General features: G+C 42.5%; 8 protein-coding genes and 1 long non-coding RNA gene across 64 annotated transcripts; 3 read left to right on the top strand and 6 right to left on the bottom strand.

Moving 5' to 3' along the window:
• Positions 1–232499: 232499 nt before the first annotated feature.
• MRPL23 (mitochondrial ribosomal protein L23) lies at positions 232500–252108 on the bottom strand. The gene is made up of 5 exons (XM_048485650.1): positions 251920–252108; positions 250822–250944; positions 247737–247819; positions 244940–245013; positions 232500–233191 (listed from the first exon to the last, which is right to left on the bottom strand). The coding sequence occupies exons 1-5, from the start codon at positions 251934–251936 to the stop codon at positions 233027–233029; spliced, it is 462 nt and encodes a 153-aa protein (XP_048341607.1). The 5' UTR covers positions 251937–252108; the 3' UTR covers positions 232500–233026.
• Positions 252109–252239: 131 nt separating this feature from the next.
• LOC125425788 lies at positions 252240–287857 on the top strand. The gene is made up of 4 exons (XR_007243449.1): positions 252240–252515; positions 258891–258946; positions 268222–268362; positions 286649–287857. It is a non-coding gene; the product is annotated as an uncharacterized LOC125425788 (long non-coding RNA).
• On the bottom strand, positions 258179–306741 carry TNNT3 (troponin T3, fast skeletal type). 50 transcript variants are annotated; one of them, XM_048483405.1, is made up of 18 exons: positions 306633–306741; positions 294026–294060; positions 290432–290445; positions 288656–288673; positions 286713–286727; positions 285837–285848; positions 281132–281143; positions 279837–279848; positions 279444–279458; positions 272611–272632; positions 270827–270872; positions 270466–270582; positions 269312–269389; positions 268985–269098; positions 268088–268197; positions 265985–266075; positions 264978–265018; positions 258179–258570 (listed from the first exon to the last, which is right to left on the bottom strand). In XM_048483405.1, the coding sequence occupies exons 2-18, from the start codon at positions 294043–294045 to the stop codon at positions 258522–258524; spliced, it is 786 nt and encodes a 261-aa protein (XP_048339362.1). In that variant the 5' UTR covers positions 294046–294060; positions 306633–306741; the 3' UTR covers positions 258179–258521. The 50 variants fall into 50 exon arrangements, with proteins under 50 accessions (XP_048339362.1, XP_048339365.1, XP_048339367.1 ...); XM_048483408.1 differs by lacking the exon at positions 288656–288673 and having other exon boundaries at positions 285837–285851; XM_048483410.1 differs by lacking the exon at positions 288656–288673.
• Positions 306742–306968: 227 nt separating this feature from the next.
• Positions 306969–344274, top strand: PRR33 (proline rich 33). 2 transcript variants are annotated; one of them, XM_048483400.1, is made up of 3 exons: positions 306969–307020; positions 307998–308383; positions 337885–344274. In XM_048483400.1, the coding sequence occupies exon 3, from the start codon at positions 337894–337896 to the stop codon at positions 339397–339399; it is 1506 nt and encodes a 501-aa protein (XP_048339357.1). In that variant the 5' UTR covers positions 306969–307020; positions 307998–308383; positions 337885–337893; the 3' UTR covers positions 339400–344274. The 2 variants fall into 2 exon arrangements, with proteins under 2 accessions (XP_048339357.1, XP_048339358.1); XM_048483401.1 differs by lacking the exon at positions 307998–308383 and having other exon boundaries at positions 306986–307020.
• On the bottom strand, positions 329269–427919 carry LSP1 (lymphocyte specific protein 1). Of its 2 annotated transcripts, none has more exons than XM_048483403.1 (11): positions 427779–427919; positions 357613–357765; positions 354184–354357; positions 351438–351756; positions 350760–350873; positions 350484–350527; positions 349084–349165; positions 347859–347999; positions 347473–347553; positions 346668–346781; positions 329269–331907 (listed from the first exon to the last, which is right to left on the bottom strand). In XM_048483403.1, the coding sequence occupies exons 1-10, from the start codon at positions 427856–427858 to the stop codon at positions 346692–346694; spliced, it is 1278 nt and encodes a 425-aa protein (XP_048339360.1). In that variant the 5' UTR covers positions 427859–427919; the 3' UTR covers positions 329269–331907; positions 346668–346691. The 2 variants fall into 2 exon arrangements, with proteins under 2 accessions (XP_048339360.1, XP_048339361.1); XM_048483404.1 differs by lacking the exon at positions 427779–427919 and adding an exon at positions 387896–388177.
• A 12971-nt stretch (positions 427920–440890) lies between these two features.
• Positions 440891–451872, bottom strand: TNNI2 (troponin I2, fast skeletal type). Its single transcript, XM_048485349.1, has 8 exons — positions 451764–451872; positions 450025–450052; positions 449633–449639; positions 447226–447267; positions 445635–445763; positions 444460–444549; positions 443112–443288; positions 440891–441381 (listed from the first exon to the last, which is right to left on the bottom strand). Exons 2-8 carry the CDS (start codon positions 450033–450035, stop codon positions 441286–441288), a joined length of 552 nt encoding a protein of 183 aa, XP_048341306.1. The 5' UTR covers positions 450036–450052; positions 451764–451872; the 3' UTR covers positions 440891–441285.
• A 3831-nt stretch (positions 451873–455703) lies between these two features.
• On the bottom strand, positions 455704–466163 carry LOC125425758. Of its 3 annotated transcripts, none has more exons than XM_048483344.1 (5): positions 465952–466163; positions 462763–462837; positions 460380–460451; positions 457974–458152; positions 455704–457793 (listed from the first exon to the last, which is right to left on the bottom strand). In XM_048483344.1, the coding sequence occupies exons 1-5, from the start codon at positions 466097–466099 to the stop codon at positions 456948–456950; spliced, it is 1320 nt and encodes a 439-aa protein (XP_048339301.1). In that variant the 5' UTR covers positions 466100–466163; the 3' UTR covers positions 455704–456947. The 3 variants fall into 3 exon arrangements, with proteins under 3 accessions (XP_048339301.1, XP_048339304.1, XP_048339302.1); XM_048483347.1 differs by having other exon boundaries at positions 465956–466095; XM_048483345.1 differs by lacking the exon at positions 465952–466163 and adding an exon at positions 464353–465316.
• Positions 466164–472849: 6686 nt separating this feature from the next.
• SYT8 (synaptotagmin 8) lies at positions 472850–506058 on the bottom strand. Of its 2 annotated transcripts, none has more exons than XM_048483317.1 (9): positions 505864–506058; positions 493300–493428; positions 482223–482383; positions 480941–481036; positions 480265–480432; positions 479370–479543; positions 477351–477468; positions 476127–476299; positions 472850–474712 (listed from the first exon to the last, which is right to left on the bottom strand). In XM_048483317.1, exons 2-9 carry the CDS (start codon positions 493394–493396, stop codon positions 474479–474481), a joined length of 1221 nt encoding a protein of 406 aa, XP_048339274.1. In that variant the 5' UTR covers positions 493397–493428; positions 505864–506058; the 3' UTR covers positions 472850–474478. The 2 variants fall into 2 exon arrangements, with proteins under 2 accessions (XP_048339274.1, XP_048339276.1); XM_048483319.1 differs by having other exon boundaries at positions 476127–476260.
• Positions 506059–513597: 7539 nt separating this feature from the next.
• Positions 513598–529179, top strand: LOC125427504 (cytosolic 5'-nucleotidase 1A-like). 2 transcript variants are annotated; one of them, XM_048487016.1, is made up of 8 exons: positions 513605–513732; positions 515126–515202; positions 516794–516841; positions 519318–519485; positions 521712–521841; positions 525364–525486; positions 526788–526966; positions 527799–529179. In XM_048487016.1, the coding sequence occupies exons 2-8, from the start codon at positions 515176–515178 to the stop codon at positions 528099–528101; spliced, it is 978 nt and encodes a 325-aa protein (XP_048342973.1). In that variant the 5' UTR covers positions 513605–513732; positions 515126–515175; the 3' UTR covers positions 528102–529179. The 2 variants fall into 2 exon arrangements, with proteins under 2 accessions (XP_048342974.1, XP_048342973.1); XM_048487017.1 differs by lacking the exon at positions 515126–515202 and having other exon boundaries at positions 513598–513732.
• The last annotated feature ends 47537 nt before the right edge of the window (positions 529180–576716 follow it).

The following is a 576716-nucleotide window of genomic DNA, read 5'->3' as shown; positions in this document are numbered from 1 at the left end:
GGGCTAATATTCTCATGACATGGATGGTGTTTTTTCTATGCTAATACTGTAGAGGTTTCAGAAATTCCTAGAAAGACATGTAATTGCTTTTTTTTTCATCCCACTGGGCACTAAAGCACCAGCAGGCAATGGGGACTGAGGGGCAAGATATCTCCCATCTCCAGAAAGAAAATTGCAAGCTTTGATGGCACTGTAAACCATTTAGTTGCCTTGCAAGACTGAGACTGTCTATCAGAGAGCAATCAAATAGATAGGTGTTGATTTGTACCTGCTACTCATCAGTGTAGATATATGTAAAAATTATCATGGGTGAACAATGAAGAAAAAGCACATCTACAACACTGCTAATAACAGCAGCCTATACCATGGGGTCCTAAGTTTAATTCATGATGTTTCATTAGTATTCGTGTGGGTTGCATTCACATGTTTATGAGGAGGTGCTGTGGCTCACTTGTACAGTATCTGCTTTGCATCCAGAAGATTCCAGGTTCAAACTGTAGCATCTCCATAATCAGGTAGTCGGTGACATCAGAGTCCTCTACATGGGACCATGAAGACCAGCTGTCAGTGAAAGTAGACAACAGCAAATTACCTTGATAGATGAATGGTCAGATATAAAACAGCTAAAATGTATTAAAATGTACAGGCATTTGCTATATCCTAAATCTACAGAATGGAGAAGGGGATTTATGAATAGATCCAAACGTTCTCTAACCATGCTAAGTGTTGAATTATTCCTCCAGTACCTGTGAGGGTGAATTTGACTATATCACAAGTGATTTCTGATTACATGCATGTAACAGCATCCTTCTGAAAAGTAATCAGTACCTTTGCCAGTTCTGCCAGCTCATGCTTCCATATTAGCCCTCCATAGCTGTGGTTCTTATTTCCCACAGTAATCACATTCAGGCTGCACTGCAGCTGGTTCACCCCCCACCCCCTATGATATCTGGTGGCTCCTTTCATATTTCCTTGAACCACAACCCTTTCCTAAATGTATTCCTAATCTGGAATCTTTTATTAATCGTACCCTTGCTTCTGTTGTTACATGACTGTTTCTTCTCAAATCTCGTTGAGTCCTTTCCTGCTGCTGGAATCTCAATGAGAATGTGAGGTGAGGGTAAGACTCTTAGCTCTGATGATTTGGAAATCCCTGATTTATATCTTTGTTCAGCCCTGAGCTTTGCTTTGTGGCCTTAGGGAAGCAGTTATCTGTCACCAGTGGAATGCATACTTGGCTCAGATCCCTCCATTGAAATACACTTTGGGGGAATGGGAAAAGTTCCTGCACGCATCCGAGCTGCCTCATCTCTTTATAACTGTTGGCTCAGGATGTTTGTTTCTGTTCCAAAGGTATGCTCTGAAAAGTCCACTAGCATTTTTTACAAGAATCTTTGATAAGATTCATGTTTCCTTTTGAACCGATGTTTGCTGGGAAAGTGACAATGGGTGGAAATATCTTTGCTGATTCATTGACCTAAAACTGCCAAGCCACTGAACACTTGTTGGGTTCAGCAGTGCAAATTGCATCTGGTCTGCCCCACCTTCTAAGCCAAGTTTTGGACATTTCTGGAGATTATCTGTGGTATGAGAAATCCCTGCATACTGTCCATATCAATTTCTTTGGCACATCTTGAAAGATATGCAGGTGCTTAGGTTATAGATATAAACACATTTGCACGGAAGTCAACATTCCCAAGCGAATATAGTTCTGTGGAGGGGAGAAGCTTTTGGCACTTTAGCCTTCCCTAGCAAACAATAATACTGGACACACTTTTCCCTCTGAACTCTGTTTATGGGATATGACTGTAAAGCACAAGAGGCAGGAATGGTCATGAGCGGAATGTAGTGGTGGGAGTGATGCTATCACCTTGACTCAGCTCAAAACTTAAACTGAGCCCAAACTAAACAACTCAAGAGGTCCCATCAGACTTGACAACCTCCAAAGGTTAACAAACATTATGAAACTTTGATAAACATCTGAAGTAACAGCACACTTGAAAGGGTGAGCCTACTTTTCAGATATCTGGTCACACCTTGAAGTAACGACAGCTAAAAGTGCCTTGCTTCAATCTGAAACACAAGGCAATACTGACACAACACAGGTATTAGCAAAGAAACTAAATATGCAGGCATGATAAAGTCATAGAGTACTTGGTGAAGGCTATCAAAATCACAACAAACAGATATTTTACATCAACTACCAAGTTGTCCAGAGAAAATCCTATGAGCAGTTAATCTTGAGATAGAAGATACCTCTTCCCCTTTTTTGTTTCTCCTGTAGCTTTCTCCCCTTTCCCCCTCTGCCAACCTGCTACTCAGGATCAAGGGCTTTCAGGAACAGAATAAGATGCAGCATAGAATCTTCAACTTGACAGAAAATCAGCAAAATCAATTTCATGCCTTTGTATGAAAGTTTACATATGAACTAAAGCAAATACATACACAAGGGGGGATTTCTGCTTGTAATGGACTGATACCCCCCTTTGTTTTCTTGTAAGAAAGACCACTTTGGGAGACTTTCAACTAATGCAAGATTTATAGGTCCCAAGATTTGACACACACACTCTGTTGATTATCTCTAGGGCAAATAAAAATGAACAGACATTACAAAATCAATGGGGTATTTTGACAACCCCTTTGTTCACTTAATGTAAAGGTTAGCAAGACAGCCAACAATGACAAATTTGAGCTGGAGTTGAGGACACAAGGGGATTGGATACTATGTAAAAGTTTACTTAAGAACTTTGCTAAACATATATATCTGGTGGCCAATAACATGGTATCTTACACTGCTGATTCTTCATTCTGGCTGCATCCCCCTTTCTCCCAATTCCAATTTGTTCCTGAGGGTCCCAAAATATTTGGTGCAGCTTTGAGGAGAAGAGGAGGCTAAGGGGTGGTAAGAAATCCATTCTATGAACTGCTGAGCCCAGATCATAGAGTACAACCAGTGGTGGGATTCAGCAGGTTTGCACCACTTCGGCAGAACCGGTTGTTAAAATTGTGCTTGTAAACAACCAGTTGTTAAATTATTAGAATCCCACCACCAGAACTGGTTGTTAAATCATTTGGATCCCACCACTGGGTACAACCCATGGTTGCCTGCCACATAGAAACAAAACTGATATTGGCACACTGATTTAGGCCGTATTGGTGGTAGTCATTCATTATTATAAGGATTATTTTTACATGGTGGTCAAGAATCTGTATCCCCGCATTCTTCAAACAAAGACAGTCATAAAACCTACAGCTGGCAAATAACAATCAGCAATTCAATAGAATCCTGATTAACTTGTTAGGCTAGCCAACTTCCAGATGTGACCTGGAGTTCTGCCAGAATCCCAACTAATCTCCAGACCACACTAATCTCCTGGGGGGGAAAGGCAGCTATGGAAGGTGGACTGATGGCATTACATCTCTGTGGAGCTCTCTCCCTTCCCAACACTCTACCATCCGTAGACTCTGTCCTCAAATCTTAAGGAATTTCCCAATATGGAACTGACAATTTATGTTCCATAGATTGTATCAGATTAAAAGGTCTGGGGGTGATAGAGAACCATATTTTGAGAATTCTAATAGGCCTACATTTTACATATCACAGTATTTTCTCTAGATTCGCTATATAGTTTAGTATATCTCTAAAACATGTTTGTGAGGGCAGTTTTAAGAGAGCAATCATAAGATTTACTCAGACTCCTACTCATCCTCATTCACTGGGGCTTATTCCTAGGAAGATATTCTTTAGAAATTTACTGTAAGTTTGATGAATCTGCTGTGGCAGGTGGTTGATTAAAGAGAATTTTCAGGAGATTTTAATGTTCATTCATTTATTCATTCATTCCATGGGTATTTTTTATTGCTGTAGATGGTGAGACTCCCTCGCTCAATAAGTACACCACAACTCCCCCCCACCCCCCCCCCCCCCCCCCCCCCCTCCCCCACCCCCCCTCGCCCCTCCCCCCCCCCCCCCCCCCCCCCCCCCCCCCCCCCCCCCCCCCCCGCCCCCCCCCCCTCCCCCGCACCCCCCCCCCCCACCCCCCCCCGCCACCCGCCCCCCCCCCCCCCCCCCCCCACCCCGCAACCCCCCTCCCCCCCCCCCCCCCGCCCACCCCCCCCCCCGGCCCAACCCCCCCCCCCCCCCTCCCCCCCCCCCCCCGCCCCCCCCCCACCCACCCCGACCACCCCCCCCACCCCCCCCCCCCCCCCCCCCCCCCCCCCCCCACCCCCCCCCCCCCCCACCCCCCCCCCCCCCCACCCCCCCCCCCCCCCACCCCCCCCCCCCCCCACCCCCCCCCCCCCCCACCCCCCCCCCCCCCCACCCCCCCCCCCCCCCACCCCCCCCCCCCCCCACCCCCCCCCCCCCCCACCCCCCCCCCCCCCCACCCCCCCCCCCCCCCACCCCCCCCCCCCCCCACCCCCCCCCCCCCCCACCCCCCCCCCCCCCCACCCCCCCCCCCCCCCACCCCCCCCCCCCCCCACCCCCCCCCCCCCCCACCCCCCCCCCCCCCCACCCCCCCCCCCCCCCACCCCCCCCCCCCCCCACCCCCCCCCCCCCCCACCCCCCCCCCCCCCCACCCCCCCCCCCCCCCACCCCCCCCCCCCCCCACCCCCCCCCCCCCCCACCCCCCCCCCCCCCCACCCCCCCCCCCCCCCACCCCCCCCCCCCCCCACCCCCCCCCCCCCCCACCCCCCCCCCCCCCCACCCCCCCCCCCCCCCACCCCCCCCCCCCCCCACCCCCCCCCCCCCCCACCCCCCCCCCCCCCCACCCCCCCCCCCCCCCACCCCCCCCCCCCCCCACCCCCCCCCCCCCCCACCCCCCCCCCCCCCCACCCCCCCCCCCCCCCACCCCCCCCCCCCCCCACCCCCCCCCCCCCCCACCCCCCCCCCCCCCCACCCCCCCCCCCCCCCACCCCCCCCCCCCCCCACCCCCCCCCCCCCCCACCCCCCCCCCCCCCCACCCCCCCCCCCCCCCACCCCCCCCCCCCCCCACCCCCCCCCCCCCCCACCCCCCCCCCCCCCCACCCCCCCCCCCCCCCACCCCCCCCCCCCCCCACCCCCCCCCCCCCCCACCCCCCCCCCCCCCCACCCCCCCCCCCCCCCACCCCCCCCCCCCCCCACCCCCCCCCCCCCCCACCCCCCCCCCCCCCCACCCCCCCCCCCCCCCACCCCCCCCCCCCCCCACCCCCCCCCCCCCCCACCCCCCCCCCCCCCCACCCCCCCCCCCCCCCACCCCCCCCCCCCCCCACCCCCCCCCCCCCCCACCCCCCCCCCCCCCCACCCCCCCCCCCCCCCACCCCCCCCCCCCCCCACCCCCCCCCCCCCCCACCCCCCCCCCCCCCCACCCCCCCCCCCCCCCACCCCCCCCCCCCCCCACCCCCCCCCCCCCCCACCCCCCCCCCCCCCCACCCCCCCCCCCCCCCACCCCCCCCCCCCCCCACCCCCCCCCCCCCCCACCCCCCCCCCCCCCCACCCCCCCCCCCCCCCACCCCCCCCCCCCCCCACCCCCCCCCCCCCCCACCCCCCCCCCCCCCCACCCCCCCCCCCCCCCACCCCCCCCCCCCCCCACCCCCCCCCCCCCCCACCCCCCCCCCCCCCCACCCCCCCCCCCCCCCACCCCCCCCCCCCCCCACCCCCCCCCCCCCCCACCCCCCCCCCCCCCCACCCCCCCCCCCCCCCACCCCCCCCCCCCCCCACCCCCCCCCCCCCCCACCCCCCCCCCCCCCCACCCCCCCCCCCCCCCACCCCCCCCCCCCCCCACCCCCCCCCCCCCCCACCCCCCCCCCCCCCCACCCCCCCCCCCCCCCACCCCCCCCCCCCCCCACCCCCCCCCCCCCCCACCCCCCCCCCCCCCCACCCCCCCCCCCCCCCACCCCCCCCCCCCCCCACCCCCCCCCCCCCCCACCCCCCCCCCCCCCCACCCCCCCCCCCCCCCACCCCCCCCCCCCCCCACCCCCCCCCCCCCCCACCCCCCCCCCCCCCCACCCCCCCCCCCCCCCACCCCCCCCCCCCCCCACCCCCCCCCCCCCCCACCCCCCCCCCCCCCCACCCCCCCCCCCCCCCACCCCCCCCCCCCCCCACCCCCCCCCCCCCCCACCCCCCCCCCCCCCCACCCCCCCCCCCCCCCACCCCCCCCCCCCCCCACCCCCCCCCCCCCCCACCCCCCCCCCCCCCCACCCCCCCCCCCCCCCACCCCCCCCCCCCCCCACCCCCCCCCCCCCCCACCCCCCCCCCCCCCCACCCCCCCCCCCCCCCACCCCCCCCCCCCCCCACCCCCCCCCCCCCCCACCCCCCCCCCCCCCCACCCCCCCCCCCCCCCACCCCCCCCCCCCCCCACCCCCCCCCCCCCCCACCCCCCCCCCCCCCCACCCCCCCCCCCCCCCACCCCCCCCCCCCCCCACCCCCCCCCCCCCCCACCCCCCCCCCCCCCCACCCCCCCCCCCCCCCACCCCCCCCCCCCCCCACCCCCCCCCCCCCCCACCCCCCCCCCCCCCCACCCCCCCCCCCCCCCACCCCCCCCCCCCCCCACCCCCCCCCCCCCCCACCCCCCCCCCCCCCCACCCCCCCCCCCCCCCACCCCCCCCCCCCCCCACCCCCCCCCCCCCCCACCCCCCCCCCCCCCCACCCCCCCCCCCCCCCACCCCCCCCCCCCCCCACCCCCCCCCCCCCCCACCCCCCCCCCCCCCCACCCCCCCCCCCCCCCACCCCCCCCCCCCCCCACCCCCCCCCCCCCCCACCCCCCCCCCCCCCCACCCCCCCCCCCCCCCACCCCCCCCCCCCCCCACCCCCCCCCCCCCCCACCCCCCCCCCCCCCCACCCCCCCCCCCCCCCACCCCCCCCCCCCCCCACCCCCCCCCCCCCCCACCCCCCCCCCCCCCCACCCCCCCCCCCCCCCTTGAATCCCACCACCAGAATCGGTTGTTAAAGTATTTGAATCCCACCACTGGATATAGATTATTATATTATTGTCATTCATTCTCAGTTCAATTCGTTGCAGGGCTACAAGTTCACAAAGAGTTTATAACCAATTGCAGATAGGTAGTTCTAACAGTGAATGCTTAGATTATTAATGTAGCCATCTTCCATGCAATTGTATGGGAAGCAATTCTAGATACATTATTGACTCTAATTATGACTGTAGCCTAATTCATCACATACACATACAGAAAAGCTTCAGTGGAAATAGTACTGCTGAAGAGAAGATTGCATAGAAATGTGCCATGATTACTTTGCATACATAATTCCACTTCTCTTTCAATACTCTGCAGGCAGCATCAGAAAAAAAAACCAAGGCTCAGTTAGCAAAACATTACTATCAATACCAATCTTTAGGACATTTCAAGGTATTGTAGCGTATTTCCCATGAGAATTCACTGTACCACTTAACCAAAGAGAAGAGACAGTGACCATAATTAATACACTCACATTATACCTCTAAAGACAACTAGTATGCATTCATTTGGATCAGGCAGGAGCAAAAAGAGTTCTCAGAATTGTCCTCCTATTGCTTCAGTGTACAATGAAAATTCTTTGACCTTAAACGACCCAGTGATAAAGATTCCTGGAACTACTCCCAGCATCCTCCACTCCATCCTTACATTATGTATGGCCTAATATCTCAGTAGCTTACTTGGATGCATTTTCTATCTTTAGTACTTTTTGTGTTTTGCTTTTCTATTACATGAGGCAGCAGTGTCATTAGGACACTCAGCTGAGCAGGGCAGTTCTCTCACCCAGTCCAGCAAGGCTTGCAGAACTCCAACCACTCCACAGTCACCTGAGGAAGATTATGCAGAGCAACTGGCAGTCCTGGCTGGTTCCCAGCTCTTCTGCTTATCATCGCTTGCCTTCTTTTCTGATGTGGGGAACTGGAATGTGTTAGAGTCCCTGACCTCCTCTTGTTGCTGGACTCAGTTCATACCGAGTTTGACAGAGGGTTGTTTATCCTTAAGTCCATCCCCAGCTGGGGCCAACTGATATTGATGCCAGTGGAAGAAAAAACAAACACCTGCAGGTGTACCCTTCTTAGATTCAAGAGGTGACCATGGAGGTCATGGGCCAGATCCTCTAAGATCCTTCCAGAGCAGAGGGAACTTTTCCCCACATGCCATTGTGCAAGGGCAGAAGGCATCAACTTGGGTCAACCTAAAACGAGAACATCTACTCTGTGGTCCTGGGATTCAAGGAAGTCCATATGTCCTTAACTAGCCACTGCTAAATCACATAGAAGTTAGAGTCTAGTTCTAAAACCACTTGCAATGTTGTGAAATGGGGGAGCACTTTATGAAACACACCCTAAAATAAAAAAATATATAGTAATACCACTGGTGTGGGGTTGAAATGTAGGTTTGAATTGTCAGATGAAAGTTTCATTCATCAATGGGTGTGCTTGAAGCCATGTAAAAGAATTTTACCAGTAACCCATTTCTCTCGACAATTACAAGCTTATTTCCTGCTGCACCCACATCTTCCTTCTCACTGTGACTGCACTACTTGTTCTCCTGTAAAAATAGTGCTTTCCAGGTGACCCTTGACATATCCATCCCAACTATTCAAAATGACTTTTTCCCCACCCCTGTTCACTGCCATTGGGCGAATCCCCACTAAAAATTAAAAGCAGATGCAATGCAGATTCAAAAGAATCAGAACCTTTTTTATCCAGGTTTCATCAATGTTTCTCCCTGCCCTGAGGAGCGTGCGCTCAGTGTTGACATGCACATCTATCACGTCTTTCATGCATTCAAACAATGTTACCCTCCCATCACACGTGCAATGTTCTGATTGGCTGTTGTGTCATGTTGGGGGAATGACCTTTTCTTTAAAAAAATTTTTTGTTGCGATGCCACATTGTGACGTAGCACATCAACGCAAATGTACAACATTCCTGCCTATTCCCCTTTCCTCTGATTGGCTGCCGTGTCTCGTTGGAGCTGGAATTTTTCTAAAAAATTTTTTGCACAATGCCACGTCATTACATAAGCTCAGCGGCACATACACATTATTTCCACGCTGCTTTCACTGATTGGCTATCGTGTTGCAGCGGGAAATATTGTACACGGTCTTCTTGTTTTCAGCTCGCATCCACATCCCGGCAACATTTTGCCATTTAAAATCTTTCTGTTTGCATCCATGTGGATTTGTTGGCACAGAATCACGTTTCCACGTCACCTCTGCCCAAACGAAAACAAAAAAAGGCTGCGCACACAGCGCGCACACAGCTCACCACACTGTGATTGGACGGGAGGCTCCGCATCACTCCCTGTAGCAGGAAAAACAAACGCAGTTTGAAAACCTGAACCTCTCCTTGGATCCGGCTTCAGGGCATGTTTTTAAAAAATATGCACTTACAAGCAGGTTCTGGAAAAGCACGCGATTGGGGGAGAGCGCGCATCAAAACCTGGATGAATAAGTCTTTGGAACGTATGCAGTGAGGAATCATTCCTTAAACTGCATTTTTTCCCCAAGAGTATCACGTTTTATATCGTCGGAGGGGAGATGGCCAATGTTCACCTAATCTGCTGCTGCTGTAGCACTGCTTTTTACCCTTTGTTATAGCTCCATCTCTATCAAGGAGTGATCCTAGCCAATTCAAGAATAAATAAGGAAGAATTTATTTTTTTTATTTCATTTATATCCTACTTTAATTCCCAATGGAGACCCAACACAGTTTACATCATTCACCTCCCAATTTATCCTCACAATAAGATTCCCATCCTTTCCAGAAGTGATTTTTATGTGTTGACGGTGACCATCCTTTGTAGCTAGCAACTCCCCCCTCCCCCCACCCTGTGGCTGGCTGAATGATGCTGGGAGGAGGGAGCTCAGAGTGGGGATGGCAACCCTATTGCAAGGACAAAACAGAGAGGGAAATTATGTAAGCTGTTTTGAGTCCCCATTGGGGAAAAAAGTGGGATATAAATGAAATAAATAAGTAAATTCTTAATTTCTACTTTGTGAAGTAGACTAGACTGCAAAATAGATTGAGAATGAGGAAAATACCTTGTGGACTTGTTTGACTGGTCAATCAGAAGCATGAGCCCCTTGGGGGAGGGTGGCCTACACATTAAATAAATAAATAATTGCAAGGAAAACCTTTTAGGTAATCATCTTTGTAATTTTTGCAGAAATCACTAAAAAAATCACAAAAAAGGATGAAAATATTAACAAAACCACTCTTTATTGTTATGGTACATATGTTTTGCTAATCAAGCAGTTGTCAGGGGTTTACTATTATGAGTGGCACTGGGGAAAAAAGGATCTGATTTCAGAAGGCATCAAGACCAGGAGAGAATATAGGTTCTGGAATGTAATGCTAGGGTTCGTGGCAAAGGCAAGCTATGCAGACCATCTTCACAGGGTGTTTACTGGGTGTTTACTGAATATCTTCCCTAACTTGTTTTTAGACACAGAAACCCCAACTCACATGTCCAAAATAGTCTGTGAATCCACTCTGAGTGAATTCATACACAGTTTACCACAAGGTAAAGTGGTCATGTGAATGACTGTGCCACCATATTCCAGACACAACTCCACAAAGACACTGTTCTAACACCCAATACAAAGTGAGTAGCAGGCATGGGAGAAATGAAAATGGTTCCTCTGAAAAAATATATTTCGGGGTAAATGGTAGTAGAATGGAGAATGTTTATAAAGCATCTTGTAATCATGTGCACTCATCTGGAGGAAAGTTGATGCTGTGGTTTAGATCCCAGAAACCAAATTTATCTATTACATTTTTATGCCACTCATCGTACAAGGAGTTCATAGGACCACCTACCCCAAAACACACCATTGCAGCTGATTTGATCTAATAAACAAGATTTATTAAATGTTCCATATTGCAAACAGGTTAGAACAGATAATTCTTAGTAATAATCCCTGTGTGGTAGAATAGCCTGCCTGAAAATGTAAAAAATGTTCACACATTATTGGTTTTTCAGAGAATGTGCAAAACTGGGTTATTCAGGCGTTTTCTGCACAGCATAATTACACTGGCTTGTCAATCCCAGTGTAATGTTATCCTGGCTCCTCCCTTCACATGGCTGCGCATTTCCATGAAGGAATCAGGTTAAAATTGGGATGAAATACTCACATTTCTTTTGCAGGAGCATGGGACTTCTGTATTCACATTGCAAGTATCCCACATTCTGATTGGCTGTTGTTTTTGAGTGGCTGCTGCAAGCTGCAAACCTCTTATGCCCGGTGTCCCATGTTCTGATTGGCTGTTGTTTTTGATTGGTAGATTCAAGCTTATCTCACAAGACCATAAGCACATTGTAATCTCTTGATTGTGAAATGGCAGCATTTGTAGCCAAGTGATCAGCTACCTTAGTGAAGGCCAATGTTCAGGGGATTTTGGGAATCAGCATTAATACTGACTAAAATACTGTGTCAGCCACATTTTGTAAACATGTAGAAAGTACAGTAATGAGCATTCTCGGTGTCCTGCATTCTGATTGGCTGTTGTTTTTGAGTGGCAGCTTGAATGAATGTCAATCAGGATGCTCAGGTGGCTGGGCAGGAAAAAATAAATCAGATCTGTTCCTGATTGGTTTTTGCATGATAGCAGGCTCTAGCAGGCTCACCCCAGGATTTTAAAAAAGAAACTCCAATTTGGCAATTTTTGAAAATTCCAGGATAAGGAAAATATTGCAGGACAACCCCAGAGCAGACCCGATTTAGGGAACCATGCGAAAATCTTGCACAAACCGGGATATTTTACTTGCCCATCCCGGGATATTTGGACCATGTGGAAAACACCTCTAACAGGCATTTATGTGAACTTGGGCTCTCTGATGTTCTGACTTTTAGAACCTTATACTATTTCTTCATCCCACTGGAACAGCATTTTGAGGTAAAGTAGAAGTAGGGAGACAGAGAAGTTCCATTCAGCTGATGGAAATCCCTTTCTTCAAGTAGAAATTACTAGGAAATACAACCTATGTTTCTAAATAGTGTATGCCACCTGAAATTCTTCTGGGAGAAAGGTAAGCTAAAATGTCATAAATAAGTTAATAAATTGTTCTCCCTTCACTATTTTGTCCCCACAGCAACCTTGTGAAGATAAGGGAGGTTGTGTCTGACCCAGATTATTTACTGAGTTTCATGACAAGCCCACTACCATTGTTTTATATCAAGTTTCTGTTGGTCTGCCAGCTTTATGAAAAGCATACTAGGAAAGGTAATTTTCAGGAGTGGATTAGGACAAGATTTGCCTGGAGTACCTTAAAAAAATCTTTCCAGTTTTTCCAAAACTTTTATGCTTGCCTTACAGAAGTAAAGCTTGCAAAGTTCATCTGCTCATCTCTCACTCTCCTTATGCTAATAGAGCTGGACTCTGGCTAATGAGTATAAAACAATGTAGTGGTAAAGTAACTAGTAATTTTCCCAGCCCATGTAGAGTGAAGTCAAACCACTGGCCCCCAAACCAAATGTGCACATGCATTCATCTGAAATGGTAATGTCCATGATTTACCCATGATTACCCATGATCTGAAATACCCATGATTTCTTAAAATGTTCCTTTAAACAGTTTGAGCACCCTCTGGTGGAGACCATCCTGGTGCCAAAGCAGGTCCTTTGCATCAAAACATTTTAATAATTTGGCGAAGGTGATTAGTTAGAGACTCTGTGGATGCTAAATATTATGCCATTGCCAAACTGTTTGCTTTATATAAGGATCATCAGAAAGATATAAGTTGTCTGTGTATAAATGTAAATTGTTTGGAAAATATGCATACGGAAAGCCTGTGAGATGCAATGATATCTGGCCTAAAATGGAGAGACTTGGGTACAAATCCTCCCTCTGCCAGGAAACTCACTAGATGGCCTTAGGCTAGTTGCCATGTCTCATCCTAATCTATCTCTGAGGATAATATGAAGACCAGGAATTACAACTAATGGTCAAAAGGCATGTACATTCACAATGTGTCAGTGTGAATGTGGCTCACTTTCCCATCTGAACTCATTATAAGACCCTGAATGTACAAAAGAATATTTTTTCACGGCCTCTTACTCCAAAAGCTACTGGCTCTACACCCAGTTTAAAGGAATATCCCAGTCTGGGCAGTTTCCTTTATAGTACCTGTTAATAATCTTTTATAAAGTAGCAAAGTACTTCTACAAGCTTGGAGGTAATACTGGGAATAGATAGAAATAAAGTTTATTGAGGGGAATAGTACAAAAACTTTGGCTGCAGAATTTGCAAACTCAAGCAGTCAAAATAATACCAAGTATTCAATAACAATAGCAAATACAAAAAAAGCCTCTATCAGGAGCCATTCACTCTAAGTATCCAAATACGGTCTGCAAGTCCAAAAACAGTTGTAGGTGGGGAGGGTCAGAGTATGGCCTGTCTTTGGCAGGCAATTCCAAATTAGATCACTCCAAAGCAAGGGGGGAAAGCTTTGTTCGAGACATCGTAATTTGGCAGGATCTAATGTGACTAATGGCATACTGATTAATCACAGGGAAGTCCTGATTACTGATCTGATTATGAAGCATGGATTCTCCTGAAAGCAACCTATTCAATTCTAGTCAGCATAATTGAGCAAGGTGTGCTTGCACTCATTCTCTGTCTTTTGTCTTAGATATAGTCAGGAACTCTGTTCACTGGTCCAGTGCAACATGCAACAGCATCAAGATGGAGAGGGGTGGGGATTAATATGAACTAAATTAAATCTTGTTGGCAACCACCCTGAGCTCCTTGGATAGGGTTCCCATTTACCCATTTATGGCAGACAGGCAACTGTTCACCAATTAACCAAGCTGCTGGCTGACCCTCACCTGGTCATTGGACAGAAGCAGGTCAACTGAAGGGGGGAGTGACTGTGCACGCAGCACAATTAAGTTACTTCTGGATTTACCTTGGAAGCACCAGTATCCCAACTGAGACACTGTAGCGCTGTTCTCCAAAAACTCTATGGTAGAGAGTAGTAGACATCACTGACGTTTTCAGGGTAAATCCAGAAGTGACATCATTGTGCAATGCACATGGATCGCCACCACCAGCCTCACCCCCACCAGGCTCCCACTGGTGATCTGACAGTACCTGGCAGCACTGTTCTTGAAGGAGGGATGGAATAAAATGCAATAGATAGATAAATATTTGTGGGAAGAAATTGTAATTGACTGAAATGGACAGTTTATTTATTTGCTTACTGCATTTATAGTCCACTGTTCTGTTCCCCAAGCAAACTAAAATCAGATGCCTTGCACTTGGCCAGAACAGAGTGAAGACCCACAAACAAATAAGCAACAGTTCAAAAACAGTTTAATATGGAAAGTTTAGGACTCTGACTCGTCTCCTGAAGTCTATCTAATAATGAATACTTGTGATGCTGGAAATGATTGGAGATGGTTTGAAGAACTTGTAGACATCAACTCTTCCTTAACTGCTTCTAAGGAAGTCTGTGCTGCTTTGCCGCTTCAGAGTGTCCTCTACTTGGACTCTGTTTCCTTGCAATTCTGTTGAAACTTGATGTACTCAAATACCATAGATCTTTATCATTTAATACTTCTGAGATATTGCTGTCTCCAGCCTTCCCCAGACATCTGAAAAAACTAAACAGACTGTAAAACAGGAACTGCTAACTAATAAGAATGCTATAGTGCTTTGCTTCTAGAGGGCTTCTTAAATGGACAGGGCCTAACTAAGGTTTCTTCCCACAGAATACTGTACAAAAAAACAACTAAGCCCATTATACCTATGGTACAACTGAGGCTTAAATAAAGAAAATGGCAAGGGTGTCTCCAGGGGCATGATATCTACTTTTCTAAACATACTGACCAATCAATAAGCATTCAGACATACTGGAGAAAATGAATTTATGGGAGAATTTTATGTATTGCCTAATGTGATTAATCAGTGAAACTATGGCTACATCATAAAGACAAAGCTATGTTCAAAATTTCTGTTTATGCTATCAGTTTATGCACAATTATCATGACTCAGTCATAGGGTTGCCAACCTCCAGGTGGGAGCTGGAGGGCTCCTGGAATTACAACTAATTTCCAGACTACATATATCATTTGCTTATGTATTAAAAACTTTAATTCCACTTATAATTAAGACCACCAGAACCATCAAGTTCAACCCCCTGCCATGCAGGAATACACAGTCAAAGCACTCCTGATCCATTGAAAGCCATTGAAAAAGCTCCAAAGAATGAGATTTTACCACACTCCAAGGCACTCCAGTGCATTCCACTGTCGAGCAGCCCTTACTGTCTGAAAGTTCTTCCTAATATTTAGGTGGAATCTTTTTTCCTGTACCTTGAGTCCATTACTCCTTATCCTACACTCTGGGGCAGCAGAAAAGAAGCTTGCTCCATCTTCAACATGACATCCCTTCAAATATTTAAACATGACTATCATGTCACCCCTTAACCTTCTCTTCTCCGAACTAAACATCCCTAGCTCCCTAAGTCTTTCCTCATAGGGTACAGATTTCAGACCTTTTACCATTTTGCTAACTCCCCTCTGGACCTATTCCAGGTTGTCAATATCACTTCTATTGGAGAAAATGTCTGCTTTGGAAGGTGGATCACATTATACCCTACTGAGGTTCCTCCCCTCCCTAAACCTTGGGCTCCCAAGTTCCACCCACAAATCCCTAGGTATTTTCCAACCAATAACTGGTAACCCTATTCAGCCACAATAAAATCAATGAGCTGAACTAGTCATGACTAAAAAGCTACACTGTTTCCAATGGAACCTAGTCATGATTACCTTTGGCTGGATCTAGCCAATATGTAGTAACTGGGCAATTGTGAAATGTCCTGAGTTTGCTGTTTGTTTGTGAACATTTTTTTGGCTTTTATGTAAACATCATCTGTTGTCTGTGTTTATGCACATTCTCCATTTCATTCACATTGGCTGATTACTCATGGGGCAGCTGCCATGTACTAGCAGCTGGAGTGCGTTCGGGCAAAAAAATCTTGGCCCGACATGCTTTCTCCCTGAGGCATGGCAAGATAGGAAGTGCACTGGGGCAAGATTTCTTGTCCCCATGCCCTTCCTCTTGCCCCACCTGTGCTTCTTGCTTTCCCTGCAGAAAGTGAGAGCACTTCTGCCGTGCCTTTTGAGCCACAGCAGGGCAAGGTTGGGGCAGAGTCAGCCATGGGTGCTATATAGCAGGGTTGGCTGTTAGCTGCAATATATTCCAGGGTATTGACAGAAGACATAAAATAGACTTATGTTCACTGAAGCTAAGCAGATCTTAACCTTGTCGGTGCTTGGATGGGAGGCCGCCCAAAAGCTGTTTGTATAGGTGCTTGAATTCTATGATTTAAAGAAAGTTGGGATAGAAAGGTAATAAAATCAGTGTGCTTCTGTCCATCCTGTAAAGCATAGCAGTTAAAATAATATGCCAAATGTGACTACAGCCCACAGAGAATTTAATTCTCTGTGGAAATGCTTGAGATTAAAGAATTTAGATGGGTTTCAGCCTAAATAAAAGGTTGTATTGCAATATAAAGGGTCTGGTTATTAGATGCTTGAAGATGCTGATCAGATCAAGAGAGCTCAATCTTTTGCCTGTTTTATCTAGACCTTGGGCCTTTCCCCACTCCCTTCCATCCCCCCTATGCCACGCGCTGCTCTCAGCGCGCGGCATCCCAGGCGCGCGCCCAGGCGTCCCCACGGCCCCGCGCTCTGTGCGGGGTCGTCAAAAGGCGCAGTTCGGAAGAGTGCCTGGGATGCCGCGCGCTAAGGGGGCGCGACAGCAGCAGCGTCGGGGCGGCTGCGCTGTGGCCGCCCCTGCCGTGGAGAGGGAGGAAGAACCCCGCGCTACTCTCCTCAAGTAGCGCGGGGCTTACGGTAAGGGGGGAAAGGCCCTATATAAATTACCTGGCCAGTTTTAAATTATTTTGGAATTTTATATCTCCTATTTATTTGGTTTCATTACAATCATATAACTTCCTTGTTTATAAGAATAATTTCCTTTGAGAAGTTTCTTGTCTGTTACAGAGAGGGGTAAAGTAGGCAGTGATCGTCTGAGTTAGCACTTTTCACATTCAAGATCAATATACTCAAGACAACACTAAATTAAAACCTCCCAAGAACTTCCCTCTGCTGTAAAATTTTATATCCTGCATGCAAAGACCTGGCCTTGTGAAAATCATCCCAGATGCATAACCTCCATGTGACCTCAGTGTTACACTGTTCCCTCTATTAAGTACAAAACCTTGTACAAAAATCTTTGAGCACACAAGAAAAACCTGATTCCTGCCACACAACTTCAGCCAACACTTGAAACTTGTGTAACATTATAAGACCTTTGACTAAATATATAGTAACATAGCTATCTTCATAATGAAGTTTCTTGAGTGATCCAAAACGATTCATTCTACCCCTCCATTAGCAAAAGTGTGAAAAGGCACAATTTATTGTTGAAGACTTTCACAGCTGGCTGCTGTGGGTTTTCCAGGCTGTTTGGCCATGGTCAGGTAGTTTTTGCTCTAGCATTTCGCCTACATCTATGGATGGCATCTTCAAAGGCATATCACAGTGAGAAGCGTTTCTGTCCATGGCACAGTGTGGAGCCTTAGGTGGTGGCATATATGATTTATCCACCTTGGGGGGGGGGGGGAGTGAGGCACATTTATATGTGACTAGGTGGAGTTCATTTACAGTTATATTTGCTGATGCACCTGCAATCACATTCACAACTGCATGTGCATTTGCAATCACATCTACATTCACACTGACAACTACATTTACAATTGTATTACCGTGTGTCTGGGGGGAGTTCATTTGCAGTTGCCTTTGTATGTGTTTTTGGGTTTTGGGGTTTTTTTGTACTGGTAGGCTCATTCCACACAGCAGATTTATAAAGAGTTGCAATTCATTTTACCTTTTAATAATTGGAAAATGAATTCATTTATAACAACTCATTATAAATCTGTTGTGCAGAATCTACCATAGTCAGGTTTTGCTGATTTTCAGACTCTTCCTTTTTGTTGAAACTATCCCAGTGTTTGTGGATTTCAATGGCTTCCCTGCATATTCTGACATTGTAGATGACAGAATAATCAAGAATTTCTGTGTCTTCAAATATGTCTGGCTTGGTTTAGAGCATGTTCAGTTACTACTGATAACTGAGGTTGGATTAGTTGGCAGTGCTTTCATGTGCTTTAATTCTTTTCAGAACGTTGCATTTTGTAGTCCCTGTGTATACTTATTCAAAATTATTTGGAAAATAAAATTCCAAATAAAAAGCACAATTATTTGGAAAATACAATTTGCTGAATTATATTTCTGTACAAATAAATCTTGGGAGCTGTGTATACCTTAAGGGAATATTCCTTCCACATATTCTTTCCCTGGCTCCTTAGTTTTGAGGGAGATGTTTTGCTGTTTCCATTCTCTGACGTGTTAATTGATGACACAGAGGCAGGTCTTGTCCATAGTGGCCTCCAACATGTGGAATTCCCTGCTTAGGATGATCCATGAAACTACTACTTTGTTCTCTTTCCATTTCTACCATTAAATGAAAAATAATTTACCTACAAAGGCTTTACATGGCTATTAAATAATCCATGTTGCTGACAAATTGTTGGCGCCATTTTGATTGTTATTATTTTATATTGTACTTTATAGCAGTTTATCGGCTTTTTTTATTTTAGGGCACAAATATTTTACAGTATGTTTCACTAGAAAACTAATAATACATTTAAAAACAAGTGTACCAATTAATAAATAAATGGTGAGGAAAGCAGGGGCTGGAAAATGGCCCCATGTAAAGTCTCCTCCCCCCATTTGTAATGTTTAGTTCAGTTTCAGCTAGGGCCTGCCGTTATTAGAATGTGCATTTCCTCATTCCTGCTTAATTCTGCAGATTACCACTGGTGAGCACAGAGAACCATATACTATGATCATATGAGATCACCAAGTGAGTTGAACTTCAGTTTATAGAGGTATATGGAAAGCTCCAATCAGGGTTGAAGTTTGGAGTGGTCGCTCAGTGATTTTTGTAATACATAGCTTCATGCTGTAAACAATCATCTTCCTTGGGTGCTGTGTGGTTTCCGGGCTGTATGGCTGTGTTCTAGCAGCATTCTCTCCTGACGTTTCGCCTGCATCTGTGGCTGGCATCTTCAGAGGATCCTCTGAAGATGCCAGCCACAGATGCAGGCGAAACGTCAGGAGAGAATGCTGCTAGAACAAGGCCATACAGCCCGGAAACCACACAGCACCCAAGTGATTCCGGCCGTGAAAGCCTTCGACAATACATTAAATCATCTTCCTTCTTAAGGGATCTTATTTGGTTAAATCCAACAAGTTAAAGATACTTAACACCCACTGAGTGATACTACGGTCTTACTTGCCACAATTACATAAAAATACACCTAAGTATACATGAGCATTGAGAGACTGCCATACACTTCATAAAACTGCATGAAGCTCCTGGTTTTTGCTTGTTTTGCACCAAGAAAAGGAAATCAGAAGGGATGTGGAATTAAAGCTCCTAAGACTACAGAAATAGAACCAGGCAGTTTCATGATTCAATGCCAAACATATGCTGTTGATATTTATACTATTTCACAGTTGCTTTTAAAGGCAGAAGCAAAGTAGAAAAACTGATGCTTTTATTGGAGTGTGTCGATGTATTTGCTTTCAAGTGTTGATATGTTGGCAATAACACAATTTTCAAGAGTGCTAGCTCCAAGACTAATGATTCCTTCAAAGAAAGCTGCCAGGAGGCTAGATTATTCAAAAACGCTAAATAGGCCCAGGCCATTTTTCATCTCCAGTCTCACAGTTGCAGATAGGTGACGTGAAATGGTGCTGAGATTTCCCAAGGCCTAAAACAAATTTCTTCTGGAGAAATATTAGTAGCTCTCTTTGGTGTGAGTGTCTTCAGCTCTTTTATAAGGGATCATGCTTCGAGTTCCATTCATGTAGTAGGGCTTTTCTAGATCCCCTGCCAAATTTGTCCCTCCTCCATACTCCAAAATGTTTTTTTGTAATGGGAAGAGGGTTGTAACTGGGGAATGCAGCTGTGGGGAGGCATTACAGAGGGGGAAAATATGTGTGGGGAAGGGTGAGGCATTCTTCCTGTCTGCTGATTCTCTGCTATAGTCTCCCCACTCTTTATTCTCCACATTTTTAAAAAATCAGAGTTCCCCTCACCAAAGTTTCCATGTCTGCTTGAAGTTGTCTATGTCTGAGGATAGAGCAATATGGTCCCATTATTGGCAGTTTAATATAATGTGATATGTGTCTGTGTTATATTTGGGTGCAGAGTTAGTCAAAATCTTATTTTCCAGTGTAATTTTAGGGGGGAAAAGAGGTAAAGAAGTAATATTGGCTTCTTCATCCCTCTCAACATGATTGTTTTAATATACATCACCATTTTGGCTTGCCTGATATAGCAGGACCAATCTCTTAATCAAGCATAGGATTTTGACCAAAGCCCCTTCTCTCCATGGTACATCCTGAACTCCTCCTAATTTTCCCTGTTCTAATAAAGTTGAACTAATATTGTAGTACCTAAGTAACAATTCGAGCAACCTGTTGCTTCATGGCAAGATCCTTGCCTTCTTACATACTTCTTAAAAGATATTTGTGCATGGATGTGAACTATTTCTTAGGAGAATTATTACTGAGGAGAACACAAAGCTTTTGCAAGACATCTGAAAAAAAGGGGAATGCCTATGACCAATCACTAGGTCAGATATGGAGCAACTTCCTGCAGGAATTGTTTCTCTTTCCCTTCAAGTTTCTTCAAGGGCTGTCTTTTTGTGACTACTTGCTTGTGTTCCAGCTTACACTCAAAATGGTCTTCTTTCATAAAATGAATGACTTTTTGCATTACAAGTGCTAAAATGGTTAAACCAAACAATATTAAAATTGGCCTTTGGTAGACCTCAGGGGCAGCCAAATCAGAGCAATTCTAGGAAGTTAATAAGACAACAAAACCCTATTTTCACAAGAATCTGCCCTTGATTAAAACTGAAAATATAGTAGGCAGGCGGGGAACTGATTGTTCAGTGTAGAGGGCATGAAGATTTTTTAAAAAGTTCTATTTGTTCAATGCACGATGAAGAAATTTACAAAGTTCATGAAGACAATGGTGCAGATCCATACCTTGCACACCTTAGAGCCTCTGAGGGTGACAAATAAAACTGCTGTAGAGAAGACAAAAGGAGCAGTGCAATTAACAGCAGGTCATGATAGAGTTAGGTATGTATGTGCAGAATGTAAAAGATTTATATATGCAAGGTCACCTCTGTCAATATTTCCCAGTGGTGGGTTAAAATACACTTTTTGGATCCTGGGGTACTCTTTGTGGCTCACCAAGCAGTCAGTAACTTCTCCTGGAACTTCAAGGGAGGACAGCTGGATGGCTTCTAGGCCCTCTTCTAAACTGTGATTTTTAATTCATATTTATAGCCCAACCTGAAGGCTGGGACTACAGGACAGCCTCCCTGCACACACACACCCAGTTTGGCTCCCTATGCCCCACTTATGGGAGCCAGAGGCCGGAGGCCGGTGGGCTCGAGGGCAGGGCTCGAACGGGCATCACGGTAGCAGGCCAGCTCCTGGGCCACCCACTGCCAAGCCCCACTCCCCTGTCCTCCCTGCAGGCTGGCTCCTGCCATGCGCAGGCCTTGTGGACAGAAGGAGCCAGCCTGCAAGGAGGGTGGGTGCAGGGCTCTGTGATGGATGGCCCTGGCACCCACCGGAGCCACCCATCCACCCCTGAGCTCTGCCCCCTGGTCTTCCTGCAGGTTGGCTCCTGCTGTCCTCAGGGTCTGAAGGCAGGGAGGGCAGGGGAGTGGAGCTTGGCAGTGGGTGGCTCGGGCAGGCACCACGGTGGTATGCCGACTCCTGCCCTCCCCAGCCTCCCTGTGGGGGGGGGAGCTGGCTTGCAGCTGCGGCAAAAAACTCAACCAGCGAGTGGCACCCTGGTAGCAGGGGAGCTGCCAGGCACCGGCTGGGTCATCACAACACAGGAGAGGCCAGGTGCGGGGACCCTGTGGGTGCCTGGTGCCCCCCCATGTGATAAAACGGCATGTACCCAGGAACATGGGATACCCCATATTCCCATTAGCAGTACGCCACTGCTCAAGGTAAGATCTGGAGATCCTATCGAATTACTTACCGTATGTTGACTGCAGAGATCTGTTCCCCCGGAGAAAATGGATGTTTTGGATGGTGGACTCTATGGCACTGTATCTGAGGTCCTTGGTCACCCCTAAGACTCTCCCCCCAAGTCTCCTGGAGTTTTCCAACATGGATCTGGCAACCCTACCACCCCATCACTCACCACTAGCCAGAGAGGACCTGGCAACCCTATTTTTAATCCATTTCCTGAAAGCTAGGTTAGAGACCAATTACTTTTACATACACACAATCCCTGTAGATAATTAGGTACTTATGAACACATCTTGGTGGGAGTAAGAGGTATGCAGATGCTGCTGCCCAGACTTCTGTGACTATAGCAGCTGGACAAAATATTATGGTGATCTGGAAATGGTCTCAGTCAGCATTCATTGTACAACCTGGTTCACAATGATTTTCTCCCATGGAACTCTGGAGGTGCATGGCCAAGCAAGGCTCCAGCAAGAAAAAAAGTTATGTTTTACCACATCATCTTTGGCTTTACCCTATTTATGTACAGTCCCTTCTTCTCATTGTTGTATGATCTCGACCACTGAATGATCTCTATCACAGAAGTACAACCATTTAGGTGTGGGCTGTTAAACCTGAATGAAGTGACAGTGACCATTTAGGAAGCTGAAAGGGAATGATGTCCCTTCAGCCTTGATGTACCATCTGACCTGCAAATTCCTCTAAAGGCCATAACTGATAATACAGACTCATACAGAACCTGCCTCTTTGAACTAAATGATTACTATAGCTGTTTATTGATTTCCTTCTGTAGAGGAGGCAGAGTGATGAACAGATATGTTTGGAAATGGGTAAAGGATTATGAAGACTGTTGAGATAAACTTTCTGTTTGTTCTCATACTTGATAAGAATGTGACAGACATATTTCAGGCATCTTTCCCCACTGACTATTTCATTTCCCCACTGACTATTTCATTTTCCTACTCTTGCAGTAAACAGAAGGAAGAAACACCAAAATTCTGTTGGTCTCTGAAGTGCTACTAGACTCCAATCTCGTTGTTCTACTGCAGAATAACAAGGCTACCCTTTGAAACCATCCACATAATTGAATCTCCCAAATCTCCTAAGCAGCCCTTGTGAAACTGAATTTGACATATGGCACGCACATTTGGGCCCATGGGAAATGAAATCTTCATAGAAGAAATGGTTATTCACTTTGTGTAGTATCTGTAAAACTACTCAGGTACTCCAGGTGGATAAAGTAATCCAGTTTTAATTCCAAGAAGTCCTCTGAGAATGATGGGCCAGCCTACTTTTGAGCTATCATGGGAAGCTCCCACTACTCCCTTTCTTTGAAGCCACACTCAAAACCACGTTACCAGATATTAAGCTGCAACAACGCTGGAAAATGAAGTTAGCTGCATTTATATGCTGCATAGCAAAGGCAAAAATCAAACATATAAAACCACTTGCAGATTCAAAAGTGATGGAGCAGGAAAAAAAGAAATGGAAACCAAAAGATAATAAGCGCCTAGGTAAAAAAAAAATCTCTTCCACCTCTAAATCAGGTAGCAGCTAGCAGCAGTCATGTTTAAAACCAGCATAGTAGGATCTGGAATTATCTCTATGGATGCCACAATTCAGGAGATAAGATTTTATATGCCCTAAGAAATTATTCCACCTCCTGTTTCCTAACTGACAAGCATCCTGGAATAAATCTTGAGATTCACATTTCACTTGTTCAGTGGGCCTTCCCACTTTGATGGTTGCATCAAAATAGCAAAAACTCAACCTTCTGCCCATAGAGGAACTGTGCATTTCCTCATGATAAGTCTGCTTTCCATATTCACTTATGTTCAAGCCCTGGCTCCATTTATAAACCCAAAACATGATCTTGAGAAATTACCTTTCATTAAAATGTGTCAATCTACATAATTAATCTTGGCAGTGACTGCTGCCAAAGAATGTGCACAGCTTTTTCTGTAGCCTAAACTTCTGCAAAGTATTTCAAGCTCATCTCCTAATGCAGTGATGGCGAACCTATAGCACAGGTGCACTCAGAGCCCTCTCTGTGGGCACGTGCACACAGAGTGTGTCATGTGGGGGGGGGGAAGCACTGTTAAACCCCACTGATTTTCATGGGAAGAACTAAAGTGTGATCCTTTACCTGAGAGTAAGCTCAGTTGCTGGCAATGGGGCTTGCTTCTGAGTAAACCCTCCTAAGGTCGTAATTCCCCCCCCCCCCCGTTTGAAGAGTTGCACACTTGCTTCAAAGCAAAGCCACTGACTACCACCAAGCTTACTCCCGAGTAACGCACGCCTCGGAGCCAACCGTTTTTTCTAAACTAAAACCCCTGTATTCAGGTTAAATTGCCGTGTTGGCACTTTGCGATAAATACGTGGGTTTTGGGTTGCAACTTTGGCACTTGGTCTCGAAAAGGTTCACCATCACTGTCCTAATGCAACAAATAAACCCATAAAACTTTAGAAGAACCCTTGCCATATGGTTCTTTAAATAGTGAATATCATTATAATGATGCAACAATTTGTGTGATTGGCTCTCTAAATTCCTCATTTAAAAAAATTAAGCCTCTAGCCCTTTTTGTTGCAGAGATAAAAAGGAAAATACATATCTATACTCCATAAGAACAATGAAATTAACTTCTTTAAAAAATGAAAGCTGGAAATTCAATGATCTCAATGCACAGATTATTATGCATAGTTATGATATAAAAGTATTCATTTGATGATTTTAAAAAACAAAGAAAGAAACCCACTAGTAGCATGGGGAAGTAATAGCCACCACAAGGTCAGGGACAATGGCTGCTGTATATGCATGACTGGAAAAATCCCAATGTCCACATTTGCATGGCAGCTTTTGCAGCAATCTTCCCCTAAACCTCAAAGAAAGCAGATTTGGGAAAGAGTGTAGAAAAGCCAGGAAAAACTCCGGAGGTGCACTAATGTACCATGTTGCTGTGAGGAAGCAAGGAAAAATTCACCTCCCAATATCACTGAGCCCAGGACAAACAAGATTAACAAGAATTTATATTAGGAAACTTAAAAGAAGTATTGTCCTATGTGATTTGAGAATTTCCAAAGGATCCATTTGTTAGACAGCAAAGGGAAAGATCTAACACAGGGTGGGCTCATGTGCCACGCTAGGTACCAACTAATCAATACCGCTCAAAGGTGAAGGCTAGAAAGAGGAGCCAGAGAAGGTTGCACAAGTTAAGCAAAGTTTAATGAACGATGGGGCTGATAAAGCAATCATTTAATTCTCTCTTCTATGAAAAAAAAACTTACTCAAACCTAGCACTAGAGCAGAGTCCACAGGCCTAAAAGATGGTTAGTTATGCAAAAATTTTACATCACAGGCCACTTAAAGAACTGTATTTTCAGTTCATACATGTGGTACACATGCATTACTTATGACTAGTCCTCATGCTTCAGTTTTCATGGATCTCTGGATCAACACTGATCTGGTAAAGGGAAATTGTAAGTACTTTTCTTTCTGAGCAATGACTTCATCTGAAAGGATTTGCCCCCCTCCCCCTCCCCACACCACCGCCTCTTTTTGCAACAAGCTTGCCATGTGCAGGCCTTCTCTTTGCTCATTCACCAAAGCTCTCCCTCTAGTTTCTGGAAATAATTTGTGATTTGGAAGTGCCCTCATCAGTTTCAAAGAATTTCAGGGGTTTTTTTAAGGGGATAACAGACCACTCGTCCATCTAGCCTGGTCGCCACCCATGGCTTACAGCTAATGTTTCATAGGTAGATCAAGGTCCATAACAACAAACAATTACAATGCCAGCTTTTGCTTAGCAAATGCTTGTGAACCCTTCCTGGGCTGATTTTGTTGTACTCTCTCTCTCTCTCTCTCTCTCTCTCTCTCTCTCTCTCTCTCCTCTGCATCAGATTCAACTGAATATTTCTGGAGAAATCCCAAAGAAAGCAGCTGAATGACAGCTGGGCAGCCCCAAACACACTTCAGAAAGCACATTCTTTTGAGTGTCAAGGTGTATCAAGAGAAGGTCGCATTGTTCAACTCTGCTTTGCCACTTTCAATATGGTTTAGTTCTTTCTTTCCTCCCAAGGGGGAAAAAACCTGACAATGATTTTTCCCCCTGTAATAAAACAAAAATAGCACTACTGAAATCTGAGGGTAATTCAGGCGATCTCATTGTACAGTCTACAAGAAGACTGAGGTTACTGGATAGCCTTTTCACTGGATAGCATTATGTTTCTGGTGTTCCTGTTTCACACACTGGAAGAGTGTTCTGCAGAGAATCAGCTCAGTATGCATGATCACCATTTTTTGTGAAATTTGTCAGAGAACATATTTTGCTGCTGTGGTATGTGCTATCTGACACTTGTATTTTTGAGGGTACACATTTCTGTGCCTTGAAGCTGCAAAATAACTGCCGTATATACTCGTGTATGTCGACCCGCATATAAGTTGAGGCACCAAATTTTACTACAAAAAACTGGGAAAACTTACTGATTCGCGTTTAAGTCGAGGGCGGGAAATGCAGCAGCTACTGGTAAATTTCAAAAATAAAAATAGATACCAATAAAATTACATTAATTGAGACATCAATAGGTTAAATGTTTTTGAATATTTATTTCAAAGAAAAACAGTAAACTAGCTCTATAAGTGGAAAAGAGGATAAACAAAAACAATATGGTCTCAACAATAACTGTAAAAGTACAAAAACCTTAGCTCAATCAGCAACCAAGCTAAAACACAAGAGTTAAAATCCCTCAAAACTGGATTTTTGGTCAGGGGAGGAATGTTTATGTTAGCAGTACCAACACTTCAGAGTATCTTTAGGAGACCCTCCTGATGATGCTACCCAGGTTTGGTGAAGTTTGGTTCAGGGGGTCCAAAGTTATGGACCCACAAAAGCGTAGCCCAATCTACTATTAGCTTCCATTGGAAACAATGGGGGATGGGAGCACTCACTTTGGGGATCCATAACTTTGGACTCCCTGAACCAAACATCACCAAATTTGTTTGGTATCATTAGGAGAGTCTCTTGAAAAAACCCTGACATTTTGGTGCTGCTAGCCTAAAAACTGCACCCCCTGGAGGCCGACAAAGTAAAAACCCTAACATATTTGTAAAAATACACCTCACTCGCATATAAGTCGAGGGGGGCTTTTTCAGCACGAAAATGTGCTGAAGAGGTCAACTTATATGGGAGTATATATGGTACGTTGGCCTTTTCACACAGGTTGGCTGTAACACCAGGGGGACTGCATATAGAAAGCAATTCTGGTGTATGTGAAATAAGAGCCCCAGAAATGTAATACTTGAAAAAGTCTTGTCTTGTGTTCAGCACTGTGTCATTACACCATTTCACCCATTACATAGCAGGATGCAAATTGTATATCAGCAACTTGTTTAAATTTGCATACCATAAAAACAACTGATGGGTCTTAATCTCAGTTCTGTCACAGTACCATTTGTCTCTTATATTTAATAGTAGCGTACCCGGCCACACGTTTGCTGTGGCTCAGATTACCTCCGCGTTTCCCGAGGAGGGACGGCTCACTTCCTCCTTCCACCCCTCCGGCCACACTTCCCTCCGCCGGCGGCCACCTGACCTTTCAGTTCTATTCCCCCACCTGGCACCACTCAGTTCTATTCCCCCGACCCGGCACCACTCAGCTCGGGACTCTGGACCAATCGCCTGGACCTCCGCGTCCTCCCACGGCAGCCAGCTTGCTTCCTCCTTCCGGTGCTCCGCTTGCGCCTTCCTGCTGCGGCGGGCTTCTGGCTGTCTCCAACGGCTCAGAGGAGTCACACATGTGCACTGGATGCCACCCCTGCCTATTCTATTTACCTGCCTCAGATGTGGTATCTGAGGCTTCCAAGGAGTGGAAAACACGCTCGCACGTTTGAGCAGCGTTCCCTGAAAGTTTCAGGGCATTTGCTCCAGTAGTTCCTGAGTTAGACCGTGAGGAACAAATGCACGGTTAGCTTTTTTTATATATAGATTTTTAAGTAAAGTTTAATGACAAGGGGGGACAGAGAAAGAAGGAAAGTATAGGAGATGGAAAAAGAATGAAAAGCAAGTGAAAGTATAACAAAGATCCAACTACAGTTTCCATATTGAAGGCTGTAATTGAAGATAGAACCTAGGTCTGTAAGGGCTGAGAGTGAGGGTCAGGGAGAGAGGAAGAAAATTGACAGAAAATTGACAGAGTAAAACTTGGATGCCATCCAGTATCCATTCAGTAGACAAACTTGGATGCCATTCAGTAGACAAGAAAAATCTGAGGGAAGATGATGAGGAAAACCCCTGAGGCAGTTATCAGATGGAAATCTATTATGCATCTCCAACAGATAAAGTGAAGCTCAATCCAGGTAAGGCAGTGGAACTGTTTTCCAGTTCCAATGATACACAATATCTGAGGAGTCAGTTTGTTCTGGAAGGGGTTCCTGTCCCTCAAGAAGCAAGTTTTGCTGGATCTTGGCCCATGATTTTTTGCTCAGGTCCCCATCCATGGTACATAGTAACTTTTATTATATTCAGCTAAAGCATTCCTTGAAAAGTGTGACCTGGCCACTGAGTGAAACTAAAGTGCAGTTATTTGTAACAAACAAACTAGTTTTCTGCAACCACAGAAGGGCTATGTTACCTGTATGAGGATATATTGCCACCTAGTGAGAACAGCAAGTTGGAATAAATGAAGGAAAGATGATTGACTAATGTGGAATACCTGAAGCCCTTGAGCTCTTTGAACAAAATGTAAACACATAATGGAGAAATTTTATTTTGTTGGATTTATATCCCACCCCATCCCCAGAGGGGATGCTAGTACTCTAATTTTAAATATTATCCTTCATATGAATGTGTGCACTGTCAATATTTATTACCTGAGGCAGTAAATAGTGATTGACAATTTAGACATATATAGATGAGGAGATGATTTCTATATTTTTGAATCAAGCCAGGTTTTTTTACTCTGTGTCACCTAATTCTCCACCTTATCACACAATGTCTATCCATGCTGATCCCATGATCTCCTCTGCAAACTTTTTGGTGATCAAATATGACCCTCGTTTCCCTTTTCACTACCAGAAAAGCAGTTGAAACCAATCCCATACTTGGGCACAAGCTGTGTTGCCCATCTTCAAGCATGTTTTGGTCACCCAATTAATTATTAGATTATAGCTTTACTTTCTGTTTATTTATATTAACTCAAATTCAAGCACCTCTGCTGTCCCATATATTTTCTGGGTAATTAATGTCCTTTAATAATCTCTTTTCAGAGGTTCAGTAGAAAGAACATTGATTTGTACCCTTTCATGTTGCTCAGGAGTGGAGGAAATTACTTTCATTATGTGACACTTTAGGCTGGAAGAAACCTTCAAACTTTGCCCAGCAGAATGTCAACATTAAATTGATTAGTTTCCAGTTTGAGCTAATGTATCATTTTATGGCATGGCTTTTAAACAGGTGGCATAGATGGCTCTAATTGTAAATTTTTGACTATTGCTTAATTCAAAACTCTTGCCTGTGAGCAGAAGAATATGCTAGGCTTGGTGCTACAGATCAGCACTTTGATTTTGTTTTTAAAAAATCAGTTTTTGTCATATTTTATTTTATTCATTCTTTTCTGCTATTTGCATTCCTGTTGTGGGAACATCCCATATGTCCATAACAACATGTATTTACTGTACTGACACCCATGGTTGCTACTCACCAGGGGGGTAGTGATGGCATCTACCTAGGGCAAAGAGATGGATGGATGGCCAGTGGACCATCTTCCAGTGGGAAGAAGGTGGAAGAAAACCTCTCTCCACCAACCTGCCCAAACTGTTGAGAAGCTTTTTCTGGCATGTCTAAGACGTTATGCTTTGTTGCACCTTGATAATTACATCCCCTAGAGTACTCTGAGATGTAGGGTTTCAAACAAGAGTGCATAACCGAGAAGATCTTAACATTTATTTATTCATTCATTTATTTATTTATTTATTTATTTAAGTTATATCTGGTCTTTCTCCTCAATGAGAACCCAAAGCACATCATTTTCCTTGCCTCTATATTATCCTCACAACAGACCTGTTAGGTAGATTGGGCTTTGAGGGTGTGATTGGCCCAATGCAAGTCAGAAAGCTTTCATGGCAGAGAGGGAATTCAAATCTAGGTCTCCCAGATCCTAGTACTACACTCTAACCACTACACCACACTATGATTTAATAGTTAGAAAATTTTGCTTTGTAAACTGGCACAATGCCACTGTCAGTTACATGAGGATTTTTTAAAAAGTCAACTCCCACCACTGAAATCAATCCAGCATAGCACAAACTGATTGACTACTTATAGGAATGGCTAACATGACCTAATAATGTTTTCTCCCAGTCTCTGATTTCTATTATTCTGTAATAAACAAACTTACTCACATGAGTCACATCTCCTTTGAATGTTTCTTTTCACCATGGATAGATCTGAAGCTTTGCATTGCCCCACCTCCACCCCCCACCTCACAAGAGGCAGCTGGATGACTTCATTGGCTGACTGGAAGCTGGGCAAAGAGGTCATCACCCTTCCTCAACACAGTGTGGTTGCTTATGCCTTCTGGTGCTGTGCTGGAAAAAAATTGTCTGCACATGAAATAACAACATGATCCCATGGTGGTACTTAATTTATAACCACATTTGTAAAGACAAAGAAAAGAAAGAAACAAAATACTTTATCATAGCTAGATGAAAGAAACCCCCAGCTGAGCTTCTGCATTGTCTTGTGTGAACAAAACAAACTTTTTTCTATTGTCAAAGGACTGGCTTGATGGATTTAATAAAAATGAAGCACTGTTAGTAGGTTCCAGTGACCTAAACTCACATCAGTGAAATCAGTTGTATTGCAAAATACATATGGAATACGTAACACTTTGACTGTATACTGAAGTACATCCTCTCTGACCACCAGAGGATGTAAGAAGAGAGCAAAAACATACCAGCCTTATCTGCTATCCTATTTGAATTAGCATGCAGGTAAGATTCCAATACAGTAGGGATATAAGTAACATCTGGATTTTTTATATCAGTACTGATAGAAATCTCATAGGAAGCAGTGAGGTGCAGTGTCTAAACTCCCATGGGACCCAGAGCGCTTCCCATGGGAGTCACGTGGAGGGCACAAAACCACCTCCTCCCCATCCTCCTCCAGATGGTGGCTGGAGATCTCCTGGAATTACAAATGATTTCCAGGTACAGAGACCAGTTCACCAGGAGAAAATGGCAATTTTGTATGGTAGATTCTGCATTGCATTCCACTGAAGTCTGTCTTCTCTCTGAACCCCTCTTCCTTGGGTTTCATCTTGAAAATCTCCAGGTATTTCCCAGTCTGGAGCAGGCAACCCTAGTTCTGCACAACGTAGGATGTTTTAATAATAACTATATCTTCAATGTTTGTGATGTCTAATTTGTAAACAAAGGAGCCTAGAAGAAAGAGCAGGGGACACAAACACATAGCTGTTCATAATTTCTCTGCATCTGGGATTGTAAAGAGTGATGTGTTGGAATGCTTGGTAAACTCCGCACAGTAAACTCCTTGAGGTTCAACAAAAAGGCATAGAGGCCAAAGTCTGATGTTGCCTCTTGGCACTGGTATTCAGAGGTTTACTGCCTCTGAATGTGGAAGTTCTGCACAGTTTAAAGACAGATTTTTCAAGAGCAAGTCAAGAAAGTAAATTCTGAGTTTGTGCCCAAGCAGCCCACAGCAGCTTCTGGCCTTGGCTACCCAGGCTGATGAATGCTCACATATAAATTCAAAAGAATACATAAGCTCTCTCTCGTTCTCTCACTCTCTCTGGGAAGAACCTTTGGGTCATCCAGGGGTTAATTGGGCTGCACCCTTAGCAATTAGAGGACAAATCTGCAGCGCTTGGGGTTCTTGTAGATACAAGTGTGAAATAGGCATTCAGAGGAGGTGATTGCTTGTACTGTGGCTTATTTGGGCAGGTTTGATATTAATCCAAATTGGCTATTATTTCTGGCAATGCTTGGGAGAAATGCAAAGGAATGAGTGGAATAAAACATTATTCACAGCAGTAATAAAACATTTTGAAAGCACTTTAAGTGTTATGTTAAACATTTTGAAAGCATTTTGAAAATGTTGTCAATGTTTTTTTATCTCTGCTGTGTGCTGTGGCCCATTGCTGTGTTCAGATTTGTGAGTTGAGACATGTTCTATAATGTTATGGTGGCTTTGAGATGACCTGGTGCAAAAAATCATTCTTTGGTTGTAGTGGCCTTTGGTCATGGTGGTGGAGAGTGGCTGCCCATGGCCGGGGGGGGGGGGGGGGCGCAAAAAGATTTTGCCCCAGGCTCCATTTTTCCTAGCTACGCCTCTGGTGAGGTGTGAATATTCTCAAACTTGAATTACAGTTTTATTGTGTGAACAGTGCCACTGAACACTCAAAAACATTTTCAGGTTGCATTGAACACTTAAAAGTGTGCATTCCAGCACTGCTTTCCCTTGGCTGCCCTGTCTCTTGCCTACCATTGGTACAACTCACCTGATAGAAAAATAATAATTTACATAGAAAGGGTCTTTCTGGATTGCCTTGAGCATGCTACAATGAGAAGGGAGGAAACAACCTTTTTTGTTTACCTCATTCATTAAAAGTAACCTGTCACAGTCATTGTGCCATTGCATTAGTTGGTATTCAATACCTATAATTCCGTGGTGGTGAACCTTTGCCACTCCAGATGTTATGGACTACAATTCCCATCAGCCCCTGCCAGCAGGTATTCTATGCACATTTGCACATCAGAAATTCTGTGTGAACTTGTGTTTGGGAAAAACCAGACAAAATGTTGGAACAGATTCCAGTACAATTTTATAAAGAAGAAACCAAGAGATAAGTGTGTGGTATAGGGAGAGGGAGAATAAAGTATTGTTCCTACTGTAAGGCTGAAACCACTGAGACAAAGTTTACTTAGATGAAAAACTTTATTGATTTGGCTTGGTCCAATCACCTCTTCCCCTTTCTCCCACCCTTGGTTCCCGTTGGCTGTTGTGTTCCCGCTTTGGGACCAGGACAGTAGGAACTGGTGCATGCTGGGAGTTGTAGTCCTGACACTTACACCTGGTCTAAAACAGCATCCTTCCCAAATTCACCCATATCCATTCATCCAGTTGGGGGCGGGGCCCTGACAGACTATTTGAGATTAGGACCATGGCACAAGGGGATGAAAATTGAGCACCTTCCCCTGCTGCCTCCACAATGAAAGGGGAGGGAGGGAGGTTACTGCAGCTGTCTTTTATAAAAGAAAACACTTTGGACATTAATCATCATTCATCTCCCAGCATCTCCTTGGACCTGGAATAATGCCATGAATTCAAGTAATAATGAGAACTGAAGAACCAGGTTTGAATAGTGTGATTCTGCTCACTGATGGCTCACTCCTGGTTTGTTTCCCTAGGACAGGGGTCAGCAACCTTTAACAACCAAAGAGCCACTTGGAGCTGCAAATACTTTTTGACATCTACAATGAAGATAACACTGTATATATTCTCATGCAGGGAGAAGTTCCCTACTTTGGGGCCCATTTTTACCCATCAAAGCAATTCCCACCCACCTCCCCATCAAACAGTCCCGACAAGTGCAATCTTGCAGGGCTGCAGGTAATAACTCCTTTAAAACCTGACATCATCTTTCTCACCTGGACTCAGCCAGGCTGCCATCCTCCAGGAAAGCCCCTGGAGCTCAGTGGAGCTGCTGGGGGGGGGTCTTCAACCCAAGGTGGCACTGCTGGGGTCCCCCATGTGGTCTCCCCAAGAAGGACCCAGGGAGGGGGAAATGAGGCCACCAGGGGCGTACCTAGGCAAATTGTAGCCCGGGGACAAAACTTGAGTTTGGCGCCCCCCCCCATGGGCGGCCACCCTCCCCCATCATGACCAAACAATGATTTTTTTGCACCAGGTCATTTCTAATCACCATCACATTATAGAACATGCCTCAACGCAGCAATAGTCCATACCACTCAGCAGAAATCAAACATTTAGGCAATTTTTTCAAAATGCTTTCAAAATGTTTTATCACTGCTGTGAAAATGTTTACGGTGTTATATCCAGCACCCCCAATTGACCCCAGCATTGGAAACACAGCACAGTGCTGGGAGGAAGAGAGAGAGGGAGAGGACAGGGACAAATTCCCAAGTCATGCTTTCCACAGTAGTTGCACACATTGAATTTCCATCACTGACAAAGGCACTTACTGACATGAACTCACAGTCTTCTGAAAATAACTTTAACTTAGAAAACATAGTCTTGGAACAACCTTGAACAACTGCTTTTCCCTCTGGAAATATGTTTAAAGCTTCCAGAAGGTAAGAAACTCATCTGTGGCTCATTCCAATGATGCAGAATAATGCACCTCAAACTGCTTTCAGTGCTCTTTGAAGCTGTGCAGAATGGCAAAATCCACTTGCAAACAGTTGTGAAAGTGGTTTGAAAACGCATTACCTTATGCGTGTGCGGAAGGGGCCTTAGACACTAAGAAGGCACCCCAGATTATTCTAAGAAGCTCAGTTCAGAACTATTCGACAGAGATATAACCAGCCAGCTTTGCTGAAGTTTGGACGCCTGGGCACTCATTCTGTGGGCAACATTTCACCTTCAACTGCGTGCCCCCATAACATTTGCCCCTCCAAAGCAAACTTCAGCAAAGTTGACTGGTTCCTTTCAGGACACCCAGCAGCAGCCCTGAGGTAAATTTGGTGCCTCTACTCCAGAGCAAGACCCTCAGCAGAGCTAATTGCCATTGAAATTCCTACCACAGAGACAGCTTGGCGTAACAGCAAGCCTCACCCAATCCCACACCTCTCACTGCTTCAAATAGAGGAGAAATAGCAGCATTTCCCCCTCCAGAAGAACAAAGGCACACATACCCTCCCCTACTGCCTTCCACACACCTCCCTTTTAAAATGAAGCCACTCTACAACAACACCTAATGAACTACGCACATCATAAGCATTTGGTAAGCCCTGAATCTCCTACCAAACCCACACAGCACTACACCACGGCTGCAGAAACACACCCCCCCCCCCCCCAAAAAAAAAACTGAAGTGGGGAGACCCACAGATCTGCCCAGGGCACAGCAAGAACTACAGGAAAAAAAACTAATTCTAAAGAAAAGGCTGTTTTCTTTTTTAAAAAGCTAAGACAACAAACTTAAAAGTAGAACCAAAGCAAGAAGGGCAACAGCCTAGCCACAAAGCAGGGGGGGGGGGATAAACTGGGAGACACCTATGTAGAAATTTCAAACCTAAACTAACAGAAGAAGGTAAAATTATGAAACCACAATACTGGGTGCAGCGTGGTAACACACTTCTCTCTCTGAAGATGCCAGCCACAGATGCAGGTGAAACTTTAGGAACAAGATCTACCAGACCATACGCACAGTCCGGAAAACTCCATACAACAACCAGTTGAATCCAGCTAGGAAGCCTTTGACAATACAAAAGAATTTTTGTTTTGTAAAATAAGATGTCAATGGTAAATTTTCCTTGCAACAAGAACAGTTCTGAAGTTATGTGAACACATAGTTCAGAAATTAGTTTTAAGTCTACTCGAGTTATACCTTAGCTAAGATTTTACATCCTCTTTATTAAGGATTTTAGTTTTAAAGAATAATTGAATATTGAGAAGGGATCCCACCACTGGTGGGATCCAAAATTTTTAGTAACAGGTTCCCTCGCCAGCCCCCCCCCCCCCAGCAAAGGGGGCAGAGGCGTACCTAGGCAAACCTGAGCCCTGGGCAAAACCTGAGTTGGATGCCCTTCCCATGGGCAGTCACCCCACCACGACTCTCAAAAATTTTTTTTTTTGCACCAGGTCATTTCTAAGTCATCATCACACAATATAAAAAATGCCCCAACTCACAAATCTGAACACAGCACTGGTGAAACACACAGGTTCTTTGATAGAGACTGGTGAGATAAAAGGTACGAAAGGCTGAGAATCCATGAATTGCAAAGTACCTGAAAGGGATTAACCCAGTTCAGGGAGTGACATTATTAGTCTAATCGCTATATGGAACCTTTCTCCACGTTCAAAGGCAGGGATGCCTCTCGAGTAGGCGAGGGTGTGGAGATGGTAAAGCTGACCCAATTAGTAACCCCCTCTTGGCACACACAAATAATTAGTAACCCACTCTCGGGAACTGGTGAGAACCTGCTGGATCCCACCTCTGGATCCCACCCTTCACCCCTGCTGGCTCGCTGGATGCAAAAGGCAGGAATGCCTGTTTTCAGCTCTCATATACTTAAAAGGAACAAACCTCTCTGGAAAGATGCATCTCTCTTGTAAGGTGGCTTAAAGTTCCTTTCCTTTCCTCCCCCACACCTTTGCTGGCCCCCCCAACATCAGAGAGGCTGCTAAGCACATAATGCAATGCAAGGTAAATACTAGTATTGGGGGGGAGAGGGGATTCTAGTAGGATTCTTTAGTTTTTAAAACTAAAGACTTTTATCTCAACCTATGCAGAGGGGAACCTGTCTGCTGATGCTTGCTGGGATCCGGAGGACTGGGCTCCTTCAGTGGGAGACAGTCTGTTTCCAGCCAAGCAGTTTGTGAGGCCTCCCCCCCCACCCTCCTTTCTCTCCTGTAAGGAGGATCTAGGTGCAGGAAAATCAAGGTGGGCAAAAGGTCCTTTCCCTTTACTCCCACACATCTTTCCTGCTTCCCCCCATCACAACAGAACCCCCCTCAACAGAGACAGAAATGCAAGGGGGGGAGGCAACCCCAGGGGGTAAGGGAAGAAAAACCCTGGGGGCGGGTTTTTTCCTATTTTCCTTTGGTTGGGGGTGTTTGGGAATTGGGATCTCATTTAGTTCCTCCTTTAAAAAACTTTTTCAAGCTGCTCTGCATCCGGCAGAGAGCGGAGATCCTGGGTTTCCTCTTTCCTTTAAAAAAAAAAAACCTTTTCAAGCCTCATGCTGCAGCAGAGAGTATCACGACGTCTCAGGTTTGGTTTTTTTTTTACTTTTTCAAGCTGCTTAGGGAGAGGAAATCTTGCAACCCCCCCCCCCTTTTTTTTTTACTTTTTCAAGCTGCAGGGAGCCAGCCATGGAGGGAGACTGGGACTTGAGAGTCTCGTCTCAGGAGGGGGTTTTTAAAAAACTTTTTCAAGCCACTGAGCAGCGATGGCTCAACTTGGGGCAAGGAGGGAAGGGGAGCAATGGGCAGGGCCGGCGAAAACAAACCTTTCTCTCTCCTCTTGTGACGAGGCGGCTGCGAGGAACATGGGCTGCTGGCAGCTGGATTTGGAGGCAAAAGCCGGAGCCTGCTTCTTTCCCCACGTGCCTGTGCTGCCTGCCTGCTGCTGCTTCCTCCCAGGCCTGCTCTTCCCCTCCCTTCTGTGCTACTGCCTGGGCAATCAGCACCGGAGGAGGCAAGGCATGCTGGGTCAAAGGGAGGCGGAGCTCCCCGGCCCTGCTCGGGTGGCTTGCTTGCTTGTTAGGGCTGAGAGGTGGAACTGGCCCAGTGGGCCACTGTCCGAAGTGGGCGGGGCTAAGGCAGGAAACAGGAAAACAATCTGCTTTCTCTGCAAAAAACAGGAAAACAATCTGCTTTCTCCCCGTCCTGCTCTGGTGGCTTGCTTGCTTGCTTGGGCTGAGAGGTGGAACTGGCCCAGTGGGCCACCGTCCGAAGTGGGCGGGGCTAAGGCAGGAAACAGGAAAACAATCTGGTCCACTGCTTTCTCTGCAAAGATCTACTGCTTTCCCTGCAAAGGTTTGCTACTTCCACGACTGTAAGTCGATGTGACTAAAATTAGGCCTCTCCGGGGACAAAGGGTACCCTTTGTCCCTAGGCAGGAACGCCAGTGGAGGCCACCCAAAGCAGGGTCGACCCTTGACCCCCCCCATTCAAGGGGGGCAGACTGACATTAGAATTGCTCTGAAAATCTGTCCTCTTGCAACTCCCTCCCATTTTCTGCCCTTCGCTGCTCACCTGTTCAAGAGGATCCACCAGCGGTGCTCCACTCTCGCCCCGCCCCATCATCACCGGCATCAGCCAACCAGGCAGCTGGGACAGGGAAGCCGGAAGTGGCTTGGGATAGCTGTCTCGGGCTGTGCCTCTCTAGGAATGGGGACTCTTTCCCATTAACCCTTAGGGCAACTCTCCGAAGGAGGCCGAGAGGACCCAAGCCACGCAGAGCCACAATGCAAGGACGAAAGAGCCGCATGCGGCTCCAGAGCCGCGGGTTGCAAACCCTTACCCTAGGATCTATCAAAGAGAATTAAGTGTTGATGTTCAGACATGTTTCCTCTCCATGAACTGGAGGACCTAAACAACTGTTGCTTAACAAGGGCTTGGTCTTAGTTCTGTGCTGGATGTGATCTAGTGGTTTGCAGACTGTTCTAGTGTTTTTGTCATCCAGAAAGCTTTGATGGGCACTTGACTGGGTTCCTTAGAAGCTGAAGGAACTATATTATATTACCAGCCCTGTGAACTGTTCAGACCCAAAGGATTACTCTTTCCTCTTTTCTAGGGCTCAACTGAAAATTAAATCCATCATCCACAACTCTATTTTTCTTTAATTCCATCTCTCCCCTTCCATTAAAGAATGTTTGTGAAAGAGAGTGATCCTCTGAACTCTGACTCCCTCTGACTCCCTCTGAGAAAGGCTTGTGCTCCGTTTAACTTAAAGAAGTTAAGTTCCAAAAGCATATAAGAAAGGAATTTCATAAACTGTCAATCGCAAAACATTCCATACATTCTCTCTCATCCAGAAACATCCATGTGTGGTCTCTCAAGAGGTCATATTTGGGGGCTTTGCAGAGGGGAGTGCAGACAAGATTTCAAGCACTCTAATGTGCATATAGTATACAAAGTCTCAAAATCAGAAATCAGAATTGTGAACTTTATCATTTTAGATATATATTTCTTAGATCCTAAGTAGCACCAGCAGAGTCATGCTAGAATAGAGGCAACTTTCCTCTCTCCCTCCACTGTAGTCTTTTGTCCCTTCACCTCCCAGCTGTGCTTATGGAGGTCGATAGACTTGAACAGTGTGAGGAGCAAATGGAGAGAGGGGAAAATGTAAAAAAAAACCCTCCACCATAGATAGAAAAGTTGTTCTATTGCAGGAGCTGCTGGGGCACCAAGGGAACAGCAGCAGCTCATGATCCAAGGCCATACCCTGCTTTTTAATGCCCATATGCAATTTAGCTGCTGTATTCTGCACTAATTGAAATTTCTGGCCCATTTTTCAAAGGCATGTAAACACTTTGCAGTAATTGAGCTTGAATGTAATGAATGTATGGATAACTATGGTAAAATGTTGATTTTCACTGAAGCATTGCAGTTGGTATAACCATCAAAATTGGTTAAAGGATATTGTAAGGCTGAACACACTCAAAGTCGACTTTATAAAAATGAATGAACTGTATTGATATATGTCACCCTAGGTACAGGGTGCTGGAACTGAGGGTTCTTGCTCTCAGTCCCAGTATATATAGGGTGTGCTACTCCTTTGGAGTAGCAGGTATCAGGGGATCAGGAGAAACGAAACTGAAATTTACACGGAAACTGTGGTAGGACCTTGGTCCTGACAGGTATAACATATTGCAGAGGAAATCTGCAACATTTCTACCTGCAAATCCACATCTAATAGAACCACCAGATTACAAACTGTGACTTTAGTGGGCGAATGCAACTCCATATAAATCTGGATCTCATTTGCCTCAGTGGACCATATTGAACCAATAAATAATATAGATTGGATAGTTTAACTGAAACAAATTAAGCTGTTTATTGAGGCAAAATAGCCATTTCTACACACACAGGGAATAAAGCAGCCATGAAGGCCCAGGATAGAACTAGTACATGCAATCTAAGATAGAGCTACTGCATTCAGAAGCAGGATGCAAACAGTGAATAAAACCCTTAGTGTTCAATGCAAATACAATAGGAATAAAACAGAGAGAAAGACAAAACCATACCATTATGTTTTATGTTTTAATTATTTTGTAAGCTGCCTTGAGCCCTGTGGGGGATTGGCGGGATAAAAATGGAATAAATAAATTCATATAGATTAAGAGCAAACAGTTGCAAATGGTTTGGTTTTGTCACTAGCATTTTACCCATGCAGCCTTTAGCTTACCCAGTTAAAAGCTGTATGTTACTTTAAGGCTATTTGCTTTCAGCATACATTCCCAACAGTTTTTTTAAAGCATGTATTTTTCCCTCTTCAGCACTGATCCCACTTTCAGTTCTGTGATTCCTCACATTTTGTGAATAGCCCCAAGATGTGACTTTTTCTCCCCTCACTGGGAAAGAGAAGCAAATCATGATGCATTAAGTTTTCTTCAGGTTTCCCCCTCCCCCATCCCTGCCTTACTCCCACATCACCATAGTTGTTTCTTCTACTTGACCACCCACCTCCTCCCTACCTTCATTCCCATGCCACCTCCATTTTGGGACTCTTGAAAATTTCTCCAGGATCCACAGTAGTTTTTATTTATTTAATTTTAGTGGCAGTAGTCTATCTACAGTTGATACAGTATGTGAACTCAAAACCCCTTGGCTGTCTTATAGTCCAAAATTGGACCACTTCAGACTGCTCGACTGCACCAATGTAGACAGAATTCTGGCTGCAGTTCAACCCACCACTTGCCTCTTTGATCCATGCCCCTCCTGGTTAATAAAGGCCAGTGGGGAGGTGTTACAAGACCCCCTGTTGGAAATCATCAGTCACTCCCTTGAGCAAGGACTTTTTCCAGGGAGGTTAAAAGAGGCAGTGGTTCGCCCACTCTTAAAAAGACCATCTTTAGATCCTTTGGATATGGTCAAGTACCACCCAGTATTGAATCTTTCATTCCTGGGTAAGGCAATTGAGAGAGTGGTGGCGGAGCAGCTCCAGATATTATTGGATGAAGCAAAGGTGTTGCATCCCTTCTAGTCCAGCTTCCATGCTGGTCATGGGACAGAAACTGTGCTAGTTGCCATCATGGATGAGCTCCATCTTCAGCTCGACAGAGGCAGGTTGGCGCTCCTAGTCTTGTTAGACCTGACTGCAGCATTCAACATTGTCGATCATGACCTTTTGATCTACCGCCTCACTAGCACAGGGATATGAGGATCAGTCTTATCTTGACTGACCTCCTTCTTCAATGACTGGGGGTCACAGGTGGCATTGAGGGGTGGGGTCTCCAGGCTGTGCGAAACTGTATGTGGAGTGCCACAGGGAGCTGTCCTCTCTCCAATGCTATTCAAAATCTATATGCGACCCCTTGCACAGCTGGTACGGTATTCTGGGCTTGGGTTTCATCAATATGCAGATGATACCCAGCTCATCCTCACAATGGAGGGCCAGTCAGCCTCCGCCCCTTAGGCTTTCCCTCACAGTTTGGAGGCCAAGGCAGGTTGGTTGTGAGAGAGAGCAGACTGATGCTGAATCCAGTGAAGACGGAGATTCTTTGGCTGGGTCGGGGGGAGAGACCTCCAGCTTTCCAGTTGCCAACATTAAACAGTGCAGTGTTACATCTGTCCACATAGATAAAAAGTCTGGGCGTGACTTTGGACTCTGGCCTTTCACTGGAGATCCAAGTCACTAGGACAGCCCAGACTGCCTTTTTCCATCTGAGGCAGGCACGGCAGCTGGCTCCATGTCTCTTCAAACCTGACCTAGTCACTGTAATCCACGCAACGATCACTTTGAGAATAAACTACTGTAACTTGCTCTATAGCTTTGTCTTTGATCCAGAAATTGAAACTTACCCAGAACATAGCCGCAAGGTTGCTTATTGGGACAGCCAGTCGTGATCATGTAACACCGATCCTTAGACATCTGCAGTCAAGTTGCAGGTAATTTTCAAAGTTTTGGTATTAACCTTTAGAGTCAAGTTGCGGGTATTTTCAGCGTTTTGGTATTGACCTTATGTGGTTTTGGACCTGCATATCTTCAAGACTGCATCATCCCATATTGCCCTTCAAGACCCCTCCATGCATTGGAGGGGGACCTTTTGTTGGTTCCTGGCCTGGCTTCAACATGAGGCAGGGCTTTTTCGGCCCTGGCTCCAGCCTGGTGGAACAAATTACCAGCTGAGGTCAGAGCCCTGCAGAAACTAGCCTTGTTCCACAGGACTTGTAAAACCTGGTTATCCCACCAGGCCTTTTCCACCTACCCAGCCAGATTAAACTGTACTATCATCTCTTCATGACCTCTGGAGAGGGGGGTAGGTGAGGGAACAAGTTGGGATGGATGTATTTAAATCACCATCTATTTTATAAATTATTTATTCCTTAATTATATTGCTGTACTGGAATTTTGGAAGGCGTTTTATAATTTTTAATGCTTTGTTTATTGAATGCTTTATTGTGTTTTAATCTGTTGTAACCCACTCTGAGCCCTGTGGGAAAGGGCGGGATAAAATATGATAAATAAATAGATAGAATGGTGATCCTGAGAGAAATTGGCAAGGCTGGATTCATGGAGGAAGTGTGTCCTCCACGCAAACACTTGCAGTTTTCCCCCCTGGATTTGGCAGCATTTAATCTTTTATACACTGCTGCTTCTCCTGTGATCCTGCCTAAATGGATGGGAGGAGGGGCTTTCTCAGCCACACAGACACTTTGCCTTGGAAGCACTTTCCCTTTTTTCAGAAAGGACATGGGAGGTAGGGATCTAGGAACTCCACCCCAAGCACTGAGCAGATTGATGTGCTTTCTACTGAAAAACTTCTTGGGGGATGGGGGGTAGCTCCATCCTAATGGGTCAATAGTTCTATGCTTTTGTTCACCTTTGAAAAACATTTTACTCCAGGGACATTATGAATGGTGTTCTTGTAACATTTTCCATGTTCCATTAAATACCGACTGTATGAGACCATATCATTTGGCTTGGTCTTCAGCTTTGTTGTGACTATCTCCACTCATGTTATTAGCCAGGTTCTCAGACACTGTTCTCACTGACTATCACTGCAATTTGGAAGATTATACAGACTTTTCCCACTGATAATTCTCATTGTTGAACCTGGAGTAGGCTAACACAGGACTGCAGGATTTGGTAAGACTGTTAGCATTTCTCCACATGACACAATGATTGGCTAAAGACAAGCACATGTAGTACATCAAATTAGACTACACTATATACCACCACTGTTCAAGGAAAAGAATTTCTCATACATGGGGGCACTTTAGCTAAACAAATGCCTGGGTTTGCATTATTCCAATAAAACAACTATTATGACCTGGATTAGCCCCAAAAGGCATCTGACTGTTTTTTCTTACACTTAAAGAAATACAAACAAAAATTACCTGACAGAGTAACACATTATTGGATAACATGCTAACTTGAAAAAGGCCATAACTGGTGGACTTCTTTGCCTAATGTCACTGATCAGACATACTTCAGTCTTCTCTTGATAACCTTCAGTTTATTAACCCTCGGCAAAACTACTTCTCCAGGCACCAGTTCTGAACAACCACTGACACAAGATTTAGATGAATAGGAGAGGTACAGTTGGGTGTTATCTAAATACTGATGGCAGTTCACTCCAAATCCCCACCACAGGCAGCATGAGAACCACCATGGTGGCCTGGTTAGAGTCTGAGACTAGGACCTGACAGACCCAAGTCTGAATTTCTTCTTTGCCATGGCTGCTTGCTTGGGTCAGTCATACACACTTAACCTAACCTACCTCATAGGGTTGTCATAATGTAAGCTCCTTCAAGTTCCCATTGGAAAAGCAGACGAAGTATAAATGAGGTAAAATAAAATAAAATGTTGAAAAGCATAGAGAATAAAATGGAACCTCCAGGGACACCATGATGTAAATACCACTGGATCAAGCAGTTATCATTTAAGGTCATCCTCTTGTACCAGTTAGCAAGGAATAACCAGAATTATGTATCTATGAAGAAGATTTCTCCTCCAATAACCATTCCAGTTACCTGGCCCATAAGAATATCAGGAGACTAGTTTAAATACTTTGCCGAAAAAGGTATTACTTCTCACATAATGATAGTTACTGAGCTTGTCTATAACACTGGACCTGAAGTTTATCCAAGCATTGCAATCAGACTGTGCCCTCATACTATCTTGAAACAAAATGTTGACAATCTGCTGTACATTCAGATTTTTTAAAAAAATGTTTAAATTTATTTTCATATCCATCATGATTAAGTCTCTATTCTTTTTAATTCAATGAAGTCTAAATCATGGCAGATAAGAGGTCAAATTTCAGTATTTTTTAAAAACTGAACTTCACACATCCTTGGATACTGCAATATCATTGTGCTATAGCAATAATTCACAACTGGGTCTTCCTACATGGACAAAATAACCAGGTTATGGCCAATTGCTACAGCACATCAATAGAGCAATCAGCATGCCCATGTCAGCCTGAATGCGGAGCAATTTTTGAATATTGGCAGACTTCTATTTTGCTTCCAGATAACATCAATGTTTCAGCTCGCAGTCAGCTGAATATAATTACTGAGTTTTTATCATTAAAACAGTTACAATTACAAATATTTTAACAATAGTTTTGAGACTGTTCCAGGATTTGGGGGAGGGCAAGGATTGTTGGTAATGTTACAGGTTCCAAAACACCACTTTACAGAGAAGGATGCTTCTATGAAAGTATGACATCTATCTTTACCTCACCATTTCCAAACTGGTGGATAAGACAGAGAAATAATGTTTTAGAAACTACATTAGTTAGTATATAATGAGCAAAGTTACAAGGAAGGTAAGGCTGAAAGGAATAGTTGTATTTGTATTTGAATATGAATATGAATTATGCTTTGTCTCCTTCCTTATTTGAAACCAACATGACATGTTTCTGTTCTACAGAGTGCAATATACCATTTCCCTCCTCTGCATTCCAGTAAGAACTAGAGGTCAGGAGAAAATGTGGGTTTGAAGTATGTTTCAGTTACAAGACATAGACTTTATAATTTCTCACAAGGTACTCATGGATTATTACCACAGTAAGCTCTTGTTCCTTATCTTTCTTGTACTTCCAACTATGCAAAGATTCTCCGAATCAAAGATGTTTCCCCTTCTATAAAGCAAACAACTTCATGGTCAAAATTTCTTAGGCTGATTCCGCATGGGCAGCAGTATGAAAACGGTGTGAAAAAGGTGTAAAAGGGTTTAAAGCAGTGTAAAAGGGTTTATACTGTTTTCACACTGTTTTCACACCGCTGTTTTTGGCCCATGCGAAATCAGCCTAAGTCTCTGGCCCTTTACACACAAACCATTTTGCAGCAGGAAATAAAATGTTTCCTTCATGGAGTTCAGTATGGTTTTTAGCTCAAAACCTTTTATTTCCTGCCTCAAAATGTTTTATTTGGATGCTGTTCCCAAGCAATCTTTTCTTTGAAAATGGGGTTAAGGAAATGTTTCTTTTGTGGAATCATTTTCACTTGTTGTGTAGGTCTCTTTAAAACATTTCCCACACCACTCTGCAATCCCCAGACTTCCTTGTAAGTGCCGTTTTGTGAGCTCATGCTGGCAGTCTTGCACTGTATTTCTGTCATTTTAAAAAAATTGGGGGGGTGTCTACATAATTACATGGACACAACATCTAGAAAAACACGGCTTTGAAGCCTCATAGTGCTGAATCTTAAGATCGGCCAAAAAAAAGTGTGTTGGGGGGGACCACAAAATGGCTGCCAGGAAGCATTTTTGAAGAAGGAGTGCATATAAACGGAGCTTTTTGAAAATGTTTGCGAAAAGTTTACAAAATATTTTCAGAGGCTTGTACACGAAGGGCCTATGTCCTGAGTTCATTTTCTGCTTTGTTTGCTGTATTTGCTTGTAGCCAAGGAGTTTCATTGAGTTAATAAAGCTTGAGTCTGCCTTTTCTGCAAGTCACCAAATTTTCAAATAAAAGAGACAATTTAAAATCAATTATTATTGTTTTGCATTAGTTTCACGTTGGAATCCCAATGTATGAGCTTAAATAAGTATCCTTTTTTAAAAAAAAATCTATCCTTTTTTGTCCAACACAAATTACATTGGGGCATAGACCAATTTTACAGTTTATTCTATTAGACAACGGGACACATTGTGTTCTGAGAATAAAATGTGAACATATCAGGTTCTATTAGAAGCTAGATTATTTTCTAAAAATAAAAGGATAAGAAAAAGTAATAAAAACAGAAAATGAATATGACTTTTTGTATACTGTTTCCTTTCTTCCTCTGTCCTGTTCTCTGTCACTTTGCCATCCCTCCTTCTGCCGCCCTAGAACAAATCCAGGGATATGCTTATAGACTTGTAATGCTGCACTGGTTGCTTGTTCAATCGAGGGGGAAACCTTAAAATAAATCCTGACTACTTCAACATTTGTCTCCAATGTCTAGTAAGACATGTGAGAAATGTTAATCTATCCCCCATGTGCATACCATTTCCAGTGCCTGCCAATACAATAACATGTTTTAAGCAGCCATGCCACAAAAAAGCAAAGAAGCAGTAGTAAATAAACTATGGAGAAAGACATATAGTTTCCCTTCCACTTTTATCTCTTAACAGTCTAATTGGGCTGTAATGAGTTTGAGGCTGGCACTCACCACCAGATTTTGCCCTCTTTGATGCGGCTTTTTCCTCAGAGCTATAAAAATGCAGAGGGAATCTATACCAAGATATTACACCTCCACAAGAGTCTCTGGGCTTACCATAAGATTCTTCTCTTTGCTCCAAATGACCAAAGCCACTAATAGGCCCCAGCTATCTGAGATGCTTGAGCAATGAATAACAAGTAGAGAAGTGCCACTGTGATTCAAGCTCCAAAATGTGTACCAGTGGTGACACTGGCAGACCTCAAACTGTTATGTGGAAAGAATAAGGGGGAAAGAATCAAAGAGATATATAACAATATCTGGCACTAGTATTCTTCCAGAAATACATGGAGGCAACTCTTCTGTGGAGAAATGGTGCATAAATGAAGCCTGCTCAAAGTGTGAGCTACCAAGTTGCATGTAGACCAGCAGCTAGCTCACTGGGATTTCAATAATCCTAAGTTCTACCCCCTACCTCCAATATTTGCTGCACCACTGCTCTGCTTGGCAGGCAGTTGTTTAAATAGACAGTTAAATCAGTCACAGATCATAAATAAATGCCATGTTTAAAAAATATCACCATCTGATGATTGTCTAATTAATCCTTAGGGACATTTATTACTGCTGACCTGTTTGGATTGGCAGAGTGTCATGCCTTCAGTTTTTGAAAACCCAAGGCATTCTTTTTTTGGCAGCCATGGAAGAATATAAGAAGAGCCCTGCTGGATCAGAACAATGGTCTACCTAGTCCAGCATCCTGTCTCCCACTCAGTGGCCAGCCAGTTCTACTAAAGGGCCAACAACAGGGCACAGAGGCAGAGTTCTTCCCCTGATATTGCATACTGCCACTTTATTTTAGTTGGAAGGAGTTAGGGTCTCAATTCTTCTATTATGATGATAATTGGTAGATGAATCAGCTTGGTCTTTATTGGATGAATGAGCAGACTCGAGATTTGTGGTTAATGTTGTGGGGTTTGTTTGTTTGTTTGTTTGTTTGTTTATTACTTTAGACTTCATAGACCGCCTCATCCCCGAAGGGCTCTAGGAGGTTCACAATAACAGTATATAGTAATAAATACTTAAAACACATCTAAAATCCGTAAAATTAAGTAAGCAGCATAACAATTCCAACAATCAAAAAACCCATGTCGGTGGTGCTCAATCTTAAGGCTGGGAGGGGCTGACAGTGCCAAAGATGGAACCGACCTGCCAGAGATGGTATGAATATGGTGGGAGCCTTACGAGGGGGCAGCAGATTTGCATCCAGCCTCTTCAAAGGCCCAGTGGAACAACTCAGTTTTACAAGCCCTGCAGAACTCACCAAGGTCCCGCAGGGCCCAAAGAGCTGAAGGAAGAGTGTTCTACCAGGCGGGGGCCAGGGCTGTAAAGGTCAGCCGCATCATTGAGGGGCCGGGGACTTCCAGTAACCCCGCCGTTGCAGAATGCAGCAGTCTGCTCGGGACATATGGGGTAAGATGGTCCCGTTGGTATGAAGGCCCCAAGCCATGAAGGGCCTTAAAGGTTAACACCAACACCTTGAAGACGATCCAGAATTCCACCGGGAGCCAGTGTTGTGGTCCTTCACAGTTGTGGTCCTTCACAGTTTTAGTTGTGGTCCGTCACAGTAATAAGGAATGAAAAGGCAACTGCTTGCTTGCCTTCCTTTCTAACGATGGGTGGGCAAGTTTTGTTTATTTACTTTATTTATACCTTTATTTTATCCCCAGCAGGGACCCAAAGTGCCTTTCACTGATCTCTCCTCCATTTTGTTCATTAAACTGTATGTTATTGCCCTCTGTTCTTCCATGACACAGAAAGGCATCTTTTATTGTAGCACTGGCAGTGTACAGGTTGATATGTTAATTAACTGACTGCAGGATGTCTTTTTACATTATTTGTAGTCCACCTTTATGTATTTGTGGAAAACGTTTATTAGCTGCCTTTCTCCCTTGCAGAAATCAAGGTGGCTTACAATACAAATAAAACCATGATAAAAATGCCATAAAAACAATATGAATACAACAGTAGTAACGACACATAAAATGTCACAATTTAAAGAACCGTTTGTCACTGACACTCAAGGTGGAGTTTTGATAAATGTGTTAAAAGATAGCATCATACTTTGGACCCAACTCTTGCATTGTTTAAAACTACTGGCTCAGAACATGAGCGGACATTGGTTAAGTGCCAAATTCAACTGATAGACACCCATGAAGCTGCCTTCTATTGAATTGGACCCTGGGTCCATCAGGGTCCGTATTGCTCAGACGGGCAGCCATTCTCCAGGGTCTCAGGCTGAGGTCTTTCCCATCATCTCCTGCCTGGTATTAGGTCTTGAAACTTAAGCCAACAAACGGACTCTGTATTGATGATCAGTAGAGTTTATTAGTCAGAGCACCAAAGCTTGGCAAAGCCAGTTCTGCCGAACCTGGCATTTGCAATCCCTTTTATCCCATTGTTGGTCCTTCCTCCCATTTTACCAAGAATGTGAAAGATAGTTTTTGGAGCTGAGGCACCCCAAGGTGGGTGACATATAGTGACAGAGAGCCACTGGGCTTCCTGCCCCCATGACATCAGGGAAACAATCCAGGTTCTCATGAGATAAGAGCGTCAGGAGAAGCCTAGTTATCTACAAAGCCATAAAGATAAAAATAGTCCCAGATAGTAGTGGTAACATATAGCAAGCTGGTTACATATATTTTGTAGCAGCATTGATCTATAGTTTTAAGCAATCACATTGAGTTAGGAATGCATCTTCATCACATAAAGTCCCCCTGTCACTTGGTCCTTTTATCAGGAGATGCTGGGGATTGAACGTGGGAGATCAGGAGATGCTGGGATCTTCTACATGCCAGGCAGGTTTTTTACCCCTTAGCCACAGCCCCCCCTCAAACAGCCCTTTGGTCCCTCAAGGTCAGTATTTTCTACTCTGACTGGCAGCCACTCTCTGGGGTCTCAGGCTGAGGTCTTTGATATCACCAACTGTCTGGTCCTTTTAATTGGAGATGCCAGGGATTGAACTTGAGATCTTCTGCTTGCACAATAGGTGCTTGGTCACCGAACCACAGGCCATCTCCAAAAGTCAGGTTAGCAGGGCTTCAGAACAGGAAAGTGGTTTGTAACTGAATAACAGAATTAAGGACCTTGATAAAGTGATAAACTGTAATTCCAAATGTATCAAGGTGATTCATATAAAAGTGTTCAAACTTTTATTTTCTACTGAGAGTGATTTCTCTTGACAGTAACTGGTTTATTTCTTAAATGCTACTTTATCCAATTGTTCTGTAGTTGGAGGAGTTAGGAACATTAGCATACCTCCCCAGATTCTCCTTGAAACTGGCCTGGGATCACTCCTTTCATCAAAAATATTTCCCGTAAAATTTTTAGGGATTATGCTATCAACCTTAGAGTTATTTCCCTAGATAACTGGTTAGGGATCCCAAACCCAGATATGTTTCTTTTCATGCCAAAGGAGAATCCTTCACCAGACAGCTTGCAGCTCATACCGCTGTTTCCAAACATTGTCTGTTAACTTCTCCCTCTATCAACTGTCAGTTCTAAACTGTCAAAACTCTCCAACAGGCATTCTCAGAATTTTGTTCAAACTCCATGTCAATCAGTAGGGTTCTATGACCAGAACAACTCCTTAGAATGCAACTGTCTGTCACAGGGAGCTACAGACAGTGGTGGGATTCAAATAATTTAACAACCAATTCTGGTGGTGGGATTCAAACAATGTAACTACTGGTTGTTTAAAAGCACCATTTTAACAACCAGTTCTGCCAAAGTGGTGTGAACCTGCTGAATCCCACCACTGGATATTGAGGAAAGTGGTGTGCCCCTTCATTAGTCTTTGAAGGTTTTCTACCATGCAAGTGGGCCTGACCAAGTGGCCTGCACTACACAACTGAGCCATAGTTTTCCTAGGCAGAGGCTACAGGAAAGAAAGGGAAACTTGAAAACAAAGGTTGACTGGTGAGTGGGAAGGGAAGAAGGAAGCAGGAAGAGGAAGAGGCTATGGGGGTTTTCATGAATGGGAAAGAGGAAATAGTGGGGGAGAGGGACATGAGATGAATCCCACAAGTCCTTGCAGGTTCCCACTTGTAGTAATATAAGATTCTCATTTAAAATGTCAGAAGAAGGAACCTTGGCTCTAAGCTTGATGGATTTGTGCAAATAGCAGATTCTGGAAAGTTTGCTTTCATGCCACCTTAAAAACCATATGCTGCTCTCTGTAATGAATCATAGATGTGATACAGATCATGGCATTGCTGATGAAACAAGAAACTCTGTATCCAGACCCCTCGTCAGTTTTCCTCTGTTCCTGTAACATTTGTTTGAATATGCAATGTTTGGTGTACAAAGATGAGAAGAAGTCCCTGCAAGGGGCAGCAAGTGGGCAGTTTGATAGGACAGGGGAATTAGGACCTTCTCTACTTTAACTGTCATTCCTTGCCTGTCCTCAAATTGCTACTCATGGGGTATGATCCTGCTTCTGATTGGAAGCTCTCTCTCTCTCTCTCTCTCTCTCTCTCTCTCTCTCTCTCTCTCTCTCAGCTAGTCATGTAGTTAAGAGACTGTCTTTTTCTGCACAACACAAATAAAACGACTTGAGAACTGAGGGAAAAAGTGTTTTGGGAGGAACTCCAAACTGCTTTTTCCCTAACCCGTCTTCGAGACATTTTATTTTTGCTCAACCCAACATATTTTGAAAAAATAAAACTAGTTATTTTTATTCCCACCTCACCCCACCCCACCCCACCCCACCCCACCCCACCCCACCCCACCCCACCCCACTCCACCCTGCAGAACAAGGAAGCATTTTATTTTTCCTGCCTGACTTTTAAGGTTTCTACTTTCATTTCCCCCCAACCACCATTTTCTGCTGCTTGACTCCTCTGTGCCACCTGCCATTTGCTGAAGATCCCCTGGCACGTTTGCTCTGCAGGCATCATGGCCACCTGCCTTTTTAGTCAATAAAGTATATGATTGAACTCAGCTTTTCTTGCCAATTTCAGCAATGTGTAGTTTTCCCAGGTTTTTAAAATTTTAGATGATGTTTCTTCAAAGCCACGACAACTTGAAATGCATCTCATTTTGAGTCATTGTGGCTTTGAAGACATGACATTGAAAAGCTTTCTTCTGGAGGAGGAACCTATATAACAGTAACATAAGAGTCATTTCTCTTATGGGGAGATGGGGTGTTAGGATAGGAAGGGGGGAAATGGTTCTTTGCTGGGAAACTTCCTTTGACCAAAGGTTCCCTGGAAAGCACTCTGGTAACCAGTCACCACCACTCAAGATGTCCTAAGAACATCTAGACTGAAAAGGTATTCTTCAAGTGCTGTACTAGAACAATGACCGCAATAGAGTAGAAATCCTAGAAAATATCTTATAACCAACTGAGTAACACAATACAGTTTAACACATAGAGATGAGATTCAGATAAATATTCCAGAGAAGCAAATAAAATGTATTTGTGAAAAAAGTTTATTATAAAAAAGAGAAAGTGAAAGGAAAAGTGTGGTTACATTCAAGAGTGGTAGGAAAGGGCAGAACAAAATATATGGCAGGTAGAACCACATGAAAACACAGCATGTAGAATTCCAAAACAAAAAGCAATATAGTTAAACTAGCTGAGCTAAGTGCACTTTACCGAGCCTGTAGCAGGTTCTTCAGAGCATGTAGTTCCTCCAGTGAGAAGATGCTGAAGTCTTTAACTACTACCCAACCTCCTATGGGCCTAGTTTCTGCTGAAGACAGAAAACTGAAGACAACAGAAATGTCCAGACATTTATGGTCAATGGAAGTGAGTAGGGCAAATTGAACTTTGGAGCTGGCACAGGTTTGCATTGGTGCATTTGCCCACCCAGTGTAGGTGGCATTTATGCCAGTGAGAAGGGAAACTGGGAGATGGGTGGGCATCACGGAGCTTGGCAACACCCAACATGGAAAAACCTGCACCCCATAGAGTTGTGCCAACCTGAAGTTGGACACTGGTGCAGCTGGGAGTGGGCTCGGGGTGTTTCTGGGGGGAAGGGAGCTGACTTTTGTCAGCTTCTACCATGCTGTGGATCCAGGAACGGCACTGGTGTAGCCCTCGGACTTACATCACCCAAAAGGGTGGCATAAGTCTGTCTTGGGCTATGGAGGGCTTTCAGGCAGCCTGGGAGTTTCTGATGTTTGCTGCCTTCCCACACCTCTGGAGCTGGTGCATGGACGGCCCTCGGCCGCCAGAGTTCTCAGAATTGGGATCCCAAACACCCTAAGTGGCACTCATGCCCTAGAACAGTTTTAGGATATCTGTCATAGGGGGAGGGGTTGTGGGAAATAGATTGCTGTTTTCAGTGACAATTCTGTGATTTGTTTTTGTTGCAAGTTAAAACTGGCTTATGGGACCCTGTGCAGTTTTCATGGTAAGAGGCATTCAGATGTAGTTTGCTATTGCCTGCCTCCATGGTATTTCTTCGAGATCTCCCATCCAAATACTGGCCAGGGTCACGGCTGAGAGTGACATTTCATGCCACTTAGGTCACGGCCTAAGGTCGCCCGGTAAGTTTCTATGGCAGAGGGGAGATCCGAAGTTCAGTTTCTTAGATCATAGCCTGACACCTCAACCACTACACCATTCTATACTTATCATGCTATCTTATTCTATCCTAAAGTCAAGAAATCAAGATTTCTAATCCAATGAAAATTAAAAAGCTTTCTCAAAAATGTTTGGAATGCTAGTGATGATGTGATAATCACTGAGTTTGGGTCTATCCTACTAAAATATACCCCTTCTGCAAGTACATGGAAAGGTACACGTGCAGGAATCCATGCACACAGACAGCTGGAACAGCTTGTCTTTTTGCCAAACCTCTAGACATATAAAACACTCTGCACTTTAATCCAGAATTACAGTCTCTTTTCCTATCTTATCGCTGAAAACCCCACTTATCAGCTACTCTCCCTCTACTCCCCCCATCTCAGACTTCAATCTTAACGTCTGGTTGAAGTGAAACAGATGTGCCCCCCCTTAATGGGATCATCTCCCCTTAACCCATGTTGGCAGGGCCTTTGGGTTCATCTCATTTTAGTCTGAACTCTCAAATACGTGAAGGGAAAGCAAAAATAACTCACTAACCCATCACAAGTGTTTTTTAACTAGAACTTGATGAAGCTGACCAGGTTAGGTCTGTTGGGCCTGAACTCTGAAATCCTTTAAGCTTCAAGTTGACTGGGACAACATTTAAAATGAAATTCACAACATTTCTTAGTTGAGTAGACCACTGTCAAATTGCAACCTTGAAATTTATTTATTTATTTTGTGGCTTTAAAACAGCATTTTGACTGTAATTAAAATCTCTGCTAGAATATCCATTTGGGTTACTGTCTAGAAATGAAATGAAATGTGCATTATTTCCCTTCCCACCCCCAAAATTCCAGGTATATTGTGCAAAAGTGAAAGATCGCTCTCTTGCCAGTAGAGTACTGTCATGCCAAACATAAATTACATCCAAAAAACGTAAATTACATCCAAAAAATAAATATAAGGTAACAAATGATAAAATTGCCACTGAAAGGGGAAGCAGTGCAGGTAGAAAATGGTTTGCTTTCCTGCCTTCCTCTTTTCACCCCTTCTTGCGGCTTCTCTCCATACACCTCAGCCCCATACAAATCAGCCAGTTTCCCTCTGGCAAAAATGTGCTTTCTGATGCTGCTGCCAGACCTCAGAAATGTATATTGCTGTTCTGGCTACATTCGGGAAAAGGAGAGTGCAGTGTTCAACAGCTTCTCCTCATAGAGGGCCCCCTCATTTCCCACTTTCATCTGAAAGGGGCCATGGAGGAGGGGGAGAAAGAGACAATTCTACTTTAGGCCCAAATCCAATGACTATTGAAGTAAAAAGAAAAGACTCCCATCAATTTCAATGGGCCCTGGGTCAGGGCCTTTAATCTTTATTCCAAGATTAACCACATATGAGGAAGGTCAGCTGTGAAGAACCCCCCCACACACACTATTCAGTCTTTCAGCACCCGATCATTTCATAGCCTACAGAGAGCCCATCAAAATCTCCTTGTCTATGTTGCTTTTGAGTTTGCCTCCTTAGTATGCATAGAGGCAGATGGGAAAGGGGCAGAAAGGAGGGTGTGCATCTTCTGCTGAAGGCACAGAAACCTTCACGCTACCATTTGCCATGACACAAGGAGGGGAGAAGTTGCAACTCTCTCCCTCTCTCCTCTCTCATTTTCTCTCCTCTTTCCCCTTCTCTTCTTAAGCAAGTATTGTGAAGCAGCACATTTGTGCCAGCTCTCAGCCTATGATCTCCTTCAGCTCACATTAGGGCTGCAAGTATTTGTGCTGCTGGCTCCAAAGCAGGTGGCAGGAGACCATGGGAAAACATGTTTACACACTGCTTGCATGGCATGGCAAAAGATGCTGTGAAAAGGGCCTCTGTATCTGCTTGCAAGGAAAAGAGAACACACAAATACTATATGGGGTGTTTCAGAGGCAAAGTGCTTAGTTGATAATATAATGGGATAAGGAGGAGACAATGAGAACACAGACCGGAATGACGACCAAACCATTCTATTAGCTCTCTCTAGTGGTATGCACACACACAACTGACATGCACTTGTGTGGTTTTGTCAGAACTGAAGGTTAGCTTTGTATTAATTTTTACCTCAAATACACATTTTTAACTGACAGGTTAGATTGTCCAGCAAACAATAGTAATGTAACTGAACAATTTTAGTGATTTAGTGATTTCATACTGCTTTTATCAATGCCTTTCCTGCTTCTATCTTTGCTGGATAGTTGCTCTAATAAAATCACAGGGGTACTATACACACAGCCAGATACACAAATTAGGGTTGCCAGCTCCAGACTGAAAAATATCTGGAGATTCTGGGGGTGGAGCGTTTGGGGATTCAATGAGGTATAATGCCACAGAGTCCGTCTTCCAAAGCAGCCATTTTCTCCAGGTGAACTGATATTTGTCCCCTGGAGATCCACTGTAATCCTGGGAGATCTCCAGCCATCACCTGGAGGTTGGCAGTCCTAAAACAGATACTTAACAGCTCAGATTATTGATACAGCAATCTGAATACTCTCAGGGACTCATGGGCATTCCTGCTGCTATTTATGTGAGCCATTTTTAAAGACAGAAAAGTTTCTTGAATCATCAGAAGTATGCCCGAAATTGTAGAATCCATGAGTGTGGATGCCTGGGACTCTCTAAATTTTGAATAGATGGTTTCATATTTGATTGAATATGTTAGGTTCATGGGATCCCAAAAGATGGCGCTTTTAGTGCTGAATCTCTATGGAGTAACTGAAAAGCACCAGAGAGGTAATGCTGTTCAGAATGTGGTTGACATTTTTGACGAGGGTTCAAAATTCCAGAAACAAAGATGCAATTTTGATACAGGTGTTAAGAAATAAAAAACAAAGTGAATCATTTTGGCTCAAAAATTAGACAACACTGAAATTAATTTGTTCCTTTCAGATTGACTTTAGCCAAGGATGTAGGTAAGGAGGGGTACTTGGGTTCAACCCCCCCCCCTTACATGTCTGAAGCACTTCCCCGTTTGTGTTTTGTTGTATTTTTCAGTGTTTTTTCTGTTTTTGGCCTGCAGGGGGCGAAGCTTACAGTGGTGGTGAACCTTTGGCACTCCAGATGTTATGGACTACAATTCCCATCAGCCCCTGCCAACATGGCCAATTGGCCATGCTGGTAGGGGCTGATGGGAATTGTAGTCCATAACATCTGGAGTGCCAAAGGTTCGCCACCAGGGGGCTAGCAGCACCAAAATTTCAGGGATTTTTTTGGGAGACTCTCCTGATGATACTACCCAGGTTTGGTGAGATTTGGTTCAGGGGGTCCAAAGCTATGGATTCCCAAAGGGGGTGCCCCCATCCCCCATTGTTTCCAATGGGAGCTAATAGATTCAGAAGATGGGGCTACACTTTGAGGGTCCATACCTTTGTACCCCATGAACCAAACTTCACCAAACCTGGGAAGTATCACAAGGATAGTCCCTTACTGACACCATCCAGGTTTTGTGAAGTTTGGTCCAAGGGGTCCAAAACTATGGACTCCCAAAGGGGGTGCCCCAAACCCCCATTGTTTCCAATGGGAGCTAATAGGAGATGGGGTTACACCTTTGAGGGTCCATAACTTTTGACCCCCTGAACCAAACTTCACCAAACCTAAGTGGTATCATTAAGAGAGTCTTCTAAAGATACCCTGAAAGTTTGGTGCTGCTAGCTTAACAATTGCACCCCTGACAGCAGGCACCCTCCAAATTTCCTCAGATTCTCCTTTTAAATCCCCTTTGGCATGGATGCAGGTCCCCAGTTTAAACATTGAAAGTGATGCTGTTTCAGGGTTAGGGATAATCCACCCTAAAACAGCATTATTTTCAATGTTGTTTTAACTGGAGACCCCAGATTCTCCCTTTAAGGTGGATTTAAAAGGAGAATTTGGGCTCTCTAGTTTAAACACCATTGAAAGTGATGTTGTTTGGGGGTGGATTCCAGCATCACAGTGTCTGCCCATGGGGGAGTGGGGGCATAAAACTCAGATTTTGCACCAGGCTCCATTTTCCCTAGCTACGCCTCTGCCCAGAGGGGAAGGCAGAAGAGGCTGCCAGCTGCCAGGGGGGTGGGGGAGGGTGGGGCAAGGGAGTCTGGACCTAAGAATAAAACACTAACAACTACACTAACCTAGATCCACCTAACTACCTTAGCTTAAACTATCTGTGTCCCACTAATCACAAAATTAACGAACCCCTAAATTTAACTAACTACTAGCCAATATATTCTAATTACCTACAACCAGTGGCAAAGTGCCAACGGGGCAGGGGGATGCGACGCCACAGGTGGAGCCATGGTGGAGATGTGGAGGGTGTGTGGAGGGGCTGTGGAGGAGGCATTCCAGGGTAGGCGGCACTGCGGCAGGGGTACATGGCGCACGCGTGCCCCGCGTGCAATTTCCCCTCGCTCTGCCCTACCTACAACTATCCTGTACCAAATTAACTACCCTCAGTTAAATACCTAAGTAGCTTCTATGTAGCCAATGACTTGAAACACTCCACCAGTAAAGATATAAGAATGGGACTCCAAGCGCCCTGGAAACAGGCCATAGTTCCACAGGTCTTGCAAGCAGATCTTCCACACAGGCAGCAAGATGGACCAGTCTGGCTGGCACTGTTTCATCAGAGATGGGAAGCTAGCTGCTCCTTAAGTGCCTATCCTGCCCCACCCTGTCCAGTGTTGCAAATGAGGTGAAGTGGGACTCAGAAGCACTCTTGGAGCAGGCCATAGTTCCACAGTATGGAATGATGCTTACAACCCTTTGAATGGGTCACTCGGGGAATAGTGAAACTTTTGATAGATAATTATAAATAATATCTAATCTAAGATTTTTTTAAGTGTATCTCAAGAATGGCCAAATACAAGATGATATGACTAACAAAATGTGCAATCCAATTAATGGTTTACTATGTTTCTCACACCAGTCACTGAAGTATGATGAAGTTCTGAGCTGCCATCCTTGCTTCGACTGCTGCTAGAGGAGTCCAGTCCAAATGCGCAGACAGCTCTATTAATTACATCATATTTTCCTTGTTATAAAGTTCATCACTTGCCAGCGTCTCCCATAAATAGGGATAAAGGAAGATACTGAGACATTATGGCAAAGGGAGAACTCAGCCACAAAAGTATATAGTATAGTGGCAATATCAACACAAGGGTTGGGGGAATCCTTCTCCTTGTATATATTCACATCCATTTTTGTTATGGCAACAGAGGTAAACAAGATACCATATCAAAGGCTATGAGACGAAGAGGGAAAATACTTTGCTATATATATAAATACACACACACACACAATCTTACCCTGGCATCCCCAAACCAATTGAAAAAAAGCACTATGTTTAAATATGGCCTCCTTTGGGCATTTAATTTGTTTCAGCAATACAAGGAATATTAACTCAGCAGCATTTCTCAGAAAGAACGGTTCAAGGAAATTATGAGTTTGAAAGTATCAGATCTCTATGCATTTCTTTCTCAATCTTGGCAAAATAAAAATAAGCAAAGAGCAAACCCTTGAAAAATCCCATCAACTTCAAGTTACCTGAGTTAAAAACTGAACATTGATTGAACCTGTCCTATACTGGCTTATGTGTCAATTTACTCATCAGATGATGTTCCGGCTGTAGGCTAATTATTCAGGACCTGTTACAAATACAGTTATTAAATACTTCCATTATAGACACTTCCTTTGAAACAGTATGAAACCTGCATGCAGATACTCATATCTGTCTTATGCATGAGTTTTCTCATATGTTTGTGCTCTGGGAAGCCACAAAAATTATTGTTTTGCCCTGTTTTTCTTACTAGGCTTAGGTTAATATTTACGTCCATTTTACCTCATATGAACTCCTATTAATTAGTAGATTTACTCTTACCTTGGGCAGTTTGAGATTCCATGGTTTGGATCCTTACAAGAGATTTTCTTTATTGGAAAGCTATGATATTTGCTGTAAGGGCTTTAGTTTTGTAAAGCTTTTTGTCATTTGATAATGGGACCAGTCTTGCTCCGGTTCCTATTACAAACACTCATACGCACCATTTGTGGGGGAGGGCGGTATAAAAATGCAACAATAAATAAATAAATAAATAAATAAAAATATTCAGGCCATAACCAAACCGTTTATTAACACAAAACAAGAAAAGGAAGCATGAGGGCACAGCATCGGGGTTGATCTATATGCTAGGCAGCCCGTCAGAGCTGTGCCCTTTTCTCCAACTCCTTGTTGGAGGATGATGTTGCCCTCCACGGTGGTGTACTTCAGCAGGGCAGCTGGCCCCATGCTGAACTGCCGTGGGCTCAGCTGGGCACCATGCCCCATGCTGAGTACCCATTCATGCTCCAGGGCACAAGCCTCAGTAGCCCCTGCTGGGCGTCCCAACCCCTGGCTTGCTCCACCCTATAACCTCCCCTGGAGGTTCCCTGAAAGGGGGGTGGTTCCCTGGCTCCCCCCCCTTCCCACAGCTTACCTCCCATGCGCACCTGCCCATCTGGCTATGACAAAAGTACCACATGCTTTTTAACAAAGAACCAAATCAGTGGGAGAGGTGAGTGGGAAGCTCACCACCTCCGCTGTTGAAGGGAAGGAGGAGGCAGTGGGCCGAGCCTGCCTTTTACACTTCAGCCTGCTCCGCCCCTCCTGGACGTCACTGGGCTTCTTTTTGACATGCTGTTTTTCGCTCCTTTACTTCCCTCTCTTTTTCTTTCTTTCATTTAAAAGAAGCCCTGCCTCCACCTTTAAAAGAAGCCCTGCCTTCCCCCTCCCATATGGCAATGGCAGCCACAGTTAGTCGTGTCTGCTCTTTAATGAAAAATTAAAGACCTGAAAGAATCAAAATAGTGACCACTATTCCTAAGACTCAGTGAACACTATATGTCATTTCTTTTTAAAATCTTGGTCTTGATTTTCAAGAACTATTCTGGTGCCTCCTGGAACATATCTTACTAAGGGAGTATATTTAAATCTGGAATTATCAACTTCTTTTCTCTCAAAAGCTTGTTCATTCCTCCGGAGGTGTAGCTAGGAAAAATGAGTTTTCCAGCCCACCCCCCATCTGGGCCGCCGCCCTCCCCCACCACGACCAAAGAATGATTTTTTGCACCAGGTTATTACAAAGTCATCATCACATTATAGAACATGTCCCAACTCACAAATCTGAACTCAGCAATGGTCCATGCCCCACAGCAGAAGTAAAAAATTTTGACAACATTTTCAAAATGCTTTCAAAATGTTTAACAACTATTATAGAACTTTAAAGTGTTTTAAGTGTCATATGACTTAAAATACTTTCAAAATGTTTTATTACTGCTTTGAAAATGTTTTATGGCATTATATCGAGCACCCCCACTTACCCCCAAGCATTGGAAACACAGCACAGAGCCAGGAAGGAAAGGAGGGAGGGAGGGAGGGAGGGAAAGGATAGGGACAAATTTCAAGTCATGTTTTACACAGTGGTTGTACACATTGAATGCTAGATGCACAGATTTGCTATAACCCAATTCATTGGGGAAAAGGACAGGGTCACCAAGCAGAGAATGCTTGGGAGTTCTGCCTGGGTTCTCTGGGCTCCTGGGGCCAGAGGGACCAGGTCTTGCAAAGCTTCCCTTCACACCCACATCTCTAAGGATGGGCTGAAGAGCAGAAAGGGGTCAAGTCACTTCTGAATCATAGCGACCCTATGAATCAACGCCCTCCAAAACATCCTATTGTTAAAAGCCTTACTCTTGCAAACAAAGGTCTGCAGTTTCCTTTATAGCGTCAATCTATCTCATTTTGGGTCATCTTCTTTTCCTGCTGCTTTTGACTTTTCCTGGCATTATTGTTTTTGCTAGTGACCCTTGTCTTCTCACAACTTCTCACAAACTATGATAGCCTCAGTTTAGTCATTTTAGCTTTTAGAGACAGTTCAGGATTGATTTGATCTAGAATCCACTTATTTGTCTTTTGAGCTATCCATGGTATCTGTAAAACTCTCCTGCAAAACCACATTTCAAAGGAAACTACCTGTCGGCTTTTTTCCTTGTCCAACTTTCATATCCATACACAATAATAGGGAATAATATTAATTTGAATTAATTTGATCTTGGTTCTGGGGGTTGCTGGGTGTGGGGGAGCATGGGAGAGCTCCTGTGCTCAGGGCTCTTTGGATCCCTGGGCCAGAGAGGGTTGCTGAGGTGGAGGGAGGGCAGGGGGGCTCATTTGACCAGGGATCTTTGGATCCCTGGGCCAGGGAGGTTTGCTGGGGTGGGGTGGGGAGAATGGGAGGGCTAGTTTTCCCAGGGATCTTTGGATCTCTGGGTCAGGGAGGGTTGCTGGGGTGGGGGGAGGGTGGGAAGGTCTCTGCTGGGACCCCTGCCCAGCTGGTCTTTTGGGAGTGGGGAGGCCTCTGCTGGGCCTTTGTGGACCCAGCTGGCCTTTAAAGGCAGGGGCAGGAAGGCCCAGGACAGGCTCCGTGGGCCCAGGACAGGCACTCCTCATGCCCCACTTACCTTAGGCAGCGGTGGTCTCAGGCAGCCTGGTGGGTGGGCCTGAGGGAGAAAGGAGGAGGGGTGTGAGGGGCGATCCAAGCTGGAATCCAAGCTGGAATCTGGAATCCAAGCTGCCATTTTGCTATCCCTGAACTAGAATAAAACCCAACTTTAGGCTTGTTTAGTGAGAGGTTCACTGAAATATGCTCACTAGTTCTGTTGTATTCTATCTAAGTCAAGAAAGACTTGTAGTGAGTCTGCATAGTTTTACAGCTGTTACTGGAGAATGAAAATTTGCAGAGCAAAAAAAAGTGTGTAATAGGAGAAGCAAGACTGTGGACCCACCAAATTATCAGAACTGTTTTCTATCCAAGAATTCATTGGTTTGAATTAGCAAAATGGTAGAAATTGGGAGCAGACTTAAAATAATTAAGAGGAGAAGCTCAAAATATGTGTTTTTTGCAAAGTGGGTTGATGTGAGGTAAAAGAAAGCTTTAGGATAGGAAGTTTTTTTTTAAGACCTTTCTTTTTACAGAGGATATAAACCATTTTATGGTATTTCCAGAAAAAATGTTTCTGAACACATGCACACATGTTCTTCATTAATTAGAAAGAAACTACTGCTAACAACACACTGCGCCAGAGTTGCCAAGAACTGTCAGATGAAGGACAAGGAAGACCACTGAGGAGAGCTTGCTGCCTCCCCAGAGAAAGCTAGAGTCAGCCAGCAGCAACTCTTGATGGCTGGAGCAGGCCAGGCTCAAGCATAATACTGCCACCTTTCGAAAAACATACCAAAATTGCCGAGACCAGAAACAGAGGCTTACAAAAAGCGTTTAAGAACAGGTTTACCTCAGAAGTATTCTAGCCATTTTAAAGGTGTGTGTGCCTTCCACCTTTTGAGATTCATAGCAAAGTTCTTTATTGTGTTGCATTAAAGACTCTAAATAAATCAGGGAAGAAGGGATGAGAACCTGGCTCACTGCTTCAGTTTGATTGGATTTACTTTAAAGTCAAACAAAACAAATCTGCACTGAAAAAAGTTTTCCCCTTAGGAAACTCCCATGATGCACTTCAGTTTCTCCTTGTTAGGGCCAGACCACAACATTCTAGGATCCCCAGAGGGTACACTGTGTGGTCTACAAAGTTTAGGTTGGTATTCTCTCTGGTAAGAGATACCTTTCCTTTGCATTCATAAGCAGAGTGCACAGAGGCATAGCACAGCAGAGCATCCTCAGGCATGCGTATGTGCGCTGACACAAAGAAAACTCGGAGACATTTAATAGTTTCTAACTAATAAGAGAAGTCTTTATTAGTGAACTCCATTCTGGATAGAAAAGTGGAGGGATGGGTTCTCTATTCTAATCTATTTGACTAGATGGTGGGAGATGCATTCTGCATCCCTCTGCACACATGGTGCACGATGGAAGGTGTGTAAGAAGAGTGGTGAGAGGAATAGAAGAAGCAGGAAGGAAGGAAGTTCCATAAGAGTACCAATCTACAAATCAAAGGGATAGTGTCAGTGAGATAGAGAAAAGGTGTCAGTGTCTTGACCCTCTAGCTATCTGACTCACTGATAAGTCCTCCTCTGTTGCCGAGGCAGGAAACAGTGTACAGTCCTTCACTTCCAACAGTTTACCCCATAATTCCTTGCAATATTACCAAGGGTGCTGAAATATGATGCTTGGGTTTTGTGCAAAATCTGAAAATCACACCCCAGCCTTCTCTGTGACATTGCCAAGGACCATGGAATGCTTCTTTAAGATTGTATGCTACTTCACTGTAGCACTAGCACTACAACAGAGATACATTGATTTCCATGGATGTAGAAGGGTGTTACACTGCTTTGGTGTGCACTGTAAAAAGGAAAAAAGACCACCTTTCCTTGTGCAGGCAGAAGAGTTTTGCTTATAAATTTAGAAGTGCATATAAAACATTTTTATGGTATAATTTATAGATTGCCTTTCACCTTCATATGTTTGTATGTCAGTTTTACCAGCACTCATTATCCAACTCAATGACAGTCATATCTAGTCCTGCTTTCCATTGTATTGAATGTATCTCATTAAGTTTTCTATTTACTTGAATATCTACAGCCCATCTTTCCACATAAGCAAATATTCAAAGATATTTATAACAAAACCAGTACAATAGTTAAAATAGAAGAAGAATTTGAATTTCTTCCCCGTTTTTCTCAACAACGAGGAGTTTCAAAGCAGCTTACAAACTCCTTCTCTTCCTCTCCTTACAACAGACACCTTGTGAGGTAGGTAAGGCTGAGAGAGGCTGAGAAAACTGTGACTAAGTAAAGGTCACCCAGCAGGCTGCATGTGGAGGATTGGGGAATCAAACCCTGTTCACCAAATTAGAGCCCACCTGCTCTTACCCACTACACCACTCTGGCTCTCAAGAATACAGTGGCCATTAAAAAAAATTAAAACTACAAGGGGCAATTATTAACTTTGAAAGATCTCCCAGAATTGGATGGTGGGGGGTGGGAAAGCTGATCCTGGGATGAACAGTGGATTAAGTAGCTAGTAAAAGTCACTGGGCTCTTTCCAAAATTGAACATAAAGTAATAGCTAGCTATTCACTGCTTTGTATAATCTATTGTCTCAGTCTTAGAATGAGGAACATTTATTTTCTAATGCTTCTCCTTACAATTTTCTTTTTTATATATTTGAGGAGGTAGGAAAAATGAATGAATTCCCTTCTTCCACACATTTTGATTTGCTTACTTATGTTAGAGATTTTTATGGTAGAGTGCATAACTACTCTGCATTTATCTAAATATATATAGTTCGAGCTGTGAACTCATCACTTTTTGGTGACACAATCTCCATCAGAGAACTAAGCTCTATAGCCAGGTCTTCCATTTCCAACAGAAGCTAATTATGCTGTGCTGATTGGCTCACACTTGTGAGACAATCACCAAACCACCTATAAGAGAGAAAAGTGGGATATAAATCAAAACTACTCCTCCTACTCCTCCTTCTCCTATTCTTCTTTCTTCAGAACAGTGTTGCAAGTTTTAAAAAGAAATTAATATTTTTCAGAGCATGCAGAATAAATATGTAACTGACTGAATGCACTACTTGCCTACACTTCTTAAAAACTGAAAATCTGTTTGTGATATCAGGAGGCGAGATATCAGGATGGCAAGAGAAAGAGAAAGAGGATCTTGGTATTAGGTTTTGGACTAGATGGTGCATGTTTCATTATAGGGGAAGAGAAGCTGAACTCACCAGTTGGCACATTTTTAGTTGTGAAGTATTGCAGTTATCCTGGAGTTTAAGTCAACTCTAACAGACCATAGATTGTTACCTAAGTATTCATAAACATATTAACACTAACAGTAATAATAAAAACATATCTTAAAAGGTAATTCAGCAAACATCATGAAGTCCTAAAAATGACTTTTTCTTTGCCAAAACGAGCACAGCAGCTTTGCTGATAGGAAGATTCAGAAAAATTTACATGGGGAATTAAAAACTATTTGTTTCCATTTTCAGTAGCCATTTTGATTAATGTCCCTGAAATTAAAAGTGAGGAGTGTTATTTAAAAATTGTACAACACTACTCTCATACTATGCACACAAGCTCACTCAAAATAAATATGACCAGTATCACTAGCTGTCCTCTACATACTATGTACCAACCACTTACTGTCTGAAAGAAGCATACCAGGCATAAGTACTGTATGTATGTATGTATGTATGTATGTATGTATGTATGTATGTATGTATGTATGTATGTATGTATGTATGTACTTATTTATCAATCATCTGTATACCCCGCCTCACACTAGCATCTCTAGTGTGTATTACATGTTGGGGAAAAAAACCCATAATCTAATAATTGTTATGGCCAATCTCAAATGACATCATGTATAGATTGTTCTTTTGCGGGGAGGGAGGGGATCATCTACAAATTTGAGGGTGTATCCCCAAGGAATTTTATTTTCACATGGATATCCACCCCTAACAGTTCACACATCTGGATGATGAGTTTAGAATACATCAAAACAGCAGCTTATACATGGAAAGGGGCCATACTTGTCTACTGGGATGGGGGAGGGAATAAAGAAAGCAAGTCAGTGAGCAGCACAGCCAAAAGAGAACATTCTGGCACCCTGAGCTGGAGGTCACAGTGAAGTTATTTATCATCACTGTGCATTTTCCTTCTCATCTGTTTGCAACCAGCTCCAATGGCTCAGCTTGTGTTTTGGCTCCCAAAGCCAAGCTAGTCCCTTGGCTATGGTCTGCCTTGGCTTCCCATTCATACTTTCTGTCCCATCCAGTTGAGATGTGGGAGAGTGATGAATGCTGTAACTTGATTGGGAGGATGGAATCCAAAATCAGGGTGGAAAAACCATGATCTAAAGTTGAACTATAGAGAATCAAGATATCTCTGATATACACAGTGTGTGTGTGTATGTTTATTCCAGATAGGTAAGTGCATGTTCCACTGTTTATTTCAGCTCATGTTTATTTTAGCATCTAGGATCTTGTCCACACATTCCTAAGAACTTCTTTCATCTTTCCAGCCAATATGTCTTGTGGAGTTAGAATACTGCCTGATTAGTTCCACAAAGATTTTTTAATGTCCTAATTAAAAAAAAACATGACATTTCATATATAGCCATCCATCTCTTACAAATCAAATTTCTTTACCAGTTAAGCCTGGAGCTACATATAAAGCACTACAGTGCTGACTTAGATAGAACAAATAAATAGTTTACATAAAATGTGTGCATGTGGAAAGATTATACAACGAACCATACACTGCAGCAGCAAATCTGTTTTAGTTAAAGGTGTGCCATTTGGGATTAATAGGATGCAAGAGTGTATAATCTGGTGTAAGATTACAAACTAAAATTATGCCAGATTCTGAAACTCATTTAGGCACTGCTGGTTTGTTTTGTTTACCTACCGTTTCTTCCTGCAAAGTTCTGGAGGGTGGGAGGGACATGCCCACACCAACCTCTAACCCACGGGGGCAGGGTGGTGTGTCCCTTCCTCCATCCAGAGCTCCGCAGGGAGAAAAGGTAGATAAACAAAACAAACTGGAGATGGCTCTGTGCGGAGCTGCTCCTGTGGCCCGCGGCAGCTCCAGGACCGCCCGCACAGGACCATGCAAGCGGACCCGAGGCTCCACCGGCATAAATTATGCTAGTGGCTAGCCACTTCTTCCGTTCATGCGGAAGCAGCCACTATTTAATATTAATCAACCAATCTGTAGATTTTCCACTTGCATACAGCTTCTGGTTCAGGTGTATGGAAGCTGTACATGCATGGAAAATCCATACATTCCCAGTTCTCATGAAACAGCTTTTGCATATCAGGTGCATCACAGGGAACATGTGTTCTTCGTGTATGCAGTTGGTGAACTCCCAGTATGCATGAACATAACATCTGAAGACAGCTTTTGTTGTGCTGATTTTGGGGGCCTCTTTTCACTGTGTGTCAATCAGCGTACTCTGTTATTCTTCTGTTCTCTTGTACAGGGTACATCTTGCTCATCTTGGGAAACATGAATTTGAAGAGGATGAGATGACCAGAGGCACACCATGATATGTGGTTGCCAAGTCAGCCCATTTCATGCACCCTTCCCTCAAAAATAAATAAATACAAAGACATACCCAAAGACCACATCAACTACTAAATGGAGCATTGGACTTAGATCAGGCAAACTTGGGCTTAGACTTAATAGCTGGCTCTAAGCAAGTCATCATCCTCATTGTTATTGACCTCATATGGTTCATAATCATAAATATAACATCTGCTGTTTATTAGAGGATAACTGGGTTGCAAATATATAGTTAATAATTATAGCTAAGCTTTTACAGGGAAAGTATTGAATTATATTTAATCTAAGTCTTTAGCACAATTGCATCAATAGTTAAGATAGATTAGCTCATTGTATTTCACAGGTGCGGATTTGTGTATCTCTTTCTGCATTTAGACTCTTCTGGCAGTTCTGCAACTAGTTCTGGCTACATTCATTTTTCTCTAAAGATTCATGCCATTGATTTTGTCTACAATCCAAATATTTGAGGAAAGTCTGTTTCAACTGAAAAGTATTTTAATGCTAAAATACTGACAAAAATCTTTAAAAAATGCATGTTTGGAACATCAACAGATTCAGGAGCTTTATCAGTTGGACATCCAAAACTGTTCTTGTAATTGGTTTTCCTTGGTCAGGTAGAGAGAAAAACAAGGGAGTTTTTAAAAAAAATATGTTACAAATGTAGAGAGATGAACCTGGTGGTAAACATTATCTTACTCATACAAATGCAGTGATCACTATTATCGCCTCAATGAAACATAAGTCACTTTTCTTATGACCAGGGGAAACTGAGCAGTGAAGTATATTGCTACAAGGGACTGACTAAGGTATATATCAAAACACCTCCTATATCATCTTTTAAAAATCCAGCACCTTTGAATAGATAGTAGGACTCTGTAATGCAGAACAAAAGCTGTCATCTGCACCCCTATCGCATGATGGTAGAGGTTCAGTATTCGGGTGAGATTTCTATCCAAACACTTGTTGTTGCACTATCAAGTAGAATAGTTCACACATATTTAGACTGGAATACTTTTAAGTGTAAAAATGCAACACCCAGTCTGCTCTCAGACCACACAGAAGCCCAGCAAATAAAGTCTGATAAAATCTGATCAAGACTCACCGAAACAGTAGGGCAAATAGTAATTTAAAAACAGAGAGAATCTCAAGCCATCCCAAACCTTTTAATTTCTTTTTACAGTCACAACTTGGGTCTCAAAATTGCATAATAAAGAATGCTAAACCAGCCAATTCAAACAAACCATCTGAAATAAATCAAAAGCCAAATGTTCACATCCAGTTGTGCAATTGCTCCAGTTCCCCCACATTGGAAGAAATCAATTGTGAAACATTATGAGAAAGGACAATTGTGGCTTTCATTCATGAATGTCAGGCAATTATAATTTTCTTGTTCATCTTGGGAAACATGCATTTGACTCATGCCATCAGTTTCAGTATAGATTATCATAGCAAATACATGAACAATTGCTCTGTGTATAGATACATTTTAGCAGAACAAATTCCCATTTGGTTAATATTTAGAACAGTATGTGAGTGACCCAACTGTGTATTGTGACTAATCCATGGGTGGGTCAAGGAGAAGGAGCTAGAACATCACAGATTGAGCTGGAAGAGGAGGCTGTAGGAGGCAACAGGACAAATTTACGTTTTCCTCCATGTAATATGGGAAATGATTTGTGAAAAAGCAGTTCATCCCCCAGTATTGCTAGATATTTACACATACTGAAGATAAAATAAAATCTTATTCATATTAACTGTTGTGGGAGTCCTGCATTTTACATTGTGGAGGAGAAAAGTAATATAGGGTCCCAAAAAGAAGTGGTTCTCACTTCAAAAAGGTAGAGAGCCACTGATAGATGATATAGCAAGTTAAATGACCATGGACGATAAGGAGTGGAAAATGACTCATCAGGGGTGGGATGTTCTTTAGCCCAGGAAATGGCCTGAAGGCACATTAGCTAACCTATGCAGATTTGCCCCTGCACAGTAAGACCCGTGATATTTACATCTAGGAATACCAACTCTGGCCTGAGAAATCCCTGGAGATTTGGAGACAGTGCCTGTGGAGGGATTTCACACAGAATCTATGAGGCCTTCTGCACATGCAGAATAATGCACTTTCAATTCACTCTCAATGCACTTTGCAGCTGGATTTTACTGTGCAGAACAGCAAAATCCACTTGCAAACAAATGGTGAAAGTGGATTGAAAGTGCATTATTCTGCATGTGAGGAAGGGGCCTATAAAACAACAGAGTTTGCCACCATTTTCTCCAGAGAACTATAGTCTGAAAATCAGTTCTAACTTTAAAAGAACTACAGGTCCCACCTGGAGGTTGGTAACTATTACTGCTCTGAAATCCTCAGAATGTTAGAAGTTTAGTTAATTAATTAATGTAGTACACAAAGGAGTGGTAGAAATATGTGCTCTTTGGGGTGCAGAACGAACTGCAGATAAATTAAATGAATTTTAGGATCTCTGAAGAAATGCCTTATACCCAGATTTTGTGTTAAATTTCTTACAACTGCATAGCAAAGGAAAAACATGAGAGGATTAGTCACTTCTCAAGTAAAGACTACTGCAGTGCCTAGGAATGCAGCAGGCTGTGGCCTGGATGACACAAAAAGCTACCAGGCAGCTCACACCTTAGCCAGAAAGTCACAGCTAGGAATATAAAGCTTGAATGGCGAAAGGGTAGAGAGTATCCCTTGCCTTTAGATAGAGAGAGGCTGTTTCCGCCCAGGCCAAAAAAGCCAGTAAAAGGATGGTAAAAACAGCATTTTAGGCAGGGAATTCGCACGGTTGCTGCAGAAACTACGCTGCAGCGATGTGGCAATGCTCCAGCAGGCCCACAATGGTTTATTCGAAAGTTGCTCACTGAATGTGTCTTTTCAACAACGGCGCTCTGCAGTTGGCATCGTGCAAAGTGCTCGCCACGAATCGGCCCACGCTGGCCAATCCTGGTGCCGAATGCCCGTGATGTCTACTCTGGGGGAAAAAGAGCACCATTTGCAAAGTGCAGCTGTGCTAAGCGCTGCGGTTCAGCCGATGTGCTACCTGTCTATGGAGTGCCCGCCCTGAGAATGCTCCGTTGCTGCAGTGTTGCCAATAACACCGATGGCACACCAATAACAGCGCTGCCAATAACACCAATGCTGTAATTGGCTGTGCAGAAATGGCCAGAGGGATGACCCACAAGGTGGTGGACCAAGAGAGGTTAATCATACTATTATAGAAGGTTTTCACAGCCAGATTCAACTGGTTGTTGTGGGTTTTCCAGGCTGCGTGGCTGTTATTTGGTACATCTTGTTCCTAACATTTTGCCTGTATATGTGGATGGCATCTTCAGTATCACAGAGAGAAGTGTCTAACATACTGTGTCCAGAACACATGGACAGCATATTCCCTTCTCACTGAACACAGTGTGTAACTCACTTATTTCTGTGATACACCTCTAAAGATGCTGGCCACAGATGCAGGCGTAACCTTAAGAACAAAATGCACCAGACCATGGCCACACAGCCTGAAATACCCACAACAACCAGTTAATCATTCTGTTGGAAATATTCCTTGGGGCTGGCTCTTCATTCAGTAGCTTACTGTTTGATGACTTTCAATTGAACATGTGAACTGCCTCTATAGAAAAGCATGGTGTTTGAGATAATGAGGTGAAAACAGAGTTCTTTCTACAAGTTTTCACACTATAATCACTGAACAATGAACATTGATGTGTAAACTCATGCTCAGTCTCTAAACAGTGGCTAAGCCATTTGAGGATGCTCACACACACATGACTAAGTCCTGTTAGTTGCCATCCCTTGCTATTTCTTTAAGGGATTCCTGTAATGTAATCTACATGTAATCTGCATGTAATCTACCACCATAATCATTGCCAACTTTTTGTTTTCTTGGAGAATACAGTTTAAACAATATTAACTACTGCTCCTTTTTTAGGCATGGGCATTATACTTGTGGCAGTGATGACAATAAAATGGTCATATTAGTAGCAGAGCAAAAGTATGAACACACTGTGGAGGAAAACAAGTAGCAAAAAAGCTTTAGCTTGAGTTCCAGGACCAACCCTCAATGAAATCCACCACCTGCCATGACAAAAAAACAGATTCCAATCCAAGACATCATGTGCTAACGTTTTTGGGATAATGCCAGCTTAAAAGGGAGATTACAATTTTAGGTTATTGTGATATCATAAGGGTTACCACACACACTGCTTGCAGCCAGAGCAGAAAATGACAACCCCTGCACTCACCTTTTGCCTTATGCTGAGGAATTTGTTTTAGAGGGATTTCTCACAGCCTCTCAGAAATAGGCACTGGGGGTAGATTTAATAGGCCGTAATCTGGAAAACGTAAAACATGTTTGATGGAGCATTTTATTCGACTTTAAGTTTGGAATTCTTTGGAGAGCATCCGAGAATCTTTAGAAGCATGAACAAAACCTCCCCAACTGCATGAAATGTTTGCATTGCCAGACTTTGACCTTGAATAACTTTTCAACTTTGTCTACCATAGTAAAATTGTTAGAGGAGCCTTGATAAACTTACAAAATTGGGAGACTGCTGTTTTCCACATAGGTTACACAAGGATAAATTTTGAAACTGGGATGTGGATTGGCAAGGAACTCAGAAAGCACTTAATAAAAGGTTCACAATGTAATTTCATTTTATTGAATGCAATACAAATGTGATGTAAATTGTAATCTTCCATTCACCAGGAGTAAATAAATTGTTCTCTCTCTCTCTCTCTCTCTCTCTCTTTGATGCTGATGGTACATTACTTCTGAGTTTTCCATGCAAGTGACATCTTTTACATCAGTGACAACAATTCTGTTACTAAATTATAATATCTCTCGCAACTTTAAAGTCCTTTTCTGAACAATGATTGGCAATTGTGTTCCCACATTGTCTGGAGCTTTGTATGATAAAAGAGTGGCCTGGCAAAACAGCCTTGCAAGTTTTCTGGATAGTTCTTTGCCTCAGACACACATCCACGGGCTTATGCTTGCTTTCTACTATAAAGAACAAGCCATGATGTCACGCAATTCATTTCAAAACTATGATATAGATTACTAAAGGGAGAAATAAGTGAATAATAAATTAGTTACAGACCTCAGGATGGTGTTGTTACAGTACATCTTGCTATCAGCTCATCAATATCTTTGATTTGCCTTAACTTAGTTATCTCATATGTTCACAGTGTAATTGGACTCAATAAGGATATTTTGCTCTCTTAAAGGAAACCTGTTAAATCCCAATTTACATTTAGACCTCCTGGGTAAAATGGTGTCAAGTCCCCTGCCCTGGGACATTGGGGATGGGTGGATAATATGTATATAATGGGGCGGTTTATAAATCGAAACAATAAATAAATAAATAAAATAAATATAGTAAATAAATAAAAGAAATATGTATATAATAAGATTCTAATTGAGAAAAACACCGTTTCAAGTCAATATTTATTGACTATTAAAAAGAACTCAGTGATTCAGGTGCACGTTGAGCCTCCAGAAAATGTGGTGGTTGATGGAGCCTCTATCATCTGATTTCTGATCCATGATAAGTGCTCCAAAATTCTAACCTTAATGGGTCTAGAAATTTTCCCAATATATAATAGGTCAAATTCATATTTGATCATGTATACATTTTTGTGTTACATTTGGAGAAATGTATATTGTCTTTTTATATGATTTTTTGGAATATTCAAAACATTTCCTTTCCGTAGTAAGCTTACAGACAGAACATGAACCACATTTTAAGTGTCCACACACTATTGGCTTTTTGCTGGTTTTGCTTTTCACATCTGATTTACTAAGGAGATCCCTGATGCTTTGGGTTCTCCTAAATCACATTAAAGGAGGTTTTTGATACCCTGGTATATAAGATCCTAATGCCCAAAATTTTTAAATCATATTTTTAATTTTATAACTAAGAAGGGGATGTGTGAACCCACAGAATAGTTTGTTTATTTTTGTTCTTGATCTTGCACGAAATAGGGAATCTCATGGATCTAAGTCTGCCCTATTCCTTGCTTCTTCAATCACCTTCCATGGAAAACCCTTGTTTAATAGGCACACTTCTACACTCCATGATGCTTTTAAAATAATCCTTACTCCTAGTACTGTTTCTCTTCATTTTCAAAAATAAGCCATAAGGGAGAATGATTTTAAGATGGTGAGGACGATATGAGTTAGTGCAGGTATGGATTTCGATCCATGGGCTTTCTATAGAGTGAAGCATACAATCTATGTTGCATATCCACATATACTACAGTATCCAAAAATTGAATCTGTGATGTTTGAATACAACCAACAATAGCTAACAACAGATTATATTTTTCCATTAATCAAAAAGAGGAAAAATAGAGTCAACCCAAATGGACATTGACTAACCCAGTAACTAATACTACTGCTGAGTCTTTAATAACAATGTTTTGCATTCCAATATTAGCTCCTATATTTATTTATTTGATTGATTTATTCATTGTATTTATAAACTGACCTCCCCCGAAGGGCTCAGGGCAGTGTACAACAGTAAGATACAATGGAATAATGTTAAAAATCGTAGCATTAAAAAGCATACACATTCATGTACCCTTAAAATTGCATCAAAAATTCTGACATTAAAATTCTCAAATTCAAAAATCATAATTAACTATAATTTAGACAGATGGCAGCACTCTCCTCCTCCTATAGAAATGGATCAAATAGGTGTATACCACCCACAAAAGCCAATGCCATTGTGTTTCCACAAATATGTATTTCAAGGGGTTATCTTATAATTCCAGGTCACAACACTATTCCTTTTACAAGTGCTTTTGACAAGTCATTTCAAGCAAAGCTTAAGATGACATAGACCGGATCACTTTGGCAGGAAGGTCTGCATTAACATTATCTGCATTAACACTGAGCAGAATGAAGCAGTTTATCAATAGACTAAGTCAGTTGTTCTGTGCAGAACAACCGACTTAGCCTACTGATAAACTGTTTCATTCTGCTATTCCTAGCTATCAGACAGCAGGAGAAAACACACAGACATACAGTCACACTCACAACCATCTTTCAGTTCTGTAAAATCTCCAGGTTATTGTGGACTTAGTTTTACAATGTTCAAGTCTCCAAGCAAGAACTCACCATAAACAGCTGCTTCTGGTTTTATGAAGGGGGAGTTCTTTTTATTGTTCTTGCGGCTACTGAACTTAATGGGAAGCTAACAATGGAAAGCCAGTTGTGTGGATTACGCTGCAACTGTTGTTTGAGATATTTTATTATCACTGCAGCCTGAAATTGTTGGCTCCCTTTTACAAACCCATGGTGTGGCTCCAGGAAATATTTGCAAGGCATTTCGTTTCTGAGATGTCTGTGGTATAGCAATCTTTCCATGGGAGTTAAGCATTAGCGAGAAGCACATTCCTCCTCTTTCCTGTCCTCTTCCATCCCCCTTCCTCTATCTATTGAGTATACACTGGGGTATATTATTGAGAATATTGGCCCTTGAATCACTGGGTAATTGGAAACTGTACTTTCCATAAGATGGAGCTCTAGAATCAGAACATGATACCAGAGTGAGTCCATGATTTCTCAGAGTCATGAACTATTAGTTTCAACTACTTTCGCCCATTGCTGATGTATATTTTCTCAAGTAATGTGTCAAGTACTTCCTAAAATTCTGATGACTGAAGTGTTTTTCAGAATTAAAGGAAAAGCATCCTCCATATTTAACCTCTTCCTGCCCAAGATTTGAACTACATAACAATTACTGATTGTCAGTGGAATCTCCTATTGTCTGCAGAAAACACTGACCTGGGTCTGCCTACTGACTGAAGGAGGTGAGCCTAGAACCTAGGCTGTAAATCAGTGATTCCAGCAAAGCCACTCTCTGGATGTGGTCATGCCTGCTCTTTCTTTCCCCATTTTTTGACTGAGCCTGAGGATATAAATCTCTGTTCTTAAGAGAATGTATCAAGTGTGACTTTACTCTTCATTGCTGTTTTGATGGCTGTGCAAATGTAATTATACATTGTACATTGCAAGTTATCCAGAACAATATTGAAGGGATGGTGAAAAACAAAAACCTTCAGATACATTAATAAACAATTCTGAATGTTTGAATGACCAATTCAAACTTTGTGACAGACATACCATGCCTCCATTGGAGGCATGACTGGAGGAAGGGAAAGCCAGAGGCAATGTCATTCAGAGATGCTGCAAAAATCCCTTTCTATTATCGGTAGGTACTTTTGATAATTTTATTAATATGTTTTGTGAGATGCTCTTTAAGAGAAGCTTATCTGAACTACTTTCCACAAGCCTGTTGGGTATTCTGCTTCCCAGTTTATATGTCCAAGGCAATATTTCAGTTTCTTGTTAATAAACCAGTTGCTCTGGAAGTTCACTCTAAGCCCCAAGACAGCTGCACTTAGCAGTATGCCATATATCATGTAGTGGGGCATACACCCAGGACAGTATACCTAGAAGTATTGGCCATGATGTGGGAGGGAGGGATGGTGTCATGGCAGGGGTGCTGGCAGTCCTTTACTGGACTGTCAGCATAGTCTCTTGCCAGAACATCCCCCATGCAGGGGAATACGACACAACTAGAGTTCAGGGGGTGACAAGCAGATGCTTCACTGTGTGCTGTGAATTTCCTAGACATCTCAAGTAGTCATCTGTCTGGCAAGAGAGCCAGCATGGTGTAGTGGTTAAGAACAGGTGCACTCTAATCTGGAGAACTGGGTTTGATTCCCCGCACTGCCACTTGAGCTGTGGAGGTTTACCTGGTGAACTGGATTAGCTCTGCACACAAGTGCCAGGGCTGGGCATTCCTAGCTCCCTGTGCCAGAGAGGGGGCACCTGGAGGAGGATTGTAAAAATAGATTCACAGTTTGCTCTGGCAAAGCTGTTGCTTGCCCAAACTGCTCCTCCTTTGAGAGGCTGACTCTCTGGTCACATGGGGGGCTGATTTTGCGCTTCATCACAGTATGCCACTCTCTGTCCCCTCTTCTGTGATTTTCCCGTAGTACTTCCCAGAATAATCTCCCCCTCACACATCTGATGGGATGAGCTGTGACTCAGGGAACCTCATCCTTGATGCCTTCATGATTGATGTCAGCCTTCATAGTGATACTGGACCTTTGATTTGCATAGCTGCAAAATATAACACAGTTCAATGCCCCTTAAATACTGGTGACACATAGTTTACTATGAGCTTTTATGCATTACATCTCACCTCTACAAAAGACATGACCCCCCTCTGTAGTCCCCACCTGCTCCCCACTCACACGCTCTGGTATCTGATGCACGCAGCTCATACAAGGAGTGGGCTGGAGGTGGTCCAAGTGAAGATATGAAGGTGCTCTAGCAAGGATGGGGGGAACAGATCTCTGGGTTCCACACTCCCCCACAGTTGCTGTCATCTAATAATCCAGCCACGCAGGTTGGCATTGTGGGCACACAGAGGGGGAAGCTAAAGGTGGATGGGGCCCAAGGCTACAGTACACAGGTATCATGAAGGCCAAAACAATGGACATCCATAGTCACCCATCTTGCTCTCTTTTTTTGTGGTTTGTGGGAATAAATGTCAGTTCCAAAACTGCTTCTCTCCCCACACTTGGGAATTCAATCAGAATTCCTGGCCATGCTATTCCAGTTTCTTTCCACTGATCCATGCATGGTTCTCTGCCTGACCCCATATGATTTGTGGTGATATCAGGGTTGCAATGGAGTCTCTAATGCCTAACAGTATGCCGTCTTTCTATCTGCAAATACCTGGTCTTGGTGTTGCTGATCTTGGATGTGGGAGCTATGAGTTTGAACTTTGTCTTTTTCTTCTTTTTTTCCTTTTAGTGAAAGTGGGTGTGTTGCTTGGAGCAGGGAGGTTTTGTGCAGGCAGAACTTTTCCTGACAGTCAGACCCTTGCCAGGGGATTGGTGGGTATTCTGTTTGCATGGGCACCCTTCCCCTTTGGTCTATGGAGGGGCACTCAAACTTTGGTCCCCTTTGGTCTATGGATGGGCACTCAAATAGCATGCCTGTCTTGAAGTTGCGGTCTTGCTGTGTCTTTCTTCCATGTCTTTTTTCGTTCCATGGGGTGAGAGGCATCAAGGGGCACTGGCTGCATTAGCAGCTGAAAATGATGCCAGTTCTCTCCAGGAATTGTTAATTATGCTATGATTTTACCATAGTGTTTCTGGTAATTCCTAGAGAGGCAAGACATCAATTTCTAAAATTTCCCCAGAAGTGATATCATGCCATCACTGATGGCCACTCCCCATGTCCCTGCTTTCCCCTGCTGGTTGCCAGGTCAGGCCTGGCAATATTGTATGTATGCCACTCAGATGGCACGAATCCCTGATTGTTGGGTGTTGCTAAGGATTCTGTTATGCTGACATATGGTCTGTGCCATATGAAGTGACATGTGTTTTCCCCGCATTGAATGTCCGGCCAGTACCATCAATATTATGTTGGCGGCTAGCAAGCACAGTTACAGTAGCCCTCAGGTTGGGTTGTAAGAAATCACTTGATTCATGCAGCTTACAAGTGACATCAGAGCAGCTGGTGATATTTATAATCATTTGATGTTACTGTGACTGCCATCTAGTTTTTACAGGAAAACATCAAGATTATAAAGTAAAATTGTAAGAAGTCAGGAAATGAATAAGATACTGCACTCATAAGTGCATAGACTCTTGCAAGATATGCTCTTTCATTCTTTTTTATGATCACTGTCCAGCTTCTCAGTGAAGATCATTGGAACTTTTCCATGGACTTTTAACAAGAATTAGATCAGGCCCTAAATGTCAACATTAATCAATTAATACTTATGTTGCTGAATATATGCCATGAAATAGGCAGGAGGCGCAGTTTGGGAAACCATAATCACTACAAAATAAAATTCTCAGACTTGGTAATTTCATGACAAAAAAGAAAACCTTAACATTACTAACTGAAACTGTCACACTTATAGGAATCTGGATTGACAAATCTTCTCCCATTGTAGTTATTTTATTCTTTTGGAAAGCTGATGAGTAATTTGGTTCCAGCTTCTTGTAGGGAAAATTCTCTATCTAATCTTACAAATATGAACAAAACCCTATCATGTTATACTTAATGCATTTAGAGGTCAAAATTAAAAGACATTTGAAACAAAGATATATATTGGATAGTAATTTTAAAAAATGGCTTCCACAACCCACTTCAAAGGAATGCAATAGCAGGCTTGGTTCTGCAGAAATGTCCCCACACATATTAAGTGCTAGCCACAAAAAAATGGTCTGAGGTTTGCTCTGTGGGTGAAGAGGAAAATGATGGGGATGTAATAGAAGAGCTTGGTGTAAGATGCTTAGCCTCTTTCTTCAACTTCCACAAAAAGGCCCATTAGTCCAAGGTTGTTAAGGTGCAAGGAAAGTATTAAGAATAATACACAGCAGGTTTCCCTAATAAGTAGTCTGTAACATAATAGTAACTCATGCATGCCCAGTAATGGCAGGGACCTCCTGGTGATGCTTCCTATTTCTTGCCCTCACTTAATGGATTAATTGAGAAGTGGTGGGAAGAACAAGTAGAAGCAACTTTCTGGAAGTTATATCATAAAACTCTAGGAATTTCAAAATCTCCATGGTTTCACCATAGATCTCTACTTCACAAAATCAGTTCTTACCCTAATTCCACAGATCTTTGGCTAGCCTGAAAAAGGTCAGATGTCCTTGACAGATCATTTTCACCAGTTTTTCCCTATGAGTGAGATAAATTGGAAAGGTGGTTCCATATGTAAATACATATCTCAAAAACTTTTTCTCATCTAAATCACAATGTATTTTTGCCATTTTATAAGAAAAATATTACCAGGTACCTATAAGAGAAATACATAATGGTATAATGATACACAGAGTCAAGACAAGTAGTTATTTTCATGCAGTTAAAATTTTCTCAAATTTTAAGTTCATATCACATAGATAACCTTTGACTTGCTGATATTCAAAACACAAAATATTCACGTTTCTATAATCACCAACATCATTGCATGATATAACATGGCTGCTTGTTATTGGATCTCTATGGGGAAAATGAAATCATGCTTGTCTGCTACAAAGGCTAAAGGATACATTTTTGGAGATAGCTTACTTTTTACCTAGTCCCATGTACAAGAACTAAAGATTAATACTGATCACATTTGGGTTACATGTTGATCGCATATGTAAACAGTTTCAGGTGGGTAGAATCTGTCTTGGTCTGCATTAAAAGAGAAAGATTTAAGACCAATAACACCTTAACATGTCTAGGATATAAGCTTTTAAGAGTCAAAACTCCCTTGATCAGATAACAAGATATTCAGGTGATCATTAGGAAATGAAGAATTTGAAAGACTGAATGTTGTGGGTTTTCCAGGCTGGGGTCTAGTCATGTAACCTCTTTCTGTGGGTTCTGTGGGGCAGTACTTGGAATGAGTTGCAAAGAACTAAATTTAAAACAAAACAGTTTACTTCTCATAACTTCTCTTATTGCCAAGTCCAATTCTTCTTTGCTTGTGGTTGGCTTTTGAAGACTTCAGAGGCTTGGTGAATGGGATTCAACATGAGGAAGGTTCCCAGAAAACTCTCACTATTTACATACACAAAAACCCTTAAACAAGGTGTTAAGGGCTTAATAAAATCAATCAAGGTCCCAGATTGGTAGCCTTACTTCCTCCAACTTCATGAGTTCTGCAGCATTCTGCTTCTTTTCAGACTCAACCCCTTTCTGGGTCATCCCATTCTTACACAGGGGTAACAGTCACACAGCTCAAGAAACCCAGAACAGCGAGTTAATCCTGGGCATGAAAACCTTTGGCAATATATTTAAAAGACATCTTGAGAAACATTTAGCTCCTTTACAATGAGATGGAATGTAGCTCCAAGCACCATCAGTTAATTGAACACACATAAGTCAAACATGAGCAGAGCAAATAACTTTAAAAAATGAGCTGGGACCTCGACTACAGCTTGAATACAAATGGAGGAACTTGAAATAGCAAGTGAAGGTCATCATGTAAAATGTTCTAGTGTGGTAAACGTGTACATGGTGCATGTACATGTATATGAAAATTACCCATTGTATAATTTGTAATGAGAATGTGACATGTGCAGCTTATTGAATATTTGCAAGTGCTGGGGAGCTTTTCATTAAGTTACAAGTCTTCAGACAGAACTTAAGGTAAATTTTCACAAATGTGTATAAGCACAGCTGTGAATCATTCTGTGCTCCAAAGAAAATATCTAGCTACCCCTTCTTTGCTTTTATTTATTTATTTGTTTATTTATAATTCCACATATAGGCCACCCTTCCCCTGATGGCCTCAGGGCAGCTTACATCAGTATCAACAATAGAAACCATAACAAATACATACAATAGAAAGTATGACAATAGAAACCATAACAAATTACATACACCCAGGCACCTTAACCAGTTCTAAAAATAAGAGAGTGGGGGGTAGAAGAGTCAAAAGGAGGTCACTGCTGCCTTCAACCATAGGCCTCGCGGAATTTCTCTGCTTTACAGGCAATACGGAACTGTGAAAGGTCCCACAGGGCTTGGGTCTTGTTTGACAGAGCATTGCAGGCTGAGGCCGGAGCCAAGAAAGCTGTGGCCCTGGTCGAAGACAGCCAGATCTCTTTTGGGTCAAGCATCACCAATAAGTAATTCTCCACAGAGCGAAGCACTCTCTTGGGGGTGTATCTGGAGAGGTGGTCCAACAAGTCCCAGGCCTCTCAGGACTTCAAAGGGTAACACCACACCTTTGAACTTGACTCTGTTTCATTATGATACTTCTTATCTCTCCTCTTGAGCAGTGAAAAGCAGTATCTATATAATTACCAGGTATCAGACACAGGCTAATATGGATAGGTTCACTTATGTGCCTTCACACCATTCCCTGGGCTGAAGAACATACCATCACAAATTAGTCATCTTCCAATGCTTATCCCTTTTATTCCATAGCCATTTAACTTTCTAAATCAGTGGGTCTCACATTAATAATGAAAAGCCAGCTCAGAATATTCTACCCCCTGCCCACTTTTGGGTGCCCACCCACAGCTTGCAAACCACAGGATTAAATCTTAACCAGATAGGGAGGTGTTCTATTAAAATTATTTATCTATACACAGACCAGTTGATTATGCATTTGCTAGCATGGCTGTGATAATCTATGCTGAACTGATGTAACTGAACTGATTTACATCTCATTTAATGTACTCCATTGTATTAGCAGGTTTTAAAGAGAAAAACAACCAGTTGAATAGTGGGTAGATGACAGTTATATATGAATATTTTTAATACTCAGAATTATTTTTAGATATATTTGTTTATATTTATTATAATAATTACCACACTTTAATGGCATTATTTTATTTTTAAATATTTTTTAATATTTTAACAGTGCTATGTTACTGGTATGCTATACACACATTCCTTGTTATCTTTTTTCCCAAAGGAAATTGGATGATGTTTTTAACTTCTGTTACCTTCTTCACTTTTAATTAATTGAAGTATTTTTCAAAGAAGTATATTAAATTGATGGCAACAAGAAAATTATAATTGCCTGACATTCATAAATGAAAGCCACAATAGTTGTTCCTCAGTTTATCACAATTGATTTCTTCCAGTACAAGTGTTTCTAAACTAGTTCTTCAATAACATAAACTGCAGCAATAACACAATGTGATATGAACATTTGGCTCTTGATGTATTTCAGATGAATTTTTTAAATAGGTTGAGTGAGTGTTTTTAATTGTGCAATTTTGAGTTCCAAGTTGTGATGCTAGAAAGGGATTAAAAGGAGTGAATTTTCAGTTTTTAAAGAATAGACATTCTGCTTTGCCATTTTGGTGTATATTAATCACATTTTCATCACATCTCATTTACTGGGCTTACATGTTGCACAATAGCACACTGGGGTTAAAAATGAGTGAATTGTTTTGTTTTGTAGTGCAACAAAATGTGCTTAAATAGAAATGTTACAATAAGGACTTTTACCAGCATGTGAAAGATTTTGTCCTACCATTGCCTATAATGCTGCAATTTTTTTGCAAAAGAAAACATAAGGAGCTTTTAAAGTTACACCTTGAAGACTCTCCTCTACTCCTAAGAAAAGTGACTTATGATTGGTTGAGGTAGAATTGATGATGACTGCTTGTATACAAGAAAAACCAACAGGATTATCTCTCCATGTTTGTAATGCTCTGCGGGTAGAGGTGTGGCCCTTCCCACTCAGGTTACATAACCCTCATCAATTGATGTATTGTCGAAGGCTTTCACGGCCAGATTCAACTGGTTCTGGTGGGTTTTCCAGGCTGTGTGGCCATGGTCTGGTGGATCTTGTTCCTAATGTTTTGCCTGCATCTGTGGCTGGCATCTTCAGAGGTGTATCACAGAGGGAAGTCTGTGTGTAACAGACCCTCAAATCCTGCCACCACATAGGTTGTCCACCTGACAAGAGGAATTAAAGCTTTATGGATTACAGTGACACTCCCTTCCCTCTCCACCAGTCTGGAACAGTCCTGTAAGAAGTACTGGGGGGTGGGGGTGGCAAAACTAAGCAAGATCAGATCACTCCAGTTCTCCTATCCAGGTCTCAGTAATACATACCAGGTCAACCCCTCATCCAGGATCAAGTCATGAATGAGAGATGTTTTATTCTGGACTGACCTGGCATTCAATAGTAGCACCACCAGAGCAGCAGACCAGTTGGCAGGCATCTGCAAATACTGCTGGGAGAAAGGCAGACTAGACTAATCTCCTTCAGAACTCTCAGACCCTGCCCCCCTCCCCCACCTCACAAGGTGTCTATTGTGGGGAAAAAGGAAGGGAAGCAGTTTCTAAGCCTCTTTGAGATGCCTTACGGTTAAGAAAAACAGGGCAGAAATCCAAACGCTGAGGCCAGAATGATGCAGCCAGAGTGTGACTGGAGTGGGTCACAGGAACCATATCACTCCAGTCTCATTCCCATTTATACTGGCTCCCAATCTCTTTCTGGGCACTATTCAAAATGCTGGTGTTGACCTCTGAAAACTTACATGGCTTAGAACCAGCATATCTGAAGCACTGCTTCCTTTCTTATGAATCTACTTGACCCTTATAGTCATCTTCCAAGGCCCTGTTCCAGGTGCCTCTTGTCTTCTGAATTAGGTAGGTAGCAACCCAGGAGAGATCTTTTTTGATCTTTGACTCTGGAACTGTCTCCCCAGAGGAAAAGTGCCTGTCCCCTTCTGTTACCATCTTCCGCTAGTGCATAAAGACATTTTTGTAAGTCTGGTATTCATTCAGTGATCCCTCTTCCCTGCCTTCTTTTAATGGTTTTTTTATGTATGTGTATTTTATTGCATTGTATAGTCAATGGAATTTTAATGTTGTTTTAATTACTTAAATTATTTTTGTTTGGTTTTAATGTTTTGGTTTTTAAGATGCACTTTTTAGGTAAGTTTTTTTTAAAATTTGTTAGCCACCTTGGAGGCTCTGATGACATCAGAAAGTGGGGATAATTAAATTATGTAAATAAATTAAATAATGAAGGCAGTTTTACAGGCTGTGGGAGTAACACAGATCCTTTTACAATACTTTGTTGCTTGAGCAAACTGTTTAATTGTCGATCTCTCTTCCAGTCCCTTTATAAGACACTTTCCTCTTATTGTGAAAATTCAGAATGACTTATTGACCTGAGCTTTACAAAATCAAGCTAGCTTTCATTTTAACAGGCCACAAACAAAAAAGAAAAGAAAATGGCTTAATAACAAAAGACAGCAAATTCAAAATAATAAAAACAGTACCTAGAACAACATGTTTTATTTTGGCAAGTAGACTGTATTCTTAGCATTGGTGTTATTTTATCATTCTGATTACAGGTGAAAGGGCAGGAAACAGAGGAACAGAATGGAATTTGGAGTCTGACCAAGTTCTTTTGGGACACAGGAGAATCCATGGAATGGGGAAGTGGGAAGGTTTGGTTCTTCATCCTGTGGCTCTGCAGTTTTTCCTAGTTGTGATGCCTCTGACATCTAGATTCATAAACACAATTTTTTTTCATATCAGAAAGTTATAACCATGAGACAGCATTTCAAAGGAAATACAACAGAAAATCATTTTATTGTTGAAGGCTTTCATTCAACTAGTTCTGATGGGTTTTCCGGGCTGTGTGGCCATGTTCTGGTGGATCTTGTTCCTAACGTTTTGCCTGCATCTTCAGAGGTGTATCACAGAGGGAAGTCTGTTACGCACAGTGTGTAACAGACTTCCCTCTGTAATACACCTCTGAAGATGCCAGCCACAGATGCAGGTGAAACATTAGGAACAAGATCCACCAGACTACAGCCACATAGCCCGGAAAACCCACCAGAAGCAGAAAATCATTTTACCTGTAACTGGGCAACTAAATAAAACCTGCATCTAAAGAATGTAAAATATAATATAATCGGTGTTTTTCAATGTCATCCTAAGCAGAGTTTCACCCTTCTATGTCAGTGAGCTTCACTCTACGTAGGATGGTCCTGTTATCATTTTAAAGAGCAATCTCTGTACATCTGTGCATAATATGACAGTAATTTTTATTTTGAAAAGGAAAGAGGAAGGCTGCAGCTCAGCTCATCCTTGATGAATTACACCTGCTTCTGGGCAGGGCAGTTCAGCTCATCATGCCTACAAGAGGCATTTGATTCTGGAGCCAGTGGCAGAATAACACTGCCCTTTGGGGGTGCCCATTTGGGAGACTGGTGGGGGTGAGCCTTTTTTTAGTTGGATACAGAGGGGAGACCTGTGATCTGTCCCTCTTGCTGTTGGGGCTGGTATTGGTGTTGCACAGAGCTGGGATGAGAGATTAGCCCTGGGAGAGTGGACAGTAATCCTGAGTGGAGTACAGGAGAACAATTCACCAGCATTCTTCTTTTGAGCAGAAGATGGAGGGCTCAGCCCACCAGCTAGCATGGTCTGAGGTGGTGTCTAATCAGGGTTGTCTTGTCCCAGAAGGATTGGGTGCAAGATGTGGGGATGCTCCTGGATTCATCACTGAGGTTCAAGTGATGGTGGTAACCCATGAAGGCCTTCCAGCAGCTCCATCTGGTTCACCAGCTCTGTCTGTTTTTGGACAAAGGGGATCTGGTAACAGGGTTACATGCTCTGGTAATCTCTCAATTGGACTACTGTAATGTGCTCTATGTGGAGATACCCTTGAAGACGGTTTGGAAACTGGAGTTTGTGCAGGATGCAGCAGCTAGACTGTTAGCCAGTATATCTGGCCAGACACACATCACCTTAAGGAACTGTACTGGCTTCCAATTGGCTCCCAGGCCCAATTCAAGGTGTCGATGTATAAATGGCTTGAGCCCTACCTGCCTGAAGGAACACTTGCACCCATATGTATCTGCCCAAGCACTGAGGTCACAGGGGAGCCACTCCTGATGGTAGCTCCCCCTGCCAAGCTGTAGAGCCACATGGGGGTGGGGCTTCTCTGTGATTGCCCCCAGGCTTTGGAATAGTCTCCTTTCAGAGATCTGCCATTTGCCTACCCCTTATGGATTTAAGTGCATGATGAAGACCTTTCTTTTTGCCCAGGCATTTGGTTAGCCTCCCTAGAGATGAAAGTATGAGACAGGATATTAATTGTTATAAATAAAAATAAATAAAATAGTTTAAAAAACTGGAAGTGCTGCCACCACTAATGGCACAATCCGACATCTCTACATCATACCACACATATTATCCTTGGGCTGCACCCACAGAGACCACAGGCTGAGTTCCATCTTAAAAGTGCTTCTGTCACTAGGAGTGGCAAAATTACATGAAAAAAAATTCTTCCTAGAACATCCCCATCTGTTGTGTTTTACTTCAGTCTTATCTGCAAATAGTTTTAGTAGCAGAGAGACATCTATTCTGAGAAAGCTAGTACCCATCCTTAAATGGAAAATCAAATTTTCTGGTTTATTATCATGAAGATATTATGTAGCATACATCTTGAAATTATAAATTCCATCTGATATTCACAAAACGCAAAGTCATCCATTAATCTAAGTAAATGTACTATAGAGGAGGAGGAGGAGGAGTTGGATTTATATCCCCCCTTTCTTTACATCCCCCCTTTCTTTCCTGTAAGGAGACTCAAAGGGGCTGACAATCTCCTCCCCCCCCCAGCAACAAACACCCTGTGAGGTAAGTGGGGCTGAGAGACTTCAAAAGTACTGTTACTAGTCCAACGTCACCCAGCTGGCATGTGTTGGAGTTCACAGGCTAATCTGAATTCCCCATATAAGCCTCCACAGCTCAAGCGGCAGAGTGGGGAATCAAACCTCCAGATTAGAGTACACCTGCTCTTAACCACTACACCACTGGCAATATACCACTTCAGGCAATAGAACAATGTCTTCCAAATAATCTAGAACCATGTCTTCCAAAATCCCAAACTATATCTTTTAGAATTAAAAAATATTTTCCATTTTTAAGAATCTTTAAAAAATGTACCTGAAGAGCCAGCATTGGGTAATGGTTAAGAGCATGTGGACTCTAGTCTGGGTTTGATTTCCCACTCCTCCACATGAGCAATGGAGTCTTATCCAGTGAACCAGATTTGTTTCCCTACTCCTACATTTCTTCTGGGTGACCTTGGGCTAGTCATAGTTCTTTGGAACTCTCTCAGCCCCACCTGCCTCACAAGATTCTGTTGTGGGGAGAGGAAGGGAAAGGAATTAAGTCTCCTTACACTCCAAACACTTCTTCTACCTTACAAAAACATTTCTGTTCCAAAAAAAAGTGAGGCTGGGAAGCGCACTTTCTTGGAAACGCCGGCTGGAAGCTGCTGCCATGTGAACGGCAGCTGCTTCCAGGCGCTTCCCCCCCCCCCACTACCTCCCTCCACTTACCTGCTCTCCGGCCCTCCAGTGCGTCACCGAGGCCTGGGGACACGCCCCCCTGCTCTGCGACACTGAAGCAGGCGTGCAGGGCAGGGGAGGCATGTCCCCAGGCTCCGGCGACCACGCTTGAGGAGGACAGACGGAGAGCAAGAGTAGAAGCATCCACTAGGCAAGCGTGGCCCAGCCAGTTCTTCTTCTGGGACCGTCCATTTGGGTATTATATATACAACCATTTGTTCACTTGCAATTTTCAGGTAAAATTGGGTACCACTGATAGTAATAATATACCAACATTATTTAAGTATTTATCAAGATAAGATGTTAAGTATAAATATGAGATACCCTATAAAAATATCATATAAAAGTATCAAGTCTGGGTACCTTCCCATTTCTCTAAAATGCCTCTTGTTCAGATATGAATTTCCTTGTAAACTTGAGTTTTTCTTTTATTTATTTATTTTTTAGATTTCTAAGCTGCCCGTTCCCACAAAGGGCTCAGGGTGGTGTACAACCAATAAAACAATATTAAAATACAATTTAAACATAAAACCATAAAATCAACAATACAATAACAACCTGATGTTCAAAGATGGCGACTTTCCTACAGAGACCCACGGGAGGCCTAACTATAATATGATGGTTCATCCCAGCGGACCAGATGGAAAAGCCTGGCAGAACAGTTCCATCTTACAGGCCCTGCAGAACTCATTTAGATCCCGCAGGGCCCTGATCTCTTGTAGGGAGCTTGTTCCACCAGGTAGGGGCTAGGACCAAAAAGGCCCTGGCATTCATCAAGGCCAGCCGGATGTCTTTTGGACTGGGGATTTCCAGAAGGTTCACCTCCAAAGATCGGAGGGACCTAATCAAGCAATATGGAGAGAGGTGGTCCCTCAGGTATGTGGGTCCAAGACCGCTTACAACCTTAAAGGTTAAGACCAAAACCTCGAAAATGGCCTGGTACTCAATTGGCAGCCAATGCAGTTATAAAGGACCAGTGTAATATGGTCTCTGCTTGAGACCCCAGCTAGGAGTCGAGAGGCTGCATGCTGCACGAGCTTCAATTTCCAGACCAAATTCAGGAGTAGGCCCACATAGAGCAAGTTACAATAATCCAGCCTAGAGGTGATCGTTGCATGGATTACTGTGGCAAGGTCAGAATTGGAGAGATATGGGGCCAACTGATGAGCCTGCCAAAGGTGGTAAAAAGGCTGTTCTAGAAATCTGGACTTCCAAGGACAACCTGGAGTTCAGACTCACACCCAGACTGCGCACCGATGAGTCAGTCATGCTGGAACAGCCCCAATCAGACTGGAGATTTTCAGTCCTAAATTAGCACTTCTAAAACCTCCTACTTAATTATTACCTCACTATTCTGACCAGCCACATAACTGTACCTTGTTTTACCATGCAACTGAGTCCTATATTCTACTCCTTGCCTCATTTTTGGCCCCTCTATCCCCCGCCAATACCCAGGGAGGAGCTGACAAACCTATTTTAAATGCTGTCATTCAGAATGAAAACAAATATGACTGAATGAATAGAAGGTGGAATTTCCAACTGCTCACAATGTAAGAAAAATGATCAGAATCTGTGAAATTAATTAGAATATGTATTTAATAATGCTCAGGAATCCTTTTTCATTGTTAGATATACCCACAAAAAGGCCTTCTACCATCTAGCTTTCTGTTTCTGTTCATCTTGGTTAGATGAAGCTGAAAAGGGGAGGCTGTATCCCAAGCACAAAAAGGAGATAACATGCTATAAAAGAACAAACTGAATATATGGCATAATAGAACTATAAGATTCCAGGAAGCCATGTAAAGGGCACCACTACATCATGGGTTACACACATAAAGAGATGTTGATTGAGACATATCTTCAGCCTTCCAGATCCATTGGAAATTCTAATCCGTGCTCTACTCTGGTCCATTAAAAACTGACTCTTGTCTCACTAAGGACTGAACAAAAAGGTAGAATGGGCAAAAGGTTTTAGAGCATTCATCGCATTCCCTAACTGATCTTTGACTCTAGGAAAAAGAAGGACACCATAAACAGGAGAAAATTGTATTGAAATGGGTTTCAGAGAAGGAAAACAAATGTCAGTACATGGGACTGGGGGAGAAAACTGACACTCAATTATTACAATTCTTTTCAGGGAACATTTCATCCTCCATAAAACATTCCTTTACTCTGAAAACCTAAACCAGTGGGCATTTTGGTCAGCCCTAACCAAAGCACTCCAAATGACAGCACTGGTCAGTACAGTACATCATGGCATGCAGCGATATGAATTACCATGGGGGGGGGGAGGGAGAAGTTGCCCACCTCATCAACTCCTACTCCCCTCCTATTCATGTTAACAAGGCATTGTCTGAAAATGTTTATTTCCAACTATGACAGAAGTGAATGCTGATGACTACCAAAATGAAAACAGAAGGTTTTATACCTGTCGAGGTCAAGAAGTGCAAGTCAAGCTTGGTTTTCCTTCATACTTTATCCTTTCATAATAATCCAAGGCTGCAATTCCAGGCAAACCTATGGCCCCTTGAAATCATTGGCATTTATTTCCATATACATGCTATTAACATTTATATTCTGGCTCATATTCTATAAACAGAGTCTCATGGTAGATTAAAATATTGAAATATAGAATATATATAATTATATCAGTAATACAACTGAACTTATTAAGACTGGCCAATTAAGAGTTCACTCTATGTGCCATGTTTCAAATACTGTCTTTTGGTTATGATAGTCTGCTTTTAACATATTTTTTCCAAGTAGACAATGCATTTTTGCTTCATCTGTAGTTGCTCCTTTAATGAAGAGCTCTTAAAACAATACTTGTATAAACCATTAGGTGTTCTGAATTAAAATACTATGTGCATGTTGCATAAGAATGTTATTCAAAAAATGTTATTCAAAATATGCCTTGCTGTGGTTTGTCTCTCTGTTCAAGAAAAGAAATGTGAGCATAATGCCATCACATGGTCATGTATGGACCAAGGGAATTTAATTTTAAAAGCCACATGGATTTGGGAATAATCACTTGAACAACTGACATATTTACTGAGCTCCCAAAGCCAGAGGCGGGACAGCTGTTTGAATCAAAACAGGCCAGAAAGGCTAATGGGATCCTTACACAGCCTGCAAAGCTATGCACTCTTACTAATTGCCAAGGATGTTTACAGAGCCATTTATTCTACAATCATAGCACCTACTGCTGTTTAATGCATTCATCCTTAAATCACCCCTGTGGTTATTATGAACTCCATTTTCTATCACTATTGTTAGTACAAAAAAGGTTAAGTTTGAACAAACTCATTGTTCTCAAAGTCAAAGGCTATCATACTAACCCAATGAAAATGTCATCATTAAGACTATCCTGTTATGTCCCAAACAGCTTGTTAGGCCTGTTGTATTTTATGGGCCTGAGCTATCACAGATTTTTAAGACGATCTGATAAGTGCCTATGTGCTCTAGTGTACTTAACTTTCTTATTTCATTTAATAGTAAAAAGGTGTATGGAGCTACATTTAAGGCAGTGATATTCAAATATTTCATGTATTCATGTATTCAGCACAGCAACCATAATTCATAGACTTCACTTCACAATTGTGACTTCTACAATAAGTCAAATCAGTCCACGTTATTTAAGTTCTTCCTTAAGAACCTTGTATATTATCATGCTGTTAATGGCCCTTTCATAATGTTGTGGGGCCATGCCAGTTGATTTGCCCTTCCTGGGGTATTTGGTGTGGCTACTGAGGCCCTCCCCGGTGGTGGGACACCATGCTGGTTGCTGCACCCGTGTCCCTGTGCCCTCACTGCCAGAGTATTGGGGGCAGGGTGGGGGCATGGCTGGGGCAGGAGCTAACATTAGTTTCCTCCCACACACTGCCCCTGTTGCACAGCAGCCAGGGTTTCTGACGTATGCCATCATTTTGATGGTGTAACAGAGAGGGATTTTTGTGTTTTTCCTTCCTAGCAGCAGGGAGGGATTTTTGTGTGTTTTAGGCCTCCCCATGCCACCCAGAAGCTTTCTTGGGAGAGGTGGACTGGCACAGCCGTGACTGTGCAGCTGGGTGTTTGGCCTGTTGGATTGGGCAGCCCATGATGCAAATCCCATCAGTAAAAGTATCTGCATTTATGATGTCAAACAACTGGAAATATGATAGATTTTGCCAATTCAAAGATTTCTAAAGAATTCCATCAAACTGTACCAAACTATAAATGTAAAATAATAATCAAATACATAAAAATATATAAATACAACAATAAATACAACTGCCTCCCTTTGAGGGAGGGCTCATCAGCAGTTGCCATTCCATGAAAACAAGTGTAGTGTAGTCGTTAGAGTTTCAGACTGGGGTGTGGGAGACTCATGTTTGAATTGCCACTTTGCCATGGAACTCACTAACTGGTCTTGGTCTACTCTCATTGTCTCAGCCTAATCTACCATATAATGTTGAAGTGAGGATAAAATGGAGGATACTGAGACAAGCTGCTCTGAATCCCCATTGTGGAGAAAGGTGTGGTAAATATATAATAAATATAGCTAAAGATGAGGGGCAGATGAAAGTTGGTAGATGGGTGGGTAGGAAGGAGAGAAAGAAACAGGGAAAAGTGAGGATATGGAGGTCTGCCAAGAGGAAGGACAGAGGAGATGGTGTGAGCAATGGGATACAATGGAAAATGGGATACAGTGGACAACTAGGTGATTTAGTGTTGTGGCAGTGTATCCACCATTGTCCCCTGCCCGGTAGTGTACATACTTACTGATGGCAACCATGAGATGGGGTTGTTGAGGTAGTACACAGTGTAGATACATATGAGGAGCAGATAGAAATAATTGCAGCTATCACAGACTTCTTTTCCCTTGCTTAGCCCTGTGGTGTGCTTAGACTCACCTCTGAGTGTCTGTGTCAAGGTCGTAGGTAAGGGGGGGTTCTGGGGCTCAACCCCCCATTCCAAAGCTCCGCCCCTCCATTTGTGGATTTTTAAAACATTTTTAGTGTTTTTTCGGTTTTTGGCCTGCAGACGGCGCATTGTTTGGGCTAGCAGCACCAAACTTTCAGGGACTGTTTGGAGGACTCTCCTGATGACACTACCCAGGTGATGTTTGGTTCAGGGTGTCCAAAGTTATGGACACCCAAAGGGGGTGCCCCCATCCTCCATTGTTTCCAATGGGAACTAATAGAAGATGGGGGCTACATCTTTGAGGGTCCATAACTTTGGACACCCTGAACCAAACTTCACCAAACCTAGAATGTATTATCAGGAGAGTCTCTTATTGATACCACCCAGGTTTTGTGAAGTTTAGTCCAGGGGGTCCAAAGCTATGGTCTCCCAAAGGGGGTGCCCCCATCCCCCATTGTTTCCAATGGGAGCTAATAGGAGATGGGGGCTAATAGGAGATGGGGGCTACACCTTTGAGGGTCTCTAGTTTAAACACCATTTAAAGTGATACTGTTTGTGGGTGGATTCCAGCATCACAGCGGTTGCCCGGGGGAGCTCAGATTTTGCACCAGGCTCCATTTTGCCTGTATGCCTCTGCCCAGAGGGGAGGGCAGAAACAACTGCCAGCTGCTGGTTGGGAGGGGAGGGGAGGACAGGGGAGGGGAGGGCAGGGGAGTCTGCCATCCCCGGCCTCAGAGAGCTTCTTTTATAAGCACTAGGCCAGGGGCAGGGCTTGGGGAGGCGTGGCCATGCCCTAGGGGCGGATGGGGTGTGTGCCCCCCCATAAAACCCCCCATCAAAATCTATTCCTACATCCCTGGTCTGTGTCATGAGATGGAGTACATGCAAGGGATTCAAACAGAGCTGTTTTAGACAAATGTTATGTTTTCTTTCTTGGCTGTTTGTGTTCAGTGTCCCTTGTTGTACAATGTGTTCTGTCTATGAGGTTCCCATTACCAAAAAACCTCCCATGTGCGCATTCTAAGTATGCTCAATATGAGGCAAGATTGAGATATATTTCCCATATTGTGTGTCCTATTATCTGAGCTATGGGTGTCCACACTGGTTTACATGGTACTGGAGGGCTGTGACTGAAGACGCAGTATCCAAAGCTTTCCTGTGCTTGAGAGCAGGGTGGAGGAAATTTGGGTTTCTATTGGCAGTGGCAGTGGCCACTATGGGATATAGCAGATATAACAGTGCCATAACATTGTGCCAGTGTTGGTCTTTGCCTGGGGATGGAGAGCTAAGCCTCATTTGTCCCGTAGCATGCCCACAATGCTGTCAAATTCTACACCACTGAGGTTGTATTGCTGTATTGCTGGCATGACACCAGCAGAGCTGACTTCCAAATATGGTTCACCATCTCCCAATAATGCCAGTGTATCTTTGGGCTATGCTAGCATAAGTCTTGGTCTCCATCTTAAGCCAACTTTAGGATTGTACTTTTAGAGCTGTAGATTATGTATTGGATTCAGTTAGTTATGGACCACCCCAGTCCTGTGTGTGAGTGAAATTATAGAACCTTTCCAACAAATAAATGTAAAAGGAAAAACTTAACTTTTATTCAAGTATCTTCAGTTCTCAGCTTTGTTTCAGGTAAGATGGAAGAGGTAGATGGAAAAAAACCCTCTAATCTGAGGAATTACTTTCCCTAGGACAAGTGGGCACCCTAATGCGCCATCACGTGTGTGGGAGTAAGAGTTGCTTCTGTGGAAAAAGTCCACAGAGGCAGAGAGCCATTGTACATGCGCTCAGGACAAAGGACAGGAGAAATGTGACTGCAGCATGGAGAAAAAAGGAAGTTAGTGGGTGGTCTCCTGGGCCAGACAAGGAGGGCAAACAAGAGAGGTAACAACATAGAGTGAGATACATAGCACCCCCCAGTGTCCAGGCACGCAGAAGTTGTTCATTTCAACATTATGGACCTTGGAGCTTACCTGATCGAGTCACCTGTTCAGCACAGGAATACACAACTCCAGCATCTCTGACAAATGGCTATCCAGCCTGTTCTTCAAAATCCTCAGTGAAGGAGAGTTCATCATCTCTTAAGGCAGTCTCCTTCTCTACTCAACAGCTCTTACCATAAGGAAGTTTCTCCTACAATTTTGCTGAAAATGACTGCCTTGTAATTTGCACCCGTTAAACATTTTCTCTTAGCCTAACATAACTTACAAGTTGTTGTGAGGATAAATTAGGAACATGAAGAACTATCTACACTGATATCCTTAGAGAAAGGATATGATAAAACATAATAGATAATAGCTTATAGGATGTCTGGTGGTTTCTTTACATGGAAGGAGAATCTTCTGCAAGAGAAATGTTACATCTGTAGCAGACAGTTCATGGCAGAAAAATCTGCCCCGTCTCCTTTCCAAGACTTCTCCATTACTAATGCAAAACCCAAAATAATAAACAAAGAACAAAAAGTCTGCCCTAACTATATGTATTCCTGCTGTAATGTCTGTGGCTAACATCAGAAGAGGACTCACTGCAGGGGTTCATGTGCTGACTCACTCCCAGTGAACAAAAGAGATTCCTGACCATTATTATTTCAATTATTTTCATTAATTCATTCATCACTTTAACTTTATCCTTCTCTACCCAGCCACAAAGAAAAGACAGCATGGTTCACATCTGGAAACTGGTTTCTCAACAAAGCACTGTTTCCAAAAAATTGTGTTTCTGAAAGATGCCAATTATCCTTTTATGGCAGAGACTCTTTAACTTACTTAACATAATTTTAAAAACATAAGAATTAAGCAGAAGCACTTCCAGAGCATTTACGATTAACATTAATGATTTTGTTTCACTGCGTGAAGGATCTCTATAATATATAAATTTTCACTGGTAGAATTGTCCAGAAAACCTAATTCAGAAAGCCAATTTGTTAGTCTCCTTGTTTGTATTTCTTGTTTGTGATAGCATTAGGTTATCCTTACAGATCCATTGGTGCCCCCCTCCCCCAAAATCAGGCCACATTTAGCCAAGCTGAATTCTTTTCTTGCCAGTGCAAAATTAAGAACATAAGAACATAAGAAAGAGCCTGCTGGATCAGACCAGAGTCCATCTAGTCCAGCACTCTGCTACTCGCAGTGGCCCACCAGGTGCCTTTGGGAGATCACATGCAGGATATGAAAGCAATAGCCTTCTGCTGCTGTTGCTCCTGAGCAAGCATAAGCATTTATTGTCATTGTGCACGCACAACAAAATTAACAACAATTAACTTCTCAACAACTGGTCTGCTAAGGCATTTGCAATCTTAGATCAAGGAGGATCAAGATTGGTAGCCATGGATCGACTTCTCCTCCATAAATCTGTCCAAGCCCTTTTTAAAGCTATCCAGGTTAGTGGCCATCACCACCTCCTGCGGCAGCATATTCCAAACACCAATCACACGTTGCGTGAAGAAGTGTTTCCTTTTACTAGTCCTAATTCTTCCCCCCAGCATTTTCAATGAATGCCCCCTGGTTCTAGTATTGTGAGAAAGAGAGAAAAATTTCTCTTTGTCAACATTTTCTACCCTGTGCATAATTTTATAGACTTCAATCATATCCCCCCTCAGCCGTCTCCTCTCCAAACTAAAGCGTCCCAAACGCTGCAGCCTCTCTTCATAAGGAAGGTGCTCCAATCCTTCAATCATCCTCGTTGCCTGTCTCTGCACTTTTTCTATCTCTTCGATATCCTTTTTGAGATGTGGCGACCAGAACTGAACACAGTACTCCAAGTGTGGTCGCACCACGGCTTTATATAAGGGCATGACAATCCTTGCAGTTTTATTATCAACTCCTTTCCCAATTATCCCCAGCATAGAGTTTGCCTTTTTAGAGACATGACTCGTATGCCTGGCCCAAGGCATGAAGGCAGCAGAAGGGGGTTCTGCACCTGTGGAGCCCTGGAACTATTTACCAGGGACTGCTGAATACTCACTGGACTGGCTTTGTGACATGGAAAGCCTCTTTGGGGAATATGAGTATACTTGACTTTCAAAAATTTCCAAAGATTGGCCAAGCAAATTGGGCCACAAAACTGCCATTTCTTAATCCTTTGCCTCATAAGAGCCCCTAGGGGATGGGGCGGTATAAAAATGTAAACAATAAATAAATAAAATAAATAAATAGCCAAGGAAGCAGAACTTCACGTGACCTCAGTGATATCTGAATTTGAGTACCTACCAATGCTATTCCCTGTAAAACACATAATTTAAAGTAGTCCCATTGATGTCTTTGCAGTAAGTGGTATGTTGAGGATTTTATCCCTGTCTTGCATTGCCAGTGGCAATGATGCTGACATACAGACACTTAAGCAGCATCTTTTGTGTGTAGCACAAAAACATGCAGACACTACAGCCGACAGATTGTTCAGTATGGCAATGCCTCTGTCCAGTGATTCGAAGTTATGGAGGTGGGAAGTTTTCTCTCTTGCTTGATTGCCAGCTCCTCTCCACCATCTCAAATATGACTTAGATGCTTCTAGATCTAGATGTGCATGTGTACACGATTTAAGAAGCCCCAAACATCTGGAAGATTGTTTGAGTCTCCAGGGCATTCTTCACACTGCAGAAACTGAAGCTGGGCTGGGGGCCAGAGGTGTCCATCCCAGCTCTTTAACGCTCTGGTTTTAAATCTTTTCCTCTTTGACGAATGGCATCAGCAGGCAAAGCCTAACTTACCTCAGAGGGTTGTTGTGAGGAAAAAAACAGAGAAGAGGAAAATGTTATACGCCCCTTTGGGTCCTCATTGGGGAGAAAGGCAGGATATAAAGAAAGTAAAATAAATAAACAAATAAACAAACAAAAGTGAGCCCTTAGCCAATTAATGCACCACACAGGAAACCATGCAAAAGGATGAGGCAAGAGGAGGTTCTAGCATACCAAGAGGGACCCCAGACATGGGGTGGGGTGGGAATAGCAACCTTTTATTTGGAAGATTTGTTTACATTTTCTTAACCTCAAACAACACTATAACCCTCCGCCCACCCCCGTTTGGGCAGTTCTCACTTGTAGTTTAAAGGATTCTATGGCAGATATTTGGGTTTAGGGCAGTGGTTCCCAAACTTTTTCGGGCTACTGCCCCCTTGGCTCCCAGACCACATCCCTAGTGCCCCCCCAAACACATATGAACACACACCTCTTTCTTGTTATTGTAAATTCAAACCAACTTCTATCACTCTAAACACACACATGTATTTCACAAATAAAACATGACCTAGTAACAGTAAACCAATTTATTGAGCTGTTTTAGCAATATAAAAGGGTATGTTTACAACTCACCCATTATGTCTTCACAGTTTTAATGGAATGGATGTGCTTGGTGCAGGGATATCAGCTTCTCAACATCAGGCACTAAAAAGAAGTTTTAGATTGCCACATTCAGTAATTTTTAGTCTGTTTCACAGCTTGGCAAGAAGCCAGTACTGCACTGAACCACTGCAGTACTAAATATGATGTTGAGAAAGCAATAAAGTACATCTAGACTTTGTCCCACAATGCAGGGTCTTTTTGAGGGAACCAGGTAAATGGGGCATGGAAACTGAGTAATAAAGATGCCTTTGCTGACTCACTGCTGGCTCTTAGCCTGGATTCCTCCTCCCCGCCAAACAGAGGCATAGCTTCTTAAAACAGTGCTCAGGACTCACTCGGGGTACCACCCTACCACAGCTGCACCTTGCCCCAAATTCTTCATGGAGTTTGGGGCAGGGGTGCAGTTCAGTGGTGGGATTCAAATAATTTAACAACCATTTCTGGAAATAATTTAACAACTGTTTGATTGTGGTAGGTTATCCGGGCTGTGTGGCCTTGGTCTGGTAGATCTTGTTCCTACCAGACCATGGCCACACAGCCCAGAAAACCCACCACAACCAGTTGAATCCGGCCATGAAAGCCTTCGACAATACATAACAACTGCTTATTTACAAGTGCCATTTTAACAACTGGTTCTACCGAAGTGGTGCGAACCTGAATCCCGCCACTGATGCAGTTGAATGCTAGTGAATGAGGCTTGCACTAACCCCAATTTCCATAAGGAAGTTGGAGTGTCAATGGTCCATTTGATCCTGGCCTCAGCCAGGCTTGGATCCAGCTTTAAACTACAGCCTGCAGCTTAGAGCTGGATCCAAGCCTGGCTGAGGCTGAGAGAGCATGGAAGCTGTCTACCATGGAGATTGGGGCAAGGCAAGCCCTCCTCACTGGCATTCAACTATGCCTGTGCTCCAAACTCCACAGGGAGTTCTGCACCAGGGTGCAGTTGTGAGGGAGGGGTGCTGCTTCAAAATGCACCCACAGGAAGTGGTGCCTGGATCTCCAACCCCCCCCCCCCGTGCCCCCTAGCCACGCCATTGCTCACGCCCTGATAAACAATGAGAGTGTTGCTGCTTTTCCTTTAAAAAATGTTTGCCTTGCAAAGCAGCAGTGATGAGACCCTTTGCCTTTGCTCTCCCTCCCCCCAGATTACACAGTGAGGAGAGTGCCATTGCAAAAAAAAAATCTTGCCTTGCAAAGCAACCATGAGGGGCTCTATACCTTGGGTGCCCCTCCCACCCCGGGCTACACAGTGAAGAGAGTGCTACTGCTTTTCCTTTAAAACTCACCAGTCACCAGGATGGAAGGACAATACCTTTTCCTTGGCAGCTGGCCCAGGAATTTCTGCACTGTCACAAAATTCTCTGCTGATCCCCTACTGCCACCAAATTCCTCACCACCCCCTTGATGTTTCTACCACCCCCAGGGGGCAGTACCACCCACTTTGGGAATCTCTAGTTTAGGGGATTTAAAGCACAGTTTCCCCAGTGTACCAAAGACCTATGAGGACTAAGGCCTTGCAAATAATGACCACTTAACAGCGGATGGCTACAATAGAAGCAGCCCTGCCAAAGATTTGTTTTCAATCTGTCAAAGATTTGTTTTCAATGAAGTTGATGGGAAAATTAATTAAATGAGGGCCAATGAAGATTTCATACACAATATCTTTTTACTGAGGTACATATTTTCTCACAGAGTTTCAAAACATGTGGTCACCCTCCTTCTTCCATTAAGTCCCCTATTCACATGGCCAAGCTTGAGATGAAAGGGTCTCAACATGGGAGTTTTCACTCACATTGGTCTTGAAGTCAAAGGGCTCTTTGAAGACATGATCGGAACAAGAACGTGATATATTCTAGGTTTATCTGAAATTATAGTTTGTAAATGCATGCTTTTACAACTGTGGCTTTTTAATTATTATTATTCTGGACCCTAGTGCAGGGTACACTCTGCTAGTTTTGTTTTTGTTTTTGTTTATTCTTTGATAGTATCAGGCCTGTGGAGATAAAGTTGCCATCTATATTATATTATTATGTCTCCTTAACCCAGATATTTTTTCGTGTATTTCTCCTGAGATACAGGGTCTCAATGCATGGATGAGAAGGTGGTGTAAGGAAGAGGGTTTCAGATTTGTCAGGAACTGGGGAACCTTTTGGGACAAGGCAGGCCTGTATAAAAGGGATGGGCTCCATCTTAAGCAAAGAGGAACCAGACTGCTGGCACTCAACATTTAAAAAGGGGCAGGACAGATTTTAAACTGATCTCTGGGGGAAAGCCAACAGGAGCTGAGGTGACTTCAGTTTGTAATACAGTATCTATGGGGATGCAGAGAGGGAGATTTTTCTAAATCAACCACATACAAGCGAGGAACATAGCAATGTGATAAGTGATAGTGTCTACAAAAGGCTAGAGGGCAAAGCACATACATCCCAGGTGAGGCACAGAGACAGAGTATACAGGTGTCTAATAGTAGAAGCCTTTAAACTAAAATGGGGGAGCTGGAGTACAGAGTTTTGAAGGAGGACATTGATATAGTGGGCATCACAGAGACATGGTGGAATGAGGAGAACCAGTGGGATGCTGTTATCCCAGGTTACAGGCTCTACAGCACAGGTGTCAAACTCGAGGCCCTCTAGATGTTATGGACTACAGTTCCCATCATCCCCTGCCAACATGAGCAATTAACCATGCTGGCAGGGAATGATGGGAACTGTAGTCCATAATATCTGGAGGGCCATGAGTTTGACACCTATGCTCTACAGGAAGGATAGAACAGGGCGTATTGGGGGTGGGGTTGCCCTCTACATCAAAGAGAGCTTAGTGTCACATAAAGTAGACAATGCAAAGGGAGCTGATTCTCCTACAGAAGCACTGTGGATATCAATACCAGGGGTGAAGGATAGTTTAATATTAGGAATATATTATCATCCCCCTGACCAAAGCACACCAGAGGATTCTGAGATGGAAAAAGAAATTAGAGAGGCCAACAAAAGTAAAAACGTAGTGGTAATGGGCGATTTTAACTATCCCCACATAAACTGGAAAAATGAATGTTCAGGTCATAGTAAGGAGAGAGCATTCCTAGATATGATAAATGACTGTGGCTTAGAGCAGATAGTTGTGGAACCAACCAGGGGCGAGGTGATCCTAGATCTAATTCTATGTGGCACCCAGGATCTGGTACGGGAAGTCAGTGTTGTTGAGCCAATAGGAAACAGCGACCACAATGCTGTCAGATTCAGCATCTCTGCATGTGAACAAGTGACAACTGCTAATATAGTTACATTCGCCTTCAGAAAGGGAAATTTCTCAAAGATGAGCGGGATAGTGAGCAGGAAGCTGAAAGGGAAAATCAAGGGAGTCAAAACTGTTCAAGATGCTTGGAGGTTATTTAAAAACACAGTAATAAAAGCTAAGCTGGAATGTGTTCTGCAGGTTAGGAAAGGCAGTGCCCAGTCCAAAAGAAAGCCACTGTGGTTATCAAGGGAAGTTGAGAAAATTATCAGAAAAAAGAAGATGTCTTTTAGAAAATGGAAGTCCAACTTGATTGATGAAGAATACAGGAGGGAACACAAATGGTGGCAAAAGAGAAGCAAGTTAGCTGTAAGAGAGGCAAAAAAGGATTATGAGGAATGCATGGCTGCGAACATCAAGACCAGCAACAAACAGTTCTTCAAGTACATCAAAAGTCGAAAGTCAGCTAGGGAAGCAGTAGGCCCATTAGATGACAAAGGAACAAAAGGTCTGCTAAAGGATGACAGGGAGATTGCAGAGAAGCTGAATGAATTCTTTGCATCTGTCTTCACCCAAGAGGAGGTGAGGAAAATTCCTGCACCTGAACCAAGCTTCTTAGGAGGCAAAATCTGAGGGAACCCTAGCAAAAGATAGTGGTAGACAAGGAAGAAGTTCTGGCAGCCATTGATAAACTAAATGCTACCAAATCCCCTGGACCAGACTGCATTCATCCAAGAGTTCTTAAAGAGCTCAAGCATGAAATTGCTGATCTTCTCACTTTAATATGCAACTTATCCCTGAAATCAGCCTCCATCCCTGAAGATTGGAAGATGGCCAATGTCACACCAATCTTTAAGAAAGGATCTGGGAGGACCCAGGAAATTACAGGCCAGTCGGTTTGACATCTGTTCCTGGTAAATTAGTAGAATCTATCATTAAAGATAAAATTATAAAACATGTAGAAAAGTAAGACCTGGTGAGGAACAGTCAGCATGGCTTTTGCAGAGGCAAGTCCTGTGTTACAAAACTTACTAGAGTTCTTTGAGGGTGTAAACAGGCATGTGGATAAGGGGGAACCAGTGGACATTGTCTACTTGGATTTGCAAAAAGCTTTTGACAAAGTTCCTCACCAGAGACTATTGAGAAAACTCAGCAATGAAGGAATAAGAGGGGAAGTCCTCCTATGGATTAAAAACTGGTTGAGAAACAGGAAGCAAAGGAATTGCCAAGGTGTAAATGGGAATGTTCTCACAATGGAGAGGAATGTAGGGAGTGGTGTCCCCCAAGGATCCATTTTGGGACCACTGCTCTTCTAACCTATTCATAAATGACCTGGAGAGTAGGGGTGGGAGTAAGCGTGGTGGCCAAGTTTGCTTGGATGATACCAAAATTCACCTGTAGGGTGGTGAGAGCGAGGAAAAGGTTAGCGAAGAGCTCCAAGCGGACCTTGATAAATTAAGGTGAGTGGGCTAGAATTGGCAAAATGCAGTTCCAATATAACAAAATGTAAGAGTGATGCACATAGGGGCAAAAAAATCCAAACTCCACATACCGCAGCTACAGGGATCCAGTGCTATCAGTCTGACAGACCAGGAAAAGGGATTTGGGAGTGTCTCAGTTTATAGTTCCATGGGAATGTCCAACTCAATGCATGGCAGCTTGTGAAAAAGGCAAAAATTCTATGCTGGGGATGATTAGGAAAGGAATTGTGATAATAAAACTGCAAAGATTGTCATGCACCCTTATATAAAAGCAGTGAAGATGCTGAGCCCTTGCACTTGGAGTACTGTGTTCAGTTCACAATGAGTAGCCACATCTCAAAAGGATATACTCGAAAGAGATAGAAAAAAGAAGTGCAGAAAGGGCACTGAGGATGACTGAGGGCTTGGAGCACCTTCGTTATGAGGGAGAAGGCTGCAGCGTTTGGGACTCTTTAGTTTTGGAGAGGAGGCGATCTGAAGGGGAATATGATTGAAGTCCTATAAAAATTGTGCATGGGATAGAAAATGTTGACAAAGAGAATTTTTTCTCTCTTTCTCACAATACTAGAACCGGGGGGCATTCACTGAAAATGCTGGTGGGAAGAATTAGGACTAATAAAAGAAAACACTTCTTCACGCAACGTGTGATTGGTATTTGGAATATGCTGCCACAGGAGGTGGTGATGGCCACTAACCTGGATAGCTTTAAAAGGGGGTTTTGGACAGATTTATGGAGGAGAAGTCGATTTATGGCTACCAATCTTGATCCTCCTTGATCTGAGATTGCAAATGCCTTAGCAGACCAGGTGCTCAGGAGCAGCAGCAGCAGAAGGCCATTGCTTTCACATCCTGCATGTGAGCTCCCACAGGCACCTGGTGGGCTCTGCGAGTAGCAGAGTGCTGGACTAGATGGACTCTGGTCTGATCCAGCAGGCTCTTTGTTATGCTCTTATGTTCCTGCTAACCTGGAATCACTACAACTGATATCATTATTGCTCTTCATTACACTTTTATACCACTTTTTGTTGGTAGTTCAGTATGCTCAAAACAAAAACACTGCATTATGGCTGAATTATAAAGCCAGCAGAATTATATCCTTGAACAGAGATTAATGCTTTTTACTGAAATGCTAAAGCATGGTTAATGATGGTCCTTCCATGAAGTTAATGCAGCTGTAAAAGCTTGGTCAATTTCCATGCTCTCTTTGTGAAACAAAAGATAACAGAAACTCCGATAATTACATTGCCACCAGAGGGAGAGATAGCTTGCAGTATGAACCAAACAAGGCAACAGTTACAAAAGACAAACACTTTATTTGTGGTATAAAAATGGCCATTGCCATAAATTTATTGGCTTGACAGAATAGCGAGCGTAAGGCGCAGCATGTGGTCTGATCCCTGTGGTGGGCAGCCCAGAAGGCTGTCCCCGAACCCCAGGGATTCCTCAAACCCGCGTGTTTGAGGAAATGAAAGTTGGCAGCAATGAGGGGGAAATATCAGATGGGTGGTAGACCGCTGCCTGAAGATTTCCCCCATTCGCTGTGGGGCGCAAGCCAGCTCAGCCCACGCCTGGGCGGTAAGAGCCCTGGCTTGCTCCACCCCAAACCTCATAGGGAGGTTCCCAAAATGGTTAGCAGGCAGCTAACCTGGCCAAGGATCAGTCCCACATGCACAAACCGCAAAGAACAATTTAACAAATAGCAAATTCAAACAGATAAAAAACAGGGAGGGTGGGTGGGTCGATCAGGCGGCAGCAGGCAAAAGAGGCCGACCCGCGGCCCGCCCCAGCCTATAAAGGCGGTGGGCGGCGACGGGGTCTGACGTCAGGAACCTGCGACCCAGTGAGCCCCCACAGCCAATGGGCCGCGCCGCACAGCGCCTGCGCAGAGCAGCCCAGCGGCGCAGCAGCCCGGCAGGAGAGGGGAAAAGGGGAGGGGGGCAATGCGGCGCCCTTCCCCCGGCGGCAATGGCGGACCCGGTAAGTCTGGTCCGCTTCTTTCAGAAGACTTGAGTAGCTTTCTGATCATTAAAATATTAATGTTGGGGTCTTAGACCCTACTGAATCTGACTAACTGACTTTTGTATGCTATACAAAGTATAAATGTTAAGAGTCTCTTCCAAGGAGTTTCCTGGAAAACCAAGCTGAATTCCTCCAAGACATCTCCTTCATAGTAAGTATGGGAAATTGAATACTGCCAAATATTTGTGGCATAGTTGGAAGAAAAAAAAACCCTTGTCAGTAACAGTTTCCGCCATTCCAGACAGACCCAGGAGTCATTCTGCATAGACTATGCATTTAAAATCAAGTGAATCAGAGATGGAAAAAATTGAAAATCTTCAACTAACAGGTGTTCTTTTTTTCTTTTACCTTGTCTGAAATGCCAAAAACAGCATTTCTCCATTGCACAAAAGTTCAGTAAAGGATAAAACAGGAAAGGGGTTTTACATTAGCTTTGAAGAGTGTTGGGACATTTTTGTAGAATTGTGATCACAAGACATCACAGAGGGAAGCCAAAGGACTCACCAACAAATTGCCAAAACAGAGAAGCCCTTTAAGGCCACATTTGGGGTAGAATTACATGTCTTTGTGACATAATGTGATTGCATTTCTCTCCCAACTTAGGGTTCACTCTGCAAGAGCCCACAGCAAGAGCTCCACAGCTATATAGGTTTTGTTCATACCTTCAAATGAACTTGAACAGGTGAAGAATGATGTTAGCCACCAACAGCCTGCTTAGACTGGTTCTGGTGGGTTTTCCAGGCTGTGTGGGCTTGGGCTAGTGGCTCTTGTTCCTGATGTTTTGCCTGCATCTGTGGCTGGCCTCTTCAGAGGTATATCACAGAGGGAAGTCTGTTACACATTTATTTCTAGTCTGAAATTTTTTAAAATGAATTCTCAAGAATAGTGATACTTTTGCTGAAAAGTTTTCAAACTGTTTTGACTTGTTTTGCAAACTTTTTAAAGTGTTTCCCACGTCTCTATGCAGTCCCTGGATGTTCTCCTCAGTGCCATTTTCAGAGCTCGCTCTGTACTGCCTCACCAGATTTTCATTGATACTTTTGTGTGCTGTGATGTATTTTAATGTTGCCTTTGGAAATCAATTGGCATTTCTGGCTCCCATCACATCCAATGGACTTTTAGAAGGCAGACCTATCCCATTATTCCTAACAGGTCAATATGGTGGGTAGAATGAATTGAAACCCTTCCTGAATGTCAAGCATAAACTCTAACAAACATTGTTTTAGGGTTATCCCCCCCACCCCCGCATCTTCTATGCTTGGCTTCTAGTTATATAATATATTCCACTCCCAAATATATCTGTTCATTTCATGTCAATTATAAGAAGTTTATTACAAGCCTCTGACACAAACTGTTGGGGAGGAAAGGACCAAATAATTGGAAAAAACAAACACCAACAGAATGCTCTAACAAATCACTGAGAAATTACTAATATGATAATATGATTCCTAATCATATACAGGAAATGCACAAAGAGAGAGAGAGAAAGAAATATTGAGAGAAAAAAGCTTTGAATAAACCCTCCATTCTTTCTTGTGGGAGTTAGAGGAAAAGAGAATATAGGAGGAAGAGGATTTGAGTAGGATTTGGAGAAAAAGAAAAGGTTAAGAGCAACAGATGGTGGAATTAACAGATAAAAGGAACAAAAGAAGACACAAAAGAGACAAAATGCCATGGAAGAGAAACACACTTTCTTTAGAAAATGATTACAGACAATTCCATTAACATAGCTTTGCACAATATGCTACAACCGTTTTCATGCACAGAAAAGGTTAGAAAGGAAAGAGTGGTGGCAAATATAGTAAAAGAAGAAACTAAGTAAGCTTACCCAATAGAGAACAAGTTACCCACTGAGATATCCAGGTAAATGCAAAGCTAGAGTCAATTATACTAATATATAAGTGTCATTATGGATAATAACATACATCAACAGGTTTCCCAGCTATTATGCAACTAGCTAGCCAACTCCATAGAACATTCGAAATGATTCACAATTAGTAGCCAAATAATACTGGGCTGTCGATGAGTTAATTGTGCACCATAGAAAATCCTCTGCACCCGAGGCGGAGGGCCCACAGGGACTGTGAGGTCACATGTCCCCAGGTGGCACACATTCAGTCACATGGGGGCGGAAAATTGCCCCCCACACTGCTCCTCCTCCCATGGGTAGATCCCACCCTCCTCCTCCTCTTGCTAGGAGACTCAGGCCTGGTGACAGACAGGCCAAGGCGCTTCTGCCACACCCTCAGCTGGAACCCATGGCCCTTCCTCCTCCTCCTCCTCCTCCTCCTCCTCCTCCTCCTCCTCCTCCTCCTCCTCTGCAGGGCCCACGTGTTCAGTTGCCATGGAGATGGGAGGACGCTGAAGGCGAGGTGTGAGGGAAGTGTGAGCATGCCGGAGGGAAGGTGTGAGGCCAGGCAGTGAAGGGGGGGCTGGCAGAGGGGAGAGGCCTTCCCACCCACCCTGCCACCCCAGAAGGCCCACAGGGGGCCCAGCAAAGCCCTTCTCGCCACCCCCTGCTCCCAAACTTCCACTCTCCCCCACCACAAGCCCTCCTTTGGCACCCTCCCCCCACCTCTAGCCACCCCTAGCCAACTTCCTTCACCTTTAGCCACCCCTTGCCACTCTTCCCAACCCTAGCCATCCCTTTCCACCTCCCCCACCCTAATACTTACCTTCCAACCCCAATACTCACCTTCCACCCCTCCCCAAACCCTAGCAACACCTGCCAACCCTCCCACCACCCCAAATCTCACCTTGCCACCCTCTCCCACCCCAAGCCACACCTTCCCACCCTCCCCTACCTTAATTATCACTTTCCAATCCTCCCCCACCTCTAGCCACACCTTCCAACCTTTCCCCACCTGAAGCCTCACCTTGCCATCCTCCCCCACTCCAATATTTACCTTCCTACCCTTCCCCACCCCAATATTCATTTTCCAATCCTCCTCCCATCCCAAGTCACCCCATTCCATTCTCTTCTACCCAAGACATTCCTCTCCACCCTCCTCCTATCCTAATCAAGATGAAAGCTGGAGGAAGCTGGAGAGGGCAGCTCCAGTGGTACCCATGCGGGGGGGCGGGAGTGGAAAACTCAGGTTTTTGCCCCAGGCTCCATTTTTCCTGGCTACGCCTCTGCTCTGCACATGTGTTTGTGTGTGTATAGAATGATTTTTGGATTGCCTTCTTTACCTACAGCCAAGTTTGCTTATAGGACAAAATTATTCTTTATGTTTCTGAGCTGCATATAAGGTCATTGTGACTATAATGCAGAAAAGTGGAATTAGAAAAGGTATCCTCAGAATCTCCAGTTTATACTCCCAGTTTAATTTTAATGTCAATTCAAAGATAAATGGAACTAACACACAAGTAGATTTTCTTCCTTTGGGGTGCAAATAGAAATTGTGAAGGATATCCTAGAAAGACCATGATGAAGGAAGAAAGGGAGGGAAGCAAAGCAGAACAAAGAAAGTAGATTATTCTTTACTATGTGGAAAAGAGGAGGGGAAAGATGTCATTAACAGTCCCATACAAGGGGGGGGGGCAAATCCTCCTGTGAGAGTGGCACCACACTGTGCCAGTGGATTTTCCCACCCCAGGGCACTTACTCCAGCAGAGGGGTGATTCCATCAGCATGCAGCCACTGCTGCCATCTTCCCTTGTGCTTGGACACTGCACCAGATGCCACACTGTTGTCCTAGCACCCCTAAGTAAGGTAGAGAGGGGGTATAAGGGAGGGGAAAAGAGGCAAGGGAGAGAAGATTCCCCCAGTCTTTTTAAAAGGGCAGTGGGGCCAAAGTGGACTGAATCATGTCATTTTCTTGTGAGGGGATATGCATTTGGGCTCCCTTTAAACTATGACCATTATTAGGGGGAGATCCCCCTTCTGAAAGATGCCAATAAGCTTTCTTTGGGGCAGGTGGCTTTGCCAAACGCATACCCCTACCTGGGAAAACTGTGGCCAAGCTGCATGATACCAGTTACTGGCCCAGGCCAAGTTGCATGGCAGAGAACCCTCAAGAAATTGTGGGGGCACCTCATTTTTTGGTGTATTCCTTCCTTCATGCTATTTCTGTGGTGATACCTCATGTTTGGAATACACCATAGAGGCCCCCCTGGTACCTACTTTATTGTCTTTCACAAGGTAAAAAATTGGGGTTTTATCTTTCCAGCTTTTGGTCTGATTCTGGTCTGTGATCTGTTTGATGGATAGTTTTATGTCCCTTGTTTTAATGGCTTATTTTAGTTGTTTGCTTTCCATGTATTGCTAACATTATTTTCATTGTAAGCCATCTTACAATTATGAGGCACCATAGAAATCTCGTAAATAAATAAATGAGTGCATTAAAAAATTAACTGGGTTTAGATAAAGGGATTAACTGGGTTTAGATACAGGTTATGAGCATAGGCATGGCCATCCTGACCCCATATCACAGAATCAAAGAATTGGAAGAGACCACAAGGGCCATCAAGTCCAACCCCCTGCAACATATGGTAACATATATTTTGATATTTGGATTTTGGTGTAAGGAAGACAATTTTGACCTTCAGTCAAGGGGTGAACTATCAATGTAGCTGAATGGGGGAGTATAATAATGCAGCTAGATGTTTTACTACTAGTTCTTATTTTTATTTTAAAAACTGATGATGCTAATAACAATGACACCAGGTTCCAATGTGGTTACACAACAATACAAGACAACTGCAATGACTGTGATATAAAAATATGTTAAATTGTTGTAACAGATGCACAGAAGGAACATATGTGAAGTGTGGGTTAAAGATGATCTTTGTAGTATGGCATGTTTGAAACATAACTCCATTAAAATACTTTGCTGTGATTACACTGGAGTGACTTTTTGCTCTTCTTTCACTGATGTCATAAACCTCTACTTAACAGAGGTAGTTTTACTGCATTAAGCACTAACTTAATGCTAAGCTTCTCCTTCCCCACAATGTATATTCCCTGCCCATGTCCATTTATAATGTGTTTGCAAGATCAGAAAGTAAGTGCCCTGTTTTCATACCCCCTGCCCTCTGCCATCTGATCCTCAGGAGCTTTAAATAATCAGCATTATTTTTAAGGCATGTTTGAACTTGTCCTTAAACACTCCAGGAATAATCCTTGAGAGTCTGCTCAAGTGTGTGTATCCCCGGAACAACATAACCTAGCCCTGGCTCTGATTAAGGTCATTCCTCAAAGGGAACTGAAATGCCATTCTCCCAAGATGAGAGTGGTATATAACAGAGGCCCAACATTCTGGCCCTGGCGCCACTGTTTTGTCTTCTAGTGCTGTCTTTATACACAGTGAAGCTGTTTTCAGCAATGCCTGAAATCAAGCTTACCTTCAGGAAAGAACATACAGATCCATGAAGATCTGGATAAGAAGCAAACTGTTCTTTTCATATTTAATCTTGTACTTAACAGCATGGGAAGGACTCTGAAAATGCTGGGGTTCTATTCTCGGAGGTGTGGAGTACCTTTGTAGGAGGCCTTAAGTATTTAACAATTCTGAATGCTTTTGTATGTGTATGTTTAAACAGCCCTTTAAAATTAAATATCAAAATATGTCTATCAAAATATTAAACTCTCCTGTGTCTTACCAAAAGACAGGCCACTTCTTCAGGATACTCAGATTTGGTGCCAATGAGATTCAGGGGAAGAAAACTCCATTACTGAGGTGAAGTTAATAGGAACACCTGCGCCTCGGAAAGATGATTTGCTGAAGAAGATGTACTTAGCTGCATCTTACAGATTGCAATGAAGCACTGCAGTATAGGCGGTCTCTGATATATCTCAGGTCCAAGTTTGGTTGCCAAGATTCTGGTGAGGCCTGGAGTTCTCTCAAAATTACAATAGATCTTTGAAGATTGGTTTCTCTGGAGAAAATGGCAACTTCAGAGAGCAAATTCTACAGCTTCACGTCCTTGCTGAGCTCCCTCCTTTTTATCCAAGCTCTTTCCTCCCCAGGCACCATCTACTGTTCTTTTTATCCAAGTTCTTTCCACCCCAGGCCAAATCTCCAGCTCTCCCAAGACAGTTGGCAAACCAAGGCCAAAGGTTCAATAAATGAAGAAATTAAAAAACCCTGCCCAATCACATTAAACTATTATTTGCTGTTCAGTTTTCATTTCAGATACTGACCTAGCTAATGTCGAACCCTGGGAGGTTGTCTAAACACCCATCCCATATCAGGATTTGGAAGAGCCCCAGAAAAAGGGACTAGTACTCAGTACCAGTAAGTACCATTACATTAAAAAAAACCCTGCTTCTTTCCTTCTGAAGCTACAAAGTTCCCTGTATAACACATAGGTGGCACAGCAATGAAATCTCATAACCCTTTTCCTGCTCCATTAGACATGTTTTAATCCATAATGGTTTAAAGTCTAAATTTAAAAAGGCATAAAAGGTGAGAGAAGGGTGGAATGGAGCACTTCACTGATTTTCTGCATTTGAAGCCTATGCCCCTGTTAACCCTCCTACATGGTAAGGAGTAAGAAGATGGGCCAGAAAGAAGAGTGCACATTTGAACATCTTTATATGCTACAATGTAGCCAGGAGGAAATAAATTTACATTCAAACATCCTTTTATTTATACTACAATTTTGCAATGCATATAAGATAAAAGAATTATAAATAAAAAGTTTTAAAAAGCTTTGAATTTACTTTAAAATGAGCTTTTCTTGCCTTATTTTGTGAAAGAAATTCTAATGACAACATCAAATTTAATTGTTCTGCCAATGTTTTATTCAATACTCAGTCTGGCCAAATCCACAAGATGTTCTTGAGACATTGTACACCTTATACATTCTTAATCATCTTGAGTTTTCTTAAAACTCTCTGCAGAAGCTGTTGTTGCTGGAATTGTTAAAAGTGTTTGTAAGCTGACACAAACATTTGGAAACAGGTCACCAAGTCTGTATTCAGTTTATATGGTCAACAAATTCAATAGTTTTAACTGTGCATTTCCAAAATTTGTCTTATGTACTGAGAGTAAAAGCTGCATTTCTGTCAAAAAACTTTCCTCATCATTAAGGTAATCAGGCTATTGCTTTGATAAAAACAAAGCAAGGCAAGTAAATTAGTCAGAAGCAAAACACAAGGAGGGGGTAGCCACTCCCCAATATAAACTTGCCAACAACTCAAGGAAGTATTGTATAAGAATATTCTATTTATAGTAATCAGTACTTAATACACATACACATATAATACAATAATCAGCAACATATAATACAATAATCAGCAATTATACTTATCATCCAATCCGTGCTATTGTAAGATAAGTCAATTCATGGTGAATCATCCTTTCCAGCAAGTTAGTGTCAAGTCTGTTGTCACACAGGCTACACACTACACAGTTTACCCTCTACACATGAGTGGAGGAACCCTCCACACCCACTCTGGTATGGCCATACCACAGGGAAAGCCCATGCCATACCAATTGCCATTTGGACAATCCTAGGACAGGACACAACAAGGAGAAGGCTTTCTGATGACTGGATGGGCATATACTGAGATATGTGGTTCAAAAAGGGCTCTAAGGTGAGAAGGGCTTTAAATGTGATAACCTGCACTTTGAATGGGGCCTGGAAGCAAATAGCTAACCAGAAGGCTGACACCAGACATTAGTAGGTTTACCAATTTCTCACCCATGGCAGTCAAGCTACTGCTCTGCCTTCCATTGCCTATGCTTGAGCAACGGAGCAGCAAAATAAAAAATGGGGGGAGGGGGATATTATGGACACTATGATGTCACTTCTGGATGACCATAGTGTCCACAATGCTATAGGAATTCCCCCAATCTCTATGGTTTTTACTGTAGATATTGGGGGAATTTCTACATCATCATTTCTTGGGTGCTTTTGAAGTGACACCACAACATCTGCAACGCTCTCCCTCCCCAGATCTGGCACTGAAAAGCCCATAAAAAGTTCTTGGGGTTGCCAGGCACAAGGTTAGCAGCCATAGACACAAGTTTTGCTGCCACATTTTGTACAAATTAAAGTTTGTGACATGTCTTCAAAGGCAGCCACACACAGAGTGCATTGAAGTAGTCCATTCTGAAAGTTATAGTTGCATGGATCTGTGAGGCCAGATTGGCAAACCAGGCCACCTTGTATATAACTAGAAGAAGTAATTCTTAGTAACTGCACCAACCTATTCAGCCATCAGCGAGGCTGAATCCAAGCATACCTGCAATTTTTTAACAACTAGAACTTAACCACACCTTAAGCTGGTCTTGTGTGAGTTAGGCTTTAGTTCATTCGCCCTTAGCCATCAGACCACAGCCTAAAAATACTGGCCCAGGACCTTCCTAGCTATTTTCAGAAGCTTAAATAATGGCATATAAAGTTAAATATCATCTATATGCAGCTCTCTTCAAACTATTTTTCAGCTAGCACAACAAACTGTAAATGGCACTCCATGCTTAGAAAACTGGTCTTTCTAATACAACCAGACCAGCATTATGACTTTTCAGGATTTGGAAATTAAGCTGCTATTAATGCAGCTTAAAATGTCACTGACCTCTCATGTCTTAATGCTGACTCATGTTCATTTTGTTATCCATTTTGAACCTCACATCCTTCTTGGCAAGCCTGCTGTCTAGCCAGTCACCCACCATTTTGTACTTGTCCCTTTGGCTCTTCTTTCTGAAGTGTAACACTTCATATTTGTCCTTTAGGAATATAATTCTTTCAGGATCTGTGTAGCCATTCAGTTTACTGTGATAACTTTGAATGCTCAGCCTGTATTTCAAAGGATTTGCAATCTTTTCCAAAGTTACAACATCACTCATGTTCTTGTGTATTGTCCATTCTTTAGGGCAAGTTTTTAGTAATAATATTGTATAGCACCAGACAAATTTCTACAGAACCTTTCTGGCCATCTCTCCCTCTGCTTACTGTTTTCTATTCAATATGACTTTGAAAGGTAAGGTTTATTTTAAAAACAAACTCATGATGCTGTCTCCAAGTACTTCCCTTTCAATTAAGGTTACCAAACTGCAGCCCAGACAGTCCCCCTTCAAACACTGAACTGGGAGATGAGTGAGCAATGCCTTCACCAGACTATTTTTCTATCAGACTTGGCATCTACTTTTTTCTCTGTTATCTATTGTATGGAATAAGCTCCTTCTTATTGGTAGGCATGGGTAGAACCACTGAACTGGGTGAAAGCTTCTGGATCTCAGAAGTTACAGTTGCCTCACCCCCCAAATCAGAGACATATTCAAAGGTGAAAGAAGACTTTTGAGGTTTTACCTTCTAACAAGTCAAATGTCCCTGTTTTCTTAAGAGGAGATCATATGGAGTGAGGTCAAAAGTTTGTTACCATTAGGGTATAATATGTCTACTGAATTTTCCTTACTATTAAACTACTTGCTGCTTTATCAAATAAACAAACCAGGTATTTTTTTGTGAATCCTTACTTTTTGCAGGAAACACAGTGCTTGCCTTTATATTCCTTTATGTAGATATATATGTGTCATCAAGTCACAACCAATCCAGGGTGACCCCAGCAAGGGGCTTTCAAGGCAAGTGAGAAGAGGAAGTGGTTTTACACAGCAAACCACAGCAGAGTCTTCCTTGGTAGAGTCTTCTCCTGTCCAAGTACCCACCTTGCTTACCTTCTTGCTTAGCAAAATCAGGATATAACAAGCCACCTTTCCTCCCTTTATTTTCCTCTAAGAGCACACATATGAATTGTTGTCTAATAACTTTCTATATATTGATGCAAGTCCATCATTTTCAGGTGGGAAGAGTCACAAACAATTCATGGGCATCTTGCAGAGTGATTGCTAATAAGAAAACTAAATAAGATGAATACCTTGAAATATCTAAAGGCACATGAGAATCCCTAGCTATAGATCCACATATCTAGACTTCTTCATTCACTTCCATGCAGAGGCGTATCTAGGGAAAATGTAGCGGGGTGTGTGTGTGTGTGTGTGTGTGTGTGTGTGTGTGTGTGTGTGTGTGTGTGTGCATGCGTGCGCGCGCATGTGTGTAGGTGAAAGGGGAGTGTGTTCTGCACCTGGAGGGGAAGCTGGAAGTCGATCGACACCCCCCCCCCAACAGCCCTACATGCCTTCCCCTCCCCCTGCATCCTTTTATCTTTCCCTGCCAATGAACGGGAAGAGAGAAGGTGATGAAATGAAAACCTGGCTCAGAGAGGCTATGGGTAAGTCCAAATTGAAAATGTCCCAAGCCAGGTCAGTGAGAGAGAACAATAATTGATTCCCTCACCCCATTCCTTGGCTGCTGGGCTGGAGCTCTGGAACGGAGCTGCATTGCAAGTGAGTGCGCCTCTCCGAAGTCCCCCTAGAAGCAGCTCCAGGGGAAGGAGGAGCGGTGTGGGGGTGATTTTCCGCCCTCCACATGACTAAATGGCTGCTGCCTGGGGACATTTGACCCCATATGGGTGGTACGCCCCTGCCAAGTGCCAAAAGAGGTCTTTCAGTCATTTGGGGAAGAAAGGTTCATTTATGAAATAATAGGACGAAATAAGTCCTCCTTCCTTTCTTCTCTCTCTTAAATGTCAACATTACCCAGTAGGGTAACAGTAGCTGTTGACATTTTCCACTATAATTGCTAAATCTATCAAGAAGTTAGCCTAAATGTGAATACGTTGAAAATGCCACCTTGTACTTCATTTTATGATATATTTATTAGATGATGCCACTGGCCGCTGGCCATATAATAGGACATTTCTCTCTGCCACATTTGCAGATAGGGAGATACCTTTAGTCATTGCAAGCAAGCCAGTGTCTTGTCTCAGAAGATCGAACTACATATAAGCATGGCATTCTGTGATGTGTGATTTGGCTCTAAAAATCAGCTAGCGAGGGTCCAGTCTGGATTGAGGCCATGCTTCTGTGCATGGATGAATTTTATTTTTTCTCTCTCATATTCTCTCTATATATATTAAAAATGCTCCCTCCCTCCCTCCCCCACCACACACTACCCCATATATCCCCAGAGAGCCTGTGCTCTTCCTCAAATAATCTGCTGGTGATCCCTAGCCCATAGGTTATCTAGCTAACCTCAAACAGGGCCACTGCCTTTTTGATCTTGGCCCGTGCCTGGTGGAATTCTCTATCTAAGGAGACCAGGACCCTGATGGACCTTTCTCAGTTCTGTAGGGCCTGCAAGACAGAGATGTTTCACTAGGCTTCTGGTTGAAGATAATGGTGGTTTCTTCATCCGTAACATTCCTTCATCAAGCCTGGGTTCCTGGAGCTTCCTCCAGCCCATTTTGTTTTCTCCAGGTTTTTTCCTAGCCCCGCTTCCTTTGTGATTATGTTGTTTTAAGCAGACTGGGGAGTTCTTCCTATACTATTATGTTATACTGAAGAATAGCTGACTGGTGCTATCATTTTATGCTTTAATATAATATTTATTATTTGTATAACTATGTTTTTTATCTTGCTGTAATCCACCTTGAGCCCATCTTGGTGGAGGGGGTGGAATATAAACATATTACTACTACTACTACTACTACTACTACTACTACTACTACTACTTCTTTAAGACTTGCTTTGGGGGAAACACATATCTGTCATGTTTCTATCGTTTCCTCTACATGTGGTCAAAGTGGGTAGGTGTCTTCTGATTACAGAATCAGCATGGGGGATGAGTTACTACACCTTTCCCAGTGACATAGGCCTAATCCAGAACAGGGGCCCTTGTGAATGCTTTATAAAATGTCAATGAATAATTATAATGCTGTTTCACACCTTCATGTTAGATGACACTACATCTCATAATATCCTGACTTCATATTCTGTCATCACTTAAGCAAACATCTATATTTCAGGGGTTTAGCAAATAATATTTATAGACATTACTCATATCATATGAGGAATGTTCCCAAAACAAAGTATAGCTTCTTCAGTGCATTCGTGTAAATGGTATAGTAGTACCTCCTACCCTTCTGTCTGGGAAGATATCATATTCTGAGAAAGGATCTTTCAGCACCTATTCTCTCTCACTCAAAGATGATAAAGAAGAGGGATTGATCTATGGGATCTCTCAAAGAACATGACATAGCCAAGTAAATAATTACATGAGACATTACAATAAATTTCCTACGTTATGATACTGGGCACCAAGTGTATCTACCTAGTTATGTGTAACATGTTGATACTGTCAGAAACACATGTCTAAGACATTTAAAGAATTTGGGCAAAGCTTGGTGAAGAATCAGCAGAGAGAGGCGCACCTAACAGTCACAAACATCATGCATATATTCCCTTCAGATGAGTGGGCGTTCTCCCTCCCCTTGACTCGCACTGGGAGGGCCAAGGGTTTACAGACTAAGGCATGGTCCAATTACATTCCTTTGTTCAAGACATTGTTTCTGTCTCCTCCTAATACTATATTTGGCCTCCCACTTCCAAGAATTGTTCTCAACTTTTTACTTATTACTTCTTCTATCTGTCTGTTGGAAAGGTCACCTTTGGTCTTTTCTAGCACCCACTCAAAAACTCCCTTCACACCCCCTTTCCCAGAGCACAGCTTCTGCTCTACTAGTCTAAGACTTGTTTTCTATACTTTTGTGGTTAACATGTCTTGCGACTTCTTTGTTCATTTTTCCGATATACCTACTAGATAAGCTGGCTATGCGGTTTGGCGTTTCCTACTGCACAACCCACTCTTTGCCCGTTTGACCTCTCGACATTAGTCTATTTAGCTTTTCATAAAGCAAGAAAGAAAAATACAATTTGCCTCTAACACACTAGGTTATAGGGATACATATAAATCCATATTTCATGCTTAATTGATATACATATATAGATATTGAAAAAGCCACATACTAAACTATAAGACTACATATAAACCCATATTTTATTCTTTATGATATATATTGAAAAAGCAATATTTCTTTATTTATCACAATATTGAGTATAATCATAAAACAAACAATACTCTATTATTTTCTAACTTATTTTCAAAGTATGATATTTGACAGTAGGTCTGTAGTTGTTAACTGATCCCACAACCATGGTAATAAATTCTTGTTCACCCATGAACTATCTTTCGTCATATTTTTCTCCATGTTCCCTCCCATTTCTGCAACCATGACACACGATAACATTCTAAGCATTTGTGGTTGCAATCCTAAATACACTTTCCTGGGATTAAGCCCAAGAAATATTGAATAATGTTAGACTTAACTCCGAAGAGATCAGCTTAGCATTTTTTCCCTGAGTAGAACTACAGGAAGAGCTGTATGAACTAACCATTTTTGGTACTATAAAAATAAGTACTGATAACTACATCTGCTACAATCTAAAATCGACAAAGAACCAAATCAGAGTTTGGTTCCAGAGACCGCACAAAAATTGTGATGCATTTTCCCCAAGTGTCCCTTTACAAAGCTTCAGTGAACAAAGCATGCAATTTACTTTTATGTAAATGCCAAATGAACAGTAGAAAAGGGAAGCATTAAAACACACAAAGATACCTTTCTCCTTATTACCAGCAGGGGTCATGCATGTGACAGCATCCATTCAGGTGATAACTGACAAGTCCTATCTGTCCTACCACAATAAAGACTTGCTGATCTAAAAGCCCTTTATTTCTGTGTAGAGCTTTTCTCAGCTTAACTCTCCATGTGCCATCCTGCCTCCAATTCCAGAATGCTTCTCCTTTGTGACAGTTCTACTAAGACACAGAGAGTTCAAAGAATCAGCCATCAGTGGCATTATGAACAGTAAAGGATGGGGATGAAGAAGAGGAAAACTAAAGATCTGTCATTCACTTTTCCTCATGTCTCGAAGTGTGTGGGCATTTTATGGTGCCAATTAACTACAAGCTGGAGTAGGTGGGAGGTCGATTCAAGAAGTCTCCTTTTTCCCCACCACAGTACTGTGTCATCTTCTATCAAGCATCTGCCAACTCAGTTTGGTTGGTGGAAGAGAAAAAAACAGCAGCTTGTTTGGTTTTCTTTTCTTTGTAAGCACTTTACTACTTCAAAGTCTTTCCTTTAGTTCACACAGGTCAGAGAGCAAAGGTCAATGGGCACAGCTTGACCTCTCTTTCACCCACCAAAGGGGAAAAGGGAGGGGAGAAACACTTCTAGACTTTAATCTTTCTTCCCCCCTCATTGTTTCTCAGTATTTTGTGGAAGACAACAATAGGCTCTTTGAAAGCTCACACTTCCACATGAAGCTCCTCTACACTGTAGTAAATAGAACACACACAAAATCAACCAAAATTTCACCTGAGGATCAAATGACATTTATTAAAAAAAATAGACTGGAATGCAGCAAATATGTTGATGTCTTTTAACGAAACAGTTGTTTCATTTCATATTTTGAACACACAAACACACGTATGGTGTTTGTATAAAAATACTCTCTAGCCCCAGGGTATTGAGGAATAAGTTAACATTTCACAAAGCTCTCCACAGCTGGTGATTATATCCCTTGCAATGTGTACAAAGACATTGAGAAAAGGAGCAGAGAAAGTAAACAGTATCACTTCTGTGGAAGATTTGGGGGGTGAGGAGAAAGGAGGGGGAGAAGCATATGAAATTTAATCTGGCAGGCAGCCCAGCCACCAACTTAAAACAATACAGAGAAGGGAAGCCAAAAAGGAAAGAAAAACACAGGGAAGAGTGTGGAGAGACGGCATTCACAAAAGGAAAGTGGAAAAAAGAACCCTCCACAAAGGTTTCAAAAATCTTTTGGGGCCACTAAATAGCAGATTAGATTGCAGGACTAGGCTTCAGGGGGCTGCATTCCTGTCTCATTATATAATGTGTGTATGAGTATTCTTAATTGAATTGGCAGAACCCCCAGCTGTTTACCTCTTATTGGAAAAAATTAGAGGAAGGCACTGGCCCTTGAAAAAGGCAGACACAAAGTTGTGGCTTTGGCATCCAGAAAAATAAAAGTTGAAAGAAGCACTGGGTTGGCTTCCAGCTTTACAATTCATTTTAGGATGTCTTAACATTTAACCATGTGAATGTAATTTCGGTGTCATGAATTTTAATACAAGTCTAATCTACAAAATCCACACAAGGCACTAGACGCCAATAGGTGTTTTTGGCCATGCTTAACCAATTATAGACTGAAAAGAGATTAGTCCAACTGATTATGATCATTACTACACCACAGTTAATGTAGCCACAATCTAGATTTTGCAACTGGTTGAGCAAAAAAGAGTAACAATAGTTAAATGAACAACATCTAACACCAGCAATGCTAAGAGGACATCCTTGGTTACTCCATTCCCACTGTGAGGGGGTGTCTTAAGTTCTATACAGCTATTTTCAATTAAGGCAACTCATGAATTAAGGACCTCAGGACATCCCACTGTTAACAGCCTTGCTCAGGTCTTGCAAACTGAGGGCTGCGTCTTCCTTGATTGAGTCAATCCATCTCATGTTGGGTCTTCCTCTTTCCTGCTGCTTTCCACTTTCCCTAGCATTAGTTTCTTTTCCAGTGTCTCTTGTCTTCCCACAATATGACTAAGGTACAATAGCCTCAGTTTGGTCATTTTAGCTTCCAAGGAGAGTTCAGGCTTGAGTTGATCTAGAACCCACTGATTTGTCTTTGTGGCAATCCATGGTATATGTAAAACTCTCTTCCAACACCACATTTCAAATGAATCAGCTTTCATACCATGGCATTAATTATTTGGGTCTCAGTTGCCAGTGACACATCCTTATACTTATGAATCTTTTCTAGCTCCTTCATGGCTGTCCTCCTGAGTCTCAGGCTTCTTCTGATTTCTTAGTTGTACTCTCCCTTTTCGTTAGTGACTAAGTCAATGAATAGAAAATCTTGAACAATTTCAGTTTCTTCATCATCAACCTTAAAGTTGTGTAATTCCTCAGCAGTCATTACTTCTGCCTCCTTGATGCTCAACTGTAATCCTGCTTTGGCACTATCTGCTTTAACCTGTACCAGTAGTCATTTCAAGTTTTCACTATTTTTGCCAGTAATGTGCTGTTATCTGCATATCTCAAATTGTTAATGTTCCATTCTCACTATGAATGTGCATTACAAAATTCATAAGCTGAAGATATATTAATAAATCACTGATTCCTGTTGTTACAATGATTTTCCAAAACAGAAATACAAAACTGGGAGTTTTGGAAACTACTAACATCCTTCCATGTTCTTTCTTTCTTTCTTTCTTTCTTTCTTTCTTTCTTTCTTTCTTTCTTTCTTTCTTTCTTTCTTTCTTTCTTTCTTTCTTTGAGTTTGATTACTTATGAGGAATGCAGCTTGTGCTCATGTTTTTTGTTGATGCTGCTGATTGTTGATGCTGTTGATGCTGCTGATTTCCTAGCAATGTAAAAATGAAGAAAACTTGTACCAACAGGCTACAATAATGACTTCAAAAAATTAGTTCTCCCACTGGAGTAGCAATTTACTTTTGAGTAACCAAAATAATTTTATAATTTTACAAACAGTAACCAAATGTTTTGGAAAAATTGTTTACATTCTCCCATTGTATATTATAAAGTAATATATATAAACATATGTTAGAACGGCACGGCAATGTAATCTCAATATAAATATTAACAGCTAGCCGGATTCTAGATAATTAACCAACTGGCCTCATTAAACTTCACGCCTATTAAAGGCAGGTCAGGGTTTTTCAAAATACAATAATGGTTACAATAAGGGAGAACAACACTCTGCAATTGGTTTGTTCTTATGCCTCTCGAAATGTTCTTCAAATTGCCAGGATTTATAGAAACAGTGATGAGAAACATTGGTTTTGTAAAGCCCTAAATGCCACTTTCTTGAATATGTGGTGCAACTGCACTAGAGCAGATCCTTTTGGGGAAATGATATCTGGGGATAAATTATTATCTGTGGCATTAAAGGTGAACCTAAAGAAAGTATTATTGTATTTGTTAACAGCAGTGTGTTTAATAACTGCAAGCATTTAGAAATCCAAAAATAAACTATCATTGATTGGTTGGTTAGATGTCATAGAAACTTTTAAATTCTTAAAACTAACTCTACTGCAAAAGTTACAGGATATTGTAAATGTCACTAGATATTAGAGGAACATGATTTAAAATAATGGAATATGCTCTACATAGCAATACTACATTATGAGTAAATTCTTTCAGAGATTAACACTGCAATTTTGGGGAGAGGCGGCCAAAACTGCTCAGGAGGCAGCATGGCCCCAGCACAGAGGTACTTAACATTGTTGTTGTAGAGCTGTGAGGCAGCATGATGCCTGGGTGCCAGAGCAGGAGCCCACACAGGGACTGAAGGGGCATTCCTGTGGGCAGGGTTGGCTTTAGTCAGCTTTTGACCCAGGAACAACTCCATTCATTGGCACACACTGAGCTGCCTAGGCCATTTTCATGAGTGAAGGGAAAGGGTAACTTTTGATGTACTCTCCTCATGTAGCCTCTGTGAACTACTTATATTATATAGATAATGTATCTTGTATGTATCACCTTTAAGCTAATGTTCAGTATAATGTATTATCTCTTTACCTTTATTTTTCACCTTTTATTTATAAAAAAATCAAGACATTAAAAAGCATATAAAATAAAAAAATAAGACATCCTAAAACTATTTAAAATAATTAAATAAAACATAATATAAGCACATACACACATAAATCCAAAATGTCATGCACAGGCACATAATTTTCCACTGTATTCCCCTCCCCACCAGTGGCGTACTGGGCCAAATGTCACCTGGGGGCATGACTGCCTCCCTGCACCCGCTGGCTCCCCGAGTGTCCCCTTGCCCTGCTCCCCACACCCCACTTAAGGGAGCCAGCAGGGAGGCTGGGGAAGGGCAGGGCTCAGGGGAAGGGCAGAACCAGCCTGCAGGGAACTTGGGAGGACAGGGCACTGCAGCAGAGCCCCACCCCACACCTCTGCAGGCCAGCTTTTGCTCTCCCCAGGTCCTGGGAAAAGCAGGAGCCAGCCTGCAGGGACTCTGGGACTCTGGGGTGGCAATTCAATAATGTCTCAGCCTCCACTTCTACTATTCAGAACTACCAACCCAAAATGGAAACTAAAACAACTCCTGAAGGAACAAAAACACATAGCCCATCCACCCCCCACACAGAACCACATTTTCCAGCCAAATTAGACAGTGACGTAGGTATAGATTTTTATGGGGGGGTTGGGGGCAAGGCCACGCCCCCACCCGCCCCTGGGGGTATGGCCACACCTTTCCAAGCCACGCCCCCTGCCTCAGTGCTTATAAAAGCAGCTCTCCGAGGCCACAGATGGCAGACTCTCCTGCCCTGCCTGCCCCGCCCCCCCACCAGCTGGGCTCCCAGCTGGTAATGGCAGTCTCTTCTCCCTCCCCTCCAGGTAGAGGGGTAGCTAGGGAAAATGGAGCCTGGTGCAAAACCTGAGGTTTGCGCCCCCCATGGGTGGCTGCTATGATGCTGAAATCCACCCCCAAACAGCATAGCTTTCAATGGTGTTTAAACTAGGGAGCCCAGATTCTACTTTTAAATCCATCTTAAAGGGAGAATCTGGGGTCCCCAGTTAAAACAACATTGAAAGTGATGCTGTTTTGCAGTGGATTATCCCCCACGCTGAAACAGCATCACTTTCAAGGTTTAATCTGGGGACCTCAGATTCTTCCTTTAAATCCATGCCGAAGGAGTTGGATTCAAAAAGAGAATCTGGGAAAATCGGGGGGGGGGGGTCAATTTTCCTGTCGTCAGGGGTTTGTAGTAAGATTTATTTATGGTCTTTGACCAAAGCATTTACAATACAATTTAAAATAAACCATCTGAGAACCTTCTTAAAGTAATACTCTTGCATATCTCAGAAGCCAAGATGACCAAAACTTATAATGGTGTTTCTCAGTATCTATTTAAAGTCAATTCACCCTATTTTTCATTGTTCTTCAAAATTCTTAAATTTACACAAGTAAACACAAAATCTTGCAACTGATGATGTAATATTAGGGTCTGTTCCCTGGAGTAACCTTCTTAATATATATTTGTTATTATTACCAGCATCACTTTCAATTGTGTTTAAATTGGGGAGCCCAAATTCTCCTTTTAAATCCATCTTAAAGGGAGAATCTGGGGTTCCCAGTTGAAACAATATTGAAAGTGATGCTGTTTTGGGGTGGATTCTCCCCCACCCTGAAACAGCATCACTTTCAAGGTTTAATCTGGGGACCTCAGGTTCTCCCTTTAAATCCATGCCGAAGGGGTTGGATTCAAAAGGGGAATCTGGGGAAATCTGGGGGGTCAATTTTCCTGCTGTCAGGGGTGCAATTGTTAAGCTAGCAACATCAAACTTTCAGGGTATCTTTAGGAGACTCTCCTGATGATGCCACCTAGTTTTAGTGAAGTTTGGTTCAGGGGGTCCAAAGATATGGACCCTCAAAAGGGTAGCCCCATTTACTATTAGCTCCCATTGGAAACAATGGGGGATGGGCGCACCACCTTTGGAGGTCCATACTTCATCAAACTTGGCTGGTATCATCAGGAGTGTCACCTGACGATAGCCTGAAATTTTGGTGCCGCTAGCCTAAAAAATGCACCCCCTGCACGCCAAAAATTAAAAAAACACTTTAAAATACGAAAAAAACCACAAATGGTGTGCGGAGCTTCAGACATGCAATGGGGGGAGTTGAACCCAAGGAAAAAAAAACCCTTACCTACGTCCTCGAAATTAGAGATGCTGTAACATGCTATCACTATAGCGGCAGTCCCTTGTCAATTTCCGCCTGCAAATGTAACTTCTTTTGTCAATTCAACTCACTCCTAACTGCAAGCACAGTTTGCCTATAGAAGTATAAAAATATCCCATTGGCAGGTTCCACTGGATTTTGAGATATCTCGATTTCCTTTTCTATTCTATTGCAGCTGTTCTTTATGAATCTGTATGCAGCACATAATAACAGATTTCCAATCATACACAAAGTACTAATGTCGGGTATTATCCAATGTGGTTAGTTTTCTGAGAATACTGGATAGATTCAGAGTGGTTCTCTTGAAATCCCCATCCCATCACTGTAAATCTTTCAGTGAGGAATGAAGCAACTTGATTACACTTACTTTCATGAATAAGGTTATTAGTGTATGAAATGTGAGAGACTGTGACATACTGGGTCACTGCACACTGCTGTGACCTAAACATCAACAAGTGTCCTCAGTAGGGTTATGTTCTATATGCTATATTTGTAGATACAAACTAAATATTTATCACCCTTATTAACCCAGTTTGTATTAAACTGTCCTTCAGCAAAATAAGCCCCACCTCCTTCCTGAATTATGTAGATGAAGGCTGACTGGAACTGACCTTACCTTCCAAAATGCATCTTGCTGATCAGCATCCTTCCAGGTCAGGGTGACCGTGACTTCAAAGTGGGCTGAGTCATCGCAGCAGTGGGAAAGCAAGGAGGGGAAAGGGCCATTTTTTAAAAATGATGCATTCTAACTAGAAAGGGGGGATAGCCACTTAACAACAAATAAATAAATATTGATTCAGCTAGTTCACAATAGGCATTATATAGTGTATATGAGAATCAATTACTGTTTTTTGCAGACTTCTTGAAGTTACTTCTTGAAATATTTCTTTTAGTTTATGATACGTTGAATGGATGTTTTACATTACACTATGCAACTCAGCATCAACACTAGGATAGGAGACCATCTGGAGAAGAGTTACAACTTTATGTGGTGCATGCTTTCTAGGCAGAATGTCCCAAACTCAAGCCATATCATGGGTCCTCAGCCTTTTTGGGGTTGTTGGCACCTTTGAAATTTCTGACACATTTTGGTGCATGCAACTATGAAATGGCTGTTGAAAGAGACGGAGCCAATCACAAAATAGCTGTCATTGGAGGATGAGGTAACCACAAAATGTTAGAGAGTTATGTTATGTCTGACTCTAACATTAATTCTTTAAAGTTTCAGGCAGAAGTTCTGCCTAATTGGATGGCTTTTAAAATGAACATATTGCTTTAAAATATGTTCTTGTACACACACAGCTTACCTTCAGTAACACAGTGAAAATCTCTGTGCTGTCTTGACAATAACTGTCAAAGCAATGTCTTCAAAATCTGCACAGTCAATCAGATCTCAGAAGCTTTGTTAGGCAAAGCCCTAGCAAAGTGCTGCCACCCACTTTCTCCAAACACATAGTAGGCTGCAGGAAAGGTTTCAGCAGCCATCATGGTGCACATGGGCACCACTTTCAAAAGAGGACTCATAGACTTAAGCAACTTGAGTTAACAGGTTCTCAAGTGGAAGGACTGAGTAAAACATGTGTTCTTGTAGAGATACTGCCAGTCAGAGATGACTGGAGTTGGTGACATATACCAGTGGTCTGACTTGTTTTGACACAGTATCATATATTTTAATTATATGGCTGGTACCTTATAAATTCAAGTAGGATTGCTGCCTGTGCCCTGTTTTGACAGGTTGTCCCTTTATGAAAAATGCTCCTCAATAATGTCCCATTACAGGTAATGGATGTGCCTTACATTTGAAACATTAATCTCTAGGATCCATCCTACCTTTATACTTACCTTCCCTTGCTCATTTGTAGAAATCAGTAAGCTCCACTGAAGGAATATTCTATTGAGTACTTATCTGTCTAACAAAGGTCAGAATATTTACTTGGTCCATAAAAGATTCTAATTCTACTAAGCAAAGAGAATTGGATTTCAAACACCCTTCTTGGGCCTCCTCTAGCCTTGACCTCTAAACTGAGTTGAAGGAACATCATGTATTGACTTCAAAAGAACTTTCCTTATCTGCATTCATCCTTGGATTAATGTTTCAGCACAATATACTTACCACCAACTAGTCCCAGGATAAAATTCAGGGTTGCTGACTCTGGTTTGGGAAATTTCTGGAGATTTGAGGCTAGAACCTAGGAAAAGTGGGGTTTGGAGAGGAGAGCGGACCTGAGCAGAGTAAAACACAATGAAGTCCACCATTTTGTGAGCAGCTATTTTTTTCCCCAGGGAAAGGAATCTCTGTAATACATAGATCAGTTATAATTCCAGTAGATCAGGCTCCAGCTACTAGAATTTGATATTGACATCTGCCTCTAAAAGCAAGAACCTTGCCCACAGATTATCCAATAGAATGTGGCTATTTAAAGATAGCTAAGGGTGATGAATGAAGGCACAATTTTCCCTTCAGGAAAACTAACTCTATTTTTAAAAGGTTAATGAGAAATAGAAGAAAGTTAGGTTAGCCAAAAGAATGAAAATAAATGGGTCCTCTTCCCTCAACAGTCTCCATCTGTTAGTTGAAGAATGTATGGTTTTTGGTTTGCCTGCAGGTGATTGCTTCATATCAACATAGACATTTTATTGTTATAATCTGACAAAGGGGAGGGTGGGGTTTTTTGGAGTCAGATGTCTCCCCAGTTTCCCTTGAACAGTACATGTTTCCATAAGTAAAGAGGAATCTTTGGTGGTTTTCATTAGGATTTTTACCCTTTCTGTAGAATGCATTTTGTTGTGGCTTTTTGTCAGATACAAATTGCATACAACATTCATGTCAAACACAGTTAACACTAATAAGAAAGCAAAATTTGCTTCAGGGTTAGAAATTTTACCATTGTATTATAGTTATAACGCAGTGTGATTGAGCTGGGCATACTATACAATAATGTACTGACATAATATCATTATGATCCTGTTCTATGGGACTTCATTTGCAGACATGAGGTGGGCAGTAAGCAGAAACAGGGGTTTCTTGGTGATGAACTACTATAATATGTCCCCATACACAAATAGCCATGTTAAGAACATATCTGCACTGCAATCTGGCACAAGAAGGTGGGAAGTAGTTCAAGATAAACAATGTGCACAGATTTATTTTAATTACTGGGCAGCTGTCGTATGCCCAGTAACAAAGAGATATCTGCATAAAAGGTTACTGATTCAAGATTCCTCCTAAGAACATGGCGTTTTGTCTTTCTGTGCAATTAAACTTTTTCAGATAATGTTGCTGTACAGTGTCAATTTGAAGGAAACCAGCTCCTAAGAGAAGAGAAAGAAAGGAAAGCGCACATCTATTATTATTTTTTTAAAAAAATCCACCTCAGAACTGTCATGTACCTGCTGATCTTAGGTCTCAGAGGCGTTTTCCCCATGGGCAAAATATCCTGGGATAAAGATTTGCTGGCCTAATGGCTGTAATAAAACTGAACTGAACTGGGATAAGGAGGTGAAACATCCCAGTTTGGGCATGGCTTCTGCATGGCTTCTGGGCCTAACTCACAGTTGCCCCGCAAGATTTCCCTTATCCCATAGCCTTCAAAAAATGATGAAATTGGCGGTTCCTTTGAAAAAGCCGGCGCAGTTCCTGCTCCCATGCAAACAGGAGAGAGACAGGCCAGTTTATTTTTCCGGCTTCGCTTCCCTCCACCCCTTAGCTGCAGCCAATCAGAACATCAGGAAAACGGAATCTACGTAAACTACATAAATGTACACAAACTATGTAAACGACATAAACATAAACGTTCATGTGGAAAATGAAAATGAACCTGGGGCTCGTGCATAATTCACTGGAGTTCTTCCTGCTAGCCTGAACGCACTGATGTGCAGCCGTGCGAAGGGAGAACTAGGGTAAAAACACCCAGGGATATATGATCCCGGACCTATCCCAGGATATTTTATCTGTGGGGAAAACGCCAAAGCTTCCTTAAAGAGTTGGAGCAAGATGTGTCTATTTTCAAGACTAGCCAGTCTTAGAGATGTAGCCAAAAAGTGCAAGGATCTTTCAAGTGATTGAAAAAATCCTTGGTTAAACTTTACAAAACAAATATTGTGAATCCCTACCAAAATCAGAGTTTGAACTGTAAGAGTAAGAAGTAAGAAAAGCTCACTCAAGGAAAATAATGTAAGTATTATATATACAGTGAAGATGTTTATTGCACACTCTGATCACATGATCAAACTGTTGTAGCACGTACTATATGCCAAAGATATACAGCAGATGCATAATTAGCCTGATATCATGTCATAAAAATGTAAAAATGCAAACAGATGTTTGTGAAACAAAGTCAAAATGAGGTTTCATTCATATCATTTAAAATGCATAATTCAGTTACAGTAGGAACTGGCATGAACTTGTTGTGCTTCATTCAGAACTCTATAACATTCTGGGTCTGCTTCACAGCCCACAGAAATCAATAACAAGAACCACATTTGCTTCACTCAGCCTTGCTGCAGATTTGAGAAGATCAAAATTTCATTTTGAAAGATGTTAGTGCTCCAGTGTGGATGGTTAACGCTGTTGTTGTTGTTCCTTTTGTATATAAACTGAACCATAACCTCAGAATCAATTTAGCAATTTGGGACAATGAATTTGTTAAATCAAGCAAAAAGCTTCAACTTGTTCATCTTTGCCCTGATATGTATAATAAATCAGTTGACAAGTTCCAAGAGACTGAGATCTCTGCTTCCTGAAAGAGATTTTACAATACAATCTTAAACAGATCCATTGGCTGCAATAGACCAAGAAAGGTGTAACTGTTTAGGATTCCGATGTTAGCTGATAATGGAAGAGTACATTGACCAGACTGTTTATTCAATCATTATTTAATGGTGACAGGTACCACTGGCTTGTCATTTTAATTAGTTCTCTCTCAGACAGAGATTAGCTGAAAAGGCTGTTTCTCTTATAATCAAATGATTCCATAAGACTGGATTTACTTCATGACCTAAGTCAGTCTGCCACTTTTTTTGACAACCTTTCTCATTCTTACAAGCAGATACTAGATCAGTGGTGGCGAACCTTTGGCACTCCAGATGTTATGGACTACAATTTCCATCAGCCCCTGCCAGCATGGCCAATTAGCCATGCTGGCAGGGGCTGATGGGAATTGTAGTCCACAACATCTGGAGTGCCAAAGGTTCGCCACCACGGTACTAGATGCTAAAAATTAGCTTGTTTCTCCTTGTACAGCTAAATTTTCAAATTTTGTTAATCCTATTAAGAAAACTCTTCTCCTTAGCTGTGCCATAAGAAAGCTTTTACTTTGTAAATATTGAAAATTTTGAGATATTTTTGTCTCCTTTTCCCAGCCAACTTCAAAGGATACTACTCTGTTATTCACTACTAGTGTGTGGTATCTGGCACATTGAGAGCATTCCAGATGTTTAAAGTCATTGGGGCCATGGTCAGATTTCTAAAAATGTATTTTTAATAACTGAACTTAACAGAGAGATAGAAGATGTTGTTTTCTAGACAAAATGTGGCCAGATATGCAACAGTGCATCAATAATGAAATGACCATGGTTGTAATGTTTCTGCCTCTCATTTTTTTTGAGCCAAATTCAGATGTCTAACAGAGTTTACGTATGTTTATTCAATATGGGTCAAAGAACAGTTCTCTTTTAGTGATATCCATCTGATTAGCCAAGAGGGTCAAGTTGTAAGGTAATAAATTGTTATATTGAGATAGCCTAAACCTCCCTTTTGCAACCAGTTCTGTGAAGTAGTCAGACTTTTCCTCAAATGAAGATGTTAAAATGTTTTTGCAGTTTTGCAGTTCTTGCAATTTATTACCTTGTATTAAAATTGAGACATCAGTGAACGTAAAGATTATCTTTGGAGTATAGACAGAGGTGTATGCGGGGAACATGGCACCTGGAGACAACTACTTCTCTGGGCACCCACAGTGTGGTCCCACTGCCCAAGTTCCCCCCCCACACACACACACACAGGTCGGCTTTCACAAGCTTTCTATAGCCAGCTTTCAAAAGCCGGCTTTCCTGCATGGAGGCCAGGGGGTTCGGGTAATGGGGCCACACACCCCGAGCCACACCCATGGATGGAAGGAGGCAGGGCCATGCCCCTAAGCCATGCCTCCTACCTTTATGCAGGAAAGCCAGCTGTTGAAAGCTTCCATAAGTCAGCTTTCCTGCATGGTGGCAGGGGACTGGGCTTAGCAGTGGCAGGCAGCCCAGGTGGGCACTGCAGCCACCCGCTGCTGATCCCTGCCCCACCTCCCTGCAGACCAGCCCCTGGAGGCTTGGTGGTGTGCAACTGGGGTGCATGTCGTTTGGTCATATGGGGGGTGTCTGGCAGCTCTCCACCTGACAGAAAGGCATGAGCCCAGCGTGTCCCCATGTCCCTAGGGTGGTACACCCCTGAATATAGATATTTTTATAATGTTATTTCTGCCCAGAACTGATGTTTTCAGTTTTGACCAGGACGCCTTCCATGCTGATGCCCCAGGGTCAAGGTCACCCCCATTTACCATGCAAGTCACCTGGCAGTGGCAGCAGCTGGACAACAGCAGCTAGACAACAGCAGCTCAGTGTCCAGGGGGCTGGATCAGCTTTTTCCCCCCAGGGCTGCCGGTCTGTAGAGAGGTGACAGTGGCGTGTGTTCACCGGCACATCTGGAAGCACCCTGTGGTGCACATTCCATTATGCTGGGGGCCGGAGTGGGTGGTGGAGGTTGCCCGAGTCCCAGACCTACTGTATGCCTTCCTGTTGGGCCAGGATGTCCTGTTCTTCCCCAAGTTGTTGGTCGCTGTTACACAAAGCACAGTCCATGAAGATGTGGCTGATCAGATGGCATGCCCCATCAAAGTGCTGCCATCCAGACAGGAGATGGAAGGGGTGGACACTGATGGGGAACCGGGCCCTAACCCCCCTGGCCAATCAACATGGACTTCCAACAGGCGCAGGACACTGACCCCTCCTTGAAGGCGATGCGGCGCTTACTAGCTGAAAGTGAGGGAACAGTGGTGGATAGGTGATGAGCGTTCTGGCTACCCCATATCACCTGAGAGGGAGGGCTCCTCTTCCAAAAAGTGCATGGCAAAGGAGGGGCCATGCAACAGTTAATAGTGCCTCAGTTAACAGTGCCCAAGGGATATCACTTGCAGGCTCTCCAACATGGCCACAACTATGCATGGGCAGGACACCAAGGGGCTAATGGGATGATAAAGAGGCTGTTGGAGCACGTCTTTGGGCTATCCTTGTACAAAGACATTAAACAGTTCTGCTGATCATGCAACATTTGCCAAACGTCCTGGTGTCCCCCTCGAGCACCCCTGGTCCCACTTTCCATGAGCACCTGGGAATGGACTTCATTGGGCCCCTGCCACCTATTATGAGAGGGGTCCAGTTCCTCCTGTTTCACTATGCCACCAGATACCCCAAGGCAATATCCATGCTGTCAATGAAGGCTGAAGAGGTGGGATGGGCCTTTTTTGAACACATTGGGATTCCCTGGGAGCTCCTATCCAATCATGACAACCCTTTTACAGCCCGGTCCAAACGGCAACTGTGCAACCACTTGGCAATCCGACAACTCTTTACGTCAGTGACCCACAAAGGATGGGTTGGTAGAGCTCTTTGACCAACCCCTGAAGGGATGCTTGCATAAGTTGGAGCATGATTGGCCCCGGAACTGAAACCTTTATGCTGATCCCATGCTGTTTGCTGTCCGGGAGATGCCTTAGCCCTCCTTAGGGTTCTCCCTTTTTGAACTAGTGTATGACCGCAATCCCAGGGGGATCATTCAGGTCCTGGAGAACACTTTGGCCATCACCCCCACCCTGGCCCAGCCCAGCACAGTCACCCATGGACCATGGGCAGACGATACAGACTTAGGGGCAGCGAAATCAGCAGTTGGCTGCCCATAACCTAGTGCAAGCCCAATGCTACCAAAAGCAGCAGTACAACCAAAGGTATAAAAAACGGACTGTCAGTGATAAGGTCTTTATGCCCCACCAGTGAACCAGAATCCATGAGGGGCTACCTTGGGTTGGCCCTTTTCAGGTCACTCACTGCAGGCTGTCCCGCAGACACTGAAAGCCCCTATATGTCAACAACTTGAAGCAGTGGCATGACCAGGTGGTGTTGGCCACCCTGTCTGTCGAGCTGACCAAGGGAGAACACCGCTGGAAAGAGGCCCAATCAGACCGCCTTCTCCTCCACTTGGACAAACTGTAACCTGCAACAGTCCCAAGGCAGGCAGGTAGGAGAAATGGTCTCTAACTTCCCTGGCCTCTTCTCCAAGACCCCGGGCTGGACCTCCCTGATCCGACACACCATCTGCACCAAGCCGCACCAGGTGGCTTGGTGTGCCTGGTGCAACAGCAGTGGCAGGTGATAAACCAAGAGGTCACTAAGATGTTAGGCCTCAAGGTTATCGAGCCATCTTGCAGCACCTGGCAGTGCTTGATCGTCTTGGTCCTGAAACTGGACAGCAGCGTACAGTTCTGTGTGGACTACAGAGGGGTAAATGCCATGGTGAAATTTGATGCCTACCTGATGCCATGGGTAGATCACTTGGTCTACCAATTGGGCATGGCTCGCTTCCTCTCCACCTTGGACCTGACCAAGGGATATTGGCAGGTGCCGATGGAAAAGGTGGATATGGAAAAGACAGCCTTCACCATCCTGAGAGGGCTATACCAATTTACTGTCATGCCTTTCAGGCTCCATGGGGTGGCCACTACATTCCAATAGCTGTTAGACACCACACTGAGCCAGTGACAGACAATCATCACAGTGTATATCGATGATATTCTGGTCTTTGGCCCCGACTGGGAGTCATACTTGGTCCATTTACAGAAGGTCTTCACAGCCCTGCAGGCTGCGGGGTTGGCCATTAACATCAAGAAGAGTTGCTTGGACTTTCAGGAGATCTGCGGTGTACGTGGTGGGCCGGGGAGTGTTGCGCCTCCAGCTGAAGAAGATGTCAGCCCTGGAGGATTGCCCCCCTCCCATGCATCAAGCACTAGCTACACCAGTTCTTGGGGATAGTGGGGTACTATAGTAAGTTTATTCCCCACTTTGCCATGAGGGCCAGTCCATTGACAGATCTGCTTAAGAAGGTACTGCCCACCCAGTTATGATGGACCTCAGAGGTCACGGGTGCCTTTTCCAACATAAGGGGGGCCCTGACCTTGGCCCTGGTCTTCCGGAATCTCACGCCCCAGTGCCCATTAGTGGTGCAGACCAATGCATCCAGCATGGTTTAGGAGCTGTCTTGGCCCAGCCTGGCAAGGATGGGGAGCTATACATGAATCAGAAACTGCTCCCCGCTGAACAGCAATACTCCACAATGGAGTTGGAGGCCCTCGTCTACTTGGAAAGCCGGGATTTCACATTGGTGACGGACCATGCATCCCTCCAATGGCTGTCTAAAATTAAAGATCACAATGCCCGAGTTCTCCAAAGGTATGCTGCTCTCCTTTCCTTGGTAGTCCACCACTTTGGAGCAGCACAAACCAATGAATACTTCCTCTCCCATCTCCACAACAATGATGTGGAGAACTAGATTGGGCCCAGGGAGGGGGTGTGTCCGGGGCCAGAAAGGGGCTGGGAGCTAGCCCAGGAGACAACCCTGGCCCCAGATACCCCAGAGGAGCCAGCCCAGAGAACCCCCACCCTGGACTGTGGCCCAGGGCCACCTGATGGCCCTGCAACTCACCAAACAGGGCCAATGGCTGAGACAAGTCCAGGAGACACACCAGGCAATCAGCCAGAGGCAAGGCGCAGTCGGTGGCCCTGGTGACGAGAAGGTGTGCTGGGCAACAGGCAGGAGGTGGGGCACAGCCAGCAGCCCTGTCTTAGAGAAGGCGCATCCAGGCCCTGCTGGCCCCAGGAAGTAAGGGCCAGTCCCATGGATGGCCATGGTGCCCACCAGGCCGGCAGAGGCCCCAACCTGGGCCATTCAGCAGGCCCCTGCCAAAGCCCTGCCGAGCAGGGCAGGACAACACTTAAGACCAGTGGGACAGGGCAGTGCTTAAGACCAGCGGGGCAGGGCTGGGGAGGGCCCATGGGATGGTCTGCAGCACAGGGGCGGAACAAGGGGAAACTATACCCAGGCTGCATGTGCACCCTGCACCCCTGCCATGGCACTGCCTGCCCCCACCCTGCCCCAGAATGCCCCAGCCATGCTCCTGCACCAGGGTGTGCTCAGGGCGTCATGTCCTCCTGTCCTGTGGGTGCTATGCCACTGCTGCAGCAGTGGAGCTGATTGGGTCCATGGGTGGAGAGGGGTGGTGGCAAGGTATAAAGAGGGGGACTGGGAAGAAAGAAGGGGAGGCAAAGGAGAGAGTGGAGAGGAGAGAGAAATGGAGAGACAGGGAGTCAGAGTGACAGAAAAGAGCACAGAGGAGTCTGAGGAGTGAAGCAAGGAAGGCAGAGACAGGTGTACTGAGGTTGAGTGGCCCACCAGATGAGGGAGGACAAGGGCAGGCTTAGCACCATGCAGAAGAGGGAGCGAGAAAAGACTCAGAGCAAGGGAAAGATCGGAGTCCAGCCACCCTGTGGCTGCAATGCCTAGTCAAAGGTGGAAAGTCCCTGGACACCTGGACTGAGGACGGGCCTAACCACGCCCAGGAAGGAATAGGTGGGACAGATCTGGGGCTCTTCGGGGACCCTGCAGAGACAGAGCACCACAGTGCCAGACAAGGCTGTATTTTATCTCCCTGTCTCTTCAATCTATATCATAAGAAAAGCTGAATTAGATTTAGATAGAGTGAAAATTGGTAAAAGGAACATTAATAATTTGAGCTATGCAGATGACAGTGAAGACTTGACAGGACTATTGCTAAAGCAGAAAGGGCCAAAGCAGGATTGCAAGTGAACATTGAGAAGACAAAAGTGATCACTACTGGGGAAAACAGAGCTTTAAGGCTAATGATGAAAAAATTGAAATTGTTCAAGATTTGCTGTTCTTTTGCTTTATCATCAACCCAAAGAAAGAGTGCAATCAATAAATCAGAAAAAGACTGAGACTGGAAAAGGCAGCCATGAAGGTGCTTGAAAAGATTCTTAGATGTAAAGATGTATTGCTCGTGACCAAAACCAAGTTAATTCACTCAATAGTATTCCCCATTACTATGCATGCATGTGATAGTTGGATTATAAAGAAATCTGTCAAGAAGAAAGTTCTGTTAACCACCTCCCCCCATCCCCCGTTAGAGCTCTTACTTTCATTTTTGCCACAGCTCATGCCCAACATTTTCTGCTGCTTCAGTATTCTCCGTGCTGCCCATCATTTGCGGAAGGTTCCCAGGGGGGGTTTCCTCTGTTTGCAGCTCATCTTCCCTCAATTTCTGTTTAAAATGTACAAGAATAAAGTTAGTTTTCACTGCCAAATCAGAACACATGTTGTTGTTGTTGTTGTTGTTGTTATTGTTGTTTTTAAAAAGGTGTCTTTGAAGCTATGAAGACTTGAAATATGTTCTCATATCATGTCGTCATAATTTCAAACACACCTCCCTCAAAAGTTGGCATTTCTATCATAAAATCTATTTGTTCATTAGATTCTGCACTCTACCTACAGCTTTATGTTTAATAGCAAAACCTACCATGTTATCGTGGACCACCCTGGCTTAGCATGGGAAGATGAATCCTCATTGGAGAAGGAGCAGGAAAACAATCCACTCCCCACCCCCCGACCCGCCTTGTCAGACTGTCCCTGTGAGTCTGGTGTCTCAGGGCCTCCTGCAAGGGATCCTGAGTTATCACTGGTGCCACTCTCTGAGACAGCAGGGCTCTCACACCAGAAGGTTCCAGCATGAACCTCTCCCCTACATTGCCAGACCTATCACAGTTGCCTGAAGGATCACAGGAGCAGAGAAGGCAATGAGCAAATGCTGAGGGCTCAGGAGTGTGATCATGGCAGCCCTAGACCTCCCCAAGGCTGAGGGAGTGCCAAGGGAAACCAACAAGTCATTGCAAGATTTGGTGCTCACTCCTCATAAATGAACAAGCTAACACAGCTTGTGGAGTGGTGCTTGTCATGGGACCCACCTCACACTTGGAGGAAAATACCCTATATAAGGTTGCAGTGCTGCTGCAGCCTGCATAAGATCAGTGTGCCTCATGCCTTGCTGATGACTTCATCTCATTACTTGATTGTGACCTGTGAGGTCTACTTTCCTTCTACCATGTGGCCAGGACATAGGTTCAGAATTTCCTAATAAAGGTCAGTGGCTAAGATAAGAATCGATAATATGAGCCTGGCATAGGATATTCAGTTATGCAACCACAGAATCATCCATCACAAATAAATTTCCCCCAGATCATGTCTCATATGACCAAAGGTATCACAATGTGAATGACTAACTCCACCAAACCATGCAAGTGAGTTAGAAAGTGTTCCTTCATCCAAAGCCAAAGAGCAGAAGGTGGAATAGATAAAGAATAGCTCTTGAAGCTCCTTGAGACCTTCTGAATGTCTTTCATATTAGATGCAGAGGGAAATGGTGAAGAAAACAGGGTTGAGATGTGTTAGGTTTACAAATATGCAACTGCTTGGTTGGCCCCTTTCTTAACGATTATCATCTGGGGGCAAGGGCTGTAACACGAGAAACCATTTCTTAATGTACGCTGAGCAAAGGAAAGCCCTAAAGCAAGCATAGCAGCAGAACAATTAGATGGTTAATCATAATTCTGACTAGGGGACTCTTTCTCCATTTTTCCACTTCAAATAAACAATTATTTATAAACAGTGTTGTCTCTCCTCAAGGAATGACTCACTCTCTGGCCCACACTGGGGTTACCCATACATTGCTTCACATTTCAGGGTTGCAGTATCAAATGTCAGGGTATACAATGATACATTGCTTAGATTCCATCTTGAGAGCTTCTCATTAGTACTTCTGAGCTGAGGTTTGTTGCCATAATTGTAATGAAGCGTTACCGTAGGAGGAGAGTATGTTTCACCCTGGGAGCTAGTTCACTTTGACTATGTTGCTTGCTATGCTGAGTCACAATTGTTCATTTGCTTTGCTAGGATCTCCATATCTGGCCTCTGCATGCCAGAGACAACAAATATTACAGTTATTTTCATGTTCATATATCTCAGGATAAGATAAATCAGAATGCTTGGACTTTACTATGGTCTCTTCAAGCTCATTGAGGCCCAACAGTATACAAACAAATCAAAGATTTACTGGTCAGTCAGGTATGCACCTTATAAAATCAGGTGGCTGCTGTGATTCAGAGAGCTTTCACAAAAAGGGAAACACAAACCCAACCTGTAAAATAAGCCAGGAACTGAAGGGTTGAGAAAAGCTGGGGAAATATTAAAACCTTAAGTATATAAAAAACATTTTTATTACACTGTACTCACAGGAATTATATTTAAAACATTTACAAGCATTTAAAATTGAGGAAATTCAACAGAAATATAAATCCAGGAGTTGCATCTCCAATAATACAAAAAGTATATATACAATAATAGAACATAAACTGTTACAAAGATTGATCTGATAGTACAGGCCAAGATTGACCTGATGTGTCTGACCCAAAAGTCTTCTTCAGAGATCAAAATTTATGTATACACAGAACATTAAAATCACATATTACAATAGTGCAAAAATAACCAAATCAGTGGGAAGGGTCATATATTTGTTTCCAATCAAATGTCAATCTCATAATTACTGCAAATAGCAGTCTCCACTCATTTAGGAGTTCATATTTTAAGCAGTGTCAGTAGTACCAGCCTGCCCATACCGAATCAACTTTCACAGAGTGAGTGTATGTCAGTGGAGAGTCAAATAAGAAATGAAAACACTTCTCAGCCTTTTGTCTAAGATCAAGGCTAGTATGAGAGAGCTATCTCCCAGCTTTGGCTGGCTCATCAGCTGCATCCTTTCCTGGCTCAGTTAATCTAGCCACAGTGATCAGTGCCTTTGTTTATGTTTAAACTCAACTATTGCAATGTGCTCTACTTGGGGCTATCCTTGAAGAGTATTCAGAGCCTGGAATTAGTGCAGAAGACTGCAGCTAAACTGCTGGCCAGTGACCCCAATATTACAGCAATTACACCAGCTTCCAAATCATTCCAGAGGCATGGCTTGAGACCAGGGTTGCTAATGGACTATCTTCTCCCATATGTTCCTACCTAGGAACTAAGATAACAGCAGAGGCCATGTTGACTGTACTGTCAACCAAAAAAGACTGTCATGGAGATACACAAGAGTAGGCCTTTTCAGTGACAGCCCCATAATCATTGGACAGCCTCCCCAAGGTGATGCCTCAACCTTCATTCTCAACCTGACTATGGATGCAGCTGATAATGGTTTTATTCATGATAGCATTTAATTCATTCTAGTTCTTCTGCCCAGTGGCAGTTTTAAATTGTTGATTTTAATTCGTATGGGTTTTTATGTATTGTGTTTGTATTGCAATCCATTTTGAGTTCCTGTATGGTAGAATAGTAGTTAATAAATACTAATAATAATGATAATATTGAAATAAGTGATTGAGTTTTCTTTCGTTGCCACAAGTATAATATAGATTTAAAAAATACTCATTAGAAGGCAATGAATTGCAACAATGGATTCTAATATAATAATAGCCACTCTTCATTTTCTAGATAAGCCTGCCAGCTCAAAACTTGGGAAATTGCTGGAGATTTGGGGACAGCACCTGGGTAAGGAAGAGTTTTTAAGGGGATACTCCATAGCTACCATTTCTTTCCGGGGGAAACACTGATCTCTGTACTTTGGAAATCTGTTGTAATTGTTGGAGAAACCCAGCCCCCTGAGATTGTTAATCCTAAACAAAGGAGAAATTAGAGCTGCCAGGATCTAGGGGGAGGGCAGGGACATGGTGGTGTGGCATTGCATGCACTGTGATATCAGTATGCACCATGATATCATTTCTGGAAAAGCTGCAAGTGATGTCATATAGCTCTAGGAATGTCCAGGTTTTTCCAGAAATGATGTCATAAAAAGCATGGCACTGCCTTTTTTCCCCTACCACTACTCAGAGCAGCAGCAAGCAACAAATGGTGCTAATGTGAGGCCACGAACCCCCCCCCCCTATACTTGCCTACAGTAGCGCGCAGCTACTGGTAAGTGGGAAAACGCCCATTGATGCCCAAATCCCTTTCCTGGTCTGTGACTGATAGCACTGACCCCTGTAGCGTTTATGTGAAGTTTGGATTTTTTGCCCCTATGTGCATCACTTTACATTTTGCTACATTGAACTGCATTTGCCATTTCTTAGCCCACTCTCCTAATTTATAAAGGTCCGCCTGGAGCTTTTCGCAATCCTTTGTGGTTCTCACAGGGAGCAGCAGTGGCATAGGAGGTTAAGAGCTCGTGTATCTAATCTGGAGGAACCGGGTTTGATTCCCAGCTCTGTCGCCTGAGCTGCGGAGGCTTATCTTGGGAATTCAGATTAGCCTGTACACTCCCACACACACCAGCTGGGTGACCTTGGGCTAGTCACAGCTTCTTGGAGCTCTCTCAGCCCCACCTACCTCACAGGGTGTTTGTTGTGAGGGGGGAAGGGCAAGGAGATTGTAAGCCCCTTTGAGTCTCCTGCAGGAGAGAAAGGGGGGATATAAATCCAAACTTTTCCTCTTCCTCTTCTTCTTCATCACCACCCTACATAATTTGGTACAATCTGCAAACTTGGCCACCACACTACCCACCCCTACTTCCATGTCATTTATGAATGGGTTAAAGAGCACTGGTCCCAAAATGGATCCTTGGGGGACACCACTCCCTACATCTCTCCATTATGAGAACATCCCATTTACACCCACCCTTTGCTTCCTGTTTTTCCCCTCTTATTCCTTCATTGCTGAGTTTTCTCAATAGTCTCTGGTTAGGAACTTTGTCAAAAGCCTTTTGTAAATCCAAGTAGATAATGTCCACCAGTTCCCCCTTATCCACATGCCTGTTTATATCCTCAAAGAACTCTAGTAAGTTTGCGAGGTAGGACTTGCCTCTGAAAAGCATGCTGACTCTTCCTCAGGAGGTCTTGCTTTTCTACATGTTTTATAATTTTTTCTTTAGCGATAGATTCTACTAATTTACCAGGAATGGATGTCAAACTGACTAGCCTGTAATTTCCTGGGTTCCCCCTAGATCCTTTCTTAAAGATTGGTGTGACATTGGCCATCTTCCAGTCTTCAGGGATGGAGGCTGATTTCAGGGATAAGTTGCATATTAAAGTGAGAAGATCAGCAATTTTATGCTTGAGCTCCTTAAGAACTCTTGAGTGAATGCAATCTGGGCCAGGGGATTTGGTAGCATTTAGTTTATCAATGGCTGCCAGAACTTCTTCCTTGTCTACCACTATCTTCGCTAGTTCCTCGAATTTGCCTCCTAAGGAGCATGGTTCAGGCACAGGAATTTTCCTCACCTCCTCTTGGGTGAAGACAGATGCAAAGAATTCATTCAGCTTCTCTGCAATCTCCCTGTCATCCTTTAGCAGACCTTTTGTTCCTTTGTCATCTAATGGGCCTTCTGCTTCCCTAGCTGGCTTCCTACTTTTGATGTACTTAAACACTTGATGTAGTTAAACACTTAGTCCTGCTTGTCTTTTGTCTCCCTGATCGGAAGCTGTAAGATATTCAAAATCTCTCTTTCTGAGAGTCCACATCCACATGCTGGGGTTGTTCTGATCTTCCTACCTCAAAAGGCTGTCCAAGACTCTGTCCCTTGTGTTCAGAAAGATATGAGATGGCAAGTTTTTTGTTGTCTGCCATCTGCATAACTAAGATCTTGAATTCTCTGTACCTAGGGGCTGGATGCCTCCTTCCTATACTTGTCTTCTCTGTCATCTACCAAATTGTAGAAGGGCTCCTGAGACATGGTTGAATTACTGGGGTGAATTCTAGGGTAGATGGCATTTCTCCACAAATGGTATGTCTGAGAAAGTGTTTGGTGAAATTTGCAGGTAGAAGGGAGACACACTGAAATTGGCAGCAGGGGAAAAGGGTTAATATGAAAGTCCCGTGACTTTCTTCACTAGTTTCATCAAAGGGGGAATGCTTGCCATTATGGAAGAAGACTCCTAAACATGGTTTCACATACTTACATTTGTGGCAGCTAGTGGCAAGTAGATTACACTGTCCTGACCCAGTGTTATAAAGCAGTCAGGCCTCTGAAAGAGAGGGTGGGAGAAAACAACAACTATGCTGGAAACTGGAATTGGCAAGAAAAACCAGGTTTCAATGAGCATCTTAAGGATCATTTCTGTTTTTAAAAAACTAACCACAGTTAAAATAAGCCATGGTTTTACGCTATGTCTGAATTGACCCAAAAAGTCTTTGCTGGGTTTCCTGGCCTGGAACACATGCCTTTAAGACAAAGAATGGGAAACTGGCAAAAAAAAATATTACAGTAAACAAAAAGCAACTCGAATACTCCAATCTGGAACAAACACATTATTTGGAACTTCTTCTATCCTTACTACTTAACTCTCTCTCTCTCTCTCTCTCTCTCTCTCTCTCTCTCTCTCTCTCTCTTTTCCCCTTCAATAAGAAGCAAAACAAAAAGGGATTCATAAAAAAAAATATGTTTCCTGTTTTGGTTTCTCACTCAGCTGCTCAGCTCCATCCCAAATCAATTTGCGATGCCAGAAAAGAGCCTGGCTTTCTGTTTTCAGTTAATAATAGCTATTTAACTCCAATACCAACAGCTAATTAGATAGACAGATGCTACAATGCATCTTCATTATATGATAATATGGGGTAAATAAACAAAAAATATTCAGACATCCAGCAATTCAAATGAACTAAAGCTCTTTTAACATGACAGAGAACTACATGGTGGACATATAGGGAAATTCTGATAAACCTGATTCAAATAATGAGAGTGTCAGGAACTACCAGGGCTAATTTTACTGCACTTTGTGACATTACAGACTTTAGATCAAGGCTTTCATGTCCCTCCACAAGGAACCTAGCGATTCAAATGGCCCATTGGATTCTTCTAGTTCAGGAGGGGTATTAAAACTTCATGGTCACAGTTTGCTTTGCTTGGGCCAGCAGTCAGACTAGATCCTGCCTAACAGTCATTCTTGTTTCCCTACCTTTTCTCCTGCAGTGGATTCATTTCCTAAATTCTGGTTTAGAATCCCTACAGGCAAATGCAGCTTAGGGAAGGGGATCGTTTCAGAAGTGAACAGACAGCAGAGAAAGAACTAAGACCTTATTTCCCTCTCTCAATAGTCATCATTGCTCCCTCTCTCCCCTTCTCCAGCAAAACCTGCCCCTTCCTGTGGGCACTTTGTGACTTGAAGAAGGATTGCCAAGGGTTCATTATATGCAGCTGCAGTTGCCCATGAAGAGAACAATCCAGTAAAACACATAAAATCTCAGCATACAGATATAAGTCAGCACTTAATTGTTCCCCTGAAAGCCATGAGACTTCAGAATGCGCAGCTTCGACTAAGTCATAACATAAATCCATGGCTTCATTGAGAGTGGAACCCCAACATCCTGGCTCCTTCTCTGATTCTACTTAATGGACCATGCCAGTTGCAGGAAACTTGTAAAATATAAACATTTTTGTTTTGTTTCAGTGGATTCTATGCATGTCTTAATAACTAGTTCAGGAAATCCTCTATTAAAAGAATATGACAGCAAGACTCAGGGAGGTCTGTTGCAAAAGTATGCAGGACAAATGGTGCTGCCTTTGAGAAACTTTTTGCTCAGCAACATTTATGCAATGAATTGAAGAAAAGCCCAAAGTGTAACTAATATGCAATATTCAAGCACAAATAGAACCTTAATAAATAATAAATAACAAGTCCAATATGTGTGGCTCTCACTAGCCACCCCCCTCCTTCTCTCCTGAAATTTTTTTGGCCAGTGGGCAAGAAATGTACAAAGTCTGAGATTTGTCAGGGAACTTGGGAAAAGAGAAAGTCAGTGAACTTGGGAAAAGAGAAAGAAGCAAAGAACTTTAAAAAACTGAACAAAGGTGGATTCCGCCCAGCATATTTATAATGGGTTGCAGTCATTATAAATGAACCTGTTTCCCTTTTTGCCATTCACATGTGTGCCGTTTACCAGTTCAGGCAGTGATTGAAGCCTGGGTTGCTGTTGCATCTTTGCACAGAGATGCTTCCCTTTTTTAAAAAAAGTCATACAACACATGGGTAGCTGCAGACAAGAACTCCTGCAGCCATGTCAATTGTCTGTGTAGCCGCAACTGTTCAACATACATTTTTAAAAAAACAAACAAAAAAGTTACCTCCCTGCAATGGCCAGGCAATAATGACGGTGTTGCTGTAGATCTATATGGCAGTCATACTCACTGCCATGTGGAGAAAACATGCTTTTAAAATCCTATGGTGTCACCCTAAGTTGACCATGACCTGGTGCAACTTTACACTCAAAATCCACTCCACCTGAGGCTGCCCTTAAAGATTACCAGTATCCAGAAAGTGCAGTTAGTATAGAATGCTGTGGCAGGAATATTGACAGGAGTAGGTTAAAGGGGCCATATCAACCCAGTCTTGTTCCATCTATACTGGCTTCCAGTTTGTTCCCAATCCCAATTCAGACTGTTGGTGAAGCTCTGTACATCTTGAAACCAACATACCTTAAGGACCACCTATCACCATATGAAACCATTACAATCAGCTACCAGGGTCTTGTTTGGGGTGACCTTTCATTTGAGGTGAAATGCACCAACCCAAGAAATGGCTTTTTCAGATGAGGCATCAAAGTTGTAAAATTCAGTCCCAGCTATCATTATCTTCTGCAAGCAGGTAAAAGCAGGTGAAATATTTTTGTTTCATTTTGTGTGCCCATATTGAACCTCCTTCTGTTTATTTTTTTTAAAAATTGTGTATATGTGTATATATATTCACATGCATACATATACACACACAATACAAACATATTTTTAAAGTTGGTTTTATTTATTTTTGACTGATTGCCACACCCAGAGAGAGTGCATTAGAAATTCAACAGATGGAGGAAAAGTAGAATTTTACACACTGCAAGCATTATCTCACCATGGCATCTTCCTTTCTACAGTGGAACACACACAACCCTTTTTACCTTTTCATAAAACTGTTGCGTTCTTTCTTTTTTATCAATTATTGTTACAGATCTCCCTAGAAGCCCCAGTGGAGATTAGGTCACCATAACATGAGAAGCCAGACAGACCTTAGTATAATAACACATTTGTCATGCCCACAGTTTAAAAGGAAAGGGCAGAGAGGGAGGTAGCAAAGGAAAGGTATACAACAAAAAAAGCAAATAAAATTGAAAAATTTGTCCACAACACCACAAACTATCCCAAGTCACGGTTCCAAGTTCCTGAGCCAGACAGAGTGAGCATTTCAATTCTTTCTGGCATCTTTCCTCCCTGTCCCACAACAAGCAACTGTGTCCACCTGAACAGCCCACAGCAGCAGTACTGAGTGCTGCCTCCCCTGCAATGCCTCTTAGGCAGTTGTCAGGTTTGGATAAGTGTCTCTAGATTTCCTCATGGAACGTGCTGTTCCTCTTTGTACTATTCCTGTTTGTACTGTTAACCCTGATTTTCCACTGCAGTAAACAATAAAAAGGCAAGACAGATAGCCCTTCAGCCCATTCCAGCTGGGCAGACACACTTGAGCCATTATCCATCTTTCCTCTCCCCACCCCCCATTCATAGCGTCACTTTCTTTTCGATTCTTGACTTCATCTGAACTTTCCAGTCTGTGTTCTGCAGGAGTCTGTTTTCTTTGCTGTTTGCTCTTACACACAAAGAGTGTCTCAGCAGGAGATAAGACTCACATCCAGCCACCCAATATGAACCAAAAGCTTGCACAGGCTTAATCCAACTTCCCAATATGTCCCCAGAGACATTAGAGCATGGCACAGATGCTAGAAAGAGATGGGTAAAGGGAAAAACCTTTGAGTCCCTCCTATTTCATTCTCAATTATTTATTATTTTGTAGCTAAGTTTAAGAAATTTAAAAGTTGTGGATTACTTCATCTTCACATGCCACTCTTTAATGTTTCCAGCAGGCAGGGGGGGAAAGGAAACCAAAGAGAAAAGTAGTCATCAATTAATCTTTCTACTGCATACTTACAATTCACTATGCAGTAGGATTGGATCATCAAATTGCTAACACTTATGGTACTAAAAGGAACTGGGTTTTATCGTCTGAACATGTTTTCTACTGAGGGCCAACCTAGATAGAAAACACATGCCTACTCCAAACAGCTTCACAGGTATACGTTCCCTTTCACGCTCTGTAGATCCATGTAAACTGACAGCAATTGCAACCCTTTTGACATGGCTGCAGACATGGCTTTCCCATTGTCCATGTGCAATTGAGAGAGCTTTCTGTGCTCCCACAGTTGTCATTGTGAATGCCTCTGCACCACAGCATCTACAGAGTAGTATTTGTCACACTTTTGTCACACTTTTCTTGACTCAGTCCAATATAGCCATTCCCCTACTACATGAATATACCACCGGATGGCATTTCAAGATTTTTTTGATCAACATATCAACATATTCTGGTGTAATGCAACAGAAGTATTTCAATTACCATTTTTGAAACCTGAAAAATTACAAAACTACAAAAGGTAGTTTTTGGTGACGAGGAAAGAATACAGGTTCCTTACAGGCACTGAAGAAGTAAAACATCCCCTTTAGATGGTGGCTACCAGAAGGACTGGTTTTTACCTTTAATGGAACTCAGCAGAAGATCCTTGATATATAAGAAGCAAGAAAATGTATTAGCAAGAACAAAAAAAGATTTCTAAAGACATTTAAAGTACAGTATAATGAGCTGGGAAAGTTAAAGGCAGAGAATCAATGATGGGAGGGGGAATTATTTACAAAATGCACTTTTTAAAAAGCAGAAGCTTTCTAAAAGATCAGGGAGAGCAAAACAATAAATATCCATATGTGGATTAATACTAGCAGAACTCAGGATGAAGAGGTAATAGTTAAAAAATAAATTGTGTATTTAAGTATTGGTAACCCCATATGTCCCTACTCAGCCTCTGCTGTTTGCAGTGGTAAATCTACTGATGATCCCCAGCCCCTCAATGATGTGGCTGGCATCTACCCTTTACAGCCCTGGCCCCTGCCTGGTGGAACACTCTCCCTCCAGCTGTTAGGGCCCTGCGGGACCTTGGACGGTTCTGCTATGGCACCTCTTGAAGTTGATGAAGCCTGCAAAACAGAGTTGTTTCACCCAGCTTTTGGGGGGGCAGCTGCTGATTGCCTCCCCCGCTATCACTCCCCCATGTATATACCATCAAAATGGCCGCTATTTGCTGTGCCTGGCCCCCTTCCAGAAAGTTTGAGATTTTCCAGGTTGCCATCCAGTGTTAGGTTTTTGATTGGCTGGTTTGTTGTTTGTATTTTAAATTGCTATCATTTTAAAATGTTAATTGCGATTTTAATTGTTCTATCTTTGTACACACTCCGGGGGTGGGTGGTAAAATAAATAAATAAATAAATAAGATGATGATGATGATGACGACGACGACGACGCCGACGACGATGATGATGATGAAATCAGGTCATTTAATGAAAGTATTTTTTTCTTATTTCAGTAAATAGAAAGCTGGTATTTTGATTACTGGATATAGAATGTACGGTATATGATGAAGGTGAGGAGGGAGTCATGTAGTTAACTGTTTTTTAAATTTGTCTTTGTTCTTTTTCTTTTTATTGTGGTCATAGTTTGTATTGGGGTTAAATGCATGGGGAACTGAGTGTGATAATCTATCTTTTATTATTTCTTTTATTTTTCTTATTCTTTGTTTATAGTCTTGGTAGGGACGGCTGGTTCACCATCTGATAGTTTTGTAACTATACAAAATAACAAAAAAACTTTGCATTAAAAACAAAGGTAGTTCATTATGGCATAAGCAGCAGGCAGAAAAAAATTTAAGCAAAGCAAAATGCAAGATTATGCAACCTAAGATGGAAATTATTAAAAGTTTGCAATAGTTGCAAGAATTTTCAAAAATGTCCAAATGGCACCAGCCCCTTTCCCCCAAACGAGCTCTATCTAGCCTGCCTTATCAGCACCAGGAATCTAAAAGAGAAGACCCAAAAGAGAAAGGGAGATCTCTGTCACACCATTCAGGATTGGTTAAAAGAGCATTTTCAACCCCTTGTCACATGAGCCAATCAATCTCACAGAGGCAAAACTTGTAAAACATCTATCAAGATGGCTTGTGCCAAATAGAATTTCCCATTCCCCAGCAGGAAGATCAACTTATCATTACCGTGCCAGCCTCCACAGGAATTGCACTCAACTAGAGAGATGCAAAGCTTTTGCCTGGCAACCAACCAAATGGGGGATTCCAGAGAAGGTGAATTTCTATCTGGCTAAAATTCACAATATTGCTCTTTTAAATGAGACAGGGAATTTCACAACACAACTGCCTACTTTTTTTGCTTCAAAATAGAGGAGGTAGTCTGTTTAAAGTAGATCATCTTATGAAAAAGGTCCATATTCGTCAAGATCACCAAGAACGTTCCTTATGTTGCAACATTACATAGTGTACTATGTTTTCCTGTACCCACTCCAGATTATTAAATACTCTATCATAAGCCTTGGCTAAAAGTTTAGTTAGTCAGATCCTCCCATGCTAAGTAGTATATCAGGCAACAAGTGCTCTCCAGCATTTCTGGTCCTGGGTGAATGTTTCAGCCTCTTCCTGTGCAATATTCAGTGCCTTCAGGTCTTGCTTGAATGTTTTCCTTCAAGTGTTTCGAGGGCATCCTCACTGTCGTTTGGCATCAGAAGGTATCCACCTCATTGCCGCCTTTGGGATCTGACCATTCTCCATGCAAAGGATGTGGCCAGCCAGTCAAAGTCTTATGGGTGCAACGATGGTATGGAGTTTGAACATGCTGCTCCTTCAGAGCACCTCTTTGTTAGTGATGTGGTCATAATATTGAATCTTCAGGATACAGCATAGGGATTTCTGTTGGAAGACGTCAAACCTATTGTTGATACTTGTTGATGCTTTCCAGATCTCACTAGCATAAATGGCTGTTGGGATCACAGTGGAGGTGAATGTGCAGAGCTTGGTCTTTAGGACAATGGTTGGTGAGCACCAAATCTTGTTCATTCTCCAAAAAGACAGCTGCAGCCTTCCCAATGCGGCACGTGACATCTGCCTCTGCATCTCCATTCTGTGAGATCACACTGCCCAAGTAGGTGAATCTCTCCACTTTCTCTAGCTGCTGTGATCCAATGATGATTCCCTGTGTTTGGGCTGTGAAGCCAACATATATGATCTTTGATTTATCAGTCCTTATCCTGAGGCCAATTTTGCCCGCTTCTCTATCCAGATCAGTTGTCATGAGCTGCAACTTTGGCTCATCTTCCTTGAGCAGAGCGATGTCATCAGCAAAATCCAAGTTTCCAAGGCGAGCTTAGTCAGACTAGTCAGGCCATTTCCAGAGTATGTTCCAGTTCTCCACAAGATGTTGTCCAGGGCAACAAGGAAGAGAAGTGGAGACAGAATGCAGCCTTGTCTGACCCCAGTGATGATTTCAAGGAAGTATGTGCAGCCATTATCTGTCTTGATGCAACAGCTAAATCGTAGGTACAAGTCTTTGAAGATGGTGATGAAGGCTGCTTGTACTCCATACAAACATAGGACCTGCCAGAGAGATTCTCAGTGAATGCTGTCAAAAGCTTTCTTGAAGTTGATGAAGTTGATAGCTAGTGGGTGTCAATATTCAACGTATTATTCTATAATGTTTTGGAGGGTGAAGATTTGTTCACTGCAAGACCTTCCACTGCAAAATCCAGCTTGTTCCTCTCTCAGGTATTGGTCAATTGGTGCATTCAAGGACACTCTGCAATTGCCAGAGTAGGATCATGCAGAATGCTTTCCCAGGGACTGAGAGGAGTGTGATGCCCTGCCAATTGGTGCATTCAGAGATATTGCCCTTCTTGGGGAAGTTGACTATGGCACCTCTTTGCCAATTTTCTGGAACTGCCTCCCTTTGCAGGCAGTTGTTGAGCAGTGACATTGGTGCTTCTGCCATCGTCTGTCCACCATGTTTCAGGATCTCTGTGGGTATTTCATCCAATCCAACTGCCTTGTTTTTGAGAATCTTGATCATAGTCTTTCCTTCTTCTATGGTAATCTTGCCAGTGTTCACTTGGAGCTCCTCTTGGGCATCTTCTGAATCAAAGTCATATGTAGTGGTTGGGCCTGGTTGGTTGAGGGTTTCTCGAAAGTGTTCAATCCATCTTTTGTTCTGCTCGTCTTGGGTGGTTAGGAGCTTTCCATTCTTTTTCCTAATTGGGACATTAGAGCTGTTCCTTGTTCCAGTCAGTTCACTGATGATGCGAGTTTGCAGTGAATAAAACATCTCATTGATTGCATGATTAGGGGATATCTACATATATACAACCATGCAGCCTTGAAGAGTTAATCACAGGTAAACATGCAGGATAGTGGGTGGCAATTCTACTGATTCCTCCTTTCAGCTTCAGTCCACTGATCTCCCAACTGGCAGGAAATTCAAGAAGAAATTATGTCCTAACACAGACACCAAAAGAGACTCCTAGTCCCTCCCAGGTAAACTCTGAAGCAGTGCAGATGCCCAGAATGGCTGTCAAGGCAAGCCCTCTTGTTCTCAGGCTCTACAAGAGCTCTGATGAGACCCCTCCAGTGGAGCATGTGCAGCTTAAAAAGGGCTAGAAGCCAGCCAACAATGACATACTTCCAAGGAAGAGCTCAGATTGCAGGAAGATGCTTTAATTTAAAAAAAACCCTGAATTTCACGGCAGATGAATGAGCAACTGTTTTGCAAGGATTTCAAAGATGATGGCTCTGTGTCTCATCTAACTAGGATGAACTTGAGGCTTCACTAACACCAGGATGGAACATTTCTGGAAACTTGGGGATGGCGAATTGGGAGGGTGGATTAGGGGAGGGGGAAAACCTTGGCAGGATATAATACCATAAAGTCCACCTTTCAAAGGGGCCATTTTCTCCAAGGGGATTGATTTCTGTTGTCAGATCACTTGTAATTCTGGGGCATCTTCAGGGCACCTGGAAGTTGGCTATCCTTTTCATTTCATTTCATTTCACATTTAATTTATATCCGCTTTCCCCCGGAGGGCTCAGAGTGGCAAACAACAGTAGTGAACAAACAATAAAGCATAGCATATACAGCAACAACAATAAATCATAATACAACAATATCGACAGCATAATAATGCATCACAATGATATACTATAAACAATAACCAATTATATCAGCTAACCCCCAAATCACAGTTCCCACAACTCTCATTCTGCTTGTATTGAGGGTCTAGCTCAGTGATGGAGAACCTTTTCAAGACCGAGTGCCCAAACTGCAACCCAAAATCCACTTATTTATTGCAAAGTGCCAACACAGCAATTTAACCTGAATACTGAGGTTTTATTTTGGAAAAAACGGTTGGCTCCAAGGCCTGTGTTACTCGGGAGTAAGCTTAGTGGTAGTCAGTGGCTTTGCTTTGAAGCAACCGTGCAACTCTTCCAACGGGTGAATCACAACCCTAGGAGGGTTTACTCAGAAGCAAGCCCCATTGCCAGCAACTGAGCTTACTCCCAAGTAAAGGATCGTGCTTTAGTTCTTTGCATGAAAATCAGTGGGGTTTAACAGTGCTTAACAGGGTTACCTACACTTCTTTCCCAAAACTAGGTCTTAGGTTTAATGCTAATAATCGAGCCCAGCGGCACAGGCCAACCAAGATGTGGGGGGGGGGGGGCACTCTGTTTGCACGTGCACACAGAGAGGGCTCTGAGTGCCACCTCTGGCACCCATGCCATAGGTTCACCACCACTGGTCTAGCTGGTGGGTTCAGCTGCCTGGCTCCATGTATGATCCTGCTTCCCTTCACCTCCAATCCTGATCTAGCTGTGATCTTGCGCTGTAATGGAAAAAGTCATGTTTAAGGGTTGCCAGCATCCCAAATACTGAAAATAAATAAATAAATAAATAAATAAAATGGGGCCTGATGATGTCACGGGGAGCAGCTGATGCCAGATACATTTGCAGTGTGGTCCACTTAGTTACAACTATGCTTGACTATAGTCCATAGAACAGTTTGAGCCATGTATCCTAGCCAAGATTAATAATGGGTCAGCCAGAATGCAATGCTGCAAACACTGGAAGTAATTAAGCATTACATTGTAGTGCCTGACACACCTGGGCAAATTCCTGTGGTGTTAATTTTACAGCATAATTAGTAGAGATGCCAATTTCCCACTGGAGGCACCAGCTCCCATTGCCCAGCACCATGCCAGAAGGAGGGGGGGGGTGATTAAAATCTCAATCAGTGCAACGGCATAATGTCATTTTGAGGGAAAATCCAGAAGCGATACCCATCTGCAACATAAATCACCAGAAACCCTGTGATTTTATGAATGGCTTGTCTCTTCTAATTGTCAGCCACTGGCCAGCAACCTTTGGCAATTTTTGCCTGTTTTTATATATGCATAGAATATATTGAAGTTCTACTTTTGCTAGTGCTGATAATTAAGCTGGAATTCCCCACATGTATTGTAACTGGAAAAAAATCTAAATAAATAAATCCTAAATATCATTGAGACATATGCAATGCTGTTCACCACTTTTGTCCTTAAGATTCCTTTCTCTCTATCAAACTTTTTTTAATATATAGTTATGAAGAATATTGCAAAAACAATTATATTCCATGCTTCTTCAAAACAACATTCAACTATATATACATCCTAGGTTTAGCTATATTTCTTGATTGACTAGCAAACTGCAACCTTTTTCTTTCCCCCTAAGTTGTTCTCAGATGTAAAGAATGAAATAAATTACCTAAGGTGGAAAGTCTTAAAGCAAGCTCATAGCCAAAACTGGGGCTTGATCCAAGAAGAGGAATGAATAAACCCCATAGCAGGAAGCCAGAAGGTTTATCAAGGTCTTTTGTTTGTAGAAAAGCTGGTTTTCATTAAAAGAGGAACTAGCACCAGTTCTCCCCTCCCTCAGCCCAGTAATACATAACACACCATCCTCATCTCATTCATTGCCAGTTTGTTCTAATAAAAAGCAGAATCATTCTTAGGGGGAAAACCATATTGTACAAAGATGGCCCCTTTGCGCAGTCAAGCGTCATGGGCACACAAGCCAGGACTTACACACATACACTACGCATTTCCAAGTAAACAAGAGGGAGTTCATGATAACTTTCCTGATCCCACTGAAACATTCTGCCAGTATCTTTGGGTGGGATTAGGTGGCTATCAGCCATGAGGTAGCCACTTTAAAACATACCACATAGCAGCTCTTACAGGAGCAATTACCTGCCGTTCTGGCCATTGCAAGGGAAACATGAGGTGGAACATTTTTAATTTTTCACATAGCCCAATGCTGCAAATAATCTCTACTCCTTGGTCAGGGAACCTCCATAATTGTGATACTTCTGATGCAGGAAAAGATTAATAAGGCAACTATGCAGCATTCAAGTCCCAAAGTTTTAGGGCAGTATCACTAATGACTTGGTTTCTGTTCAGACCAGCTGTTACATCCTGCCCACCACCAAAGATAGGAAGTGAGAGGCACAGACTTACCCGGAACCCATTTGCAGGCCTGTGCAGGGGGTGGGAGGGTGAGGGAAGTAAGGCAATGGCTTTGGGAGTAGTGGCTCAGGTTGGTGCAGCAGTAATGGACAGGGAGGCTCACCTGGTTCCTAGCCTCTCTGGCCCACTCAACTCCTTCCTCAAGTTGGGCCAATTGGGACTGGCCTAGGTTGGTAAATTTCACAGGGAGGGGCTTCCCCTTGGCCTGGGCGCAGTTTAAGCCAATGCCATGATCTAGAAACCTCACTCGACCTTGTGGCTTTTTCAACCCTTGCCCTCCTTTTGTCTTGTGTTTCAATGGTGTGTCACATTGGGTTGATTATTGTTAGCTTTGCAATGTTCCTTTTATGTCACAACTGTATTGATGGCATCAGCATGGAGCCAGATTCATTGGGAGGGAGAAGGTGGCCTTTGTGCCCCCTTTCCCCCATCTTCAGGGATCCCCTTAAGAGATTTTGGGTGAGTGCTTTTGGGGACATGCCCAGTTAGGGGGCTGTCGTGGCACCCTCACCCCAAGTAACAGGAGAGACCACATAGTGGCTGAAGCCCATGTAGAATCTATGCTAGTGAGATTTATGCTAGTGAGATCTGGAAGTGCACTTAATAAAGATGACAGAGTACATGTAGCATATACACATGGGTACCCCATGGCATTTATAAATCAGGCCTTAATGAGAACAAGTAAAAAATTAAAGGGCAGTAATTGTTCTATAAAATATTGCCTCTCTGTCTCTGTAGTTCTTTCACTTCTTTTCCCCATAACTTACCGGCCTCTTCTCATGTTTACATGTTAGTACAACTCTAACTGTTATGTCTGCTACTGTTTAGCCACAAGACTGCTTCCATGCTTTGCCATGCATCAAAATGTCTGTTTGTTCACTGTACAGCCCTGGATTTGATGGAGAGCTCAGGTGTTGATGCTTTATGTCTTTGGGCATTGCAATGTTGCATGGGACATAAATTTCAGACTCTCACATTATTTGAACTCAGAGTTCAAGCAATACTGTCTCAGAAAAAGCAAGATGAACAATGCAAAATGCATTCAAGGTCAATACACTGTTTTTAGTTACTTGCACTAGGTATAAGATCTTCAGTGATGTTTATTGAGTCATATAGTTCCTCTGTGTCATCAAAAAAAGGTGACAGTATTCCTACCCACCCAGGGTGATTTAGGGTAAACATGTCAAGAATTGTGAAACACGCTCTGCAGTTGTAAATCCAACACAGTAAGGAGTTCCCAAAGTAACTAACATGGAGCGGAGCAGCTTTAATAGGTTGCATGTGGAACAACCCAGAAAAGTTTTTCTTACGCAAGTGGAGGCACTGAGAATTTTGTGTAACATTCAGAAACCAGCTCTGCCAATGTGTCTATCACAGCTTCTCTCCTGGAAGAGGGATCCAATCCTGAACTACACTCTGTATGTGAAGTGATCACTTTGCCGTCTTGAAATCCATTGTTTGTGACTAGGAATGTATAACATTATCTTTGCTTAGATTAAGTCTTTTAAAATGTAAGACTAAGTAGTGACGAATAGCTGGCAGAAGTCACTCACAGTTCAACATTTTGGGATAAAGCAATAATTTGTTCTAGGGTTTGTGAGACATTCTAGATTCATAAACATATTCTCTTGCTACTAAGAGGTTATCCAAGTGCAAGCAGCATCAGTTATATGACTCCATAGAGACCACCAGCAGGGCCTAGTCAGATGGCCTGTTTGCTAATATATTTACGATTCTGTTTTTCATTAGCCCAAAAATGTATTTGATGCTGTCCCTTTTTAGGAGAAATTATAGCCCAAAGTGCAAAACATGTTTTAAAGTGTCATTATCCATCAGAATGACCTCTGAACAGTACATGACGACTTTCTCCTTGCAGCTTATTTTGCAGTTAAGTATTGCCGTCATGCCTATCTGAGATGTCAAATGATGAGGTCCATAAACCAGCTTTATTATAAACACTAGCATCCTGTCTGAGTCGATTTGAAGATTTGTAAAAAACCAATGAGCTTTAAATTTAAGCCTAGGCCCATTAAACCTGCTAATGTAACAGTGTTTTCCTAGCTGATTGGGCCTGATTCCAAGCATGCCAGAGGGGAATGAGGGATACAAAAAAATGATTAAAACCTTTTGCTGTCTCTTTTCAACACCGTTGTAAAAAGAAATGCAAACCTAAAAGTTTAAATTGCCATGTTTTAAGCAAAACACAGTCTTTTATTGTATTGTGCTTCTGAAATGGGAGCTGTACTCAGGAATTTTCAGACCTCTGGAGGGTTAAGGTATACAAATGCTGGCTCCTCTATGAACCAGACCTAGGAGTTTTTGACTTTTCCCCCTTTTTATGACAGAAAATGCTGAATGCAATCTGCAACTAGAATTTGAAATAAAATGGTCTGTTGTGTTTTGCACCCATGTTGAACATGAAAAAATATTACAGCCTCGTATATGCACATATAATCTCTTTCTTCCTTTAGAGTTTAAAAAGGAAATTAGAAACGCTTGTTTCCCAAAAGTTGCCTCAGTTACTTTACAGAACGTGTCAACATGAGTAATGATAGTGAAAGATCTGCCAGAAAGACCATAGGAAGAGGGGGGAAAACACAGGAATTTGTTGTACTCCAAAAGCTATTCATAAGACATTTCTTAGTTTTAAAAGCTCTACAGCAGGGAGAGGCTGTATATAAATATGTGAAAACTGTCCTATTCAAAATTTGACAGATTCAAAAGATATTTGTTGCTTCCAAAAGGTGCACCCTGATTTATACTAGATACCTCGTCTTCTTCATGAGGAGCCCTGAGAACTGTAGCCCTGTGATATGGATCTTTAGTGGTATTTTCAATAAAATACAATGCCAAGGATTCTATGGTGAAACCACAATGGCTAAGACAGTTTACAGCCCCATCTAAGAGAGCGGGTATCTGGCTGCAGTGCCATGGCTGCACAGGCTTGCTACTCCCATGGACCCTTAGCTATGTGGGGAGGTTTGAAATGCAAACAAGTCTTCTTGCTGCCAAGAAGCTCCCATTGGGCTTAATAAACTTATGCCATCTTTTTGGTGGCATAAGTCCTCAGCTGAGTCCCCAGTGCAACGGCCCGCAATGGCCAGGAAGAACCTAACTAGCATCGGCTTCTCCTCCAGATTGCCCCTACTATGCCAGCAAGAGCCACAGGCGTGTAGGGACACTGGTGCTACATGCAGCACCAAATCCCACTGCCATGGAGGGCCACAGCAACTGCATGCCAGCAAATCCACCAGCACAGCTATGCACCACTTCCACCAGCAGATCCCTGCCAAAGAGGGCAAATCCCCCGGTGTGGCTATGCACCACTCCCACCAGCCCTGCCCCCACTTTGGACAGGGCTGTTGGTGTAGAAAAATTGATATGGTCTCCTTTTGCACTTGTTCATGTTGGGGTTTCATTATCTCTTCAGAAACTCATTTAGTAAACCTTTATGGAAACATTTGTAGGATATACAGCAAGAGAGTGGAACACCAATCTTGCAGAGTGCTTTCTAACTGAGCATGTTTCTCCATGTGTTTTTGGTGGAGGATCATCAGAAGCTTTCCCAGGGATTGCAAAGAATATTTCCCTTCAAAATGTTTCATAGCCACAATGATAATAGTTTCTGGCACAGGCCTACCAAAAATAAAATCAACTGCAGAATTGCTTATATAATATTTGTTCACAAAGCCTTCTCACTGCACACACCAGGGTCTTCCAGGCTGAAAATCAGGTAAACAAAGAACCAACCAAAACCTGATCAGCCACATTTCAGTGCACAATCCAGGCAAAGAGTCTTAAACTGAGTTCTTATGCTCATGAATACAGTTGAGTGCCAAATGCTGTAAGGGTTGAACTTTGTGAGTACTAAAAGCCAAAAGAAGAGAGTGGGATTCAGTGTTCCAGTAACAAGGTCCACTGACATCTTAGTCTGTCAACAAGGTCATCATAAGCCTTTTTCCCCTCAAAGTCATGCGTAATACTTAGCAACAGTTTATAATGCAAGTCCATGACTTGATTACTGTACATCTTAACACTAGCAGCTGTATGTTTCTTCAATGGTCTCTACTAAATACGGTTTGGATTATACTGCTGTATGCATGAATGGGATTGTATCATTGAATACTGAATTTTAGATGAAATTATGGTGTCATATTTGTGCTAAACCATTCTCAAATACAATGACACTTGATTGCTCAGGCCCCCTACCATATATTCAGCCAAGTATTTTCTTAATATGCAAGATGTATTTTAGGTGAAATTATTGTACTGTCTTTGAAAGTACTGGTGTATTTTTATTACCCATTCACATGTTTAGCTCATCAAGATTGGCTCTACAGTGATAAATCCTCTCAGGCACCAGGTCTGGGAACTGAGGAGGCAACCCCCAGTCCCACCAACCATCAGCCAGGCTGCCAGTTTGGCCTAGCATTGCTGATCTCCTGGTGGGCCCTGGAATTGCTATGGATCTCTAGACTACAGAGATCAGATTAGTTCTCCCAGAGGGCAGATTGCATGACATCACATTCCCAATAAGCTCCTCCCTCTTCCCAAAATCCAGAAAGCATGCCCAATCGTCAAAGAGTTTGCCAACCTACTTGCTGTCTAGCTGATCACAACCCTCTCACGGGTGTCAGAGAAGATAATCCTCCTTACCTCCTTACTCCTCCAGTCCTCTTTCAATCAACACAGCAAGCTGTGCCACCCGTTCCCAAACTGTTCAGGCAACAGTTGTTTCCAGGGCAAGAAAAGTGGGGGCCAAACTTTTGGGAAAGGAAATACTATTTCAAGAGTTAGCATGTATACCTTGGCAGACTACTTTAAAATGAAACAAGGGCAGCAAAGCGAGGGTTACCTCTCCAGGATCCTACAGGCCTGCAGAAACAGTGAACCAGGGGTGAGGTAGAAGTTATTTCTGCAGCCTCGGGCAACAAGTCATCATACAGGGATGCCACCACCACACGTTGCCTGTCTGCAGAACAAACAAGAATTGCTTTATTTGTGGTATCTTTTCTCATAAGAACATAAGAATGACCCTGCTGGATCAGACCACAGTCCATCTAGTTCATCACTCTGCTACTTGCAGTGGCCCACCAGGTGCCTTTGGGAGCTCACATGCAGGAGGTGAAAGCAATGGCCTTCTGCTGCTGCTGCTGCTGCTGCTCCCAAGCACCTGGTCTGCTAAGACATTTGCAATCTCAGATCAAGGAGGATCAAGATTGGTAGCCACAAATCGACTTCTCCTCCATAAATCTGTCCAAGCCCCTTTTAAAGCTATCCAGGTTAGTGGCCATCACCACCTCCTACGGCAGCATATTCCAAACACCAATCACACGTTGCGTGAAGAAGTGTTTCCTTTTATTAGTCCCAATTCTTTCTCCCAGCATTTTCAATGAATGCCCCCCGGTTCTAGTATTGAGAGAAAGAGAGAAAAAATTCTCTCTGTCAACATTTTCTACCCCATGCATAATTTTATAGACTTCAATTATATCCCCCCTCAGACGTCTCCTCTCCAAACTAAAGAGTCCCAAACGCTGCAGCCTCTCCTCATAAGGAAGGTGCTCCAATCCCTCAATCATCCTCAGTGCCCTTCTCTGCACTTTTTCTATCTCTTCAATATCCTTTTTGAGATGTGGCGACCAGAACTGGACACAGTACTCCAAGTGCGGTCGCACCACGGCTTTATATAAGGGCATGACAATCTTTGCAGTTTTATTCTCAATTCCTTTCCTAATTATCCCCAGCATAGAGTTTGCCTTTTTCACAGCTGCCATGCATTGAGTTGACAATCCAATGGAACTATCAACTAAGACACCCAAATTCCTTTCCTGGTCTGTGACTGATAGCACTGACCCCTGTAGCATGTATGTGGAGTTTGGATTTTTTGCCCCTATGTGCATCACTTTACATTTTGCTACATTGAACTGCATTTGCCATTTCTTAGCCCACTCACCTAATTTATCAAGGTCCGCTTGGAGCTCTTCGCAATCTTTGGCGGTTCTTACCACCCTACATAATTTGGTATCATCCCCAAACTTGGCCACCATGCTATCCACCCCTACTTCCAGGTCATTTATGAATAGGTTGAAGAGCACTGGTCCCAAAACGGATCCTTGGAGGACACCACTCCCTATATGAAGAGGTGGGATGCAGCTGGTTTGGGATGGTTCTGTGGAACCGTTTGTTAAAATTTTCTCAGTTCGGAGAACCGATTGTTAATGATTAACTCCACTAGGGACAAGGGGGTAATCTCTGTCCCTGGGTGCAACAAATCTCATCAGGGGATGCAAAATCACTCCCGTGGCCCCCCTGCCCCCCATATCACTCCCACCTCCACCCCATGGCGCCCACCCCCGCCCCCACACACTTACCTTCATTTCAGAGCAAGATAGGAATAGGCAGACGATCCCTAACTTAAGTCTCTTTTCTACAGCCGATAGCTTTTGCCCTTAAGAAAAATGGCTACAGTAATAGCCAAGTACATAAGAACATAAGAACAAGCCAGCTGTATCAGACCAGAGTCCATCTAGTCCAGCTCTCTGCTACTCGCAGTGGCCCACCAGGTGCCTTTGGGAGCTCACATGCAGGAGGTGAAAGCAATGGCCTTCTGCGGCTGTTGCTCCCGAGCACCTGGTCTGTTAAGGCATTTGTAATCTCAGATCAAAGAGACTCAAGATTGGTAGCCACAAATCGACTTCTCCTCCATAAATCTGTCCAAGCCCCTTTTAAAGCTATCCAGGTTAGTGGCCATCACCACCTCGTGTGGCAGCATATTCCAAACACCAATCACACGTTGCGTGAAGAAGTGTTTCCTTTTATTAGTCCTAATTCTTCCCCCCAGCATTTTCAATGAATGCCCCCTGGTTCTAGTATTGTGAGAAAGAGAGAAAAAATTCTCTCTGTCGACATTTTCTACCCCATTCATAATTTTATAGACTTCAATCATATCCCCCCTCAGACGTCTCCTCTCCAAACTAAAGAGTCCCAAACGCTGCAGCCTCTCCTCATAGGGAAGATGCTCCAGTCCCTCAATCATCCTTATTGCCCTTCTCTGCACTTTTTCTATCTCTTCAATATCCTTTTTGAGATGTGGCGACCAGAACTGGACACAGTACTCCAAGTGCGGTCGCACCACGGCTTTATATAAGGGCATGACAATCTTTGCAGTTTTATTCTCAATTCCTTTCCTAATTATCCCCAGCATAGAGTTTGCCTTTTTCACAGCTGCCATGCATTGAGTTGACATTCCCATGGAACTATCAACTAAGACGCCCAAATCCCTTTCCTGGTCTGTGACTGATAGCACTGACCCTTGTAGCTTGTATGTGAAGTTTGGATTTTTTGCCCCTATGTGCATCACTTTGCATTTTGCTACATTGAACTGCATTTGCCATTTCTTAGCCCGCTCACCTAATTTATCAAGGTCCGCTTGGAGCTCTTCGCAATCCTTTGTGGTTCTCACCACCCTACATAATTTGGTATCATCTGCAAACTTGGCCACCATGCTACCCACCCCTACTTCCAGGTCATTTATGAATAGGTTAAAGAGCCCTGGTCCCAAAACGGATCCTTGGGGGACACCACTCCAAGTAAAACCCTAAATAGCTTCCGTCCTTAACAAAAATGTTTGTGGTAATGGGGAGAGATCATGACTTCATGCCCTAAGGTCTGAAAATTGTAGAGGTAGAGGTAGAAGCCTTATGAGACTTCTGCCTCATAAGAAGAAGAAGGGTTTGGATTTATATCCCCCCTTTCTCTCCTGCAGGAGACTCAAAGGGGCTTACAATCTCCTTGCCCTTCCCCCCTCACAACAAACACCCTGTGAGGTGGGTGGGGCTGAGAGAGCTCCGAAAAGCTGTGGCTAGCCCAAGGTCACCCAGCTGGTGTGTGCGGGAGTGCACAGGCTAATCTGAATTCCCCAGATAAGCCTCCACAGCTCAGGCGGCAGAGCTGGGAATCAAACCCTGTTCCTCCAGATTAGATACACAAGCTCTTAACCTCCTACGCCACTGCTGCTCCTACGCCACTTCCCCACTCCTACGCCACTGCTGCTAAGGGAGGGGGGTGGGCTTGAAAACTGGCGAAAGTGTTGGGAATGGGATGGAGCCAAGGGGGGTGGAGTGGGGAAGAGCTTTAGCACTTTAAAACTGCATTATGCAAGCAGCACACAGGAACAATGCATAAAGCTTGGAGATTCAGAATCTGAAGTTTACAAATTAATCTCATAGATGCTAGAATGCATTCAGCCATGGAACAATTGAACCTGCAACATTTTAATTAGTAGTTTTTTTATATTATGCTATTAGTTGCATAAGCCATTTAGTTAAAACAGTTATGCAGGTACATGTATGTGATTTTACACTGTGTCTCTTAAAGTAAGTTTATAGATAACTACTATGTTAGATAAATCATAGATAGATACCGTGTCTCTTAAAGTAAGTTCATAGATAACTAAGGAGTACAAGCCATATATTGTTCCAACCTCTAGGTGATGGCTGGAGATCTTCTGGAATTCCAACTGATTTCTAAGAACAGAGATCAGTTCACCAGGAGAAAATGGCAACTTTATATGGTAGATTCTGCATGGTATAGGTGTAGGGAAAGGTAGTGTGGATTTTTGACCTGGTGCAAAAAATTGCTGGGGGTGATTTGTGAGAGATTTACATGTTTAATACCCACTTGCACTGGCTTGTAGCTATTTCTCAGGCTAACAACCTACCTCATAGGGTTGGTGTGAAGACAAAATTAGAAGAGAGAATTGGTGGGGAGACAGTTTGCCCTTGGACTGCACTCCAACAACCCTATTTATTTGGAGAACTGTCATACATGACCTCAGTGGGTACAGGTACAAATCCCTTGATGATGATGGTCCCAAAGGATGCAAAACATTTACTATTCATGGTCTAGATTCAGTAATCCTTCAGTGGAAGGTGCTGGTGGAGACTGATCAGTGCAGCATTTCCCCTCTGGCCGTTTGCCCCTTTTAGCACTGGGAAAGTTACGTCCCTGGTTTGTGAGGCGAGGGGACTGCATGGGCAAAGGGGCAGAACAGCTCATCATCCCTCTCCTCTACACACAGCTTTTGACTTCCTGGGGTGTGCAAGGGATTGCTGGGGGTGCTGTTGGTGGAGGGGAGTGTGGCTTCCAGGCTTCAGGGGCCCCACTATGTTTGTTGAGGAGTGTGTAGTGAACAGTCAAATACAAGAACAAAATTATGATGAGGAGACATGAGTACCCTGGGGGAGAGGATTGCCATTAGGGATGCCAGCATCCAGGTGGGACCTGGGGATTTCTTTGTATCCCTATAGTCATCGCCAGACTATAGAGATCAGTTATCCTGGAGGAAACGGATGCTTTGGAGGGTGGACTTTATGGCACTGTACCCAATTAACATCCTTTTCCTCCCCAGGCTCCATTCCCAAATCTCTAGGAGTTCCCTGGAGATTTGGATCTGACAACCCTTACCCCCATTCCCTGCCAGTGGTTGGAGGTTGTCTGCTCTTGAACACAGTGAAAAATAATGAACTAAATTATTGGGTCACTAAATAATCACATTAATGTTGCCTTTTAAAAATGATACTCTTCATAACTTCTACGTGCAGCAGTGGCATAGTGGTTAAGAGCAGGTGCATTCTAATCTGGAGGAACCGGGTCTGATTCCCCGCTCTGCTGCTTGAGCTGTGGAGGCTTATCTGGGGAATTCAGATAAGCCTGTGCACTCTCAGCCCCACCCACCTCACAGGGTGTTTGTTGTAAGGGGAGGAAGGGCAAGGAGATTGTAAGCTCCTTTGAGTCTCCTACAGGAGAAAAAGGGGGGATATAAATCCAAACTCTTCTTCTTCTGCATTTGATACCAATACCATTACTATTATTATTAGGGATACCAACCTCCAGGTGATACCTGGACATCTTCTGGATTTACAGCTTATATACAAGCTACAGATATCAGTTCCTTTACAGAAAATGGATTCTATGGTATTGTACCCCACTGAGGTTCCTGTCCTCTCCAGGCTCCATCAACAAATTTCCAGGAATCTCCCAACCTGGATCTGACAGCCCTACCCCCCATCCCACCAGTGACTGGAGACACCTAGCAACTGTGGTTTCCAACATCATCTCATAGCCTGAGACTCGTTCTTGGTGGCCTGGTGGTGTTGTGGGTGGAGTGCAGTGGTGTCATTAGTTGCACCTGTTGGTCTTTAAGTGATGGCTGGACAAAAACTTATCTGGGATGCTTTGGGTTGATCTGGCATTGAGCAGCAGTTTGGACTAGATGGCCTGTAATGCTGTTTTCAATCTATCAGCTAAAATTGTAGTAAATGACTTATATTTATTATACAGTAATGATACTGGTCTATAATTTCTTGACTTTGGCATCTTTCCTCCTTTCAAGATGGAGTTCATTGTATTCTGTAAAACTGATAAAATTTCACCTTCAAAACATTTATAATGCAAATCCAACAAACTATTTGAACCAGAGATATTTTCTGCCTTCATTTTTTGTAGCCTCCACTAGTTCTGTTACTGTTATCATACCATTCATAATATGCCTCTCATAACCAGATCAAAGAAGAAAGGAACTCCTAGCTGTGGCCCTTCTGCCAGGGAACTGGTCATGAATTTTTCTCCCTCTGGCACAAGCTTGTGTTTAAATGCTGAATGCAGGACTATCTGTAAGAAAAATGAATGGAAATATATGTATCCGCAGATATTTATCTTAGACTGCACACTTATTTTGTGCACAGCTTTATATGAATCAGAGCAATTGTTTCTTGCACTTCAAAGACTGCTGATTTGTAATGTAATCAAAAACATGTTTTTTAAAAAAATCTGAAAGCTCTTCTTTTTCCTGAAAAAGACTATGGACTTTATTCTATCACTTCACACAGCAGATTTTCCACTAGTGCAAAAAGCTCCTTCAGTGTACCACAACTTGTGGAACACACAACTTTGCTGAGTGGTAGGATACAACCAAGGACATAGGTATAGATTTGTATGGGGGGTTCGGGGGGCAGGGCCACACCCCCACCTGCCCTGGGGGTGTGGCCACACCTCCCCAAGCCACGCCCCGCCTCAGTGCTTATAAAAGCAGCTCTCTGAGGCCAGGGACGGCAGACTCCCCTGCCTTGCCCACTCCACCCCCACCAGCTGCGCTCCCAGCTGGCAGTCCCTCTGCCCTCCCCTCTGGGCAGAGGCGTGGCTAGGGAAAATGGAGCCCAGTGCAAAGTCTGAGCTTTGCGCCCCCCGCCCCCACCCATGGACAGCCTCTGTGATCCTGGAGTACACCCCGAACAGCATCATTTTCAATGGTGTTTAAACTAGCGAGCCCAGATTCTCCTTTTAAATCCACCTTAAAGGGAGAATCTGGGGTCCCCAGTTAAAACAACATTGAAAGTGATGCTGTTTTGGGGTGGATTCTTCCCCACCCTGAAACAGCATCACTTTCAATGTTTAAAACGGGGACCTCAGATTCTCCCTTTAAATCCATGGCGAAGGGGGTGGATTTAAAAGGAGAATCTGGGGAAATTTGGGGGGGGGGGTGCCTGCTGTCAGAGGTGCAACTGTTAAGCTAGCAGCACCAAACTTTCAGGGTATCTTTAGGAGACTCTCCTGATGACCCCCTAAACCAAACCTTGCCAAACTTGGGTGGTATCATCAGGAGAGTCTCCCAAACAATCCCTGAAATTTTGGTGCTGCTAGCCTAAAAACCGCACCCTCTGCAGGCCAAAAACTGAAAAAACACTTTAAAATTAAAAAAACACAAACGGGGGACGAAGCTTCGGTCATGTAATGGGGGGGGGTTAAACCTGGAAACCGCCCCCTTACCTACGTTCTTGGATACAACTCACTGTTCTTAACAACAGGTCACAAGTTATAGAAAGATCTCTGTATGAGGGTACTGTATGTATTGCAAGTACTGTCAACTATTTCCCAGTAATCTGTAACACGGCAATTATATACCAAATGTCTTATTTGTATGTTACAAGCCTTTGGACCTGGAAAGCTCTCATGAATGTTCCACTAGATAGCTAGGATTTTTAGTTCCAAAGTCTCATACCTGTGGCTTAGTACTATATAGAACCTTCTGTTGTGTGGCTAGTCCTCTTCTCTGCCTACTCAGTACACCACAGCTCCAGCTGGGCTGAACTGAGTCATGGATGATTTTACCTACTGGAAAATGAACCAGGCACATCCCAAGAGAGCCCGGGTGAAAGCACATGAACATCATGCCATTGGTATGATGGCAGAGAACAGTTTGGATTAGTGAAAGAACTGAAAGACTCCTAGTTTCTGCAGGAAAACTTTTAGACACAAAAATTACATATTATATTGCAACATATTGGCACATACCTTGGAATACACTCACATCACCCTGTAGTGTTGCAACAAACTATGTTCTTTTCCCTCTAGCCTAGATCCCCTCATATGTCAAGCCTGAGTTTTTGGATTCCATTCTGTGGCTGAGGATAAAAGAAAGTGAAGGTCATTCAAGAAGGCTTGTGATGCCATATTTATTTCAGGACTGACACTGATCTTTTTGGTTCAGTGATTGGTCTTACAATTACTCAAGCACCTTTCCAATGAGTACCAAGATCATGGCTCATTACCTTCTGGTACAACTCAAAGGTTTCTGGGAGATGATGAGCTGCAAATACTGGCACCTGATGTTGCATTTCAGCCATTAATTGACAACTTTATTTTTACTTTTCCTCCATTCTACATTGTCTTCAGATTCATTTAAGAAAAACAGCTGAAATCCATGTTTCCCAAACTTTTACAAAACCTCAGTGCAGAAGCTCATCAAGCCATCAGTTTTGGTGACCAGTAGAAAAGGGCAGCATCAAGTGCTATGGAAGGGTTTGATATGGAAAGGTTATTTGGCCTTTTCCTACCAATGCTTACTGGTGATGGGGCACTAGGATGCTCAGGCTATTTGGCTGGGTTCTTCAAGGGGGAATCCTCCCTCCCCAACCCAGTCCCAGGGAGTAATAGGCCTCTGGACCAATGGATACTTGACTTGAATTGGCGAGCTGACTGGTGCTTTCCCCTGGACTTCTTTAAAGAGCTGGCTGCCCTGCCCAATCCCCTTTAAGAAGGCCAGTGATACTTGGTCTTCCTGGCTCTCAGTGCCGGGGTCATCTTGATTGGCTTCCACTGCTCAGCATGCTGCTGAGAGCTGGCCAGGCTCCTTCAAGCTTGCTGACTCCCTCAAGGCTACATTCTGCTGCAGTCTGACAGTCTACTTCCTCAGACATGGTGCTTGTTGGTATAGCATGCCTTCAGTGGATCTTCTAGTCCCCAGGGGTAAGTGGAAGAGTGGAAATATCAACTCCAGAAGCTCAAATTTAATTTATTTGGAAAAGTAAGGCTCTAAGCCCATCCATTTTGGAGTTGTAAGGGGAATAGGACTACCTACAACTTTCCCCTTGTAATTCTGCAATGGAAAGGGCTACAAGCTTGCATTAAGAAGAAGAGTTTGGATTTATATTCCCCTTTTCTCTCCTGTAGGAGACTTAAAGGGGCTTACAATTTAAAAAATGAAAGCTAGATCATGGCAAAAAAAATCACTCAAAATTAGATTTCAATAGCACAATATGAACTGTGATTTAAAAAATAATCCTCCAGAAGACTTTCAGTATCATGGCAGAGGATTTTCAGCCAAGGTGAAGGAAGTTAGGAAGAAATACAATGAACCAGCTTGTGAAACGTCCATGAACCAATCAACAGTCAAACAAATTATTTTAAAAATGGATCTTTGTTCATGATTGATGAACAGGACATGCCACAAACCAATAGGTGTTCAAACATTCCCAGTAATATGTAATCTTGAGATAAGAAATTATGCAGTTAGAGAGTCTAGTATAAGACAAGCACATGGGTTGATCCCCCCCACCCCCGCAAAGTAAGCATATGAAGCAAAAAAATCTGGCTCCCTTCCAGGAATTCCATCATTTCATAGGTCTTAACTAGTCACTGCTGTTTAATTTCTTGAATTGATATGACTCTAGAACAACACATGAAAATCTAATGATGGAAGTGATGATAGTTATGGCCATTTTCTCTTTTCCTGATAATTTTTTGACAATTTTAAATGCTATCAGTAGAAAGTTATTCAGTGTAATGTCAGTGGTTCAAATGTATTTGTATTCCTTTTTGCTTCCCCCATAGTAGCTTCACACAGCACCTAAGCAGTAATGGAAACAGCATGGACTTGAAGTAACTGCAATCTTTAATAGATTCTGATAGTTCAGAAAAGAAAATGAGGATTACAGTCATTGAGGGCATGAGACTGAATACTGGAACATTGTTTTGGATTACTCTGTGACTTGATTTTAGAGTTTCCAGGGGGAGCTGTCTTCTTTTTCATTCATTTTCTAATATAGGCTGCTGTAGTAAGCTTAAAAGTCCTGGCATAAGTAGTCTTTGAAGAATGATTAATCTGCCTATAAGAAATCCAGAAAGGAGAAAGAATGGTGTGTATGTGTTTTTAATGGGGGAAATTATCAGGAAAAACCACTCCTACTTTGCCAGGTCCAGCAAGAAACAAGTGCAGGAGGGGTGGGGTATGGAAAGTGGCCATCACTTATGTCAGTTCTGGGAAATCCTGGGTATGATGTGATGCCTCTTTAGAAATCGTCAGTAACACTATGGTTTTATTACAGAGTTTCTGGAGATCTCTATAGAGGTGCAACATTACTTCCAGGTTTTCCTAGAAGTGACATCACACCATCACAGGGATTCTTTTTTCTTTCTTCATTGGCTGCTGGAGTTCCAGAAGGCAAGCCCCACTGAAGTGGGAGAGGTCCCACCACCCAAGGGCACACAGCAACCCTGCTGCTGCCTAGGCCCACAAATACTGGAAAATGGAACAGGTATCTATAGATATTCTGTCTTACTACTAGATGAAGATCTGATACAAAGTCGGCTTTACACCACTGAATGGACAGCATTGCCACCTGACTCCAGAAGCAAAAGGAGCCAGTTAATTGTTTTGCTTATTGATAAACTTAGACACATTGATATCCAGCCATTTGGTGACACAGACTTCAAAACAGACTGAAGGGTGGTAGCAAAGAAATCCCCAAATGTAGTGCTAGAGAGGGAGTATATAAGCACCTCATTACAACCTGTTTATTGCCACTCATTCAATGCATTTTTAGGGATCAAAGTGATGATTCCAATTTGTGTTAGTTATAAAATAAGAAGCAATAGCTATTCCTGAATAAATAATGCTTTGCAAAGTGTTTCTCTGTGGCACACATTACAGATTTACTGAAATCCTTCCTATCTTAATGAAGTCCCTTTATGCTCACCAGGAAAGAAATCTAGAAGGATTCACATTTCACATAAATCAGCATCATGTAGTGTCTTGTTATGCATTTTAAAGGTTATGATAGTGGAGGCAAGTGCTGCCAAGTCACAGCTGACATATGGTGACCCCCTAGGGTTTTCAAGGCAAGATACATTTTGAGGTAATTTACCTTTGCTCACCTCTGCTCCGCAACCCTGGTATTCCTTGGAGGTATCCCATCCAAATACTAACCAGGGTCAACCATGCTTAGCTTCTGGCTTCTGGTCTAAGCAATGGCACAGGATGGCCAAACCCAGACTTGCTCTGGGATCTGAAGCTCAAGCCTGCAGGTCTAAGGAAAGTCATATGCTTCTCCAAATAAAAAAGAGAGTCAGAGAAAGCTGCCTAGACTACCAAGACAGTCTCCCCTGGTTGGGATCACATCACAATACATGCCATGGTGACCCACCAGGGTTGAGAAGTCAGAGTTTGCATCACTGTCATCATTTCCCAGCTTGAGTCTTCACCTTCCCTTGGGTAGACGACATTCAAGCCATGCACCTCTTGTTGATGGAAAGAACTTTTAAAAGACACCTAAAAAAGAAGGCCCAACCCCACTGTTGATAAGTCCAGCAAAAATTAGAAGTTCTTCATAAAAGGCTTGGATTGATGAGTGAAATGTAGATGCTTAAAAAGAGTAAAAATGGGGTTTAAGTGAAGAATCTCTGAAGTGGAAGCACCAGAGGGTGATAGCTGCTTAGCCGCTATGAAATAAGACAGAGCTGATCATTTATTTAAAAAATATCTTGGTTGAATTACATATGAAAATGGTAAAATAGGCTAGAATACTAGATATTAAGAATAATAAGATGAATTTTAGATATTAGTTTCAATCAAATAATCAGTGGAACAGAAGATCAGGGAGGGACTGTGAATTTTTATATAAAAGCCTTCAATTTTGAGAATTAAGTTAGAGATATAAGTTTATTTATTTATTTGTTATTACAAGTCTGTTTTTGAAACTGAATTTGGCTAGAAAACTTTGAAGCTATTAATCTAAAGCTTGTTGGTCTTGATATTGGTGAAAAATGCACTATATTAAGCATAAACGTAACAACGGGTTAGGGCAGGAAGTCAACTTAGTTGTCTCAACTTAGTTGTATGTAGTGTTCACCTTTATTATTCATAGTATAGAGCAGTGATGGCAAACCTTTTCGAGACCGAGTGCCCAAACTGCAACCCAAAACTCACTTATTTATCGCAAAGTGCCAACACGGCAATTTAACCTGAATACTGAGGTTTTATTTTGAAAAAAACGGTTGGCTCCAAGGTGCGTGTTACTCATGAGTAAGCTTGGTGGTAGTCAGTGGCTTTGCTTTGAAGCAACTGTGCAATGCTTCAAATGGGTGAATCACGATCCTAGGAGGGTTTGCTCAGAAGCAAGCCCCATTGCCAGCAACCAAGCTTACTCCCAGGTAGAAGATCACACTTTAGTTCTTCCCATGAAAATCAGTGGGGTTTAATAGCGCTTAACAGGGTTACCTACACTGCTTCCCCAAAACTAGGTCTGAAGTTTAATGCTAATAATCTCCCTGAAATAATTACACTATTATCACATTGGGGGCCTGGCGGAGGAAGAGGGAGGGGTATGGGGGAAGAAAACTTTTGTTTTCTGAAACCCAATAACCCCACCACCACAAAATAGAAGTAAAAAGGCAGTCAAAGAAGGCAATCCTAAGCAAGAATGCTGTGCGAGGGGTGGAATAACTTCAGAAAAGCCAAATTTGTGGAGCAGCCATCTGATCTGCAGTTTTTCCTTCACATGTCATCACAGCATTTGACTTCCCACAAAAATGCAATAGGAACAGAAAAATAAAAGTATGGAGAATATTTTGAAATGGACCTTTCTGTCTCACATTTGCCTCTATCAGAATGGCCCTAATTCTGACGGGGGGGGAGGGATGCTCCTCTCCCTTTCCTGCCAGTTGGTCGGGGCCTGGTTTAGCTAATTCTTTATTGTTGTGAAATGCCTTTTGTCTTTTGTACTTTTGCTTTGATCCTGTAGGAACAGGATTGGCGTTGCGAGCCTAGGGAACTTGTAAGATCTCTCCTCCACACCCTGGGCTCATAGGCACTAAAAGCTCCATCACTCTCTCTCCCAGGGGAGAGGGGCCCTTAACAAACAGTTCACTCCAATCGGGGCGAGCGCCTAAATCCCACCACTGTGCCTGCCCTGCTCTTGGCAGACACACTCATCCCAATGGAAGTCCCTCACCCAGACTGCTGCTTTTTAATCCTATTCCAAAAGTTTTAGTTTGGTCCCAAAAGTTACACGCCAAGAAAAGCGTGCCAGCCTCCAGTCTCCCAAGCTTTGTGGGGGAGGGGGTACTTGTGGGGCAGTAGATGGTACTTTCAGCAAATCAGGTCGACTCAAGAGGACCTCCCTGAAGCTCAGCCCCAGCTGGCAGATTGCCGTTTGCTGGCAGCCGCCTCTGGCTGCGCAAAGGGGGAGGGGGAGATGATGGTACGCGCGCCCACAGAGAGGGCTCTGAGTACCACCTCTGGCACCCGTGCCATAGGTTTGCCATCATGGGTATAGAGTGACTGGTTCACTACCATTTTATTTCACCATCTTAGTTTTGTTGTAGTCATTTAAAAAACCAATAAAATTTATGAAAAAACCCACCACACTTAGCTTCCGAGATGTGAGGAGATCAGGCTAGCCTGGGCTATCCAGTTCAGGACTATTTTAAAGGAAGCTTTATGAAATGCACAAGTACAGGAAATATGCATTACTACAAATTCCAGGATGATGTGTGAGTATGGTGTCTTAAATGTACAGACAGTTTAAGCATATGTCAAATGTGATAAAAACGTGAACACTCCAGGAGAAACTTAGTTCTCTGGAATATTTGATGGAGTCTCTCACTATCCTTCTGTATTTTTGTCTACTTTCTGCGAAGGGTAATATAGTAGCTCTGTAAAGTGCTATCCTTGCTAAGGCCCCTTCCGCACACGCAAAATAATGCATTTTCAAACCACTTTCACAACTGTTTGCAAGTGGATTTTGCCATTCTGCACAGCTTCAAAGAGCACTGGAAGCAGTTTGAAAGTGCATTTTACCTGCATGTGCAGAATGAGCCATAGTTATAAATATTTTAAATAATAGCATAGCACCCATAAGGTAAGGTGGGGCATTTTTCCCAGCCTAGAGTGGTTGCCACAGTATTTTGTTGTCCACTGCTATTATATTAGGTTTACTCATGTAACCCCCTACCCTGACTGGAGCAGCAACCAGAATAGATCTGAATATCTATCCTGCAGTGACCCTTGCCCACCCCAGGACCCCTGTCACTACAGCACATATCAGCAGTGCTGCTGACTGGATACCCTTGTACAGCCAAGTTTATAGTATGCACATCAATCACAGCTAACCTCAGCCACCCATATTATGGCACATATCCAGAAGACAGAACAGGTGGAGTATTATGGAGCTCCAAACTCAAAATGGTCACCAATGGACATGTGCTAACTTTAACATTTATGTGTCTATACTTATTTCCACACTCTATGTCCAAACCCTGCTCTGAACATCAAAGTAATCTGTCATCAGTGAAAGACAAGCCAATAGCCATAGACATGGTATCTCCTCCTAAGGAACTACAAATCCCATTTTGTTTTTGATTTGAACACTACCAATGTAAACAGTGTATTTCCATGTAGACAGCCTTTGGCAATTAATCCAAGATGCTACAGACAAATCAGGCTATCCTAAATTATCATGGGTTTCAGGAGGGACAAGTAGCCCAATCCAAATGGAGGAGAGCTGGGATTGGGGCAGGGGAGGCAGTGTTGCATTGATCCAGTGGAGCTCTGGGTGGAGCAGCATGGGGAAAACCCCAGTTCTGGTCAGAAGACCCCACTGAAAAAAGAAAGTTGTGCCATGTGTTTTCGTGGTGTAAGTTACTGGCCTCCACCAGGGACATTCCCAGACTGAAAACTCAGTAGAAGCAAACTACATCAGCCGTTACTGATGCTGCTGCACATTATCTGAAAATTTTGAAGATGTGTGCACTTCCATCCTTTTGTTTCTAACATGTAACTGTTAAAAATGCAAGAAACTCTGTTTCATGACAAATTAATTTTTAAAAAAATTTCAAAGATAGACAATGTCAAGATCAGTAAATGGTATTTCCACATTGAGTAGGATTGTGCAAGATAAGTAGAGGCTGGTAAGGTAATAGAAGTAACAAACTGGCACAAAGGAAAGATTTGTGACCTTGGACATCTGGTAAATTATGAAAATTAACATTAAGATGCAGATTTGTGTAAACAAATAAATTCTACTAAAGCAATATGAACAGGTCCCTGCTACCAAAAGTATTGTACCAGAAATTCAGTTATTCATTTTAAAAATAGCTAAATGGCTCTGTTTTACTGAATTTTCTAAAAACCAACATAATAGGACCCTTCTTATCCTCATCTGGCTAGCTGTTTTACCACACTGGGCCACCACTGAAAAGCATCAAAGCAAGTACCATTTTTCATCTCTGAAATAGTATTCTTACTGAGCAGAGCTACCAAAGGACAAACTAGGAGGGAAATCCTACAGGTGCATTGGCCCCAGCCTTGAAGGGCTTTCTAGGTAATAATAACTATGAATTGAACCTGGTAACTAATAGGCAGCTAATGGATATTTTGTAACAAGGTGTAATGTGTGCAGTGAACATTGCATCGTATCATCTTCTATATATATAAAAATCTATCAGTTCGTTTTTCTGCTGATAGATAATCTCCCAAACTACTGGACCGATTGCTTTGAAATTTTCACACAACGTCGCACTCACGTGCGGCCAGGTTTGCATACTGTTTCCACACCTCCTGTTGTGTACATGTCACAACTGTGGCCATTATTATGAATCTGCCATACCTGTGACAGTTGGAAATCACAGTTCTGTTCCGCAACAGCACCATCTGCTGGCTGTCAAAGCAACACCCTCTGATGCATGGGAAACAACCATGCCTTCTATTCCAGACTATTCCAGACTATTCCAGCCTTTCTCAAAGCAAAAAGGACTTTCAAATCCCCACAGGCTAACCATATATATGACCGCCTGGAATGTGCATTAGTACGTGAGAGAATTCACACCACCCGCAAAGAACTTGCAGCCATAGACAAGGTGTTACTACTTCTCCACATCCGTCAAAAAATGAGAAGCCAGGACTGGGACAAAGTTGACAACCTCACCTACAGAAAAATGGAGAAAGACATTGCCAGCCACACAAAAAGCAGAGGAATTAAGAGGAGAAACAGCAAAAATATTGCAAAAAGCAAAACTTCCCCCCAGTAATATTACACGAAAGGAAAGAAATGCTATTAAGAATCTCAGCTCAGATCCAGAAATCATCATACTTCCAGCAGGCAAGGGAAATGCAACAGTAATCATGAAGACTGAACAATATAAAGAAAAAAATCAGAGAACTCCTGGATCCCACAACATACAAAAAACTGAAACAAGACCCAACCAAGAAAATCACTCGCCAAACCATCACATTGATTAAGAGTTCCTCCATTCAACCAGACACATGCCAACGACTCTGCAAGTCAGAAGCTCTTCCACCCCGGTTATATGGACTCCCCAAAATCCACAAGGAATCCATCCCACTCAGACCTATCGTGAGTGCGATTGGTTCCCCCACATATGAACTGGCAAAATTCTTGACTTCACAGTTACAAAGCCACATTGGACACACAGCGCATTATGTTAAAGACTCAGCCCACTTCATCTCAACCCTAGCGACAGACTTATCAGCTTTGATGTTGTCTCACTGTTCACCAAAGTTCCAGTGAAAGACACACTTGTACTCACCAGCCAAATGTTTCCAGATGACATCACAGCTTTATTTTAATACTGCCTAACAACCAGCTACTTCCAATGGGACAATGATTATTATGAGCAGACCGATGGGGTGGCCATGGGAAGCCCCCTCAGCCCAGTGATAGCCAATTTTTACATGGAACATTTTGAGAAAGAAGCCCTCAACACAGCACCCAGGAAATCTGCAACTTGGTTCCGATTTGTGGATGACACTTTTACAATCTGGAGCCATGGTGAGGAGGAACTGCTGAATTTTCTGAACCACCTTAACAGCATCCACCCAAACATACAATTTACCATAGAAACTGAAAAAGAAGGGAAACTGCCTTTTTTAGATGTCTTGGTCTTTTGCAGACCCAACCACCAACTGGGCCACACAGTATACAGAAAACCGACACACACAGACCGGTATCTACATAAAAACTCCAACCATCATCCACAACAGAAAAGGGGCATAACCAAACTTTGACAGATTGTACAAAATGAATCTGTGAACCTCATCTCCTCCCTGATGAAATCAACCATCTAGACTGGGCTCTGCAGGCTAATGGCTACTCCACAACAGAAATCAGAAGAGCTTTAAGACCAAGAGAAACCCAGAGGACTAAGGAGAAACAGTCTACCACAGGAAAAATATTTCTACCATATATCAAGGGAATCACAGATCAAATAGGGAAACTGATGAAAAAGCATTACCTACAAAACCATTTTCAAACCCACCAGGAAAATACAGCAGATGCTACGCTCAGCAAAGGACAAGAGAGACCCCCTCACTTCTGCAGGAGTATATCGCATACCCTGTAGCTGTGGAAAGGTCTACATAGGAACCACAAAACGCAGCATTCAGACCCGTATTAAGGAACACGAAAGACACTGTTGGCTTAACCATCCTGAAAAATCTGCAGTTGCAGAACATGTGTCAAGCAATTCTTAAATTCTGGACAATTCAGAAGCCTACTATGTCAGACTGCACAGGGAGGCCATTGAAATTCACAAACACCAGGACAACTTCAATAAGAAAGAAGAGACTTTGAAGATTAGCAGGGCCTGGCTCCCAGTACTTAAAAAATGGACTGATAACCCCACCTGCAATACAATGCACTCAACCACACTTTTGCATAGCAAGTTCCACCCAAACAGTTAATGACTGGTTCCCCACCCTGGGACATGGACAATATACCACACTAAACTTTCCCTTCTCACTTAGATCCAGTGAGAAACAGACTTTTCTCTGTGATACACCTCTGAAGATGCCAGCCACAGATGCAGGCGAAACGTTAGGAACAAAATCTACCAGACCACAGCCACACAGCCCGGAAAACCCTCTAGAACCAACCATGCCTTCCTTGAAAACTGCTGCCATTTGGAGTGAAAGGGATGGAGCCCGCAATCTGGACATGGCCCACCCACCCTAGCGGAGGAAGGGGAAGGTGAGGGAGGGTCTGGGGATTTGCTGGACCAAACGCCCTGACACAACGTAGCTCATGCCTCCCAGTGTGTTTTAAGCTAGGTAATTTGCAAGGGAAGGGAGTGAAAGGGACAGGGTCAGCCACCTAGACATGGCCCACCCACCCTAGCAGAGGAAGGGGAACATTAGGGAGGAACCGGCCAGGTTGCCATGCAAGGGAATGGGAGAGAGGGAGGGGAGCAAGGGGCCCCTTTCCCCTCCCCTCCCTTGCAATCATTGTGCAATGACACATGTTCGAACCGTTCGCTTCCCCTTTTCTTTCTTTTCCACTTCACCAGACTGAGCCACAGCAATGCGTAGCCGGGCCCGCTAGTTATTAATAAATGTTCGAACCAATTTAAATTTCTGTATTGTCTTCACGGTTTTCCTATGTAAAGGGCATTACAATACTTACTCAATGTTACTCTGGCATACATCAGTATGCCTGGTCAGCTAAGTCACACAAGGTAGCTAAGCTCAATGAAGATGGAAGAAGGCACTTTTGATTGCTGTACTTGTTTTTCTAAAAAAGAAAAAAGCAGGGCTCAGTATGACAGTCTCTGTTATCATATGTAGATTGACCAACATAGGAGACAACCCTGATCCCTGGAGCACCCCAATAGGACAAATTCCTTGTCACTACTCCTGCAACTTTCTGGTCAGTGACAGTGTGTAAAGCATGAATCTATTTCAATATGGATCCTTTAATACTGACCCCAGGTTCCCAGTGTTTCAACAGGAACCTTGATTAAATACACCTTCGCATTTTAGATCATGAGTTCTCATATCTGAGATCCAAACTGGTTTTCAGGATTTTGGCAGGCAAACACACTAGGATTCAGGAGGCCTATCTACTTTTATCAGGATCTATATGAGTGTCAGTCCACTGTGGACAAAGGATTTTCTAAGACAGTGTCAAACCTGTCCACTTACATTTCAGGCCTCTCATAGTCTTTTCGTAGATCTATGCAAACCAGGGGACATCCTTCTACCCACTTCTTACTGCCTATGTTGTTCTCTATAGAACACTACTGCCCTCCTGTGATCACATGGCAATAATGACAATCTCAAAGTAACTGTACAAACTTAAAAATACAGATGCTGAAACACAATGTAGAGACATGTTTAAACTAGTTGTATGTGCGTATGTTATAATCATTCTAAGAATAATATAAGATGCAAGCAGGGACCCACAATCACTTGCAGTGACATCTCATTTTCCCCTCCCCCACTTTTTATTTTTCCTTCCCTGAAATCTGCCACACCTTCACCCTTTTTCCTTCCCTCCTTCACAACTACCAGCCAACTTATATTTGTCTGTCATCCTTTCTTCAGCTTTCCCTCTTCCTTTCCCCCTGGCAACCTCTATTGGGAAAACTACAACCCAGTTGCCCAGCCACAGACCCATTTGTGCAGCAACAGCTGCTGGGCCAGACACAATTGTGTGGTGGGGAAATTGCAAGGACTTGCAAAGGGTATTTCATTTTATTTATTAATTAAAATATTTATATCCCACTTTCTATAATCTGCATTCAAAACACTGTCCTGTTCTTTTTGTCTTTTTCTTTGCTTTGTTCAGAGTCTGATACATGATTTTTACTCCTTCATTGCTTAATTTCTCTCTCTCTCTTTACTCCAACATAATTTTAGTTCAATGCTTGCAGGTTTTAAAATCAGGACTCTTCAGCCTTGCTAACTATCGTTTTAGGCAATGGCACAGACAATTCACACTTGAAAAGATTTATGACAGGATTCAACTTTTTCCTTTTCTTTTTATATAGATAATTTACACTTGAAAGATTTTACACCAATCCCTAGTGCTGATTGGAGGGCCATGATAAATGATTGATGGGGTACGCTCCCCTTTTGCCCTACTATGGCTACGGGTCTGTAAGGTACATGTCACAGTGGCCAGACCTGACAAGTCCAGGGAGGAACATAGTTGGCGCACAAGTTCAAGATGTGTGAAGGCACTTTTGGCCACCACCAAAACCTGGTTATCCAAGCTCAGCAATGGATACAGAAGCACCCCCAAACTTCAAACCTGTCCCCTCAGAGGGAGTACCACCCCATCCAATACAGGTGAGTTCCCTATCCTTTGATTTGTCCTATGATCAACCAATAACACCTCTGTCTAGTCTGGATTAAACTTCAGATTCTTGGCCTTCATCCAGTCAGTTACTGATCCCAGGCACTGGGAATACAGGCACTTTCCCCTATATTCCCCTCCTCACACTATTTCATCTTTCCTGGCAATATCCATACATCATTTTCCTTGCTTTTGTTTCATCCTCACAACAATCTTGCAAGGCTAATTATGCTGAGTTCCACAGCAGAGTAGTGATTCAAAGTGGGATCTCCCATATCCTAGTCTGAAATTCAAACAACTGTACCACACTACCTGAATAGTAGCAAGTAGCCAATTCTAAATAAGCGAGTACAAGTCATATGGCAGCAAGTCACCTGATGGTTGCTGCCTGACCTGGGCTCAATTAATTGTCCTTCAGATGCCAGAACAGGGCACCCCCCGCCCCTGCCTTTTGCTGACAGAAACTAGGACTTGAAGTGGCAAGAGCCACTGAGAGAATTCATTTTTTTAAACTACAGGTGCTGCTTCTATTATTTTAGATTTTAGACTTTTCTGAAAACTTGGGGCAGTTTTCAGGCTTCTAGAAAGATTTGTCTTGCCTGTTCATGGCTCCACAGGTTTGGCCATGTTGAGAAGTATATGGATCGATACATATTCAAACACAATAACTATTCTAACAAGAGCTTGGTAATCTTCCAGTTTTGAGGAGAACCTTCTTATTACATGATTTAATGGCAAGTGAAGGCCTTTTATATCTACCTGGTTCTTGTCTGAATGTGGAAGAAAACTTCCAAGTTTATGGAATCAGTGATTCCTCAATTGATTCTGGGGTTATTCATTAAGAACACTACATTGTTGCCATCTGTAATGGTTGTCTAGCGCAGACCTAGATGGCACACTTCTAAGGCTCCTCAGAATGATCAGCCTTATTCTAACTGCCACCTCTGGGGTATACTGATAGCTCTGTGAAGGGATTTTTACTTTTCCCTCCAAAACTGACTGTACTTACCAGGCTGGATTGGGGCACTCTTAAATTACTCCTGAGGCTTATTAACAGGCAAACAAAGATGAAACATTTATTTATAGAATTACAAAAAAAATAAGTTACAGAAATAATTAAACTTTTATTTTTCTCTTTCAGGAATATTTTACTAAACACATTTTACTAAACATTTTCTATTATAGTTTCCAAACAGTTCTCTGGCTCAGTTTTAACAGTCTTACTATACTTCCTTTGCAGGGAAAATCTTTCCTTCACAGAACTTGACAGATACTTAAATAACCAACTCCTTTCACCAAAAGAGAGGCACACTGGGCTTCTCAGAGTAGGCTCTGGGGCATTCCACTTGGAAACCCACTCCTGACTCTGTTAATTAAATAATATACACCCTCGGAGACTTCACTGTCCCATATCTAGTTGTTTTCTCTGCAAAGACCTGCACACCAGCCCTCCGTGTGATTTAAGTATTGCCCTTGTGATGATGTTTCCCCTAGGACCTTGGGTCAGGTTTCACATTTAGCCTGGCCTTCCTAGCCCTTCACTATAAACCGGCTGTCCGGCCTCTTCAGAACCAAAGCTCTCTCCTCTCAGTTCTGAGAGCTCCTCTTCACAAACACCCACCCTCTGGCCTTTTATACAGCTGCAGTAGCCAATCAGGTGGAGCTCGGAGTTAACTCTTTAAATTCCTTTTCTCTGACAGAACTGCACTTTAAAATTAACCCTTAATCTGTAGTCTGTCACATCATCCATTCTAAATCCATTCTAAAATGACAAACTTTTAAAAGAAATTTGGAAGTGACACGGTGGTGCATTTTTGTGTTTGAAACAGAACTAATGACAGCTAAGGATCCCCTCAGACAAGTGAATGTGTTTCTCTACCGGTGAATGAAAGTTAGTGGGTTTACATGCCTGGGCAGAAAACATATCTCTAAATAGAATGCAAAAAATATATATCCATTTTAGCATAGTGGCAATGGAAAAATAACAAGTAATAGTCAAAGAATGATTTTGACTTAATTTATGTTTAGGTTATTTGAAGGCTAGCATTCACTTCTCAGAGCATGATGTACAAAAATATATTAATCAGAGTTTAATTCCAGTAGTGCCACCCTAAGTGGTGATATAAACTAGTACTGTAAATGTACCTGCATTGAACAAAAATCATTTATCTTGAAAATAGCATGTGAAACATTGTATTGTAGACAAGGTTTGCAGAAGAAGTTGGTGAAGCAGATCTCTCCCCTTCTTTTCCTCCCCATCACATCCTACTTCTTGTCTGGAAAATCCTCCCATAGGTTGAGAGGGACTGTTAGAAACCCTGTTGCAAGGATGGGGTATTGGGGCAAGCTAGAAATAGCACAATGGATCCTTCAATCCAACCTTATGTCCTGAGGCAGGATACGTCATATCCTAATAAATTCTTACACATTTTCAAAGCAAAACAAATGAAAATAAGGATGGACCAGGTCTAAAATATTATGCTGCGGTAGGGTGATTGTATTTGCTTAATAATTCTAGCATCAAAGGGAAACAGACCGCATGTGACAGGTACACTTCAAAGAGACAAAAACCAAACCAATCCATCTCAAGTATGTAAAATGTAAGTCTCAGAAACGAACAGTAAAGGAAAAACAACTATTTTTGCAGGACACCCAGTTCAAGGAGGAGTGAATAGAAATGGTGATAGGCCAGGTTTCCTATTCTCCAGAATGGCCTGGCAGCAGATAACATTGCCATAGATACAACTTCCTCTGCATATTGGCCAGTTTATGGGCCTCTGTGAAATATAATGGCTCTGAATTCTCCATGGGGTGATCCTTCTCGCACATCACCTTGGAATGCTGCTCCATGTAAACAGCAAGGGATCAGTATCACACTGGAGCTGTCCAGCTTTCATATCAACTGAGGGCCAATATAATCTGTGCTCATGCAAGGGCAATAGAAAGTTCCCAAAGTACCGCTGAGAGATGAGAAAGCATTCAACAACAACTGGCATAGCCTTGTGGGAGGAAGGGCCATTGAAGGAAGGAAACATGAAGCTTGTTTACAAGTCCAGAAGAAATGGAAAGTAGCAAATACCAAAGGCCAGTGGTTTTTTCTTTCTTCCCTCAAAAGTCACTAAGAGTTGGATACTTGACTGGGCTGAACGTAAACAAATGAAGGACACAAAGAAAGCAGGGCAACTTCAGAGGTTATAAAAATATCATTTTGTATAATTAGATTGAATCAAAACACATGACTCCGTTTTGAAGCAGTGCTTGTTTTTCTCTTTTTTTAAGCATTTTTTTTCATTTACAAAAAATCCCAGATAAACAAAAGCCCCAGGATATTGGATGACTGTTGCCACATTCTTCCAAAGCAACCAAACAGAGAAATACATGGCTTTAGAAGTTGCCCTGGCTGCTTTGCATGGTCTTCCTTCCATCATCTCTCTCTGTCTCACACACGATAGTTTCATCTGCTCCTGTCCTTTCCCTAATGTGTTGCATGTTCTTGCCTGGGTTTGGTTCAAAATCACCTCCAACTGAGGTCATAATTTGGAGCAGTGAAATACAGCCTGAACCTGCATGTTTCCTTAATACCTGTATGTTTCCAAAGTTTGTATGTTTCCTCAAATGATAGCTTCCACTTTATTCAAGGGAAATTGTATTAAAATAAATGTGCAGAGGATTACAACATTAATTCCTTCAACACTGAGTTACTTTATATGCACCTAGGTTGGCTCGGATTTGTTTAAATATATGTCCAGCTTTAGCTGCCCAACACTAGACAAAGATAAACATCAATACTATCAGGAATTTCAAAACCCAGATCCCCTTGGCAAAGAAGCGCCATTGTGTTTTCAGACACAAACTCCAGCATCAGATGACACTTCAGTACACACGGGCAACTTCCAAAAACTAGCCATAATCCAGAGTTGTTTTCATGCAGTAGTCTAATTTTAAGTGTGGCCAACTGGCCTAGAAAAGTAGACTATGGCCTGCTCTTGTATCTTGATGTACTGAAACTTGTAAGTGAAGTATTTTGTGGTATAAAGCTAAGCAACAACATCTACTGGTTGCTATAGAACAGACAACTGCTGACAAGACAGCTACAAAGATCAGTTCAAAAACTAGGACTCCTTTTGGCTATGTGTCTGTTACAGCACTGAAGAGTCTTCCCAGTCACTTGTTTGTTTAATGTATTGTTGAAGGCTTTCATGGCCGGAATCACTGGGGTGCTGTGGGCCGTGTTCTAGCAGCATTTTCTCCTGACGTTTCGCCTGCATCTGTGGCTGGCATCTTCAGAGGATCTGATAGTAGGAAAGGAAAGCAAGTGGAGTATATATACCTGTGAGTAAAGGTCAATAGGTGACGGCATCTGAATAGGAGTGGCCTGGCAAGTGAGTAACAATGAAGTATAGCATGTGAGTAACAATGGAGATAGCAAGGTCAATAGGTGAGGCATCTGAATAGAAGTAGTCTGGCCTTTGTTCCTTTTGATTGTTTATTGTCTATAGTCATCCTGTGTTTGTGTGGAGCTGATTAGTCAGTCTTGACTCTAGTGTTTTTCAAAACTGGCAGCCAAATTCTGTTCATTTTCATGGTTTCTTCTTTTCTGTTGAAATTGTCCATGTGCTTGTGGATTTCAGTGGCTTCTCTGTGTAGTCTGACGTAGTGGTTGTCAGAGTGGTCCAGAATTTCTGTGTTTTCAAATAATATTCTGTGTCCAGGTTGGTTTACTTGTTTGTTTGTTTATTCATTTAGGGAAAGGGAGAGGTGCATTCAGCATTCCTTGCTTCTTTCCTCATAATCATAGTCCATTCTGTTAGCATCAATCCTAAAAAAGCACCACCCTTTAATCCCTAAATATTGATATGGGCCCTTTCTGCACAACAAAATAAAACATCTTGAAGAAAAAAAATGTGCTTCCTCAGGCAAGTTCCACACAGCTTTTGTGTTTGGAGTCTGTAGGCTCCTAGTGGGTAAGAGCAGTAGCAGAACCAGGTTGATTTCCCCACTCCTTCAGATGAAACCTGCTGGGTAACCTTGGTCTAGTCACAGTTCTCTTAGAACTCTTATAATCCCCACCTACCTCACAAAGTGTCTGTAGTGGGAATGGGAAGGAAATACAGTTGTCAGCTGCTTTGAGACTCCTTGAAGGTAGAGCAAAATGGGGTATAAAAACCAACTCTTCTTTTTCCAGACTCTGAACTGCACTTTTCTTTCACACACTTTCACACACACTTTTCTTTGACTCTAGCTAGGTGGGAAGCTCACCTCTTCCATTTCTGGTGAGCACTTGAACAAAATCATGTCCTGAGGCTCAAGGCACATCAACAGTCATTTAGATACATCATCTTCTCCTTGTATAGGAAAATAGATTGAACCGTACCTATCAGAATCCAATGCCATTTACACTAATAATAATGATGGTGGTGCCATGAGGAATGAAGAAGAAGCTGAGGCTGAACTCCAATAAAAAGGTGGGCAGGGTAATCTCAAGGACTTCCCCTTAGAATATCATCACCCGTCATTAAACTAATACAGACTAGTCTCTCTTTGAACATTTATACCATACATTATGTAGGTCACTGGTAGTGTATACTATGCATAGATATAGCCAGCCGCAATTCTCACAATCACAAAGCAGCTTTTTCTTCAGCTTTTTTGATTCCCAGAATTATTACAGCTGTATTAGTGTTCAGCCCCATTTCACACACTGATATTTCCCCACAGCAGCAGCCTTCCAAGGAAAACTCAGGAAGGATGTATGCTTACAGAGAAAAATGACTTGTGTAAATCAACTGTTAGTGAGCGTGTTATTGACGAGCAGCTAAGAAGACTCCCTACCACAGAAGGAGTGCAGTGTTCACACTGGAGACTTTACTAGTACATATTGAAGCTGCCCTCTAGAGTAAAAACCAAGTAGGGTCAATTGTTGGGGATACACAATAATTGAAAGTATTCAAACACATGCCCCACCCATTGAATGCATGCCAGCCCAAGAAAAACATTAAATAGAAGGAATCCTACTGACAAAATGTTACAACCGTCAATGTGGTCATTTTCACAGTAATGCTATTTCTACCACAGGTATTTTTTCTCAAGGGCAACTGAAAGAAATAAGCTGAGAGTATGTGTGAGAGATCAGTGTTTAAACTTTATTCTTTCATCCACATATCCATACACAAACCCAGGCATACATGTCATTCATATAGGGAAAGACTGAGATCCAAGGGAGACATAGTGGAAAGAGCAGGATAAAATGGCTCATTAAATATTCCTTGTGAGTATCCAAGTAAAGGTAAGAACTTTGACAAAATTTGTAAGTAGCAAAGAATGAGTAATTTCAATGTATTATGAAGTTATGTATCTGTCTGCTTGCGTGATACCTTTTATTCAAAGACACAGGGTGGATTTCAAATATTATCTCAGCAACATGTTTGAACCAAAACGGTGTATGCTGCTGTTGGTAACACTTGGGTCAGTTCCTCCTGGGTCAGATGGCTCACATGCCAGCACTCAACTCCCCTGAGACACTGCAGTGGATACTTACCATGTGAAGCACACTGGAAACCGATTCAGATATTAACTCAGCCACATGCAGTCCAATTCACACAAAAGAGTTTTGGGGCAGCAACCATGCTGCTAATATAATTTCTAATCAGCATATTTTTAACGTAAAAATTCCACTTGAGATATTAGCCTTGAGACTGACCAAGCCTGATGGTACTTACAAGATATGGAGCATGCATTCTGTTGTTAGAGCTACCTTCCTCTCACTTACAGAAGGGAGTAACTATGCTTAGAACTGCACTATTATCTGTCACACAAAGAAGCAGGAGTCCCTTTGCCTAGTATTCCCACGTTGTTGAAGAAGAGGTTGTTCTGTTGACGCTTGACTAAAAGAGGCCTTAAAATATTAACTTCATTCCAGGATATTACCTGGTAATATATTTAATAACATGCTTCAGGGGTCCATCATAAACTTAGTTTTTAAAGTCTTCTGCATGTCATCATGAATCTCTATCCAATATTTTCTTGTTTCCTTGCAATACTGTCACATATGATACAAGGAAGCATCCATGTTTTGACATTTCCAACAATTCCCTTTATAATCACTATTAATTTCCACTATATATTTGGATGAAATAACCATCTGTAAACAGAGTGGCTTCCAACAAAATTCCCAATAAATGTAAAACCCCAATTAATGAAACTCAATGATGCTTTAAACTTGCATGCCACCCCTCCCTCCCCTCCCCTTGCATGATACCCCTCCCCCTCCCTTCCCTCTACTAGGGTGGGTGGGCCATGTCCAGATGCAGGGCTCCCTCCTCCTCCCTCCCCTCCCTTGCATGCCACCCCTCACTCCTTCCCAATTCCTCCCTCACTCCCCAAAGTATACCAGGGTCACTACACAGAGGTAGGTAATGGCCAGAGGTGTATGGGATGGCATGCAAGGTGTATGGGGTGGCCCTTCCCCTTCCCTTGCATGCCATCCCTCACTCCCCTCCCCTTCTCTCTGCTAGGGTGGGTGGGGCAGGTCCACATGCTGGGCCCCCTTTCCTTTCCTTCCCTCCCCTCCCTTGCATGCCACCCCTCCCTCCCTCCCCTCCCTTGCATGCCACCCAGTTGCTAAGCAAATAAGATGTGGTACAGTTGCTAAGCAAATAAGATGTGGTACAGTGATTCCCATGCCAGTGTGACCTTGCAAAAACAATGGCAAATGGGTGGGTCATGTCCAAATGCCAGCCCCCTCCCTCCCCTCCCTTGCATGCCACCCCTCCCTCCCTCCCCTCCCCTTCCTTTGCATGCCACCACTCCCCCCTTTTGGATTCCTTGCTCAGTCTGGTGCTGTGCTAAAAGTATGCTGGTAATTTTTTTCTTTTTAATTTTTTTAACCTTTGCATGCTGGGAGTGGTTCTTTGTACCATATAAACCTCCACTGTCTTAGGTATGCTATTTTTAAAAAGGGGCTTCAAGAGGTGGGAAGACTAACAGTTGGCAAGTAGCTATTCCTTCAGGGACACACAAAGCAGTAAATTATCTCCATGGTGCCAAAGAATGGGGAAGTAGAAGGCCTCAGAATTGGGAAGGAAGCTGGGGGGTCCTGACCCTCCCAGTGGGCAATTCCTACAACTATTAGGTGGTGACAGCAGTTGTATAAAAAAAGAGAGACATGCATCTCCAGGAGAGTGGGGAACCCCTGGAAGAAGGTAGGGATGGAATAGGTCCTGTGGGTCAGAGCAGGCCCATTCCACCTCACTTAGTTGACTTCTTCCTGCACTTATATGTTCCTTTAATCTTGTCACTATCTGACAGTATTATTGAATATTATTTCCTTTGGTTTTTTGACAAGTTTTTGTTCTTGATTATCAAACATATTCTGATAACTTAAAATGGTAAAGATGAAAGAGGAGTTGACAGACCAAGTTGAAAAATTGGATGCGACTATACCACAACCCCTTGTCGGAGTGTATATGAGGGAGACGCCTTGCCCTGTAGGCATCCCTAACCTGGTCATTTCTGAAGGCCTCCATCCATTGCAGAGCGTCCGGGGTGCAGAACTTCCAGAGTGGGGTCTCACAGAAAGTGGTCCCACCTACCCAGCTGTCCCTTGGGTTGTCTGCAGACATTTCACTAGACCCTTGTTTTTAATCCAAAAAGGAAATGAATATTGCCTCAACAATGACTAATACTTTAGCTGATTCTCAACTATATTGTTTGTTTTCTTGATTTTTATTGTGCAACAATATCTCTGGGTGATTGCCAGTGACATGTGATTCAGATGTATCTGAATCGCTTTCACAATCTCTCCATATGGTTTGATTTCTGCCCTGTCCTATCTCATCATACTCATGAAAATGTGGTTAACATCAATTCTTTTGCTGTGTTGTGGCATTCCGAGCAGAAGCTCCATTGAAACAAAGCTATGTAGTTTGCTCTCAAAAATCTTGCTAGCACTGCAGCTACTGCAATGTTTTAATGCAAAAGCAAGGCATGGGACTTACCCCTCACTGACATTGCTACCTGTGGGTGGGAGAGGTGAAGGCAGTCTCTGTGCCAGGGTGCCCTGAGGGCAGGGGTGGAGCGAGGGGGAACTGCGCCCGGGCACACATGTGCCCTGTGCCCCTGCCATGCCACCATCTCCCCTACCATACCCCAGAATGCCGCCACCACGCCCCCGGGATGCCCTCGCCATGCCCTCACAGGGGCACGTGCCTGGTGCATTGCACACACACACACACACACACACACACACACACACACACACACACCGCTCCCTTGGTACTATGTTACTGCCTGAGGGCAAAGCCATTAAACATGTGGAGTGATTGGACAATGCCAGGTGTGTTGGGGCATTCACATGTCTGTACATCACTCCAATTGAACATGTGAAATTGGTGTGCTGAGAAGCCAGATTCAAATTATGTGACATTGTTTAAGATGTTCTTCTTATGTTAACAGTAAAAAAGTATAAACCTGGTACATAAAATTTTAGCCATGATAAGTAGTTACGTGACTCAGGGTGTTAAAGTTACCAGATTTTGTGATCAAAACTGCCAGCGATTTTTAAAAAAAATTAATTTTCAAGCAAGTGTAGGTATAACCCAGCTATTCCTCCATGTGGGGAACTCCAAAGGTGCCCACGGGCTCAAAAAGGTTGAGGACCACTGTAAGACCTCTTCTATGCACCATTTCCCCAGCTCAACATGACCCTGGGGAGTGATCATTTACCCGGCTGGGCTATGGGGCAAATAGCAAGCAGCTGATTGTGGTCATTTTGCGGCAGGAGAACAGCATGGAGGGAAGACTTAAAATTCTTCTCGCTGAACACCACAGAAGCATTACAAATGTCAGAGCAATCCCAAATAGCAATACCACATAAGCTAAAAGGACAGCTATTCTTGGTAATGGTACCAGTGATCACATTTCCAGCATTATTTGCTGGCTGAGAAACTTGGTTTTACAGGAAGAAGGCATGCATGCACAAGCTACTAATTCAATTATACTAGACATTTCTTCTCCCTCTTTTTCCTAGCCCCTTAAACTGTTTCTCTACTCTCCCCCTAGTATAAAAGAACTAAACTGAACTACAAAAGAATAACCATTGAATATTATGAAATTATTTATCAAGTGTCTTTTTGAGGAATGGGTTTAATTATAAGTCTAAAGGACATAGTACCTATTATCTAATACCATCCCCAGCTTTGGCTGAATTGGTATTTTAGGGAAGGAAGAGAAGATGGAGAAAATAGAGAGCCAGTTCCCTGAATTATTTTAAAGAGGGCCAGTGGCAAAAACATTATTTTAAAATTTCAGTGTCTACAGGGTGGCTGAACGCATTCTAAATTAACTGGTACAATTGAAGACAAGGAGAACTCTGTCATTATGGTTGAGAGGAAAATCCTCTGAAAAACAGAACCCCCCCCCCCAAATTGAAAGCATAAAGCTGAATAAATACAGGCGTTTCAAAAAGGAACAACCTGACTTTCCTTGGCAAAATGGTTATTTGTTTCATGTTTGTGAAAATCATTTGCCATGACATAGTAGACAGAGCCACATTTGTAGGAAAAAAAGGGCATTTTATTGTTGCTACACGAAATCACAGCCACCAGATCTTCAACTGGTGCTGGCCAAATGAATCAGTTTCTTCCCAAGAACCTAGGATGTCTTAATGTATCGGCACAGTATATGTAGGGATCCAAGCAAAGTAGCCTTTTGTAATTGATTGATGGAGATTTTGTCCACATGTAGATGGTGCAATTGTCATATAAGATCCTTTTGGAGTGACACCCACTGTGCTCAGAATCACTGGCACCACAACTGCTGGTTTGTGCCATAATCCCTCAACTACCATTCTCAGATCTTGCGTTTTTGTCATTTTTTCCAGTTGTTTTTCTTCAACCCTGCTGTCACCAGGTATTGCTACATCAATTATCCACACTTTTTTCTTTTCAATCACTGTTATGTCTGCTATATAATGCACCAACACCTTATCTGTTTGTATTCAGAAGTCCCACAATATTTTGACTTGCTCATTTTTGACAGCTTTTTCATCAGTGTGTTCCCACCAGTATTTTTTCTGTTGGCAATGATAATTTTTATAGATATTTCAGTAAATCATCTTAGCAACTGTATTATGATTGTTTAAATTGAGTTTGTACAATTATTTTGCATGAGTTCAGTATGTGATCTATCGTTTCGTCTACTTATTTGCACAATCTACATTTTGAACCAGTCGCTGATGTGTTCTAATAGCTTGTTCTTGAGCAGTTAAAACCAAGCCTTCAGTTTCGTTCTTCAGTGTTCCAGTTATAAGCTATTGCCAGATTTTATCTTAGTGAATTTTCTGTTCATTCTTCTCTGAAAATTGACTATGTAGTGCTTTTCCTTGCCAGTTTTCTGTTCACATTTTTATTATTTTACTCTGGTATTCACATTTCATTTTTTATGCATTCACTAAGTTCTGGTTCTTAATTTGCATCAGCACCTGTTCTCAACTGTCTTTTACCTAACCAGCTATGGCATGTTTTTCCTCTACAGTTTGTTTGACTTTCTTCTGCCTCCAGTTCTACAAGGTAGTTATAATCTGTCAGTGTCACCATGAGAAGAGGAAGAAGAGTTTGGATTTATATCCCTCCCCCTTTCTCTCCTGTAAGGAGATTCAAAGGGGCTGACAATGTCCTTTCCCTCCCCCTCCCTGCCACAACAAACACCCTGTAAGGTGGGTGAGGCTTAAAGAGCTCCAAAGAACTGTGACTAGCCCAAGGTCACCCAGCTGGCATGTATTGGAGTGCACAATCTAATCTAGTTCACCAGATAAGCCTCCACAGCTCAAATGGCAGAGCAGGGAATCAAACTCAGTTCTCCAGATTAGAGTGCACCTGCTCTTACCACTACATAATATGCACAGTGAATAGTCATGAGTTTTCTTTTATTATTATCATCATCATCATCACCATATTATCATTATTATCATTATTTAGGGGAAAATGCTGCCTGTAGAAGAATCTTCCTGAGGTGACTTTCAAAATAAAAATAAAAACATTAAAAGATATTAGTTAAAATCCAGCGTAAATCCCCAGACTAGCTTAAAAGCACAACCCTTAAAAACAGGTCACTGTCAGCATAAAATAAGAGTTTCCAGGCTAAAACAGTATTTTAAAAAATCCTTAATTAAAAGCCTGGATGAACAGAAACATTTTATCCAGGCAAAAAGTAAAGGTGTAAGGGTCATTACTGATCCATGTGGAGACATCACCTCATGTTTTCAACACAATGTTTATGGGGTGGTTTGCCATTGCCTTCCCCAGTTGTCCACACTTTACTCCCAGCAATCTGGATACTCATTCTTCCAACCTTGGAAGGATGGAAGCTAAGTCAACCTTGAGCTAAGATACCTGAAACCAACTTCCATTGGTATCTTTTTGGAGTCGGGGCTAGAGCCTTTCCCGGAACCTGAGGTGACCCCCCTCCTGGAACCGACAACCGGTCATGGAGGGCCTCCACCACAGCCAAAGGGTGAGGGGCCGCCATGGCTCCCCAGGGCTGCCAGCTGCCTCCTGGGCCGCCGGCTGCTTGTCTCAGCCAAAGGGAGAGGGATCGACGCAGCTCCCCGAGACCACTGGCTGCCTCATGTGGCTGCCGGGAGTGAGGTTGGGGCTGGCAGATGGCCCAACGGCATGGTCAGCCAGCTGAGCCAGGTCTGAGGTGGCACAGAGGGGTCCGACAGCTGCCCAGGCTGGCCCAGAACACCTGGAAGCTGCAGTGGGCAATGGGACCACCCTGCAGATGGCTGTCCTGGGGCCCAAACCAGGATCGGGTAGGGCACACCCAAGCTTCAAGGGAAGGAGGCCTGGTTGGGGAGGGGATAAAAGGTAGAAAGAGGAAGAGGGTGGAGTGGTTGTTGGAGTGGAAGGAGAGAAGAGAGGAGACTGGAGGGAGAAGGAGCAGAATGCAAAGGAGGAAGAGAAGAGCGAGAGCAAGGAGTTAGAGAGATAGGAGAGGGCAGAGGGGTAGCTGACCAGGAGATTGGGAAGGAGGAGGGTACACCTTAGATTGCCCCAAGACTGCGCAAGTTGTAGGCCAAGAAGCTACTCAGTGGTAGTCACTTCCAGGACATCAGGAGCCTGGAAAGCCAGACCAATGCCTGGGAAAGGGAAGACGGGATGGCAGGGGGCCCCAACCCTGGGGCTGGGCTTCACCACAGTATCAAACTCCAAAAGAAAACAGCATTAATGACCACCATGACCAATGAGTTGAAGAAAACAACATGAATGATGACCAGGACAAATGAGTTGAAGACAACTGACAGATGGAATTATAACATGCTTGAGAATAACTTTTTCAATGGAAAACTCTGACTTGTAAATGAAGGGATAAATTTAGAGAATTTTAAACGTAAAAAGTTGGACTATTGCATCTTTTAGCAGGGGAATAATTGGGGAAGATCCTGATAGAAAAAGCTGAATAACATCTCACCGTTTCTCCTCTGTTTCACATAGGTATTTAAGGCCTGAGTCTGCCCAAAGGTATAAACCAATGTCCTCTGGTTTTTAGCCTAAAGTGAAGTAGAAGATACATCAGCAGAGGGACAGCAAGGCCTACTTTGCTCATTGAAGGCTCTGCTCCCACTTCTTCTGTTTTCATGTTTGGTTTTTACTGTATTTTTGTGTTGTGAATTGCTTTTGGCCCCAATGGAAAGAAAGGCAGGTTACAAACAAGAAAGCAAACAAATAACCAGAGGTGGGATCCAACCAGTTCTCACCACTTCTCTAGAAGTGGTTACTAATTTTTTCTGAGTGCTGAGAAGGGGTTACTAAAGCAACCTCCCTGCCCAATAGGGACTCGGGGTGCGTGTGTGCGGCAGTGCCACTGTTTGAATCCCACCACCATCGGAACCTGTTATTAAAAATTTTGGATCCCACCACTGCAAATAACTAACAGTTCATGCCCTCAATGGCTATTGCAGCAGGAGTCTCTGTGAAGTATCAACTTTTTTATAGGTCACATTGGCCCAGTAATTTATTTATTATTCATTAATTTTATAACATGTTGTGCCACCTCTCTAGGAACCTGTCTGAACCAATCTACAATTAAAAAAACAACAACCCAACATTAATTAGAATCCCTCATTAGGGCAAAAACACAACATAAAAACTGACCACAGACAGTTTTAAATAACAGTTTCCATACTAAAATTGTGTTTAAAAATCAACCTCTTAATTAAAAGCCTGAGTGAACAGAATTGCTTTGGGCTGGCACCTAAAAGAAAGCAACATACAGGCCAAACCAGATGTTACACCATTTTAGGAAAGAATTTGACAATTAAAAAATAAAGCTTCACAGATTCCACCCTGATCAAGCCTATAGTGCAGAGAGAACAGGCAACCATATTTCCCACTCACTTTATCTTTTCAAGTACCAAAATAGCCACAGAGGGCTATTTCAGCACTTGAAAATGCACCAGGGGAACAAGAAGATCACCTGGTCTTCTGACACTGTGGGCTCTATAGCTTTTTTTAGATGGTCACATTCTTCCTTAAAATGGAGGTGACCACAGATCAAATCCATGGCCACCATAACGTGGGGAGCCCTTCTAAACACGAAGGTGGTAGGATGCGACACCATGGCAGCGCTGCTCCGCCACCTCCAATAGGGTTTTCTGGCTGTTCCCTGCCACAGGAAAGCCCCCATATGATTTAAATAACATATGCTGCCAAAAGGATGGCATATGTCCCAGGTTAGTGCATTGCACAACTGGTTCTATATCCTAGGAGGAAGCCAACTAATGTTGACTCTGCCCCTGAGGACACCCCCCACCACCACTAGAATCCAAGCAGGATACCATGCAGCCCCACTATTGCCTGAATTTCCAGGTTTTGCAATGGCAAGGCTGCAGGATGCACAACTGCTGACATATCCCTCCACCAAGGTAAGTATCTCAGTAAGGGCAAAAGCATCGGCACAAGGCCAATCCTGATCCCTGGTGCCTTTTCAGCCCCCACTTTGGATGGGGCTGCTAGTTTGTCTCATAGCCAGCGTAAGGGCATTCCATAAGTGAGGTTTCACTACAGAAAAAGTTCTGTTTCTGGTGGCTACCCACCTCACAAGTGAAGGTGCTTGTGAAACAGATCTTAACTGGCAGGCTGAACAATATGGGAAGTGGTCCTTCAAGAAGCAGAAACTTCTCAGTTGCTTTCCATGGATCTACAGAGCATCTTTTCTTGGTCTGGTGTTCTTTCTCTTTATCTTGGCATTCTGTGGACAGGTAAAAACTTTTAATCAGCCTTTGGAAATTAGCCTTCAAGTTCTTTGCTATTTAACTATTTGATGTTTGCTGCTTTCCATGGGTGCCCCCCCCCCAATATTTTGAATATTTATGTTTTCCATATTTTTGTTTAATTTTACCCACCTTTTACAACTGTTGTATTCATTTTTAAGGATTTCTTTAATTTGGTACATTCGGTAAATTTATAGAAATAAACTAATTACACAGTAATCTTTATAATCTGATCTTGCCAAGGGTGTTTGTGGGATAATTTTTTAAAAAATAATTACATCTGGACACCATGACTCTGATAACAAAAATATTATATAAAATCATCATTTAAAGCTGCACACATTTGTTTTCACCTTGGCCCACAAAATATAAATTGTGATACAGGAACACAAGGGTCCCAGACATTTATTTCTGTTCTTTCCACAATTCTTCTACAGTCACCATTTGTAGATTTCTGTGGCAAGAACTCATATAGGTATGCCAAAAGTTAACATTGGTCCTATCCACTCTGACAGTTCAAGCCCACATCAATTGATGCAGTGGCACTTCTGTTATAGTTTACCTTATGGGGGGGGGGGGTCACGTAGTCAAGTGCTTCCCGTTCCCTATACGAAAAAAATCCAGAGTGAAACAATATTGCAGAAAAAAGTTTAGGCTTTTACTGTTTCCACAGACAAGGTTGCCAACCTTCCGGTGGGGTTGGATTTATCCCAGAATTACAAATGATACAGAAATCGTCCCCCAGAGAAAATTGCAGGATAAACTCTATGGTTTCCATCCTTTCTCAGCTTTTTCTGCTACCCAAATGCAACCCAACTGCCAAATCTCCAGAAAATTCCCAACCCAAAAATGGCAGCCTTGTCAGACACTCATTTTCCTATGTACAGTAAGTTTTATAAATGAGGGAGGACTCAATCATACAATCTTTCATCAGTAGGGTTGTAGGCCAAGCCAGACAACCAGTAGCAAGGTTGCAGAGTGGGGACGGGGGGCATGTATCTCATCATAAGACTCTGAAATCACTATGCCACTTCCAACTACAACCCAAAAATGGCAATGGGTAGCTCTAGGAATCATCAGAAACTGTTTGGTAAAACCATAAAATTTCTAGCAATTCCCAGAGCTATGCTTCTTATTGTTGTTGTTTTATGTTGTTCTCACTGCCACTCAGACCAACGACAGGCAGCAACAGTGATCAGCAAGAGGCCTTCTGCCCAGTGATGGGATTCAAATATTTTAATAACTGGTTCCGATGGTGGGATTCAAATAATTTAACAACTGGTGGTTTACAAGCACCATTTTAACAACCGGTTCTGCCGAAGTGGTGCGAACCTGTTGAATCCCACCACTGTTTCTGCCATAGAAGGAGGTCTGGTAACCCTATGACAGGTTGAAATTGTCCAATCTAGGAGTTACAGTTAACAAACATGGTGAAATTAAATTCCTAGAAACAGCTATTTTGGTTTGCTTGGTTGAAATGTATTCTGGGATAAGTCCAACATGTTGTCGTCACCTTTTCCTCTATCTACTTCTCTCATATCCAACCTTCTAGTATTAACTAGCATCCTAGGCCTAGAACAGAAGTATATTTTGTTAAAACATACAAACTGATTGTGCCAATGACCTGAGTGAGGGTGTGTCAGCATAAAAAAGAGTCCAGTGTGTACTTGGGTTGGTCAATCAGATTTGGCTAATTTAGGGGCCACTCAAACATTGTGGGTTTGAAAGCCAGGCCTGCATATTACTAGGTTACTGTTTCATTTAGGAAAAATCTATAAGGAAAACGAAGTGTGGGAAATAAAAAATATCCAATGGAAAAGTAAATATGGGATAGCAAATATGGAGCTCCCACTTGTAAAAGTGTGGCTTTGCTAGAAATCACAGGCTCTGTGATTTTTCCCAATTAGAGAGCACTATTTAAATTTACTCATTCTTGAGAGATTGGTGATGTAGAATGGTAAGTTCCAGGAGCATATGGTACTAACAGCCATGCAGGGAGATTCATAAGCTCAAATATATTTGTGGAAGAAATGGATACTGAAACTAATTGGGAAAATTCATAGCATTAATATATGTTGCCCTCAGAAGATAACAATGAATGGATTATCACCTTGTTGAAAAGGGATATTGAGCTCTGTACCTGTCAACGTTTTCATCAGTTATTTAAATAAACAAGAGAACATGAGTATTATAGTTTACATGATACAAAACATTTACAGATCACCAATGATTTATTAATATTATTTTTATTTATTCCGCACCCTTTACAATAGTCTATTAATTATTTCTGAAATGCTGCTCTTGCAGCACCAATCACTTTGGGTTCTATTCCAGAGAAGCTGAAACAATACCCAATACAAGGAGAAAGTCAGTGTATAAATATTGAAATAAATAAATCGACAGAAAATGAGCTTTGTTGATAGGTCTAAGTATAACCTCTATAGGCCCAGTCCAACCTACCCATTCCTCCATTCCATAATCTTGTCTCATATACAAAATCACATGTGTTAGGTAAGAAAAAGTAATATTTGTTTGTAAAATGGTAAACAGGTCATGTCATGGTAATGGACTTGTCCGGTCTGATAACTGATCTATGTGAGAGATTATTACAGTGCATCAAAACAATTCAAGAAGGATCCTAGCAAATCCCTTGATGCTTCAGGAGTAAGTAACTTCTTCTGTCCCCTTCCCTAACACCCCAGTAAAAAAAATGTAAACCTGAGTTAGTTTATAGGATACTGTCACTTCTTGAAACCAATAAAAGAAATTCAATTTTTACCAGGTTGATCTATCTTAAACACAGTGGTCCTCTTAAAAGCCAACCTCAGTAACCAGAGTGGAATCACTGGGAGCTGTATCTCCTATGGCAGCAGTGGAAGGTTTGATCCTTAGTCCAGCCACATCTCCACATTATTACTACCATTTTTGTGTGTATTGAGTGGCATCAAGTCACTTCCAATTTATGGAACCTTATGAATTTGTGTCTTCCAAAATGTTCTGTTGTTAACAAGTCCTGCAAACTGAGGGCTTTGGCTTCCTTCATCAAATCAGTCCATTTCATGTTGGCTCTTTTCTGATTGCCTTCAACTTTTGCTGGTATTATGGTAGTCTTCTCATAATGTCATCAAAGTATGATAGCCTCAGTTTAGTTGAGTTTGATTTGATCTAATACACACTTCTTTGTATTTTTGGCAGTCCTTGGTATCTGTGAAACTCTCCTCTAAAGCCAAATTTCAAATCAGTTTTTTTTTCCCTGTCAGTTTTCTTTTTTGCCCAACATACCCATGCATAAAGTGTGTAAAGTACTGTCAGGTTGCATCAGACTTATAGCGACTACAGCAAAGGGCTTTCAAGTCAAGAAAGAAGCTGTTTGCCATCACTTGCCATTCATACATAGTAATGGGGAACACCATAGCATGAATTATCTTGATTGGATCTCCAGCAATACTTCCTTGCACTTAAGGATCTTATCTAGTTCCTTCATGGTTGCACAGCCTCTTTCTGATTATTTGGTTAAATTCTCCCTTTTGGTTGATGACTGATCCAAGGAATTGGATGCTAACTTTGAAGAAGTGATGTGGTAATAAGGGGTGCCACAAGTTGGCATCTACATGTGTTGATTTTCGAACTCTGATCAGTATTCATTCCTCTCCAAGCTAGGAAAATTAATCAATTGTTTAAGCACATCAAGGTATTTCTGAGCTTCCAGAGTTATACAGGAGTTGTTAAGCAAAAACTGTATCCTTGGTTTAAAAGAAGAAAAATAATCAAGAGCTAAGAAGAATCTGATTTTAATCTTTTTTGTTTTTGCTCAACATTGATAGTTTTCTGGCCAGCACTAAAACCTTTAGAAAATGTTTAGGCTAATTATCAGCATCTAAATGCTTATAACTGAATTGTAGATCTTTCCCATAAGAAAGGATGACTCTGAGTATATAAGTTCTCTTTGGTCCTCTTAGTCAATAAGGAGTAACAGTCGGACTTAGTGTTCTTACTCATGTAAAACCAGTGGGATGCTAACCTTGAAGAAGTCTGGTGGGATTCAAACATTTTAACAGGTTCCGATGGTGGTGGGATTCAAATAATGACTGTTAAAAAGTATTAAAATATATTTTAATATCACTTTTTTATTTTAAGTATTAAAAATATTAATATTTAACAAAAATATTTTAAGTATTAAAGAAGTGAAAAAGGAAATTTTAACAACAGGTTCTATAGAACTTTCAGAACCCCCTGAATCCCACCTCTGAAGAAGTGACACAGTAATTGTGGATGCCACATATTTTGCATCAAACATGTTTGAAAGTTGGATTTACCTTGTTCAAATGCAGCATTCAGATGTGAGCCAATCACTGGGTCTGTTCAATTCAGCACCATACAACTTGAACACCTCCTGAACAAGCTGACATCAGTTTCCCTTCCTCAAAACTGTGCATGTGCCATAACACTACTGATCCAAGGAGTTCAGCATCCATTAACATTTCTATGGATCACTTAGATAAACACCAAATGGTAGGATTATCTTTAAATACTGCCTTTATGACTGATTTGTATGATTTATGACTGATTTAACTATGTGTGTATTGTCCCTTCCCCTCCCCCCCCCCCAATGCCACTTGAGTTTATTATAAAATTGGGAATTTCTGGATTGCTACAATGCACAAATGTTTTAATCCGTCTACTTCTGTGAATTCCCAGGTTTCATTTTTTTAGAAAGAATGTTTCTTGCCTTTTTAATTGTAGAGATATAGGTGCATGCTTCTTTTTAAATCTAAACAAGGAAAGAGTGGGAGACTAACTTTTAAAAATGAGCTCTGAATTTCTAGATAAGCTGGTAAATTATGGCAATATATCACTAGAACATTAGTGTACATTAGCAGCTCCCAGGGGTTTTTTTAAGATCCCCAGTGGCAGCCTATTTAAATGACTGCCTTCAGAGCAGTGACAAGTCAAGGGGTGAGGAGAAATGGAACTAAATCAGGTTGTTTTAGAAGGTGTTTTATGCAAAGAACTCACTGTGTTGTACTGAACTGCTGGGAAGGAATATAGTGGAGTGCCTGCCAAACAGCCATGAACAGGCTGACTAACAGACAGTAGGTCAAAATATTAGTTCCCTATTAGCAGCTGGTGAACAAGATGTGAGCTGAATTCATAATGGTTATTATATATCAGGTAGAAAATGAATAAGTATATCTCTAGAAAGAAGGATCTATTTATAAAAAGAATGGGTGTGAGATAGTTTCCTGGAAGATGACTCACCAGCCTGCTGTCATTGAATTCTTGGGGCTAAGTCTAATTTTTGGGTTGTTGGGGTATCAAAATGTATCCAAAAAGAGGTTTCACCATCATAGCACACATTTCCTGCTCCAAGGAGATGAGCTCATGCCTTTCTCAATTACAGGCAAAGAAGATGAGGGAAAGTATTCTAATGGAAACAAGTGAAGTCATGTCTGTGTAATTCCTTGTTACTGGCCATGCCTTGTGAGCCACAATGCTTAAGACACAATTGCACCATTACTCTGGGAAAAGTCTATTTTGCTTCTCTCTTTTTGTCTCCTCTGAGCATTCCTCCATTGTTGTCTTTCTTACCATGGAGGGAAGGAGCATCAATGACCTAAAACTATGTGTGTTTACTTCTGCTCCATTCGTACACCCCCCCCCAAATTAACAAAGAAATATTTTGTGTTGACATATCCCACACTAAAAAAGATGGGAAACAGACAATTATGGTGCCCCATAAAGTGAACACTATCATAAGAACCCCATTCCCTATAACACCTTTGAAGCCGAAGCTATAGTCCACCATGCACCCTCAGCTTATTGGCGCTGTCCATATTTTGTCTCCTTGAATAGGACAAAAAAAATGCATTTCTATAGTATTTACACACATTCCAAACCTTCACAAAAGGACCCAAAAGAGACCTTTCCATGCTCCTGCCATTGTTTGAATTCAATCAATCACACAGGTATGTTTCTTTAAACAAATTTTACTTATTTAATTCATTTAATATACCATGCCTTTTTCTTCAGTGGGACCCGAAGTGTTATGCATTGTTTTCCTCTCCATATTTTATTTACAACAAGCATATGAGGTTAGTTAGTCTGAGAGTACATGACTGGCTAAGATCACCCAGCAATAACAGATAAAATAACCGGCAAGCAGAAATGGTTATGAAGTTGAATAGAGTCCTGCTTGATGCAGCATATAATTAAAACAACATAACAATATCAAAATAAGCCATTAAAAACAAGTAGTTGGATATAAATAATACAAAAAAATAATCTATATACTAGAACCAAACTGTTCAAACAGTTAGTAAAATAAAAGCCTTAATTAAAAACTTGGGTTAAAAGATGTGTTTTGGTTTGGCTTAGAAATTAAAAGAAAGTAAAATAGTTTTCAAGTGAGCCTCAAGCAGGAGATAAAGTGCCACTACCAGAAATGCTCTGTCTTCTAGTTGCTTTCTGCTTCAACCAAGGAGACAGGAGCACAGATAGCAGGGCTTGAGAGGGAAATCTTAACTTCAGCTCAGTAGTATGGGAGAAGTCAGTCCTTCAAGCATAATGAATAAAATAAACAAATAGTTCCATATATCCAAAGGGGCCTTCATATTTGAGCCACTCTTGCCAGACAATGTGTGGAGATAACCAGCTTTAGGTCCTGGCTGGAAGGTTTTAACAGCCAAAATAGATAATACATCTAATATGTGGCTGCTGTGGGGCTTGCAGTCACAAAGCAGCTGAAAGTTTTCCATGGGATATGATTGTCAAACATCAAGTGGAACTGGGAAATATCTCGCAATTACAACTGATCTACAACTACAGAGCTAGGTTCCCTTGGAGAAAATGGCTGTTTTGGAGAGTAGATGCCATGGCATTATGCCCTGCTATGTTCCCTGCTGTTTCCACATTGTGATAGACTGTAGAAGAAAGTGTGATTTTAAAAGTGTAGGTGGGTCTGCAGACATTATGTTTACATTCCAAGTGAGGCATAAAGACCTTGGAATAGGGAAGCCACCTGATTGATTGTGGCATGTTGCACTCTGATTGGCCTAATGACTTGATGATGCAGAGAGAAGAACAAGTTTAGAGGCTGTTGGACTTTGGAGTTTGTGAGTTGAGCTATCTGCCCTAAGTGTGTTTAAAACCATAACATCTCTGAGGAGAGTAGTTCAGTCAAAATGTGTGACTGTTTCTACTGGTATCAGCCTGTGAGTTGTGTGAAATGTTAATGGGTTTATTGAAGGCTAAGCTGAAGGTGGACAAGTGAATTTCCACAGGGCCAGATAAACTAGGGATGAATATATTTTCCAGGAAAAGACAAGAAGAATCCCTGGGAGCCAATTAATCTGTGTTTTTGGTTTTGCTTTATTTTCCTCCAGAGAGAGAATTTTTGTTTATTTTTGGGTTTCTAACAGAGTGAAGCTTATGGGGATAGTGAGTATAGTGCCAGCTTGTGTTAGATCCTGAGGATGTGCAATCCATTAGCCATTACCATCTGAAATATAAAAGAAACTGTACAATCTAGGAACATCTGAGAAATATGCATAACATCTAAATTAACTGAGGACTGAAACTGAACAAACTTATTAAGTTTGTGCTGTGCCTAAGAACAAAAACCGAACCTCTGTGCCAAAGCTGTTGTATAAATACATTTTGCCTGCCTCATCCATTCCTTCTCTTCACGTTAATCATCTCCCTTTTCCATCTCCTCTCTGTTAAATAAATATTTTATTCTGTTTAAGTTTAAAATTTGCCTCAGTATTTATTTTCTGTGCCTTATTAAGGAGTTTGCCTAGAAACGTTTCAGACAACGGGTGTCCTTCTCCTTCTGGGATAATGACAGGGCTGAGGGAAAATGCTTTGTACCAAAATGATGTCATATCTGAAGGACGTCAGTCCCTGAAGGGAAAAAAAGTAGGAAAATCTGACAAGACAGGTCAGTGAGTAGTTTCCCTACCTGAAGAAGTTAAGAAGGTAAGGGGGGACCATTACACACGCGCTTCCCTCCCCAGGCTCTACTCACAAATCTTCATAAATTTCCCAATCCTGAGCAGACAAGACTCCCAATATAACTTCTGACAAGCCACAGGGGCCTGATTTAAATTTAGGGATGTCATTTTCCTGAGCCAAAATTGGCTAGATCCTTTAAAGGGCAGAGTTTGGAAAGAGAAAAAAGCTTGGCAGGGATATAATGCCATAGAATCCACCCTCTGAAGCTGCTGTATTCTCCAGAAGAACTGATCTTTCTGGCCTGGATTTCAATTGTAATTATGGGAGAACTCCAGGCCCTATCTGGTATCTAAATACATAGTCTGGTATCTACCCACAAAGTCTCAGTTGTTTGCTAAGAATGTATTAGAAGAATCTTAGGCTGATTCCGCACGGGCCAAAAACAGTGGTGTGAAAATGGTGTGAAAATGTGTGTGCCGTCTAGGCGAGGGGCTGATTTATGCCCGCCCGCGGAGACTTATGGATCCACTTGGTTTCCTGAATGCTCTACGGGACCCTGAACCCGTCGGCACACTCGATGAGCAGGTGGAGGACTGGAATTCCCGGCTCTCCGATGCCATCGAGATTGTTGCTCCCCGGCGTCCTCTTCGCCCCTGTGCTCGGCAGGCTCCCTGGTATATACCTGCAGGAGCTTGCGCCATGATGAAAGCGGGCGCACCTTAGGCGATTTAATTAGAAGCGGAGTGTGGAGGAAATCTCGCGTGACGGCAGCCCGGCAGCTTTAAATTCTTCATCTTATAGGGCGTTTATGAAGGCCTATGAGATGAAAGCAACGAAGGAGGCAAAGAGAGCCTCTCTTCTCCTCCTCTCTTGCGTCTGATGAAAGCTCATCGCCAGAGGCAACAATTATTTCTCAGATAATTCGGTCCTTGAGCTCCTTATCGGAGAGGTCTACAAGTCATCGATTGGCTGTTTGCTCTGCGGCACTTATCAGCTTCTTTGCAGATAAAATCACATCAGCTCCATGCTTCAGGAACCTTCCTGCCACATTATCTACAATTAGTGAACTGGAGGCTCCCTTGCCGCTCTTTGGCCCATTTGATTCTCCCTGCTCTCTCCTCGATGCCGCTTGTTGACAGGGCCTTGGCTGCTGTTAGACCTACTACCTGTCCTCTGGATCCGTGCCCCTCCTGGCTTATAAAAGCCTGCCGGGCGGAGCTACGACCCCATCTGTTGAATATCATCAATGGCTCCCTTGAGCAAGGAGTCTTTCCGGATGGGTTGAAGGAGGCACTGGTCCGCCCACTCTTAAAAAGACCATCGTTAGATCCGAGTGATCTGGCCAATTACCGCCCCGTCTCGAATCTTTCGTTTCTGGGGAAGGTAATTGAGAGAGTGGTGCTGGAGCAGCTTCAGGGTTTCCTGGATGACACATCGGCTTTCGATCCCTTCCAGTCCGGCTTCCGTGCTGGGCATGGGACGGAGACTGCTCTTGTCGCCATCACGGATGCGCTCCGTATACAGCTTGACCAAGGCGGATCGGCGCTGCTGGTGTTGTTAGATCTTACCGCAGCGTTTGATATGGTCGATCACGACCTTTTGACCCACCGCCTGGCTGTCTCCGGGGTGCGGGGCACTGTCCTTCAGTGGATTGCCTCGTTTCTCCGGGGCCGGAGCCAGCAAGTGTGGTGCGGGGATGAAGCCTCCCGGAGGTGCCCGCTTCATTGCGGAGTACCTCAGGGGGCATTGTTATCCCCGCTATTATTTAACATCTATATGCGACCATTTGCTCAGCTGGTACGGAGCTTTGGGCTGATCTGTCATCAGTATGCTGATGACACTCAGCTCATTCTGCTGATGGAGGGGGGAGCGGTTGCCGCCCCTGCAGCTCTCCAGCATTGTTTGGAGGCGGTAGCTGGTTGGTTGAAGCAGAGCAGGCTGCAACTGAATCCATCGAAGACGGAGATCCTCTGGCTGGGCCGCAAAGGAGAGGCTGGGGATTTCCAGCCGCCGGTGTGGGAGGGGGTTTCATTGGCGCCGACCTCCTCCGTCCGCAGTCTGGGGGTCCACCTGGATTCGTCTCTTTCAATGGAGACCCAGGTGGCCCTTACAACCCGGACTGCGTTTTTCCATCTCCGTCAGGCCCGGCGGCTGGCCCCCTTCCTCTCCCAAGCGGACCTAGCCACTGTGATCCATGCAACGGTCACCTCCAGGTTAGACTATTGTAACTCGCTTTACGCGGGCCTTCCCTTGCGTTTGATTCGGAAGTTAAAGCTGGTCCAGCACGCGGCGGCTCGCTTGCTCACAGGAGGCGCCTTTAGAGAACACATTCAGCCTGTGTTGCGCCAGCTGCACTGGCTTCCGGTCGAATTCTGAATCATCTTCAAGGTGTGGGTTCTTACCTTTAAGGCCTTGCGCGGCCTGGGACCCTCGTACCTTCGGGACTGCATCACCCCATATGTTCCCACTCGGCCTCTGCGATCAGCAGAGGCCAATTTGCTGGTGATCCCTGGCCCCTCGATGATGCGGCTGGCCTCCACGCGGGCCAGGACTTTTACAGCACTGGCCCCGGCCTGGTGGAACACCCTTCCTCCAGCTGTCCGGGCCCTGCGGGACCTGGGTGAGTTCCGCAGGGCCTGCAAGACTGTGTTGTTCCACCGGGCCTTTGGAGAGTCCGGCCGCTGATGTGGTGCCCCCTACTGCTCTTTATTGCCCCTCGCCTTCGGGGTTGTTACATCAGGGTCCCCTCATATTGAGGGGCCTACCGTCCCCCCCCTCTTTTGGGGGTAGGTTTTAAATTTGAGGTTGGACGCCTGTTTTTATGTATTAATTTGCTGTCGCTGGTTTTAAGTTATTTTATTGTTGACATGAGATGGAGCCCATGTATTTATATTGTATGTGTGATTTGCTCCTGCTTGTCTCTGAACTTTTGTTGTTCACCGCCCGGAGCCCTTCGGGGATCGGGCGGTATAGAAGACGAAACAATAAATAAATAAATAAATAAATAAATAAATAAATAAATAAATAAATAAATAAATAAATAAATAAATAAATAAATAAATAGTATAAACCCCTTTATACCATTTTAAACCATTTTACACCATTTTCACACTGTTTTCACACTGCTGTTTTTGGCCCATGCGGAATCAGCCTTAGACTCTAGAAAATAGGTGTGGAAATAAGTTTCTAACATGGAACAGTTTTTTATTTTACTTCAAAAGTTACCTGTCTAGAACAATGAAAGTACTGGGCTCCCAAACCCCACCAATGGCCAGGGGGAACCTGGCAATCTTAATACTGCTGAAGTATTCACCTTTGTTTCACCAAGCAGAACTGGTCTGGATTTGAGACTGGAAGACCCAAGAGAGAATTATGAGAAGCTGCATTTGGGCAATAATAGATGAGTCCAGTGTTCACCTCTTTGCTCACCATTTCAGAGTAGGCTTAAGCTAATTCCAGGAATGGTCTTGGATAGTACAGCTGTGTATTTGAAAAAAAATACTTCCTCTGGCTATGAAAGTTTAGTTATAGATGTACTTAAATACAAAAGGACTCTTCATGAGAGGCGGGAAAAAGAGCAAAACAAGACCAGGATTAGAAACCTGAAACCTTGGGGGTTTCCAGAACAAAGTGAATCAGTAGACTGACTTGTTTGGTATTTTCATTCCTAAGTGGTTATCTGTTTTACTTGGCTCTGCATTTAGAATGATTAATTCACTTGACATCACCAGCAAGCTTTCCACCAAATTAATTCCTTGTAAAATGGCACCTTTCCTTGCAGGAATTTGCTCACCTGCCATTCGTAGTGAAAAGAAACATGGATTGTTAATTTGGAGTTTTTTTTATTGGCTTTGGATTTAGGTCAACACCAAAATTGCTTCTAAAGGGAGTTTGATGAATTAAAAGGATCGAAACTTGAAAAAAGACTGGTTTCAAAGACATCAACACAGTAACAAGACACTACATAATATTATAGAAAACTCTTGAAAGGGATGATAAAACGTGCAGGCCCAATAGTCTTTAGGACCCCAAGGAGGTCCAGGGTCACACGCAGAGACAAGAAATTGCAAACTACCTCTGAAAGTCCCTTGCCCTGAAAATTCCATGGGGTCACAATAAGTCAGCTACGACTTGACAGAACATTCCACCACCACCTATTTCATAACTGTTTCCCTCTGGTTCCAATCCTTCTTGGCAGCTGCTGTGATGCCATTTTTGAACAGGATATTCTTCTTGCTAGTTATGATCATATAGTCAGTGTGTTGACATTATAGGATTATATGGGTAATCAGTGTTGAATAATGGACTGTATGTAGAGTTCCCAGCAACCTCAGTGCTGAGGAAGAAAATGACCAGCATTTCCAAAAGCAAAAGAGGGCTCACATGGAAGTGAGGGTGATTTTACGGATCCAAGACACACAGCCTTTATGAGGGGGTCAAAGACCTGTTTTTATACCCTGACTGTAAAGCTGGAGAACAAAGAATTGATTGCCTTTCCAGGGTTTTGAGCAAAGGATAGGAGAGGTTTAAAAGTTTGTTAACCATTCAACTGACGGATTATGATCCAAAGAGAATGCCTGGATTGTTCCCTTAAGTGCTAACTGATTAGAGGGATGGGTCCATATATGATGAGTAAAGGTATGCATGGAGCACTGATTAAATCACCTTTCGGTGACACAATGGGTTTAGCTGGTTCCATTGGTAAGCCAGGTACACCCTTAGGCTGAAGGAAAAAGGCCAGCTGCCAACTACTTCCTGTCCAAGCATGACACAAAATGAATCCTAAATTCTGAGGGGAGCATCCATTATGGGGAAGCAGTGGCCTGCTCTGATGCCAGAGACTCTCTAGTATTCATAAAGCCTTATAACTGGAGGAGGGGTCCAACTGCTAATACTGTGGCAAAGAGCACCTTAAAGCTGACTGAAAGAGTTAATGGGTAGCAAAAGATCCCAAATGCTGGAAAAGAGAAGCAGTTCAAAAGTTCCATGGAAAAGAAGTGTTGTAAGGGGAGAAGAAAAAAAGGAGCATTCTTTTTTTAGATGTAAGAATAGTGTTTGATAATATAACCTGCTCCTTTTTATTAAAGATGCTTGAAAATCTAAATTGCGGCTCAAGATTCATGAACTGGATACAATGTGCTTATACAAAACAACATGAAAATATTTAAATAAATGGAGTTTTAACTGATCAGAGTTCAAACTGAAAAAAGGAACATGTCCATAATCTCTACTCTTATTTGTTCTTGTGCTGGAAATACTGACTACTGAGATCAGATAAGACTAGAATTAAAGGACTGAAAGTGGATAGAGAGGAGTTTCAAATGAAAATCTAGGCAGATGATGAGGTACTAACAATTTCAAACCCACAATAGTTGATGCAGTATATGGGACAAATTGGAAAAAAATTGATCCCTTTCAGGCTATAAGATTAGTAAGAAGAAAATTAAAATAATTTTGAAATGTTTAATGAAGCAGGAACAAGATGACATTAGCAACATTACAGATTGCAATGTGACCTTATATCCAGTTAAATATTTAGGAATTAACCTGAATAGGAAAAAAATGAAACTATTTAAAGATAATTGCAAAAGGACATGAACAAAGATACAAGAGGATACACAAAGATGGCTCAAATATTTCTCAGCTAGAAAGAATCTCCACTGTAAAAATAAATACATTACCATTTTTTTTAGTTTAAACACTACCAATTCACATGCAAGGGAGGGAAAACCCTGAAGGAATGGCAGATACAGATCAATAAGTATGTGGAATGGCAAACACCCCCCTCCCCGAATCAGATTCAAACTTTTACAAGATGAAAAGCTGGTCTTGTTTGGATTAGAAACCAAGACCAGAGAGTAATAAAATGATAAATGGCAGACTTAGAAGAAGGATTACACAATTGCACATTAATGTCGTATAGTGGTTAAGATCAGGGTGGACTCTAATCTGGAGAACTGGGTTTGATTCCTCTTCTCCACATCAGCAGTGGACTCTAATCTAGTAAACTGGGTTTGTTTCCTCACTCCTACACATGAAACCTGCTAAGTGACCTTGGGGTTAGTCACAGATCTCTCCAACCTCGCTCAGTCCCACCTATTTCAAAGGAGTCTGTTGTGGGGAAGGGAAGGGAAGGAGTCTCTGGATGATACCCTGCAATATTGGTGCTGCTAGCTTTAAAAATGTGCCCTGTGCAGGCCAAAACGTGAAAAAAACCAGCCCCAAAAATACCAAAAAAGGCCAAATATCTTGCAGTCGGATTCCATTCATATTTAGGCAGGGCATATTCAGCCAATTTTTTGCCTGAATATGCCCGAATTTGCCCAGATTTGGGCCGAATCTGGTATTTGTTGCATCCAAATCTCCAAGCCTAATTAAAACTAAAGAATTGCTGATAGTGCAATTCTTGGAAAAAATGGGTTGTGGGAAAACGCAGAGCAGACTCACATTAGGAGTCAGATCCATGTGAAGTTCCCCTCCAACACAAGTTTTATATCGTGGTTAGCCCACGTTTATTGACCCATGTGGAAGGAGCCAGAGAGAATTTTTATCCCTCTCCTGAAATACTAAAAATAGGAGTATCCTAGGAAGTTAGTGGGCAGTAGATTCAGGACAGACAAAAGAAAATATTTCTTTATTAAATGTCTGATGAAAATGTGGACTTCACTGCCAGAGGACACAGTGATGGCCACAAGCATAGATGGATTTAAACAGATTCACGGAGGATAGGTCATTCAGTGGCTACTTGCCATTGGTAACAAAAGGGATTTTTCAGGAAGTAAAATCAGGAGAAGGCCCTGGCCTCTGTGCCCTGTTGTTGTGCCTGTGTGCCCTGTTGCCTCTGTGCTCTTCAGCTTAACTAGTTGGCCACTGTGTGAGACAGAATGCTAGACTAGATAGATCACTGATCTGATTCAACAGAGGTGTTCTTGTATTCTTAATACATATTCCTAAATGTTACCAATGATATTTGCAAATGATAAACTTTTTTTTGCATCCAGTGAGAACCAGTTGCAAGGTGCATCTTGGAGCCTTTGCCCAGTAATGACAAACAGGTGATGAAGAATATGTGTTTTTTTAATTGCTCTAGATACTTAAGGGTTAAAGCACCTTGCACTGATGTTAATGGAACTCATCTACTGAGCAAGAACAAATTAGAATGTATCTCATGGCAAACTACTGACAGAAGGAAATTTTAGATTACACAACATCATCCTCTGACTAACATTCTTTGGAACACAAAATTAAAAACATCAAACAAAATACTCCTAAAGAGCCTTTTGCAATCTGGAAACATACTGAAGACACAGCAAAAAGATAATATAACACCAGCAGGAGATGTGAATCAGGCATTGGCTCAAAGAAACCAGTTCAGAATGTTGGAATGGGACCACTTGTTTGCATGTTCCTCCATATAAAGACTGATCTCCTCCACAGAGCTGGAGTTGTGTAGTGGTTACAGTATTAGACTACGATTTCAGAGATTCGGGCTTGAATCCCTACTCTGTTTTGGAAGCTTGTTGGGTGACCTTGAGCCGGTCTCCCATACTCTGTTTAACTTACATTGAATTAACTGACTCTCAGTAATCTGCCTTGAGTCCAAGTGAGAAGGGCATACTACTGAGTTCAGATGGAACTCAGAAGTTTATCACCACTGTGGAATTCATAGAAATTAGATATAGTTTTAAATTTGTAGATTTTAATATATTTATTGTTGGATTTATATTATGAATATGTTCTGATGGAAACCAACTGAGCCTGAAAGGCTGTATGTATGTAAATAAATACATTTCAGGGATGTTGTGATTATAAAATAGAAAACAGGACAATAATGTAAGCTGCTTTGGTTCCCTATTGCGGGAAAAGATGGGTATAAATGAAGTAAATAAATACATACAGAAAGTTATTAGTTCGAATAGGTTGATTTTTTTTTACCTAGAAAAATGCTGCGCAGGGCCACCTCTCCACTTGTGAAGTCAGAACCACATTTGCAAGCAGGAAGTGAGGGTTGCCTGCAAAGATTGGGGTTCTTGATCTCAGCAGGCAGCCCTGTGGGCAGGGGCGTAACGAGGCAGCCCTGGGCAAACTGTAGCCCTGGGCAAAACCTGAGTTGGATGCCCCCCCCTTTTTTAGACATATCAGCACCAAAATTTCAGCAGAATCCATCAGGGAGACTATCTCTTATGCTAATCCCCAAGTTTGGTGAGGTTTGGTTCAAGGAGTCCAAAGTTATGGACTCCCAAAGGGGGTGCCCCATCCCCCATTGTTTCCAATGGGAGCTAACAGGAGATGGGGGCTACAGTTTTGAGGGTGCATATCTTTGGCCCCCCTGAACCAAACTGCACCAAACTTGGGGGTATAATCAGGGCAGTCTCCTGATGAGACCCTGAAAGCTTGATGACTGTGCCTTCAGAAATGCTCTCCCAGCCTTCGCAACTCCATGGACAGCAATACAAAAAACTCAAATGCAGCACAAGCATATCTTGGACAAATTTCTGGGGATGTTCCTGCAGGGGGGCGCATTTTGGATGTATCAAAGCAATCTCAACATGTCAGGGTATCATCTGGAAATACTGTCTCTTATGGTACCAAAGTTTGGTGCATTTTTGGTTTAAGGGGGTCCAAAGTTATAGACCCTCAAAGGCCCGGCATCCCCCCATTCTTTGCTAAGTGAGATGGGGTTACCTCCGCTTTGAGGGTCCATATAACTTTGGACCCCCCCCTAAACCAAGCTGCACTCAATCTTTGAGGGTGCCACTCATCTCCAGATGATACCACTTGGAGGAATTTCTAAAAAGGATATTAATTCCAAAAAATGCACCCCCCTGCAGGAACATCCCAGAAATTCTGCCCAAGAATAACTTTGTTCTGCATTGAGTTTTCTACGACCCATTGCTGTCAATGGGGGTTGCAGGCTGTGGGCATTTCTGAAAGTTGCTAACAGTCTCAAAATCCCTTTCAGGGAAGTCCTCATCAGGAGACTGTTCTAATGATACCCCCCTGTGTTGGTGCAGTTTGGTTCAGGGGGGGGACCAAAGTTATGGACCCCTCAAAACAGTAGCCCCCATCTCCTATTAGCTCCCATTGGAAACAATGGGGGATAGGGGCACCCCCTTTGGGAGTCCATATCTTTGTATTCCTTGAACCAAACCTCACCACACTTGGGGGGTAGCATAAGGACAGTCTCCTGATGACACACTGAAATTTTGGTGCTGCTAGCCTAAAAACTGCGCCCTCTGCAGGCCAAAAATGGAAAACCACTAAAATACCCCAAAACGAACCCAGCATTTTGATGCCCCCCACAAGGTGATGCCCTGGGCAGCTGCCCACCTTGCCCAATGGGCATTACGCCAGTGCCTGTGGGTCACCTCCTAACTTGTGAAGCTGGGCTGTCTGCAGAATTGGGAATCTCTTGAACCCACGGGAAGATAGGAAAGCTGAAAAATCTAAAACCTATTCAGCTTTTCTGGCAAAAAATGGGAAAAAACACCAACCCTGAAAAAACCAAAAGGGGGGAGGGTTGGGGGTGACCATTTGGATTTACCAAATGAGCATCTTTAGGAGGGATCATTAAGAGAATACCGGGGGGGGGGCAGTTTTCACCTGCTGGAAGATGGTAACGGAAGGAGACAGAGTTTTGCTGCCACAACTGAGAAGACCCTCTCAATTCATGTAATCTCAGAAGAGGAGTACTCCCAAAGAAGAACCTCAGAAGATGACTACACTGGACAGGTAGATTATTAATGGTATAAGCAATCTTTCAGACATTTTAGTTCCAAACTATACAGGGCTTTTAAAGAAGGATTTCCAACTCCAAATTGGGAAATGACCCTGAGAGAGCATGATATGCCATTGAGTCCGCTCCAAAACTGCCCTTTTCTCCAGGGGGAACTAATCTTTGTTGTTTGGAGATCCATTGTAATTCCAGGAGATTCCCAGGTTTGACCTGCAAGTTGGCCATCCTAATACTTATACCTTGAATTATGCCAGAAAAAAAATTGGAAGCCAGCATAGACAGGCTACCAATGAAGTGATATGGTCACTATGACCCATTCCAGTCAACATCCTACCTGTAGCATTCTGTACCAATTGATTTCTGAACACTTTTTAGCAGCAGCTCCATATAGGGCACTTTGAACTAATCTCTGTTACCAGTACTGCAGATATTTATTAGTTACTATAGCAAAGTTGCAGTTAGGAAAACATGGGATTGTGCCCAGCAAACATGCTTGAGGTAAATATATTGCAAAAAGATAAAAGTTTACCTTTATTGAGGTACATTAACATCCATTGTAGTAGGAAGGAGAAAAAAAACCTAATATAAAGAATATTTCTCCCTAGTACAAATGGCTAGCTAATCTAGCTTCATGTGTGTCATTTGTCTGGGCGTGGTCCCTGGAATTGTCTCACAGGAGAGACCTACAGAGGTATCTAGCTTTTGCAAGATCATGAGGAGAGAGGGAGAAATGTAAAAACAAAGAAAAGGATGAATCAGAGAGAAGTTCCTTAAGATAAAAGAGAAGCATTCTATTCAGTAAAAAAGTAAATACATACACACAATCTGGTTCCATGGCAAAGAACAATATAGTTCAAGCATGCTGAATTACCCTTTGCATCACCAACTAGAGCATGCACCACATTGGCCAGATCTTTTCTGCCAAGAAAGGCTGCAGCTGGCTAACCTGGTAAAAAGCACATCTAGTCACAGTTACCACCTGCTTACCCAGCAGTAGGCCTGTATCCAGGAGCACACCCAGCCAATGACCTGTTCCTTCAAGGGGAGTACAACCCCATCCAGAATGAGTGATACCGTAAATCCTGGATCAAGGATCGAAGAGATAGAAAAAGTGGAGAGAAGGGCAACAAGGATGATTGAGGGATTGGAGCACCTTCCTTATGAGGAGAGGCTGCAGCGTTTGGGACTCTTTAGTTTGGAGAGAAGATGTCTGAGGGGGATATGATTGAAGTCTATAAAATTATGCATGGGGTAGAAAATGTTAACAGAGAGAAAAATTTCTCTCTTTTTCACAATGCTAGAACCAGGGGGCATACATTGAAAGTGCTGGGGGGAAGAAAGGAATACTAATAAAAGGAAACATTTCTTCACACAATGCGTGATTGGTGTTTGGAATATGCTGCCACAGGAGGTGATGATGGCCACTAACCTGGATAGCTTTCAAAGGGGCTTGGACAGATTTATGGAGAAGTCCATGTATGGCTACCAATCTTGATCCTCCTTGATCTGAGATTGCAAATGCCTTAGCAGACCAGGTGCCCAGGAGCAACAGTAGCAAAAGGCCATTGCTTTCACATCCTGCATGTGAGCTCCCAAAGGCACCTGGTGGGCCACTGCGAGTAGCAGAGTGCTGGACTAGATGGACTCTGGTCTGATCCAGCAGGTTCTTTCTTATGTTCTTAAGTTTTCATGTCACCAGTAGCACTTCCATTTAGTCAGGACTCAGCTTCAGTTGATTCAGCTTATTGGCGGCAGAGTGCCTATGCAGCCACTAGGACACTGAACTGATTCAGAGTTGCAAAAGCTTGATTTATGGAACTAACAAAATGGATAGGAAAGAGAAGAGATAAACCTAGCCACCTCGCTAACTGAGAAAGAGAATTCTAGACTGTTCTAGAAGAAAAGCATTCTGTAGTCAGACAAGCAGAAACCTATTTAGAAAGGATGTACTCCCCCTACAGTCCTGTCTAGCTACAGCTTGCTGGCCTCTGCAGAATTTTTCTTGTTTTTTTTATGAGACATCTCCTTATTCCAACATTTATTAGCTTGCATTCACCCTAAAATTGTTTCCAAACACTGATTCATTGTGTCTACTGCCTCCCTGGGATCAGGCAAAGGTGAAAGAGCAGAGTGTCATCCCCATGTTGGTGACAACCCCTCCCATATCTCCAGATGACCTCTCCCAATGGTTTCAGTTAGATGTTAAAGAGCATCAGGGACAGTATGGCTTAAGAAGCCAAAGACCAAGGGACTTATCAGCAGTTCCTCAGCACCACCTTCTGAAACCTGCTTATCCTCCAGGTAGGCCCGAAACCACCACAAAACAGTACCTCCCAATTGCAGTCCTGAAAGGCAGTCCAGGAAGATCCCTTAAGCAATGGCAGAGGTGTACCAAGAGAATATGGTACCTGGGGCAACAGCTGCTCCGGTGCCCCTTCCACCATGCGCCCCACTTACCCAAGTTGCTGGGCCCCGGAGCTGGCTGCTGTTGCCCCCCCCCCATCAGAGCAGAGGCTGTGCCTGCCTCGCTTCAGTGGTGCCTGGGCCCATGGCTTGCCAAGTTGCCACAAGCGTTCCTGCCAGAGGGACATCAGCAGGCTTCCAGCTTGATCACATGATCTACTAGGTGGTGCCGGGGGTCAATTACCCTTCCCCCCATCTCTCTGGTAGATACACCCCTGGTCAATGGCATCAAAAGCAACCAAGAGGTTCAGGAGAATTAACAGTGTCTAAGGATGTTTTAGTTCCACAAACAAGCCTGAAACCAGATTGCACAGAATCCAGATACTCTTTAACTGAATATTATTTTAATCCTACTGTGATTTTTATTGGTTTTTGGAACTGAGTTTATTTTAATTTTAATACAGAATCCAGAAATGTTCTGTCTAGTTTTCTTGTCCACAGATGATCTAAACAAAACATATTGTCTCACAATATTCATTTATGTGAGATATTTAAACCCCACTTTTTCTCTTGTAAAAAAAATGTACACAACCTTTTTTTTTGCCAGCAAGTTACAGATGGCTTATGGTGACCCTGTAAGGTTTTAAAGGCAAGAGACTTTCAGAGGTAGTTTGCCATTTCCTGCCTCCATGTTACGACCATGATATTCCTTGGAGATCTATAAGCAGCCAAAGAAATGGGGGAAAATATTATTACACTGTGGTGTATTCTTAACAATAAAACACTTAATTTAAAATCTCAATAGAAAATATACATTCATATCTAAAAACATGTAGAATATCACAATATCGCCAATATATCACAAACAACCACAAAGCCACTATGCAGCAACACTATATATGTTGCAAAGTCCACTGTGACACCTCCATGGACTTGCTTGGAATGACACCTACAGTCATATCAGCTGCTTCCCCCATAGCATATATTTATCAGTGACTACCTGTTCTTCATCTAAAGAGAAAATAAATAATACTTTAAGAGATTTCCACCAAAGTCCAACCTACATGGTACTATACACATAAGTATGGGCAGAAGAAGTTGAATTCTTCGTATAGAGTGTCTTGTAAGATTCAGTAGATGTGTGCAAAAAGGCACTGCACTGCAAATACATTCATGCATTACTGCTTATGAAATGGACATCTTTAAGCATCTGCTGTTCATAGTTGTGCACATTATTATTTGTGCCAGATTGGGTATAAATTAAGGCAACTGATGTAGTCACATGGCTGGAGGGGGTGAAGAAGTCAATTAATTCCCTTTTTCTCTCTCTCTGTTTTCAACAGTCGATCAATACTGTCAAAGTTGCCAATGAAAATCACCTGTCCAACCAGTGATGCATTAGTGCTATGCAGATATTATTTTTAAAAGTGAGATGGAGCATCTTGCCAAGGTAGCAGCTTAGGCATCTAAACACTTGCAATTCATTAGACTACATTACCATGGGTGTTTAGGCAAATGGTACAGTGTAAACAAACATGGTAGTTGGCACATTATTTTGGAAAGCGAAAACAACAGAAGACCATCTAAGGACATCATTATCTGTGTATCAGATAATGTTAAGCAGAGCTTAGCCAAGTGTGTTTTGTCTTCTTCGATGGATTTTTATTTTTCATGGTTCAGTTTGGAGCAAGGTACAGTTTGTCTAAAAAAGCATATTGTGATGCAGAGTGCTTTCTGGGGGGGGGGGTGTGTGTGGAGGCACTCTACTCCAGATGACCAGTAAAACATTAGACAATAATTCAAGGGTAGTAGGGGAAAGCAAAGAGAACATTGTGAAATGGCAGGAACATTTGTCATTACTATTCCCCATTTAATCCAACTCAGAAACATTGGATTAATTAACACACATGGTGCATGTTATGTTTTACATGGATAGTCTTTTGCATAGCAGTGGCAATATAAAAGTCCTTGAAGTTCTTCCCTGTTAAGTTCCCTTTGTAATAGAACTGGGTAAAGAGATCCAAGCATACCAGAGTGACAGGCCCAAAATCATTAGATAGCCAATACATTCAGCCTGACCTCTCCCCAGCCTCCTAGTGCTTTCTCTCTCATTCCTTCCTTCATTTAACATCCCTACTCCAGGACAAGATTTATTTCTTTGTTTTCAACAGCTGGTTGTTCGGTGTTATCTGCAGAACCAATGGCCCAAGACCTTCATTGAAGTGGTAGGCAGCTCAGATCAAAAATTTTCAGTTGAATTCATGCCACCAAGTACCCAAAGTTAGAAACCTGGTTTAGTGACAGTTTAATGAGTGCTGTTTCTTGCCATGTTAAACAGTTACTACCAGAGAAGTCACAAAATTTTTTCCTAAAGATCTGGATGTCTGAAAAGGTCAGACTAGATGTGATGGCAGCAGTTGCATGTGTTTAAGTACAGAACTGCCCTCAGTGAAAAAACAACATAGAATACCTATCTTGGATACAAGTAAATTTGTTCACAAGACAACTATGTCACAACTATGCTGCACTTTTCTAGTTGTTTGGAGACTGAGATAAAAAAGAAGCTTGAAACGCCACTTTGCCATTTAATAATCCAGTTTAGCCCCAAAACTAGAGAAAGAGTTCACAGTTCCCTGCCCAGCTACCAGAACTGGCACAAGACTATGGGGCACCTAAGGTGGAAAATCCAAGTGGTAGGAATGCCTGTTGCTCATGCTCAGAGTAGAACATGAATGAGGTCCAGTATTATACAAATGAGACCCCTAGTAGAGCATACTTGCTTTCAGCTAGGTCTATCATCCAATAACATCCATGGAACAATAACATCTGTTGCACTCCAGTATGAATTCTATTTCACTGCAAATTGAACTCTTATCCTGCCTACCAAATTATGCTGCTGCCAAAATAGATTTAAATGTGCAACTAAGAAGCCAGTCTCTGAACCTTTCCAAATGGTGTCTTCCCCCCCAAATAAAGATGAAATGTTATGCTGGTCAACAGTTAAGTGCTTATCTGTCAGTCTAAACCTACCTCACAGCAGAATGGTTGTGGAAATAACGTAGAATTGCACAAACATGTTGCCCTGATGACCTGTTTCTTATAAGAACAGTCTGGTTTGTTTTATGGAGATTATGAAATTCATGTGTCTACATAAAAATAAAGAAATATCAGGAGCACACAAACCAAGCAATGACTTCACTGCTAGTGACCTCTATCCTTTCCATGTACATTAGAAGAAGAAGAGATTCATTCATTTTTCACTTTTTCTGCCACATAAATAACTTTTTACATTCTGGCTTCAACACATGATATTTTATGAGGAACTTGCCTTTTTTTGTCCAATGGGAATTTGGCAGATGATTTGTCCAGTGGTTAAACATTTTCACTGTACAAAAAAAGAACTCTCCAGAATCATTTGCTGTGAAAAGAGGGGAAAACCTTCCTTGGCAGTAAGTACATGGTTCAACTGGTTAGACTAAAAAGAGGCAAAGATCTAGAGCAAAAGAGACCCATAAAAAGGAAGAAAGGTCAAGACAAAATTCACCAAAGGAACTAGCAACCAAGTCAAATAACGAAAGAAACCCTCATTCAAGAGACACTCCATTACCAACCAGTTTATTGGCTCTACATATATTTTATTACAAAACCAATATCAAACCTCTCTAGAATGTAGACATTCTGAGGAGATGAGAGACTGCAAGACTAAAAGCTTTCTGTGGCCATAAGTGAACAGGAGAGGAATCCTTTCAGCAGTTAGGCTGGCATTTAATGAAGGTTCATATGTGGCATATATTAAATGCGAGACTCAGGGCTTTAGAACAAGAGTGTTGAAATTCTAATCACCTTATTACCAATAACAATTACATAATTTGTTTCATCCCATGTATGCTTTGATTTCTGTTGTGTGTATAAATTGCCATCAAGTCACAGCCAACCTATGACAACTCCACAGGGTTTTCAAGGCAAAAGTCTAACAGAAGTGGTTTGTCATTGCCTTCTTCTGCATTCCTCTCCCATCCAAATACCAACCAGGGCCAACACTGCTAAACTTCTAAGATTTTGCAAGATTGAGGTAGTCTGAGTCATCCATGTCAGGGCATTATTTCCGTCAGGCACCATTATATTCTATATTTTTAACTGAATACTCCAGACTACCCAGTTACAGGACAACTAGATTTCTCCCAGCAAAATGCTTGACAATATGTATGACTAAGTGACATGCCTCTTTTCCCAACAGAGAATCAATTACATGTTGCTGTGGAAGAGTTCTGTGTAACTCAAAGAATTTGTGTTTCCTACCACTACTATTTTAAAGTTCTCCTGCCAACCCAATCCAGAAACAATTCTTGGTACCAACAATGGAAATTTTTGTATTCTAATGCACATGCATGCTACTGTCTATGATAAAGAAACTACACTCTAGAAAGAGAATCACCTCTTTTCATTTAAACCAAAGAAAGAATAATTCAGTAGATGTGGTGCAATTCATAATAATTTTGTGTCCTCAAATTGAATTTTCTTTATTTGCATTCCAGGGATTAACTATGGTGAGCCTGAAGGAGTAAAACAAATTGTTCTGGAGACAGAGACAAACACAAACAGGAAAAGGGCAAACTTTTAAACTATAGCAATCTGACCAGAACTCTACTTTTAAAATGAGAGCTTCTTATGAATCAGCCCCAATGTCAGCTGGAATTTCCTCAGCCAGATGTAATAAGCAGTGTTGTCAACAACTTTGATGAAAAGATGTTGCCCATTTAATAGCGGCTTAATGGGTTGCTATTTATCAGGCGATGAAGCTTAGTTTACTTCCATTCCATGAAAAACTTCCCATTTCCATGCATTAAGCCTTTATTAAAGGGGCTTAATTATTAATTTTTCTCCCAGTTGTTGGCAACCCTGGAAGGAATTTCCAATAGAAAATTATTATGGAAACTGGATGCATGCTCCACACTGGAGACCCTGCTCATATTCTACAGCAGTGTAGAATATTCTAGTCCAGTACTTTGTATACCAGAATAACCAGAATCAGAAGATGCCCTTAGAAAACCTTCAAGGAAGTCTGAAGGCAAAAATCCTTGCCACTGCTGCCACCCCTTGCCCAGCAACCTGTACTTAGAAGTAACATGCTGTCTCTGAGCATAAAAATCCACTTAACCACTTGAGCCATTCATAGGCCTACATGCCATGACTGTGTTTTATTTTTTCCTTAGGTTTGCCAGCTCTGGATTGGGAAACACCTGGAGATTTTGAGGATTGAACTGAGAAGGGTGGGGTTTGGGGAGGGACTTTAATGGGGTATAATGCTCTACAATCCACCTTCCAAAGAGGCCATTTTTTCCATGTGAACTAGTCTCTGAGATCAGTTGTGATCCCAGGAGATGTCCAGCCACCACCTGAAGGTTGGCAAGCTATTTGTATGAAAGCCATCTAAGCTAGTGACCATCAGTACATCCTGCGACTGCAAACTCCACAAATTCCACACATAAATAATTCAGGGTGGTTTTCCCCTTCCTATTTTCAGCCACTTTGAAAATCATTGATCTAGAACACCCTCCCATGACTTTACTGGATGAAGAAGTAAATGATAGATGTATATCCTAGACTTTTTTTAAAAAAGAAAAGATACTTTCTCCTACAATAATCTTCACTATCATGATGTGTCAATACTGTAGTTGCTGTCCAGGGTTACAATATCACATAAAAGGCCCATGTGTACTGGTATAGGTAACATCCTCTACCAAATGGTAGAGATAAAACAAGGCTGAGAGACATTTTGCTTCCAAAAGCAGCTCGCTGCCCATTGTAGAGACAAAGCTGGCCTAGATCCAGTTCTTACATTCATGCATGTAAAAGGGAGCCATAAGAACTTTAAAGGAACATAAAACAGTATAAAATGAAACATGAGAAGCAGTAGCTCTGTTTCTTTTAATTTGACCACTGCAGAGTTGGAATTCTTAGTTCATACTCAGGAACCGTGTGAAACACCTGAAAATACAGCCACTATAAACTAGTATTTGCATTAAGGGTTTTACTGTTCTCAGAAAGATAATCACTCTGGAATAACTGGAAAAAAACTGACCTGGATTGCACAGCCTAGTTCAGCCAGGGAATATTAGAAAGACAGAATGAGAAGAGATCCAATAAGTTGCGAGCCAAGATACACAATGAGATTTGGGACCTCCTTCAATTGTGCTTTCATTTCTGTCCTCATTGCACAGAAACAAAGCAATGCGTGTTGTCCCTGTAAACATGCTCACTGAGTAGATTTTTTAAAATTTGTTCAATACCAGGCTTTACTTCTAGAAAGATCTTACAGCATATATTTGGTCTTTGTGGTTGCACAACAGTTTGAGAGAGAAACATGGAACTATATATGCAGCTAGATCTATTCAGTAATTCCAATGAAACAGAGGATTAAATTCAAATGAATCTTTCCTACCTACACTTTCCCATTTCAGCCTCACATACTATCCTCAGAATGCTTCCTAGAGGTTTGGAGATCTAGGGTCACCAACCACAAGATGGAGCTACAACTGACCTCCAGACTGCAAAAACAATTTTCAGTGGAGGAAACTTTACAGGGCTATCTGTATGGCATTATATCCCCACTGAGCAGAAGAAAAAACAGGAACAAAGAATGGTGTGGAACAGCAGCAGAAATTGGGGGGAGGAGTATTACAAGCAGTGGGGCCTTTGCCAGCAACATCATTACATCACTGGCAACAGAATGATAAATGGTATCAGCAGGTCACCAGGGGACATCAGGAACACTCTGGGATTGGAGCAAAACTCTATTGTTTAACCATAACATTTTTCCAAATGCCAGAGTGTCCCCAGGTTCCCCAGTGATACATTTACATCACTTCCAGGAGTATGGGGAGTGATATCAAAAAGTGGGGTTCTTCTAGCACTTATCCTCCTCAGTTTGCTACCATTTCCCCCCACCAGCTAGTTAAGTGGTGGTGGAAAAACATTCCCTGAGGCCAGGGAATCCCCCCTCATTCCCAGTAGAGGGCCAGCAGATCTAGCAGGAGTTTATCCTATGCAAACGTATCTGGGTGGAAGGCCCACTGCATAAATAGAACTTTTACACGAATGGACATGTTTAAGATTGCACTGTAATGGGCAACAGAGAAGAAAGCATGCAACAGTTGCCTCAGCGTCTCACACACAGCCCAACCAATTCCACTTCATGTCAGAAGTCAGATTGTGACATTGGGGGAGGCTGATCAGTTAGGTCTTCATTCCTTAAACTTTCCCACTGGTTGCCAGCTTTGATGCTTACGGAAGTTTTAGGTAAATTCTAAAGCACTAGACTGCGCAGTGACTACACTTCTGGATATTCCCTGGAATTGATGTTGTGCTGTAGATATCAAGCTAATTTCCTCTGCCATTTTACTCCTGTCATTCTGCTTAGCAAGGGCAAGCAGGGCAGGTGAAGGCTGGGAGGTCTTCCACTGAAGTAGTCCCTAACCTCTTTTGAAGAAATCACAAGTACGAGGCCTATGCTGCCAAACCGCAATCATCCTTGCCTGCCACGGCTCCAGGTGGGAGCAGGAGAATATAGTAAAAAGTCAGCAGCCTTTGTGCCACTACATCACTTCTGGAAGTGACATAGCAGTGCACAGAATATCTTGCTCATCTTTCACCATACCTCCTGCCAGCCAGGCTTACAAGGAATGACAACTTCATAATTTACTAAACTCTTTGGTCTATAGTGAAGAAGTTACTCTTATAGGAGAATATAAATACTGAAGTTTTAAGTGACGGCCTCTTCTCAACCTTGATATTTCTAGTAAAATCATGTGTTGAACAAATAAGTCAGAGATGACAGGGTCATGAGGTGACTGCTGAATTATCTCTTTCAGGCACAATAGCTGGAAATGAATTTGTCTCCCGAGCCATAGTTGGCTGCTTCAGAATCAATAAGCTCCCATATGCAAACAAGGCAAAATTAGGACTACAATGAAGATGGTTGGCAAGCTCATGCTTCCTTTTCCCCTTTGGTGAAAACATCCCGAACAACCAGTTGAGAAACAGACTCTGCCCTCTGTCTCTCCACCCTCACCCCTTTCACAGCCATAAGTAACATCTGCAGAACAAAGCCAATCAATGCCAGATGTGGGAAAAGTTGCTTATTTTGACTATGAAACAGTACTACTAAATAGTCAGAAAGGGGTGTGTGTGTGATAAAGTAGAAATGTAAAGTAGGTGAATGAAGTATGAATGCAACAGATTGTCTGTAGTTAAACATAAGAAGGGAGGAGGGATTTGAGTGTTTCTTGAAAAATTTAAGACCTTTGGGCTTTTTCTAGAAGAGCCTCTTACAGTTTACAGTAAAGGGTCAATGTTTCATGCAAACGTCCTTGCCAGTTGGATCATATACTCAAAACAAGCAATGGAGGATGATGGGCCAAGTGGTTTTCTGTAACTCTTACTGCTGAATAATGTGCTACCCACTATCTCTTATACTAACAACATGAAGTTCTTTTCTTCTGGCAACTTGCACTTGAGGTGATAGTAAAGCTTTGTTCTGGAATATCTGACTGTTGCTTTTTGTTCTTAGCCACACAGCATACTGTGACCTCAACTTTGCTCCATTCTTTCAACAGGGAAACCTGGAGTGACTGTCCAGGGCAAGTCTAGCTGTGGTGATCCAGCATCAGTCATTAGAGGCCTATTTTTATTGGCCCAGGCTTATCATGGGACTTAAATGAAAACATGGAAATTGAAAATCAGTCTTGACATTGCTATTTAAAAATTGCTGCAGTTATTCTGAAACATAACTTTGTTGAAATTTCACATCAGACTACCTCCAGACCACTGTCGGCTCCATTCCTTCCTCCTTCCCTCAGCTTCTGTCATTTGCTCTCTATCTATTCTGTGTCCCAGTGTAACCCAGAGGGTAATGTGATGTTTGTCTCTGTGTTTATGCCACAGCCCTCTCATTTTGTTTGCAAAGTGTGTCTATCTCTGAGTGAACGCTTCAGGAGATTTAGAGCATGGTATGGGAACAAGACCCTTTAATCAAGTGAAGCCTGCTATAAGTTCAGGTGAATAGCAGAATACAGTATGTATGTATGTATGTATGTATGTATGTATGTATGTATGTATGTATGTATGTATGTATGTATGTATGTAGAGCGGTTCCATGCCTTCTGCCCAGGAAATGTCTACTGACTGTAGTGTACAGGAACATTTAAAATATTGCTATTGGAAGAAATGAAAACAGTGGAAGAGAGAGGGCTGGGGGGAAAAACCTGGTGTTTAAAGTGCAATCTTGTTCTTTGGGGATTCATTGTGGTGGCTGCTGTTTTATGTTCAGCATTCATATGTAAAGAATACCCACATTCTCCAACAAATGGAGCTTGTTTGGAGGTTCTAGCAGGGGAGCGCAGCTATCGTATACCCTTGACCAAAAAGCAGTATGCTCCTATCTAGAATGGTTGTCCTCTTCCATTGAGCACGCAGCTTTGGGAGAATGCAGATGGAGTAGTGAGGGAGGTAGGGGACACCCGCTTAACCAACCAGAGCAACTGAATCAACTGGCAATCAATGGGGTGACAGATGTTGCAGCCAGATCACCCTATTTTTTGTGTCTGATATCCTATATCGGCTGAGCATGCTGCTTCATATGCCAGAATACAAGATACCAACCTCTTTACCCTTGTCCTCATCAATTCTTCTGGAGTGCTTTCTTTTCTAATCTTCCTTCCCCATAGCCTGTTCACTTGTTCTGTTCACTTTCATTCTTTACTCCCCTGCCTTACTTATCATCTCTCACTAAGGTGATAACTGAGGTCTACAGTCTAATGCAGGATGACTACCATCACCATTTCTCATAGAATAAGTGTATTGGAGAGGCCAGGCAGAGACATATGAGGGAATTAAACTTGAGGCAACAAGATAAAGGAATGAGAGCAAGTAAGACATTCAATTAAGCATGATGTGGTCTAAAATAATTCTACCTTGTTTGACTGCAGACTAGCTCCTGGGCCCGGTTCCTAGAACAGAATTCATCATATATTTCCTTCATAAGCCAATAAAAGCAAAGGAAATGCCTAAATAGAAAATAAATGACTGGACACATGGGAGTACTTGTCCTTTATTACAATAGCCATAAGCTATCAGGACTAATTACCTTTAGCAACAATGACCTTTAGCTGAGATAGTTTAGGGCAGCCAATAAGCAGCTGGAGGGAGTTGGGGAGTTCCAGCATTATTTCCACCACAGGTTTAAATTGAAGCCAAAGGCCTTTACCAGCTCCCTCATTCATTGCCAAGATATACTCCAAGCTGCAGTTGACAAATAAATATTTATTGGAAGTCCAAGGCCAAATTGCTGGGCTGCAGTAAGAAGCTCCAATTCTAGTGTTATTTATTTATTTAGTACATTATTTATTTATTTAGTACATTTTTATCCCACCCTTTGTGCAAGGAGCACATGATTCTGTCATCCCCGTTTTACCACAACTTCCACTCTTTGAAGTATTAGCTCAGGCCAACACTGTAACCATTGCACAACACTATATCTCTGTTGTTAATGTCTGCTATATGCCAAATTCTACCAAATTCTACCAAATGTTGCTGCTACTATATAAAAGTAGTGAATATATATGGTAAAACCCATATATATATGTTATGTTAACTGCCAAAATGCTGATAGTCAAATGTTACAGGTGGTCAAACAGTGATTGCCACTTCATATTAGATGTAGATGATCAAAAGTTGACAGTTAACATGCAGGATACAGTCATCTGTTTCTTTGGAAAATGTTTCTGTTGCTTTTCCTAAAAGCAAGCGTCAGCTATGCATTCCTGAAAAATGCTGCCTATTTCATAAATTCAGATGCCAAACAGTATTAGCTAACGATGTCGGCTAATTCTGACTGCTACAGCATGTCTTGCTATTGTGGAATGGAATCTTTGGCTGTAAAAGGCCAAACATCAAATACTCACCATACATTCAAAGATATTCCCATACCTGAGCTTTCAGAGAATGTTCACCATCAAAATTTGCCAAGAAGAATTTTTAGGATAATTGGGAGCAGCAGTTAGCTTCAACTCAGGAATGAACATCACCCACGCACCCACTATTTCCTTGCTTCCCTTATTTCAAGACGGTACAACTTGAGCCCTTCATACTTGACTCATAGGACAAGAGACAGTAAAGCTGTTGCCCAGATTCCATTGGACAGAGGTTCCCTGCCAAAAATGGCTCACCAGTTGTTTCACTTGTGCAGTTGATCCACATAAACTCACCAATGACTCTCTACATTCAAATGAATAGAGGGAATTAGGCAAAGCATCTGAATGTGCAGGTGAACGTGCTTAGGTTTCCCCATGCCATTATGTTCCGATGCTACTTCCCAGTCATGAAAAGTTAAATGCATTTGACACTTGAGATGGAAAGTCAGTCTGACTTTGTCTTAGATATGGGACATTAGAATTGGTTCTGATTGGTAGTCTGAAAAGGAAAACAACAAGCATCTGAATTGTTATAGTCTGTTACAGAGGACTTGGAATGCTCCTAGTCTTCCCCGCACCACAGTTCCCAAAAATCTTTCCTAAAAATCGTCACATGCAAAACAGCTTCTCTTACATCTGGCCTTCTCCCTAGCAAAGTAAACAACTTCCCCTGTCGCGACAATGAACAGCAAACCAGTGGGGAGAGGGCAAAGAATGGACTATTCCTGCCAATTCATTTACAATCTGTGTTGTTTTTTTGGTAAAACTCAAGCTATGCCTAGGGTCCAACCCCCTTTTTTTTTGGCAACTTGAATGTGCTCTTGTTGCCACCTCCTCTCAGCCCACAAGGCACCATGCACACACATGGTGTCCCACATGAGCAGAACAGAGTGTGGAAATCCACATGTCTAACAGCAGTAATTGTTTCCCTTTGTTTGCTATCTAGAGAGGGGGGAAGGGGGCTTGTTCCAAGCAGAATTTTTTTGTGTATTTATCTTCTAAATCAACTGTTCCCTTTCTCTTGGATAAACAGGATGCTTGAAGTTACCCAATATGCTTACCAACTTTCTGCAGTTGTCTGAATGCCACAGGAAGCTCCTAGGCTATGTCAACACATGGTGCATTCCCAGTGTGAACCAGAAGATTTCGAGAGCAACCAAGACAATACATTTATCTGAATTACTTAGTCATTAACAATATTAGAAGAAAGGTTTTGAGGCACACAGAATTCTTCCCAGCCTTAGACAGAAGCAAAGACAAGGAGGAAGCCTCTGTGGCCATTGTTTACCCAGTCATTATCAACTGGTTTCCAGGACATTAGTTCATACAGATATTGTTAAACTAGAGCGTTCCCAGTTTTAGATTCATTGCTCAGTTAATTTCTGGGTCACAATCCAGGGCATAATAATGTGCATTTAAAATGCCTGACAAAGTGCTAACCTGAAGCTCTGGTATTCAGTTTTACTATATATTCTCTGAGACTAAAACTGCAAGTGGTTGCCTTCATTCAAAAGCAACAGTAGGGCAACACCTGTATTAGAACCTGTTAAAAGTAGTGAATAAGCTCTCAAGGCTGGATATGTTAATACAAAAAAGTAGGGGGAGAAAAAGGTGCTGCAGCAGCTCACCCATACAAAATTATAGGTAATGCTTATATTTTCAAAGGGATAGCCACCATTTCTTCGTTGTCTTGATAGCCTTTGATACAACCTGAGATCTTAGGTCTAATCAAGTTAACTCTACATCATCATTCCACTGTAAGGCCCCTTCCACACATACAGAATAATGCACTTTCAGTCCACTTCCAAAGCACTTTGCAGCTGTGCGGAATAGCAAAACCCATATTCAAACAATTGTGAAAGTGGATTGAAAGTGCATTATTTTGCATGTGCGGAAGGAGACTATTACAATCTGCATGCTGGGATTTTCACTTCATCCAAGAACCCTTTGTTCTCACCTTATATTTTTTATCATCATAAGAACATAAGAAAGAACCTGTTGGATCAGACCAGAGTCCATCTAGTCCAGCACTCTGCTACTCGCAGTGGCCCACCAGGTGCTTTTGGGAGCTCACATGCAGGATGTGAAAGCAATGGCCTTCTGCTGGTCTGTTAAGGCATTTGCAATCTCAGATCAAGGAGGATCAAAATTGGTAGCCATACATGGACTTCTCCTCCATAAATCTGTCCAAGCCCTTTTTAAAGCTATCCAGGTTAGTGGTCATCACCACCTCCTTTGGCAGCATATTCCAAACACCAATCACACGTTGTGTGAAGAAATGTTTCCTTTTATTAGTCCTAATTCTTCCCCCCAGCATTTTGAATGCATGCCCCCTGGTTCTAGTATTGTGAGAAAGAGAGAAAAATGTCTCTCTGTTGACATTTTCTACCCCATGCATAATTTTATAGACTTCAATCATATTCCCCCTCAGATGTCTCCTCTCCAAACTAGAGTCCCAAATGCTGCAGCCTCTCCTCATAAGGAAGGTGCTCCAGTCCCTCAATCATCTTCATTGCCCTTCTCTGCACTTTTTCTATCTCTTCGATATCGTTTTTGAGATGTGGTGACCAGAACTGAACACAGTACTCCAAGTGCGGTCGCACCACTGCTTTATATAAGGGCAAGACGATCTTTGCAGTTTTACTATTAGTTCTTTTCCTAATTATCCCCAGCATAAAGTTTGCCTTTTTTCACAGTTGCCATGCATTGAGTTGACATTCCTATGGAACTATCAACTAAGACGCCCAAATCCCTTTCCTGGATCTGAAAGGTGGTTAGCCAAATGATAGCTATAGGTTGCGCAAAGCAGACACTTCTTTTGTTAGCCAGAACCCAATAAGTCCCTGACCACCTAGAATAGTTTTGCAGCTCTACACTGTGCTGATGCAATGGTGGTTGGAAAATGTTGTTTCTTGGCTGCCGTCACTTCCACTGAGTTGAGTTTCAAAAGAGCTCTAGACTGTGCCTTGCTGGATTTGTCCTGAGTCTTTCTCCACAGCTCTAACTGTCTCCACTGTGTTTTCCTCATCCACAGCCCCTCAGTAAAACAAGGGGCTGCCCAGGCTTTTAGGCTTGAGAGAGAATGCCTAGGCCCTAGGGCCTAGGAGGTGCTATTGTATCAATTGTCTGGAACTGGCTTTCTATGTACTACCTTGTAATCCTCTAACCACCTCAGCTAGCTTTCTCATTACATCCGCAGAACAACTGTTGCTATTAAGGGGAGAATACATAATTCCAAGCACTAGCAATTGGGCAATTGGGGGAAAGAATAAAGTCAGAACTCAAGGAGCATGGGTTTAACCACCTGTCACACACAACTTACCAAGAACCACATCAGAACATCCTATTGGAAAGTTGTTGTAACTGCTGCAGAATGGAACCTGAAGTTCAGCCCAACATATGAATGCAGAGTAATCCTCACCCATGTGTTTTACTACGCAAGATGATCAGCTCTTTAAAAAGGGGAGGCAAATTTATCACCATTTAAAATCATAGCATAGATTTAGAACCATCTGGCTATTCCAGTTGCTATACAAAGGGACTCAGTGCCATGAATCGTAAGAGCCAAATGCAAGGATTACTTGCTGTATGAAAGTTTATGAGCAGATTTAATCATCTCCGTGCCCTTTGCTGACCTTAAAGATGTTTGTCTGAGTCATCTAATCAGCCTAGGTAAGGCAAGAAGTCATAAATCCCTTCATTTTCTTCCTCGTATACTTTCTATCAGGGATCTTTGCAGAGCCAGAGGAGAAAGGATCCATTTCACAGCCATGCTGTTCGACAGGAAGGCCAGCAGCTGCAGGCTTGTCTATGCCAAATGTGAGAAACAGCTTTGTGCGTCACTCCAGAAGTGATGTTGCTTCATTCCAGGCACTTCTGTCAAATAATCATTTCATTCCTTGGAGACATGCACCCACTTCTAAATCCAGGACCTGACCTTCTAGGCACAGATGTTGGCTGCCTGAACTACCTAAAGCAACCATGCCAATACCTGCTGGCAGCCGAGTGGCTTCTGGTCTCCCTTACAGCATTGCTGTAACTTTCTGTAAATGGGGCACTCCTGAAGCTGTGGAAGGTTGGAACAGCTAGGTCAAGTGTCCCATGAGTGCCACAGCGCCTTATGATACCTTTCCTGATGTCCACCAAATGTTTTTAGAAAGTGGGCAGGCAGAGCCAGATAAGACTTTTGCCCAGTAGTGCTTCTGTGGAGATCTGTGGGGATATTTTAAAAGACTGGTTTGAGTGCAACTGCCACCAACAACACAAGGATCTTCACTGGATGACTAAAGGTAAACTATGTGCATGCCAGAAAATATTTTAAAATAATTGCTCATTTTAAAAGGCATCCTGTTAAGTAGAAATTCTGCCTGAAATGTAGAGCTATTTTTAGAATTACACATAACCTCACTCCTTGACATTCTGACATTGTGTTAGGATTCCAAAGGTGCCCATAAACTCAAGGTTGAGGAACCTTGACATAAGCAAACTTCCACAAGACTGCCTACAGTTTGTTACCCATAGAAAGCTAGTGCCACAGAAAAGTGCCACAATTGTTACTCAGAAAGAATCAGAAGAATGTATAGACTGCTTTTCTCCACCTTTAACAAGTCTCGAAGCAGCTTACAAACACCTTCCCTCCCAAAAAACATGCACCTTGTGTGAGTTAGGTGGGGTCAAAGAGTTCTGAGAGAACTATGACTAGCCAAAGGTCACTCTGAAGGCTTCATGTGGAGGAAGAAGCTCTCCTTCCATTTTTTTTACAGCAATTCTACCACATTGCCTTCTAGGCCTCAAACAACCTTATGTTCTGGAGTAATAAGTCCCACTCTGTTCTCCTCCTCCTCCTCCTCCTCCTCCTCGCCTCCCATTAATCATATTCCTTTAGCAAAATGTGGTCTGATTCATCTTAGCTTAATCCAGATAGCTGTGCGCCTTATCAAATTATCATTTGATACATTTAAACATCATGTATATTTTTAATTATGTGATGAATCTAAATGCTCCATGTCTGTCCTCTGGAAAAACAAGACACGTACTAGATCTTACCAGGTAAACTGTGGCAATAGGAAGGGGCAGCAGGTCAGCTCGCCATCCCTGGAGCACAATCTCAAATTAATAGCTCACCCTCACTCCTGCTTTAGGAGTGTCATAGGAGGCATGACAAACTGTGTGGAGCTTCTAAATGGCAACATAGATGAACAAGTGCTAGACATCCCCTGTCTGGCAGGAGACAGTTCCAGAGTTGGTAGTGGTTAACAGGTATTGCCTGACTTGTTTTTGGCACTCCCTGGGCATCAAGGGAAGAGGCAGCAGGTGCAGAGACTTGAGGTGGCAGTGGGGTTTTTCAGGGGGCCAACCGAAAGGAACAGAAGGATTCCATTTACTCGCCTTGTATAAATTCTAACTATCAGAGCTCTCCACCCATTTTTCCAGCCCTTCGAGAATCACAGTTCTTTATCTCATACAGCAGCTGATGCAGAGATGGAACTAGCTCTTAAAAGAGGCAGTAAAGCAGATGGGTTCCACGAAGTAGCAAAAGTCAGTTAGTCTGCCGAACCAGTCTTCCAAAACTGTAAGCCACTTTCTCATAAACCCAGCCTTGTATACTTTTGGGAAATGTGTTGATTTTAAAGAAAGACTGCAGGTAAACCCAGCATATTTTCTCATTAACTACTGTGTGGCAAAAACTTTGTGATCATTCACTCCACTCTTCTGTTTTGAATCAACCTGCTAGTTCAAGTAGATTATGACGCATTTGAAAACAGTTGTTTTGGTTACTATACATGAAGGGAGAAGGCAGCACACTGGAGTTATAAGCAACAAATGACACAAATCAAAATGTCAAAGGGAGGGGGGAGGAAAAGACGGCTAATGAGCAGGAGTATGTGTAAAATCCTATTTAGATTGCCTCTCAGGGGAACAGCTGTCTCCTTGTAAACATTTTATTAGTTGTTCTGATTTCAAATTTGAATGGAAAACATTTGTTGCGGCCAAGGGTAAGGGAAGGAGGTGGGAGGGAAAAGAAGGTGTCAGTGGAGAATGTCCAATATTTTTCATAGTGACAGAAGTCAGTAGTAGGGTAATTTCAAGTTCTGCATAGTCACGTGAACTCTCCTTAAGCTGCCTGTTCAGAGTTCACAAAGAGAAAGCAAATTTTGCTCCAGGAAGCCTACAAGCAGGGGATAACAGAAACATCCCTCCCTTCGTTGGGCTCCAGAATCTGGTATGCAGAAGCATGCTGCTTCCGTATGTAGAGGTTCAAATTAGGTGTTGTGCAGTATAGCTATTGAGTCGTATCCTTCAAGAATAAAGGCATCTAAATTGGTGATTATCACTACAGCAAACTCTTGAAGTTACTTAAATACTGTGATTAACAGTGTTTCCTCCTGTCTACTTACAACTTGCTAGTAATCATTACTGGGCAGTCTCTGAATTCTACAATGGAAAACTCTATATTATGTTCCCACTTCCTTTCTTAACTGAGAAGTCCTTGAACATTTCCAGTACCCTCTCCAGGACTGTGATTACCTTATTTAAATGTGTTCACACGTGGTTGCCTCAAGTTTGCAACTCTGAAAGTACTTCTAGCACACAATCTCCTTCCTTCCATCTGAATTTTATTATTTTCCTTAACCCAAATATCTAATTATCACAAAGATTAACTTATATTTACTACAGAAGTTTCCAAGTAGTCTTTGTCAGCATCCTGTTAATGAAAACACTACATTCTGGCAATAATAGTTATTCATTTTACACAGATTTTTTAAAACCCGAGAAACAGGTTCACACAACCAGAATTCTTTGCAAGGGAGAAGGAAATCTTAAGCCACTCTGAATTTAAAAGAGACATTCACTACAGGGAGGAAAAGAAAGAAGTACACTGCTATTTGCCTGCCCAAAACCTGTTTTGGAGTACCAACAAGTCCTTTACATGCCTCTTTAGTGCAATGCTCTGTATAATTTGAAGTACCCCAGTCTACCACTTGCAAGTGAACTTTTGCTTATGGGAAGGGCTGGGGCTCAGCCGCAGAGCATTTGCTTGGTGAGCAGAAGGTCCAAAGTTTTCTCCCTGGCATCTCCAGTTAAAAATCAGATAGCAGGTGATGTAAAAGACCACAGCCAGAGACGCTGGACAGCTGCTAAGCAAACAATACTGACTTTGACAGACCAATGATCTGATTCAGTATATGACAACTTCATGTCTTCATATGAATGAATCTTCACTGCCTCCCTATTTGGCTGTAGCCCTCCACATCTCACTAAATCCCCATGTATAATAAGCACACATATTCAGTGAGGCACTTAACAATTCATAACATTGTGGTTCTTTAAAGTTTACTTTCATGGATTTGCAGAACAATTACACATATACTGGATGGGGAAAACTTTTCTGGGTAGCAGTGTGTACGAACAAAAGACGCCTGTGTGATGCACCAGCAAAAGGGCCTAATGTGGTCTTGGGGTGTATCAACAAGGGCATAACATCCAAATCACAAAATGTCATAGTCCCACTGAAAACTACCTTGGTCAGGCCACACCTGGAATACAGAGTTGAGTTTTGGAGGCCTTCCTTCCTATAGGATGTGGGCAGAAAGGAACGGGAAGTCTGTCTTTTTTGAGAAGTGACATCTTGTGATTTGGATGTTCACAATCATCTTGTGATTTGGATGTTCCTGTTGGCAACAGAGAGACAGCACTTGTATGGCCCCTCCAGCATTATGACTCTATAAAACAGGGAAGGTTGAGAGTGTGGGGGCTGCCAGGAAGAGGGAAAAATAAGAGGAAAAGGTGGAGAGGGTGACGCCGGGGCAAGTTAGGTGCAGTCTGTAAGTCCTTGTTGCTTCCCCACCAAGCTTAGCTCAGTAGCCTGCACCATGCAACTGGGCCATAGTTTTCCCAGGTAGACACTGCCAAGGAGAGAGAAGGAGCAAAGCTGAAGTCAGGGGAACAGATAAATGTGGGTTGACTGGTGAGTGGGAAGGAGAGGAGGAAATAGGAGAAGTGGAGATGCTACAGAGGCTTTCCAAAATAGAGGGGAAGGAGAAATATGAAATGCCCCCTGCAAATTCTTGTACTTACATAAAATGAAGCCAAAGTAGGTGACTACTTCTCTACGTTCAGGAGAAGCTTATAGAATATGAATTGACAGACAATCATTTTTCTCCTTTCCTAAAAGCCTTGATCAAAGGAGTCAGTAAGGAAGAAATGAGGATGGCTTATGACATATTAGAGCTTGTGCAAATTAGACTTATATCAGGATTCTCTTATGCACACTGAATTTGTAGAAACCTGCTTAGACAGATGAAGAACAATGAATTGCTCACTAATTTTGGTGCAATACAAGCATTCTGAAGGGGGAAGGTATTCATTTTAACGAAATTAAAGATAACTTCAGTAATCAAGACTCATCAATGTCTATAGGTCTTGAGTTCTGCAAACTTTGTTATCTGTAGTTTTAAGCAAGCTTGTCCCACTGTTTATACTCTCAGACAGCAGCTATATAGCCTCTAGCCCATCCTCTAAAAACTAGTGTAGGCTGTGAATGCAACTCACTCAAGTCACTTGTGCTTAAATTCATCACATTAGTCGAATCAGCCATTTGGTTGGTGGTTGGGATGCAGCTCTGGAGCTGAATGCACAGACCGATCTTAGTTTGCCTTAGCCTGACCATTTTTCTCTTGTTTTGCTACATACTAAACAGCGGTGCAGAGTTTGCAAATGTGCATATGTTTATGGTGGATTGAGTAGCTGGGTCAGCCTCCAGAATAACCAGCCACAGACCACTGCATCTGAACAAGGATTTCTTAAAAGCTTCGTAGCTAAGCTTCCATGCAGATGGCTACTTATGTTGTGCTGTCTTGATTGAAAACTGACAAAGGTACTTTAGGTAAAAGAGGAAAATGGAAATCAGGCCCAAGCATAAACAAGGGTGAGGGGGAGACTCTCCAAGCAAGATTCATGGCAAAGATCAAAACTCCAGAGGTGCACACTTTCACTACCAGAAAAAAGTGACGCAGGATACAAATGCTTGAGAATTTCAACAGACATATTCAATAAATGAACTGTACTGAAAGAGGCTTGCCAGAAGAATCTTGTTTATTGAGTCTAGTTTGATTGGATTACACGTGTTTTGAAAGTTTAGAACCCTTCCTTCAGGGTGTCAGAATGCATTTTGTGCAACATCCTCCACAGAACATACCCCCACTCTGTCCTGTTCTGGAGAAAACATAGTTCCTAGAGTCTGCCCAAACATAGTTCCAACACAGTCTGCCCATTAGCTTTGACAGGTCATTGTGACTCATAGATTGGCCCTTGCAGCATTACAGGTGCTGATTAGCTCAACCCCCCTTATAGATGCTATTTCCAAATGCTCCAATAAGCTACTTACAGCAGGAAGGATGATCGGCTCACGTGATACATCTTTCCATACTCAAAAATAACAAGACAGAAAGTTCTTTTTGCTTCTTTAAAAAAAATCTCCTGCTTGAAAATGGTACCAGCAAGATATTTACAAAGGCTTTTTTTTTAAGTTTACACACAAAATGAAACCAGTACAGGCTGCAGTTCTGCCAGGCACCAAAACAAAAAACTGCAGACTGAGTTTCTCAAAGTCCAAACCAGCTAGGAACTCCTGATCTTTTGGGGTCATCTTTTTGCCTCTGTGCCTCCTCCTCCATGAATTTCTTCTGGATGTCATCAAGAGAGCCAGGCTCAATGGTTTTTGGTTTTTCTGGAAACAAATCTGGAAACTGAAAAGTCTGTCCTGCGCCCTAAAGACAAAAACAAATGTTTGATTACATATTCTATCAGTAACTGCAGCATTCTTCAGACAACCTATGGTAAGTTTCAACTGGTCAACTGTCAGCCTTTAACTGCCAGCAGTGTCTGTACCTAACTTCTTGTATGTTATGTACTATTCAGAAGGTAGGCCCATGAAGAAAATACTGTCACCTATGAAACATGGCACAATACTTTGGTGTGCAATGAACATACGATTCAACAGGCAAATCCCCACCAAACAGGCAAACCTGACCATGCCTCCAAGTGCTCTGATCTATTCCACACAGAGAAAACATATTTACAAAAATATGTTTCTCAGCTGAAACAAGTATGACATCTTTATTCACCCCATAATGTTTAGCCTATTGTTTTTTCTTGGCCTAATTCACAAAGTCAATGAATACTTTAGAGTACTGGACTGTAGATTAACTGTGTGCAATGGAGTAAGACTGCTGGGAGGCAGTACATGAACATGGATTGTACGGGGAGACATGAGGACTACATTTAGTAGCTTCAGAAAGGATAAGAGAGATGACACAGTGCAAGGACAGACGGGGGCCAGAGACAAAGTAAAGAGACTCTGCAGAGCAAGAGGTGGTAACAGATGGAAAATGTTAATGCACATTTTCAGCACTCTAATTAGTTCTCTTCTCCTACTTTAAGACAATTATTAAAAGGGGGAGAATTACGTTTGAAAAGTGTCAGCAAGAGCTCTCCTTGGTGATCTCCTCAACCCTGCACCTCTAAGATTTAGATCCCGCCACAGTTAAAATAAACAGCATGTTGAATGAAGCGCTAACAATGGCTATTCAGTGCCTCATTGTCTGCTGCGTAACCAAATGAGGAAACAATACCCTGGGCAAAATTGTATCATGCAAGCCCAAGTGACCTATGAAATTCATGTCATTCCTGAAATACAGCATTAAATTTGCATCGATCATTTTCCATAATGAAGGAAGTCAGTGCCAGCACCGACCACTGCCACAGACTCAACGTCTCCCATTTGGTAAACAACCATCAGTTGACCTTTTAGCTTTTATTTAACAGCAGGAACCTATTATTCTAGGACAGAATTCTATTCCGTTGACATTATCTCTTTATTTTTCCATATTGTTTGCAGTGCTGACAACCTCATTAAAATCAACCCTGTCTGCCTTCCATTCACTTCAAGTAGAAATATAATAAAACTATCAGACAATAACATGGCATACAAAGATGTTATAAAAATAATGTCTGGAGCTATTTTGAAACTATTTTCCAAAATACCTTAACAACTTAAGCCCACCCTTAAAGAACTTGGCATAAATAAAAAAGATATAAAACTCCAAGGGCTTGAGCACTTTTTGCTGCCATTCGACAAATCAAATTGTGCTTTGCAAGCTAACCTGCATTTTGCTAGTGGCATAAATGCCTGAATCCATCGCACAGTTTGCACTTGACCATCCTTCAGAGTGCATTCTTTATTTATTTAAAATATTTATTTGCCTCCTTTTCAGAGGCTGGCTCAAAGAGGCTTACAATTAAAAATTACAGTATGAAAAACAAGCCATTAGACATAGACAGCATAAAAACTGTCCATAAAACTGGGCAGACCATTAAAACCTGATAAAATAAACGCCCTAATTAAAAGTCTGAATAAAAAGATGTGTAAAAGGAAGTAGCATAGGTACCAGGTTAGTCTCAAGTGGGAAGGTATTCCAAACGCAATGTGTGACCACAAAAAGCTCCATGTCTCTAGTCACCTCCTGCCTCACCTCAGAAGGCAGGGGCACAGAGAGCACTGAGAGGCAGATCTTATCTGGAGGGCTGGACAGTATGGGAGGAGACCCTGGCCCCAGGTAATTTAGGGGCTTAAAGGTAAGAACCAGCACTTTGAATTGTGTCTGGAAACAGATGAGTAGCCACAGCAGATCTTTCAGAATAAGGCGATAAATCACTGTAACCAACCCCTGATAGTAGTCTGGCAATGTCATTTTGAGACAACTGATGTTTCCAACCCATTTTCAAAGGCAGCCCCACACCGAGCACATTATAGTAATCTAACTTGGGTATGATCACAGCATGGATTGCTGTGCCCAGATAACACATTCTGAGGAATGGCCGTAGCTGGTGAACCAGTCAGAGTCAATAAAATGCACTATGTGCCACAAAGCAGACTTAAGCCTCTGACTGCAGGCCAGGATCTAGTAGCACCCCAGAGCAGCAAACCTCCTCCTTCAAGGGGAGAACAACCTCCTTCAGGAAAGACTGGCTTTGAGGTCTCCAAGCAGTTTCTTCATTGACCAACAGCAATGCAGTTATGTCTGAACATAGCTTGAGTTCACATCCATGGCTCTCATCCATCCCATTACCTTCTCCTGGCATTTATTTAAGAGTGCCACAAAACCACCTGGCTTAGCTGTTAAGGAGAAAAAAAGAATGATGCCATGCCCATTCTCCTCAAACCTCCCTCCAACCCCTAGATAACCACTCCCAGCAGTTTCCTGTAGATGTTAAATAGCATGGGAGACAGGCTGGCACCCTGCAGGATCCCATCGCATGCATGCCAGAGGGATGAGGAGCAGTCCTCCAGCACCACCTTCTGGAATGAATTGGTCAAGTAAGTTCAGAACACTGGAGCATGGTGCCCCCTATATCAGCCCAGCCAGCCTCTTCAAAATGGAATTAAAAGCTGCCAAGGAGTCCAGAAGAATGAACAAGGACAGATTCCCCATCTTTCTCCCAGAGCAACTGACAACAATTGAGGCTGTTTCTGTCCCAAAGCCAGGCCAGAATCCAGAATGAAATGGGTCTAAATAATCCATCTCTTCCAGGCCTGCCTGAAGTTTTGTAGCTACCACCCACCCAAGCACCTTTCCCAACAATGGAACATTAGCCACTGGGCAGTAGTTATTTTAGGTTATTTGGGTCCAGGGATTTCTTCTTCAGGAGGGGTCTCATAGCAGCTTCTTTTAAAGAGGTGAGAACTACACAGTGGTGGGATCCAAAAATTTTAGTAACAGGTTCCCATGGTGGTGGGATTCAAACTGTGGCCGATAGCAGCCAATAAGGGGCTGGAGCTGGAGCACGACGCGCGCGATGGCCAGGCATTCAGAAGCCCGGGGCATTCCTGGTTGGGCTGCCAATGGCAAGAGAGGCAGCCGCTTTCGCGCTGCGATCCTGGGAGGCGGGAAACGAATGTGCACAGGCTGCCACGCTCGCCGGTGTACCTCCTGTTAGACTGCTTCAAGTTCTGCGCGCTACTGCTGAGAGGAGGGGCGTAACTAAGGCAAAAATCATGTGGCAAAATCACCAATTAGTAACCCCCTCTCAGCACACACAAATAATTAGTAACCTACTCTCGGGAACCTGTGAGAACCTGCTGGATCCCACCTCTGGAACTACACCTTCCCACAGAGAGGCATTTATTACCTCCTAGACCTGGTCAACAAACCCAGACTAGTATGATATGATTAGCCGTGCGCAAAAAGGAGCCTTGTCCACTTCATCAGGCCTCACAACCGAAAGTCATCCACACAACCAAGACCAGACTGTGCTCCAAAAAATATTGAACCGGTTCTAAGTCCTGGTGGATATGAGTCATTTTATTTGCAAAATGCATTGTGCAGGAATCACAGTGGGCTTGTATTTTTGGTTCAACATCCTCTGGCGCTTGAGATAAAGGCCCTTTCACAACCCAGAAAAGCTCTGCTGGACAGCATTTGACAGATGCAATGGTGGCAGAAAAGTGAGCTCACTTCACAGCCATCACGGCCACACAGTGGGCATGATAATGTGCTCTCACCTGTGTCCAGTCACATTCTCTTTTGAGTTTTCCTACACTTGCATTGTAACCATCGGCCCAACTGTCTCAAGGAGCATCCCTGACTCCACAGAAGGAGAGAGGGAGCTCAATCATGTCCACAGTCCAGATCATCTCTGTATTTCACATGCCAACCAGGGCTGTTAACTACAGCACCAACCTTTTGATCTGGAAAATCTTCAAGGGAACAGGAATCCTCCTGGACACATCAACCCCCTGCGGTGCACCATGCTAACTGTCTCTTATGGAGGTTCAAGATTTAGACTCAAGCGTTTGCGAGTCTAAATCTCAGTAGATAATAGTCAGCCCATGACAAGGGCAAAGTGGAAAATGCCCTCATTACCAAACCATGCACCCATTATCCACAAACAAAGTCAAATCATATGTGTGACCTGCTTTATACACAGGTGCCAAACTGTTCTGGAATAATCGCGCTGTTATCATGCTGGACTTGAAGTCCTGTACTGCTCCTGTTTGGGCAGCCTTGACATGAACAATGTAGTCACCAGGGACAACAAACAGCAAAGTCAAAGATGATCTGTCAGCTGAGGCAGAGGCCCATTATTCATGCTTTGATTAATCTGAGGCTACTTGCTCCACACTAGGGTTTTCCCACATTTCTCTAGCTGCATTCGAAAGAGAGCCAGAGTGGTGTAGTGGTTAAGAGCAGGTGCACTCTATCTGGAGAACCGAGTTTGATTCCCTGCTCTGCCACTTGAGCTGTGGAGGCTTATCTGGTGAACCAAATTAATTTGTGCACTCCCACACATACCTTGGGCTAGTCAAAGTTCTTCGGAGCTCTCTCAGCCCCACCAACCTCATAAGGTGTTTGTTGTGAGGGGAGAAGGGAAAGGAGATGGTAAGCCCCTTTGAATCTCCTTAAAGGAGAGAAAGGGGGGATATAAATCCAAACTCTTCTTCTACATGTGAGGAAGTGTCCTGCTGCATGCTCCAATTACAGCTGCCATTTTGTCTGCCCTGCTTCCGAGTTGTTCCAGGTCACTATGCTGATTTGCGCCTTTTTTGCACTTAAAAAAAAAGTTTTAATGTTCCTGGCATAAAAAAAAGATTCCCTGGAACTGGCTGTGGAGGAGTGAGCAGAACTGCTCCTGCATGGATGGGGGAAGGTGCAAAATCCAAAGCTAGCCAAATAGATGCTGGGACTGCTTTGCTTTCCCTTTGCAGGCAGGGAAAATATTGTGCTTTGCCCGCCATTGGAATCTGTGGGGCTTGCTGGATCCACGGTGCAGTGAGTTTGGGAGGAGGGAAACACATTGGTAAGAGAAACTCTGTCCCGAAGGGAATTAATGCTCACTGCGGAACTAGAAGTTCATAATAGGCGAGGGAGACTGTTGGTCAGGGGGTTGAGTAGTATACAAAATGAACTTCTTTCCCAAGTCCCCAGCATCAGGTACACACACTCAAAACTGGCGCTCTGGCCACTGGCCTTGTGCAGTTACAGCTATTTCCTTCCATTTACATACAGAATCTGATGCCAATCTGACCTATGGCCTATGTCTGAGCTCTTGGGCCCAACCTAAGAAAAATACTGGTATATCATTCAAAGTTCTAACATGCTCTGTCACTTCCTTCGCCAAAGGCACTTTGCTAACACTATCCTTCTATATTTCAGTTAAGAAAGACCCAGAAGTAATATAATTGCTTTGCCGTTCTAGAACACACACCATCTGGAGGACCACTTATTCCAAGACGAAGCACTTCTAGAAGACAAGAAAACTCCTTTCCAAAAAAAGAAAGAAAAACCTGACCTGGCTTTCAGTGCTTATGAGCACCTTGACTTAATATCTCTACTCTCCCAATATAACACTTGGTAACAAAGAAATTGCTGCCCACCTTCATTCTAAGGACCAAGTCAGGGCAGAAATCTTTTATTTATTTTTTTAGTAAGCTCACTAAGACAACATACAGCTTTGGGATACATGCCAAAGGTGGTACTGAAAAGTCAGTAAGCAATACTCACATGCCTTCTATCTTTCACCCAGCATGCACAATGTTGCCACTGAATAACACTGCTGACATATAAGAGATGGACTTACTGACAATCTGAGAATTGAAAGGCCATGTCTATGACAGGCAGGCCCTTCTGTCCTTAAAGGACAAGAATACGGTCTGCAGCTTGAACTAAGGTGCCAACCTTTACCCTACACCTCCAAGATTTGCCTCCTGCAATACAGGAGAATGAAGAGAAACAACTTAGAATGGATGTTATCACAAAATTCACTCCAGTTTTCTCCCAACCCTCTTTAAGGAAGAAAAAAAATCTGTGAAGGGGCACAGAGGAATGCTCAGACAACAGAAGAACCCTCTCAGCTCTTTATGAAGATGCTCCCAGTTCCCATTTCAAGGCTGGCCAAAATCAAATACTGAGAAGCAGTCAATTTGGAACCTTTTAATAAATAAAAAAATCACTGCAGACAAGTTGGCCTCTTGTTTTGCTGAGAAATGCTGGTCTTGGCCGGCAGCCAGATAGGATTTGAAACAGCCAAGGCATTGGATTGCACTCTCCCAACTGAAAGCCTTATAAATCCTCAGCAACAATATTGTGCAACAATTATTGTAATTTTGCACTGGTCAGGTTCTGAAGTGCTGAAAGCTTTATGAAAAATAGTTACAATGCATGTTCAGTAGCTCCTCTTCAAAAGCACAGGACTTCACCATTCTATAACTTCAACCATACCCAAAGGGATAATTATACAAAAAAAGTTAAATATCTATAAGGGGATCTTGTACTTCGGAAGGCTGTAGAGATTTTTTATGCAATACAAGTCAGATCTGAGTGACTGCCATATTTACACCACTTTGGGGTTTTTTTTAAAAAAGTTTACAAATCAAAGCTTTCTCTCAGTAATATGCACAGACACTGCCACTAATTTCAGTTAGAGTGTTGGGATTCATACCCTACATAATATGTTCATAAGATATTTCTCTCTTGGTCAGGCAAGTTCTGGTTTAGTGCGGTTTCGTGGACTTGCGCTTGTCAGGAGGATGGCTGTTGTGTTGAATGCCCACAGAACCTTCCAAAGGCCTGGTATCGTTTTACTAGAATCTAGCTTCACAGTTACGAAAGATGAGTACAAGATCTGGGGGAGGGGTGCTCCTAACCTTTTGACTATTGACGGGTCCATTGCATCTGGAAGCTCAAGATGAGTCAGAAGGAGATGATTACTCCCATACCCTGAGGGCCTGATGGCTGTAAAAAAAATTAGCATAGTCTTCACAAAATATAATGGGTTCAGCCCAACTCATGGCTGAGCTTTCTATAGATTGAGATATTCTATAGGTTGAGAAACAGCAACATCTGCCAGCATAGAGCTCCTTCCTTGGGAGAGATCTCTGTTATCAACTGAGCCTAAGTCACTGGATACGACTCATTGTTACTGTGGTAAACGTTCTTCACCAATGACCCATGGAACATCACTTAGGGTTCTGGTTGAACTTGAGATTCATCCTCTCACTTGTTTGACAATGCAAAATAAGATTCCATACAGGAATCATATGTAAAACCCTCCCTCTAAATATGCTGAACATCCAAACAAAGAGAAGTCCTTTTGTTTTCTTAGAAAGCTGAAATGCTACAGCTGTCCTTCAGAATTGGGGTAGAGGGGATAGCTATAATGCCAACTGTCAAAAAAGAAACACTTGAACTGCTACTACACGGTCACAGTCCAGCAATGAGAAAAGCCAGTTCAGTAACCTGGCAAATTCATTTGAGAGGCCATTATGTATTTTAACCATATTTATGATTACCAACGTAAAGGTCACACACAACCAGGGTGGCCAGCTGCCTAAGACCCAAAAGCACAGCCACAGCCTCGTCGTACTTACTTGTTCAGAATGGATGTAACACCACAGTTGTGAAAAATTAGCATTAAAAGATCACTCTGGATTATTCTCAAATACTGCTGAAACAATACTTCAGAGCGTGCTAACGCAGCTGGATCTGCTTTTCATTTTAAGTTTGCTTACAGAAAATCAATTTAAAATGCAAATCAGATGCCAGACACTATGCCATCAATGCTTACATCTACTGACTGCAAGAATGCCATTACATAAAAATGGGTTTATGTTCACCAGACTGTATGCGAGGATCACCACACAGGAACAACTATTTCAATGTGGACAAAGATTTATACTCTTCTCCCTGGAGCTCAGTCCATGCTAGGATCCAGCTCAGAGAAAGATAAATAAAATCTTTGTGTGACCAAATACGGTACAGCTGAGACTGCCTCCAACAGACAAGACAAGCTGCAAAATCAGGAAGCATCTCAATCTCCAGGCAGCACAGAGAACAAGCATGGGGTAGGAATTAGTTTCAGAGCAGGATTTGAGAGACCCTGGTTCAAATCTCCAGTCCGCCATGGAAGCTGGGTGACCTGGAGCTAGTGACACAACTGCAACCTAACCTGGCTCTCAGGGTTGTTGTGAGGATAAACTGAAGGAGAGGAGAATGATGTAAGCCACTTTACAAATAGAAGCTGTCTCTCAATAATATACACTGCTACAGATTTCAGTTTAGAGTATTAGGAGAGGAGAATGATGGGTCTCCACTGGGCAGAAAGTCAGGGTATAAATGAAGTCGATAAAAAACAGACGCCACATACAACTGGCATGTTGAATATTGCCTGGAATTCACAGAACATACATGCCAGAACGAAGGTGTGCAGGGGTAGGGGAGCTAAGAGATGTGAGGGATTACCCCCCTCCCCATCACATGATGCTAGCCACTGAGTGATCTTGCCATGTGCCCACACTGTTCAAGTGACCTGGCAACAGTGCAAGTGGTAAGTGCATCCAAAGCTCCTTCAAAGGTGACTGCTGACAAGTGAAATTTTCCAGAACAGACAGAAGAGGTTACTTTCCAGTGAATAAATAACCTGATTCCAGTTTGTGACGCCTAAAAGGCAGGCAGTAGTTCTGTACGGTAAGCAGTGTTACACTATGTTTTCTCGAGGTGGGGGGAGAGCACACTAAGAACAGCCTGAAACTATGGAAGGTGATATTGACCACAAGAATTAATTTGAGGTCACTTGCAACGGGAGACAAATACCACCTGCACAGAAAACTTCATCTGCCAAGTCTGAGCTGGAAAGAAGAAAGGTATTTAAAAGGAAAAGAGACAATAAAGTCCTTATGCATATAAGTCACTTCTCTATTCTCACCCACAAAGATCTGTTATATGATGTCTAACATCAGCCTTTTCATCTTCCAGCATTGGAATACAATGATTAATGTGTGCATATTAGATTGCATAAGTTGGCCTGGAAAATGGAAGCTGATGACTTCCAGAGTAGGGAAATGTAACTCCTACTTTCAAGTCAAAACAATTCCTCTCAGATTGGTAAAGAAGTCAGCGAGTGAAGAAAAGAATACAACAAATAATAATGCTGCCACCTACTGGCTCTTCAAGGATGCTACCACAAACAACTTTCAAAATAGAGTTCCTCACAGTATTATTACTTGGATGCAACAAACATATTTGTTTGAGCCTCAGGTGTGTTTCAAAGGATGAACCAGAGGCTGCACCAAGGGAAATGCAAGGGAAAGAACATCAGCCTAATTTAGGAGTTCTTCCTTGTCTATTTCACACTGGAATAACTATGCAGTGCCAAAGAGACACAGCAAGCCCAAGTAGCAGGCAGGGATCTGTGCTAGAGCACCACCCTGCGTGAGCCCATGGAAGTCAGAGTGCTCACCTCCAATTAATCTTTTCTGAAACCAGCACAAAAGCCTTGCTATATAAAACAAGTTCAAGCAGTATTTTTCTTCCCATGTCATTCATGAGAATAATCATATCTAATGCTAAATTACATATAATTAAACTAGATAAAAATAATAGGGACATGGCAGATTAGCAACTGATTAGTTCTTAAGGAGAAGCAGTGTTTTTAATGATGTAGTTATTGATCCAAAGGCTTCCAGGTTTAGGTCAACCAAACATTAAGTGTTACTTAGTACAATTAAACTATTAAGGTCAGGAGCAACCAAGAAACAAATCAGAGTGTATGCAGATGATGCTGTGATTCTATCACAGACAAAAATAGGGCTGAAAGAGGCTTTGGAAATTCTGAAGTTGCACTGTTGTGAGGAACATCTAATTATCAATTACGAGAAAACAAAGATAATTCATTTTAGTAACAGATTCAGAAGATGCTCATGGCAAATCAATAAACACAAAATTGAGCAAGTAAAAAGCTTTAAAAATCTAGGAGTTATATACCAATATAATGTTGGACAAATGGCTCATGTCCAAGCAGTTGTTAATGCTCCTAAGAAAAGCTCTGCAGCCATACTTAGATTCTTCCATACTAAAGGTGGGGAACTTTATTCCAGCAGCAATTAGACTATTTACGGCAAAGTGTTTATCACAGTTGTCCTATGGAATCCAACTGGGCCCCTGTAACAATATTGCCATGCTGGAATGAGTACAATCAAGCTTTTTAAGCTCTTTTCAACGAACCTAAGGGTTCAGCAAATGCAGGACTTTGTGCAGAAGCTGGCCTTCATGAGGTGGAGACCAGAATTTGGAGGGACATAATTTATTACCGGCTGAAAATACACCGACAAACAAGTGGCCTAATAACAAACCTTATTACAGATATGTACAAATCTTCTCGGCATAAGAAAGTTATCCAAAAATTATATATGACTGGATTAGATCCCACTCACTTGATAGAATTTGGATTGAAAAAAGCGAGAGAAGTGGTAAGCCAATGCCTCTGACACAGAATTACAAAATAACATGGCCCAAATCCACATAGAATTCAGAAGTTGCTCCAGCTAGCTATTTAACCAACCTCACTTTTTAAAGGTATCAATGGGCTTTTTCAAGGGCGTGCTTTAATGCATTTCCATCTGCATTACTGACAGGCAGATTTCAAAAGCAGCCTATGGAAACACGCTTATGCCCATGTACTAATAACAAGATTGAGTCAATCGCTCATGTACTACTACACTGCCAATTTTATATAGACTCGAGGGAGAGATTAATATTACCTCTATTATCACAGCGATGTGACTATCCCTGTTCTTTTAATAGTTTGGATGAAATTTTAATTACATTTTTATTGGAAGATAAAGATTCTAATATAACATGTCAACTTGTTAAATTTCTTTATATCGGCACAAGATTACGACATCCTAAGATTTACTGTATTTAGATTTTTTAAAAAATATTTATGAAATGTTTAACTTTTTACAATTAATGTGACCTTATTTCCTTGTAATAGAACGACTGTTAATTGTTGGAAGTATGTTTCACTTATTTATTTTTGAGTCAATGACCGAATAAACATGCTGACTGCTGAAACAAATCAGAGAAGAACAAGCCAGTTAAGAATAAATAAGAAAATTTCCAAAAGTTTTAATTAAAAAACTAAATCAGTATGTCAGTTATTTCTATTTGAGACATTTATTGACACTGATTTGCTTCCATGCATCCGTCTGAACAGCTTTAGTGCCCAAATGTTAACTTTTTACTATATAATAGAATATAGGTCTTGTTTTTATTACTGCTGGTTTCATAGGGATTGCACTACAGTTTTTTTAAAAAGGGCATCAATCTTGGGGACAAGTAGTTAAATAGCTCTGGAACACCTCCCAGTGAACCCTTCTAATATGGAATTAATATGATAATATGGAGAAGGCACATATGCATCTCCCCGTGGAAAACCACACACAAGGAAGTACTGGTAGCTGGCTGATGGTCTTAACTCATAATTACTGAAAATGCTTGTGTCCTGTTATCTCAACAGCAGCAAATACCACACTAAAATGGCTCTACAAATGTACGAGGTAGTTTTCCCTTACTACCATGTGGAGATAAAGCCCCATTCCTGGCTGAATGACTATCACTAGTTAAAAATTTTTTACTGCAATACCCTTCCATACTCAGCTTCAAAGAAATATGTATGCTCACCAGTTGTACATATGCAACCTTGTAATCTGGTTTCTTGATACGTCTGTTTTTGTAGTCCCTCTTGTTGTTGGAACCTATGAAGTAAACAATGTTTTACTATGAGCAAACAATTTTCTCCTTTCAGTATATCAGCTTTCATAGATGTAGGCTTACATAGGGTTTTTCAATGAGTTTTGATGGAGGGGGAGGAGTTAGTTTGGCCAATACAGAAGAAACGTTTGTATGTTACCTAGAAATGGCCCCATGACTGCTTGCCCCCTGCTGCAAGTGGATGTACAGCCAGACCTATGTTTTGGAGTAGGATAATTACAATTACTGTGTTAATCTTGTTTTAATTTTATTCCTGTTTTCTTACATTCAACTGTCTATTTTATTGGAGCATCTGCAGTTGCATCAATGCAGATGTAAAAATTCTGTAAATTGGTTGTGGTGGGTTTTCTGGGCTGTGTGGCTGTGGTCTGAGTTGATTTTGAGGAGAAGCCAATGTACAGTGCATTTGAAGATCCAGTCAGCAAGATCAGACATAGTGATGTAAGGGGCCATCTTAAGAGCTAGGCTGAATTAGAGAAAGCATTTTTGGAGATGCATTAACTTGCTTTTTCAGTTACAAAGATGGATCCACTATAATTCCAAGGCTTTTTATTGAATCAGCAAGGGTGGGGAGAACAATGTCCTTCAAGACCTCCATCTTCCTAACCAGCATTACTTCTGTCTTTTGAAAATTTAGTTTCAGTATTTTCACTTTTAAACAGTTAGCCACAGAAGCAAGGCAGAGATTCAGAACTTCTACCACATTGCCAGGAGATTTGGATAGGAATATACAGAGCTGACTATCGTCAGCATATTCATGACAAGCAAATTCTAAACTATAATTTGTCTTCAGGGCGTTACACAGAAAATGAAAAGTATGGAAAATAGAACCCCAGCAGATCAATCCCACGCTGATGACAATTGGTTTTCCAATAGCAACCTTCTAATTCTGATTCAGGAGGAATGATTTGAACCAGTTCAACATACATACCTACTTTTGCCTCCAGGTGACTCAACAAGATGTGCATGATCTACTGTATCAAAGGCTACAGATAAATCCAGTAGGAGCAACAGAGAGGCAAAGGCTTTGTCTACATCCAGACAGAGAAAAGGCGCCGAAGGTAGTGACTGATTTGGAAGAGATGCTAAAGGTTTGTTCATGCGGTCCTTACATGATGTTAGCCGCCAGAATGGGTCCCATTTGTTATTTCATGAGAACTTCATGGTTCCTACCCTATATGTGTCTTTTATATGCACAATACAGCAAAATGGCTTAATACTCTACAAAGATGGAAAGAAGTTCTGAAGCATGAGGAAAAAGCAAAGTTAAGTGCATAGCTGGCAGTAACTGGAATCAATGGATTGAGACAAAAGGATACCAGTTTTTTTTGAACACGCCTAAGCAATTTAAGTGTACAACTTCCTGCCCATTTGTTTTAATAGGCTTTGAACAAGAAGAGTTCCCATGAGGGTGTTCTCAAATACAACTTTAGAGTGCTTCAACCACATTGAGGAAGTTCAGTGCAACATTTCTCATTTAATTAATGGAGAATGCCTTATCAATCCTTTCCACCTTGCAAAACCATTTCCCTCCCTTCTTTTGAAAAAATAATATTGTCTTATAGAAACCAGCTATGGTAGTTTTGCTTTTAAAAAACCCCAATCATATTGTATTTAATCTTTGTTGAGGCCCTGCAAATATACCTGTAATATTTGTATTGAATCTGTTGCCTGAGGTCAAGATTTTCTCACAAGGAATTTAATTGCTTTTAGTAGCATAACGTTAAATGATGAAAGTCCATTTGGGAAAAGGGGAAAAAAACCTTTTAAATTAAAGACTAAACTCCCAACACAAATTTATTTGGAGTCTGCCCCAGAATCTCAGGTCTTTACTACAAATCCACAAAGATGGCAGGCTTATTCCATGAAATTCTAATAGCCAGACCCAATTTTCATATTTGATTCTCCCACAATGAGAAGATGATTCTACAATGAGAAGATGATTCATATTTGATTCTCCCACAGATGAGAAGATGGGTAACTGAAGGCACTAGTCCAGGGGTAGGGAACCTGCGGCTCTCCAGATGTTCAGGAACTACAATTCCCATCAGCCTCTGTCAGCATGGCCAATTGGCCATGCTGGTAGGGGCTGATGGGAATTGTAGTTCCTGAACATCTGGAGAGCCGCAGGTTCCCTACCCCTGCACTAGTCATATAGAAACTGACTGTAAGTAATCTTGTTTTATGTAATAGATGCAACTCCCTTGAGAACCCAAAAGGTTGGATGAAATTTCAGCCCTTAGGTTATGTGGTCTAGTTGCTACATATTATGCACACATACACATAAATTAAACAAATATAATTATTAGAAATTTGCATCAGCCTGGGTATATATTTTAAGATGTATTCCAAATGGACGTTGTGCCTTGAAATCAGATGGTTACTAAAGTATATTGAGGAATGTACAAGCACACATCTGAGGAATGAAATCTTAATATTTCCTTCTGCAAAAGGCTGACATTCAAAGTAATGTCATATCAGTATCAACCAAACAGGCATCTGTGTGCTTTGTAATAAATATATCTCATTGTTTCATTGCCATTATTTCACTCAACTTTGTTTTGAGGTTGGGTCATTTCCCCCTCTGTTCTGTACTGATTCCCTCAGTACCAAGAAACTGCCCCTACAAAAGTAAATTGAAGAAACATTTTGATGAAAAATAGATGTTAAACTACTTGCCAGAAAGCACATCAGATTGCATACTCACCATGCTGTATCCTGGTTCTTATAGCAGCCACAGGCACTTTGTAGATATTCTCCATGTAATCTTTTAATTCCAGTCGAGTCATTCTGTACCACACAGAAAGATCAGCCTCAGAAAAAAAATTGCAATCCCCCCCCTTAAAAAAGACACAAGAGGTATATTCTGAAACACATTTTGGAGGACATCTGTACCTAGGATGGTGACAAAAGGAAAAAGACAGAAACTTCATAGTTTCTGGAAAATGTCTCCTTCCCAGCCTCACAGTAAGCTTGTATGGCAACATTGGTTTTGCACTGCCAGTGCTGGGTCAGTTTCATGGGTGAAACATTGTGTATCTCTTTAGCCAAGTGCCAAAGTTTAAGGAAAATGCTGGACATTGCAAAAGGATGTCGGCTCATGGGTATATCCTCGGCCTAACATACAGAAATCTGAATTTGTTATAGTGCATATTTTCTGTGCACTATTTTTCCATGTGGACATTTTTCTTGTGCGTTGTTTTTTTTTTTGTCACCCCACCAAAGATGTATAATAAACAACTTCTCCTGAATGAGTAGTGTAAATTCAAAATTCTTGGAAAGAAAAAGAAACTCCGCGAACTTCTAAATTTCGCACTGGCTAATGCTTCAGCTCTCTCATGAGACCTGTTCAAGGCACTTCACATGTTGATGAAAATATTGTATTTGTCACAGATTAGTTTGGCTCTGAAAATTTTTGACTGGCTCCCAGATCCAATGAAAACTTCTCCAGGCCTACCTTAGAATATAAAATTCTACTATCTGGCATTTTTATGGAATTGTGTTCTACGAGCAAAAGTCCAAATATACTCTAGATGTGAGAGAACTGCAAACTACTGCACCCTATACTATCTTAATGATATAACTTAATTTTTGTCATCAGAGGTAGGAAAAATTGAATACAGAAAACAAATTCTTTCGTAGACAAAAAAATGTATTTTATGGATAGAACTAGACTCATATAATCACAATAGAAAGGACTGGTAACATTTGTGGATATCAAGTTAATATTATAACACTGAAAAAATTGTACCCTGTTATAAAAAAGCACATTATAGCATATTAAATTATTGTCAAAATTATTCATGTTTAAACAACTAACATATACTTAAAATATAATATTATATAAGTCTTCAGTAGACTGAGAAATTATATATTGCTGTGTAGGGGATAAGTGTCATCAAGTCGCTTCTGACTCCTGGCGACACTATGAATCAGTGTTCTCCAAAATGCCCCACGGTTGACAGCCTTGTTCAGAAATTGCAAACTGAGAGCCGTGGCTTTCTTTATAGAGTCAATCCATCTCATGCTACGTCTTCCTCTTCTCCTGCTTCCTTCAATTCTTCCTAGCATTGTCTTTTCCAGTAACTTGTGTCTTCTCATTACATAGCCAAAGTACAATAGCCTCAGCTTAGCCATTTTAGCTTATACTGACACTTTAGCCTTGATTCGATCTAGAACCCATTGATGGGGGGTGGGGGGGTGTCCACATTATTCGTAACACTCTCTTCCAACACCACATTTCACAGAAATCTATTTTTTCCCCGTCAGCTCTCTTCATTGTTCAACTTTCACACCTATACATTATAATAGGGAATACTATGACGTGAATTAACTTGATCTTGGTTGCCAATGACATATGCTTACACTTAAGAATCTTTTTTAGCTTCTTCAGGGCTGTCTTCCCAATCTAAATTCCTGGCTGCACTCTCTCTTTTGGTGGATGATGGAGCCAAGGATAGAAAGTATTCAACAATTTCAATCTCTTCATTGTCCATCTTAAAGCTGAGTAAGTCTCCAGTAGTCATTACTTTTGTCATCCTGATATTCAGCTGTGGTCCTGCTTTTGTACTTTCTTCTTTAACTTTCAGCAACAGTTGTTTCAAGACTTCACTATGTTCTGCCAGTTATGCAGTATCATTGGCACATTTCAAACTGTTAATATTCCTCCTTCCAATCTTTACTCCACCTTCAACTAAATCAGTCCAGCTTCCCTTATGATGTGTTTTGCATACAGATGGGGCCAGGATCTCTTGCTGTCTCTCAGTTTATTCTGCAGGAGCACTGCTGGGCAGGGCCTTTCTTTCAGCCCTTCTTGTGCCTGCTGCTTTCTTGGTTCTGGGTTCTGATGCTGACAGCCTGTGAATTGTGGAAACTCTGAGCTGGCTGGATTCAGAGCTGGTGGGCACCCTGAACTGTAAAGAGGGCTGGGGCCACCTCCCTGTCTGTTTCCCATTGACCTGCCGCCTTCTGGGAATCTCGTCCTAGGTAAGTCACACATCCAGGGATAGAGAAAATACTTCAGTGGTGGGATCCACCAGTGGCAGGCCCATGTTATCACTGGAGGCCTAGGCAGCTGCTGTGGCAGGTCTCTCTGCATCATGTCAGCTGTTAGGTAGCACAGCTGCAGGAAGGGGTAGACAGTTTCCACATTGGCAAGGCTACAGCCAAGCATGAGTCAGGATGGACAGGTGATGCAATTTGTTTCTTGCAGGCTTGTCCTGGTCCAAGCCAGGTGGAGTCTCCCAGCAAGGCCCTTGGAAAAGTCTTCTGGGAAGACCCCCAAAGAAATATTTCAAAGCAGTCTCTTTTCTAGAGTTCTTCAAAAGTTAAGCTTTCAGATCACAGGGAATTTACCTCCAAGTTTTTCATGGTGTTCAGGTGTCTAGTTCCATCAGGACTGTTCCAGTGACAACACGTAACAGAAATTCAACCAACAAACTGCACTAATCTCCAGGCATCTGCCAGGACTTGATTTCAGAACAATACTTTGGCCACATTATGATGCCTACACATATCTGAAGCACAACCATGAGCAGAAAAAAATCACATAGATCAAAACAGTATTGAAGGAAATTCACTTTAAACATGCTGTTCTAACTCACCCATAGCTGTAGGTACTCCAACAACAGTACAAACATCCACAGCTCTTTATTTTATATTCATTGAAACATACATACCAGTAGTTCAAGATAAGGCCCAACTATGCCTGTTGTGATGGTCTATGGAACTGAATATTATCTTTTAAAAATTAATCAGATAAACAAATAGTTCTTTCCCCTATGAATACTTACTCCAAAGGGATGCGGAATTGTACTGTGTCTTCTGGCTGAGGAACACCAGGCCTCACCAGTTTCAAGAAGTAATTGCTCCGGAAAACCCTTATTTGAGGATTACCGAACTGGTACAGAGGATAACTGCAGGCCAAGAAAATAAGTAATTATGAAAAACTTAGATTTTAATAAAAGCTATTTTACATTCATTTCTTTCTGATATGAGTAAATCATTTGAAATGCATTAATATTACAAGAAGCTACTTCTCGTCTGTTAAAATAAGGGGTTTTTTTTATAATATGTTCCTAGCTTTTTCAAATCAGGTCAGAAATGTTTATAACCAAATATTCTGTCTGAAACAACTCATTTCATGGATGATTAGATTTTCTACTTTTGACCATATGTGAAAATAATAAAAGCAAAATGACAAAATAGAATTCTTATTTGCTCCAGCCTTTTCAACAGTGAGGTCATTACCCTGCATGACTGACAGCTCCCAAGCTTTCAGCAGAAGCAACATGTCAAGAATCCCCCTCTTTCCCCCATGAATCCTGAATATGATCATTGCCCTCCAGGAGCCATGGAGCCTTAAGGGCATTTGAGCACGTACTAAAGGAAAACATTCTTAAACTATGGAGAAAGGACACTGATCTACTGAAATTTTCCGTAACATGCACGAGGAATGTGGGTAGGACATGGGCATTTCCTCTCCAACTCCACCTGCTGAAATGACTGTATTATGAGGCAGGTGGAGTTGGGGGATTAATGTGGATCAGATAAAAAAAATGGTTCCTCTAATTATAGTTATTCACACAAACCAAGGCCTTGTTGAACTGTGAGGGAACCCATCCCCTAAAAATTTATAAGTGCCCTATTATTTAAAAAAAAAAATGGGAGAAGTGAAATTAAGAGTTGGGAGATGTATGCCATGAAGCTCTCTTCTCTCGAAGTCCCAATTTCCCTGCAGCATGGAGAAAAGCTTAAAAAGCAACTTCCGCCCCACTGCACCTCACCACTTAACGAACGGGCTAGAGAAGATTAGGGGAGGGGGAGGAGGAGGGGGAGGGGGAGGGGGAGGGGGAGGGGGGTTCACCGGGGCTGGCCAACGTGCTACTCACATCATCCGCTTAGCCATGTCTCCGCTTTGCTGCAATCCTCACGGATCCCGGAAGCGGAAGAAACCCGGCTCTACAGCCGCTCTCCGAAAAGAACACATTGCGGTGAAATGATAGCATATGCACTTCAGGCTCCCGTGCAGGGTCGCGAAGGCGAAACCAGAGCGCCAAAGAGAGGGGGAAGCAGAACTGTGCCTCTATGTGGCAGTTCTCAACCGGGAACCGGAGGTGAAGGCGATGTGTTAAGCTTTGCCTTCCTATAACTCTCTATGTTAGGCCGCCGTCGCCCCCTGCAGCACCGGAGGACTTAGGCGCCCACTTAGTGAGCGCTCGAAATGGTGGATCGAAGTTCTCTTTCGTTGCCCACCTTTTCCTAGCGTTGAGCGTGTTAAGTGGTTCCTGAGGGGTAGCCGTGTCAGTTTGTTTTTGCAGAATTAAACGGGAGTCCAGTCAGTGTCGTCTTCCTCAGTGGGAAACAACACGCTTAAACTCGTCAGATTCAATGGCTTTTGAAGCTGAAACTCCGTTTAGGGCTGCACTATAAAAGACTTTATTCCACGATAAACTCGAATTGAGTGCGTCGAATCATCTTCTTTAAGGTACTGTTCTTTAAAGTACTGCTCTTTAAAGTACTGCTGGACTCCGTCCCTTTTAATTACGCATGTGAGAACCCCACTTAATTCTCCACTATGGGAAGTTCACCCTTTCCTCACGTTGGTTGCTTTACCTCTCCCCACTGCTGGCACTACCTCTTCCTCTGCCTTTTGCATTGGCAGCAACTCATTCACTCTGGCGCATGTAGAGCTACCAGCTCAAGTCTGGAAAATTCCTAAAGAATATGGGGATGATTTCTGACAGACCAGAGTCGTAGCTAGGGAAAATGGAGCCCAGAGCAAAATCTGAGATTTCCTTCCCCCACCACAACCAAAGAATGATTTTTTGCAAAGTCACCATCACATTATAGAACATGCCCCAACTCACAAATCTGAACACAGCAATGGTCCATGCCACACAGCAGAAATAAATTTGAAAATGCTTTCAAAATGTTTAACTGTTGTAACACTTTAAAGTGTTTTAAGTGTCATATGACTTAAAATGCTTTCAAAATGTTTTATTAATGCTGTGAAAACATTTTATGGTGTTCTGTCTAGCTCCCCCAATTGCCCCCCAGCATTGGAAACACACCACAGAGCCAGGAAGGAAAGGAGAGGGAGGGAAAGGACAGGGACAAATTTCAAGTCATGTTTTTCACAGTGGTTGCACACATTTACTGTGATCTGTTTATAGACAACGTTTCAAGCCAGGAAGGCATGATCCCCTTCAATTTCACAACCCCCTGGTCCCAGGAAACCAGGAATGCAATCCCAGATCGAAGCTCAACCCCCAAGCTCTTTTTGGGCTGCATGCAATGTGGGAACTGAGGATGTGGGGGAGGGGGGAGCAAGAAGGAGGAGGAGGAGGAGGAGGAGGAGGAGTTTGGATGTATATCCCATCTTTCCTGTAAAGAGAGTCAAGGTGGCTTACAAGCTCCTTTCCCTCCCTCTCCCCACAACAGGCACCTTGTGAGGTAGGTGGGGCTGAGAGAATTCAAAAAGAACTGTGACTTGTCCAAGGTCACCCAGCAGGAATGTAGGAGTGCAGAAACACATCTGGTTCACCAGATACATGTGTGCCACTCAGGTGGAGGAGTGGGGAATCAAACCCGGTTCTCCAGATTATGAAGAGAAGAGGAGGATCAGGTAATTGTTCCAGGGAGAATTCTAGCCAAAATCATGAAAGGCTCACATGTTCATCATTAGCCAGAACCTACTGCATCAGATGCCTGAAGTGGTCAGAAATATATGTATATACCCAGGAGGGCAAACTTTAAAGGCAGGTACCACAAGTGAGAGCAGGTGGGTGACATTTAAGCATCCAGTACCAGAAGAACCAGTGGGTGTACAAGAAGCCATGGAAGACCATGGCTGATCAAATTTCCCATTCTGTTTTGAAGCTCCCCAAGTGACTTTCAACCAGTCAACTCTATCAATTTAAACTATCTTGCAGGGCTGTTGTGAGGATAAGATGGACGGAGAGGATGATCAGTGCCTCAGAGCAAGGGATGCATGATTATTGTGTTAAGACATGTGGCCAGGGGCATGAGCTATGATATGTTAGTGATTTTGAGGTGACCAAGTGGAAAAATCAAGAGGATCCATGAGGATCTGTGCTTTTTTACCACATTTTTGTGCTACTGCAGGGCCACGGACCATGGGATGCATGATTGTTGTGTTCAGACATGTGGCCAGGGGCATGAGCTGTGATGTGATGGTGATTTTGGGGTGACCAAGTGAAAAATCAAGAGGATCCATGAGGATCTGTGCTGTTTTACCACATTTTTGTGCCGTCGCAGCACCACGTAGCGAGGAATGAGTGACTGTTGGGTTCAGACATGTGGCTAAGGGCTCAGACAGCGATGTGATGGTGATTTGGGGGTGACAGTGCAAAAATCGTCAGGATCCATGAGGATCCACATTTTTAAGCAGGTTTTTGTGCCGCTACAGGGCCACAGAGCGTGGAATGCATGATTGTTGTGTTCAGTGGCTCTCCATCTTGAAGGTTCAGACAGTGGCATAGCACCAAGGGGCGAGGAGGGGCGCAATGTACCGGGCGTGTGGCGGTGTGGGGGCATGGTGGGGGCACAAGACGCAGGAATACCCCGGTCACAGTTCCCTCTCGCTCCAGTCCTGTGTTCAGGTATCTCCTTCATTTTGCCTGGCCTGTTCTGCCACCCCTTCTGCCATCCTCCAGCTGGGCTCTGGGTGACTTACTGACCAATTCTGAGAAGGTGATTTCCTTAGCCTCTTGATTGGGTTTTCGCACTTTGCAATCTGCTTGGTCAGAGACTTTTGGGATATTGCTCTCATCCACGTAAACAGCATCCAGGATTTCTACATTACAAGTTTCAAGGTTCAATATACAATATCCTTTTGAATGTTGGTTATAGCCAACCGGTATTCCAAGCTTTGCTCCTGGAACATCCCTCTTTGGGAACATACATGTATGCTTTTGCTCCAAAAACCTTTAAATGTTTCAAACCTGATAATCTGTTGTCCCACAATTCAAATGGACTTTTGCCCATGGCTTTGCACAAACTTCGATTTTACAAGTATGTATGTAAACTGACCTCTGCTTTTGAAATAATGTAAGTTAGAAGCTATCATATATCCTGTGACAACAAATGCCATGCTATATATTTGACAATTGAAGTTTTATTTTGGTCTGAAAGGCTGCTGCCCATCAGATAAAGGTACTATGTCTCCTCCTAGAGAGTTGCTGTGAAGATGAAAAGTGATGTGTGAGGGATTCCTTGATGTTTCCTTCGCTTCTCTGCTTCCATGAACTGGCTCCTTGGCGCCATTTTCTGACCTCACAGAGTTTTCCCTTGCCTGTTTATTTGCAGCATTTCTCTGTTTGTTCTTTTATTTCGAAGGGACCAGTCTTCAGAGGTGAAGCTTCCACAGGAACATATGGGAACTTTTGCCCCAGGCAGGCCACTGTTCAGTCACATGAGGGGCAGAAAATCGCCCCCCCACACACACACACCCCTCCTCCTTACCTCCTCGGTCCACCCCTGCCCCACCAGGCTGCTTCTTCACATGGTGGAGGCATTGCCTGCTGAAGGAGCAGCCACTGGGTGCCCCTCAGCCCCGCCTTGCCAGGCCCTGCCCTGCCAGGCTGCCTGGCACCACTGCCACCTAAGGTGCTGTGGCCCAGGGAGCTTTGGGGTGAGCAGAGATGGGGAAGCCTTGCGGGAGCTGCCCCTACCCTGCCCACCTTCGAGCTTTCTGGGCCACAGAGGCAAGAGTCCTCCCACCCCTTGCCACCTCCCCCCACCCCTATCCACCCCTTGACACCCTCTCCAACCCTCTCCAACCCCTAGCCACCCCTTCCCACCCTCCCCCCACCCTAGCTATCCCTTCCCATCTTCCCCACCCCTAGTTACCCCTTGACACCCTCTCCAACTACTACCCACCCTTTCCCACCCTCCCCCACCCCTAGCCACCCCTTCTCATTTCCTCTCCAACTGCTCATACGAGGGGGGAAACTCAGATTTTGCCTCCCTAACTACACCTCTGCCAGTCTTCGAAGCAGCAAGTCTATGAGGAGTATGCAATGCAGCATGAGCAGAGGTGGGATCCAACCAGTTCTCACCACTTCTCTAGAAGTGGTTACTAATTTTTTCTGAGTGCCAAGAAGGGGTTACTAAAGCAACCTCCCTGCCCAATAGGGACTGGAGGTGTGTGTGTGCGGCGACGCCATTGTTTGAATCCCACCACCATCGGAACCTGTTATTAAAATTTTTGGATCCCACCACTGAGCATGAGGGTATGGAGCATGGAAGCATCAATTCAATGCAAAACTTTAAAAAAAGGGGATCATGTAATGGCAGCCAGGAATCATTTCAAAGGCACAGATTGAAAACATTTTAGAAATATTTTAGGGGAATTTTGTGGAAAGGGCCATTAACTTACTTGGAGGTTTAGTGAGAACAAAAGAATAGACAATGGCATTCTAGGAAATCCTCATTGATCTTGTGACCCCATTAGGCAAAGTTCAATGAGCACACTTTTCAAACATTGGATGCTTCTGGGGAGGGAAGAAGCAGTCAGATCTCTAGGATTCTGCCCAATGTCTGCTCATGGGGCAAATGCAACAAACAGGTTTTAACACCAAGGTTATGAGACACACCATGGTGTATCGAGAACTTGGAATGTCAACAACAGTATCTTTAAACATTCACAGCCATTCTTGATTCACCCTTTTTTTAAACCAATCCCTCTTAAAGTAAAGCCTATTTACCTGTTCGACATGTTTGTTTACCCTCCCATAACGTAGAACAATCTTTCTGAATTAGTGTTATAGCAGGTAAAGAATTACAGACCTAGGTGCAAATGAGAAGCTACGGCATAGTTAAGGAGTCCTATAGGTTAAATTAGATGTATAATTCTTGGATGACTTGAAAAGGTAGAAATCAGGGATGTAGGTATATATTTTTATGGGGTGGGTTTGGGGGAGGGGCCATGCCTCCCCATGCCCCGCCCCTGGCCTCAGTGCTTATAAAAGTAGCTCTCAGAGGCCAGGGACACTAGCTGGGCTCCCCAGCTGGCAGTCCCTTCTGCCCTCCCCTCCAGGCAGAGGCGCATATAGGGAAAATGGAGACTGGTGCAAAATCTGAGTGTCCCCCCCCCCCCCCCGGCCAGGCAACTGCTGTAATGCTGGACTCCACCCCCAAACAGCATCATTTTCAATGGTGTTTAAACTAGGGAGCCCAGATTATCCTTTTAAATTCACCTTAAAGGGAGAATCTGGGGTCCCCAGTTAAAATAACATTGAAAGTGAAGTTTGGGGGTGAAATCCCCCACCCTGAAACAGCATCACTTTCAATGTTTAAACTAGGGACCTCAGATTCTCCCTTTAAATTCATGCCAAAGGGGATGGATTTAAAAGGAGAATCTGGGGAAATTTGAGGGTGCCTGCTGTCAAGGGTGCAATTGTTAAGCTAGCAGCACCAAACTTTCAGGGTATCTTTATCTGGTGAAGTTTGGTTTAGGGGATCCAAAGTTATGGACCCTCGAAGGTGTAGCCCCCATCTCCTGTTTGCTCCCTTTGGAAACAATGGGGGATGGGGGCACCCCCTTTGGGAGTCCATAACTTTGGACCCCCTGAACCAAACCTCACCTCACTGAAAAACACCTACAAATACAAAAAAAACCCCCCCCACAAACTTCAGACATGTAATGTGGGGGGGGGATAATCCCTGTAAACCCGCCCCCTTACCTACGTCCTTGGTAGAAATAGAGGAGATTTCAGATGTCCACTTTTCTAGCGGTCCAATTAAAAGTCTGAAGAATTCCTTTTTTTGTCTGGTCAAGTAGTTTAGGGGGTGGGAACATACAGATGCTTTCTTCTACAGACCAAAGGAGACTTGAGATTAATCAGAACTGACAGTAGATAGATGGGTTCTAGGGGCCCACTGGTGTAATCTTTCTTGACTCAGTAATGTCTTTCTATAGGCACAAGTGGTTCTCAGGTTCTGATCCTATCCACAGTAAGACTTTCTGAGTAAATCCACTGTGATGTTTTAATATTGTGTAGTTTTTCCTAGGTGTGATATACATGTATTTACTTCAGTGGTCTTTTGCAATTTTCTATCAAATATTTGAGCCAATTTTTAGTCAATTATAAAATAAGACAAATATCTAATCATGAGCTGTATGGCTAAATTATATTATCGGTCACACTTTATTTACAAAACCAAGAGATTCATACACTGCAATCTACAGGGCAGCGTAGTGCTGGTATCAGGAAAATGAAGGACACACGCAGCAGATAGTAAGAGGTATCAGCAGGGAGTCATCTCCATCCCAGGACAGCTGGCTCCCTTTTGATTCTGGAAAAGGTGGGAGCTCTGGAAAAAAGCAATAAGCATCCAGGCTGACGTTGCAACTATGGTTTTGCTCAGGCAAGGGAACGGAATTCATTTTTTAAAGAAGAAAAAGGAGCCCAGCAATGTTTAGCCATGCCACCGCTGATGATTCTGCCTGCAGACGCCTTTTGGATTTCTATTTCCAGCGTCCTCCAACTTTGCCCTTGGCTCCAGCCTTCTTGCTGCTGTAATACAGAAAGGGGGAAAATGTCAGTGGGAGCTGCTGCAGTCACAACTTTTCCAATATTTGCCCTTGTTTTTATCTTTAGAACTGATAAAACATCGTTCAAATAAATATTTTTCAGTTGTAGTTTTTATTTACGCAAGTGGCCAACTGGGTCAAATCTGGCCCCTGATGTAAAAGTATCTCAATCCAAGAGGCCTTAAAATATGTGACAGTTTTGGTGTAGTAAAATTTTTGTCCACAGTTTCATTTATATATATAAATAAATAGTTGTAAGAATTTAATATTGAATAATTTTATCTCTCTCTTTTTCCTGTGTAGATTTCTGGGCATCTCCAAGAGCATGCACTCCAAAACTGGAAAGCCCTTGTGTTTAGGTATGCCAGTTTTGTTATACAACCTGATATATTTATTGTGAAACAGAACAGGCCACTGTGTAGAGAACTGAGTGGACTACAAGAATATAGAAATCACCCATCCTTAATTTTAACCACAAAGGGCAACAATGCACAGAAAAAGGTTCAAATATTGTAACATATCTAATGAACCCACAGTTTTTCACAAGGCACTTTCCCCCTCAGAATTACAAATATACATTTAATCTTCACTGGTTCCAGTCATGCAGTTTCCTAAGGCTGAGGGAAACAATTCATCATATAATCCTGTTGAGATGGTTCTAATAATTTGCAAGTAAATCATTTTGCATAGAGAAAGCAACACCCAAAATGTGCATGATACGTACGGTTCTGCTGAGAATTAGGTACACAAGGAAGTTCCAGGTGAGTAAGTTAGTCTGTTGTTAGAGGTTTTGAACTGTGGCAGTAAGAGGTTCCTCCTGCAATGCCTGTGCATTGCTCACTCCAAACCTTTCAATTTCAAGCACCCCCTGATAAAACTTATTCTTAAAGTTACTGAACTATTTGCAAACAATTTAACCCCCGATGGTACTACAAGTAGACCAGTAAACTAATCTGGAGTAAAGCCAGGGCTGGAGGGTTTTTTGTGTGTGGTGTGGTGTTTAGAATGTATGCTTCTTAGGAAGCTTTTAGAGAAATATACACTCATACAACTACTAAAGGAAATGTTCATATACAACAGGAATAAGAAAAACCTTTAATGCTTACATGGTTGCCAGTGGATTTGTTGGAGGATTGGAGGATCGGCCATAATGACATTCTCGCACACGTACACACAAACACACAGAGTGCATACTTTACCTGTTGGTTAACTCATAAGGATACTCTGTTCTGAAAACAAACCTTATACATGAGAGACAAGTGCTTGTTGACTGCTCTTTCAGATAATAGACGCCTAGCACCCCAGACCTAGATATCGGTGCCACCATATGTGCATGCAGTGCCCACATAGCAAACACTTATTATTATGACAATGCAATGATGCAGAAAACAAATTACGATAGGTACCCTGCACTGAGTGCTGGCAAAACAAGGATCAGGATCAAGGTATTTTCTACACAGCAGAGCTTTCCTGTGGAGTGGAAGTCCTGGTGACATGCAACTGTCAGTGCAGTGCAGCAACAGGGCTTCCAGGTGGCAGCTTAACCCACATTTCCCCAGCTCCTGTCCCCATGGTGGGCACCCCATGCACAATTGTGCAGTGAGGGGGGGTTCCAGGGGTATGACAAAACACTGCAGCAAAGCAGGTTTGTGAAAGATTACAGAACAATCACCTGGTATGTTGGAATCACTGCACTGCTGTGGAGAAGCGGGGGGGGGGGCACATTACCCAACAGCATTAAACCTGAGGCTAATCACCCCCCATGGAAACAGCAAGGTGGCATAATGTTCTATTGCAGGGGAAAGCCATAGTATAATTTTTCCTTTTCAGGGTGTAAATCAGTTATCCCTGTTCTTGAACCTCTGTGTGACTCAATACAGCCTTGCACAGGAAGAACAGAACCTCTGCAGAGCTCTTCCAAGCTTCCATTCCTCTCACATCTACCCACCACCCACACATGCTTCTTATCTGACTACTCTGGCCTTTGTCTCTCATGTACAGAGGTTTCTTAATGACCACATGCAACAATAAAGACATAGCACAAAACAAGCAGGAAATAATTTGAATTAGATAGAGGGAGGGAATGGGAGTGAAATAAAAGGTCAGCTGAAAAGAACCCATTAGCCCTGAACACATGGGGCACATGTGACAATGGCAAACCTGGGTATTAGTGTTATTACATCCTGTTCCTTAGAATCTCAGAAACTGCAGAAAGGAAATTCTTGCGTTCAAAAACACAAGTCAGGGCAAAGAGAACTATGACCATAAGGTAGCCTTGCAGAGATTGTTGGAAGAGGAGTGGGTTCTTTCACATTATAGCTGGGGATTCACTTCAGGTTTACCAATGTTTTCTAAAAGGAAGGGAAAGGAATTTGCCCTGTCGTTTGCCTCTTTCCAAGAAGAAAACATGTGGATAACAAGACTGAAGTGGCTGCTTCCATCACTGGAGCAGACTTTCCAGACTATGGGCTGGGGAAGGGTACTGGTACTCACTGTTTCTGGGCCTGATCAATCCGGTTCCTGAGGGTGGTAATCTGCAAACAACATACATGACTAGTTTTTAAAGTGGTCTAGTTTCCCATGATGGAGGGAAGGATTTTACCTGGTAGAAGTGCTGCTTCATAAAGTTGTCCTTAGGGGGGAAAAATTAAAGACAAACACATTGCTAACTGGTAGGAAATTAACAGCAAATTTGGTGTTTTCATTAACTACACAGTGGAATAAATCAGGGAAATGCTATCTACCATTCTCATCTTTTCATCACTTTCACGGGAACTGAGGTATCCAGGCAAATATGGGCTGATTGGAAACTGATCTTTGTGAAAACTTTGGAGATCTTCAGAGATTGACAGCTAGCTTGCTGCTTTATGATTTTAAACTGGATCTAATGGTTGCCCTACTAATATTTGCTGGAGATTTACCAGCCAGTTAGCAAACATTGATTTGGAAGACAAGGACTGAACTATATTGATGAAAGCTAGAAATATAAAGGCTCCAAAGCTGGATAACCACTTGAATTTGGCTGTTGTGGGTTTTCCAGGCTGTGTGGCTGAGGTCTGGCAGTGTTATCTCCTAACGGTTTACCCACATCTTTGGCTGACATCTTCAGATGCATTCAATAGTAAGATGTGCTTCTCTGCATGGCATAGTGTGGAGTGTTTTGTATACTGGGGTATTTGTTTTGTTCACCTCTGAGGTGGGAGGCTGAAGTGCATTTCATGTGGCCAGATGCAGTTGCAAATTTGTATTTATAGGTGTGTGTCCTGGTAGTTTGACTGTGTATGAGTCATCTGAGGAATCAAAATGAGGTGAGGTGGCAGTGGAGGGCGGGGGAGGATAAAGGGAAGGAATTTGTAGTACTTGAATTTGCTTAGCAGAAATTAGTCCAGGATTCCTTCTGGGAGATGCCATATTGGAAGCATAAAGCCACATCAGCCTCTACTCTGTGAAACTCAAAGAGCAGGGGATGACACTGCTTTTGGAGTGAGAAACTGGAACTGTTTGGCACTGCTGAATAAAGACTGCATTCTGTAGCACTTAGTATTAAGCAGAATTAGACTAATTCATGAATAGACCTGCATATGATTGTACTGCTTGAGAATTTGTGAAGATTATATTTATGAAAAGCTAGACTTACAGGAGGCGTGTCATTTCCCACTCACACACTATTTCTTCTTTCCCTTTTCTGAAAGCCTCCATAGCTTATGCCCTTTTTCAGACTCCTTATCTCCTTCCAACCCTACAGCCAACCTACATTTATCTGCCCCTCTTGTCTTTAGGTTTTCCTCTCCTCTCCCTAGCAGCCTTTATCAAGGAAAACTATGGCTCAATTGTGTGGTGCCAGCTGGGCAAGGCCACTTGTATGGCAGGAAGCCCTCAAGGATTTAATGGGGGCACCTCACTTTCCCCTGTGCCCTCTCCTCACACTATACTCCTTTTCCCTTTTCCTGGCAACCATCATATCCTCTCCACGTTCTGATCTGTGTCACAAGGAGAGCAGTTGTAATTCTGGATGATCTCCAGCTCTCACATGGAAATTGGCAATCCTAGTTCCCCTAAATGGCTGCTTTGGAGGCTGGATTCTATGGCATTGTACTTTGCTGAGGCATGTTCCCTCCCCAAACCCTACTCTCCTCAAACTCCACTACAATATCTCCAACAATTCCCCAACCTAGAGCAGGCTACCCAAGGCACCAGTGAGTCTTCCCTCAAAAGCCAGAATAGGTCATGAAAGGGCCCTGCACCTCCCCCTGCCTTTTTCTCACAGAAACTGAAGCCTAGAATGCTGTGGTTGCCTAGCAACAGTCACTGAGGGAATCTGCCTTTTCCTGAAAACCTGGGGCCCTTTTCAGGTTTGTAGAAAGTTCTGTCTTGCCTGTTCTCAGCTTCAGTCACCAGATTTAAATATCCAAAGATCTGGCTGATTTGCTATTAGGATATAAGATTATTACAAATATACAGCACTGGTCAGTCCTAATAGGAATTTGTAAATTGTGATTTTTTTTGTATTTTTATAATTATAAATTATATGAATATATAAATTATATATTCTAAAGGGAGAAAGGAGGCTAATTAATGTTTTAAATAAATTAGTAGAAAGACATGACAGGAATTCCAAATCAATTCTCAGATTTTGGTCATCTGTGTGGACTTCTCATTTTTGTGAGGTAGTGCTACGTGTTCAATTATGATAACAAAAGATGAATCTCATGCTCATGAAAGTCAAGGTTGAGGGATTTAGGAATGTTCAATCTGGAAAATAGAAGGTTGAGGGGAAGGCATGATTTCTGTCTAAGTATCTGAAAGGCTATCACTTAGAGGAGGGCAAGGAGCTGTTCCTGCTGGCAGTGGAGGATAGGACTCACAATAACGGGTATAAATTATAGGCAGAAAAAGATATTAAGATTGGTTGCCTAGGAAAGGGGTGAGTTCCCTCTCACTGGCAGTCTTTAAGCAACAGCTGGAGAAACACTTGTCAGATATATGTTAGGATGACCTTGCATTGAGTGGGAAGTTGGACTAGATGGCCTTGTTGTCCCTTCTAACCCTATAATTTTATATTATAGTTTTAATTAAATCATAGGTTAGAACACCTTTTCTGTTGTTCCAGTTTCTCGGGTCACCATCCATTTTGTTTCCCGGCTCCAAAAATATATATATTTCTCTTCTATAATATTGATCCATTAATTTCAAATTGTCCCTTGGTGACTGTTCTGGAATTGAGCAGCCTGAATCACCACTGCCAATGTGGTTAAAAGTTTTTTAAAACCCTGTATTCATTATTATGAGCAAACCTGCAATTAGCCAGCAGTGTGGTTGCTTGAAATACACAATACCATTTGCATGGTTTCAACCTTGTCTGTTATCTTGAATTTGCTGGGTCATGTTTCTTCAATGGCGAACAAAAACATTACAGACTCTGATACTGGAGATAACAGGACAACATGAACAAGAAAGCTTAACCATCTGGTATACTTACTTGCGGATATTTGAAAAGTGTCTTGTTGAAGTGAGCACTGCCAAGTTTAACTTAGCTAATTAGTTTTAACTCAATGACTAGGACTTACCTTCACTGCTAAACCTGCAGCAAGTTGCAAACAGGCATGGCACTCATACTCCTATCTCTCAAAAGCAGAGAAGAAAGCAGCAAGCACTGAAGAGCATCACTGCTTTCACATTTGTTTTCTTAGTAATTGTTTTTTTTTCTTTTTTAAACCACTTGCTACGAATTTTGGCCTGCTACCGTCCTTATTTCACTTGTACAATATATTTGTTTGCCTGAGTGGCTTTCACATCAACAGCAATTTACATGTTTCCTCTGCAACTGTACAGAAAACATAGGCATGTAAAATTGCCTTGTCTTTGCCTTTCGGAAATATTTCTGTTGAAAGGAATATTATTTTTCTGTTTCAGTGCTTCCACTGATTCTAGGAGTCCGTTGTGTAGGCCACAATCAATTCTCTTATCTATGGATGATGGCTTCCATTCGTGTCTCTCTGTGTTGCTGCCACCATCCAGTTAATTTATATTAATGATTCCCAATATAATGCTGATGGGTTTCCTAGGACCCATTTTGTGGTGGTGCCCACTTCCTATTCTCAAAATTCTAAAAGTACTCACAGACATTACAAGACAAGTGATCCCTGATTACAGGATCCCTATATAACTTGTCTAGAAATGTAGCAGGTATACTCTTCAGTGAGTGCCTCAGCCTGCTCTGAATGTAAGATAGGAGGGGCACAGATTCTTGCTTTTTGTGCTAGGAACTGAGTGCCAGCTTGATGTACATCTGCTTGAACCTGAAGAACCTGGAGTCTCAACATGCAAGAGGCTCATGCATGTAAACAACCTTTGCTACTTTTGTCATGTGGGTGAAGCCTTTGTACTTACAACTTGGATATTGCCTCCACCCTGCAACGTAGGGATAAAATCTAAGAGAGATCAAGATAATTATATTGGCTTGGGGGCACTTCTCAAATCCAGATATTTAGACTATGTTTTCAGATAAACCGCCCCAGACATTTTAAAGCAGTCAAAGCTCTAACCTATACTTATGAGCAAATTTCAAACAATTATATTAACATATTAACCAGGCAACTACTGTAAAATAGAGTTCATTTACATTTGATACATTATGTCCCTTTAAGGCCCAGAGGCCATGTGTGGTAGAATAATGGAATTGAGCACGTCTGTCCCTCCATCACCATCCTCAGTCCCCTCTGCCCCAGGTTCAGCTCACCTACACGCATTGTGTGTAACACGTATAACACCTATGTACAATCATTCTTGTGTGTATTGACCAAAAAATGTGTGACTTTTTTGCAAGTTTTGAACGTCATGCACACCACCTGTGCTCTTGTCTGATGGTCACTGTTTGAAGATAAATGTAGAATACTTTTCCCATGAGATCAACTACACCATCTTTATCATAGTAGATATTACTTGGGAATAGAAAGACAACCAAATAGATTATGCTACTCTCTGTCTATATGAGTGTAGCCAAGGGGGAGAGCATGGAGGCAGGGGACATCACAATAGAATTCAGCACTGGATCCCTAGTTATTAGTCCAGTGCTAATCTTTCCAAAGTGGTTCTTGGCTCTCTCTCTTGAATTCTGAGCTGGAAAATAAAATAATGAAATTGTGAATGAAAGCATGTTAAAATGAGACAGGCAAATAAATAGCTCTGAATTTTTGTAGTCTTTCATCAGTCACATCATGAAATCACATCTCTTGCTGGAAAGAACTGAACATTCAAATCTGACTGATAAGTAGACCAAATGGTAATAGGGTTTTTTATGGTCCTGACAACAGTTCTTCCACAGGAGGACAGAAAGCCATTTCACATGGGGATTGCTGATTAAAAAAAATGTAACCAAGATCTCTTTTTCTACTCACATCATATTTTTGTCTCTTCATCTTCTCTAAATATTCATACTTCTCAGTTTCCAGCTGACATAACCAGTCCCACAATTCCTTGGCCTTTTCTCTGTGTATTGAAGAAGACGAAAGATGTGGGAATAACTAAATCTCCACACCTCACCCATTCTGTAGTCATCATAGTACTAGTAATATTGCCAAGGCTGTATATTCTGAAGGTTTCCACATATACTGAAAATTTGAGAACATCTAGAAGATTTCCCCCTATAACTGTAATTCAACATTTCATTTTCACCTTTTACAAAGCAATTTTAGGGAAACTGGAGGGGGAGATGTAAGTTAATTGAAAACTTGATGCTTATACAGTGGAACAAACACCTACTCGCATAAAGAAACATCATTAATCACTGAATGGTTGTAAAAATTTGTCTCTCATAGATGAGCTTGCATACAGCACTAACAATCAACACAAAAGTGAACACTTTTATGTTCCACTGGAAATCTAGGGTCACGATGCAGAGGAAGGCAATGGCAAACCACCTCTGAACCTCCCTTACTTAAAAAAACCAATGGGTTCACCCAAGGTCAGATGTGATTTGAGGACAAAAAAAATTCTTCATCTCTGCATCTTAGCCAAAAGCAGAGTATGATCTTCTCTAAATAAGATCTTACAATAATTTCCCCCACAAACAACTTCAGCTGGAGGAAGAACTCAAGGCAGGAAGAATGAACTACTTTTTCTGGGCTTGGTGATCTGTTCTGGCAAAGATGAATTTTTCCTCTCAAATTACCTGAAGCAAATATCTCATTTCAAAAAGAGGGAAATAGCATTTTATCTCAGTTTTTCAAATTACCTTTAATGACTTTCATTCAATTTTACATAAATAAATTTGGATTAAAAGACATATGCTAAGAAAAGGATGCAATGAAAACAGCATATTTAAATTTCAATTGATCTTCTGTCTTAAAAGTTTTGCCAAGAGTTTCCACCTGTGATGATCCTTCCACGCCTGGCAACCAAGAGTGATGTCCACATTTTTTCTTTATAAATAAATAAATAAAAAGTGCCAACTAATATGTTTTCCCGTAATTCTTCCCCATGTGACAGATGCCACCAGGAATATAAATTTTTTTTTTTAAAAAAAATCTGTATCTCATTTTGGTAAGTGTGTATGAGTTTATAAGGCAAAGTGGATGGCTTACATGGTCCTAAGGAAAATAGAATGGGATTCCAATGTTTCTTCAATCTAAGTAAGATTTTATTTGTAACTGATAGGTAACTTCAAGGTTTCAAGCAAAATATTTACAAAATAAAATCAAGCTGAGGCAACAAATACTGTGAGAACTTCACTCAACATAAATTCACTCTGACACGTTCTGACAGGTTCTCTCTCTCATAGTTCTCTCAGACTCTCTGTCTATTCTGTCTTACAGCTTGTTGAGACTGTGACTTTCTCTGTATACACTCTGACTTTCTGACTAACTCTCTCAACACTGGGTCTTTTCGCTCAGAACCCCTAACCCATTCTGCATTACTCACACAGAGCTTCAGCTCTCTCTGACTAATTTTGACACTCCCAGTCCTTTCACTCTGAAATCCCATCACCTTCTGCGCTCTCAATCTCTGACTCTCTGGCCCCTTCCGCACACGCAAAATAGTGCGTTTTCAAACCACTTTCACAACTGTTTGCAAGTGGATTTTGCCATTCTGCACAGCTTCAAAGAGCATTGAAAGCAGTTTGAAAGTGCATTATTCTGCATGTGCGGAATGAGCCTCTGACACTCTCTGCCAGTTTAGCACAGCTCTCCCATGTGCACACTCTAGAATCAACCGGTCATATTGCTCTCTCATCCTCCTCTCACCCCCCTTTCTCCAGCTTAGCTCTCAGTTTAAAGTCTCTCTCTCTCTCTCTCATATGCACACACATACACACTCCCAAAATAATTACACTACCACTATAGTAAAATGAGGATCTTGGTCTCTCAAGAGAAGTTGAATCAGTATGGAGTTGCTCAAATGATTCTTCCCCTTGATGTTTATTAGATGGACAAGAAGTTTACAAAGATGATTAAATAAAGAGCATTCCAAAATAATGTGAGAAACTGAGTCAGAAATTTTACCTCAGTTTGTCTTCATTAAGGTGGTCAATGTTTAGGGGTTTGCGCCTCTCTGCCAGCACTTTCTTCTTCAATTCCCTAGCAGTTTGTTTCTTTCCTCTTTTCTGATCAGCCTGTTAAAAAAATGGTATTTTCAGAGTATCGCAAGATATTCCATATACATTCATTGAAGAAAACATTGCTGCCCTGTGGAAGAGAAAGCTAAAACTTGGCATGTCCCTAATCAACAATTCTCATCCAATGGGGGAGGCTTTCACAAATGGAGACACAAGCAACAGGTAAGAAAAGTACATGTTCTTTCCTGACATCTTTGGTTGTATTTCTTGATTGGAAACCCACTCAAACTTTTCCCTTTGTACCTCAATGTAGAAAAGATTGTGCCTGAAGTATTAAAAAAAAGGTTTGCTATTACTGAATCATTATTCAGGCAAGATTTTGGGAGACTGTAGCATAGATGTTTTGCTTCCACAGGATTCTCCCAAGAGGATTGCTTGACCCTTTCCTTTCTTTCCCTGAACCTTTTCTTCCCAAGTGCAGTAGGTCAACAAGGTGTAGACACTTGATGACAATTTAAGGTTTTTTGTCAGTCAGGGAGGCTAGAATGTTTGCTTTCTTAAATGTCTACTATAACACAACTGTCATTATAAGAGAATATGCTGGAAAATATGGGAAATTATCAGCAAAGAACCAACTTGCTGATACCCAAACATGAGAAAAGTAAAGCCCCGAGAACTGTTCTTTGAAACTAAAATTTCTTCCTTGGCTTTTTCTTGAGAGATGAAAGACTTTCTAGTTTCATAAACATTTTGGGAAATATTACTAAGGAGATTTTCAGATGGGCAATGTTTTAGTTCACTCAACACATTAATATTTCCTCATCCCAATTGTATGTTTACTTACCTTAGCCAAATAGCTGCTGTAGTTGGCACCCATGGAAGAGAGAGCCTTCTTCTTCTTAAAATCATCTTCAGCCTTTCTCTTGGCATCTTCTTCCTCCCTTCTTACTTTCTCCTCCTGTGAAATGGACAAGAGAAAATGCCCAGAATTAGGTTGGGGGAATAACCTGTGTGAAATAAAAAATCTTTGACCTGAAAAGGTTGGGGGAAGAGGGAGTAGACTGTGGAATGGGAAAAAAAGTATTAGAAAATGCCTAAAGCATTCTGCATAGCTTAATGATGCAACTTGCCCTTACATGGCAATGAGGGGGAAAAATGTGGACAGACTTACAGCAAGCCTGGCCTGGCGCTCTTTCTCCTTCTCAGCACGAATTCTTTGCTGGTCAGCCCTTTCAGCTCTGCGCTTCTCCTGTCCATTGTACACAGAAGGAAAAAATAAGTTGCTTTACTGTGGCTGTATTCACGGAGATAGAACAAAAATGCTTAAATAACTGCTGTCAGATCATCTGATTTAAGAAATTACCATTGAGATTGCATAGTCCAATCCTCAAATCAGTAAATGATGAATGACCAATTTTTTTCATGAAGTAGGCTAGCTTTCCTGGGTAGTCTGCTACTTTTATTCTGCATCAGATTGTAATACAGATTTGGTATTCATTTGAAAACACTTACAATTAATCTGATGGAACATTAAGACACTATCTGCCTCTGAAAACAAATGAGACCACAAAATTCATTTCTACTCAGCTGGATTGAAGTTCATTTTTTTAGAGCTAGTTCAGGGATCAACACCCCCCCCCCCATCCAAAACAGTAATGTTTGAAACACTGTTGCATCCATTCAAAATTATGACAATGGAGATGTGACCACTCTTAAAAATTCTCTTTTCAGCCTCTTTTTGTCAAAGACAAGGGTTAATGTGATTAGATTTAGGCCCCTTCTGCACGGGCCAATAAACACGGGGTTAACAATGGTATAAAACCCATTTTGGGGGGGAACTTCGCATGGATCCTGCTCCTAACATGAGTCTATCCCATGTCCCCCCCCCCCCATGTTTTTCAAGAATCAAACTATCCATGATTCTTTTTAAATAGCCCAGGTTGCAGCCGCTCCGAGTGAACAGCTGGGCAGGAGGCGTTCGCAATGCAGCTGCCCATTCTGTCTTTTTTCCCTTCCTACAGTGCGGCAGCGTGGCTGTGGGGGTTCAGCCGTGTATGCCTCCGTAGCTATGCATCAGTGGGAGGGACGTGGTTTTTTTAAAAAAAACGCACCTCCATGGGAAGGCGCTCCTGCAACCCACATTACTTCCATGGGCTCCGTTCACTGTCTGCTTGGAGGCATGCAAACCCGCTGACAGGACAGCAGGTTGCTTTATCCCGACTGCAGCCTGCTGTAGTTTTGCTCTGCAGAAGGGGCCTTAGTTCTGAAACTATATATTATCTTTCTGAAGAAGATGGTTGGAGAGACCATATTACTGAGACTTACGATTCTCTCTTTGAGGGCCAACAGCTCCTCCTCCTCTTTCTTTCGTCCCTCAAAATGATTATCAATCAAGGCTTGAAGCTCAATCAAGTCTTTGTTTTGCCTCTTCTTTTGGATATCCTGGAGAAAGAAGAGAAGGGTGTTATGGTGGTTGTGACAACAAATGATAAAAATATATTGGCTACATAAATCCTTTTATATCATCATTTATTAAAAGTCTCAAACATGCATTGCTTTGTGTGACCTTTGATTAGGGACTTTTGAGGGTGGGATTCTAATATTTTAACTTTCTTAGCTGAGATATTTTAAAAGTTTAGAGAGGTCTTTTGATTCTGTGTAATTGATAAGCACTAGTAATACTTACATCAAAGTCTACTTTCTCTCCCTCTGGGATTTTAGGTGCAGTCAACCTACACAAGGTAAAGAAAGACATAAAAACTCCACTGGTAAATGTTCTCAGAACTGAGAATGATAATGCTGTTCACAAGAAAACATAACTTAAACCAAACTTGATTTAATACCAGTTGGAAAAATATTTTATGACCACTTTGATGTAGGATGGCAAACACAGATAGCCTGGTTCTCCTCCCATCAGATGGTTAAATGGGATAGCGGTGGGAGTTTTTTTCCCAGTGAACCAGCAATTTTGGACATTAAATGGGGGGGGGGGGGTTTGTTTAAAATTGTGCAGCAGTTCTGACAATACTTCTCTTAAAAGATTTATCAAATGAATGTAACAACAAAAAGTTTGGCTGTTTGCTCTAGGGCATGATTTTCCCAGCACAGAAGATGGAATCTTTTAGATTTTGGGTATTGGGAGGGGTATTGTGGGAGTGGGCCTCAGGACTTTATGCTCTGCATTCCTATCTTATAAAGATAAGCTGGTCTACTGTAACATAATCCTCAGAATCAACAGATAACTCCTCACTTTACTAGCTGTAAAACATCATGCCTCAAAAAACCAGACAGGCTTAAAGTTGTCATTGACTTGTTCAGAAATGGGCATAATGTTAGACTAATCTGTTTTACTATATGTGGCTCATTTATGCCGTAGTCCTGTTACTCGTTCCCTGGCATGCTGACATGGTGGTGATACTATTGTTCAAAATGGTTTGGATCCACCATTGATGAAAAGGATTTCTATCTGTGAAGCACAACCTCCTCACACTCTCCTTCAAGCTGAAGTGTCAAATGACTTTCTGAAATGCTGCTTTAGGGAGACAAGAGACTACCAGGAACAGCATGAAGAGTTGTCAGAGGGGTGAAGCAGGAAAAGCAGTGAAAATCACTGCCCTTTCATTAGATGAAATCCCCTCATCATGGATAGTTGCCAATGCTATCATGTATATAATGTATAGTTGTACTTAGTGTTAATCCCTTTTTGACTCCCTCTGTATCATGAAACCCCGTTTAACAACTCAGATCGCTGTATCACCCTTCCTAGTGTATTCCATACCTCCCTACATTCCTGCAATATCCTCTCTCCATTACCTTGTCCCTTTCCCTCATTGAATCCCTTCTCAAAGACTGTTATTGTACAATTCTGTACAGCAAAAAAAGTGATTTGTTTTGTGTTCATTCTTACCACCACCATCATCCATATATATGTCTTATTAACTCTGACATCTTTTCTCACATTCACCAATCCAAGCCACATGCAGCATGAATACATACACTTCTGTGTATTTAAGTGCTTAATGCAATATTGCAACTGTAGGAGTGACTATGAATATTCTGAACATATACCTCCAACTGGGTGTGTGATGCTTCTACATTCAATTTGTTGTACTTCTCTGTCACCTCTAATACTTCATATTCACCATAAAGGGCATGATAGAGAAGTGCAGCCAGCCAAACATTGGGGGCAGGGAGGGTTGCCATCAAGTTGCAGGGTTTTCAAGGCAAGAGATGTTCAGAGGTGGTTTCCACTGAGTAGTGACACTTGGTATTCTTTGATGGTCTCCTTTCCAACCATTGACCAGGGCCAACCCCGCTTAGCTTCTGAGATTTTATGAGATTGGGCTTGCCTGGGCTATCTAGGTCAGGGCTGCATCTGGTTGGCAGTACTTATTACATTTGATGCAAACCCCTGAAAGAATGGTGTAATTTGAAAAATAAGCATCATGACAGTAACAGTATTTTACTTACGTTGGTACTCTGGGCTTCTTTTCTACATTTGGGAATGCAGGAAGAAACAGAGGGAAAGGGAAGAAGAGAAAGAAAATGTTAAAAACAACCAGGAAATAAATCTCAACCTGGTCTCCCGAAACAAACAATGGATGTTAAGTCCATTTGGTTATATCCTTGAGATATCATAAAGGTACGATCTGCAACAGATCATCATTACTTAGAAGTTAAACATGACAAACACATGACATATATCTTTCACATATGTTTCAACATAGCACCAGGAAGGCAGCAATATCCCATTAGTTCTAATTCTCAAATTCTGGTTGTCTTTTATAACCAAATGCTATGTGTGAATTCAAAAGATTCTCTCATACAATGTTTTTTTCTCTCTGGGGAGGGGTGGAAGGCTGTAGTAAGACTTTAGTAATAAGAATTTCACAGTCTATTGGACAGAGTGTTATATGCACAATTCCATTTTAAGCCCTGTTGAACATTCTCCTTCTGAATTTACAAGGCAATTCATTAATTTGAAGAACAAGTTGCAATATTATGTAACTTTTTCAGTCCAGGATCATTTGTTTTTCAGTGGTAATATTAAAAACATTCTGGGCAATATTTCACCTGTTCCCATCTTCCTCCTCAAAGACAGATTTCAAATACAGAGACTTACAGAGTTTTGTACCTTTATACCCTCTTTTACTTTTTAAAAAATATATACAGTCAGGTGAAGAGTTTTAGAGAACTCAATAAGTTGCTCTTTGTTTTATGATATTTTTGGTTGATCTTTTAAAAAGGGAGTCTTATGTAGCTGTTGCTTTTCAAGGTTCTGGAGCTGAATAAGAGCTACCTATAAATAAGTGTCACCTCCCATAATCCTTTTCTGTTTTTCTCCATCTTACCAGTCAGCATAATTTATTTGAATGTTTATATGTGTGTGTGTGGGGGGGGGGGTGCTTCAGATCTCCCTTAACCACACTTCTTTAGAACGACCTAGATCTGATAGGATTTTACTTAAGATTCTTGTACAAAATAGCAGCTATCTCTGGGACCCAATTAGTAATTGGTGTAGTTATTTTAATCTGAACAAGTTTCTTCTCTCTATGAATCTGAATGCATTGCATTATTCCTTTAAAATAGAGTGAGAAAAATGTAAATTTTGTGGAACATTTTTCTCACCCATTTCTCACACCAAACATCATTTAATGGATATTATTCAGTGGCACACAATATTCCCTTCCCCTCCGTCCTTTATAACTAGGAATAACTTATTCCTATTTACCACAAAGTTCAGATTAGCATAATACCAGTTAAGTCCTAAGCAGACTTCAATGGACTCAGAAGAGGACCTCTGTTTAGGACTGCATGACAAATCACTATAGAGAACATTTTTTAAAAATAGCTTTTGTTATGAGATTTATTGCTTATTTCACACTTGGCTCTACAATTTAACAAGCAGGTACTACTGATCAAGATAAATATATCAGATATTCAGATATCTTTTTGTGTGTGTGAAGGAATGATTCCTTAAAAATTTGATTTAATGTTACCACAGAATGAGAGCGTTTCGTGATCCTGAAATAAAAAGCTGTAATTATGTACTATAAAGGTTCTGTTATGGATTTATTTCATTAAAAGATATTCAAGGTGTTAAAAGATAACACAAGATGTAATTTATGCAAAGGGAAAAGTCTAACTTTAGGACTTATTTGAGATATTTCCATCACCAGGGAACTGCAAAAAAACTAGAATCACCATGACAATTTTTTTTTGTGATGTACCTATAGCTGTTTCTGCACGCCCCCAAAACAGCACCCTAGGGATGGCAAAAACACCGTCCCTGGGGCGCTGTTTGCACAGCTGCCTCTGCTACAGCGCCCTGCTCCCCGTAAAAATCCTGCTTTCAAAACATGCTCCATAAGCATGTTTTTTGGAAAGCGGTGTCTTCCTGCCGGCGCTGTGCAAAGGGCACCGGTGTGAGAGCGCCGCTTTCAGGCACTGCCTGTTTGCGTGTGTTGTTTACCTTATCTTCCCTCTGAGGCTCTGGAGGGAAAAAGGACACGCCCACGCTGCCCTCCAAGTCCCGTGGGTCAGAGGGCAGCTTGGGCATGTCACTTCCTCCCTCTGGAGCCTCAGAGCGAAGACATGGTAAACAACACATGCAGACAGGAGGTGACTTCATGAGGAGTCGCCTCTGTGGTTCACAGCAGCTTTGGGGCCATCTGCACAAGACCATGTGAATGGTCCCGTGGCTCCACCGGCATTAATTATGCTGGTGGACAGCTGCTTCTGCCACCATGCAGAAACGGCCTTACTGTATCTCATATTCCTTTATTCTAGGTCTCATATAGCGGTCCTGTAAAATGTAATGCCACAGTGATATTGCTAAAAGGACTCCTCCAATGCTTTGCCTAAAGTAAAAAAAAAGAATAAGCTTTTTAAAAGAAAAGGTGTTGGCAGTCTCATGTCTTCCTTTAGAATCTGAAATTTAGAGAAATTCAAAACTCATCAGTAAGAAAAGCTGATGTGCTGCCCAATAGTGGTCTCCACTGGAAAATCTTAGCTCTCTACTAAAATGGATGACATGAATGACTTTGTTCTCTTATATCTGCAAGTTGCAATATTATGTATTTGAACTAGTGTGTTGGGAAGGAAGGTCCGGTAGTATGAAAATCTGTCTGCCTCTAGCAAAGAAAAGAAGTGGTAGTCTATGGCGGCACAAAAGGGTTGTCCATTTTCAATCGTGATTATTTGGTCCAGTTTCATGATCTTGCATTGGGTAAAAAGTAGAAGTGTGTGTGTTAGAACTGATGACCTCTCCAGATGACACCAAAAAATCAATACTCTTCTTCTCCAGCTGCAAATGGAAGTCAAAGGAAAGAAATCCAAAAAATGTATTGCCATTATTCGTCATCCATTCAACCAGTATCCTATTTCTTTTCTTGTCATAGAATCATAGGCCCTTTCCGCACAGTGTCGGAAACGCAGCTCCATCAGCATAAATTATGCTGTTGGAGGCTCGGGGACTGCTCGCATGGCAGCGTGCAAGCAGCCCCTCAGATCTGCCACACCGGAGAGCCTCCGGTCTGTCACCTCCACTTACCTGCCTGTCCAGCATCGCTCTGGAGAGCTGCAGGTTCCCGCCCATGCTGCCCTCCGACCTCCAGGGGTCAGAGGAAAGCATGGGCGGGTCTCTGCAGCCCTCCAGAGCGGTGCTGGACAGGCAAGTCAGTGGAGGCGACGGGAAAAGCAGCGGCGCCCCCCTGGTGTGGTTTGCACCGCTCTGGCGGGAAGACACCACTTTTCAATGAGCGAGGTTTAAAGCAACAGCTTCACGCCGCTCCAGGGCAGCCAGGATGGCACTGCTGTGCCTCCTGTGCGAACGCTTCCCCAGGGACGGCATTTTTGCCATCCCTGGGGCGCTGTATTCCGCCCGTGCTGAAAGGGCCATAGAGTTGGAAGAGACCCGAAGGGCCATCAAGTCCAACCCCCTGCAATGCAGGATCACATAATCAAAGCACTCTTTGTCACCCCATCTTATCTTCTTTTTGTAAATTAGATTAATCAAAACAAAGAGAAACAACAAGTGGAAATGGCTTTAAATGAGTGATAACAAAGTGTGTTTAACACATTTAAGTCTCCAAGGCCTAGTTCACATTCTTTATCTCCCGTAGCAGTTCTATCTTTCATTTGGCATTTTTTTCCAGCCACCCTGAACATAGGAATTGCTGTTAGTTAAACTTATGTTCACCCTGATCCCACTTGAAACTGGCACCACAAGACAGAAATAACTTCTTGAATGGAGAGAAACAAAGAACCCACCCCAAATTATACATTTTCCCCCTGATATATTTTTCCATTGAGAGATGTAAGTGAATATTGGCTGCTAACTAAGACACTGAGAATCTGAAGATCCTGGATAGTTATTAGCTTTAACTACTGAATATATTAAAGGAATGAATGCTTGAGACTGCTTTGCATTGTCAGCCCATTCATCTTTCAAGATCAGTACAAACTATTCTGACTGGCTATCTAGAGTCTCAGGCAGAAGACCTCTCAGTTATGTACTAACCTGTCTTGTTAGTGGGATGTACCAAGAAATTAACCCGAAACTTTCTGCTTGCCAAAGCAGGTGCTTTACTGCTGTAACCACAAATATCCCTTGGTGGGTAACACCCTAGACCCAGATTGCTGAATTTGTTGCATCACCAAGTTGAACACAGGCTGAAAAGATGGAGAGCCCCCAGGAGATTCATAAATTTCTGCTCTTTGCCTGGGGCTAAAAAAATGGAAAATGAGGGGTTATCAAACACCTGGCTGGCCATAGCACACTGCAGATAGTCCGCTTTTAGCTATGAGTCACAAGATTTACAGAGCTGCCTGAGACAATATTTGTTTTGCAAATTACTTTGCTATTGCTTGTGAACTAGCTAAAAACCTTCCAGGGAATATTAGCATATTTGTGTGTTTGTAAAAGCAAAAGGGATTCTGGGACCCAACTATATTATCAGTCAGTATAAATAAGAATAGCTTGACTGATCTAACTGTCTATTTAATCAGGAAACAATATGTTTTTAAACAATATATGACAGGAAGCAGAATGAAGAATTATGCTATTAAAGATTGATCTTTGTGGCACCTTTTACAGTGGACTGATTGCAAATTTTTAATTGTTTAACTGATTGTTGTAAGCTGCCCTGAGTCCGTAACATTGGAAGGGTGGTCTGGAAATCAAATTATAATGATGCTCAAAGAATGTTAAATATTAAAATCTATTTAAGGCAGTACATGGCCAGTATGGTGTTTCTTTTACTTTACTCCTATGAATAGGCTATCATGTCAAATAATTAGCTGCTTCTACCCTCAGTTTCAAAAACTGTTTGTCTTATGGCCTGGAGGGAAAAGGTATATTGCTTAGGAAAGATAAGACCAAAGCCTTCTAAGCATGGCAGAGGTAGAGCCACAGGTTTTTGTGCTGTTATAACAGTGCAGTCCTATGCAGAATTATGCCAGTCTAAGCCAACTAAAATTAATGGTTTTGTACTTGAGTAATTCTGCATAGGAGCCCCACGGAACAATGTGGTAAGCTGCAGTCCTGCCATCAAAGCTCTGCTCACAACCTGAGTTCAATTTCAACAGAAGTCGAATAGCCAGTTCAAGGTTGATTCAGTCTTCCATCTTTCCGAGGTCGGTAAAATGAGTACTCAGCTTGCTGGGGTTAAAGTGTAAATGACTGGGGAAGGTAAACCATCCCGTTAACATGGTCTGCCTAATAAATGTTGTGATGTGCTTTTACGGGGGACTACCTTTATTTTGGGCAGCCCCATCCAAACTGGAAGTGGTGCGCCATGGTACTGATGTGGCAGTGCCCCACTACTCCCATGGAGACTTTCTGGTGGCATGGGGAGGCTCAGAAAGTGAAAAAGCCTCCCAGCCACGACGAAGCCTCCATGGACCTCAATAGACTTACACTACCTTTTCAGTGGATTAAGTCTGAAGTGGGCCCACCGACGTAATACCGGCAAAGGTTGGGAGGGAACCAACTAACATTGGCTCCTCCCCAATCATGCCCACGCCTCTGCAGTGGTAGGGGCCCTGGGACACTGGCACGTTGTCCAACACTGCATCCCAGCACCACATGCCCAGCAGAATTGCTCCTCTACCAGGGCAAGAGCCCTCAGGGAGGGCAAATCCACCAGTGCAGCCATACAGTACTCCCATGAGCAAATTCCACACCCCTTTGGATGAGGCTCTACACCTGCATGAGATTGCACTGTAACTTCCCTAGTATACATCTGAGTATATCCAAACAAGCAACCTTCACACCTAGAATAAAACTCACTTTTGTGCCCTCTTTCCTTCTTTACCTTTCCACTTTATAATATTTCTGGCCATCTAAATGTTTACTACCTAAATAAACATGCTATCTGGAAATAATTATGTATTTTAAAGCATTTAATAGACCAAGCAACCAAAATTCCTTTCCACAAATGTTCAGCCACATTTTCCAGTTAAAATATCTATGGGCCTTTTTCATATTTGGTTTATCCATGAAGTCTTGCATCCAACAGAGGCGTATGGAGGAAAAATGGCGCCCGGAGACAAGCCTTCTCCGGGCGCCCTCCCCTGTACCTGGGGGTGGAGTTGGGGAGCAGGGCTCGAGGGTAGAGGCCGAAACCTGCCCCCCTCCCTCCTCGCACCCCGGCTTCTGCCCTCCCCAGAGTCTGGGGAGAGCAGAGGCCACTGCCAACCTCTGGAGACATGCTTTTAAAAGCACTGAGGGTGGGGGTGGGGCATGTGAGTGGGGCCATGCCCTGAGCCCCTCCCTCCAGAGGATGGGACTTGGGTGGGTCCCTGTTCCTGAGCTCCGCCCCCAGCCTCAGTGCTTTTAAAAGCATGTCTCCAGAGGCTGGCAGTGGGGAGGGCAGAGGCCAGGCAGGGGTGAGAGGGGTGGTGCTCTCCCCCTGGCAGGTCCCTGGAGGCTGGCTCCTGCTCTTCCCAGGGCCTGGGAAGGGCAGAAGCCAGCTCCTCATCTTCAGGCTCCCTCAGTCTTGCCCAAGTTGTTGCTCCCACAACGTGGGCAGTGCCGAAGGAGACCGAAGACGATGAGGACTTCATGCTGCCTTGTCGTCTTCTTGATGGCATCTGGTCATGTGTGGGGCTGATTTTGTGTCCCCCAGGTGACCAGAATAGTTGCGCCCGGGGATAGGGGTTACCCCTTGTCCCCAGGCAGATATGCCACTGGCATCCAGAACAAAGAATAGTAGAAACATTCTAAAGTCAGACTCAAATATTTTGAACATTATTTCCACTGCTGTAGAAAAGAAAAGAAGCAAAAGGCACACAGCACATACCTTCTTCATGGGTTTCTTCCAGAAGTGTCATAGTGGAAGCAAACAGTAATGACAGGAGAGAATAAAGGAAAAAAGAATATGTATGTAAACATTTTGAGCCTAATGGGGTAGACATGGAATGAGTGAAGGAAAAATAAACTGGTTTTAAAGAAAAGAACAAGAATACTGCAGCACAGATCCCTGAAGAAATTGTCAGGATGTGGAAAAAAATAGTATCAGGTTAAAGTTTTTGTGAGTGTGAAGCATTCGAAGAAAACAAGCTGTTAAGTGATAGTTTATTAATAGGGATTGTTTATCTTGTTTCTTCTCTTCCAACATGTGATTCATGCACTCATTTATTCTCTGTACATACACCAGAGATAATATGAGAATTTTGGAAGTTGTGACACATACCTGGTTCAGGAGCTTCAGCAGGTGAGAAGTATCATGGAACAAGATGTAGTGGACAGCAAGAGAATGAAAACAAGATGCAGTAGACAGCAAGAGAATGAAAACAAGAGGGACATGTTAATTACAAGGTTTTGAACACTTCTTTGTGAGCCTGGAGAGTGGGAGGGGAGGAAAGAGGGAGTAGGACATATCAGTAATCAGAAGGAAAGGATATTAATAGCATTTAAGGAGACCTATAAAGGTAGCCAACTGCCTTCTATCAGGGCATGAAAATGAATGATGGACATATGGTGTATCATCTTGGCAAAAACCATGAGGAATGATGGCTATTATGATTTAAATTAAAATTCCTGAAAAAATTAAATAGGATTTTATTCATCTGGTGTACAGCAATAATAGAGGCGATGCTCAAGAAATGACTATCTCAAAGGAAACAGGAACTCAATAAATGAGTGCTTCTCTTTCTGTTTTTCTCTTCTTTTTTTCCCTGAGTGAATGGTGACACTAGATCATTTTACAATCTGTGTACAGTATGAAGTGTAAAGCTACATGCATTTATGATGCTTTTCATGGGGTAGGAGTAGAAATGCTTATAGATCTGCATGGTTAATTTCAGGGTATCTAACTCTAATAGTTAATTTCAGGGTATCTAACTCTAATTTTAGTAAACAAGCATGCAAGAAAATGATTTAAAAGTATCATGGTTATGCAGTAGATTTTAATTTATTCTAATAACAAGAATAAACATGATTTGTTATATTGCAGCATTCTTTTCACATCAGTAGACCAAATTTCATTTCAAATATGTTAATCAAATTGGCTAGAAATACATGATCCTGAATCTACCTGTGACTGAATAGAATGAGGCTATAACTGCAGGTAGTTTTTTTTAATTAATCTGTTTTTTTCAGCTGGACTGCATTTTCATTCATGAATCTATTACCTATTCCTTAAAGCATGAGTTATTACCTAATATATTGAAACCATCTATCAGGATCTTTTCTGATCCTGCAAAACTCTTCCACTAATTGCCCATTTAAGACAATTCTATGCCTTTCCCTCTTCTGTACTGCAGACACTTCGCTACTGTATATGTTTCACTCCACTCCCATTTCTGAGGCATAAAGGGTGTTAAATCACATTATTATCAAATCAAGGTTATAGGATTATATTAAAAAAACAAGCAAAAGTTAATAGTTATTTATTGTTATCTCCTGTTTTCCTTGCTCCACCTTTGAATTCCTGAGCATACATTACCCCTTAAAAAATCAGCGGAATTCAGAAGTCATGTCACATACCTGGTTCATGAACTTCATGAGGTGGGAAGTGTCAATAGGGGAAAAGGAAGACAAGACAATTAAAGAAATAGAGGAACGTTAACAACCTTGAACTTTCTCAAGTCAAGGTTGAAATAGATCATTTATAAATAGGTTAAGGGGAAAAGTAAATTAATCAGTTTAAAATAGATAAGAAGGGGACAAAGATGACTGAGAAAAGAGAGCATGCACACATGAAACAACAGAAGTTGAGGAACATGCAAACAAATGTCGTACATTATACTAAGTATATTGTCACATGTGGTGTGTGTGTCGTCAAGTTGCAGCCAATTTATGGCAACGCCTTATGGGAATTTCAAGGCAAGAAATGAACCTGGGTGGTTTGCCATTGCCTTCCTCTGCAACCCTTTGTAGCCTTCCATCCAAATACTAACCAGGGCTGATGCTGCGTGGCTTCCTTGCCAGATCTGATAAGATCAGGCTAGCCTGGGCAATCCAGGCCAGGGTGTCACATGTGATACTTTAGAGTTATTTATGCTTTTCTAAATTACATGGAGCTCAGATTCACTGTACATATTATCTATCCTAGAGTGGACATAACACCCCTATGCCAGGTAAGTTCCACCCAAACAAATCTCTGGATGCCTATGCTATATTCTTAACCATCCCTTCTTCAGTCATGTGAACAATTAGCATATTCATGTGAAAGAGGAGTATAAAACTGTTAAAATATGGCCCAAAAGAAAATCACGACGATTATGTAATTGGAAGAGACAGCATGGTATAGTGCATAGGTGTCAAACTCGTGGCCCTCCAGATGTTATGGACTACAGTTCCCATCATCCTCTGCCAGCATCATGTTGGCAGGGGATGATGGGAACAGTAGTCCATAACATCTGGAGGGCCACGAGTTTGACACCTGTGGTATAGTGGGTAAAGTGGGATACTCTAATTTGTTGAACCAGGTTTGATTCCTTACTCTGCATAAAGCCTGCTGGATGCCCTTAGACCAGTCACAGTTCTCTTAGAACTTTCTCAACCCATGCAGAGACAAGCAACAGCAAACCATTTCTGAATGTCTCTTGCCGTGCAGACCCTATTGAATTGTATGTCAGCTGTGTCTTGACAGCACTTTCCACCACTTGTAATTGGAGCAGTAATTTCTATAGGTAAGTCTAAACCTTAGACTGCTGAATATACTGTGTTGGCAAAATGTTGTCCACAGCAAATTATTAGCTTGGTTACATCCACAAGGTTATTGAAGTCAATAAATAAGTTCTAGCTGGCATATAGCGAGCATCTGGCGGGGATAGGGCGGGATATAAATTTGAAATATAAATAAATAGATAGATAAATAATATAGGAGAAAGCTTTACAATGTTCATGCATGAACATTGGGGGGGGCGGCCTCTGCCCCTGCAGCTGTACAGCATTGTTTGGAGTCGGTTGCTGGTTGGTTGAGGCAGAGTAGGTTAAAACTTAATCCAACGAAGACGGAGGTCCTCTGGCTGGGCTGGGGGGGAGAGACCGAGGGATTTTCAGCCGCCTATTTTGGAGGGGGTTACGTTGGCCCCGACATCCCTGGCGCGCAGCCTGGGGGTCCGCCTGGACTCTTCATTATCAATGGAGAGCCAGGTGGCCCATGTCACCCGGGTTGCGTTTTTCCATCTTCGCCAGGCACGGCGGCTGGCTCCCTATCTCTCCCGGTCCGACCTGGCCACTGTGATCCATGCGATGGTCACCTCGAGGTTGGATTACTGTAACTCACTCTACGCGGGCCTTCCCTTGCGATTAATCCAGAAGTTGAAGCTGGTCCAGAATGCAGCAGCTCGGCTTTTGACAGGGGGTGACTATTTAGATCATATCACCCCTGTGCTATGCCGTCTGCACTGGCTCCCAGTGGAGTTCCGGATTGTTTTCAAGGTGTTGGTACTGACCTTTAAGGCCTTACGCGGCATGGGGCCCTCATACCTACGGGACCGCATCACCCCTTATGTCCCACAGAGGCCGCTGCGTTCGGCAACGGCAGAACTGCTGGTGACCCCTAGCCCTGCGATGATACAGCTAGCCTCGACCCGGGCCAGAGCCTTTACGGCTCTGGCCCCTGCCTGGTGGAATGCTCTACCTCCAGCTGTCCAGGCCCTGCGGGACCTTGGTGAGTTCCGCAGGGCCTGCAAGACGGAGCTATTCGAAGACTGGCTTTGGAGAAGGCTTTCAAGCCGTGGTCCTGCACTGCCCCCCACCGGGCTTTCTGGAGAGGGCTGCCTGTCTCCATCTTTTTATTTTTGGTTGGGCCTGATCCATTGATAACATTGCGGGCCCCAGAGGCGTTCCTCCCATTGGGAAAAGTGGGCAGTTGCCCTGGGCGCAGCCCTGTGGGGGGCGCAGGTTTGTTTGTGGGATTTTTTGTATTTTCAGTGTTTTTCCATTTGTGGCCTGCAGAGGGTGCAGTTTTTAGGCTAGCAACACCAAAATTTCAGGGATGTTTTGGGAGACTCTCCTGATGCTATCACCCAGGTTTGGTGAGGTTTGGTTCAGGGAGTCCAAAGTTATGGACTCCCAAAGAGGTGCCCCCATCCCCCATTGTTTCCAATGGGAGCTAATAGGAGATGAGGCTACACATTTGAGGGTCGATAACTTTGGACCCCCTGAACCAAACTTCACCAAATCTGGGAGGTATCATCAGAAGAATCTTTTACTGATTCCACCCAGGTTTTGTGAAGTTTGGTCCAGGGGGTCCAAAGCTATGGACTTTCCAATGGGAGCTAACAGAAGATGGGGGCTACACTTTTGAGGGTCCATAACTTTGGACCCCCTGAACCAAACTTCACCAAACCTGGGTGGTATCATTAAGGGAGTCTCCTAAAGATACCCTGAAAGTTTGGTGCTGCTAGCACCCCTGCCAGCAGGCACCTCCCAAATTTCCCCAGATTTCCCTTTAAATCCCCCGTCTTTGACATGGATTTAAAGGGAGAATCTGAGGTCCCCAGTTTAAACATTGCAAGTGATGCTGTTTGGGGGTGGATTCCAGCATCACTTGTTTAAACTAGAGAGCCCAGATTCTCCTTTGAAACATTGAAAGTGATGCTGTTTCCCCCAATTGGGGGTACTGGATACAACACCATACAATGTTTTCATAGCAGTAATAAAACATTTTGAAAGCATTTTGAAAATGTTTTCAAAAAATTATTTCTGTTGTGTGGCATGGCTTATTGCTGTGCTCAGATTTGTGAGTTGGGGCATGTTCTATAATGTGATGGTGACTTTGAAACAACCTGGTGTAAAAAATCATTGCTTGGTCACAGTGAGAGAGGGTGGCTGCCCATGGGAGGCGCCAAACTCCAGTTTGCCTAGATACGCCACTGGGCATAGCTACAAGGGGAGGGGGTGCGCGTTGCATTGGGCACGCGCCTGGGGGGGCATCAAAGTCAGGTTTTGCCCAGGGCTCCAGTTTGCCTAGTTACGCCACTGGCGGGCCCTACCTATCTCCTCCTTCCCTTGGCCTTGATTCGGGCGCCTGTTTTAAACAATTTTTGTTTTAAAATATTTGGTTATTTAATCTATTGCTGCATAGGTTTTAAGAGATTAAGTTTTTATGCGCTGATTCGTTGATTGTTGATTTGATTTGTTGATTGCTGCTCATTGGAACAGCCATGTTGTGAGCCGCCTCGAGCCCTTCGGGGATGAGGCGGCCTATAGGTTTAATAAATAGATAGATAGATAGATAGATAGATAGATAGATAGATAGATAGATAGATAGATAGATAGATAGATAGATAGATAGATAGATAGATAGATAGATAGATAGATAGATAGATAGATAGATAGATAGATAGATAGATAGATAGATAGATAGATAGATAGATAGATAGATAGATAGATAGATGATGATTATTATCCTTTGTTAATCCAAAAAACAAAAAAGCAAAAATGTTACAACAATGAAAGCAAACCTAAGCGTTAAGGTAATGTGTTGTTCTTCTGTTCTTTTCCATCACCTTTGCAATTGCTGCACACACTTTTATCAGATGGAAAAAGAAAAATCCAGAAGTCAAATCACATACCTGACTCATGAACTTCACCAGGTGAAAAGTGTCACAGAACAAGATTGAGGCAATAGAAAACAATTATGTTAAAGGCAAAAAGGCAAGAATCTTACAATAATGTGAATGTCATTCAAGTCAGCATTGAGAAAGAAGTCAGTTCATTACAGGAAACTCAACGAATGCATTTAAATAAAGAGCACTAAGTGATGAAATGCATAGAGGCAAATACAGGACATTGTACAGTAAAAGGATGGATGCAGAGCATGCAAATGCACAAAAGAAAATGTAAAACTTCTGAAAAGTCCTTTGTAAGTCACAAAGTACTAAAGACTCTGCAAAGCTTTTGCATTTTTTCCTGGGCATGTATGAGGAACTCACTGAATATGTCCAGTCCCAATAATTCGTGTATGTGAGGAATACAATTCACCTGCCACCTGCTCTTATCACAAAGTACCACGCAAGTATCTTATTCCTAACCCATAAGTAATTCTGCTAAAGTCAGTAAAAAATAATTAAGTGTGAGTGACTTAAGGCCTGTAGCCTTAGGCATCTACTTTGCTTCTCTTTTGTATTCAGTGACAGTTGGCCACACTTTCCCTTTCACAACCTTAAGAGAGCCAATGCATCATTAATGTTTCCAATTGAGCAATCAGAATTGAGAGGCCTTGACAGACACATACCTTCTTCTTGAACTTCTTCAGGCAGGAAGCATTGCACAAAGTGGGGTAGGGAGGAGAGAGAGAAGGAAACATCAAAAAATGAAATAAAACAAGGAATACAAAGGCTGAAACTTCAAGCTGGGTGAGTTGAGTAGGTCACAAAAAGAAAATTAGGAATTATGGGATTATAGGATTACAATAAATCTGATAAAGTACATAATATACACATGGAATGGAAATTATATACTTATTGACTAGAAATGTTTAAAAAAACAAAGCATGCTGATTCATTAACAGAGTTCGACAAAGTTTTGTAAAACCCCTTGCTTTTTTAGAAATGAGGGGGTTGGATCCCACTAATGGATCTCTTCCATTAGTGGCACCACTTTCCTTTGGTACAAGTTGCCCTCTCCCAATGTAGGAGTTTCTTCCATCGATGAAATATTATTTGTGATAGAAGACAGCACCACTGTTAGTGGAACAGGACCACAGAATCTAATCTAATATACTTAGCCCAGATCTGAAATTTCACAAGAAATGAATCCTATTGCTGAAATAGTTTTATTTTAGCACTATCACTGTTTGTAAAATTGCAACAAGTTTTGTTAATTAACATTAATGTTTCATGTTGTTCCTTTTAAAATCACTTTTAACACACCAGCTTATAGCAAATAAAAGGGGATTGGAGCAGATTGAATGCACAAGGGATAAATGATAGCAGCAACAACTCTGTTTTAGCAGTGGTAATGCCTGTTCCATGTTAGTGCTATTGGGCCAATCCTTTTGGAGTTAATATTTCATTTCCTCTTGTTCCTTTTCTTCTGTTACCTCAGGATTCTTTTATGCAAACACACTCTTCTGAAAAGGAAAAGAGAGAAATCCAAAGAGATCACATACCTTCTTCTGCTTCTTCTGGTGGGAAACATCACAGGACAAAAAGCAAAGACAAACATTGAAAGATTTGTTAGACTCTTGAAAGCTTCATGGACTAAGGCCAGGAGGAAGAAGTGGTTAAAAAGAATATTTAAAACTGGTTTCAGCCACCTTGAAAGAGGACATATATGGGTCAGACAATTGTAAAATCAGAAGGACATAGAATGACACACACAGAGGCATGCAGATTTAAGAGGTGAAGGAAAAACACCTAGCCTAGTTATTGGAATTACTGTTTTCCATCCAACAGAATGGAAGAAATAAAGCTAGATACGAAGGAGAGAAGGGAAATGAATATTTATTTACAGGGATAAGTTGCCTGTATTGGGTTAGCACCCCTGGCTATCTCTTTGTAAGCTTGACAAGTGGCTGAAGATGAAGTCTGAAAGTGTCTCCGCTCATACAGATTTTTCTTGACTGCTTTGTATGGACAACACTGACTCAAAAACTGTGTACAGGTCTTGGAAAGGCAGTAGCTTAAAAAGAAATACTAATATATAAGATTTAAATTTTATGACATTTAATACTTTGGTTGTTTACTCACAGTTCTCTATCAGTATCCCCTTTTCATTTTATGGTTTCATTGATTTTATGTTAGTTGTTGAGGCTACACTCACTCTTATTGATATGTATGGGAAGGGTGCCACTTTTGTGAGAATCAGGTTTATATCTAATGGTACTGAATACTGCATTGTTGATTTTAATTGTATAATGTATGTTGTTGTTCACTACTCTGAGCCTGCCTGATGGGAAGAGCAGTTTAGAAATCAAATAAATCAAATCAGTGGTTTTATTGAGTTCCCACTGTAGCCATGTTAGGATGCCTAGATTTCCAAAGGTTATGTGGCATTTTAAGTACCATGACATTTAAATTCCGTGACATTATATAATTCTCGTATTATTACTACTAGTATTAACAATTGGGCTGGGTTGGCAACAGATAATACTTCATAAAGCCTGTGTGAGTGGCATGAGTAAGAATTATGTATTTCTCACACAGCTTTGGAGAGCTAAAATCTTGATAAACCAAAATCTGTCAGGAAGTTATATTAGTTTGTGGCTTTCTCTCCACAAGACTGTGATGTAGCCTATGCCAAGTCTGACTGACATCACTAACTTAATGGATTGTACCTCTGTCTTTTAGAGAGCTGGATGAAAATGATCTGTGAATAATTTGGTTTCCACATTTTACACTTTACAATATCTTCACTATGTATATGTGCTTGTCCATATATTTTTATAGGAATTTTTCTGAGCACAACAAATCACAGCTTAGAGGAAATTATCTTTATTTTATGGAATGAAGAAGATACATTAGCAGCAGTTTGGAAGTATGCATCCATTACTTCAGATTACAGGAAGCTGATAAGTAATGTCACATGAGGTCTTGTTGAACATTCTAATTCTACAAGCTTCATTGAAATTACTATCACAAAGTTCTACATACAGTAAACTCATCAGTGATGAATCTGAAGAGTGTTTTCAAGCTTCATCTTTTGATACTTCTGTACTGATTTTCAGCAGCTTGTCAAATAATTACTAGCCAGCTCAAGATGATATACATTTACCTATCTTGTAATATCAATTTGTACATTTAACTTATTGTGCCACTGACTGCTTATTTTGTACTGTGAAATGTATTGGAAGCTTTTGCAATCACAAATTCAGGTAAAATTCTGTAATTACAATAACTAAAAAGTGAAGTCAATTGGCAATTCATATGGTCATATGGTTAGCTGTAACACAGATTTTATATTCAGCTTCTTTGAGATGCTGAATTTTCATCTAGAATTTCACATCATCTTTAGCAGCCAGTAACAGAGATATGGGTGAATGACAGGCATTGACAGAGTTGAAGATCAAGGGATCAGAGAAAGAGAAGGTACATTCTAGGTGAATTTGGTTACCTTCTTCTTCATATTCTTCTGCAATGAGATAAAAGCATCATAATCAACAACAACACGTAGCAACTGTCACAGAAGGACCACAAGGACTGACATAAAAGATAAAAACTCACTGCCCTTCTTTATATAAAAAAATTCCATTGCCTCCCGAGGACTCTTATTCAAGAGAATGGATGCAAGAAGTAGAAAAAATTAATGAGCCTCTTACAGCATAATTCTAGGAAGAGTTATACCCTCTGAAATCAGTGGGCTTAGAATTGTATAATTCTGTTGAGGATTGCACTGTGAGAAACATAGGCTGATTCCACATGCACCAAAAACAGCAATGTGAAAACAGTGTGAAAATGGAATAAACCCTTTTATACTGTTTTAAACCCTTTTATACCATTTTCACACCACTGTTTTTGGCCCATGCGGAATCAGCCATAGGCTTAGGCTGCAATTTATTTGGTCAGTCAGTGTCAGAAATTTGAGTTTCGATAGTTCTACCTGTGTGGCTGGATGTGGGTGTATTATACGGTCTTCAGGCCCATTCAAATTTTACAGTCACTTCTGTTCCTCAAGTTTCCCATCAAATGAATCTATCTGAGGGGAAAATGTACAAACATCTTTCACGTTCTTTCCAAATGGAAGATATGGTTCTACTCCCAAGAGCAAACATCAAATTCTGAAATAAGGAACATTTCCTTTCCCTTTTGGGTACAATGCAACACAGTCTGGGCCAAAAGCAGGTTCATTTCCAGCAATGGCTGCGCTATGAATGTAAAGACATGTAGAGCGAGTAAAGAATCTACAATGCCCAGTTCATATCCTTTTGAGACAAAAAATGTGTTTAAATCTGTCTTGCCAAATTTAAATGGATATAGAATAGCAATAGTTTCCCAAGCTACTAGTAACATTTGGGGAAAATTAAAAAAAATCAAAATCATAAGTTTGGAGGCATCAGGAAAAATGTTTAAAGGTTAATTTAAGCTAACCTGACTAATAAGGGTCAAGACTCACACTCAACAAAATAACAGAAAAACAAGAGAAGCTTGAAGTGTATACAAAGGGAAACGAGCACCATTTCATGGTCTCCAGGACTCTAAAATATGTCACCAGCAGATGGCAGCAGTTCCACAACATCAAAGCAACACAGAGAAAGGAAAGATAGAATATGGTTTCTGGATGGGCTGCATACCTAAATAAATAAGGGGTAAGGAACCAACTGTGCTTCAAGATCAGCGTGACTCAGGATTTTATAAGCAAAGGAAGCTGCCTAAAAATTCTTCCAAAGGTCTGTCACAAACTGTTGAACATAGCATCAGGATTCCCAGTGCCTGGGTCTAAAAGAAACTCTATTTCTCCAGCTCAGTGTCCCTTATGTGGCACAGCAATACAGTGCAAGGTTCTTTTCAATACCTGGAGAAGGCGGATAAAAAACAAGGCAACATCGGCCATCCTAAAGCTCACAGAGTAGGATCTCTGCTCTAAATATGCACATAAGCATCAAGCCATTGGGGATTTACAGTTCACCGTTGAGGCCGTTTTCCATCTTCTTAGACTCAGTGGGATCACCAAGGGGATTCAAAAATCTTCAACATGAGAAAAAAATTACCAAAGCAAGTTCAGCAAAATCCATCCTTGATATGAATCATTGCAATTTGACAGAATAGCAAAAACAGACATCACTTAAGACTGCTAAGTAAATTTTTAAAACTAATATGCATCAGAAAAGTAAATAGAAAAAATAGGCATTTTAACACTGATGTATAATTAGAAAGAGATGTTCATACTCACCCTCTACTTGCTCACTGTTGGAAAACACAAAAGAGATAAAGCCATGCTCAGTTTCATTAGATGCTGCTTAACTTACATCAGATTGATGAGTTGCCACATGTAATTCTAACACATTACTGTTGCCTCATGTCAGTGTTCATTCCTCAGCTCTTAGCTGCTGTCAAAATAATAGGATTACTTCACAAAACAAGCCCAGGGTCTGCCTATTGTAAGATACTCCTCAAACCAAAAAGAGCAGTCCTCATTCCGTTAACCCTTTGATTTTAGCTTTCAGATGACCAATCCAGCTCTATGATTCTCCCCATAAGACCCAACATTCTACCACTTTAAGGCCCCTTCCGCACACACAAAATAATGCATTTTCAAACCACTTTCACAACTGTTTGCAAGTGGATTTTGCTATTCCGCACAGCTTCAAAGAGCACCGCACAGCTTCAAAGAGCACTGAAAGCAGTTTGAAAGTGCATTATTCTGCATGTGTGGAATGAGCCTAAGCAAGCTTCCACTATCAGTAAAATTTTGACATTCCCATTTTTCCACAACCCCCTAACTCTTCTGTTCTATTCCTGTGTCACAAAAAACAAAAACGCTCATGTCTGTTTTCACCAGTATTACATCCAATTCCCTGTAATAGTGCTATAGCATTATTCTCATTGAGGTGGTAAACATGTGTCTTCGCTGTATCACTACAGATTATGGGAAGAGGCACACAACAGAATGCTAAACAAAAAATTCTTTTCACTTAGAGGAACAAGCTTTAAGGTAAGCCTTCTCTCTAACATCTAGTCTTCTATGTGGAGTGATTACTCTGTATGGAGGGACACTGAATTAGGAAAGCCCTATCTGCAATCTGAAGCAGTACAGGCAAGATCAACTAGACCTCTGTTGCTGACTGCATTGGAACCACTGCCAGAATGCAAAAGAGAACTAGTAGTATAAATATGAAACTCCATTCTAAAATGAATAAAGAGTCCCTTTTCAATGGAACTCTTCATTTAGACGACATGCAGAGTCATTCTAAGCAGGGTTACACCCTTGATTTAGGATTGCACTATAAGAGCAGCAACCTAAGAGCACTTTCTTGGAAGTAAGCCCCAGCAAATAGACATGAATAAAACTCTGAAAAGATTGCTCAGAATTGCTCTCCTGTGTTACTTGTTGAAGGGCTTGTTGGATCAAGAATTTCCATGTTTACTGTTTTCCTCCATTTTTAATGATTTCTATGTCATTTTCAATAAAGCTTTGCCCTATTTTGTTACTTATGTAATGCCCTACAATTTACAACCTTAGCAGCCCAATCCAGAGTGGGCTGGAGGGCTGGAATGGTGTGTCTCTGGTGCTGCCCCACCCCCTCTACAGGGCTTTCCCGCAGTGCAGACTGCTCAGAAAAGTTTTAAAATGGGCCAAAAATCCCCCATGGGGGGAATAGAGATATGCCACAAAAATTGTGGAGTATCTCCAACGGCGGTTTTGCTAGCGCACAGGGCATGGCCAGGTAGTGGAGGTCGATTAAGGTCAGCTCTGCCCCCGGCCGACCCCCGGACACACTGGCAGTGGTGTAGTGTCCACGGGGCGGGTGCAGGGGTATGGCAGGGGCATTCTGGGGCATTCTGAGGCAAGGGCAGGCAGTGCTGCAGCAGGGCTCTAACCTATCTTGCTGACTGCTTGCCCACCCCCTGCTGGATCTTCTTAGTTCCTATGAATGTAGACATTGTCATTTCCAACATCCTTTCTCAAGGTCTAGTGTGCAAAGTTCACAAAATTCATCTTCTTACATAGACTTTCAAACTTGTCTCTGGGTAAATGCTTGGTGAATGCATCTGCAATAATGTTGTCAGTATGGCAATATTACAAATCAACAAGCCCATCTTCACACATGTTTCTCATGTGATGGTCCTTACATCCATATGCTTGGTTCTGGAGTTTATCTTTTCCATCTGTGCAAGCTTTATGAATCCTTGGTTGTCTTCAAAAGGTTGTATGGGTTTGGACTAATTTATTCCAAGGTCCTGCATCAGTACCACTATCCGTTCAAGTTGTTTTCATGCCTCAGCTGCAGACACATATTTGGCTTGTTGATAATACAGATACACTTTCTTGCTTTCTGCTGCTCCAACTAATTGCTCTGTCTCTATAAAAGAACAGGTGTCCATTGGTCAACTTTCTAGCGCTTGTATTTCCGGCCCAGTCTGCTTCCATGTATCCCACCAGCCTGGGATTGACACTTGTTGACAACTTTAGTTTTTGATGAGTAGTGCCATGTAAATATCTGGCAAGTCCCTTGTGTTTGGTGACTCAGTCTTTCTGCACAAAATCCCTATGGCTGTTGCTATATCAGGGCATGTTAATGTGGTTAATACAGCAGTTTCCCAATTGCCTATCTGAAATGTAGATTCCAAATAAACATTTACCTTTATCTTTTAATCGGTGAGTCTGCTGCTTCTCTGTATACCTAGGATTCTACTAACATGGGTGATGGGCCCAAATTCAAATACACTGATTAAAAGAAAAGTTTGTCTGAGGCCCTTTCTGCACGGGCCAATAACAGCACCCTAGGGACGGCAAAACCGCCGTCCCTAGGAGCTGTTCGCATGGGGGGCGCTGCTGACACGCCCTCCTGCCCTGCGACTCCAGAGCTGTCGCGCAGGGCAGGGGAGCGTGTCCCCTGGCCTGGGCGACGCATCGGAAGGTTGGAGAGAAGGTAGGTCATTCGGGTGACGGCGCAGTGCTGCGCCATCTTCCCTGCCCCTACCGGGACCGTTCGTGTGAACGGTCCCAGGGGGGGTGCGTCGGTGTTGTATACGCCAATGCATCCCCGAGTGTGGCCGTGCGGAAATGGCCTTAGTTTCAGGACAGCTAACCAACAAAGACAAAGGATTTAAGATGGCAACCTCCAGTTGTGATCTTTTTGGATTTTACAATGAGGCATTAACAGATTTGGATTGTGGCACATGGTGCATCTTCATAAAGGCTTTTGCAGCAGACTCCCCCCCCCCCCCAACCTTCTTTAACTGCTTCAGGCGGGGTCCTAGCTGGTCAGATTTTTCAGGGACTTAGGTGCTTCAGAAATATAGTCACGAATGGTAAGATATAAGCACTTTCCTTCAGCCCTGTAACTGATCCAGAAGGTGAAGGAGGGCAGTTGACTTAAACATTTCTAGGCAAACCCCTTTAATAAGGCACGCAAAATAAGTACTGAGGCAGATTTTAAACTTAAACAGAATAAAAGGTTTATTAATAGAAAGGAGATGGAAAAGAGATATAGATAACGTGGAGAGATGGAATGGATGAGGCAAATAAAGCAGGAGAAATATATGCTCTATGCTTATGCTCTAGTGCTCGGCACAGAGATTCAGTATTTAGTTCTTCAAGCACAGACTTAATAATACTTGTTCAATTTCAGTTCTCATTTACAGTTCAGCTTAGATGACATATAATTGCTTCTTAGAAGTACAGTTACTTAAGTTTAAGATGTTCTGGCTCATGCAGGTCGGAGCTAGTGGTGGATGGTTACAATTTTACTGACATCTTTTGTGTGACAGAGTATAGAAGAGCCACAAAAATTATCAATCACACATATCTGCTTCAACTTACACTTCTTCTGTGTCAGACATGTTGGCAGTAGATTCCTAGAGGAAAGAACAAAAGGAACAGATTTGCCAGTGAACACAGCTTTGCCCTGGACCTCTTCCCTCCACCTGCAGCCAGTTCGCCTAGTCTTACACCAACATTCCCTCATGCTACTTTGCATGCTTCTCCCTCACACCTCCTCCCTGTTGCCGACTGCTTCCCAGTTCTTGTCCTGTTGTATCATTTTTATTGGCTGTGACCTCCCTGCTCCTGTATATCTTTAGATCTTTAGATTTTTTTTAAAAAAAATAATCGTATCAATAGTAATACTAAGGCATATCAACACTAATACTAAAAATGTAATTATAATAATACTAGTCGATCAGTCCAAACATCCAATATGCCCATGCATTTGATCAACAAACTGGGATGTCTCCAGCCTCATAGTTTTATACACAAGCCATCAGTGATTCCAGCCCACACTGGGAAAAGCCCATCTGTCTTGTTGTTTGGGTTTACAGCACATTGGGAGATGGATGGTTGTGAACCTGTGGAGCTTAGCAAATGGCAATTCACATTGTCCTTTTGTGGTTTTGCAGTTTGCCATTGCTCCCCCTTTACATCCTGCCATGGAAGACAATCAGTGTTCGGGCAAAGTGTACAGATGCCGTATTCAAGATTTTCCTTAATAGTTTGCATCTTTATGTCGATATATCAATCTATTATGATTAAAGATAAAAATTAAAGATTATATTAAAAATTAAAGCACCCTGTGCAATAGAGAACCTGTGAAACATCCCCCTCCCACTCCAAATGCAAACAAAAAGTCAGCGGATGGGTAATGCCTTTCTTGCTGCAAACAGGATGATGGGTAATAATGCTGGACATGCCACGAAACAAAGACTCCCCAGCAAATTCTCTTTGAAGTTGCGGAAACCTAGCCATGCATAATTGGCCGGTGATTTCCAGTAGAGATTAGATACCTGAGGCTGTAGTATCTACTACCAAGGTACAGGGCAGAACAAACCTGAAGCAGGGTTGAACTCAGTGGGCATAGAAGAGTGGATTGCCATGTTGTGCAATTGGATTGAACTGTTATAGAACCATTTGTTGTATAATCTTTTTGCCCTTGATGGAGCAAAATCAGGGCTACAGTATGACATGAATGTATTTGAGCAGGTAGGACCCCCTCCCCCACATGGCTGTTAAAATAATTATCCCGATTTATCAACAATTCAGTAATTTTCCTATACTAATTCGGTTTGTTTATTACTAACAAGAAACACAATCGTGCATCCATGTTTAAGGTATCCAGTGCTTCAGAATTCTTTTAAATTCTTTTCACATGAATAACTTGTGAGTAAGTTCAGACAGGAAAACTAAGGATGGGAGTGGTGGGATGGCTTACTGCTTACATGGAATTAACACTTTAGCTTAAATGGCTACTTGGGCAACACTGCTCCACTTTGCTGCCTGGAAAGTTAATGCATATGATAAGCATTCCATTAATTGCTAAGGTCACAAAAAGCCTTATGTTTGTGTAAAAGAAAATAAGGCAAGTCAACCTCAGATTAGCAGCAAATTAACTCAAAAAGAGAAATATGGAAAAATGGCAGAAATCAGAGGCTTATTTGGATAAAGGTATCCCGTTACCTCATGTATTTACTACAGCTGGATATCATACGCAAGAGTAAGAACTTGAAAAGGCTGAGAACATGAAGGACTGTAGTTCTCGCTTCAAAGCAGTGGTTTTCCCAACCCTCAGCAGTTGTGAAAGGTATTGCTCCATTGTAATCACAAAGCAGAATTTTCTGCATTGCAGAATGCAGGCCCCCACCCCCAGTAGGTAATGGTATACTGCAATAGACCTCTTTGGTGACACTGAGTAATAACTCTGAAAAAAACGTTTTTTAACTTAGAAAACCCAAAGAGGTCAAAGATAAACTCTGCAGCAGAAGGGGTTTCACCCAGCCTCCACCTAATCCATGATAGATGTAGCTTAAATTAGAAAACAAGGCTCCTCCCTAGGAAATCCAAGCCTTGACTTGACTTCATTAGTCAGCTGATATATGAGAGGAGTCTTGAAGGAACAAGTAGATGGATGTGCATCCTAAAGGAACATCTGCAGCTCACAAGGTTTCTATTTCAGAAGGGTATTATAATCCCGGAGGCAACAGTCCTGCCATATAAGGAATCCTACCCAGCAACCCATAACAACACTTAATGATATAATGTAAACACCAAGAAGGGTGTGTGCTTACATAGCCTCTACCACTATGTTGTGAGGTTCTACATGTTCCAGTCATAAAACCCTAACAACAGGCAGGCAGACAATATTTTTGGTCCCTGGGATGGAGTGACACAGCTGCTCCATAGTGGAGAGAAAAGCAATAAAATCTGTCAAGGTTCCTTCCAAACTAACTATTCCCTCAAGAGTTCTTGTGGGAGTCTTGACTACTACACACTCTTTACTCTTTGAGTAGTTTGTACATCTGGAGTGAGCCTTCTTTAGAAACAAAGGAAAAAATAGAGCAGAAATATTTATTTATTTATTTTCAGTGATGTAATTTTGTGGAAACCAAATGCCATTTTATATGCATCTGAAGTTGTGGAGTGTTGCTGGCTTCTAATTTCTTCTTCATTGTCAGAAATTGGCCATACTTTTTTTTTAAGAGGAGCCTTGCCTGTCAACTCTTTCAATGTTGGGCAAACAGTTTGAAAAAGTAACTATGTATATGTAGGAAGGAATTCTACCCTCAGTCATCGCTGATAATCAGGAAGATTAATGACTTAAAAGCTCATTCATATTTATGACCAGTATGGTCTGCATTTTGATAGAACTAATAGACTGGGCTGCATTGGCTTGAATTCTATGGATCCATTCTGTTACTGGCGGAGCTTTAGTCCAGTGCAAAGAAGACCCTTCCTTGCTAGTGCAAGATGCAAAAGGTTTTTTCAAGTGATAGAAAACTTCCTTGTGTTGGTAGATAATTTTGTTGTTAGACAAGGATCCATAGTAAGTGTAACCATTTACCCTTAATGATTTGAAATAAACATATTTTAGTCACAACCATTTTTAAGACAGCAAATGCAAGGTTTCAAAAGTGACTTCATTCAATTGCTTCTTATTATTTTCTTTATCTATTGGCACCATGATGACAGGCAGTACTGAACAATGATCCCAAAATGGTGGGTCATGAGAGTCAATAGAGAGTGCTGGTAACAGAACAGAACAAAGCATGTGTCACTTTCAGGTTAGGAACTGCAAATGACATGGGTTTTTATGAATTAAAAAATGGATTGCGTATAGGAGGTTTACTTGTTAACAAAGTTAACAAAATGCTTTGTCATCTTGATAGACTCTGTAGAATCCACCTACGAATTGCCTATAGATGTGTCTGTGTGTATGTGTACAGTGCCTTTCATCACTGGCAGTTCCAAGATGGCCCCAAAACATGCACTTTACAAAAGCTTACTAGAGCCATTGGTCTATTCTTGGGAAGTTGCACTTCGGACAATGTCCAAAATATCTACTCCAAGAAGTCTATGTGCCATATCATTTCACCACCAGCTGTTCAAAAAGAGGTTGAAAGTGTATTTAAGACCTATGGTGGCATATTTTGGACAAAACTGATGGCCGTGAATTCCCTCCTCCCATATAACTATCTAAAGTCAATCTTGATCATGGGCTTCTAATCTTAAAGCACCCCACAGCAGTAATACAACATAAACAGAAATATTATAGGAAGACTGAAGGAATTGATAGAACGAGACATCAATTTGAAACATCATCAATAAGTCAATTACAAACAATCACAATTTCTTGCCCTAGTATAAAAAAATTCACACGAATATGTAATGAAACTGGACATTTGATCCTCCCATGTAAATTGGGTTAAAATGTGAGGGTATGGGTGTGCATATTTACTGATGTTATACCATTGTAGCGGCACTTGGTTTTAGTGACAGAATATTCAGACTCATAGCAAACACGATACACAATATATATATTGAGGTTCACTGATCCTTTTATACTCCCAGATCTCAGAAGCCAAGCAGGGTCAGTACTTGGAAGGGAGATCACGAATGAAGATTCTGCAGAGGAGGGCAATGGCAACCCACCTTTGCTTCTCATTTACTTTAAACACACATATGCTACACTGTTTAAAGGTCCATTCATGGCCCATAATGGAGATATCTCTAGTAGAAAATCTCATTCTAAGGAGAATGGGGCCCAGTTCAGTTTAGGACCATGGTGCGTAGGGAGAGGAGGCTTAATCTTTCCTTCAATACCATTTTCCAAACCTGAAACAGCCCACGCAAACTGCTATTGCGGAAATGGGGAAACCTACATATATTGACCCTGGGCTAGATGACCTAACGGGCCTTTCCAACTCTGATTGTATGGTTCTCTGATTGATAAGCTATATGTCAGTTACCCACAGGTCAAATAGGGTAAGGCGTTTTTTCTTCATGTCATTGTTTGGAAATAACTATTGGCTTTTCATGGGCACAAGGGCAAGGCACAATTTTCAGATCTCTGATCCTCCCCAAGCTATTTATAGGACTTTCTTATTCCTGAGGAGCAGCACTTCATGGAGAGTTTGGATTTGCTGTGGGAAGAATCAGCAAAAATTTAGACAGGATTCAAGCCAATATTTGAAGACAGGAACTCTTAACATGGGGCACTCCCAAAACACCAGATTCGCTTGATTCACTTTTTCTTTCCTGAAAAACATGACTCTAATCTTTATAGTTATAAAGATGACAAAAAAGGAACACAGCTTCAGACAGTGTGGCTCCAATTAGCTGCACTATTTTATATTTCATCCTAGCAATAGCAGCAAAGCCAATCAAATCTGGCTACATGATTACATCACTCAAAGCTAATTTAATCACTGTAAATGTGAATATAGGAGTGGAATTATGCCCACTAGCCCTGCCCCCTGCTTAAGCACAATAAAATCCAGATCCTACACATGTATGAAGCTCAACCAGGAATGCTGCTTTTCAGTGGTTCTTGATTGTATGGATTGTGTGTACAGTTTGTCTGACAAACCTTGCAGGTGGGATGGAGACAGATCACATGATCCCATCCCTGATCCACACACATAGCCTATGCAAACATGTAATGTTTATGGGGCTCCAAAATGAGGTTACTTCAATTAGAATTACTTTTCTTTGCTTGCAATGGCATTATTATGCAGTCAAATTGATAAACTTTTTATGACATTACTGCTTCTGGAAAGAAGAGAAGGAAGAGGACTACTTTCAAAGAAGAAGAGATTATTGTTATTGATTTAATTTAATATCCCACCCTTCCTGGCTGAAGCCAGGCTCAGGGCAGCTAACATACATATTAAAATCACAATAAATTAAATAAATTGCACAACACCTTTAAAACATTCCACAAACACTTTCTCCAGATGGTGATAAATTCATATTGCCCATATGACACATACTAATGCCTAAGGGGGGATGGGAGGGGGGTAATCAAAGGACCAGCAGATCTCAACAAATCTTGTACAGCCTGGTGGAACAGTTCAATTTGACATTCACTCTGGAACTGGTTGATGTCCTGGAGAGCTCTGATGTCTGCCAGCAAGGTTTTCCACCATGCAGGAGCCAGGGCAATAAAAGGCTTGACTGTGGTGGAAGCCAGCCAGTGGTGGGATTCAGCAGGTTTGCCCCATTTCAGCAGAACCAGTTGTTAACATGGTGCTTGTAAACAACCAGTTGTTAAATTATTTGAATCCCACCACAAGAACTGGTTGTTAAATTATTTGAATCCCATCACTGAAGCCAGCCATACATCTTTGGGATCAGGAACCACCTGTAAGTTATTGTCAGAGAACCTTATGCGGTCCCAAAGATACAATGGTCCCAGGTCGCTCAGCCTTAAAGATTAACACCAAAATCTTGAAAACAATCCCAAATTTAACTGGTAACCAGGCTACGGAGGATGGGTCTTATATGTTCCCTCACTGGTGTTCTGGTGAGTACTCTCACCACCGCATTCTGGACCAATTGTAGTTTCCAGAGCAGTCTCAAGAGCAGGCCTGCATAGAGCGAGTTATAGTAATCTAGCTTGGAGATGGCTGTTGCATGGATCACTGTGGCCAGGTTTGAATGAGACTGGTAATGTCTAGCCTGGCAAATGCCAACTGTCTAGCCTGGCAAAGATGGGGGGAAAGCCAATCGGGCTATATGTGTGACCTGGACCTCCATAGACAGGGAGGACTCCAGGATCACACCCAGGTTTTTTGTGGATGAGGCAGATATTAAAGCTTCACCAACTAAATGAGGCAGTTGGAACCCCTGTTTCGGCCCTGTCCATCTCAGTCACAGAATCTCCGGCTTCACTCGTTTTAGTTTCAGCCTGCTCTGCCACAATCATGCTGCCACAGCCTCCAAACACTGAGTCAAAACATCTGGGACAGCAGTTGGCCAGTCTTCAATCAGCAGAAGAAGCTGGGTGTCATGTGCGTATTGATAGCAACCCAGCCCAAAGTTCCAAACCAGCTGTGCCAGGAGTCACATATAGATGTTAAATAATATCAGGGAGAGAACAGTTCCCTGAGACACCCCATATACAAGGGGGCATTGCTGGGACACTCCCTCCACTAATGCTACCCACTGTCCCAGCTCCTAGATAAACGAGACCAGCCAATCCAATCCACTTGGTTTTTATACCCCACTTTTTTCAGTCATAAGGAATTTCAAAGTGGCCTACAAACTCCTTCCCTTCCTCTCCCCAAAACAGACACCTTGTGAGGTAGGTGGGGCTGAGAGAGTTCTGAGAGAACTGTGACTAGCGCAAGGTCACTCAGCAGGCTTCATGAGTAGGAGGAGAGAAACAAATCCAGCTCACCAGATAAGAGTTTCCCTGCTCATTTGGAGGAGTGTGGAATCCAAACTGGTTCTCCAGATTAGAATCTACCTGTTTTTAACCACTATCATGCTGACACAAAACCTACGTATGTTACATGTTACATTTTAATCTGCCCTCCTTTCAAGGATTTCAGGATGGTGTACATACTTCCCCCTCTACCATTTTGTCATCGCAATAAGCTTGTTAGACATTAGGCTGAAATCACCTAATAAGTTATGAGAATTTCAACCTGGATTCCTAGTTAGTCCAGTACCAAAACCTGAAAACAGCAGGGAAGCAGGACAAAAACATGAGATTTTGGGTTCTTTTAGAAATGATTTATGGGTTGAAAGCCTGTGTTTGCACTGAATAATCCTCTCTACTGAATATTCAGCTATGCCTTACTTAGCAAGGTATCTCTGGATGCCTTCCATTGCTTTCACTGAATACATGTTTCATGTAAGTTGCAGAAAATAAAGTTCCTTCTGATGTTTTAAATGGCTTTCAAATGTGAAATAAGTCTTCCTTAGAATATGGATCTCATTATGTTTGGTAAATGATCCGTAAACATTGTGATAGAGGCTTCGAGGAGCCAGAAAGTATACAACATCACACCACAGCTCCAATTAAGGTAAGCTTCTCAAGCATGGATTTGTCTTCTTATGTGCTATAAAGCACCATGCACATGTTGGCACCATATAAATTATTTGTTGTTAATTTCAAGGTTTGTGGTTAAATCATATTTCTGTTCAGTTATATATTATCACTAATAATAATATTAATAACAACAATGATAAAGCAGCTATTATTAGCAATAATAATAATAATAATAATAATAACAACAACAACAACAACAACAACAAATTACATTATAGAAGAAGAGTTTGGATTTATAGCCCCCCTTTCTTCCTGCAGGAGACTCAAAGGGGCTTACAATCTCCTTGCCCTTCCCCCCTCACAACAAACACCCTGTGAGGTAGGTGGGGCTGAGAGAGCTCCGAGAAGCTGTGACTAGCCCAAGGTCACCCAGCTGGCGTGTGTTGGAGTGTACAGGCTAATCTGAATTCCCCAGATAAGCCTCCACAGCTCAGGCGGCAGAGTGGGGAACCAAACCCGGTTCTTCCAGATTAGATACACGAGCTCTTAACCTCCTACGCCACTGCTGGATGGAAGCAGGAAAGGGGAAGAGGCTGTAGGGGCTTTAAGGCTAGGGGAAAAGGAAATAATGGGAGAGGAAGAAATGAGATGCCTCCCGCAAATCTTTGTAGGTTTTCACTTGTTATATCTGTTTGTCTTTATGTATAATAGCAGCAGTTAGTGCTGTTGTGAATGCACTCAGTTACATTTGAGGTTTGCAGACAAATATCATAGTCTGTTCTTCTTGTGTTTCACAGTTTCTCCCCTCACAACAAACACCCTGTGAGGTAGGTGGGGCTGAGAGAGCTCCGAAGAACTGTGACTAGCCCAAGGTCACCCAGCTGGCGTGTGTGGGAGTGTACAGGCTAATCTGAATTCCCCAGGTAAGCCTCCACAGTTCAGGTGGCAGAGCTGGGAGTCAAACCCTGTTCCTCCAGATTAGATACACAAGCTCTTAACCTCCTACGACACTGCTGGTCCGCCTGCTGCTCCGCCACTGCTTATAGAAATATATTGCCAAAATGATCCAAATGGCCTGAGGATATTCAAATGACAGGGGTCATCACAAGTTCAAGTAAACCCAATTGACACAGGAAGGACAACAATGGGAGATCTAAGCATTCTGTTTCATCTGGAAGTTTTATCCCTTTATTCAAATACTGGGGATAAGGTTAGTCAGCAGTGAAGGGCAATGCTTACAGGAGTTCTGTAGAACTTATTATTACTTTTTCAGACATACCACAGCTGAATTCTGGCACTCAGATCTGGTTACACGGGTATGCCTTCTGCATTAGACATTTAAATCATTTCAGTGCTGCTCAGCTACCACAATTTCTAACTAAGAACTCGGAGAACTGCCATTTTGTGATAGGGCTTGGATTAAAGTATCTCATACCAAGGCAGACTCAGCTGTACAAGCAAACAAAAAGCAAGCACTTTCAGGGATGCCAATGAACCATCACACAACAACCAAATAAATGCCCTTATATTGTTCCAGAAGATAGATTTATACATTCTGCATGACCTGCACAGTCCAAGAATGGTACCCCCACCGGATACCTTTGGTGACACTGCAAGGGGCTGTCAACACAGAGACCAGGGGCAGGAAAATGTCTTGGAGAGAACTGACTACCCCTAATTCCCAGGATTCACTCGAGCAAGAATATGATAAGAAACCCAGCTTCAAACTAGTTTCAGTGTCTATGCCTTGGCTCAAATTAAGCTCAGCTTCTTTCAGCAGTCTGAGGCAGGGAATTCTTTGGAACTGACAGCACGCCTTGCTCTATCAGATGTCTCAATTTGCTGATCTCTAAGAAACAGTAGAAGATTTACCCTTTAAAAATAGCTTATGGCAGGTCAGCTTCATGTCAATTTAAAACACCAGTTCCTTGTGCTAGCTGACTATTGATTGAGTTTTAAATTAATGGAAATTTGTTACATTTAAATAAAACAACACCAGCACACCCAGAGTAATAATTATGAGGCAGTTGCATTTTATTTGCAGTTCAAACAAATCTCCTAAAATTCAGATTAATCCATTTTTTTCAGGTACTCTATGAATGGCACAAATTACAAGTAAATGTTCTGAGGCAAACTGAAGCAAACTGAGAAAGTGAATCATGATTCAGTCACATAAATCCTCCAACCAGTCTCTCTTTCCGCTTTAAACTATAATGTTCCTTTTGGTCCAAAACTAATCCAAATCTTGGCTTTAAAAGTACAGTCTTCATCTCCCCAGGAGCTTCTTAACAGCTGAGAATGTACCCATCTTCCTCTTGATAGATTGAATTCATTCCCTCACACTTCAGAGACCATTTATGAAAATAGCCTTCCACCTATCAATCATTCCTTCTCCTTGGCCATACAAGGGAAGCAAGGCAGCAATATTATGAGGGGAAGATAGAGAAAGGAAATGTACGTTAAGAGCAGGTCTGGCAGGTAAAGCTAGCAATCAGGAGTGTGGGAGAGGGGGAGAGAAGCAACTGTTAAGGTGCCCATTTGTTGCTTGGCAGATGGATCCATTTCCTTGGCAGAATCTCTAGTCAAACTGAAAAATTTAAAAACACCTAGTATATAGTTCTTTACACTTTTTTTTCCTCTCCCCATCCTAGTGAAATTCTTTTTAATCATTTATATAGCTGGGCTGAAATGTGATTCTATATTTGGGATCAAGAAACCAACAGCTGGAGTCGTATTTGTGCATTTTAAAATCAAGCTGGACACTCCTAATCCTATCCATTTGTGCCTCTAGCCGCTGACAGTCTGCTTGCTTCCTGACACAGAATTTCTTATGGATAAGGAGGACTTGGAGATCAAGCCTGTCTTCATTCTCTGTCAACATGATTAATTGTGTTTCTGGCTGAAAGAGGGTGATCGGGCGGGGGGGGGGGGGAAAATCTGCTGTACATGCAAACAATAATAATAGGGAGTTGGTTTTTATACCCCACTTTTCTCAACTACAAGGAGTCTCAAAGCAGTTACAAACCCCTTTTCTTCTCTCCCACAACAGACCTGTGAGGTAAGTGGAACTGAGAGAGTTCGAAGACTAGTCTAAGGTCACCCACTAGTCTAAGGTGACCCACCAGACTTCATAAGGAGGAGTGGTGAATCAACATGTATTCTCCAGATTAGAGTCATCCACTCTTAACCACTACACCACACTAGTTCCACATCAGTAGAACAGGTTGTCTCTGGTTATAACATAGCCACCATATTATGCAATAAAGTGTGTGGTCTCACTGCTGTATGTAGGATAAAAGACCCCCTCCCCTTTCACACATACACAAAATGGCTTCTGCAAGGGATCTGTGCCATGGGAAAAGGTGCAGCTGTCCTCAAGAATCACCAGTTCTTGTGACTTCAAAAGATATTCTTCACAGTCCTGGACATTCTGATCATAGTTAATTGATATCTAAAACTTCAAAGTCTGTGTAGTTTACAGTGCCCGTTAATAATGATGGGTGCTACACTGGAGCATTTTATACCATCAGTTCTATTAGTGCAATAAGAGAATGTTTCCAGTTATGCTGGTGCACAAATCATGGCAGCCACATGGTGGCAACAGCCCTCATGTGTCACTGTCTTCATACCCTCTTAAATGGTCAAAAAAGGTCTGCAGTGGTACAGATTGAGAAAGTTACCCAATCTGTACAGTGAGCAACTCTCACAAACTATTTACCGTATGGAGGCAGTTATCATTAAGAGTGTTTTAAATGACTTGTGCACAGAAGCTGCAGTCAGTTCTTAATATTGTGTGATCCTCCTGATCATGAACAAGTATCATTGTCACTAACCAACATCACAACTCAGTGTAGGAAAAGTAGCATTTTGGATACAAAGAGCATACTCTCCTCCACTTTTTAGAAACAGAAATAATCACATAATATACTAACTGTCTTTCTATTAATCTGCATGATCTGTGAAGATTCCAGACAGGCAGACCCAATCAGATTCATCAAACAAGATAAAAGGTTCTATATTAAAAAGGTCATATATTGAATCCCAACATGGGTTTTGTACTTAGGCCTTTTTCCCTAGCATAAAACCTGTTCTATGCCCACTAACACGCCATGATTTTTTAGACAGCCGCTTTAGTAAGCAATGCAATTAACCAATCAAACTGTTTAAACATCAGAAATGCAATTCAGTACCTTGCAGTCCCCATTACATCTGGTCTACCTTTAGAAGCTGGGCAAACCCACACACTAATCAAGAGTTTACTCCTAACGTATTCTAGTCACCGTATTTGCAGCATGCTTCTCTACATACCACATGCTAGAAAGTATCCAACACAGAATATACGATTTTGAGGAAGCAAATTACAGTTATTGCATAGTCATAAACTGCATTTTCACCAGTATTCATACTTAGGAGTGATTCCTAATTGAAGTATGCTAGGTATTGACTTGAACAGCTTCCAAGCCAGGACACTTTATATGGAGGGCAAAAACAATTTATTAGTAATAATTAAGGTGAGCGGAGTGACTGACAGTGCTGAATCTACAAGTCGAAATGATCCTAACTGAAAATCAGGCGACCATAATTCTTACTTGATTTACATTTCTTTGAATTCAAGGTTAACTGTGCACAGTATTGTTAACTGCCCAAATTTGCCATAGAATGACTTCAGCTCCCTCCTGGCAGCCACACTCATTGTCAATGGATGCCTCATTTGACATGAAAGGATTTCTTTTTCAGTATTCTTGCACAAAGTTATGTCATCCATTTCTACTTGAATTCAGGACCTAGGGACACCTTCCCAAAATCTGGAACAGTATTCCCAGTTTTGACAACGCAGATTTTGAGTGTATTTTGTGTGAGACATTTTTTTCTTGACAGCCTCAAGAGCCATGAAAGATTGTATGCATTTCTCACTCGCTCTGGGTGCAATTATTTCCTGAAATGCACCTCAGTTTTTTATTTTTAGTACCCTGAAGTAAATCCCCTTTACACTAGGTAAGAAAAAGAGTCGGTAAAACTGAAAATGAATGGGTACTGCAACCCTGAAAACTTATTCTAGGCCATGAACTGCCCAGTCCCTCACAGCCTTCCCTGCTCTCTAAACAAGCGCTGTCTTCTCTGGTCCCTTTACCAATACATCCCTCTCCTGAATCTCCTTCTTACCTGAGAGGGGGAAGCTGAGAGAAGCGAGGAGCTCTGTGCTGAATGGGACAGGCTTCACGGGTCTGCAGACTTCACTAGGCGGTTAAGTCCTCCTGTTATAGTGACATCTGATCTTCTAGAGAAGCCCATTGGCCATCAGGCTCGCAGCAGTAGGAAGGGAAAGAGCAAGGAAAGGGAGAAGGGTCGAAGGGGGTGGGTTGGGGATGGGAAAAGGTCATACCAAGTATAGGAGCAGCTGAAGGAACTACACTAGGCTATGATGGGAGGGACATGGGGTTGGGGGGGGGGAACATATATCTTAGGTTTCTATATTTATAACCCAAACAGGCAAGCAAAATTTAAAGAGGGATGATCAGTGCACAAGAACTGGAGCCTCTCAGACAACCAAGTAAGAGTGGAGCCCAGGGCAATTTGGTTTTCTAAAGCCCATGTTGACCACGCATTGTTCCAACCTCAATAACATTATTTGCTGCACATATTCTTTGTTATTTGAATAGGGTGAGGCAAGCGCACTTGGGCAGTAGGTTGTTGCTGGAATTCAGGAAGGGTGCAGACACATTTTCAGCTGTTTTAAAATCTCAAGGACAGCCTCGTAGTTTGAGCTGCATCAGAAAGATTGTGCAGGGAAATCACACTGCTCTAGCAGCTAGAGGGTTCTGTGGCAGTCTTGCATGCACAAAAGTGGGAAAACGTAGCTGGACTTTCCGTATCAAAAATTCAAAACCAACTGATGCTTTGAATTTGGTGTCTGATATAAGAGTCTCTGTTTTGTCTGGTGGATATTATGAAGTAATGAGCATATAGGAAAATCATCCTGGGAAAGTCTCCACATATACATTCCACTTTTTAGGACTCCTGCCTTCTGAGAATCCAAGAGACAACTTTAAGAGATGCCAACCCTCGAGAAATAAGAGGCAGAAAACCGCGTTTGCACAAGGGGGCTGAGACATGATAGGAAATGCCTTTTGGACAAACATTTCACTGTTCTTCGGTTGCATTCAGTTTCACAAGGAGAACGAATCTCCAACGAAATTATGAATGTGTTAGTCCGCAGAGAAATCGAAGAGGTTGGGTTCTACCAGCTGCATTAGAGAATGAATTAATGATGAGGTAACGGTGTGTCGCTGAAAGCCGACTGAGTAAAGACAGCAAGAGAATTGCTGACCAGGTTTACAGGGATAAAGCAGTGCTGCAAGCAAAAATAAACAGGGGTTTTGCAGCTTCTTAAAGACTAAAGAGCTTTTTGCTGGAATATAATTTTTAATGTTACTGTTAAGCTTTTGAGATTCGCGTTTCTTCTTTGCAACAGTCTACACGAGAAATAGGAGTTGGGACGCTAATGCAGTGGTGTCGCTTTGTCACTAGGGGGCCTTCGCTACCAAGGACACGGAGCGCCGCCAAGGAGACGCGACTTGGTTTTCACTGCTCTAAAACCTCTGTGTTGCGTCCTCTTTGCAGTTTGTTTCCCCCACCCGGCTTCCCCCCACCCCAAAATCCCTTGGCCAAGGATTCGTTGCAGCGTCGCCCCATGCCATCCAGAGGGGTCGACACCTGTGCGCAAGCAGCCTGTGAGAACAGAGGAGGCCTAAAGTCAGGAGCGGTGGGGCAGGTTTTATTTTGGGCAGGAAGCAGCCTCCCCCTCCCTCCCTAGGATGGGAAGAGTCCAGACAAGGATGCGCCGACAGGATTTTAAACACGCGGAGCAGCGAGCAGCGAGCTGCAGCCTTTAACCAGCCAGCAGCATTCGCCAGGTAACTAAGAAAAAGCCCTCCCTCCTTTTTTCTGTTTCTGTAGCATTCCCTTTTGAAATAAATGAACGTACAAGAAGCCAGACTTTAATAATGGGTAATTATCTTGCTTAGATGGGAATGAAAGTGTAAAAAAACTTTTATCCAATGTGTGTGTGTGTTCCTGCAAAGCACAGATTTCTCACTTCGATCTGATTTGAAATACTGTGCTATGGGATGACGTGTATTTAGAGCAACTCTGCAGTTTCCTGTGATGTATTCTCCTTTGCATGTAGGAATACATTTGCAGTGTGTTGTCCACACTTCGTCATCAGCAAGTGGCTTGGCCAGGCAATTATTTCCAAATCAGTGCTTTGTAAGACTCTAGTGTGGTTTGCTGCTTTTTAAATCTAAACTGCACACTCTGGTTTGCAGTGTTTAAAAAGCAAGAATATTCCCCAATCACAACTGATTTGCTGCCTGTTATAGTTAGCGCTGAGTGCTGATATGGCAGCTCTGTACAGTACAAGAGAGGGGTGTGCATTGGCAGATGTGAGTACAGGAGAAACTCACACCCAGTCATTCCCAGACAGATCAGCTGGTCTCTTATTTTGGCAGCAGGATTTTTAAAAATGAAATACAGGTAGAAGAATAAAAAAATGTATTGAAAGGCATAATAAAAAGAGTAATCATTGTAACTTGCATTGTAACTCCATGTCTTGTTTACATGAATAAGCAGCTTCCTGTCAGACTGGGTGACCTTCACCTACTAAGGTTTAAGTGCAACTTTTTTATGCACAGTTCACTTCAGTGGGGTCTGGATCACTAGTGTTTGGTTTCATTTCAGCTGCAAGAAGTTTCTATTAGATATTCAAGGTCATTTAATGAATGGTAAATTCTTGGCTGCATCATGGACAGTTTTCTTCACTTTGCCTGCAGACTGGAGTTATGTGTTTGTGGAGCATTCCCATGATGTTGTACTCTAATGATCCACTTTCTAGTCTATTATTTTGCATTCTCAAACTGGCTTTTCTTCAGTATTTTTGGGAAGAACATAGTCCAAGCAAGTTACAACAATGTCTGGACACGAAGACATGCATTTTCCGAGGTCCCACATGCATACTGAAACAATTTCCTTTCTGTCAGCCCCTGGTGACTCTCATTTTCCCCCCATTCCAACAGAATGCTTTTGGATTTTTTAAAAAAAACCCTTAACACTATCGCGGTTACTGTTTTTAATAAGCTCTCAGAAAGCCCTCTGGTGGCACTGTAGGGGAAATATACAGGGTATCTGATAGAAGTGAATGCATAGAAGACTGCATGCAGCTGCAGTGAAGTTCAGTAAGGCTCACTAGTAAGAATTGCACCTTTACAGTGCAGTCCTTGACAGAGTTATACCTTTTAAGTCCACTGAAGTCAGTGGTCTTGGAATGGCGTAACTCTTTTTAGGATTGCACTCCTTAGATAATTGACAGGTTTAGTGCATACTTTGATTACATTCTTCATCTCATTTATTGCCATCTGCTCCCTCTGTTTCCTCCATATGTTAGCTCAGGTATTGAACTGTCTGCAAAACCAGCCATGACAGCAGGGTTTGAGAACTGGTGTTTCTGCAATAGATAGGAACATATCATTGATGGCCTGTCCTCCAGATTCTCTTTATTCCAAATACTTTTAAGTATCACATTTCATAATGTATCCCATTGGGTAAATAGTGATGTATCTTTGTTTAGCTAGGCATTTAGCTAGGCATTTAATCAGACATACGTTCTTGATGTTCTTCCTGCTCCCAATATGTTTTTAATACAATAAGCACTTAGTGGCAGGCTTGTAACTTAGTGGCAGGGCACATGCTTTGCGCTCAGGATGTCCCAAGTTCAGTTTCTGACATCACCATCTAATAGTACTGCTATGAAAGGTCTCTGACTGAAACTCCAGAGAACCACCCTAAGGCTGAGCAAGGCCTGCCACTTGTTCCTTATTTCTGGAAATTTTTCCTTATTTCATTTTAGTAGAAACAGTAATGAAAAGAAAGAGTGATGCTGAACCAGGGAAAGGCACCCTTAATTCAGGACAATGATAACAGTCTGAGGTGCTTTTGACATGTTCTTTGTGTCTGCCAATGGGAGCCTTAACTTAGATCTCTTTAGTTGACAACCCCATAGGGTACAGAACTAGATGGACACTTTGGAACTTGTTTTGATACCTCATATCATCAGTTGTACATATGATTTGTGTATGTATGTCATTGGATCACTCCTCATATTCATTCAACTTTCAACAGATGGTTCACCTGCTATGGAAATAAGCCATCTGTTCTTCAACATGTACCTGTTGTGTGTGTCACTTGTAGTTTATCACCTTTTGACTCTGCCATAGGCCACATGCACAAAACCCCCAATATCATTTTGTTTCAGTTCTTACAACTAATAACTATGAAGGGAGGATTATATTATTTGCCCAGGTTGACTAATTTTTGTTCATTTTCACTGACCCCTTTCCCTCTCTCCAAGAATCATAAGTCTTGATTCCCGGTGGTGTTTCATCCACATCTACAAACCCTTAGAGTCTATTATAAATCAGTTACGTACTCAGAGCACTTTCTGATTGGGGTCACAGCCTATTCCCATGTCAGACCTCTGACTTCCCCCTTCATTCTTTTGCTATGGATCCCTGCTGCACAGGAGCAGCTTTTCAGTGGGCTTCTGTTGGAGGGGAAAGAAAGTCACACTGTGCTGACAGAAATCCTTCAGTCAGCAATAATTTTCAGGAGAATCTAACCCCCTGAATTCTATCTAGCACATTTATTGTGATCCTTTCAGTTTATAGAATCACAGAGCTGGAAGCAGTGGCATAGTGCCCACGGAGTGGGGGGCGCGACGCCGCAGGTGCATACCCCGGTGCAGGGGCGTGGCGGGGTGGGCGGCACCATGGCGGGGCACAGGGCACGCAGTTCCCCCTCACTCCACCCTGGTTGGAAGAGACCACAAGGTCCATCCAGTCCAACCCCTTGCCATGCAGTAACACGCAATCAAAGCACTCCTGACAAATGACCATCCAGACTCTGTTTGAAAACCTCCAAAGAAGGAGAATCCATCACCTTCTTGTTTGATTTTTTGATTAATATAGCAGAGTTTTACCTAGTCTTGAAAGCGTAATGCAATAAAATCAGTCTTCCCAAGAAGTAAATTGCAAAAGGTAAAACTTATGTTTATTCTCATAGATTCTGTTCATGTTGTTATTGCAGTTGAAAGAAAGATAGAAATCCTAATCTAAAGAATATGGTTCCATATACGTGGCAGCCTATTGCGGCATCACATGAGTGTTGCGTGCAGTTATGGAATATTTACTTGTACACAAGAAACCTGTAGAAACATTGGACTCCATGCAGGTCCACCTGGAAAAGTGAGACAAAGAGTAATGGCTACTGAGTCAGAAGGAGGAGAGGTCAGAGGGCAGCTCCCAAGTACAGACAAAGAGAGGAAATATTTAAGTATGGCTATCAAGTCACGCCTTAACCTTCTCTTCTCCAGACTAAGCATACACTGCTCTATAAGGCCCTTTCCACACAAATCCCCTAAAATATTTGTAAAATGTTTGTAAAATGTTTTCAGCCCCCCCCCCCCCCCTTGTTCACACTGCATCCTCGTGAAACGATTCCTGGTCTCCATTTTGTGATTTTTCCCGTTGTTGTTGTTGTTCTGTGTTGAATCAATGTGTGTTCTGTGTTGAATCAATGCTTCATAGCCTCTTTGGATCCATAGAATTCAAGCCAATGCAGCCCAGTCTATTAGTTCTATCAAAATGCAGACCATACTGGTAATAAATATGAATGAGCTTTTAAGTCATTAATCTTTCTGATTATCAGCAATGTTTGAGGGTAGAATTCCTTCCTACATATACATAGTTACTTTTTCGAACTGTTTGTCCAACATTGAAAGAGTTGACAGGCAAGGCTCCTCAAAAAAAAATCTGGCCAATTTCTGACAATGAAGAAGAAATTAGGAGCCAGCAACACTCCACAACTTCAGATGCATATAAGATGGCATTTGGTTTCCACAAAATTACATCACTGAAAACAGTGGTGGGATCCAAAAATTTTAGTAACAGGTTCTCATGGTGGTGGGATTCAAACAGTAGCGTAGTGCCAATGGGGCTGGGCTGGGCATGACGGGGGCATGGCCGGGCATTCCGGGGCGGGGCATTAATAATTTCTCTGTTACTGTAAAAAACCCTTACTGTAAAAAAAAGTTCCTAATTTCCAGCTGGTATCTTTCTGTCCATAATTTAAGCAAGTCCTATCGTCTACTGCCAACAGAAACAACTACTTCTCCTCTAATTGACTGCCTGTCAAATACTTAATACTTTCAAATACTTAATTTTGTTTCTAGAAATCAAAAGAAGGATACTTTCCTTAAACAAGGAACTTTACCATATTTCTAAAACATGTTTTAAAAACAACCCAACAGGGAGAATTATCCCGTTTTCTACCTTCGGCCGTTTCCGCACGGCCAAAAGCAGCGACGCGATGACGTCGCAAATTGCGACGCCTCCGAAAAAAAGCGTTCGCACAGACAGGCGGAACTGCGGGCGTCCGCAGCCCCGCAGATAAATGTCGGTTCGCACGGAAGCGCTGCGAAAGCGGCTGCTGACCTCACCATCATGGCCGCTGGAGCAGTTCATCCCTCCCAAAATGGCCGCCGCTACTGCGGGAGATCGTTTGGCAGGCGCCGTTTGAGGACTGCTCCGTGGCGGCTGTTCGCACGAGTGCGCCGTCGATGCGTCACATGGGGAAAAAGAGTGGTTTAAAGCGTTTTCTGAATACGGCGTCTTCGCGCCGGTTTAGCGTTTTCGCGACGGCGCGAATGCGCACCTCCGCCGCTGCGCGTGCGAACGCTCTCGCTATGGCGGTTCTTTTTCCGTTGCCATGACGTCATATTTCGCCCGTGCGGAAACGGCCTTCGCTAACCAGCCACATAGGAAACAACAGGACTTTATGATTTTTAGACCTAATGGAATTTCTAATGGTTTTCAAACCACTTTCACAACTGTTTGCAAGTGGATTTTGCTATTTCGCACAACTTTAAAGAGCACTGAAAGCAGTTTGAAAGTGCATTATTCTGCATGTGAGGAATGAGTCTAAGTCTCAATTCCAGTCGGCTGGCATAACATGCCAAATGGCCAGGAGAGACCCTCCCCAGACCACCCTTGCTATGCTGATGGTGGGAGCAAGGTGCTGGGACGCTGGCACCACATTCAGTGTTGTGTTTCAGCACTTGGGGAAGGGTGTTGCAGCTGCTTCATGCCACCCACTGGATTCTCCCCTCCACCACGGCAAGTGCCCTGGGGAGGACAAATCCACTGGCATGGCTGGTGCTGATCGGTCCCCCTTTTGGGTGGGGCTGTAAGAGTAATCTTCCTCTCTATTTGAACACTTTGGTTAATTTAAAGTTTTGTAGATCCATTATGCATGCAATATTTGATTGTCCTTTTTCAATGGTTTTGCTGGGTCGTCTGCTAAAGATCCCTTTTTCAGACAGGCTGTGTCTGCCCCTTCAGTCAGGAGACTCCCTGACTCATATCCTTTTGCAGTAACCTTATGAGTCCCAGCTGAGGCTAAAATGGAGTGCACCATGTTTTAATAAATGGTCCATGCTTTCTCAAGCAACTTCAAAGCAAAAGGTTCCATTTTTCTTAGAGGACTCTGACCTTCATCATACTTGTTTTGTCGCTCATTTCTTAGAGACTGCAGAGAAGAGTTGAAGGGATGTGTTTTTACACATGGCTCTTATTTGAGTTGTGCGGTTTTAGTATTCAAAACTTTGATCTGAGAAAAAGTGGGGTTTGAAAAGAAAGAAAAGATCAGGATTTTTTTAAGTGTTAGTAAAGTTAGTTTACTAACGTGTGCTTCAGAAGCCAATGCAGCACAGGCTGGGTGGACTGGGAGGCTAAGACAACCTAGAAAAGAGCCCCACAACCTCCTGTGGACCTCTGATAAATGGAAACCTTCCCAGACAAGTTGCTTATATTGTGCAGGATATGGCTTGACTGCAGAATCATTACTGGGCTGGTTGTTTTTTCTGAAAAGTGGTTACTCCTGTGCAACTCACTCTGGCTAGGCAAGAAAGGTGATTATTGCCAACAACTTGTCTGGGTGGCAGCATACCGAGTGGCATGGGCTCATGGGACCACCAGGACCAACCCACCCCTGAAGTTATTGCAAAGAAAATTAATATTGCATCATAATGGGCAAGGAAGAGACTTCAACAGTAGCTAAAAGTAGAGCTTGAAGGGTTGAAAGACATTTTGTAAAGGTTATACCTGTAGTCACCTTTTGAATGAGGGAAGTGATGCTATGTATGCATGCCAAAACCGCAAATGACCGAGCTTCCCAATCTTTTTTTAAAAACTGAGTGCCTAATCTCTGCTAGTAACAAAGTGATAATTCTGATGTGTAAAAGGGTAACAACAGTAAATTACCTTGTAATCTGGTCTTGAATGAATCTAGAAGAACCCCTTTGGATAAGGTGACCAGCCGTCCCGCTTTTGGCGGGACAGTCACACTTTTCGGCAATGCGTCCCGCGTCCCGCAAGCGAGGGTTTTTTTTTTTTAACGATTTTCCCGACATTACTTGTGGGCAGTGCGCCTTTGCGGGAGTAAGCTTGCGACCGCTGTGATCCAGTAGAAGCGCCACTGCCTTTTGCGTGGCTCCCCGGTTTCCTGCCACCTGTCACAGGGTGGGAAACAGGGAAAAGCGCCCTGCGCAGAAGAGCAGTCGGCAGCGCTTTAGGGTGACAGTGGGCAAGGAAACCAGGGAGGCGCTGCAAAAGGCGAAGTGCGGCTCCTGCTCCCGATGTTATTGCCTGCCCAGCAGCTGCCGCACTGCCTTCTTGCGCACTTCCCTGTTTCCCGAGCTGGGAGCAGCCACAAAAGGCCAGTGTGTTCCACTGTGGACGTGTGCAGCGTCCATGCTTGCATTACAAAATTAAAAATCTGGTCACCTTACCTTTAGACTGTTCCTATGACTCTACCTTCCATCCACTGGAACTCTCTATCTCTGACACTGTAGGCCAGTGCGGGCTTAACACTGTGGAAGTAGGTGTCAAGACCTACATGTGCCCCCCCACCTTCAAGTTTCTCCCTTCTCTGAAGTAAACTCCTCATCCTCTTCTGGCTTCAAGTAGCATTAACTGCTATGGTAAATGAGATCCTTCTTAATCAGGAGTTGGCAACCACTTTTGAACCCTTATTTCACATCCTGATGAAGGTGGATTAGCATTCACCATGATTAACACCAGTGCTGTTGCTTTGCATAATCATGGTTAAAGTGACAAGTGAGGGAAAAGGGACCAAGCAGTTCCACGGCTCACTTCCAATCCCTTGATCACTTGAGCCCTTGATTCCACAGCTGCATCAACCCTGTGGGTTTTGTCTTTACCAGCAATAATCACTAGGCTCAGAATTGATGTAAGCCAAAAAAAAAATGCACAAGTTGCAGCTGTGTCATGCCTAGAATGGGATAAATGGTTCTTTTGTCTTTAAGGCTACATGAACAAACTCTTAATCTTTCAATGAAACAATATTTATCCCTTGGGTATGTTGTGCTACAACACACACTAATTTTTGCTATAGTATATCTGAAATACACCACATGGTACTGTTCTTCCTGAATTGTAATCCATCCGAGTTCAGATTGGGAACTTATTAAAACTCTGCCCATGGGAGAAGGATCCCTGTGTACCAGTTTTCTGCTCATGGGAAGTTCTTATGATGTGGGTTTAAATTGCAAATACTTCTCAAGTTAAAAGTGTGTCCATAGTAGTAGTTTCTACTGCTGATTCTATCTACCCTTGATGGGTTTGTGTTTGCCTTTTATTTCCTTGCTTTCTCATGGAAAATCTCATTATCTCTTTAAAATGGAGCAAACGTTTGTCTGGAGCCAAAGCTTCCATAGTTTCATTCTTGGATTATTTACATGTTAGTGAATCAAAGCAATCTAGCTGCATCAAAGCAATCTGAAACTGAGCAATATGCCATGCCACAAATAAAATTTAGAAAATTCATCCCAAACTCTGGAACTCATGAAGTTGTGGCAAAAAAGACTAAACAGTCTTTGAGTGTATCATGAAAGTCAAAACATCAAAATTGCAAGATGCCATAGTCCCACTGTACACCACATTTGTTAGACCACACCTGGAGACAGCACTTCAGAAAGGATGGGGACAGAATAGAGCAGGTGCAGAGGAGAACTCTGAGGCTGATCAGGGGCCTGGAGACCAACTCAATGAGGAAAGGCTGAGGGATACTGAAGAGCTGCAGCCATTCAGAATAGACAATATTGGAATTGATGAACCAGTGGCCTGACTCAGTATATGGCATGTATGCTCTAATGTGGTAGTCTTATTTGCTACTTCTCCCACTACCTGCATAAAGGGCAGCATCTTTTCTTGTCCAGCTTGATGACTCTCCTGAAGTTCTTGGAAATACAACAACTTGCCCTAAGTATTTAACCCATAGGTCCGTGTGTTCCTCAACTGTATTTTATTTTTAGATCCATATTTCACATGCCCCAGAATAACTGAACAGACAGGACCGCTAAGGGATTGGTAATAAGATACAACACTTCACAGCAGCCAGACTAGGTCAAAAGAGGCCAGAATAGAGGTTTAATCATCATAGTTTTTTTTTCCACGCACAGCTTACCACAGATTTTCCCAGTGGTCAAATCCTTTGTCTTGGAAATGTTTTCTGCAAAATCGTTCTGCACACCTTCATTCTCGCCATTGTTTTTTCCCTAGTCTCTTTAGTTGCACTTATTCCAAACTATTGCTGAAAACCTATTTTTCCTAACAGTGATGAGATGTCATCTGTGCTGCAGAAGAACAACCCTCACCCTTTTTTTTCTTTTGTTCAGGTGCTCCAACTGCATAGTTACATGGAAGTAGCAATTCAAAAAAATTCTCATGACTCCATTCACACTGGAGGCAGTGGGCTGCGCCTCCTTCTCCCACCACTCCAAAAGAGGCTTCCTGGTGGCATGGGGAGACTCGCAAAGTGCAACAGCCTCCCTGCTGCCAAGAAGCCTCAATGGGCCACAATTAACTTATGCTTAAGTCTGGACTGCAGCCTGTTGGCATAATGCTGCCAAAGACCAGGAGGAAGCCGACTAATGTTGGCTCCTCCCCCAGCACACTCGAACTACGCCAGTGGCAGGGGCACTGGGAAGCTGCATTCCAGTGCCGGGAGAGAGACAGTGGCTACACACCAGTGGAATCACGCCTCTGCCAGAATAAGTGCCCCACGGGGGGCGAATCTACTGGCACTGCAGTGCACTGCTCTCAAAAGCAGATTCCCTCCACTCTTGGATGGGACTCTCATCTTCCATTTCCACCATTGAGAGCAATCCACACAATAAACCTACTGGAGTAGGTGCCATTACCAAAAACTGAAACATATAACCCATCCCCCCCCCACAAAAAACCCACACCTTTTTCAGCCAAATTAGAGTTGTAGCAATGCACAATCATTACTGCTGCAGTCTCTTGTCAATTTCAGTCACTCATTACATCACAAGGTCTTTGTGAAATTGATAAAGCTGATCCAGTTGCCCCTGCTTCTTATCTCTTCCTCAATATTGCATCCCTAGTTTGATATGACAAAGAGAAAAAATAAAATTTCTTTAGAAAATAGATGGGGGGGAGGAGAAAATGACTGAAAGAGTGTTGGGTGACTAAGGACATTAGTAAGGGCCAGATGTTGATGGGGCAAAGAAATAACTAATTCAACATGATCATACACTCGAGAAGCTGCCTTGGAAATGGATGAGAAAAAACATCACAGTAAAAGTGCTTGGGAAAACAGTCGAGGAAAATGAAAGCAAAACTTTTCCAGAGTCAAACAGATCAGGAAATGTTTGGAATTCAAAGAAAAAACATAGAATTCAGTGGCAAGATTTTTTGTAAAGAGCTCATGTGGAAAAGGTCCAAGTTTGGGACACTCTGAAGCAGTGGTTCTCAACCTTCCTAATGCCGCAACCCTTTAATACAGTTTCTCATGTTGTGGTGACCCCCAACCCTAACATTTATCCATTTTACAGTTGGGGAACACTGATGCAGAGTCTTAGGCGACCCCTGTGAAAGGGTTGTTTGACCCCCCCAAAAGGATCGCAACCCACAGGTTGAGAACCGCTGCTCTGAAGGTTTCTATGTGCTGCTTCTAGCAAATCTGGACACGCTTAGAAGAACAAGCATTTGGTTTGTCAAATGCAACGTGGAGCTAAAGATGCATCCATCAAGTAAAGCAGAACTTTGAATTTAGGCCATGAAACTGGGCCAGATTATACAATTGGGTTGCACTCAGCAGTTGTGATAAAAACTGACTTCTAGAATTGAGCTCATGCCAAGCTGATTGTGTACATGTGCATGTGTTGCCAAGGGTTGAGTACAGTCCAGGTTTGCCTTCCAGCATGTCACCATTTACTAATCTCTGTGGATGGACTGCAGAGGAAAAAGTGAGTTTAATAAGTGCAGGAGTGTCTAAAGCCATTAGTGTTTACAGTCAGAGTGAGGTGTAGAAACAGGGAAGTAACCTGATTGACTATGGTTACCCTGCACACTGACTGGGTGAAATATTTGATGTTACAGAGAGGGAGGAGGGTATCTCCCTGTGAAGAACAATCTGAAGGGCTTTTGGATTTGAATATCTAGGAGTTAAGAGCTAACTGCCTTTGCTGTGCTCAATCATCTGAGGGGAGTAGTTTAGTCAGAGTGTAGAAAACTGGCTAACTCTACTATTAACAATGTATTGTCGAAGGCTTTCACGGCCGGAATCACTTGGGTGCTGTGTGGTTTCCGGGCTGTATGGCCGTGTTCTAGCAGCATTCTCTCCTGACGTTTCGCCTGCATCTGTGGCTGGCATCTTCAGAGGATCTGTGGCTGGCATCTTCAGAGGATCTACTAATAGTAGAGGATCTACTATTAACAGCTGGTGTGCTATGCAAATAATATACACAGATTGAGAACTGGTGGTGGGTTTATTGTCAGGCCGAGCTGAAGGGCCATATATATAAACCAGTGAGGAATATATCTTCCAAAGTGAGATAAGAAGAATGCCTGGATATCAGTTAGTCTGGTGTATGGGGTTTTGCTTTGTTTTTCTTCAAAAGAGAGTGATTTATGTTTTGCTTAAGGGTTTTCTAACTGTGAGGCTGAGTGAGGGTACTGAGTGAAGTACCAAACCTGTGTTAGACCTTGATGGTGATATCCATTAGCCAGTCCATCTGAAATATAAGTAACTCTACCATCTTTAGAACATCTAATCTAACTGTAAAACTGAACAAATTTATTAAGCCTGTGCCAGGAAAACAAAAACTGATTCTGTGCCTAAGCTTTTGAGTATATATGTATTTCTTCTGCCTTAACCATTCCTTCCTCCCAAGTTACTTATCTCCCATATCTGCTCTGTTAAACTGTTCATTTCGTTTAAATTTTAAATCTGCCTCAGTATTATTTTGTGTGCCTTATTAAGGGAAGTTGCCTAGAAAGGTTATAATATTGGGCATCCTTCACCTTCTAGGTCAGTTATAAGACTGAGAGAAAGTGTTTCTGTACTAGTTACAGTTCTGTACCAGTTTCTTCTTAAGCACCTTAGTCCCTGAAGGGGAAAAGGCAGGAAAAATCTTACAAGTTTGGGGAGGGAGGTACTTGCATAGTCCCTTTGGGTTCCCTACTATGTAAGTGGGCCTGGTCTAGTGGTCAGCACCACACACTGAGTCATGGTTTTCTTAGGTAGAGGCTGCCATGGGAGAGGGAAAATGGAAGACAAGAGGGCTGATAAACAAATGTGGCTGTTAGGTGAGAAGGGGAGATGGAAGCAGGAAAGGGGAAGAGGCTGTAGGGGCTTTAAGGATAGGGGAAAATGAAATAATGGGAGAGGGAAAAATGAGATGCCTCCCGCAAATCTTTGTAGGTTTTCACTTGTTATATCTGTTTGTCTTTATATATAATAGCAGCAGTTAGTGCTGTTGTGAATGCACTCAGTTACATTTGAGGTTTGCAGACAAATATCATAGTCTGTTCTTCTTGTGTTTCACAGTTTCTCTCATGCACAAATCCATGTGTATAAGTACCACCATGTGGTGGTAGCCTTTGAATGTTTTTGCCACAATAAATAGCATTACGTCAAACAGAAGGATAATAGGGAGGGCTTAACAGAAAGAAATTTACATGCAGTAATTTTAATGCCGCAATCCCACATGAGTCAGCTCTTATTCAGTTACATCTGTTCCTCAAGACATCAGTGGCTCACAATTTAGCCATGCAAATCACATAGGAAAGCCAATGCATTCAAATTCCTGCTTTTCAAACACAAAAGCAACCAGCTGTCATTCTTAAGACTATTTTGCAAACTGATTTCAGAAGAAACTCAGAGGAACTCAATTTCACCACTTCTAGTAATTATCTCAGAGGACCTGTGATATCTATCAACCTGTGATATTTGCAGAATTTTGCTGTCAGAACTTCCAATGACAACAGAGAGATATGACTAATGAACCAAACAGCATATTCCTCCAAACTATTTTTAGGCCAGGGAACTTTCCATCTGTTCAAGAGGATGGTTTTTATAGAAGTGTCAGCCATCTTGAACTTTATCCATTAGCTACAAAATTGCCTTTGCACTCAAATAATTATCCCTGTAACAGTTGTCATAGGCAAACTGTGGTGCAACATTTAGCTCTCTATCCTTTTACATACTTTGCAGAGGCCGTTTCCGCACGGGCAAAATATGACGCTGCTGCGAACGGAAAAAAGAAGCGCTAGAGCGCAGAGCTGCTCGCACGCTGCAGCGGCGATAGGTGCGAAGTCGCTACCGCCGCTAAAACGCTTTTAAACCGGCGCTAAGACGGTATATTGCGGAAACGCTTTTAAAACTAATTTCCCCTCTTTTCCTCTATGTGACGCATCGACGCCAAGATTCGTGCTTTAACAGCCGCCAATGAGCTGTCAGTCACAAATGGCGTCTGGCCTGCACGGCCAGGCGGCGCGCAGGCTTAACGCGTCATGTAGACGCCGCTTCCGCGAAAGCGCTGCGCGAATCAGTTACATGGGCTGCTGACGTACCGCGAGCTCCGCCTTTCGTCTGTGAACGTGCTTTTTTTTGATACGTCGCACTTATGCGTCAGCCATCGCGTCGCTGCTTTTGGCCGTGCGGAAACGGCCAGAGATTCCCATTTCACTGGTGAGGAACTGATGCATAAGCACAGTGACATATTCAAAGTAAGCTGATGACTTCCTTTTATATATATATATATATATGGCTCCTTCCGCACATGCAGAATAATGCACTTTCAAACTGCTTTCAGTGCTCTTTGGCAAAATCCACTTGCAAACAGTTGTGAAAGTGGTTTGAAAATGCATTATTTTGCGTGTGCAGAAGGGGCCTATAATTTTTTTATTGTATCATTTGAATTTTACAGTTTATAGTAATTTCCTTCTTCATACATTTTCAAACAATACTTTTTCTTCCTTTTCTCCCTCCCCCCTTACTTCTTCTTCATAGTTTTGTCACACAAACAGCAGTAAGTTCATTCTCTGTAGCCTCTTCTCCCATATTTCTTCATTGACTTGATCTTCTTTCATCCAGTCCACGTATATTATCCATATCTTCAAAATTTCATTCTGTTTATCTTGCCACGTCGTATTTTTGGTTAATATATCGAAAATATCAAGTGTCACTTGTTCCCAGATATATTCTAGCCATTTCTGTAATGTCCATTTTTTCTTTTCTTTCCAGCCCATATTATTGTTGCATGTATGCGGCTTTAATCATTATTTTATACATATAACTATATTTTTTATCCACCCTTCTATCCTCCATTATACCCATGAACATTAAGTCATTATTTAAATCAATATTAATCTTCACCAGTTTCTCGATATATAACAATACATTTGTCCGAAATTTTTTCACTTCTGCACATTCTATCCACATATGGCTATAATATGCCTCTTGGTCTCCACAGTACCAGCATTTAGAACCAAGTCCTTTTATCATATATGCTAGTTGTTTTGCTGTTCTATACCATTTTAATATCACTTTTTTTTTCTAACTCCATATATTTCTCAATCTTTATATTTTTCCAACTGTCTATTAATTTTTCAGTATTACCAATGTCTAGAAATCCTTCCTTCTCCCATTTTTGTTTCAAAGTTATTATCATGAATTCCTTATCATCTACCATATATTTGTATGTATGCCCTAAAATTTTCCCTTTGCATTTTCTATATAGTTCCAGACATTTTGACATTATACATTCTCCTTTTATCCGTGAAACCTTTATCCTTTCCCAAATGCCTCTCAAAACCAACCAGTTCTTGTTTCCTCCTATCTCTATAAAAAATTTTAATGTCATAATTTCTCCTCCTTCCCTAATCAAATTTACCACAGTTTGAATTCCTTTTCTTTTCAATATTTTTATCACTTTTTTTCCTTCTTTGCCATGCCATTACACTCTCCCAGTCAAAGGTGCCACATCCAGGGTGCCAGGCATCCATTTACCTCTCAATTTTTCCAATATATCTAGCAAGACCTTTCTTGGTCCTATTGCTTTTTGATTTCCTTTCTTCAACTCTTTATTGAAGATACCATGTACACCAACTCTTTCGTTTATTTCATTTTCAAACTTAACCCATTTTTCTACACTATCCTAGTTTATACTCATCAGACTCTTAATCTGGAATACTTCATAATATTCTTGCATTTTTGGAATCCCCCAACCTAAAGAATTTTTTGTCATATATATAATCTTATTCATGATTCTTGGTTTTTTATTATTAAACACCCAAGCTTTCAGCTTTCTATCCCATTCCTCTGAATGCTGACGACTTCCTGTACTAGGAGCAAAACACTAAATTCAGCATTCTAGCCAGGGGTAGTCTGTCCAACTAGCACACAAGAGATGGAGGTGTGCCACCAGCCTGATTGTCCTCCCAGCTCCCTCTCAGCATTAGAATGTGCTCCAGAGATGCTTTCAACTCCAGTGGTGCCAGCAGGTAGCCTGTTTCCCATCCTTCATTGTGGGGGCAGGCTGTTCTTCCTTCTGTTTGCACATGACACTCCGGCCGCTTCCGCACGGCCACACTGGGGGTTGGGTTGGCGTACATGACACCGACCCAACCCCCCAAGACCGTTCGCACGAACGGTCCCGGTAACGACAGGGAAGACAGCACCGCACTGAGCCATCGCCCGATCGACTTACCTTCCCTGCGACCTTCCGGCATGTCGCCGAGGCCAGGGGACATGCCCCCCTGCCCTGTGCGAACACTCCGGAGTTGCAGCAGGGTGTGTGTGTCCCCAGGCCTCGGCAACGCGCCGGTAGGTCACAAGGAAGGTAAGTCGATTGGGAAAGGGGGGGATGGCGCCTTCCAGCTGCTACCGTTCACATAGCAGCAGCGGGAAGCCACCATTTTCCAAAAACCTCGCTTGGGGAGCGAGGTGGAAAAATGGCAGCTTCACGCCGCTGGGGGGGAGCGAGGGCGGTGTGGCTGCGAAGCAGCTGCACCCCCCATGCGAACAGCTCCCTAGGGACGCCGTTTTTGCCGTCCCTAGGGCGCTGTAAATGGCCCGTGCGGAAAGGGCCTCCCCTTGTTAGTGGAGAAACAAGGAGATGAGCAAAGGCTTCTTGTTATGTCATGAGGGATGAGGAGGATGTAGCCTCACCTTACTACTACCTGTTCCTGCCCCACTACCTGTTCCTGCCCCACTGGAGGAGCGAAGAGAGCAGGTGCTGACTTCCTACTTCTCACCACCTACCCATGGTGGGGCGGGGTAACGAAGGTGATCACCATTTTCCTGCCTCCTTGTGATGCAGTGAACAAGAAGAGTGGGCTCGAGCTTCTTGAGGGGGGGAGCTAGGAGGGCAGGTACCATTTTCCCACCCAACCTCCATAACAAAGAAGGATAAGGAGGGTACATATTTTTTTCTGCTTCTCGGGTAGGGGGGCAGCTTGGGTGCCCAAAATGCATGGACCTGCCCTGTTTCTGGCCATCATCCTCAAAGTACCTTTCAATTAATTTCTTAAGAGTAAACCCCATGGAACTTTGTGGAACTTACTTCGCATAAACTCACACAGCCTTGAATTGGTAGAAACATAGATCGTTTCCGCACGGGCAATTAATGGCGGCCTGGAGACGGTAAAAACGCCGTCTCCAGGCCGCCATTCGCGCCGCCCGCCCGTTGCGAGGCCACTGTTTCCCCAGAGCGCTTGGAAGCGCTCTTTTTGGGGAAACGCCGCCTCGAAGTCGCTGCCGAGTGAACGGCAGCGGCTTCGCGATGCCTCCCCCACCCGGCACTTACCTTGTCCCCGGGCCTCCGGCGCGTTGCCGAGGCCTGGGGATACGCTCCCCTGCCCTGCGCCGCTGGAGCAGGCGACAGTTAGGGCGGTCCCCAGGGCTCAGCGCGGGCCGGAGGCCCGGGGACATGCCGGGTTATTGCCGGCGCTCTGCGGCGCCGAGCTGCCTGGCTGTTTCAGGACCGCCCGTGCGGACGGTCCAAGCGTCGTCCGGTCGGCGTCAGAACGACGGCCGCTTCCGCCTGGGTATGAAACGCCATAGGCATGTATTTAATCTCACAGATGATGCCTTCAATTTATAGGGAACACACTTCAAAGTACTAGTTCAGAAGACTGCAACCCATAATACTTAAATATAAATCAAATTCTGCTATGTGTTGTGCTTAATTTTACAAATTAATTTGTTGACATCATTGTGTATGTGTAAAGTGCCATCAAGTCATAGCTGATTTAAGTTGACCCCGAGGGTTTTAAAGGTAAGAGGTGGTTTGCCATTGCTACCTTCTGCATAAGGTCCCTGACATTCCTTGGTGGTCTCCTATCCAAACAGGACTGATCCTGATTAGATTCTGACATGATCAGACTAGCCTCATTTATCCAGGACTGGATATTATTGTGAGAAGAGCCAATTTAGTTCATCTGTGGTAAAGCCATTATTTTGTAATAATGTATAGTGGAAGCTATTTAATATTGATATCAGATGCTTCCCCATTTCCCATTAGAAAATACATTCCCCACACTGTTATATACAGGCAGTTTACTGCCTGATTAATCTCCATTACTGTAGAGGTCTTAAGAGATGGGTAATTTGATGTTAGTTAACCACACTGTTAATTTGAGGTGCCTGAAATACCATGAAGGTGTTTGTTGTTGTTGTTTGTACTGGGATACTGGAAGTTACTTAATGCAAAGAAGTTACCTAATGTAAAGTGGCTCTTATGGATATAGAGTGACTGCTTAACATGGTGGTGCACCAGAAAGCTTTCTGCTTCATCATGACTCAGTACCAAGACATGCCATTTCTTAGAAAGAGATTCCAGTGATCCATACTTGCAGACTTGAAGATCACAAATAAGAGACAGCTTTGTTGTTGAGGGCAGTGTCTAGAGACAGAGTGTGGAATGAACATAGAGAAATACCAGAGAATGACCAGCCCTGATCCTAGCAGGAAAAAAAGTGACACAATATGGTAGGTGGGGCCAGCTATGATTAGCCGTACACACTATAAAACTTGGTAAAAGTTAGGTTAAGTTTACTAGCAGTCCTGAGTTGTGATTTTAAATTTTGGGTTTTATGTTTGTTTTAAATATCTTTTGGAAAAAGGTAAAATGAGGATCCACAGGGATGCTCGAGGATGCCCATGATTTCTGCCCCAAGTCACCCCCAAACCACCATCACATCACACCTCAAGCCCTCACACACATGCCTGACCAAAACAATCACGCATCACATGCTCCCTGAGGCACCAGTGGCGCAAAAACATGTTTGAAAAACAGGGATGCTTTACCCAGACCCATATCTTTTCTGTTATGTGTTTTATCTAAGGTGTAAGTCACCTTGAGCTGTATAAGGGAGAAAGGCAGCTAATAAATGTTTAACATAAATAAATAAACTTTTTACAACTCTATGGCTGCTACTAATCTTTTTAGCATAGGAGACAGCAAAGTAGTGCAGCAGTATCTTAATCCTAAACAAATTAATCATGTAAACTGTACATAAATGAAGTATGTATTTGTAGCCCCACCCAGAGGCAGCAGGACTTCATAAGTAACTCCATGGGCTGCAAAGACTCACCAGACTCAATGGTGCTCCTCAATGCCCATTATGCGTAAGGTGTCTGCTGCACAGCAGGGGCGAATGTCTGTCACAGCAAGATTTCTTGTATGGATGTATTTTCCCAAGTCCAACTTTCAGTTTCCATTCTCCCTGTGCCAAGTGACACCAGTTTAAGCGCAACTTTAAGCCCGACTCTTCACTGCCAGAGCTGGGGAGATTTGCCAGCTCTCCCTCTGCCCACAGCCAGCCCCTCTCACTCCCTGGCACTCCCATGCACACCTTGGCCCTTCCCCCGTTTCAGATTTGTTATTAGTTCAATTTTTGTTATTTATTATATTGATGTATAAAAAAGAGTATCATTGCAAAATTGCTGCCTTTTATTTCATTTGAAAACCAGGAAGTAAGTGTGTGCGCGTGCATGCGTGCATGCGTGCGTGCATGCGTGCGTACGTGCGAGAGAGAGAGAGAGAGAGAGAGAGAGAGAGAGAGAAATATTTTTGGAATAGGGTGTATAGTATAACACCAATCACAGTTATATTGATATAACTATAATTTAAAGGGCTTTAACAAAGCCCTTTATCTTGCAAGTACTGGGTGTGATGAGATCTGTGCCATTTAGAGGGAGATCATAAGTGCAGTTAAGAGAACTAGGAAAAGCAGAGGCAGGTTGAGGCTTCAGCAAGCAGCTTTAGGCAGCAGTGAATGGGTCCTCATGTACAAGCAAAAAAACACAAGGAGACCACAGCACAGCCCCACTGTGCACCTAAGAACTCCAAGGTAAGCCTTCCATGTATAATGGGCCCAAGCGTCACTTTATGGAAACCAGCAAGTTCAGGTAGGCTTCCTCACAAGCACAGTTCCTTTCACGTACTTGCTTTTGCCTCTTGAAAACATCAGGGTGCTGAGCTGAAGCTATATCTTGGGACAGTTCAATCTTGTCCAATGAACCATCTCTTCCTTCCATTTCCCCTTCCTCCCTTTTCTATACCATGTCAGCTTTCACAGCTATATTGCCTTCCTCAAATCCCATTTCTCCTAACATCTCCCTTTTCAATCCTGGAGCTGGGCCCATGCTGGCCAGGCCAAAGCCACCACTGCTTCTCCCTTTTTTAAAGCCTTGTTCCTCTTTTAACCTTCCTTGCCTCGCCCCAGCCCATTTTGTTTTGCATAGAACTAGCGAGAGGCCTTGTTATCCCCCATGCTCCCTGGACTGGCAAACCTCCTGCCCCTGCTGCTGTGCTCAGCTGCTAACAAAAGTCTGCTGCATATGGTGCACCACCACACCCGCTGGGCCCATTGAGCTGCAACTGCCTTCTACAAGGAGCAGCTGCTGCTTTTTGCCTAGTAGTGGGATTTCCACTGCTGTGTCTGTGCCACAGTATTTTACTACTCATGCTAGTGTCAGAACAAGGTAAACTTCAGTGGTGGGATCCAAAAATTTTAATAACAGGTTCCGATGGTGGTGGGATTCAAACAGTGGCTCCGCCGCACACACACACTTCCAGTCCCTATTGGGTAGGGAGGTTGCTTTAGTAACCCCTTCTTGGCACCCAGAAAAAATTCTAGAGAAGTGGTAAGAACTGGTTGGATCCCACCTCTGAAGATAGTTCTAACAAACCTACTCCACAGTCCAGAGTTAAATGCACTTAAGCTTATTAGCTTCAAGTCTGTGTTGAATTATTGCCAGCCAGTGTTTGACCCATTTTGCCTGAATGTCTAAGAAAACTACATAAATGCTGATCTAAACATAAAAAACAGAATATCCTCCTTCAGTATATTTTCAAAATGTAAAGTGTTACTAAATGCGGATCATGGATTGATTTTGGCTCAACAGTGATATGTAGGCAGATCAGTCAAGTAACAGTTTCCTAAGATAGTTTTATTTAATTTGGTGCAACTGTTATTTTCCTGTTCTGATTATTTATGTTTGCATATTTGGAGAAACCTGTAAAAGGCAGTTTATGACTTAGAAAAAGTAAATTGTATAGGGAAAGAATTACAAAACCTCATCCATTTACTTTAGCAGACTTTTTAAAAGAAGAAATGTTGTTCATTGCATAGTTGAAAGATTAAGTCAACAAAGTTTGAAAGGGACGTAAAGTTTCAGTTTTAAATAATGAAGTTAATAGAATGATGAAAAGCTATAGTGAGCAAAGTAATATATGCAGTCCAAATATTCTTGCACAAGATAGTATGTTAATTACAGAGCCACTTCCACCTGTCATAGATCAAATCTTATAATGCCAGTTTTAGCTTTATTCAGTTCTACAAGTCAGATTTTTGACTAGCATGGTCTTGTGTCCTCAACATATGAGTGATCTTTTCACAGATTTCATTTTTAAACATATATTGAACATTTAAATGTGATAAAAAGTAGGTGTAACATTTTACATGGGTACTCTCAGAGCTGGGACTAGCTTCAATTTCCACTTGTGTTTACCCCGCAGCAGGTCTGTTCTAGCATCCCATTTCCTGCAAGGAACAATTATCTCCCTTTTCCACCTTAGTAACACCTTCACTATGCTGCCTTTTTAGCAATCAGTTGCTTGGGTCATCATAGAAGGTTGTAGCAAAGGCATCTGTTAAGCGAACAATGACTTTGCACGAGTCTCATTATATATCCTTAAGGATCTGTTAGAGACTCTAGCACACAGAAAGTAACAACAGATTTTCCTGGCGTTTATGAAGCTGTAGATTTAACTGAACCAAACTGCTGTATGTTTTATTGTGGAGGTGGCAGCAACTACCTGAAATACATTATATCAGGCTACTCAAAGATGACAAAAAGTGCAAAATATTTATTATTTAACAAAGTTGCAGGTGAATAACAGGAACAAGACCTTTACGACCTAAAACAAAAATTCAACTACATGTAATTATATTTACTCCTGTGTCTTTAAGAAGACGTTAAGTTCTATCAGGTCTCAATCCAGTCACGCAATGGAGATATGAATCAACCTGGCATTGTGAAGGAAGTTGGCCTTCAAGTGCCTTTCAGTCCTATGTTGCTAAACTCCTTATTAGAGTTTTTTTCATACCACTTTTTCTATCAATCTTGGTGACTCCCTTGGATTTTTTTAGTATGGTTCCATTAAAACAGCCATGGTTTTGCACCATTTTCTCAACATATTTTCTTGCAAGGAAATGCCACTAGTTCACATACTACAGAGTTGTTAAACAGACCTGCTGCGGGTCTGTCCTTGGTCTGATCCAGAATCTTGCCTTTTGTTTATGCTAAACTACTTCTTACATGATACAGGAGCATGGCCATTCCAGGTGTTTGTTTTTTCACCCTCCCCTATGATTTCATTTTTAGAATAAGAGATTCAAAACAAAAGGAAGTATTTATTTGCACAGCGCAGAGTTAAATTGTGGATCTCCCTGCCCCAAGATGTGGTGATGGATACCAACTTGGAAGTCTTTAAGAGGAGAGTGGATATATTCATGGAGAATAGAGTGATTCATGGTCACTGGTCAAAATGAATACAAGTCATGATGCATACCTATTGTCTCTGCCTATTATATTAAGTGCTGTGAAAACACAGGCAGGATAACGATGCTGCAGTCATCCTAGAAGCAGCCGTTTGGCCATTATGTGAACAGATCACGGGACTCAATGGTCCTTGGTCTGATCCAGCATGGATTTTCTTATGTTCTTATGAGTGTTGAAACAAACAAAAAAACCCTGGGATATGGTAAAACTTGTCATTCATTTCCTCTCCAGAATAATTCCATGAAAGAAGCCATCCCCCCCCCCCCGACTCTTCTTCCCAGAGAGTCTTTCTTACTACAACATTCATTGGTAACAACTACTACCCCTGACTTTTTCAGAATATCTGCATGTAGCCCAACACAGAGATACTGTGTTGGAAGACTAGTTAATGTACAAAGGGCTTCATGCAGACCTCCCTCAACATTTTTGCTGACTCCAGAGGCTTGGCTACAATCCCACAATACACCAACTCACTTCCCCGTTAATGTGTTCAAGGTATGCATAATTGAACGCGTGCACTGAGACATAATTAACATAAAATCACCAGAACAGTTATTGCTACTGACTCTTCTTGCCCCTCAGTACTCCATAGAAATTTGGAACATACCTTCATTTTTAAAATACTTCTTTCCACAGTAGAGATTATACTAGCATTTCTGGAGATTTTAGGGTCAAGTGACACTACTGGAGCCAAACATTTATATTCCTCAGAATTTTAATTAAACGCTAACAAAACAATTCCAGGTCACACAGAAAGCCAACAGTGAAAGAAAATTGGGGTGGGGGGGTGGGGGTGGGGAGAGAATGACCCTTCTAGACTCTTCAGAAGCAAAATGCCATTATTAAGAGATTCAAAACTGCATACAGTTGCCCCTTTCATCAGTACAGAAAGAGGACAAATAAGCAGTAGCTGTAATTGGCAGGAGTAGGGGATATTTATTATGGTAAGTCTAATGAACACCTCCAAAGGAAATTTCAGTTTCCAGTGAAACTGTGCTTAAAGTTTATGACTTAGAGAATGAAATATTTGCCTGAATAGAAGGAGAAGACTTCAGGATTTGTTCACATGGACCAGCTGTAGTTAGTACCACAATATGATTCAGGCAGTCTCAGGGGGGGGGGGGGGGGGGGAACCATCCTGAAGTGCTTAAGCATGCAGAAATAGTGACCCAGACAGAAATGAGAGAAAAGATGCATCTCAAGGCCAAGGCTGTGTGAGGGAGATACGAACTTTAACTTGACTTTTTATCTACAAAGGAATGACAGAGGCTGCTCAAGAAAGAAAACTGGGTAAATTCATATGCATGAATATGATAAGACTTATGAATTTATAATAATGAAATACAATGGTAGACATTGTAAAAGTTCCAGACTAGTGACCAGAAAGAAAGATTCTTCCCACTTTCAAAACTTCTAATTCTAGTGAGAATTGCCATGTTGAATGGTAAAGAGATTCTTACAATGAAGCGTAGACTATTAGGCTTCCATGGTGCTCAAATTAACAAGTGAAAAATTGTTTTATTTTCTTACTCCCAAATTAACAGATTAGTAACATTATGTAAACATCCCTCCTGGGTTAATAAAATAATCCTTCAAGCTTGGCTATGAAAAAATAGGCAGGCCTTTCACTTTATCAAGCTAAGAAAACCAGAATATCATAGAACAGTATACGACTAACAGTTTTCCAAACAGAAGCCAAATGATCTATAGAGAGATTTTGTTGGTTGCCTTGATGGTGCCAAAAGTCCAAAAGTAATCAGCTTGGAGTGAGGCTCCTAGTTGTAAAGAAATCATTAGTTGTTTTTAGAGCATGTTGCATATTTGACATAGGAAAGAAGATGTCCTTTTGTTGAGGTTCTTATCAGAAGAGGAAATTTCAGCGTTGCACACAATTATTTCCACAAATGTCCAAACCAGGACAGAGCCAACCTGTAAGAAGAACACATATAGTTGTAAGATCTCTTTGGTAAGTGGAAAGATTTGTCTAGTCTAGTCCCTGCACACAGGAAGCATCTGCCCCCTGTAAAAAAAATCACTTGGCAGTTGCATATACCCTCTTGAATCAAGAGGGCAGTGATTACATGGAAACAGTAGAAGTTGAATTAAATGCTGCAAATAAAACTATAGATTTAAGAGACTTTCAGAGCAGTTTCCATCTGACAATTCATAAGTTGGGTGTTTTGTGCTCCTCAAAATACACTGATACCTGCCCTTACCCACAACATCTCCATTTTCTGGTTTCTCTCCCCTTCCCCCAACTCATTAGCACATTTGTGGCTGACAAGTAGGATAAATTGCATCTTTTCAGAAATAAGAAGAGGAGCTGGTTTTTAAACCCTGCTTTTCTCTACCTCTAAGGAGTCTCTAAGTGGCTTAAAATCACCTTCCCTTCATCTCCCCACAACAGACACCTTGTGAGGTAGGCGGAGCTGAGACAGATATGAGGGAGCTGTGACTGGGCCAACATTACCAAGCAGGCATCATGAGGCAGACTGAGCAATCAAACCTAGTTCTCCAGATTAAAACCCAGCACTCTTAACCACTACATCATGCTGAAGCAGCACATTTTCATTGGTACTGTTTTTTTGCAACAAGCCTGTAGCTTCCCCGCCCACCCCGCTCACTTCCCCCCCAGTATCCAGTTCTAGTAAAACAGACAGGAGTAGATGTCCACATGTGAGGGTAGCCCTCAACTTTTTGTGCAGTGAAATATTCCTATCCATTAATTGTGTTGGGGTTGTCTAGGTGAGGCAAAGGGAGCATAGAATAACAGAATGTACCCTGTGTCCAGTGGGGCTCCTTTGAAGTCTGATTTTGCTTCCTGAAGACAGGCAGGTTCTCCTTGCAACTTCACACATCACAGATCCAGACCGTAAAATCACAACAGAGAAAAAAGGATCCAGCCCTAGATATCACACCCATATATATCCCTGACACTTCGTGCATGTAAGATATTGACCTTACATCTTTACATTAAGAGCATAGCAAAGGCAAGTAGCCTACGTTATGGCTGAGAGTCCCTGGGAACTTCGTGCTCTTTGCCACAGATTTCTATTCTTGCCTCTTAACATCCATTGCTGAACAAGCAGCATGCAGGTGAAACCTTGGAGCAGCTATTTTCTGCCCACACAGCTGTTAGTGGCGCCTGGTCTTTTCCTTCAGAAAGTTCTCTCTGTAGGAGAGTTTCAAAATCACTGCTGGAGTCCAGTCTCACACCCAGTTAGGTCAATGGTGGGGGGGAAGGGGAGCTAAATGAAGAGACCGTAAAAATTGCCTTAACAGTCTCAGATTTGTTTCCTGTCATCAGGTGCTTTTCTTTACACCACTCAGTAACAGATCAGCATAGACAATCATGCCATCTCAAGAATGAACGGAAAGGGAACTGGGTGATCAAAAACAAAGTTATAAGCTGACTATGTGCTTCATTATATCACTAAGCTTACTACTTTACTGGGCTATTGGAGGACAAAGATTAGCCCCTGCACAGTTTTCTTTTTTTCTTAGCTTCCACAACAGTAAACATGCTGGCTCTATTTAAGCTAATGCAAAGATTAACTATGGCTAGTTTGTGAAAACAGAATTCAGCTCAGACTATCATTCAAACCTTTGTTTGCCTTGATGCTGAGTTCTTCAGGTTTGCTCCTTCTGCACCCCCAGCCTTGTATGCCAAGGTTGGTGCTGGGCAAACAAACCAATAATGTCTGAATGGGTACATCATACAAAAACCTGAGTGTCTCCTTCTTCCTTCATTTTCTCTTGCCCGTCCTGGAAGCACCAGTGGGGAAGCTGGGTAAGTGGTGTGAATAGAGATCTAAAGCCACTTATTTTACTAATTGCATGAGAAAAGGTCACAGAACCCTAACACTCCTTTATGCTGCATTTTCTTTGTTTTAGCCTTTTCTTTATTTTAGTCAAGGGGTAGGGGAAGAACCTTGGTCATATATTGCCCCCCCCCCCTTGCAAGAGAAGAGAGTCTACAGCTTTCCCTTGGCAGATCAACTGCAGTTCCACAAGTATCAGATTTCCTCACATCTCACTCTTCTTTCCAAGCAGAACAGCTGGTGCTGCATTTGAGTTAAGGATTGCAAATTACTTTTCCATTTAGCAACCTATGCCCTCTCCTACACTGGGACTCTGTTTTCCTGAAACCGGAGGGATACAGTTGACTAAAGACTTAAATATAAAGTGATACACATAGTAGAATAGCAGTGTTCCAGTCAGCAAAGAGATTCGGCATCAGAGCTGAAAAGAAATGATAGATAATCCATGGCTTTTTCCACAAGTTCCCACTTCAGCCAGGGATCCTTTCTGCTGCATAACCATATTCAGGTATGGAAAGTGAAGCCACACAAAATGCCAGTGGGTCCTCAATACTTATTGCTCAGGCATGCATGGAGAATTCTGGTCCGGAGTGATGCAGAGGAGGGACAAGGGTGGTGGCACAGACCTGTCACATGATCTGGGAGACATGTTAATGAGCACTTCCACTAATTCTGCCTCTGAATGTGAAAAAAAATGATATTAAACAGAAGTTTGCAGCTGAAAAACAAACACTCTTGTCACACAGATTTACAGTTTGGCAAGGCTGAAAGTAGATGGTATAAAAATATACAGAATGAGCACAGCAAGGATGTTATAGACGGAGGTCTGTCTAGATGCAAACAGAACTGCTGTTTGAGAGAGAATAACCAAAGTTTTAACTATTGCCTCTAACAGAAAAAAGTTTCCCCAGGGAAGCACTCACTTTGCAAAGGTAAAGGGAACGAAACAGATAACTTGGAGAAATTTGCCTTCCTGCATCATTGTATGTTTCTGAGTGTGATGAAAGCATTACACAAAGAAGAAAAATCTGCCTTCACACACTTCTATTTTTTTTACTAAAGCCATTTTATTTTGCATACAGCTACACATTAATAGAAGCATATCATCCCCACACACCTTTTTCCCCTTTTTGTCCTCCCATTAACACAAGTTCTCTGCTCATGGTAACACAGAACACTAGCAAACCAGTTACGAATCTGTCCAAGGTGATAGCAGGCTAGATGGATGAAATTTTGAACATGCTGAGAAATTAGCTAAAAAGGTGAACTGCACTTCCTGCTCTCACTCTTCACACCTGTAAGATTGGGAAAGGCTTGTGCCTCAGCCCACTGAGTTTCTAAACAAAGAACGCAAAAAATTATTATGTAGGGGGAAGATGGGCAAACTCTCTTTTTGCTGTTAGCAAAGCAAACATAAAGACTTGATTTGCACTTTTAAAAACCTGCATTTAAAAAAATCCAGTTTCTGCTTTTCATGTTATTTTTGACTGTTCTGTCATTTGTGTGTCAACTGAAGTCTGTCTCATCCTTTAATCAACTCACATATGAATTGGGGTGTTGTGTGGTTTCCAGGCTGTATGGCCGTGTTCTAGCAGCATTCTCTCCTGACGTTTCACCTGTAATTCACGTATGAATTGTTTGGTCAGAAGTATGGTGCCATGTAAGCATTCTCTGGCATGAGTTTTCAAGCAACTCCTCACATCACTGATCTCATAGGGGAAAAACCAGCCTTAGCAGCGAGATTTGGAATCATCACCCTGCAGAAGGTATTCCAAGGTCTCTCTAATAAGGCCCCAAAGCCAGAGGATTAATTAGCTTGTGCTGAAAGACAAACTGCAACACAGGCAAATGCCTCTCAGATCACTTGTGTGTGCTCAAGTGGAAACATCTGTTCTACATACCAGAGCTTCAGGATATTACTAGGCTAGGTAAATTGGCCTTTCCATGGAAGCTTTCTGCTCTCCTGCTCCCAAGAGGACCTGCTATCAGATGACCCAGCAGGCCACACCAGCTGAAATAAGTATACAGATCACCAAGGAGAAGCACTGTGGACTTGATAGCCCTAGTGAACTTTTGACAGATGATAATCCACACTATTGCCTAAAGCTAAAATTCAATTTGTAAAGCACCTTCTTAGCTCTCCAGTTCCACAACTTGCTTTTATATAATTCAGTATGCAAAAAATACTCCATTTCAAGAAAAACGAGCAAAGATAGGGCCTCAGCTACACAGGATGGTGGCAGGCCAGCATCTTTAAAGCACACATGTGTAAAAAGCACATTCATATGTAAAAAGTGATGGTCACAGATAGCAAGGAACAGCAGTTGCAAAGTTAGAAGGCCACAACTGCATCAATGCATTTAGATCAGTAGTATATGCTATACCTGTCTTCTTATATGCAGCTTTTAAAAAATTATACAAGCAGTAGTGTAAAGAGCCACCACAAAATTATATAAGGTATACAAATATGTACCCTGGTTAGTGCTTGGTTGAGAGAATACCAAGGAAGTCCAGGGTTGCAACGCAAAGGCAAGCAATGGCAAACCACCTCTGAACATCTCATGGCTATAAAACCCAGCCTATGGGGTTCCTGTAAGTCTTGATAGCATTTCCTGTAAGACTGGCTAGCTCTTTCTATTACCATCATGCAAATCCAATATCCTTCATGTTTTGATATAACCCCTCCTCAGATAATTGATGAGAAATTATAGGACTTCTGTATCACTGCTGTGGATGCTTTTTTTAAAAAAAGAAAGTTTATCGGCTGACTGAAATACTTTCATGGACTTAACGGATGTATTTTAACTTGCATATCACTAACATGTAAAATACATAGCCGACATCAACGAGCACAATATTCTCTTCAATACATAATCTTGTTCCTAATGTTAATTTTAACTTGTGTTATTCAGAACTGCTGATACTTGTCATGAGTCTGGCACATGGGCTTCTTACTAAAACAGGATTACTACTTGATGCCTGTGACATATTTGCACGCCTTCAATAAAATTTTAAAATGGCTTTGTATGTTACTGTCACATATAGAGAGCTCAAGAGTGGATATAAATTGACTTAAACAACAAGGAATGGCAGAGTATAAATGTTGTAATAAATAAGTAGTACATTTGGTGTGGTTATGCTGCTTCAATTTGTGGTGGGGGGCAGGAAAGAAACATTTTAGAGGCCATAGAAGCACACAGATGGAAATGCTGAATGGTAACCCACCCACTTCATTCCTGTCCACACAGCTCTTCTCTTGCATGTGTTTTTCTGCCATCCTGGGCAGACTTGCAAGGGTCTGCCCTAGAAAGAGAAAGGTACAGAAGTAAGAGTGGAAAGAGGGTGAAGGTCTCAACAATACCACTAGCCTCCTCCCCAATGTTACATGTGAGTTAAAACCTGTATTTAAATGCACAAGTGTGCAACTACCTCTGAACTTGGGCCAAAGTTCACCTTTAAAAACAGATGTGTATATTGAGCAGAATGTCACATGGTGTGTGAAATAGCCACTGACAAACCTTTAAGTCTGTGTTAGAGTTACAGCCAGATAATAGAGTTTATATCCCAGCTGTCTAATATGTTTATCCTTCAATGGAGTTAAAGGATGGCGCACATATATTTCTCAACACTTGTCTCCTCACGTGTGTGAACTGGTTTAAACAGAAATCATTATTTGAGGGATATGAGGTAGGTTAGTAATTCTGATGTCATGTTCTTAAGCAGTGGTCAATGTTAACTGCCTGCTCTTCATGTTAACTTCACCTCACAAGGTAAAAAGGTGTTTAACCAGGGTTGCCAGCTCTGGCTTGAGAAATAACTGGAATTTAGGGGTGGAGCCTAGAGAGGGCATTGTTTGGGGAGGGGCAGGACCTCAGCAAGGTATGAGGTCATAGAATCCACCCTCCAAAGCAGCCATTTCCTCCAGGGGAACAGATATTGATTGCCTGGAGATCAATTGTAATAGCAGGTACCAATTGAAGGTTGGCAACTCTACTATTTACTGATGTGTGTAGACATCATACAAGAATCTCACTGCCCAAATAATAAACTTTAACACCTAAATGGAAAATTTTGCTTCATTTCAGGGGGTTAAAATGCTGATTACCGTAACACCACCCCATGAGCCACCATCTCTTCATCCACAAGCACCACCCCCTCCTATTCTACCGAAACCTGGAAAAGACAATCTTAAGCTTCAGAGACTCTTGAAAAAAGCAGCAAAGAAGAAAGCAACTTTATCAGCGCAACAAACCACAGCATTCCGATCCAGTCTGTCCCCTGTGAGTGAAGCCAGCCCTGACTTAGAGCGCCCCAATGAATGTGCCTCCCCTCTAAAGCCTACAGAAACTGCAACACATCTCACCATCAACCTCCCACCTCGATTTTCCATCAAACCTGTTTTCCACCATGTTTCTTCTCCCTTTCCCAAAGGAAAGCCCTTTACATTCAGTGCCACAGAGCAGAGAAGCCTTTCAGAGCATCTCAAAGTCACTTCCTCCCCTGCCCCATCACCACTCCAGAGACCGAGCACTGCTGAGCCCTCATGGCCACTCAGAGAACAGCCACAGCCAGAGGCACACATGCAGTGGTCCCCTCCAAGTGCTCTGGAATTCTCTGTTCATCCTGTACCTGTGGTGGAGTCTCCAGCAGTGGTTGCTCACATTGCTGAAACTCACACTTCCATTCATAGTATGCAGCCACCGAGCCCCCTATTACAACCATCACCTAAATATCTCATTAGTGAAGACAGGCCCCCACCTCTTCATCCGCAAGCACACCAAGAATATCCACCACTAGGTCAAATACCAGAAGCGGACTTCTCAAGGCAGGCAAGACCAATCACTCCTAAGTTTGAAACTGCTTCTACCCCTGAACCTCCTACTAGAACAAAAGTTGCAATACTACATGTTCCCCAACACCAAATTGCAGTTGTATCCCCAGCTCCTCAAGACAGTAGACCTGTGGCACCAGGAAGTGACAAAGGCCCTGAACCACACAAAGAGACACAGAGAGATGCAATTCCCATTGGATCTCAAAAGCATATCATACCAGAGACAGTTATGTCTGCTCCATCAACAGTCAGCACTCAAGTTCTCTTGCCAGAAGCTAGGCGTGAACAGAGTCTACCACCACCAGTTACTTCCCAAGGTACATTACCAAAGCCTAAGCCAGCATTGGCATCCAGAAGTAAGCTTAGTGGGTGGTCTCGCCTTAAGAAGCATTTGATAATAGAATCTGAAGAGCCCCAGTTTCCAGTTGAAGAACCCAAGCCTGAAGAGGAGATAGCGAGAACACAGAGTCCTCAAGTTGACACTGGTCAGGACAAGAGGATAACCAAGTCAAGAGCCATCAAGATGTGGGATGCCATCTTACATCAGATGATGACCAGCAAAGCAAAAAAGCAACAAGCAGATGAAAAGGAAATCAGGAGAGCTGGAACATTCCCATTTCGGCGTCGCTTACCCCTTTTACTCCACAGGCCTCGCTTTGATGCACGGAAGCTTAAAGAGCTGGCATCCAAACCCATGACAAAGATTACTACTCTGTTTGAGGTACGCCGAATCCAGTGCAAAGCACCTGAGGAATTGCCATTGCGTTAACAGGATTGCATCTGGGTGGAATCTAAAGGATGAACCCCTTCTCCAAGTTTTCTTTTGAAAGATCTAAGATAACCACAAGATTTACTGCAAAAGAATCATTTGCAAGGGAAAAAATAAAACCCTTCAAGGGACCTCTGTGTATCTAGAAATGTATCTGCACAATTTAAGTGAGAGGCACTTGAAAGGGAAGATACTTCAATAGTCTTGTCTTATTGGTGTTCAGGTCTTAAGCTGGTCAACTATTTCAAGCCTCTAGATTTTAGTGTGTTTTTTTCTCACTAAGGAGATACCACTTAGATGTACAATATTAAGCCAATTGGAATATTCTGCCAGAGTTAATTTCTTTGCTGTTTAGAGAGCAAAGAATCCTATATCATATGCCATATCCTATTTGACAGCTGGCGTCTTCCCCTTTCTTTATTGGGTACAGGCATCATTTTGCAGAACTGCAGTATCTTCTCATGATTTACAAACCAACCTGTAGTATACATATACCGGTAATAGATGCTTAGAAATCTCAGTTTCTCTCACACATCCCATGATTTTTGGCCAAACCTTCTATACATCTCCATAGGATGATATGGAAAAATGTATTCATCAGTTTTCCTACCACCACCAAGCTTCTGAAAATGATTTTCTGTACACAGTCATTGTTTAAAACCTAGTACTTCTGACAAGATACAATTCAAAGCAACACCGCCCACCCACCCACCACCACGGAAACATGAGCTTGGGGAGAAAGAGATGAGAAGACAATATTCCTTTGACTTAGACTTTCTTTAGAACTTCCACCTATTTCTATATATTGCAAAAGGCAAATTTACAAGGGTCTGAAACATGAAACTCCTCAAATCACAGCATAAACCAAGACAAAAAAAAATAACGTTAAAACTAACTTCTGAACCTAAAGCTTGGAGGTTAGGAGAAAGGAAATTAGTCGGACAAATAGTGATCTTGTCTGGCTAGGAGACATAGTTTCATCCTCACCACAAAATTTGAAATCCACCATGCTCTGCTCATATACAACTATAATCTGTATACATAGAATCTGCAACAGACCCTTAACTGCAGATCTTAAGCAAACTGACTGGTTCAGTCAGATAACGTAGCCTAGGATCCAGGTCACTGTTTTTTTAACACCAGAACTAGCAATTTGAATTGTACTCGAACAGAAACAGAAGGCCATTCAGATGCCCAAGACAGATGTAATATATATGTAATATATATTCTGAGGCAGCTACAGATCCTAAAACGACACTACCTAGAACTTCACTTAATGGATTACAATAATGAGTTTCAGTAATGGCCAAGACACAGATGACTATAATAAGGTCCTTGTCCTTTAGATACGGCATGGTACAAAGCTCAACAGAATGGTTTAATACCACAGAAAAAAATCCTCCTTATTCATGTGATCAGTTCACACTAATAAGAGCAATGGAGTCAAGGCTGCCAGGGTAGACTTTTATACAAAAACTGGCTATTTTAAGCCACAAATTACTACCCCAGGCAGCCAGGGTCTTTAAATTATGGCTCCCATTTTATATGCAAGATTGCCGTAAGCCTGCTATAAGAAGCACCACTGATACATCTGCTCTGCAAGAGTACAGGAGGCCCAATTATTGGACATGAAAAGCTTGCCTCACTTTAGGACTATTCCTATAGTACTCATTTGGGGGAACATGCCTAGAATATGCAGCTAGAAACATCTGAGGAATCCATGTTACTATGGAACAGAGGTGGCTGCATTATCTTGCTAAGCTTCCTGGGAGCATGTCCCACAGCTCAAGCATATCCTACATGATTAGAATAGACAAGTCACAGATTTATAGCCATTTTTAATGTGCAGTACTTCTCTATGAGGTATTTTCAAAACACAAGTATGGAAAAATCAGAGGCAACCTTAAGCAGACCCAAGGCAAGTGCTTTCAAAGTCCAGGTGTACTGGTTTAGGGTCTATCTGCAATCATTTTCTTCTGTAGTCATTTTCCGCTACATACAAGCAAAATTGAGCGGACTACCTAACGCAACTGTTTGCATTCAGAAAGGGAAGGGAAGCCATTTCAGTTATGTCACAGTACTTTCCAAGTGCTGCTGCATTTATCAGCTGGTTCTCCCAAGTATGAATCCAGTCATGGATTGCGACTGTGTGAACAACAGTTTGAAAGATTATGCAGTTAGCGATCTGGAGTTTTTAAACTCAGTATAACAGCAGTGACCAATTAATAATGATACTCTGAGCACATTAAATATTTTCACTTGTTCCAGCTGAGGTAACTCTGTATGCTTCACTACAATCATACCCTTTGAGCTCACCAGTTAGATTATGCAATTCTAGCATTGTGCTAGGAGTAAACATCAGAGAAAGGACCTTGGCTTCTGCACCCTGAATGTTGACACTCCAGGGTGACTGTTTGGTCACTGTGTGAAGGAGTAGGATGCTGAACCAGACCACTGGCCTGACCAGCAAGCTTCAAGCAGTTTTTAGATAACTTTTTAACTGCAGTTTTGGAGCATGTTACAATATTCATAAGGCAGCCAGCCTGCAGGTGGAGCCTGGAGCTCTCTCAGAATTACAACTTGTCTGAAGCTTCATGGCCCCCCGGTAAGATTGCCAACTCTGGATTGGGAACTAGCTGGAAGTATTCAGTGTTGACCCTGAGGTGGGTAGGTTTGACCGGGGGGGGCATAATGTACATATATAGTCCACCTTCCAAAGTAGCTATTTTCTCCAGGTGAACTGATCTGTGCTGCCTGGAGATCAGTTGTAATCAGTTGGAGATCTCCAGCCACCACCTGGAAGTTGGCTAGTCTACTCTCCAGACCTCCCAGTGGGACTTTCCTTCCCCTTACCTGGGAGTTCAGGAGAAATAAGGCTCAGAGAGAGAAAGGGCACTGGTCCAGTGCATCACTAAGCACCAGCAGTTATAGCACCACTCTGAGGGCAACCTGCTGGATGGGTGGAACCAAGGGAAATGTGCACCATGGCCGCAACCAGGGAAAATGCTAGCCAAACCTCCTAGGATGAACATACCTGTTCACACCTTAGAGAGCCAAGGCAGATTGAGGCAGTGGGAAGAGAGGGGGTTGGGGCAGGTGCACCAATCCTTTCAGGAACAGGCAGGGAAAATGACTCCCAGCTGGGAAGAGGGTGCTGGGAAGAAGGGTACTGGGGCAACCACAGGGAATGGAGAAACAAATCCAGTGGGCAGGCCTTGCATTACATTGGGATAGCAATTACAGGGAAGGGTGCAAGCAAAGAAATGAGGGATGTGAGATAGTATGGGCCTTATTGCATTATGAGGGAAAGAGGACAAAGTAAACTACCTTATAAATAGAGAAGCTTCCCAAAAGACTGTAGAGGAAGGTGGCTTGAAGGTTTGCTGTTCCAGGAACTTTCCAGCCAGGGGAAAGGAATGAGTTTTTAGTTCTGGCACTCATTCTGAGGCCTGCAAAGGTGACCCTGAAACAACTGAAATCACGGTGGTGGAGGGGGGGGGAGATCGACAGGTGCTAGACACACATTACGCAACTGATCTCCAGACTACAGAGATCCATTCCTCTGAAAAAAATGGTGACTTTGGAGGGAGGATTCTACAGCATTCTACCCAGAGGTCCCACTCCTCTGCAAACCCCACCCCCAAATTTTCAGGAACAACCCAGAATTGGCACCCCTCATCATCATACAGGAAAAGAATTGCCCAACATTTTTTTGTACAGATCTTCATGCTGTGATGTGTAAATAGTACTATTAAGTAAGACAGTGCTACCCTGGAAATAAACAAATTTTAACTACAGCAGCATTAATTCAGAACAGACATTAAGTTTTTAAATGAGGCATTGTTTCATGTTATAATGTAGCTATTTCAGATTGACTCTGCAGAAGAATGAAAAAAAGAATTTACTCAGATTCTCTAAGATTTCAGAATATCTATGCAGTTCAATCTCTATGCAATCAAAATATGCATTAGCCACAGATCTGAAAAATCAAGCTGACTGGGTGTGATTTTTTTCCATTTGATACTATGCAGTTTTACTTCTAGCTTTTATTACCACATTGATGCTTTGAGAACTGTAAAATGAATTGTAGCTTCCAACTCGATTGGAGAATGAATAGCCCTTTTGTTATGTCATAGAATACTGTACCACCCTGAAGAAAGCTTGAAATTCACGTCCTATTCTTCAGCAGACACGTTTAAGGGCCAAACAACATGGAAGAGTCACAAGAAGGTTATCCTGGTTTGTTTTCCAGTGCAGCCACAATTAAAGTAGATGACCATTTGGAAGGAATGCCTTCATCCTTTCACATTAAGTGTTTGCTGCAAGGTGCTTTCCAAACGAATTAGCTCAGGTGGGGGGGGGGATTGATGGGGTGAGGGAAATGGGAACAAGGTCAAGTTCTTCCAAATGCATTGGTCTTCTGCTTCAGATTGTGACTTCCACTGCTGCACTTCACACAAGAAACAAGCATCTTGTCTAGTTTGGCTCCCTCATAACCAGAAGGTGTTTTTTTTTTTAAAAAAAAAAGATCAGTCAGTACATTTATTCCTGATTAAAAACAAGCTTATTATTAACAGGGTTCCAAGTATATTTTCACAACTCCGGCATTGAACTAAAGGGGATTCACCCAAGACCAAGAGTGAACATTTGAGATACTATACCAGGAATGGAATGGAATGGCCAATCACCATCCTTTTGATGATCAAAGGGTTAAATAACTTAATATGTCTTGTTATGTATGGAACATTACAACCGTACAGGTTGAATAAGATGTAGAATTACCCAACTGGCAGATATGGATGATTACTTTTATGTTCAGCACAGGATGCAACAAGCATTGTTTGCATGCTGTAATAAAGTTTGGCAAAGAAACCATGTTTAAAAGGATTGGTGCACCAAGCCCTCTCTCTTTTAGCTGCCTCAATCTGCCCTGGCTCTCTAAGGCTGGAGCAGGTATGTGCAGCCTGGGAGGTTTGGGCTAGCATGCTACACCTTCCCCTAGGTTCCACCAATCCAGCAGGTTGCCCATGTTGGTTTTCAGAGTGGTGCCAGATCTGTTGGCACTTAGCAACATTATAGTCACCTATATCATAAAAGACCAAAATCCTAATAGATCTTTATATTCCATAGCTCCATTTAGCCCTTCCCCCCCACTTGCAACTCCAAGGTGGAAAACATCTGTATGCAAGTCAAGGTGTGTGTGTGTGTGTGTGTGACAATCCAAGTGACTCAAGTGGCTGTTTTAGACTGCATTGGACAAGAGGTGCAGAAGGAAACAGCAATAAGCATCACAGATGTGTCCCAGAAGTGCAAGAGGGGTTCCACGGATACCAACAGTGTTACTGGAGCTCATTTTGCAGACGATCATATGAAAGTGACAGGTGAGGCTTTGTTCAGCCCTTCCGCACATGCAGAATAAAGCACTTTCAATCCACTTTCAAAGCACTTTGAAACTGGATTTTACTAATAGCAAAATCCACTTTCAAACAATAGTGAAAGTGGATTGAATGTGCATTACTTTGCATGTGCAGAAGGGCCCTTAGTCATTACTTCCCAGATCTGCATATCCACTGCTACCATGCTTGGTACAGTGAAATACCTTGAGCTGAAATATTTTGTTTTGTTTTGGTTTTTGCTAACATTGGGGGGGGGGATGTGTCCCTTGGTAAGTGGACTAACCCTTTTGATTATCCTTTTGGTAATCAAAAATAAACCTGCATGTATTTTGAGAGGAAATAATTTTATAACACAACACAAACATTATACGAAGAGAACAAGAGATTCTAATATACATATTGCTATAGTTTTCAAAAACTATTCTGTCACACTATTCTGTCTGCTTTGAATTGGTAAACCTTGTTGATGGGGTAGAGTTATGTGATCTCTAGCTATATTTTTGTGAAATGGCAGAAAAAGATGGGTATAAGTATTTCTGCTTGCTGTGGAACTAAACAATGATTTTTAATCACTTTAGTATACCAAAGTACATTTAAGTAAAGTGTGTGCCACTTTTAATAGTTAAGAGTGTATACAAAAAGATTTACAGATGTTTTTATGGGGTGTTTAGTGCAGGCAGATAGCTCCGGTCCTACTGTGAGTATGTTCAAAAGCAATGGATTCTTGCCACATTCTGTTTCACAGCAGATAAGGAGAAGACTCAAAAGCAGAACTTTACAGCAAGTTCTGAGTGTCCAGTCAAAAAAGCCAAAATCCATCCACTAAAGAGATACATCGTTTCTTCCAGTTGGTGCATGCCCTTTGAACCCTGTTCACACTAGCAACACTGAAAGAAAATGTGTCCCTTCTCTGAACACATAAGTGTTCATTGGTAGATATCTCCTAAACTTTCATGTCTTTACTAATTGTGAGCCCCACAATACTTACTGCTACCTAACAGGAGGTAAATTTGAAATGATAAGGAAAGGTGAAGATCTAAAGATACCGTATATGAATAACAAACTCGGGAGGTAAGCCCAGTGTTTGTAACTTATGAGCTTTAAACACTGGATTAGGCACATCAGATGTAGACCATAGGCTGGTTTTCACTATCAATTCCTTTTTTCTTTTAAAATGAATATGAAAAGTAAGCCTTAGGTTTTATACACCCCTCTTTATACAGCAATGGCTCAGATGTGTGGGAAGTCTAAACTAAGAATGAGTATGCAGACATGATAAGGCCTCAGATGACAGGCAAAGAAATATAACCCAATTCTTTTGAGGTAATGTTGAAAAGAAAATGTGTTATGTGCTAGAGAAGCAGCCTCAGTTGAAAACTGAGAAATGAGAGGTAGGATGTAGTAAAAAGAAATGGAGAAGTGAGTTGGCACATTTTTGATGCTCTGGTTAACAGGCACTAGGTCGCTTTTCTAGATTATTATAACAACCCTTAGGGATTTTCCTTCCATAGTCACAAGCAATCTGTACTCTTGATGCAATTTCCATAACACCCAGCCACCCAATTCAAGATAAGAACAGTTTTTATAAACATTGTGTATATAAATTAAATAAAGTACTTCTATTGGGGCGGAGGGGGGGGGGCTGTCTTTCATGTGTGTCAAACATCACTACCAGAAAGTTGACAAGCTTCCCAGTTATCCTCACAGTACATTATGCTGTTGTTGTTTAAGACAAATCAGTACAGTCATAAAAAGCTACTACCTGTTTATGAAAAGTTCTGTCAAATTACATGGTACATATAAGAAAGTCCAAATGCAGTAAAGGTTAAAGACACCCACTGTGAGCTTGAAGTCACTGTCCACTGTACTTACCCACATGTTTGGAGCCCCAGGAGGCTATTTTTCTGTGGTCTCATCTATCAGCACCTTCTTGTATTGGCCATGCCCAATTGCCACATACTTGTATTTCTTGCCTGGAAGTTGTACCTAAGCAGGAGAAAAGAAATGGGAGATCTTTCAGCAGGAATACGCACCTCCTGTTTGACCATTTTTCATATGCTCCAAGTACTGGCCAAGGTATTTTAAAGTCTTAGCTTTCAATCCTATAAAGTGATCAATCTTGAGTCTAGCTATGGCACTAATCCAGATACATGTGGATTAACTTCAGATGCTCTTGATTCAAAGGAATATGGGTCCATAATACATAAGGGTCCGTGAGGATTATTTGTTGGTAAGTCAAACAGTACAAAGACTCCACACTTGCAATATACCTTTTAGTAACATGTAAACTCTTGAGAATCATTTTAGGAAATTCAGTAAGTGGGGTAACAAAATCCAAATCCCTAATGTAAACTCTTGAGAATCATTTTAGGAAATTCAGTAAGTGGGGTAACAAAATCCAAATCCCCTTTCCAGCAGGAGTAATCACTTGGAAGCAGTTTCCTGTTTTTGCAACATTTTCATTCCAGGCTAAATTATGATATGGATACAGCAGTCAAGTCATGTCAGCAGACACACACGGTCAGTTTGCACACTATGAGGGGGAAAAAACTACAGGAGAGCAACCTTCAAGCTACAGGAAAGCATCCTTGGTTGCTGCTCCAAGAGGAAGATTTCCTTCAGTTGTTTCTCTGGTGGTCCCCTCCCCTTCCCACCAACAGTAAACACAACCCCTCACCTTAGCACTCCCATCTGCCTTTGGGGTCTCCTTCTGCTCCCAGATGCTTCTCTTACTCACAATGTCTCCTGCCACAATGTCCTACAAACAGAGGTATGGTTATTTCTTTTACCTCAAAAGCAAATACTCTTCCTTTAAATGCAAATACCTTCCTCATGGCTAACATTTACACAAAGATGTACATACGAAATGTCACAACTCCTTTACCGACTGGTTACTGCTGTTATTTGCTTTGCCTTTTGATTTTGATCCTTTCCACAAAAATAGTGTGGAAACTTTCCATTCTTCAACAAGGCTTCTTTTCAGACATTGCATCCATCCCTTCATGTAGACTGATCCTTTCGCTAACAGTAAAAACTTGCTGAACACAGAGCTTGAAGTCTTACCTTAGAAGGTGTTGTCTTCACAGGGGAGAGAACTGCAACCTCACCAGTCTCCCAAAGGCTTTTTGTGCTAGCCACTACTGCGCTGTTGGTAGGCAGGTCAATGGAAAGTTGACGGGCTGGTTTTGGGGTCTTGCTGGAAGACTGGAAAGTATAAGGGTGAGAGGGCTGTCTTAAACTCTTACGAAAGGAATTGTACATCACTTGTTTTATGATCATGCTCAGTTTACTCTTATCTCCAATCAGGCAGTATCTGCATCATTGTATTCATGCTTCAGCTCAAATGGGAAGGTGGTTTATTGATTTCAAGAAGGGAATTGAGGGATACAGCATCTTTGTGTTAATACCTCTTGTCAACCACAGTGCAAGCAAATGCCTTGACATGATAGCTCCTGAACACATCTAATGTAGAGACTGCCTTTGTTTCAGACCTACATGAAAGCAGGAGTGGACTGGCTGTTAAGACCACTGGGCAAAGCCGCCCTCCCCAATTCATGTAGAGCAGATGGAACCAGTGCATCCCACCCCAGAAGACAACTGCCTGCACTTTGTGCAAGACAGGCAGGTGCAAGCTAGTGGTCTTTGCTTTCTGCAAGGTATGCAGGCACAATCTTTTCCCACCTCTCTCCCCAGGGAAGTCAGAGTCAAGGTCTTTTTCCTGGGTTGCTTTGGCCTTCCAGAGGCTTTCACATGAGGAAAACAGTGCAGTAGGTCAGCTCAAATGAAAAAGGAAGTAGAGCTAACAGGGCTTAACCGAGGTGGCAGCCTAACTCCATTGCTTGAAGCTCAACACAATTGCTCTAACAGCATATGTCACAGGGCATAAGTCAACAAGGGTGAGCTCATTAGGTACAGCATCATGCATAGGATTCCTCTTTTGGAATGGTACTGGATAAACTGAGTATAATTTTTGCAGAGTAATGCCAGCTGCTGAAATCCATGTGTCGGCTTCTTCGCCTTTCAGCTTAAGATGAAGTGTAGTAAATATATTCTGCCATCTTCACAAATTTTAGGAGCCAATATTGGCTGAGGGTTTTTTAAAGCTTATATTGAAATAAATATCACTCTTTTACGTGCCCCTAGACTTTTGCTGGATTTTCAAAGCCTCTGTCAAAAAAATGTAAAAATTCAGTCATGAGAAGGAATGGGGAAAGGAATAAATACAAAGAATGGATCAGGAAATTGCCAAAATGAATGTTATTAACAGAGTCAAAGGTCTCCAACTCACCTCAATGGCATGAGTGTACTGCTCAAGTCTGTCATCAATCTTTGAAACTGGGAGAGGTGTCTGGGTCTTCTTTACACTATTACTGGAAGCAGAACAGAAGATTGGTGGAAAGTGGACTTAAGGTTGGTCACTACAGACACTACTAGCTGCCACTTGCTCTGCAATCCCGTTTCCATTAAGTTCATATTGGCGCTCTAATTTACCGCTAAAAATAAATGCCACTCCATATACACATAAAGGACCACTACAAACATACTACATATCCATGGTTTGGCATTTTCGCCCAGAGGTTGAAGGTAGTGGTGTATTTGCCTAGGGACAGGGGGTACCCCTTGCCCTCAGGCACAAGGGGTGCAAAATCGCCCCTTCCCACATGACCAGGAAGGTGGCAGTGGGGATGTGGAGCCAGGCGATGACACATGGGCAGGGCTGAGGGCGCTCAAAGACAACAAGGCAGCAGAACTTCTGAGGGAAATAATTTATAATAATCTGTCATCTTTGGTATGTTTGTGTGATACTGGTCAGAAATATTGGATAGGAGTATTTGAGGTAATATATCATATGACTATCAGTCATATGATAGCAGGACTTCCTGCTGCCTCATTGTCTCCAAGTGCCCCTGACCCTGCCCATGTCGTCATCAACATGGACATGGGCAGGGTCGAGGGTGCCTGGCTTCGCTTCCCCCACCCCCCCAGCTGGGCTCCCAGCCGGCAGCCAGCAGTCCCTTCTCCCCTTCCCTCCAGGCAGGCCAGAAGAGACTGCAGTCCCCGGCCTCGGAGAGCTGCTTTTATAAGCACTGGGAGTGGGGCTTGGGAGGCATGGGACTGCTGGCTGCCAGCTGGGAGCCCAGCTGGGGGGGTGGGGGAAGCGAAGCCAGGCACCCTCGACCCTGGGCAGCAGAGAGGGGGGTGGAGTTCCACCCCCAATTTGTCTCTGGGCGCCATTTACCCCCGGTACGCCTCTGGTTGAAGGGCCCATACCTTAGCATGCCAAACTGAGACCTTCCCCCTTTTTGGCATATATTATATATATATAAACCTTTATTAGGCATAGAATCCATATTTTTTTTTGGCATATATTAGGAGATACCAGCAAGGCCTGCTTGTCACCTTCTAGACAAGACGGACTGGGAAAAATGCCTTAACCATGGTTTATTCTCTGCAGGTACAATACTTAACTTTGGTTAACACAAAGCATTGTTTATGATAAATCTGTAATCACTGAATGCAGACATAATATTTTTACTGTGTGCAAGAAAAAACAAACTGTCGTAGTATTTATGTCTTCATAGGACCAGAAAGAAAACAGTCCAGTTCTTTGCCTCACCGCTGTTTTCAATATAGCTGCTTTTAGCCAATGGAAAGACAGAGATCACACAGCAATATGGTGAAAATTACCTCCTCTCTATGGAGCGGTTAAGTGATTCAGTTCTGTCAGTGATCTAAATAATGGATAGAACAGACTGTTAGCAGTTCAGTCAGTGGTCTATATAATAGATAAAACTGACATCTTCCTACCAATTCAGGAATGTCAAGCTAAAGCTGAAAGAGGGAAAAGAAAAGAAGAAAAGAGACTTTTGCTCCTCCCTCCACCCCCATTTGCACACTAATGTTTCTGTTCCACTTTATAAACTATCCTGGCATGAATAAAAACTTATATTTGGAGAAACATACCTTTATGATAGGACTCAAAGGAGGCTGAAACTCTTCCTCCGAGCTGGAATTGCTTGGAGCTCTCTGACGTTTTCCAGGTGCCTCTTCCTCTTCATTCCTCCTTCTCTTTTTCTCCTGAAGATAAAGTGATTAACAAAGTCAGCAAGGCACTGCTTGCACATGAAAGCCATGTATTTGTAGATTGCTTATATACCTGTATATTGCTTATATACCTGTTCAACGCTAATGCTGTGTGTAACCAATAAAGCAGAAAGCAGCAAGCAAATTTGAATTGAAGTTGCACAGGATACTCATTTTGCCTTCTCTAGCTGAAGCTAGTGAGCCAAATTAGTAACCAGAACATCCATTATGTCTTTTGAATATAGAGGTGGAAGCTTCCAGAAACAGCAGTGCAAGACTCTACTCCAGCATTTAAGCTCCCTGTCCATAACTACATGGCCCTATTGCCTCCTTTTCAGTTTAACTTGCTTGTTCCAAAATAAGAACTGAAAATCATCACCTACTTAGTTACCCATTTTTATGATGAAGCATCTGGACAAATAGTTTGTGGAGTATGGAAAATTTACTAGAATCAACCCTTAGAACACTTGTTCAAATCTACAGCTCTAATTGAATTGATACCAGGCATCAGCAGCATACAAGTAAGAGTAGGCTGGGGTGGAAGGTTGTTGCTCTTACCTCCTGCTTTTCTTTCTCATCTTCTTCACACTCATTCTCTTGTGCAACACACTGGTTCGCAGCTTCAAATCCAGTATCCTGGATTTCCTCTCTAACATCAACTACTTCACTGAGTTTTTGCTGCCCCTCCACTTCTGCTTCTGTGTCACTCTGATTGAATGAAGGTGAAGCAGGAACAAACTTCAGAAAGTTTGAAGGCCTACAGCCAAACTGGATGATAGTTGGAGAATCTGGTTTCTGATCCAGATGGACCTGCTCTAACTTGACTTCTGCTTCCCTTAGGCCACTGTCCTCTTCTGTATAGGAATGCCTTAGGAACCTGCAATTAGAATTTAGGGAATTTGAATGCATAAAAAGTAGCCAATACTCTTCTGTTTAATAATTGCATATAAAACACCAGGTTCCAAGTTATGCAAGACAAGTCATTTGACGGAGCTGGGAATTCTTTTGGAGGTGAGATTGAATATTCCATAATAATGTGTATCTTAACAAAATTTCCCATGTAGCATCCAGAAATTTCTTCTGGGTCAAGACAGAAACGGTAGCACCCTTGCTTCTAGGCGGTGAGCCAGGGGACAAACCCTTTAGGAAAAGAAGGAAAAGCACACAATATCTGGAAGAACTACTAATGCCTACTTCCGCCATGTCTTGGTCAACTTTCAAGAATGACCAATAGTTCTAAATGCTTTCATCATTTAGGTAGCTAGGTAATACCCACTTGCACCTGCCCAAGCCTTCTATGGGTGTTCTCTGTTTTCCCAGCTGAAACAACCTCTCTAAGCCAACCAGCCCTGATCACAGTTACATTGTGGGTACAGTAAGTCATATTTAGTTGAGGCATTGGAATATAGCAACCTTTCTTCTTGCCCACAAATGGTAACTAATCAAACTGCCTGCTCATATGTATTCATCATTTGTGATCCCGGTGAGAGGTACACATCCTTATACATAATTGCCTAGGGGATGGAATGTTTGACAACAAACCCCCAGCCAATGGGTGTGCAGGACTCATGACATTCCATCCCATCCCTGCCCACCTTCTCCCAACCCAGGAGCCCCCTCCCTAAACATTATGGGCTGCTCCCCTGGAGGGAAGAGGGAAGTCCCCCTCCCCCCCATTTCTTGAGCCCATTTTATTTTAATTTAAAATGGGCTTTAGTGCTAGTTTTAGGATATAACTGTTGTTTTAAACTATATCTATGTTTTTATATATGATGTTTTATATTGTACACCGCCCTGAGCCCTTTGAGGATATGGCGGTATATTAAATCAAATTTATTATTATTATTATTATTATTATTATTATTATTATTATTATTATTATTATTATTATTATTATTATTATTATTATTATTTTCTACCTATTTTCCTATTTTGTCACCTGAGAATAATACAGGCAATTAAACAAGTTATTATTTACCAGTCTGAAATTTATAGTTGACCTCCCTTTGAGTGAAGGCTCCATTCCTATGCACACTTACCTGGAAATAAAGCTAACTGGATAGTATAAATATTACAAGCGTCATAGTATCAAAGAACATAACAATAGTCAGTTTTTCATATCTTTCACTGTGTATGCATACAGCCATGATCTACAGAAAGCTAACAGCTACATACCTCAAAGCCCTTTTCTGACTTGCTCTAAGCATCTAAGGACTGGTTGGCTAAGAGAGCTTGTTACAGCTGGGAAAACAGAGAACACCTGGGCAGATGAAGGGGGAGGGGTGTAACCAGTTACCTAAAAGGTGGAAGCATTTAGCTCCGTGGGTCATTTAGTATTCTTAAAACTTGGCAGAGATATACAAGGCTATATGCAAGGACATTACTGATACAAACCCCATAAGGTTTGCCCTGTTTATTCACAAATTATCTGCCTTTATCGGCTACACTACAGATAGAAAACCGACCTATGCTTTTCCTATTCTTGCATCTCCATGTTAGAAAATACCATACCTGTTGATTTCCTGCCTGTCCTACAGTTGTTAAAGACTTGCTATGTCCTCCACATGATAGGCATATTAATCAGAGTTCTCAATTTCTTTCTCAGAACAAAGGCAGAAAAGATATCGACAGCATAGAATTTTGAGTGAAGCTACATTTTTTATTTCACTGAACTAACACTGAACTGTCAAACAGGTTCAGACTAAGATCTGGGAGATCCACACTTAAATATTCACTCTGCCACGGATGTTTGTTGGGTATCTTGGACCAGTTGCCCACTCTCAGCCTAACCCACCTTACAGGGTTGTTGTGAGGATAAAATGGAAGAGACAGGAACAATCTAAGTTGCTTCATGCTCCCTATAGGGGGTAAGGTAGACAATAAATGAATGAAGGTAAACATACCTTTGCTGCAAAAGACCCTTAAAAGGTTAAAAAAGAGGTGGTTCACAGTATACTGGGTGATTTGGGCCTGAGGTTTGACATTAGGCACACCTGCCAGAGGGTATGCCCCACTGACTTCAGTGGGGCTTACTTTCCAGTATGAATGCATAGGAATGTTGTATAGCATTGCCAATAGGCCTGGAGAGAAAACATCTCGTTGCTTTAACAGTGCCTTGCATGTAGACAAAGGTAGCTTCACAGCATGGAGGTAAATAACATTATCTGGTAAATTACAGTATGTTAAACCTCTATTAAAGGATGGGTTATTGTTGTCCAGGCCTACTGACAACCCTGTTACTGCATTTCCTGTCAGGATGGCTGGTTTATGCTCAATACGTTAAAGAGCCCTTCTTATGCCATACCTTTCTTCCCTTTGAGTAGGGGCTGCCTGCTGGGTTTCTTTCCATTGGCATACTTGTTCTTCTCGTGTTCCTTCTTCTGCACATTTCTGTTTGCGCTGCTCAAGTTTCTGTGACCAGTCACTAAAGCCCTCATCCTCTTCTAATTCTGAAGGTCCAGAAGGTTTGCCATCAAACCTGAGATAAGAGGCAGGGAAAATTGGTACAAGTTCTGAGTAACATACAGAGGGTTTTGGTCAGCATGTGTGGATACACAACTATTGCAGATTCTAAGGCCCCTTCCTCACATGCAAAATAATGCACTTTCAATCAACTTTCACAATGGTTTGCAAGTTGCTATTCCACACAGTAAAATCCAGCTGCAAAGTGCATTGAAAGTGGATTGAAAGTGGATTATTCTGCATGTGTGGAAGGGGCCTAAGACTACATCTTGCAGTCTTGGATTCTTGTCAGCTTTCATCACAACATGCTGAGAGTCAAAGGGCACACCCAACTTTATCATTTGTTGAATCTAGGCTGCCTGTGCACATCTTTTCAGTATGTTCTCTGGAAAAACGCATAGCAAAGCTGATATCTTAGATGTAATCAGATAGTCAGTCAGTTTTATTTACGGTCATTGACCAGCAAGGTACAAAAAATTAAAATTGAATGACTTGAAGAGGGCTAAAAGACACAGAAGCTGGTGGAAAGCTTGAACCAAATCGCACAGAGTAGCTTATAGAGCTTATTGGATAATTTACATGGCAGTAGGGAAGGCTACGAAGAAATCCTACTTTGCTGCTTTCATTTCATGATTTGATTTCCATAGAGGTTTCCAGGAGGTGTTGGAAGACTTGAAAAACTTAAAAGCCACTGGACTGAATAGACTTATGCCACCTTTTTGGTAGCATAAGTCTAAAGCCCCAGCCACTGGGGTAATTAGATTAATAGCAGGGAGGACGCTGACTAGCATAGGCACTTCTCCTAACCGGCAGCAGAAGTACTGAGACATTGGCACAGCATCCGGCACAGTAGCCCAGGACTGGAGAGGATGGTGGCGGGCTCATGCCAGCGGAATCACCCATCTGCTATTGACGCACCAATCCCACAAGCAGATTTCCCACACACACAAAATAACGGTCCAAATGCAGTGAGAAATATGAAGAGGAATAATGTCCTTAAAATTAATTCAAACATTATTTTTAAAGTGATCCTTGGCTGGCAGGAAAAAAATTCTAAGCGCACCACCCACTAGTAAGTGGTTTTTTTAAAAAATTCAAAAATGTTAGCAAACAATACAAACATACAATCAAAAACATAAACATTTTACATAAAACTTGCCATTTTACATTTCTCCAACTCCTACAATTCATATTTATTAAATTTTGATAGATTAATAAGTTTAAGAAACGTTTTTAGAAGAAGAAAAGCAGGAGGAGGAGTTTGGATTTATATCCCCTCTTTCTCTCCTATAGGAGACTCAAAGGGGCTTACAATCTCCTTGCTCTTCCCCCCTCACAACAAACACCCTGTAAGGTAGGTGGGGCTGAGAGAGCTCCAAAAAGCTGTGACTAGCCCAAGGTCACCCAGCTGGCATGTGTGGGAGTGCACAGGCTAATCTGAATTCCCCAGATAAACCTCCACAGCTCAAGCGGCAGAGCGGGGAATCAAACCACATTCCTCCAGATTAGAATGCACTTGCACTTAACCACTACACCACTGCTGCTCCTTTGATTTTACTTCTTTGATTTTTCTCTTCATTTTAATCATCTAACAGCATAAATCTACTATATATTTTTATTTATGCCCACTAATCATTTATTTATAAGTTTATAATTCTATAGTTTACTTCTCTTATCCTAAATTTATATGTTAGTAATATATTACATTTATTTTGAAATGCAATAATTGATCCATTATGCACTAAAGATGTTAATTTTGCCATTGTTGCATATTCTGTTAGTTTATCCATTCATTCAAATCAGAAATGTTGTCTGCTTTCCACTTTGAGGCATATAATACTCTGGCAGCAGTCGCTCACCATATATTTAAATAGTTTATTGCATTGCTTAGCACCATATTTAATAACATATTTTTTGGTCTAACATTAATTTTATTTTGAATATCTTCTGCATCTCTCTGTGAATCATCATCCAATATTTTCTTGCTTTCTTACAGGTCTACCACATCCTTAAACATAATTGCTTAAAGGATAGAATGTCACAATGACGAACTTCCCACCAATCGACGTGCAAGATTCATTCCAGCTGTGGAAGTAAGTCCTGCCAGGCAATTAATGGGTAGTGCATCCCCATTCCATCCTCTCCTCCACCCCACATGGCAAGCCAGACCCTGGAGGAGAGCGGTGCCAAGTCGCTGTTCCACTGGACCTGCATCTTGGTGCTCCATCAGGCCCAGCACGAGCCTCCTAGTTCCCCCACCCCCACCCCCAAAACCCAAGCTGGACCAGTGGGGCAGAGGCACCTTGGCACCCACTGCTCCACTAGACCCCCTCCCCCTGCCTTTCCACTACCCCCAAAAAACCAAGCCAGCCTGGGAGGGCAGCAACACCTTGGTGCCCGCTGTTCCACCAGGCTCACTACCACACTCCTGGTTTTCCCCTGCCCTCCCACCACTCCAAAATTCCATACCAGGCTGGTGGGGCAGTGGTGTCTTGCCGCCTGCAGCCCCACTGGGCCTACCACCAGCCTCCCAGCTCCCACTTCCCGATCCCACCATCCTAAACAGCCCTATTCTCCTCTCCCACCAGCCTTCCACACTTATCAGAGTCCTGGGACCACAGATCATCAACAGGTTGGTAGAAAGCTGGCTGGCAAGATAGTAGAGGGGGTGGATAAAGCAGCAGTAAAGCCCATTGCAAGCCTAAATGCTTGCTTGCCCTCATTTTCTAAAGTCCATTGCATTCCCCCCCACCCACAATGGGCTTTACTGCTAGTGTGATACAATGTCGCATCTGCATTCTGACATTTTCAAATTATACCTTTTGCTATATCTTTTGGTGTAATATGCCACCTATGAAACATTTTATACCACTTTTCTCTTAGCATCTGACATTCTGTAAACTTAATTTCTTTAGTCTTTAAATTTTCTCATTTTTGTTTATATTTTTGTTTTTGTTTATATTTTCTTCAATATTTTGTGCCCATTTTATCATAGTCTTTCACTTGCTCTGTTTCAGTATCATGTTAAAGGAGCAGCTTGTAAAATTATCCTAATAGATGTCTCATATCTCCTGTAATTAACTGTTCAAAATTAGTTTTCTTTCCCAAATGTCCTCCTTTTTTTGGTTAGTTGTGCTTTAAATTTTGAAGCCATTTGATTATACAACAGCCATTCTTCCCTTCATCTTTTATTGTCTGCCAAGATTTTTTTCTTGCTTATTCATCATGTTTTCATATGTTATACTGTCCATCTTTCTCAGTCTCTACTTACTGGATTTCTTGTACTGACTCTCTGTTTTCTGAAGATGTACCAGAGTTGTTAAGACCTTCTTCTGCCTGGGACCGCAGTTGTCTCTCACGTTCTCTCCGACGCCTTTCTCTAGCTGCCTCCTCCTCATCTTCCACACTCCACTGTGCTGTCAGCCTGACAATCACAAAGAAAATGTAGTCATGCCAAATGTAGGTCAGATTTAAAGAAAATGGTCTTGAACCTAAAGAACACATGGGGATGGCACTCAGCTATATTACACTAAGGAAGTTGTCCTATTCATCACTTCAATTAATCCTCATTTATTTAGAAATGTATTATTTGGAAAATGTACAATTTGTACATGGTTATTTGGGTCAGTAGATTGTAATAAAATTTAATATTATTATTTTTTTAGAAAATATATAAGCTGCTTCTTCATCATCTGCTTGAGGCAGCTCACAATTTAGAACAGAACAGTAAAATCATCAGAACAATGTGCAAACCCAATTCTGAACAGTGCTTAGAAGTAATTCACAAGGACTACACATGACTCTATCAGATGATATATGAAGTATATTTGCCCATAGCACAGTGATCTTTAAACTCTCCACCAACAAGGGAAAATTCCCACTTTGACACACCATGGCACACTGAAGAAGACCCAGGCTTGTATAGTTTCAAACATACACTCAATTGTATTAGGGCATTGGTCACGCTGGTTGAGCTTCACCCCATGATTTAACTGTGCGCTCTTAAAACACATTCTAACACTCTACTCCAGCTGCATGTTGTAGCATAAGCCACACTACAGATGGACAAGATATGTTTCATGAAAGCTTCATCATTCTATTGGTCTTCTTCTGAAGGGCACTAGTTTAATAAGAACAGCTCTATCATTTCTGACATGTGATATATCCACAAAGAGAACCATGAATTAGTCAAGTCTCTGCAACACAGAGAAAAAGTTAAAAGGAGGGAGAATGTAAGAGAATGTTCCTCCCTTTGCAAAGGTGGTATGATGGAGACATGGCCGAAGTTCAGCCCTGGACTGTATGAACATAATGCACTATGTGATCATTATGTTTTCTTAATGCTATGCTTTAGAGCAAGAGCAAAAGAAGTTAAATAAATAAAAGGAAATAAAAATGCTGTAAAAACATAATGCCTGATTCTGAGAGGCTAAGAAATCAAATAAAAATCCTGGACCTCCCCTTTCAATTTTTTGGACAGAGCATCCTGAACGTGAAAAGACCTTAACATGTTTTCTTAGAAACATTTTTTCATCATAATTTATGTTGCTACCAACCAGGCAGAAAAAGTGAGAGGAGAGCACTGAGCAATATCATTCTACAGACATTCCCAGCCTCTTCTGCTTTATACTGTTTTTCTTCCTCCTCCAACATGCTAAAATCTTGATATTGCTCCTCCCTGAATGTCCTAACCAGTCTATGCCACAGTGGTCGATTCCCCACTGGAAATTTAATGTAGTTTAAACCAAGTTTTAAAATAAACTGCACCTTTTCATCAGGGTTTCAACCTCCCCACTGCAGATTTATTCTGCGAAGACATGTAGAGCTACATCGGGTTTCGGAAATGCAGCATTCCCCACAACAAATTGATCTCAGTTTTTGTCTCTCCTGATTGGCTGGTGTGCTTGTTTGGGAGAGGGTGTCCCTTTTCCCCGCAAAAAATGTGATCACATCATGACGCAATCACATCATGAAGTTAGAATGGCAACACGTTTTCTCAGGCGAATGGCTAATCGTTTAAGTGGCTAATCATTTAAGCTGTTGCTCAATCTCCCATTACCATGTTCTCACGTGTTCTCGTCTCCTAGCGCTTGTGCTCTCTGACCCCAAAGGCGAAAATGAAACCAGGAAATTTTGCGCACGCATTGCTAGGCACCTGGCTACTGCTGATTGGTCTAGGGCATTTACGTTACACTCCACGGTGGGAAATTAAGTGAAGATTAGTCCCCTGTTCCTCCCCTCGAGACTGGGAAGAACTGTGGTAAAAGAAAAAGTTGTCCTTCCAAGCAGGTAGAGCGAAAATGTGGAATAAGGGGGGGGGACGAGCACCAGAAATGGGAAACCCCCTTTGTCGCTCAAGGAGTGGGGAGGCATGCCTGAAACCTCGTTTTTTCGCATAAGTATTACGTGAATAATTGTCAATGGGGAATCGACCAGTGTGTGCTATCCCATCATAATCTTGCAGCATTGTTTTCATATTTTTCTGATTCCATTTTCTGCATTGCTTGACATATCATGTCTGATACTTTTTTGCACTTTTTTGAATTATTGTAACCCTAGTCCTGTTGCATTGCTTTAGAGATCTCTCATGCTATTTGATTCCATTGCTTTATACCATGTAATCCACCTTGAGTTTCAAGGGGTGCGGGGTACGGTCCTTCAATGGATCAACTTGTTTCTCCGGGACCGGAGTCAGCAAATGTGGTGCGGGGACAAGGCCTCCCATAGGTGCCTGCTTCATTGTGGCGTACCCCAGGGAGCGCTGTTGTCCCCGCTGTTATTTAATATCTATATGCGACCCCTTGCTCAGTTGGTACGGAGCTTTGGGCTGGTCTGTCATCAGTATGCTGATGACACCCAGCTCATTCTGTCGATTGAGGGGGGAGCTGTCACCGCCCCTGCAGCTCTACAGCACTGTTTGGAGGCGGTTGCTGGTTGGTTGAAGCAGAGCAGGTTAAAGCTGAATCCAACGAAGACGGAGATCCTTTGGCTAGGCCGTGGGGGGGAGGCGGGGGATTTTCAGCTGCCAGTGTGGGAGGGGGTCTCATTGGCACCGACCCCCTCAGTTCGCAGCCTGGGGGTCCACCTGGATTCGTCTCTTTCAATGGAGACCCAGGTGGCCCATACAACCCGGGTTGCATTTTTCCATCTTCGCCAGGCCCGGCGGCTGGCCCCCTTCCTCTCCCAAGCGGATCTGGCCACAGTGGTCCATGCAACGGTCACCTCCAGATTAGACTATTGCAACTCGCTCTACGCGGGCCTTCCCTTGCGGCTGATCCGGAAATTAAAATTGGTCCAGTATGCAGCGGCACGTCTGCTCACAGGCGGTGCCTTTAGAGACCATATCATGCCCGTGTTGCGTCGCCTGCACTGGCTCCCAGTTGAGTTCCGGATCGTCTTCAAGGTATTGGTTTTAACCTTTAAGGCCTTGCGCAGCCTGGGACCCTCGTACCTACGAGACCGTCTGGCCCCATATGTCCCACGTCGGTCCCTGCACTCTGCGGAGGCCAATCTGCTGGTCATCCCCGCCCCCTCTATGATGCAGCTGGCCTCCACCAGGGCCAGGGCTTTTACGGCCCTGGCCCCTGCCAGGTGGAATGCTCTCCCTCCAGCTGTCTGGGCCCTGCGGGACCTTAATGAGTTCCGCAGGGCCTGTAAGACTGAGCTATTCCACTGGGCCTTTGGGGAGACCAGCTGCTGATGTGGGTGCCCAAAACATTCTGAGAAACACTCTGAGACCCACTGTCCCTCTTTCTAAGAAGAGTTTTAATAGCTGGATGCCATCTATTTTAAATCTGAATTAGTTTTGATAATTGAATGCTGCATTTTAAGTCTTAATTGAACTTTGTATTTTGTTTTTATGGTTTGTTGATGTTGTACACCGCCCTGACCCCTTCGGGGGAGGGCGGTATAAAACTGAAATAATAAATAAATAAATAAATAAATAAATAAATAAATAAATAAATAAATAAATAAATAAATAAATAAATAAATAAATAAATAAAGTTGAAAATGGGTCCATGAATATAGTAAATAGTGATGGATGCCCACCTAATATATTAATTTGCCCCACCTCCAATAAAATTTTTCTGTTTATGGGCTTGGGTTGCCTGGTGTGAAGGAGAGAAGAAAACAAGGAAAGGTAAGGATATGGAGGCTGCCAGGAGAGGAAAAGAGGATATAGAATAGGAAGGGGAATTCAGAGGCAAGGCAGATTCAGCATGGGCCAAAAACAGCGGAGTGCCGTCTGTGTAAATAAAAATGCTGCATATGGCACATTAGCAATAAGGAGTTATGTTCTAGAGGCAAGGCTGATTTTTTTCCACCACATTTTTTTAATTTTTGAACAAGCCAAATGTTTGAAACTCAGACATCTCTCAGGGAGTTTGAAAGGCATGACCAGGTCTGTAGTGAAGTTAGAAAAGATGAAGTTCCAAAGAGCATAGGGGTTTTTTTTAGCAAAGCCATGCATTTTTTTTTCTTACCATGGATCTTATCATGGAAATGAATGTCTGCCAAAATGAAACTTTTTCATGTATGCACTGGCATTATCACCCTCTGTTTCCTGACTTAGGTCCTGACATTAGAGCACAGAAGTACACAGGAATAAAGACAGTTAGTTATCAAAAATGAGACTGGAGGGAGGGAGGGAGGGAGGGGGAGGGGTGGCATGCAAGGGAAGAGAAGTGAGGGAGGGGAGAGAGTGAGGGGTGGCATGCAAGGGAGGGGAGGGAGGGGTTTATTCATTCCTTACTCACATATACTATTTCCTCTACAGTTCCCATGGAAAGGGTTGTCTGGGCCCTGGCAACAAGTCAAGCTGGTGTGCTTTTTTAAAAGAAACCTCAATGAAATCATTCACTGGACTCCACCGTGACCTCTGTTCCACATGTATGCAACAACAATAGATAAAATGTCTGATTCAGAAAGGTTCATAACTCAAAAATTTCCAGCTAGCTTTTTAACAAGAGAATGAAATGTTACATGTTCAACAAAATTTCAGATTGTTTTAAAGAGAAAGCAGCAACCCCCCACCTAAATTTAAGAGTTTACAGTGAAAACCACAATAACCTTCCTCTGTCTCGTTTGCATCCCCGTCCTTGGGATTGCTCTGCTGGAAGGAATGTCAGAGCAGGCATACATATTTGCCACTATAGCCTCCTTAACCACTCCCTTTTATTCCTTGGCTGGATTGACTAATTTTTCCCCATGACCTCACAAGCTGACAATCTGTTGCTCTTTCTTTTCTTCTGGCAGCCTCGGATACAGCTAAAGGACAGTAAGTTCAAGAGTAGCAGAAGCACAATGAAGAGGCGCTGGCATCCTGGCAACAAACTCTTGCCTGTAGTTGTCACATGTCATTTCTTCATTAGGCCATACCAGTCTTCTTTTTTTTAAAAAAAGCAGTTGACCATTTTCCTTTCAGATAAGCTTCAACAGTACAAAAAAAAGAGGTTGCATGCAGATGTGCAGATGTTCACTCTATTGACCATTGACGCAGTTCTTAGTTGGAATAGAAATTTGGGCACATCCTGGTCACCAGGCAGCAACCACTGAACCTGGCATATGGGCAGCAACCGCTGAACCTGGCACCGTCCCCCCAAGGGAATTGGGACAGAAAGTTACTAGATGCCACTTGAGCGCATACCCATTTAGTGACACACCTTCCTGCTGGGGTAACGAGCTCTCAAGCAGAGCCCCAAGACTTGCACCATCAAGCCCCCCACTTCCCCAGACATCTTATTGATGCCCCCACCATGGGAAGATCTGGCATGCAAGCTCTGCCTTCCCAATATGGATGTGCTCTTATGCCCCAAAACCACCCGAGTGGCGACAAAGGCCCGAGTGGTGACAAAGACAAGTGTGACTTTCCAGCCAATCAACAATAGGGAGGAAGGCTGATGCTCACTCCTCTCCTGCCACAACAGCATCCCATGGTAAGTCCTGGAGAATGTTTTCTCATCTGTTTATATGAATTGATATATACTGTGAACAATGTCAATGTTATTCTTTTGGTAAAGCATACATGTTGTTCTCGACAACCCAACTGTACTACATTAGTACAACATGTGACACCCTTCCTTTGAACATATCAAAATGGGAGAGGGATTTGTAAGTGGTTCATGCTCCTCAAGGTCTTAAACCAAAACGCCATGAGAAAAAACCCTAAATGCAAAAAATAGTCTCCTATTTATTTCTTGCAATTATTTTGTACCATACTCACACCAAAGCACTCAAAGTGGCATACAGAAGAATTCTCTCCTCCTGACCAGACTCAGATCAGTTTAACATGAGCAAGGCTGATATATCACATGCCTTCAGACCATCCCTTGGTTCCTTGTTTCCAGCGTACATTAAGATGAGTCACAGTGATTCATCACACATTGCAGCTGAGAAGGAAATTAGTTTTTTCCCTGTGGAATTCTGTGATAAAAACATTTTAGTCTAAAAGCTTTTGGACTCCACTTTATCAATTGTTTCACAAAATGAAAGGCCCTTTCTTGTAAATTGTATGTCTTGTACAATAAACTTTTGGTGACTGTCAGACATGGGATTACAGTCATTTCAGGGTTGGATGCCACAGGTAAGTGTTGTGCTTGATAGTAACTTAGGTATCATCCACACAAAATCCTGTTCCTCCATTTCCTCATTGCTGGGTATGTTGTATCTGTGTACGGTGCAGCAGCAACAGGGCTTCCACACAACAGGTTTCCTTAGCATAGTCTCCCAGCAGTCACCGACCTCCATCCCTGGACAGCCACAGCTTTTGATTTTGTAAAAAAAAAAAAACTGCACTAGAATATTATTAAATTGATATACTATTGTAACTATAGGTGTCTTTCTTAGAATCACCAGCTTTAATTCAGGGCTAGACCCTTCAGTTGCAAACATATGTGTGTTACCTTATATCTCTCCAAGGAAATAAGCTAATAGCATATGTTTTTAATAAAAATGAAAGCTGAGAATTCTACAAACTTACTGTCTGCACTTATTGTTACAACAGTATAACAATATAATAATGCTAGGAGTAAAACCCATTGTACGAAAAAATTCAGTGGGCTCTAGAAACCTGTTGGGGGGTTAATGATGCTATTGAGGGAACCAACCCCTCTTCTTTCCTCCCCCATTGCCCCACATCACCAGCTCCCTCCTCATCCTCTTCCTGGATGCTGCATCAGCACACAAGGGTTAATGGCAGCCACACAACAGCTAATGGTGCAGTTGTGGCTGCCAGCAGTCATGATACTGCTACAAGGAGCAGCCAATGCCTGCGCTTGCTCCTCCTCAAGCAGCTAAAGATGGTACACTGACCGTAATTATACAGCAGTGGGGGGAAAGTGTGACAGCGTGAAAGAATGGGTAACCACCACATTCCGTTGTTTTCTTTGTGTTGTTTTTTACTTATTCTATGTAAGCCCTGCCCCCAAGCTGTGGGTGTATGGCAATTGGCTGGAAGTGATCACCACTATAGTTAGCCTTTTATATAATTGGATTCTAGTTGTGATTTTTTTAAAAAAAGTGTTGTGGAAAAGAAAGGCTGCAGCAAAGACAAAGTTAGGGGAAATGATTGCCACATGACTACAGAGAAAATCCAGATTTTTCCACCCACAATCTTTGCAATCTTTCCCAAAACTTTAAAACAAAGCAGGTTTGAGAAAGATTGGGGGAAAGTTGGGAAACACCCACAGGTAGGGTTGCCAGGAGGATTTACTGGCAGTAAACTTAGGCCTAGTTGTCTGTTATCAGCAATGCGGCAACGTCACTTCTGGCATGCACCATAAGTTATATCATCACATCACTGTTAACTGTTGGGACCCTCTAGCATTTGGGCAAACTCTATGGAAAAAATAGGTTCTACCATAGAATTTTGCTGAAATATTAGCACATCCCCACAGTCATCAGCCTCAGTATTTTCCCAAAAAGGAAACACTGCACATCCAGGAGAAAAAGAAACAGAAGGTACAGTATGAGAAATGCAGCACAAAATAAATAAGGAGATAGTACAGGAATATCTAGCTACTTTCAACTAATTCAGATCTTCAGGGCCTGATGAACTGCATCGCAGGGTATTAAAAGAACTGGAGCTAAACAGAAGTAATCTCAGAACCACTTGCTGTAATCTTTGAGAACTCCTGGAGAACAGGAGAAGTCCCAGTGGACTGAAGGAGGGCTAATGTTATCCCCATCTTCAAAAAGGGGAAAAAGGAGGACCCTAATAATTACCGTCCATTCAGCCTGACATCAATACCAGGGAAGATTCTGGAGCAGATCATTAGACAGACAGTCTGCCAGCACTTAGAAGGGAATACTGTGATCACAATAAGTCAGCATGGGTTTCTGAAAAACAAGTCATGCCAGACCAATCTTATCTTTTTTTATATAAAGTGACAAGCTTGGTAGACCAAGGGAATGCTGTGGACATAGCATACCTTGATTTTAGTAAACCTTTTGACAAGGTGCCCCATAATATTCTCACAAGTAAGCTAGTGAAATGTGGATTAGACAATGCTACTATTAGATGGATTTCTAATTGTTTGACTGATCGAACTCAAAGGGTGCTAATTAATGGCTCATCTTCATCCTGGAAAGAGGTGACTAGTGGGGTGCCACAGGGTTCTGTCCTGGGCCCAATACTATTCAACATTTTTATCAACTTGGATTATGGAATAGAGGGCATGCTAATCAAATTTGAAGATGACACCAAATTAGGAGGGGTAGCTAATACCCCAGAGGATAGAGTCAAAATTCAAAATGACCTAGACAGATTAGACAGCTGGGCTAAAACAAACAAAATGAGTTTCAACAAATACAAATGTAACAGTTAGGCAGAAAAAATGAAATGCACAGATATAGGATGGGTGACACCTGGCTTGACAACACTACATGTGAAAGGGATCTGGGAGTCTTAGTAGACCATAAACTAAATATGAGTCAGCAGTGTGATGCAGCAGCCAAGAAAGTCAATGTGATTCTGGGTTGTATCAGTAGGAGTATAGTGTCAAGATCGAGGGATGTAATTGTACCTCTCTATTCTGCATTGGTTAGACCTCACCTGGAACATTGTGTACAGTTCTGGGCACCGCAGTTCGGGAGGGATATTGACCAGCTGGAGCGGGTCCAGAGGAGGGCAACCAAAATGGTAAAGGGTCTGGAGTCCCTGCCCTACGAAGAGAGGCTTAGGGAGCTGGGGATGTTTAGTCTGGAGAAGCGTAGGTTAAGGGGTGACATGATAGCCATGTTTAAATATTTGAAGGGATGTCATGTTGGTGAGGGAGCAAGCTTGTTTTCTGCTGCCTCAGAGACTAGGACATGGAGTAATGGATTCAAGGTGGAAAAAAAGAGATTCCACCTAAACATCAGAAGAAACTTCCTGACAGTAAGGGCTGTTTGACAGTGGAATTCACTGCCTCAGAGAGTGGTGGAGTCTCCTTCTTTGGAGGTTTTTAAACAGAGGTTGGATGAGCATATGTCAGGAGTACTTTGATTGTGTGTTCCTGCATTGCAGGGGGTTGGACTGGATGGCCCTTGTGGTCTCTTCCAACTCCATGATTCTAAGATTCTAAGTTCCCCTGCCAGTTGGCTGAATGGTACTGGGAAGGAGCTGCAAAGCAGGGGATCCTCACTCCCTCTGGGGACCTAGAAACCCTCCCCAGAAGTGCACAAATATAACACACATCCCACTTCCTAAACCTATTGAATATGGGACAGATAATTCATGTAAAAGGCACTTTAGCATATTGAAAGTTTTGACAGCTATATCAGGGGGAAAAGGCACCTGGGGGCAGTGCCTGCTCTGGCACCACCACCACCTGTTTCCCATTCAAACATCTAATGTTATCCAAGTTTCTTTTATAATGTGTATATTTTGTTTTTAATTTCAATTTAATGAAAAAATATACTATACATTGAAAAACTGTAAATGTTGTCCAAAATACCATTTTGTGATTGGATCTACTCACCAAATGTGAGACTCTTGAAAAAAGTAGTTCCCAGAAATATAGTCTGCCCTTTCCTATGGTATGTAATACATCCCATTTGGTGGTTGAAACAACAAAATAAATTTGAGTATGCATTGGATTCAGTCAGTTGAGTTAATAAACCAAGAGAAAAGCAAAGGAAGGTCAAATTAAAACCAAGACTGGTGTTTGCTTCAGAAGTGTTAAGTTAAACTAACATACTGACACCAGGGTGTGACAAAGGGATAGTGACAATTTGAAGGATAATTTCTGACCGTATCTGCAACAGATTTGGGGGGTTGATTCCTTGACAGTTATTATGTAACAACTCATATAATTACCCTACAGAGATTTCCTAATTTACCACTAGCTATTGGACATGAGATCGGTTATTATCTGGATTCCAATTAGTTTAGTGGTCATTTGCTTTTGAAGTTTTTTTTTTGAGTGTACTGGAATTACAATTGCATGTCAACAATGAATGAAACTATGTAGCATATTGAGTGCACTTTGACTTTGGAACTTATGTATATAGTATTTAATTAGAATAACATCAGAATATTTGTCTGAATCAATTGCTTGTATGATTTTTCTGGGACAGCCTTTGTTGCAAGCCTTTCACAGTGTAAAACTTTTTTATTTACTTTCTGTCACACTGACCCCCACTCTATTGATTATAAGGGATAGAGACATAAGAAGACCAAGGGGCTGAATCAGGGATAAATCTGGCAGAAACTGACAACTCATCAGGCAGAAAGTGATATCTTACTAGCAGTGCCTGGTGACCCAGTGGTGAAGTGCCCACGGGGTCGGGGGGCATGACAGCCCAGGTGGAGCAGTGGTGGCGACGTGGCCGGGCTGACAAGGGGGTGGGATGTTCCAGGGCGGGCAATGCTGTGGCAGGGCCGCAAGACATGCACGCGTCCTGGGCACGGTTTCCCCTTGCTCCACCTCTGTGGTGACCATCAGTGGGTTAAAAATAAAAAATTAGCAGGATTTTTTTGTAAGGGAGAATCCTACTCCTAATTATATATTAAAACTCTATTTTAGAGATCTGTAAAATAAACTGTGGACTGCTTGATCTCTGTAGGTCAAAATGCTGTCTTCCCCAGTTGAACATGCTAGGTTAGATTTCCTATTTCAACACCAAAAGGAGGAGAGGTACAGATTCTTTATCAAATGATCTCCTAGTGAAATCTTAAAGAGACAAGAACTCATTTCTCAACTGAAAGGTATTGATCTTGTACAAATCAGAAGTGGGAATGCTATTTTTAACTGCATTTAAAAATATTTTTTCTTTAGCCACAGCAATGGGTATCCATCAATCATTCACCTTTTCTGTCACTGGGTTTCCACATTGGCATTCTGTCAAGCTGCAATGTGTTTGTTGTCTACAAGAAGGAGGGTCCATGATTCAACTCATGCCTAGGAGAGCCAAGGAGTCACACAGCCCCTGGGACTGTAGAATCCAGATCTTTTCTTTTCCATACTAGCTGGTTAGCAGACTAGAGCTAAACAGGAATGTTTGGGGTATGATATTAGCAAAATGGAATCCCAACACACACTATTTAGAAAATGGATACTTGATGAAAAGCAATCATGTCACTCTGAACAAGTTTATAAAGAAGAAGAGACTATAGACCAGCGGTTCTCAACTTGTGGGTTGCGACCCCTTTGGGGGTCGAACGACCCTTTCACAGGGGTCGCCTAAAACCATCAGAAAATATATTTACACATATTTGTAATTTGAAATAAATATTTCACAATATATAATTACATATTGTTTTTGTGATTAATCACTATGCTTTAATTATGTTCAATTTGTAACAATGAAAATACATCTTGCATATCAGATATTTACATTACGATTCACAACAGTAGCAAAATTACAGTTATGAAGTAGTAACGAAAATAATTTTATGGCTGGAGGTCACCACATGAGGAACTGCATTAAAGGGTCGCAGCATTAGGAAGGTTGAGAACCACTGCCATAGACAATTAAGGAAATGTTGCCAATGTGTACAATCCTTCCAAAAAGAGAAGTTGTCACTTGACAAAGTGATGGGCAGTGACAACATGAAACAAATGATTTGTAAGATCCGCAAGCATGCAAGGCAAGAGGAGACATATTTCAGAATGTGAAATACGATGAAAGCGGGCTTGGAGGAAAGACCCCTGGAGAGCCCTCTCAGACTAACAGTCGCCCTGATTTAATGGAGCATGTGCTAGTAATGGAACATTTTGAGGGTGAAAGTCAAGTGGTTCCTGGCTTTTATATACGTACAATGGAAAGACTGACAGCTGATTCAAGAAAATGAACAAAAATGTCATTCAGTCAAGTTCTGTGCTCTCACTGTGCAGTTGCCTAGCTTTGGTACATTTAGAAAGATATAGATGGGCTCACATAAAGACCATTAGAGGAAAACAGCACTCCCACTTAGGATCAGACATTAAACACATCCAGCTGGCAAAATTCCCAGATTCCAGAGTTCAGTGACCAAGGTTGCACCTGCAGACAGTGAACTAAGTAGGATACTGATTATAGCCACAGCGGCACTGAGTGCAAACTGTGCTGTTGCAAATTAGCTGCATGTAAATTCTAGAAAGACTCAAGGCAATGCTTAAGAACACCCCAATGATTATTCTTGACACAGCTTCACAAGTCCAAATCTTGACACTGCCATGACCCCAGAGGTAACATAAAGATTTGGATTTAGTTGAGGTCTGCCATCTTGCATTGTGAACAGCTTACCTGTGCCTTGAAGGATACTTAAGCACTAGGGGGAAAGGCTGACATTATGCTTCTTGCTCCATTTCTTTTCATCATTCCTCTCCCTCTCCCTTCTGCTTATAACCTTACTATCCTGCATGAGCATCATAACCTTGGAAAGAACAATGCAAAAGGCACAATACCTCTCCCAGTACATCAATGCTATTAAAGGTCTAAGAAGGCTGCCTGATTTAGATTTTTAAGCTTGCAATCAGAGCCCCCCTTTCTGTTTAGTGGCTAGATGGAAATATCTCTACCCAAACTCTTTTTAGTGATTTTGTTTGGTGGTAGTCTTATATGCAGTGAAATTTGCGTGTGTGTGTGTGTGTGTGTGTGTGTGTGTGTGTGTGTGTGTGTATTTGTGTGTGTATATACAGATTATACACATACACACACCCATACACAGACAGATATAGAGGCAGCGAAATATAACTGCTATATAAAATGTGAATCTGAATATATGCAGCAGAGTGGGGTGGAAATAAGGTGGTAAAATAGCTTGCATGTAGGAGATGCCATTTTAAAACATTCCCATGCAACTATGTATCTAGCAGAGAGTAGGCTAGTGGAATATTTCTCCCTGAGATGCTAATTTTTTATTTAAAGGAGATGATGAAATGGGGGTAGGCATGTAACTAGTGAGGTGGGGGGGGGCCTCCAGGCCCCTGAACATTTTCATCCAGACGTGTAAGCAGGGGGGCAGTGGGCTGAAACCCCAGATGCTCCTTAGGAGGTGGAACATGAAGTACCACCACCCCGATTGATCTAGCCTGGACTTGCCGCCTGGAAATAAGTCAATCTTAAATTTGAAGCACCCAGAGATTTTTGTGGTGGACGTGCAGTGAGAGCAGTGAGGTGGAGGAAAGTGGCCCATGCTTTTACCCCCATCCTGCCACCATCACCAAAAAACCCCCCACCTCTGGTTGTTTTACAATTAACTTACTTTCAGGTGAGCAGCTCTGCAGCTGGGAGGAGACTAGGGGCAAGGACAAGGCTGGGGAGAGTGCTCTTCTCTTGGCTTTGTCCCCACCCCCCATTCTCCTCCTGGCCACAGCTCAACTCAACTGAAAGTAAGTTAATCTTAATTTTAAAGCAACCAGAAGCTTCCCCCCCCCCCCCAGAAGCAGTGGGAGGGAATGTGGGTAGCCTGTTTCCTGCTGCCAAAACTCTCTTCCTTTTCCGTTTCTCTCGCTTCCCCCTTTCTCTTTCCTCTTTTCTCCCTTCTCCCATTTCTCTCTCTCCCCCTGTCACCAGTTCTTCACCCTCCTAACTATTTGTGACAGGCTCAGGCAGCCTCCTAACTATGCTGAGCAGGTTTTCCTGCCTTTTCTATGACTGACTTGGTTTGATGGTAGCATATGAGGTGTTTTATGCTTATCTGCCCAGCCTTAGGAAATCCAGAAAGGTAAAGGGAGTGTTGTTGTCTTTTAAAATCTATAGCAAATCCCCCTTTTCAAGGCACCAATGAGCACTGAGGCAAGTTCAACAAACAGTAATAACATTTATTGAACAAACTAGATGGAATCAGGAGATATTTCAGTGTATGAAAATCAGGTAGGAATTAACTATATCCAAACATCAATTTTGGCACAGGCACAGTTCTTAATCAAGCTTTATAAGTTTCTTCAGTTGCTTAGATGTCATGAGAGTTTCTTTACTTTAAGACGGTACAGTTAGATATTATTGGCTACCAGGCTGGTAACCTTTCACACAATATATATACAGCCTTTACACTGTTAGCTACTCATTTCACATAAATCTCCCTTCTGAGGTAACTATAGCAGAACACTAATACACTAGACTGGGAATCCACCTGTGTGTATAAGTCCTGTTCTAACTGGCTTAGCAATTCTTCTACACCCAGAAGATATATTCTCTTCCCTTTTATTTATAGTCACCTATGGAAAGTTATTACTATTCCACCTTCAGCCTTGACCACTAAATAAAATTCCTAGTTCTCCTGTCTGTGTATTGTCTGCTGTCAGCAAACACTGACACTCAGTATATTTCAAGTCACATCCACTCCCTGACTGAAATCCCCTCAGAGTAGATGTTTAAAACATGCAGTTAAGGGACTTGATGTTAAATTGCAGAAATCCAAATCCAAAAGCTCACAAAACTTTTCATCTCAGAGAAGTAGTTCCTTCCTTTCTGTTGGTTGCTCCACCAATCAGCGTGCTTTCCCATTCCTAGGAAGTTTTTCTCAACCCTGTTGTTAGCATGGCCTTCAGCCCCTGCCTTATGAATTATTGGATTTTCATATTGTTTCTCATACTGTGTGCTATAAAATGCCAGTTTCCATGTTTGTATGGGTGGATAGCAGAGTGTCCAAACTGAAAGCAAGCCTAAGGCAAAACAATCTGTTTGCAGAGATCTATGAGTTACTCCAGGCAATACTATCTGGACGCCTCATAACAAGGACATGAATCTTTGATTATCCCACCCTGCCAGAGTACTCCGTTAACATAATGGAATCTGTAGAACTCCTGAATACCACACCTCGCTAAACTGTTTTTGGAAACTCCCTGATACTGTGCTTTTGAACAATTGCCTCTTCCATGCATTTCCCCCACCTCTCAGATACGATCTCCCTAACAATAATATCCCTTCCTGATTCACTCAAGCCTCAGCCAAATTTGAATACTTAAAGCAGAGACTTTAGGAAGCACCTCCGCATAAACCATTCAAGGTTTCACTGATATAATCTAGGACCAATTGGCCCCATTGTTCCGGGGAGTAGAACAATAGATAGAGCTGCTAAATAGCTCAGCCCTGCAACCCAGCACAGAGACAAGAAACGAAACCTAATGCATAGGGTCTCTTTTTCCGCCAAACTAGCGATCCATTCTATAAAAGTTCTGCTCACCTTAAGATCATTGCTCATTCCTAACCTGAACCTCCCTTGGTCAAGTTGGTGTGAGACACGATATATCGTCCTTCGCTTGGGTCCCTATGCTGGCATAGAGATCCTTGTCTTCTTCTGGAACTTCTCTGCAGATTTAGGTAATGTATAAGTCCCCTGCTTCCCCAACTCCCATTCTATCATCCAACCTATCTTTTCCTTCCTGTTTACATACTTAGGAACTGTGTGTATGTGCCTTAACATCTCACTGTGTGATTGTGTGCAACTAAACTTATATAAAAATATTTAAACTGCAATTTGGTCTTTTGTGAATTCTCTGTGGATACGTTTCAAGCTGTTTTTGGTATAGTTGTCTAAAAAGATTCCCTCCCAGCCTACCTCTTGCATTGCCAAGCTGAGTAATTCCCCACTGCTATATAAAAAGAAGTTCGTATACTGTTAAGCTGGGTAACACTGTTGTGATAGTACCTTATTCCACTGATGGACATGCACTTTTAACCCTCTATTTTACCATGCAGTCCGTCACACACACACCTTTCTCCCCTTTTCCCTGCTTCTTCCTCTTCCCCCTTTCTCTCCCTTCCCCCTTTTTTGTTCTTTCCCCTCTTTCTCTTTCTTTCTTCCCTTTCTTTCTGGATGGAGAGAAGTACACTGAGTAGTAGTGTGTGAGAACAAGATCTTGGGGGACAGGTATATAGTAAATTAAATGTGAGCAGTCAGTGTGATATAGCAACAAAAAAGGCTGATGCAATTTTGGGGTGTATCAATAGAGGCAATAACATACAAATCACAAGAGACTGGGGGGTACAGTTTGAGAGCTTGCCCTGGGCGCCACTTTCTGTAGCTACACCCATGGATGGAAGAGCATCCAGTATCTGGCATTGCTCATCTGTCTGAAACAAAACAATTCATTCTAAACCTCAATATGTAGCATGTTGTGCTCAGACCTGAGTTTGCCGGATTCACTTTTTATTATATCACATAGTGACTTCCATAATGAATAACAGCTCCATCCTAGCAATCAGGGCAAGACATGTTGATTTCACCATAGTAAAAATTCCAATCAAAGCCCTAATCAGTTTGCACCAGTTGGAGATCCAGCAGGCAATAGATATTGCCCTACTGCAGTCCATTAGCAGCAGACATGCCATAAAGAGCCCTTGTCCATAGTTAGAGGAGTGACATACAGCCTCACAGAAGGCAGCTGCACTGTTTGTAATATGTCAGCCTTCAGAGTTTGGACATTCTGGGAATGAATGCCCAGAGTAGTCAGTGAGAGGATAGCTCATATTTTTACACTAAGAAGGGGAGAATTAGTCATCTGGCTTCTGAGGGACAGGTGGGCATCAAGAGTGGAATGAGGGTATCTAATGAATGCCCAGATTGAGAAAAAATTAGTTGAGCTGAGCTAAGCTTGGCTCGGGGTACTTTCCAGTTCACACCTCCACTACTGGGCAGCATAGTTGTCTTTGACTGCAAGAGTCATCCCCACTCTTAGATATGTCTGTTTTTTCATGTTTCATGTTTATGAACTCCATTCTGTCTGTGCATTGGTACCATCCTGATATCCCACTATTAGCTGTTTTCCCCCCAGATATTAAAGAGTGCCTTTGCAAGAAAACCCAGGCTACCTGTTTAGTTTATGGCATTGCATCTGAGGGCACATCTACACCACTAATTTAAACTGAGTTAATAGTCATTCCATCTCCCTTCAAAACCCTGGAAAATACATTTCTGCGAGTGCACTGAGGATCTCTAATAAACAATTCCCAGAGTCTTCAAACAATTCCCAAGATAGCTTTGGTGGAAGCCATGACACTTAAAGCCATATGAAGTTACCCAGTCTGTTGGGCAGATGGGCCCTAAGTCATCCCTTAAATGTACTGTACCTCTCCTCTGTCAATTGGAGAAAGTGAAAGCCAGTGAACTCAAGAGGATCTCATTAACAGATAAGAGGTTTAATGAATTTCTGAAATAATTTATTAATTCTATATAAATGTACATATTCAGAAAGCACAGGTTTTGAAGAAAAAATATTTGTTTTAAGATGTATAGACAGATAGATAACAATAAACTAGACTTTCAAAGAGGGATTCCTTCCTCTATGAAAGATGAAATCCACTTGCACTATGTAATACACATGGGTATTGCTCTTGAAGTTAATTCAAAGACTCCAGTTGGTACAGAATGCTACAGCTCAGTTATTCTCAAAAGCTACAGATTATACCCATTCTGTAGTAACTCCATTGACTTGCCATCAAATATCGCCTGGGATCAATATCACATACAAAGCTTTGTATGGGCTGGACCCTCATATCTGCCTCTCAACCCAAGTTCCATTATGACAATTTCACTCATCTGTCTGGGCCTTCTGCATGTTTCACCTTCAAAATAAGCAAGATTAATAAACACATGTACATGTGCATTCTCTGTTACGGCTGCCAGGGCTACAGTTGCCAAGTCCCCTCTGACCACCAGTAGGGGATGACAAGGTAGAGTTGCCAGTTTCAGGATGGGAAACTCCTGGAGATTTGGGAGTGGAACAACAAAGGAGGGGAAAAAACTTAACCTGACACAACAGAATTAAGTACGCAAAAGTACCTTCTTTGTAGAATGGCTTGCCTGTAACAATTAGGAAGGTTCCCACACCCCTGTCATTCTGCAATCTATGTCAAACGAGGTTGTGCAGGATAACTTTTCCATAAAATAATACAGCTATACAGAATGGTTCAGGAAAGAGCTTTATAAAGGGCCAGAAACTTCAGACTACTCCACTGTGTACAGAATGTACTATCAGTTTGCATTAGTTTTTTTCTTCATTACATCAGCTCTCTGTATCATGTCTAATTTTCTATACTTATTCAGATTTCTGTAGTGCTAATCTTAGTATTATATATTTTAGTATATTGATTGTGCATATCTGCTTTGAGACTCAGGAAGATTCATGACACTTACTAGGCATCCTTGGGCTGGTCACCATCTCTCAGCAAAGGCTGTCTTACAAAAGTTTGTTGTAAGGATAAAATAGAGCTGAGGAGAACTTGTAAATTGTCCTGCATTCCTTGAAAGACAGGCAGAATTAAAACGTGATAGTGGAATGGACTGAGTTTTGGAATTACTTTTGGGTCAGGAAATGCAAAATATTATCCCGCACATTATTTTGTAGGTTTTAAGATCAGCAGTCAAATAAAGTTATATTACCGAAGGCTTTCATGGCCAGATTCAACTGGTTGTTGTGGGTTTTCTGGGCTGTGTGGCCATGGTTTGGTAAATCTTGTTTCTAACATTTCACCTGCATCTGTAGCTGGCATCTTCAGAGGTATATCACAGAGGGAAGTCTGTTACACACTGTGTCCAGACACAACAAAGTTATATTACCTTGCATAAATCATAGACTGTCAAACTATTAGGATCTGAGCCCAAAGTGCATCATGAACTCGTGAACTGAGGAAATACTAAGCAAATATGCAACTATATGGTGCCAATTCAGGCTAAAGCCGCTCAGTGAAGAAGAGATGATCCATACTGGCCAGAAACCCGCTCAAAACTATTGGACAGACCAGATCAGTTGACAGTTCTTGGCCTTCTAGCTCAAGCTTTTTTACAGGTCTGAATAACTCTGCTGTTGTTGATAGCTACAGACTGCCTTCACTTTTATTTTGGCCTTGTTTTTGGCTGTGTCTCAACTTATTCCACCTTTAAGAAAATTAACTTCTGCAGGTCAAGCCTATATAATGTTTTAAAAAAACCCAAAAAGGAGTCACTTCACAATTTCTCTCAAAATTCCCATGACTGATTTTTGATGTGAACACAGCCATTGCGGAAGGAAGGTGCATATCTGCAAATATTTGGAAACATACATGCGTATCAGCTATGCTTATCTGAAGTCTTATTTCCTTGCATTCTTATTTACTGCAACAAACACTAATGTAACATCGACATAACTCTGGAATTGTTGGTGTTTAGGTGTCAGACAAAGATTTTTAAATGCTTTTGTTGAACCTTCTGTTTTGTTAATTTCGTCCTGGACATTGACTGTGACTCATCTATGATTATTTTGTCACTCTGTGATTTATCTGCAGCCTATTATCATTTATTTTAGTTATTTAGCTATTGTAATTTATGTTTGTGAAGTCACATATATTTATTATTAATATCTAAACAAAAGATAAAGAGTGAAGTGGCCTTAAAATGGAATCAAAGGTGGGCTTTGTCCACTTTGCCTCTTTTCTGACCCTTGGAAAGAGGCAACAAGTTGTATGTGAAAACATCTACCAGTGCAATTTGCATCTGAAAAGCCTGGCATTTGGGAAGTGCCCATCAAGCTAAGGGAACCCAGAACAGTCTTTGACATTGCTGAGAGACCTCATTGCCAGCAACTGTGTAATTAACTAGAAATGACACTCTGAAAGAACGGACAATTATCATCTTATCTAACTCTCGCCTTCTCTTCCAGTTTCTGCCCAGGGTTGTTAAACAAAGTCTTTGTTTGATAGTGAATTGCTGCAAGTTGCTTTATCCTAGTTTATAATAAGTAAACAATGACAACAATGCCTGGTACTTCTGGGAGATTTCATACCGCTGAATTATTGTCCAAGGCTTCCCTTTAGCCTCTCCGTTCTTATGCTGAAATCAACTTGCTCACCCTCATGTTACATTTTTGCCCAGTGAAGTAATTCCATTCATGCTTTCCTCAACAGTGCCATCAATTCAGCCTCCCATATTAAGCCATTGTTAGGTCTTAGACCAGTGTTTTCCAACCTTTTCGATGTCATGGTACCCTTGACCTTACTCTTAATATCTCACGGTACCCCTGCCATCCTCCCCACACCTTCCCCTCCGAGTCCCCCTGCTTGCCATCCCTCACCTTCCCCTCCCAGGGTGAAGGGAAGCACGGTGGGTGGGGGTGGGTGGGAAGTGCCCCCTGGGCCATGCTCATGGCACCCCAGGGTACCATGGAACCCTGGTTGGGAATCACTGTCTTAGACCCTTAAGCCAACAAACAGACTCTGAAGTATTGATCAGTAGCATTTATTGAGCAGGCATCGAAGTCCCACCAAGAAAAGCCAGTTCTGCCGAAGCTGGCATTCATAGTCCCCTTAATCCCCAAAGTGAGCCCCCCTCCCATTTTCCCAAGAATTTGTGAAAAACAATCTTTGGAGCTAAGGTGCCCCAAGGTCGCAAGCAGATAGTGAAAGAAAGCCACCTTGGTTCCTGCCCCACAAGATTACGAAAGCAACATTGTTCCCATGAAACGAGAGGACCAGGGGAAGCCTAGTTATCTATGAGCATGTGAAACCATAAAGCAAAGATCAAGGAAGGAATGCGCAAATGGCAGTGGCTACAAAAAGCACACTGGTTACATATATCTCAAAAGCAGCAGCAGTGTATTATTTTAGGCTGGCACATGGTTCTAGGAATGCCTCTCAATCAACTAGATAGCATCCCCCTGACACCCATCAAACAAAGTGTCTACCAAGGCTACAGTCCTCCAAATATATTCCAGGGTTTTAAATGGGAAGAGTCTAGGGTAACAAGTTTCAAGTCCAACTTTAGAGTAAGAGGTCCAAGGCTTTCACCTTCCCTAATTATTGCATGGGCATTTTTCAAAGGATTTGTTCTCAGGTGAGTCTTTGGAGGGAGGACAGAGGTGTCTCCTTTGCAACTTTTCATTTTGCAACAGATTTGTGTTCACCTTATTGGTTGAGTTTGATAACAAAACCAAATAGTTCACTGAGTCTACACAATGTCCATTACATCCCATTCCTCCTCCCCCCTCCTAAATCTGGGCTCTTTTTAAAGTGACTTTTAGGTGATTTTTAGGACATATTCACAAGTGGTCCAGTGATGGTTCTTTTTTAAGTCTGAAAGGTGTCACTTTTGCATTTTGCTAATGTGGGATGAAAAAATAGAAAAAAAGTCATTTTTTAAACTGAATGTATATTTTGGTTAACACAACAGAAGGGCACTTTACGGTGACTCATGAAAGCTTCAGCCTCGATAAATTTGTTAGTGTTTAATAATACTTAGTTGTTTTGGCTACAGCTAGCCCTCTGGATTTTGATTCAAGCCAAAATAGATTTTACATTAAAATTTCAGATGTGATCTAAAAACAGTACACAATCCCATCTTGAGCACAGTTAGTCTTCTAAGCCCAGTGAACTCAGAAAGGTGTAACTGCAGTTAGGATTATACTGTTGAATATCAATTGTGAAAAAAGACTGAGGCCCTTTCTGCATGGGTGCTGAGCGGGAGTGCATCGGCATAAATTATGCCGATGCACCCCCCTCGAACCGTTTGCACATACAGTCCCAGTATGGGCGCAGGGGAAGGTGCAGCCTTTGCACAGGCTGCACCTTCCCCAACCAGCTTACCTACTCCTTCTGGCTTCTGTTGCATTGTGGAGGCCAGGGGACATGCCCCCCCTGGTCAGAGTGACGGCTCTGGAGACGAAGGCCAGGGGGGCATGTCCCCTGGCCTCCAGAACGCAATGAAAGCCAGCAGGAGCAAGTAAGCCGGCTAAGGAAGGCGGGAGGGAAATTCTGCCTTCCAGCCACTGCCGTTCGCATGGCAGCAGCTGAAAGGCACCATTTTTGAAAAGCCTCGCTCATGGAGTGAGGTTCAAAAGTGGCGTTTCCGCACTGCTTGGGCAGCGCAAGCGCCTGCTGTGCAAACGCCTCCCCAGGGACGGCGTTTTTGCCGTTCCTGGGGCACTGTATTCCGCTTGTGCAGAAACAGCCTTAGATGCAGAAAGCTGGTTGTGTGCCAGTTTCTTTATCTGTATTATTAGAAGACAGAGATGTATAGTTTTACTTCAAAGTCAGAACTCTTTTAAAAATGTCTTTGATGGTATTTGTTTTGGCTGATCAGCTGATTAGTTGGATTACTACATTTTTCTTTGCCTGTAGTAGCTCTGAGCGCTGCATAAGCAGATTTAATTTCTCTACTTTGCCCTCTGTACAGCTATACCTCACACCTCATGATTTCAGCAATGCCTTTTTTAACCTTGTAAATAATGAGTTGCCACGTGATCATTAGAAAAGGAGATTTATTTGTTTGCTTTGTAGTTTATCCCATTTTAACCCTGCAATGTTCATTCCAACGTTCTTATAGTTCCTTGCTCAATTAATACAGAAATCATAGATGTCAAAATGATCTGTTTAAGATGACAAAGTTGCATCCTTATGTTTCCATTAGTTTGAAAGTATAGTATAGAAAGAACAATGTGTCTGCTTCATCCCAGAAGAACACTTCATTTGGCAAAAATTCAAAACTCATATTGAACATCTGCACCTTTCCTAGGAAATAAAGTCATGTTATATTTCATGCAAGATATTTTTATGCAGCTTAAAATATGCATGTAGGCATCCGCTTCTTTTAAAAGACATATCAGAAACTGAAGTGTACAGACTCTTACTTTGCAAAAGCTTATGCCTTTACAAAATCTCTAAGCCTTTAAGGTTATGTAGGATTCTGGAGAGGAAGTTGGTAGGAGGATATAACATGCTACATTGCTTAGCATCCTAAGGGTTAAGGACAAACCCTTCCCATTTCTGTCTCTATCTTACAGATCTGCAATGCGAACATAAGAAAAGCTTTGTTGGATCAGACTAGCAGCACTGTTTAGCACAGTGGCCGAGGGGCCAGTCAACAAATAGTGCACAGAGGCCAAGGTCTTTCCCTGGCATTGGCTCCTTGCGCTGGGGCTCAGAGCCCTACTGCCTGTTGATGTGGAAGTTCCCTTTAGTCATCATGACTCATAGCCATTACTGGCCTCCATGAATCAGTCTCACCCCTTTAAAGCTATCTGTGCTTATGGACATCACTATATCCCCTGGCACTGAATTCCATAATTTACAATCCTAAGAACCCTTTCCTAGTGAATAAGTCTGAATGGATTCTGAGCAGATGTCCTTAGAATTGCTCTTTCAATTACTCACTGGTTGAACAAGCACTTCCTTTTGGTGATCCTGAATATATTCCTCTTTCAGCTTCATTTGGCACTCTGAGTTCTAGTATTATGAGGGGGAGGGGAGCAAGATAAGAAGTTATCTAATGAATATGCCATCTCTCACAAGGAAAAATCCTTTCAGTTCCTCTCCCTTGCTTTGTTCTTTACCCCATAGCTCAGGTCTGTAACTTTCTTTGGTGTATGGCTGATAGCAGATCTAGTACGCTAAATGAGGCAGACGGATGGTTAAATAGTCCATATGGAATTTGTTTGGAATCGGTGCAAGATTAAGGCATAGTGCAGGCCTGGCATGCCAAACTCATTTATCACACAGCCAGTGATTAGCAGACAAAAGGAGAAACCAACTCCCCCCTCCTCTGTCTCTAGAATTGTTCTACTCAGGACTGAGAGATAATTTTAAAAAATTCATAGATTTGCCTAAGATCTGGCTCACATTTATCTGCTGAGTACTTCATATTTGCTGACTTGCTGTTTCACGTGTGAATGGCCTCCATTGAAAGGCAGTGGTGTTAGGGTGGGTTCTATGATGGCTCTTTGGAAGAAGATTGTCCTATATCAGTGGTGGCGAACCTTTGGCACTCCAGATGATATGGACTACAATTCCCATCAGCCCCTGCTAGTATTGCCAATTGGCCATGCTGGCAGGGGCTGATGGGAATTGTAGTCCATAACATCTGGAGTGCCAAAGGTTCGCCACCATGGTCCTATATAAATTCCTAAATGTAGCCAGAGCCTTCTTCACCATCTCTGGTAGGCCATTTCAAAGGATCAAGCCCACCATAGAAAAAGCCTGTGGTCTGGATATATCTATATGGTTTATTCTAAGAGAGGGCACCTTAAGGTGGAAGCTGTCTGAAGAACATAGTGGATATAGGAGATTGACAGCCCCATCCAAAAAGCTTGGGTGGCCAGGGACAGTGCCACTGCCACACCACTGCACACCTCCTGAAGGTTTCCAGGCAGTAGCCGAAAATGGGTGGTGTATTTCTGAGGACCCTGCATTGGCATTCCTGACTCCAAAGGCAGGGTGGCAGACTAAGTTTGGTTCCATCCCCAGGGATGTCCCCACCTACACTGGCATCCTCTTGGATGCCAATGCAGCTCTGAGGGACAGCCTCCCTTCCAGGTTGGGAGTCACTAAGGTCCCAGCTTGCCTGCCCCACTAGCACATTTGCCAAATGCCTCAGCAGTGTGAGTAAACATGCAGGCAGGAACTTTCACTGACTCCATAGTCCTATTCATACCCCCCCCCCCCCAATTTGGATTGGGCTTCCCATCTGATAACAACTTTGAATTCTGTACAGGTACAATTTTTTAAGTACAACAGCATCATGTTTAAGCCAGTCCTAAAACAGACTGATAATACACATTAAAGTTTGACAACATTTTGGTGCCTTAATTAATAGTGAAGAAATGAACATTCAGCATTGCAGTTCCTGCATCTTGTTTTTGGCATACTATAATTGGCTGTGGTATGTTTGGCTGTTTCTGCACAGCCCAATAACAGCGCCTAGGGATGATAAAAACACCGTCCCTGGGGCGCTGTTTGCACAGCAGGCACTGTTGAATCGCAGCAGCGGTGTGCTTGTGCCACCCAAGCAGCGCGAAAACACCCCCTGTGAACCTCTGAGCGAGGTTTTTCAAAAGTGGCGTCTTCCACCCGCTGCTGTTCAAACGGCAGCAGGTGGAAGGTGCCATTTTTCCCATGCTGGCCCCAAATGCCTCCTTACCTCCTCCTGGCTTCTGTCGCTCTGTGAAGGCCAGGGGACACGCCTCCTGGCCTCCATCCCTGCAGTCATCACTCTGGCCATGGGGGCATGTCCCCTGGCCTCCACAGAGTGATAGAAGCCAGGAGGAGGTAAGGAGGCATTTGGGGGGGGGGGGTTGCATGGCCATGTGGAGCCTGCTCTGCCAGCTGCGCAGCCAGAAGGGGTGTTCATGCAAATGTGAACCATGCCAATGCAGCCCTGCTGCTCTGGCTGTGCAGAAACGGCCTTTGAGAATAAAATAATTTGCCGATGCTGCTTGCTGAACTGTATGGTCTTCTAACTCCTTGAGAGCCAGTGTGGTGTACTGGTTAAGAGCAGGTAGACTCTAATCTGGAAAACCAGGTTTGATTCCCCATTCCTCCACCTGAGCTGCGGACTTCGATCTGGAGAACTGAATTTGTTTCATGACTCCTACACATGAAGGCTGTGAAGTGACCTTGCACTAGTTCACAGTTCTTTGGGACTCTCTCAGCCCTACCAACCTCACAAGGTTTCTGTCGTGGGGAGAGGAAGGGAAAGAAATTTCCTTACAGGAGAAAGGCGGGGTATCAATCCAAACTCTTCTTCCTCCTCTTCCTTCATGACTCATGACTTGCCATTTACTTGCAAAGGACTAGTAGCATTATTCTCCACAAAGAAGGAAGCTTCCATTCATTATTCTCCACAGAGAAGGATGCTTCTATTACATTTGGGCAAAAATTAAGCTAGCATGATCTTTTCACCAGGCCACTGCCAAGTGCTGTTCAGTTTCGTGAGGCTAGTGCCCTGTATTTCAAAAAGGATTTCAAGTATATGACTCAGCCTCATTACACTTGCAAGCTATTTATATATCCTAGCCAGGGGTAGGGAACCTTTAACACTCAAAGAGCCATTTGGACCCGTTTTCCACGGGAAAAGAAAACACTTGGAGCGGCAAATAATTTTTGACATTTAAAATAAAGATAACACTATATATATAGGGGTTTTTTTACCTTTTACTCCGCTTATTCTGAGAAGCGCATGGATGCGTTCGCCCTGCTGGGGCCAGCAGCTCGGCCTCGCTGGCCACCGGGAAAGCACCCGCCCCGCTCAAACGGGGTGGGCGAGAGGGGAAACCCGCGGTGCGGCCCAGCTGGCTGCGGCCAGTTGGTGCGCCTGCCCTGCTGCCTGCAGGGCGGGCAAGGATGAAGCCGGCGGCTTGGCCTCACCGGCCGTCGGGAAAGCGCCTGCCCTGCTCCAATGGGGCGGGCAAGAGGGGAAGCCCGCGGCGCAGCCCAGCCGGCCGTGGGCAGTTGGTGCACCTGCCCTGCTGTCTGCAGGGCGGGCAAGGATGGGGCTGGCGGCTCGGCTCGTGGAGCCGCAGTGCAAGGGCAGAAGAGCCGCATGCGGCTCTCGAGCCGCAGGTTCCCTACCCCGTCCTAGACCTACTGCGAATGGTGTTATTCCAAAATAAAATTCCAGGCAAAATAGCAGCTTCATGTGCCCCATGCTGAGAAAAGGGTTTTTCTTTCCCATTTCAAATTGTTTTAACTGCCCATCTTTTTAAAAAAAACCACCACATATCTCTTTAAAAAAGTATGATTGAATGCTATCCAGAGAAAGGGCATTTCCTTATGCATAGCTCACCATAGACTTTCCCATTGGACAAACCTTGTATCTTAAAAGCATTTTCTGTGAAATCATTCTGCACACCTACTTTCCCCCATCTTTTTTTACTTTTTATCTGTTCACTTGCATTTTTCCACACGCTAGTTCTGAAAATGTATTTTTCTTGGTGGTGATGGGATGTCATCCAGGATGCAAAAGAACAACCTCCCCCCTTCTTTCCTTTTGTGCAAGCACTCTAGCATCACTTCCACATTTTGAAGTGGCAATAAAAAATGGTTCAGTCTCCATTTCTACTATTGAGAACCAGCAACCCAAAATGGAAGCCAAACTAACTTCTGGAGAAAGCTCCATTACCTGAATGAACAGAAACTTGACAAAGAACCATATTTTTTTCAGCCAAATTAGATCTACTGCAACACATGATATTACTACAACAGTCCCCAATTACATGCAGCAATTGCTCTTAAAACTCTTTTCAATTGTCCCCAGCTTCAAAATCACTCTCTGTCCTAATGTTACATCATTAGTTCACTATGAAATTGACAAAGCTAATCCAAGGGGCCATGCTAGTTTGTATCTGTACCTCAACCTTACATTTCTAGTTTGATATGACAGAGAAAGTGTTTTTTAAATCCTTTTGAGGAGGGAAGAAAAAATGGCTGAAGTTGGGCAGTTACACAGGTGTGGAAAAGAGCCACATGTCTGCACAAAATGGAAGCAAAACAATTACTGGAGCATTACTTGAAGGTACAGAAACTCCCTACACAAACTCACAAAGAACCATATTTTTCAACCAGTTTAGAGTTGCCGAAACACATGATTGTTACTGTGGCAGTCACTTATCAATTTCCTCCTGCAAAAACAACTTCCTGTGTCAATTTCACCCTAACTGCAGAGAGTATCTTTTCCTTAACATGACATCACCAATTCAAGATGAAATTGAGAAAAGCTGACACAATGGATTTGGCTTATGTCTGTGTCCTAACATTACACTGTAGCCCACTCCCCATTACCACCACAAAAAATTGACCCTGCTTCTTTGTATCTCTGCTGAATTCGCCATTGCAAGTTCTATACGAAACTGAAAAAGCTAATCCAATTGATCCTACTTGTGTGCATGTGTCTGCCTGAATGTTACATCACTAGTTTGATACGACAAATTAAAGAAAAATGAAATCCTTTGGAAAACAGAGGAGGAAGGGAGGAGAAAATGGCTGAAAGTTAGATGACTACACAGAGGTCAGGATAAGGGTCAGGTGTTTGGTGAGAAATGAAGAGCATTACAACAGGATTGCATGCGCAAGGGAAGTCGCCTCAGAAACCAGTTTAAAAATGACAGTAAAAGTAATTGGGAAAACAATGGAGGAAAAATGAAGAGGAAATGTTTCTGGAACCACGCAGAGGAAAAAAGTGCGGGATTCAAGGAAACAAACATCACATTTGGTGGCAAGATATGTAGTAAATGACTCACGCAAAAAAAAAAAAGGGCTAAAGTTGGGTATGAGGAAATCCCAGCGAAATCAATGAGCTTCAGCTGAGAGATTTAGACCTATCTAACATTTTTAAAATATCTTTCATGGTTACATTGTTAAAACTCCTGATAATCAAAGAATAACCCAGCTGTTTCTAACAACAAGAAAGAATGAATGGATTGCTGTGTTTGAAGTTTTCCAACACAGTTAAGTCTCAAGACAGGGCTGTATATCTAGCATAGGTCAAGGATAGGAGACACAAGGTTGACAGCTTTGCTTTAAAGTTCAAGCGACAGAAGTCCTTGTATTATCTATGGACTCAGGGCACTCCTATAGGTAAGAAAGGAAGGTCAAACAGGACTATTCTTACTAACCAGGGCTTCAAGTATCCAAACAAGCAGCTTCACCGAGACTACTTTAGAACATAGTCTATAGAGAGATGGCAGTTTTGTATAGGATACTAGTCCCTACACTTCATAGTATCAAGAACCAAGACCATATTTTTAAGGCACTAGAAAAAAGATTTATGGATGTATATTTTTTGGAATAACAACATCAGGTTTCACTTCTATGGTAACTGTTATGGTTACCATTTGTCTTCAGATTTGCCAACAGTTTCAATCCAGTACCATTTCTCCTAACTTACACAAATATGGCCCTATCTACTCTTTAACTTCTGTAATTGTTTGGCATCCCTAAATTTAATCCACACTGTAACCAACACTGTACAGAGATTTATTGATTGTGTACATTGTATGTGAGGGAGAGGAGGAAATGTCTGTCTTATTACTCAGTGACCATTATTTAAAAGCACTCCATTTGATAGCCCTGATGGGCAGAGGGAAGCTTGTCATTTGTGGGGGGCAGGGAGATGAGTGACATGGCTTACCATATGATTAAAAAAAGTTTGCTGACAATATTAAGCGAAGAGCTGGAACATTTTTAAGCAGTGACCACACACTATGTGATAACCTCTTTCATGCCTATAGAGTGAATGATTTAAGGGGGGAGAGTAATTGTGTGATGGAAGTTGTTATCTATTCCAGAATCATTCTGAACACTATATTAATATAATTCTCCAATGCAGTATTTAGAGCTACGGATGGATCTGTCTTAATCAGCCAGTGGAGAATGTGCATTCCCTCTTAGGGTAGGGCCACACCATGTGGAAATTCTTCTTTCAGATCTGGCCAAGCATACCTTGATAGATCCACTAAATCTGCCATCTAGCTGTGGTTTCTCAAGCCATTCTTAGGTGTAGACAATGGGACATTGAAACAAGTGTCATAGAACAATTTGGAAATGAATACTGCCCATGGGATCTCTGTGGCTGTCATCTGCCCAATCTGTGGTTCAATCGACAATATTATTATTGTATTTCACACACACCTTCCCAGGACTCAGTATCCTAGATTTATATCTGAGAATTAGTTATACAAAGTTGAAGGCACGCCTCTTTCTCAACGGAAGTGAGTCTCCCAATGGGGATTTCCATTCACCTTGTGTATTGATAAAAAGAAAAGAATTTGTAGGGAAGAGATATGTAGAAATCCACTTCTGTTTACAGAGATTATTCATGCTAGTTAATCATCTATCCCTTTAAAGGCCTTCCCGGTTTCATTTATGAAATCAATTTAACTGCACTCCAGTATATGCTACTTAACCCCTATCCTCCACCCCACCCCCCCCCCCCAAAAAAAATCCTCCATCCAAACGTTAAAACGCACACACATTTGGGAGCCGGTTGAGTAGCTCTCTCCGGTCAAGATGTTCACACCAAATGGCAGGGACAAGCCCAGGCGGTTTAGGAAGAGTGTTAAGGTGCACCGTAACATTGAGTATTGTGCCGGGGTTTTCAGTTGGTGGCTGTGAGAAAACCATTCAGAAATTCAGAGCCCTTTCGCTCCGACAAATGCTCAAGCGCCCTCCCAGATCGGATGTCTTCCCAACCTGGAAAAGGATGTAGCTGCTTTCTTTATCCAGGACTAGACACATTCATGTTATCTGCTCCTCTCCGTCGAGAGTAGAACACCGCCTTTGGTGAATGTAAAAAGAGCCCGTGCAGCGAGAAACTGGCCCCATCCGTGCGCTGAGCTCCGCATAGATAGACAAAGAAAGGGCTTTGGGTGTCTTCCCCGCTCCTCCGCGGACAGGTAAAGACTTACCTTATGAGATTCTGCAACCCCTGCTTACTCGAATTCCGCCTCAAGATCGCGCTGGTCATGGTGGGTGGAAATGAACCCCGGGCAGGCTCCGAATTCCTGCTGCCAAATCCTCCCTTTTCTTTCCCTCTCTTACCCTGCTTTTTAAGATAATCTTGTTAGTTGTTCGTGCCGGCTCGTTCTCTCCCTCGCGCGCGCTCTCTCTTTCTCTCTCTCCCTTTCCCTGTTCAGGAAGTTCTGCAGCTGGTTTCCTTTTGTTTCTCTAAGCCCCCCATCCCACTCCCACCCAACCCCCCTTGCCTCTTCCACCTCTGCTTTCTCCTCCTCAGCCTAGTTGAAATGTCAGGGAAGAGAATTTTTCAGAGAGCTTGCAAAAGGGTCCCTCCCTGCTCCCATCAGATTGCTGAATGAACTCAGGGTGAAGTTGAAAGCCCTTCGCTGTCCAGAGTTCATTCCCTTCATTAGGTGTCCTGTTCTCATCAATAAGCATTCCCCCCCCCACACACACTTATGATTTCCATCTGTTCCTCACCACCCTCCCTTCCTCTTTGTCTCTGCTTCCCTTTTATCTTTTCACTATTTGTTGTCCCATTCCATAAAAAGGAACCAAAAGTTCACCACTGAAGTTAGTCTTGCAGTACCATCCTAAGAGGAGTTACAGCCCACAGGAATTTTCCTCCAGGCTAGACTGGACAGGGATTCTCTGGCCATCTGGGAATGGACCAGGGGTCAGTGGGGGAGGCAGTTGTGATTTTCCTGCATTGTGCAGTGGGTTAGACTAGATGACCTTTTAGGTCCCTTCCGGGTTTTTTGCTAACCATAGCTTCCTAGTGCATACACATACATGAAAAACCCAGTGACATGATTGTCACTTATGATAAACAAGAACACTGCCCTCATTTGCGAGACTGGACAATATGCACAGAAGAGTTGCATTGTAGAGTAATGAAAACACACACACACACACACACACACACACACACACACACACACACACACTTCCAGTAGAATCAGTTTGATGGCAAAAAGGTTGAGTTTTCAGAAATCTTAGCTGAGTGCTGGGAGCCAACAAAACTCTTTTCAGTCTGCACCCAGACCACAATAAATATAAACCAGTCATGTCTGATGGACTAACCAAGGCTTCTGTCATTCAGTGTTACAAGTCAGCCATATGCTGAGCACTAGTTCACATGTAAGTTCCAGAGGATGCATCCAATCTAGTGCTCCATCATTCCCAACCATGAAGAAACTACAGAGAATCAACAAAGGAAAGCTCTTATGCTTATGCCCAATTTAAGCTTCCTAGAAGTATGCAGTTGATGTGGATGATCCTAATCTGTTCTTGTCCCATGGCCACTTACTGAAGTTACAGCAGAATAACAGGAGCAGTGGAGACTGCACAGGTGGTGTCTGACAGTTTGGTGCCACATTGTGTCCCTTCTCCATTGAAGAGTGTCCTCCACCCTAGACTTATCCGGGAAGCAGGAGAAACTCCCATGCAGAAGTGCCCAGCTTCAGGAAATGAGAACTCAACTCCTACCATTATGAGAGGCACTCTTAAATTTGTTCACACAATAACCAAGGGCCCACATATGTACAACCTCTTGCTGCATGTTTCCCTAAAGAGGAGGAGTGTACAGGATTCAAAGAAGTATAGATTGCATGGAACTTCTTGAACATGAGCTTTAAATTGTAGGAGTTCTCAGCCTCTACAATTTCCCAGCACAGAGAAATTATATGGTGTGTGGTGGAATTAGAAATAGAAAATAGAGGATAGTTCCCATTTCCCATGAACACCATCCACTTCATGCAAGGTACTCAACATTATTTTTTATTTATTTCATTTATACCCCATCTTTCTCCCCAATGGGGACACAAACATGGTTTATATTGATCTCCTTTCCTCTATTTTATCCTCACACCAGCCCTGTGAAACAGGAGCATAGATTTCTCAGTTTCTGGGGAAAGGAGGACATGAGGATGAGCCATATTTAAGAAGGAGAAGGAGGAGTTTGGATTTATACCCTGCCTTTCTCTCCTGTAAGGAGACTTGAGGCATCTTACAAACTTCTTTCTCTTCCTCCCCCCACAACAGACACCTTGTGAGGTAGGTGGGGCTGAGAGCATTCTGAGAGGACTGTGACTAGCCCAAGGTCACCTAGCAGGCGGAATATGTAGAAGTGGGGAAACAAATCCAGTTCTTCAGATTAGAGTCCACCGCTCTTAACCACTAAACCATACTGGCTCTATATTACATTATCTAAATTAAATTATTTCAATATGAAATTATTTATATTTCCAAAAACCATATGCCATTAACAATTAATCATGTGGCTATTAAAAATTCACTCATAATAGTCTTAATCTCAGTTTTTAAAAAAGCTGTGGCCATTTCCGCATGGCAGCCCGAAGCGGCTGGTCAAGCGCTTTCAGCGCCGACTCCAAAGACGCTTGACACTGTCCGCGACGGACGGTCCGGAAGAAGGCGGGCAGTCAGCGCTGAGCGCCGGGCGCCCGCAAGATTTATTCTCGGCTTGTCCCTGGGCCTCCGGCGTAATGCGGCTGGAGGCCCAGGGACAAGGTGAGTGCCGGGTTGGGGAGGCGCCGTGAAGCCGCTGCCGTTCGCTCAGCAGCGGCTTCACAGCGGCGTATTCCAAAAAGAACGCTTCTTAGCGTTCTCGGAATACGCCGGCTGCGGGCCAGCCGGGCGGCGCGGCTGCGCTGCAGCTGTGCACCCCCCCCTTGCGAATGGCAGCCTGGAGACGGCGTTTTTACCGTCTCCAGGCCGTCATTTTCCGCCCGTGCGGAAACGGCCTGTAAGAGGAGAGGAAAGATGTCATTAACTCCTTCACTGAGACAGAGTAAAATATTTCATTTGCATGTGAAAGGAAATGCTTCCTCCCCCTTTCTCTTTGCCTCAAAACTACCCTGTGAGACAGGTGAAGTGGACAAAGTGTGACTGGGCCCTGGCCACATAGTGGGCTTCATGACTAAGTGTGGATGGATTAGAAAGTTGGGTCTACCCACTACCAACTACAGCACTCACATACTGAATACTCAGTATGAATCTCCAAAAGCATTTTACAACCAAGAACAAATACTCGATTCTCAGCTATGCTGGCCTGACAATATGGAAGCCTTTATTAAGTTTAAGTAGGATCCAGGACAGCAGAATCACCTCACTTTCCATATTTGGGGAACCAGCTTTACAACCACCTACCACCTCCTCCTCCTCCTCCTGCTCCATCCTATGTACAGATGCACAGAGGCCAAAAAAGGGGGGGGGGGCTAAAGACAGAAATATTCCCATCTTCTCCATTTCGTTTTCTTTGTTGCAGATCACAAGATGCCAAAATCAATTTCACTTCCATCACTGGGGCCATAGGCTCACAGTGCAGGTCTAAAGACAGAAATATTCCTATCCCAGGATAGTAAAATCATCTTAACTTCCAGTATATTCTCTGTTTCAACGATCCACAGTTGAAGAGCACAAACTTTAGGCAGAACTAACAAAGATCCCAAAGAAAAAATAAAGTAAGGTAGCAGAGGGCTTCTCCTTTGTGGCAAGTAAATGACCCAAAGTCCCAGAGAAAGAAAAGCGGAGTTGGCATCCACTGTGCAAGTGGAGAAGCTGAGACTGCACAGTTTTGGCTGGCAGAGAAGTAATAATTACAGGAGCCGGAACAAAAGAATTTCAAAAACATGAAGTTCAAGAATTCATGGTGAATCCAGGATGGGAATCTATGGATTTCCTGGCTCTAGCTGAGTTGGGGCAGGGGTGTGTGTGTGTGAGAGAGAGAGAGAGAGAGAGAGAGAGAGACAGGGAGGGAGGGAGGGAGGGAGGGTGGACAAAAGGTCTGGCAGAGCGTTCCCTGGTAGGCTAGGAGACATTCAGGCAAGGTCAGCAAAAGGTAACTGGCTCACCAGGCTGATGGAAAATAATTGGATTTTGCGCTCAAGATATCTTGCATTTGCTGATGAAAATACCTTGATAGATCAAGCTGGGTGCCAGACTTTGCAAGACCCTGTCCCATCAGTAACTCAGTCTCCTGCCCAAGGTTTTGGTCACTCATTGACATAGCCTGAGGAGAGCCTTGACTTCACCTTCTCCACAGTAAGGCATTGCTATCTCCTAACATAGCTCAGCTGCCAAGGCAAATTTAGTCAGAAGGGAATCAGCGTGGACAACACACATCTAGGTGGGAAGTGGCCCTAGGTAACACTCCTTCTCACCCTTAGCTAAAGATGAAATGGAGATGGGACCATTTCTTTCTCTGAGGTAGGCCCATCAGTATGGATTGTCCACCATTTTTTTAAAAAAAATCAGGTTAAAAGACCCAGACATTTTCAAAAAAGCCCAAGAAGCTGAGCCCCCATATTGGTATGGGGGGTGGGGGCTGGGGGTTTCTCAGCATCTTTGAGTTTTTTTAGCTCTGTTAAAGCTGATCCCTAAACATTCCAAGCTGCAGAGCTCAATTCAGGCCTCAGCTCAGCTCAGCCAAGCCCAGCACTCAGCTCTGCCCCTCTGCTGTGCCTCTGCTGCCTACAAAGTCAAGCCCACCATTCAGCTCTGCACACTGCCAAGCCTCTGCAGTCTCCAAGCTCTACACACGGACATCAGAGATGGTGGTGCCGAGTTGAATGCTGGGCCTGGCCAGGCCAAACCCAGCATTCAGCTTCTGCCTGCCGCCTTCAGGCCCATGTGGACTTTGGAGGCAGAGCTTAGCAAACAAGTGAGGGGCAACAGGGGTTCCCCTCCATTTTTTAAAATGGTGGTGAGGTCAAAGCAGCCTGAAAAAATGCTGAAAAAAATCAGCATTTTGGGGGCATCCACTTTTTGACACCCTTAAATTACCACCATTATTTTGGGTTCAGCTTTATCTGGATGCACAGCCCTACCCACCTAATCACAGCAATAATGCAATTTATTAGCGTCCGTCCTGTGAAGGCACACCATAATTCTCTCTCTTTCCCCCACCCCACTCCCACCCCCCTATTACCTATGTCAGAGTTGGACTTGCTGGCTACAGGCAATTCATTCTTCAGTCCAACCACTGAGGCCTTATAATTGCTAGACTGATGGATCTTCCCTTCTTTCTCGATGTCGTTTCTTCACAGACAGTATTGCCCATTGAAGGTTCCCTCCTCCTCTTATCTTTACAAAAACATACAAAACTAGCCCTGTGCCTCCTAGTTGCTACGAAAGCAAACCACTGACTGAACAGGAGAACCTGACAGTGCAGCTTCATGGTGCTACCCAGCAGCAAGGGGGATTGGGCAGAGAGAGAGAGGTGTTACCCTGCTGGCAAATGGGGTCTGACAGGCCTATTGGTGGCACTGCCCTGCCAGGAAATTCCAGAGACGAGAGGGGAAAGCCCTGCAGTGCCTTCCCATAGTTTACACCGTTGCTGAGAGTGTGTGATTGCCCAAGGTTGCCCAGCAAACTTCCATGGCAAAATGGGGATTCACACCTGATCTCCCATATCTTAGTATGACACTTTAACCATTATATGACACTGGTTCTCTTGGCATGATCCACACATATGAAAATATCAAGCCAGACCAATGACTAACTTCGGTTATGATATGGATTTTAGAAGTATGTGGTTGTCATAGAGGGTAGGATAATGAGGGAGGGGGTGTCAACATAATTGTAAAGAATGAGAAGGAAAGAAGAAGAGGGACTAACTTTAAATATATTAACCTATCTGTAGCTTCTATTTCAAGGCAATTTGTAACGAGATGATACTGTCTGATTTTGACTTCACATCACTCTGTCTTCCTCATCCAGACAGTGAAAGGAATTTCATGTGATGGAAAGAGACACAAAGCTCTAGAATAGTATAGTCTAGCAAGCATTTCCTCTCCAGTGGGAACTGGAGTTCTCTAAGGGAGCTAGGGCTCTCTAAAAGAAGTCTCAATACACTCCTCAAACGTACTCAAACTTGTAATGATTTGTTTAGAGACATCCTGATGATTCATCGGGATTAAACCCATGTAAACTTGTGTATAGCTGTATTCAAATACTCTCTTCTCTTCAAATAATCTTTCTGCTTTAAAGGAGTAACTCTTCAGGCAGAATTTTTAAAGGCTGAGACTTAAGAGTTATGGCATCACCAGCAGTGATGGTAACAAAATGCGACCATGGTCTAGCAGTCACCATGCTCTTAATATAGCTTGGTATGCAACAAAATCCATAGCAAGCTGAGGAGGGGCAGATAGGAATGTATAAGACTGACTGTGGTGACAAGGGGAGTTTTGGAAGCATGTGGGTGTCATCAAGGCAGAAGAAGTGTAGGGCAGGAAAAGACTAATCAACGCAGTGGTCTTCACTGAAGAGACTACTGCCAGTAGTCATACACAGTTGTATCCACTAGTTAGGTTGACAGAAGTAATAGCTGGGATGAACTGCATTCTGTAGTACCTGGTTCATCTGGACTGTCCAGTGCTGAAAAAACATTTATTTATTTATTTAGGATATAAGGGAGCTTTTAATTAAAAACTACATTGCAATAGTTAAATCAAACCAATCAAATATAAGCCATTGTATAGATCCTATTTTCCAAATAAGTAATACGTGGATTTTCTCTGCTTCTGTGTGACCCCTCTCCAACACACATTCATATCACTCTGTGTCTTCAGACAGTACCAGGACTAAATACTCAAGGATATTTGAATGCTCAAAGGGCATTTAGGATCTGGGTGGCTTGTGGGGGGGGGGGGTGGAATTAAAGGTGAAAGTGGGTAGAGGAGAAACAATAAGATCTTTCTGGAATTAATAAAGAGTACAGCTCTGTTCACAAATCCAGACTGTACATGGTCAGTGCAGAGTGGTGTGCCCCTGCCACAACCTCTGTGCATTCCTAGGAAGGTGTGAATAGATTCCTAAACCCACTCTTAAAAGAGAGCCTCTCAAAGCAATTCAGAGTCCTGAACAAAGAAGGTTCCCAACTGCACATAAAGCTGAACCCATATAGGGTTCATATCGTATAGGATTCTGTTCATAACATCAACAGAAAATTGGAAGTGGGGTGGAAGAACAGCAAACTCAATCCCACTCCCCCTCTGTATGTTTCAACATATCCAGTGTGATGATAAGAACATATCCAGCGTCATAGACTTGCTGGGCCAGGAGTCTGCTCCCTCTTGCCACGGGAAAATATTGCACGGTGGAACTGTAGGACAAACTCCATTAGGGACCAGAGAGGTGACAGAAAGGTGCCAAAGAGCCCCTACAATGACCTCACTCCTCTCCATACTCAAGCCCACCATCCACTATGTCCTGCCCACCAGGAAAAGATAATCCTCATATCTTTGTTTTCCTGATTGTTTCTCTCAATTATTTTTTTTTAAATTAAGTTTATTAAGAATTTCAAATTACAGTTATTTTAAAAGCAATACAGATTTTACACAGATCAAAAAACATTTCAACATATTTCATTCCAAAATTGATTTCTACTCAGAAGAAAATAAATTTTACATAATTTCATTTAGGATTGAATCTTATCTCTTCTTCCATGCTTTGTATTTATATGCTTCTCTCTGGTTATACAATCGTTCAACTAATAATAAAAGAAAAAAGACTTCTACTGTCTTCTTTCTATACATCCTTGCTTAAAGAATAAAACATGGAGTCACTTTGCGGTAAAAAAAACCTTACTCCCAAGAGTTTTAATTTACTCCTGACCTATAGCAATCATCCCTCTAACTTCTAAATCAAATATAAATATTATAACTTATAATAATGTTTAAACGGCTTCCAGATTTCTTTGAATCTTTCTACGTCGTCTTTCAGTCTCCAAGTTAATAAGTCCAGGTCCATTATTTCTTGCATCTTTTCTTCCCATTTTTTCACAGATGGTGTTTCTTTTTCCAGCACTTTGCAATTTCTATTCTAGCCACGGTTATCATATAGAGGAAGAGAATATCATTCCTTAGTATTTTTTTGTCTTTAATCAATCCCAACAAAAATATTTCTGGTTTTAGACATACTTTCGTCTTCAATATCTTTCGCATTTGTATTGCTATTTTCTTCCAATATTTTTTTATACACCTACAACTCCACCACATGTGGATATAAGAGCCTTCCTTTTTCCTGCATTTCCAGCATTTGTCATTTTTTTTGTTATCCATTTTCGACAGTTTTACTGGTGTATAGTACCACCTGTTGTATACCTTTATGAAATTTTCCTTCAAATTTGTAGATAGTGTAAATTTGTTTTGCCGTTTCCAAATTTTCCCCCACTCGTCTAGTGATATATTTTTTTTTAGGTCAAAAGACCATTTTAACATCACTTCCTTAACTTCATTTTGTTCTGTTTTAAACCTTAACAGTAATTTATATATTCTACTAATTAATTTTCTGTTTCCTCTACTAATCAAATCATCAAATTCGTTCTTTTTTTTTTGGCTATCCAATTTTACTTTATCTTTTTTGAAAATTTCATAAAGTTGGTGGTACGTATACCAATGACAAATAGCTTCCTTATTAAGAATTTCTTCTCTCTTTTTTAATTCAATGCCATTATTTATTATGTTTATTGTATTTTCATATGATGGCCAATTCCAATCCTTGCTATATTCTTTTATCTGCAGTGTTTCTGCCCTCGAAACCCATCTGGGCATTTTCTGATAAAGTCTTATCTTATATTTAACCCATATGTTCCATAATATTTTCCTTACATAATGGTTTTGGAAGATTTTATTATCTTTTCCTTCTCCTACTGGCCACAGATATCCGTGCCATCCTTTTACTAAGTCGTATCCTTCTAATGTTAATATCTTGCGATTTTTTAAGAAGATCCAGTCTGTCATCCAGACTAGCATATTAGAATCGTAATAAGCCTGTAAGTCCGATAATTTTAACCCTCCCCTTGCTTTTTCATCTATTAGTGTTAGGTAGTTTATTCTCGATCTTTTCCCATTCCAAATAAATTTTACTAATGCTCTTTTCCATTTTTCGATTGTTTTTGCGGTCAACATTGTTGGTACATTTTGAAAGATGTACATCAGTTTGGGCATGATGTTATTTTTTATCACCGCTATTCTCCCTAGAAAGGATAGATTTAATTTGTTCCATCTTTCTATATCCTGTTCTACTTCTGCCCACTTCTTTTTATAGTTATTTTCGTATAGTGCGTTGTTTTGATTTTCTAATATTATACCTAAATATTTCACTTTCTTTTCCACCTTGTATCCCGTATTTTCCTGAAGTTGTGTGTTTTCAACATTTGTCAGGTTTTTTGTCAATATTTTTGTTTTCTCATTATTTACTTTAAATCCTGAAACTTTCCCAAAATCAGTCAATTTTTTTTGTATTATTGGTATATTTTCTGCTGGTTCTTCTACAAATAGGACTAGATCGTCCGCAAATGCCCTGTATTTATGTTCACAATCTTTAACTTTAATTCCTTTCCAGTTTTTATCTTCATTTATTTTACGTCCCAGAATTTCCAATTGTATATTGAATAGTATTGGTGATAAGGGGCAACCTTGTCTAGTACCTTTATTTATACTAAATTTATTTGTAGGGTTTCCGTTTATTAGTATCGATGCCCACTGATTTTTGTATATTGACTCAATTGCTTTTTTGAATTCACCTTCTATTCCTATCTTTCTTATGACACTGTTCAAAAATTGCCAACTTACATTATCGAAAGCTTTTTCAGCATCTAGAAAAACTAGAGCTGCTTTTTTCCCTGGTTTGTGGCTTAGGTACTCTATCATGTCAATTACTAATCTTATATTCTCTCTACTGCTTCTTCCTGACATAAACCCTACCTGGTCTTCTCCAATGTATTCTTTCAGAAATTTCTTTTTTAATCGTTCTGCTAAAATTTTTTGCAAATATCTTGTAGTCTACATTGAGAAGGGATATAGGTCTGTAATTTGATACTTCCAATGCTTTTTGTTGAGTTTTTGGAATCAGTGTGATAAAAGCTTCCTCCCATGTCTTTGGTATTCCTTTCCCCTCCAACACTTCATTAAACAGTGCTAACATGTTCGGTAATAATATTTCTTTCATCTTTTTATAGTATTTTGGTGACAGGCCATCCGGACCGGGGGCTTTATCATCTTGTAGGTTGTTAATTACACTTATAATCTCCTCTCTTGTTATATTCTTATTTAACTCTTCCAGATCTTCTACATTTATCTTTGGGGTTTTCATTTCTTTTAAATATTGTTCTATTAGGTGTATAGATTTTCCTCCTTCTTTATATAGTTCCTCATAATATTCTATAAATGTTTTTTCTATTTTGATTTCATCTGTAATGATCTCATTTTTATCCCTAATCCGTGTTATCGTCCTTGATTCTTTTTCTTTTCTTAATTTTTGTGACAACCACTTTCCTGGTTTGTTGCCCCATTCAAATTCTCTCTGTTTCAAAAATTTTAGGTTTTTCACTATCTCAATTTGGTATTTTTGATCTATTTTTTGTTTCAAATTTTGTATCTTCTTTCTAATTTTTTTATTCTCTGGTCTCATAATCAAATCTTTTTCTAGCTTATCTAATTCCTCTAGTGTTTTCTTTTGCTCTTGTTCTTGTTCTCTCTTAATCCTTGCTTCTTGTTGTATAAATATGCCTCTGGCATACGCTTTACTAGCCTCCCAAATTATCTTTTTGTCTTCTACTGATCCATTATTTACCTGAAAAAATTCTTTCATTCTTAATTCATTTGTTTCAAATACTTTCTTATTTTGTAGCAGCCAATTTTTGATGGTATATCCTCTACTTTTGTTCTTTTTAGTTATGATCTGCCAGCTAACTGGGTTATGGTCAGACACCAATCGAGGTAGTATTTTAATTTTTTTTGTTTTGAAATTCAATAGCTCTGTCGCCCAAATCATATCGATTCGGGTAAGGCTCGCATGCCTGTTTGAAAAGAAAGTAAATTCCTTCGAATTCCTTTCTTTCTCTCGCCACACATCCTTCAAGTTTAAGATATTTATAAAGTCAAAAAATGATGATGGAAATACGCCACTAGTTGTGTCTTTTTTTCCCTTCCTATCCATTGCATTGTTCACTATTCCATTGACATCTCCCATTATGATTATATTGTCGTACATAAATTTTGTTATTTCCTTTAACATATTTTTAAAGAACTGAGATTTGTTTTTGTTGGGTGCATATATTCCTATTAATAGTGTTTTTAAGTTATTTATTCTTACCTCTATCCCAATATATCTTCCTGTCTGATCTTCGATAATCAGTCTTGGATCAAACTTTTCTTTTACGTAAAATGCCACTCCCTTTTTCTTTTTCTCACTTGTCGCTTGAAACAGCATTCCTAGTTTTTTACATTCTATAATTTTCCTGTCTTTTCTTCTTATATGCGTTTCTTGAACACAAATTATTTCGTGTTTAATTTGGTGTAAATACCTAAAAATCTTCCTCCTTTTATTTGGACTATTTAGTCCATTTACATTTATAGTTAACAAATCCACTGTCATAGCTTTGTTAGTTTGTTATTATAGAGTGGCCAACAATTCAAAGTTTCCCTTGAGACTTGTTCTTACATACCAAGTTGATTAATTCAGATATATAAATACATGTATTGTTTTGGAAAAAAGAGTGGTAAGTATAACACTGAAATTGCGTAAAAAAAAGAAGGGGGACCCTCCTTCAAAAAAAAAGGAAGATGAGAAGAGATGTATAGATATAAAAAATAAAAAAAATCACCTCCTAAATTTACTCATTAACAACATAAATCCCTTTTACTATTCGTATTGTAAGGTGTTAGTAGACACAAGAATGGTTATATGGTCCAATTAATCATTACCTATACATAAAATATGGTTCATCACTTACAATTTTTTCTTCCTCCCTTCAGACTTTTGTTCCCCATTTTTTCTTTCAGAAAATCTTGTGCTTGCTGTATTGAGTCTATAACAATTCTTTCTGAATTCCATATAAAACTTACACCCTCCAGCATCCCCCATCTGAAAACGATATTATTTTCTTTTAACCAGTTCTTTAGGGGGGTGTAGTCCTTCCTTTTTCTTAGAATATGATTCGGGACTTCTTTCAGTACTATCACCTCTTGTCCCTGGATTTTAAGTCTTTCTTTAGAATGCTTCATTAAGACTTCGTCCCTTGTTCTTTTCCTTTCAAAAATTATTATTATATCTCTTGGTGTGTGATTATTCCTTGCAAATCTGGAGTTTGCTCTAAAGATCTTTTCTATATCCTGATCCAAGTCTTCTTCCTCCATTTGCAAAAATTCTCCTAGTGCATTAATCAGCTTTCTTCTTACATCTTCTTTTCCTTCTTCTTTACATCCTCTTATTCTCAGCTGGTTTTCTTTCAATTTTAGTTCCATCAGAGCCATTTGGTCTAGCAGTTGTTCTTGTTGGTTCTTCATAATTTCTACGTTACTGTCCGTTACTGTCATTTCGTTTTTTATACTTCCTACTTCTTTTTTAAGTTCCACCATCGATGTTTCTATCTTCTTAACTTGGCTCATATCCTTTTTTATTTCTAATATTTCTTTTTCAAAGGATTCAAATCGTTGATCTAATTTGTCCAGTTTGCTCAATTTGCCATTCACATCTTCCTGAAAGGAAACTATCAAGTCTGTAAGCTGGTCCAGTCTCGTATTCATTTCAGTGTAGTTTCTTTCTGGGGTCTTTCCACTATTTCCATTATTACCATTCTTGGCTCTGGTCGCCATTCTTATAATAATCAGCTCCTTTTATTCCCTCTTGCCCTTCTATCTCACAGTCCCACTATCTTTTTCTCTCTTCTTTCCAGTCTCTACTTTTTCGTCCTCTTATGGTTGGCCACTCTGGGTCGTTTGGACTCTATGGTTTCATTCCACTCTTTTGTTTATCAGCCGGAAACAAAACAGTGTTCGAGCTTGCTTTGCGTTACGTAACCTCTTCCTTTCCTGCACTGTTTCCGGGTGTCGTCCTTTTCGTTTTAACCCTTTTATTACCTCTTTCTGGCAAGCCTGGTTTTCACAAACGCCGTCCGTTAGATTATTTATTTAAAAGGTAAGTTTATGCACTCACCCTTTCAGCTTTATTTCTTCTTTTTGCCGCAACTGTTGAGCCTTTGGGCTCTGGGCTGCGTAGTTTGCGGCACCTTTCTTCCCCTCCTAGTTTCTCCTCCCAGTTGCGGTTACGTCTATATTTTACGTTTCTTCTTCTAGTATTTCACTCCTGCTATAGGTATATTTATATTTAGTTCTTACTCCGCTTCTCCGTTTCTCTCCCGGCAAAGTTTCCGCCCTCCGTGGAAGAGAGCGTTGACTCCTTCGGCTATCTTTCTGCTATCGTTCCCTTGCCTTGTAAATGGCGCTTTCCCCCCGAGTCTTCCCTTTTCTCCCAGTGAAAAGCCTTCCCCTGGCTCCCGCTGGGTTTTTGGGGCGCTGGGGTGCCGCAGCGATTTCTCAGCCTTTTCTTCCTCTGCTTGCACTGCTTCAGAGGCTCTTGGGTTTCGCTACAAGCCCAAGAATTTAGAATAAACAAGGTTTTGGGACCGCTACCTTCTCAGGTGCGGCTAGCCGTCACGGAGTCCTACCGGAAGTCCCCCGTTTCTCTCAATTATTAAACAATTCCCTGCATTCACTTTATTCATAGTGGAATAGGGGTGATCTGAGCAAATCTTCTGCAAGGCAAATCAAATCTTCTGCAAGGCAAATGTTTTAACTGCAAGGCAAATCAAATATCCACCCTGTCCCATATTTGTGGCTGGAAGGTGGTATCCCAGTATTCTTTCTCCCAGACCAGGATGAGTACCGGTAATGAAATCAGAAGAGGGTTAACTGCAGCAGGTGCCTGTCCATCATATGTTCTCTGAATTCTTATTTCAACGGCTGCAAGAAATTCCAGCAGTAGCGTAAAATGCTTCAGGCCATACTTTACTGTGAGACAGGCATGTGCAAATGATTCCCAACGCAGGGACACTTACCACAGTAAATCCTGCAATGCAACACAATCAACTGGAGAGGAAAAAATTACAGGACCCTGTCGTCAACTAGGGTTCAGCTGCTTGAAGAAAAAAGTCTTGCCCCTTTAATACAGGCTTAATGTAACATTATTTGCCAAGTGATGTTAGCTACCTCCATGCCATGATTAACATTGGCTGTCTATTTCTACACATGAAGCCAAGTGAAGGACCATTTTTCTCCAAGTCTGTGGGCAACCGTGACCTCAGCAGAAGAGGAAGAATATAAACGTGAGAGAAACTTCAAGGGAGGAAGTGAATCAACTTCTGTGGTGGGACGAAGGGGGAGTCCCAGAGAAAGAAATGCACACCAGCCTTCTTCCATCACACAGTCCTTTGCTATGGTGACAAAATCTCCAGGAAGCTGAAATGTATTTAACAAGGAGGACTAAAAGGTTCTACCCAAAACCAATGTTTTTTTTTTAACAAAAGGGATGATGGAGCATTTATGAGTCCCAGAGGCCATTTGGCCACATTGTCTTAACTGCTGAGCAATCTGCCTTGTAAGGCCAGCTAAAGTAACCATACAGTGAAGAAACCTGGTGACCATTTTGCTGTCATATGAAAAATGCACATTCCGTCTGAGCAAAATCCTGGGAATACATCCCACATCTCCCCTAGGCAGTGAATAAGAGAGGCTACCTAGTATTACTTTTGCCTAGGAAAGGCAAGATAAGCATGATCCCAAGCTTGGATAAAGTTTGTTTTCTCTCCAGGAATACAAAATGATCACTTGCCACTTCAACCATACCTTTTTACTTAGAATCAGAACCAAGCTATACATTCTTGGCAGAGGCTTCAACTGGACACAGATTCCCACAACAGGCTGACATTTCAGAAGTAATCTTTCTTTTGAATACCTTAATGGCCTAGATCATGTCCTTACAACCAGTGTTTTAAATTATAAGAATCAGCTGTTTTTTTAAAAAATCAGGGTTCAAAGTCATATCAATCTGGAATGTGTAGCATATTTATCAAAACAAGGCATGCAAATTCCAGCTCTGACAGAGATTTATCTGTATTCTCTACGTAGGTTGGCATGTTATAAACCTCATGTGTTTTTAATTTTCAATTGTTATGTGACCATGAACCTCTTGTTTCGCAGGTAATACTATGATGAGTACATGGTATTAAAACTGAAGATGAATACAACATAATAAATGGGAATAAAAGAAAACGCGATGCACTCAAAGCTGCTCAAACTAATGTATGTATTTATAAGTATGGTATTGTCAAGTCATAGAACAGTGGTGGCGAACCTATGGCACGGGTGCCAGAGGTGGCACTCAGAGCCCTCTCTGTGGGCACGCGCAAACAGAGTCCCCCTCCCACACGTCTAGGCTGACCTGGGCCGCTGGGCTCAATTATTAGCATTAAACCTAAGACCTAATTTTGGGGAAGGAGTGTAGGTAACCATGTCAAGCACTGTTAAACCCCACTGATTTTCATGCGAAGAACTAAAGCGCGATCCTTTACCTGGGAGTAAGCTCGGCAATAGGGCTTGCTTCTGAGTAAACCCTCCTAGGGTCGTGATTCACCCGTTGGAAGAGTTGCATGGTTGTCGAAGGCTTTCATGGCCGGAATTACTGGGGTGCTGTGTGGTTTCCGGGCTGTATGGCCCATTCTGGCATTCTCTCCTAGGAGAGAATGCTGCTAGAACATGGCCATACAGCCCGGAAACCACACAGCACCCCAGTTGCATGGTTGCTTCAAAGCAAAGCCACCGACTACCACCAAGCTTGCTCCTGAGTAACACATCTTGGAGCCAATCGTTTTTTCTAAACTAAAACCTCAGTATTCAGGTTAAATTGCCGTGTTGGCACTTTGCGATAAATAAGTGGGTTTTGGGTTGCAATTTGGGCACTCGGCCTTGAAAAGGTTCGCCATCACTGTCATAGAAGCTGTAAGCAAAGATTCTGCAGCAGGGACTGCTAGTGAACCAGAACTCCTAAATCTCAGCCCAGAATCTTCTTTGGCCCTCCTAGGTCTGCCAGGTTTGAGTTCATATATTTCTTCAGTTTGTACAATTGTTCTTTTCATATATATCTTTATCTCATAATGTTTCTCTTGCTAATGTTTAACTAATTTCCATTATTTCTAAGGGGATTTTATTTTCTATTTAGCTTACTAATTACAGTTTATTTGGTTTCTGCCAAAGGATGCATCATTAAATATAGATAAGGCAGATGGTATGTAGTATATGTTCAAGCTCTACTGATGTGTCCGTAGATATCAGTCACCTCTGTCTGCTCTTGGTAGAAAGGAAAACTAATTTGATGGCTATTTTTTCTTTCTTTTGCTTCCTTTATGTCACGTGCGCCCATCTTAAACAGTTCTGTGGGCTGAAATCAATCTGGTATCGCCCCACAATATTTACTTTAGCCCGGGATTTTCAAAAAATGCCAGTTTGGAGGTTCTTTTTAAAAGTCCTGGTTTGACCCTGTTTGTTGCATGTACTGTGCAAAAACCAGTCAGGAGCAGGACCGGTTTATTTTTCCTGCCCAGCCACCTGATAGTCCATATAAGCTGCCACTCAAAAACAGCAGCTAATCAGAGCATGGGATACTGGGTAAGCTCACAGTTCCTTTTAGCTGCCACTCAAAAGCAACAGCCAATCAGAACAATCACTTTGTCTATTTTTCTCAGTACAAGTTTTATTTTTAAATCAATTAGCAGACCTATTCACTGGTTTTCTTGCTCTGACTGCAAAATCTTATTTTAAACCATTAAAAACACAGATCAATTTCTTCCATTCCCACAGCACATACACACAAAAACCAATCGGGAGCCGGCCAACTTTATTTTCCCCGCCCAACAACCTGATCTCCCCACCTGATGCCCATTCAAGCTGCCACTCAAAAACAACAGCAAATCAGAATACGGGACACTGGGCATGCTCCAAAGAGCTTCCAAACATGCTCCAGACATGCTTCCAAAGTGAATATCAAGAAATCCGGCTCGTGCAGAACTGAAACATTTCGAACTCTGCTCCTGGGCAGAAGCAGAAAGCCGTGCATAGGCAGGAACTGGGATAAAATAGTCCAGGTATATATGATCCCGCTTCAAAGTAATTGTGCCGTACAAAAACTGCCTTTATGAATCATTGTCCTCCAAAACGTCCTATTGCTAACAGCCTGGCTCAAGTCTTGCAAGCTGGGGGCTGTGGCTTCCCTGTATGTAGTCAATCCATCTCATATTGAGTCTTCCTCTTTTCCAGCTGCCTTCAGCTGCCTTTTGTAGCATTATTCTCTTTTTCAGTGGCCCCTTCCGCACACGCAAAATAATGCGTTTTCAAACCACTTTCACAACTGTTTGAAAGCGGATTTTGCCATTCCGCACAGCTTCAAAGAGCACTGAAAGCAGTTTGAAAGTGCATTATTCTGCATGTGCGGAATGAGCCATTGACTCTTGTCTTCTTATAATGTGACCAAAGTTAGCTATGACTTAAAATACACAGCAAAAAAGTGTCCTTCACCTGCTTAACTATGGCAATATGCTCTTCCTTACTAGTTTTGCTTTTAAAATATATTTAGGAACATGTTCAAAACCCTGGCACAAACTGCAGCATTGATAAAAGAATTAAAACCTAGCTCACAGTTTGGTTCACTTATCCTTCAAGGCAGGAGCTGGTAACAGTGGTTGTTGTTGGAAGGATTTTTAGGAGAGTGAAGGAGGAGCCGTCAGTCTTATATCAATTCATTTGGCAGCCTTTGCCACTTTTCTCTTTTGTCTGCAATGGCTCATTATGCAGATTGGGTGATTTTCACTAGGCCACCCAAATCTATGCTCATGGGCATTTGCCATGGCATTATAAAGTCACTTGGTATACATGTAGAGCCACCTCCATGAAACACGATGCTAAATCTAGCTGGCTTTGAATTCAAAAAGGTTTTTTCTTCTTCTTTTGCCATGTTATTAATTCTATTACCCAGATTTTAATTCACTGGGATTACTCAAGACCTTATTAGCCTGAGTTGAAAAAACCAGTGGCATATCTATTTTGTCAGCAATGTTTCATGTGCCTTTCCTTTCCTGTCTTAGGTTCAGTTCAGAGATTACTATTAAATCTGCTGCTGTATGAGGAGATGGCAGCTACAGCTTTTCTGGTTTGTTTTCTTCCATACTGTCCTCTGTTGGGAAGATACCAGGTCCAGTTCCTAGCACCACAGGTCCTGGGAGAAGCTGTTATCTGATTTGGTATACAGTGACTTTATATGCACCCATATCACACACCCCATTCAGCAAGAAAAATAAATCTGAGTGTGCTGTACAGTAAGGGGGAGGGGGACAGCAGTGTTGCAAGGACAGGAGGGGTGGGTCTTTCTGGGAACAATGGTCGATGTAAAAGTCTGTGGAGTGCAATTCTGGCAATTCATTTTCCTTATAAAAGTCATTAGGTACTACAGCTAATTCATGGGAAGTTCAAAATATATGTATATTACCATTTATATTTGGCATGGCTGTCAGCCCCTGCCCCCTTGCCTATATATTGACATTGTACACACTCCAACGTCTACATCCCTAGGAAATGTGGTTGAAACTGAACTTCTGGGGATTGCATACCATCCTAAATGAAATTAAATGTGCAATTTGGGATCTAAGACTAAGAGAGATCCCAAATTGCACATTTAATTTCATTTAGGATGGTATTTAATCCCCAGAAGTTCTAAGTCTAAGAGAGATGTAGTGAACTCATAAAGGCTCATTCCACACACGCAAAATAATGCACTTTCAAGCTGCTTTCACAACTGTTTTTGCCATTCCGCACAGCTTCAAAGAGCCCTGAAAGCAGCTTGAAAGTGCATTATTCTGCATGTGCGGAATGAGCCAAAGATAGTTTCAAGTGGCAGTTATGCTGGTCTGCAGTAGAAGAGCAAGATTCAAGCCCAATAGCCCCTTCAAAACCAAAGAAAATTTCCAGAATATAAAGTTCCCTCCAGTAGATATCTGACAAAGGCAGCTTTGACTCTTGAAAGCTGATACCCTGAAAATCTGGCTGGTCGTTAAGGGGCTATTAGACTTGAATATTGTTGATATAATGAACTCATGTTTGCTGTGGTCTCAGCAGCAAAACAAAGATTGGCAAATTAAGTATGTCTTATCCAAAGGAGGCATCTCATTAAATGCAATCCCTTGCATTTAACTGGGGCTTTAGGTAAATGGCTGTTAAAGATAATCCCCATGAAACAGAAGCTTTAAAAATGAAAGACCCATGCTCTGTTTTCATTCTTTCCCTTTTGTAGCACTTGTTTTTAAATATTGTTGCAGTTCCAGATTAGGACAGCTTGGTACCAGGGCATAGATTTGAAATGGGTTACTAATGAAGGTCATAATCATACAAACAAATCCACAGTCCTAGAACTGTAAAGATGGGAGCTCCTTTAATGCAGTATTCTACAATGAAATATCATTTTTGATACTTATCAGTTCTGACAGATTAGTTTGTATCTACAATATTATTGTGTGCCACAAGCAGACAGCAAGACAAACTTAGGTGCACTCTGTTTTATGTAGAACAAGCAATCCTGATCAGGTCAGTTTACACCTAGGAAAAAGAAAAGTCACAGAGATAAACAAGGTACAGGACACCAGACATGCCTGAAGTAAGTGTCCTCTGCAATTAACTTATGAGACAATTTCAAATATGTGGTGATTTCAAGCACTGTTACACAGCAGGACTTTTTTTGAGCCAGTACTGAGTACCTTGGCGGGGTGCGTGGGTGGGTGCAGACTTTCATGAATCCAGATGGAGAATTGGTGTGAATCAGTGCAACCTTCCATATGAGTACCAGGAATTTTAAAAATAAAAACAAAAGAAGCACTGTACACAACTGACACTCCCAGGGTTTCCTAGGTAGTGGTTGCTACAAAAGTTGAACCGGCTTAAATTTGTAACATATATGTGTCCAAATCAACATAAAGGTGAGGATGTGAGCTAAATGAAAGAGCATGGATTTGTAGCTTGAAGCAGATACTTTAAGAGTCCTGAATTTGTTTGTGTTTTGTGTACAATTAGAGCAAAGTCACTGAAGCTCTGCTACTCAACTTCCTTCAGCTAATAAAAACACTCCTTACTCATGTTTCGGTGCTTGTGAAAGTTATTGGGGGAGCAACAGTGTTCATAAAGCCACCAAGAGATTATTATGTGAAAGCTGCTATCAAGTTGCAAATAATGATCAGAACAGAATCTGAATAGCCTGTGTGGTGTGCTCAGGTGTTTCCCAGAAAAGAATATACTACAAAGTTGTGTTGTTTTAGCCCCAGAAGATAAAGGAACAGCTACATAAAGCAATGCATTTTAAAAGTTTCTCTGCATGGCATACAGTTTCAAGTTACTCTGTTCTTATTTATCTATCTACTTATTTATTTATCTATTTATTTATCATATTTCTATGTTGCCTCTTAAGAGTCCTGCTTGAGGCAACTTGCTATTAAAAACTGGACAGTGTGTTAGGAGACTGTGCTTGAGGTAGTCTGGCCTAGGTGATCAGGGCCCTGGTACAAACAAGCTCAGAGCTGGATTAAGCCAGTTTGGGACCTGTAGCATATATTTTAAAAGGGCCCTTGTTGAAGGCTTCCTGTGGTGGCACAGGTGTACTGCCCAACAGGTAACAACACATGCAGCAGCAGCATGAGAGATAGCACACACCCTGCCTGTGCGCATGACACAACAAGGAACCAACATACACCTGCACACACAGGCCCTTTCTGCACGGCCATTGGGCCGCCCCTGCGCCGGCAGGAATTCTGCCGGTGCAAGGGTGGGGGCCGTTCGCACAGAAGTGTGCGAACGGCCCCCGCAGAGGCCAGCGCAGGAGAGGCAGCTCCGCACGGAGCCGCCTCTACCCCATCTCTCTCCCACTCACCTCGTCGCCGTCATCGCCTTGCTGGCCTCCGTAGACCCGCCCACGCTGCCCTCCGACCTCCAGGGGTCGGAGGACAGCGAGGGAGGGTCGTCGGAGGCCAGCAGGGCGACGACGGCGACGAGGTGAGTGGGAGAGGGACGGGGAAAACAGCGCATTCCCGGCGGTGCCATTCACAACTCGCAGCCGGGAATGTGCTGTTGTTCCAAAAACCTCCCTCCAGGAGGGAGGTTTTTGGAGGCGGCCTGAGGCCGCCCTGGGGGAAGGGGAGGGGAGCCAGGTCAGCGCTGCTGCATTTTGGCAGCGCCACCTTTGCGAACGGTTCCCTGGGGATGGCGTTTTTGCCGTCCCCAGGGCGTCGTTAATGGCCCGTGTGGAAAGGGCCACAGAGAACCCACAACACATACTCTGCACCATGCAGCTCCTCAACATGCAAACAGCATTACCAGATTATGAGAATATGGGTCCATTCCTTATAGCACAAAAAAGGCATCTGTGGGACATCTTAAAAAGAAACAACTGCCTCTCTTCACTCTGGACATCCAAAATAAAACATCCCGGGGATGTCTTAAAAAGAAGCAACTTATGGGGGCTTTCCAGGGAGCAAAGGTGTCAGAGGGGAAAAGAGGCTGTTTTCCACCCAAGTATTTTGCTCTTTAGTCAGTTTCACCCTCAACTTGGCAATATATAGTTTTCCTTTTTTCCCCCAGGAACTATCTTTGTAGCTACACAGACACACATAAGAGAATCTTAGGCCCCTTCCGCACACGCAAAATAATGCGTTTTCAAACCACTTTCACAACTGTTTGCAAGTGGATTTTGCTATACTGCACAGCTTCAAAGAGCACTGAAAGCAGTTTGAAAGTGCATTATTCTGCACGTGCGGAATGAGCCTTAGTTACTTGGAATGCAGGTCTGCTACCCACTGAAAAGCACTGGTTTGACCTACCCTTTCTGATCTGATGTAAGTTTTTCTACACTGTAAGAAAAAAAGAAAAAATAAAGTTGGTCCATGGAGGGCAGGTCACACCAATGCTTCTCAATGGGCAGCAGACCTGTCTCCTGAGTGGCTAAGGCGGATTCCGCATGGGCCAAAAACAGTGGTGTGAAAACAGTGTAAACCCTTTTACACCGTTTTAAACCATTTTACACCATTTTCACACCGCTGTTTTTGGCCCATGCTGAATCCACTCCTGATTCTCTGGTGTGTGTCTGCATAACTGTGAAGATGGCTGCTCAATTTAAAAAAACCCAGGAAAACTATATATTGGTGGAATCGGCAAGACCAGCAGAGTACAACTATCTACTTTTTGGGCTGAAAAGGTGCCCAGGATTGCAGTCTGCAGAGCAAATGTCCTGGGGCAACCTTCAACAGCAGCAGGCGGAATCCCTTCAGGTTCACATAAAATGTCAGGTACAAGCTGAGTGTGCAATTGACCAGAGAATAAATGGTTGTGTGGGAAACATAAGATGCTTCCTGAGCTCTGCATACCACACAGCTAGGCAGGAGACATCTTGCAGGCCACTTAGGGGAGAGAAAGGTGCACTTGGAAGCATTTTTAAAAAAATGTCTTGAGCAGAAATAAGGCAACCTAAGAATGTTTTTAGAAGGCTGTGCAGAGTGCCTTCCCAGGATGCCTTTTTTGCATCCTCAGGATGTCTTATTTCAGCTGTGTGGAACGGACCATAGTGAGATGCCAGTTACACCACACTGCTTGCAAACATTTAGTGCAAGGGCCCATAGCATATGCTACTTTTCCTACTAGGCTAATGTAGCACTGGTTCTGCTGATGAGGAAGCACAAGAAATGCTTCTTTGGGCTGGCAAGATCAAGGCTCAAACCACCTGCTTATATCCGAAAAGTACTGAGAGCATAAACTGTTCAGCATGAACTGTCAGTTCAGTGCTTTGCATGTAGAAGAACCCAGGGTCAATTATTGGCATCTTTGTTTCAACAGTTTCAGATAACTGGGGAAAGACCTTTTCCTGCCTCAAAACATTTTAAAAGATTTGTGCAGAAAGGACTGCTGTCTCCATTCAGCTCACACTGTGTCTGTTTGGATCTCAGATCAGAGCCCTTAAATGTGTTTACAAAGTAGGTTAGAGATTTGGACTTGCTGACTTCTGCTGCCTCTACTGTTGTCCCTCTCATTAAGGCTCATTCCGCACATGCAGAATAATGCACTTTCAAGCTGCTTTCAGGGCTCTTTGAAGCTGTGCGGAATGGCAAAAACAGTTGTGAAAGCAGCTTGAAAGTGCATTATTTTGCGTGTGCGGAATGAGCCTAAGAGAGTAATGTCATTCTTATGCATATACCACAATGGACTCCATACCTCTATGCAGAAGAATATGGCTGAGCATGGATTGATTAAAACTGTTGGAGTACCATTGTGAGGCAACAAACATGACAACAGAGGACAAAATGCTGTTCTTAGGCACTGGATATCAGCGATAGGTTTGACTCCTTCAAAGTGCTCATCAATTATGTTAGACCCAGTTCTGAAAAAGCCTGAATACTAACAGAAACAGGGGGAGCGGAGGGGAGGGAGATAAGGTTTTAAATCTCTAGAAGGCACGCAGAAGCAAATATTTTTAAAAGTGAAAACTCTTACAGGCCCAAGTGAATTTGGTTTGGGTCTGTGTCTGTGACAAATTGAGGTACAGAAAAATGCATATTTGTGGCCACTGATCAGGCAGTCAGGAAAATTCAATGTAAATATTTTCATAGCAAGCCTGAACAGCTTTGTGGGGCCTAGGGGTTGAGCACTGATTTGTCTTCTGCACTTCTGTAGAAACAGAGTTGAGGCATGTGACTACAGGGCATATATTCCTTACCCTTCAGACACTTCTGTCCTCATTTCCACCACACACACGCACACCCCCACCACTCCCAACACAGCTAACCCAGCTATTTTTGCAACTTTAGTGAAAAATGAAGTCCTGGAGCTGTGAACTCTTAACTCTCCTTTCCCACCCTGTGAGGCATGTTTCGTTTATGTCAAGTTCTTATTAATTATGTGAGTTATTTTTTTAAAAAACCTCATGGGAGGAAGTTGACTTTGGAGCAAGAGCACAGGGAGGCAAAACACTTTCAGAAGTCAGAAGTGAGAGGGTGGTTGAAACAGAGGCCCTAAGAATGCTGTAATGTGAAATATTTCTGTTCCTCTCACCTTTAACCTTTTCTTCAAGCTCACATTTTACCTAGCTGATCTGTTAATGTCTGAAAACAGGCATTACGAAGAGAAGATCAACTTTAGGTATTTGTTCCTGTCTCTACAACCAAGTAATTGTCACCACTTTTTCCTTTTCAGTGTTGCTAAGGTTCAACATATCCTCTTTTTATCCATTGCTAATCTTCCTTCATGCTCAGGTTATTTTTTTCAAGGGCATGGATGACTAAGCTGTGGCATGGATGCTTATTGCATGCCTGGATGGGAGCAGACTGGGAACCAACATTGGGCCTAGTCGTGACAAAGAGCCAGTTCTATGCCCTTGCATACTTCAGCATGCAATTCAGCATGTTTTCTTATTTATGAGAGCAGAAGCAACACGGATAACTTCACTGTATAAAAACAGTATGTCATATGTATTGTTGTGCAGCATGCTTGAGACCTTGTTTGTACCCCAAGGTCCTTTAAACTTCAGGTGCCAAAGAGGCAAGGAAACGCATTTGATATCAAAATAGGGTCTCTCCATTGAGGCAGGAGTTCCTTAAGAGGAAATTGCCAGCAGCCTGAGTACTCCAGGAGAATATCAATCAGGGTCTTTATTAGAACACCAAGCAGCTACAACTTTTGACAAAGACAGTTAGCCAGGTGTCCAGGAAAACTCTTGAAATATCCTTCACGATGCAGTTCCTGGATGACTGGATCATAAATATAGAGAGGGCCATCAGCATATTTCTTGGTTTTTGCTTGTGTATCTGAGTCAAGAATGCCACCAATTCTAGGGCAACCAGCTATTACCAGAACATTGTAAGTACCCCCACAGCACACTTCATGTGTACCTCCAGGGATTGCCTTCTACCATAGCAGGACTAAACTACCACATCACAGCCCATATTCCAGGTTCATACCAGTGGGGTGTCAGATCTTAATAAAGCCTAGTTTGCAAAGCCAGGTTGCAAAGCTTTAGCCCAGCACCATTGCGAATCCTATTTCTGCATGAAGCTAAGCCAGTAGCAAGGCTCTTCCATTGGCATCCAGGTAAATACTCCATTTTGGGAGTTGCTTCGCTGACACAGCCTTCTTCCACAATGAACAAGAAATCATCAGATATTTCCTCTTCAAGACAGGTGGAATATGATTTCTTCTCTCCTGTTTTGCTTTCTTTCCCAAATTTAACACTTTACATCTTTTTACACTTTCACTACTGATTAGCTTCTCCAACCACAATTTTAGGCCAGTCTGCTTTACTACCAGATGTGTTCTCCCTCCCTTCTTTTCTTCTGTTCTCTATATCACCTATAAGGAGACCTGCTGCTCATTCCACTCAAGATGCCATCTTATAAAAGGGATGCTGAAATATATTTGTAATATATTTGTTTTAGGATTTGTGGATTGTATTTTATATGATTGTATTGACTGTAGTTTATTTATATATTTAAAATTATACACCTCCCTACCCCCAAAGGCCTCAAGCCGGCTTACAATGGCATAAAGCCTAAAATCATACATAAAATTCATACAATCAATAAAAATAAATAATAAAACACCCTTCTAAGTCTATATGTGTGAAGAAGCCTTATGTGGAATGGTTGATAATTTCCTGCACAAGAACAATATGGATGGTAGCAGGTTACAATTTTCTAAAGTCAGAAACTGCTCGCTAGCAGTTATGGGACTGCAGCCCCAAACAGTGTTTTCTGGTAAGAAGATTCTCCTTTCCAAGAAGGTCAGAATTGGAAGGTTTGACAGTAGACAGTTAATGTTCTACAAAGAGTCAGAACAGCCACCACATCCCTGTCTGCAATGGAAATTTCATCTATGGGGCACAAGATGTCTTCCCTCACCCTATGCATGGAAAAGGGTAAGATCCCATTTTCCATGCTGTATGGAGTATGGACAAGAGGAAACACATAATTGAAGGTTTCCTGCAAGTCAAAAAATGAATTGCCAGATTTATGGATCTCAGCAAACCACAGGGACATCAGTGGTGTAAGCATACCTGTTGTTTGAGCCTGCATTTTTGCAGCTTAATGTAACCATAAAGCAGAACCTAGGATTACCCAGGCAGAATTTAACTTTTGTTAAATTCTGGTGTACCAGAATTTTGTTAATACTACAATCTGGAACACAATCTGGAACACAACTGAGAGGATGCCAAAATCCCTTCTTCTCATACAGACATTTTGGTTTTTGGAGGCATCAAGGAGATTGAGCTGCTATTCATCCAGTTCCTGGGAACACTACATTAGAAGGAGAAGGAGCTGTAGGAGGAATGTGGATTTATACCCCTCTTTTCCAACTTTCTCTCCTGTAAGGAATCTCAAAGCAGCTTACAAACTCCTTCCATTCCTCTCCCCACAGCAGACACCTTGTAAGTGGGGCTGAGAGAGTTCTCAGAGAACTTTTACTAGCCCAAGGTCACTCAGCAGGCTTCATGTGTCAGAGTAGAGAAACAAATCCAGTTCACCAGTTTAGCATCGGTCGCACATGTGGAGTGGGAAATCAAACCTGATTCTCCAAATTAGAGTCTATCTGATCTTAACCACTACACCATGCTGCCTCTCAGTTTCCCATATATAACAAGAATATGTACCATTCACTCCTATAATAGTTGTAGGTTTTTCCCTTCACGGGTTATTTGCCCTGGACTTGATGCTTTGGAAAACTTTCCCAGAGCATTGTAGTACATTTCATCAGAGGCAGTCCAAAGGTCCTCAATCCTTCATTAAGCCTACTGTGGCTCATTCCGCACATGCAGAATAATGCACTTTCAAACTGCTTTCAGTGCTCTTTGAAGCTGTGCGGAATGGCAAAATCCACTTGCAAACAGTTGTGAAAGTGGTTTGAAAACGCATTATTTTGCGTGTGCGGAAGGGGCCTGTGATAGCTGTATTCCGAGGAGTTGTCCTGGTCATAGAACCCCCATGACTGACAGGAAGTTCAAATAGAATTCTGAGAGTGGCAGATAGATCTGACAGTTAAGAATTAAATAACAGACAGAACTTGGAATCAGCTGTGTGAGCTGTAAATTGTTTTGTGGCGAATTCTCATCAGGAGTGAAAAGGAATACATTTTGGGTTTTTGAATCAGGACAGGATCCATAACCAGTTATATAGGGAAAATAGCTCTAGGGTTTATAGAGTTTAATGAGAAAAATCTATTGTGAATCAAGGGATCTCAGGCCAATTTGAGAGAGAACCTAAGAAAACAGGGATTTAAACATTTGTATGTGAACCATCTTGATACAGTTGGATGTACAATATAGCATTTGAACTTAACTATTTTAGACATCTCAGTTCTGTTATTCTGATACAATCTACATTTCCTCTTATTGACGATTTGCTAATCTGACTTTCAAATCCCACAAAACTGAGGCAAATAAAAATATTTTAAAGTTGTATTTCAAAAAGCTTCTCAATGCCAAATATTTCTGACCATCTTATTTAAAACAATCCCCTTAGTCATCTCTTCAGAAGTACCCAATGCTTTTGCCTTTGTCCATGAGAATGCGGAAGTATTAAGAGTTATTTTTTTTAAAATTAAAAGCAATCCCATCTTGTGAAGGACGTTCCTGCACCTACAGACCATTGTGCAACACATATGCATTTTATTTCTCACATATTACAAGATGGGTTTTCATATCTTCCTTTAATGTTGTAAGAGGATGTGCTATTTTCAAAAGGTTGTCTCTTGGCACTTTCACAGAACGTTCATATGTGCATTGTCATTGTGATTTCTGTAAAGAATACAGTTGTTCCTTTCTCACATCCCTTTGTTTAATATTATTTGTGAGGTGATGAATGAAGGCCGATATAGCACTCTCCATATCGCCTCTCACACCATTTGATAACCTTCCAATTTGCCTGTTGTGCTACTTATGAACAATTAAAGGCTCAAATTATCAGCTAGTTTCCTGATGTGATATCAGTGCTGAATAAACCCATCTATCCCACCATAGTCACTGCTAGCTTGTGAATATACGCTGAATACTGATGTATTGTCTGTGCCCTTATTCTTGTATTTTACATTCAGAAATAATGATACCGAGAACTTAGTTTCTTGTGGCTGGCCCTTTTAGTTAGTAGAAGATGGAAAAAAATTTACTTCACTTTTAGTACATTGAAGTATCAGCAGACTTTTTTTTTCTGTATTGGAAGAGAGGCCAGGTAAGGGAGTGTTTGTTCACCACTCTGCCCCTACTTTTCACCGCATCTAATCTCCAGGGAATCTCCAGAAGTCTGACCCCTTGTGAGAATGACTACTATAACTGCTGAAACTCAGGAATAAGATGCTTAGGCAACTGCCTTGCACATCTGGTATGTATTAAAATGGACGCACTGGCAAAGAAAATATACTCCAATCTTAAGGAAGAAAATGGGTTAACCCCTTCATTTCAGGATTAGGAACACTATGTAACAATTGAACCCTTGTGGTGAAAGTATTGGAATGAAAATGGAGAAACCACGGTTCAAAGCTGAACTGCTAGTTTGCCACGTAAAACCATCAGTTGAAGGTAGTAGCAAACAAAATGGATTTTAATGGAAATTAATATGTGGATGAATTTCAAAACTGCAGTGATTTTATTGAAAGTATATAGAATTTGACTTACAGCTGCTCTGTAGTTGGTGTGATACTGATAAGGTTTTATGAGCTGTATTTATTGCTTTACTAATAATGGTAAGACACCATGGATGGAGAAAGGTGGCATGTAACAAATAATCCTAAACTCTCTGTGATCAAAATGCATGAATGGCTATTTCCCAAGTGGCAGAATATGACTCCTCATGTTTCTACCAGTTGATTTTCTGAAAAACATGGGGCTGGATCTAGCACAAAATTTCCATTTCTGCTGGAGTCCTTGTGCCAGAAGAAATGCAAGAAAAAAACTGTGGTAACCACTTGCATTAAGTCAGGCTCTCACTTGCAAAATCTTGCATAACCAATTATTGGGCACTGTAATGTATAGGGAAGAAAGAGCTAGGTGTGGTGTAAGGCAAAACTGAACTATACCCATTTATGTTTTTGCTTGCACATCATTGGATCCACACCATGATACATTTGTTCCTGAAAAGATGCAAATGATCCACAGCTGAGATGCTAAAATTTGAGATTTTTTTGCTATAAAATGTCTGGTATCAAGTGGCAGGAGTTGACTATTTTATATTGCCCTTGTTTTGTCTCTGAGGCAGATTCCACATGGGCGAAAAATAGTGGCGTGGCGTGAAGCCACCCCAGAGTGGCATGAAGCCAGCACTTTAAACCTCACTCATCGAGCAAGGTTTTTGAAAAGCGGTGTCTTCCCGCCAGTGCAGTGCAAACCGCACTGGCAGGACGACAACACTTTTCCCATTGCCTCCACTAACCTGCATGTCCAATGCCGCTCTGGGGGGCTGCAGACACCCGCCCACACTGCCCTCCAACCCCCGGAGGTCAGAGGGCAGCGAGGGCCGGTCCCTGCAGCCCTCCAGAGTGATGCTGGACAGGCAGGTCAGTGGAGGCAACGGACTGGAGGCGGCTCCGTGTGGAGCCACCTCTCCGGTGTGGCGGATCTGTGGGGCTGCTCGCACGCTGCCATGCGAGCAGTCCCCGAGCCTCCACTGGCATAAATTATGCCAGTGGAGCTGTGTTTCCGCCACCGTGCGGAAAGGGCCTGCATTTCTTTTTTCACATGTGCACACCAAAAGCAGAAGAATGTCTGAACAACTTTAAGCTGTATATGCAAAACTGATGTCAGAGTTTGGTACAGAGAGACTTTGGTCCAAATCTCTACTCAGCCAGGAGCAAAGGAGAATTCATTGCTCAGTAGAGGGGCATCTACTTTGCATACAGAAAATCCTGAGTTTAGTTTTTTTGCATTTCCAGTTTAAAGGAAATGAGTGAGAATAGACAAAATCTTGGTTCCTATATTCATATATATGCAGATCATGAAACTTCACCCAGATTATTAAACAGAAGTCTGAAATTGAATGCAGTAAAAGTACATTAAAAAGTACTGTGAGAACTACAATCTTACCCCATATAAGCTCATATAGAAAACATGAATCCGGCCAAAATGGCTAAGAAATGCCAGTTCATGGTGACTTCACTATGTTAAAAATGGTCATGCGAATCAGACTTTCTATAGCTTCCTGCAAATACTAAGGATGCATTTTGTTTCAACAACACTATCCCAGAAATTCAAGCACTTATTATATAGCTGTACGAGTCTACATTTATTTGTAATTTCACATAATTAAATAGTTACTATTATTCTACCTTAATGTGCTACTATCAGGACATTAAGGTTGTGGACGTATCCCATTGTGCAATGTCAATGTCCATTCTGCACAGGACTTTGTATGGTTCCAGTAATGGTGTTAGAGAAGAGGAGCCAGTATGATCCCATCTCAGTCGAATAGATTGGATCAGATGACCTTTGTAATCTATGATTACACAAAGTAAGGATTCTCTCTGGAAAATTAGAACTGACAGCAGTCTCCTTTTCTGCCACCTTAAGGCAAAGTCAAAAATTACAAAGTAGAGTCTGCCTCCTTGAGGGCAAATAAGCAAGTGCATCTGATTTTGGACTGCTCTAGGAACAGAATTCTCTTTCTGGCAGAATTGTCTTATTTCCCCCATTTCAAAACCAGAAATACAGCCTATTAAAGATTTATAGGCCAAGGTGCATGTTTCTCTAAATACAAGTATTCTTTGGTACAAAATTCAGCCAGGCAATCCTACCAATGACCATTTCATAACTCTGGAAAGAAAAAATGCAAATAGAACACAAGTTATAAATTTGGATCATGACTATATTACTAATTTCATACGATGTTTACAAATTTTTCTATAACCAGAAAATTAAAGATTTTTTTTTAAAAAAAACAACCTTGTTCCTGCCCCTGCCAAACTTCCTCAAAGCAGTGCTGATATTTGCATAGTACTGTTCTTAGTGTAATCCCAACATAATGGTCATAATCTATTATTAACTATGCCATTGCTGAACTAGTACAATTGCTGGAAGAAAAGATGTGTTTGAAAATAGATGAACAGGGTGAACACCTTAAGCTTATTCCATTAGTCCATCAGAGCACTGCTCCATCTAGCTCAGTACTGACAATTAAGACTAGCAACAGCTCTCTAGAGTTTTAGGCAGAGAAAGATCTTTCCCAACACTAAGTACATGAAAATCTTTAACGGGAAATACTGGGGACTGAACTTGAATCCTTTGGCAATGGCACACAAAGCATGGGCAAAATTTTTATGCAATTAGATGCAAAAAGTAAAACCTACTCTGTGCACATGTAGTCTCTAAAAACTTACTTTTTGCCAGGGGATGAATTTAAGATCTAAATATATATAATAATGGACAACCCCTTGTTTATTTATATCATTAATTTAAATATGAATACTTTACCTATTTTCCCAGTGAGAACCCAAAAGTGACTCAACGCTTCATTTTCTCCTCCTGCATTTTACCCTCTCAACAACAAACCAGTGAGAATCAGTGCAATATAGCAGTTACAGTATAGGACAAGGATCTGGAGACCCACGTTTGAATCCCCACATTGTTGTGGAAGCTTGCTGAATAGTGTTGTTGTGAGGATAAAGGTCATATGAATATATATGTAATTCACTAGCAGTTCAGGTTTCCCTGTCATTAGATGTAGTCATTGATCCATTAGCCATTACTTTTTTTCTTTTTTTGTATGTGTTTTACGCCCTCTATTGGTTGATTCAATATTATATTACTCTATGTCAGGCATGTCTCCCTGCAGATTTAAAGTGCAGGGAAATATGCCAGATGCACAGTGATGTAATATCAAATGCACCACTAGAGGGAGCAAAACATATATGGAAAAGGGAAAAAAGGAAGTAAAAAGGACTGATGAGGGAAGAAAATGAGATTGTAGAAGAGCCCATAATTCAGCTAATTCATTGTATGTACCATATAGATTTCAGGTACAATTCCTTGAACCAGTTAACAGGACTAGGTAAAACTCAACCTAAGACCTTGAGCCTCAGGTGTCAGACACTCTACACAAAATTAGCATGGTCTGATGTATTATTAGCCTGTCTCAGCATAAGGAAATCATTCCTATATCTTAAATGGCTAGGGTTTTAAAAAATTACCAGGGCTATCCAGATCACAGGGTTGTTCAATATATGATTACAGTTGTGAAATGCATGTTACAACCCGAAAAATAAGCAAGTTCTTCATTAATAGTTCAATTGTGTATCATATTGTCCAAAGGCCAATCATTCAAGGACATTAATTAATGTAAGAAAGCACACAATTTTGTACATCTACCAGTATTTTAGAACTCTGTGATGGTTCTGACAAATGCACAGCCGCCTTGTTCAAAAGTACAACTGCCCACTAGTGCAAGTAGTTAAAAAAAAGTTAACAAAACATCAAAACATCATTGTTTGATTGATTTCCTTTCTACATATAAAATGAGTCTCATTGGAGTAGACATTCATCCATCTGTTTCAACAAAAGAATACGAGGAATGCTTACAGCTTATTCTGCTTCCTGGTGAAGTAAAAGTGGGAAGGAACAATCAGGGAAAAAGTTCTCCACATTCCTTCAAAAGTATTCCAGAAGCTCTGTACTAACCCAGATGCTTCTGCCTGAGGGGCTCGCAGTTACTCTGGGCAGGATATGGTTTCAATTAAATTGAATGCCAGTTCTAATGTTCATACACTCTTCTGAACCATATGCTCACAGCAAGTTGTCCTGGGTTTATTTTGAATGGCTTGTTATTTACCTTTATCCCATGCTGTTACCAGTGTGCTCCCATGTTTCAAGCATATTTCTTTTATTTTGTTTCCCTCCTCAAGTAGGGTTGGCCATCCACTGGATCCCTACACTTTCAGGATGCCTTGGCATGATTTGAATGTCTATTATCCTGCCCCCACAATTTTTTTTTCTGCTAGTCAATGTTCCTGGCAATGTCCTGCAAAGCCATATTTGGTTCCCTTCCTTCAGGTTTGAAGTACAACCATTGCTGCTCAAATGAATTGTTTTCATATCCCTCGAACTGAGAAGAACCCATGAGATATTTCTCTTGTAAATACCTCTATAGTTAACTTCAACCAGGTATTCATCAAAGAAGTTCCCTGAAGTGATGCTGGGAACTTTGCAGCAAACATGTTTCAATGGTGAACATACTTTGTTCAACAGCCATAATCACCAAAGAGCCAAACTGCCAATCTCTTTACCTATTTTCCTCAAATGGCTGTTGATCAGATTTGCACTTTTGCTGTCATTGGAATGATGATATTTCACTTGCTTGGGTTGTGGGGGATCTTGCAATAGGAGAGATGGTTCTGCCCAGGGTCATGGATATTTGGGTAAAATAACACACAATGCCATGTTATTCTAAGCCTGATTTAGAAGAGTGTAATGCTGCTTTGGATTGCAAACAAAACTGTGCCTCCCATAGGGCTGTGTGAAAATGCATACATACAACATAAAGGTGACACAGAATAGAACACCAAATGGTCAGACTTTTTAAAAATACAATGCTCATAATTTTTGGTGGGTTGACTGATTTGCTCACTGTTTATTTCAACAATTAACTGTCAAGTACAATATAGCTGTAGGGAAAGGAGAAAAGTAAAACTCCCATTGAGTTGTATAATAATGTGCATGTGTGAAACACTGCCAATTACACTGTGTTGTATTGTACTGTTTGAAAACATGAAAAGTAATCTGATGAACAAGCTCAAACTACTCACAAAGCCAAAGTGACTGAGGAAGAAATCATTCACAACCAGCAAACAGAAATTTGCCAACTGCTGGGTGTTCAAAAATTCCTAATCCCTACACTTGGCCATCCACTGGAAATTGTGGGGGCAGGATAATAAACATTCAAATTATGCCAAGGCATCCTGAAAGTGTGGGGATCCAGTAGATGGCCAAGTGTAGGGATCCAGTACTTCTGGGCCCCTCGTGAGTTTCACAAGTGATTTTTTTTATAGAGGTTTAAAAAACATGACAATTCTAAATATAGTTATGTGCTCCTAAGCCTGTAAAGTACAATAGACTCAGAAGGTTATAATTCTGTTTAGAATTGCACTGCCCGTGAATCAAGAGACAGATATCCAGAATTCACATTCTCATTGCTTGTTATTATCAAGTTTAGTCTACTGATATTGCAATTTCCAAGAAATACATCAAGCTGTATACAGCAGAACTTATCTAGGAATATACATACAGAAGTACGTACCCAAAGATTTTTCAAAGGATTAAAATTACAAATTCTTGTTCCTTTTTCCTTTGATACATACAGAGACAAAGCTACTGATTGTTTATCAAACTGATCAAATCCTCTAATGAATGTAATTGAATAGATTTTACAAGGAATGACTTTCTAAGACTTGTTCCTAACGTTTCGCCGGCATCTGTGGTTGGCATCTTCAGGTGTATCACAGAGGGAAGTCTGTTACAGCGAAAGTCTGTGTCCAGCGAAACGTTAGGAACAAGATCTACCAGACCACAGCCACACAGCCCGAAAAACCCACCACAACCAGTTGCATCCAGCCATGAAAGCCTTCAACAATACATTGATTTTCCAAGAGTTGCAATTTTCAGTTGTTCAGTGCTTCCAGTATCACTATCATTCTGATTTTCAATCTAGATGCAACCAGAGTTTTGAGTGCATAAAAGAACATGAGAAAGATCCAAATATTTCCAGGGATGTAAAACAAACAAGAGACAACATTTCCCCCCTTTTATAGATCTCTTTTATTAAATTTGCTGATATATTCCTTGTAACCTTTCATCAGAAATTGTGTTTAGAGGCATGACATCTTTCAGCTCTTTCTTCTCTCTACTCAAGCAGAACATGTTGCTTTTTCGCCATTTTTTTTAATGCAGCAGTGTACACGAGTTAAACATAGAGCAGAAACTCTTCTGCTCCATCCCCTGGAATGCAGTTCCAAGGAGTCCAGAGATACCTCGCTAGATATCATCTTTCCCAGACAATCTCCTTCCAATGCTGGATATTCTTAGCAATTGCTGTAATCTTACTTAGGACTCTCCAAGTCTCCTCTAAGGGATCTAGAGAATTTAGGACAGCTGGAGATGAGCGTGGCAAAGGATGGGATGGGGCCTTGCTGGCACAGCAAAGCTAGTCTTAGTCAGTGACCATACATGGGCAGCTTCAGAGCTTTGTGGCACATTGGAAACAAGAAGCCAGAATGAGAAGTCAACCTTGAAGGTTGTGCAAGGATAGTTGATTGTGTTTGTAAGGAGCTATTTTCTGGTTGAGTACCTCATATATTAACAACATGGTATCATCCTGCCTGATAACATATCAGACTTGTATACATGGTCGCTATGATAAGAATAGCCTTTCAATTCTACTTTTGTGGGAGTTGCTTGTTTAAATATTTATACCCCAACTTTCTTTTATAACTCAAGGTGGCTTACAAATTAAAACTATCAATTAAATAAAAGCCAGTACTGCCCCCGCCCCCCAAAATCCCTACAGCTTGAAAATGTCTGCAGCTCAAAAATGCCTCATAACTCTATTAAAATCCTCAGCAAATAAAACAGCTTGTAGCACCTACTAAAAACATCTAAAAGCAGTGCCCTCCTCATCTCAGGAATTCATCCCACAAAAGGGGGACCATGTTATAATATCACTGAGTTCTGAAATTGCAGAAATGTATTTTGGGATCTGAGTTTCAATTACACGTTGGAAAATAAAGCTAGAGTATGTCAAATTAAACTTCTTGAAGTCCCAGATAAATCAGTGAAAAAGAGAAGTGCTTAACTTTGTCTGAACATTTGTGGACCAGATTTGTGATGCCTAAAATGAATGAATGTATATGGAGATTTAGAGGGTATGGTCAGAAGACACATGATTCAGCAGCTTCGCTTAAATTAAGCAGGACTGATCATTGTCTAGATGAAAACTCTCATGAAAATTTTATGTACACTGCCTTGAATTCTGTGATGAATGAAAGGCAGACTATACATGAAACAAATAACATATGGCAATTTGAGGCTTCTGTCGATTTGTTCTGGGAGGCATACTGGATCAACATGCCATATGCCTCAAGGGGGCACACACATACCACCTGGCACAGCATAACCAAGGGAAAGTCAAAGCAATAAGTCTCTAGAATGGTTTCTGCTGCAGGATCCTTTGGAGCAGCAAATATTTGGCTCACGGATCATTCAATAATTTCATTATAAAATATGCCAGGCTCTAAAGAAGGAGAGCAGATCTTGCCCTCCTATTCTTCCAATTCATCATATTTATGCTCTAGCTGCTTTCTCTATCTCACAGGAAATAGAACAGTGCTTAAAGAAGCAAGGAGAAAATGTTTGGTGAAGAATTTTGAATAATACAAACATTTGCATTGCCTTATGCCAACAAAAGCATGTTCCATAAAACGCACACATCACCAGACTTTTCAGAATCACTGTATGTCAGACACACACACACACATGTATGTATGTATGTATGTATGTATGTATGTATGTATGTATGTATGTATGTATGTATGTATGTATAAGAAAATGATTGCAAATATCTATAGTTTGTAACTAAAATGGGATACTAAAAGAGGTAAGAAGACAATGATAGGGTAGGCAGAAAATGTCGGGCACACCATTCAACTACAAGACTGGGAAACGGTATGGAAAAAAGATTTGAACTTTACATTAGAAACAGATTTAAGGGAAAATTATTATACAATGTTGCATAGATATTAGAGAACTCCTCTACTTCTATCTAAAATATATATAAAAATGGACCAACTAACTGTTGGAAATGTAAAATTGTGAAATTAAAACCAGAATTGTACTTACTGAACATTCTAGATCCTGAAATGAGAAGCAACGAATAACATTAATACTTTTTATGATTACAGCGCCAAGGAATTTATATGTTTAATACTGGAAAATCCAAAAACACCATGCATGAAAGAATGGCTACATTAAGCAATATGCAGAGATTGATAAATTAACAGTATTAATAAAAGGCCAGACGTTTTATAAATTTACAGTAAACGGATCTCTTTGTAAATTTCTTGAAAATAGTACAAGTAATGATTCTGTACTCTTGAGTTTTGATGTGTGAAATAGGTGAGATAGTAATTTATCGATCGAAGTCATTAATTGTATCATTCTTTTAAAATATAAAAATAAATCTTAAAATGAGACTTAGCATATTACTTTAATACAGGAAAGCCATTAACCTGCTATCTGAAAAGCCGGAAGTAATTTTAATTGTTTATTGTGTTTTATGTATGCATCTTGTCTTTTTTTGTTGTTGTGTATGTCCTTATTCTTTGTTTTCTTTTAAATGACAATAAATACACTCAAAACAAAAAAGCAAAAAAAAGTCAGCAAATAACAACAACAACAAAAAGGCTTCAGACTGTGGAAACTTGCAGTAGTTGCACCAATTTCACCATCATTTTAAGTGCGATCTGAAGGGCATTTTTTAAACATTAGCAGTGAAGATCTATCTTTAATCCAGTGAAAGAACATCAGACCAAAAATGGGAGTTTTAAATGAAGGCGCCAAAAAGGGGCTGCAAGAATCAAGCAAGGCAGCCGGCAGCCAGGCAAAATGGTGGATCAGCTTGTTTCATCTATGAACGTTTTGCAGCCGGAGACTTCCTTTTTGAACAGAAAGCCACAGGGAAACTGCACCGTGAAGCACACAACCCCACCACAAACAGCACATGCACAAAAGGCCAGAGTTTGCCAAACTCTTCCCACTTCCAAAATCTAACCGCTTTTGAGATTAACAATGCAGTTTGAAACAGAGTTACGCCTGGGATTTACAGAGGGCAATTCTATTTAGGATTGCAGTTACTGGCTTTTCAGTCCCTCATATTGGTTACTTGAGAGAATGCAATTTTGCCAGTTAGACTAACAAAAGTACCAGTCAGCTGGCAAGGACATTATCCAGTAAAACTGTTTGGTACGATACACTGAAAAATACAGGCAATTTTATTGGATAATGCCCTTGCCAACTGGCCAGGTGGATAGACTGACACTGGTACAATATACCCCAAATTACAGGCAGTATTGTCCACATATTTCATTTCAAGGGAAAAAAAGTCTAGGATCTTGTAATGCCATTTTCAACCCAACTGATCCATGCTTGGGTTTTCACAATGGGGCACTGATGAATAAGTAATGGTCTTTGTCTTATGAGAATGATTGCAGTGGAGGCCCATGTCACACACCCTGCACAGCTCTTTTCTCAAGGTCTTCACAGATCTTTGTGTCCAACCCCTGCATTGCTTTTCAAAATGCAATTTAGTGTACGTATCTGAAAACAGATGTAAGTTAAAATAACTTCTCCTTTGAAGCAGTTGATCTTGAAGGAATAGTACAGCATGAAACCTTGCGGTAATATTGTGAAATATGTGGTGCAGAATTACAAAACACATGAAGATACTGAGCAGTAATAAGAACGTCTTCATAATTGTGTATCTGCAGCATTTAAAAACACATGGAGATGAATGCCTCTTTTTCTTGAGGTTGTACTGAACATAATATGGATCCATTTTGAATGTCTTAACCAGTATTTTGTTCATATAATCAATGCCTTTAGAATGTTAGTAAAAGAGAAGAAGTTTTCTACTATTTTTATGGAGCATGCTTCAATTCCATCTCAGCTCACATGAATCAAATCACCAAGGTCTAACTTTATTTAAAATATACTGGGAGTTTTAAACAAGTTTGGCGGATGGTCAGCTGCTAATTACCAGTTTTTAAAGGGTTGTCTGAATTCTGATGAATTATAGTGATTGGCTTTGTATCTTTCTTAGCACTCCTTAGCTTGTTGAATCAGAGAAGTATGATTTTTAACATACACTCAAATCCACTTAAGATTCCAGAAAAGCATAAATCAAAATTTTATTTCTGCCCTCCTCAAAGCTCCCAAGGTGCTTCTCAATAGACTTCTATCCTTATACAGGGAAAATAAGGGTTTTCTAAATCTGAGGATAACCAAACTAGGTAAATCATACTAATTTTGTTTTTAAGAAAAGTCACTGACAAGCCCCCACCTCCAGCAGACAACATCAAGTTCTGCATAAAGGCATCTGTTGTACTGAACTAATGAAATCAACAATTGCCATGAAATATTTAGAAAAGGAGATACATGGTCACGCTATTTGGCCTTTGTGGAAACATGGCTGTGAGCATTCCCATGAGCATAACTGTACCGGCTAAAATAGACATAGTAGATCTGTGCATTGAAATTCAGCTCCGTCTCAATAGCATAAAAAAGTGGGGGGCTGCATTAAGGAGGAAAAGGCTGTATGGGTGAGCACTGTGCAACTTTCTTCCAATTAACCACTTCCATCCCCCGTAGTCCATCTTTGTAAGCTCTTGTCTCCTCAACTGGCTAACTTCTAGAATCAGAATCTAATGCTGTTAGGTGAAGGTAATCTGCAGAAAAAGAGGAGAATTCTGCACTTTTCCTCATGCTTGATTTGCTCCTTAAATTGGACCCCACCCTCACCTTACTTTCTAACACACGTCTGCTGACATTGTGCCTAATAGTATGCATATCGTGCCTTGGAATGCTCAAGGCATTCCACATATTATCTCAATAATCCTTCTAACTCCTCCAAGATATATGTCTCCATTATTTTTATGTAAATAGTGTGTGAAGAGGAGGTTGAAAGATAGTGACTTGTCTAAGATCATCTCATGAAACCATGACTAAAGGAAGACTGGAAACTTTTTCCTACTACACTAAAAGTAAGCTTAACATCAATGGCAGTGGCTGAATACCACATCTGTGAAAATCCAATGGGATTACAGTAACAGTTTCCAGATGTCTCTTTCTACCCAGTCCACTTTTAATTTTTTCCTCTTTAAACTGTAAAGCCATTTTTGGAACATTAGATACCAAAATGTTTAATCAAGCTGAACCACTCACCTTTGCATCTCCTCTGGGACACCTTCCTCAACCCCTGTATCACTCTCAAGATCTCTCAGACATTCTTCTGAATCAGCCATTTTCTTCTCTTGATCAGAAAGCGGTCCAGTCAATTGAATTTGCAACTTGTAATTGCAAACTGTTTTGTAAGAACAGTCGTATGCTATTGCTCGTTCCCCACTCTTCCTGAATTGACTCTAAAACAAGCAGCACCGGAAACCATGTGGGGTTGAGGATGTGGGTTTGTTCTTTAGTTAGAAAGAAGTGTGCACGCACACATGCACACACATACACTTGCACAAATCTTAAAAGTAAAACTAATCCCCCAAAATCAGGAGGTAGTAGTGCCGGCCATAAAAGATGCAGTGAATAAAAGCAGCTCACAGAGAACTCTTTGTCCCAGTTCGAGCTGCTGCTCACTAATATTGCATCAATAGCCTCAGTACTCACATACATGGTTATCTCATTTTTTGGTTTCTAGCCTTATCTATGTTTTGTCTAAGTCAGGAGCCTTAAGGCAAATAGCAGGGCTTGAGGCCTGGGCAGTTTCAACACAGCTTAAACAAGTATCTACAAGCAAGATATCTGAAGGATTGGAAAGAGGTATAAAGTTCATAGCCACATAAAAAGACTTATAGAGTTTTTTAAGTTACTTTACAGAGTGACTGTATATCCCAGTATAAGCTTTTGTGAATCAGAGGTGACTTCATGAGATGCATCATGTGTTCATCCACTGCAGATATCTGCTACTCATAGATAAGACCGACAGACAAATAGATAAATTGACATCTGCTCTGACAGTATAGCAGTCTGAATAGTCCTGACTAGCCTAATCTTGTCGGAGTCTCAAATCTTGGATGGGAGACCACCTAGGAAGACAGGGCTTACTATGCAGAAGAAGGCAATGGCAAACCACCTCTGCTCACCTCTTATTTTGGAAACTTCTGGGGGAACAGGGGTTGCCATACATTTTGCTGCTCAGACTTACTACAGCTACTCATCTGGCATTGTAGTGTACTGATGAGTCTCAAACTAGTTTTCAACAAAACAAAACAAAAGGTTGGAAATCAGAAGAAAAGTTCATACCCAAATGGGAAATTCTGGAACAACTTGTCAGGAACAGTTCTGAGTACAGAGAGTATTTCTGGTTACATGCCAAAGCAGGAAAGATACCTTACGATGTTCTTTTCTCTAGATTTTTTTTTAAAAAAATATGCTGTACCCTTTCCTATGTGGCATAAGGAATTGCCAGCAGTAGAGACAAGAACAGACTAGATTGCCATATATTTTCCTTGGAGAAGACTGGTGGGCAGTTTTTGCTCATGCTATGGTATATTAGGGACTGGAAAGGAATTTTCCATTCAGCCATATTGGCTAATGACTTATACACTAATGTGAATTATTATCTGCATGTCCTACGCACTTTACAGAATTTCACTCAGCACTTAGATTGAAGGGATCAGAGGGACCTTATGAAGTGTCTTAAAATGATTTGTACATGGATTGGTTTCTACTGTGAAAGAGGAAATAAGAACACTGATAGAGCAACACTGGTTTTACACTCACTTCCTCTTGTTCTTTTCCTCTTTGTTAATATCTTGCTCATGTTTCTGAACCCAGCTTATGCCATGAAGCAATGCCTCTGAAGTGTTTAACCAACTGGGCTTACTTTTGATGGTGCCTGCAGAACACAAAGATCTCAAATGGAATGGGAACTTTGAAGGAGAGTGGTTCAAGGAGGTAGGCATTAAATCAAAGCAACTTTGATTAAGTTCAAAGTATATCTTTTAGCTTTGATTAGTCTAAAATTAGAGATTTGGAGGGAAAATAGGCAAGCTCACCTCTCCTCTTTCATTGGACAGTTCAGAGGATCCAACCCACATTATTATTCAAATCCTGGTTTGCCCTGACAAACTGTGGTTTCTTCAGTTTTGCTCTTTCCATTGCCTCCCTCACCTGCAGAACCCCAACTGACGTCCTGATCTACATCCTAGCATAGGTGGGATCAGGGAACAAACCAGGTTACTGCTTTATGCTTTATCTATTGTATTGCTGTCTGGGAAAAATAAAATTAGTCTTTCTTGCAGATAACTGTGCACCAACTACTGTTTCCAATGTATTTTGTTTGATTTAAGATTTTGATTTGTTCATTTGCAGCTGTTTCTGTTTCCAAAGCTGTCATATGCCAAAGTAGTCATTGGGGTCACGTGGGAGGCAGAAAATCACCCCACCCCACACCCCTCCCCCTTCCCCCCTTGCCCCGGAGCAGGAGTGGAAACCACAAAGGCCCCCTTCACACCCACCCCCAGGGAGGCCTCTGCAGGAGTTAGGGCTCACAAGGTTTCCTGGGAAGTGTGGTTCACCCCGCGCCTCATCCCCACTGGGGCAGCCAGCTGAAAGAGAACTACACTTCCCAGGATACCTTGTGACACCCCCCCCCCCGGCCTCTGCAGGAGTTGGGGCTCACACGGTCTTCTGGGAAGTGAAGTTCCCACCAGGCTGCTTTTTCAGCCGGCTGCTCTTTGCAGCCGACTGAACTAAGGTAAGTGGGGGGGTGGGCATGAGGGGGCCTGGGGGCCTGGGCTGGGGGCAATTTTTCCCTGGGCATCATTTCCTCCCCCCACGCCACTGCCTACAATACTGCCTGCCAGACAGAGAAGTCTGCATTGGCCACTGGAAGAACTGCAAGCCTGACTGGGTGAGCTGTGCCCTGCAGCTCCTGAACCCCACCCTATTGGGAACACCTACAGGGGGTGGGGCATGGCAGCTACTTCAACAGCAGCAATAGCAGCCCAAGGCAGCAGCCTTGGGCAGCGGTTGAAGGGTGATGGCATAAGGGTGCTGCCCATTGTATGCCCTTTTAGGGACTGTTTGGGGGCAGACCCCTTGTTTTATGAGGTAGGACTCATGTGCATGTGGCTGGGCTGGGTAGACTTAGTGGGGTTAAATTGTTATTGTTTAATCTTTTAAATTTTTAGCTTGTGGGATTTGGGGGTTAGCTGACATTTGGGTAAGAGGGGGGCTGCCTCCATGGCTCCCCTATTGCTATCTATCTTTCTGCTTGGGAGCTCCTGGGGCATGGTGAGAGGACACCGTGGTCAGAAGACACCAACTTGGAGTGAGAGTCCACTCACGGGGTCTTTCCATCGCTCCCACTCCCAAGGGCATAGTAGGGGACTTAGAAGATTAATAGGGGGCAAGGTCACCTGGGGGGGATGTGCCTAGGTGAGGGGAAGGGCAAAGAGGCTGGGGCCATCCCAGTGCTTATGGGCAGGGGGTGTTATGGCACTTGGGGTCAGAGGCAGAGGTGGGATTCAGCAGGTTCACACCACTTCAACAGTACCGGTTGTTAAAATGGTGCTCGTAAATAACCGGTTGTTAAATCATTTGAATCCCACTACTGGTCAGAGGAGAATGGTTTTCAGAAGGTGCACTGGGTGTCTTCAGGCCATTGCTCGTTTTGCTGTGCTCCCCATCCAAAGGGAGGTGGGGAGGCCCACTTCTTGGATTTTCTCTCGATTGAGCATGTTGTCTGGTTGCAGACATGTAACTTTCAGATCTGCATAGATGGTATCTTGCCATCATTGCTTTGGCCGTTCGAGTGGCTGGTGACCAGTAACCTCAATTTGATAGGCAATTCTGGTGACAGTGTCCGGGGCTGCTGATCGGACATGGCCAAACCAGCGAGGGGCCTCTCTCTCATTTTTGCCTCAATGGGTGCGATGACAAATTGTTGTCGGACGATGTTGTTGGTGATGTGGTCAAGAAGGGATGACACCCAACTCTACATCTCAATTCCAACTGAGTCAGGTGAGGCCCTTCAAATGCTGGATACTTGCCTGGAAGTGGTGTTGAACTGGATGAGGACCAACAAACTGAGGCTGAATCCAGATAAGATGGAAGTGCTGTGGGTAGCAGGTCCCCAAGGCCAGGAGATCAGAGGGCACCCAGTGCTGGATGGAGTGATGTTGCCCCTGAAGAACCAGGTGCGAGATCTGGGGGTGCTCTTGAATTTTGCCCTGTTCTGGAATTACAGGTGGCAGCAGTGGCCAGGAATGCATATCAGAAGCTGGTTTGCCAACTTATCTGGACAGAAGGGACCTGGCCACAGTATTGCATGCCCTGGTAACCTCCCATCTTGATTACTGCAATGAGCTTTACATAGGGCTTCCCTTGAAGATGGTCTGAAAGCTGGAGCTGGTACAAAATGCAGCTGCTGATGGGTCAATCTAGCCCAGGGGTAGGGAACCTGCGGCTCTCCAGATGTTCAGGAACTACAATTCCCATCAGCCTCTGTCAGCATGGCCAATTGGCCATGCTGGTAGGGGCTGGTGAGAATTGTAGTTCCTGAACATCTGGAGAGCCGCAGGTTCCCTACCCCTGATCTAGCCGGTTGCATATAACGCCGGTCATGAAAGAACTGCACTGGCCCCCCATTCGCTATCAGGCCCAATTCAAGGTATTGTCGATCATATTTAAAGCCCTAAATGGCTTGGGTCCCACATACCTAAAGGAGCATCTACACCCATATCAGTTGGCCTGTGCACTGAGGTCAAGGCCCTCCTGGTGATCCCTTCTGCTGCTGAGGTGTGTCAGGAGGGCTTTTTCTGTGACAGGCCCCAAGCTGTGGAACAGCCTCCCTGCAGAAATTCGCCAGGCATTGACACTTTATGGATTTCAGTGCCTGGTTAAAATCTTCCTTTTTACCCAGGCTTTCAGTGTGTGATCCCCAGGGTCCCATGCATCAATGCCAGCTAAAGTGTGTGTGTGGGGGGGGGGGGGATTTTTAATGATGTTTTTGACTGGTTTTAAAAGATGTTTTAATTGTGTTTTTTAATGTGAATGTTTATGGTTTCAGGATTGTATGTTTTAACGGGGCTTTTAACCCCATTATGCAAGCTGCCCTGGGACTTCGGTGTAAGGCGAGGTATAAATGGAATTAAAATAATAATAAATAAATAAAATTTGTAATGTATGTGGTTAGGCCCTACAGTTTCCTGTTTTAAATTCTGAACTGCGGTTGCTGACAAAGCTAATTCTTGAGGCACTCTAAAAACATAGTTAACAATGCAAAAGACAGAAAAGGCAGCATTAGCTCAGGCTGTGTTTTACACTTATTGAGCTGTAGAAAACCCCAAGGGCCTCAATCCTCTCTAGGATGTCTTGCCAGGCAATAATTCTGCAGAGATTCCAACAGCTAGTAGATTCTGCAAATGCAGCAGGGGCAACATTGGGCTGTACATATTTTTTGTAACAGCAGATTATTGCTGCTGTTGTATCCTACATTTTGTCACTCTTTTTAGTGTTTGTATCCTGCTTGTAGATAAGGGTAAAACAGTTGGATATTATTGTCCTGGTGAGGTACATTTTTATCCTGCCCTTTTCCCAAGAAGCTCTGGGTGGCTCCTCCATTTTACCCTAATAGTAACTTGATGAGATAGGTTAGGAGCAGAATTAGTGGAAGACACCCACCAAGACTTTCAACTGAGTGGAGATTTCAGCCTGGGTCTCCTGCAATTTAACGACTCTGCCAGCTGCAGCATCTCAAGCATCTGTTACACAATTTCAGTTTTATAAACAACTAACTAGACATCTTCTCTTCCCACAAGACATTTGTCCCATAGCCAGTGGTGGGATCCAAAAATTTTGATCACAGGTTCCGATGGTGGTGGGATTCAAACAGTGGCGCCGCTGCACACACGCACCTCCAGTCCCTATTGGGCAGGGAGGTTGCTTTAGTAACCCCTTCTCGGCACTCAGAAAAAAATTAGTAACCACTTCTGGAGAAGTGGTGAGAACTGGTTGGATCCCACCTCTGCCCATAGCCTCACACAGTATGCTGAGAGGGGAATAGAAAAGAGAAAGTTAATAACATCTGATTGTGTAGCCAAGACATATACAAACTTCTAAAGCAGGTTCCAGAGATGGAAGAATGTGATTAATCAGGGAGAATATTGCACTTGCACTTGTACTACTAACTTTTGTGTCTATAGGCATGATGTCCTTATACTTTGAGAATCTTATATTTAGAATTACACACACACCCCTTTTAGTTGGACTCATCCAATAAACTATAGATGTGACTTTTTTCAAAGTTGGTTTGGCTTCCCCAGACTCAGTCCCAGAAAATAACAGAACACCTTTGGGGCCATTGTAAGTTGGGACAATGGAAGCCCACTGATGCCAGTCTATCATTGCCAGAATTTGCTACTGACTCCAGTTCAAACAATAGCAGCCACACATTGAATACATGTACATCTTGCATTCACATGTATACATCTTTTTATATTCACTTTATATTGTAAAGTGCACATTCACTTTACAAATGAAATTGGAGACTAGTACCTGGATAATGTGGGGTAAGGTTTGAATCATACATTCAGTTTGCACATGTGTAACTTGTGAACAGGACTAGTGATTTCAGGGCAGGGAGGAGGAAATAAAATGCAAAGGAAAAGAGCTGCCTGATGAGAAAAGGGGCAGTTGAGGAATTGCTGCATTGCATGATGACAAACCCAGTAGAATTTAAAAATCACATTTTTAATTAAGATGATATAAACCAAATATTAAATGTAAAGGAAAATATAATTGCAACTTTTCAGGCATGTGTTGGCATAGTTTCTAAAGACACCGCTGACTTTTCCATATGTGATGGACATGTGAACGCACCCAGATTTACTGGAAAATTAGTGGGAATGATATTATGTAAGGCTGGTTTGAATTGAATTGCTCACACCCAAATGTCTCCAAAACAGTTTTGGCTTGTGGTACGCCCTCTCTGCATTGTTTGATGTGGTGCAGCACATAATAAGCTCCTGCATGTTGATGGATCCACTGCTTATTTCTGTATAACACAGAAAACATATTTCCATACTCAAGCTATCGTATTTCTATATAATTGTTGAAAATATGATAGACTGGTAAATCCAAATTATTTGCAAGTTTTCTAGTTCCGTTCTCATTTCCTGGGGGAAAAAACATTTATATCACTATGCTAACAAATATACTCTTCGTGACTTGGTCCTCACCAAAGTTTGAGCAGCTTACCAAGGGTATTTTAGTACTAGTGGGCTTAGGATAGGTGACCTTGGGTTTGTTTGTTTTTTTGTCTGATGTTTTCTAGATCTTTGAACATGTGAAGCTTTTGCCTCAATAGCTATGCATCTGGATATTTTCCCCTAGATGACAGCTTTGATGCTGTCAGAGATGGGTTGTAAAGAAGTCATCTGTGGAAATGTTTGTTTGATAGGGTGGTAAATGATCCATCTCTGAGAGGGGAAAAAGCTCTTCTGAGACTGATACTTGCCGCTTCTACAGACCTGCATTTGCAGCAGCTCCTGTTTCTCATTGTGCAGTTTCGCATCAAAAGGTTGATGCAATGTAGTAAATCTCACCTTCTGTATCTCCTGTTACGTTATGCTATGTAAAGTATAGCAAAATGAGGGGGGTAGAGATGACTGATATTCTGAAAATACTGTATGTGAAGATTCTACTTTGCCCCAAGTTAATTAATCAAGAAACTTCAAGGGCTCACAAAAGCCAGAACCCACCCCATTAATTCCAATTTATTTTGCCTGCTAGTAGGTTTCTCTTCCTTCTCCACGCTGCTTGCTGCATACCCCTTTCTGGGTTAATTTGATTCCACTTCTATTTCTTTATCTGGATAAAAGGTTCTACTAAGCACAATGTTACTTTGAAGTAGGGGTGGTCAGAATGAAGCACATAAGTTGGATCCAGACTGCAAACCTTCTTTATATGCTCCTGAACAGGCTGGCTTCTGAAAGGGACGATCAGCAATGGACCACTGCTTGATTCTAAACCATCTGATTGACAAATATGTTAAACTCCAAAAAGGCTCACTATATGCAACCTTTATCGACCTCAAGGCAGCCTTCGATAATGTGCCACGTGATCGCCTATGGGCCAAACTAGCAAACACCAATATTGACAAACGTTTATTGCACATAATAATCCAACTGCATGAGAACACCTCTTTGCGAGTAAGGGTGACACAAGAGGGACATCTAACTCCATCTATATCAGTACAGAAGGGGGTAAGGCAAGGGTGCCTTCTAGCACCACATCTATTCAACTTTTATGTCAACTCCTTCATAATAGATTTGCAGGATAAGGACGTTCATGCTCCTACACTTTCTCAGGGGAAAAAACTACCCATTCTAATGTATGTGGACGATATTGTCACCCTCTCACTAACCAAAGTAGGGATTAAGAGAGCCCTAAATGCAATAACCCAAAAATGTGCTGAGGAACATCTAATAATGAATTATTCTAAAACCAAAATAGTACATTTTAATGCCAGGTTCAAGAAGGAAAGATGGACAATCGAAGGGCATCCAATTGATCAGGTCAAATGCTTCAGATACTTGGGGGTAATTTTCCAGTATAATGGCAAACCTACAGCTCATATCCAATCCCTTGTCCAATCTGCTCAAAAGAGCGCCCAAGCGATACTGAGATACTACCGTACCCAGGGGGGAGAATACATTCCAGCTGCTGTTAAATTGTTTACAGCAAAATCCATTCCACAATTAACATATGGAGCCCAACTAGGTAACATATCCAACTTTACACCTCTGGAAAAAGTTACAACAACATTCCTTAGATCTCTATTCAATACACCAAAATGCAGCCTAACACTGTATTGAGACATGAAGCAGGAATAGCTAAAGTGGAAACTATAGTCTGGAAGAGAGCCATCAAATATTGGATTAAAGTCCACCTACACCCCCAGGGCCTATTACCAGCATTTCTGTCAACATCACCATATCCAATCTGGTCGGAGAAGATTATCCTGAAGCTTAAACAGATTGGGCTAGACCCTATGCTGATGCTTGAATGGGACTTGCCCTTAGCTCTTAAGATGGTATATCAACGATTGGATGACATTGACTACCAAAATGATAATGCCTCATTTCCTGCTCTATATAGACCATTGAAATCTGGTAGTGGTACAGTAATGGCCCCCTACATTCAACATATTACCATAGCCAAATACCGATGGGCCTTTTCTAGAGCACGGTTTGACGCATTTCCATCATCTATGCTTATAGGCAGATTTGGGAAAAACTCTTGGCATTTGAGGAAATGTGTTTGTAATTCTGGGGACGTTGATTCTATGATACATATCTTGTTACACTGCATGCTGCATAAGGCAGAAAGAGAGCTCTTTATTTTACCTCTGCTTGTGCAACACAGCTTGATAATTGCAAAGGATTCTGACCAAGAGATTAGGAAAATGCTGTTGGAAGACAAGGATGCAACCATCTCCCAGCAGGTAGCAAAGTTCTGTGCATTGGCGTCTAAAAAACGCAAGGGCCTACTTAATCAGGGATGAGCTGAAAGCCAAACATTCAGGTAAATGGTTAGCTGTAATAATTGTTGTAATTTGCTGTTGTGGATGTGTGTTGTTGTTTTGTTTTGTCTTTGCTGGCCTTTGGCCGTATTAAACTATCTATCTATCTGCTCCTGAAATTACTTTGATAGGCCAAACTAGCATAAATAATTCTTTTTAAATTTAAAGTATACAGAACAAAAGAGGTGCCCTGCTGGATCAGAACAGTCCTGCTACCTATTTCACAAAGTGGGCAACCACTTGCACCACATAATGCTAACAAATGGGCAATTGCAGCCATAGTTTTACTCTGATGCTACTTCTAGCATGGGTATTGAGAGGCTGCTCCCTCTGAAGTTGCCCATCCCAGTAAGCAACTTTCCACCCCCATGTTCCAGACTCCCACTGCTGCCCAATGGATCCCCCTTCATAAAACCTGCTGTTCCCAGGGCCTCCCTCAAACACAAAATTATGTCAGAATGCTGTCCTCAAGTCAGATGTCCCACCTGGAGACTGAAATCCTTATTCTGCTGCTTTAAGTGACTTCTATGCATTTAGGACTAGAGTTTGTGAGTTTTTTAAGGATCATGTACATGCTAATGTTTTATTTATTTATTTTTACTATAAGCAACTCTGTGACTAAACTTACTTGAAAGTGCAGGGTATAAATACTTAAAACAAAGGCATATGCCTTGAGACAATCTCCCGGAATAAAGTGATCTCGAAGAATGAAGAAGCTGGAGCACTTCCACAAAACCAGTTTGCAGAAAACTGAATAGTAGGATAAACGAAATAGACTATTTTGCAAACACAGCCATGGTAATATGAATTCTGTTAAACAGCTGATATAAGGAAAGATTCAGGAAGTAATAGTGAATCTCCAGTACACTAACAGCTGTACACTAACAGGATAGTTAATCTCAGTCAACCCAGTGTTTCTAAATGGTCTTCCAGGTGGCTAAGATTCTCGTATTTGTGTCTGCATAGCTATGGAGATAGCTCATTAAAAATAAAAATTTAAAAACAGGGAAACCATATACTGCCAGGATCAGCAGGACCAGCTGAGTACAACTATGTACTTTTTGGTCTGAGAAGGTACTCTAATGGGAGGCTGCAGAGCAAATGTCCTGGGGCTACCTCCAGCACATGGCAGCAGGGAGAATCCCTTCAGCAGCATGCAAAATGCCAGGTGTGAGATGAGGGTGAAACTGACCAGAGAGCAAAATGGTCAGGCAAGAAAAAATAAGATGCCTCCTGAACTCTGCATTCCACACAGCCAGGCAGGAGATGTCTTGCAGGTGGCTTGGGGGGAGGGGGGAGTTCACTTTGAAATGTTCTCCCAAAAAGATGCCTTGAGCTAAAATAAGGCTCCTGAGGATTTCTTTGAAAGAAAACTGGGCAGAGTGCCTTCCCAGGACACCCTTTTTAGGGTCCCCAAAATGTCTTATTTAGGCTGTGCAGAATGGACCATTGAGCTCTATGAAGCCAAAGCAATATATCTTCCTTTGGCTGGAAGACAGCATTCTGACATATTTTTGTGTTCGAGTGAGGCCCTGGGAACTTCAGGTTTTGTAGACATTTCAGAAAAGAAAATGTGTGTTTATTCTGCATTATCCACCCATGTAGCTGTTCCCTCATCCAAGAATAGCAACAACCACTTTTTGCAGTTATACCAGTATTTCCGCAAAATGATTCCTAATGCCCCAGAAATCTAATAATGAAGTCAACCAGATTTGAGGATACAAATCCAGTGACTGGAGCTGTGAATGGGCAAGAAAGAACTTTCTACAAACTTGAACATAGCCCCGGGTTTGCAGAGAAATGTGAAATCTAAAACAAAAACATTGGGTGGTTTTTAAAAGTATGTAGTTCTGATGGTTAACAGTTTTAAATTACATTGTATTATATTTATCATATTAGCCACGCTGAGTGCCCTGCAGTGAAGACAGTGGGCAGGATAGACATTTAAGTAGTAAATAAATAAAACTAAATAGAAGGACCACCTGTAGCTTTAAGCAACAGATTCCCTCAGTTGCTGTTGCTACAAGCACAGCATTCCAAGGCTTAGTTCTATCAGTAAGGGAAAAGTCAGGGGGACAGAGCCTTTTTCAGGCCTATTTTGGCCTTTAAGAGATGGCACCTTGGGACCAGGCCTGACTAGGGTGGAACTTTAGGTTGGAAAATTTCTGGAGGTTTTGTGGTAGAGTCTAAGGAGGCTGGGATTTGGGGAGGGGAGAAGCCTCAGGTGAACATAATACCATAGACTGCTCCTTTCAGAGGAGTTTTCTCCAGGGAAACAGATCTGGAGTTCAGTTGTAATTCCAGAAACTATCCAGATCTTACCTGGAGATTGACAGCCCTAGGCCTTGCAGCAATTTTTAGTTGACTTGATACCTCCTGACTTGCATGACTCAACTAGGCCTGGCTGCTTGCTACTGTTCAACAGCAGTTACCCTATGAAAGCCAGTGCAATGTAGCAGTTAGAGCTTCAGATTGGGTCTGGGAAACCAAGATTCAAATGTTGTGGAAACTCACTAAGTGATTTTGGGCCTGTCACACACTTTCAGCCTAACTTACCTCACAGGATTGGTGTGTGGATACAAAGGAGGAGAAAGAAATAATGTAAGCTGCTTAGGTCACCACTAAAGACCATGGAGAAAGACCATGGTTTTCCAAGGTAGAAGTTGGATTGGAGAAGGAGGCAGAAAGCTTAGGACAGAGAGGCAGATAAAGGTAGGTTGGTTGACTGTTGGGTAAGAAGAAAATAGGATTGTCAACTCCAAGTTTGGAAGTTCCTGGAAATTTGAGGAATGGAACCTGAGGAGGGTCAGGTTAGAAGAGAGGAGGTAATTCATAAATGTATCATGCCATAGACTTCATCCTCCAAAGCAGTCAATTCTTCCAAGGGAACTAGCTTTCCCAACCTCCAGTTGAAGACTGGAGATGATCCAGAATTACAGCTGCTGTCCAGGTGACAGGCATCAGTTCTCCTGGATAAAATTACTTCTTTAGAGCATAAACTCTATGACATTATACCCTGCTAAGATTCCTTCCCTTTCCAAACTTCACTCTCCCTAGGCTCTACCTCCACATCTCCTGGAATATCTCAACCTGGACCAGCCAACCCTAGGGAGAACTGATCTCTGTGTTGGGAAAATCCACTGTGATTCCAGGAGAGCTGCCTCCACCCATGCTGCTGTGGGAGGGGGGGGGAGCAAGTGGGTGGGTAAATAGAAGGGTGATGGGAGCAGAAACAGAAAATGATGGAGTGGGGACAAAAAGGGAGAAAGAATGGTGAGTCAGAAAGAGAGAGTACATAACAGACATGGAGGACAGAGAGAATAAGAAAAGGGTCGGCAAGAGGGAGAAAGAATGAGAGGCTCATTCCGCACACACAAAATAATGCACTTTCAAGCTGCTTTCACAACTGTTTTTGCCATTCCGCACAGCTTCAAAGAGCCCTGAAAGCAGCTTGAAAGTGCATTATTCTGCGTGTGCGGAATGAGCCAGAGACTGAGAGAAGTAGGGTGAGACGGGGGTTGGAATGACTGCTCCTGCAAGTTTCTTGATTTTGCACATTTGATTCCATTCAGCTTTTGGGCAGGTTCCTGAATGGCACCACTAATTTCATGAAAATAAAAATACACCCAATTAATCCAGTATCTATACAGCATCTACACAAGAACTTAATAATTTTGTATCCATGGGATCTTTAAGTTCAGCTTCCATGTCAGAAAATAATTCTCCATATCACACAAAGTCATTTCATGCCTTGGCCCACCCAAGGCGTAAAAGTTCAACCATACTTTAAAAGCTTTATTTACATCATTCAGGTTTCTTTGCAACAACCGAACCTACACGATTATGTGATTTAAGGATGACTGAATACTTTAAGCTCATGCCACTACCATTGCTGCAAAGGGTTTTCAAGATATTTTGCCATATCAGATAGTTGTCTTCTTAGCAATAGTAAGGGTTGGGCTGCAGGTAGGTTCTGTAGGGTGGCTAGTTCTATGAAATGCCATCATGGCCTGAGGAAAGTCAGCCTAAAAACAGCGCTGTAAAGGGTTGACAGAAAATTAGGTGGCACAATAGATGGAAGAGGAGCTCTAGGACTGCACAGGTGTGGAGACTGGACGAACAGCTGTGTGTTTCTTACTCGCCACCTTCAAACATCTTCTTCCTGCCCTCCATTCCAGACTTCTCCTCAATGTTCTTCCTCCAGTCACCCACATCACGCAGATCCTTCTCCTGTAAGGTAGAAGAAGAGGGAGATTGAACATTGTACCACAGATAAACTCACACTTGTTTGCCTGTCTGAACACAGCCCTGTTTGGCAGAGAGAATGCTACAAGGCTTCTGACTGAGGAGTATACTGGTTTCATATGGTTTGGTTCAAAAACTCTCAGCCAGACAGCTGGATGTTTATCAACAAATTCCAAATGACATGTTCAATAGAAAGCAGATACGAATCTGATTAAATATCTAGGGGCATTCCAGAAATGTAGGGAACTTTACCTGGAAGTCTTCTGTAATTTTGCAGCCACCTAGTAGTTGTTAAAGTAAAGCCTTCTCTGATTTCCATCACTTTCTGATTAACGTACAATGTCATTTTTAACTCATCAATATGTTTTATACTTTGCATCATCATAGCTGTGGCTTTTTATGCCCAAAGTTGCGAAAATATAGTTGCGAAAATATAGTGGCTTTTCTCCTGTAGAGTGCCCCCACTAAGGAATTTTGGAGGGTACATTCCTAGCCAACTTCCAGAAGCAACCTGATTTTTCCCCATTCTATCAGGTGGAAAGGGATACAACATATGGCAATTTAGTCTAGCTGCCGGTACTTCTTGTTACTCTGTGCTGCTCAGTTTGTGCTTGCTTCAACAATTAATATTTTATCTTGATTCTTATTATTGTTTTGAACTACAGTGAGGGTCCATTGGGTAAAAAGATGAGGTAAAAAAGGGAAGAACGAAAAGCAGCCCTATCCAGAGCCTCCAACAGTTGGGGATGGCACTGCTATTGTGCCATCCTGCCACCTCCAAAGGGCTTTCTGGCAGTTCAGGAAGAAAAAGGCAAAAAAACTCCAAAAATCCAACTGCCAGAAAACCCTCTATAGGGGTTTAATGGCTAATGTCACTCAAAAGTGTGACAGAAGTCCAGGACCCAGCCCACTGGGCAACTAGCCACAAATCTGGGGTGGAAGCCAACATTGGCTCCTACCCCAGGAATCCCCCTTCCCTCCCACCCACACCTCCATGATGATTGGGATGCCAGTGCAGCTCTACAGTGGGCCAGACTTCCTGCCGCAGAGTTGTGGGACGGCCACCCGCCGGTGCCTTTGCCCCTTCCATCGGTGCAGGTAACCTTTGCACTGGTGGAGGGGGCAAATGCATTGGTGCACCACCTCCACAAGAGGATTTGCCTCCCCATCTGAATTGGGCCATTAGTGTTATTTTAGCAATGATCCATTGTTTAAAAATATATTAAATTGATTTGGAAGCCCTGTTGTGCCCTGTACTTATCGACAGATAGGATATGTTGTTAGTTACACAGTATGCCTAGCAAAGATACCTACTGTATTACTTAATAGAACTAAATAAGTTTCACACTCAGTGCCATTTTGGAAGTCTAATACTTGCCTGTTGGTATGGAACTGACTTTAAAAGGAAGCATCTTAGATTTTTTTTCAATAAGCTTCTGTAGACAATTACAAACTGAAGCAAAAGGAAGAAATTGAAGCTATCTGATCCATGACAAAGAAAAGTAGAAAGGAATGTTTGCAATAAGGAGATAAAGCTACTTATTTCCAGACTGGCCAACAAAGCATTGTGTACAAACACATGATGGTAAGCACAGTATGGCCACATTCTTGCTCTCTCAAAACAGGCGAGACCTTTGTTAGGCAATGGGTTGTTGGAATCCATTAAAGTTTAGAGTGAATTCCTTGAAAAAGTTTCTTGTTAATTCTCTATGTACCTTCTCAGTGTCTTCTTTCTTGACTTGCTTCAGGTTAGCTCTCAGATCCATGCAGACTTTATGCTTGGAGCCCAGAAGAGCACGCAGCATAGCATCAGCTGACATGCGGACTCTCTTCAAGGGTGGCCTCTTGAACTTACCCCTCAGGTCAAACAGTTTCTGGCTCAAATCTTCAAGCTAAAGAGGAAGAAATGTGAAGAAATAAGTGGTGAGAGCACCTTAAAAAAATGGCAAAGGCAACAGAAATTAGATGATGGGGAGAGTGAAAGCAGTTAAACCCAGCTAATCTATAATAGGAGACAGTTTGATGATATATAGGACTATAGAAATGATGTATTAGTAGCAGGAGTTTGTAGACGTGAAGGAAAAGCAGTACTAGGAGTGTAATGTGCAGAGATGCTGAAGGTATGCCTACATCATCTGTTTTTTGCACAGTATCATTGAACATAACAGCAAGGGCATGGTAGAGTTCCATCTCTAATTACTACTCTGCTTCTGGACTTCTTTTCCCTGCAAAGTGAAACTATCCTTCTCATGACTAATCTGAACATTACAGACAAGTTGAGGCTATTGCAGGCATTCCCTCATTCATTTTAAACTTTTTCCTTTTAATTTTTTTTACCTAGAATGATATATTAATCTGCCTACTGAAGCTGCCAAGTTCAGTAATAGACACATGATATTTGGGAATGTGGTGTGGAGGAGTAGTTGTTCTCAGCCTTCCAGTGTTCTGGAAGCTTTTTTTCTTTTCCACTGGTGGCCAAATACTTTGTAAACCAAGTCAGTGTAGTCTAGATTAAAAACAACTACTCAGTTTTTTCTTTTGCTCCATTGCTTTTTTTAAAAGTTGGTTTTACATTTAACATTGGCGTTTGGGAGGGCTTATTGTAAGCTGCCTTGGTCTAACTAGGAAAGGCAGAGTAAAAATATATTCAGATAAATAATGAATATAAAATAAAAATATATTAAGATAAAAAAGATAAACACCCTCTAAGGATTACACTGTACATTAATTAGTTACATAAGTTTTTTTTAAAAAATAATATACTAGTGAATGAATATCCCAACAGAAATATTACCCAAACTTTTTGAGGAATTTTGTCTTTTTTCAGGATATTTGTGTTGGACCCATTATCCTGACCCACAATCAGGTTTCCTACCTTAACTTCTTACCATCTGCCTGCAGTATCACCATGCTGGCCCCTATATATAAAGTTCTTATATCCCACTGGGAGATCCCAACCCATATCTGGAAACCAAAATTATACAATAACTAATCTCAGAAATTGGCAACACATGCTGCAGATGCTCAGTTTGACACAGAGTTGGGGGCCTCAGCAAAGATTACCTCCTTGGTAGTTTTCTGTAATTTCATCTCTGTGTCATATCTATCCTCATCCACTTCCTCTACCTTAGCATGAAGCTTTTTGCACAGTTCCTGTTGAGAAACAAGAAGAGATTATAAAAGAGAGTTGCTCAATCCATCCAGGGTTTCCTACCCAGATTTTGTAGCCCTCTGCAGAGAAACCTGAATTTGATGTGCCTGTTTGGTGCAATTGAATTTTGGAATTCTAAGCATTCAAAAATCTCTTACAATCTCATTGGAAGTCCTGCTTCTCATTGTAAGCTAAAGCTCTGCTTCTTAACAACTTAAGGATGACCTATGCTTATCCTGGAGATATGCTGATTCCAAGTTGGTCTGGCATTGTGCTTTCATAAGTTTCATAAAGCACTTCCATAAGCTATTCCATCACTCCTTCCAGAATAAGATGAATAAGCACTGTGTATGTCAGAAGTGGTACAGGACTTAGTCAATGGCCATTTATGCACTTGTGGTCTTCTTTGTATTGACCATACATTTCCTTCAAGCTTGAATTTTGGTTGCACACATTTTCCCCTCTTCAGAACTCACTGCACTCTCAGATCAGAAAATTCCTGTGGTTTCTAAGAGCTATTAAAGTGCAACTTTTATCTCCCTTTGCAAAAAGCATTACGTTTCCTGCGCATTAAGTTTCCTTCAGGTTTTCTCACTCCTTCCCACCTTCCCCTGCCCACACAACAGCACTTTCTCCCACTCTTTGGACCACCATTTCAAAACTATCAGGAGGGATTTTTTATTACTACTATTTTAATGCTGAAGGTCTATCACTGGAGCAATAGACATCTTGAAATTGACGTGGACTAGCAAAGTAACACTAAATCAAAGACACAAAGTGGCAGGCAACCTCCCCAAATGGAGGTTGTATGGAAAGAACAAGGCAGTAGTGGGTGGGCAAAATGGCAGTTCAGCTCAGCTAGAAACACTTTGCAGGAGGAGAATCCCTGGGTAAAAAAAACAAAAAACAAACAAACCCCCCACACATGTACACACACAGGAAAACTCCACTGCAACGCAAACAGGCTTAGGGTAAGTAATTATACATAAATGACCAGTGTCATAAACCTTCTTAGTCCCTGCCATGACCACAGCACTAAAACAACATTACACCAGCAACAACTCTTGGGAACAGATGAAACCTTTACCTGCAGTTCTTGCATGGAGTGCGGGAGTTCCAGTGGTGGACAGTGCTCTGCCAGATAGGCGGCTTTTTCTTGTTCTTTAGCTGCTTGCTCTTTTTCAAGTTCAGTAGCAGCAACCTGGAGCATAACACTCTGTAGGATACAATTGGGACAAGTACAGTGACGTGTATGGCAGAAGAATTTTCAGAGGGCGGGAGGGCGGAGTCAAAGAAAGAAAGTGGTCATAGGTGTATCATGTACCCTGAAAAGCAAACAACTAGAGCAGTGCAAGTCAGGGATTGGTGCAGGGCAGAAGCAGCATGGCCCAGTGTTATAGAACCAGGACTTGGCTGGGTGGGAGCCAATATGGTTAGTGTGCCAGATGGGTCAGAAATATCAGAGTTCTAACCCTCATTCAGGCATGAAGCTGAGTAATGCTGGACCACTCCCTCTCCCAGCCAAATCCACTTCACAGGAAGAAGAATGGTGCACACTTTCTTGAGTCCCCAAAAGAAGGGGCTGGCTAGAAATGTAATAGATAATAGATTGTGGGATCTGATTGTAACAGCAAAATAGCATATCAGGAAGGATTGCCAAACTCCCCACCAACTTGTGACTTACCTCTAAGTAGCTCTTCCACACTGAGCGGTTTTCTCCTCAGCTGAGTTTCAACACCAGAAGGTACCTCAGCTGGGAGCACTTTCATAGAAGGATCCATTGGATGAAAATACAGTGGAACCTCGGTTTTCATTGCCTTTGGTTTTCATCAGTTTTGGTTTTCATTGATTTTTTAAGTGAAAAATTTGTCCCGGTTTTCAACGATTTGCCTCGGTTTTCATCAATTTGCAGTTAGGTGCAGGGGTTTGTGGAGAAAAATCACCCAGACAAAGCTGTTGCAGGTCGTGTCTGCAACTTGTTTAATGACAATGTCTTGCCCCACTTCAGACAAATCTTAAAGAGGCATCAGAAACAGACCTCTTTGGACAGCTTTTTGGTACATTGGTCCACTGACTCTGAAGCTGGTCCTAGTGTTATTGTTTGTTACTGTTTTCAACATTAAACACTATGTTTATTCACCAAAAGATGTGTTTTTGGTATGTTTTTTGGAGTGCCTAGAACTGATTAATTGGATTTACATTGATTCCTATGGAAAAGTTTGCCTCGGTTTTCATCGGTTTCGGTTTTCATTGATTCTTTTCAGACGGATTACCAACGAAAACCGAGGTTCCACTGTAGTGGACGCTGGGAACACTCAGCAGCACTTGCTTGCATGGCCTTTTTGCTGTAACATGATTGGGGCAGTTCCATGTTTCAACACAAACAAATGTCATTATCATGCCAAGCTTGGTTCCGCTGTCATATTGGAAACATGTAAGAAACATGTAAGAACATAAGAAGTGCTTTAAAATTGAACAGCTTAGTAGGAGTAAGTAGTAGATGGGAAATTATGTGTAATACTTAAAATTGATTGTGGGAGATAACCACAAATTTCAGAAGAGATACCACTGTGCCAGTAGGAGAATGCTATGTGGCACAGATGTGTTACCATCCCAGAGGTGAACACAGTAGCCAAGAATCATGCCTATCCTTATGAACAATCAGAAATTGTACGCACCTTGAGATGCTGCCGGCGGGCAGTGATTGCCCTCTTCTTTTTCTAGAGTTGAAAGAAGCAAAAGCAGAAAGAAGCTGGTCACTATTTGTGCTTAGAGCATCCTCACATAAAGCACATCTTACCATGCATGTTTGCCAAGTTTATGGACAAGTAAAAGCCAAAGAGTATCAAGAGAAGAGCATTTTCAGCTGACCAGCTGAGGAAGAATTCTGGAGCTTATACTCTGGATTGTGTTAAGTTAGTGGGTTTGAATAACATGTATTAAAATGCTTTTGTTTCAGGATTCTTCTGATGGTATGTATCCTATTTTTGTGTCCTATTTTGGTCCTTCCCCACCACCCACTGAAGTGTAGATAGTCCTGCAAACTAAGTAGGGCTTGGACTCACATCTCCAACACTGAATAATTTTGCAGTAACATAAATATCAATTACTGAGTTGCAGGGGAACCTAGTCCTGCTACTCCTCAAGGCCTTATAGATTTCAGAGCTCTTAAGGAAGCAACTGCTGGTTCTTTCTACAAACCAGGTCTATGGCACCAATTTACAAAAGAACTTACCTAGGGGAGGGAAAGAGAGAGGCTCCATGGCAAATTGTCCATGGCAAATTGCCCATTGACCCTAGTTCCTAATCCATTCAAACTTAGTGCATAAGTTCTGCCCTGATTGTACTACAGTCAAAGGGCAGCAAATGAATGGGAAGAAGCATGGAGTTAAGTTAAACTTGGAGTTAAGTTCATCCTTGCCAGAGAATAACAAGCATCAGAGACAAGGCAACATTTTTCTTTGGCAGGGCATTCAAAATACAAAAACAAGCCTTATGTGCTAGATATAGAATCCCCCCTTGGGGAGAAACAGACAGCTTATTTATACACTTTGTGTTTATACACTTTGAATACTCCTTGTAGGTCAGGGTTAGATCAGCAGATGGAGCCCTAATTTGACTACCCCACATTTCTGAGGCCTGGAGTATGATCCCACAAAGGACTTTCTGGTGGCATCTAAGCCCATCTGAAATATTTGGGAGACTGGTGAAGACACCTTTTTAGAAAGAGCCTTTGAAAGGGTGGCTATTTGCTGATACTGTAAGCTTGATATCTGTTATATTGGAGTTGATATTGGATCTGTTATATATAGCTGTACAGCCTATAGGGACATGGGGTCACCGATGTCCCCGGGTGCATACCTTTCGGTCATAACGAAACGGCGTGTGCCCCAACCGCCCACCACTATTCTAGAAATATTATGCAGGCAAGTTATTCAAGAAAATGCTTCCTCAGTCTGTATGCCTGAAAGCATCTGGCATAGCAAGTAGTCAGAGATACTGTTGACCCTACATTCTACTAGAGGCCTCTGCACTTGTGAAGCAAGGCTTGGTGTATCCTAGGAATATCCCAAAGACACACTAGACCTCACCTGCACCTGACATATCCAGAAGCAATTCATGAGATAAACTGTCAGTGATGTCAAGGACCTCTTAACACACAACAGGCCTTAGAACATGTAAGATGAATCTACGGTTGCCTTCAGGAAGTGCCTGCAGATCTTTCAGAATTATAACTGATCTTCAGACAGCAGGGATCAGTTTTCCTGGAGAAAATAGCTGCTTTGGGGAGTGGACTCTATGGCATTATAGCCTGCTGAAGTCTCCCCTTCCCCAAACCCCCCTCTCCAGGCTCCACCCCCAAATCTCCAGGAACTCTCCAACTTGTAGTTGGCAACCATAGATGAATTCCAACTTGACCTGAGGAGATCAAACGGCTGCACTTGAACTGTTGTGTATTCTACAGGCAGGGACAGACTGCATTTCTTTCAAAATCTTTAACAGTAAGGACCAGGAAATAGAAACAGTTTTTCTTCTCAGCTCAGCCATGTCCCTAAGCATTACTTTCCCCAAAGGAGTGAATGGCTACTGCTCATGGACCACTCATGTATGTGAGAACATTTGACAGCATCACTGGGAGAAATAAATAACTATACCCTGTGCCTGTGACCCCAGCTGTTGCAAATCAGCTCTTCTCCTATGTACATAGCAACTCACCAGTCTTTAATATTTTTAGTTTGTTGTATTTGGTCCTGTTTTGCCTTTATGATGTATCTTTAAACTGACCCTTTTCACTATTCTAAGACATTCACTATTCTAAGCAAGTCTGATGTGTCCAGTGATTAAATAGTAGGATACTTTAAATAAGTAAATAACCCAGCCCCATCCTTGAGAAGATGGTGAATGTTGGGAACTAGCTTTTACTTAGATCAGTGAAGAGATTTGTTCTGAATGAAAAAAAAATCTCTTCCTCAGCTTCTCCCCAAGATGAAACCAAGGAATAGATCATGTAAGCAGCTCATAACATAACCATTCTAAATCTGAAATTATAGCCAAGTAAAAAAAAATCAAGAATGAAAAACTTACTTCCTCACTTTAGAAGCAGAAGAAAATCATAACAAGAAAGGAGAGAAGAAAAGATAATTAGTTTCAAGACAAAAAAATCCCCCCAAATATTTTGATTCATACAAGTGGGAAGCAGTCAGAGCTGTGCACTGAGGTCAAAATCATGCTGATCAGCTGTTTGGCAGAGAAAGAAACGAAACTTAATCCAGCTGAGTGGCACATAATTTTAGCTTTTTGAAGGGCTCCTTGCGTGCTGAGCTGGATGGGATATGGTGTCTCATGCAAAGGTCATACATATCCAGGTGGGATACATATTTTTAACCTTTTTAGAGTGACAGATTTCAAGAACAATATTTTAAAACTCTAGAATAATTTTTGAAGTGTTTCCCAGGCAAAGCAATATGGAAACTTACTCAGAAGACATCTTGGTTTGATCAGCACCTGCAATAGACAAAAATTGGCATTGTATATACACATGGAACTAAATTGCTTCAATTAAACCTAAGTTACATCAGAAAATGAATACTGGTCTGAAAACATTTACCAGCTTCCTTTGAACGGGGAAGCAGCTATGAAACTGAAGAAGAATTGTCAAATATATCCTCAACTGGAGAAACTTCTGTGGTTCAGAGTATTTGTGAGTTTTCATTATGATAGAAACAATGGCCCCTTGAACTGGGCACCTTTATTACAAGCTAAAACAGAAGATAAATGCATGTTTTGCGACTGAGTGCTTAGCTTATGTTTTATTATGATCAGGAATCTTTTCAAATTTGTGCATGCAGTATTGACTAGCATTCGTTACTGCTATCCATAAATTCACAGGGCTTCATTTTGCTGATGTCTTAGAATCAATATCGTTTTGTTGCATTACTTCAAAATCATAGGAAGAAAAATGCATTCCATTTAAGAACCTATGGTGTTTAGAAAGGATTTTTGAAATAGTCTTGAGCAATTTGTTTAAAACAATAACCCATTTTGGACATTCAGGGCAATCGTAAACAGACTTACAACCTTCTAAGACCATTGAAATCATTGAACAGAAACATGTAACTTGGCTTAGGGTGGCACTGTAATAATGGAAAACAAGAGCAGAAATGCTTGTGATAAATAAAAACATGAACACTTTATCCTCCCCTCTCCTTTATTGCTATGCTAACAAACTTTTTGTTTACTTGCCTCAGAACACTGGGGTCTTTTGGCTTGGAACAGAGTAACAAGGAGTTAAAAGATTTCCAAAAGGCAGATCCTGGAAGCAATGAATAGTTAATCTTCCAAAGGAAATCTTATCCTGAAAAATGTGTAGGGCCTATCTCATTACCAAGAAGAAAGTACTTCTAAAAATGGCTCTCAAGGAATGGCAGCTGTCTCCTTGGGTTGCAGGCTTTTCTAGCCCCAGAAGTTCAGGGTAGCAAGAAAGTCACTGTGGCATAGTCAGATGGCAAAGGTAGAAATGGCAGCAGCCTGAACATACAAGAAATGGGTGCACAACACTTGTAAGAGCATCATTTAGATTGCTGAATCAAAATGCTTCCCTTTATTTTGTTTCTTGCCAACATTTCTTTTAAAAAACCTAAGTGACCATTTATAGCTTCTCCTTTTTCTTTAACCCAAAACATTCATATTTACTTCTAACAGAAAAAAAATTGCTTGTCGACAGAGAACAAGCTTATTAAATAGGCTGTGCCAAGTAGCTTCATTCTGGTGCTTTTTGCTTAGCTTCTTCTACTAAGAAAGTTTTAAAGTGGGGAAAACGAGCTTCCTAGCCAGGTAAATTGACAGCATCAGCAGCTCAGGTTTCACTTGGTGAATTTAAAACCGCCTTCCAGGTCCTTAATATATGGATCAGAATGACTGCGAGGATTTGAGCTTTTGAATTATGAGAACCAAAGTCCTTTTATTTAAGCCGGAGGGAGGGAAGCAGCCCAGCAAGGAGCAAGAGGGGACTGTGTCCAGTTAAATTGTTCATTGTAACAGTTTGCATGACATGCTCAAGAGAAAAGACTGAGAGGTACTGAGAGGACCATTTTTATTTCATCAATGAGGCTTAGGACCTCCCCACAGACAACCATCGTTAATCTAAAAACCGTGGCATTCATTTTACCTCCTTCAACAGCAAGTGAGGTCAGTAAGAGGCATGCAAAGGGCTCACCTAAGTCCCAAGAAGAAAAATAGACAGCGCTGGTGGGAGGACAGGAGCAACTGGCAAGCCACAGGCAGCTGGATCACTGAGGAGGTATAAATGTGTGTCTTAAACAGCTCAGCAAAAAAACCCACTCTCTCTTTTTGGGCATGGAGGCCTCCTCAGACCAATAGTGTGCAAGGGTCCAGAAATACAAACCACCTCCTTTGACTAATGCAGTCAATTTGGGAAACATTCAAGGAGTCTCAGAGAAGACAGCCAATGTGATATATCAGAGACTCATCATAGAGGGAGAGAAAAGGTTTTCATGAGACTGCTACCATTTATTTTGCAAGATATTGGGGTGGAAGTGAATTGAGGAAATTGGCATAGCTACAGGCCTATAAAAACAATTCATATATTCAGAGTCAGAACTTCTGTTGAACACTGTATTCACAGCAGGCCTCTCCCCAGTTCTTTTGGGATACCCAATGCAAATTTTCCTCTGTTTATCCTATTTGTATCCTACACTTTCTCCAAGAGTTATCTTATTTCATCCTCATAACAACCCTTTGAGGTATGCTGGGATGAGACAGCCAAGCATTTACACAGCATTAATAGATTCAAAGTGCATGATTAGGCCTGTATGATTATACCCATATTGGCAATCTGATGCAGTGAACTTTGCCGAAGACTATCTAGCACATTATAACAGAAATTGAACCTAAGATTACCTGATAGTTACTGAACACCAGTGATCTACTCTAGGCCACCCAAAAAGCTTCATGAATTTGAATTCAAATAGCCACACAGCTGGAGCCATGATTTCTACAGTTCACCAGATTTTTTGTTTTTATTTAATCTACACCACATTTGGTCTCACTGGATGTATTTAAAGACATCAATGCAAAGGTAGTTTTAACATGCATCTATCCACTGAGCTTTTAAGCCCTACCATCCATCTATTAAAACTGATCATTAACAAAATAGATATTAAGGCAGCTCAGCAGATTTGTGGATTCTGGAATCTCTTTCCTTTCCGCTTTTTAATGTTTCTTACAGTCAGAATGCCATGTTTGAAATGCTGTGCAGGTACAGACCTTAAGTTCAAACATATACCAGAAAAGGATTTACAGTGCCTGAGGCAATACTGCAGCACAGTTTATCAACACAGCTTCAAGCAAAACTCATTCAAGTAACAGCAGATTTTAAAAGGAAGTTAGAGCAGCTTCCGTAAATGTTCCAGAAGACTGACAGAGATCACCCTTAGCAACATGGTATGAATACAGCTGAAATGCATTTTTAATTCAGTCTGCAAATGACATTCCAGACAGTAAAAATAAGTCCAAGTAAATGTACAGTATTTGGCTGTACTAAGGGCAATTTCAGCATTGGTATTTGTGGTAACATATGGTCAGCATGGATCTGGATTTTGATTCCGTGTACACTGTTTAATGCATGTCAAAAGTTAACACATGATTTGGGTCGCATGCCTATGTAAGAATGTAGAATTTGCTTAATTGTCACTTTCTTTCTTCTTCCTGGTGCTCTGCTGCCCCATGTGGTGTGCTACTTAAAACAGCAGATCGGAAGGACCTCAGATTAAGGTATCAGAGACCAGAACAACAACACCAACCCATACAGTCCACTGCAACAGGTGAGGCAAGTTAACCTTCACTGTATCAACCTGGCCATCAGCCAACCACTGCATTCATTCCCTAAGCCCCAACTTCATGTAATATGCATCCACAGAAGGCAAGAATCGCCTCTGTACATAGGTTGTTACAGGGATTTTGAAGGGGAGGGAGGGGATATGTTGATTCACATTGCACTCTTAGCCAGCTTACTTTAACTGACTGGTAATTTAAATTGCTCCTCAGTGAAGAAAAGGCTCACGGGGTGCATGTGATTCCAGTTAAGGAGTTCTGAAATGAGGCATATTCTATAGGGCTGGTGAATGCTCTGGAAGAAAAGAGTAGTCTTGAGGGGAAGTTGCTATTCCCCCCCCCCCCCCCATGTGGCCTCTATTCTAGTATCAAGTGCTTCTTGTAGTTCAACAGGTTCACTGGATTTTAACAACAGAAGTCCCCTCAGGCTTCTTGGTTAATCAGTAACTACCCCATGAGCTGCAAACAACTTGAGGACTCTAGCAGACTTCCTGCTGTAGCGCCTGGGCAACCACAAAAAGTGCTGCTTGATTTGTTATGAAGAGGCTGCTGCTGAGAGGCCATAGTACAACGAGGGCTTGCTCATTTGAGCAAGCAGATGGGTTAACCTAGTGAAAAAACATGGCATTTCCTATCTGCAGCTTGAAGGTCAGATGCTGGGCTTCAGCATAGCAGGTCATGCTTAGAACAGAGTTTTCTTTTGCCACCTGCTGGTAGAAAATGAAGGAATGAGACTTCCATTTCAATAGTCGGGACAGTGCACTCCCCGGCATGGATGACACCTTTCTCCCACTAACTTCAGCAGACTTAGAAGAGTATATAACTCAGCTTATGATTGCACTGTCAGACAGCAATCCTCCACTGAGAGTACCACACAGCTCAGTACCACTGAGCTCAGTGGGAAAAGAATTTCCCACAGAACAGCCAGGAGCATCCACCAAAAAGTCTTTGAGCATGGCTGAAAAAAATAACTCTTTGAATGTTTATACAGCTTTTACCTTTAAGAAATAGCTCCACTCAAACCACAAGAATTTTAATTCTTGAATAAACTATCATTAACAATTTTCCCCACCCTGGATATGTCATGCCCAAGAAGACTGTTTTCATTTTGTCATACCTTTTGGTATCATTTTCTTCTGAACGAACATGCATAGGACCAGGCTGTGCATTGTGACTTGCATTTTCTGGATCCTACCCATCATTTTTGACAAGCTGTACGGCCAACTCAAACAATGGCCATTTTTTTTCACCAGGCCATGGCACCTTTTCATTCCAACTATATTTTAAACCTATGCTAGATCAAAGCATTTTTATTAATCATTGAGTACTATAGTGTCAGTTTTACCACCTGGGTAATTATGTGCCATGCAAAGCCCCCTGCTTATCAGATGTTAACAGATATAATGTAACATTTGTTTCAAATCTGGGGTGGGGTGGAGGTGGAATACAAGTAAGCAAGATGTAACAGGTCAGGCCAAAACAGCTCAGTACTTCACAAGGCAATTTTTGACATGTCTCAGTAATCGTTATCAGAGGAATTTTTTCAGTGGTTAACTTGACACACACTGCATCTGATAAGACATGTGTAGAGCTGTGTCCTCGAACAGGCTCAGTTCAGAGGTCACATAAAACTATGGTTTATTTTAACCGTGGGTACATTGTGAAACAAGCTTACAGATAATTCCTTGAATCCTGGCTTGCCTTGACAAATGGTTTCCTCACCTTCTCCACTCAAGCTGCCAGGCGTCTTGATGTGATATCAATTAATTAAATGACCTATTAACTGACTGCCAGTCCAATTCTATACAGAATTACTCAGATTCATGTCCCTTAAAGTTCAATGGGCCTTTCTAAATTGGCAGTCTGCTGCCCCTTCCCTTTTGCATCTTTCTGGTGTTTGATTTTCCAGCCCAGTGTGCTGAAGAGCACATAAATGGCGAAACCACTAAACATTCCCATTCTGAAGTGCTTAGTCCCAAGGAATTGAAATTCTGCCTAGTTCTCAGGGGGATTGGGGGAAGGGCTGGAGAGGCAGAGAAAAGGGTGGGTTCTGTTTCCATTGCTGCTTCACTGATGACAGGAAATTGTGCCAGATGGAATGGGGGAACTGACAAGAATTCCTACTGCCATCTTCCTGGTACTCCTATGACATTAGAATTACCCTGCTGAATAGGAACTGCTCAAGCCTGCTGTTGGGAAAAGTGAAAAATAAAGAATGCAAATATTCTCCCCACCTCCCTCAGGGAGCATGCATACAGAAACATAATCATTTTCATCAGCCTGCAAAAAGTGACAGCCAGAAAAAAAAAACATTGAATTTATTCCAATCACAAAACCTGAGAAATTTAAGCACCAAAAATTGCATTTCAGTGCCAACATGTTTCCTCTGAGATGCCCATCTGCAGACACACAGTTATTAGGATGTTACAATGTTCACCTTGGTGTAGCTGAAACCTCTATTCCTTTTAAGCATTGCTGTTGTGTTAAAATGGCAACATTCCCCTGACAAATGAACATTATGAACAACTCAGCATGCACCTTTTAAGAGGGCTGAACAGTCACATTTACAATTGTGAGCATAGGCATCGCTACCACAGAGAGGGATTTCTCTTATGGAACTAGAAACTCATTCAGACCCAGCACTGAGGACAGAGGCCATGGCCAAGACTGTGTGCAAGCTAGAGTTCCTAGGTCCCCCTTGGCCACCAGCAGGGGATGCCTGTTTGCCAGCCCCAGTTTGGAAAACTCTGGGAGATTTGGGGATGGAGCCTGGGGAGGACAGGGACTCCAACGGGGTCTAAGACCAAAGAATCTACCCTGCAAAGCATTCAGTTTCTCCATGGGGAACTGATCTCTTGTAGTCTGGAGATTAACTGTAATTCCAGGGAATCTCCAGGTTCCATCTGGAGGTTGGCATCCCTAGTGTAAACGACAGCTTTGCCAGAATACTAAGAAAGTCACAATGTGTGCAATTCACCTTTCTAGAAATCTCTCTTTTCCTGTAAAACTGCCACCTTTCCAGCACTTGTGCTTGAAAGTGTGTGCACAAAGCCTAGCTGATTTCACAAGAACTAATGGCTGAGATTTCCAATGGTAGAAGGGCACACAATTAGTGCCCTTTCTGCTCCCTGCCCCTCTCCATGAGAGGGAAAAAGTAGGCAGAAGAGTCAAAATTGAAGAATAAATTATACACCATTAGTAAGTCCTATGAATTTGCCCACTATTATTATTACTACTTTTTTGACACAAAAAGAAGGGACGGAAGTCCCACTTTAAAATAAAAGGGATACACAGGTGACCAGAATAGAATATTTTCCCTGCCTATGCCTTCTCTCTACAAGCACCAGCATTTTTCCCTCTCTCCTGAGTTCCAGTGCTATAAATGTGCTCTGCTGGGACAAAGGAAAGGAAGACCGATTAAGAGGAGATAATCCATAGGTAGGGGAAACGTTCTTCACTCCTTCCTTTTGATCATAAAATTAGACCTCTCTTTGTATGCACCTGCCATAATTCCATGCTTAAACCCACAGAACTGCCATCACCAGACCTAGTTTGCTCCTTCCCATGCCATCTTCCTTGATATGGCCTGTTTAAAGCACTGTGTGTCCCCTTCTCCAGGCCAAAGAGATTTCTCCAGTCCCACCAGAAGATCTTGGTGGCATTCCCTGATATTAAGTGGGTACCTGGCCCTGACAAATTCATAGGCAGCCAGCAGCCTCATGTTGTGCTTCACCATCAGGTACTGAATAACACAGGTTGGAGCCAGAGAGTAGCCATCCCTGCAGTGAATCAGAACCCGCTTCCTTTTCTCCAGAGAGGCTTCGATGCATCCATTGATGTCCCAGAAGCAAGGCAGGTGCAGAGAAGTGCATTCCTCCTCTGAGTCCCCCTGGATGTGCACCTTGAGGCGGGACCAGCTATGCTGGGGCCCTCGACTGCAGGTGCAGGGGATGAAGCTCATGCTGCAGTCTCTGGGCAAACTGCTCATGTCAATGATGCTGTCAATGTTGTTCCTGCACAGTACCTGTCCACTGTAAGCAGCATGCAGGTTTCCCACATAGATACAGTCCATTATCCTGGTGATGACTGGTTCTGAGAAGTTCTGCAGTTCCTCTGGCTTTGGGTCATTGGTTACTCTAGACTTGAGACAGTTATGAAGGCGCTTCTTGGAGCCAGAAACAGAGAAGGAACTAGAATCCAGTTCAAAGTTATTGGACTGCATCAATGGAGAGAACAAGGAAAATCGGAAGAAAGATTTGGGCTTGGCTTGAGATTCCAATGGCGTGGACATGATGGATTTGGATGAAGAAGTGGATTCAGAGGAACAGAACAAGGATGTCTGTTCCAGGGACCCTGTGCTGCTGGCTGCTCTACCACTGCAGGCTTGCTTCATCTATGAAAACAGGTAAGTTCAGGTAAGTTCATAACAATTTAGACTCTGATACCCTGCCAGATCCACGAACTGGCCTGGTGGCTCACAGCCAACATGGCCTCCCATCATACATTCTCAGCCTAAGTCACCATAGCTTCCGCGGTAGTGGCTGATCACATGTGTACCTCAGCTATCACTCACCTGAGCATCAAGACTCTTCTGAGAAACCAGTCCATTGAACTGCCTGGCCCCATCAGATGAGAGGGTTGAACACAGCACACGATGAGTCTTCATGTCTGACTGGGATCTCGAGGAGGCTGCTCTTCCAGTCTTTTGCTCTAGTAGTTCGTTCTTATTCATCAGCAAATTTGGGCAAGAGCCTGGATGAGTAAAATGAGTCCATCAAGAAGGGTGTTAATGAATCCCCCCTTCACAGATATATATTATTGTCTAAATGATACTGAACTCTTTCTCTGGGAACAGCCAATCCCAAAGCCTTTTATATTGTATCTTGCCATAAGTGCACATGTACTTAGCAGTAAATAGTAGCCTTTGCCAGATGAGCAGAGGGATCTGAAACCAGATGTGGTCAGCAAACCTAACACAGCAGTCATATCTGATGCTGCACTTCCCCTTTATAGCAAACCATATGATCAGAGAGTAGGCTATTAATGTCCTTTCCTTGCAAAAGCAAAATTAAACTCAGTAGCTGCCTAATATGTATGCATGTAAAGATAAACACAGAAAATCAGCACTGCTTACATCCACATCCAACCAATCAGAACAGCTACGACAGAATGTTGTGCAGAAGTCAGCCAGTATTATTGTCTTTATATTGCAGATGAGTGACTACAGCTGAGAAAGGCAGTGGTCTGCACAAGGCCATCTTGCAAATTTTGTGACAGGGGTACAACTAGGACCTCAGGGATCACTATTCATTCTCTATGCTTTTTTGATCCTCCAGGCACCATTTGAGAGAAAGAACAGCAGGTATGTTACAAAAAGATAGGCATATCAGTTCAGAAATATGCCTGCTGCTGCTCAGGAAAAGAACACTTGTCCACATGAAGGGTGCCCATAGCTTCCAGATAAGGAAAATGCTGCATTATTTATTTATTATTTACAAAACTTACATACTACCTTTCTGCCCTTACAAGGTATGCCAAGGCGGCTAACAACTTAAAACTACAAGCACAACATGGGGTACAGTATACAAACTGGAATAGAAAGCTAAATCACCATCCCCCAGCTGCCCCCCAAAAAAACATTCAAGAATAGACTGTGCAGAAATATGTTTAAAGTGTAGCATAATAAGACTATATACAAAGAAGGCTTACCATTCTTATAACATACAGTACATACAAATCGTGGCAGCATATGAACACATTCATTTAAAGAAAGAGACAAATAAGAGGTAGGTGAATCAAATATCATCCATAAACCTAATGCTACCAAGTATGTATTTCAACAGGTCAAGTAACGATGTACACAGAGAAATACCAAACAGATGTGCGTGCACTTAGTTCAATGTGCTGGATTCCATGTGCTGATGTGATGATTGTAACATGTACTTATTGTTGTTTGATGTTTTAATGCTAACACAGTTTTATACTTAGATTGTGTTGATATGATGAGAGTCACCCTGAGTTCGAAAGGGGAGAGGCGACACTGAAATCTAATAAATGAAAATTGGATCAAAATGCTCAGCTCCTTGGAGGAAGAGTGGGGACAAAAAACATGGTGGGAAAACAGTAGTGGAATACAGAAATACCTTGGATCTGGACAAATGAGGATAGGTTGAATGCTATCAACAGTAGGTATCTATAATGTCACAAATTACTGTCGCTTTTAACCTCATTCTTTTTACCCTGTTTGTGTTTTTAAAAAAAAGATGTTCCTTTTTCAGTGAACTACTGGGCTTTCTGATTCAGAATGAAGATGAAATTTCTATACAAGTCAAAAGAAAAAATATTTGGCATGAGACACAGCAGTGAGCCTCCATATAGTATTCTTATATGTCCAGCACAGGATAAGGGTGTATCTGGGGAATGGAAGCACCAAGGATTTAGGGCCTTTCTCCGTGGCATGTGCACTTCCAAGGAACAAATGGAGAAGAAAGAGGAGCAGTGTGTAATACATCGAGGGAGAAGAGTGGTAGCTGAAGAGCCTTGTGAAAGGTGACCAAAAGGGGGAGTGGGTTGTGATGTCCAGATGCTAGAGACTTGGAGAAGGGGAGAGAGGGCAGAGAAGGGGCTGGGGCTGGCATCCATCTGCTCGGTTGAGGACTATGTATCACAGTGCAATCCATGTCTGTCTCAACTCACACAAAGCTAGTACATAGAACCCAATTTATAAACTACATCGGTTCAGATAAAGAGAGATTTACTGCTACTTGCACAATATAGTTATTGCTTCATGAAGAAAATACCTTTCAAGGAGATATCAGTTCAAAGTACCTGAACAAGCCTTGTATCTCATATTCAGAAAAGATGTTGCCATGTAAAGCTTCTGTACTCTCCATGCAATCTGGATTCAGTTTCAGTGTATTTAGAAGCCAGATAGAAAAACAGGTAAGTGATTCTGAACGTCTCACGAGCTCTCACCTACCTGTACAGTACTGGGAAAGTGTCACAGGGGAAGAAAGATGCAAAGCCTTCCAAAGGCGCTTTCTAAGCAAGCCTGGAAATCGAGGGTGGGGGGAACGAAACACATACAAACATTAGAAAGGTACAAAGTAGCAGTGGATCAGATACAACAAAAACATAAGGACACACACAGGGAGAAAGCAGGTGCAAACAACAGGTAGTAAGTGTATCCTTTTTATTATAAGTGCAGCACTGGTGATGCAGAACATCACCACAACCTTGGAATCCCCTTCCCGCTCCAAATATTATGGGCTCAGTGTAAGGAATTATTACAAAAATGGGAGTGTCCTCCTTTAAGCCAGCAGTGATTTCTTTGTTAACCTGGTTCAGTAAGCTTGATGGCTTATGCAGGCAAGAACCTCTATGCTAAAAATAAGGGTGGCCACTCCACACGGATGCTCCTAAATGGCTTCTGGGAAAAGTACAAACAAACAGTAAAACTAACAGCAACAGGAATTAACAATGAAGAAATGATTTAAATAAAGCATCCTCTCAACATCAAGAAACTTGCAGGACTTCCCCATTTCCCCCAAACAGGCAGGCTGACAGATTTGCATATTTCAGTCAGGAACTCATTCCATAGTCTGAAGGCTATATTGCTGCCAGAGGTTTAACAGCATGAATCAAAGAGGCCAGCCCTATTGTTGGGGAATCAGTCTCAAGGATATTTCACCAAAGCATTGTAATGAGCCACTGTGTTGCATCAGAGCAGCCGAGGATGTTGAACCAGGAAAGAAATTCACAAAAAGTCCTATTGCACCATTGCAGTAAATTCAACAAGCAGAGGGGCCTCAGAGGGGGCACAACAGAAGACCCAACACCATCAGTATGATGGTCTTCATGTTGACAGGAACAGAAATCACCTGCATTGATTACAGAAATCACCTGCATTGATATACAGTATAGCACTTGCAGAGAGTACTAACTCAGAATATATATGCCAAGCATATGCTACATTATCCAACAATCAAACAATCTAATTAGGCAGTACACAATTCATAAGAAGTAGGCCGTAAGAACACACATAGCTAGACGACATCAAAGGTCCATCTACATCACCACCCACTTCCTTTAGACGCTCCTAGATGCTGCTTCTTTTTTAATTGAGAGTTATATTAGAACATCAAGTCGAGAAGTACAGTATAAAAACAAAAAGTTACAACAAGCAGGTTTTATTTGTCAATGTCGCAGCATTGATAAAAGCAACTGAAATATGTTGTTTTGAATTCAAAGTCACTAGCCTCCTTAGAAAAGACTTAAATAATAATAAAATAATTGGAAAAAATTTTTAAAGATGAACTTATAATTGAAATTATTGAAAAAAAATGAAAAATGAAAAATTGAATAGCATTGATTATATTTAACTTTTACAATATACATATTAAATGTATTTAATTATAATAATATTATCCCTAAAGGAATGGAAAGTCTGGTATTTGTTGGAAAACTCTTTCCATAAAAACAAAGGAATGCCACTTGCCAATAAATGCCTGTGGCTTAACAATCATAATTTGGCAGGTAACTTTTTTCCAATACTCTAATCCTTTTTATGCCATTGATTTAAATTTGGGAGATCAGGGGCTTTCCACTGTCATGAAATCTCCATTCTTGCTGCCAAGATAACATAACTAGTTCACAGTAACTTGATGTACCATGGGTTGGCAGTCTTTAATTATCAAGGAGCACAATCTTGGATCCAACCACTTGGTTTATTACCTTCACAATTTCTAAGTGAATGGGTCCAGAAGGTAGTTGCTGTTGTTTCATATGCCCACTGCTCGTAGGGGAAAAAGCCCTTCCTCATGCAACTTCTACAACAAAATGAGGAGCATGCACATTTTGATTGGGATGAACTATCATCTGTATACAAGTTCCAAGATAACCTCTCACTGTGAATTAAATGGATGATACTGAGAAGACTACCAGCACAACATGAGTTGGACCACGCCCAACCAAGTGAAGATATGGTTCACACCGAAATAGAACATGTATTTTCTATTTTTTAAAACTCAGGTTTGGACCCCAGCACTCCCAGTTAAAAAAAGCAAGGCTGGGAACAACTACCCAAAACCTAGGAAAGCCACTACCTGTCCAAGAAACAATCCTAACTAGATGGACCTATGGTCTTACTCTATTTTTTTTAAAAAAACACTTCACACTGAGTATCCATGTGTCTATCGGCCCCACGGGAAAGGATCAGAGGAAAACAAAGTGGGAGAAAAGCTTATGCAGAAAACAGATCAAAGGAACCTGTCACCATAAAAGGGTACTGACAAACTTGCCCTTGAAGGGAGCGCTTGTGAAGAATCAGGCTTGCCAATCATATTCTCCCATTTCTTTCTTACCTGAAACCCCATTTTTCTTGGAATTACATTGTTCATTCATCAGTGTGCCTGCCTTTGATTCCATGGTATCCATGTCTGAAATATGGAAGAACAGATAGTATCAACCTATAGCTCAGATTCATGGAAGAACATCTGGTATGTTGGAAGACAGTGAAATTACAAGCTCATTTGCAAAAACTGAGAGACTCTGGTAAAATGCATATTTATGGGTACATAGAATCATAAAGTTGGAAGAGACCACAGGGGCCATCAAGTCCAACCCCCTGCAATGCAGGAACACACAATCAAAGCACTCCTGACATATGCTGATTCAGCCTTTATTTAAAAACCTCCAAAGAAGGAGACTCCACCCCTCTCCGAGGCAGTGAATTAACAGCCCTGATGGTCAGGAAGTTCTTCCTAATGTTTAGGTGGAATTCCACATGATGAACAGAAACAAACTGATGTACAACCTGGGTTCCTTTGCTGCTGTACTCCCCATTTCCTTCTCTCTCATACTCCATCTCCTTCTATCTCTGTTGCACTTTAATCCTGCTTTTCTTCCAAGGACTCAGAGTATACAGGCTTTTTCCACTTCTCCATTTAATTCTCACAGGAATCCTGTGAGGAGGGTTAACTGAAAGGCAGTGATTGGCCCACAGACATGTGGACCTCTGAACTCACGTCTCCATACTCTGGCCCACAGACTAGCCTCCACATCATACCAGCACTCAAGACTGGCAATTTCTTCTTCTATACTCAGTTTTTTCTTCTCTCTGGTTTCTCTAGTACCCTACTGCTATTTTTGTGAGTTTGGTGTTTGTGTCCTGAATTGAAGGGCGTGGGGAAGGAAGTATTTTGGGTCCTCTGTATTTTTCATTCATTTTTAACAAGAATAACATTTTGATAAGCCACAGTATTCCCCGTTTTTATGGATGGGTGTGAAAGTTGACAGGAAGAAAGCGGATACTTTTGAAATGCTCTGTTAGAGGAGATATTCATTGATCTCCAAAAAGACAACTCAGTGGGTTCTAGATCAAATCAAGCCTAATCTGTCCCTAGAAGCTAAAATGACTATGCTGAGGCTATTGCACTTTGGCCACATTATGAGGAGACAAGAGTCATTGGAAAAGACAATATTGCTGGGAAAATCTGAAGGCAGCAAGAAAAGAAGACCTAATCTGAGATGGATTGACTCAGTCAAGGAAACCACAGCCCACAGTTTGCCAGACCTGAACAAGGCAGTTAATGATAGGGTATTTTGGAGGTCATTAATTCATAGGGTTGTCATAAGTTGGAAATGACTTGATGGTACTTAGCAGCACATATATATGATAAGCCATTAAAACCCTGACACTTGCTATAGGTCTCAAAAACTAAACCTTTTATAAACACTTTCCCCCAAGGATCAGCCTGAGGAAAGTATATGACTTCCAAGGAAACAAAGAAAATCTCGTTTGAAAAAGGGACCAAAGCATCATCCTTTCTGAAACTAGAAGACAACCAGAAATATTATTTGGAATCTTCTGTAGAACACAAATGGAACTTTTTGAAAACCAAGCAACAGTTTTAGAATAAAAGGAAAAACGGATGTAAATTTGGTGACTCAACCGGGATGAAAAATGAAGCCATAAAAGTCCTCTTTGGGAAGCTGTGGGGTTGTTTCGTGTGGGTGGTCTCTGTCATCTTCAGTGTTTGGGAGCAACAATTTAAAGTAGTGCAATTTAAAGTAGTGGATGATAAAGATAAGCATCCTGCTGGAAGAAGGAGGAGAGGACAGTATTGCTGTTATGCTCTTCCAGGATCTATATTTGCTGGAGTGACACTCTTCTTTCTAGGCTATGAACAAAATGTCAGCTTATGACAGGCAGGTCGCGTATCTGAAGTGCAGCTGCTTCCCAACAGCTAGCAGGTTGATATCTCCAGGAATCTGACAGAGCATGGGTGGATGGTGTGTTGCTGAGCAAGAAAAATCAAATGATAATACAGAATCAGTACGCTATTCTCTCCTGCATCCCTCCTCCTCTTCTGATGTTTCAGCTTTCTGTACATGATGCAGGCTTTTCTGCTTAATACCACCATCTGGTTTTAAGGTTAAGGGAGAGTCACACTGGCATTAATCACTCCAGATTTCATATGTAAATGTGCACCACATTTTAAAGTGATTATATTTACAAATTTCCATACGAACTGGAAAGCATTCAGAAGCAGTATAATTCGGAACATCACATAGTGGGAACAAATAATAAAGGAAAGGCATCATCTTGGAGGTTAACTGATGGTCAACTAACATGGGCCCCCTGCACCCATACTACAGCTAAAAGACTTGCATTACAACACTGGAAAAACAAAATCCCACTTCCTGTAAATCAGTGGATGGTAGACCTTGGAACTCTACCAATATATGAACCCATGGAATACAGACAACAATTGTATAAGGACTTAGTTTACACTTAGATTGGAAACCATTTGTGGAAACTTATGTTGTTATATTTTTGTCTCTAGGTATATCTTTTTTTCCCTTTGTTTTAAGTTTGTTTGGTGTTTGGATTTTCAGTTATTTTTCCATGTTCATTTTTTCCTTTTCTTTTTAAAATAAAGAAATGAAACACAAGAAAAACTAAAATAATCTCCTGTGTGAAGGTACCTACAAGCATCTGAGTGGCCAGACCTTAACAGAGAACACTACTCTGTTCCATTTGAATCAGCTAATATACTTGGAACAGACAGGGGCTGCTGCCCACATAGATGTCCTTCCCAAATTGCCTCCAAATAGTAATAGTATTTCTAGGAGAAAAAGAGAGTGGGAGGCTAGCGGCCACAAAATAAAATAAAGACAACGGTGCCCTCCTTAACAAGTTCTGGGCATGACAAGGAAAGAAGCCAGGGACACACAATAAGGGTAATGGAGGTGTGAGTAAGTGAAAGGAAGGTTTGTGTGAATGAAAGTGAGAGAGTAAAGAAAGGGCTCCTAAGAGACTGCAGGCGTTAAAAACTGACCAAAAAAAAACAAAAAACCCCGACAGGACTGTTCCAGGTCCTCGACCTAGCATCCAGAGTCCATCTAAACAGAACCCTTCGCCCAGATGGAAGAATTCAGCCCCTTGGCCAAGGCGATGTTGGACGTTTTGGCGCACTGATTCAGCCTCACCTCCCAATCGTTTTCGCCCAACTCCGCTAGAGATTCAGCCCCCACCGCCCTCTACTCACACACCCCAAGTCCAGGCTGGAGTTTGCCTTCTGTGCGATGAGAAAGCAGAGCGACTTTCACGCTGCTGTTCCGCGAAACTTCCCAAAGTTTCAGCTCAAGTTCCCGCTGCGCTCTGCAGCAATCGCCCGGGGCTACACCTGCCGGCATAACCGGTTACGGTTCCCGCTGGATCGGCCACACTTTCCAACCATCTCCGCTGGGAAAGACGACTCAAGAGCTAGAGGACCGTGCAAGGGGAGCATGGGAAATGTAGTCTTTTGAGAGATGGCTAGATTTCCCCTGCTGCTGCAGCAGCACTTTTGCTTATGATAGGGTGATTTGTTTCGTCGTATTCTCCGTCATCTCGTCATCGTTTTGAACATGCAAAGGGCTTTAAGATCCTGTCCCTTGTTCATATGCTGCCCCCCTCTCCACCAGCACGGCAAGTCCTGCAGAATTTATGTGTATTGTTCGCAATAGATATATTACTCAGAAAAGCTAGGAAGGGTGGACTATATCTTTTTTCCCTCGACTATGAGTTTTTATTAATGAGAAACAAAGGGACGAGGATGCTGATCGGTCATGTGCACGTCGTGTGCCTCAATTATTCAATTGGTGTCTTTGAGAGACGAAGGATGGGGGAGGGACATCGAAGTAGAAGCCAAAAGTTAGGCTAAGTAACAAAAATAATTCAGATGCTCTTGTTGGAAAAACAAAAGCTGTCTTTGCTGAATCTTTCACCTCATCTCCTAAGAAACTTTAGCAGTACCATCCTGCCAATATTTTCCTGAGAATAACCCCACTGAATAAACTTTAGTGGGCGTGTAAAAGGACCTGCCTTGGATTTCTTTCTAAATGATTGAACAAGATAAAAACTGTTCTGCAGTAGTGACCTGTTTCTATTTTTGTAATTAAAAATGCTTAAAACAATATACCTAGATGTCCATGGTGATGCTACAGCTGCAGACCCCAATCATTTTTTTTATCCCACTAGTCAAATAGCCAGCACATCGATATCCATGCTAAATATCCAGATTAAGGAGGAGGCAATCCTAAAAACCATGAGAGTAAGCCATGCTGAATAACTTATGTCTAGGGTTGCTCTCCAAATAGTCAAATAGGCTATTTTGTAGGTGAAGAATGATGCCTGTCACTATGTATACAGATTGCAAGAGTATCCTTAATTTTTACTGAAGCTTACTGGACGGTCATACCAATAGTACGGATAGTAAAAACCCCTCCACCTTTGGAAACAGGATTATATAACTTTGTCAGCAGGCCTTTATAAAGTTAGAAATTCCAAACGTGGCAGTAAAATGTGCAGAGTTGGGACATATAGAAGTGAAAATATTTATTTGTTTGTTTGTTTGTTTGTTTATTTCTGAGTTTTTATACCGCCCTACTCCCAAAGGGCTCTGGGCGGTGGACAGCATAAATGTACAACATATACAATTAAAAGCCCATTAAAGTAAAACACAGTGGTCAATATAATAAAACAGTGCCAGCAATAAAACCCTTATTAAAACCCTCCCAACGAGGGGAGAAAGTGTGTATGTGGTGTAACCAACCTGACCTGTGGTAGTGCGGAGCGGGAAAGAATGGTCTTTCTCCTGGAATGCTGCCCTGTCAGACCTGGCACGTAGGTATAGCTTTTTTATGGTGAGGTAGGTATAGCTTTTTTATGGGGTGGGTTGGGGGGGTGGGGCTTGGGGTTGGGGCCACATCCCCATTCACCCCTGGGGGGGCATGCACTCGTGCGTGCGCAGCAGAACTAAGGGGAACCACCCGTACAGGCAGCCAGCATCGCACGCTTGCAAACTGCAAGCCAGCCGGCCGGGGAAAGAAAGTCTCACCTCTCAGCTCTCATGAAGCAGGTTTTGAGGCCAGGAGCTCTTGCAAAAATGGTGATGCACAAATAGAGAAGTTCTGAGAACCAGTCCAAACATTCTCTTTTAACCTGGGAAACATTTCCTATCCTTCCCCATGCTTCACAGGACAAAGTCTAGTATTAGTCTGGAAATATCTGAATATGTAAATCACATGGATTTCTTAATTTGCTAGATGGTCTCCAGAACTCAACACTAGAACAACTGACGTAGGATGCAGAATATTTACCCAATAAGCGGTATTGTCCATCACCAATCAACTGCCTTTTACTTGGCTTCCTTGTCTTTTTCAGTTGCTGGGTTAATTACAAAAATCAAACAGTCAGACAGCCTCAGTAATTTATGAAATGTCTAATCCTCCACAGAGCTGCTTTCCGATTGTCTGGTTCCTGCTTACTTTGGGTATCTAAGATACTGTTTTCTATATGATCCCACACATTACTGCCTGAGATTCAGAGAGAAGAACTCTTTGTTCCTTTGTAGCAGAAAGAGAGTGTTTCTAATATATTGCTGCATGGATTGCTGAGACATAGGTGAAAAAAAGAATCTTGGCTTCTTTTTAAATGACTTGTAAATGTCTCAAATATCTCTCTTAATACAATAAAGCAATCTGGAGAGTTATAGCAGCATAAACAATAGATCTAGTCAAGCATCAAAGAGGATTTTTAATATATATATATACACAATAGAAGACCCTTCCTTCTGTACATTTGTTTATTGCTGATTGCAAAGACAATGGGCCTTTCCTCATTCTTATTTTCTGTGCTTCAAAGTTCACCCTTGGTGGAGGGAGTATCATTTCTGTTTTACTCCCTTTAGTGGTCAATTCAATTTCACACAAATTTAAATCCAGAATATCTGCAGTTTTTTATGCCGGACTTAATCCTGTGTAATATTGAACCAACAAGTAGAGACAGCAAAACATGTTTTTCAGAGAGATGACTGTTAGTTACACAAATTGGTTTCTGGGTCAGGACTATTACATATAGATGACTTCTACCCATGCAAAAAAATATGTCTCAGGGTAATTATTTGTAACCATTCCTATCCATTGTATATAAAGATTCATTTATAGAACAATACTCTTGGAAAGACAACAGAGAGACAGAATCTCAAATAAGAAAATCTTGATTCCCCTAGCAATGTCAGAAAAATGAAATGCAAGGGAAAGCAAAACCATAAAATGTTTCAGTATAGCACAGGGGTCTGCAACCCACGGCTCTGGAGCCACATGCAGCTCTTTCAGCCTTATACTGCAGCTCCGCGTGGCCTGGAGGTCGGAGGGTAGCATGGGAATGTCCCTCCGGAGTAGCCGCCATCCCCCCTCTGCCATCCCCGCAGCTGCCATTCCCCCTCCCCCCACGGAGCAGGCAGCAGACGGGGTTTCCCTGTGCGGCGCTGCTATCTCCCGCAGAGCAAGAGGCGGCAGCACCTGGCAGGCTGCAGCCACCGTCCTCCTTCTGCCCCACGGAGCAGGCAACTGCCTGCTCCGTTGGGCAGAGGGGGTGTCTCTGCCCGGCACCACTGCCTCCTGCAGCACGAGAGGTGGAGGCACTGGGCAGGCTGCAGCCGCCATCTCCCCTCTGCCCCACGGAGCAGGTGGCTGCCTGCTCCGTCGGGCAGAAGGGGTTTCCCTGCCCGGCAGCCCCGCCTCCCAGCCCTGGAAGGAAAGGTGAGTGGAGGGGCCAAACGGGAGGCGGCTCTGTGTGGAGCCGCCTCTCCAGCTCAGTAGATCTTCGGGGCCGTGGAAAACGGGTCCAAATGGCTCTTTGGGTGGTAAAGGTTGCCAACCCCTGGTATAGCAGCACAAATGATTAGTTATTGCCTAATTGGAGTGCAAACAGGAAAAGTAAATCATATCTTGCTTGTCATGAAGATCTGGACCAGAAGAATAAAAAAAACTGGTCCAAGGCAAGGGAAGGAAAATCCCTTTTTCCCAATACACCCTCCACCCCAATACAGTCTGAAACCAACTAGGAAGCAGGGGAAGGTGGCTGAACAGCATTAAGAAAGCGATTCAAGCATTCAGCCAGCCAGTTGCAAAGTTGGATGCAGAACTGACAACAAAGGGAGGAAGCACTTAAGATGCCCCTCCTCTAGGTCTGGGAGGATGAGGTGCAGGAGAATGCACATCTGCATGGAATTTAGTGAAATTGTGAAGGAGTGATTGAGGTACCAGGGCAGTATGCAGCTTGGAGTTAGCTATTGTTTTCCTGCTTCCAGGAAAAATTAATAGCGGTGATTTTAACTTAAAAATCCCTATCCTTTTATTTATCTAGTCCTACCTTGAGGTGAAGTGCATGAGATGCTGGAGATTCAACTTCAACTGACCTTTATTCGGTATATCAGTAAAAATAAAACAAGATACAGGACAGAACGGGTATTAAAACAGGACATAAAACAAGACAAAGCACGTAAAGTTGGTACAGAAGAGGTGATCAAGCTTCCATTATGTCTTTGACTTGAGCACTTCTAATAAAAATTCAGCGTTTTTTCCAGTTATCCCGCCATTGCTATTATTTATGCTGCAGATTCATTTGGTCCTATGAAGCAGCTGCAGGGGCTCAAATGTGGCTCAGGGCCACAGCACTGTGAACTCAAAACCCAAAACTTTAAAATCTTTATGAAATATAATCTTATCTCCCTAACTTATTTCAAGAATTGGAAACTTATACATAGAAATCCTTCCTTCCTCTTTAAACATCTCTTCTATCATTTTATATAATTAAACCTGACCTGTAATGTTTCTCTATTACATTAGTATCTAACCTTTACGTCTATTTTATCAATGACTAGATATTTTTAAACAAAGTCCTTATTCTTCTTTTAAAAATTCCTAAGCCACTGTTGTAGAAGTGATTCTCTGTTGCTGACCATTATATGTAAAGAGCAGGCCCTCCCATTTACGCCAAGTAAATATAATCTGTTTCTTCTTAACAGTGGCAGCTAAAAAAGCATAGTCCTTTCTCTTTTGCAAGACTCTCAACAAAATCTCCTACCTTATGATAATATCCTTATCTTTCATCTTGCATAGTGTTTTTGATGAGTCCCTAAGATATGATTGGCAGTTTCTTTTGCAAGGAAGACAATAACAATATCTCTGCAAGGTCCCCATGATTTTGAATTTTTGGAGTTAACTCTGTAGACTTTTCCGTTTTTCCTACCATTCTTTCCTTTTCTATCTTCAAAAAATTGGCCAAAGTTTTCTTTTTAAGATTCTTTTTTGAGGGATCCTGTTCTTCTGGTACCCGCCTTAGCCTCACTTTGTCTCTTATCTGATATTCAAGATGAAGTATGGCTTGGCCATGATGTTTCAACTCCATTTGAGCAGAGTTAGTACTTTTTTCATATCTTTAACTTCCTCCTTTGTTGTTTTTAAGTCTTCTTCCAGATGTACAGTTTTTAAAAAATCATTCTTGATCTCTTTAAGGTTTTAATAATTCAGCAATAGTTGCTGACATATTTCCCAATTCTTTACTTAGGATATTTCCAAGACTGTTTTTTGAGGAGTCTATTTCAGATTGCAAAATTGAGAGACATAACATTCCACATAATTTTATCATCTTCAAAGAAGTCAACCCTTTCCTGGTTGAGTCCATTTTGTCTCTGTTTTTTATATGTCTCTTGCCCTTTATGTCTCTTATAATTCCGACGATATAAACTGGCAACCAGAATATCTGCAATATCTCTTTTGGTCACTAGATGTCACTTCATAACAGTTACCTACAGACAGCAGTACATACACTCCGGAAACCATTCTTGCTTCCCTCTTTTGTAGAATGACAATTGTAACAAAGGCTCTTCTTTTCCAGCATTACTCTGGCAATTTGCCAGCTGGAGAGTCTGTCAGATCAGATTTCTTACATAGCTGACAAACAGCAGTCACTCTCCAATGTCTCCAGTTCAGCCATTCACTCTTAGGTTTGTTACTTTAACATTCATTTTTATTTTTATCATTTTTAAATTTTCCTCAGCTTCTAAACCTTTTGTAGAGGCCTTCACGTTCTTTCTGGCATAATCTGCAGTGTATTTTTGGCTTCTCTTCAAAATCTCTTTTTTCTTCTTTACTCCATTAGTGAGAAGTAGCACAGCTTGGATGTAATCCTTCCTAAAATGGAAGGGGTGAGTAACTCCAGTTTGGAATGAAGATGAACCACTGTGTTCCAATTTCTCCACCCCAGAAGAACCACATGGTTTGATTTTCTGCATAGTCCGCTCCAGGGGAGATTTCTGAGGAGCAAGTACGGCATTCCCCTACACTATGTTTAGTCCAGAGATGGATGCGACTGTCTTTAAAGCCACAAACTGGAGCTTCAGGTCTCAGAATCAATCTGAGTCCAGCAGTCCTCTCCCATTTCACTGACAGGAAGTTCAATCAGAGACCAGATTCAATGCTGGAGAAATTATTAAAGCAAGGACATCAGGTATGACCATCTGCAGACTATATACTTTAATGTGTGGTAAATATTGCTATTTTTAAAGAATACAGGTTTATAGGCGATCAAAACCTGAAAATTGGTTTGGACCAGTCAGGGAAGGTCCAACATTCAAACTAGGAGAATTTTCATTTACTCTTCAAAGTGAGACTTCATTTCTTGAAAGAATGAGTCAAGCAATGGTCAGGCAGACACTTTGGAGCCCATCAAGTGAGTAGCCACTTGTATTTATTAATTAATTTATTTAATTCATTTGCACCCCACCTTTCTCCCTAGTGAGAACCAAAGTGGCTTGCAGCATTCTCCTCTCCTCCATTTTGCCCTCACAACAACCTTGTGAGCTAGGTTTAGTGTGACTCACTCAGCAAGCTTCTGTGGAGCAGGTGATGTTTTGAACCTGAATATTCCAGATACTAGTCCAGTGGTGTCGAACCTATGGCACGCATGCCAGAGGTGGCTCTCAGAGCCCTCTTTGTGGGCATGCGAGCCGTTGCCTGTTTGGGCACTTGGCAGTGGCATAGCACCAAGGGGACGAGGGGTGCGCAACGCACTGGGTGTGCACCCCTGCGGGGGCATGGTGGGGGTGTTTTGGGGTGTTCCAGGGCAGGACGGGGTGGATGGGGGCGTGGTAGGGGCACAGGGTTCACGTGTGCCCTGGGCGCAGTTTCCCCTCGCTCCACCCCTAGCGCGCAGCCTCTAAAAGGTTCGCCATCACTGTACTAGTCTGATACTCTCAACCTCCATAATACATTGGCCCCAAGTTCCATCAACACAGCTAAATAAATAATTTTATCACTCAGTATAGGTTAATTTATATGTTGTTATTCTACATTGTGCCTTTTAAAAACTTCCAGGGTTAAATTAACACATATTCTTTTAAGTGCTGCTCTGGGTTTTCATTTTCATAATTAGGTCAGTGGTGGGATCCAAAAAATTTAGTAACAGGTTCCCATGGTGGTGGGATTCAAACAGTGGCGTAGTGCTAATGGGGCTGGGCACGACGGGGCGTGAGTCGAACATTCCACAGAGTGGGGCATTTCGCTAGTGAGGCTGTGGCAAGGACTCTGATATAGTCATTATTAAAATGTGATGATTATGAACTTGAAAACCTGGCCCATCCACCTAATAAACACTCAGTCTGGGGGTACAATTGAGTGCATCTGCATAGCTTCTCATTTTCAACACATACACTTTTTTAAAAAGGGACTGTCATGCAGTGACCAGGCAATCATGAATGTGTTACAGTGGATCTGTGAGTGAAATGGTGGACATAATCACTGCCACGGGGAGAAAATGTGCTTGGGGGACTTTGTAAAATGGCAGGCGGTCAGAGAATCAGCCTACTGCTAGGTGAACGGCACAAAATGGCAGGTGTGCAGAATCAACCTGAAATAGCGGACAGCAGTAGAAACTAAAGGGTGGAAATGGGGGGGGGGGGTAATAAAGTGTCTCCTGCCTGCTCTGTTTGCACGGGTGTCCCTTCAAGCCGGGTTTTTGAAAAAAGATTGCAAGTTTTGCAAGTTTAGAAAAACCCTGGTTGAGATAAACAGGTCAGGCTGAAGTCATTTTGGGGAAGAGAGCTGTGCAAAGTTCTTCCCCCCAAATGCTTTTTATAATGTGCTCAGCCTATTATATTTATGGTCTGCAAAAACCACCATTGTTTCATTCAATAAACTTCTAAAATTTGAATAAATAGCTATTAGCAATGCTGAAAGAAGCATTTGCTTGTTGTTTTGTAATTAACGAGCCCTTCATTGATAATTGCTTCTGTACTTGCATGATAAAACATTAACATAGGTAATGATCATGACTGCAATCATGTTTACTAATGCTTCTCTTCTCTTTAGGCCTGATAGAAACAGTTGCACCATACGTGCTGCCTTCCCCACAATGTAGTAACATCTGGGCTATAAATCCAATTGTGTGGCCACATCATGCATCAGAAATACTATCATATACACCTCCGTCATCCTGAAATATGGGATTCTTTCCAAGATGGTGCATTGCAGACAGAATAAATTGCCTTTTGCTTGACCCAGGGTTAATTCTCATACTCAGCATACTTTTAGTTACATTTCTAAAAGGTCCAGATGTTACACAGCACAGACTGTTATCTTCTGCAATTTGGATAATCAAGCTTGTTTTTCCAAACTTGTCCTTTGATCCTGGAATGTACGGATTATTCCCTTATCAAGTCACAGAGAACTAAAGAGAGCTCTTCTGTTTTAGCTGTTGTGTATAGGCAGCTTAAAGCGAGACTTCAGCCCCATGGTTTTGTCAACATCTTCCACAGGCTGCAGGCTGTGCCATTGTGCAACAGGCCTTCGGGGATTGGCTAGCATATCTGACCAGTGACGCAGCTGGTTGCCTGTAGCTCTGCATCCCAAGAACACTTTGCCAATCTGGTCATCTTTGGTCACTTTATCATGATCCCAGACTGAAATCACCAGGTCTATATTCTAAAAAAAGACACAAAGTCATAAAATAAGATGAGGCAAAGGAAGAGATAACTATGAGAAATTAGTTTAGAGAAAGTTTTCCACCTCCACAGTAAAGATATGGTATAACATGTACCACTTTCTCAGGACAGAGCCCATCTAACAGAATTATTTTTCCATGCCCGCTTGAACTCTGCTGCATCTTGATGGCATCATCATCAGGAGTTTAAGCTCCTTCTCCACTTCCCCTCCCTTCACTGGCAGTAGAGGCAGGTTTTCTTTTACTTTCCCTTTCCGTCCCTATGGCAGCACTCCATATGCCCAGAAATCTTAAGAGTACTTTTCTCAGAATGCATAATGTCCTTAAACTCCAAAAATACAGAATGAGCCAAAGACAGTATGTAACTTACAGAAGGGGAAAGAATCTGTCTGGCTCCAGTGTGACATTAAAAATTCTATTTTTAATGAAAATAATTAAAACATTCTATAACAGACCCACGACTCTTAATCAATAACAAAGTATACATATTATAGATAACAACAACAAAACAATAAATAATACACACACATGGGGATCCCAAAGACAATACTAGGATATCAAGTCTCTGTAATAATGGTATCACTTTCAAAGAGATCCGCTAATGGTATAAACTCCCCCAGCTTCCATAGACATCCAAGTACTCTGGAAACTGGGATGCCACTATAGTAGTTAATGAGAGGTCCAGCAACAGAGATGTGGTTACAATGGTTCTGGCCATCTGAGCATGGATGTGTGCCTAAAGGGGCATCAAATCACACCTGAAATATAGGGTTGTCAAGGCAGGAGATTAACAGAGGTAGTTGCATGCCTCTATGTACCAACAACGCTGGATCTCCTTGGAGGTTTCCCATCTAAAGACTAACCAGGGCCAATTCTGCTTAGCCTGTGAGACCTGACAAGATAGGACTAGCCTGGCCCATCCAGGCCAAGGCCATCTAAGCATCAGTCAATGAAATGGAAATGCACACTGCTGGCTTGAGTTAAGAACAGAGGTTCCCAGTGTGCTGCCTATAAGTACAATGGTGGCTGCAGACACATTTCCTGGTGTCTGTCAAGTACTTTTTTTTAATGAGCTGGACCAGGTGGGGCTTTTGCCCAGCAAGTCTTCTGATCTACTACTGGAGATCTGACTGACTGTACAGATTTTTTAAAAATGTTATTTCTGCCACAGCTGCTGCCACAGCACTAGGATCTTCACAGTGTGAGTGAAGGTAATCTGTGACAGCCGTTGCATGCTGGTTCCACCTGCTATGGCAGTCATTTTGTGGCAGACATTTTGAGCCTTCGTCCCCACACTGTTAAAATTCCAAAAAGGTTGGGGACCCCTGAATCAGAGGATCCACAGTCTAAATTAGCAACTGCCTTTGAATGGTGTCCAGTAGATGGGAGACTTACCTGAATCACACTGAAGGGCACTTCAAAAACAAATGCCTCATTGAAGTAGGGACTTAATGTGTTTTTCTTTATGCTTGTCTTCTTTTTCTTCCATTTCTTTTTGTTCAAAGTAACTTGCACTTTGACATAAGGATCTGGGATGGAGTAGAGCAGTGGAAGAGATCTATTTAGTGCTATAATCAGAGGAAACACTGAATTTCAAAAGCCCTCCCCCCCCCCCCAAGTGGCTGTTATAAAGTAATTTTATTCATAATGGGACAATTGTCCTCAGACATCAACCATCCTCAAGGGTGTATTCACATAACTCACTATCCTTCTTTTGGAGCTTGGTGGCGCATCAAAGCTTCCTCATCATATTTGGTCAGGAGACTGCAAGCTAGGGTGTTAGAGGATGCAATTCTACGGACACCTCCCTGGGAGTAAGGCCCGTAGAATAAGTCCAGCTCACACCGTTAGTGACTGAAAAGTCAGATTTAGCTATTCACATCCAGTTTCTAATGTGTTGTGTGTGTATGTAAAGCATTGCCAAGTCACAGCTGACTCCTGGTGACCCTGTAGGGTTTTCAAGACAAGAGACCACCAGAGGTGGTTTGCCATTGCCTTTCTCTGCTCTGGTGGTCTCCCATCCACATATGAACCATGGCTGATCCAGCTTAGCTTCTGAGATCTGATGAGATCATGCTAGGCTGGGCCATTCGGGGCAGGATGGACTGCCTCCTCTAATCTAATCTATTGCTCTCCAGTTAATACAATGGGTAGTCTTGGGCAAGTCATGAGTTCTCAGGCTGATTTGACAGGTGGGTTTGTCATGAGGTTGGAATGACAGCTTTACTTTTTAATGTGAATGAAACAAAGTTCCACCTACTCCTAAAACAAAGACTTGCTCAAAATATGACACAAAGTTAGTTCCTGTTTCCAAATATGAAAGACTAACAAAAAAACCCTAGTTTTCTTTCAGCAGTGTGATAAGAAAGGTAGAAATCTAGCAACACATTATCTTTTATGGCCTTGATCTTTTTTTATATCCAAGATTTTTACAAGGCTAATGGAAATTCAGGTCAAGATATTTGATATGGCATTTAGCACACCACATCAGGTCCAGGAGTCTCAATGTGATTCCCGACATTCAGATTACCAGTAATGCAATGTGCGTTAGCAGGCCTTAGCATCTGCTTCATTTTCTTTTACTCTGCACAGTCAGTTCCAGCTATCCTTCCCTATTACCTGACAATCCATGTGCATCCATCCGCTTGAGTTTTTTGGCTTCTAAGATGACCACAGTTAATTTGCTAGTGCTTGGCACATATCTGAGTGAAAAGCAAATCTCCCCAAGGCGCTCTTGCTATCACAAATGAAAAGACAAGAAAAGGGGGTAAATATTAATGCAATGCAGTGGTAGACAGCTAAAAGCCCAGTTAGGAATACCAGAACTCTTGTCTAGAAAACATGATTTCGACTGTAGGAGTTTTCCCCCTTGATCTCAGAAGAATGTGGAACAGTTGTGATAACAAAGAAGTGAAAAAAGGCATGCACAGGGATACTCTCCCCTCCAGTCAGCTTGTTCCATGCACATTTTTTCCACTGAATATTTGTCACTTTCAGGTTTTTAGAAAATATATACTTTTTTTAAAATTGGGGAATTGGGGAAAACCTGCTCAAAGCAGGTGCATTTGAGAGATCACTGGCTAATTAGCATTGAGAATCGCTGACTATTGCATATCAATAGGAGCAGTAATCCCTAATCTACATTTTGAAGAGGGCTTTTGTTGTTGTTCTCTGCTTAAACAAAATATGGCAAATTGTTTTCCATAATGGCAAATAATGTTGAATTCATGTACAATTTACAGGATCATTTGCCAACAGGGTTGTCCCATAGCGCTCTCTAGTGGACTGTTTAATTTCTGCAGCGAAAGGAAGACGATAGTTATTGGATCAGATCAAAAGAGAATCTATTACAAGATTCGGCCTCCAGCAGTGGCCAGATGTTATGGGAAGTTTGCTGGCAGGGCATGACAGTTTTTCATTGCTAAAAAGGCTCACCGTTTTCAGTCTTTCTTTGGGAGATCTGGGGAATAAAAGTGGGTGCCTAGTCTATGTTTATCAGCTTATTATTGTGTCAAGTGCTTTTTGTCTGATCCAAGTAGACTTGGGGAAGATTCTGAAAGCCAGTTTTTCTCCAGTCATGCTAGTAAGTGTGCTAGGAATCAGTTAGAATTATGAACTATGGGCTGAGTAACCATCAAATTGAAATCCTGCTTTGAAGAAACTAGTCTACCTTTCCACTTAGGATACTCTTGCTGAGGATCCCAGATGAGTCATACCATAACATGATTTAGGCACACTTCAAATAATCAGGATGTTTCAGGTCAAAAAGTCAAATGTTCTACCTTTCCTGTACATATTTTTGGATCTAGTCTGATTTTTGTGAGCCACCATTTTTGGAGGGTCAATAGTGGCAGCACATGACAAGGCCATTACCCTGACTGAAAAAAAAAATGTACCACACTTCCCCATGAGATATGATTAGCACTTTCTCTTGAGGCCTTCCATGACATTTTTGATTTAGCTTAAAGCCTAGCTTTGTTAGCAGAATGATTTGATATTTTTGTGCATTGGTTTGCTATTTTTGTGTGTTGGTTAATTGTGCTGTCTCCTAAGAACATAAGAACAAGCCAGCTGGATCAGACCAGAGTCCATCTAGTCCAGCATTCTGCTACTCGCAGAGCCCACCAGGTGCCTGGACTGCTAAGCTGTTCTTTTACTAATGTGTATCTTATTTCAGTGTTTTTGTTTAGATCATAACTTATAACCTTGGTGCTCACTTCAGATCATAACTTATAACCTTGGTCCTCACTTCAGCAGCACATATTCTAAAATTGGAACAATACTAATATTTTAGCAAACTGTTTTTGGACTACTTTGTTCTGAAAGCTGGACAAAACAAACAAATAAAGCAAGTGGTGCCCCTGCAGTATTTAGCATGGGACTGGCCATACAAACATCATTCTATGTTCCTGTTCACAGTCTGAGCATATCTAGGCAAGATATATTTTTTCAACTTTAACTGATGTCTAATATACAATGTAACTAAGGAGATATTATTTATAAACAATATTACAAGCTACCTTTTTATGGGGATAATGGAGACTCAACAAGCAATGCTAATGAGGCTGGATTACAACAGGATGTTTTTCCAGTCCTCTCTGACTAGCAGTTTATCATCTACTTGCCTGAGATACCAACCTCAATCTTGCTGGCTGCAGTGAGCTCATGCCATTGCTCAATAACATGTTGCAAGTCAACATCCCCAAGAGGCAGCCGCATCTCGCCAATGATGTCATGTTTGGAAAAACGATTGAAATCATACACCTGCATCACCAGGGTGGATTCAGCTACTTCTCCCTGGAAGGAATTTATCTAGAAGGAGGCAACTTAAGAGGGAGAGAGAAAGGGAATCTGATTCAAGAAGTTCTCTGTCTACGCTCTGATCAAATTCATCACAGAGAAAGTTATATGAGTTTAATGAAGAAAGCACATCCCAAGCCTCGGCATGTAGACTCAGAAATAAATCACACTCAGGTATAAACAGAATTGCAACCTGCTTGCTTTATATAAGTACATTCTCAAGAATACAATAATTATTTCACTGAATTAGTCCAAAGATCCATCTTAACAGTACTATGTCTCAAAACAATGGGCAGAACAATTCCACAAAGAAGATTATAAAGTGAACATGACACTGATAGCCACCTTCTAGCCATTTGTTCCCAGCACCCAGGTACTCAGATATACAGCATTTGAATATGGCCGATTTTCTGAGATGCATCCATTTTATATGGAGCAGTGTCTTGTTCTTATGCCAGTCTTTATGGGAAGAGCGGTCCTGCTACTTACAATTTAGCTGACAAAGAATACTGTGTTTCTAACTTTGTGGGACCTTGCACAGTAATACATTTGTTGTGACATAAATTTTATGAGTCAGAGCCCACTTTCACAGATACATTTGAAAAACATGGCTCACAAAAGTCCACAAAAGCTTAAGTTACAAAACATTTGTCAGTCTTGAAGTGCTACGAAACTCTTTGCTGGTTCGGCTCCAGCAGACAACGTAGCAATTCGTCTAGAATTTGCTTCCTACCTGAAAAATGAAGCTGTCATTGAAAACAGGGTTGAGCGTCTTACGGTAAACCTTTGTTTCATACTTCTTCTTCATATCTGATGTTAGATAGACAATCACATAGGGATCAGAAGTACCCCCGCTGTCCATTGCCTTCAGTTCCGCTGCCTGCTTCAGTCCAACCTTCAGCTTTAAAAGTATCAATATTGAAACACTGTTTGTTCGCTAGCAATAAGCATTAAGGTTGGGTACTGTAGAAATCAGCTACTAGAATGGGAAAAGGGAGTAAGATAGGGAAATGCTGAGATCACAGAACCATGCAGGTTATGTGTTGTTAGCCACTTTGAAATTCTTTAACTGTTTAAAAGGGTTTATAAACAGACAAGCAGAAAAAGCTGTTTGGAATAGAAGAGGACAGGAGTGAATCATGTGAATAGCCATAGATTTAGTACACATTAAGATGTCAGACAATAGGACATCAGCTGTTCTGAAATTTTATGCAGTGGCGGGCCAAATATACTTGAAAATCAACATACTATCTATTGCTGGTTTGGGAAATTATTGAAGGAGTAATTACAGGGTCAGCTAAATGAAAAGGGTGAAGTACTGAGAAGAAGAAATATTATTGAGGAGACATTGTGGTTTTGCCATAAAACAATACTACATAAATATTTCAATTTGGATTTGAAAATTTTACCTCCTGGCTACGGAAGTCATATTCCAGGGAATATTGCAGTTGTCCGCGTTTCTCATCCTCCAGGCCACATTCTATATCTTCTGTATCAGGCTGGACCTGTGACAAGAAATTAGTATTCTGTCTTTAAGATGTAGTTATAAATCTGACCAATTCAGAACCAAGAAGTAATCTTCCTGTATGTTAAGTTGGTTCTTGAAGGTAGAAAGGCAGTATGCAATACATGGTGTATACACCATGAACAATATCATTGCTCTGCTCTGTGAATGGACATTAGGGAGCAGTCACTTTGGAACCAAACATTAAAAAAACCAGACTTTGGCAGGATCGTAGTAAAAAAAAAGACACATTAAAGATGTACAGTTATGTGGACAGTTCCTGAACATTTAGCCCTGCAAGGTGTCTTATTTAGCCTTCATTGCCTTTCCCAAGCAGGATTTATTTGGTGCTCTCAGCTAGTGCACCTGTAATAATACCAGGTCTCATAGAAACTTTTCACTCTGCCCTACCTCCAGATAGCTTCAATTTGCTAAAGAAAGAACTCCTACTAGGCTACATTTTGGTTTCTTTAGAGCAAAGGATGCCTTTATCTATGACAAGTATGCTGGAATTCTTTGCTAAACCTTTATTCCTTCACTTTGATAGCAATCAGTCAAAGCACTTTTACTTATTTGCATGTTTTTGTCTATATAGACATGGTATGAGAGAATAGCAGGATTTCAAATAAATCACTATGCCATATTGTACAGTCACTCTAGTCTGTTGGCTTTAACAGACTTAGAATGAATCTGCATAGGTCTGCACTGTGAACTGCTTAACAGCTTCTGTTTTCATACTGTGCTGCTTCTTTCCATCTACCCTTGCCAGACTGTGTAGAGGCTGAGGAGAAAGAATCACTGAAGAATTGGTTTTTATACCCAACTTCTCTATCTTTAAGAAGTCTTAAAGTAGCTTACAATTACCTTCCCTTCCCATCCCCACAACAGATACCTTGCAAGGTAGGTGGGGCTGATAGAATTCTGAAAGCTAGCCCAAGGTCACCCAGCAAGCTTCATATGTAGGAGTAGGGAAACAAATGCAGTTCCCCAGATTAGAGTCCACACCTCTACTCATGTGGAGGAGCAGGAAATCAAATCCAGTTCTCCCCAGTGAGACAAATTCTCTCAGAGGACAAAGTCTGGTTCAAGTTAGGTCTTTAAATAATATTATTTTATGACATCTCAGCTCCCAATATGTTTATTGACTGTTTTTGGTCATGGTAAGGACAATAATAAGAAAAACCTACCAGATTGGTTGTTGTAGAAGAACCATTGATGCCAACCATTTTGATTTTTTCCTTCTTCTTGTGTTTTTTCCTGCAGCAACAGCACTTAATGATGCAGATGAGGAAAAGAAGGAAGACTAGGCCCACTGCAACAGCTATAGCTATGAGAGCCCATCTGGGTACTATCATAGGATTAGGAATAAGAAAGAAGGATTGTTACCTTGCTGTAAAGCAATCTTATCCAAAAGGCATTATCCTCAGAAATCATTAAATTTGACACACTTTAAGTCAAAACTTAAACACATATCCTTGTTATTATAACCATTAGAACAATAACTTTCACATTCTCTTCATTCACTGCAAAACTGAAAACATTATTTGAGAACACTGTGTGTCACCTCTACATATTTCAGTAGAATATGTGCAGGAGATTTTGCTATTCTTGTGGTTTTCTATGTTGGAGGCCACATTATAGTGCCTACATCCCATACAGATGAAAGACATTGCCTGCCAGTCTATGATTCTTTCTGCACAGCACAGAATGGCTTGAGGACATTAAGAGAAGTGTTTAGGGAGGAACTCACATGTGATGTATGTGATGTACATCTACAGATGTGATATTAACTGAAAACAGAAATCCAATTCACCAGATAAAAGTCTGCTGCTCATGTGCAAGAGAATCAAACCCAGTTCTGCAGATGATGATGATGAGGAGGAGGAGGAGGAGGATTATTATTATTATTATTATTATTATTATTATTATTATTATTATTATTATTATTATTATTATTATTATTATTATTATTTAGATTTATAGGCCGCCTCACCTCCAAAGGGCTTGAGACGGCTCACAATAGATTAGAGTTCACTGCTCTTAACTACTCACTACACCATGCTGATCCATGGGTGAATGTCACATCACAATGTTTGCTAGGCAAACCTTGTTTATGGGGTGATTTATGGGGTGCCAATGCCTTCCCCAGTTGTCTACACTTTACCCCCAGCAAACTGATCACCAAGGTCAGAATAATGGATGGTTAAGTCAACTTTAATCCAGCCACCTGAAACTGACTTCTGTTGACATAGAACTCAGGTTGCAAGCAGAACTTTGACTGCAATACTGCATCTTACCACTCTGAGCTACAGAACTCCTTATCCTATTATATAAAAGACAAGGTGTACTGGCATCGTGGAGGGGGTAGGTTGCTCGCAGATCAACACAGCTCTTCAAAAAGTAAGCCATTGCCAACAACAATTTTCCAGATGAGACTCGCCAGTCACATGGGAACAGCACCAGCGGGAGGGGAGGGAGGTGGGTGGGTGAGTGAGTGGCAGTAGCAGCACCTGTAGAAACACCGCCAGTTGCCGGGAGCAGCCACAGCCTTACAAGCAGTGGCTGTGGCGGGAACTACTCAGAAAACAGCAGCCAAGCCATTCCCATCTGCCTGCCTCCCTTCCCCACCATGGAGACAGATGAGGGCATCAGTGCCGAGGAGAAGATAGTGGTGTATTTATGGGAGGGCAAGGGGATCTTTTGATACAAGCACAATGCTCCAAAGTCACATGAGGTCACTTTGGCCCCACCCTTTCTCCCCCTGCCCTGACCTCAGCTGAACTCCCTGCACCCTGCCAAACTCCCCCTGCCACCCTTCTGCCGCTGCACTGCCATCACAACCAGGAATAGTGCCCTAGGGGGGAAGGGTCTCTGAACACACAGACCTCTCCACTCCTTGTCCCATTGTCTTCCTCCTTCGGTGGGGGTGAGGCCCTTGGTGACCAGATTAGGGGTCAAGGGTGCCTCCTTTCCAGAGGCAGACAGAGCAGACTGAGCTGCAGCTCAAGGATGGCTCTCTCCTGCGGAGATGCTGCCACTGTTGCGTGCCTGGCTGCTGCTGCGGCTGCAGCTGCTAATGGCCCTGGCCTGGGCTCAGGAGGCACCCCCCAAACACCCACACACCGAGGCAGCCACTTGCCTCTTCGCCACCAACTACAACTGCACTGAAAAGGTTTGGGATTTTTGGTTTTTTACAGTTGCAGTGGTGGAGAGAGTTTGGCGGGAGGGTGGGGCAGGGGAGTTTGGCAGGCACCACTTTGTGGCAATATGCCACTGGCAAAAGGAGCTGCAGCCAATGCCTGTGTGTGCTGTGGGAAAGGAGTGCCAGAGAGGAAGAGAAAGGGGTGGGGTAAACTGAATGGGACCCACCATGCACTGCTTTTGTTTTCTAGAGCCCGCTGTATTTTTTTTCACAACTGGCTTTACTGATAGTTTATAATTATTTATTTAAAACATTTGTATCCCATTTTTCTGCTCAGTTAGGCCTCTCAAGATAGTGAGCAAACACAAAACATTACATTTAGTTTTAAGAGAACAGAAGAGTTTAAATTTATACCATGTCTTTCTTACCTATAAGGAGTCTCAAAGCTACCTACAAACTCCTTCCCTCCCTCTCCCTACAACAGGCACCTTGTGAGGTAAATGGGACTGAGGCCGTTTCCGCACGAAGGCGGAAACGGCCGGGTCAGCGTTTCCGACGCCGACCCGACGACGCTGGGACCATCCGCACGGACGGTCCTGGGAACAGCCGGGCAGCCGGCGCCACGGAGTGCCGGCGCCCGGCCGCCCCGGCATGTCCCCGGGCCTCCGGCGCATCGCCGAGGCCTGGGGACACGCCATTGGCCCTGCTTGGCGCCCGGAGGCCCAGGGTTCCAAAGGTAGAAGTGCCGAGGTGGGGGGGAGGCGCCGTGAAGCTGCTGTCGTTAGCTCGGCAGTGGCTTCACGCGATTGGCATTTCAAAAAAGCATTGGGAAGCGCTCTGGGGAAACGCCGGCTTCAGGCCGGGCGGGCGGCACGAGGGCGGCGCGGCTGCGTTGCAGCTGCGCCCCCTGTGCGAATGGCGGCCTGGAGACGGCGTTTTTCCGTCTCCAGGCCACCATTTAATGCCCGTGCGGAAACGGCCTGAGAGAGTTCTGAAGAACTGTGACTAGCCCAAGATCACCCAGCAGGCTTTATATGTAGGAGTGGAGAAACAAATCCAGTTCAGCAGTTTAGAGCCCGCCACTCATAGGAAATCAAACCTGGTTCTTCAGATTAGAGTCCACCAGTCTTAACCCACTACGCTACACTGGTTCTCAATGGCAATACATATGTGTAAAGTAACAGTTAAAACAAACATAATGACAGTAAATAGGAGAACCCTGTAGTCGACCCACGTGGTCAGCGTAAGAACGAGACGAGACGCGGAGATAACATCTGGTGGAGATCGCCAGCAGCGGAGACCCGGAGGTCCGATGTTCCCTGCTGAATGATCTCTGGCCTGCCGGTTCCTGGCACCTTTTATTGTTATTCTATTAGGCGTGTAGGAGGGAGGACCGGGAGTTCCGGAGGAGGCGGAGGTCGGGGAGATCATCATGCTGTGATGCATGATCTCATCTGGCTAACGTCTTGAGGAGGAAGGAGCGTAAAGCTGTCTGAGCCTAAAATCTCACCTGGGGGGCAAGACCATTGTCCCTCGCGCCTCGATGATTGAGCCAGGCAGTTCATGACCCACGTGACTCATGGGGGGGGGGATGAGGAGTGGGGGAGTGCGGTGCGACCTAGCAGGCCCGTGAGTCCGTTAGGCGTCCCAGCGTTTCTACTGCACGGTGCTGCTGGGTCAGCAGTGCATCACTACATCTCACTTTCCTTTTTTGCTAGTCATTTTAGAAAAGGGGGACCCGAAATGCTGAGAAGGGGCGATTTAAAGGGGCGGCTTGTCTCCTCCGCCATCTGGTCCAAAGCTGAGCCAAGCTGCTTGTGTAACATTAGAACTTGGCTGCTGAAGTGCAAGGGGAAATTCGAGGGGCTTCTTGCACACGTTACAGGCAATATTAGACACCGCATTGAAGGCGAAACAAGGAATCCGATAACGCAGGGAGCACACCAATTAGAAAAACCAATGCAGAGCTGTACAATAGTACTCAACCATCCTCCCGGCAGCCAGCTCCAGAGAGGGCTGGACCCACCAATGGGAGCAAAACATCATACTTCAGATTAGATACAACTTCTTGCAGCTCACGTACTTTCATATATGAATCAATTGGGAGAGATTATCAGAAAGATTAAAAACAACACATATTATGTACATTCTCACAACCTTTGGTGATGTAATAACAACAAGTAATCAATAAGCGGCCACGATTGTCTAGGGTAAACAGCGAGAGTTCCTGCTGCTTTCCGGAGGCCAGGGCATCCAGGCGGTGGAGAATAGAGTTGATGGACTTACGCCAAGGGCACAGGCCAGCCCGGTAATAGTCTCTTAGCATTGTGCAAGAGGCGGAGTCCGGGGACTCCCACTAGGAAGTTCTTGAGGAGGGGAGGCGAACTCTGCTTGGAAGGCGAGGCAGCGTCGCTCCGACAGGATTGAAGTCGAAAGGCAAGCGGGCCCGGCGTCGGAGCTCGAGGGGTGGAGCCTGGGAGTAGAGACGATAGTGAAGGCTGACTGAAGGCAACAAGAGTTCCGACGCCAGAGAGTCGGTGAGGAATATAATTAAGCGTTCTCTCGCCATGGAGTCCAGAACCAGCCCCTGGGAGCAGGATGTTTCGAACTTATGGGGGAATGTCACTCGTGTGTGTGCAGTTTCCAACTAGGCGAGCCGATGAATGGGCCAGAATTGGGTTCCCAGCAGCTCTGCGCCCGGTGATGCGAGCGCAGGTGTTAGGTCGTGGTTAGCGACAGTCTTGAGGCTGACAAGGGAGAGGCGCCAGCGAAGGGGTTTGGGCGGCCCAGGTCCCCAGTCGGCGCTCATAGCCACAAGTACCCTGATGGATGAGGGCATTCATAGAAGGGGCTTAGCCCGGACTCCCGCTAGGAAGTCTCCGGGGTAACTTGCAGAGCGAGAGGAGCAGGCAGGAGCTTAGCAGGCTCCGACTCCCTGGGAGTACTGGCCCAGGCAGAAGGGATGAAGCGTTGGCAGCGGCAGCAAACTGCTCCCAGATGTTGGTCTGGTGGCTTCGTCAGGGGAGTGGCCCGGTCGCCATCGGCAGGAGGCAGCAGAGCAGGCAAAAGGGCGGTGGCCGCCGAGTTGGCGGTGATGAATGTCGCATAGAAGGCGGCACAAGAGGTTCTCGAGGTGTCTCGGGGTGGTCTTGCTGGCTGGCCCAGCGGCTCTAGGAAGCAACTGGTGAGTCGCCTTGACATCTCCCAGGTCATTCGGGTGCTTTGCTTGGGCATTGGCGTGGCGTTCCTATTGTTGAGATGCGCTGAAGCGGGATCCTCTAAGAGATGCGATTTCCATCTCCGGGATGGGGTTAGGATTTCCTCACACCTGGCGCCATTCCATGGGGTTGGCCCCACTGTCATGGCCAGTCCCGGAGTCCCTAGGGACCTGTAGGAAGAGGGACTGAAACACACCTTTTCCCGGAGTTGCGGGGGCGAGGTCCCGCCAGAGCTCAGTTCGGCGAGGATGGCGGAGATCCGGGGATCCCGAGGATTTAGTGTTTTGAGAATTTAATATAAGGAAAGGAAGAGGCTTGTTTCCCGCAGCCTGTGAAGGTTGCTTTAATGCACAATCCTCACTGGGGGCCGCCCTACTCCTCTTTCTTCTTTGTAGTTGTTTGACAGGTAGGGAGGGCAGGAGGTAGAAAGAAGCGACCTGAGTGAAAATGGCTAAAATTAGCGTCAAATCATCAGAAGTGCGTCAAGCGAGGAGTCCGAGCCTCGGCGAGGGAGGAACAAGCGGAAATTTGGTCCTGGAGATTGTAGGTATGCATGCTTAATCAACTAACACAAAGGGGTTTTGGAAGCATCTTTCTGGGGGATGATGGGGCTGTATCCGAGGAGAATGAAGCGATCAGGCAATTAAGAGGCTGACTTCTCGCACACACAAAGGGGAAAAAGAGGGAGTTCTTTGCAAAGGGAGTTGCACTTACATTGACCTTGGTGGCTAATGCAGGAAGCTGGATGGTGCTAAAATTTTTGATCAAATTATCTTGGGGGGGGGAATTGCCGTCCGCCCGGGATGAGACCGCTCCTTAAAAGGCGGCTTGACCAGCTAGAGCCTGCAAGCTGAAGTTCATACAGCTGCCCTTTTAGGCTGGGCAAGCACCACCCACCCAAATCGCGAGGTTTTAGGTATCTGTGGGCATAATTGCAGCAACCCCTTAAACTGGGGTACTGTCCTGGCCAGTGCTCTGCGAGTGCTACCAGGGCTGGGCCCCAGATTTGCCCACTATCCAGGGGAGGGCTAGTCAGCCAATGGTGGCCCTCCCGCCTCTACTGAGTCGAAAAACAGAAGAGGGAGAAGAGGAGGGAGAGGGAAACGAAGTTTTCTTCACGGAATTTAGGAGGTAATTTGAGGAGAGCACGATTCAGGATCAATGATGCTGCAGTGGCTTTACCCATCCCAGACCAGAAGTCGTTTTAACCCTGACTCCATGAGGTCTCTTCCCCAGAGATTTGGACATATGGATGTCGCTTAAAAGCGATGGTTGGACTGTGAGCTGCTACCTTTCGAGTCCTGGGCTGTTGACCCGTGTGTGGCCCGGATGCTCCGTCACCGGCGGTTTGTTATACTCCACCCCCAGATGTCGTCTTGGGCTTAAGCCTCGGTGCGAAGCCACTGGTTCGAGACCCACTTTCGGCTGCTCTGATAGCCCGAGTAACATCCAGCGCCCGGTGTCCTACCGAGGCCCCTTGAACTTACATCCTTCTATGGCGAGCTCCAGGTATGGGCGGGAAGGCTCCCGATAAAGCGTCTCCACTGCTGCGGCGGTGGTGTAGGCTGCGCCATGTTATTTGCTGGGGCACCGTAGCCTTTATTGGAGTGAAGCAGCCGACGGGCGGCATGGGGCATGGGGAAGAAGCAAGAATCAACTGGCGCAGCAGCTGGCTCCGGCAGGCAACTCCTGTGGGATGTTTGTCCAGACCTGGAGATGGATGGAGTCGCCCAGTTAGCATGGAGTCGATCACTCCGGGGGCGATGGAACAGTCCTGATATTCAGCGGCAAGAAGAGGCAGCACAGCAGCACCAGCCCAATAGTCCGGTGGGGATGGGCTGCGTCATACTGGGTTGGGAGGCGACAAAGAACCTCGTGGGGAGCAAGGGAGATGGAGGCTGGGTGCATGCGAGGCGAGATGCCACCGCGAAGGGAAGTGGCTTTGGCAGGAGAGGGCCTTGGCGTTTGGGTCTGCTCTGTAGTACTCTCCTCCTCCTTGGCCCTGGGCTGGGGAGGCGCCCGGAAGGAGTTCCCAGCCGGGCAGTCGTTTCTCCAGTGGAAACGCTCACAACCCAGCGTGGGCACAGGGTTTTAGAGTGGCCTTCTCCTCCTGGGGGGAGGACCCTCCTCCCGCCGGGTTGTAGAGCCCCCACCCGGGCTGCCTACACTCCCTTGGGAAGTGTCGGGGTCTGCAGCAGTTAAAGTTAGAAGCAGTCATCCTGAGGCTGCCTCCCGCCCGGTGGAGAGTGCTGGCGGCGTGAGGAGGAGGCCAGCTTGGTGGTGGGGCGGAGGAGGATCCGATGTCCTGGCAAGCCTTAAGCATGTCACGGCCAGTTCAGGATTTTTTGCCCAGGCCGTGGTGCCCTAAAGGCACTCTGTGGGAAAGCTTCTCTTTTAGAGGCGCATGAGGGCTTCGTTTGGAAAAGCACTCTTCGCTATCTACCTACCTCTTGGCTTCCTGGAGCCTGTTCCACAAACTTCGGCGCATAGGAGCTCTTAGGGTTTTGCGGATGGAGGGAGAAACTCTGGGTTGGCTGGCGGCGTTAGGGGACTTTGATAAATGCCTTATAGAGGCACTCAGAAGCGACAGTAAGAGGGTGGCCTCAGGCAGGTCATAATCTGATGCGTTAAGAGTTGGCAAAGGCATGTGAGCAAGTAAAGCTGAGTGTGCTGTGTAGCCCGCCAGCGGTAGCTGCTCTGCTGATGCGTGCTGAAGCGGAACTTCGCTTTCCCAGATCTAGAATTATTGGGCTCCAGGGCATCGCGAAGGTGGTCTTCCAGTCGTCGAGGAACCATTAAATTGATTCCTATACGCGATTGCCTCCAGCATGCCACCTCTCACGTGAGGGGCTACAAAGTGATTCCTAAAGATGCCGCGTAAGCTTTCTTGAATCAGTGAGGATATTTATAGCTTTAAGAGCGATTACCGACAATAACCCGCTGAGATAGCGCCACCCTCCCCTTCAGTATCAGCCAAGAATGGGCCGGGGCTGAAATCTGCAAGAATCACCGGCATCGTCTTCCGTCAGGTTTCTTTCTTCTGCAGATCGCCGCTATCACGGTTCTGCGAGTTTGGAAACCAGCGCCATTCGCAAAATGGCTGTGAATTACAGTGGCCGGAAAATGAAAGGCGAGCAAAGGGGAGAGCTGACTGAGCGGAGGAAGTTTAAGGAAATGGGTGAAGGAGGCCGAAAGGGGCAGAAGGAGGACGAAGCGTCCAATTTAGTGGATAAGAAAATTCCGGGCTTGAAATTGAAGGTGAAAGAGATCGAAAGGAGTGGGGCTGACCTACAGCAAGTGGTTTAAGCCATAGGGTCTGCGAGGCTGATGGCGACTAGAAACATTGTCTCCACGTCAGTAAAGTGTTTTACATCGGGCGACATACCGGTAGCGAGGCTCTATTATCACGAAAGAGTGCTCGCCGATGTTTCCTACAGTTCCTTAAGATTCAAATGTCCCCCCCTCTGGGTACCATGGACACTGAGCTTCCAATCTCCTCAATATCCAATTTAGCAGCTCCCCTTCTCTTTAATGGGGACTCCCATGCATTTCGCTAACGCTTTCACAAGATTTCCATCAAGCGTGCTTGTCCAAGCCCTGCTTTTGGCAAAGCTCCCATACCTTCACCCGGGTGTTCCGTCCGGACGAAGAGAGTGTCCTAGAGACGTGGCGATGTCTCTGGATCGCTCGATCCAGAGGACAGAAGGGCGATGACGAAAGCAAACGTGTGGTCCCTGGATCTGCCTGATCCAGCGGACTTCTCGATATCGCTGACCCCTTCCCTTAAGCCGGCCAGTGAGCAGGGTGGAGGTTCTAGGATTCTCGGGTTTCGACACCAGCTTAGCGATCGAGTCACCGCGGTCATGCGTAAAGAGCTAGGCGAGACGCATGGAGATAACATCTAGTGGAGATCGCCAGCAGCGGGGAGACCGGAGGAGGTCCGCAGTTCCTAAGCGTGAAGTCTCCGGCCTTGCCGGGTTCCTGGCACCTTTATTGTTATTCCTATTAGTGCTAGGTGAGGGAGGACCGGGGGAGTTCGGAGAGCGGGAGGAGTCGGGGAGATCATCATGTGATGCATGATCTCATCTGGCTACGTCGCAAGGGAGAGCGTAAGCGTCTCTGAGCTCTAATCCCTCACCTGGGGGCGAGACCATTGTCCCTGCCTGATGATTGAAGACCAGGCAGTTCATGACCCGTGACTCATGGGGGGATGAGGAGTGGGGGTGCGGTGCGACCAGCAAGGCCGTAGGTCCGTTGGCGTCCCAACGTTCTACCACGGTGCTGCTGGGTCAGCAGTGCATCACTACAGAACCCCAAAAACAAAAACATTACTCACTGGACAAAACAGTGATAGAACAAGTCCGAGGAAGAGATTCTCTGGTTTTAGTGCCTTGACAAAGAAGGCCCCTTCTTGAATTGCCAGCTGTCTAGTTTCAAAAGATGAGTCCCCCACCCCCATGTCTGTAATGATTACATAGGTTCATATGGGATATTGTACTATTGTTATACCGCAGCAATAATTCACAGCTGAATTTACTTATCCACTCAGAACAATGTAGTTGTTTTTATATAGCCTCTATTGTGCTGGCAAAAAAGAGCAAAGACAGTTTTCTGAGCAGACAGGAAGTAAGGGGAGCAGTGTTCCTGTTGTGTCAAACAACAGAATAGGGTTGCCAGGCCCCTCCTGGCAACCAGCAGGAGCTTCAAGGAGGCAGATTCAATCAGCATCCCCTGCACGGTGATGTCAATTCTGGTTTGGCCCAAAGTGCTGGCATTGCACCCGGGAAATGCTCTACCACTTGCCCAAAACTCTATGATTTCCACAGAGCTTTTGAGGAGATTGCTAGAGCATCCCCCCAGTCCAATGCTAGCACTTTTATGTCAAACCAAAAGTGATATCATCATGCAGGGATCCTGACTTCTCCCTCTTTTCTACTGGCTTGTTTCTTCCCATTGACCAGATGAGTGTTGGCAACCAATGGAGAGAATTGGAGGGTAATTGTCCACCATTAGTGGACAGTTGAGAACCCTACAACAAAATCACAAATTAAGTTCCAAACTGTTAGAAGTGAAGGATGTTTTCTCTTTGTAGCAGTACTGGGGGAGGGGAAGAACTAGCTTCTTTCCGCTTTCCTCTTGTCTGTTCTGTTGCTACCTCTTTGTTGTCTACATTACTATCCTTAGGGGCTTCCTTTATCTGCTCTTCCTCATGCCATCACTCTTCAAGAAGCCAACATGGTAGATAGCTAGTTAGAAGGCCTGTCTCATCTTTCCTATCACAGTACAGATTTCTTTAGTAATAAAAATATTATTTTTAAAGCAACAAGTCTCATGCCAACTTATCCTAAAGCAATCTCCCCTCCACTTGCCCACAGTCAGCTCCAACGACCACAAGTAAATTTTATTTCATATATTTAACAAACTGATGCACCAGTTCTATATCACTCCTTCCTACTTCCTGCTTCAGTACTGTCAGACTACCTTGCCCAGGAAGTTGTGCTTCCCATTCTGCTGACAATACTTACAACACAATTGCTCTGTTGGCAAAAAGACATTGACAAGTAAGGATTCTGGGTAGGTCAAAATAGTGCAGCTTGATTAGAACAACACACTCATATCTGTGGTTGCTGCATGTCTGTTAAATTCCATCCTCTCAATTTAAAAGTTTTCCATTATATCCCATAGAATTGGACATATTAATATATAATTGAATTCAATTTCATTAGCATGATGTGTACCCTTACTCTAATCCTCCAAAAAATTCAAATGAATGTTAGCAAAACTCTGATTGTCTTCATCTTCTGCAGGCTGTAAAGGAAAAAGTCTTATAAGAGGAGGTCAAACACTGCAATTAATCCTTTGAATTTAACTCCAGTATTCACTCAACCGATTCAGTGTACTCACATGGGATCTTGTTAATAAGACCTTCAATGAAGCTAGGCTGAGCTGTGGTTGCATTCGTAATGGAGGGGCTGGTGGGAGCAGCAGTGGTGCCAGACATGGTTGTCTCAGAGGTGACTCAGAAAGGATGACCTGGAAAAAAACAAATGAGACCAACAGTTATCTGTCCTTAACCTATGGTCTTCCAGCCTCTTCCATGCATACAGTTAATCTTTAATAGTCTAATTTCAGTCCAATTTAAGAATCCATTTTTTTAGTACCAAGAGTTTAACCTTAGGTAAGGAACAGGTGCAGACTTTCCCCCTTGAAGAATCCATTACAATTAGCCCACGCAATTCTATACAAAATAGCTCTAAACACAGCCAGGGCCAGGATGCCACATCCTCCTTCCTGCCCACCCCTGGAGACATGGCTGGTCATCACACTATGTTCCACTCTGCAAGTATACAAGCACACTCTCTCCAGAAACAGTATCTGTTGCAGTAGAACAGAGAACGTAAAGGAAACATTTTCTCACACACAGAGAATAAACAAATTTGTTCTCTAAACATGTTCTACATTCTAATGGAGTGAGCATATTGCTCCTATCCTACAGGTATATCACTGGCTCCCCACCAGTTACTGGGCTCACATACAAAGTCCTTCCTGGCATTGGACCCTGCAAGACTGCCATGCTCTGCCACTACAGCTTTGCTGACTGGAGCAAAGTCTTCTGCAGGGGCCAACTTGAAAATGGGCAAATTTAAGGACTGACTATATATGTGCCTTCTCAGTTGTTATTCCACCTTATGGAATGACCTGCCTGAGGAGGAGGTCAGGAAGACTGCCTTGGTTTCCACAAACTGCACAAATAAATTACTCAGAGGGGCTTTTCCACGCAGACAACAGAAAAATTATCAGGAACTATAGTCTAAACTGCTGTGTATAGAACACTAAAACTAAGATCCTACTACGTTATTTTGCATTATTTTACATGTCATGTTAATAGTTATATTTTGCTTCAGTTCTATTTTTAGACATCTGGTTAGTTCTACAACTCTAATCCTATTGTATTGTTTACTGAATGTCCCATCTGTTGATTGCATTGACTCACTCTGTGTAATCTGTCTTGAGTCCAAGTGAGAAAGGCAGACTATAAAGAACATATCCTCCTCCTCCTCTAATTAGGGTATGAATCTATTAAACTTGGGAGTCAAATCTAGGGTGAGATATTTGGAAAGGGATATAGGAGAGCTGTTTCAACATGCAGAGCATTAATTAGCAGCAGGGGACAGAAGGGTAACTCTAAAACACCGAAGCCCATCCTTCAGTTGGAAATGACCAATCTGAAAGTGCTTTCTGGTTTCTGTTCCTTCCTTGGGATTCCATAAATGCAAATGAGCATCAATCACAGCTCTCATGCCAGCCCCAGCCTCACCCCCCAAGATCCATGGCAAATTAATTAGAGGACCCTCAGCTCCTTGTTCCCACCATCATTGGTGCCAGGCTGTTTGGGGAATGTTTCTTTTTAATTTCTCAGGCAGCCCAGCCCTATAGGAATCAGTAAGATACCTAGCTACATAGAATTATTCCCAATTATCTGGAATTGTAAAATCTAGAGTCACAAAATAATTGGAATATGCTCACTATGTCATTATCTAGCCAACTCTGTATAATTCTGAATCTGGCACACATTGGGTGGAAAGGCAAAATAAAATGTTTTCAATAAATGTTCAGTCTATACAAGAGAAGGTTGAAGGGGCACTTGATCGCTCTCTTTAAATATTTGAAAGGCTGCCACATAGAGGAGGGCAAGGAGCTGTTCCTGTTGGCAGCTGAGGATAGGATTCACAATAATGGATTTAAATTACAAGCAGAAAGCTGGATTTTAGGGGAGGGGGAATTACAGCAAAAAATATTTCAGCAGTGGCATAGGCTGCCTAGAGCAGTGGTGAGCTCCCTTCCACTGACAGTCTTCAAGCAGTGGCTGGATGAACACTGAATGAACACCAGGATGCTTTAGGCTGATCTTGCACTTGGACTAGATTTCCTGTATGGCCCTTTCCCACTCTAAGGCCATTTCCCCACTGAGAAATTAAAGCTGGATACAACCAGGTTTCAAAAGAAACAGAACTTTTTCATAGCACTTTCACTCTCCCCACTGCAATGTGTGTCTGATGAGGACATCGATGTCTATCACGGTTTCAAACAGTGCAGCACTCCCCAAGAACGCATGATCTGTTCAGTGGCTCTGTTCTTCCTTGTCCTGATTGGCTGTTGCAGTGTGTCAAGGCAGAATTTTTTTTAAAAAAATATTTTTGCGCAGCTATATCACTATGCGCATGTGTAGATAGAATTTCCCTGCCTACGCTAAACTACGTTTATGTGCGGTTTCGAGTTTTTCAGCACTCTTTACCCATACAGCTGTGTTGGCATGAAAATCTAATTTTAGTTTACAGTTGGCACAGAAATCACATTCCACACAGCCATGTTTCAACGTAGCCTCCACGGCGTGAAAAAAAGGAAAAGGGCTGCGCACACATCGTGTGCATGTGCACGCAGCCCGCCACGCTCTGATTGGCTGGAAGGCTCCGCGTCACTCCCTACGATGGGAAAATAAATCTACATTCAATCCCCGAGCCTCCCCACCGATCTGGCTTCGGAGCATGTTTTTTTTAAAGGTGCATTTCTATGCACGTTCTTAAAAAACACGTGATAAGGGGGAGTGGAAGCACCAGAACCAGGATGAATCTGTGTTCAGTGGTTGAGCAGTGGGGAAGTTCTTACTGAAACCTTGATATTTCTTGTGAGTATCACACAATTAATTGACTGTGAGGATTCCACCTAAGATTCTAATAAAATGAAATACATCCCTAGAAAATAGTTTGTGAGCATGAACACAGTATAAAATGCTATTTTAGTAAAAGAAAGAATAATTTTAGTAAAAGAAGAATAATCGTTACATGGATTACTTCACTCTATCTGATTATCCAAAATGAACAAGTCCTTGGTTAAATTAATTCCAGTTCATATTTATAATACAAAAGGAATACAGAGAGACAAGTCTTGTGGTTGATAGATCAATATATTTTTGTGACATAAGGTATCATGGACTATACCTCACTGCATCAAAATACATGATGATTTTCCAGCTCTGTCCCTTTGAAATTTATGTCATAGTTTAAAATTTTAAATTATTATTGTGTTTTTAAGGTGGCACAGGACTCCTTTTTGTTTCACTGCAACACACTAATGCAACCTCTGAAAAGAGTATTTAAGACCCAAAATATTTTTTCCTCAGTAAATATTGTACAGCACAATTCTACATATCTGCCCATGCTTGTCACCCATTTTGTAATCAGAATAAGGTATGAAGATGGAACCCCTCCCTAGGAACACACTCACAAAAGCTACATACAATCAATGTGGCATACGTATCAGTGTATTTTCTTATTTACCCTGGTTTACATCCTTCATTCACTCATGCTGAATGTTAACATGCCTACATTCAATCAGGAAATGCTACTGAAAATGGCTATCCGTGGCATCTGATCTATTTAAGAATGGTTATTCAGATAGTATTTGTTATTTAGGGATTGGCTCTTTACCATCTGTTCCAGGAGTTGAACTCAGTTGATTGATTTTATCATTACATAGCTTAACTGAAGAGGTAAAAAAATAAATCTCCCAACTTCCCCATTACACCAAGTCTCCATTATTGACACTTTGTTTCTCCCTTCATCTTAGATTCATCAGGAGCTCATCTCTGCTACTTGCATGGAATCCATGGAACATAATTTCAGGCCATTAGTAGTACAAAAAGTGACAGAAGGCAAAGAAAGAGTACGATCAGAGTACAACCACTGAACAACCACAGTTACAAGGCCAGAGAGATATGAGCTCACCTGGCAGTAGTGCTTTTAGGCCATTAATCAAGTTGCTTTTTGGTATAATACACTCTGATTGTGTTAACATTTCTCTCTATCAAAAGGCTCCAATTACATCAGAACCCATAATTAATCATATTTCTTTCTTATATGATTCAGTATAGTTGGTATCTACTCTACTGACTACACTTTTTGTTTATGTCACCAAGATTAGCTCCAGCATATCTCCTCTCCACCCCCACCCCTCCATTCCTTATTTAGAAGACTTTCCACAATGCAAAACTCCCTCAGCCACATTTCCCGCCCATCAATAAGCTTCCTTCCAAACTCACCTCAATTTTCTTCACTTTCCCAAGCTCACAAACATTGAATCTTTTGTATTCTTTCAATTTTAAGGATTGTAACTGGAACCAGAAACTATCCCAAAGTGTGCATTTCTGCTAGAATGACCCTTGTGCACTGCTTCAGAAGCTCAGCTTGCAGGCTTTTCTTCACCACTTCTCTGGGGGGTTCTTTGTACATTTACAGTTTTTGGCACAGCTGTGTGGGGTCTCCCTGTGTTTCCTCATTTACATGTGAAGCAGTGTGCCTGCTACTTTCCCTGAGCCTAGCCACCATTTTGCCTACCCCATGAGGAAAATGCTTCTGGGTTTGGGCGGTTGTTTGTTTTTTTTAAAGACCATTTCCTTGATGTATCACTCCTGGTATAGATTTAAAGTACTTTAAATAAAAACAAAAAAGGAGCCTTATCGACACTCCAGAAATGCCAGCAGAACTGCTCCTACATGGGCAGGGAAAGCCAATGAGAAGCAGAAAAGCTGAACAAAGCAAAACTCATACTGTTCTGCTTCATTTTTTGTGTGTGTGCAGGCAGGGGGAAAATGCACTTTGCCCGCTCCTGAAAACTGCAGGTCTTCTCTGATCTGTGGCATGGTGAGTCCTGAAGAAGTGGAAACAAGTGCACAATGAAGAATCTGACCTGAAGATAATGTATGCTTGAGCTGAAGAGCCCAAACATGCAAAAAAGCCCTTTACTTGCACTTGTTAGCATGTGTCTCTGCCTCTGACCTCAGCAAACATCCCTCTGGCTGCTCCTAAACATTCCCAGATTATGTAGTTCTGTAGTATGTGGCCTTTAGATTATTGGCTGCATAAATTTTTGAACTCACCTTCTTCTGGGAGATCAGATCCTTAATATCACTCTGACTGTATTTCATTGACACTCTTGAGTAATATGTATAGCACAAGTATCTGGTCATTGGAAATACTTACATTTAATTGTGAACTTGTTAGTATTTGGTGCTACTTACATGCTGCTTGAGTCTATTTTGTACTCCATTCAATAAACTAACAATGCTTTGATATAGCCAGATTCAGTCCTGCCTTCCCATCTTGCTTAGGAGTATCATCCCTGTAATGTTTCTGGGTTCCAAAATAGAGACCGAAAGAATGAATACTTCAAACAGATTTAATCTAAGGAGCGACTCCAATAGGTTTATGCAAGCACTCTCAACTAGCTGACCTGCCTATTGAACGTGTGACCTTAGGAAAGGTCTTCAAATTAACAAACTAGACTAATATAAGGGAATGTCTTAAAAGTATCAGCTCTATTACAATTCCTTTGTCAAAACAACCCCCAATAATTTGTGTTTGTGGTTGGGTGTCATTCCCTGTACTCACTATAACAGTTATCTCCAATGTGGTGCCCATGGTTGCCATGGTGCCTGACAATATGTTTTTTGGTGCCCACTTCTTTCTTTTTCAAAACATATTTTCCCCAAAGCATAGACTTAATTCTGGCTTTCCTCCATCTCAGTGGGGTAGTAGGTGTTACAGAAGAGTTCAGGAAAGCAGATATCACCTTGCTTTCTTCATATCCATACAGAAACAGCTATTGGTATCACAGAAGGATGTTTGGCTTTGAACCCCCCCAGTATTTGATGACTGGACACAGCTCCCATGACAGCCATTTGGTGGTAGCGCCAATTCAATGTTTTCAAAATTCCAAAAGTGCCCATTCACAACACAGTTGGAGGCCCCTAATCTTTGTAAGACCTAAATGTAATGCTCCTTTTAGATTAGGGTGAGAGAGAGAGCAGAAAAGAGGTTTCTCTTTTACTCTCAAGTCTCTTACCAAGGGAGAATTTGTACAGAATTGGACAAAGGGTCTCATGAATATGTCTAGCACATACTTAATAACACCCCTCTCAACTTACTTTGAAAACAATAAATCATGCCAGTTGGACCTTGAGATTACTTCTGCCTGTTTAAAATTTTCAGGAAATAAAGATGATCCATGTCCAGTTTCTTCCAATGTAGTGAGAATCTGAAGCTTTTAAAACTCTTACACACCTATTAAAAACACAAGAACTGGGGTTAAGAGCTGGAACTCCTTACATGGAGATGCCATCTAAAGACTAAGTCCCACAGTTCAGAAACAGGTGCTGTTCAAGGAGCAGACTTTACTCTCCTAAAAAACTGTGAACATGTAAAATCCTTAATAGCGTCAGAAACCTTGTTGTTCAAATCCAGTGCCCTCAAGGTTAGATTGGAAAACAAGGCAAGTAGAAAATAATCTATTGAGGCAACTTGCAACTGATACCGGTACACCACGAAGAAGAGGAACACCAAAATAAACAACTTGTTACATGTAGCAATAAAAATACTGAACAAGCATTCTGGGATCCAAAATACACAGAGATTACATAGAAGTACATAAAGAGGCACACACGTATTTTAAAGTGTAGCATGTAATTGTTCTGCGAGTTTGAGACAGCACAGACACTTGAACATTACACTTTAAGATCCAGATCTATACAGTGGAGTTAACGTAAAGTAATTCCCAATATAGGAAAAAGTGGCTACTAAAATCCAGAGACTGAAAGAAAGAATAGCAAAGCCAGATCTTTTTACAAGTTTGTGAAAAATTGGGCCACCTTCAAAAACTGGGAGGATTAAAATCTTCCAAAACAATAGAAGCAGCTCCTGAAGCTTTAAGAAATGAATGCCTCAAGGGTGATTGCTAGGCAACCACAACAGTATTAGTCTTCAAGCCTTGATTTCTGTGAGTAAAGGGCATGGGAGGAGCCAGGCACTTTCAGGGCTGTTTTGGCCTTTCTGGGAGACCCACCTGGGTCAGGCCTGCCAGCAATTACAGGGCAACTTGCTACCACCCAACTTGCATGACTCATCCATCCACAGCAGCCACCCTAAGAAAGCCCTGTGGTGTAGTAACTAGAGATTCAGAGTAAGATCTGGAAGACATAGGTGGTAGGAAGTTGCCCTGTAATTGCTGGCCGGTCGTCTGACCCCCTATTTTGCTATGGAAGCTCACCAAGTCAGAGGCGTGCACCAAATGACTTTAGGTCAGTTTCAGATTCTCAGCCTAACTTACCTACAGGATTGCTGTAAGGATAACATGAAGGAGAGGAGAATGATGTTACCTGTTTTGAGTCCTCATGGTGGAGAAATGTGGGGTTTAAATGAAGTAAACAGTAAATATACTTGAAGATGGGGCAGATAAAAAGTAGGTGTGGGGGAAAGGAAGGAAGGAAGGAAGGAAGGAAGGAAGGAAGGAAGGAAGGAAGGAAGGAAGGAAGGAAGGAAGGAAGGAAGGTAGGTAGGTAGGTAGGTAGGTAGGTAGGTAGGTAGGTAGGTAGGTAGGTAGGTAGGTAGGTAGGTAGGTAGGTAGGTAGGTGGTGAGGTGCATACAGGGGAAAACAGAGGTGTCCTCTGCAAGTCCTTGCAGGTTCACAGTCACTCAATTGGGTCCAGCCTTGTGGCTGGAATGCACAACTGGGCCATAGTTTTCCCAGGTAAAGACTGCCTTGGTGGGGGGGAAGGAGAGAAGGGAAAAAGAAAAAGGTAAACAGATTAGTGGGGTTGGAGAGAAGGAAGCAGGAAAAGGGGAGAAGCCATGAAGGTTATCAGGACAGGGAAAGGCAGAATAATGGGGGAGGGGGAAATGATGTCTCCCACAAATCCAAGCAGGACTGGTATTTGTAGTGTTCTAAAATTTTGAGTCAGATTATTTAATATCAAAATCAAACATCATCTCATTAAAATACACAAGGGGCAGGGGTTGCGCAACGCACCGGGCGCACCCCTGCAGGGGTGTGGTGAGGGCATGGCAGGGGCATTCCAGGGGCATTCCAGGGCATGTGGGGGGTGGGGCAGGGGCGGAGAATGCACCAGTGCACCAGGCACTTTTCTCCCTCGTTTTCCCTGTTAAAACTCCTATTATCATCTCTATTGGTTTGAGTGGAAACACATTTTTAGTATATATGTGCATACTGGCTCCCTGCAAGGCTATAGGTACTTTGTAAAGACTTCTGAGACATCCTGAACCAACTATTCTCTGTCAACTACAGAGATGATCTGACCATCAATTCCTCTTGTGCCTCATAAGTATATACCACTTTTCTTTCTCACTACTATTCATCGCAGTGAAATTAAGTTCCTGCCATTAACCCTTTTTGTAAGGCTACCTATGGCAGGTAAGGGTAGGGTTTCCAGTTCTGGGTTAGGAAACACTGGAGATTTTTGAAGTGGAGTATGGGAGTAGGGTTAAGTTTGGGGAGGGATATAAATGGGGTATAATGTCATAGATTCCACCTTCCAAAGCAGCCATTTTCCCCAGGTGAACTGAACTCTGTCACCTGAAGATGAATCGTTATAGCATGAGATATTTATCTATCACCTGGAGGTTGGCAACACTAAGTGGGAGGCAAATCCTGGATTTCTACCTTTAGTTTCCGTGCATATGTCAACATGTGCAAACAATGCCTCTGACCTCTGCAGTAGATTGGCCAATGATCTCAGTAAACTGACCTCTGACAAGTAGATTGGCCTCTTTATGGCATGGTGGGATGCCTCAGCCTCTATTATCCCCACAAGCAAACCTGCCTGCCTGCCAGCCAGCCAGCAACTACATGTAATATTTTACAGCTGCCAGGTGGATGGAGCCTCAAGGAACAACAAAATATCTCATGCAAACATAAGACTTTTGCTGACATAGAAACAGAAAGCCCTCTCAATGCCTTGAAGTGATGAAATGATTGTCAGGAAATGAAAATGCTATGTAAACAAAAAGCAGTGGGTCTGTCCTTGAAGACAATTTAGAAACTCCACTTGGTACACAATGCCACAGCCTGGTTACCATTGGGCACTAGTCACATGTCACACTCAGTGATGATCAATTACCAAGTTCAATTCGGAGATCTGGTTATCACTAACAAAGCTTTAATTGCCTTGGACCCACATACCTCCAGGACTACCACTCCTGTTACCCTAGTGCAGTGATGGCGAACCTTTGGCACTCCAGATGTTATGGACTACAATTCCCATAAGCCCCTGCCAATTGGCCATGCTGGCAAGGGCTGATGGGAAATGTAGTCCATAACATCTGGAGTGCCAAAGGTTCGCCACCATGGCCCTAGTGCATTGTTCACTACTGGTTGTTTTATGCAGTCTGATTGCACTGTCTGATATCCTGTAATCTACCTTAAGTTTTAAAGAGAAAAGTGGGATAGAAATAAAGTAAATAAAATAAATATTGGCAAGCTCTTCTGGTTGGATGATCCTACTGGCAGGCATATAACTGCTGATTCACTTTCTTCTTTCACAACGCCTTACACTGCCTGCGAAGGTGAAACAAGATTATGTTGCACCAGAATAAATGTAAAATTGAATGCTTCATAACACTAAATGTCAGAAATAATTCTCTTTGTGTTCAGACAATTTCCTACCAGTACAAAAAGGCATGGTTTGTGTTGGCTCATAATTAACAGATTTCTGATTGTACTTCTCTGCTCTGGAGGCCCAGTGCCTAAGGGAATATTTGTCTCATTATTCTGGCATTAGGAGCAGCCTTGCTTCCTTTGCCAGGGCATAGCAGCCATTAAAATTGCTGTATCAGCACTGGGGGAATTCTCTACATGGGTCAGGAGCACCTTGCAAAAGTCTTCCTTGGAATAAAGCAAGAACATGAACTTTTAAAAGGAAGCCTAAATATGTTATAGCTCCTACTCTGTCATTCTAAGGACTCCAGAAGTGTTGTCATCATAATGACACACTAAGAGATATGAATGGGGTTATTTTAGAGCTACAGAGAGAGGACCAGTTAGCTGTGCCTGACTTCCTTGGGCAGAATGCCTGGATGCTGTCAAAATGTCAGAATGTTTACAGCTGATGGTGAATAATCAGTGCATCCAAAATGCAGTACTCTTTCTTACTAATTGCTAATTGTACAACCCTCTTCTTCTACTAGGTCAGAAATGAATGCCCCTCCCATTAAGTGTGTCATTATTAAATCAAGCAGAAAATTGGTTTCTAATGCTATTCTCCTTCTTTCTCTGCCTAAAGGGCTGGAGGAGGAGCACTAACTGATGACAGAAATTTGTCTTTAACTGAGTTGGAGGCAATATGATAAAGGTATGGTTTCCAGTGATGTACACTGCACATATTACTTTTATCCCATTTCAACTAAGCATATTTTTGCAGATGTCAAAGCACTATACAAGAGATAGTTATATATCACAGGTAAACATAAATAATCGAGTTCTGAAACCATTTAAAAAAGCAGCTCTGAGGGGAATCAAGTGTGGAGAAGCAGCAGGAGGGAATGATAGTCTTAATCCTTTTCTTGCCCATTTTTCATCTGTTCCAAAATGTCCCCAAGTGCTTTCCCCCCTGCCCTTCGTCAAATTGCTTGCTAGCTTAAGTCCTCCCAACAGTTGCTTTTAAGAGGACCCTCAGTTTATTAAGATCAATCCTCCATGGTGAAATCTTCCTCTGTTTCAATGATGGACCCTCTTTTGTGGAACAGTCTTCTGAACTGTGGCTGCCAGACTCTCTTTCTTATTTTCTGGAAGCTAACTCTCTCTCTTTCTCTTCCCAGGACCAGACTAATATGGATTGTCAAATATGTGGACTTCGGCAGTACTAAGTGCCAGGAGCGTATCAACCAGGGGGACATATGGGGTCAAATGTCCCCAGGCTCCAACCATTTAGTCATGTGGGTGGTGGAAAATTGCCCCCACGCCCCTCCTCTTTCCCCCGGGGCCATACAATTACTTCAAGACCTGGTGCAAAAAAAGTTGTTTGATCATGGTGGAGGAGGGTGGCCATCCATAGAGGAGGGGGGGCAGAAAACTCTGATTTTGCACCGGGCTACATTTTCCCTAGATATACCTCTGCTGAGGGCTACTGTTTAAATGTTATGACTGTTTTGCTGCTGATTTGGTAGCTTTATTCTGATTATTGTATTTTAAATTTTGTGCTATAACAAACAAACAGGGTATATTTTTTAAAATAAAGTTTCAAACATGTTTTAGGTAGGAACACTACAAGTAATGATGGCTCTGCCTTCAATTCTCTGGGCAAAACATTGCCTGTTTCTTGCTGTTGCTAACATGGTTATATCGTTTCTCAGTTGATATCCACCTGTGTAGCTATTTTATAAAACAAAAGGCAACCAATATCTAATTTTAGGGTTCTGGACTTTGTATATGATGCTGCCTTGGAGTGTTTTACATATGGTTTTAATTTCTAAAGTACTGTCAAAAATGCAGTGGGATGAGATCAAGATACTCTCCCTCTTTTACGTGGAAGCCAGAAACATGACTGCAGCTACCATCCTTCCAGGCCTTTAGTGCAGTATGCTATATATTGTACAGTCGTTAGACTAGCAATTTGAAAGGGATTTGCATGTGAAAGTATGCCAGTTCCTTCTAAAAAGTATAGGAACAATCTGGATAACTTGTGTCATATCAGTGCATAATTGTATTGCTACACTGAAAAGAAAGTATATGATGGGATCAAAATATGATACCAGTCAGCTGTAACAACTAAACCCATCTTCGCCCTGTGTGGATGAAATGAGAGGGGAGAGTCATGCAAGGGAAGAGTCATGCAAGGTGCTTTTAAACAAGAAAATTATTTGGCATGAGAAGGCCATAATATTGTTCCTGTGATGGTGCAGCCAGACCACTTCAACAGAATTGCCCATTTAAGTTGTGCCCATTTGTCCTCTGAGGCTTAATAAGGCTATGGCAGAATAGAAATTGCTATAGTTTGTAGCACATCTTGGGCATCAGGGGTGTGTTGCTCATCAGATGCATGCCATTTGATCAAGGATTAGCACATGATCATACAGGTAGTCCTGGAACGAGCAAGAAACTTCTTTTGGACCAGCTGATTGAAATCGCATGGACTGAGGGGTGGTTGGGATTCCCCACAATCCCATCCAAGTCTTGAAAGGCAGGAAATGAGTGCTGGTTATAAAAAATATGGCTGGTGTTTTATTAAAGATATCAGCAAGAAAGGAGAAACTGCCAGCTACAGAATAGTTTAACAACAGGAGAATTCAATGTATACAAATGACTACATGCGTACAGCAACAATAGAAAGTAATTAATAATTTTTAAAAGACTGTACTTTAAAAAGAGAGAAAAAAACATCTTGTATACTGAACTCTATGTTAATCAAGACTGCTTCTGAATTATTGGCTTGTGGCAGAACATTATAGGAAACAGTGGTTTGAAATTATGAGGATACATTGTCTATATGCATTTCAGCCTTCACCAAAAATGATTTGTGACATTACAATCTTTCAACTGGTTTTTAAAATTTAACATTTGATGGGTCAGTTAAAAACAAACAAACTGCTATGCACTGTAGAAAGGGAAGTAAGATCACTTACTTCTTTTAGTTCCTCTTCATTGTACTCAGGAGAAGCCTTCTTCCAGAGTTTTAGTAATTCTTCTCGCTACCTTGTAATCAGAATGGAGCATATCTTTGCTAGGGCTCCTGACCCTCAGCTCAGCATGCTGAGGCCCCAACAGCAGCAACTGACTACTCTTTCTTTGTAAAGCAGAAACAAAACTGGAAACTCGTCTTTGTCAGTTGAGAAACCAGATTGATTGGAATGACTCTGGCTGGCCCCACCTCAGCCTTTAAACTATGTACCTTTACACTAAAAGAAAAGTAATCAAGGGCACTCCCGAAGATATGTGAATTTCGTCTGAGACCCACACGTCATGGTCACAAAGCAAATAAACGAAAGGAACCTGAGAAGCAAAATGGACACTCTTGTGCCATTCTGTAACATGGGATCCTGTAAGAAGAATCTGAGGTGTGTTCTATTCTTTGTCCATTTTGTCATGCAGGTGAAGTAAAGAGACATATCCTATAACAGTCCCTGAACACTAGATTTGTACAATGAATGTTACCTTTCAACACTCTGTTTCTAGTTCTGTATAATACAACACAACTTTGATATATTGTGACTGAGATAATTGAGAGGTGATATAAAAACCCAGTGGCATTTGACCTTATCTGAGGTGGCTGATTTTAAATTTAATTGCACTGTTTACATCCCACTCTCCCTGCCCCCACCTCAGTGTGATGAAAATCAGCAAAAATATTCAAGTCATCATTGCGGTGGCTGATGAGGCTCCACGTGTGAGTTCATGCTAATGAGGTACCTCTGACAGAATAGAGGCATCTGAATAGAATTCACAGGACACTGGATTTGTCATGGTGGAATGGTGCAAGCATGTGAAGGTGTACATAGCTCTATAAATGCACCACCCCTGTTGTTCTCTTTCCATATGCAGAGTACTGAGCCAGAGCCTCCTGCAAGAAGGGCTGTTTAATCATTAACTCCTTGCCACAATGGGCAGTGCATGAAGCACACCCAATGACAATTGACAGCAAGCAATGAAGCATAGAAAATGAGTTCTGAAGCCAAGTGCTGCACATTTTCTTCAATTGTGTCTGCATCATAAGCCGTACAATCCCAAACAAACATTCAAATATATCAACCAGGAATACACTTGGCCTAAGAGATATATAAGCTGCAACTTGTAACATGTAAGGGTAGGGCTGGTGAAAGACCAACATGATGCTGTCCTTGGGCTTTCATACATCCAAGGAAGGATAGTTTAAATACAAGTGTTTGCAAATCTTGGCAGTTGTACACTGTCTTGGCAACACTTTTCAGAGCTGCCAAGATATCTCATCCCACTCACAATATACTTCCATGTCACAGAAATAGGTTTTTATAGGGGTGTTCACATAACACACTAAAAAAATACCATACGATAGGCCATTCTACAAGGTGGGAGCCACAATTAAGAATGTACATGCACAGGGGACTGCTGATCTTATCTATTTGAAATGTGGCATCTTAGAAGGCTTTGCTCAAAAGAGCAAAGCTTTTGTGGCAGAGCATAGCAAGAGATGCAGTTTGCAGATGGGGGAACAAGGTCAGGAGGATCTTTTGTAGATAATAATCAGTGTCTTCATTTGAATTTGATAACTTACTGGTAACCAATGGAATAGCTGCAGAATGGGAATACCACCTAGTACCTGACAAATATGAATCCCAGATATTTAAAAGATTTTATGACTGAAGGTTCCATCAAAAGTGGGAGGAATTGTCTTTGCCCCCTCTGCTGCCATAAAGGGCACCCCCGCTGGCATAGAGAGCAAGGACACCAGCGTATGGCCACCCCTCAGCTCCATGGTGGCAAGAGTCTGAAATGGTTGCCGCTGTGGAGAGGGGGGCAAGCCAGAAATGCAGCAACCAGGACCAAAACAGGAGCATAACTCCTTTTAGCCTTTTGGAGGACTTCCAGGCCACTGGGTTTTGGTTTTTTTTTAGTTTTTGCTGCTTTCCCGTGCCACCTGAAAGCCCTCTGAAGGTGACAGTGTGGCATGGCAGCAGCGCCATCCCCAGCTGCCTCAGGTTTTGGATGGGGCTGCCCATGAGGGTTATGTTGGGCAAAAGGAAATAAATATGGGAATTGTTTAAAATAGACCTGCTGTGACTACTAACAAACAACCCTATCATTGTTGTATTTTCAGTTGAATTACATTTCTTTATCAAGAACTATTTGGATCATTTTTGACTGTACAAAGATGCAGTGGCTAGAAAATGAAAGATTTCCTGAATTATATTCTACATAAATGTCCCATGGTGCAGAGTGTTAAATTGCAGTAATATAGTGGGTTTCAGGTAGCCAGCTCAAGGTTGACTCAGGCTCCATTCTTACAAGGTTGGCAAAATGACTACCCTGCTTGCTGGCTGTCAAGTGTAAACTATTGGGAAGGCAATGGCAAACCATCCCATAAACATAGTTTGCCCTGTAAACATTGTGATATAACATCACCCCATGGGTCAATAATGCCTTGGTGCTTGCACAGGGGAATAGCTTTACCTTTATATGCTCAACTTGAGGATAAAGATGTGCTAATATAGCACTTGATTTCTAAGACAAAAGGTGCTGCAACTCAAACTTTCCTGAAGTTATTCATAGGGCCAGGGTATCATCTCTCTAGACTTGACACAAATGTGCCCTGCTGCATTCCTGTGCTGCATTACAATTTCATTAATTGCGGAACGAACTAATGATAGAAAGAGACCATATGGAGTTGGTGGACTATGCCACTGTGCTGTAGTGGTTAGAGTTCTGGACTAGAACCAGAAAGACCCAGATTCACATAGTGCATAGTGCAACTAACTGGGTGACTTTGGCCCAGCCATTCTCTTTCAGCCTACCTCACAGGGCTGTTGCCCTGAGCTCCTTGGAAGAAGGGTAGGATAAAATAAAATACTGAAGAAACTAAAACATTCAGTCAATTAAAGCCTAATAAAAGTGTACTCAGTCTTTCTGCCCCCAATAGTTGAGTCTAATCATGCCTCCTAGAAGAAACATATGTTCTTTCTGATAATAACAGATGTGTTGGAGTTAGATAAGTCACTGGAGTTAGATAAGTCACCCCCTCCCTCTTCTCCCTTGCATACCACCCCTCACTCACTCACTCACTCCCCTCCCTCCCCTTCCCTTGCATGCCACCCTTCCCCCTCCCTCCCTCCCTTCCCTTTCCTTTCCCTCCACTAGGGTGGGTGGGCCATGTCAAGATGCCAGCCCCCTCCCTCCCCTCCCTTGTATGCCACCCCCTCTCCCTCCCTCCCCTCCCTTGCTTGCCACCCCTCCCCTCCCCCTCCCCCTCCCCCCACTAGGGTGGGTAGGCCATGTCCAGATGCCGGGCCCCCTCCCCTCCCCTCCCTTCTGTGTAGCGGGTGTTCTGCCTCCTCTTGCATCTTCCTCTTACATCTGTACTTGTTCAGCATCTGTACATGTTCAAAATAACTGATTTTTTTTGCTACTGTATCATAATCCTGAGCATATTTGTTCAAAAGTCCTACTGACTTCAGATGGGGACAGATGAGTAAATGGTGTTAGGGGTTGAAACCTGTGTCCAAGGTCTGATAACTAGGTTAAAGAGGTAAATCTGGGTTACATTTGATTGACAATAAGCCTGAAATTAAGCCTAAAGAGAAGCAAAAGAAGTACAAGTATATTTTCAAATATATTTGTTTGAACACAACTTCAAAATACAATCAGCTGTGAGGGAGGGGAATCTATAGCAACTCATTGGATGGTTGCTTATTTGCTGAACTGGGCCATTTCTTAGAAGATATAGTACCAAAGTGCCTGAATACAAGATTTTTATGTTATTGCCTCAACAGTTGCTTGAAAAATGGAGATTTCGTGATCAAATTTGAAATATTTATGTCCGTAAAAAGCCAACTCTATTGCCTTGCACAATTCTCAGGAACCATAATAAATGTGTGGGGGTGGAGGGTTAGAGTTAAGAATATGTACATTGATGGAGCAACCTTCAGACATTCAATACTTCAGAAGAGATACATTAGCTGACAATCTGGTTCACTGCTTAGACTTAAGGAACATTTACCATCCAAACCCAGAGCGGGAGGGTACACTGATGCACCTCAATGCCTCTAAAAGTGCTTTTTGGCAGCAAGGGGAGCAGGGAAAAGCCGTAGACCTCCCCACCACAAAAAACACCCCATAGGCAGGCGTAAATCCAAGGGTCACTGAACTGCGCTTCTGGCCCTCAGTCCAGGTAGGGGATCAACTAATCCAGCTCTGCCCCTGGAACACCCTGGCCCAACCCCTCCAACACTGGCATCCGAGCAGGACACCAGTGCAGCTCCGCCATAGCCTGAACTTCCGGGTTCTGTGGCAGCAGAGCTGTGGGACAACTGGATGGTAGTGTATCTGCCCACCCCCCCGGGTAAGTACCCCAGGAAGGGAAAACATGCCAGTATGAGGGTGCACCACTCCCACTAGCCCTTTTGGGGCTAATTAGAAAAGAGAACTAATTAGAAAAGAGAAGTTTAGAGACAAATCTTGACAAATGAGACTGGAATCGTAACACTAGCATAAAAATAAAGGTAGCCTCATGTGCAAGCACCGAGTCATTAATGACCCAGGGAATGACATCACATCATGATATTTACTAGGCAGACATTGTTTACTGGGTGGTTTGCCATTGCCTTCCTGGGTAATCTACACTTTACCCTCAGCAAGCTGGGTAACACTTGCATAGCAGATATAAAACTGTTCTATGTTGGCATAAATTCAGCTGGGCTCAGTGAAACCGTCTGGAGGAACAACAGATTACAGTAACTAAATACTTATCTCCTACATGTGTTCCTGTGTGTATAATGTCACCTGTATTGTTTTTTTTTCACTCCACTCTGCAAAGAAGAATAAATGCAATAAGCTCTTTGTCATTGCTGCTAAGTTTACCAAGGCCACCTGTATGTCCAGAAAATGTAGACGTACCACCTCTTTAGAAGCAGGTCTGTCCTGTTTGCCTTGTGTAATGGAAACAATATGGGGGGCGTGTTCTAGGATTTTTTTTTCAGAAGTAGAACAGAGTTTCAGAATAGCATGCCTGAGTTTTATGTATGACACACTCTTCTTTATATTAAAAATGCTTTAACATTTAAGGCATTTCTAGACAAACAGTTTATAGCACAATAATTATGTTACTACTATGCATTTGTAACAATGCATAAAACATAAAACAATGGAATAGACTTTACATTATTTAAAGCAGTATACATGTCATTTAAAGAGTCAGCATTGTGTATTTGTTTATTTATTGGATTTATATCCATCCCACTCTCCCTCCAAAGCAGGCTCAGAGTGGCATTCAACAATTTATTGATAAAAACATATACAAAACATGACACCATTAAAAATTCCAACCAAGGGTGGAACAATTTAAACTAAAGAATCTCCCATAGCACACAATGGTATGTAGTATCAAACCACCTGTTAATTTCTCTTGCCTTGAAAACCCTACAGGGTCACCATATGTTAGCTGTGACTTGATGGCATATGTAATTTAATATTTACACATATGATGGCATAATTTAATATTTACACATTACACATATGTAATTTAATATTTAGAATAAAAAACAGTTTATACACATATGAATAAAATCAGCATTACAGTGTTTTTTCAATTAGCATGATAATTAAAAATAATCAGAAAACCACTGAGAGGAGGAAAAAAATCAGTCAACATCTGATAAGATAAATGTTTTTAACAGGTCAGGTAGCCCAGATGTCAGGCAAATATCCATATACCGGTAGTAAGAGTTGCAGAAGTGAGGTACCACCACAGAGAACCCTGTTTCCCTTGTGTGGACAACTCAGGTGGGCATACTCAGAACAAAGCCTCACCAGATCATCTGAAATTGACAGGAAGTCTCATATCGGGTCAGCTAGTCCTTGAAGTGCCCTGACCAGTCCAAAAGATTGCAGTGTCCTTGATATCCATCTTTGCCAGAAGAACACTATTGGCTGTCAGTATCAAATGCCATAAGGAAAGCTAGTGTCATTAACAAAATCATACCTTCTACCTCTCTGTTACTGAAGACTGTTATTTTGTCCTTTCTGAAAAGAGGATTTGTTTCCACCAGCAGCCCAAACTCATTTAAATTGTTTGGGTCTAAGGTAGAGTTAACTACGGATTGGGAAATTCTTACAGGTTTGGGGCCATGCTTGGGAAAGGCAGAGGAAGGAGAGAAAATTGAGCAAAATATACCATAAAGTCTGCTTTCTGAAGCTGCCGTTTCTATAGTCTGGAGATCATTTGTAATTCCAGGAAAATCCCAATACCTACCTGGAGATTGGCAACCCTCATAGGCTTCTTCAGGAGGGGCCTCACAACAGCCACTTGAAAGTGTACCCCCAGGAAGCACTGACTACTTCAGCAGTCCCCTTTGTGGGGTTATATGACCAAGTGCTGATCAAGACTGGCCATGCTGTTCCAGACAGCTTGTCCACATTCTTGTGTTGTAGTAATTAATATTAATTCAAGCAGCTGCAATTTGACTGCCCTGTGATAACATTTTTAATTAATTTGCAATAATAACGATACTCAGATCACAAACAATCATATTATTTCAGCATTGTCCCACAGCTTTGTCTTGTATTTACTTGAAACCTTTGGTTCTCATTTGAAGGTTCTCCATAATTTAGCTGATTCATAGTTACTCCTTCCACGGTTGGCAGTTTATCTTGCTCATGTAGGTGGGTGGCATTAATTCACTCATTGCAGCTGCTCTGAAATTTACAGCAAATAAAACCATCTTTTAGTAAACAGCCTAAACAGGGTTGCCATGCACCCAGAAATTTACTTGGGGAGACCCAAATTTCATCTTTCTAGCCACTTTCCAGAAAAGGAGCATATAAACATAGGACTCAGTTCAAATAGTGGCTTGGATCCAGAGGAGCCTTTTACCTCACAGGAGCTGGCTGCTTATTTTGGATAGCTCACTGGAGTCTTCCATGAGCTGAAGAGTGCATTTAGATCTAATCCTTTTGTGGCTAGTGTTTTCCTACTATCTCTTTTTACTATTTCTAAAATGTATTTCCCATCAGAAGGGAAAGATATTTAACCTATATTCAGATATTTCTTTTGCCCTTAAACTTTTACATTCCTTATGTTATTCAGGAAAAAAGCCCCTCTTCACATGCTCAAAGGCACTTTCTTTGGAGTCCTGGACTTTTGAAATAAACAGTTAAGGCAGAAGCAAGATTAAAATAAAGGCATAATACTATAGACAAAGGAAGAGTGGCCGTTTACAAAGGCAGTTCCTCTTTTTATAAACGTCTGTGGTGCCTGTGAGTGTGTGCATTTGGGCTTGCGGTATATGATCAAATTGCACAGTTGCATTTTATGGTCTTGAAAATAAAGGGTTGTGCAAAAGTTATAAAAAGCCGCCTCTGTGGACGAAAATAGAGGTGCCTTCAACAGTCTTACTGCAGATGAATGTATCATTTATCTAAAATGATAGGATAGTTTGCAGCACGCCCAAAATTTAACTCTCGGTTTAATGCTGTTTGCGTATACAGTAAGCTCCCTCGCACGGAAAACCCCACCCTTGAATTTCAGTATACAACCAATAGACTCCTCCCATCATCAGACTGAAACCTCTCCCCGCTCTCTCCTGGCCAAGGCAGGCTGGGAAAGAGAGTTCCTCCTTAGACTTTTTTTTCTTAAGCATGAGAGTACCTCCCTGAGGAATGGACTGCAGATCCCATCATGCAAAGCGCCTCCTCTAAGCATTTCTGCTTTCTACCAGTATTGAAAAATAGAAGAGGCATCATTTTCAAACGTTGGATGTTTGGATGCCGCTACTGTTCAGAGGCGCTGCACCGAGAGGTGGCAGGTGGTGAGTTTTGGACTTTTGCATCTCTTGATGTTTTTAAAGGCACACTTCTCTAGTAAAAGAACCCGCCCCTTGCCTACGAAATGTGCAGCTTGCTTAATAGGACTTACGAGGGAACTGTCAGATTTCTCTGTTTCGCTCCTTAATAGGACATGCGAAACCCTTGCTGCTTTAAGGTGGTGATTCCCCCCCCCCCGAGGGGGGGTCTGATATTTTCTGGTTCTGTTGAGCTCCTTTTTGCAAACATGCTTTGAGGGCCATTCTCAAGAGAATGAGACAGTTGGTATTTGATGGACATTGATGGCCTCTGCTTGACATTTCTTTGGAACTGGTTTATATTTTTGGCTTACTTCGGAATGGCACAGCCTTTAGAGTCACTGAGCCTTTAGTGAAGTGTTCTCATCGTGATTTGGGGCTAATTAGCAATCATTATAAACTTTTTTGAGTCCATCTGTGCATTGTTCTTTACAGTTTACCACCTTTCCACACTTGGTTTGGTCATGCAGGAGTTAAAAGAGTTTGGCAGTATTAAGACCAACAGGAAGTGTGTGCAAATTCCCCAGCTGGCACCTAACTAAACAAATGCTTAAGTTGCTTGGCATTTTAGACAATAAAAAGCTGATCTTAGCTTTCTTTACACAAAAGTATGGCCAATTTTTTTCACAAGAATACCTTTCCAAGTAGCAGTTGCAGCTGCAACTGCAATTCCAATCTCTTACAGTTCCATTCTAAAAAGAGTTAAAGTTTTCAATGGATTTAGAGAAATGTAAATCTGTTTGGGATTGCAGTAGAAAGTTGCTATATCCTAAATACGCTTTTTAGTAGGCTGCATCAAATTCAGCGGGATTTGCCTTGTAATAAACATGTTAGAGAACAACTACCTAACAGGATGCCCCACAGAATTTTAATCTGTCTTTAGAAAAGACATCTGGCCAAGGGAAGAAATTGCGTTTATAGCTTTATCATATTAATTGTTTTTGTTTGCTAGTTTAACACTCTGTTGTGATGGATAGAAATAATAGGCAACTAATACCGGCTAGATTGGATACCAATGAAAGGATTTCTGTAGTTTCCCCCTTTTATTTTCTGCATTTTTTGTGCAGCCTTTGAATAGAACGTGTGCATAGTACAAGCTAAGACCCCACAAGGAGTAATTGAATGGAGGAGCAATTTGGAAAGTTTCAGTGAGCAAACATTTACAACATTCAGAAGTTGGCTTCAGTTGGAAACCAAAAGCAGTGTTGCTTCCAAATGGAAATGTTATCCCATTTGGACATCAGGAAACCTTGGGTGTATTTGGGAACATTGGAACAATGTGGGCCACTACTTCTGGGGTTCTCAACTTTCCTCCAATGATCCAGATTAAAGAAAAACTTTCTTTAATCTGACTCCTCAGGAAAACTAGTTGCAGGTAGAAGATCTGTGTGGATGCTCTGACTGCAGTCAATGCAGCACAGTGGGTGGTGGATGGAGGTAAGTTCCATTTTAAATCAGCCTTTCGTCTGCTCCAGCAGGGCTCTGTGAGATTCCTAAGCAGTTTTCCATGAGAACTGTATGGCTTTGCTCACTTGTTGCACACTGGACAACATTTTAACTTTAGTGATAGAAAGCTTTGTTGCTCTGCTGCAGCTGTAATGGCGCCTTGTATGTCAAATCCACTGCACTTGTACAGGAAAGGTTGGCAGAGGATTCATCGAGGGCAGTATTTATGTTGTTTAATTAGTCCCGATTTAATGCATCTGCAGATCTGATTCTAATGCACATAATTGCACCTGGGTAGCTGTGTTACAGTCATATCCTTGGCAGAGTTACACCCTTATGGGTTTAGAAGGGTGTGATCCTGCTTAGGACTGCACTGTCAGTCTTCCCCTTTAAACAAATATTAAGATAGCCTGACTGCACCTTTATGACTAACTCAACATGGTTTTGTTACAGGACCATGAGGTTTCAAAAGCAATTATTTACTTCATTGGAGGTGCTGTCTAAACAGCAAGGAGACTAGTTAGTTCAAGTTCAGGACCCCTAAAATAGACAATGCTGGCTACATAAAAATGTGTTGTTACTATTTGTTCCCATCCACAAAGGCTGAGATAGATGGGATTCTGGTGATCCGTGATCAAATGTCCCTTCTATTTAAATTCCCATCAACATCAAAAGGGCTTGGAGCGGGGTATATGTGTGTGTGTTAACTTCTCCCTCATCCAGTTTTTTTCCCAAGTACCCTCCCGCCAAGTTATTTGCTCTGATAAGGTACATTTACAAATACCCCATATTTCCATTTGGGGGGATCTGGAGGAAAATGGCAAAAGGAAAGGATCAAAATGCCTTCTGTAGTCCTCTGAACTTAGTATTAATTAAAAACACAGAAGAGTTCAGGCTGGAGATCTAGTTACAGATTTTCCAACATCTCATCTAGTTTGGACCATTTAATTTTTCTGCTTTATCTAAAATATGTTACTTGCTTGTTCAAGGATCAAAGTCAAGTTTATTGCATTGGCCATTGGCCTTCACAATCATTACACAGCACATTAAAACTATAACTCAGTGCTTGCATATACATAAAAAGGGGGATAAGGTAAAATTAGACCCCTACTGTGTTGTTTGTTAGAAGGTCATACAATGGAGATTTGCTATGTGCAGATCTGGTTAATTTTCCCTGCTCTGAAAGAGATTCTTGGTAAAGTATGGCTTGGTTGAATCTATTGGTTTTACTTTACATGGCTACACTCTGAAACTATCTGAAAACATATCATCCATGGCTATTCTTTTATTCCCATTGCTACATTTCTGGCCTGTAAACAGAATGCAGTGGGGTGGGGGTGTGTGTGTGTGTGTGTGTGTGTGTGTGTGTGTGTGTGTGTGTGTGTGTGTGTGTGTGTGTGTGTGTGTGTGTGTGTGTGTGTGTGTGTGTGTGTGTGTGTGTGTGTGTGTGTGTGTGTGTGTGTGTGTGTGTGTGTGTGTGTGTGTGTGTGTGTGTGTGTGTGTGTGTGTGTGTGTGTGTGTGTGTGTGTGTCTTTTCCCCTCCAAGTTCTTAAATATTTCTTTTTGTCTTTACTTCAAATAGAAGATGGCAGACTCTGAAAACACAATCATAAACACAAGTGTGAGACAGGTAAGTTATTAAAAGAAACAGTACATTCAGTATTTTGAATGCTTTGTGTCTGTTCCTTGCAAAGTTTATAAGCTTTAAGGGTAAACACTTCTTCCAGTAGTGCCAGTTCCCTGACCCAGAAGCTCCTTGGTGTTTTTGGAAAAGTATTGCCAGTTGCTCAACAGCCACATGACGTTCTGTCTTATTCCCAGTTGCAGGTATAAAAGTCTGGGTAGGGCACAGATGTGAGCCAAATGGGACCTACAACAGGGAATAAGCACCTACCCAGAGCTGCTTCTGCACAGGGGCTGGAAAAGGTACCCTGTCTGTAAAAGTAAAAAACAGGGGGGAGGTTGGCCCTGTCCCTCCACTAGTTGTCACTGGCTATGCCCCTTTTGTTTATTCTGTTAGTGCATTAGTGCCCAGAAGAGGACAGCTACAATGCCCACACCACAGCCCACCAACCTGCTCTGAGCCTGCTTCAGCAGGGAGAATGGAATATAAATCCAATAAATAAAATTTAAAAACCCACTTCCCTCTCACAGCTGATCTTTGGTTAAAGGGACACAGTGGCTCAGCTATGAACACTAATAAAAGGAAGTCCGGGAATGTGAAGCTTAGCTCTATTTTGCCCTAGATTGGCTGTGGTTGGAGTGTCCACCCAGACGCTCTACACTTCCTTTGATCCAAGGAAGATTTGCTTTGATCAGACTAAAAGGAAAAAACACCAGGTGTGTCACAAGTCAGGTGAATGCTCCCAAAAATGTATGAGCAGCCAGCTCTCTGCACAAGAAGAATACTTGGGTAGAATATGGTTGCCAGCTGGCCTGGAGGAAAAGTCCTGCCCTTTTAATAGAGATTTAGTAGGGTGTTATTTATGTCATGAAGAACTTCACCTGCCCATTACTGCACATTAAGCCTCTCTGAAAGGGACAACACAGTTTCTCCAGTTGTTTTGTTAATCTGGTGAGAAAGCAGCACAGGGTGTGATTTCATTGCTGCTGCTGTTGTTTTCTGGCTTGTTCAATTTGGCTTGGAAATTTCTGTAAGCCGATTGGTGGAGAAAAGCAGTGTAGAAATACCTTAACTAAAAAATAACTATTCAAATTAGCCATGTGGGGCTGCTAATTAGTTAAAAGAGGGGGGGGGGGATCATCTCCTGCATCATGTCTTATGGGACACCAGTGAAGCTGTTTTTCTGTTTGCTTATTGGGCAGCCAGGTTGATTTTCAGCCCATGCTATGGAGATAAACGTATATTCTAAAAATCAGTCTGGCCATGTGATAAAACAAAAAACCACTTAAGTGTAACTCAGTAAGAGGGTACCTGCTTTGCATGTTAACAGTTTCAGTTTAATCCCTGGCCTCTCCACTTTTTTTGGTGGTAGTGTTAGGAAGAATTTCTACCTGAGACCCTAGAGAGCTGCTATTGAAGCAAACATTCATGGGCTATATGAATCAATAATATAACTCTGTGTTATACAGCTTTGTGTGTTCAAATAGCTCTTAATTCTAAGCAATAATTCAAACCAAGAAAGAAGACAAGGGGTTCTAAATCTGAGATCCAGCTTCGACATTACTTGAACAGGAATATCAGGACTTGAACCAACACGCCCAGTAGCATTTGCTGTCTGTGGGGTCCACACTCCTATTTACCTCCCAAAGCGAGAAGAGGAACATTTCAGCAGGAAAGAGACTGGCAAAAGGAAGGGTTTAGCACTCCCTTCACTTCCACCCCTTTTCTTATAAACCTTCCTCTTGCTAGGGCACTTTGCAACTGACAGAGGGTTGTTGGGTGACAGATGTGGGTGCTACTCTAGCATATATAATATAAAATAAAGCATGCCTTTTGTAGCCTGCTCCTGTTGAGCATCAGAAGTTCATAATTCAAAGACTGGGCAATGAACTGGCTGTGTTATTTGTCTGAGAGCTACTATTATTTTATGCTCCCTTTTAAGGAACAGACTAACAGGGCATTGGAAGTCTCTCACATGACTATAGAGTCATTTTGATTTGGTTAGAAGGGTTGTGGTGATATAGCCTTACGATGGGAATAGTAGCCTAGGGGATAGGACAAAATATAGGGGAGGCATGTGCTCAGGTCACTCTGATTTGCATATTCTATTTGGATTGAGTCTGAGTGATATTATGAAGACATGATGGCTTTTGGTAACCTTGGTTATAGATTTAAATCCTATATTTTTGTTCAAGAGCTATTTTATCTCCAGGGTTACCTGCATAAATATGAATAATCATGTTTCTCACAGATTGTTTTCCAAGTAGATTTACTCAGTTACAGGAGAGACACACACAACATTGAAACAATTGATGAAAATGCAAGGGCCATGGATTTGATGGGAAGAAAGTGCAAATACACAGTAGACAAATGTTGGCTCTTGTTAGTTGTATCATACATCCATAAAGTTGTATTTTTCATCTTCTTGATCAATGCTAGAAGATCACCTAAATCTGTACCTTATTTTTTTTTTCACTTTCAGAAAGACCCAGATGAAGCTCTGGTTATCGCTGTAACAACAAGGGCCATTTTCAACCTGGAAAAGGAGCATGAAATTTTCTTGGCAAGGGGCAAGGATGAATATATGAAGCATCAGCAAACCAATGAAAATATCTCCTTGAAACAAGGGACAGCCTTTGCTTTTGTTCAGGTAAATTGCCTGGTATGTGCATTTATGTGTGTATGTATGAATCCTTATGCACACGAGAAATGTTTTATAACATCTGAAAAGGAGACCCTAGAGCTGAAGGGAGTGAGTGGTTTGTGGGTGAAATGTCTTGAAGAGTGGAGAGACACAGATTCCTAAAAGCAGTTACAGTGAGTTTCTCACTTACAGTATTAACCCAGCTTTACAGTTTGCCTTATACATATCATATAATAGCGATGGGTAGCCCTCCATTGTGGACCAAAAATTCTATAGTGGGTACCCAGGGCTAGGGTATATCTCTCTATAGTCATCAGTTTTGTTCAAAACTATAAGCAAGATTTAGTAATGGCGGGGGCGGGAAGAGTATACCCAAAAGAGGGTAGAACCCAGCTAACATCTTGGTTTGCCTAGTAACCCATGATCTGCAGAAATGTGGGAGGGGGGAAATAGGGTACATTTGGGGGGCACAACAGCATGTGTGCCTTTACATCGCTGCCAATGAAAACCCTGGATGTCACATAGAGTAGCTGTAGGGATCACCAAAACTATGGTAAAACTTTTGTCTTTCTGGAAATTCCTGAAGCTATACTCTGTTACTTCTGGATTTTTACTTATGACTCACACATTGCTGGTGTGTGTGTGTGTTGTTGTTGTTGTTGTTTTAAAAAAACCACATTCTCCCTCCATTGGAGCGGCAAGATTTGGGGGCAGGGAATCCCATAGCCTAACTGTGGATTGGCAAGGCTAGGGGGAAATGAAATCGGTTGGGAACGGAGGAAGATTGATCAGAGAGCTAATTTGGTGGGTTGAGGATGGCAGAAGTACTATGATTGTAAAGGCTGTGATGGGGGTGCTATCAGCCAATTGGGTATGTGGCAAGAAGCAGTGGTGTACTGCTGTGTGCCCCCCTCCCAGATGCCCAGCCTCCCAAACTCCCCCAGGATGAGGCAGGGGGATGAGGCAGGGCCGTGCAAGATGGCAGGGTGGGCAAGCCAGGGTTGTGTGAAGCGGTGGGTGGCATGAGGCAGCGGGGCCACTATGCCAGAACCGTGCTAGGCAACATGAGGCAGTGGGCTGGGGCCATGCGAGGCAGCATGAGGCAGCAGTCCAGAAGAGATGGTGGGCAAGCAGAGGCAGGGGTCGGGAGGCAGCCAAATATGCCCCCCACGTGACAGAGACTGCACATTGGGGGAGGGGAAAGGAAGGACAGGGAAAGGGCAGGAAGCATGGAAGGGTTGGGATTTCACCTCCTTTGTGAGCACTAGTACATATATCATAGCTGAATGCCTCCTCAGCTTCTAGTCTGGCCCTTTCCCTTGTGCTTCAGACAGACTATCTGCCTTTATGGTAACATATTTACAGGAAGTTTGTGTGAGTTCTTGTGCATATGCATTCATCCTTTATCGTGCCAAAAGAAAAAAAATTCCCAGCATTCAAAAACTCTTGCAGAATTACTCCAAGGATAGGGTGGAGCACATTGGAGATATCTGAGGTACTGTAAATAGATGCTCATTATTGCAACTTTTCCCTGAAGGTCTGGAAACCTGCAGATCCATTTTTCAGAGTTCACTCCGGGACACTGTTCCTTCATAGTAATTATTTAGATCTTGCCTTTCCTTAAAGCAGCTCAGAATGGCATAAATGGAGCATATTTCAATTTTATCCTCATAACTGCCCTATGAGATGTTAGGCTGAATGTATGTTATAGGCTCAAAGTGAACTTCAGTCAGAGTGGGCATTTGACCCAAGGGTTGGATCCTACCAGCTTTTCCACTGATAGAGAAGATCCCCATGTAAACATGGGTGCCAATGATCACAGGACCTATCTGGCTTAAAACAAAGAAAAATGGGAATTGTACCATGAAGAAGAATTGGGTGAGAATGTATCTGGAAAAACTGATCTAGTCCCTAATCTTCCCAGTTCAATACTTTAATTACCATACTATACTGACTGTCTTTGAAATATATGACTACATTCACACATTATTGGATAGTATATTTTTGTTGCACATACAGCAGACAAAATAATCCAGTAATGAACAGTTATAGTGCAATGACCATATGGTAAGTGCATGGCTACAGCTGATATTTGTTTTCAGACACTGACAAATTTTACACAGCACCCTTGAAATGCTGTATCCATCTTCACCCAAAGCATTTCCACTTGTGACCCTTACACCCCAGAGTTTTGTCAAATGAGCTCTTTTGCATCTCTTGCTGTTCTTTCAGGCAGTGCAGACTGTAAACAAGAAACTCCTTGAAAGAAATCCAGAGGAGAAGGGGCTCTTTGATGTTATTGTTCTGTCCAATAACAGTCCAGAAAGTGGTACGCGTATCATCAACAGTGCTAAACAGCATGGTAGGTTGCTTCTCTTTTACTTTAGGGTCAGCTTTCCCCATTGTTCTCTTAAGTTAACTATTTCACACTGTGAGGATATTATTAAAGCTTATTCACAATGTTTTTGTTGCAGGAGGGTCAAAATACAAAAATATAGTTCTGGAAGGAAACTCTAGTCCCTAAGCAGTAGTTGCTATAGAAATCCCATGTTTTCCAGGTCTCGGGGAAGCTCAACTTCGCACACCCTCCTCTGCTCTTGTAGAAGCAAGATGGACCTTTTACCTCTCTACCTATAACTGGGAGCACATCATTTACCTCTCTACCTATAACTGGGAGCACATTATTTAAAAAAGCATGCCCATGTACTTCATCAGAGTTAACCTGATATTATGCAGCCTTTGTATAGCTGTATGCAAACAGAATGAATAGGCAGCCTCTTTGTATCAGGAAAAGTGCCCAAAATATGGGAAAACAAGTGGTGGCCCATGAGGAAACACTGGGACATGGGAGAGTTTGGAAATTCCAAGCTACACAGGGTTATCTAAACATTCAGGAAATTAATCAGGCTGATCTCTCCTCCTCCACCTGTAGCTGAAAAAAACAGTGCAGTTAATTAATTGGAGACACTGGACGAATGATCTTACTGAGTTATTCTTTTGATGATAAAGTGCATTGCTTCACCAGAGGAAGATTGGGCCAAGCCAAGTTGAGTAATCCCAAACAAGTAATAATGGCAAGCATAAGCTTACCTAACCTCCTGCCATAGGGCTGTTGTAGGGCTAGAAATGAGCTGCAAAAAGATCAAGTCAAAGTTAACCAATAAATACTCTTATTTTAGACATAAGTTAAGATGAGAGTATGTGACTTGGGTTTCTCGGATCCCAGTCCAATATTGTGACTGAGCTAGGGTAAGACATCTACAGACAAGAGAAAAAAGAAATGGAGGGAATCCCAGCAGAGCTATCCCAACCATTTTGCAAATGATTATAGGGACACTGCTTTACATTAGCACCAGCAAGGACTCAAGAAGAAGAAGAGCTGGGTTTATATCCCCCCTTTCTCTCCCAGTTATAGGAGACTCAAAGGGGCTTACAAACTCCTTTCCCTTCCCCCCTCACAACAAACACCCTGTGAGGTAGGTGGGGATGAGAGATCTCAGAAGAACTGTGACTAGCCCAAGGTCATCCAGTTGGCGTGTGTTGGGAGTTCACAGGCTAATCTGAATTCCCCAGATAAGCCTCCACAGCTCAGGCGGCAGAGCGGGAAATCAAACCCGGTTCCTCAAGATTAGAGTACACCTGCTCTTAACCACTACGTCACTGCTGCTCCTGGCAGCCCAGGGACAAATTGAGATTTGGGGGAAAGAAAAAGAGGACATTTGCTGGTCATTTCACTGGAAAACTTCCACCTGGCTCTTTCATATTCTGTTATAATGTCTCTGAGCATGTGCAAGCGTGCTTTTCCCAAAGAATATTTGTGGGCAATCTCAGTCACATTCTTAGGAAAAGAACTTGCACAGCAGTTCCATATTTCTCTAAACAGATATGCCAAGGACTTTTTCATTTGTGACTGTATGCATTGGTTCTGAGTACCTGCATCTTGAGGGGCGAGGGTGGGGGGGAGGGAGGGATTTGGAGGCAATCCAAATCCCTGTTTTGTTAAAAAAAAAAAAAGCACTGGTTATGCCACCTGAAGAATTACTTCCTTATCTCTGAAAACCAGAGTGCACATCTGCACTGTTCCACCAAAACAAAATCTCCTTGATTTCATCTTCAATTCCTTTGAGAAACATGTTGCAAGATACTCACCCACAATTCTTACATAACTTAATTTATACTTTCCTTATTGTATGTTTGTGTGATCTCCACAACTGATTTATGACGATCTCATAGGGTTTTCAAGTCAAGAGATGTCCAGAGATGGTCTGTCATTGCATTCCTCCGTGTCATTACCCTGGCAGTCCTTGGAGGTCATCCATCCAAATCTTACCAGGACTGACCCTTCTGAGCTTAGCTTCTGAGATCTGACAAGATCAGGCTAGCCTGAAGCTATCCAGGTCAGGGCTTTCCTCTTGTTAGGCAAAGTCAAAGAACAGAGTCCCTTTTAGCCCAGTGATTTGCAAGTGTCCACTCCTGCCATTCCTGAACAAAACTCAGTCCTCCAAATGGCCCTTTGTTGCTTGCCAGCAATGTCAGTTAAAGAGGAATGTTGCATAAATTAGGAGGGGCTGGTGGAGTTCATACCTGCATCTGCTGAATTCTAGGTTGAGCATAGGATGGGAAAGGCAAGTGACCGCTATGGCTGAGTTCCACTTCCTCCTCTGTTCCAGGCCAGGATGGGCAAATTGCCTGACTGTGCTGACCAGAGCAGCCTAGATAGGACACATGTTTCCAGCGTGCACTGCTTTTTCTCACCAGAAATCATTCACACACCAGCACTTCCACCTCCCAAGTCACCATAGTATTTGAATAGCAGAGAAGCAGCTGAAGACTGTCAGTGGAAGAATCTGTTTGTGGAAGAACTAGAATAGGGAAGCATCAAATATAGGACAGGTTTGGCAATTCTTCCTTCCCCACTTCTCTGTTCCAAATTGCCCCCTTGCCTTGCTGGTTTGGACCAAAGCATCTGGTTATTTAGATTTTTATTGCATTTAGTAGACCTGCAGTGCTGTTGTAATGTTGCAAACAGCACTATAGTGGCATTCAGGGACAGTTTCCAAGTGTTATAAATGCAGATTAATTTTAAAACGCAGAGCAAAAATACACCCATGACTTCCATTTGAGAGCAGATGTAAGTTTAAGCAGAAGTCTGTGGCCCAGGTAACTAACCACAAACACACATGCACAAAAACCTACATGTCAACTTCTTCCAAAGCTAATCAATGGAAACAAAAAGGTAGAAATAACTGTTGCTTTCATTTGAGCCGATCAGAAAAATGCATAACAGTGAGCCATCTGTTATACTTCTACTTTATCCAGAATAAAGACCAAATTAGATTGCATTCCGTTGCTTCAACAGCCATTTTGAAAAACCACTTCCAAATTATAGTGGGGGGCAGGGGGCATGGGATGCTTAAGTCTTTCTCTGCCCACCATAGCCGCCTCTTCAAATCACCCCCTGCACTTACCGGTATTCCCATAATGGATTTTAATACATGTTTGGTTGCTCCTGAATTCCTGTGTGGGAACAGTCACTTGGGAGGCCATCTTGGGGTGGGACATCTTAGCATAGCCCTGATAGTATCTCTTTGCAATAACATTTTTTTCTTAAGCTCTCTGCACTCCTATTTACAACCCTCATTAATCTGATTTGTGGGGAAGAGCTGTAGCTCAGTGGCAGAGCATCTGCTTGGCATGCAGAAAGTTCCAGGTTTATTTACCAGCATCTCCTGTTAAAAAGATTGGGTATTAGGTAAATTGAAAGATTTCAGTCTGAGACATGGACAGCTGCTGCCAATCTGTGTAAATACTGACCTTGATGAGCCAATGGTCTGACTCAGTACAAAGTACCTTCATTTGTGTTCATGTATGTTCTCCATTTAAGGTTTAGAAATCTCCAAGTTTTGCTTTGTCAGTGAAGAAGATTCCACCCAGTACTTGAAAACCCACAATGTCAAGCTTTTTCTCTCTGCTGACAGGACAGATGTATGCAATGCACTTCAGAGAGGTTTGTGTCTTACTTACTTCCCTTTCAGCCTAGATGCTTGCTCTTGCATATGTTCCCATCTACTTTGACTTTCTATCTTGGGCCCACCATTCTCCCCTCCCTCTTGTCCTGTCACCAGTTCTTCTGGCACTCTCTTAACAAAGCCATCCAATCCATGAAAATACGGGCAAGCAGAGAGGCATTATAAAGAATTGTTCAAAAATTATCTGGGTTTGTACCAGATAATTCCCAAGATAAATCCCAGGGACAGCTGCAACTGAGTGCACCAGCCCACAGTGAAATTTTTGTTCAGTAAATTTAGCAGCACACTTCCAAGTTTATTGGTATAACAAAAAATCTGTTCTTTGTGAAAGAGGAAATATCTTCCCTGCAGCGTTGCTCCATATTTCTGAAAAGATATCTTGAGAAACTTTGCCTCACTTAGCAAGGAGAAGGGGGCAAACAACTCTTATCTCCCGTGTCCCTTCCCATACAACCTGTACTTGTATATTCCCACAATGCAGATAGCTGCTTCAAAGGCACTACTTCTGAATGTTATTGACAATGGTGACAGATGGCAGAGAAAAAGTTGATTTGTAAGTTCAGGTCTGTCTGAGGCACTACTGTTTACATTCAGAGTAAGGCACAGGCAGCCTTGGGAACTGGAGAAGCCACCTGATTGGTTGTGGCATCCTGCTCTTTGATTGGTAAAAAAAACCCCAAAACTTGATGATGATGTGAAGGACTGTCTGAGGGGCTTTTGGATCTGAATGTCTAGGAGTTAAGAGCTAACTGCCTTGGCTGTGCTCAGTCATCTCTGAGGAAAGAAGTTCAATCAGTGTGTGTGACTGAACTGTACTACTGATATCAGCCTGTGAGCTGTGTGACAGCAATAATATACACAGATTGAGAGCACTGGTGGTGGGGTTTTTTGAGGGGCTGACCTGAAGGGCCATATATATATAAATCAGTGAGGAATAAGACTGTGAGTAGTTTTCCTCACAGTGAGGAATCTGACAGTGAGTAGTTTTCCTGCCTGAAAAAGTTGAGAAGATGAGAGGATCCGTCACAATAACCATCAATTGTGATGTTTCAAAAATGTTATGCTTTGTTATGAAGAGGTTATACAGCCACAGAACACTCTTCAAACAATTCACATGTTCATCTTATATAGATATTCTACATCTGTCTCACCTTCCCTGCTTTAATCTCAGGAGACCATTTCTTACTAGAGACTGGACTATTTCAATTGGAGTTCTGTCAAAGAGTATTTGTTGGATTTCTCTGGTAAACCACTTTCAGCTAGCCTGTTTATCACACAGGAGTTTCAGCAGCGCTCATCTTCCAGCAGGAGATACAGGCTCCCAGCACGCAGCTGCGTGTGGTCTTTGATGGTGATGCTGTACTTTTTTCCGATGAGACTGACCGCATCTTTCATGAGAAAGGACTGGAAGAGGCTGTTCAGTATGAGAAAATTATGGAAGCTGTGCCCATGGGAGATGTAAGCTTATATTTTATTTCATAGGGTTTCCCTATCTTCATTCCTTTGCTGCACCCATTAAATACACAGAAATTGATTTTGCAATCATTGCACATTTCTACAACTTACAACTAGTTATAGGTTGACCAAGCCTGCACATGTGATCCTTCAAGTCTGACACTGACACAACCCACCAGACATGTGTCATGACCTGCCAGAAGCTACGCTCACACATTTTTGCAATGCCAGTCAGCAGAGCATAAAGTAGTGTGTAACTGGTGGTAAAGTTACCAGTGTGCCTGGAGAACAATCCCTTGCCCCTTTCATAGATGCTTAATATGTGGAAATGGGTAGGTAAAGCTTTTCATGGAGGTATGGAGGCAAATAATCCAATTAAGTCTCTAAGGGACAGGACAGGACATTTTTTCTGCTGGTGACTACGTTCCGTTTAGTGAAGACACATTCTTGTACATGCCTGAAAGAGATTATGGGTGAGCTTATGTGTGCATGTTCACTTCTTAATGCCCATAATGTAAGTAGTAAATTCTGTGCTCCAGCAACCGCTGCTCAAACACTTTTCAATCGGCGCAGTTATATGTTGAACTACATCTGGCCGTGACACAAAAACATATGTGTGAATCAGCTGTAAGTTCAAAAGTGATGAATAATTTCTGCCATTCTTATTAAACTGCTCTTATTACACTTCTTTTGTAATGGCTTGTCATATGGATAAAGGAAGATTGCCCTCTTCCCAAAACATTTGTTAATTGGGGAAAATTTGTTCAGTTTCCATTTTTCCATTCTGTGGAATATTTCAATAACCCCTCCTCTCTTACCTCCCTTAATTTTGCAGGGTCCATTGAAAGCCTTTGCTTTACATCTTGGTAAGATGCGCAAGAAGTTTGGTCAAGAGGATTCCCCCATCCGCACCTACTTGGTGACCGCTCGCAGTGGCCGTGACATGGGCATTCGGGCCATCAAAACTCTTCGAGAATGGGGTCTGGCAATTGATGAAGCCTTCTTCATGGACGGAGCTCCCAAAGGTCCCATCTTATCCAAAATCCAGCCACATATCTTCTTTGATGATGGTCTTCACAATATCCGGGGTGCTCAGGATGCTGGCATACCCTCTGCCTTGGTTCCCTGTGATTGCTGAAAGAGCCTTCAATGTTGCAGCACTAGAACTGACTGAGTGGCATCCAAGAAAAGGCTGACTGGACAGGATGGCATACTGAATCCACGCTGACCACATCATTAAACAAAATGACAAAACTGGATATATGTTGGAGGTATTGCTGTGATATACCTGGAATATGTCAAATTATACAATCCATAAGTATCAGCATGAGCAAGCTAAAAAGGGGCCTCCTGACTCACTTCTCCTCACCATTTGAGTGGCAACAGATCTATACTACAAGAACACAGAAAAAAAAACCCTGACATGTATACATTTAGTTTCAGTATTTTGATTGAGAAGAAATAAACAAAATTCACTATGTTCTCTGAATACTGCACTGGATTTTCTCTGCAAGGAACTCTTTATTTGTGTATCTGTGCATGTTGGACAAAGCACAAAATCTTGTTGAGAAAATAATTCTTGTTGAATTTTAACAAAGACTTTGAGGTGGTCAGAATCTTTCAGGATTCAATATAACAAATTAATGCAGGCACGTTGGTATTATTTTTTACAAGCATTTTTCCGCAATTCCTGAAAACAGAATTTAAAGTGAATTTAAAGCACAATTCATATATGTCCAATGAAATAACTAATGAACTATTATTACAGACGTTCCTGTGCCCAAAATGTAACATTATTTAGTTCTATCAATAAACCAATTAATCAATTTATTGCAGCGACCAGATTCTATCGTATACAAACTCCAACATTTCCTTAAAGTGGCAGGATATTTTTTTCTGCAGGCTGTTTGTAGTCTTATGTACACTTTACTTAGAGTAAGACTCTCAGGCTTGGTTACTTATTTACATAAAATTCACTGGATTAACTTCTGTGATTCTGCTGTAGAAATCTGCTGCATTAACAACTGCAGGTAGTAGTATATTGGAATAGCAGTGATAAAAATCGACCTAAACCTTCAGTAACAATAGCTTACAAGTATATAGATTGTGAAAGACAGTTCTGAGAAACAGTTCTTGCAAAATAAATAACCACAGTTGTTCCACACTAACTGTTTTGCCCTAATAAATTCATCTGTTATTATGGAGAATCAAGATGACATTGCTGGCAAACTATTGAAATCCAGTCATTTCTTTGCTAATTCTTCATTTTATTTTCCAGTATTGTTTTTGTGGTGATATTGTGGTGATATTTTGGCCTTTAAATAGAATTGCAATTTTAATGGAATTGCAGCATTTAAAAGGATGCAGATGTCATGACCAGAATGCTTGTGTAAAGTATTGACACTGAAAGGGGGAGGAGGAAGATGGGGATGGGGATGAGAGAGAAAACTGAAAAACTGGGAGTGGGCTTGGTTTCCATCCAAGAAGCTGCAGAACTAAGATGTGTCTTCTCTGTGGCACAGCGTGGAGAGTTTTGAGTAGCTGGGTATTTGTTTTGTCCACTTCTGAGGTGGGAGGGGTGCTTGCATGTATCCAGGTGGAGTTTGTGTGCAGTTGCATTTGCATGTGTATGTCTTGGTGGTTTGAATGTGTGTGACTCATCTCAGAAATCAGTGAGGTGGTGGTGAAGAGGAGGGAAGGAGCTCTATAGCTGTGCTGATATCCTGGCAGTGGCATATCTACCTAGAGACGGGGGTCCCACCCCCAAACCACCCCCCCAACCCTCAGTGCTTATAAAAGCAGCTGATGGGGGATGGTAGTCATTTGTGCCCTCCCTAGAGGGGAGGGCAGAAGGGATTGCCGGCTGCCAGCTGAGAGCCAGGAGGGGGGGTGGCAGCTGGGCGGGGGGGGGGCAGAGCCCTACCCTGCCCCCAGGTGCAGTGGGGGGTGCCAGGAGTCAATTTGTCTCCAGACGACATCCTCCCTCCCCGATACGCCTCTGATGTCTGGTGATTTATTTCTCCCAATTGCTCTCAGTGCAGCTTCACTTTCTAAATCGCAGGTTCTTTCATCTCTTCTGTATAGTTCTTCAGTGTACTGTTCGCATCCTTTTTCATTTTGTTATGTTTAATTAATGTATTTTCATGTTAATCTTTCAACATGCCTAACCATACTTTAAATTTCCCTTTTGATTTCTTGGATCGCGGCCTTGGACCAGCATACCTACGGGACCGTCTCTCCCTATATTGCCCTGCTAGGCCCCTCCGCTCCTCAGAGGCGGACCTCCTGGTGATCCCTGGCCCCAAAGTGATCCGGCTGGCCTCTACTACCTGGTGGAACAGGCTCCTAAGTGAGATCAGGGCCCTGCAGGACATACAGAGTTTCCGCAGGGCCTGTAAAACGGACCTGTTCTGCCAGGCATTTGGCCAGCCAGGATAACATCTCACTTCTGTGGAAAATCTGGCCTCCTGTGGGGGGGGGGGGCAGGAAGGGGGAAGGGGAAATAATTTTAATCGCCATCGGGACTTTGAATTTTATAATTTGTATATAGTTTTAACTGGGATTGGGGTGAAATGTTTTTTAACTGTTATTTAAATGATGGACACCGCCGTGAGCCCTTCGGGGAAGGGTGGTATAGAAATTTAATAAAATAAAATAAATAAATAAATCTTGTCCTTCCTTTCTTGTTCTTCTTTTCTATTCCTTTATACTGGTTATGATAAAAAGTTTTCTTTGTCTCTTCATGCCAGAGGCGTAGCTGGGCCAGAGTGCGCCCAGAACAGGAAGGCCTGTACTGCAGCCTGCTTGGTTTCCTAAAGTCAGTGTGGGGGGGTGCCGTGGGGGGCTGCCGTGAGGGGAAATCATGCCGCCGTCCCCCCACGTGCCCCCCCGCCACGGTGCCCCCCCCACACACACACTTACTTTAGGAAACTGAGCAGGCTGCAGAACAGGCCTTCTGGTTCTGGTGGGAACTACATTTCCCAGGAGACCCGGGAAAATGTAGTTCCCACCAGAACAGGAAGCCCTGTTTTCCAGCCTGCTCGATTTTCTAAAGTAAGTGTGGGGGGGGCGCCGCGGGGGGGCAGGGGAAAGGGGAGGGGTCGGGGGGATTTTGCGCCCCCCCATGTGATCCAACTCCGTGCGTCCGGTGCGTCGCGCACCCCCTTGTCCCCTGGGAGCTTCGCCGCTGCTTCATGCCAGTCACTGAAACACTGCATTTAGACTTCTGATTCTATTTCTGTCACCTTTTACTTTTGCTTCTTATGTATCTTTAGCAATTTTAGAAGTTTCATCTGTTATCCAAGTAGGCTTTTCAATAAAATTCACAAATAAAAACAACAATTAAAAACTGGGTGGGAATGAGGAATTGCTGGGGGAACACCAAATGAAACGAAAATGTTTTCATCTGCTGGTGAAAAATGGCAATGAAAAAGGAAAGATCGGTCTTTCTGGGGAGAAAGTTTGAGAATGTCCATGCCATGACTAACAAGGTCCTCTCCTGCGTTGCCACTCACCTAATCTCAGAGAAAGGCGGCACCTGAAGCAAGGTCTTAGATGATGAATGTAGCAGTTAAGTAGGTTTGTAAGGGAGTAGGCACAAGTATATGCTGAACACAAGTCAGGTAAGACTTTAAAGGTCAATACCTGCAACCTTGAATTGTGCCCATAAACAGACTGGGTGCCACTGCACAAGGGCCAAGACTGGAGTAATATGGTCCTAAGCATTCTGACCAGCCAAAGAGTCCAAATACTTTTTTTAAGGTACATCCATGTAGAGCATGTTTTAGTAATCTAATCAGGGCACGCACCACCAAAATGCCAGAGATGGCTAACCACTTGAACCAGGTAATGATCACATCAGCCACCTGCTTATCTAGCAATTGGCCAGGGTCCAGGAACCACAAATGATGGACCTGCTCCTTCAAAAGAAGTACAACCCCATAACGGCTGACATTAATTTAAAAAAAATGTCTGACGGTTGTTTTTTTTTAAATATCATATGAGAAAAAATATCAGGAAGTGACCAATGAAAAAATCAAGTGTAATATTGCCAGTGGCGAGGAGGAAAATAGTTCACAGTTTCATTGTATCAAATTGGATTTACTTGTGGGTAATTATACTTAAACTCTCACTATGTGAGAACATGTTGTGGCAGGATTTTAATAACTTCAATTCTAAACAGAGTGACACTCTAATAAGCCTATTGACATCTACAGATTTAGAAGGACGTACCCCTGTTTAGAATGGCACTGTAAGTGTGGTACAGAACCACAACTTTAATTCCTTTCCCTGCTGATTAGGGAAGCATAATCTCTCAGCAATGCAGAAGGACCTTGTCAAAGAAATCCTTTATAAGTAATCTGAAGCAGACGAATAAATGAGAAAGAAACCTTTTAAAGCTTTTTGAACAATGCAAAGTGTTACAAAATCATAAACAGATTATGGCAAATCCCTTTCCACCTCCTAGCCCCATGAGGTAAGTTTAAGAAGTCATTAGATCAACAACTGCTACATAAACATGCTGCTCTTTCCTATTCATGTTTTAGAAGGTAGATGTAAAAAGCAAAGAAGAGGACAATAGTGGATTTGCCTTTTTGGAAGCTTGTTTCTCCCACTACTGTGATTTGTTATGATGATTCCACACTATCAGTTTACTACAGAAAAACCATCTGTATCTTTCAGATTCTACGTTGATCTATAATTATTTTACTGCTGTTACAGTTCTGTTTTATGTTGGGAAATCATTGTGTTTGTTTTCATTCTCTGGGCAATGTGTACAATCAGTGTGTACAAATAACCTGGCCACAGCAAGAGTCCACTGATAGACACTAAAATTAAACAAGTGTGTGGTGGAGAGCATGTCCAGTAGTCTTATGATTTGACAGCTTACCATTTAATTTCAAAAATCTGTTTTTGAGTTATAAATGGCTGTGATGGAAGAATTTTCTGATATAGGATTACTGAATGTTCAAACCTATTTTTCAGTAGCTTTAGGAGTTATTGGAAAATGCTGATCCCACCAAGAAACATGAATTTATGCTTCCATGTAAAATTTAATCTCACACAGTTTATTTGTTGAAAATCTTCAGAATTTCATGAAGAACTTTTTTTTCCAATAAAAGACAAACCCAATTCAAATTCTCATCATGGCAAGATCTGTGGATACTTGAATCTAGAAACTGGAGCCATGGGCAGACAAGACACCCTTTTCTATAAGCCTGAGAAACACCGAGGGTTTGCACAACACACATACACACTATCACTCCCTGCAAAAACCCTGAAATCTATCCCCCTCATAATTAGGGTTGCTACTTGCTTGCTCTGGAGATTTGGAGGGTGGAACCTGAAAAAGGTAGGGTTTCAGGAGGGTAGGGGCTTAAATGTGGTATAATGCTATAAATGTCACCTTCCAAAGCAGACATATCCTCCGGGAGAACTGATCTCTGACATCTGGAAATGAGTTGCTAATAGTGGGAAATCTGCAGCCACTTTCTGGAGCAATGGTTCTCAACCTGGGGGTCAGGACCCCTTTGAGGGTCGAACGACCCTTTCACAGGGGTCACCTAAGATTCTCTGCATCAGTGTTCTCCATCTGTAAAATGGATAAATGTTAGGGTTGGGGGTCACTACAACATGAGGAACTGTATTAAAGGGTCACGGCATTAGGAAGATTGAGAATCACTGATCTGGAGGATGACAACTGTACTCGTAACAGAAGCAACACTTGTAGCTTTAAGAAACAAATGCCCTCAATGGCTGTTACTAGGCAACTCCAACTTTACTGCCAGTCTTCAAATCTTGGTTTCTATCAGTAAAAGGCAGAAGGTGAGGGCAGGACCTTTTTCGGGGCTCTTTTGGCCTTTGAGGAAGGACTAATTAAGATCAGGCTTGGCACTAGCCACCAGATGACTTGTTACTGCCTCACTTGCATGTCTCAGCCAGGCCTCGTTACTTGCTACTGCTCAACAGCAGCCACTGATGAAATCCACAATTGTATAGTGGTTATCGTTTTAGAGTAGGATCACCACTCTGCCATGATAGCTCTCTGGATGACCATCGGCTAGTATACATTCTCAGCCTATCCTACCTCACAGGGAAGATAAAATGGAAAGGAGGAGAATTTTGCTTTGGTTCTCCACCGGGGAGAAAGTTGTAATATATTAAGTAAATAAGTAATAAAGATAGCTGAATATGGAAGGTAGATAAAAGGTAGGTTGGTAGTGGGATAAGAAGGAAAGAAGAAAACAGGGAAAGCTGAGGATACAGTGGCAGCCAGGAGATATCATAGCTGACTTATGGCAACCCTATGGGGTTTTCTTTTTAAAAAATACTTTTAATTGATTTCCACATAATATAATGATCAGTACATAAATGCAAATATATTAAAAAAATAAAAAAAATTTAAAGATAGAGATTGAAAACAACCCTATGGAATTTTCAGGGCAACAGATGAACTGAGGCAGTTTGCCATTGCCTGACTCTGAGTCATGACCTTTATCATTAGGGTTGGGGGTCACCCTGGCATTGAACTATCAGCAAGTTTTTGCTTTTTGTTAAAAAAGAAGCTTTTACAGAATACACTTGTCTTAAACCAACCAATTTGTGTGTGTCCATAACATCCACTAGAGGACAGTATACATCTTTTCAAATTAAACATGGTTTGTTCACTTCCCACTCCTTCAGATGAGACTTCTCCTTTGTTTGGTTTTGGGGAAGGAGCAGAGGAGTATTAAATGCAAAGGCAATACGTAAACATCTTTGATAAGCCCTTTCAAAACTCTGTGAATAGAAACTTTGCTACAGTGCAAATCCAATTGCAATATGTTTCTGTTGATATGACAGACTTTCCCCTTTTGAAGTCAGGAGTCAGCATTAAGGTATGATTGTTATGCTTAGAGTGAATGGTTACCATTTTTGCAAGACTACATCCTGTTTACAGGATTGCACTGTTTACAGGAAAAATGGGAGGACGTTGTGAGATGGGCAGATGTGGTGTCACTTCCATGCAAGTCCTGTTCAATCACAGAAACCAATCTTCATCATTGTCTATCCCATTTAGTTGCCTCATTTTGTATACTACAGAGCCCTTTATACTCATTTAGTCTATGTGTATCAGAAACCTGGCAACTGCATGAATTAGAAAACCATGTTGCCCATAATGATATTCTGGGGCCCTATCCCAGCCTTTTGCCCAGGGCCACACAGTATCATCACTAAGACTGTCCATGAGGACTGAGATGTGACATGGACACGAATAATCTAACAACAATTGTATAGTACTCCTAATGTTCACCAAGAGGGCATGTAGGGAACTGATGACACCCAGCTGTATCTGTTGATGGACAACTGATGTCACCGGGATATATTCACCAGGTGTCTGGAGACCATGGTGAAATGGCTAAAACAGAGCCAGCTGAAACTAAATCCATGGAAAATGGAGGTCCTGTGACTGGGCTGGGGAAATTTAGGAATAAGATGCCAGCTCCCAACACCTATGCCAACCGTCAGTCGTTAAGGAGTGATCCTGAATGCCTCCCTTTCAATGGAGGCAAAGGTCACAAATGTGGCTAAATTGGCATTCTTCCATCTTCACCAGGGTGGTATCCTTCCTGTCTTGGCCCAACTTAGCCATGGTGATTCATGCAAGGATCACCTCCAGACTAGAGTATTGTAACCTGTTCTTTGCAGGACTACCCGTGAGACCATCAGCTGCATTGGCTTCAGGTAGAATACCAGATCAGGTTCAAGGTTCTGGTATTAACTTTCAAAGCCCTAGTCTGGGATTTTCATATCTGCAGGACCTCTCTCCCAATACATCCTCCAAAAAGTGCTATGCTCAGCAAGTAACAACTTACTGGTGACCCCTGACCTGAAAAATATCTGGCTTTCCTTAACCAGAGCTAGAGCATTTTTGGCTCTGGCCTGGTGGAAGGCTCTCTCAAATGAGACCCAGACCCTGCAGGACCAGTTATGCAGGGCTTATACGATGGAGATGATCTGCCAGACCTATGGGTAAAGTCAGCAATGGTGACCATCTTTGCTGACCTCCCTCCCTTCTCCTCCTGTCCCCTGATTTGTTCCCTAGCTGATTGGTCTTTCCTTTTATACATTGGTTTTAGATAGCTGAAAAATGGATAATTTTAAGAACCGGGTTTTAATTGTGTAGTATGAGTTTATTTATAATAGTAAAATGTGTTGCTGCGTGTTGTGAGCCACCCTGAGCCCATCTTGTTTGGAAAGGACAAGCTATACATAAAAAAAAGGTACACAAAACTTTTGGGCCTTTTTGGGAGTGCATAGCTTTTGTTTCAAGGTTTCAAGGACCTGTGGTTTTTTTTATTAGCCATCATAAACACAAAGGGATGTATGAAGAGGACACTGGGTTTTTTGTTCCAGACGTCCCTGCCCCTGCCCCTGCCCCTGCACACCACATACCCATTCATATCATTTGATTTTGCTACCACATTCTTAGAGAAGTAGTCTTAGGAAATAGATATAAGTAAGTTTTACATGCTTAGTCCTTTATAACCATCAATCACCTCAACTCACAATTTTGACAATTTTTTTTTTGCAAGAAGATGGTCACCATTCCATTGTAGCTGTGTCAAATTATCACAATTCAATTGCTCTGGAAAGGAATAAACTCCACTGCGGACAGTGAGATCTACTACATAGCCCGGTCCATGAAACTTTCTTCATTAAGCCCTTTTCCAAGCTTTTCCTGGCAATTTTGGCTGGCCTATCAAATACCTGAGTAAGGGGAAATCAGTTACAACAGGTAAGTGATGCAGAAAGGAAACACTTGAATATGGAAGGACACAGTGAGATTACCCATAAATATGATGGGTAAAGAAAACAACGACAGCAGTTGTAATAACTAGTCACCCTAAACTGATAGGACTGCACAGTGGTTTAATTGGTAAAAAAGGAATTAACAATCATGTGCTTTCAGTCTAGTAAAATATAGGGTAAAGGGTGACTGGGCAAAACATGCTTAAGTAGAGAAAAGGAAATAATGTCTCATGTCTCATTTCATTATCACCAGTAATTTCAAACTGACTGATTCCATTTTTTTGTTTCCTCTTCTAGTCTTCTCAGAGCCTTTTTCAGTGCAATGATCTAGTACTATGATTTAGTATTACACAGTCTCCTTATACATTATTCAGCTCTTGAGCTTATCCAGCAATGACACAAGGACTTTGAATCAAACATTCAATAGGAATGTTTTACTATCTGCGTCAGGCACGCCAACTAGCTCCGTACCTCTCCATTTCCCACCTAGCCACAGTTGTCCATGGAACGGTCCCCTCCAGAATGGGCTATTGTAACTCGCTATACACTGGCCTTCCTTTGTCCATCACCCAGAAATAAAGCTCGTTCAGTACGCGGCAAGTCAGGCTCCTTTCAGGAGAGGGAAGTGGAGACTGGATTACTCCGGTTCTGTACCAACTCCATTGGCTGCCGATCAAGTTCTGGATCGTGTTCAAAGTGTTAGTGTTGACATTTAAGGCTGTGAGCAGTCTTGGACCTGCATACTTACAGGACCGCCTCTCCCTGTATTGCCCCAGTAGGCCCCTCTGCTTGTCATGGAATAAGCTCCCCAAGGAGATCAGGGCCCTGCAGGATCTGAATGAGTTCTGCCGGGTCTGTAAGATGGAGCTTTTCCATCTTGCCAGTCAGCCTGACTGCTGTCATCATTGGCCTCTCATGGGTGCAGTTGGGGGGAAGAAGGGGTTAGTGCCATCTTTTAGTTATTTTAATGTTTTAATGCTGATTGCTGTTTTATGGTTACTGTGTTGCAGGCAGGCAGGGCATGGTCAGGTCCAGTCTTGCAGGACAGAACAGGCAGCAGACAAAAGCATAGTCAGAAGGTAGTCCAATAGGTCAAGGCAGGTGGCAGGCAAAGATGTAGTCATGGGTCAGTCCAACAGGTCACAGCACAGGAGATCAGGCAAACAGGCTGGAGATCAGCAGTAGATCAGGCACACAGAAGCAACAGGAAATACACTTGTTACATCCAGACAGAAGCAAGCTCACAGCAAGGCTTATATAGAGGCCTTGTTCAAGGGGCTGGGATTCTGCAAGGAGTTAATCGTCATCAGATGCAAAGACTTCTAATCTCCCATGCCTTGCTGCCAAACGAGCACTCCTTCTGTGCTTCTGCAGTAGCAGCCTCTGTTTTTGCCTCCTTTGCACAGCTGGCTTGTCAATGGGTTCCCTAGGAGGATCTGCAGGCTCCTTCACCTGCATGTTATCAGGCAGGGAAGAACTGGGCATTGGCTCTGGTGCCTGGTCTTCCTCTAGAGAAGCCTCCTCTGGCTGCACTGTGTCCTCAGGTTCTGCCTCAGAGTCCTCTGTGTCCTGGTAAGTACCCAGGGGCTGGCTCAGGACACGTGTTTTAATCTGTATTTATTTGATGTTTGCCACCCTGAGCCTAGTTGGGAAAGGGCAGGGTATAAATATGACAACCAAATAAATAAATTTTACGCCCCCAGACTCACATGAGCCTTTTTCTTTTTGTAACAGGTGTGTGAGTAGAATCGGTAGTTGCCTTCCTTTTCATCCTATTTCCTCCTCCTTAAAGCACTCCAAGGACCTGCTTTGGCCCCATTGTAAAATCAAATGTGTGAAATCACATATCTTAATTGACTGTGCAGATACATTTTGTAATGGAGTTCATAGCTGTTCCCAGGGATACTTTAAGAATGAGAAAAGGGACAAAAGAAAAGGCTGTGTTCGTGGTTCAGTTCTAATCTCAGCTGTAAAAAGAGAGACGAATGTGTGCTTCAAAATCCTTGTGTCATTGCTCAGCAAAGAGGATTTTGTAACATGTAAAAAGGCTCTAGAAGTAGCTTTATCTCACTGCACATGTGACTATCCTTGACCAAGCAACCATGTGAGTAAAGTTCAAGCCTACTAAATGAATAGCAGTCTAGAAAGCAAGGCTGAATGGACTGAAGAGGTTTCTGGTCCCAGTTCAGAAAGACGGAAATGGTTGTGATGTTCTTCAGTGAAAATCAGCAAGGTTGCTGGCTAAAATGATTGCATAGCTTATTATCCAGCTGGCTGACAAGGCTGGGAAGCTAACCAAGACCAAAGTAGCACTGGACTGTTTCCAAGTACAAGGACAAATCACCAACAGATGTTACCTGTGTAGTTTGACCAGCCTTACTGAAGCTGGGTTGAAGTGCATCAATTGGGCTGTTTGCCCTAAGGATAAAGAACAGGGGCCAGAGCTGCTCAGAAGGTACTGTAAGTTATAATAATAGACGTTGGATCATTGTGCTCCTTTGTCTTCCAACTTGCCACTGTCTTTCATCTGTATCCAATCCATTATTCTCTCAACAATTTTTGCATATTCCGTTCATTATTGAGAAGAGCTCAAGACTTTAAAGAAATTGTTATATACGTACATACATTAGCCTTTATTGGCATAGTCAGAAACAAATACATAAATCAGGAGCAAATGCATGAATACATGATAGATAAAAAGGCCCCACGGGGAGCACAACAAGTACGTTCTACTGAGAACTTGCAACTATCTCCCAATGAAATTGGCAACCTCTTCACAAAGATCAGGGTCTGAGTTGTTTAACAATAGAGATAACCTAGTCAGATCAGGCAGCCCAGATTGGAAGAAAAAATGTAAGTTGGTATATTTAGATCTGATGTTATCAAATCTGGTGCAGCGCAAGAGTTGGTGAGTCAGGGTTTCAACCACATTAAGTTTGCAACTGCATAGCCTTGCAGATTTTTCTAAATTGCTGAACCGATCCTTTAATAGGGCAGTGGGCTCTCCTTGCGCGTGGGTTCGTTAAAGTATGGAGGTAGTAGGCCATACGCCTCTGCTCAAATGGAAATAAGAGTTGTGTTGGAGAGCAGGTTCATTTGGCTGCTAGATGTAAATTTGCAAATTCTAGATCTAAAAGCCGATCTCTGAGCCTATTGTACGCTTCTGAACAGGACATTAGGAAGAGTGATTCAATAGGCAGGCCAATGGAAATAATCTTTCTCTCGATTAGAGAGAACCAGGGGTTAGCCTGCGTGTCCTGTAGCGTCAATGAGACAAGGGAGCGTTCGGGTGGCAGGTAGTGAAGGCGGAGCCAAAATCTGAAGGCTCTAAGCCAAGCTTTATGTTCCAGGGTGTTTTGCCCCAGTTCTAGACACAGGGCTGCGTAAGGGACACAGTTTGGAACTCCCATTACTTGGTGGAAAAACTTGGATTGGGGGACATTCAGAGCTTGAAGAAATTGGGGTGCTGTGTGGTTTCCGGGCTGTATGGCTGTGTTCTAGCAGCATTCTCTCCTGATGTTTCGCCTGCATCTGTGGCTGGCATCTTTAGAGGATCCTCTGCAGATGCATCTGTGGCTGGCATCTTCAGAGGATCCTCTGAAGATTCACAACCACAAATCTGAAAAGCGAAACTATCAGGAGAGAATACTACTAGAATTTCAAACCAACCCGAGAAACCACTGGCACCCCAGTGATTCCGGCCGTGAAAGCCTTCGACAATACTTGAAGAAATTGTTACTGTAATTTCACCACAAAGGGATGTGGTGTTTTTCCTAGGATAGATTCAGAGGACTGACTTTTCCCTCAAAGCAGCGACTTATTACATTCATTCTGCTGGAAGTATGTCATTTGAGATACCTCCACTGGCTGCCTGTTTTCAGGCTCAGTTAAGGTTGATGCAGAGGCGTTCCTCCCATAGGGCAAAGTGGGCAGTTGCCCTCGGCGCAGCCCTGTGGGGGGCGCAAAAACTGCAGGTTCGTTTGTGGGATTTTTTGTATTTTCAGTGTTTTTCTTTGGCCTGCAGAGGGCGCAGTTTTTAGGCTAGCAGCACCAAAATTTCAGGAATGTTTCGGGAGACTCTCCTGATGCTATCACCCAGGTTTGGTGAGGTTTGGTTCTGGGAGTCCAAAGTTATGGACTCCAAAAGGGGGTGCCCCATCCCCCATTGTTTCCAATGGGAGCTAATAGGAGATCAGGCTACACCTTTGAGGGTCGATAACTTTAGACCCCCTGAACCAAAATTCACCAAACCTGGGTGGTATCATTAGGAGAGTATCCTAAAGATACCCTGAAAGTTTGGTGCTGCTAGCTTAACAATTGCACCCCTGACAGCAGGCACTTCCCAAATTTCCCCAGATTTTCCTTTTAAATCCCCCCGCCTTTGACATGGATTTAAAGGGAGAATCTGAGGACCCCAGTTTAAACATTGAAAGTGATGCTGTTTCAGGGTGGGGGAGAATCAACCCCAAAATAGCATCACTTTCAATGTTGTTTAAACTAGGAACCCCAGATTCTCCCTTTAAGGTGGATTTAAAAGGAGAATCTGAGCTCCCTAGTTTAAACACCATTGAAAATGATGCTGTTTGGGGGTGGATTTCAGCATCACTTGTTTAAACTAGGGAGCCCAGATTCTCCTTTGAAACAATGAAAGTGATGCTGTTTCCCTCAATCGGGGGGACTGGATACAACACCATAAAATGTTTTCATAGCAGTAATAAAACATTTTGAAAGCATTTTGAAAATGTTTTCAAAAATTTATTTCTGCTGTGTGGCATGGCTTATTGCTGTGTTCAGATTTGTGAGTTGGGGCATGTTCTATAATGTGATGGTGACTTTGAAACAACCTGGTGTAAAAAATCATTGCTTGGTCACAGTGGGGGAGGGTGGCTGCCCATGGGGGGCGCCAAACTCCAGTTTGCCTAGATACGCCACTGGGCGTAGCTACAGGGGGGGTGCGCGTTGCATTGGGCACGCGCCTGGGGGGGCATCAAACTCAGGTTTTGCCCAGGGCTCCAGTTTGCCTAGTTACGCCACTGGGTTGATGTGGTTGCCATCTGAAGCCCATCACAACCTGGGACCTACATATCTGAAGGACTGCCTCCTCTTGCATGATCCCACAGGACAGTTCCATTTATCCCATTGGTGTCTTCTTTCTGCATCCCCCTTCCTCCATCACCATATGATCAGATATTGAATGGACATGGGCTTTTTAAGTAATGGCCCCTCCTTAGTGAGGTGAAGAAACTTTTAACCTTGCTGCCATTATAGAGGGGCTATAGAACCAGATTTGTAGGAGAACTCTGGGGGCCAAATAATAATTGATCTTGGAATAATGGACATATCAGTTGTTTTGTATCATTGTCAGAGCAGAAATGATCAGGCTTTATTCATTTGGTGATATAGTTTACTTGTACTTCTGCTTTAATTATTTGTTGCTGTTTTATAGTTTATGTAGTTCTTCCCTGAGTCCTACATAGGGAGAAAAGTAGGATTAAACATTCTAAATAATTAAATGACATCCAAGTGTAACTGTGACATCTTGTTTAATAGTCCCATTCAACTTGGCTATAAGGATAAACAGAACTGGGTGTCATCCAGATTTTGGTGGCACTTCACTCCAGATCTCTGGATGAGCTCTCCCAGCAATGTCATATAGATGTTAAATGGTATGAGGGACAAGACAGATCCCTGCTGGACCCTACAGCATAAATGCCACCCCCAGAACCACCTTCTAGAATCAACTGGTCAAGTAAGAATGGAACCACTAAAGCACACTGTTTTTTGTACTCCTCACCTAGGATACCATAATTTATGATGTTAAAAGCAACTAAAAGGTTCAGAGGAACTGACATGGATGTACTCCCCTTCTTACTATCCCAGCAAAGATCATTTGTCAGGGTAACCAAGGCAGCTTCCAACTCAGTCTCAGACCCGAATCTCTATTGAAGTAACACCATCCATTCGAGCACCTTGCCAAAAAATGGAATGCTGCCCACTGGACAGTAGTTATTTAGGTCATCCTTTAAGTACCTGAGAAACAGGGATAGCACTAGAAGCCAAGAGGCAGGGAGAGAAAATATGGTCTTGAAAAGCTGTGGTTTAGCATGCAGGGTGAGAAAGAGGTCAGTTTAAACTAACAGTCATCAATGTTCTCAGGGATACTAAGAATAAACAATATTTTCTTCAAACATAAATTCATTTCATATGTCGTATGAAAACATAATTTAATTAAACTTATTTAATTAAACTTACGATTATTTAATTAAACTTACAATTAGGGTTTTCAACTGAAAGCAGGCTACTCTACTAGCAATGGTTAGTTAGGACCTGTCAAAAGATGACCAGAAACCATAGTTTTGATTTTGTTGATTAACTACTGTTAGTCTTATGGATTCATGTGATGGGTAAATGCAAAAATCCTGGCTTGTTCCTAGTGCCAGGCTCATGCACTTTCCAGCTCCAAAAATGCTTAATTAGAGTGAAAGCAATGAAACCTCATTTGTTGATTCAAACCAGGATTTGAGTTATTGTAAACCACCACCAGGTTTTCTACTGATGCAGCAAATAAATCTTCAAAATAAAAAAGCTCTGTGGTTGGTTTTGCAAATTAATCATAATTAAAAGAAAGCATAGTTTTGCATTATGTCTGCAGTAAGCCACAGAATAAAACCTCAGATCTTTAATAGGCCAAGTCTTAGCATAAATCCTTAAGAGTCAGTGATTTAAAACGTGGTTGTTGTTTGAGTTCATCCTCTCTGTTCCTGTCCTTCTGGTTTTTATGCAAATCACAAGTGATGTTCATTAAAAGCACTGCAGTGCCAGCCCTACTTTCCAAAAATTATACAATCATTAGGATGTATTCCATAGAATGTTCATGTTCCAGATCTCTGCGGCCCTCAATATCAATGGCCATGGTATCTCCTCTTGGTGCTGGAAATAAGGGACGATGTATTCTGCTAGTTCAAATTCTACCTTGGAAGTTAATCCCAGAAGGTGGTCCTGGGGAATTCCTGCCCTGCCCCATGACCATTGGAGCTCCACAAGATTTGATCTTCTCTCCATGCTATTTAATATCTAAGTGAAGTTGCTGGGAAAGGTTATCAGGAGGGCTACATTATCACCAATGTGCAAATTATATCCAGCTCTACTTTTCTATTCCACATAAGCATGGGGTGCACACCTGGGGGGCGGAAAAATCACCCCCACCCCACCCACTTTCCTTTGATGTGCATCTGTGCAGGGGGCAGGGCGAGGGAGGTACCCAGGCACCATTTTGCCCCAGGCGCCATTTTCTACCCCTACGCCCCTGCTTTATAACACATAGAGATGTGATATAGGTTTAAAAAAATCAATTCTTGGCAAAAAAATAAAGGATGAAAGTGAAAAAAATACAGTGGCTATTATATTTTCAACTAGTTTCAAGAGTAAGACAGGAAATTACTACAGCAAGAGGTATAATAAGGAATCTAACATAATTTGAAAAGGTGATTATGAAGCAAAAATAACATTTATTGGGACAAATAAATTATTACTCCAGAACAGGTGAAAACATCCATGGTTAGATTGATGCAAAACTTTGAGGAAGAAAAGTCCTTTCAATGATGGAAACCTTTAAGGACAAAAAGTATAAAATTTCCAGCCAGCCAAAAATTAAGATAAAAGTGTTACAAGATGTTCTATTAATGGTTTATCAAGTATATCTAAAGTATATCAAGAAGATGAATAAAATTTACAAACGGATATGCTGGATATGTAAAGACGTGGATAGTTCATTTTATCATATGTGGTAGCAATGGCAAAGCGCCAATGGGTATATATACTCCACTTGCCTTACTGCTACCAGATCCTCTGAAGATGCCAGCCACAGATGCAGGTGAAATGTCAGGAGAAAATACTACTGAAACACGGCCATACAACCTGGAAAACCCACAGCATTCTAGTGATTCTGGCCGTAAAAACTTTTGACAATACAATGTGGTGCTAGTATATAACAACTTGTAATCAGTATGTACAACATAGGCAATGGCAGTATTACATCAAATATAATAGCAACAGGCAACCATAGGCAAACAAACAGAAAGCTAGTTATACATTATTTCACAAGCTTCATCAGTTTTTGCCATTAAAAACTGCTATATTAATTTCTATAGCACAGAAGGACACACACATTTTTTTGTATGAAAAGACTCTCTTCTTGCAACGTGAACTAACTTCAACTGGCTTTTTTGCAATTGCCAAATTAGTTTCTGAAGAAGAGAAGGACACACACGCTTGCTTGCATGAAAGAACTCTCTTCTTGCAGGGCAAACTTCATACAATCACAGTTTAGAATGAAACAAAAGCTCTAAATACCAGATATAAAGTTTTTATGTATGCCTGTTTCTCTGGAACACAGTGGTCACTCATGTGTTCCCAAAGCTTAGCTAGAAATAAATTCCTAGGCTGAGAACTTGCATTGATTATACTGATTTATCAATCATGGTAACTCTATTAGATAATGAATCTGTGGAAGCATTGGAAGCGCTGGCTAACTTTTTGTGCTCTGTTATTAGCAAATGGTCTTAACTGTATTGGTAATTGTATTATAATACTGTATTTTTCTTAAGTATTTTTTATTATTATTTGGTTTTCTATACCGCCCTATCCCTGGGGGTATTATTATTATTATTATTATTATTATTATTATTATTATTATTATTATTATTATTATTATTATTATTATTATTATTATTAACATAGCTCCAATTTTGTTCACAAGCAACACTCTCATGGGAGAGAACACCATAAACTATATGAGTAAAGCTCTGTTCACTTGCTTATCTTCTCAAAAGATAATTGCTGCTTCTTTTATTTCTTTTATTTATGTGGACAAACTGGACAGTCTCTATGCAAAATAATAAATGAACAGAAACAAGATGTTGAAATGGAATGCTAAAGGTCACACCAAGTAAGATGCTGTAAGTTCTGTGATCAAATTTCCACCTCCCCTCACCAACAAATGTTGGCTGAAGGTGACCTTAATTTGGATTGCAACACATCACAAAGGAGGAAAATGTAACTCTTTTCAAACTTTAAATGGCCCTCTGGAGCTCAAATTTGCCTTGTTGGAGAAAATACACATGCACTGAGGATCCAAATCAGGGTCCCCACAGGATACTATTTGTGAAAGAAAAAATGCATTGGAGATCCAGTCATGTATCTTCCAAAACTTAACCTCAACCCCTGGAGAAGCATCACAATCATGTGGAGTATTCTGTAACCATCTTTAATTCTGTCATACTTGTATGTCATACTTGAATATCATCTTGTACAACCCATAATATATAATCTCATCTCAGAAATGTTTCCACCGTATCTAAGAATGGGCAAGCAGAAAAGATGTGGAGAATATGGAATTAGTTGTTTATAGACAGTTGGTCATTGGTAAGTGGGGGGCAGTGAGATGGAATAACAGACATCGGGTGACCTCAGCCAAAGGACCAGTGGAACTCTGCTTTCAGGCCCTGAGGAACTGTTTAGGATCCCCCAGAATCCTGGTGTCAGCCAACAGAGAATTCCACCAGACTGGAGCCAGGGTCAAGGAAGCCCTGGTTCTGGTTGAGGCCAGCCTGATGTTCTTGGAGCCAGAGGCCACCAAAAGGTTGTTATTGGAAGACTGAAGCATCCTCTGGGGGCAATATGGGGAAATGTAGTTCCGAAGATACGAGGGCTCAAGAACGCTCAAGGCCTTAAAGATCAACACCACAACCTTGAACATGGTATTTGGCTGAAAGAACAGGCTGTTCATGATAATCTAAGAATGAATGAAGAAAGATGTCATGTGAAAATGGGGAAAACAATGCACTAGGTAAGTTGTTGAAATAGGGAAAATCCTCCATGTGAAAGCAGCTTTAAAAAACAAGGAGCAACAAGAAAAATCCTGATGCATTCTGTACTGGAGAGGCTAAAACCTCAATTGAAGAAAAATCCATGTACACTTCTTGCTTTCATCCTCATCCTTTCCCTCAATTAGTCATTGGAAGGTGAAACACGAAAAAACTGTACTTGAACAGCTTGAGAACCAGCTGCTCAGTCTTGCTACATTACACAACATCTTTAAATCTTTTTCACATACATGTCTCAACTAAGGTTACTTAGTTCCCAGCATTCCAGGACAAGCTAGCTGGTCTTTCAGTAAAGCATTGAGGCAAGGTGCTCAGCAATCCCAATAACATTCAAGTATTGGTCTGCTTGCATAAGAATAATTTTTTTACTGAAATCATTCACATGCTAGTCATCCCTTCGTGACTCAACCTCTCAGAGTAACTATATCTTAAGGGAGGGGGAGTGAAACCAAGCTGGCCCCAAATATTGATTTCTCTGTTTCTATTTCGTCATCAATCCAGTGACAAAATAAGGGTCACTGTGGGTACGTCTCTGGTTACAAAGAAATAATACAACTGCAAAATAGATTTTCAATACAGATTTCCTATACAGCATTCCTATACTTTTCATCATGGCCTTTCCTTAGGCCTGTTAATGGTGACAAAACACCCCTCCCTTAAATCTTCTTTTCGTCTGTTGATGAAAAGGTTTCAGGGTATAGCCATATACAGCATGCTGCTAGTAGGCAGGAAAGCACAATGGGGAGGCGGATACGTCCTGGAAAAACTGACTCAGATGCAAAATCTGACAGTTCCAGTAGGCTAGGGAACAACCTGGTAGTTTCTCCCCAGGCCTTCAAAATTAATCTTGAAATCCATATGATCACGTGAGAGGAAGTTTCTCCCTTGTTTTCCAGATGATCTTAAGCCAGTGGATAGAATGGGGTCCAGATTTCAAATACTTGATCAAAGAAGATTTGAAGCTATGGCCCATTGTTCTGTCTCTGAAAGGGGGCCTGAAAAGTAATGCTCATCTAACTAGGGCAGGGGTAGGGAACCTGCGGCTCTCCAGATGTTCAGGAACTACAATTCCCATCAGCCTCTACCAGCATGGCCAATTGGCCATGCTGACAGAGGCTGATGGGAATTGTAGTTCCTGAACATCTGGAGAGCCGCAGGTTCCCTACCCCTGAACTAGGGGATGTGCTTATGTTCTGATTTCTGCTTGCATGTATGGATGCGACCTGAGTTCTTGCTAACTCTCTGAGTTCTTGCTAGATCCATATTTACTCTGTTCCTCCCCTTATCCTTTGCTCTTTTTAGCCAATACTCTTCTTTGCTTTTGTTGAATAAGTTGTTGATACAGTTTCTTTTGAGCTCTTTGCCTATCCCACAATAATCTTTCAGCCCAGCTTCTGTAGGAAAGCAAGAAAGGATTAACATTAAATCCGGGGCATCTTTGGTTTTCCCTGTCTTTGTTAGAGCAGGTAGATGTAGCAGTGGACACTTCCTTGGGGGGGGGGATCCTCAACCATTAGCAGAAACCCTGCCTGCCCCCCCACCCGTTTTTAGGGATTCCCAGTCTCTTTTGTCCCATGTCGCAATTAGAAGGGAAGACCTCCACCAGGTATCCACAGCTAGCCCTCCATTAAATGGCCATAGGTGGTTACCTAGAACACCAGAGGTGTCAAAAGAGGCTTGTCAGTGACAAGCAGGAGCTTTAAACACAGTATCCCAGCCCAGCACCACCAGCCATGTACATTGGAGGTGATGTTGACTTGTTTGGACTTACTTGCCTGGCTTGTTTTCCTCCACCCTATTCTGACCCTCCAAAAAATGGAGGGAGGATGAGTGGGCAGATGCCAGCTTAACACTGGCAGACTGTGTTTCCATCCAGCTTGCAGGGTGGCGCCTGCCCAAGTTTGTGTGTGCCAGTCTAGCAATAGGGGAGTGACTGGCTTAGAGTGGCAGAAGCCCCTGGACCAGCCATGCAGGTCACCACAGTACTATCACCAAAGAAGGCTCCCTGAAGCCTCTAACCTATCTGACACATCTGCAGTTGCTCAGGCTTTGTTCCTAGGACAATGTAGGTGTGTTCACATCACGTAAAGATTTATTGTGCTTGAAGATTTGGATATGAATTTGGATTTTGTTTTGGCTGTAATACCAGACTACACGATCTTATACAGTGATAACTGTGTAAGGGCAATGGCATACTGGAAGGGATTTGGGCTGTGTCCATTATATCCAGAAACCAATTTCGAATCCAGCAACTGCCACATAGAAACAGAGAGAACTATTACAATAACCAATGTAAAGAAACAGCAGAGGAAAAAAGATCTTTTCCACATTACTGAAGAAATCAAAGGGAAATTTAAAGCACAGTTAGGCAGGCTGAAAAATCAACATGAAAATACACTAGCTGAACAGGGCAAAATAAAGAAAAGATTAGAACAATACACTGAGGAGGTATACAATTTTAGAAAGTGAAGTGACAGCTGGATGGAAAACAATTGGAAGAAATAGGAATGCCAGCCTCCAGTTGGGTCCGGGGCATTCCCCAGAATTATAGCTCATCTCCAGACTATAGAGATCACTTTCACTGAGGAAAAGGGATGCTTTGGAGGGTGAACTATAAGACACTGTACCTCACTAAGGTCCTTATCCTTTCCAGGCTTTATTCCTTACCTGGATCTGTCAACACAACCAGTGGCCAAGGAAGACTTGGCAACCCTAAAAAGAAACAAATGGCCAGGAGTAGGTTGGGTATGGGAGAGCTATTTCAAGCCACAGAAAGTATCCATCAACATCTTAACAAGAATATATGAACAAATATGGAAAATAAAACAACAGCCCTCAGATAGGGATGCCTGCTTCCAGGTAAGACCTGAAGATCTCCTGGAATTATAGCTTACCTCCAGACTACAGAGAACAGATCCCTTGGAGAGAATATATCCTTTGAAGGGTGCACTCAATGCCATTGAACCCACTGAGATCCCTGACCTCCCTAGGCTCCATCTCCAAATCTCCAGGAGTTTCCCAACCTGGATTTGGCACCCCTACTGTTACCTGAAATGCTCAGAGTCTGTCCCTTTTAGAATGGGGAATTAGCAAGAGCAGACTCATGGCTTAGCAAAAGGTCTGGCAAGCTCAAGATAATTTTTGCTTATGTATACAGAAGTCAGCTTTTGCAAGAAATCTGCAAGAGAGTGAGCTAAAGTTTAAGAATTTTATTAAGGGATAATGGAGTACACAAACACAATAATCAAAACAGCAGAACACACACACAGTCCTAGAATATAAATAGTGTTGAGTGGATAGGTCTAGAGACAGAATTAGGGAATGTTGGGGGAAAGTGGGGTGATACATTACTGCATCTTAGAGGCTTGAATCTGAGAGGTAGTCAGTGACCCACACTGAACTCCAAGAAGGCAGGGTGGACAGCAGATAGCATGCAGCATGACAACTGAAGCATATAAAATCCAAGACAATGTGTAACAACATCTTGAAGCACTACCTTGAGGAAAAACACCACAGGCTTCTGAAAGAGTTAAACAGCAGCTGAATATATTTATTATTAAAAAATAGGGAGCATTGCTCTTATTTTAACAATAGAGACCAATGTTACCTTGGCCTTTGGAATCAGGGTATTACACATTCTATTAGCACTATAATCGCTTCATTTCCATTGACCCTGATAACTCAAAGCTTCAGCCTGGCATCCACCAAAGGTTGCCAGTTCTGGCTGGGGAAATTCATGGAGATTTGGAGGAGGAATCTGGAAAAGAGAGAAGGAGCTGAGGAATGATATGATTCCATACAGTCACGCTGCCAAAGCTGCCATTTTCTCGAGGGGGAGATCTCTCGCCACTGCCTGAAGGCTGACAACCCACCTTACTCTTAAAGAACTGATTCCTTTCAAATAAAATGTTTTGTATATAAATTCATGTAGTATTACCAGTCAAATAAACTGCTCCAGTGTGAATTTTTTTTAAACTTGCAAGTTCCTCTCTTCTTTGCACTCTCTGCAAATTTGGGACATGCAAATCAGTAACAAATGAACAGCAGGACAGAATTTCACTCTACTCCACCCTCTTTTACTATGATTTGCTCTACCATGAAGCTGCATTTTAAAAAAAACAAATCAGCACCACATTTTGGTCATTTTTATTCATATTACCCAAGCAAAAAATATTGTATGACAAACTCTTCAAGATGTGTGACAAAGCAAGAATAGCACAAAAGAAGAAGCTGAAAGTAATGTGATTCCTCTGCATATTAAGCTTTCAGGGTTTTTCATGTTTTATGACTCAGCATTTTGTGGCCTAAACTTGCCAGTAAGATTCACCTCCATACATTTCCATTGTTCCTTCATTTCAAGCCTTGGGCTATGTCTTAATTTCTCCTGTTTCCTGAGTAATTATCCAGAATATTTAAATAGCATATTGTGAATGTATTTTGGGAACAAATCATGAGAAGATTTGATTTTTCAGCAGTATTTACAGTTTTATCCAAAGCAGTGTTTACACCTTTCTGTGTCCACTGGATGTAGAAAGGTACAACTCTGCATGACACTGTTAGATTTCTAAAGAGAAAAGTGCTTTGGTAATCATTTTTTCATGGGTGCACATAGCCAGCACCTGTGTGCTGCAGAAGGCCGGTTTGTCTTGAATGTAAATCCCTTCTCCAAAGGCAGTTCTGTTTGTCTAATTCTTTTCCTTGTTCAGGAGTCAGCATAAGAGGTGTCATGAAAGAATTAAACAAGGAGAGTTGCACAAGTAAAGAGTTTATATCTCAAAGGCATAACAGTTTCCTAGCATCTGTTGAGAAGACCCCTTCTCAAAGGAGGGGCAAATCCTGCTTCATTTTGCCTGTGATGTTTGTATGTATGCCCTTAAGTAAACCCTCACAAGCTGTATGGGAAGGACCTTACTTAGCTCTAGTTCTGTGTGTGTAGGTTGTACTGTGAAGCAATAAATAAGCCTAGTGTTGAAGCTGCCAGTCTCCCATGTGCCATCTGGATAGGTAAATTTAATCCCACACATCAGACCACAGATGATGCTACATTGCCTTTCTGTTTTTTTCTGCCTATAGACCAGTTCAGCCCTCCACATGAAGATGAGCAGCAGAAGATACTGAAAATTCTTCTGATATCTCCAGAATTCTTCCAGAAACTGAGTCATGTGCCAGTCTTTGTGACCACTTCTAGCAATGAGTGTTCGCCCTTAGCATGAAAAACCACAGTGTTTTCCTGCACATCTGAAATATCTTACAACTGTACTGTATTATTTTTCCCATACAGCTCGTGGGATGAAATTAAGAGTATAGAGGCTTGTTTAAATTTTTGATTGAGATGAAAGTTAGATATGATGCCAGAGGTATGTAATTAGACGTGTAGTTTTACTGACAAAATAAATAACAGTCATCGGAGGGGTGATACGATCAGTGCTGCAGTGTTTTTCCAGATGTACATCCCATAGCCCAAGACATTTTCCTTATCATGACTTAAAGCAGTCATTGCTAATTGAAGAATTGTTATGAGGGGAATGAATTAAATCTCCCCTCCTGTAGCAACAAAACCTGGATTCATATGAGGATTCAATCATGGGTCTAGCTTTGTAGTAAAACAACTCCCAATCACAACCAAGAATTTGTGGATAGAAGATTGTGACACTGTAATATACATCATGGTGCGCAACATGGTACCTGTGGGTACCTAGGCAATTTCCTACACCTTTCCTGGCACTCACCAAAAGTTTTTAGAAAGCCAGCAGGGCCAGTTGGGGCTTTTGCCCAACAAGGTATCTAATTACCAGTACAGGTTTTTTTAAAAGTTGCTTAAGCATCTTTCAGCCACCACAACACAAGCATCTTTGTTGTGTTACTCTACATCAATGGAAAAAAAATTAGTTTTTAAAGAGATTCTGTTAAACAGAGCTTCTGCCTGAAATATTGAAGAATTACAATTACAGATCTTCATAAATTTGCTTCTTGACATTTTGTTGTTAGCTCTTCAGGTTGGCAGAAGAGTTTGGGGAGGGACAGTCTTCCAGGAAAAAAACAATTAAAAATAAAGCTTTGTCTACTTACAGGAAGTTCTTTCCACAAGGTTCCTGACAATCCTTAGAGCTACTCTGAAATTACAAAAGGCAGCTCTAGGAACTCCTGTAAATTATGTGGTAAACCCAGATGATCTTTCCACAGAATATGTAGTGATTCTTAGAGCTCCCCTTTGCCATTTTCAGGTAGCTCTAGGAATCGTCAGAAACTCTGGAACAAGAACTTTGTGTAAGTTCATGAGGTTGGTTTTTTTTTAAAGATATCCTGCTGCTGCTTCCAGAGGTAGCAGGCAGCAGGATCTGGGGGCAGCAAATCCCTGTTCCTACTGGGGGATTGGAAGTCCTCTTGGCTCAACCTCCTGTAATGAACATTGCCCACCACCCTGGATTGTGCTCTACACAATCAAAATCAAGGAACACAGACTAAAAAAACCCTACATTGCTGAACAAACCCTATTGGGTACCATTATTACTCATTAAAAACTCATCTAAGCAGGAAAGTGTTACCTAGTTTTTTCAAAGAATTATTTGAATTATTTGACACAGACAGGGTTCCCAAGGAAATGATTGAATAGAATGGGATCATTAAAGAGAAGACCTGATTCTGCCTTAACTGATCTTGTTCACAAATGGCTTTATACATTATCAAGGGTGCCACTGAGAGGACCTTTTTCGAAATATCTGATGATGAATTTACGCGTTGGATTTACATAGTGGAAATATGCAAACTGTCAGTAGAGTTCTCCCTTCAGTTGTTACCAGTCACACCATCAGCTGTGTGAAGTGAATGGTGTTTTTTGGGCAATGCTTGAAGCTGTTGAATTTTGATGAGGTCTTTCTTCTTTAGCTTAATCTTGATTATCAGCTGAGTTCAAATGCAGAAAAATATTTCCTAATATATACAACAGGGACATATAATTGCCTTAGATTAATTGATACATATGGAGAGGCATGCAAGTAATGGAGGAACAATATGCAGGAAGTAACAATATGCAGGAAGTAACAAGGGGAAAGGCAAAATAAGTCATATTTCTCTGTCCTGATTCAGCAGAATCATCCTAGACCTAGACATATTGAAGCATTCAGTGTAGTAGCCAAGTTAGCTGTACTTTGGGTGGTTACAAAACAGCATGGTGATCAGTGTATCCTGCAGGGAATGTCTACAATTCTGGTAGCTCAAAGACACGAGGGTGGTAAGTTGGCCAGATTCCCAGAGAGCCTTGATTCTAAAGTAATATGGCTAAATGTAATTAGAGTCAAACTGAGATATAATTATCATATGGTGTCACAAGCTTAAGAGCAGAAATGGGTTGCTGATAACATTTGCAGATACTAAGGTCTTCTGTTACAGATCTAATGTTCTAAATGATAGGATTCATGAGGAAGAACATACTTGATGCTTGGAGATAAAGGAGAAAAAAATAACACAAAAAGCTTGTCAATTACAGGCTTAAGGAAAGTAGCCGTGCTAAAATTCCTTCTTCTACCCAATTACCAAAGGTATCTAGGATAAAATTATCACTTCCCTCACTCCCTGCATTTCATACTGGGCCTGCTATGCTAAGTTTACACTACAATGTTAAATTGGTTGGCTTCACTACCACCCCTTCCCCCCAATGCATCATGGGAACTGTAGTACTGTGAGACAAGTGGGAAGTAGAGCTCTTTCAATGTCCTTTTCAAAAGCCACTTTGTTTCCAATATTTCTTGTGGAAACCATGCCTTTTAAACCAGTGTAAAATCCATTTAAGCATGTAGAAGATATCCTGTGATGAGACTACATATGTTTGTATATTACTCTGCTCATATTTAATCAGAAAAATTACACACCTAGTTTTTAAAAGACACAAATTCAGGTAACTCCTTTTCATTCCATATGTGTACCCATTCAGCAAACCAGGCAACTCACTAATTAAGTTGTTAGGAATATATTACCTCCCTATTAGGCATGTAAGGAACTGATAAAATTATCCTCATTATTCTTCATGCTCCTTTAATAATTGAATAAGAAAGGGAATTTCATTTAATGCTACTTTTCTTACTTCTCTATGACAAATTGCATCCACAAAAATTCTCTCTTACCCCTTACTAGCAGCAAAGCCCATTGCGTGGGAAATGCAATGGGCCCTAGCAAAGGATGGAAGAGGAAGCATCTCCCCCCTGCAATGGCTTTACTGGGGCTGAAGCACCCCCCTCCCTGGTCCCAGCACAACAATTGCCATCTACCTGGTTCCAAGTCTGTGGCTTGGAGTGGGAGAGGTTGGACAGGTGTGGCTTGGGGTAGGTGGGAAGGGAAGGAGAAGGGAGGGTGAAGAGGAGTGGCTTGAAGTGGGGGAGGGTGGCAAGGTGAGACTTGGGGTGGGGAGGATGGAACAGATGGAAAGGGAGGTTTGGGGTGTGGGGAGAGTGGAACTGTGAGGCTTGGAGTGAGGGAGGGTGGAATGGGGAGGGGTGGGGGAGGGTTGGAGGGTGTGGGGGAAATTGGAAGGTGAGACTTGGAAGGGGAAAGGTGAGGTTTGGGTGGGGGCAGAATGGCAAGGTGCTGCTTGGGGTGGGGGGAGGGTTGGAAGATGTGGCTTGGGTGAGGGGAGGGTTGGACAGTGTGTCTTGGAGTGGGGGAAGTTGAAAGGTAAGTATCAGGGTGGGGTGGAAAGGTAAGGCGAGGGGAGGCTGGAATGGGAATGCTTAAAGCAAGGGAGGCAGGGAGGCCCTGATCCTGATTGCTGGACTGAGTGTGCTGAGTCCAGCAGGCAGGAACGGGCCCGCTTCTACCTCCACTTCCCTTCCTAAGGCCTACGGGTGTCCAGCAGGCAGGATCATCACCTGATCCCTGGGCCGGGGGTGAAGGGTGGACGGGACAGCTTCTGCAGCCTGTGGATCAGCTGATCTGCAGGCCGGGGCTGACTATTGGGAGTGGGTGGGGAGGAGGGAGGGCTTCTGTGGCCTGTAGAGCAGAGGCACCAAGGTTCTGCTGCTCTGGGGAGCAGGTGGAATGTCTCCCACCAATGTCCTGCTCCCCCATTGGTGAAGTGTTCATCATCAAGACATTCCATCCCTTAGCCTTTTATTATGGATAAGATACGTATGTGTCCATCCAAACGATATGCCTTGTGACATTAGCAAACTGTGAACAGTCTTAGCTTCACTGTATACATCCATGTGTGAACTTACAGGATTCTGTATGTTAGGGTTAGATTTTCCATCCTGCTTCTTCATCCCAGTTTATTGATTCTTGTCTTCAGTTAAGACTGGCAGCTCAGGGCAGTGCTTGTCTCTATTATATATTTCTGCAGCATCCTCTGTGTGACCCCAGTCTTGGAGGTACAGCAGTACAGACAATAGTAATTTATAATTAGTTATAACTTGGTTAACACCCTTGCATAAAATCTTTGCTGATGCTTTTAAAACAAGGTAAATTATTATGAATAAGATTCCCATGCGTATTCAGCAAAGTCTTACTTCCTTGTCTCTCCATTCTGGAGAAACTGTGTGATGTCGGGGCTGCTTCGTCGCTTTTCCATAGCACTTTCAAGCTTATCCAAGAGAGGTTTTGTAACATCATTTATCGCAGGTTGTAACGTTTTAATACACGTGTGCACAACTTTTATTTGGCTCATATCACAATAAGAATAATATTTTATTATAAGAAGGATAGTATTCTGTTTTACAGACGATGGTTAAAAGACTGTGAGTTGCTTAAACGCCTCACAATGAATACATGGTTAAAATGAGATTTGAACTCAGCCCTTTTTGTTCCAGTGCAACCCTATAGCCATTGTATTGGTTCCAGCTAAAACATTCCAGTGGCCTTTAAAATATTTAAATAAAATCATTTCTATTATACCATGTCTCCAGATGAGAACACTAATAATGATCCTACCACTGATTAAATGAATCGTATTGATTTAATTATAACTTACTTCCAAATTAGTGTGCCAAACAGCAAACCTCTAATGCACTATCACAGCCACAATATTACTAAAATAAGGTCACATCTGCATTTTAACCATTGTGCAATGCTCCTCACCTGACTTTGCAGTGATGATAATAATACCATGTCCAGCTTGGTTATGGCCTTGATTTATTTGTACGTTTAAGAACCACAATGAGCCATTCTACTAGATAGCGATTGATGGTACTTACAGATTCCTGGCCTTGTATTAACAACCCTGGAGTTACACATTAAAAAAAGAAAAAGTTGTATGATGGGGCTTATAACATGGCCTAAGAAAGCATCATCCTGTATGAAGGTCACTAACAACATCTCTAACATACAGGGACAGATAACTTAAACTATTATATTAAATATATTAAAATTAAAGACTATCTCAGTTTGCAGCTATTACCTGTATAGCTGCAGCTGTTGCCGATGACAAGGAACCTTTTTCAGGGGAAGAGCTTCCAATATGCAAGACAATTTCCCCCTAATTAATGCATCTTCTCCCCAGAACCATACGAGGTAGCTTACTATTATCATAATTAAAGAGGCGAAGAACTTGAAACCAAGTGACAATGACTTGACCAAGGACACTCAAAGAGACTGTGGCTTAACAAACATTTGAACTCAAATCTCCCACAGCCACAGATCTCCCACAGCCAATCCTAAGGGCCTGTCTATAAAACCACACTATTTCTTTTGGAATGGTCTGGTACAACTATGCAAGCAATTTGCTTTGCAACATTTCTCCTTGTAAATTATTGTTTGGTTGCTAATGAGTACTCCTTTTGACAACTAGGCTTTCAAGCCTGCCCCTAAAAATGTCTCCAACATCATGCAGTGATGTGAACCTCACTCACCTTCAGTTGGCAGTTTGGATGTTGTGAACTACATATATATGTATATAAGCTGCGGAATGACTACTTGCAAAACCACTGAAAAGCGTATAATTTATTTTGCCACGCCAGAGCTTAAAGACTCTATTCATGGCCAAAAGCATATTGTTTTCCCATGGTAATAAAGTTCGTTCACAAGAGTCCCCAAGTTATTGGAGGAACTCACTGTGCAGATACAAAGTATTCCAAATTTCCCAAAGGCCACCATATTCCAACCCTAATTTTTGTACCTATTTACAGAATGGTTGCTGGGCAAAGTACTACTGAAACCAATTGTGTGTTGTGAGTTCCATGTATGGAACACGCAGCAATTTTTTAAACTTAACTTTCACAGCAGTAAAGGTAGTTACTCTGTGCAAAAGTCAGGTTATTACTGATCATCACATGCCTAGGCAGGCTATGTTTATGGGGTGGTTTGCCATTGCCTTCTCCAGTCATCTATACTTTACCCCAGCAAGTGAGGTGAAATTTAGACTGAAGCTGTGGGGCAAATGGAGGGAGCCTCTACCCATACACAACTCTGAAAGAGCTCTGGAGAATTGCTAACTTTAGCTTGATGGGCCAAATAGTTCAGGCTGGGAAACCAGTGAAGGAGGGTGAGTTGAATTGGGCCTTTGTTTGACTACAAATTACATTTTGAAAATCACTGGAAGTTTGGAACACAGTATTCCCAATGCATGTCTGGTTTGGATGTAGGTGTCTTAAACTATCAGAAGCATTTAATGGAGGCTGCTCTTTGTAACCAGTTGGACAAGTCAAACTGGAGAAGTATGTTCAATGACAAATTAGTCAGGTGTCTTATTTAAGCTGAGTTCCTCAAGCATCTTTGAATCCAAATGTCCAGCCTTTAAATGTCTGGAGAATATTAAGATGAGAGTTCACATCTAGTCCAACACAACTAGGTTAAAGGAAATTATTTCAAGCTCAGATGCAGGTTGTTGTAAAGGCAGGCCTTATTCCACCATATTTTATTTCAAAGAACCATGGAACCTAAGGAGCCAAGTTTGTTATCTTACTTAAAGAAATCACCATCTCATACTACCCAGCGTCAAACTCCTTGACCTACAAAATAATACATTTGGCTAAGTGACGTAGGTATACATTTTTATGGGGGGACTCTAGGGGCGTGGTCATGCCTCCCCAAGCCCCGCCCATGGCCTCAGTGCTTATAAAAGCAGCTCTCCAAGGCCAGGGATGGCAGAGGATGGCTTAGGAAAATGGAGCCTGGTGCAAAATCTGAGTCCCCCCCCCCCCAATGGGTGACCTCTGTGATGCTGGAATCCACCTCAAAACAGCATCAATTTGAATTGTGTTTACACTAGAGAACCCAGATTCCCCTTTTAAAGCCACCTTAAAGGGAGAATCTGGGGTCCCCAGTTAAAACAACATTGAAAGTGATGCAGTTTTGGGGTGGATTCTCCCCCACCCTGAAACAGCATCACTTTCAATGTTTAAACTGGGGACCTCACATTCTCCCTTTAAGTCCATGCCAAAGGTGGGTGGATTTAAAAGGAGAATCTGAAGAAATTTGGGGGTGCCTGCTGTCAGGGGTGCAAGTGTTAAGCTAGCAGCACCAAACTTTCAGGGTATCTTTAGGAGACTCTCCTGATGATACCACCCAGGTTTGGTGAAGTTTGGTTCAGGGAGTCCAAAATTATGGACCCTCAAAGGTGTAGCCCCCATCTTCTATTAGCTCCCATTGGAAACAATGGGGGATGGGGGCAGCCCCTTTGGGAGTCCATAACTTTGGATTCCCTGAACCACCTCACCTAACTTGGGTCATACCATCAGGAGAGTCTCCCAACAAATCCCTGAAATTTCGGTGCTGCTAGTCTAAAAACTGTGCCTCCTGCAGGCCAAAAACCAAAAAACAGTAAAAAAATACAACAAACCAACAAACGGGGGGGGGGGGGGCAGCAGAGCTTCAGACATGTAATGGGAGGTTTAAACCCGAGAACCTCCCCCCCTCTTACCTATGTCCCTGATTTGGCTTGTTTTCTTCCTTAAAATTTTGCTAAAGTTGTAGCCATTATTTGGGTAATATTTGCACTTGGGTAGTATTTACATTTATTTACATTTATTTACTGGTGGGAATGTGTTTCCCACTTGTTCCCCTTTTTGTCGTCCCCCCCCCCCCCCAGCCAAATGAGATAAATCTCCCCAGGGATGAAACCTTCAAATATTAGCCAAATTGGACTGGATTATTCTTGTTTTGGGGACAAAGCAGGCGTGGACAAAAACACACTTCACACAGCCAAGTGCTTGGCTCTGGAAGCTGAAGAAAAGGAAGCAGCCTTTGTCTCACTTACATGCTCCAAATTTTCTAATGATAATGATGATGATAAAGACCTCCATTTCATGTATGAACTGGCAGATTCAAGAGAAAGCAGGTTCTACAAGGATGCCTTTAGATGGGGAGAAAGATTCACAGAGAAAGACAATTCCTGAATTTCTTGTCTCATGTGGGTTAGTTGTTGGAGAATAAAAATCTTTGTTTCTCTCTGCTCTGCAAAGCCAGAGGACTACCAGTCACTGAGTGGATAAGGAGACTGGAGTTTGACTGGCCTCTCAAGCTTCACAGCAGCCCTTTTTACCACATAGAGTATTAGAAGGACAAAACCTCTTTTCTCGATGTTGTTGCTGGCAACCCTTTGGCTGTCTCTCCCTACCCCTTTCCACCTGTGAGGAAACTGAAAATTAAAAGGGACACAGGGAAGTGGCAACTGAAAATAAAGTGCAGCCATGGTTATCATGAAGTTGCCAGGACCATGGCCAAGTGTGGAATAACTGATTCAGATCCAAAAGTCAGTTCATAATCAATTCTGATGAGGATTGCATTAAATGTTTATTGGCAGATACTGTCCCTTCTGTTCCTTTTCAAATGACTACAATTAAAATTATGAAGTTTATATCCTCTTCTTAATAAGGGTTTTATCTAAACTGTAGCCTTATGTTTTAGCTGAGTACTGGGCATATTTTAAATAGTGATTGGGTGGGATTTCTAGTTTATACTTGCATTTTGATAGATTCTAATGTAATTTACTTGACATGGTCTTTTGTGTATTTATATCTGATGTTTATAGTTATGACCTCTGGTAACAGCATTCAATTCAATCATCAAATCTGATTAATTCTGAGGAATTTTATTAAAATTACCCACCAGGCCAAAGTTACTGACCAGGACATGGTTGGGGGCTGGATTTTGAAAAGTTCCTTTCCAAATATACATCTTACTGCACAATCCAGATCAGAGCGTCACAGCAGAGAGCAGCAGCTGCCCTGTATGAAGGTTCTGCCGAGGCCTTCCACTTTTCTTTTTTTCTGGCTTCAATTCATACTTAACTATTGGCCTATATCTTCTCGTGTCTGTGCTGGCTAGATTCAGATTGTCTGCTCTGTGTATTACCTCCCCCTGTGAATACCTGTCAGAATGAATTTTAGCCTTGCAATGTGGGCAGTTCTGTAGTTTCATGTTATTCAGTAGATGAGTACAATCAACATTTCTGCTCATGTCCCATCTTGTTCTCTGCAGAATTAAAGCACAGGCAAGTCTGTGTACTCTGCTTGTTAAGATCTTTGTTCATATGCATCTATAGGCAAGTTACACAATTGCAAAAGGCCTGGCAAATTGCATAAATTGAGGAGACTATATAAAATCATTTGCTATGCCTATTGTATATACATAAGTAAATTCCACAGCCTCCTCTAGGTCAAAATGACCACACAGATGTAACACAAATAAAAATTTAATAAAACAGGTCCAAACCACGTTAATATTTAAATCTTGACCCCTATGGTCACATATAAAATAGGCAACACTCAAAAGATTCCTGTCCCACCATCTAGTTTTTTGAAGTGCGTTGTTAGAAAATCCTAATCTTGTTTTCAGCTCCCACCCCATATTACATGGATATCTGGATGTTTTACTGCTATATCAGTGACATAAGATGTAAGATCTAACTAAATTTGATCTATCTCTTGTTTTGTCTTAGTCAGTAGGATGTATCCATTAGTTATCAAATAAGATTCAGATAAAAATTTAATATAAACTACCATAGTAAAAGGAAGTAAGAAAAAAGGAACTTAAGATTATAACTATGAAATTTCTTGTCTAAATCTTAAAGAAATCAATTTACTATGTAATTTACTATGTATCTTGCCACCAAATACTATGTAATTTACTATGTATCTTGCCACCAAATCCTCCCCCACCTTTTAGTTCTACACATCCCCCCGCCCCACCCTTTGGTTCTGGAAATATTTTCCCTTCATTTTTCCTCTACTGTTTTCCTGAGCACTTTTACCACAATTTTTTCCCTTTCTATTTTCCCTTGAGTGTGCAATCATGTTGAAATGATCTTTATTTCTCTGCCCCACTAAACACCTGGCCCTTATCCACACCCCTATGTAATCGCCCAACCTCCCCTTCAGCCATTTTTTCTTCCCCCTCCTCCTCCTCCATTTTCAAAAGGATTTTTTTAAATTATTTGTCATATCAAACATATTGAACTAACAATATAATGTTCAGGCACACATACATGCAGGGTCAATTGGATCAGCTTTGTCAATGTCATACAGAACTTACAATGGAACCTTCAAACAGAGATACAAACAAGCAGGATTGATTTTTTGTGGGGAAGGGGTGAACTGTGATGGAAAGTTAGGGCACGGTGACAAGCCAGGTAGATTGTAACAGCTTTTCATCTTCATCTCTAATTAGCAGCCTAGCATTAAGGGAAAGATACACTATAGCCACAGTTAGGAAGTGAAACTGACAAGGAAAGTTGCTTTTGCAGGAGGAAATTGACAAGGGATTGCCACAGCAATGGTTTGGTATCACTGCAGTTCTAATTTGACCAAAACAATGTTCTTTGTTGGAGGGGGGTGGGGAGCTATGCATTTCTTGTCTTTAGTGTCTGCTCCATTAGGAGGCTTTTGGGCTTCTATTTTGTGCAAACACCTGACCATATCTTCTTCAGCCATTTTCTTCCTACCACATTTTCAAAAGGAAGTTATTCTTATTTCTCTTTGTCATATTGCACTAGCGATACAAGGTTAAGGCACGGATACAAACTAGTATTGTTAATTGGATCATCTTTGTTAATTTCACATTGAACTACCAATGTAACGTTAGGGCAGAGAGCAGTCTTGAAGCTGGAGGCAGCTGAAAAGTGTATTAGGAGTAATCACTGCATGTAATGATTGTGCATTACAGCAGATCAAATTTCAGTGAAAAAATGTGGTTCTTTGTGTGTGCATAGGGCTGGGGGGTGCTACGTGTTTCTGTTTCTTCTGGTAACGTTGCCTGCTCCAGTTGTATTGGCTTCCATTTTGGGTTGGTAATTCTCAATAGTAAAAATGGAGGTTGAAATATTTTTTGAATTGCCACTTGGCAGCTTGTTGGTATTTCTCCTGGGTGCTCTCAGAATCTTGTTTTGAGCTACCCATCAAATGCAATTCACTGTCTATCACTGATGCTTATAAATGTCACAGGTACCTGTTAGATCCATCTTTTTTTGAAATTGTGCATCAAAGGACTAGACCAGGGGTAGGGAACCTGCGGCTCTCCAGATGTTCAGGAACTACAATTCCCATCAGCCCCTACCAGCATGGCCAATTGGCCATGCTGGTAGGGGCTGATGGGAATTGTAGTTCCTGAACATCTGGAGAGCCCCCCCCCACCCCCCCAACCACCCCCCCCCACCCCCCCCCCCCCCCCCCCCCCCCCCCCCCCACCCCCCCCCCCCCCCCCCCACCCTCACCCCCACCCCCCCCCCCAACCCCCACCCCCCCCCCCCCCCCCCCCCCCCCCCCCCCCCCCCCCCCCCCCCCCCCCCCCCCCCCCCCCCCCCCCCCCCCCCCCCCCCCCCCCCCCCCCCCACCCCCCCCCCCCCACCCCCCCCCCACCACCCCCCCCCCCCCCCCCCCCCCACCCCCCCCACCCCCCCCCCCACCACCCCACCCCCCCCCCCACCACCACCACCCCCCCCACCACCACCCCCCCCCCCCCCACCCCCCCCCCCCCCACCACCACCACCACCACCCCCACCCCCCCCCCCCCCACCCCCCAAGCCTCTGTCAGCATGGCCAATTGGCCGTGCTGACAGAGGCTGATGGGAATTGTAGTTCCTGAACATCTGGAGAGCCGCAGGTTCCCTACCCCTGGACTAGACTCTTCTCTGGTGTTTGCTTTGCTTTGAATCAGCAGGCTTTATTTGCAAGGCGACTGGGAACCCAGTCTACAATATGTGGCAGTTTTAAATAGGTGTATGCAGATACTTGTTATGGGGGTTCTGATTTAAGTCATATTATCTGGTGATTTTAGTATGATTTTTCATATTATAATGGTGTAAGGGTCTGTTACGCCAGTCAATAATTGAGACTCAGGAATATTTCAAGAGCTTTATTGAACCGTGTCAGATCCTAAGATTCAGAAAGCCAGAGCTGATGTTCTGTCCTCTGCCCCAGTATATATCTTAAAACATTGCTCCTTTAGACAATGCTCCCTCCCATCCAGTCCCAAAACAATTCACATAAGAAAAGACAGTGAGAAAGCAACATTGTTATGGAACTCCAAGCTGCGACAGGCTTCTGTGACAGGAGCAACAGTGGCGTAGTGGCAGTTGTACTCTAATCTGGAGGAACCGGGTTTGATTCCCCGCTCTGCCACCTGAGCTGTGGAGGCTTATCTGGGGAATTCAGATTAGCCTGTACACTCCAACACAAGCCAGCTGGGTGACCTTGGGCTAGTCACAGTTCTTTGGAGCTCTGTCAGCTGCACCTACCTCACAGGGTGTTTGTTATGAGGGGGGAAGGGAAAGGAGTTTGTAAGCCCCTTTGAATCTCCTATGGGAGAGAAAGGGGGACAGAAATCCAATTCTTCTTATTTTTTCTCCCTCCCTTATAAAGGGGGAGGCTTGCCTAATTCAATAGTAACAAAGCATACCTATAGAGAAACCATCCAGGCCCCAGGCTACTGATAACAGGGCCAGGTGTGGCCTTGACTCTGGACTCTGGACATGGGATTCCAGGCCCACCGGGAGCCAGGCCTAACAAATGGCATGGATTTAGATTAATAATTTCAATAATTATTTTAATTGGTTTCAATGGTGGACACACATTGACCAGAAACTCTTGTCCTCTAAAGGGATGAATTCTCAGGACTCCTCACCCAAGGGATCTTCCTTCCCAGATACCCGCCAGATTGGCCAAAGCCTCGCTAGAGGTGCTGAATGTCACATTTCCGTTTCCAGTTATAACTTCCACCTATTAAGCTGGAATTAGATTCTTCGAGGATTGTACCCCTTGTCCAAGGGGGTCTTCCCTGCCAAATAACAGGCAGAGTGGAGAAGGGGTCCCTATCCTGCAGCTCACTAAAATCTCCAATTGTAGAGCAGACATCCCATGTTTTTCATTTGGATTGGTTAACCTGATTCAGAAAAATCTTTGTAGACTAATTCATGATACATCTGGCATACCATCTACAATTAATCTCCAGCTTTGCTGAAATTAGAACTTCTACATTTTTCTTTTATTTCTGTTCTCTGTTTGCAAGTGACCTGTGCATTCTGGTTAGAGCTAGAGACAGGTTTGAATAACTGCTGACTTTTATTTTCAAAAGAAGACTGATGTCCTGCGGTATAACCTAAGAACTTTTGCACTCACCATACAAATTAATTTAATTGGTCAACAACAAATTTCCTGAATTACAATTTAAAGACTGCTTCCATCATGTCCCTACCAACAATCTGATGAAGAATTATGCAAAGCTTGAAAGCTAGATCGTTATTTTGTCATAAAAGCAGTATACACTATTAAAAATTAAGAGTGCATTGGGGCAGAGTACACATTTCATTTGCCACGTCTCTTCTGTATCTAGCCTCTAAAATGGAAATGGGCATGGGGGATTTGTCTTTTAGCTGAACTGTCTGGAACAGCATATGTCCATTGTGTTTGCTGGACAGTGCTATCCTAAGCAGAGTAATACCCTTCTAATTTCCCATCAACTTCAGCACCATAACTCTTCTTACGATGGCAATGGGAGTGGCAAAACAAGCCAGCAAGAATTCCAGCAATGAGGCAGCAGGAAGTATTCCAGAAGAAACCAATCAATCATCCACCAATGGACTTACCTTCTGCACTTGTAGAGCACTTTGGCCACCTCAGGATCCATTAAATTCCTCCGCTTTTCATCTCTGTGCATGTATCATGTTTCTATCCTATCATGTTTTTAATCTTAGTTCATAATATACATTGCAGTTTCCTCAGTTCTGACATCAGCCTCCACTTGCTGTCTCTCAGCGTCTAACTGCTACCCCTCCGGAAACTCAGGGAACATCATTCTGGAAAGCATAATGTGAACAAATCCTTATAGCAAGGCTATGATGCAGTCTGAACACTTTCTGCTGTAATATAAAAACCACTTTTTTTCCTATTTTCACCCAGACCTGATACCAGAAGTGTTCAAATTCACCAAGCGACATAAGTATGAATGCATCAGGTGACTTTTACTAACACTGCACTTGTTAACCTCACAGCATTGTCATAACAGATCTTTCCTGTTGTAGCACCAGCTACATTTGCTGGTTTGACATAAATCTTTTTGACAGCACAGGAAAGAGCTCATCTCTATTTCAGAACAATAGCTTTAATTTAGATATTTATTATGCAGATGGTACCACGCCTGTGCTTAATGGGCAAGTAAAATGAGGCCATCAAAGAGCATATGAATCTAGATGGGCTGCCATAGGCCAGAACACTGGCATTATCATAACAGCAGACAGATGCTGATCTATGAACAGGCGTATACTTTTTTGCATTCAGCTGCTTGCTACGAATCTCATTCCAGCCATTGGCTATTGCGTGTGTAGCAGCAAGAGCACCTTCCCAAATTCAGTAGCAGCTCGCATAAGAAAATGGGGACAACTACTAAAGTTGATCACTAAAATTTTTGTTGATGTTAAGACAAATGGAAAATGTAGAGCCTAGCATAAACTACAGCTAATGTACACCAGATACAGATCTACTTTAAAAAAAAACTTGGTAATGTTGAAATGTTGTATCAGGTAAGCCATTGTACGCCATCCAATACCAGGGAGGGATTGTGTAATTATTTTCATTGTAAACCAGGATGACATGGTAGGTTGAATTACAACTACTCATCACAACTAGTGATGGTGCCAAAGTCCATAATTACCTGTTTAACATAGCAATTTGTCCTGTTTACAATGTTCAGTCATGTTATGAATTGAACACCACCATTTTTTCCCACCAGTTCTTTCAGAACATTCACAAGGATCTGCACATGCATGGCCTGCGTTCAACAGACCAGGAACTCAACTTCAGTTGCAGGTGAATTTGCAGAAGTTCTAGATAGTTAACAACTTAACAATTGATAAAACTTTCATTTACTGCTGTAACCTGTGCACCAAAGAATGAGAATAGGACCATAAGGAACAGAAAAACAAAGATGTGTAACACAAGAAGAGGTGTTCCCCCCCCCAAAAAAAAATTGGTTAGAGTCACCTGTGTTTCAATTCAAAACAATATTGCCCTAACAAGTTCCTTGTCCCTGAAAACTAGCTTAGTTTTAGAAAACAGCTGTTTTGGATTTGTGCCATCAGATCACTAGCCATATGTATTATTTATTAGTCTCAATTCTTTGGCTGTTAGCAAGAAGTGATTGCAGTTTATATAGATTTTGTCCTCCATCCTAATTTATTAATTGATTTAAAACATTTACACCCTGCATTCGCAGCATGACAAACTTTGAAGCAACTTCCAACTTCTAATAAAATCACAGTAAAATTAATAATCATAATAAAAACAACAAAAAATAACAAGTAGTAGAACATTAATCAATTATGACAAAATCAGTGGAAACAAATAGGGTGACCTTAAAATCTTAACATTTAAAAATGTCAATAGCATTAATAACGCTACTGATAATATATCTTAAAGTCTGGGAGAAAAGGACAGTTTTCTCCGGGTACCAAAAACTGAGCAAGACCAGCATCAGACAATCAGTTGTGGTGAAGACAGTTCTATATCAATGAGCTACTGCAGGAAGTGTCCTGTCTCTAATATCCATTTTCTTCACCTCAGATGGTGAAGGCACATGAAGCAGAACATCTTAGTAAGGTCTTACGTGGCATGCACACTCATGCAAGAATAACTATTGTAACTTCCTTTGTTCCTAGGTGTGTTTGTTGAGATAAGTTGGAATGAATACTTAGATACTTCCATGCAGTGCTGGTGCTACAAGCTGGGTTCAGAGTTGGTGACAACTCGACATAATTCCCAGAGGGTAATGCAGTATAAAGTGCAGCTGTGTGGCATCATCCCCATGCATGTGCCATTACGAACCAAGAGAGAATGCTCAGATAACAAATACCCAAAATGAGAAATGTTTGTCCAAGAATAACTGCAAGAATGGGAGAGAAATGGTGGGATTCTTTCTAGCAATCTTTTCTCTCTCTTTTGCTGAGCACAAGTAATTAGATCAAATTTCTATTGATTCATGTGTAGTAATTGCTTCTAAAATCTTCATGACTCTCCAGAGTCCACATGGATATTTCATGCCATTTTTGGAGCTCAGTACTAAAATGTTTTAGCAATTGAATGATCTGAAGAAATTCCATTTGCAGCCATTCAGATCACATATATCAAATTTCCCCCTTTAAATGGTCCCATGGAAATCAACAGGCAGAGTCAAAGTCATGGGTAAATATAAATCTTCAAAGCACTCTGCCTAAAACACAGAGGAATCTGAATGGAGAGGTGTGTGAGGTACACTGCCAATCAACAAAAGATAGACTTTAGTTCCACACTGGTCTTTTAAGAGTTGGCCACATTGATCAGCTGATTGGAGGCACTAAAGCAAAGATTGTACCCATTACATGAGAATACTCTCACCTGTATTGCCTACTGTTTTGATGGCACCTGTTCTTCTGACTTTATCAGCTACTTCATCTATAAGCATTACCAGGAGACACTGACAAAGTATAGCTCCATGTCATGGTGATTTCAGCAGATCCAGCAGTAAAAGCTGAAAAGCAACCCAGGCCATTTTATTTCTGGTCATCAGACAATCCTCAACCTTAATGGTATCAAGGAATGTTTTAGATTAAATGGTATGAGGATTTTAACAATTAAAATAGTTCCTTTTATAGGGTTTTAGGTTTGAGTCAAACTCCAGGTTACCAGCAGTTTCTTCTTTTTCATTAACATACAAACATTCATGTTCAAAATACCTGCTAGCTGTACACATTTTTTCTTTCTGATCCTAGTGTCTTAAATCTACTATGAATTAGAGCCAGCATAGTGTTGTGGTTAAGAGCAGGTGGTCTCTAATCTGGAGAACTAGGTTTGATTCCCCACTCCTCCAATGAATGGCAGACTCTTATCTGGCGAACCAGATTGTTTCCCTGCTCCTAGACCTTGGGCTAGTCACAGTTCTCTTAGAACTCTCTCAGCCTCACCTATCTCACAAGGTGTTCGCTGTGATGAGAAGAAGGGAAAGGAGTTTGTAAGCCCCTTAGAGTCTACTTACAGGAGAAAAAGGGGATAGAGATAGAAATCCAAACTCTTTTTCTTCTTCTAGCAGCTTTAATATCTAGGAACACTCCTCAATAAATCTTACTGACAGCACAATTATAAATAATGCCTAGGGCTGGAATTTTGATTTAAAAACCCTTCAAACCTCTTTTGATCTTAATGTTAATATACTAATTTTATAACACATCCAGTCTGGGGTTGTTTATTTGACAATCAAACAGTGGCCTTAAGAGGCTGTACTAGACAAGTTCACTGAGATATATTTGATACCATTCTCACTCCTGCCCCACCCCGCCCACTTCCAACTAAATTTTGTTATCCATGTCTCCATGCCAGATCTGTCTCATGAAGAGCTTCCCTTACTTATGAAAACCTAGAACTCAAGTTCCAGTTCTGGGGCCAAAAACAGATCTTTTAATGTTGTTTATGATTTCCAGTTTGGCAGAATAAATCTTTGTGAGGAGAGAGATGGAAGGGAGGAAAGCATGTCACCAACAACATTATTGTCTGATCTAAGTGAAAAGTAAGGGAATTGACAAAAATACAGGACAGACAGCAGCTGCAATAATACTTCAGCAGTTTACATATGGTAATCCAATAAAACCATTCACATTTGCACAGTCCTACTGGCCAGTTGTGTAACTTTAAATTAAAAATGCTGTTAAAGTTAATTTGAATCCAGACTGTGTTCTTCCCCCATGGCTAGTCCAGAGAAAACCAACCAGGAACAAATGAGCAGTTGCCTAGAACAGAACCGGAAAGGGGAAAGAGTCCTGAGCCAGGTAAGAGATGCAATAGGACATGATTGACTGGCAATAAGATTTGAGATGGAGAAAAAACTGGTATACATGACAGCTGCACACATTCACTGAATGCATGGGGAGGAAGAGTGTGGGAGTGCACACTGGCCCTGGTCCCCCACCCCCCGTATGATCACCTGATGGTCTACAGTGGCAACTACATGGAGGAATGGGCTGTACAAATTCAGAAAGGAGTGCCTCTGATCATGGGGAGGGGGGGGTGTTGTATAGCCACTTCCTCTACATAGCTGCATCTTTCAGACAAATGGACAATTATGCAGAGGCAGGGCCAATTCACTCACATCTGCTTGCCTTTCCTATGCATTCAGTGAACCTGTGTGGCTGTTGCCTGGACCAGACAAGCAGACCAGGGAAAGAAAAACATACTCTGCTTATCTTGAAAAGGTGGAGCCTTGTGGTTTCATGTTTGTGATACTAGAAGAAGGTTTTGGAATGGTATCAACTGCAAACATGGATAGTATAAGATGGCCTTTTATGTGCCTGGATTTATCAGAGCTCCATAAGTCTTGGGGAATGGGGAGCACACAACAATTTCCACACAACCACCACCACTGATAAATACATTTATATCTCAGTCCAATATTCCAAATACATTATATCTCAGTCCAATATCCATTTATCTCAGCAAGGATGATACAGTCTTGGGGGGATGGATATATTTTGTATATGGGACACCATCTTTGGGGCAATGTTACATATACACAAAGGAAGGGGTAAGAGATGCCTCATGTCCCACGTCCATTATTTCTTTGCTTCCACTGCCAAGCCGTTGCTCAGAAGAGAATGCAGGCATTAGCAGGTAATTGAGGGTGTGCACCCTCTGGTTTGTATTCAGGTTGCCTTTGAAGATTGTTTGGAAGCTGTGGGACACGCTAAGGTTTATTTTCTGATAGGATGAGTCACAGAGTATATATCACTCCCATCTTGACATGTTGCAGTATGACCAGTTTGTTTCTGGACCCAGTTTGAAGACCTGGTGATGGGACTGATCTTTAAAATCTGGGATCTGTAGTAGTTTTTAAAATAATTAATTTGGGGTAACATCATCAAAGTTAGTAGCAATATATGCACTTGTGCAAGTGTCACCAGAAAAAAAGTGTTGGACTTTGGGCAGCATTTTGGCACATGACACCATATCAACCAACAGGAAGTAGAAAAGGTGGAGTCAGCAGCCACTATGCAGCAGCAGCAGCAGTGACATGGGCAGAAAAGATGCCACTGGAAGAGAGCTAAGAGGGATAAAAGGCAAATTGGAGTCTTCCTGGGTCTTTTTTCCCCTATTGCTAGCCCAGTGCTTATGACTCCTTTCATCTAGCTGGGGACAATTATGCACAACATATTGTCAAAGGCTTTCACAGCTGGATTCAACTGGTTGTTGTGGGTTTTCCAGGCTGTGTGGCCGGGGTCTGGTAGATCTTGTTCCTAACGTTTCACCTGCATCTGTGACCAGCATCTTCACAGAAATAAGTTTGTTACACACTGTGATCTACCAGACCACAACCACACAGCCTGGAAAACCCACAAAAACCAGTATGCACAATATGTGTGCTGTATGGTAGGAGCGAATGCCTGTCGCAGCAAGATTTCTTGTACGGATGTATGTCTTCAAGACCTGCTTTCACTTTTCTCTGTGGCAAGCAAGACCCCTTTTAGCACAATTTTAATTTTGCTTTGCTGCCAAAGTGGGCAGATTTGCCAGTGAGTACAGCTTTGCCCCAGACATCTTCCCTCTGCCCACAGTCAGCCTTCCCACTCTGTCTCACCACCATCCACACCTTCCCACTCATCCTGCTTCCATGTTGCCAGCTCCTTCAAGTGAAAGAAAAGAAGCTCACTCACTTGGGCTTAGCCAAAACACACCGAATTCTAAATGCTATTGATATATCGAGATATCAACATAAAAGGGAATGCTTGGAATAGCAAGTGTCTCTGTGCTCCTGCGCAGCAGCAGCAAAAGCAACAGCAACAGTGGGGTGGGGAGAGAATATCAGCTCTAAAGCAAGTCCCCTTCTTTAGCAGCATGTGGTCCAGGGGATTGTTTTGCTCTTTCATTTGGAGGGGGATTACTAATATAGATAAAAGTGCAGTTTAAAGCAATTCTTGAATAAGAAATCAGCCTTAAAGGCACAGATCTCATCACACCTAGTAGTACCAAGATTGCTGGCTTTGTAAAAAACTTTTAAATCACTGTTATATCAATATTTCTGTTCTTGCAATTATATCAATATTGTGGCCCCTTTCCAAAAATAAATCCCCCACCCCATGAAAGAGGCAAATCAATTCCCTGGACTACGTGCCATGCACACAAACACACATACACACACACACACACACACACAACTGCTGCTGCTGCTGCTGCTGCTGGCTGCTGCTGCTGCTGCTGCTGCTGCTGGCTGCTGCTGCTGCTGGGGAAGAGATCTGTTTGTATTGTTCCTTGGAAAAGCCAACTCTCTGTTGTTATTATTATATTGAGATATCGATATCTCAACATGAGCATTTAGAGAAGAAGCCAGCAATGTGGAACAAGGGACAAGAGAAAGGCATTGATGGCAGTGGGAGGGAGTGGGAAGGATGAAGCTAGGTAGGCTGGCTGTGGGCAGAGGCCACATTCTGGGGCAATGCTGCACTCACTGGCAAATCTGCCCACTCTGGCAGCAAAAGCAAATTACCGGTAGTTGTGCTAGAAGTGGTTTTGCTTGCCTCAGGGAGAATGGAAAGTGAAAGAGGGGCTCAAGGAAATACGTTCGTACACGACATTAACCCCCATCACACAGCAGACACATATACATAATCAGCCTTGGGCAAATTAGAGAATATATTTCTCCTAGAGAAACAGTTGGTCTAATATATCATCCATTATTTTTCCATAGGTTCTGGTACTTGGTTAAACAGGTATCCTTGCATGTGGCATCTGCTTGCTCAAACACTGCAAGGGCAGCTTAGCCTGTTATAGGAAAAATAAACCTTGTGGCACCTTCACCATCTTTTTGTAGCATAAGCTTCTGTGGAGTAGAATCTACTCCATGAGATTAATTAACTGTTTCTTCAGAGCAGAGTGGTAATCCACAGTGCTGTAGTCAAAAGCTTAAGTTTGATTCCAATGGTACCTTTTCCAGCTTGTATTCTGTTTTTCCCTCCATGCTTTTCTGAGCAGCGCTTCCTCGGTCTTTTTGCTTTGGCGGAGAAAAAAACAAAGTTCCCATAATCCTTTATTCATATAAAAATACCCAAGTAGAACTCAGGTGAAGACAAGGAGCACTCCTAAACTATCACATTTTATCTTACCTTTACACCATGGAATTCAGGGAAAATGTATCAATTGATTTGCAGGGTAGATGGCACAAGGGAGTAATGATGGATGTTGGATTATTCCTTTTACTAGTCAAACTCCTCCTTGCTGGTGAAATCTATGTATCAGTCTCTCTCCACACTGTAACAAAATAACAGCCACAGTGACCTCATCTTGTTCTGAGCCAGAACCTGTCCTCCAGATGTCTCTTTAATTCCAAAAGGGAATGTCTTGGATTTTTCCCCCCATTCTGGATGTTCCAAAAGCAAAGAGACCAGCTAGGCCTACATATTTCCTGTCCCTCCCTCCTCTGTATGGTTCGTAGCAGCCATTTAAGTTAAACTGTCAGTATCTTCTCCTTCTCATTTTTTCCCAGTCTCAGAGTTCAAGAATGTGCACTGGTATCCATGGGGTCACATTCTTTTAGACACTGCCCCATAAAGAAGGAAATTTTATAGCAGTGATTCAGGGCCAAACTACTTGTTACATTTAACACAGGTTCCCAACAAGGGATCCAAACCTTCTTGTGGGATCTGGGGATCTCCTGGAATTACAGCTCATCTCCAGAGATCAGTTTCCCTGGAGAAAATGGGTGCTTTGGAGGATGGGGCTCTATGACATTGTACCCCACTGATGTCCTTGACCTTCCCAGACTCCATCCCCAAATTTCCAGAAGTTTCACAATCTGGATCTGCTAAGCCTATTCTCTCCCCCCTCCCATGCCCTCCAGTGGCCCAGGGGGACCTGGCAACTCTAGGCACAACAGAAACTATAGCAGGATACCAGCTGTGAGTTCCCCATGGCAGCTCAACTTAGAAGAGCAACAGGCCCCCAATTCTGATTGGGACAGAGGTGTGGGGAAGGGGGAGGGGATTCCTGCCGTTCTGCCATTTTCCCAACTGAAATTGCCATGGCGAGATTATTAGCCTTGTAAGGGAGCTGGCACAAACTCATGATGGACAGACAGACATCTGACTGAGCAAGGATGTGGGGAGCAGAGAGGGGCATGCAGGCAGCCATTAGGCTAAAGACAAATCTTTCCTGTATCTTGACAGAGCAAAGAAAGCAATGTGTAACTGTAGACCAGGTCAGTGGCGAAGCTCCCACGGGGACATCCGGGGCGGTTTGTCCCGGGCACCTCCAAAAGAAGTCACGTGGGGGGCGCAAAATAGCGAGACCACACCCCCTCCTCCTTGCCCTTCACTTTTTTTTAAAGCCAAGAAAGGTCCCTCTGAGAGTGAGAGTGGTACTGAAGTCTCTAAGCTCTGGGCTTTCTCTTTCTCGGTTTAAAAAGAAGAGGAAGCCCATAGCGGCGAGTTTAGAGGCTGCACGCAGCGCCCCTCTCATTCTCAGAAGTTCCCTCTGAGAGTGAGAGGGGCGCTGAAGTCTCTAAGCTCCGCGCTATGGGCTTCCTCTGGGCTTCCTGCTCTCGCACCGTGGGAGCTGCTGCCCCGAGCAGGGAAAACTCCCTCTGCCCCACTCTATGGGGTAGAGGAGGGATGGTGGCCTCCACGTTTTCTCCCCCCCCCCCCATGGATCCCTGCACCATGGCCACCCGAAAGCACCATCATAACTGCTGGATAAGGTAAGTGGGAGCATGGGGGGGCGCAAAACTCAGAGGCCACCCCAGGCGCAGCTTTGCCTAGCTAAGCCTCTGGACCAGGTTGCTCTACTCAGGGACAGAGCTACACAGAGAGATGATAGACAAGGAAGGCCATAAGAGGAGTCTTGAATAGATGTTTTTCTCTGCCTGTCACACAAATTGTCACCATCTGTGCTTTGGCTATTTTCTCAAGCAATTCTTATACTGTTTTTTAGTTTGTAGCTGTAAAACCCACATTGGCTGGAGTGTACATTTGATTTAACATGTGTTAGCAGCATTCATAACTGGTGCCTTGCAATGAACTGCATCTGCATTTGGCATCTGAATTTGGCATCCAGCTGAGGGAATTATTCTGATCATTGCCCTTGATGACACCAGCCACTGACAATCAAGCCTCTTTTTGTCTACATAGCCCCATCTTAAGTTTTGGTTTCTTGACCATACTAGACTTCTTAGAATTCGAAAAATAGGATAAAATGATGGACACGAGCTATTAAATATATAGATTGTTAGCTACAGCATTATTTCCAACTACCAGGTATCAATAATTAAATACTGTTACCATAGATCTCATGAGATAAAACCTTAATTTCTTCCCTTGCCACAAAGAAACCTTAAGAAACCTTGGAGACGTTACTTAAGCTGAATAAAGGTATGTGTGAAACTGAAATCCCAGACCAAAAACAATAGACAGTGCTTTCATGTCAACTCACACATAATTGCACAGGAAACTTGCCTGATTCAGATTCTGCTAATTCTAAGGAGCCTCTCAGAATACCAAGATGATCAAACTCACCTTACCCAAAACTACATCAGAAGATGATTCAGTAGTTTACCTGACAACTTGAGTCACAATCATTGAGAAAGGTGAACAGGGTAAACAAGCTGAAGTGACAAAGTAAAATGGGATTATTATTTTCTGAGTCATTTTCTTAGCCTGTAGGGCATGCTTCATTTTTCTCCCTACGCAACAGGTTTAGAAATCCTATGTATCATTAGGACCTACAATTCTTAAATTGTTATATAACTCCATTACCCTAGCAAGGGATGAATTTTCATATGAGCAGTGGACTCTTACCCAGGGAACTGGATTTGTTTCCCCGCTCCTACAGGTGAAACATGCTGAAACCTTGGGCTGGTCATAGTTCCCTTTGGACTCTCTCAGCTCCCCTACCTCACAAGGTATTTGTTGTGTGGAGAGGAACCATCTTTTTGAGCTCTAACTTGGCTGTGGGTCACTACCACCTAATTGCTTTAGAGTAAAAACAGTATTGACCACCTTCTTCCCCTTGCTGGCATGCTGACGAAGATGGGACAAAGCATCTGCCAGAAAGTTACTTTTCCCTGGAAAGTATTTCAGAGTTAAATTAAATTTAGAAAAAAAACTGATCCCAGCACAGTCTTTGAGAGGACTGCAAAGCCTCCAGGTTCTTGAAGTCCACACTTCAAAAGGGCAGGCAGCTCCTTCTAGCCAATGATGCCAGACAGTCAGTGCCAGCTTAATAGTCCCGGCCTTCTTTTCCCACACAGCCAAATTCTGTTCAGTTTCAGAGAACTTGCGGGACAGGTAAGCAAATGGATGTAATTGTCCATCCTTCCCCCACTGGAGGAGTGCACCCCCCATTACCACATCACTGGCATCTACCTGCACCACAAAAGGTTTCAATGGGTCAACATGTTGCAATTTGGGCTCTGTGGTAAACAGTTTCTTTAATGCCTCAAAGTACTTTGACACCTGGGTGACCAGTCCAAGCAGCCCCTGGGGCCTTAGCTTTTGGCCCCTTCCCCTTGGTTTTGAGTAGCTCTGTGAGGGGGAGAGCAACCGGGATGAAATGGGCAATAAAATTGAGATAAAAATTACAGAATCCAAGGAGGGACAGGAACTGCCTTCTTGTACATGGACCTTCCTACTCTGCCACTGCCCGTATCTTCCCTGG

Source organism: Sphaerodactylus townsendi, linkage group LG02 (genome assembly GCF_021028975.2).
Source record: "Sphaerodactylus townsendi isolate TG3544 linkage group LG02, MPM_Stown_v2.3, whole genome shotgun sequence".
Taxonomy (NCBI): Eukaryota; Metazoa; Chordata; class Lepidosauria; order Squamata; family Sphaerodactylidae; genus Sphaerodactylus; species Sphaerodactylus townsendi.
Note: the sequence above shows the minus strand (reverse complement) of the source record. Positions and strands in the feature narration are given on the sequence as shown.

Coding starts and splice junctions, on each gene's coding strand:
- PRR33 (XM_048483400.1), top strand. CDS start 337,894: ATGCTGATTACCGTAACACCACCCCATGAGCCACCATCTCTTCATCCA.
- MRPL23 (XM_048485650.1), bottom strand. Junction 247,820..250,821: donor CAATTCCGCATCCCTTTGGA/GTAAGTATTCAT, acceptor TGTGTGGTACAG/AATGACTCGACTGGAATTAA. Junction 245,014..247,736: donor AAGAACCAGGATACAGCATG/GTGAGTATGCAA, acceptor TTTACTTCATAG/GTTCCAACAACAAGAGGGAC.
- LSP1 (XM_048483403.1), bottom strand. CDS start 427,858: ATGGCTGATTCAGAAGAATGTCTGAGAGATCTTGAGAGTGATACAGGG. Junction 354,358..357,612: donor GAGTCAGTACAAGAAATCCA/GTAAGTAGAGAC, acceptor CTCTTATCTCAG/GTTTGATGGCAAACCTTCTG. Junction 351,757..354,183: donor CCTACTCAAAGGGAAGAAAG/GTATGGCATAAG, acceptor TTCTAATTGCAG/GTTCCTAAGGCATTCCTATA.
- TNNI2 (XM_048485349.1), bottom strand. Junction 444,550..445,634: donor ACTCCATGCAAGAACTGCAG/GTAAAGGTTTCA, acceptor GTTTCTCAACAG/GAACTGTGCAAAAAGCTTCA. Junction 441,382..443,111: donor AGAAAGAAGACACTGAGAAG/GTACATAGAGAA, acceptor TCTACCTTACAG/GAGAAGGATCTGCGTGATGT.
- SYT8 (XM_048483317.1), bottom strand. CDS start 493,396: ATGTCTGGCACCACTGCTGCTCCCACCAGCCCCTCCATTACGAATGCA. Junction 482,384..493,299: donor TCTTATTAACAAGATCCCAT/GTGAGTACACTG, acceptor ATCCTATGATAG/TACCCAGATGGGCTCTCATA. Junction 481,037..482,222: donor CTTCTACAACAACCAATCTG/GTAGGTTTTTCT, acceptor TTCTTGTCACAG/GTCCAGCCTGATACAGAAGA.
- LOC125427504 (XM_048487016.1), top strand. CDS start 515,176: ATGCAGCACAGTGGGTGGTGGATGGAG. Junction 516,842..519,317: donor TAAACACAAGTGTGAGACAG/GTAAGTTATTAA, acceptor TTTCACTTTCAG/AAAGACCCAGATGAAGCTCT. Junction 525,487..526,787: donor ATGCAATGCACTTCAGAGAG/GTTTGTGTCTTA, acceptor TTTATCACACAG/GAGTTTCAGCAGCGCTCATC.
- LOC125425758 (XM_048483344.1), bottom strand. CDS start 466,099: ATGCCGGCAGGTGTAGCCCCGGGCGATTGCTGCAGAGCGCAGCGGGAA. Junction 462,838..465,951: donor CCAGCCTGGACTTGGGGTGT/GTGAGTAGAGGG, acceptor TCCATATTTCAG/ACATGGATACCATGGAATCA. Junction 458,153..460,379: donor ACTTTCCCAGTACTGTACAG/GTAGGTGAGAGC, acceptor TTACTCATCCAG/GCTCTTGCCCAAATTTGCTG.
- TNNT3 (XM_048483405.1), bottom strand. CDS start 294,045: ATGTCTGACACAGAAGAAGT. Junction 270,873..272,610: donor AAGAAGCCCAGAGTACCAAC/GTAAGTAAAATA, acceptor TACCTTGTGTAG/GTTGACTGCACCTAAAATCC. Junction 269,390..270,465: donor TGGCCCTCAAAGAGAGAATC/GTAAGTCTCAGT, acceptor TACAATGGACAG/GAGAAGCGCAGAGCTGAAAG.